Source organism: Ranitomeya variabilis, chromosome 2 (assembly GCF_051348905.1).
Source record: "Ranitomeya variabilis isolate aRanVar5 chromosome 2, aRanVar5.hap1, whole genome shotgun sequence".
Taxonomy (NCBI): Eukaryota; Metazoa; Chordata; class Amphibia; order Anura; family Dendrobatidae; genus Ranitomeya; species Ranitomeya variabilis.
In genome coordinates, this window is record NC_135233.1 from 618,333,417 (window position 1) to 618,910,132 (window position 576,716).

General features: G+C 46.4%; 6 protein-coding genes and 1 long non-coding RNA gene across 17 annotated transcripts in view; 4 read left to right on the forward strand and 3 right to left on the reverse strand.

Annotated features, from left to right (window-relative positions):
- Positions 1–6,536: 6,536 nt before the first annotated feature.
- Positions 6,537–366,235, reverse strand: BANP (BTG3 associated nuclear protein). 6 transcript variants are annotated; one of them, XM_077288816.1, is made up of 13 exons: positions 366,077–366,235; positions 330,083–330,202; positions 324,728–324,822; positions 322,985–323,184; positions 280,032–280,154; positions 277,584–277,753; positions 232,085–232,324; positions 190,714–190,881; positions 178,756–178,886; positions 170,156–170,218; positions 166,326–166,370; positions 15,807–15,950; positions 6,537–9,051 (listed from the first exon to the last, which is right to left on the reverse strand). In XM_077288816.1, the coding sequence occupies exons 2-13, from the start codon at positions 330,153–330,155 to the stop codon at positions 8,980–8,982; spliced, it is 1,524 nt and encodes a 507-aa protein (XP_077144931.1). In that variant the 5' UTR covers positions 330,156–330,202; positions 366,077–366,235; the 3' UTR covers positions 6,537–8,979. The 6 variants fall into 6 exon arrangements, with proteins under 6 accessions (XP_077144931.1, XP_077144932.1, XP_077144934.1 ...); XM_077288817.1 differs by having other exon boundaries at positions 365,822–366,097; XM_077288818.1 differs by lacking the exons at positions 6,537–9,051; positions 15,807–15,950 and adding an exon at positions 155,684–157,517.
- Positions 366,236–387,197: 20,962 nt separating this feature from the next.
- Positions 387,198–550,433, reverse strand: LOC143807368 (uncharacterized). Its single transcript, XR_013221712.1, has 4 exons — positions 550,327–550,433; positions 531,119–531,221; positions 511,692–511,832; positions 387,198–387,216 (listed from the first exon to the last, which is right to left on the reverse strand). It is a non-coding gene; the product is annotated as an uncharacterized LOC143807368 (long non-coding RNA).
- CA5A (carbonic anhydrase 5A) lies at positions 418,608–472,698 on the forward strand. Of its 5 annotated transcripts, none has more exons than XR_013221709.1 (8): positions 432,025–432,277; positions 441,403–441,600; positions 453,373–453,491; positions 453,704–453,799; positions 453,881–453,943; positions 456,290–456,445; positions 470,018–470,523; positions 470,640–472,698. XR_013221709.1 is itself a non-coding variant. In XM_077288825.1 (7 exons), exons 1-7 carry the CDS (start codon positions 418,655–418,657, stop codon positions 470,183–470,185), a joined length of 927 nt encoding a protein of 308 aa, XP_077144940.1. In that variant the 5' UTR covers positions 418,608–418,654; the 3' UTR covers positions 470,186–472,698. The 5 variants fall into 5 exon arrangements, 3 of the variants coding, with proteins under 3 accessions (XP_077144940.1, XP_077144937.1, XP_077144939.1); XR_013221710.1 differs by having other exon boundaries at positions 470,759–472,698; XM_077288825.1 differs by lacking the exon at positions 432,025–432,277 and adding an exon at positions 418,608–418,781 and having other exon boundaries at positions 470,018–472,698.
- On the forward strand, positions 486,743–510,616 carry SLC7A5 (solute carrier family 7 member 5). The gene is made up of 10 exons (XM_077288813.1): positions 486,743–487,458; positions 494,708–494,833; positions 497,561–497,666; positions 497,748–497,792; positions 497,917–498,040; positions 498,284–498,387; positions 499,023–499,119; positions 500,797–500,946; positions 507,383–507,560; positions 507,953–510,616. The coding sequence occupies exons 1-10, from the start codon at positions 486,936–486,938 to the stop codon at positions 508,006–508,008; spliced, it is 1,509 nt and encodes a 502-aa protein (XP_077144928.1). The 5' UTR covers positions 486,743–486,935; the 3' UTR covers positions 508,009–510,616.
- LOC143807367 (uncharacterized) lies at positions 511,706–534,995 on the forward strand. Of its 2 annotated transcripts, XM_077288826.1 has the most exons (3): positions 511,716–511,829; positions 532,786–532,826; positions 534,678–534,995. In XM_077288826.1, exons 1-3 carry the CDS (start codon positions 511,735–511,737, stop codon positions 534,845–534,847), a joined length of 306 nt encoding a protein of 101 aa, XP_077144941.1. In that variant the 5' UTR covers positions 511,716–511,734; the 3' UTR covers positions 534,848–534,995. The 2 variants fall into 2 exon arrangements, 1 of the variants encoding a protein (XP_077144941.1); XR_013221711.1 differs by lacking the exon at positions 532,786–532,826 and having other exon boundaries at positions 511,706–511,829.
- Position 550,434: 1 nt separating the features above from the next.
- KLHDC4 (kelch domain containing 4) lies at positions 550,435–561,573 on the forward strand. The gene is made up of 12 exons (XM_077288815.1): positions 550,435–550,631; positions 550,701–550,792; positions 551,288–551,366; positions 556,548–556,646; positions 557,766–557,902; positions 558,087–558,179; positions 558,504–558,663; positions 558,763–558,832; positions 559,804–560,012; positions 560,179–560,563; positions 560,651–560,743; positions 560,814–561,573. Exons 1-12 carry the CDS (start codon positions 550,533–550,535, stop codon positions 560,990–560,992), a joined length of 1,695 nt encoding a protein of 564 aa, XP_077144930.1. The 5' UTR covers positions 550,435–550,532; the 3' UTR covers positions 560,993–561,573.
- A 5,803-nt stretch (positions 561,574–567,376) lies between these two features.
- JPH3 (junctophilin 3) overlaps positions 567,377–576,716 on the reverse strand; it is a 76,701-nt gene continuing 67,361 nt past the window's right edge. The window contains exons 4-5 of the mRNA XM_077288827.1: positions 574,865–575,763; positions 567,377–569,214 (exon numbers count right to left, since the gene is read on the reverse strand). Of these exons, the coding sequence (XP_077144942.1) occupies positions 569,134–569,214; positions 574,865–575,763 (980 nt within the window). The 3' untranslated portion in view covers positions 567,377–569,133. The remainder of the gene's footprint in view (positions 569,215–574,864; positions 575,764–576,716) is intronic.

Below are 576,716 nucleotides of genomic sequence, written 5' to 3' on the forward strand. Positions count from 1 at the left end.
GGGTCTTATTTCCAAAATGGTGTCACTTGTGGGGGTTTCCACTGTATAGGCACGTCAGGGGCTCTCCAAACATGACATGGGTTCCGATCTCAATTCCAGCCAATTTTGCATTGAAAAGTCAAATGGCGCTCCTTCCCTTCCGAGCTCTGCCATGCGCCCAAACAGTGGTTTATCCCCATATATGAAGTATCAGCGTACTCAGGACAAATTGCACAACAACTTTTGGGGTCCAATTTCTCCTGTTACCCTTGGGAAAATAAAAACGTGGGGGCTAAAAGATCATTTTTTGTGAAAATTAATATTAATTTTTTTTACGGCTCTACATTATAAACTTCTGTGAAGCACTTGGAGGTTCAAAGTGCTCACCACACATCTAGATTAGTTCCTTAGAGAGTCTACTTTCCAAAATGGTGTCACTTGTGGGGGTTTCCGCTGTTTAGGCACGTCAGGGGCTCTCCAAACATGACATGGGTTCCGATCTCAATTCCAGCCAATTTTGCATTGAAAAGTCAAATGGCGCTCCTTCCCTTCCGAGCTCTGCCATGCGCCCAAACAGTGGTTTATCCCCATATATGAAGTATCAGCGTACTCAGGACAAATTGCACAACAACTTTTGGGGTCCAATTTATCCTGCTACCCTTGGGAAAATAAAAAATTTGGGGCAAAGAGATCATTTTTTGTGAAAATTAATATTAATTTTTTTTTACGGCTCTACATTATAAACTTCAGTGAAGCACTTGGAGGTTCAAAGTGCTCACCACACATCTAGATTAGTTCCTTAGAGGGTCTACTTTCCAAAATAGTGTCACTTGTGGGGGTTTCCACTGTTTAGGCATGTCAGGGGCTCTCCAAACACGACATGGGTTCCGATCTCAATTCCAGCCAATTTTGCATTGAAAAGTCAAATGGCGCTCCTTCCCTTCCGAGCTCAATGGTTTACCCCAACATGTGGGGTATCGGCGTACTCAGGACAAATTGTACAACGACTTTTCTCCTGTTACCCTTGGTAAAATAAAACAAATTGGATCTGAAGTAAAAATTTTGTGAAAAAAAAGTTAAATGTTCAATTTTTTTTAAACATTCCAAAAATTCCTGTGAAGCACCTGAAGGGTTAATAAACTTTTTGAATGTGGTTTTGAGTACCTTGAGGGGTGCAGTTTTTAGAATGGTGTCACTTTTGGGCATTTTCTGTCATATAGACCCCTCAAAGTCACTTCAAGTGTGAGGTGGTCCGTAAAAAAAATGGTTTTGCAAATTTTGTTGCAAAAATGAGAAATCGCTTTTCAACTTTTAACCCTTATAACTCCCTAACAAAAAAAAATTATGTTTCCAAAATTGTGCTGATGTAAAGCAGACATGTGGGAAATGTTGTTTATTAACTATATTATGTGATATAACTCTCTAATTTAAGGGCATAAAAACGAAAAATTTGAAAATTGCGAAATTTTCATAATTTTCGACAAATTTCTGTTTTTTTCACAAATAAATGCAAGTCATATCGAAGACGTTTTACCACTATCATAAAGTACAATATGTCACGAGAAAACAATCTCAGAATCACCAGGATCCGTTGAAGCGTTTCAGAATTATGACCTCATAAAGTGACAGTGGTCAGAATTGTAAAAATTGGCCGTGTCAGTTAGGTGAAAACAGGCTTCGGGGTGAAGGGGTTAAGCGCCCCCGGTCCGACCTGCAAGATAAGAAAAATAAGTTTTATTATACTCACCAGGAGGCGGTCCGATTGGTGTCGCAGGTCCAGGTCCGGCGCTTCCCATCTTCTTATGATCACCGCTCCGCTGTTGCCATTCCTCCCCAGCATCGTGCTCCTGCGTAGTTGTACTTATCTGCCCTGTTGAGGGCAGAGGAAAGTACCACAGGGTGCAGGCGCTAGGCCTCGCTGACCATTCCCGGCGCCTGCGCACTGCAGTACCCATAGACTTGTACAGGAGCTCGTGATCCGTATTTTGGAGCCACTCCCAGCATGCTGCAATTTTTTTTATTTTCAAAACAAAAACTGTTAGTGGGGTCACGGGGCATAGGCACAGTCATAGAATGCCATATGTCCCAACTTTTTTTTTTTTTTTTTAAATCATGTATTTTTTATTAAAGCATATGACACGCCATTAACACAGTCCGATACAATTTCCAGACAAATACCGTACATTAGATACATGACCTGATAATACATTTTCATTTTACTAAACAACACCCTTACCACCTAACCAACCCCCCTCTCCCTCCCCCCAATCTCTTGCCCATTATCCAATACAACCATCTGACAGCATCACCTCTTGAGAAAAGATAACAAGCTTTACAAAAACACGCCTGTACATGTAGGAGTCCCCCCAGAATCAACTACACAACACCCATTCTACTTTGCAGTAACTCAGCAGACGCCACACCTGGATAATCCATCCATCCACCCCACACATTTTCAAATTTTGTATTCTGACCTCTCGTACTGTATATATTTCTTTCCATAAGGACAATAAAATTTATCTTGTTGATAAATTCCTTTTTCCCTGGCGGTTTTTCATCCAACCAGTGCATTGCGATAAGCTTTCTCGCAGCATACAACAATCTTGCCATAGTCAGCCTTCCACATTCATCCGTAGCAATATCATCCATACAGCCCAAAAGGCAAGTCAGCGGGTTACGCACCACATCTACTCCTGTCACCTCCTGGATCAAGTTAAGCACCTTCACCCAAAAGGGTTGGAGGCGAGCACCCGACCGCATCATATATAGCAGATCAGCGCCTTCCTCACCACACCTGGGACATTCTGAGTCACCTCTCATTCCTGCCTTCCTCATCCATGCCGGGGTCCTGTACACCCTATACACCAGGTATAACTGTGACACCCTCTTAGCCTCACTCAGGGAAGCCCTGGGGATATATTGAAGTATGGACACCCACTGGGACTCCGACAAGGGGCCCACATCCGCCACCCATTTCTCCTTAATGCTTAACGGATGCTTCAATAAAAAGGTATCCATCAGACCCCTGTACATCAAGGTAATGAACCCCCTCGTACTCCTCCGAGGCCCAACAAGATTCAACAAGCTATCTGACTGCAGATTCACGCGCGACACCTCGTTTTGACAGTTTAGGGCATGTCTCAACTGCAGGTACTGAAAGAATGACTTCTGGGTTAAAGGAAACTCAGTCCTAAGTGTCTCGAATGTTTTAATAACATCTCCATCAAGTAACTGAGACACGAACCAAATGCCAATGCGCCTCCACTGACCGAACCCCCGCAATCTCATGAGCTCTGCCAACCTAGGGTCAAACCAAATTGGCGTATATCTCGTAAATTCCGTTACTCCCCTCCATTGCTTAATTTTCTGCCATACTTTCCCCATCATAGCTATTGTTGGGAATTTTTTGGGGTTAATTCTGAATCTACCTGCTTCAAGACTGGCCAACAATGGGCCCTTCCCTACCGCGCATTCAATGATTATCCCCGCTGAAAAGCTCTGTTCTGGCTCTCCCCAACCTACCATGTGCTGGCTTTGAGATGCTATATAGTAAATCCATGGATTGGGGACCGCCAAACCACCCTCATCCTTTGCCATTTGCAGATGTTCCAATTTGATGCGCGCCCACCCACCCACCCCTCCAAATTAAATCCCTAAATAGAGTATTGACCCTATAAAATTTACTCTGAGGCAGCCACACTGGAGCATTATGCAATATGTAGAGGAGCTGAGGCATAAGTAACATTTTGATCAAATTGGCTCTGTATATTGTCCTTTTTCACCTATTTAACTCCCTTACTGTAATTACCCACACACTGTACAGAAACGGCTGCATAGAAAGGTACCCTTTAATTGATTTGCATGTGGGCTGACTTTCAGTCCCAGTCTGGCCCTGGTGACACCAGATGTAGTGGGGCTTTCACTTTACATGGACACCAGTGCTGTATGCTGAACAGCTGGCATGTAAGTTACCCTTGTGCTTCTTCATTCACTTCAACCATGATATTGACACAACCAGACGCAAACTACCATTCAGGATCTCAGGAAAGATGGGGAGCAAACTTTGGCATGGACAATCTTTTAGTAACTATTTCACCTAATTTATGTTTTGCTGCAATGATTCTTTTTGGTGGACAATTCAATAAACCACTACATTTTTTTTATAAGAAACATTGTGACATTTTCTTTGGAGTATAACATCTGGTAAAGAGTCCTGAATAAATAAATATACAAAATAATTATATTTAACAAACTTAGGGTATTAAGGACATACTGAGAGTTGGAGGTTCATGTGACACAAGTCTCTATGGGGCTTACATGAAACTGCAATAGATTGCTGTAGCAGGCTTCAGATTTATTTATGTATTAACAGTGGTTCTGGTTATGTATTTATGTACTGATGGTGGTTCTGATCTTGTATACATGTTGGAATTCATAACGTGCTTCATGTTAAAACTGAAAAGTATTCAAAACTTAGTTTTGAGAAGGATTTGATTGAGTTTCTGCTCCAAAACTCAAGTGTAAGTTTGAATGTGTTCACACTGGAGCAGAAATGCTCCAAATCCCTTAAAGGGCCACTGTCACCCCCTCCAGCCGTTATAAACTAAAAGAGCCACCTTGTGCAGCAGTAATGCTGCAGTCTAACAAGGTGGCTCTTTTAGTTTTTGATTCAGTTATTCCCTCAATAAAGCGTTTTAAAATTTGTACAAAATAACCTGTCCTTAGACCTGGAGGCGGTCCGAAGCTTCCTCGGTGAATCTCCCAACGGCCGTCACTCTTCTCTTCTGGGGATGTGGTCGCCGCCCCCTGAGCGCTGTTTCTTCTTAAATCCGGCGCCTGCGCTGTGCGTGCCTGCCTGGGGCAGGCGCAGTCTTCATTGTCCGTCATAGGTCAGATCCAGGGTGCCTGACTGCGCCTGTGCGGGCAGTGCGGCAACCCTGTTGCTGAATCCCCGCCCCGCACTGTGTTATTCATTATGCACAGTGCGGGGCTGGGGTTCCTGGGCATGCGCACTGCGCTGTTCAGACGCTCCCCCAGCTCAGACGCTCCCCCGCCTTCCAGCGTTATTTGCGGCTGCTTCATTCCAAACGCTGGCAAGGAAACCTGTATATTACGGCAACGCTGGAAGGCGGGGGACCAGGGGAGCGTCTGAACAGCGCAGTGCGCATGCCCAGGAACCCCAGCCCCGCACTGTGCATAATGAATAACACAGTGCGGGGCGGGGATTCAGCAACAGGGTTGCCACACTGCCCGCACAGGTGCAGTCAGGCACCCTGGATCTGAGCTATGAAGGACAATGAAGACTGCGCCTGTCACAGGCAGGCACGCACAGCGCAGGCGCCGGATTTAAGAAGAAACAGCGCTCAGGGGGCGGCGACCACATCCCCAGAAGAGAAGAGTGACGGCCGTTGGGAGATTCACCGAGGAAGCTTCGGACCGCCTCCAGGTCTAAGGACAGGTTATTTTGTACAAATTTTAAAACGCTTTATTGAGGGAATAACTGAATCAAAAACTAAAAGAGCCACCTTGTAAGACTGCAGCATTACTGCTGCACAAGGTGGCTCTTTTAGTTTATAACGGCTGGAGGGGGTGACAGTGGCCCTTTAACTTACTTCTGAAAATGCATTAATGTACTGACCTTGGTTCTGGTGATGTATTCATACAAGTAACCCCTTAAATTTTTCGTGTGGTCTTTGGAATTAGTTCATTCTGAGAATGTGGGATGCCCCTTGGACCAAAACATGTTGTGCACCCCTGCGTTACACTACCAGTAACATGTCTTGTTCACTCCACTGAGATGTCTCACATTACTAAGGCGTTTCATTTCTGACACAGGACAGCCGAAAATATATGATGGGGTATATTTATACGCTTCCTCATTTCGGTGGTTAGGATATGATTGCTATTGGGAAGTTCAGCTACAATTACAGAACTCTAAAACACAGTTTCCAACTTTAAAATGTGAAGTTGAAGGATCTGTTCCTTCTGCACATCATCCTGTTTTGTAAACAAACGCCGAGTGTCTATCTGGACACGATGATCCACGCCGTCGCTGCTGACTGTCGCTTCTACCGTCCCACCATGTGCAGGGGTTGTGGTGACAGAATTGTGTAAAGAGAGCATAATCTGCAATAAGGATTACTCTCCTTTTGTAAGATAATAACAGTCAGAATTGGTCACCATGCTGGGACGAAAGGGGCATCAGATTGTTCCCAGCTCATTTCTTCTGGTAGATTTAGTGTGCACCGATGCTGAGCTGTTTGTGATCAATACCTCACGTATTTTTACTAATTATTTAACATTCATTAATTTTTTTTTTGTCTATTAAGCAGAACTGCGGTGACAAAGCTACTCCCAGCTCATGCCCTCCTCACCATTTGTGAAGGCTCTATGTGCAGTTCTTACAATAAGGCGCCTGCGGTGATACTAACATGATGACATGGTCATTGGCCAGCTGGCTTTATCATGTGCCCAGAAATGAACCCAGCCCCTGCTGGTGAGATCCTCCTGCCCGGGCTGGCGAGGTGCCCACACATCACGTCACTCCCACACATTGCTCATAACATTGCTCATAAATACATATTTATTAAGGCTCCTGATGTCCAAGCATTATTGATAATGTGACCACAGATGTGAGATACAAATGGTTTGTATCCTAATACAGAGGCTGCGGTTTCATGTCTTGATCTAAGGAAAGTCACCTGTAAAATAAGACGTTTCATATAATACAAAGCATCGGTGACGGGTGGAGGCTGCAGATGCTCCTCGTTATACATTATCGGATTGCTGTAGACATACATTAATGACACTGGCATTAGGCACAGCTTACATCTGTATATTAAACACTCATGTTCATTGATCATCATCACTGTCACCAGTACTTAGCCCGACTGAGTACATCGACGATTAGTCTGTTATACATGTGTCATCAGATGATACGGAAATGATCACGGACGCTAATTCTAAAAAAAACAAACAAAACTAAACTAAACTCCCATTCTTAGATTTTTTTTAACCTTCTCAACTCAAAGTCTAATTAATTGTATTATATCGGTTTGTGAAAGGTGTAGAATGAGACTAAAAAACATGGCTACGTTCTAGTAGAAACACCACTCCTCTTGTCTGTGGCTTGTGTCTGGTATTACAGCTCAACCTGTTCTACTGAAAGCGCTGCCACCAACTTACTGCCCGATCCCGTGTAACTGGGGTCTGTTACTCCCCGACTGTCGTCTTCCCCGGTTTCCAGCTCTGCTTCTGTCATCTTCGGGGGTGACATTGCTCACACTGGCTCTATATGTGACAATATAAGTCTATGGAGTGTCAGAGCGAGGCTGAGAACGAGGCCCTATAGGCTTATATTGTAAGAATAACGTCCGCCTCACATGTAGAGCGCAGTGTGATCCGGCAAGTCAGAATAGCCATCTTATGAATCCAAGGAGGACTATAGCAGATGGCGATCGGTGGGTAAATTACCGCACTTACACTACATACACACAGGATTAGGAGACAAAGTTTTGTGGGAGCACTTCTGGAACTGAGCTGTTATGCCAGGAGCAGCGCCGTCTTTGGAATAAAGCAGCCATGTTTTTTTTTCCCAATCTTATACCATTTTATTCCAAGGTTACAGAAATCATAACTTTAAATACATCATTCCTCCTAAATATTATTAGGCAAACTCCTACCAGTATAAATACATCATTCCTCCTAAATATTATTAGGTAAACTCCTACCAGTAACATCATCAGCCTCCGACGCGGCTGAAAATGCTTCGGAAGTCATCCTATCTTGGATGGAGTACAACTCAGTAGATCTTTAACAACCTTTGATGTTCTTGAGGTTTGTGGAAACTTTGAAAGAACCACTAGACCTAAAATATAAGCTCCTTTATATGAAAGTACCACAACATTTATCATGGCAGTCCAAGAATTACCATTGATTACAGACAAAGTGACCACTTGGCTGGGGAATTACATTGCATGCTCCACATTTACCTATGGGTTTATGAAGGGCAGTTGGTATTGTAGGTTTAATGGTCCTCTCACTTCCACAAATTGATGACCTTCCAGATTTTAGACATGAGGGAAGAACACTGCATACCACATGTGAATCTTATGGCAGAAACATTAAAGGGCATATGAAGCACTTAAAAGAAAAAAAGGCATAAAGTGTCTTACAAGAGGTAACTACCTGCCTGTTATACCCTTGCTGGGCATTGACTGCTTCTGCCAGAGATTCAGCTACTCTCCCTGTCAACAGAGCAGCAGTTTCTCTTCCGGTTGACAGGGCAGGACTACCGGTGTCATGCTGATTGACAGCGGGATTCCCCCAATTGGGCAGCGGGAGTCAGCTGTCAATCAGCATGACACCAGCAATCGCGCCCTGTCAACCGGAAGAGAAACTGCTGTTCTGTTGACAAATGAGTAGCTGAATCTCTGGCAGGAGCAGCCAATGCCCGGCAGGGTGTATAACAGACAGGTAAGTTGTCTCTGTTAGCTACCATATACCTTTTTTTCTAAAGTCCTGGATATTCTCTTTAACATTTATCCACAGATCTGGCAATTTCCAAGCTAAAAACCAAAGGAGTACAAGTGCATGGGAGAGTGCCCAGGGTCCTGGTAGGCTGTAGGGTTCCCCTGCCTCCTTGGGGGCAACTTTTTCCATCCAGAATGCATGTATATGTCATTAGTTTGGTCTCTGCTCTCCAGAATGCTGGGCTGAGCGGATTCATCAGCAAGAGTTCAGTAGTGATTAGGTCACATCTTCATGGTTGTTCAGGAGAGGAGAGCGCGGCTGGAGATGGATTACACTGTGAGCGGCCAACGACTATGTAACAGAAAATAACTCGCCTTGAGAGAAATCATGAAGAAAAATAAGAAAATTGTATCATTAGAAAATAAATCATTGACAAGAATTCTGTGGCTGCGTCTCATCTAGTCCTGTCAGATGACTGCGTGGCAGCAGCTCACACATTGGCAGAATGTTCTGGTTGTGTCCGTCTGGTCACTGGATCTGAATAGATTCATGTTCGATGTGCATTTCTGGCTGTAGTGAAGATTGCAGAGGCTCCACTGCCTGCAAAAAAAAATCCACAAATGTAATCATGTTATAATCAGACTGCAATGTATACAACCCAATAACACAGGATCTCGCCCAAATACGACAGTGCCTCACCACTGCAAGGACCAGGGAGCAAATGTACGAATGCTTGTTAGGTGGAAGCCTGGATCTGCCAGGCGAGATGCAGCCCACACACTGTTGAGGTTTGCTGGGTATGGGGGAACTTTCTGTTCCTCTGGCGGTATATATAGTACAGTGAAAACAAATGTTATAAACCGTAGATAAGATCAATATCAAATGATGTAGGAATACAAAAATAACGTAAAATATTAGTATTTGTCGTGGACCAGATAATCATCCCAGACATGTTGATAGAGCGAGTACAGAACAATATCACATTACAACCCCTGGCAAAAATTATGGAATCACCGGCCTTGGGGGATGTTCATTCAGTTGTTTAATTTTGTAGAAAAAAGCAGATCACAGACGTGGCACAAAACTAAAGTCATTTCAAATGGCAACTTTCTGGCTTTAAGAAACACTAAAAGAAATCAAGAACAAAAAATGTGCTAGTCAGTAATGGTTACTTTTTTTAACCAAGCATAGGGGAAAAATTATGGAATCACCCTGTAAATTTTCATACCCAAAATTAACACCTGCATCAAATTAGATCTGCTCGTTAGTCTGCATCTAAAAAGGAGTGATCACACCTTGGAGAGCTGTTGCACCAAGTGGACTGACATGAATCATGGCTCCAACACGAGAGATGTCAATTGAAACAAAGGAGAGGATTATCAAACTCTTAAAAAGGGTAAATCATCACGCAGTGTTGCAAAAGATGTTGGTTGTTCACAGTCAGCTGTGTCTAAAATCTGGAACAAATACAAACAACATGGGAAGGTTGTTAAAGGCAAACATACTGGTAGACCAAGGAAGACATCAAAGCGTCAAGACCGGGAACTTCAAGCAATATGTCTCCAAAATAGGAAATGCACAACAAAACAAATGAGTAACGAATGGGAGGAAACTGGAGTCAACGTCTGTGACCTAACTGTAAGAAACAGCCTAAAGGAAATGGGATTTACATACAAAAAAGTTAAATGAAAGCCATCATTAACACCTAAACAGAAAAAAACAAGGTTACACTGGGCTAAGGAAAAGCAATCATGGACTGTGGATAACTGGATGAAAGTCATATTCAGTGATGAATCGTGAATCTGCATTGGGCAAGGTGATGATGCTGGAACTTTTGTTTGGTGCCGTCCCAATGAGATTTATAAAGATGTCTGCCTGAAGAGAACATGCAAATTTCCACAGTCATTGATGAGATGGGGCTGCATGTCAGGTAAAGGCACTGGGGAGATGACTGTCATTACATCTTCAATAAATGCACAAGTTTATGTTGTTATTTTGGACACTTTTCTTATCCCATCAATTGAAAGGATGTTTGGGGATGATGAAATCATTTTTCAAGATGATAATGCATCCTTCCATAGAGCAAAAACTGTGCAAACATTCCTTGATAAAAGACACATAAGGTCAATGTCATGGCCTGCAAATAGTCCGCATCTCAATCCAATTGAAAATCTTTGGTGGAAGTTGGAGAAAATGGTCCATGACAAGGCTCCTACCTGCAAAGCTGATCTGGCAACAGCAACCAGAGAAAGTTGGAGCCAGATTGATGAAGAGTCCTGTGTGACACTCATTAAGTCCAGGCCTCAGAGCCTGCAAGCTGTTAGAGAAGCCAGAGGTGGTGCAACAAAATACTAGTGATGTGTTGGAGGGGTGTTTGTTTGTTTTTCATGATTCCATAATTTTTTCCTCAGAATTCAGTGACTCCATAATTTTTCCCCTATGCTTGGTTAAAAAAGTAACCATTACTGACTAGCACATTTTTTGTTCTTGATTTCTTTTAGTGTTTCTTAAAGCCAGAAAGTTGCCATGTGAAATGACTTTAGTTTTGTACCATGTATGTGATCTGCTTTTTTTCTACAAAATTAAACAACTGAATTAACATCCTCCAAGGCTGGTGATTCCACCATTTTTGCCAGGGGTTGTAGTCATTTCTCACTGGATAACAGTTATTTACCCTCAGGTGACAAGTTTTAGGCAGAAAGAGCCTTACCTGGGGATTAATCATTATAGGAGTCATTGGACATTGACGCTGGTAACTTTGTGATTAATAAAGCATTCATTATTCTGAGACGTGCTGAAGGAGGGCTGTCAGGTCAGCGATCCCTGACCGCATCCTTAGGAGTTTCTGGCTGGGTGATGTCTGAACACCGCACGGCTCAGGGTCCTGGGATTCACCACCTTCCTGGACACAGAAGTGTACTCTTACCTTTAGTAATGGCCGTGTACTCCCCGGACTTGTCTGACAATATAATAAGAGCCTCAAGTTCAACTATAAGGGAAAAGCACATGGCCGGCAGGTCAGGCTCAGTGCCGGGAGTCCCTGCACATTCTTGGAGGATGTTTGCTTTTACTTGAATTTATTTTTTGGGGAATAGAAGGTGTTTAAAATTAAATACAGAAACTGAAGAGTCCAGGTCTTGTCATCATCAAAGTCATTGCTGGCATTGATAAAACCTTTATGAGTAACCCCGCAGAGCGGCAGGTTTGGGGTGGTTATTCTATACCTGAGCTGCGGGAGATGAATATATGCTCCAGTCCTCCGGAATTAAACATCTACATTCCAGATTTTTTTGTTTCAAATTCCATGTGATTCCTATTCATTAAAATAGAGAAATACACCCAAATACAAGAAAATGTATCTTATTTGATATAAATGGATATTCACAGAACTATATATATGACTACACATTAGGGTGAATAACCATAGATACGCTGCATATACAAATCACAAGAACAACAGACCATGTGGAAGAAAAATAGCATAAAATAAGGACCCCCGGACGTTTCGCCCTTAGCATGTATTTAAAGTGCCTTACAAAAGTATTCGGCTCCCTGGAACTTTTCAACCCTTTTCCACATATCATGCTTCAAACATAAAGATACCAAATGTAAATTTTTGGTGAAGAATCAACAACAAGTGGAACACAATTGTGAAGTTGAACGAAAATTTATTGGTTATTTTACATTTTTGTGGAAATTCAAAAACTGAAAAGTGGGGCGTGCAATATTATTCAGCCCTTTTAACTTTATACTTTGTTGCGCCACCTTTTGCTGTGATTACAAGTCGCTTGGGGTTTGTCTCTATCAGTTTTGTACATCGAGAGACTGAAATTCTTGCCCATTCTTCCTTGGCAAACAGCTCGAGCTCAGTGAGGTTTGATGAAGATCGTTGTGAACAGCAGTTTTCAGCTCTTTCCACAGATTCTTGATTGGATTGAGGTCTGGACTTTGACTTGGCCATTCTAACACCTGGATACGTTTATTTGTGAACCATTCCATTGTAGATTTTGCTTTATGTTTGGGATCATTGTCTTGTTGGAAGACAAATCTCCGTCCCAGTCTCAGGTCTTTTGCAGACTCCAACAGGTTTTCTTCAAGAATGGTCCTGTATTTGGCTCCATCAATACTAATAATTTTATTTATATAGCGCCAACATATTCCACAGCGCTTTACAAATTATAGAGGGCATTTGTACAGACAATAGACATTACAGCATAACAAAAATCACAGTTCAAAATAGATACCAATAGGAGTGAGGGCCCTGCTCGCAAGCTTACAATCTATAGGAAAAAGAGAGAAAAAAATCCCATCAATTTTAACCATCTTCCCTGTCCCTGCTGAAGAAAAGCAGGCCCAAACCATGATACTGCCACCACCATGTTTGACAGTGGGGATGGTGTGTTCAGGGTGATGAGCTGTGTTGCCTTTACGCCAAACATATCGTTTGGCATTGTTGCCAAAATATTTGATTTTGGTTTCATCTGACCAGAGCACCTTCTTCCACATGTTTGGTGTGTCTCCCAGGTGGCTTGTTGCAAACTTTAAACAACACTTTTTATCGATATCTTTGAGAAATGGCTTTCTTCTTGCCACTCTTCCATAAAGGCAAGATTTGTGCAGTGTACGACTGATTGTTGTCCTATGGACAGACTGTCCCACCTCAGCTGTAGATCTCTGCAGTTCATCCGGAGTGATCATGGGCCTCTTGGCTGCATCTCTGATCAGTCTTCTTGTTTGAGATGAAACTTTAGAAGGACGGCCGGGTCTTGGTAGATTTGCAGTGTTATGACACTCCTTCCATTTCAATATGATCGCTTGCACAGTGCTCCTTGGGATGTTTAAAGTTTTGGAAATCATTTTGTATCCAAATCCGGCTTTAAACTTCTCCACAACAGTATCACGAACCTGCCTGTTGTGTTCCTTGGTCTTCATGATGCTCTCTGTGCTTCAAACAGAACCCTGAGACTATCACAGAGCAGGTGCATTTATACGGAGACTTGATTACACACAAGTGGATTATATTTATCATCATTATGCATTTAGGACAACATTGGATCATTCAGAGATCCACAATGAACTTCTGGACTGAGTTTGAACACTGAAAGTAAAGGGGACAAATAATATTGTACTCCCCACTTTTCAGTTTTTGAATTTCCATGAAAATTTAAAATAACCAATAAATTTCGTTCAACTTCTCAATTGTTTTCCACTTATTGGTGATTCTTCACCAAAAATTTACATTTGGTATCTTTATGTTTGAAGCATGATATGTGGGAAAAGGTTGAAAAGTTCCAGGGGGCCGAATATGTTCGCAAGGCACTGTGTACATTTATTGATTGATTTAAGGCTATCTTTCATCTCATATATAATTGATGTAATGAGAACATAGCCTTGAGCCCCCCTTATTTATACATTTAATGAATGCGTTTGTCGAGAACTTTCTTATATTCCTTCTGTGTATTGCTCCCCACAATTTTACATATTTTTAATTGTATGTACCAATAAACTGTACACCTTTTTACTATAATTTTATCTTTGTGTTATTCACGCTATTGTGTAGTCCTATGCATTAAAATATCAAATCCCATGAGGAGGTTTTCTGTGTTATTCTGATTCTGAATATTCTGATCAGACAAATGAACATCTGATACGATTAAGGGCCCAGTATTACTCGCTTCCCCTTACTCTCCTGATTGATCCGTCTGATATCAGGAATACTTCTCACCAGAGTATATGTGATCTCCTAATAATAATGAGTAGCTCAATATCATTCCCCATTGCTGTATGGTTTAGGGTGGGGGAAGCTCATCATCAGCATCAAAATATCGAACAGCTTATAAAAAGTGTAGTTGTTATGCGGGATACAGTCTTTTACTGTAAACCTCCCTCCGTATAGGACATCACACTATACTCTACCAAAGGAAAGGGGACAGCTGGACCACACGCTGTGTATAAATGTACAGGGGGCTCAGCGGATCAGTCATACCGCAAGAAGAGTGAAAGTGTTTTATCTTCATGCTCCTCTCTCAAGTTTCCCTCTACCCCCCCTCCCAAAAACAACAAAAAACCCAACATACCTTTATAGGGCATGAATCCCCAAAACTGTGCCATTTACAGATATAATTCAGCTTAAAAAAACCTTGTGTGGTCAACAAAGAATGTAAAAGTGATTCCTCTCTAAAACTCAGGAGCAAAAGATAGGAAGAAAGAATTGCAGGGGCAGTTAGAGAAACAAGACCCCGACCCCTAAGCACAGACAATGAATCGGGTGCCATGATCACAGCTGATGTTTGTCACACGTACAGAGATTGGGGCACAGGTATTTGAAATGCCATGGTGGGGCCGCGTCTCGCAAGGACATCTGCAAGGAGTCTGTATGTTTTCCCCGCGTTTGTGTGGGTTTCCTCCGGATTCTCCAGTTTCCTCCCACATTCCAAAGACATACTGATAGGGAATTTAGGTTGTAAGCCCCATTGGGGACAGTGATGATGATGTGTGCAAACTGTAAAGCGCTGCGGAATATGTTAGGGCTATATAAAAATAAAGATTATTATTATACCTAATAGGTGTAAATAGTAACCGGCCAGGGCGCAAGACGGGGTCCTATAGGAACTGTTACGGAGAGGAGCTCATTTCAGGCACTAAGTGCACTCCTAAGTATTAGGACATGAAGAACACATTTTTGCATGTTAAAAGTCTGGTATTTATCCTTTAAAGAGGTCATCTCATGTATATAGGGGATCTGGACGTCATTAATCAGCTGATCACCAGGGCAGCACCTATAGTTAATGGATTGACACCTATAGGAAATGGATTTTCTGTGTGATGCTGTACTAGATAAATGAAGATAAAATGCTGTAATAGAAATTGCTCAGGGCAGGAATCGCTCAGAAAGATCTGTGTCTTTCTTTTCATCACTCGTCAGCTTCACGAGTGTAGTAAACTGGCCAATGTGATACCCAGGTAACTGGTGTCGTAACCCAGAGAATTGTCCCAGAAGGGTCCCAAGGATTGCCCAAAACTGAGAGACAGTTCTATGCAGTGAGCCCCCCATGTCACTCAGGACTTCCCTCATCATATATTAATCACAATGTTCAGGCCATGTGATGTCTCTCCAGGCCTTTTATGACCCTCCTATATTACCAGAGTAAGCTGCAATGGATGTAGAGGGGTCGGCAGAAGACATGAAGACTTCTCTCTGTTTCAATGTTTCCGGTATAGACAGATAAACAGATAGCACTGTAGTCGTGCACTGAGGGTAGGCGGCAGTAAATGCCCAGTTGTACCATACTCCTTCAGAGACAAATTAACCCCTGGTATGAAGCAGATATCATACATTCTGGGCAGGTACATACCTGATCTGTTGCCGAAGTCTCACTAACTGGAGCAAGTTGGACATACTGGACCTGGATATCATTGGCTTGAAGGGGGGAGCCATTGACGCTGTCAGACGCTGGGTCAGCAGAAGCAACAGCGATGAGTTGTGCTCCCTGGAGAACCTGAAACGAGTGAGAGATTGTTAAATACAAAGTACCAGCCATTATTCTAGATCATATTATTGGATGAACTTATGGCTTTCTGTTCTGGACTGGAGGATGAGGGTCCATCTGCCCCATGCCCGCTGCTGATTCATTCCAGCGCTGAAGAGGTAAAGCAGGAATTTAGGAGAGGCTCCAGAAGACCATTGTATACTCCGTGCCAGCCAAATAAGCATACCGCAGTAATGATTACAGGGGAGGAATTCCTGAGCAGACAACCGCTGAGCCTTCTGAAATGGCCAGGAAACATTGAGTGGCATGTGTATGCCGAGCTGCTGGAGCACACAGCCAAAACATAACCCTTGGTGTCCCATAAAATATGACAAATCCAGGATTCTTTACTTCAATCAAAGGTTACGTCTTGCAACTGAGAAAAATGATGGAAAAACATTCAAAAAAGAATAGATAGGAACCGCTGATTAAAATCTGATCGGAAAAGCATGAACCAACTACGGGAGAAGTTCCTTATGGTGGATGCTTTCTAAGGGGTAAAAAGGTATTAAACGGTCATAACCTACGACTTTTGGGGTTGGGCTCGATGGCCACTTTTATCCTTTGGCATAATTCAGTTTTCCAGATGTCACCTTCACAAGAAATGATTGCACAAATATAACGAAGCAACAAAGCAGAATACTAGAAGTGAGTGAAGACTATCTAAAAGTGTATGGAGACAAAAGGACATTATCACCGGGATGGAGGCAAATAATAGTGGAAAGGAGTCATTTATAGAAAAAAAAGCTTGGACATAAAATATATTTTGCAGGGAATGAAAAGTTCAAACATTTGTATTGACTCATTATCAAAAGTCTCTGCCAGCTCCATATGTGTTTGGCTTGGAGCGCGGCAGCGTCCTGACTCGCTACTGAACATTCCTAGTGCAAGTATTTAATATAAGATAAACAGCGGCCCCCCGCGTCTTCTCTTCAGGCCCCTATTGCTACAACTGCACCAAATTGTTGCTTGATTGATGTGTGCAGGTCAGCGGGTGCGCACTGATGTCATAATACAAACATGCAGGCATAATTCATATTTAAATGGAAAGTATATCCAGCAAGTGAATAAGCCCGCCATGTGCTGGTGTGACCCCATTATAACTAGGGGCCAAAACGCATTGTTGTGGGGATGACACAAGGTGAGAATTTAGCCCGATGCTACCACTCCCAATTCCTTTATGCCTGTCTTTTATGGCAATAGTCGGAGTGAGGTGGTGTCCTCTGTCACCTCTGATCCCACGGACATCACTGGACACAGTATCTCATGGGCTGGAGATTGGCGACCATTACTGACCAGTTCTTTTGGTCTGCAGTCTCAGAGCAGATGGCGCTTAAGCAGAAGTCCTTTATGATGACTGTCTCTGGATGCTCCAAGCTTGTATACTTACACTCTGTAGTAATGGTATTGTTAAAAAAAGCATGTTTCACAAAAACAAATAATGTACCAATATACTTCCTGCAAATGATCCGACAATTTATTTCCCTACTGCAGACACACACATAACCTGGCTCATAAAACCATTACGTATTAAAAAAAAAAAATCTAATATTAATTTAAGCTTAATCCATAGATTTATATCATAGGATATTTACTCTGGAAGATGGAGCGACTCCAGCACAGAATTTCATGCTTAATCCAATAAGATAGAACCACAGCCTTTACTCAACCCAAATATTGAAAAAGGCTAATTTTTCTTCCAAAGTATCATTCCTACTTTCTAATTTCGTACGGACTCCTGGCTGGTGAGGCAGAATAACAAGTGAAGCGATTACGCCTGAAGAAGACTGATTTAGGAAAGGAATCACAGGACTGCGTGAAATGTTTTCTCTTGGTTTTCACCAGAAGCATCTGAAACAGATTAACTGCTCTGAGTAGGTGATGAGGAATGGTAGGTGATCTGTCCCTTCTGGCTGAAAAACCAGCGTTCATATTACACAACGAAATAAGAAGAAACAGAGGAAACTTATGGGACATGACCCCAAAGCACCCACCAAGTGGAAGTACCAGCCCAAAATTAAAATTACTTTCTACGAGTTACTGGAGTTAGCCGTCCCAGCAAGGTAATTCATTTGGCTACTGTGGGGGGCACGATATGGAAGACGGAGCCTAACATAACTGTACTCCATCATTGTTGAGGAGAAAGTGGAATAGTATTCAACATTATCAAATATGGAGAAAAAATACAGGTCCTACTGTCCTACACCACTCTTCTGTCCTACAAGGGATGCGAAGGAGATAGTACGGTAGAATGTGAAGATGTGAGTGTGAAAACCCCTCTGTTCTCTAAGAATGTCCTTATGATGCTGTATCCAGGGGCCATCTCACATTAAGAGAACATGGACTAGGCCTTTTCAAGTCATGGGTATTTTAACTTTAAGTCATTTTCCTGGAAATTGTTGGCCTCTGTGCTGGAGACTCTCAGTTCACCTCATTTTTCTGACTTGTTGGATATCACGCAGAGGATCTGTGGCTCCCACCTCAATATCACACACATGCTTATAATACTCAGTTTTCAGCACCTAATGTATATGTATGACGATATACAAGAAAGCGGATTGGCACATACCGTCCTGTGCAACAAAATCCTTTATTGTGGCATCATCATACCAACAGCAGGCAGATAAAACAGTGGAGCAAATACAGACGATAATTGTTTCACGCTTACATTGCGCTTCAACAGATCACGAGGTCAATGACCTGTTGAAGCGCAATGTAAGCGTGAAACGATCGTTGTCTGTATTTTTTCCACTGTTATATCTGCCTGCTGTTGGTATGATGATTCCACAATAAAGGATTTTTTTGCACGGGACGGTATGTGCCAATCTGCTTTCCTTTATATGGACATACAGATTATTTTTCTTTGGAAGTGGCACCCTTAATCCCTGGTGTATGTGCAGGTTTATCAACCCGAGGTCATACAGCTGTGCCTTTGTCCTGCTTTTCTTCTATGGTATGTGTAATATATATGTATGTTACGCCAAGCTAAGATGTGGACCTCATAACTACTGAACCCCAACAGGAAAGGCCGGGATGTTCTGTAGAAAATCATTAATGGCTGAGTCAGACCTTCCCTAGTTTCCAGCCAGTGAGAAAAGTAAGATCTTCTGACCATGGACTGCTGGGACGCGGTGTGCAGGGGGAAATCTATTGGCAGAATTACAACTGAGAAAACATGATAAAATAATAATGGTGTAATATCATCTACTTTAGAAATCTGAAAAAAAGGAATCTGTTCAGTATTTGATTTCCATCAATCTAAGCAAATGTTTCGCCCAGAATCAAGTCAACATTCCCATCCCAAGGCTAATCCTTCGCTTCGTCTTACAGAACAGGGCGGTGTGATTTTCAGCGGAATCACTCATTTTACTTCTACTTCTTTAGTAATCAACATTATTATTTTTTACAGTAAATGTTTCCCGGTTAAATGGGAGTATGATCTTTTCAGATGAACAACTGAATATGTATGTTAGATATGTATTTTATCCTGTGATTGAGAGTAAAGTGGAAGAGTTCTTACATTTTTTTTAAGGATTTGCTCCTAAAAAATAAAGTGCCTCAAACAAAACAAAGAATTATAAAATAGTAATGTTTGCAAGTGCATAAGTGTAGAGGCAACACCAAGAAGTGTTTAGGTCCCAGTGTAATGCAACCCCAATTTCAAAAAAGTTGGTCCGCTGTGTATAAAGTAAACAAGGATGCCATGATCTGGAAGTGTCTCATCGCCTTATTTTAGGGAACACAGATCGTGAATAGTGAACATTTTCCTTCTTTTCTATACAACAGTCTATAAACGGATGGGAAGTGAGGAGACAATTGTTGGAGTAGGAACCGTGCCCATTCTTGTCTGTTGTGGAATGATCCGCAGTCTTGGAGTCTTCTTTACATTTTATACAGCGTCACAACTTTTTTAGAACTGGGGTTGTAGAAGCGTCTATCATATGTCCCACCTTCACCTTACATTGTGCAGCTGGTCTCAGAGCTGCCTACAATTGGGATTATTGTAGATAGAACAGAAAAGAGCCCATACCTCGTGCCTGGTACAATATTAGGGTTATATTCGAGGAATATTAGGGTTATATTCGAGGTTATGGCTGTGATCACATTGTTTAGTGACTCACTAATATTTGCTCATAACGACACATGTATAGCTAATCTGGAAACGCTCAATGTACCACTGGCATATGGTCACATTTAGGAGAAATTAGTCAATACGCACATTTTTTAACCAGTTCAAGGATTACAGAAATTCTTAACTGTTCCTGCACAGATAAGCCTTTCATTTAAGAAAAAAAAAACCTCTGTATCTAGTGCCAGCGCTTGTAATCTGAGATCATTACCAATATCTGGAAAAGGAATTTCCAGTTGAGCAGTTGAGTATATGTTAGGTCTATTTATGAAGTGGATTATCCATCGGTCGAGGCCAGAAGAGCATTCTTTGTGAGGCAGAATGTGACACATCGCAGACTGGTGTTCAGGAGAAACCACACCGTGTTTAGAGCCGCTCTGAGTCACACGCCGCTGTCTGGCTGCAGACACTGAATCACTGCAGCCACCAAGGACCTTTCTGTCCACCAGCGAGATCCATTTACATTCACTGGGCTGACCTCAGGATTGGCTGGGGAGCCAAGGCATCATCTGCACAAAATGTTACCGTTGTGCCCCCCACACAAGATCCTCGCTTGGCCTAAAGATTGTGACCCTGTGTCAGAAACGTTCTGCTAGGTCATCCAGCTCTTTGTATAAGGACCAGGCAAGCAGCTGAGATATAAGTAAATCCGAGGCCATAATATTATGTGGAAGGATTTAGTGAGTTTTTTGCCAGGTTACCAAATGTGCAAGAAGGAAATCTGTTTGAGATTAACTATAGCATCTTCTTACAATTAACCGGCTGGGCATCACATCAAGGCAGATTGTCCTTCTGGTGACTTGTCTCCTAGGTTGGATGCAGTGTTCGTTGATCAGATTTGTGGAGATTATCAGACAAATGTTTGCCTTTTGGAAAGTGTGAAGATGTTGTGTCGCCTAGCTTTCGTGAGGCAGAGCACAATAATACGGCGACATTTTACAGTCGGATGGAAAACATGCCATTTTAGGTTCAGGGAACTTGGTGTTATCACGGGGGTCACAATGGTCTTTATTTGTCTATTGATTTTCTGCATTTTGAGAACCCTCTTCTAAGTATATTAACAATTTCAGGAGACTCCTGACGCCTTATGTTGCTTGCAAGAAAATTAAACAACTGCATTAACTTTGGAATTGTTAAGAGTTGATGAATGAAGAGCTCAATGGAAAAACCAGAGGTTCAGGTTAGATTCTGGGAATGTCATGCATTTAAAAATGCTGAAGCCAACAGAAAATTAAAGGGGACAATCTTATACAGGTGGCATCCCGTCCATCCCTTCGCATTTCCTCATTCTGGGCCCCATACCCTGAGCGATATGTCTGTGAGATGAAGCAAGATGGAGACTACTGAGGGAAACTGACCATCAGACAGACTCCTTTAGAGATTTTCCCTTTAAGTATTCTTATCACCAATCCACAGTATCGATGACAAATGTATGATCACTGTGGGTCCCACTGGGAGCTCCACCAATCCTGAGAAGTCCCGTGTGTGGATCCAGGTGTTGTGACCTCCATTCTCTTTACCTCTATGGGACTGACTGAGCCGTTCTATCAGGTCCAAGTGAATGGAGCAGAAGTCAATCACGTGCAGTAAAGCCAAAAAGACGTTGGAAAACGTCTACGTATTAGAGACACATAAGTGATGACCAGAGAGAGGATGTTATACTGAATGCATCTATGTGATCAACCCCTTTCTATAGTCATCTCGTATATACTGTAACTCCTCTAGTGACAAAGATATACCGTAACTTATCAAAAAACATGGCAGATCTGCAAATTGGATCAATAAATCGAAGATTTGCTATCTGTCACTTATGTCAGACTGTCCATTATGTCAGACTGTCCATAATGAAAGTTCCAAGTAGAACAGTATTCATATACAAGGTCATGGTGACTTGGTGAGGAAGGAATGAAGAGGAAGCTGGTTAGGAAGACAGTGAGATTTGTAACCCACAGGGGAGCGTTATAGTCAAGCTTAGAAGTCGTCATCGTATCTGTCTGGGAAAGCTCTCATTAATAATATTTAACTCCATTATAGCAGATCCAAAATGTGTGCGCGCGGTCACATCCATACATCAAGTGGGTGGTGACCCTCTGTGTAAACTATTATCAGCCCCGTCCCCTGACCTGCCATAAATCAGCAGCAGGGGGAAAGAGCTGTATAAAGATGTTTTTCTATACGTCTCCTTTACGGTGCGGATACCTGATATATATTACCAGAGTGTTTCTGTAATGAAAATTAATGAGCACGATATGAAGGAGAGTGGCCTGAGGTGTCCTAGGGCAGGCTCGTCTGTTAATATCCCTGTCTATATATATGTATATCTATTTACTATATAATTGTCTAAGGGTCACTTCCGTCTTTCTGTCCTTCTGTCTGTCTGTCTGTCACGGAAATCCCAAGTCGCTGACTGGTCGCGGCAAAACAGCCACGACCAATCAGCGACAGGAACAGTCCGGCGGCAAAATGGCCGGTCCTTACTCCCCGCAGTCAGTGCCCCTCCATACTCCCCGCAGTCAGCGCTCACACAGGGTTAATGGCAGCGTTAGCGGACCGCGTTATGCCGCGGTGTAACGCACTCCGTTAACGCTGCTATTAACCCTGTGTGACCAACTTTTTACTATTGATGCTGCCTATGCAGCATCAATAGTAAAAAGATCTAATGTTAAAAATAATAAAAAAATTAAAAATAGTTATATTCTCACCGTCCGTCGGCCCCTCGGATCCAGAACAGGCCTTTCCCGCTCCTCGCGACGCTCCGGTGACCGCTCCATGCATTGCAATCTCGCGAGATGATGACGTAGCGGTCTCGTGAGACCGCTAAGTCATCATCTCGTGAGACCGCAATGCACTCTTGGGACCGGAGCGTCGCGAGGAGCATCGGTAAACGCTTCGCCTGGATCCGGGGGCCAACGGAAGGTGAGTATATAACTATTTTTTACTTTAATTCTTTTTTTTTTTTTTTTAACAGGGATATGATGCCCACATTGCTATATACTACGTGGGCTGTGTTATATACTGCGTGGGCTGTGCTATATACTGAGTGGGCTGTGCTATATACTACGTGGGCTGTGCTATATACTACGTGGGCTGTGCAATATACTACGTGGGCTGTGCAATATACTACATGGGCTGTGCAATATACTACGTGGCTGTGCAATATACTACGTGGGTGTGCAATATACTACGTGGGTGTGCAATATACTACATGGCTGTGCAATATACTACGTGGCTGTGCAATATACTAAGTGGCTGTGCAATATACTACGTGGCTGTGTTATACACTACATGGGCTGTTATATGCTACGTGGGCTTTGCGATATACTACGTGGGCTGTGCTATATACTACGTGGGCTGTGTTATACACTACGTGGGCTGTGTTATACACTACGTGGGCTGTGTTATATACTGCGTGCGTGGGCTGTTATATACTACGTAAGCTGTGTTATATGCTACGTGGGCTGTTATAAACTATGTGGCTGTGTTATATGCTCTGTGGGCTGTTATGCACTCCGTGCGCTGTGCTATATTCTCCGTGGGCGGTGTTAAAAACTACGTGGCTGTGCTATATACTCCGTGGGCTGTGCTATATACTACGTGGCTGTGCTATATACTACGTGGCTGTGCAATATACTAAGTGGCTGTGCTATGTACTACGTGGCTGTGCTATTTACTACATGGGCTGTTATATACTACAGGGCTGTGCTATATACTACGTGGCCGGCCGCGATCAATCAGCGACAGGCGCAGTCCGGCCGCGAATTGGCGCGGAATTTAAACCACGCTTCGCTAATTGGTCGCGGTTGGCCGAATCCTGCGTATTCAATGTATTATTCTAAAATCCTCTTAAATAAACTACATACATATTCTAGAATACCCGATGCGTTAGAATCGGGCTACCATCTAGTATGTGTGTATATATACTGTATATATATATATATATATATATATATATATATATATATATATATATATATACTAGCTGAAGAGCCCAGCGTTGCCTGGGCATAGTAAATATCTGTGGTTAGTTATAGCACCTCACTTCTCTTATTTTCCCATCACGCCTCTCATTTTCCCCATCACATCTTTCATTTTCCCCCTCACATCTCTCATTTTCTCCCTCACACCTCTCATTTTCCCCCTCACTCCTCTTATTTTCCCCCTCACTCCTCTCATTCCCCCCTAACACTTGTCATTTTGACCTCACATCTGTCATTTTCCGATCACTCCACTATTTTCCCTCACTCCTCTCATTTTGCACTCACACCTTTTCATTTTCACCTCACACTTCTCATTTTCACCTCAGTATATACATGTTTGTCATCTCCCTTATATATAGTATACACCTGTATGTCATCTCCTGTATATAGTATATACCTGTATGTCATCTCCCCTGTATATAGTATATACCTGCTGTGTGTCATCTCCCCTGTATATAGTATATACCTGTATGTCATCTCCTCCTATATATAGTATATACCTGTATGTAATCTCCTCCTGTATATAGTATATACCTGTCTGTCATCTCACCTATATATAGTATATATCTGTGTGTCATCTCCTCCTGTATATAGTATATACCTGTATGTCATCTCCTCCTATACATAGCATATACCTGTATGTCATCTCCTCCTGTATATACTATATACCTGTAGGTAATCTGCTCCTGTATGTAGTATGTACCTGTATGTCATCTCCTCCTCTATATAGTATATACCTGTGTGTCATCTCCCCTGTAAATAGTATATACCTGTGTGTCATCTCCTCCTGTATATAGTATATATCTGTATGTCATCTCCTCCTGTATTAGACCTCGTTCACACGTTATTTGGTCAGTATTTTTACCTCAGTATTTGTAAGCTAAATTGGCAGCCTGATAAATCCCCAGCCAACAGTAAGCCCACCCCCTGGCAGTATATATTAGCTCACTCATACACATAATAGACTGGTCATGTGACTGACAGCTGCCGGATTCCTATATGGTACATTTGTTGCTCTTGTAGTTTGTCTGCTTATTAAACAGATTTTTATTTTTGAAGGATAATACCAGACTTGTGTGTGTTTTAGGGCGAGTTTCGTGTGTCAAGTTGTGTGTGTTGAGTTGCGTGTGGCGACATGCATGTAGCGACTTTTGTGAGATGAGTTTTGTGTGGCGACATGCGTGTAGCAACTTTTTGTGTCGAGTTGCATGTGACAGGTTAGTGTAGCAAGTTGTGTGCAGCAAGTTTTGCGCATGGCGAGTTTTGCGAGTGGCGAGTTCTATGTGTGGTGCCTTTTGAGTATGTGCAAGTTTTGTGTGAGGCAACTTTTGCATGTGTTGCAACTTTTGTGCATGTGGCAATTTTTCCGCGTGTGCAAGTTTTGCGTGTGGCGAGTTTTCCATGAGGTGAGTTTTGCACGTGTGGCGAGTTTTGCATGTGGAGAGTTTTGCGCGTGGCGAGTTTTGAGCGGCGACTTTTGTGTTTCGACTTTTATGTGGCGAGGTTGGTGTATGTGTGGTGAAATGTGCGCTGAGGGTGGTATATGTGTTCAAGCATGTGGTAGTGTGTGGCGCATTTTGTGTGTGTGTTCATATCCCCGTGGTGGTGTGGTGATTATCCCATGTTGGGGCCCCACCTTAGCAACTGTACAGTATATACTCTTTGGCGCCATCGCTCTCATTCTTTAAGTCCCCCTTGTTCACATCTGGCAGCTGTTAATTTGCCTCCAACACTTTTCCTTTCATTTTTTCCCCATTATGTAGATAGGGGCAAAATTGTTTGGTGAATTGGAAAGCGCGGGGTTAAAATTTCACCTCACAACATAGCTTCGAAGCTCTTGGGGGCCAGGCGTGTGACTGTGCAAAATTTTGTGCCTGTAGCTGCGACGGTTCAGATGCCAATCCCGGACACACACACACACACACACACACACACACACACACACACACACACACACACACACACACACACACACATTCAGCTTTATATATTAGATATATATATATATATATATGAGAAGGGAAAACTCTGCACTGTAGAGTGAAGAAATAAATCTGCTTTAGCTCCACCATAAAAGCATTGCAGAGGTGAATGGGAGTCCCAGCTGTGATTATTTGGGGGTATTTTCAGTTCCTCCTACATGCGGTGGTGACTCTCTGACTCCATGTATTGGACTTGAGATGATCGGCCCCAGTAACGAACAGTATAATCTGTCTGGTATAACGCTATCTGTCCTCTGGCAGTGAAACACTTTGGAGGGGCCGGTAGGAGAGGTTTTTCCGGAGACACATACATGTTACTGTACATATAATGGTTTGTTCTTATGACATCATGGCTCTGACTGATTGGTGACACGTTATATGAGTGCAGAATATTTTTAGAGTTTTGTGTCCGCCTGTGTTTTGCATTAAATGACCCCCATTTCAAAGTACGGCATCTCTACAGCTCTTGTTTGGTAGAATAGCTCTGGACAGCGACCATATATGACTGAACATGATGGCTGAGATCTATGCAGTTCACCATCTGGTGTAAGGTTTGCAGCATGAAGAATAAGCAGCGAGATAAGTGCACCCGAATATCAACAGTGTGCCTGCAGCGAGATAAGTGCACCGGAATATCAGCAGTGTGCCTGTAGCGAGATAAGTGCACCCGAATATCAGCAGTGTGCCTGCCGCCAGATAAGTGCACCCGAATATCAACAGTGTGCCTGCAGCGAGATAATTGCACCCGAATATCAACAGTGTGCCTGCAGCGAGATAATTGCACCCGAATATCAACAGTGTGCCTGCAGCGAGATAAGTGCACCCGAATATCAGCAGTTTGCCTGCAGTGAGATAAGTGCACCCGAATATCAGCAGTGTGCCTGCCGCGAGATAAGTGCACCCGAATATCAACAGTGTGCCTGCAGTGAGATAAGTGCACCCGAATATCAACAGTGTGCAGTCACCTTATGTGCACGGTATTAATCACAATGAAGCAGCCATACAGTAAGACAACATGCAATTTACAACATGTGTGCAGCCATGGCAGCTCACAGCACACATCTGTACCCAGCGGTCACAATGGACCATATGCACCACGTAACATGTGACTCTGCATTCCTAAAGCTGTGACTCAGAGCCCATTTCACATCATGTTAGCATCACTTTTATTATTTCCAAACTGTAAAACATCCTTCATCCAGAACCTCTCACCTCAGCAGACTGAACCTGGCATCCCTGCTCACAAGGTGGGAACTGTCCGTCCTCATCCCACCCAGCAGACTGAACCTGGCATCCCTGCTCACAAGGTGGGAACCGTCCATCCTTATCCCACATCCCACCCAGCAGACTGAACCTGGCATCCCTGTTCATAAAGTGGGAACAGTCCGTCCTCATCTCACATCCCACCCAGCAGACTGAACCTGGCATCCCTGCTCACAAGGTGGGAACCGTCCATCCTTATCCCACATCCCACCCAGCAGACTGAACCTGGCATCCCTGTTCATAAAGTGGAAACAGTCCGTCCTCATCTCACATCCCACCCAGCTGACTAAACCTGGCATCCCTGCTCACAAGGTGGTAACTATCCATCCTTATCCCACATCCCACCCAGCTGACTGAACCTGGCATCCCTGCTCACAAGGTGGTAACCATCCATCCTTATCCCACATCCCTGCCAGCAGACTGAACCTGGCATCCCTGCTCACAAGGTGGGAACCGTCCTTCCTCATCCCACATCCCACCCAGGAGACTGAACCTGGCATCCCTGTTCATAAGGTGGTAACCATCCATCCTTATCCCACATTCCACCCAGCTGACTGAACCTGGCATCCCTGCTCACAAGGTGGTAACCATCCATCCTTATCCCACATCCCACCCAGCAGACTGAACCTGGCATCCCTGTTTATAAGGTGGGAACTGTCCATCCTCATCCCACCCAGCAGACTGAACCTGGCGTCCCTGCTCACAAGGTGGGAACCATCCTTCCTCATCTCACATCCCACCCAGGAGACTGAACCTGGCATCCCTGTTTATAAGGTGGGAACCATCCATCCTTATCCCACCCAGCTGACTGAACCTGGCATCCCTGCTTACAGTGTCACAACCGTCGGTCCTCATCCCACATCCCGCCCAAGAGAGGATGGGAAATTCCATAAGGTTCATCCTTAAGCTGTTTTAACTCAGACCATGAAAACAATAGTGACTGGCCCAAAAAAGGATTTCAATGTCAAATATAATTAGGAATTAGGAAATTGGGGGAGTCTGGATTAGGCCTAGAGGCAAAAATTAAAGCTGGTCTTTGATGAGTCACTGAGTGCTGCTTTTAATTGAAATGCAGATGCTTCACACACATCTGTCACTCTCCGACTTTTGCTAGGAAAGCAAAACAAAAAGGAATAACAACCCAAACTGCATTACTCAGTCCAAAAATACCTATTGCTCTCAACCTAAATCTTAGTTCTATAAATTACAATCATGACTTCACATTCTTTTCAGTTTGGAAAAGTGACGTAGATTCTGTAAAGATTATAAGGTTCCTACATATTACAACAGAACGCCGATTCTCCTGCAGAAGATCCAACGAATACCATACTGGGAGACCACAGAGGATGTCTCAGACTGCTGCTTATATTAATGGAGGTCTGAGCCATTTTCTGGCAGTTTCTCTGTCCTCTATGCACGCCGTGCCGCAGCGTTGTCTCACTCCTAAAGAACGCTGCTCTTTTTTGTTTTGTTTTTTACATTTATACAACTTGTCAATTTTTTCCGGTAATTAAATTGCAGAGTTTTTTTTTTTTTTTTGCATAATTGATCTGATTTCTGAGAGCAGAATCTAAAGAGCGGCTGCTTGCTGACACAGAAACAAGAAGTGTTCAGATAAAGGGATGTTCCATCAATATGTCCGTGCAACTATGATCTGCTAGGAACCCCAACCTTCCCCCATGGAGCTTTACTGAGGTAGAAATAGGGGGGAGAACCTCGAGGTGAGGACATTGTTAGGGTTTCCACAATAATAGATCTGGAAATCACTGCTCCTGTTTAGGCTGGAGTCGTATGGCGACCTGAGCATCAGCAAACATTGTGCATCTAGTGATGATACTGAGCCGCTGCGACATTGCATGTGATGTAAGGAAATGGGGACATGCAACAAACACCAGGTTCTTTGTAGATCAATCATAAATGCTTAAAGTGCAATTAGCATCCAGCACAGTGTGATCTCTGGCCACACGGCGTGTAGTCCGAGCCTTACCCGTTAGCCCTGCTGTGACTTAGGCTAAGGGCTCATTTCCACTTGCGAGAACAAAAACGGTCCGTAATCTGGACCAAAAAAATAGGATGCAAAGTATACGATTGTCTTGCGATTTTAATGCGAGTGCAATGCAATTTTTAATCGCACCATCCGTTTTACATCCGTATGACATCCGTATACAATCCGTTTTTTTTTTCTCTGCAACTATTTTTTGACAATCATTTACAGGACCATTTACAGTGTTCTATGCCACAGAATGGTAAGGTATCTGTAAAAAACGAACGGAAAACGGATGGTCCGTATTCCGTCCGTTTTTTTTCTCGCACCCATTGACTTGCATTGGCGAGTGTCGTCCGAGACTCGCAGCAAATCGCAGCATGCCGCGATTTTTTTCTCAGTCCAATTTCGGCTGAGAAAAAAATCGCAAATGAGATGTCACCTATTGAAAAACATTGGTCCGAGTGCAATCCGATTTTTTGTCGGATTGCACTCGTCCGTTATTCTCGCAAGTGGAAATGAGCCCTAATTGTAATCCTTGAGTGCTGTCCTCTTCATGGTCAATAGACCAAATTAACCTTCTCCAGCACGTAGGGCAGCGAAGTATATTAACCCTGCGTCAGGAGCAATAGGCTTGACGGGCACAGCTCGCTCATTTTTGTTTGCCCCTTCTCTCCGAGGCGGCAGGGCATCCCGCCCCTCTCAGTACCTTGAAACACCCCACTCAGTTTTACCGCTGTCCTTGCGGAGCGACGGTGGGACCTCCGTGGCCTCTCAGGCTCATTGCGCCTGAAGGTTCTCATTTTTGAAGATTCTCACTTTTTAAGGTTCCTACATCATTTAATTTGCTCATTTTATGAATGAACAATGCAAAATGCGCCCAAACCCGTAATAATAATCTCTGATATGATTATATGATCTGACAACCTCGCTTTTATCTTTGCCAACGTGTTTTTTTCTGCTGAACTTTTAACATCTGAATCTGAGTGAATATGACTCCAGTAGCATGTAAGTGTCTTACAAGTAAGTTTTTTTTCCTAATTTTAATATTTAGCAGTTGCTATGTCCTGAAAACTGGAGACTATTTGGTGGTAGTTGTGAAATTTGGGTACTTTGTTTTATTCCGTTTATAATTATGAAATGTTTTTTTTTATTATCTGATTTTGTGTACTCTCTTTTAATAAATCCCTATGAAGGTCACAGATTACTTTTAGAGCCCAAAAATTGAGATAATTAGATATTATAGGTGTTTTTTTTTACCTGTTTGTTAAGCGCACTGCACCTTAAATCAGGAGTGCCAGAGATGCGCCTGACAGAGGATTAGGTTGTGTGCACACTGTTTGCTTTTGATGCATTTTTGTGGTGCGGAAATGGGCCCAAAACACTATGGAATCCTTATGCAAGCTACCGTATTTCAATAACAATCTTGTGGTGTTCTGCGCATGATCAGTAATTTTCCTTTGAATATTTGCAGTGCGTTTATTTTCTGCAGCATGTTAATTCTTTGTGCGTTTCAGCAGCATTTTTTCACCCATTGACTTCAATTGAGTCAGTCAAATCATGTTTGTGGATTTGCTGAGTATTTGTTTGCGTTTTCACATACTTACTATGGTATTTACCACACTGTCATCTGTGACCTGCGCGGTGGTTCTTATCGGCGGTAACGCTACCGCCGGTACTGTCGGTCAGACCGCTGAGGGATAATGCTGTCAGAAATCAGCATAACCCCACAGCTGTGACCCACAGCGGTGACCTGTGGTAAAAAAGCTTACAGCAGGCGCGGGCTGATGAGACTACCGCTCCCATCGGGTTACATCTGCTGTCACTGATAACTGTGACAGCAGGTGCCGCTGATGGGAGACATAGTCTCACCTACCGGCGCCTGTGCTCACAGTTAAAAAACAAAACAAAAAAACAACAACATTATACCCACATAGCACCATATCCCTGATGCCCTCGTCTCCTAGAAAGAAATATGAAATAATAAACCAACATATACTCTAGTCCACGTAATCCTGAGTGACCCACGGCGATCTCATGTATAGAACAGTCACATCCGGAGATGTGACTGCTCTACCTGGCAATACACTGACAGGAGGTAATCGCTTCCGGAAGTGTATCACTAAGCTGCCATGAGAGTTCACCAGCGGATCAGCACTGGTGCTTACTCTTACGGCACCGCTGCGTGAGAACTTTCTCACGGCAGCTCAGTGATACACTGCGGGAGGGATTAAAAAACAGGCATTCCTCACATGTATTCAGCCTGGCTAGCAGCCGTAAATCATGCAGCTGAGGCGACAAAAACGTAATGTCCGAGCACTACAAAATACTCGGAGACCACCCGAGCATGGTCTGGGAAACCCGAGCATGGTATGGGAAACCCGAGCAATGAGTATACTCGCTCATCACTAATTATTATCTTCTCTGCGGACAGGTGAGGAGTATTGTGGTTTATTATTTTATTTTTGTTGCTGGAGACGTTGGCGTCGGTGGATTAGGTGTTCAGTGAGTATGGTTTCATTAAGATTTGTTAAAGAAGCCTGTGTCATTATTTCTAATAAAGGACTTTATTCTGGGTGTCTGTGTTTTTATACAATATCACTATGGGGTTAGTAATGGATAGGTGTCTTATAGACCACTCGTTCACAAGAACTGAGAATAGGGAGAACGACTGAACGATGTGTCCAAAAGTGCTTGTTCATAGTGCGTAAAATCGTTTAGGTGAGCAAAACAAATTCTTATCCAACCTATGAAAATCGTGTAATGTAAATGGGGAGTGTTCGCACAATGATTTCACCGACCAAAAAAAGAAGTGGAAATTCAAGTCCTACATAGGTACCTGTCTGTGTGAACACTGCGCAACGTTCGATGTTACAATGTAACAATCGCTATTCAACCATTTCCTTCACCATTCTGCTCCTGTGTAAACACATCTGACATCGTTTGCTCATCATGAGTTACGATTGCATTGGTTCGTTGTTTAATATTATCTGCTCTTGTATATGAACCCCTAAATTGCCTTTACACTGACAGATTATCATGCACAAACATTCTTAACATTTCACGATGAATTATCACTCATCGGATTAATTATAATTGTGCTGTGCAAAACATCATCGTCCTCTGTGCACTGATCTGCTGGAGATCTATTACAGATTGCTCAGCGGCCATCCATTGCTGCTGTCTGTGGTGTAACGAGTATATTAGACGGTAACGGTTTACTAATTGGCAGTCACACAATCATGTCACATTTCAGCTGTGACGCTTCTGCTACACGCTGGTTTTACACCACATGGCTGGGACAGTGGCGGAGACCACCCAGGAGTGAGAGTAAATCGCTCCATTAATCTCTGGCATGAATAACTTATCTGAAGAATTCAAAAACTTTTCAGATTGCAGAGATTTTGGTGGGCACATTTTCTGGCTAAACTTAAAAATGAAAACAAGTCATTGTGCGCCGTGTGGTTGAGTACGTCCCACAGTGGGAATGACTAAGTCATTATTACATGTCTGACTGTAGCTTATGTTCGGCCTTCGGGTTGTTTCCACACTAAGGGCAATGAAAGCAGCCGCTGGCCGTGACTTGTGGTCACTATTACATCAACATCTGATCATCACAACGCTGACACTTTGATCACTGAGAGCTGGAAAGACATGGTGTAACGTTCTGGAAGCTTCTATACGGTGTTATAGTATGTTCTGTACCCAAAGGATCCACACAGCCTCCGCTAGCAACCAGGTCAATCTCGCCAACCCCAAGCAGAAGGACGAGTCTACAGATGACTTATTTTCGCAATATTGCTGCCTGTGAACAGTTTTTATAAATTACTTGGTCAATGAAAGCATCAAACAGGAAGGATCCGATCAGAGAAGACTCCACTAGCCAGGTTACTGGGGAAGGAGGACTGGGGTTTGGTGATCCTAAAAACTGTTCGGACATTCACTAATCACTATATGATTAGTATACACAAGTATGTGGGCGAACCTTCAGGGCTCGGATTGGACTCATCAGCCACCTCTGGACCCATAACTACTAACTCTATTCTAACCCTGAAGTCATGGTCATCTTAGACTACAGTTTCTTCTGTTCTCCTGAATCCTTTCATTTCAGGTCACTTTGAATCACAGATTGTCTAGAAAATCCACAGAGGCAGCCAGGACAATAATGCATCCATGTCTTGTGATAGGTGTAAGAACAGGGGGCGCACACAAAGGTACAAGCCTGGAAATAAGGGGTCAAATGAGATTTTCTAACAGTGTGAAAAGGCACAAATAACCTGAGCGACTTTATGGATTCCTTTAGAATTTACCCAATTTATTTTTTGGATAGACAATGACTAGAAATACAAGGAGCAAACATTACCCATGTTACCCAGCTACTGTGGTGGCAGCAGACATGGATTAATCTGGATCCCAGCCACATGTAACTACAAAGGAGTATTACCATGATCTTTCCAGACAAGGCCGTATTCTTCTTACACATCCACCGCAGAAACACAAGAAAAAGGAGCCAAAGAGTGTGACCTACAGGACCGTGTCACCGTCCCGCACCAAGGGCTCTCCCGACGTCATCACCATGTGATGTAAGAGCAGACATGCTCCCATGACAGTCACACATTTTGGGGAATTTGATCATTTTTTTGAAGCCTTGATTCTCAGGACAGACATTTATTTATAGGATGGAGGGGTTATGACTTTAATTAAAAGACTAAATGGAGATCATATGAGAGCAGCACATGCTTCAAAGTCCTTTAGGAGCTGCTGCCACCATCTTTTATGTCTTTGCATAAGCATGTAATGAGTTAATGGCAGGGAACGCCCCAGCACTTGTCAGATCCTTATGATGTGTGATATACATTCCTCACTCCAAAATATAACACTTGAATATTAACATTACGTTATGGGAAGTGGAAAGAAAAAAATCTTTACCCAGAGCTTTATGTTAATAGCTCTTAAAGCAGCCGGGTGGTGTATACCGCGTATTCAGCGCCCCATGGACATCAAGTGTAAGCGCACAGTGTCCTGCACCTGCAAGGCCCCAACCATCGGCTCCGTCACGTCTCATGGACTCAGGCTTTTTTCCCCACTTTTGTTAATGTAAAAATAAAATATGATTTTCATGCATTTTTGGGAAAAAATAGATCCAAAACCTGCACCATAAGTGAAAATGAAGTTTCATATTTCCTTATTGACTTACAGTCAGCCAAAGCATTTTCCATAGAAAAAGTAAGAAATTCGCAGTGTTTCTTCTGGGAATGGTAATGGTGGCCGCTAGCAAACATGCAGCATTTTCCTGAGGCTTCCCCTCTTTTTTGCAGCACAAAACGTTGCAGGCTAGGCTCATGTCTCTTGGTGAGGTTTTTTTTTAGTAAATTGTGTTACTTTCTTATGTGATTTCCCATTTGTTTCTTGATAGAAAAAAAAAGGCAAGAAACAAACTAATGAATGTGTTTAAAAAAACAACAACATAAAAATCATGGCATTGATACAAAGTAGAAAACCCTCCCCCACAAAAAGTGTTTAAAGTTTCAGAAAACCACTGTCTCCTGTCTGCATTTAAAAAACAAAACAAAAACAAACTGTGCTTGTTAGGTCAGCGCTGCAGCCAATCACTGAGCTTGTGCCGTCAATCCTGGCAGAGCCGCTGATCTCAGTTATTGGCTGCAGTGATAATGGTGCAAGGTCAGCGCTGCAGCCAGTCCCTGAGCTTGTGACGTCAAACCTGGCAGAGCCGCTGATCTCAGCTATTGGCTGCAGTGATAATGGCGCGAGGTCAGCGCTGCAGCCAATCACTGAGCTTCTGCTGTCAATTCTGGCAGAGCCGCTGATCTCAGCTATTGGCTGCAGTGTTATTGGCGCGAGGTCAGCGCTGCAGTCAATCACTGAGCTTGTGCCGCCAATCCTGGCAGAGCCGCTGATCTCAGCTATTGGCTGCAGCGATAATGGCGCGAGGTCAGCGCTGCAGCCAATAACAGACACTGGGAACATCAGTGGAGACTCGATACTGGACCCGGGGAGGGTGTTTACAGCGCCAATGTTTAGTTTTTTTTCTTTTAACAAACTCCAGCTGGGGAACATGATGTTTCCAAAACCAGAAAACCCCGTTATGGAAGCAGACCATTCACAATGCACTAAATACACACCCCAGTAATGTACAAGGATTCTGTGGGGAAGATGGCATCTAGCATCATATCACAGGCAGAATGGTCTGGTTTCCCTGGAGAAGAGATGTGCACATCCTCAAGGTTCCAGGGCTCAGCCGTAGCCGTGCTAACTAGTAAACAGAAAACCCTGGTAATGTCACCAGGAAGACAACTGAAGAACAGTCTGTAAAATATCCTTCACTGAAAATGGTTATGTCTACGGCGTTCCAACCGTGATCGGAGGTAACATCACGCCTTGTGCCAGGGGGTTCTGCGGCCAAAAACTTTATTCAGATTTTAGATAAACAAGTGGAATAAAGAAAAGAGTCTACACATGTCTGACAAGTCCTCCGACAGCTTACACACATGCAGGAGTTTCTGGCTTTGATATCCACATCCCATAAATGTCCCTATCTGCAGGACAAATGACTCACTGATAAACTCCACCAAATAACATGATTTCCCCGGGAGATCTCCGATTATGCAGGAAATGGAGGAGAGACATAACCTCCAGCCTCTAATGTGCAGATAGCACTGGGAATGAGTCACATTCTGCTACTTGTACATGACTCACCAGGGTCTCAGCTGGTGGGAACTCTCAAATGTATGGCCATCAACCAAAAGTCAAGAATTCAGCTGTCTGATGTAAACATCTGACTGCTCCGGCTGACGCTTCCCATTCGGTGTGGCCTGCAACAACTGAATGATGGAGCCACCATTTCTAAGCATTCCCATGCCACTAAATGCCAATCAAGCAGAGCAATTCAGATTATCCACCTTAATGGGGCAGAAGTGTGGTATTTTCCATCAGTATACGCAAGCCAGAATTGGAGGTAAATGAATAGAAAATAGAAAGGTTTGCACCTGTTTTGTGTTTTTGGATCGAATACTAATTTTGCCCTGGAACTAGGGCTGCAGAATAGTGACCTAAGGAACAATGAATTTGCTCTTAACCTGCAGAGACAGATGCTGCGAGCAGCTTTGTTAAAAGACTCCGTCCTTCTCCATAGGAATACAAGAGCAGCTAACAACTCACCAGTCTATTCAGACTGAAATTCCTTTACAGATGGCAATAAAATTCTTCTTAGTTCTACTGTTTCTCCAAATCTCCAACATTAAAGGGGTTGTCCTGTCCAATTCATTAAGTCTGCAGTCACGCTGTGAGACTGCAGACTCATGAATCCCCGTTTGCACACACCGTGTGCTGCAGGGACTCACCGGATTGTGTGAGTTATACAGGTCCTTCTCAAAAAATTAGCATATAGTGTTAAATTTCATTATTTACCATAATGTAATGATTACAATTAAACTTTCATATACTATAGATTCATTATCCACCAACTGAAATTTGTCAGGTCTTTTATTGTTTTAATACTGATGATTTTGGCATACAACTCCTGATAACCCAAAAAACCTGTCTCAATAAATTAGCATATCAAGAAAAGGTTCTCTAAATGACCTATTACCCTAATCTTCTGAATCAACTAATTAACTCTAAACACATGCAAAAGATACCTGAGGCTTTTAAAAACTCCCTGCCTGGTTCATTACTCAAAACCCCCATCATGGGTAAGACTAGCGACCTGACAGATGTCAAGAAGGCCATCATTGACACCCTCAAGCAAGAGGGTAAGACCCAGAAAGAAATTTCTCAACAAATAGGCTGTTCCCAGAGTGCTGTATCAAGGCACCTCAATGGTAAGTCTGTTGGAAGGAAACAATGTGGCAGAAAACGCTGTACAACGAGAAGAGGTGACCGGAACCTGAGGAAGCAGTGGACTGAGTCTGGTGTGGAAACATCCAGAGCCACCGTGCACAGGCGTGTGCAGGAAATGGGCTACAGGTGCCGCATTCCCCAGGTAAAGCCACTTTTGAACCATAAACAGCGGCAGAAGCGCCTGACCTGGGCTACAGAGAAGCAGCACTGGACTGTTGCTAAGTGGTCCCAAGTACTTTTTTCTGATGAAAGCAAATTTTGCATGTCATTCGGAAATCAAGGTGCCAGAGTCTGGAGGAAGACTGGGGAGAAGGAAATGCCAAAATGCCTGAAGTCCAGTGTCAAGTACCCACAGTCAGTGATGGTGTGGGGTGCCATGTCAGCTGCTGGTGTTGGTCCACTGTGTTTCATCAAGGGCAGGGTCAATGCAGCTAGCTATCAGGAGATTTTGGAGCACTTCATGCTTCCATCGGCTGAAATGCTTTATGGAGATGAACATACCTCCCAACTTTTGAAGATGGGAAAGAGGGACAAAGTTTGCGGCGCGCTTTGCGCGCCGCGGCAAATTTTAGGCCACGCCTCTGACCACACCCATTCATAATTAGTCACACCCATATCCACATCCCAACCACACCCATTTAGTACTGCCGATCACACTGTTTCATATACAATAATTATAAACAAAAAAATATGGCCACACATGATGCTCCATACTGTACGATGACCACACATGACGCTCCATAATATATAATGACCACACATGACGCTCCATAATATATAATGAACACACATGACGCTCCATACTGTATAATGAACACACATGATGCTCCATACTGTATAATGAACACACATGATGCTCCATACTGTATGACCGCACATGATGCTCCATAGTGTATAATGACCGCACATGATGCTCCAGACTGTATAATGACCGCACATGATGCTCCATACTGTATAATGAACACACATGATGCTCCATACTGTATGACCGCACATGATGCTCCATAGTGTATAATGACCGCACATGATGCTCCATACTGTATGACCGCACATGATGCTCCATACTGTATAATGACCGCACATGATGCTCCATACTGTATGACCGCAAATGATGCTCCATACTGTATAATGACCGCACATGATGCTCCAGACTGTATAATGACCGCACATGATTCTCCAGACTGTATAATGACCGCACATGATGCTCCATACTGTATAATGGCCGCACATGATGCTCCATACTGTATAATGGCCGCACATGATGCTCCATACTGTATAATGGCCACACATGATGCTCCATACTGTATAATGACCGCACATGATGCTCCATACTGTATAATGGCCACACATGATGCTCCATACTGTATAATGACCACACATGATGCTCCATACTGTATAATGACCGCACATGATGCTCCATACTGTATAATGACCGCACATGATGCTCCATACTGTATAATGGCCGCACATGATGCTCCATACTGTCTAATGACCGCACATGATGCTCCATACTGTATAATGACCGCACATGATGCTCCATATTGTATAATGACCACACATGATGCTCCATACTGTATAATGACCGCACATGATGCTCCATACTGTATAATGGCCACACATGATGCTCCATACTGTATAATGACCGCACATGATGCTCCATACTGTATAATGACCGCACATGATGCTCCATACTGTATAATGGCCGCACATGATGCTCCATACTGTCTAATGACCGCACATGATGCTCCATACTGTATAATGACCGCACATGATGCTCCATATTGTATAATGACCACACATGATGCTCCATACTGTATAATGACATACAGGCACGCAGCTCACACACAGGCACGCAGCTCACACGCACGCAGCTCACACACGCACGCAGCTCACACACGCACGCAGCTCACAAACACATGCAGCTTTGACACAAATGCATCACACACGCAGCCATCACACACACACGCAGCCATCACACATACACACGCAGCCATCACACACACACACACACGCAGCCATCACACACACACGCAGCCATCACACACACACGCAGCCATCACACACACACGCAGCCATCACACACACGCAGCCATCACACACACACACGCAGCCATCACACACACACACACGCAGCCATCACACACACACACGCAGCCATCACACACACACACACACGCAGCCATCACACACACACACGCAGCCATCACACACACACACGCAGCCATCACACACACGCAGCCATCACACACACACAGCCATCACACACACGCAGCCATCACACACACGCAGCCATCACACACACACACACACACGCAGCCATCACACACACACGCAGCCATCACACACACACGCAGCCATCACACACACACGCAGCCATCACACACACACACGCGCGCGCGCAGCCATCACACACGCAGCCATCACACACGCAGCCATCACACACGCAGCCATCACACACGCAGCCATCACACACACACAGCCATCACACACACACAGCCATCACACACACACAGCCATCACACACACACAGCCATCACACACACACAGCCATCACACACACACAGCCATCACACACACACACGCAGCCATCACACACACACGCAGCCATCACACACACACACACGCAGCCATCACACACACACACACGCAGCCATCACACACATCACACACACACAATCTCCTCTGTGATGCAGGGGCGGCTGATGTCCATGTGCAGCTCTCTGCTGAAGTCTTCAGTCTCCTGCTCACAGCTCTGCACTATCCCGGCACCTCCCCCGTCTCTCCTTCTCTGCCGGGATAGCAGCTAAGAGCAGAAGCCGGAGCTCCGTGCACACACAGCCAGAGGTAGTGAATCGCTGACCTTTCTTCTTGATTGCTGCAGGCTCTCTCCTTCAGCGTGGCAGCGCCGCACAGGGGGCGGGAGGGGGGGGGGTGTTGCGCGGGCGGTCAGGAGGCAGCTTTTATAAAAAAAAAACAAAAAAACAGGCTGGCTCTCTCTACGTCCCGGAAGTGGGCGGGGCTTCACCGGCGGCCGCAAATTCGGGATTTTAAATGCCCGAAGCGGGACAGCGGGACCCCGGTGCCAAAGCGGGACTGTCCCGCTGAAATCGGGACGGTTGGGAGGTATGGATGAAGATTTCATTTTTCAGCACGACCTGGCACCTGCTCACAGTGCCAAAACCAATGGTAAATGGTTTACTGACCATGGTATTACTGTGCTCAATTGGCCTGCCAACTCTCCTGACCTGAACCCCATAGAGAATCTGTGGGATATTGTGAAGAGAAAGTTGAGAGACGCAAGACCCAACACTCTGGATGAGCTTAAGGCCGCTATTGAAGCATCCTGGGCCTCCATAACATCTCAGCAGTGTCACAGGCTGATTGCCTCCATGCCACGCCGCATTGAAGCAGTCATTTCTGCCAAAGGATTCCCGACCAAGTATTGAGTGCATAACTGAACATTATTATTTGATGTTTTTTTTGTTTGGTATTAAAAAACACTTTTATTTGATTGGTCGGGTGAAATATGCTAATTTATTGAGACAGGTTTTTTGGGTTATCAGGGGTTGTATGCCAAAATCATCAGTATTAAAACAATAAAAGACCTGACAAATTTCAGTTGGTGGATAATGAATCTATAGTATATGAAAGTTTAATTGTAATCATTACATTATGGTAAATAATGACATTTAACACTATATGCTAATTTTTTGAGAAGGACCTGTATATACCCCGGCCTGTGGGCAGAACATCGCTACAGACACTTGTATGGAGCCAAGGCCGCACCCCGGCCAGTGGCCGTGTACGACTAGAGGGTGCAGCCCATAGGACAGGGGTATGTATAACTCATATATGTATGTTCCCGGGTCTGCAGGCTTATCAGTTTTGACCAGACAACCCAATTAATTAAAATGACATGTCTACAGAGATCTGCAACCTTTGGAAGTTTTTGTTTCTTTCAAACCAGGTGGAAGAAACGTAGGGAAATAATCAGTGCTACTTCTGTAATCTTCGGCTGCACCACAGTCTCCATGTCAGACAAAAGAAACTTAAGAAACAAAATAGTAACCGAACAATAGCATCCAAGATGCGAACAATAGCCTCCGAGACAATAAATTAATCTCATGTCCAAAGCCCACAGTCATCAGTCGTCCATACAAGGCCTATTCAGATGTCAGGGTTGTTCACAAACACCAAAAAATGATCAGTGTCATCGGTGTTTAGGATACAAGTGTCATCTGCATCCAGGAGCCGAGCGTCATCTGCGTCCAGGAGCAGAGCGTCCTCTGCGTCCAGGAGCCGAGCGTCACCTGCGTCCAGGAGCCGAGCGTCATCTACGTCCAGGAGCCGAGCGTCATCTACGTCCAGGAGCCGAGCGTCATCTGCGTCCAGGAGCCGAGAGTCACCTGCGCCCAGGAGCCGAGCGTCACCTGCGTCCAGGAGCCGAGCGTCACCTGCGTCCAGGAGCCGAGCGTCACCTGCGTCCAGGAGCCGAGCGTCACCTGCGTCCAGGAGCCGAGCGTCACCTGCGTACAGGAGCCGAGCGTCATCTGCGTCCAGGAGCAGAGCGTCCTCTGCGTCCAGGAGCCGAGCGTCATCTGCGTCCAGGAGCCGAGCGTCACCTGCGTCTAGGAGCTGAGCGTCATCTGCGTCCAGGAGCAGAGCGTCATCTCTGTCCAGGAGCCGAGCGTCATCTGCATCCAGGAGCCGAGTGTCATCTGCGTCCTGGGTCCAAGTGTCATCTACATCCAGGAACCGAGTGTCATCTGCGTCCAGGAGCAGAGTATCATCTGCGCCCAGGAGCCGAGCGTCATCTGCGTCCGGGAGCCGAGCGTCATCTGCATTCGGGGTCCGAGCGTCATCTGTGTCCAGGAGCCGTGTCATCTGCATCCAGGAACCCAGTGTCATCTGCGTCCAGGAGCCGTGTCATCTGTGTCCAGGAGCCGAGCGTCATCTGCGTCCAGGAGCCGAGCGTCATCTGCGTCCAGGAGCCGAGCATCATCTGCGTCCAGGAGCCGAGAGTCACCTGCGTCCAGGAGCCGAGCGTCACCTGCGTCCAGGAGCCGAGCGTCACCTGCGTCCAGGAGCCGAGCGTCACCTGCGTCCAGGAGCCGAGCGTCACCTGCGTCCAGGAGCCGAGCGTCACCTGCGTCCAGGAGCCGAGCGTCACCTGCGTCCAGGAGCCGAGCGTCACCTGCGTCCAGGAGCCGAGCGTCACCTGCGTCCAGGAGCCGAGCGTCACCTGCGTCCAGGAGCCGAGCGTCATCTGCGTCCAGGAGCAGAGCTTCCTCTGCATCCAGGAGCCGAGCGTCATTTGCGTCCAGGAGCCGAGTGTCATCTGCATTCGGGGTCCGAGTGTCATCTGCGTCCGGGAGCCGAGTGTCATCTGCATCCAGGAACCGTGTCATCTGTGTCCAGGAGCCGAGTGTCATCTGCGTCCAGGAGCCGAGTGTCATCTGCGTCCAGGAGCCAAGTGTCATCAGCGTCCAGGAGCCGAGTGTCATCTGCGTTCTGGAGCCGAGTGTCATCTGCGTTCGGGATCCGAGTGTTTTCAGTGTTTTTCTGGAAAATAAATGATTTACAGAGCTTTTCCTATCCTTTTCAATGTTAATCACAGACAGCACACAACTGCCATCTGTGATTTTCATGGACACACAGACTTGTATTTCCATTTTCATTTGTGATGCCAGGACAAAAAAAAAGGTCCACAAAAAACCTGGATGACTGAATGAGACCTAATAAGCACAGACTTCGTAGCTTGCTCCTCTGGCAAGGAGCACACCTTTCCTGCACTACTGGGGTTATGCCCCTAATGTTGGAGGCCATTCCGCCACATGTGATCCCAGAAGTTTCTGCTGTGACCATCTGCACCTCATAATTACAACTTTAATTCAAAACTATTGTGTCACCTTCCTGCTACTGTAAGAAGAGCTGCTCGGCCATAATTACTGAGACGCATGAAGTCTCACCAGCGGACAGTAACATCTGGGCAGTCCCCATACAGATGCACTTTCCGATGTCTTTAGTTCCTGTTGTAAAATGTAAGCCCTGGTTATCCACAGGCTAATACCACTCAGTCAGAAACAGCGCAGGACTCCAGTTATTACACAACTCTCACACCAAATATGATACTGTCTTATTAGCAGACTGTGAGCGGGCAGGGTCCTCGCTCCTCTGGTACCTTGTTTTTGTATCATAGATACCCCTTTTCACATGGAATAAATGGCGCTATAATAATAATAATAGTATATACAATATATCAACATTTTTCCTTAGGCAAAATTTTAAAATTCGACTTTCAGGTAGAGATTTCCTGCTGTCCATTCGATGACATGATAAATAGGCCGAGCTCCATGAACCACCCAGCTATGTCGTCGATTGTTTATATATCTATTACTGTATTCTACAGGTCAGAAAGTTTTTATTACCTGGAGGTGAGGCAACAGAACATGCAGTGGGGACTTGAAGTTGCAATACAGCATGTTACCAGATTATTCGGAGTAAATTCTGAAGGCCTTCAGATAAGTAGTATTTATGAAGTCACGTTATGCGGATACATGAAGGGCAATGTGACCTTATGTTTTCTGCATCAATTCAGGGTCCTCATAATCAGGAGTGACAGGTTGGGGCCATATTTCACAGTCTTGCATAGAAAGGTCATAATCTCCAGTACCCACACAAGTTACCAGAATCTATCTTTATTTCATGTGTGCGTTTCTTGCTGGGGGTCTTAGTAGCAAGATCATGTTATTTTTCATTTCCAGGATGTGCCTTCTATGTTGTTAAGTGATAGTGTAGAAATGGTGACCGACATTTAGGAAAAATGTTTGCATTTTTGCCCAATATTTAGTGTACTCACTTCAGCTCAAGCAGTCCAGGTCTATTATCTAGATTATTATTATTATATATTATGGCGCCATTTATTCCATGGCGCTTTACATGTGAGGAGGGGTATACATAATAAAAGACAAGTACAATAATCTTGAACAATACAAGTCACGACTGGTCCAGGAGGAGAGAGGACCCTGCCCGCGAGGGCTCACAGTCTACAAGGGAAGGGTGAGGATACAGTAGGTGAGGATAGAGCTGGTCATGCAGCGGTTTGGTCGATCGGTGGTTACTGCAGGTTGTAGGCTTGTCGGAAGAGGTGGGTCTTCAGGCTCTTTTTGAAGGTTTTGATGGTAGGCGAGAGTCTGATATGTTGTGGTAGAGAGTTCCAGAGTAGGGGTGATGCGCGAGAGAAATCTTGTATGCGATTGTGGGAAGAGGAGATAAGAGGGGAGTAGAGAAAGTTTTCACAAATTACACCAGCTCAGATTTTCATTTAGTACACCTCCGAATTTCAGAAAGACCGGAAAACCAATGTGTCCATATGTTGCACATTAAGGTTGGATTTTGATTCAAATTGTGATTTTGTTTATTGCTTGTTAAAATTTAGGGCTGTAACATAAATATACGGTAATTGGTCAATGCCTTTTTCAAGACGGCTATAAGTTCTCTAGAAAATGTCACTAAAGCCTATCCACACCCCTTTTCTTGTCATTTTAAGTTTTGGCATTGGTACTAAAAATGCATTATATGCCATAAAATGTAGATAAATTGGACTCACACAATGATAAATGACTAAATATTCCTCAGACTCTGTTTCAATATAGAATGGCTGCCAGAGATCATGAACACAATACTACACTTGGACCTGTTTGCCGACTGAAAGTTTCTCCACAGTTGCCACGTGCTGCTACTGATGTACCTGAATTTCACTTTCAGACCCGTCTGGTGCATTTCTTACATTTATTTGAGGGATCTTGTTTGACCATTTGGATGGCTATGGGCACATGTCTGTAAACACCAGGTCTATGCGTATGACATTCACCCTCTTATCATTCCTCGATACTGTTCCCAACGACCCTTGGATGTGATCTGAATCTTCATAAAGCCGTTCCTACAACATAATTTCAAAATAATAAGGCATTTTTTCCTGGCCTCCCTTCCCGAGTATGACCCGTCTACAGAGCTTCCAGCTGCTATTGGCTTCAGGCATGAGAGTCCAAACAGTTAGAACTGGACTCCTGATCTGCGGCAGGAAAGCCAAGACTCTGGGCCAGCCAAAGTTCTTCCTTTCGAACGAGAATGTGCAGCGTTACCTCGAGACATGAGGCTTTCCAATCACTGCGGTTTTTTTCCCCTTAGTTTTGCAATGTTTTTTTTTTATCCTGCAGACAATAGGAGAGTAATATGGGGTGTGAATTTAAAGCAGACTTCAATGAAAGCTCTGAGTCTGAGATGATTACTTTCTTAGAGTACACATCTGTTTTCCCCCCATAGCTGCCAGCAACGTTACTCACTTTACTGCCCACCAGGGAAAATGTGAAACTGGTGCACAACTTCCAAAAAGAAAGAAAAAAAGTGAAGGAAGCACATCTGTTTGTCAGTCAAGCTCCATCCAGCTACACAACAGAACATGTCACTGGGCTGGCCAGCTCAAACTTACCAGCATGCAGACCTAAACCAAAGCGCCATCAAATGGAGCACAGAAGCAATTTACCCTGACTGCAACCAATCTTCGGAAAATGTCATTGACAGAAGTGCAAGGTCCCCAATTTATGTTCTTTCTCCTCAATAAACGTGAAAGGAATTCCCTCACACCTCGAATGATCCCCAGGGTACAAAATGGCTGTCTAGGAGTCAAGTTCTGTGGCTGCACTGAAGAGACCGCTGGGAAAAGAAGTAGCCAAAGAGCCACAGAATGTAAATAGAAATAATCCATCTGTGAGAGGGGAAGGCTAATCACAATTTATAGCACAGTGATATGTCTATGCATAGTAAGAAAAGACCAGAGGAATTTCCTGTTACTACCAGCTACAAATACGTTTTCCCAGGAATAGAGTCTAGAACTACAGCATTTTGGATGGGTCCACGTCAACTTCAGCTCTCTCTTCCATAACTCGCTGAGATCTCCATCCATTCGGCAGTCTGAATTTATATTATAACGTAAAGGCAAAGTCACGGATGAAGTAAAAGGAATCATTTATAAATCTCTGAATCTAAATCATGTCAGAACCTTGAACTAAATCATGAATCGATAACGTATCTGCAGAACACTGAACCAAAACACTACCGCAAACCAAAAACATACAAACCAACCACCAATGTGACGGGACACAATTCTCAGAATGCCACTTGCCTCTTAGTAAAGCCAGTTTGGATCACTCCTTCACCAGTGCCACAGGCGGTGGAGAACAACTCACTGCCACACCCTTACCATGTCTCCTGCTTTTATATGGCTGCTTGCGTCCTGAACCTGACATAAGCCTTGGTATTTCTGATCATTGGATGACAATGGATTGTGTCATGTTCTGCATTATGTGCCTCATCCTTTGCGGAGATCTTTCTTTTGGATGAAGACAGCTTCACTTTGTTCTCATCCTATCTACAATGATGACCTTTCAAGGCAAATACCAAAAGCCTAAAAGAGGAAACTTTAAAAAAGGCTAGTACTGTGTACCAGCACTGGTTTAAATGGCCAATTTTCTTGCCAACGAGAAGCACAACCATGTGCCAAAATCTAGAAAGTCTCTTCCCAACTCTGCGTATAGTATACAGCCGCGCTCGTATGATTTTTTTTTTTTTTCAAAATAAGTGAGTTCATAATCAGGCACAAAAGTTCCCCACAGTGATAAATGACAAAGAACGAAAAAATGCAAGCGTTTTGTTTCCCAGCTCTGTGCAGAACGTCCATGTTACTTAGTCGGGAGGCGCTATGTGACAAAATGTCCCTTACTGCTCCTCGAGTGTGAACCACGGGCAATGATTGCAGTGCACGTTGGATTAATTGTCAGTAAAATAGTGGCAGGATATAATGTGGGTAAAGTACTAGTAGTTTTATGCAGAAAGGGATATAGAGGCTACAGTATACATCCAAGGGAAATAAAGGCTACATGTGATTCATCCACTGGTCAAATGTGATGTTTGATGTCACCAGTGTTTACCATCATATTTATGTGATTTAGTATGAGCAGTCCCTGAGTCTCCAACCAGTGATACGGAAAATAGCAATTTTGTTTTTTTATTTGGAGCCTCCACATTCCATACAGAAATTCTGCTGCCAAGACATTAAACATTTTCCAGAACTACAGCCATCCAAATAATGCAATAACCAAAATAACTTCACCTTCCTGCTGAGAAAGCAGATTGAGAGCTTGCACCGCTCCAGAGCTTTGCATGAAGAATTATCGGTGGGAAAAGAGTGCGTCCATGACACAGTGGGGGTGGGGTTGTCAGTGGATCCAATAGAGACAGCTGCTCTGGCGGATGACTCTAATTTCTCTTATAATCTATGATTATTTGGGGTTTTATCGCAGTGTAAATATTAGAATGTGTTTATATAGATCATTTATTACATCCTTTCACAGAAAATGACTGCAGCCGAAGCAGTTGCTTCACTGATCAGTACTATGTTCTACAATAACAGCCTCACGCTCAAGTATGAGGACTCTGCGGAGTAATGCTGAATGGAAGATTTAATGTTACCAACACAGACTGCCTCCCTATGAGTTCTGGTGCATTTACAGTTTGTAGATTCCTATAAGCACGTCACACACATCTGATGTTACAGGATCTTTGCTTTTTTCTGACTTCATCACGTTAGATATGAAGACAATAAGGTTCGGACACTCCACTATCATTTTATCTTGAGAATGAAGCTCATTCTGTTCTGCTGTTATGGTGATAGACGAAGTGGCGATGTCAGTAGACTTTGACATGTAAATAACTAATGTTCCTAAACTATATGGCAGTCGTTTGTAGTACATCCATGGGTATCAACATAGGAGATGAAAAATATTTATGATACTTGTAAAAAGTCACGCAAGGCAAATCTGTCATGATCCAGTCCGGGGTTTGGTTCTGATTATTCTGTCCCCTGGTTGGTCATGCGAGTGTTAATCTTTTTTGCCTCGTTTTGGGATCTGCTTGGCTATCTTAGTCCGCTGTTACCTGCTAGCAGTGTCAGTTATAGTTCCTGTCTCTGGCTTGAGCAGCTGACCCCGTTATACCCTGATTTATCCTCTGCCCGTTTGCCTGTGTTCCCCTGTGCCTTTGCTCGTTGTTGTACTCGCTCTCTGTATTGTGAAACCTTGGTATTTTACTCGGCTTGTTCTCTGACCTGTTTTGACTGTCTTGCGTTTCTGGCTTTCCTGCTCCCGTTCGGCTCTGACTTCTTTGTCTTGTTTTTGACCACGTGCATTGCTGTGACCTCTGATACTTCATTCCCTTGCTGTTGCTGACCCAGCTTTGTCTGACTACTCTTTTACCACCTAGTGGCTCCTGCCTGCTGCTCTGTGATTTCACTGTGAGTATACCTGTTTTCCTTTACCAGCACCCCCTGGTGGAGGTTGTGTGCTACTGCACTGCAGCAGGCATTACAAAATCACTGTCCATATCCAGTGCGCACACGTCAACTGCTGAATTCTTAGAGGCCGATTCTTCATAGCTTTCATGCAAGAAAACTAGAGGGGAAAAAAAACACTTTGAAAAGTTGCAGAAGTCTCTACAGGTGAGAGAACGGAAACCACTGACCATAAGAGTTTACACTTCACAGGAGAGAGAGAAGACCTCACTGACCATAAGAGCTTACACTCTACAGGAGAGAGAGGACCCCACTGATCATAAGAGCTTACACTCGACAGGAGAGAGAGGACAAAACTGACCATAAGGGTTTACACTCTACAGGAGAGAGAGCATCCCACTCACCATACGAACTTATACTCTACAGGAGAGAGAAGACCCCACTGAACATAAGAGCTTACACTCTACAGGAGAGAGGACCCCACTGACCATAAGAGCTTACACTCTACAGGAGAGAGAGGACCCCACTGACCATAAGAGCCTACACTCTACAGGAGAGAGAAAGGACCCCACTGACCATAAGAGCTTACACTCTACAGGAGAGAGAGAGGAACCCACTGATCATAAGAGCTTACACTTTACAGGAGAGAGAGGACCCCACTGACCATAAGAGCTTACACTCTACAGGAGAGAGAGGACTCCACTGATCATAAGAGCTTACACTTTACAGGAGAGAGAGGACCCCACTGGCCATAAGAGCTTACACTCTACAGGAGAGAGAGAGGAACCCACTGATCATAAGAGCTTACACTTTACAGGAGAGAGAGGACCCCACTGACCATAAGAGCTTACACTCTACAGGAAAGAGAGAGGACCCCACTGACCATAAGAGCTTACACTCTACAGGAGAGAGAGAGGACCCCACTGATCATAAGAGCTTACACTTTACAGGAGAGAGAGGACCCCACTGAGCATAAGAGCTTACACTGTACAGGAGAGAGACGACCCCACTGACCATAAGAGCTTACACTCTACAGGAGAGAGAGGACCCCACTGACCATAAGAGCTTACACTCTACAGGAGAGGACCTCACTGATCATAAGAGCTTACACTCTACAGGAGAGAGAGAGGACCCCGCCGACCATAAGAGCTTACACTCTACAGGAGAGAGAGAGGACCCCACTGACCATACGAGCTTGCACTCTACAGGAGAGAGAGGACCCCACTGACCATAAGAGCTTACACTCTACAGGAGAGAGAAGACCCCACTGATCATAAGAGCTTACACTCTACAGGAGAGAGGACCCCACTGATCATAATAGCTTACAATCTACAGGAGAGAGAGGACCCCATTGATCATAAGAGCTTACACTCTACTGGAGAGAGACAGAGAGGACCCCACTGATCATAAGAGCTTACACTCTACAGGAGAGAGAGGACCCCACTGACCATAAGAGCTTACACTGTACAGGAGAGAGAGGACCCCACTGACCATAAGAGCTTACACTCTACAGGAGAGAGAGGACCCCACTGACCATAAGAGCTTACACTCTACAGGAGAGGACCTCACTGATCATAAGAGCTTACACTCTACAGGAGAGAGAGAGGACCCCACTGATCATAAGAGCTTACACTTTACAGGAGAGAGAGGACCCCACTGGCCATAAGAGCTTACACTCTACAGGAGAGAGAGAGGACCCCACTGATCATAAGAGCTTACACTTTACAGGAGAGAGAGGACCCCACTGACCATAAGAGCTTACACTGTACAGGAGAGAGAGGACCCCACTGACCATAAGAGCTTACACTCTACAGGAGAGAGAGGACCCCACTGACCATAAGAGCTTACACTCTACAGGAGAGGACCTCACTGATCATAAGAGCTTACACTCTACAGGAGAGAGAGAGGACCCCGCCGACCATAAGAGCTTACACTCTACAGGAGAGAGAGAGGACCCCGCCGACCATAAGAGCTTACACTCTACAGGAGAGAGAGAGGACCCCACTGACCATACGAGCTTGCACTCTACAGGAGAGAGAGGACCCCACTGACCATAAGAGCTTACACTCTACAGGAGAGAGAAGACCCCACTGATCATAACAGCTTACACTCTACAGGAGTGAGAAGACCCCACTGATCATAAGAGTTTACACTCTACAGGAGAGAAGACACCAGTGATCATAAGAGCTTACACTCTACAGGAGTGAGAAAACCCCACAGATCATAAGAGCTTATACTCTACAGGAGAGAGAGGACCCCACTGATCATAAGAGCTTACACTCTACAGGAGAGAGGACCCCACTGATCATAAGAGCTTACACTCTACAGGAGAGAGAGGACCCCACTGACCATAAGAGCTTACACTGTACAGGAGAGAGAGGACCCCACTGACCATAAGAGCTTACACTCTACATGAGAGAGAGGACCCCACTGACCATAAGAGCTTACACTCTACAGGAGAGGACCTCACTGATCATAAGAGCTTACACTCTACAGGAGAGAGAGAGGACCCCACTGATCATAAGAGCTTACACTTTACAGGAGAGAGAGGACCCCACTGGCCATAAGAGCTTACACTCTACAGGAGAGAGAGAGGACCCCACTGATCATAAGAGCTTACACTTTACAGGAGAGACAGGACCCCACTGACCATAAGAGCTTACACTCTACAGGAAAGAGAGAGGACCCCACTGACCATAAGAGCTTACACTCTACAGGAGAGAGAGAGGACCCCACTGATCATAAGAGCTTACACTTTACAGGAGAGAGAGGACCCCACTGACCATAAGAGCTTACACTGTACAGGAGAGAGAGGACCCCACTGACCATAAGAGCTTACACTCTACAGGAGAAAGAGGGGACCCCACTGACCATAAGAGCTTACACTCTACAGGAGAGGACCTCACTGATCATAAGAGCTTACACTCTACAGGAGAGAGAGAGGACCCCACTGACCATAAGAGCTTACACTCTACAGGAGAGGACCTCACTGATCATAAGAGCTTACACTCTACAGGAGAGAGAGAGGACCCCACTGATCATAAGAGCTTACACTTTACAGGAGAGAGAGGACCCCACTGGCCATAAGAGCTTACACTCTACAGGAGAGAGAGAGGACCCCACTGATCATAAGAGCTTACACTTTACAGGAGAGACAGGACCCCACTGACCATAAGAGCTTACACTCTACAGGAAAGAGAGAGGACCCCACTGACCATAAGAGCTTACACTCTACAGGAGAGAGAGAGGACCCCACTGATCATAAGAGCTTACACTTTACAGGAGAGAGAGGACCCCACTGACCATAAGAGCTTACACTGTACAGGAGAGAGAGGACCCCACTGACCATAAGAGCTTACACTCTACAGGAGAGAGAGGACCCCACTGACCATAAGAGCTTACACTCTACAGGAGAGGACCTCACTGATCATAAGAGCTTACACTCTACAGGAGAGAGAGAGGACCCCGCCGACCATAAGAGCTTACACTCTACAGGAGAGAGAGAGGACCCCACTGACCATACGAGCTTGCACTCTACAGGAGAGAGAGGACCCCACTGACCATAAGAGCTTACACTCTACAGGAGAGAGAAGACCCCACTGATCATATCAGCTTACACTCTACAGGAGTGAGAAGACCCCACTGATCATAAGAGTTTACACTCTACAGGAGAGAAGACACCACTGATCATAAGAGCTTACACTCTACAGGAGTGAGAAAACCCCACTGATCATAAGAGCTTATACTCTACAGGAGAGAGAGGACCCCACTGATCATAAGAGCTTACACTCTACAGGAGAGAGGACCCCACTGATCATAATAGCTTACAATCTACAGGAGAGAGGACCCCACTGATCATAAGAGCTTACACTCTACAGGAGAGAGAGAGAGAGAGGACCCCACTGATCATAAGAGCTTACACTCTACAGGAGAGAGAGGACCCCACTGAGCATAAGAGCTTACACTCTACAGGAGAGAGAGGACCCCACTGACCATAAGAGCTTACACTCTACAGGAGAGAGAGAGGACCCCACTGATCATAAGAGCTTACACTCTACAGGAGAGAGAGGACCCCACTGACCATAAGAGCTTACACTCTACAGGAGAGAGAGGACCCCACTGACCATAAGAGCTTACACTCTACAGGAGAGAGAGGACCCCACTGACCATAAGAGCTTACACTCTACAGGAGAGAGAGGACCCCACTGACCATAAGAGCTTACACTCTAGAGGAGAGAGAGGACCCCACTGATCATAAGAGCTTACACTCTACAGGAGAGAGGACTCCACTGACCATAAGAGCTTACACTCTACAGGAGAGAGGACCCCACTGACCATAAGAGCTTACACTCTACAGGAGAGAGAGGACCCCACTGACCATAAGAGCTTACACTCTACAGGAGAGAGAGAGGACCCCACTGACCATAAGAGCTTACACTCTAGAGGAGAGAGAGGACCCCACTGATCATAAGAGCTTACACTCTACAGGAGAGAGAGGACCCCACTGACCATAAGAGCTTACACTCTACAGGAGAGAGAGGACCCCACTGACCATAAGAGCTTACACTCTACAGGAGAGAAAGGACCCCACTAACCATAAGAGCTTACACTCCACAGGAGAGAGAGGACCCCACTGACCATAAGAGCTTACACTCTACAGGAGAGAGAGGACCCCACTAACCATAAGAGCTTACACTCTACAGGGGAGAGGACCCCACTGACCATAAGAGCTTACACTCTACAGGAGAGAGAGGACCCCACTGACCATAAGAGTTTACACTCTACAGGAGAGAGAGGACCCCACTGACCATAAGAGCTTACACTCTACAGGAGAGAGAGAGAGGACCCCACTGACCATAAGAGCTTACACTCTAGAGGAGAGAGGACCTCACTGGTCATAAGCGCTTACACTCTACAGGAGAGAGGACTCCACTGACCATAAGAGCTTACACTCTACAGGAGAGAGGACCCCACTGACCATAAGAGCTTACACTCTACAGGAGAGAGAGAGGACCCCACTGACCATAAGAGCTTACACTCTACAGGAGAGAGGACCCCACTGACCATAAGAGCTTACACTCTACAGGAGAGAGGACCCCACTGACCATAAGAGCTTACACTCTAGAGGAGAGAGAGGACCCCACTGATCATAAGAGCTTACACTCTACAGGAGATAGGACTCCACTGAGCATAAGAGCTTACACTCTACAGGAGAGAGGACCCCACTGACCATAAGAGCTTACACTCTACAGGAGAGAGAGGACCCCACTGACCATAAGAGCTTACACTCTACAGGAGAGAGAGAGGACCCCACTGACCATAAGAGCTTACACTCTACAGGAGAGAGGACCCCACTGACCATAAGAGCTTACACTCTACAGGAGAGAGGACCCCACTGACCATAAGAGCTTACACTCTACAGGAGAGAGAGGACCCCACTGACCATAAGAGCTTACACTCTACAGGAGAGAGAGGACCCCACTGACCATAAGAGCTTACACTCTACAGGAGAGAGAGAGAGGACCCCACTGACCATAAGAGCTTACACTCTAGAGGAGAGAGGACCCCACTGATCATAAGAGCTTACACTCTATAGGAGAGAGGACTCCACTGACCATAAGAGCTTACACTCTACAGGAGAGAGGACCCCACTGACCATAAGAGCTTACACTCTACAGGAGAGAGAGGACCCCACTGACCATAACAGCTTACACTCTAGAGGAGAGAGAGGACCCCACTGATCATAAGAGCTTACACTCTACAGGAGATAGGACTCCACTGACCATAAGAGCTTACACTCTACAGGAGAGAGGACCCCACTGACCATAAGAGCTTACACTCTACAGGAGAGAGAGGACCCCACTGACCATAAGAGCTTACACTCTACAGGAGAGAGAGAGGACCCCACTGACCATAAGAGCTTACACTCTAGAGGAGAGAGAGAACCCCACTGACCATAAGAGCTTACACTCTACAGGAGAGAGAGGACCCCACTAACCATAAGAGCTTACACTCTACAGGGGAGAGGACCCCACTGACCATAAGAGCTTACACTCTACAGGAGAGAGAGGACCCCACTGACCATAAGAGCTTACACTCTACAGGAGAGAGAGGACCCCACTGACCATAAGAGCTTACATTCTACAGGAGAGAGGACCTCACTGACCATAAGAGCTTACACTCTACAGGAGAGAGGACCCCACTGACCATAAGAGCTTACACTCTAAGGCTGTGTGCACACGTAGCATATTTTTCGCGTTTTTTTCGCGTTTTTTCGCTATAAAACCGCAAAAAAAAAACGCTTACATTAAGCATCCTATGTAATAGAATGCATTCCGCATTTTTTGTGCACATGCAGCATTTTTTTCCTGAGCGGAATCGCATTCCAGAAAAAAACGCAGCATGTTCATTAAAATTGCGGGATCGCGGCGATTCTGCACCCATAGGAGTGCATTGATCTGCTTACTTCCCGCACGGGGCTGTGCACACCATGCAGGAAGCAAGCAGATCATGTGCGGTTTGTACCCAGGGTGGAGGAGAGGAGACTCTCCTCCACGGACTGGGCACCATATAATTGGTAAAAAATAAAGAATTAAAATAAAAAATAGTCCTATACTCACCCTCTGATGTCCCCCGAAGTGTTCCCGTCTCTCCGGTGTATGATCTCTCTTCCGTTCCTATAGATGATGTGGTTCAGGAAGTGTGATGACGTCACTGTCTTGTGATTGGTCGCGTGACCACTCATGTGACTCACGCAACCAATCACAAGACAGTGACGTCATCGCAGGCCCTTCACCGCACTCCAGCTATAGGAACAGACGCCGCTGAGGTCTGCAGGTGAGTATAACCATGTTTTTTATTTTTTTAATTATTTTTAAACATTCGATCTTTTACTATAGACTGCATCTATAGCAAAAAGTTGGTCACACTTGTCAAACACTATGTTTGACAAGTGTGACCAACCTGTCAGTCAGATGCTACAGATCGCTTGGAAAACTCTAGCATTCTGCAAGCTAATTATGCTTGCAAAACGCTAGTTTTCTGCGGGTATATGCATGCAAATTCTGCATGCGATATACCCGCGGCAGGAGGCGCAGAATTGCCGCGGAAATTTCCGCGGCAATTCTGCAACGTGTGAACTTAGCCTCAAGGTGATAGAGACCCATATGGTACAGGGAATAGGCCCTCATATGGCTTTGGAGTGTGGCAGGCTCTAGTATCTCCCCACTTAGTTTCTTCTCATTTAAACTGTAGATAATTATCTGTTGCCTGAGAATAAAAGGACACAAGTTGCCAATGCATAATGTTCTGCTTAACAGGAGACTCAAACATTGAAATCTGCATTGTATATGTTGCAGCATTGCAGGAAACCTTCTGTCAGCATCTCAGCTGGACAGATAAAGACGTTTTATTACAAAGAAAAACTAATTTTTGGTCAGTTAGTGGATGGTATTTAACGAGAAGTTTATTAATTATCCAGCATTCCATCCTGCTGCTAAGCAATCTTTAGTTCGGCCTTTGCGTAGCACACAGTTATTAATTATCTTACAGGGATGGTAATTGGCCTCTGAATAGCTGCTATTGTAGATTCTACAAAACTTTAATGATTGGAATCTTTTTAATGACTTGTTACATTAGTAGCTTGGAGATAAGGAGGTTTGCGGCAGATGCAATTTCTATTCACAGCTGCTGAAAATCTCGTAAAGCCTCAGATCAGATAGGTTGTGATTATTTAGAGCTTGGTGTTCTGGGCTGCGCTTTCCAGAATGAACACGATATTCTTTTATCAAATGTTAAACATTTACCGTATCTTAAACTTAAAGTGTAACCACCGATTTAATGTTTATTTCATAACTCAATAGCTAGTCTGTAATATATGTGATGATCTGCTTTTTTCTCCTCCTGGACTGATCTTTCACTCTCAAATCATGGGTAAAATCTGTATTCAGTGAAGACATTACTGAGACAACCGCTGGTGCTGTTAAAATGCCATTGAGTTGGAGCTAGAATCAGAAACAGACGTTCCGCAGCAAGTTCTAACAATTACAAGTTCTCTGTAGAACTTTACGAGCACCAACTGTCATCTCAGTAATGGGAAAATCTGTAGTCACTGATGACAGCTTTTGCTTGTGAATTTGGAATTTTGAGACTGAATGACCAGTTCAGAAGGTGAAAGAAACAGATTTATTTAATAAGATATATTACAAAGTTTCTTATTTTACATGTATTATTGATTTATGAAAAGAAAACTAAAATTACTCTTCTTTAAAGGAGTTGATGAAACCTCCAAAGATAATTATGGCAAAAGATATAAGGTAGATGATATATTAGATATAATGTGTGCAGAAACTGTAAAGCGCTGCGGAATATGTTGGCACTATATAAATAAAGAGATTATTATTAGATACAGCTAAAATGGAGGCAGAAATACTAAGTAATGATACAGGCGCAAAAATCAGTATTAGGAAAGACATGTCCGACAGGATAAGGCTCCCCATACAAGTAGCAACGTCTGCAGAAAGAACACTAACTACTCACCAGCTCCCATCCGGCTCCATCCTCCCTAACACCCAGAACCTTACACATAAATGTGGGCCATCTCTCACCTCGGCAGTGTAACTTCCGGCTCCATCCTCCCTAACACCTAGAACCTTACACATAAAGGTGGGCCACCCCTCACCTCGGCAGTGTAACTTCCGGCTCCATCCTCCCTAACAACTAGAACCTTACACATAAAGGTGGGCCACCCCTCACCTCAGCAGTGTAACATCCGGCTCCATCCACCCTAACACCCAGAACCTTACACATAAAGGTGGGCCACTCCTCACCTCGGCAGTGTAACTTCCGGCTCCATCCTCCCTAACACCCAGAACCTTACACATAAAGGTGGGCTACCCTTCACACTTCACATGGGCAGTGTAACTTCCGGCTCCATCCTCCCTAACACCCAGAACCTTACACATAAAGGTGGGCCACTCCTCACATGGGCAGTGTAACTTCCGGCTCTATCCTCCCTAACACCCAGAATCTTACACATAAAGGTGGGCTACTCCTCACATGGGCAGTGTAACTTCCGGCTCTATCCTCCCTAACACCCAGAACCTTACACATAAAGGTGGGCCACCCCTCACCTCGGCAGTGTAACTTCCGGCTCCATCCTCCCTAACACCCAGAACCTTACACATAAAGGTGGGCCACTCCTCACATGGGCAGTGTAACTTCCGGCTCCATCCTCCCTAACACCCAGAACCTTACACATAAAGGTGGGCTACTCCTCACATGGGCAGTGTAACTTCCGAGTCCATCCTCCCTAACACCCAGAACCTTACACATAAAGGTGGGCCACCCCTCACCTCGGCAGTGTAACTTCCGGCTCCATCCTCCTTCACACCCAGAACCTTACACATAAAGGTGGGCCACTCCTCACCTCGGCAGTGTAACTTCCGGCTCCATCCTCCCTAACACCTAGAACCTTACACATAAAGGTGGGCCACCCCTCACCTCGGCAGTGTAACTTCCGGCTCCATCCTCCCTAACACCCAGAACCTTACACATAAAGGTGGGCCACTCCTCACCTCGGCAGTGTAACTTCTGGCTCCATCCTCCCTAACACCCAGAACCTTACACATAAAGGTGGGCTACCCTTCACACTTCACATGGGCAGTGTAACTTCCGGCTCCATCCTCCCTAACACCCAGAACCTTACACATAAAGGTGGGCCACTCCTCACATGGGCAGTGTAACTTCCGGCTCTATCCTCCCTAACACCCAGAATCTTACACATAAAGGTGGGCTACTCCTCACATGGGCAGTGTAACTTCCGGCTCTATCCTCCCTAACACCCAGAACCTTACACATAAAGGTGGGCCACCCCTCACCTCGGCAGTGTAACTTCCGGCTCCATCCTCCCTAACACCCAGAACCTTACACATAAAGGTGGGCCACTCCTCACATGGGCAGTGTAACTTCCGGCTCCATCCTCCCTAACACCCAGAAGCTTACACATAAAGGTGGGACACCCCTCACCTCGGCAGTGTAACTTCCGGCTCCATCCTCCCTAACACCCAGAATTTTACACATAAAGGTGGGCTACTCCTCACATGGGCAGTGTAACTTCCGAGTCCATCCTCCCTAACACCCAGAACCTTACACATAAAGGTGGGCCACCCCTCACCTCGGCAGTGTTACTTCCGGCTCCATCCTCCTTCACACCCAGAACCTTACACATAAAGGTGGGCCCCCCCTCACATGGGCAGTGTAACTTCCGGCTCCATCCTCCCTAACACCCAGAACCTTACACATAAAGGTGGGCTACCCCTCACATGGGCAGTGTAACTTCCGGCTCCATCCTCCCTAATACCCAGAATCTTACACATAAAGGTGGGCCACTCCTCACCTCGGCAGTGTAACTTCCGGCTCCATCCTCCCTAACACCCAGAACCTTACACATAAAGGTGGGCCACTCCTCACATGGGCAGTGTAACTTCCGGCTCTATCCTCCCTAACACCCAGAACCTTACACATAAAGGTGGGCCACCCCTCACCTCGGCAGTGTAACTTCCGGCTCCATCCTCCCTAACACCCAGAACCTTACACATAAAGGTGGGCCACTCCTCACATGGGCAGTGTAACTTCCGGCTCCATCCTCCCTAACACCCAGAAGCTTACACATAAAGGTGGGACACCCCTCACCTCGGCAGTGTAACTTCCGGCTCCATCCTCCCTAACACCCAGAATTTTACACATAAAGGTGGGCTACTCCTCACATGGGCAGTGTAACTTCCGAGTCCATCCTCCCTAACACCCAGAACCTTACACATAAAGGTGGGCCACCCCTCACCTCGGCAGTGTAACTTCCGGCTCCATCCTCCCTAACACCCAGAACCTTACACATAAAGGTGGGCTACCCCTCACATGGGCAGTGTAACATCCGGCTCCATCCTCCCTAATACCCAGAATCTTACACATAAAGGTGGGCCACTCCTCACATGGGCAGTGTAACTTCCGGCTCCATCCTCCCTAACACCCAGAACCTTACACATAAAGGTGGGCCACCCCTCACCTCGGCAGGGTAACTTCCGGCTCCATCCTCCCTAACACCCAGAAGCTTACACATAAAGGTGGGCCACCCCTCACCTCGGCAGTGTAACTTCCGGCTCCATCCTCCTTCACACCCAGAACCTTACACATAAAGGTGGGCCACCCCTCACATGGGCAGTGTAACTTCCGGCTCCATCCTCCCTAACACCCAGAATCTTACACATAAAGGTGGGCTACCCCTCACATGGGCAGTGTAACTTCCGGCTCCATCCTCCCTAATACCCAGAATCTTACACATAAAGGTGGGCCACTCCTCACATGGGAAGTGTAACTTCTGGCTCCATCCTCCCTAACACGCAAAACCTTACACATAAAGGTGGGCTACTCCTCACCTCGGCAGTGTAACTTCCAGCTCCATCCTCCCTAACAACTAGAACCTTACACATAAAGGTGGGCCACCCCTCACCTCAGCAGTGTAACATCCGGCTCCATCCACCCTAACACCCAGAACCTTACACATAAAGGTGGGCTACTCCTCACCTCGGCAGTGTAACTTCCGGCTCCATCCTCCCTAACACCCAGAACCTTACACATAAAGGAGGGCTACTCCTCACCTCGGCAGTGTAACTTCCGGCTCCATCCTCCTTAACACCTAGAACCTTACACATAAAGGTGGGCCATCTCTCACCTCGGCAGTGTAACTTCCGGCTCCATCCTCCCTAACACCCAGAACCTTACACATAAAGGTGGGCCACTCCTCACATGGGCAGTGTAACATCCGGCCCATCCTCCCTAACACCCAGAAACTTACACATAAAGGTGGGCCACCCCTCACCTCGGCAGTGTAACATCCGGCTCCATCCTCCCTAACACCCAGAATCTTACACATAAAGGTGGGCTACTCCTCACATGGGCAGTGTAACTTCCGGCTCCATCCTCCCTAACACCCAGAACCTTACACATAAAGGTGGGCCACTCCTCACATGGGCAGTGTAACTTCTGGCTCCATCCTCCCTAACACGCAGAACCTTACACATAAAGGTGGGCTACTCCTCACCTCGGCAGTGTAACTTCCGGCTCCATCCTCCCTAACACCTAGAACCTTACACATAAAGGTGGGCCACCCCTCACCTCGGCAGTGTAACTTCCGGCTCCATCCTCCCTAACACCCAGAAGCTTACACATAAAGGTGGGCCACCCCTCACCTCAGCAGTGTAACATCCGGCTCCATCCACCCTAACACCCAGAACCTTACACATAAAGGTGGGCTACTCCTCACCTCGGCAGTGTAACTTCCGGCTCCATCCTCCCTAACACCCAGAACCTTACACATAAAGGAGGGCTACTCCTCACCTCGGCAGTGTAACTTCCGGCTCCATCCTCCTTAACACCTAGAACCTTACACATAAAGGTGGGCCATCTCTCACCTCGGCAGTGTAACTTCCGGCTCCATCCTCCCTAACACCCAGAACCTTACACATAAAGGTGGGCCACTCCTCACATGGGCAGTGTAACATCCGGCCCATCCTCCCTAACACCCAGAAACTTACACATAAAGGTGGGCCACCCCTCACCTCGGCAGTGTAACATCCGGCTCCATCCTCCCTAACACCCAGAATCTTACACATAAAGGTGGGCTACTCCTCACATGGGCAGTGTAACTTCCGGCTCCATCCTCCCTAACACGCAGAACCTTACACATAAAGGTGGGCTACTCCTCACCTCGGCAGTGTAACTTCCGGCTCCATCCTCCCTAACACCTAGAACCTTACACATAAAGGTGGGCCACCCCTCACCTCGGCAGTGTAACTTCCGGCTCCATCCTCCCTAACACCCAGAATCTTACACATAAAGGTGGGCCACTCCTCACATGGGCAGTGTAACTTCTGGCTCCATCCTCCCTAACACGCAGAACCTTACACATAAAGGTGGGCTACTCCTCACCTCGGCAGTGTAACTTCCGGCTCCATCCTCCCTAACACCTAGAACCTTACACATAAAGGTGGGCCACCCCTCACCTCGGCAGTGTAACTTCCGGCTCCATCCTCCCTAACACCCAGAAGCTTACACATAAAGGTGGGCCACCCCTCACCTTGGCAGTGTAACATCCGGCTCCATCCTCCCTAACACCCAGAACCTTACACATAAAGGTGGGCTACTCCTCACCTCGGCAGAGTAACTTCCGGCTCCATCCTCCCTAAGACCCAGAACCTTACACATAAAGGTGGGCCACTCCTCACATGGGCAGTGTAACATCCTGCTCCATCCTCCCTAACATCCAGAACCTTACACATAAAGGTGGGCCACCCCTCACCTTGGCAGTGTAACATCCGGCTCCATCCTCCCTAACACCCAGAACCTTACACATAAAGGTGGGCTACTCCTCACCTCGGCAGTGTAACTTCCGGCTCCATCCTCCCTAACACCCAGAACCTTACACATAAAGGTGAGCCACTCCTCACATGGGCAGTGTAACATCCTGCTCCATCCTCCCTAACACCCAGAACCTTACACATAAAGGTGCGCCACCCCTCACATGGGCAGTGTAACATCCGGCCCATCCTCCCTAACACCCAGAACCTTACACATAAAGGTGGGCCACCCCTCACCTCGGCAGTGTAACTTCACAGTAGTATCCATTGTTCCCAAACATCCACCCCAAACTTTTTCAGATTTAAAAGCCTATTTCCAACTAATATATATTATTTTGTTCATTGGAAGATATTCATTAACAATCAGATAGAATATGCTGGGACATCTGTAGATTTACCGGCATTAATGCACCTTGTGCACAAAAATAAGGATTTGTTAAAAAAAAAAAAAAAATCATTTGATTTTCATGTGATTATTCAGATTCCCAGCAGACAGACCTGAGGGGTTAAGATAAAACTCAAACTGCTTGTGTAAAAACAGGAGTACCTCCGACCAGAAAGGAAGCGATCAAGAAGATGAGCAAACCCCCAGGGCTGTGGAGTCAGTAAGGCAAACCACCGACCCCTCAATTTTCCTGACTCTTGACCCCACGGCATTGGCCACTACTGAGCATGGACATGAAGTGCGGCACAGATTCATCTCATGTAAAAGCCCAGATCCTCAGATCAGGAACAGAACAGACATTTATAGGACATTTCATAACTTTCCTAAATTCTTATGGAAACATTTACAGCACATCCAGCATTGTACTACTATATTCAATTTATTATATATTTAGAAGTCGTAGTTGGAACATTTTATACCGACGACTCCACAACCCTGCAACCCAATGCAAAAAGTACCGTACCCAATCTCTGCTTTACTCCGAAAACATAAATCATCTGTAGATAGCCCGATATTCTTTAACCTTTTAGGGTATGTGCACACAATCCGGAGTTGCCACAGGTTTGACGCTGGGTAGTTATGCAGAGTTAAACCATGCAGCGTCCAGATGTTACAGCATAGTGGTTCCCATGTCCACAGACGCCTGCAGATCACCTGTGGAGACTGACATTTGGTGCATTTTTCCAGACCGCAGCATGTCAATTTCTCTTCCGGAGAGGCGAGTCTCCGCAAGCGAAGTTTCACCCATAGAATGTATTGAATGTGGTGATTAGACGGCAGCGAACATGGGCTGCCTGTAAAGCGCTGCTACTTCTGGATCGTGGGCATCCGGCCTCAGGGGTAATAGGCTTTTGAATCAAGCTGTTCCTAACACTACTGATGACCAGATCGTATAATCCACCTCCTTCCATTTCTTCCCTGCAAAATCAGGCACATCACCCATTTAGCAGAGGCCATATCACATAGCCCAGGCAGCAGAGGCCATGTCACATAGCTCAGGCATGTCAAATTCAAATACACAGTGGGCCAACACTAAAAACTTTATATTTATTAAAAAAAAGTCTACAATTGAGGATGTTTTTACTTATATTATGGACGAACCTGGTTTGTCCTGATGAAGAGGTCTTGCGTGACCTCGAAACGCGTTGGTAAACATGTTCAAATAAATGTTTTGATTTTAGCAATTATTCCATCGCAGCATAAGTGATACTTCCCTTCGTTTTCTTTCCCTGTGGTCAGAAGGTTCGTCATAGCTGGGGCGCATTGTAAACAGCCTTGTAGCAACCAGGGAGTTTGCCGGACTGGAAACGCAGGATTTGTAGTGTTAGGCTACTTTCAAACTAGCGTCGTTTGTAATACGCCGCAATGCGTCGTTTAGGAGAAAAAACACATCCTGCAAAGTTGTCTGCAGGATGCGTTTTTCCCCCATAGACTTACATTAGCGACGCATTGCGACGTATGGCCACACGTCGCATCCGTCGTGCGATGGATGCGTCGTGTTTTGGCGGACCGTCGGCACAAAAAAAGTTACATGTAATGTTTTTTTGTGCGTTGTGTCCGCCCCTCCTCCCCGGACATTACAATGGGGCAACGGATGCGTTGAAAAACTGCATCTGCTGCCCCCATTGTGCTTTTATTTCACAGCATGCGTCGGTACGTTGGCCCGACGCACTGCGACGGGCCTGTACCGACGCTAGTTTGAAAGTAGCCTAAGCGGAGCATGTGCTGTCTACCGGTGGGAAAGCTCTAGTAGACATTTGGTATTTTCTTATGAGCCAAATGTAATTACACTGCGTGCCAGTTTTGGTCTCTGGCTCGGAGTTTGGCATGTATGATATAGCCTTAGGAGGAGGACTGCAGGAACGAGTGGTCCTCAGAAGCCCCCTACCATAAGACATGGTATTCTGTTTCAGGGAGCCATATTGAGGGAAATGATTTATAATTTAGGTGACTGGGCAGATATCCAGCACCACGTGCTGTCAGGCATCTGCAGACTTCATCCGTTCTTTACTTTTGTTCTTTTCAGTTTATTGTCTTTAGTAATTTTACAGCAGATATTTCTTCCTATCTGTAACAATCTTATTTACGACCGATATGTCATTGTATTCCTGGTCCGGAGTCAGTGTTGTGAGGCAGGTTGTTTTCTCCGGACTCTTGCTCTATGATCGAGTGCTTTTTTCCAGTTGGCTGCAACGTGAGGTCTTAGCATCTCATTAAAAATTCACCTAATTACTTGAAGGCAGAGAAGTGTTACTTGGCTGAGTGCCCGCTTAGAGGCCAAGGAGTTTTATTGCAGTGATCTGACAATTAGAGGGATGGCGCTGACATAATTCACATCTATAATATAGTAAATATTGCCACAGATCACCAGACTGCAGTGATGGAGAAGGCCCCACCATCCCCATTTCTATATAATAGTGCCGGAGATCACCAGACTGCAGTGATGGAGAAGGCCCCTCCATCCCCATCTCTCTCTATATATATATATATAATAGTGCAGTAGATCACCAGACTGCAGCGATGGAGAAGGCCCCTCCATCCCTATATATATATATATATATATATATATATATATATATATATATATATGTATATATGTATATATATATACAGTGGGGCAAAAAAGTATTTAGTCAGTCAGCAATAGTGCAAGTTCCACCACTTAAAAAGATGAGAGGCATCTGTAATTTACATCATAGGTAGACCTCAACTATGGGAGACAAACTGAGAAAAAAAAATCCAGAAAATCACATTGTTTGTTTTTTTATCATTTTATTTGCATATTCTGGTGGGAAATAAGTATTTGGTCAGAAACAAACAATCAAGATTTCTGGCTCTCACAGACCTGTAACTTCTTCTTTAAGAGTCTCCTCTTTCCTCCACTCATTACCTGTAGTAATGGCACCTGTTTAAACTTGTTATCAGTATAAAAAGACACCTGTGCACACCCTCAAACAGTCTGACTCCAAACTCCACTATGGTGAAGACCAAAGAGCTGTCAAAGGACACCAGAAACAAAATTGTAGCCCTGCACCAGGCTGGGAAGACTGAATCTGCAATAGCCAACCAGCTTGGAGTGAAGAAATCAACAGTGGGAGCAATAATTAGAAAATGGAAGACATTCAAGACCACTGATAATCTCCCTCGATCTGGGGCTCCTTGCAAAATCCCACCCCGTGGGGTCAGAATGATCACAAGAACAGTGAGCAAAAATCCCAGAACCATGCGGGGGGACCTAGTGAATGAACTGCAGAGAGCTGGGACCAATGTAACAAGGCCTACCATAAGTAACACACTACGCCACCATGGACTCAGATCCTGCAGTGCCAGACGTGTCCCACTGCTTAAGCCAGTACATGTCCTGGCCTGTCTGAAGTTTGCTAGAGAGCATTTGGATGATCCAGAGGAGTTTTGGGAGAATGTCCTATGGTCTGATGAAACCAAACTGGAACTGTTTGGTAGAAACACAACTTGTCGTGTTTGGAGGAAAAAGAATACTGAGTTGCATCCATCAAACACCATACCTACTGTAAAGCATGGTGGTGGAAACATCATGCTTTGGGGCTGTTTTTCTGCAAAGGGGCCAGGACGACTGATCCGGGTACATGAAAGAATGAATGGGGCCATGTATCGTGAGATTTTGAGTGCAAACCTCCTTCCATCAGCAAGGGCATTGAAGATGAAACGTGGCTGGGTCTTTCATCATGACAATGATCCAAAGCACACCGCCAGGGCAACGAAGGAGTGGCTTCGTAAGAAGCATTTCAAGGTCCTGGAGTGGCCTAGCCAGTCTCCAGATCTCAACCCTATAGAAAACCTTTGGAGGGAGTTGAAAGTCCGTGTTGCCAAGCGAAAAGCCAAAAACATCACTGCTCTAGAGGAGATCTGCATGGAGGAATGGGCCAACATACCAACAACAGTGTGTGGCAACCTTGTGAAGACTTACAGAAAACGTTTGACCTCTGTCATTGCCAACAAAGGATGTATTACAAAGTATTGAGATCAAATTTTGTTTCTGACCAAATACTTATTTTCCACCAGAATATGCAAATAAAATAATAAAAAAACAAACAATGTGATTTTCTGGATTTTTTTTTCTCAGTTTGTCTCCCATAGTTGAGGTCTACCTATGATGTAAATTACAGACGCCTCTCATCTTTTTAAGTGGTGGAACTTGCACTATTGCTGACTGACTAAATACTTTTTTGCCCCACTGTATATATACTGCTCAAAAAATAAGGGGAACACTAAAATCCCACATCCTAGATATCACTGAATGAAATATTCCGGTTGTATATCTTTATTCATTACATAGTAGAATATGTTGAGAACAATAAAACCTAAAAATGATCAACGTAAATCACAACTAATATCCCACGGAGGTCTGGAGTTGGAATGATACTCAAAATCAAAGTGGAAAATGAAGTTACAGGCTGATCCAACTTCAGTGGAAATGCCTCAAGACAAGGAAATGATGCTCAGTAGAGTGTATGGCCTCCACGTGCCTGTATGATCTCCCTACAATGCCTGGGCATGCTCCTGTTGAGGCAGCGGATGGTCTTCTGAGGGATCTCCTCCCAGACCTGGACTAAAGCATCCGCCAACTCCTGGGCAATCTGTGGTGCAACATGACGTTGGTGGATGGTGCGAGACATGATGTCCCAGATGTGTTCAATCGGATTCAGGTCTGGGGAACGGGCAGGCCAGTCCATAGCTTCAATGCCTTCATCTTGCAGGAACTGCTGACACACTCCAGCCACATGAGGTCTGGCATTGTCCTACATTAGGAGGAACCCAGGGCCAACCACACCAGCATGTGGTCTCACAAGGGGGCTGAGGATCTCATCTCGGTACCTAATGGCAGTCAGGCTACTGTGCGGCCCTCCAAAGAAATGCCACCCCCACACCATTACTGCCCCACTGCCAAACCGGTCATGCTGAAGGATGTTGCAGGCAGGAGATCGCTCTCCACGGCTTCTCCAGAATGTGTCACGTCTGTCACATGTGCTCAGTGTGAACCTGCTTTTATCTGTGAAGAGCACAGGGCGCCAGTGGCGAATTTGCCAATCTTGGTGTTCTGTGGCAAATGCCCAGTGTTGGGCTGTGAGCACAACCCCCATCTGTGGACGTCGTTGACTCAGACCATCCTCATGGAGTCGGTTTCTAACCGTTTGTGCAGACACATGCACATTTGTGGCCTGCTGGAGGTCATTTTGCAGGGCTCTGGCAGTGCTCCTCCTGTTCCTCCTTGCACAAAGGCTGAGGTAGCGGTTCTGCTGTTGGTTTGTTGCCCTCCTACGGCCCCCTCCTGGTGTACTGGCCTGTCTCCTGCGCCTCCAGCCTCTGGACACTACACTGACACACACAGCAAACCTTTTTGCCACAGCTCACATTGATGTACCATCCTGGATGAGCTGCACTACCTGAGCCACTTGTGGGTTGTAGAGTCCGTCTCATGCTACCATGAGTGTGAAAGCACAACCAACATTCAATAGTGACCAAATCATCAGCCAGAAAGCATTGGTGCTGAGATGTGGTCTCAATCTGCAGAACCGCTCCTTTATTGAGGGTGTCTTGATAATTGCCAATAATTTCCATCTGTTGCCTATTCCATTTGCACAACAGCATGTGAAATGTATTGTCAATCAGTGTTGCGTCCTAACTGGACAGTTTGATTTCACAGAAGTTTATATATATATATATATATATATATATATATATATATATATATATATATATATATATATATATATAGTGCAGCATATCTCCAGACTGCAGCGATGGAGAAGGCCCCTCCATCCCCAGCTTGTAGCACAGTCTTCCTGTGGATAAATATTTACACACATTTATCTGACTGTGGATTACACCCAAAGCTCCCCATCCACAGGCAGCAATATCTTATCAGGGCTTATCATTGTCAGTTATATATTAGGGTATTAGGGTTAACCCTTGGGTTCCTGAGACCACCCACCTGACAGCCCAGGCAGTTTGGTTATCATGTGGCTACAGCAGCCTGCCTGTGGCTACTTTGTGGGGAGTTTGCTATCTTATATTGTGCTTTATTCTTAAGAATATGCATCACTCCCTGTAAAGGATACCGACAAGGATACATTGTGGGCTTGATCATGGCATATAATGATTTCTCTGTCCTATAGACAGTGGTGCGTACACATCTGGGGTCTTTAGAGAACTAAGGTACTAATGATGATTGTTAAGTTATATATATATATACCCACACAACACAGGTATAGCAGCTGCTGGGAAGCATGAGGAGCTGTCACCAGACTCCCTGAAGAAGTGAGAATATAAGTGGAAAGTAGCGAAGGCTGGAAGAACAGGTCATTCCCGAGATTGTGCAGCAGAATAAAAGCCCGGTGGATTTCCTTCTGTAAAAGTTAATGACTATAGGCTGATGATTCCCAAGATTGCATAAATTATTAACTATACTGTTCCGTGATATCCAAACCAGACCTGATCCTTGTAAATTGGAATTTCACAAACTTTTATATGTTCAAGTAAAGATGTGAATGCAGAATAAACAACCTCAGGTTCAATCTAACAGACCTGGCTGCCTGCAGGATGTCTCCGCCACGATACATCCCATCATTTGTCATCATAAGAAGGTGAGGGACAGGCTGAATCAATTAATATGTCTGAGAACACAAAACGATGCATATTACTCATTGAAATTAACCACTGAGCCAAATACCAGATGTAATTGAATTTTTTTAAATCCACATATTTGTGCTATCTGCTGTAATTGAGTTAGAATTTTACAGGCTTCCACTTAGCGTCCAGTGTTTGTCTCCTGCAGAAGTTACATGTAGAGATGACTTCAATCAGTCTGATGTGGGTCGCACAGATGGTTGGAGTCAGGCATTGCTGGACGGCATCGGGAACGTGATTGCACACTGATACCGAGTGTCCCCGGGATAGGGACAAGGTCACCTTCACTTCTCGGGGACGATTGTCACAGCGATTCTATGGCCAGAGTTAGGAGAATATATTGAGAGACTCTTCTATACTGTGCAGTATAGGCTTTAGACATGGTCTATGTCGTCGATATACCCGTCGTGCCCCATTGTTGTGCTTTTTCCAGTGTTATTGGAGCCTGATCTGCGTCACTCTGATAGTTGTGAGATTACTTGTAATATAACAGAAGTCACCATCTCTGGTGAAAGAGGAAATGACTGAAGACAGAAGAAGAAATCTGTTAAATTCACTCATGTCCCTGCCAAGCAGTTCCAGCCAAGCACAATATAATGCAGCCCGGTATATCCCACCGCTTCCTGGACACAGCAGAACCCATCTGCTTCACAATTTATTGCTTAGCATCTACTTTTAACCCCTTGTGAAGCATCATCACGCCCATGCTCGCTACAAGTGACTTTGTGCCGGTTGGGAACGGCTTCCATTAATGGACTCCTCCCCGGACTTTCCATCTTACGGCACATTTTTGGTCTTGGAACGCACAGAAGGAACATTTTACCTGGAACAGTTTTATAGGAACAGAACTGGCTGCATACTTTTGGTCTGGAAAACTTTATGTCTCATTCAAGGTTATGAGGCAGCAAATGAATTGCAATATCAAGAAGAAAGCAAAGAAAGTGAGAGTGAGCGGGCTGTGAATACCTGATTATATGGTGGGACTTTCCTACTGCCCATGTCCGAAATCATAGCACATATTATAGATGGCGATAAAAGCCCCACATCTAACCCGGCGTTTGTTAGTGCCTTCATTCGTTTGGTCTCCAGATGGCAACTAAAATGTAAAGATGTTAATATCAAACCATACTTGGCTCCTACAGTTTTTGGCTTAAGAGCCAATAGGGCTCCATTTTTTTTGTAGCCTGAAGACTTGTGGTGACCATGGCCCTAAACCCTATTATCATTGCAGTCTCCGCTGTGGATATTTAGCAGGAGCATCCTTTTATTTGGTGAAGAGAATCTAGATTGGAGGCAACAGTCACCAGATTTCAGCAACTTGCCTCATCAGATATAATATGTGATTATATAATTGTACAACAGTGAAATCTCTGTGGATTGTATGTGTGCTACAATCATATAGCAGTGGTTCCAGTATTTGTCCTAAGTTTAACTTAAGGTTGTGGTCCGGGCGTGAAAACACATTCAGAATAGTGATGAGTGAACGTGAAAGTGTCTTTGGCATGCTTGAATAATATGTTCTAAGTCCTGGGTGTAGCATGTCTCGCGGCTATGCAGGGATTGCCTAACAAACAGCTGCAACACATGGAAGGACTCATATTGTTCAAGCACGCCGAAGACACAGGGGTTGCACACGAGCGTGCTCTGATAACACCTTAACCGAGCACGTTCGCTCATCACTAATTCTGAAGTAACCCAATAGAAATGATGACAGTGCCAATAAGATCCGCGAAGACTTCCTCCATCTTACTTATATACCAATAATCTGCAACCTCTGCTGGGCAGAATATGCAGCGTTGAGACGCGTCTTCATTGATCTACATGAGGTGTTCAAAAAAGTATTGTGCCTCCTGCACAACTAACATCACTGAGCGCAGCATCTCCCCTGAGACTGTTCATAGTCTTGTTTTTGAGGTCCCATCTCCCCTGAGGCTGTTCATAGTCTTATTTTTGAGGTCCCATCTCCCTTGAGGCTGTTCATAGTCTTATTTTTGAGGTCCCATCTCCCCTGAGGCTGTTCATAGTCTTATTTTTGAGGTCCTGCACATTAAGTGTTCTCTATAATGGCTAGTGGTAAAAACCTCACTGATATCAGAATGTTCCTGCAACCACTGGTGTAAGTCAGTTTACAAAATTTCTTCCTTCCCAAATCTTCCCCCATTACCTGTGAGTGGTATTATTGAGAAGTGAAAGGAACTGCAGCAACTCAGCCACAAAGTGGACCCCATAACGTTACAGAGTGGGGGGCAGAGTGCGGAGGATCAGAAAAGGCACCACTGCTCTACTGACCCCTAACTGTAGAGTCCAGACCTCCTCTGTGCCCTGCCGGGAGCTCATGGCTGGCCACTGCACACAGGAGGATCACAGGATGCTGAAACTGCCCATGTGTAATGATTGGTGATGAGCGAGTATACTCGTTGCTCGGGTTTTCCAGCGCACGCTCGTGTGGTCTCCGAGTATTTATAACTGCTCGGAGATTTAGTTTTTGTTGATGCAGCTACACAGCACATGTGGGGGTTGCCTGGTTGCTAGGGAATCCTCACATGTATTCAAGCTGTCTAGCAGCTGTAAATCAGGCAGCTGAGGCAAGGAAAACTAACAAATACTCGGAGATCACCCGAGCAACGACTATACTCGCTCATCACTAGTGATGATATAAGTCTCTATAGGTTACGTGCCAATTTGCAGCTCAGTACTGATAACGGCCCTGATGTTACAGGTGCTGAAGTGGTGTGAGGTCTGATAATGGACCCAGTGGATACAGAGCAGTCATCAAGTTCCTTTACTTGAAAGGCCGCACACCAAAGGAGACATCAATGAGAAGAAAGAGGTTTATGGTGATGATTCCCCATCATATGATGTAGGCAAGAAATGGCATAGTCAAATCAAATGTGGTCGGACTTTGGTGCAAACAATCCAATTCCAGGGCGACCCCAGTCTGCTATTGATGAACTCACCATCCAGCAAGTGGAGGTCGCCATTTTGGAGAATCGTCTTGTAACCATTTGCCACCTAGCCCAAAATGTCAAGATTAGTGTGAAGTCTGTAGAAAAAATCATCCAAGACCATCTTCACCTGCATAAGGTATCCGCTCGCTGGGTTCCCCGGCTGCTCTCAGGCTCTATTGACGATGTGTCATGGAGACCAGGAGGAGACAACAGACTGATAGCACAGGATGAAAGCCTGGTTCATTACTATGATCCTGAGACTAAAGTCCAGTCCATGCAATGGAAGCATCATGACTCACTGCCTCCAAAGAAGGCACGTGCCCAACCCTCGGCAGGCAAGGTCACGCTCACAGTATTTTGGGACCAGCACGGAGTAGTATTGATGGATTTCCTAGCAAAGGAACCATGATCACTGGGGCATACTATGTTTCACTGCTGCGGAAATTGCAGGAGGCTATCAAAACCAAGAGACGTGGCACGCTCACCAAAGACAATGCACCAGTTCACAACTCACGTGTTGCCCAAATAGAAGCATGTTCCTGTGGCTGTGAAATTCTACCGCCTCCCCCTTATTCAGCCGATCTCACACCATCGGACTTCCAGATGATGACACTCTGATTTCCGAAGTCACAATGTGGCTTTTGGAGCAACCTGTGGACTTCTACAAGCGAGGTTTTTACAGTTAGAGATGGGAGACGTGTGTGTCCCTAGGTGGCTCCTATGTAGAGAAGGACTAATAACTGTGCCAAGCGTCATTGCTCTCAGTCCACATGAAGTGGGTCAGGGGAAATCTTTAATGAACGCCCCTCCTATGTATAATATATGAACTACACATAACCAGTGATGTCACAGGAAACCTTCATTGCGGTCATCCTGGCCCTGATGACAGTGATAGGGTTAATTGGGTAATTTTCTCCATGTGTCCAGCACAGACTGCCAAAATATGAGATACAAAAAGGCAACCCTGATGCATTGTTTCCCAAGAACAAGAGGTTACAGAGCTGAGATAAAAAGCTGTTTTCAGTCATAACACAAATCTCCATTATGCAGCAATTTAGTTAATGATATCATAGGCCACTCATTACTAGGAGGATCTGTGGACTTAGGAGGCCATGTTCCTGTATGAGGGTCCCAGGGCCACGATACATCAATAGGCTGTCACTTACTGGGTGGGGATCCGTATCCTGCCCTTCCCCATCTACCTCCACAATGAGAAACATTTCTGTATATTTCCAGCACTGGGTCAGTTCTATCTGATCCGCGTGTGTTACATTAAGCAGACCTGTAAACTAACAGCAACTTCCACAGAGGACCAGAAAAATGATGTCTTATTCTCCAATCCACAACCTAATGCATGGATTCTGATATAGCAGCTAGATGCAGATACTCTACAGCAGAAGAATCACATCATCAGCAAACGTATCAACGGTTCATTCCAGCCAACATTCAATGGCCTCCTACACACTGCACATGCAGACATCTCGGATCAATGCCACCTGAACCGCTTTCATCAGCCGCACACATCCACTTAACCCTCCATTAAAGAAAACATTGTTTCATCTTCGTCATTTTTAACTGAGGAAAGTTAATCTCCTATAAAGCAGGAAAATGTCAAAGCTAATTCAAGGCCAGACGGAGAAGCCTGTGAAAATCTGCAGCTCCAGGATCCAGCTGGCTGCACAGCTCTGTGTCAGGAGACGAGGTCAGAAGACTATTCCCAACCAGCTCATTAATAGGAAACACAGGGACGGCCATTTCTTTCACAGCTTCAGTTGACCTCCAATCCACACAAGAGTGGGCAAAAGGAAGGGCTTAACCAAGCACCAAGAGACCATGTGAATGTGAAAGAGGGTCGGGACATTGGCCGTCTGGGTATCTGAAATATTTATAGTCTGAAAGATTCACACAAACCCATTCTGCATTAGCTGGGAAAGAAGTTAGAGCAATAAAATGTGGTGTGATGGCCTTCTGGAGAGAGAACGCTGACCAGGCGAGGCTCCACTGGAGAGGGTGTCAATAATTGTGGCGGTCCCTCCATACACGGCCACACAAGTACAGCTCCTGATCCGGACTTAAAACCGGGCCAAGATATGCACCAATAAAAAAGTAGCCAGAAATGATGAAAAAAATAAGATGCAAGACTAATAAAATAATGTTAATCATCATTGATCAATTTAAAAGGACACCTTTTTTGTAGCAATATTTGGTAAACTGACTGAGATTCTGAGGCAACTGATTCTGCAGTGCGAAACGGAGAACTTTTATGAAATCCAAAAATATTTTTTTATCCCCTATTACATGCATTTAAGAAAAACAAATTTCCAAAAGGAAGAGAACCCCATTAACTGTGTGAACTTCATCTAATATTGTTTTTCTTCATCTTTGGACAACAAGTCTGGAGACTGTGTCTCTCCAGCTACTTTGACACAACTGAGCCCAGCAGCCTCTATCAGATAACGTTGGTTCTGGTTGTCATTCTGAGAAGTCATGGATTATGTGTTACAGAGAACGACATTACAGATTATTACTTAAAAATATTACTTCTGAAGGGAGTGCAACATATCGTAACCTTGGCCAATTTAAGTCCAGCTTACCATTTTGTTGGCTTAACTGCTCAACAATGACATATGTGGCAATTTCTGCTGAAATACCAGTCAAAGCTCAGGAGATGTCAGAACTCGGAGATTAAATGAAATGGGAGAACGTGTGAGAGATGATAAAAGTACAGAGAACAAAATATTCTTTTTTCTGGGATTTACGGCCATTACAGCTGACAGTTCTCCGATGACCGAGCTCACCAACCTCCAGGGGAAATCACCACCATTCTGCCAGGAAGGGCTATTGCTGGCTGGAGGCAATGGCTTCTTTATAGAAGGTTCCCCCAATAAAAAACTGTTGACTTGGTGTAAAGAAAACAGTAGCGCCACCACAGGAGAGATGAATCATTACACAGATCGCTTGTGTCTTCAGAAGATAATAGATGGGGATCATAGGCACCACTCCTAGGCGGGCGCTGATACTGCAGGGACGGGTTCGCTGACATAGGGAGATGTGAAAGAGGTTACTGACCAGCAGGTAACAGAGACAAACAGACAACTTGAATACTGAAGATAGGTTCTTGTTCACACTCATAGGTATCAGGAAACAGTTCTGAAGCTGGCTGCACTAGGACCAGGCACAACAGAGACCAGGTACAGGTACCACAGACGCGGTTTCAGAATTAGGACACTGCTGAGCCGGTTACAGAAATACAGACAAGCTATACTAGGCTAACTGGAACACAGGATAGGGGAATAAGTTTAACAGACTAAGGATGGGGGACCTGGCAACATATAGTTGCACGCACCAACACCACTAAGACTAAACTATAGGGGTTACTCAGGCACCTCTCTATTGGGAAGGGTACCTTTTATACAACATGCCTCCAGCTATTGGCTGGGAGACGCCTTGCAGGTGATTACTTAAACACCTCCCAGCTGTAGGCATTTTCCCATGTGCGCGCGGTGTCCCTTTAAGAGTAGGGGAGCTAGTGCAATAGGCATGCAGCCGAAACTCAGTGTGGCGTGCACAGGGGAAGAGGAGAAGGCATATCACAAGGAAGCTGTTGCAGCCGGGGCAGTGATTAAGACAGCGTTTCCACATGGTGAGAGATGGGGAACCACGCGGAGGCGCCGGCAGACTTTACAGTAACCCCCCTTTTCTTCAAGCACCTGAGGACTCCTTGCAGAGAAAATGGAGCCAGATTCTTCTTCCTAAACTCCCACGACCTCTCATCAGGACCACTGGATGAAAGGTTCTGCCACCTTCTTCTTGGCCATGATACCTCTAACTGGCTGGACATCCTCGGAACAGAACAGAGCGGATTTGGAAAGAGGAACGTTAAAGCCTATACTCTCCTTCCACTGCGGCACCGTTCTCACAGTGTCGGTATACGCTCTACCGGGGCTCCTGTGCAGTTGTTGTGACGCCAGTGTCAAATCAGCATTGGCGTCATTGTCCCCACCTTCGGACAAATCGAACATTTAGAGGAAGCGCAGGCTACAGCTGCTATCTCACTTCTACGTCATATTCAATTTAATAGGAGGCGATGACAATTGGCAATTTTCTCCAAATGGAGTGCTCCTATCTAGGGTTGAGCAAAACGGATCGGTCATTTTCATAAGTCGCCGACTTTTGGCAAAGTCGGCGTCTCATGAAACCCGACCCGATCCCTGTGTGGGGTCGGCCATGCGGTACGCGATCTTGGCGCCAAAGTCGCGTTTCGTATGACGCGTTTAGCGCCATTTTGTCAGCCAATGAAGGAGCGTGGGCAGTGATGACATAGGTCTTAGGGGAGTGCACGCCTATCGCCCACTTTATCGCTTGTGCGCAGTAGGGATTTGCAATGTGCAACACGAGATTTTCTGCTGGGACGGGGGGGGGGGGGGGGGGGAGAGAGAGAGAGAAAAAAAAAAAAATATTCCCCATTGACGTGCATAGGGTTTCGAGTTCCGGCCGATACACGACTTTTCGCAGGTTGTTTTGTTGAACTGGATTCATCCACAGGACACAGAATGTTCATAGTCGGTGATGAAGAGTCTCCTCTCTCACCTAGGGAAGCTTCACCCACAAGCCCCAGGTTTAGGAGTTTAAAACTTTTAGGACAGTCACGAATAAAGTGCTCCGCACTAACGCACCTGAAGCACACTCCACTTGCACAACCACTTTCTTGTTGCCGCTCTGCCAGCCTAAAACGATCGACCTGCAGAGGTTCTGCGAAAATAGAATCCATGGCGTGAGCAAACTGTCACGCTCGAAGGTGGCGCACGTGATTTGTGGATCCACTATGCCACAGGACCAGACCTTCCTAGGAAGGGGCATAGCTAAGTGGCTACCTGGTGTTTGGCTACCTGGTGTTTGCCGGAGCTCCTGATGGTGGGGACAGACTGGGCTGCAGGCAGCCGCCAGCTACCACTTCTAGGCAGGCACCGTTACTGTAGCTACCGATCACAGGAGTCGGGTTCGCCTACATGGGGAGACAAGACAGATGTCACTGACCAGCAGGAAACCAAGAATGACGAACTGTACAGACAGCTTTAATATAGAACAGAGCCATTTATGGCCCTTGATGACTTTTTATCAGGCCCCCAAACAGATTCTCCGGGACCGCATTCTTGGGCAGGGAGGTGTATTTTGATTACAACCAGCTCATTAATTTCTTCTTGCTCTGTTAGCACACACAGTGTTTACTGAACACTGAAGGGCATGCAATGAAAGATTACGTCCTGAAACCAGTGCCAGAGTCAGGATGCACTTTGTGGGCGGAGTTTGTACGGCCCCTGAAGGAGGGTATAAATATCTATATGGCCCTTGGTAGAAAAAAAGATTCCCCACCCCTGATATAGAAGATAGGTTCTTGTTCACACTCGTAGATATCAGAAAACAGTTCTGGAGTTGGCTGCACTAGGACCAATGACAATGGAAACAGGACTGACCGCACCAGGATCAGGAGAACGGGTACAGACACCGCAGACGCGGTTTCAGGATTAGGATACCACCAAAGTGGTCACAGGAACATGGACAAACTATACTGGGCTAACGGGAACACAGGATACGGGAATAACTTAAACAGATTAAGGAAAGGGGACCTGACAACACAAGGAAATTGCGGCTCCGGGGCAGTAAGACGGTGTCCCCGTATTGTGAGGGAAGGGGGGAACCATGCAGAGGCATCAGCAGACATTACAGTGAAAAGGGCCAAACGTATATATGTATATAACCAAGTCTAGTCTATATCTGAGCCCCACTATTTCTACTAGCTTTACTAAATGTGCATTCATTTCATTAACATTTTCCACATACAGTTTTAGTAGTTGTCCTTCAGTGGCTGCGATCGAGCCTGAAGCAGCTTTTTACAGCGCACAGTCCAGTTGTGGCTGACATACGATTCTTCCTTTTTTCTCTTTTTACTATAGAATGACTGAATTTGATGAAGCTGTAAATATACTGCCGGCTCGTGAATCATAGTGGAATGAATGTTGTGGCCGAGTTCGATGTGCTTAGTCAGGAGATCCCAGTATTCTTCTGTAATCTGGGAGCTTCATCTCTGATACTTGAGACAAACAACTAATCGGGAACAACAATGGTGATCTCACCTCAGCACGAGCATCTGCTCCGCATTAAGAGTCGAACCTCAGACGTAATCCCTTAAGTGCCCCCCATCCATCAGAACTCCACAGTAGTTAGGCAAATTCCATTTTTATTTATGCAACTAATTTCTGTGTCACTAAATTCAAGGAAGCTGCTTCTCTTCTTACCCCAAGATGGAAAATTACGTTCGATATGCCATTAATCAAAATTAAAGCTGTGACAGAATATTACAGGAGCGTCCAACTATGTAACTTTTTGGTCTGGGGTCTTCTCTTTTATCACTCGAGAAGCTGCTAATTGTAATTGTAGTTTAAGGTGCGTTCAATGTTGTTTCAAAGGAGAAGACCCTGAAATGCCCATATTGTGAGAAGCTGTACATGGAACACACCAGGAGAATGGTGAATGGGAGGATCCCTCACTGTTGCTGTACTTCTGTAAATTTGTTATTTTGCCTCCAGTAAGGCCAATTTTAGACGTCTGTGAAATATTTTCCTAGTATGGACCACAATGCACGGATCGGCCGCTGGTCTCTTGATCTGGACTAAGCACACATGAGGCTGCCCGGCTAAGGTCCTCACAGTTAGTCCACGCATCACCGTGCGTACTTGGACCGTGTTTCATCAATGTTGAATTTTTTTCAGAGAATATGAATGATAACACCAAAACTTTATCTCCACTCATGGTTAGTGGTTGGGTGAAGCCATTTATTGTCAGACTACTGTGTTTTCTCTTTTTAAAATCATAATGACAACCCAAAACATCCAAATGACCCTGATCAAAAGTTCACGTACGGTGGTGATTTTGGCCTGATAACATGCACAGAAGTTGACACAAATGGGTGTGAATGGTACTAAAGGTAACATCCTCACCTGTGACCTGTGTACCTGTAATCAGTGTGTGCATAAAAGCTGAGTGAGTTTCTGGGATCCAGACAGACTCTTGCATCTTTCATACAGCCACTGATGTTTCTGGATTGCAAGTCATGGGGAAAGTAAAAGAATTGTCAATGGATCTACAGGAAAAGGTAGTTGAACTGTATAAAACAAGAAAGGGATACAAAATGATTTCCAAGGAATTGATAATGTGATTAACAAATGGAAAGTCAGGGGCTCTGTAAAAACAAAACCATGATCAGGTCGACAAACAAAAATGTCATCCACAACTGCGAGAAAAATTGTTCAGGATGCAAAGAAAAAGCCACAAGTAACATCAGCTGAAATACAGGACTCTCTGAAAACTAGCGGTGTGGCTGTTTCAAGATGCACAATAAGGAGCACTTGATGAAACTGGGCTGCATGGTCGAGTTGCCAGAAGAAAGCCATTACTGCGCAAATGCACAAAGTATCTCACCTACAATACGCAAAACAGCACAGAGACAAGCCTCAAAACTTCTGAAACAAGGTAATTTGGAGTGATGAGACCAAAGTTGAACTTTTAGGCCACAACCAAAAACGTTACATTTGGAGAAAGGTCAACAAGGCTTATGATGAAAGGAACACCATTCCAACTGTAAAGCATAGAGGTCAAAGTTGAAAAAAAGATGAGTGCAGCACGTTATCAGCAAATACTGGAGGCAAATTTGCAATCACTAGCCCCGAAGCTGCACACGGGGCGTACTTGGTCGTTCCAATATGACAATGATCCAAAATACAAGGCCAAGTTGACCTGTCATTGGTTACAGCAGAACAAAGTTCTGTAGTGGCCATCTCAGTCTCCTGACCTCAATATCATTGAGTCACTCTGGGGAGATCTCAAGCACACAGTTCATGCTAGACCGCCCAGGAATTTACAGGAACTGGAGGCTTTTTGCCAAGTAGCGTGGGCAGCTTTACCACCTGAGAAAATAAAGAACCTCATCCACAACTACCACAAAAGATTTCAAGCTGTCACTGATGTTAGAGGTGGCTATAGACAGTATTAAGAAATGGGGTATGTGAACTTTTTATCAGGGTCATTTGGACGTTTTGGGTTGTCATTGCAATTAAAAAAGCTAAAACACAGTAGTTTGACAATAACTACCCAACCACTAACCATTAGTGGAGCCAAAAGTTTTGGTATTTTCATTCATATTCTCTAAAAAAGGACAAGAAAGCAAAAATTCTGCTGGGGTATGTAAACTTTTGAGCACAACTGTATATACTCATATTGTCACGATCCATTTTTGGATTTGTGCAGGTCTGGTTTCCCTCAGATTAACTTTTTTCCTTTCAGGTCATCGGGGGTTAATGCAGTTTCCCCCGGTGGCCGGCAGGTGTAATTGCATTGCTGCTGGGTCAGCTGATGTGGGTGGCGACCACTCCCACTATCCTTCAAGAGGTCACCTGATGCATCAGCTGACTATCGGTGTTAGAGTTCATTCTGCAGCGACCAAGCTGGGAAAAGTAGCTTGCTGGGAGCAGTTGTTCCTCAGCTGAGTCTGGTGTTTCTTTCCTGCTGTGCTGTGCCTTGCACCAGTGAGCTAAGTGTTGTTTTTCCTTTACCTTGCCTGTCACACCTTTCCTTTGTGTTGTTTTAGTGCAGCGGTGGGATCAGTGTCTTTACTTGCCAGTTCCCTACTTAGGGATAGGTGCAGGGCAAGCGAGGGCTTAGGTTTCCTGCTCGGCAACAGGTTGAAAAAACCTGTATAGGAACGTCAGGAAGATCAGGGCACATCCTTAGGAGAGTGCAGGAGGTGTCCATCTCCTCGTTCCCTATCGCAGGGCCCACCATTGTAATTGTGTCCCCGGTGTTCCCTTGTTTGTTGTGCTGCTGGTGACAGACTTACGGTTAGGTCGTGTCACACCGCTTCGGTCACATCGTGACACATATACACACAAACTTTTACCAGGTGTTGGAAAAAATACTTGAAATTAAGAATATTTTAGAACTGTTAATAACAATTTAAAGTGAATAAATAACAGAGAAATGTAAATCCCATCAGTATCTGGTGATCACCAGTCACCTCCATCATCAGTTATTGGGTGACTGCCCATCTCATCCATCATCAGTATCTGGTGCCCGCCCGTCCCCTCCATCAGTATCTAGTGACCGCCCGTCACCTCCAACATCAGTATCTGGTGACCGCCCGTCACCTCCATCATCAGTATCTGGTGACCGCCCGTCACCTCCATCATCAGTATCTGGTGACCGCTAGTCACTTCCATCATCAGTATCTGGTGATCGCCCGTCTCCTCCATCATCAGTATCTGGTGACCGCTAGTCATCTCCATCATCAGTATCTGGTCACCGCCCGTCTCCTCCATCATCAGTATCTGGTGACCGCTAGTCATCTCCATCATCAGTATCTGGTCACCGCCCATCTCCTCCATCATCAATATCTGGTGACTGCTCGTCACTTCCATCATCAGTATCTGGTGACTGCCCGTCACTTCCATCATCAGTGTCTGGTGACTGCCCGTCGCCTCCATCATCAGTATCTGGTGACCGCCCGTCTCCTCCATCATCAGTATCTGGTGACCGCTCGTCACTTCCATCATCAGTATGTGGTGACTGCCCGTCACTTCCATCATCAGTATCTGGTGACCGCCCGTCGCCTCCATCATCAGTATCTGGTGACCGCCCGTCTCCTCCATCATCAGTATCTGGTGACCGCCCGTCTCCTCCATCATCAGTATCTGGTGACCGCCCGTCTCCTCCATCATCAGTATCTGGCAACCGCCCGTCTCCTCCATCATCAGTATCTAGTGACCGCCCGTTTCCTCAATCATCAGTATCTGGTGACCGCCCGTCTCCTCCACCATCAGTATCTGGTGACCGCTCGTCACTTCCATCATCAGTATCTGGTGACTGCCCGTCACTTCCATCATCGGTATCTGGTGACTGCCCGTCACCTCCATCATCAGTATCTGGTGACCGCCCGTCACTTCCATCATCAGTATCTGGTGACCCCCCCGTCACTTCCATCATCAGTATCTGGTGACCGCCCGATGCCTACATCACTTCTCGTCACTAGGTTGCTCCAAACATCTTGGAGACCTGACTCCAGGTCTTCTGGTGTCCTTATGCTGGGAAACACTGTGGACACGATTCAGCAAAGCTTTTATGTCAGTATTCTGGCGTAAAAAGAGTTGCCTAATTTTGGCACAACTCGCGGGTGTACTAACATTTTGTGTATTTTCACGTTCTCTCATCAGGACTTGTGGCGAGAAGCACACGTAGTAGGCATGTGCCATTCATCCAACGCTCCTGATTCGTGAATCACGAGAGTCTGACTGCAGCACATCTCAATACCAGCATGAACAATGCTGAACTTGACACATTGGGCCCCATGTTCCTTCTGGAAATGACTCCATCCAGCACTGACAGAATGGAGAGCTGCAGCTGAGACCTATCCCTAACCCTGAGGAGCTGCTCCCTTACTTGATACTTTGTCAGTTTTGCAGACAGTGATCACATTGGGATTTGTGAAGGCACAATAAGAATTTAGATCTCGAAACTTCCAATTTAGGTTGCATTAGGACAAGACTTGATGGTGCACCACAGTCCTTCTGCTCCTTTTATCAGTAGGTTCCCAGTCTGTGGACCACCACTGAAGCTACACATGTATACCTCGAATAGCATGTGCGTGGTCATCTACATGGCCGGTAGCCAGCTGTTATTCACTTTCACATACTTTCTTTTATCAGTGGAGAAATCAGCACTTCCAGTTATCTTTAACATAAAACCAAGGACCGAGCCACAGAGCTGTAAACTAATTTTAAGATGGACTGGAAGATCCTGAGGCTTTTTATTGGTAAAGAAATTCTGTACCAAAGTACTGGAAAAAATAGTCTGAAAGTTGCAAAGCTTAATTATAACTCCAAGCACAAAGCCAATGTTTCTACTTTTTTTGGCAACACGAGATAAACAAGCAAATGTTCCGAGTAAGCCCTTTGAAGAAATCCATCCAAGACAAACTTGATGATTAAGGCTGCAGACAGATTCTGTAGGGCTTTTGTCGGGCACAATAATTGTTTCAGGGGGTATAAATTAACCTCAATATTAATAGCACAGAGGAGCCCAGCTCACGTCTGCACCAACAAGCATCATAAACAGCGAAGCCTCCCATAACTCACCACCTGAAACGCGCTGTGTGCAATTCCTTATCTTGGTCCTGGTCTCACGGGAAGGCTGAATTTTATCTTTCCTATAAGCATACCCTCTGCATGATATAACAGCCTATGGGAAATCATACAAGGATAATATAACGTATATATACTGCTCCTCTAATAAAGCAAGAAACCAGGGCCCACAATCCTGGAATTAATATGCGATAAAACCCAACAGTGAGAAATACTTTCTATGGCTTCTTCGGAAGGTAAGGTGAAGAAGCTGCTTGACAAGATGTGGGGGGGGCAAGTGTTAGTCGGTAACGTAAGCCGGCATATACAGCAGGTGCTGACACCTAAGGACTTTAGATACTTGGAGCCAGGTTCAGTGGTTGATGATCCTCCGTAAATATAGTGCCTGGGACATGTAAACCGCTCCTGGCGCTGGAGTATCGTGACTAGCTGCCTTCATTAGAAGTTTCTGTTGGACAGTGTTAGAAGATACTTCTTGATAGGACCTAATAAAGGTTTTGTGTTATAAATCTGTTGACCAGTAGTTTTGTTAATAATTGGGTCCATATTCTGCACCACCAGATATAGATCCTTCATTTGTCTAGTCTTGTGATATAATCCCAGCTTCGAGCTTCTCGGCGAGTCCTCTTTGCAGCCAGGTGACATCTGGTGCTGGTAATGGCGGCTCTTATCATCATTGCCGTGCGGTTTGGTGTAGGTCCACAGACAGAAGTCAACGAACACGTGAGAATGACTGGAAAACGGACAAACACATGGAAGAGGCAACACTGTGTACTTCAGGGCTTCTTTGATGTGTCTGGAAGCGTTTTCTATTTACTCATCAGAAAAGCCCATTGTTCTTCTGCTGTAATGTACAGTTATAACAATGTAATACATTAACTCTTGATGTTAAAGTACACTGTTCTTCAGCTGTTTATCTGGCGTCGTGTGATGCTCCTGCACACTACTGATGAGATGGAAAATTGTTTGATGCCCGGAAAGTATCATGAAAGGGTCAAATTGTAATTGACTGAACCCATGTATTACACATCTTGAGCATGGCAGAGCCCAGCATGCAGAGGCATGACACCAGATGGTCAGATCACGCGGGAGATAAAAAGTGCAGGTATGCTTCAAATCTGAAGTAAGAAAAAATACTCCATACAAAGGTCAAGCATCCAGCCTCCCTCCTGCACCATCCATCATACTGCCGAGAGTTATTAACACCATAATCAAGTGTGCAGGGATTGATATACTGTCTACGTTCAGCCCTAGAGGAAGCTCTTAGCCCTCATGCAGGCTGGGAGCAATCCATCCCGACTGTCATCGTCAGCGAGGCCCAGTGAACTCTGCGCTACCTGTGCGGCCCCCTAACTACAACAGTGTCCAGGTAATAAAATCGACATATCTATATCACACATTGTGAATAGTCCCAGCGAATACCCCAAATGGGTAGTCTGCATATTGGGAGAGGGTCCGGTGTGCAAATGCACAAATGTGTAGGGCCTTGATAGTAGATTTACAGGTTTTCACTGGGCAAAGAGCATCCAGTGAATGCGCGAAAGATGGGTAGGTGGATAAACCGGACAGCACAGAGCAGGATGGGGTCAAGGAGTGGTGTGTTACAGGGAACCTGTCAGTAGTAGGATTTACCCACCTAAGCTGTCTGTATGGGCACGCAGGACATAGGAAGCTGAATGAAATGATACCTTGATATCTGTAATCAGATGTCTTACTCCCGAGAAATCTGTTTTTTTTATTATGTAGATGAGCTGTTAAGATCTCTGGGCAGGGTATAGATCTCCTGAGACTCCGCCTCCAGAGATTATTGTAAATAATGAGAGAGCTGCAGCTGATCACTCGAGCCTGGCGCAGGGCATTGCTAGTGCAGGAGAATAGCACTTACCTGGGAATCTCTCGGTACCGTGTGCAGGGACGGTTGTCCGGATTAGCAGAAGGACCACACCTGATACATTCGTCTGGCGCTCGCTCTCGACACAAACACCGAGGATGAAAGAGACTCAGAAATATAACAGAACCAAAGAGGAACCAATGATTGTGCAAGAAAATGTGCAAGGCTCTGTGCAACATGTTGAGTACTTGCTGGACTTTTGTCACTTTTTTCTGCTCAGATTTCTCATAAAAACGGCAGCATTTCTAGTCCCAGCAGAGATCCAGAGACTCGTGCACATTTTGCTTACTTTTTCCATGCAGATTTGAAGCCGTTTGATATCTGTAGTGTTGATTTTGTCGCATTTTTTCACTTATTTTAGTGAATGGGGAAAATGCATAAAACGTTTGCAAAGTAATGACTCCAAAGTGCATGTATCATAGAATGGTAGAGTTGGAAGGGACCTCCTGGGTCATCTGGTCCAACCCCCTGCTCAAAGCAGGATTCACGAAATCATCCCAGATGTCTGTCCAGCCTCTGTGTGAAGACTTCCATTGAACGAGAACTCACCACTTCTCGTGGCCGCCTGTTCCACTCAATGATCAACCTAAGTGTCAAAAAGTTTTTTCTAATCTCTAATCTGTCTCCTCCCATTCAGTTTCATCCCATTGCTTCTAGTCTTTCCTTGTGCAAATGAAAATAATGATGGTCCTTCTACAATGTGACAGCCCTTGAGATATTTGTAGACAGCTATTAAGTCTCCTCTCAGTCTTCTTTTTTGTAAGCTAAACATTCCCAAATCCTGTAACCGTTCCTCATAGGACATGGTTTGCAGACCGGTCACCATTCTGGTCGATCTTCTCTGAACTTGCTCCAGTTTTTTTATGTCTTTTTTTAAAATGTGGTGCTTAAAACTGGACCCAGTATTCCAGATGAGGTCTGACCAAAGAGGAGTAGAGGGAGATAATGACTTCACGTGATCTACACTGTATGCTTCTGTTAATACATCCCAGAATTGCATTTGCCCTTTTTGCTGCTGCATCACACTGTTGACTCATGTTCAGTCTGTGATCTACAGGTCCTTCTCAAAAAATTAGCATATAGTGTTAAATGTCATTATTTACCATAATGTAATGATTACAATTAAACTTTCATATACTATAGATTCATTATCCACCAACTGAAATTTGTCAGGTCTTTTATTGTTTTAATACTGATGATTTTGGCATACAACCCCTGATAACCCAAAAAACCTGTCTCAATAAATTAGCATATTTCACCCGACCAATCAAATAAAAGTGTTTTTTAATACCAAACAAAAAAACCATCAAATAATAATGTTCAGTTATGCACTCAATACTTGGTCGGGAATCCTTTGGCAGAAATGACTGCTTCAATGCGGCGTGGCACGGAGGCAATCAGCCTGTGACACTGCTGAGATGTTATGGAGGCCCAGGATGCTTCAATAGCGGCCTTAAGCTCATCCAGAGTGTTGGGTCTTGCGTCTCTCAACTTTCTCTTCACAATATCCCACAGATTCTCTATGGGGTTCAGGTCAGGAGAGTTGGCAGGCCAATTGAGCACAGTAATACCATGGTCAGTAAACCATTTACCAGTGGTTTTGGCACTGTGAGCAGGTGCCAGGTCGTGCTGAAAAATGAAATCTTCATCTCCATAAAGCATTTCAGCCGATGGAAGCATGAAGTGCTCCAAAATCTCCTGATAGCTAGCTGCATTGACCCTGCCCTTGATGAAACACAGTGGACCAACACCAGCAGCTGACATGGCACCCCACACCATCACTGACTGTGGGTACTTGACACTGGACTTCAGGCAATTTGGCATTTCCTTCTCCCCAGTCTTCCTCCAGACTCTGGCACCTTGATTTCCGAATGACATGCAAAATTTGCTTTCATCAGAAAAAAGTACTTGGGACCACTTAGCAACAGTCCAGTGCTGCTTCTCTGTAGCCCAGGTCAGGCGCTTCTGCCGCTGTTTATGGTTCAAAAGTGGCTTTACCTGGGGAATGCGGCACCTGTAGCCCATTTCCTGCACACGCCTGTGCACGGTGGCTCTGGATGTTTCCACACCAGACTCAGTCCACTGCTTCCTCAGGTTCCGGTCACCTCTTCTCGTTGTACAGCGTTTTCTGCCACATTGTTTCCTTCCAACAGACTTACCATTGAGGTGCCTTGATACAGCACTCTGGGAACAGCCTATTTGTTGAGAAATTTCTTTCTGGGTCTTACCCTCTTGCTTGAGGGTGTCAATGATGGCCTTCTTGACATCTGTCAGGTCGCTAGTCTTACCCATGATGGGGGTTTTGAGTAATGAACCAGGCAGGGAGTTTTTAAAAGCCTCAGGTATCTTTTGCATGTGTTTAGAGTTAATTAGTTGATTCAGAAGATTAGGGTAATAGGTCATTTAGAGAACCTTTTCTTGATATGCTAATTTATTGAGACAGGTTTTTTGGGTTATCAGGAGTTGTATGCCAAAATCATCAGTATTAAAACAATAAAAGACCTGACAAATTTCAGTTGGTGGATAATGAATCTATAGTATATGAAAGTTTAATTGTAATCATTACATTATGGTAAATAATGAAATTTAACACTATATGCTAATTTTTTGAGAAGGACCTGTATAAGGCTATGTGCACATGTCAGGATTTCTGGCAGAAATTTTCCTGACAAAAATCGGACATTTCTGCCAGAAATCCGCATGCGTTTGTACCGCGATTTTACCCCGTTTTTTTATGCGTTTTTTCCCAATGCATAGAATAGCGGGAAAAACGTGAAAAAAATGCAAAATTAATGAACATGCTGCTTTTTTTACCGCGATGCGTTTTTTCACGGAAAAAAACGCATCATGTGCACAAAAATTGCAGAATGCATTCTAAATGATAGGATGCATAATGCATGCGTTTTTAATGAGTTTTTTATAGCGTTTTTATCGCGAAAAAAATGTGAAAAAACCTGAACGTGTGCACATACCCTTAGTATACCCAAGTCTTTTTCACTTGTGCTGTTGCTTAGCCCTATTCCTCCCATTCTGTATATGCTTTTTTCATTTTTATTGCCCAGATGTAGTACTTTTTTTCCCTGTTAAAAATCATTCTGTTAGTTGCTGCCCACTGCTCTGTATTTTATGAAGCGTTTTTCCTACTAACACATCCGTATTTTTAGCAGATTTTTCTGCTGCAAACACTGAAATCTGCTCATACCCAAAGAATAAATTGTCGTTTCTTTACAGAGTTTTTTTTAATAATTTGTGATTGATTTTCATGCGCAAAATGGGGGAATAAAATACAATCATGTATAATCTCCCAGAGCCTCCTTGTCAGCACATGACATTTTTCCCAAGGTGATGGAGATTTCCCGCAATGCCCGGCACTGTGCCATACAGACATGGTTGCCAGCCAGTGCTACGGTTCCTGAGCTGGAGCAATCTACATCATCAGATCATTCTGAGGTTTTTCTGCCTAATGAATAAAATCTGCCAGACAGATCACTTATGATGGGAAAAGTAGAGCTGCAACGGAGGGTCTTTCACTTGGTGAAGTTCTGAGCATTGCTCATCTGCTCTAAAGGGATCCACATGTAGGTTTGCTGCATGCCGTCTGTGTGCGGATGAGTCAGACCAATGTGAGGGAAAACAAAGGTGCAAACATGACTAATGCAAAGTAGGAGCAAAAATGGCATGAGAAGTATCATAGACCCCATGTTACATGTTAGCCCTCCCCTAACTGCAGGATGACACGGAGGCCCAAAAGAGGTTGTAGGATAGTGACAAGTGACTGTCAGTAAGCGGGTCATCTCGTGGCAGTGCTTTACAAATCCAGCCGCGGAGAAGAAGCCCTTCAGATAGTCTGAGAATTAGGTCAGGCACCATGAACGGCAGAGGAGGCGAGGGTAGACTGTGTGCACTACTGGTGCCAGGACTGGCGTGGCCCTTGTCCGTTATATCAGACTCCACCTATTCCTGTCCGCGCCGTCGATCACTGGGACAGCGGATGTTGTGAGGCAAATAGCAATTCATCTAAACACAAGTAAACTAAACTGCAGTTAGTTCAGAGGATAGACGCATCACATAAACAGCCGGAAAGGATAAATGATGTTTATCTAATGGCAGAATCCTGTGATTCACTGTGGCTGAATAAAGGCCACGAGTTCCATCTTTAATGAGCTGCAGCCCTGACTTGTGTGGATGGAGCGGTACATACACGGTGACACTGACGCCTCTGATGCACCGAAGCTTATAATCTACTTGTCATACAGACGCGGAAAACTCAAAGACAAAGGTGGCTTTAATATCCCACTTAATTTTGTAAAAATATATTTAAGGGGAACATGTGAAGCTCTGCTCATGGTTTACATCCAGTGTACCGCTCCAAAGCGGCAGACCCATAAACACGCCACACATGAAGCGCACACAGATTACACACAGATGTGAGGGAGGAGGCGCTGCTGGACGGGCCACAGGCACTGCTGGAGCGCCATACAGGGACCCCCACAGCAAGAAACCGGATCCGTCCTACAGCAGTACACAGACATAGTGATGACTGGACCGAGGGTCCTAGGATCAGGGGGGTGCAGAGCTGATGACTGGACCGAGGGTCCTGGGATCGGGGGGTGTGTGTGTACAGTGCTGATGACTGGACCGAGGGTCCTGGGATCGGGTGTGTGTGTGCAGTGCTGATGACTGGACCAAGGGTCCTGGGATCGAGAATGTGTGTGTGCAGTGCTGATGACTCTAGGATAGGGGGGTGCAGAGCTGATGACTGGACCGAGGGTCCTGGGATCGGGGTGTGTGTGTGTGTGCAGGGCTGATGACTGGACTGAGGGTCCCGGGATCAGGGGGTGCAGAGCTGATCTGACCTGTGAGCAGGTGGGCTCATCACAATGAGTGCAGGACGCTCTCCGGCTGGATACATACAGATTATAATTATTTGTTAAATGCAAAAGTAATTTCCTGTCAAAAACCTGAGATAATGGGTTTGTTCCTATGTAATAAAAATAATGATGTGTTTATTTGCAATAAATCCTGTCCCAGAACAGCGTGGCGTTATGTTTATTAGTGTTGTGGAGAAGCAGAACGTGTGAATGTCGGTGTCAGTAGCGCCACATGCAGCCGACATAGATGATCTCATCTAACACATCCACCGAGAAGGCCAAACTCCGCACGGGACAGTCAGACGGGTACAAGGTATGAAGGAGAGGTCCAGACCATCAGGACTGGTATAGCCCACCCTTCCACCCCACTCCCCCGCAGCTATAACATGAACAAGCCATTCATAGCACAGATCTGCCCAAAAATACAAACCACATGGACAAGAGCAGAGATGGGTCTGGTACATCTGCAAAGGGAGTGCTCTGGACCCCTCCTTCCCATTTCTGGTCCCAACAGACACAACCCCCCCGATGTCCTAGGACCTCAGGACCTAATTACAGGGGCTGTCTATGCTTACATCCTAGATGCTATCGCACGGTGGGCAGTGCAGTGACAACCATCTGGTATTCGGTATGGTGCTCAGGTCTTACCTTAATTGATGGGATCTGTACATGATGGGTGGACAGACATCATTGCTTGCTGCACTCGTATAGACAAGAGTGCATGCTGGTGGGAAGATGCCTGCGGGAGGATGCCTGCGGGAGGATGCCTGCGGGAGGATGCCTGAGGGAGGATGCCTGTGGGAGGATGCCTGCGGGAGGATGCCGGCGGGAGGATGCCGGCGGGAAGATGCCTGCGGGAGGATGCCTGCGGGAGGATGCCTCCTGTCACTATCACTGGAGCCCCTGTAGAGCGGTCACATCTTCCAATGTGGCTGTTCTACACGTGAGATCGCTGTGGGACACTCAATATTAAATGGATGACAGCGGAAAAGGTGAGTATATGGTGGTTTAATTTATTTTTGTTGCAGGAGATCAAGGGCGTCGGGGAATTAGGTGTTTGGTGAGTATGAATGTTGTATGTGATTATGTAAAAGTGTTCTTTTTTTACACTTAAACACAGTCGCTGGATGATGGGACTACTGTCCTATTATCGGCTCATGCTGTCACTGTTATATGTGACAAAAGACATAGCCGGATGGGAGCAGTAGTCCCATCAGATGATGCCTGGCTACATACACAGACCCTCACACACAGATACACACAGACCCCCGCACACACACACAGACAAATGCAGACCCCCGCACACACAGATACACACAGACACCTGCACACACACCCGTATACAGACACCCGCACACACACACACACACACACACACACACACACACACACACACACACACACAGACCCCCCCACACACACACACACACATCTTCTCTGCCCACACACTCTTCCTCCTCTCTTTCTGCAGCGTTTTTGGCACGCAAATGTGCAAACCTGTTTACCCCTGCGGTTTTGCTGCAGATTTGACCGACTCAGTGGTAGTCAATGGGTGCAGAAACACTGCAGATCCACAAAAAGAATTGAAATGCTGCGGAAAATAAAACGCTGCGAATCAGCGTGGAATTTTCTGCAGCATGTACACACCAAATCTGGATTCCCATTAATTAACATTGCCTGAGCACTCTTTGCGGATTTGGTGCAAATCCGTGATGAAAAAACGCTGCGGATCTGCATCGTGTGCACATAGCCTACATGTTTTGGTATGTGCACACGATCAGGAATTAGCAGGGCTTCGGATGCAGCACATGTCCGCTCCGTCCCATGCGCTGCCGGCTATTGAAGGCAGGTGATTCCGCATGTGTTCATTGAACTGTGGGGAATCACCACGCCCAATACATTGTATGGGTGACATTTATCTTGCTGAGGCTCCCGACTCCCCAAAGTAGACATGCTGCAGTCTGGAAAGACGCGCCACATGTCTGCCTCTGCTGGTGATCTGCAGGTGTCTGTGGACGCATAGTGGGCATGGTATTTCTTGAAATCCCACCCACTATGCTGTAACATCTGGACGCTGCGGGTTGGACACTGCACAAGTACGTAGCGTATATTGATCGGTTATCACACAAACGCGTTGTTTTCTTACTGATGGCAGTAATTACCCCAGTGATAAACAAAAGGAAAATGTCCTGCGAGAAAGAAATTCATCATTATGTAAGGGCTGAAGGACAGGCCTACAAGGCTTCGTTCACATTCAGCCAAAATCCCAACACGTGAACACAGCTATGGACGACCTCTGAACTTGTCTTTTGAGGGATTCTTCTGTCCCCCGAGGCTCCTTGCCTGTTATTGCTCCGGTTGCACTGCGAGTGTATACACTGTCACCACCGCGTCCCACCATAGTGCCGACTGTCACCGCTGTCATACTACAGACAGCTGCCTCGGGCTACTGGGTCTCTACAACATATTAATGGAGCAGAGAAACCAGAGATCTCACAATGATGTCACCCTGCAGCCAATACAGCACTATGGGGCGAGAGCAGGTAACGTGCGGACAGGACGGTCGCCCCATATTCTAACAGGTGGTGGAGATAGGACAAGGCCTTAACTGCTGCACCTTATTTTTGTTTGCATGAACCAACTATACTCCATTTTCTCCAGGCTAGTGTATCTTTGTAAGCTAATAAACACGTCGGTTACCTAGATTGCCCCTATTACCCGGGGGGGTGTATAGCGCGCAGGCTCCGCCGATTCCTGTCAGGGCATTGTATGGAGGTCAGCGTTATGTTACATTGGAGAATTCCCCCACTGAAGCGACCCCTGCGCTCTCATCACACACAGCCCGTCACTGCAGAATCCAGGCAGGCGGGTTATTTGTGTAGCCCCACATGGATGTAGCAGAGCTGCTTGTCACAACACAGATCAGATGTTGGGGCTACAACTCCTATCCACCACCCCCCACAGCCTGGTAGATGGGACTCAGAGGCATCAGGTTGCAGTCAATTTCCTAAAGCTGAGGCTACACATAGACTTTGCTGGAACCATTTATCTCTAGAGATACATCGCTGACATTTCTGCCGAGCTGCAGCGAGACGTCGCTCTGCGCAGAGCGAGACACAGCATAAGTCAGCAGCAAGCGGTACAGCGCTTGCTCTGCGCAGGCAGATCACACGACTGAGAGAACCGCCAGAACCAGCGCAGGAAGGACAATAAGGCAGCAAGCGGTACAGCGCTCGCTCTGCGCAGGTGGATCACATGACTAAGAGCACCGCCAGAACCAGCGCAGGAAGGACAATAAGGCAGCAAGCGGTACAGCGCTCGCTCTGCGCAGGTGGATCACATGACTAAGAGCACCGCCAGAACCAGCGCAGGAAGGACAATAAGGCAGCAGCAAGCAGTACAGCACTCGCTCTGCGTAGGCGGATCACATGACTAAGAGCACCGCCAGAACCAGCGCAGGAAGGACAATAAGGCAGCAGCAAGCAGTACAGCACTCGCTCTGCGCAGGCGGATCACATGACTAAGAACACCGCCAGAGCCAGCGCAGGAAGGACAATAAGGCAGCAAGCGGTACAGCGCTCGCTCTGTGCAGGCAGATTACATGACAAAGAGCACCGCCAGAACCAGGGCAGGAAGGACAATAAAGGCAGCAGCAAGCAGTACAGTGCTCGCTCTGCGCAGGCAGATCACACGACTAAGAGCACCGCCAGAACCAACGCAGGAAGGACAATAAGGCAGCAGCAAGCGGTACAGCACTCACTCTGCGCAGGCGGATCACATGACTAAGAGAACCACCAGAACCAGCGCAGGAAGGACAATAAGGCAGCAGCAAGCAGTACAGCGCTCGCTCTGCGCAGGCGGATCACATAACTAAGAGAACCGCCAGAACCAGTGCAGGAAGGACAAAATCTACTGAAAATGATGATCCAAGACTCCGGAGTTTCTGCTCCAAAAACCCTGTGTGCACATAGCCTAATACCAAGTTCTATGTTGTCTTATGTCTTTTGCATGTCAATATTTTTGTAAATCATGGTGATATCTGTGAATGAAGCGATTAAAGGAACCCGTCCAGATATAAATTGCATGTAATGTGAGATAACGTGTCTCCATGACTCCCGCTTAGGGTGGATATACCATATAGTAACAATACAGTAACAGCAATGTGAGTAATGTCATCCTCTACTGATGGGATGGCACTGGGACTTCTGACCCCACTGGTCTGTCACCTGAGATCAGACATTTCACTAAGCCTCTGCCAGCAGGGGGGGGTTCAGAGATGATCGGCGGTTTTTGGAGGATAATCCTTTGCGTGACTTTGCATAAATTCGGCTGAGTGCAATCATGTATTCGTTAGGGCCGTGCTGACAGTTAGGGCTGTGGTGACAGGTAGGGCTGTGCTTAGGGAAGTGGTGACAGGTAGGGCCGGGCGGACAGGTAGGGCCGCGCAGCAGGTAGGGCCGCGCTGACAGGTAGGGCCGCGCTGACAGGTAGGGCCGCGCTGACAGGTAGGGCCGCGCTGACAGGTAGGGCGGTGATGACAGGTAGGGCCGTGCGGACAGATAGGGCGGTGCTGACAGGTAGGGCCGTGCGGATAGGTAGGGCCCGGACTCATTAGCACGGTCCGCCATACACACGAGTCATTGAGCGTGACGTCCAGGTGCTGCCCAGCTGTGCAGCCACAGATGCTTCACCGGCCATGTGCGAGGATCAATGAAGTCACAAAGAAACACAATTACTGTGCACATGATCCAGCTCCCAGGCCAAGGGCACTCAGTCTCCATCCCATAATCGTACTATCCACCAGACACAGAATATAGCCAGTATTACAGCTCAGCGCCACATACAGAAAATTCACAAGAATTTACACATCACAAAAAAATGCACCAACTGTGAATAAGCCAAATGCCCGGTCAGCACCTGTGGCTGCAGACACTACTACTCTCAGCAGCGAAAAGTGTAGAAACAATCATGGAGGCAGAGCCACACACCGCAGTACGGTCCGAATCCAAGCTCCCTAGCCTCCCACTATGGGATGTCACTTCCTGACATCCCATACATCAGAGCTCTCAGTTACACTATTACAACCATAGTCCCCTTTAAAACCGGGTGGATGGAAGAAAACAGAATTTCATGGATCTGGCCTTACACAGAGGTGATAGACACACAATAAAATGAAAGCCTGAGACAGACTTGTGTAAATATACAAAACTGGATCTAATATATTTCTGAAATGTTACAGCAGAGCGAAAAGTGAGCTGAAGAGGTCAGCCAAACATGCCCGCTCGGCAGCCAAAGCATGTCACTGTCTTCCCTTCTCATCTAAAAAATACGACGTGTTGGCTTATTAAGCAGAGAGAAAAGCTGGGAGAAGATGATGTCCGCCCCACGTCAGCCATCCGCCCCACAAAGTGGCCTAATGTATATCCAGCATAAAACGCAGAGGAAACTGATGGAAAACACTAAAGAACCCACTTGAGGAACTAAACGACCACCGATCAGCTACTTGTTTGCCAATATGTGGCCATTTATTAGCAGACCACTACAGATGTGTGATCGATCACTCCATGTGTGTAGGCTGTATTGTTCACGGCAGCACAATGTCCATTTACACAGGACCATGTGCTGTTAACAACAATGATCTTTTGTGCAACAATCATTTTACTCATTTGTTGGGTCACCGGCAGCACGTTCAGACTGTTCCTTAGGAGTGATCGTGGTTATCGTGCACAGGAACCACAGCATCTATGGTTGCAGTTTATGGATTTTTTTATCGTTCTTGATGGGTTACCTTATCTCAGTCTGTGTCCTGTGGACGCTGATAGCGTACAATTAGTGAAGGAAGATGAGAATACTAAAATGTAATATCACACTGTCATAAGTATTCAGACCCTTTGCTCAGACACTCATATTTAAGTCCCATGCTGTCCATTTCCTTGTGATCCTCCTTGAGATGGTTCTACTTCTTCATTGGAGTCCAGCTGTGTGTACTTAAACTGATAGGACTTGATTTGGGAAGGCGCCCACCTGTCTGTATAAGACCGCACAGCTCACAGTGCATGTCAGACCAAATGAGAATCATAAGGTCAAAGGAACTGGCCAAGGAGCTTAGAGACAGAAATGTGGCAAGGCACAGATCTGGCCAAGGTTACAACAGAATTTCTGCAGTACTCAAGGTTCCTAAGAGCACAGTGGCCTCCATAGTCCTAAAATAGAAGAAATTTGGGACAAGCAGAAGTCTTCCTAGACCTGGCTGTCCAGCCAAACTGAGCAATGGTGGGAGAAGAGCCTTGGTGAGAGAGATAAAGAAGAACCCCAAGATCACTGTGGCTGAGCTCCAGAGATGCAGTAAGGAGATGGGAGAAAGTTCCACAAAGTCAATTATCACTGCAGCCCTCCACCAGCCATGCCTTTATGGTAGAGTGGCCCGACGGAAGCCTCTCCTCAGTTCAAGACATATGAAAGCCGCATAGAGTTTGCTAAAAAAAAACACATGAAGGACTCCCAGACTATGAGAAATAAGATTCTCTGGTTAGTTGCCATTTTACTTGGGTCCGCTGCACCCTGGTAGTGCAATTTGATTGAGGCCCATTTAGACAGGTAAGCATCTCTGCCTGTTTTTGTTTTTTTTCTTGAATATTGGATGATTTTTTCCTCTTTTTGTGGTTTTCATGTTAGAGTAGGACTGGCGATCGCAAGGATCCTTGACGCGGGTTGCCAGCTTACATATTATGGCCAGAATATAAACTAATACCTTACATATATTGATATTTTTTTTGCATGTTATATTTTTTTCAGGGTGCAGTTGGGCCAAAATGGTTCTGTAAACTGTGGCCTCTGTTCACACAGGATGCATCATAGTTAGCACTGGGCAGCCCGCCATTGCACGTCATTAATAGGCTGAGAACCAGATGCTCTGCATTCCTTGTGTGAACACTGCCACATACAGAGTATATTTTTTTGCATTGGTGTACCACACGGCCAATCCCTGATTGAAGGCTTGCTGTTTCATTTGGTATTGCACCTGTACAGTTGCCATTTTACTTGGGTCCGCTGCACCCTGGTAGTGCAATTGTATTGAGGCCCATTTAGACAGGTAAGCATCTCTAACTGCTCATCGACTGCCCTATACAATCCCAACAGTGAAACAGCATCATGCTATGGGGGTGTTTTTCAGCTGCAGGGACAGGACGACTGGTTGCCATTGAAGGAAACTTGAATGCGGCCAAGTACAGAGATATCCTGGATGAAAACCTCTTCCAGAGTGCTCTGGACCTCAGACTTGGCCGAAGGTTCACCTTCCAACAAGACAATGACCCTAAGCACACAGCTAAAATAACAAATGAGCGGCTTCAGAACAATTCTGTGACCATTCCTGACTGGTCCAGCGAGAGCCCTGACCTAAACCCAACTGAGCATCTCTTGAGAGACCTGAAAATGGCTGTCCACCAACGATCAGCATCCAGCCTGACGGAACTGGAGAGGATCTGCAAGAAAGAATGGCCGAGGATCCCCAAATCCAGGGGTGAAAAACTTGTTGCATCACTCCCAAGAAGACTCATGGCTGTACTAGCTCAAAAGGTGCTTCTACCCAATACGGAGCAAAGGGTCTGAATACTTATGACCATGTGATATGTCAGTTTTTCTTTTAAATAAATTTGCAAAAATTACTACATTTTTATTTTCAGTCAAGATGGGGTGTAGAGTGCACATTAATGAGAAAAAAAAAACTTTATTGAAATTACCAAATGTCTGCAATGAAACAAAGAGTGCCAAATTTAAAGGGGTCTGAATACTTTCCGTACCCACTGTATATTACGTCTGTTCAGAAAAATCACCCAAGAAGATTTCCCGAAGCTGTAAAAGAGACCACTGTGATGGTAGCAGAATTCGCACCACCATGACTTTTACTGCGCCGGTGATTATTGGTGGGCACGCAGTGCGGACAGGCAGCTAACAGATGCCATGCTACACCAGCCAGCGCTCTGCCCGTATCTGCAGCTGCACCATGTTGCTGACTATTGAAGACCGTTTCTGCCATGAATAAAACTAGAAATGTCAGACTGAGCAACTCAACTTTTTTCTGTGAATTCAGCAGATGGCCGCAATCTTTATCATGGAACAAAGGCGATGTATTTCTGCACCTCTGCGGCCTCTGTCACATCACTGAAAGCCTTGCAGAGGCAGAATGACAAGAGAAAGATGGCTAAAGTTTCTCCGGGACCAGCAGAGGCCCCGCGGATGATATGTTGTTTCACCAGGAAAGGCTCGGAGGGCAAAAGCTACTCTAAATTACAAAAGACATCTCAGGTGCAAGCATCGGGCTGAAGGGGGAAATGCAGCCGACAGGACTGAAGAATGTCTGACAGGAAGGTAAAACACAGGCGTAGAAATGGTGACAGCTCTGTAAAATCTGCAGCTGAGGGACGGATAAGTAACTGCCCTGAATTTTCACTGGGTATTATAGGTAAACAATTCCAGTCATATTAGACGGTGGAAAGTGCAGAAACGGCCCCTGCGAGACACCGACTTTATGTGCGATTCTTCTCTTGGACACGGGTTGTCGACCCGGCTGCATTTGTGATACGCATTACATCCATGAATGGCGAGCAGCCGCCGGCTCATCCTATCTCACCGAGGACAGGTCCGGCATCTCACAACTCCACAAGATGAAGAGCAGCTGGCAAACACGCAAGCACAGGCATAAAAGTAAGTCATGGATGTCCCATGGTGCCAAAAAGTCTTCATCCCTGATGTGTCCACAAGTATTCAGAGATATTCTTGCTGCGCAGACTGAAGATAAAGACGTCGTGTAATTTACAGCCCGCACTTATGGATTATGGCGCTGGCCGGGTGTACGAGCAGGCAGCTGCTTTGGTTGGAAATCCAACACTAAATTCTCTGAATTTTGAGCAAGCATCAGAACATTAAATTCCCTGCCTCATCATGTCCTGTCACTTTTGGCCCTTGAAATATTATGTGGAGAACACCATCATAAGCCATACAGAGGGCACATAGCTTAGACTTCTGGGAGGCTGGGCGCCGCGTGGTACCGGATCTGCAGCCCACGCTCACAGACACGTGACGCTCTCTCGTCTGCTTTTATCAGGTCTCTTTCCTACTGTAAATTATAGAATGGGATCTTTTCTTGAACATTAAATTACATCTGACATTAAAAATGAACCTGCCATTATATTCATGTGGCCAGAACAAGAAGCAGAAAGAGCAGACCTGGGGACCACACGGAGATGTGATTAGTCCGAATGAAGCCCCCCGGGGCCTGGCTTCTCTTCTACAAAAGGACAGGAGAAACCTGCAATCAAATATAGACGGGTGGAAAAGGCCGCTGGGGTCGGCACCGGACTAATTACAACCCTCCATGCGGTTGGTCCGCAGGACGGCATTTCAAGCTAGGTTTTTGCTGAAACTCCACTGAGACTCAGAGTCAAACATCTTGCTGCAGTCGCATGGCTGGGCTCTGATTCAGGTCCCTTTAAGATATAATCTGAGATGTTCAATAACGATCTTATTAAACATTAGGGAGCTACATATTAGCTACATTGAAAGGCCGTACAAAAATCTGAGCGAGGAACAACCAGCGTGCCTGATCCTGTGTTCTGTGCTACTACCGGAATATCTGGCAGTGGCTTTTTTACCTCAATGCCCACTGAACTAAACCCACAAATTCAGCCCAGTGAGCCATGCATATATACAGTGGGTACTGAAAGATTTCAGAACCCTTTAAATGTTCAACTCTTTGTTTCGTTGCAGCCATTTTGGTAAATTCAAAAAAGTGGGTTTTTTTTCTCATTAATGTGCACTCTGCACCCCATCTTGCCTGAAAACAAAACAGGAATGTAGACATTTTTGCTTATTTATTAAAAAGGAAAAACTAAAATATCACACGGTCATAAGTATTCAGATCCTTTGCTCAGACACTCATATTTAAGTCGCATGCTGTCCATTTCCTTGTGATTCTCCTTGAGATGGTTCTATTCCTTCATTGGAGGCCAGTTTTGAGTAATTAAACTGATAGGACTTGATTTAGAAAGGCGCCCACCTGTCTATATAAGACCTCACAGCTCACAGTGCATGTCAGACCAAATGAGAATCATGAGGTCAAAGGAACTGGCCAAGGAGCTCAGAGACAGAATTGTGGCAAGGCACAGATGTGGCCAATGTTACAACAGAATTTCTGCAGTACTCAAGGTTCCTAAGGACCCAGTAGCCTCCATAATCCTTAAATGGAAGAAGTTTTGGACCACCAGAAGTCTTCCTAGACCTGGCCGTCCAGCCAAACTGAGCAATTGTAGGAGAGGAGTCTTAGTGAGAGAGGTAAAGAAGAACCCCAAGATCACTGTGGCTGAGCTCCAGAGATGCAGTAGGGAGATGAGAGAAAGTTCCACAAAGACTTTATGGCAGAGTGGCTCAACGGAAGCCTCTCCTCAGTGCAAAACATATGAAAGGCCACATAGTTTGCTAAAAAAACACATGAAGGCCTCCCAGGCTATGAGAAATAAGATTCTATGGTCTGATGAGACGAAGATAGACCTTTTTGGTGATAATTCTAAGCGGTATGTGTGGCGAAAACCAGGCACTGCTCATCACCTGCCCAATACAATCCCAACAGTGAAACATCGTGGTGGCAGCATCATGCTATGAGGGTGTTTTTCAGTTGCGGGGACAGGACGACTGGTTGCCATTGCCGAAAACATGAGGGCGGCCAAGTACAGAGATATCCTGGATGAAAACCTCTTCCAGAGTGCTCTGGGCCTCAGACTTGGCCGAAGGTTCACCTTTCAACAAGACAATGACCCTAACCACACAGCTGAAATAACAAAGGAGCGGCTTCAGAACAACTCTGTGACCATTCCTGACTGGCCCAGCCAGAGCCCTGACCTAAACCCAATGGAGCATCTCTGGAGAGACCTGAAAATGGGCTGTCCACCAATGTTCACCATCCAACCTGACTGAACTGGAGAGGATCTGCAAGGAAGAATGCCTGAGGATCCCCAAATCCAGGAGGGAAAAACTTGTATCATTCCCAAGAAGACTCAGGGCTGTACTAGCTCAAAAGGGGCTTCTCCTCAACACTGAGCAAAGGGTCTGAAGACTTATGACCATGGGATATTTCAGTTTTTCTTTTTTAATAAATCGGCACAAATTTCTACATTTGTGTTTCTTTCAGTCAAGATGGGGTAAAGAGTGTACATTAATTAAAAAAAAATGAACTTTTTTTTTTTAAATTTACCAAATGGCTGCAATGAAACAAAGAGTGAAAAATGTAAAGGGGTATATGAGGTCAACATGTCACATCCACAGCTGTATTGTAAGGCTTGTCTGCCGGCTCCAGCCTCCATCTGCGGCAGCCTCTGCTCCTTCATCCTGTGTCTGATGTAACGCTCACACAATGCTGAACGATTAAGATTAATAAGTGTGAGGATCCGACCAAAACTTCATAGCAGCTTTGTGCCTCCCCCTTTATATAGTCCATGAGCCAAGAACCAAATTTGACGATATCGGTACCAAGCGGAGTGACTAATTCTCTTTGGTATTTTTAGGTAGATGCATGTCTGTAGTTTATTTTTTGATATGATAGCCCTTACATATACGTAGCTTATTAACCCCTTCAGCCCTAGGCCTATTTGTACCCAAGTGCCTAAGCCAATCTGACCTGTGCCACTTCATGGGCTAATAACTTTGGAACGCTTTCACCTATCCAAGCCATTCTGAGATTGTTTTCTCGTGACATATTGTACTTCACGTCAGTGCTAAATGGGAGTCAATATATTTTACCTTTCTATATAAAAAAATGCTAAATATTCGGAAATTTTGGAAAAATCGGCAATTTTTTAACTTTGAAATTCTCTGCTTTTTACAAAAATACTGATACCCCCCATAATAGTTATTAATTTACACTCCCCACATGTTTACTTCATATTGGCATCATTTTGAAAATGAAACCTTATTGTTTTACGACGTAATAGGGCTTATAGTTTTATGCGCAATTTTTCACATTTACAGCAAAACCCACTTTTCAAAGGACCAAGTCACTTCTGAAGTCACTTTAAGGGGCTTACATAACAGAAACCACCCATAAATTACCCCATTTTGCAAACTACACCCCTCAAGCTGTTCAAAACTCATTTTTAAAAACTGTTAACCCTTTAGGTGTTCCACAGGAATTTTAGCATGAGCCAAGAACCAAATATGACGATATCGGTACCACCCGGAGTGACTAGATGTAGTATTTGTAACAAAATTTAATCCAAGTTATGTAAATACACACTGAACATGTCATGTGCATATATATATATATATATATATATATATATATATATATATATATATATATATATATATATATATATATATATATGTTACTCCATAATATCTTCAACATCGGACTCTGAATCTGACTGTTGTTCTACTGGCTCGTCTTCAGTACCCTTGTTCTGGCATGTCTGTAATCTGCACATGTCTGTGCACTTCAGGCCATTGCTGAGGCAAGTACACTGAGGAAGTTCACATGACCGCACACACTTGCAGGACAGTAGCTGTATAATAGCTTCTGGTGCTGGTGCCCCTTGCATCCACTTGACAACAAGCTTTCCGTCGTTATCTATCATCCAACCGCAGTCTGTTGGGTTTGCAACCCATGGCTGGCTCTGCAGACTTCTCCTCCAGATCGCAGCCTGGTAGTTTGCACGCAGTGCATGCATGAAAAGGCAGTCCTGGCAAGGAGGGAGTTGACTTGACTCTACCACTCCACGTCTGGCACAGAACAGCTGATAACGGAGCCTGTTTACCTCAGTTGTTTGGGTAGTTGGCAGGTACATGTGGCAGGTGATTTCCTGTAACTTCTCAAAAAGTTCGGTAGACACTTCCCATGAACGACCAACTTCCTGAAAGGCATCCTGGTATGTCTTGTTCATCTTCAACTGCTTGAGTGTCGTCATCTTCCCACGGCCAGCGAATGCACTGACGGTGTCACAGCCTGTAAATGCATGCATACCAATCAATGAATCACATACGCTGCCTCCCAATGTTCGGCTCAGAGTGGTGATATCCAGGAATCTTGTCCGGTTCTGTGTACCGCATTTCTGGAACAGGTGGGATGGGATTTTGTGGCACATGCCCAGACACAGGACCATGACATCAGTATCCTCCGAAGTGATGATGACCGACTTGTAACCAGATTCTGCTGCATGAAGAGCATGGAGAAGGAGGCGTGTGTCTGCTTCTTCTTGATTTGACTTAAGGTCAGCAGCCTCTTCCCACTGTTCTTTGGTGATCTTAAAGCAGAGCTGCTCACATGTGACATACAGCTCCTTCTCCTCAAGCTTCTCCCTGTGGTGTTTCGCCTTCCATTCTTCTACCAGAAACTTTATGAGACTTGCCTTGTTGGAGGAACTACTTAGAAGCTTTTTCCACTGCTGGATGTTGTGCCCATGTTGAATGTTCTTGAAATGGATCCCTGTGCCTTCATATCTGTTGACTCTTTCTGTATCTTTGATGGATGTCTCCTTGTAGACGTCAAAGACAATATCAATGCGCTTGCTCTTAGCACCCTCATGGATAGCGCGACTCATTGCTGTGCCTGCTAGCTGGCCAAATGTTGCATTGTTTCCCTTCAGTTTCTGAACCAGGCTCATCCCATCAATGATGGTTGCAGAGGGCTCGGGGATCACTTCTGCAGGACGAGCATTCCTCTCCAACTCCCTTGCGAGGGCAGCCTTGTTGGTCTTGCGGATAGACCCATCACCATTGGCAAGTGCCCATGGCAATGGACCCAGGGGATGAGTCAAGACATCACTCATTTGTAGCTTTCTGTTCTCAGCTACAAGTATCATCTGGCCAAATAGGTTTCTGTCAGCCTTCAAAATTACCTCCTTGCCAAGACCTTGTCTGCGTGTCTTCATTTGGATGTTAGAGAACGTTTTAAGTTTGTTCTTCGTCATCTTGTCATGAAACAATGTAGTTGGCTTATCGGTACCCAAACGCTCATCCTTGAATGTTTGATATGCATCCTCTCCTATACTGTATGCCCCTTGAAGGTCTTTGGCTACATCTGGTGGTGCTACAGTCGCTGTTGACAAACTGATAAGTTCACCATTATGCTCTTTGTTGAAGGGGTTCACCCAACCTGTCTCCAGCAGTTGAACGAAAGATTGGACATCGGCTTCATCTCTTCTAATCCTAGACACCTGTAGGTCTGAATGGCTGAAGTCAGTATATTGTTGGCCTACCAGGGCCCTCAGCTGCCTCAAGTACATACTGCGGTACTCTGATGTCAGGTAGAACCTGGAAACAGCTCCAACTTTGAGGCTGAAGCCTTTTGTGCCCCCTGGTGTCTGGGTGTCTTTGTTGATTGTCTCTTCAATGGTCTGGTCCACAGGAATTCGTCCAAAAGGATTCTTGCTACCGATCTGGACCGAAAAGCCACCTTGAGCCTAAATGAGCCTAAAATGACACCTTCATGTAAAAAATGCACTTTTTCCATTTTCTCAACCAAGTGTTTCCAACTACTGTGAAACACTGGTTGGGTCAAAGTGGTCACTATACCCCCTAAAAGATTCCTTGGGGGTGTAGTTTCCAAAATAGGGTCACTTTTTGGGGTTTCCACTGTGGGGGTACCTCAGGCAGCCTTCAAATGTGACATGGCCCCCTAGATTTCTTCCAGTGAATCCGCCACCCAAAAACCACATAGCGCTCCTTCCGTGTTGAGCTGTGCTGTGTGCCCATACTTTAGTTTACGAGTACATGTGGGGTGTTTCTATAAACTGCAGAATTAGGGTAACCAAGTTTGGGTTTGCCGTTAACCCTTGCTAGGTTGCAGGTAAAATTGGATTACAATGTAATATCTGGAAAAAAAATGAAATTTTGAAATTTCGCCTTCATTCTGCTAAAATTCCTGTGGAACACCTAAAGGGTTAACAGTTTTTAAAAATGAGTTTTGAACAGCTTGAGGGGTGTAGTTTGCAAAATGGGGTAATTTATGGGTGGTTTCTGTTATGTAAGCCCCTTAAAGTGACTTCAGAAGTGACTTGGTCCTTTGAAAAGTGGGTTTTGCTGTAAATGTGAAAAATTGCGCATAAAACTATAAGCCCTATTACGTCGTAAAACAATAAGGTTTCATTTTCAAAATGATGCCAATATGAAGTAAACATGTGGGGAGTGTAAATTAATAACTATTATGGGGGGTATCAGTATTTTTGTAAAAAGCAGAGAATTTCAAAGTTAAAAAATTGCCGATTTTTCCAAAATTTCCGAATATTTAGCATTTTTTTATATAGAAAGGTAAAATATATTGACTCCCATTTAGCACTGACGTGAAGTACAATATGTCACGAGAAAACAATCTCAGAATGGCTTGGATAGGTGAAAGCGTTCCAAAGTTATTAGCCCATGAAGTGGCACAGGTCAGATTGGCTTAGGCACTTGGGTACAAATAGGCCTAGGGCTGAAGGGGTTAATAAGCTACGTATATGTAAGGGCTATCATATCAAAAAATAAACTACAGACATGCATCTACCTAAAAATACCAAAGAAAATTAGTCACTCCGGGTGGTACCGATATCTGGCCCGGCTCATGGACTAATAACGCCCTTCCACAATCCTACAACTAGAAGAAATACGAATCTCCATAGATCACATTCTAAACCATCATGGATCTACAGTTATATGAAAAAGTTTGGGCACCCCTATTAACCCCTTAGTGACAGAGCCAATTTGGTACTTAATGACCGAGCCAATTTTTACAATTCTGACCACTGTCACTTTATGAGGTTATAACTCTGAAACGCTTTATCGGATCCCGCTGATTCTGAGATTGTTTTTTCGTGACATACTGTACTTCAAGGTAGTGGTAACATTTCTTCGATATTAATTGCGATTATTTATGAAAAAAAACGGAAATATGGCAAAAATTTTTGCAATTTTGCAATTTTCAAACTTTGTATTTTTATGCCCTTAAATCAGAGAGATATGTCACGAAAAATAGTTAATAAATAACATTTCCCACATGTCCACTTTACATCAGCACAATTTTGGAAACAAAATTTTTTTTTGTTAGGGAGTTATAAGGGTTAAAAGTTGACCAGCAATTTCTCATTTTTACAACACCATATTTTTTTTAGGGACCACATCACCTTTGAAGTCATTTTGAGGGGTCTATATGATAGAAAATAACCAAGTGTGACACCATTCTAAAAACTGCACCCCTCAAGCTGCTCAAAACCACATTCAAGAAGTTTATTAACCCTTTACGTACTTCACAGGAACTGAAACAATGTGGAAGAAAAAAATGAACATTTAACTTTTTTTTGCAAACATTTTACTTCAGAACCATTTTTTTTAATTTTCACAAGTGTAAAAACAGAAATTTAACCACAAATTTTGTTGTGCAATTTCTCCTGAGTACGCCGATACCCCATATGTGGAGGTAAACCACTGTTTGGGCGCACCGCAGAGCTTGGAAGTGAAGGAGCGCCGTTTGACTGTTTCAATGCAGAATTGGCTGGAATTGAGATCAGACGCCATGTCGCGTTTGGAGAGCCCCTAATGTGCCTAAACAGTGGAAACCCCCCACAAGTGACACCATTTTGGAAACTAGACCCCTTAAGGAACTTATCTAGATGTGTGGTGAGCACTTTGAACCCCCAAGTGCTTCACAGAAGTTTATAACGTAGAGCCGTGAAAATAAAAAATCGCATTTGTTTTCACAGAAATGATTTGTTCGCCCACAAATTCTTATTTTCACAAGGGTAACAGGAGAAATTAGACCACAAAAGTTGTTGTGCAATTTCTCCTGAGTACGTCGATACCCCATATATGGGGGTAAACCACTGTTTGGGCGCACCGCAGAGCTTGGAAGTGAAGGAGCACCGTTTGACTTTTTCAATGCAGAATTGGCTGGAATTGAGATCGGATGCCATGTCGCGTTTGGAGAGCCCCTGATGTGCCTAAACAGTGGAAACCCCCCACAAGTGATACCATTTTGGAAACTAGACCCCTTAAGGAACTTATCTAGATGTGTGGTGAGCACTTTGAACCCCCAAGTGCTTCACAGAAGTTTATCACGTAGAGCCGTGAAAATAAAAAATCGCATTTTTTCTACAAAAATGATCTTTTTGCCCCCAAATTTTTATTTTCACAAGGGTAACAGGAGAAATTAGACCACAAAAGTTGTTGTGCAATTTCTCTTGAGTACGTCGATACCCCATATGTGGGGGTAAACCACTGTTTGGGCGCACCGCAGAGCTTGGAAGAGAAGGAGTGTCGTTTTACTTTTTCAATGTAGAATTGGCTGGAATTGAGATCGGACGCCATGTCACGTTTGGAGAGCCCCTGATGTACCTAAACAGTGGAAAACCCCACAAATGACACCATTTTGGAAACTAGACTCCTTAAGGAACTTATCTAGATGTGTGGTGAGCACTTTAAACCCCCAGGTGCTTCACAGAAGTTTATAACGTAGAGCCGTGAAAATAAAAAAATCGCATTTTTTCTACAAAAATGATCTTTTTGCCTCCAAATTTTTATTTTACCAAGGGTAACAGGAGAAAATGTACCCCAGAAGTTGTTGTACAATTTGTTCTGAGTACGCCGACACCCCATATGTGGGGGTAAACCACTGTTTGGGCGCATGGCTGAGCTCGGAAGCAAAGGAGCGCCATTTGACTTTTCAATGCAAAATTGACTAGAATTGAGATCGGACGCCATGTCGCGTTTGGAGAGCCCCTGATGTGCCTAAACAGTAGAAACCCCCCAAAAGTGACCCTATTTTGGAAACTAGACCCCCCATGGAACTTATCTAGATGTGTAGTGAGAACTTTGAATGCCCAAGTGCATCACAGAAGTTTATAATGCAGAGTCGTGAAAATAAAAAATATATTTTTTTTTAACAAAAAAGATTTTTTAGCCCCCAAGTTTTTATTTTCACAAGGGTAACAAGAGAAATTGGACCCCAAAAGTTGTTGTCCAATTTGTCCTGAGTATGCTGGTACCCCATATGTGGGGGTAAACCACTGTTTGGACGCATGGCTGAGCTCGGAAGGGAAGGAGCGCCGTTTTGGAATGCAGACTTTGATAGAATTGTCTGCTGGCGTTATGTTGCGTTTGCAGACCCCTAATGTACCTAAACAGTAGGAACCCCCAACAAGTGACCCCATTTTGGAAAATAGACCCCCCAAGGAACTTATCTAGATATGTGGTGAGAACTTTGAATGCCCAAGTGCTTCACAGAAGTTTATAATGCAGAGTAGTGAAAATAGAAAATATTTTTTTTCCACAAAAAAGATTTTTTAGCCCCCAAGTTTTTATTTTCACAAGGGTAACAAGAGAAATTGGACACCAATATTTGTTCTCCAATTTGTCCTGAGTATGCTGGTACCCCATATGTGGGGGTAAACCACTGTTTGGGCACACGGCAGAGTTCGGAAGAGAAGGAGCGCCATTTTGGAATTCAGACTTTGATAGAATTGTCTGTGGGTGTTATGTTGCGTTTGCAGAGCCCCTTATGTACCTAAACAGTAGAAACCCCCCACAAGTGACCAAATTTTGGAAACTAGACCCCCTAAGGAACTTATCTAGATATGTGGTGAGAACTTTGAATGCTCAAGTGCTTCACAGAAGTTTATAATGCAGAGTAGTGAAAATAAAAAAATATTTTTTTTCCCACAAAAAAGATTTTTAGCCCCCAACTTTTTATTTTCACAAGGGCAACAGGAGAAATTGGACCCCAAAAGTTGTTGTCCAATTTATCCCGAGTACGCTGATGCCCCATATGTGGGGGTAAACCACTGTTTGGGCGCACGGCAGAGCTCAGAAGGGAGGGAGCACCATTTGACTTTTTTAGCGCAAAATTGTCTGTCGTGTTTGGAGACCCCCTGATGTACCTAAACAGTGGAAACCCCTCAATTCTAACTCCAACCCTAACTCCAACACACCCCTAACCCTAATCTCAACCCGATCCATAATCCTAATCACAACCCTAACGATAATCACAACCCTGTTATGATCCCAAGTGGCGGAGGATCACAAATAGATCAGCAAGTGATTAAACTAAGGACGAGCTCTAGGGAGATGGTAACTGGACTGATCGCAAATCTGAACCTATCCAAAACAACTAGAGGTAGCCGGTGAACGTGCCTAAAAAATTCTTAGACGTCTCGAGCCAGCCTGAGGAACTAGCTACCCCTAAAGAGAAAGAAAGACCTCGCTTGCCTCCAGAGAAATAATCCCCAAAGATATAGAAGCCCCCAACAAATATTAACGGTGAAGTAAGAAGAAGGCACATACATAGGGATGAAATCAGATTCAGCAAAAGAGGCCCACTAGTACTAGAAAGCAGAAAATAGAGCAGGGGTCTATGCGATCAATAAAAAACCCTTACAAAATATCCATCCTGAGATTTCAAGAACCCACACACCAACTAACGGTGTGTGGGGAGAAACTCAGCCCACTAGAGCAACCAGCAAGCGAGGGAATTACATTTTAGGAAGCTGGAACAGAAAACATGATAAACACTGCTGATCAAAAAATGAGCAAACAAAACTTAGCTTATCCTGGATGGACTGGGAGCAAGGTAGTCAGAAGGAATCTGAGTAGCACTGATTACATCGACAGCCGGCCACAAGTGGAAGTAAAACAGAGCTATATAGGAACCTCCCAGAGGATAACGAACCAGCTGATAGCCAGAGACCAGCAGGATAACAAACAAAGCCACCAGGGGGAGCCCAAAGCAAAAGTCACACCATACCACCAGTGACCACAAGAGGGAGCCCGAAAACAGAGTTCACAACACAACCCTAACCCCAAAACAGCCTTAATCTCAACTCTAACCATAACCCTAATCAAAACCCTAAATCCAACACACCCCTAACCCTAATCTCAACCCTAACCTCAAACCTAACCCTAATCCCAATACACCCCTAACCCTAATCCCAACCCTAACCTTAACCCTAATCCCAACCCTAACCCTAATCCCAACCCTAATCCCAAACGTAACCCTAATCCCAACCGTAACCCTAATACCAACCCTAATCCAAACCCTAACCCTAATCCCAACTCTATCCCTAACTTTAGCCCCAACCCTAACCCTAATTTTAGCCTCAACCCTAGCCCTAACCCTAACTTTAGCCCCAATCCTAACCCTAAATTTAACCCTAACCCTAGCCCCAACCCTAACCCTAAGGCTACTTTCACACTTGCGTTGTGTGGCATCCGTCACAATCCGTCGTTTTGGACAAAAAACGGATCCTGCAAATGTGCCCACAGGATGCCTTTTTTGCCCATAGACTTGTATTACCGACGGATGGCCACACGTCGCGTCCATCGTGCACTGGATCCGTTGTGTTTTGGCGGACCGTCGTCACAAAAAAAGTTCAATGTAACCTTTTTTTTGTACGTCGCGTCCGCTATTTCTGCGCATGCGTGGCCGTAACTCTGCCCCCTCCTCCCCAAGACATAGACTGGGCAGCGGATGCGTTGAAAAACTGCATCCACTGCCCACGTTGTGCACAATTTTCACAACGTGCGTCGGTACGTCGAACTGACGCATTGCAACCGCCCCGTACCGACGCAAGTGTGAAAGAAGCCTAAGGCTACATTCACACTAGCGTCGTACTCGGCCCATCGCAGTGTGTCGGGCCGACGTACCGACGCTAGCGTTGTAAGCGCCACACAACGGGTGCAGAGGATGCTGTTTTTTCAACGCATCCGCTGCCCCATTGTGAGGTGCGGGGAGGCGGGGGCGGAGTTCCGGCCGCGCATGCGCGTTCGGAAATGGCGGACACATCGCACAAAAAGTTACATGTAGCGTTTTTTGTGCCGACGGTCCGCCAAAGCACGACGCATCCGTCGCACGACGGATGCGACGTGTGGCAATCCGTCGCAATGTGTCGCTAATGCAAGTCAATGGAGAAAAAAACGCATCCTGCAAGCACTTTTGCAGGATGCATTTTTTCTCCAACGACGCATTGCGACGGAAGCCAAAAAACGCTAGTGTGAAAGTAGCCTAACCCTAACCCTAGCCCTAACCCTAAATTTAGCCCCAACCCTAACCCTAACCCTAACCCTAGCCCTAACCCTAATTTTAGCCCCAACTCGTCTCTCCTGCCGGCCGGCAGATGGCAGCAGATGGCGGGCGCACTGCGCATGCGCCCGCCATAAGGAAAAAGCCGGCCGGCAGGAGGAGACAGAAGAGGACCCAGGGACACCGGGTGAGTATCATAGGGTCCCCGAATCCCCCTATTTCTCTGTCTTCTGATGTGCGATCACATCAGAGGACAGAGAATTACAGATCGCTTTTTTTTTTTTTTTTGCGGTCGCCGGTAAACAGTTAATTACCGGCGATCGCAAAACAGGGGTCGGTAAAAACCGACCCCAATCATGTTCTTTGGGGTCTCAGCTACCCCCGGCAGCCGCGACCCCAAAGATCTTCCGGGTGCCGGGCGGCGGGCGCACTGCGCATGCGCCCGCCATTTTTTCCCGGAAAAAAGATGGCGGCGCCCATCGGGAGCCACGAGGAGCACCGGGGGAGATAGGTGAGTATTGGGGGGCTATTGGGGGCCATCGGGGACACTATTTCTCTGTCCTCCGATGTGCGATCACATCGGAGGACAGAGAAATTAAATGGCAAATCGCATTTTTTTTTTTGTTGCGACCGCCGGTAAACGGTTAATTACCGGCGATCGCAACTCGGGGGTCGGTAAAACCCCCCCCGAATCATGTTCTCTGGGGTCTCGGCTACCCTCGGCAACCGAGACCCCAGAGAAAATCCGACTCTGGGGGGCGCTATTCACTTTTTCCACAGCGCCGTTAATTAACGGCGCTGTGGTTTAAGTACCCTTAGCGGCCGCCGTTAAAAGGCGTATCGGCGGTCGTTAAGGGGTTAATCTTAAGCTTAATGTTTTATAAAAATTGTTTTTTTTTTGCAACAGCTATTTCAGTTTCATATATCTAATAACTGTTGGACACAGTAATGTTTCTGCCTTGAAATGAGGTTTATTGTACCATAGAATGTAAGTCCGCAAGGACAGGGTCCTCTCCCCTCTGTACCAGTGTGTCACTGTAAACCTGTTTACTGTAAATGATATCTATAACCCTGTATGTAACCCCTTTCTCATGTACAGCACCATGAAATTAATGGTGCTATATAAATAAATAATAATAATAATACTAACAGAAAATGTGCAATCTGCATTCAAACAAAATTTGACAGGTGCATAAGTATGGGCACCTCACCAGAAAAGTGACAATATTTAGTAGATCCTCCTTTTGCAAAAATAACAGCCTCTAGTCGCTTCCTGTAGCTTTTAATGAGTTCCTGGATCCTGGATGAAGGTATTTTTGACCATTCCTCTTTACAAAACAATTCCAGTTCAGTTAAGTTTGATGGTCGCCGAGCATGGACAGCCCTCTTCAAATGATCCCACAGATGTTCAATGATAATCAGGTCTGGGGACTGGGATGGCCATTCCAGAACAGTGTAATTGTTCCTCTGCATGAATGCCTGAGTAGATTTGGAGCGGTGTTTTGGATCATTGTCTTGCTGAAAGATCCATCCCCTGCGTAACTTCAACTTTGTCACTGATTCATGAACATTATTGTCAAGAATCTGCTGATACTGAGAGGAATCCATGCATCCCTCAACTTTAACAAGATTCCCGGTGCCGGCATTGGCCACACAGCCCCAAAGCATGATAGAACCTCCAACAAATTTTACTGTGGGTAGCAAGTGTTTTTCTTGGAATGCTGTGTTTTTTGCCGCCATGCATAACGCCTTTTTGTATGACCAAACAACTCAATCTTGGTTTCATCAGTCCACAGGACCTTCTTCCAAAAAGAAATTGGCTTCTCCAAATGTGCTTTTGCATACCTCAGCCGACTCTGTTTGTGGCGTGCTTGCAGAAACGGCTTCTTTCGCATCACTCTCCCATACAGCTTCTCCTTGTGCAAAGTGCGTTGTATAGTTGACCGATGCACAGTGACACCATCTGCAGCAAGTTGATGCTGCAGCTCTCTGGAGGTGGTCTGAGGATTGTCCTTGACTGATCTCACTATTCTTCTTCTCTGCCTTTCTGACGTTTTTCTTGGCCTGCCACTTCTGGCCTTAACAAGAACTGTACCTCTGTTCTTCCATTTCCTTACTATGTTCCTCACAGTGGAAATTTACAGGTTACATCTCTGAGACAGCTTTTTGTATCCTTCCCCTGAACAACTATTTTGAATAATCTTTGTTTTCAGATCATTTGACAGTTGTTTTGAGGAGCCCATGATGCCACTCTTCAGAGGAGATTCAAACAGGAGAACAACTTGCAAGTGGCCACTTTAAGTAGCTTTTCTCATGATTGCATACACCTGGCTATGAAGTTCAAAGCTCAATGAGGTTACAAAACCAAAAAAAGTGCTTTAGTAAGTCAGTAAAAAGTAGGTAGGAGTATTTAAAACAAGAAAATGATAAGGGTGCCCATACTTATGCACCTGTCAAATTTTGTGTGAATGCAGATTGCACATTTTCTGTTAGTACAATAAACCTCATTTCAAGGCAGAAACATTACTGTGTCCAACAGTTATTAGATATATGAAACTGAAATAGCTGTTGCAAAAAAAAAACAATTTTTATAAAACATTAAGCTTAAGATTAATAGGGGTACCTGTTATGGACCTGGTGGTTAGGAGCACCCGGAATGACCTGATGAGTAAACTAGAAATCGGAACAAGCTCTGGGAAAGTGGGAACTCTGCTGACCGCAAACACTACTCCTATCACACACACTAGAAATAGCCGTGGAGCGTACCTAACTCTCCCTAGATGACTCTTCACAGCCTAAGAGCTAACTACCCCTAAAGATAGAAATAGAAGCCTAACCTTGCCTCAGAGAAATTCCCCAAAGGTAAAGGCAGCCCCCCACATATATTGACTGTGAGTTAAGAGGAAAGTCACAAACACAGGAATGAAACAGGTTTTAGCAAAGGAGGCCAGACTTCACTAATTTAGTCAGAGGATAGAAAAGGGAATTATGCGGTCAGCACAAAAGACTACAAAAAACCACGCAGAGTAAGCAAAAAGACTCCCCACACCGACTCACGGTGTGGAGGTGCCACTCTGCACCCCAGAGCTTCCAGCTAGCAAGGAAATATCATGATAGCAAGCTGGACTAGAATTTAGCAGTACTAAGAAATATATTCAGGCAGCAGTAACAACAAATGAACTAGCAGGGACTTAGCTTCTGCTGGAGTAGACAGGTCCTCAGAGAAGTCCAAGAGAGATCTGAACCAATACTGATACATTGACAGCTGGCATAAAGTAACGATCTGAGTGGAGTTAAATAGGGAAGCCAGCATAGCAATAACGAGAGCAGCTGACAAAGCCAACCTCAGTGACCAGCAGTTCCGCTCAAAGCCACCAGAGGGAGTCCAAGAGCAGAACTAACCAAAGTACCATTCACGACCACAGGAGGGAGTCCGAGAACGGAATTCACAACAGTACCCCCCCCTTGAGGAGGGGTCACCGATCAGGACGAGCCAAATGAAAGGCACGAACTAAATCGGCAGCGTGGACATCGGAGGCAACAACCCAGGAATTATCCTCCTGACCATAGCCCTTCCACTTAACCAGGTACTGAAGCTTCCGTCTCGAAATACGAGAATCCAAAATTTTTTCCACCACATACTCCAACTCCCCCTCAACCAACACCGGGGCAGGAGGATCAACGGAGGGAACCATAGGCGCCACGTACCTCCGCAACAACGACCTATGGAACACATTATGGATGGCAAAAGAAGCTGGAAGGACCAAACGAAATGACACAGGGTTGAGAATTTCAGAAATCTTATAAGGACCAATGAAACGAGGCTTAAACTTAGGAGAAGAAACCTTCATAGGAACGTAACAAGACAACCAAACCAAATCCCCAGCACGAAGTCGGGGACCAACACAACGACGCCGGTTAGCGAAACATTGAGCCTTCTCCTGGGACAACGTCAGATTGTCCACTACGTGAGTCCAAATTTGCTGCAACCTGTCCACCACAGAATCCACACCAGGACAGTCAGAAGGCTCAACCTGCCCCGAAGAAAAACGAGGATGAAAACCAGAATTGCAAAAAAAAGGCGAAACCAAAGTAGCCGAACTAGCCCGATTATTAAGGGTGAACTCAGCCAATGGCAAGAAGGTCACCCAATCATCCTGATCAGCAGAAACAAAGCATCTCAGATAGGTTTCCAAAGTCTGGTTGGTTCATTCGGTTTGGCCATTTGTTTGAGGATGGAAAGCCGAAGAAAAAGACAAATCAATGCCCATCTTAGCACAAAAGGACCGCCAAAACCTAGAGACAAACTGGGAACCTCTGTCCGACACAATGTTCTCCGGAATGCCATGCAAACGAACCACATGTTGAAAAAATAATGGCACCAAATCAGAGGAGGAAGGTAATTTAGGCAAGGGTACCAAATGGACCATCTTAGAAAAGCGATCACAAACCACCCAGATGACAGACATCCTCTGAGAGACAGGAAGATCTGAAATAAAATCCATGGAAACATGCGTCCAAGGCCTTTTCGGGACTGGCAAGGGGAAAAGCAACCCACTGGCACGAGAACAGCAGGGCTTAGCCCGAGCACAAGTCCCACAGGACTGCACAAAAGAACGCACATCCCGAGACAAGGAAGGCCACCAAAAGGACCTAGCCACCAAATCTCTGGTCCCAAAAATCCCACGATAACCAGCCAACACTGAGCAATGAACCTCAGAAATAACTCTGCTAGTCCATCTATCAGGGACAAATACACTCACTGGCCACTTTATTAGGTACACCTGTCCAACTTCTTGTTAACACTTAATTTCTAATCAGCCAATCACATGGCGGCAACTCAGTGCATTTAGGCATGTAGACATGGTCAAGACAATCTCCTGCAGTTCAAACCGAGCATCAGTATGGGGAAGAAAGGTGATTTGAGTGCCTTTGAACGTGGCATGGTTGTTGGTGCCAGAAGGGCTGGTCTGAGTATTTCAGAAACTGCTGATCTACTGGGATTTTCACGCACAACCATCTCTAGGGTTTACAGAGAATGGTCCGAAAAAGAAAAAAAATCCAGTGAGCGGCAGTTCTGTGGGCGGAAATGCCTTGTCGATGCCAGAGGTCAGAGGAGAATGGGCAGACTGGTTCGAGCTGATAGAAAGGCAACAGTGACTCAAATCGCCACCCGTTACAACCAAGGTAGGCCTAAGAGCATCTCTGAACGCACAGTGCGTCGAACTTTGAGGCAGATGGGCTACAGCAGCAGAAGACCACACCGGGTACCACTCCTTTCAGCTAAGAACAGGAAACTGAGGCTACAATTTGTACAAGCTCATCGAAATTGGACAGTAGAAGATTGGAAAAACGTTGCTTGGTCTGATGAGTCGATTTCTGCTGCGACATTCGGATGGTAGGGTCAGAATTTGGCGTAAACAACATGAAAGCATGGATCCATCCTGCCTTGTATGGAGCATCTTTGGGATGTGCAGCCGACATATCTGCGGCAACTGTGTGATGCCATCATGTCAATATGGACCAAAATCTCTGAGGAATGCTTCCAGCACCTTGTTGAATCTATGCCACGAAGAATTGAGGCAGTTCTGAAGGCAAAAGGGGGTCCAACCCGTTACTAGCATGGTGTACCTAATAAAGTGGCCGGTGAGTGTAGTTTCTCCGCTGGACAACGGTCAGGTCTATCAGCCTGAAACTCCTGCAGCACCCGCCGCAAATCAGGGGAGATGGCAGACAGAATTACCCCCTCTTTGAGAATACCAGCCGGCTCAGGGACTCCCGGAGAATCAGGCACAAAACTCCTAGAAAGGGCATCCGCCTTCACATTCTTAGAACCTGGAAGGTATGAGACCACAAAATCGAAACGGGAGAAAAACAGCGACCATCGAGCCTGTCTAGGATTCAACCGCTTGGCAGACTCGAGATAAGTCAGATTTTTGTGATCCGTCAAGACCACCACGCGGTGCTTGGCACCCTCAAGCCAATGTCGCCACTCCTCGAATGCCCACTTCATAGCTAGCAGCTCCCGATTGCCAACATCATAATTACGCTCAGCAGGCGAAAACTTTCTAGAAAAGAAGGCACATGGCTTCATCACAGAGCCATCAGAACTTCTTTGAGACAAAACAGCCCCTGCTCCAATCTCAGAAGCATCAACCTCGACCTGAAAAGGGAGCTAAACATCTGGCTGACGCAACACAGGGGCCGAAGAAAAACGACGTTTCAGCTCCTGAAAAGCCTCAATGGCCGCAGAGGACCAATTCACCACATCAGCACCTTTCTTTGTCAAATCAGTCAAACGTTTAACCACACTAGAAAAATTAGCGATGAAGCGACGGTAAAAATTAGAAAAGCCCAGGAATTTCTGGAGGCTCTTCACAGATGTAGGTTGAGTCCAATCATAAATGGCCTGAACTTTAACAGGGTCCATCTCGATAGTAGAAGGGGAAAAAATGAAGCCCAAAAAGGAAACCTTCTGAACTCCGAAGAGACATTTAGACCCTTTCACAAACAAGGAATTAGCACGAAGGACCTGGAATACCATTCTGACCTGTTTCACATGAGACTCCCAATCATCCGAAAAGACCAAAATATCATCCAAATATACAGTCATGAATCTATCCAGATACTTTCGGAAGATCTCATGCATAAAGGACTGAAACACAGATGGAGCATTTGAAAGCCCGAATGGCATTACCAGGTACTCAAAATGACCCTCAGGCGTATTAAATGCTGTTTCCATTCATCGCCCTGTTTAATACGCACAAGGTTATACGCCCCTCGAAGATCTATCTTGGTGAACCAACTAGCCCCCTTAATCCGAGCAAACAAATCAGACAGCAGAGGCAAAGGGTACTGAAATTTGACCGTGATCTTATTGAGAAGGCGGTAATCTATACAGGGTCTCAGAGAACCATCCTTCTTGGCCACAAAAAAGAACCCTGCTCCCAACCGTAATGAAGACGGGCGAATATGCCCTTTTTCCAAGGACTCCTTTATATAACTCCGCATAGCGGCGTGCTCTGGCACAGATAAATTGAAAAGTCGGCCCTTAGGAAACTTACTACCAGGAATCAAATTTATAGCACAATCACAATCCCTATGAGGGTGTAGGACACTGGATTTGGGCTCATCAAATACATCCTGGTAATCCGACAGAAACTCAGGGACTTCAGAAGGAGTGGAAGCAGAAATTGACACCAACGGAACATCGCCATGTACCCCTTGACAACCCCAACTAGACACAGACATTGATTTCCAATCCAATACTGGATTATGAACCTGTAGCCAAGGCAAACCCAACACGACCACATCATGCAAATTATGCAACACCAAAAAGCGAATATCTTCCTGATGTGCAGGAGCCATGCACATGGTCAACGGAGTCCAGTACTGAGGTTTATTCTTGGCCAACGGCGTGGCATCAATTCCCCTTAATGGAATAGGATACTGCAAAGGCTCCAAGAAAAAACCACAGCGCCTGGCAAACTCCAAGTCCATCAAATTCAGGGCAGCGCCTGAATCCACAAATGCCATAACCGAGTAGGATGACAAAGAGCAAATCAGAGTGACAGACAAAAGAAATTTAGGCTGTACAGTACCAATGGTGACAGACCTAGCGAACCGCTTAGTGCGCTTAGGACAATCAGAGATAGTCACCACAGAGATCAGAGATAGTCACCACAGTAAAAACACAGCCTATTCTGACGTCTGTGTTCTTGCCGTTCAGTTCTGGTCAAAGTTCTATCACATTGCATAAGCTCAGGCCTCTGCTCAGAGGACACCGCCAAATGGTGCACAATTTTGCGCTCACGCAAACGCCGATCAATTTGGATGGCCAAGGACATTGATTCATTCAGACCAGCAGGCGTGGGGAATCCCACCATAACATCCTTAAGGGCTTCAGAAAGACCCTTTCTAAAAATTGCTGCCAGGGCACACTCATTCCATTGAGTAAGCACAGACCATTTTCTAAACTTCTGACAATATATCTCCGCTTCATCCTGACCCTGACACAAAGCTAGCAAGATTTTCTCTGCCTGATCCACTGAATTCGGTTCGTCATAAAGCAATCCAAGCGCCAGAAAAAAACGCATCTACATTAAGCAATGCAGGATCTCCTGGTGCAAGGGAGAATGCCCAGTCTTGTGGGTCGCCACGTAACAAAGAAATAATAATTTTTACTTGCTGAATGGGGTCACCAGAGGAGTGGGGTTTCAAAGCAAGAAACAGTTTACAATTATTTTTGAAATTCAGAAACTTAGATCTATCCCCAGAAAACAAATCAGGAATTGGAATTCTAGGCTCTAATATCGGATTCTGAACTACATAATCTTGAATGCTTTGTACTCTTGCAGTGAGATGATCCACACAAGAGGACAGACCTTGAATATCCATATCTACACCTGAGTCCTGAACCACCCAGAGATTAAGGGGAAAAGAGAGACAAAACACACTGCAAAGAAAAAAAAATGGGTTCAGAACTTCTCTTATCCCTCTTTTGAGAGCATTAACACTTTGAAGGCCAGCTGTACTGTTATGGACCTGGTGGTTAGGAGCACCCGGAATGACCTGATGAGTAAACTAGAAATCGGAACAAGCTCTGGGAAAGTGGGAACTCTGCTGACCGCAAACACTACTCCTATCACACACACTAGAAATAGCCGTGGAGCGTACCTAACTCTCCCTAGACGCCTCTTCACAGCCTAAGAGCTAACTACCCCTAAAGATAGAAATAGAAGCCTAACCTTGCCTCAGAGAAATTCCCCAAAGGTAAAGGCAGCCCCCCACATATATTGACTGTGAGTTAGGAAAGTCACAAACACAGGAATGAAACAGGTTTTAGCAAAGGAGGCCAGACTTCACTAATTTAGTCAGAGGATAGAAAAGGGAATTATGCGGTCAGCACAAAAGACTACAAAAAACCACGCAGAGTAAGCAAAAAGACTCCCCACACCGACTCACGGTGTGGAGGTGCCACTCTGCACCCCAGAGCTTCCAGCTAGCAAGGAAATATCATGATAGCAAGCTGGACTAGAATTTAGCAGTACTAAGAAATATATTCAGGCAGCAGTAACAACAAATGAACTAGCAGGGACTTAGCTTCTGCTGGAGTAGACAGGTCCTCAGAGAAGTCCAAGAGAGATCTGAACCAATACTGATACATTGACAGCTGGCATGAAGTAACGATCTGAGTGGAGTTAAATAGGGAAGCCAGCATAGCAATAACGAGAGCAGCTGACAAAGCCAACCTCAGTGACCAGCAGTTCCGCTCAAAGCCACCAGAGGGAGTCCAAGAGCAGAACTAACCAAAGTACCATTCACGACCACAGGAGGGAGTCCGAGAACGGAATTCACAACAGGTACCCAAACTTTTTCATATAGCTGTATAACAGGAGTTAATACCTAATTGACCCTATTATTGTTTTCCTCCTGCTTTTTTTTGTGATTGAACATGAAAAAAGTGATAGGGTGAAGAAGTAATAAATTGTAGAGACTGAAGTCTCCATCCATTTGTGAGCAGATTTCTGCATTCCTGATGTCACCAGACCCAGACATGGACTCGGGACAAGTCTTATCTCCGCTGCGCAGAACACAAATTGTTTTTCTTCCCAATCTTCCTCATATTTATGGAATGTGGGGACCAAAAACTCTGCCTTAAATCATCACCACATGCTGACATGTTTTCTGTTCTATTTTTTGTAAGATATATTAATAAATGTTTCTGTAAATGTATGAGGGTTTATGTAGCTGCCGCGGGAGATTCTCTAGATTTGGCTCCACACGGGGCAACAGACAGGATTTTAATTGATCAAAGCAGGTTAGTTTTCTAAACATGAACATTCCATCAAATGTGAAGGGAAAAGTTCAGCCATATGTGCACATGAACATGGGGTGTACGCAGCATCTGTGCACCCACTCCGCCCTACTGGGTCATAAGGATGAAATGGTGGGCAGGGGCAAACGGCCGGTCTGTGGTCATCCGTGGTAAAAGATATTCCAGGTAGCCAGGTCTGCGAGAGTAAAAGCTCAGACTTTGGTAATGATGCTGGACACGGGCAGAAGCAGCGGCTCATGTGCCCACAGCCGTGTGACGGTTCCTGTATTTCAATGTCCGACTCTTCTCCGGGGTTTTGTCATTGAGGTCATATAGTTTTGCACTTTACATTCATTATCTTTTCTAATGTTTCCAATTTTATGCTGCCTGGATTGGGCTAACAAAAAACATTTAGGGTATGTGCACACAACGTCTTTCAGGTGGATTCCTCCCGCTCAGAAAACACAGAAGAGCGAGTGTCCATGGAAAAACCAACTTGCTGTTCACATGTTCAGGCTTTTGAGCATCATTTACCTGCTTCAGGTTTCAAAAGACACCAAGCAGCTACAAGAAGTGACCTGGATCTACTCTAAAACCAACCTCAGAAAGTGTGAATGTTCCCAGAAAATCTTGTCATTCTGATTTAGGCTTTAACCTGTAAAAGAGGAGTCCAAAATTTGGCGTAATGTTTTCACATTTTTCCATTGTTGCACTCCAGTAACCTTCCCTTGTTTTTTAGTTGGCGTAGCTGTATGACAGCGATTTTTTTGTGGGTTGATTTGTATTTGTCATTGACAATATACATAGTATAGAGATGGTGCAAAGAGATTTGCAGGATCGACCGTGTCAGTAATCTATGGCCGTCGGAAGGGAGTCCTAAAAATCACCTCTTACCGGAAGGCTCTTTTTTTTTTTAAACTCTTTTTATTAGTTTTAAACAGTACATATCAACCCAATAACATGTCCTAGACTCCATGTCAAGATGTCTTTTCCATTCTGTTCAATATGACATTATTGTCACAACAATAAACTTATCTAAACTCTACCTATTGTGTAGTCCCCCACCTTAATACCCCCCTGCCACCTCTCTGCGTGCATCCATAAAAATCTAGTGTTTATGGAATCGGGATGTGTCCATCAACACACTTAAGGAGACATTTGGTGTCCTTCAACTGAGCTCTCGGTCTACCTTTGATAGCTGGTGATAATGTAGGAATAAGAAAAGACCAAGTCGTGAGAAACTTCCCCGTTAGTCTTTCTCTGTCAGTTAATGTTTCCAAACACAAACAATCCATTTTGAATAGGAACATTATTTTTGTCTGTATTCGTGTTTGGAATGGTATATTAGGGTTCAACCAATGGTGTAATATGCTCTTCCTAACTGCCGAAGGCCATATTCCCAAAATTGCTTTTATATGTTTGGGCAGAGATTGCTGAGATTCCCCTAGTATATTGAAGATTGCCCATTGCGGTGTAAGTGGGAATGTAATATGGAAGGTAGTCTGTAGTTCTACATGTATCCTATGCCACAGATCTTGTATTCTTGGCCAACTCCACAGGTGATGGAGGATTTTGAGCATGTATACAATGTTGTAGGTGTCAAATTGGCCTGCATTGACGGAGTGATGTATGCTTTATGAAAAATCAATAAATCCATGTCCGTGTAACTACTATAGGGAATAAATTTCTTCTATGACATCGTAGCATCCAAAAAGTCCCCAACTTCAAAAACTGGGATATCTCTCACCCATCTTTAAGGCCCGGTGTCTCTCCCCTCCCAAGACCAACGCTGACATAGAATGGAGTATATTTTGCTTGTTGAATCATTCTGTAATCTCGAGGTTTTAAGAAAGACCTCTATGTTGTTCATCTGAGCTGTGTCTTTCCTACCAATGTTTTCCGGGCGACAATTATTCATGAATTTAGGGTTGCCTAGAAATGGCTGAAGGGGAGACAGATCGCCTGTCCATCCACAAATTTGTCTCTTCTCCATGTCAAAATAGATTGCCACAAGACCGCGTGCTCTCTAATATCATCAGGGAGCTCATCGTTCCTCAGATGGATCAGAGCGGTTAGTGACACCCGAGGGCTCCAATTGTAAGTTGTCAAAATGGGACACCCTATGAATCAAATCCACAATGTACGTAAAGTTAGCTGCCAGATTGTATCTTCCAATATCCAGAAAATTAATTCCTCCGTTTCTTCTGGGCAACTGTAGCTTGAGCAATCCTATACGCGTTCTTCCATTCTCACCCCATATGAACCTCCTAAACGCTGCATTTAATTGTTTAATATCTGGTTGTGACAAAAGCAGCGGGAGAGCTTGGAATAAGTGTAGCAACTTTGGAAAGATAACCATTTTAATCAAATAACATCTACCTGAAAAGGATAGTGCAAAATGTTTCCATGAGTTTAACCCCTTCCCGACCAATGACGCCTATGCGGCGTCATGGAATGATCGCGTCCCTGCAGATCGGGTGAAGGGGTTAACTCCTATTTTACCCGATCTGCAGGGAGAGGGGGAGTGGTACTTCAGCCCAGGGGGGGTGGCTTTCACCCCCCCGTGGCTACGATCGCTCTGATTGGCTGTTGAAAGTGAAACTGCCAATCAGAGCGATTTGTAATATTTCACCTAAAAAACTGGTGAAATATTACAATCCAGCCATGGCCGATGCTGCAATACCATCGGCCATGACTGGAAAACCTGAAGTGACCCCCCCAAACCCCACCGATCGCCCCCCCAGTGCTCCGTTATGGGGTCCGGTCCCCTCCGTCCTGTGCTCCGCTCCCCCGTCCTCCTGCCCGCTCCCCCCCTGCTCCTATGTCACCCCCCGGTGCTCCGACGCCACCCCCGTGCCCCGATCTCCCCCCCCTTATACTTACCGAGGCTCCCGGTGTCGGTCCGTCTCCTCGCTGGGCGCCGCCATCTTCCAAAATGGCGGGCGCATGCTCAGTGCGCCCGCCGAATCTGCCTGCCGGCAGATTCATTACAAGTACATTTTGATCGCTGTGGTAGGTTCTATCACAGCGATCAAAATAAAAAAATAATAAATAAACCCCCCCCTTTATCACCCCCATAGGTAGGGACAATAATAAAATAAAGAAATTTTTTCTTTTTCTTTTTCCACTAGGGTTAGGGTTAGAACTAGGGTTAGAACTAGGGGTAGGGTTAGGGTTACGGGTAGGGTTAGGGTTAGGGGTAGGGTTATGGCATGTGCACACAGAGCGGATCGGCAGCGGATCCGCAGCGGATCCGCAGCGGATCGGCCGCGGATCCGCAGCGCATCGGCCGCGGATCCGCAGCGCATCGGCCGCGGATCCGCAGCGGATCGGCCGCGGATCCGCAGCGGATCGGCCGCGGATCCGCAGCGGATCGGCCGCGGACCCGCAGCGGATCGGCCGCGGACCCGCAGCGGATTGGCCGCGGATCCGCAGCGGATTGGCCGCTGCGAATTCGAAGCAGTTTTCCATCAGGTTTACAGTACCATGTACACCTAAGGAAAACCAAATCCGCTGTGCCCATGGTGCGGAAAATTCCGTGCAGAAACGCTGCATTGTATTTTCCGCAGCATGTCAATTCTTTGTGCGGATTCCGCAGCGTTTTACACCTGTTCCTCAATAGGAATCCGCAGGTGAAATCCGCACAAAAAAACACTGGAAATCTGCTGTAAATCCGCAGGTAAAACGCAGTGCCTTTTACCTGCAGATTTTTCAAAAATCGTGCGGAAAAATCTCACACGAATCCGCAACGTGGGCACATAGCCTTAGGGCTAGGGTTGGAATTAGAGTTAGGGTTGGAATTAGGGCTAGGGTTTGAAATAGGGTTAAGATTAGGCTTGTGGTTAGGGTTACGGATAGGGTTAGGGGTGTGTTGGGGTTACAGTTGTGGTTAGGGTTGGGATTAGGGTTACGGTTGGGATTAGGGTTAGGATTGGAATTAGGGTTACGGGTGTGTTGCGGTTAGGGTTGTGGTTAGGGGTGTGTTGGGGTTAGGGTTGTGATTAGGATTAGGGGTGTGTTGGGGTTAGTGTTGAAGTTAGAATTGAGGGGTTTCCACTGTTTAGGCACATCAGGGGTCTCCAAACGCAACATGGCGCCACCATTGATTCCAGCCAATCTTGCGTTCAAAAAGTCAAATGGTGCTCCCGCCCTTCCAAGCCCCGACGTGCGCCCAAACAGGGGTTTACCCCCACATTTGGGGTACCAGCGTACTCAGGACAAACTGGGCAACAACTGTTGGGGTCCAATTTCTCCTGTTACCCTTGCAAAAATAAAAAATTACTTGCTAAGACATAATTTTTGAGGAAAGAACAATTATTTTTTATTTTCACGGCTCTGCGTTATAAACTTCTGTGAAGCACTTGGGGGTTGAAAGTGCTCACCACACATCTAGATAAGTTCCTTGGGGGGTCTAGTTTCCAAAATGGGGTCACTTGTGGGGGGTTTCTACTGTTTAGGCACATCAGGGGCTCTGCAAATGCAATGTGACGCCCGCAGACCATTCCATCAAAGTCTGCATTTCAAATGTCACTACTTCCCTTCCGAGCCCTGACGTGTGCCCAAACAGTGGTTTACCCCCACATATGGGGTATCAGCGTACTCACAACAAACTGGGCAACAAATATTGGGGTCCAAATTCTCCTGTTACCCTTGTGAAAATAAAAAATTGCTTGCTAAAACATCTTTTTTGAGGAAAGAAAAATGATTTTTTATTTTCACGGCTCTGCGTTATAAACTTCTGTGAAGCACCTGGGGGTTATAAGTGCTCACTATGCATCTAGATAAGTTCCTTGGGGGGTCTAGTTTCCAAAATGGGGTCACTTGTAGGGGAGCTCCAATGTTTAGGCACACAGGGGCTCTCCAAACGCGACATGGTGTCCGCTAACGATTGGAGCTAATTTTCCATTCAAAAAGTCAAATGGCACGCCTCCCCTTTCCGAGCCTTGCCGTGCACCCAAACAGTGGTTTACCCCCACATATGAGGTATCGGCATACTCAGAAGAAATTGCCCAACAAATTTTAGGATCCATTTTATCCTGTTGCCCATGTGAAAATGAAAGAATTGAGGCTAAAAGAAATTTTGTGTGAAAAAAAAGTACTTTTTCATTTTTGCGGATCAATTTGTGAAGCACCTGGGGGTTTAAAGTGCTCACTATGCCTCTAGATGAGTTCCTTGGGGGGTCTAGTTTCCAAAATGGGGTCACTTGTGGAGGAGCTCCAATGTTTAGGCACACAGGGGCTTTCCAAACGCGACATGGTGTCCGCTAACGATGGAGATAATTTTTCATTCAAAAAGTCAAATGGCGCTCCTTCCCTTCCGAGCCTTACCATGTGCCCAAACAGTGGTTTACCCCCACATGTGAGGTATTGGTGTACTCAGGAGAAATTGCCCAACAAAATTTAGGATCCATTTTATCCTGTTGCCCATGTGAAAATGAAAAAATTGAGGCTAAAATATTTTTTTTGTGAAAAAAAAGTACTTTTTCATTTTTACGGATCAATTTGTGAAGCACCTGGGGGTTTAAAGTGCTCACTATGCTTCTAGATAAGTTCCTTGGGGGGTCTAGTTTCCAAAATGTGGTCACTTGTGGGGGAGCTCCAATGTTTAGGCACACGGGGGCTCTCCAAACGCGACATGGTGTCCGCTAAAGATTGGAGCCAATTTTTCATTCAAAAAGTCAAATGGCGCTCCTTCCCTTCCGAGCCCTGCCGTGCGCCCAAACAGTGGTTTACCCCCACATATGAGGTATCAGCGTACTCAGGACAAATTGGACAACAACGTCCGTGGTCCAGTTTCTCCTTTTACCCTTGGGAAAATAAAAAATTGTTGCTAAAAGATCATTTTTGTGACTAAAAAGTTAAATGTTCATTTTTTACTTCCATGTTGCTTCTGCTGCTGTGAAACACCTGAAGGGTTAATAAACTTCTTGAATGTGGTTTTGAGCACCTTGAGGGGTGCAGTTTTTAGAATGGTGTCACTTTTGGGTATTTTCAGCCATATAGAACCCTCAAACTGACTTCAAATGTGAGGTGGTCCCTAAAAAAAATGGTTTTGTAAATTTTGTTGTAAAAATGAGAAATCACTGGTCAAATTTTAACCCTTATAACTTCCTAGCAAAAAAAAAAATTTCTTTCCAAAATTGTGCTGATGTAAAGTAGACATGTGGGAAATGTTATTTATTAACTATTTTGTGTCACATAACTCTCTGGTTTAACAGAATAAAAATTCAAAATGTGAAAATTGCGAAATTTTCAAAATTTTTGCCAAATTTCCGTTTTTTTTACAAATAAACTCAGAAATTATCGACCTAAATTTACCACTAACATGAAGCCCAATATGTCACGAAAAAACAATCTCAGAATCGCTAGGATCCGTTGAAGCGTTCCTGAGTTATTACCTCATAAAGGGACACTGGTCAGAATTGCAAAAAACGGCAAGGTCATGAAGGGGTTAAAGACCAATTAGCGATGCTATATGTGGTCTAAAATTAATGTTATCTAACTTTGAGGGGTCTGCTGGGAGTCAAATGCCCAAATCTTTAATGGACTTCTCACGTCAGTGGAATGGGAACGCTGCATCTTTTATCCTGCCGAATTGGAGACGCGCTAGAGCCTCCGACTTACTATAGTTCACCTTGAAACAAGAATTTCCTCCAAATGAGTCCAGGATCCTCATTATAGCTGGGATAGCTTGAGCCAGGTTGGCAATAAGCAACAATATGTCATCATCAAATGCTAGTAATTTAACTGATGTGTTAGCCACTGTAATTCCTGGGACAGCAGGTAAATTTTGAAGGGTTCTGAGGAGGGGGTCCAATGCTAGGTAGAATAATAATGGGAACAGTATTGTTTATGTAGATTCAGGATGTGGGGTTTTTATATATTAGCTCGACATCCTCGCAGATACATGAACCAAAATTGCGAGTTTCTAGCAATTTATGCAAGTCGAGCCAAGATACTCAGTCAAAGGCCTTGTCTGCATCCAGGCTGACCACTATACTTTTCTTGTGCCCATGCATTCTGCTAGAGGATATGGCCACTATCGCTGTCCTGATATTATACATGATAGATTTTCCGTGGATAAATCCCGTTTGGTGTGGTAATATTAGATTGGGAATCATCTGTTGGACTCTATTTGCCAAAATTTTTTGTAAAGATTGTAATATCGGAGTTGAGTAACGAGATTGGTTTATACCCATCGACCTGTTGGAGGTCTTTACTTGGTTTGGAGAACACAATAACATTAGCCTCATTAAACAGGTCAGGTAATTTACCACCTCTCACCATTCCATTCCATTCCAACCCCATTTGGTCCAGGAGCTTTAGATATAATTAGGGTATTAATGGGTTGCACCACCTCCGTTGGAGTGCTGGGTGTGCTAATAGTTATTCTTTGTTCTTCTGTGAGTAATGTTGCTCCGGAAAAAGCACAAGCCACCGTTGAGTCCCCCTACACCCTCCTCATATAAGTAGCTAAAAAAAAGTTCAAAACTAGTCCACTATCTCCTCGTTTTTAGATGTTGTCTGGCCACGTTTTATATGAATCCTATTTATCCTAGTTTGTGTTCTGAAGGGTTTAGTAAGGGATGCTAGCAACCGTTCTGGCTTGTTACCCCATTTAAAATACATATGCTTTTGGTAGTCTAAATTCTGCATTGACCTTTCGTGTGCTAATGTGTCCGCTACTTCTTTTGCCTCCAAGAATTTTTGTTTGTTAATGGGAGTATTGTTGGATTTAAAGTTGTTATATGCTTGTGTCAGTAGCCTTTGTGTTTCTATGGTGTTTTCCACTGATTTCTACCTTTTATTACTTATATAGGAGATCATTTGTCCCCTTATCACAGCCTTGGAGGCTGTCCAAAATAAGGGAGCATTTTGGCTCCGCTCCCGATTGTCATTCTTATAAGTGTCCCAAGAGGTTTGCAGTAATGCTCTGAAGTCATCTGATGTATCTAAATATGCAGGAATTCTCCAACTTCTCTCGCTCTTCATTGGGCTCGCCAAGCGGGATCGAAAAGTCACAGGGGCATGAATGATATATGGATAATCCAAATATCTTATTGGAGCACCAATGACAACATAGATGTGCCCAGCAACCAGCAGTCCAATCGAGCATGGGAATCGTGTAGGTGATAGTAATCTGAATAATGCCTTTCTATGGGGTGTTGCAGTCTCCATATGTCAGTCAATCCCAGATGACCCAATAGTGACTGTGTGTAACTGCTCTGTGATGACTGGTGTGAGGTGTGGGGGTTGGACCTATCCAATAGCACGTCATGGGCCTCATTTAAGTCCCCCTACTATTAAATTGAATGTTTCCCAGCTGGTTATGGTTGCCATTAATTGCTTCTGAAATTGAGGATCAAAAACATTAGGTGCATACACATTGACCAAACAGTAAGTAACCTCTTCTATGTTAGCTTTAACCAACAGAAATCTTCCTTGAGGATCTGCCACACCATCTAGAATTTCATGGTTGATACCTTTGTTAAAGAGTCTAGCTACTCCCCTTTGTTTTTTAACATGAGGCCTCTGCGCATACCATATACTTTTTGCTAAGGAAAGACGGATGTTTATTCTTTACCCAATGCGTTTCCTGCATGAAAATAATATGGGAGTTTGCATGTTGTAAATAATTCTGGATTTTCGTAGTCCGAACCGAATGTTGTTATCCACCAGGATTTTGCATGCTAGGTTTAAGGCTTTATGTTTTGCCTCTTGGCCTGTGCAGTAGTCCTGAAAAAGAAGGAGCTAGTTGTTGTGATAGGATAACTTCAGTTTCTTCCTGAAGGCTGATAGTATGTGTAGCTTATCTTGAAAGTCCAGGGCCCTAAAGATGACCGGTTGCGGATTTGTCTTTCTCACCATTCCTTGGTGGACCCACACGATGTTCTCTCTCACTCCTGATTTCCCCTGAAGCTGTGTTTCAATTCCACGCTTTCGGATGCCATTCTGATGTGATGTTAATGAGATCAGATGATGGGACTGACTCGGGGAGGCCCACCAGCATTAAATTTTTAGGAAAAAATATATTTTCTAGGTCATCTACCTTGTCCAATAGAAAAGAAGTGTTTTTCTTTAGTCTTCCTGTAATGTGTTTTGCAGCGTTCTCCAGATCAGAACTCTTTGCTCCGCGAGACGTGCTCCCTGTGTTTTGACTCGCGACACTATCACCTCTAGTGAGGCCTGTAAAGCTGGCAGACGGTTGTCAATATCTGGCATTAGATGGTCCATTATAGCTTGGGCTATGGGTTGTCTCTACTGTATCACTTGCCAGCTTTGTTTGGGAATTTGCAGTTTGGGTACGTGTTGAGGGTCAGCTTCCTTGCTATTTTGGCCCACGAATTTATCCATGGTGTATAGAGTCACTAATGTATTCCTGTATAACACGCAGATGGACACTGATCCGGTCTGCTGCCCCCTGTGCTCTTTTCAAAGCCTGGTGAGTAGTGTGGTCCTGGGCGTCCTGGCTCCCCCCTCTTGATTTCTGCTGCTTTGTATGGCATTGCCTGTGCCTATTAACCCCGTGGGTCTCTGGAGAGTTGGGTCTGCTAGTGGAGGCCCTTGTCCGGTCTTTATCCTGGCTTTTTGATGCCCCAGTTAAGGAGATAGAGAGGGATTTTCCTCCCCAGCCAGGGAGTTCTATTAGAATGCAGCCATTCCTTGGATTTGCCTCATGGAAGTCCGAAGGCTTCTCTTTTGATTAGCCGACGCATCATCATCTTTGCAACGTGAAGCAGACATTTTACCAAGCCGGCTATTCAACAGAAGCACCACTGATGCCTGGTGGTAGGAGGCGGTTATCAGGGACACTGTCCTGACCACTGAACCAGTCCTGTGAAGTGAGTCCTACAATCTGTAACTAGAAGAATTAACTTTAATTAACTGTTTTTGTGAAGAAATAGCAAAAACAGCATTTCTGTAGTTTTTTACATTTGAAACTAATCTAAACTTAATTTGTAATAGCAAATTGATATGGTTTTATGTTTCATTACTTTTGTACAAAGAATTCACATTTTGAAGACAACTAATTGTTATTGTGAAAGTAATCCATTTTTAAATTTTGCAATCAGCAAGAACTATACAAAGCCTTATTTTTTGAGTGACAAGATGTGGTTTTCATTGTTCCTGTTTTGAGGTACATATGGCTTCTCATCACACTTTTTAGAGGTGAAATTAACACAAAATAATCGATTCTGAATGTTTATTTTGGAAGGTGCCACCAGTTTTCTTGTATTTTTTTTTTTGTGAAATTAAGCTTAAAATAGTAAATAAAATGTACTAATGCAATGTTTGCACTGTTTGCAAACATTTCTATATGAAAAAAGGAGATTTTTGTTTACTTACCGTAAAATCTTTTTCTCCGAGCCAATCATTGGGGGACACAGACCGTGGGTGTTATGCTGCTTGCCACTAGGAGGACACTAAGTGATACAAAGAAAGTTAGCTCCTCCCCTGCAGTATACACCCTCCTGCTGGCCCTCAGCTAACCAGTTCGGTGCAAAAAGCAGTAGGAGATCAGTAACAACATATTAGCTTACAGCATGTCATATCATATATGAGAGTATAGCATATCGGATTGGAAAAACAAGCATAAGCCAATACTAGGGTGGGAGCTGTGTCCCCCAATGATTGGCTCAGAGAAAAAGATTTTACGGTAAGTAAACAAAAATCTCCTTTTCTCCTACGCCTCATTGGGGGACACAGACCGTGGGACGTACCAAAGCAGTCCCTGGGTGGGGACAACGTCAGATCAGGCTCTGTGTAACTGCTACTTACAAGTGCGCCACCGCGGCCTGCAGAGTCCGCCTGCCCAGAGTCACAACTGTGGAAGTCTGGGAATTATAATGCTTCAAGAATGCATGCGGACTGGACGAATCCGCAAGCTTGCAGGCGTGTCTTGTTGACGCCTGGTGCCTGGAACCCACGATAGACGGGGAGATAGGCTGTCATCTAACACGGAAGGACTCCTGGATGGTGAAAGAATACACCAGGCTAAATGGCCGATGGAGACGGCCAAACCCTTCCTGTAAAAGTCAGGAAGCCTTCCTCTTACCGGTAGGAAACCTAAGATACAGTGTCCAACCTTCGGAAGGACGCCGTCCTCAAGACATACCTACTCAGAGCACTTGCTCTGTCCGGAATATGGGGACCTCATTCCATTTTGTGGAGTGGTGCCAAAAGAGATGAGGGAAGAACTATGCCCTCATGACAGTAGTAATACAATACCACCTTGGTAACTAGGGACAGGGAAGGCTTGAGGACAACCTTGCCTTGAAGGAAATAAGAGAAAAAAAGTCTGAAAAGACCCGTTAGCACCGAAGACTCGTCAGGATGAGGATATCGCCGAGAGAAAAGGGGGCAACCTTCCCTAATAGAATAGATCCCAATGATCTAACGGTACGCAATAGGGAAGAACTACATGTGAGAAACATCCTGCGAGGTGGTCCCTACTTGCAGTTTTGTTGCAGAAAGACAGAAAGCTACCAGCTCCGCAAGCGAACTGACGTGGTCAGTGCGGATTTCCGAGGATCACTGGGGCCCTTTCTGCTTCTGAAAAGCTTTCGGAAGTGGAAACTGGTACCACGGAATAACCGGAGCATCCAGTGCGAAGGCTCCTGGATCTCGAGGCCGAACAACAAACTCCAGTACACAGGCGATCAGTCAGGACGCCATCCGAGCTACAACTGCAGAGCTCCAGTGAGGGCGGGTCTGATGGAATACTTCCAGTGAAGTTCCCACTTACTTGAGGTGAAACCCTGATGGCTAAATATGTTCGCAGCCCAGAGTTCTACTCCTGGGATATGTACTGCCAAGATCACCGAGTGATAGATCTCGGCCCATGTGAGGTACTTTGGCCATGGTGCTTGAACGTGGGTACTCGCTAGATGATTGACGTATGACACAGCCGTGGCGTTGTGCAATTGAATTCGGATGGGTTGACCCGCCATAAGGAGTGGACCTACTATAGGACTACCCTTGAGATCTCCAGAGCAATGATCGGGAGAAGAGGACTGGCATTGGAAGTTACCGTATATACTCGAGTATAAGCCGACCCGAGTATAAGCCGACCCCCCTAATTTTGCCACAAAAAACTGGGAAAACTTATTGACTCGAGTATAAGCCTAGGGTGGAAAATGCAGCAGGTACCGGTGAATTTCAAAATTAGAAATAGATACTCCATACCGTTCATTATGGCCCCATAGATGCTCCACATAAAGCTGTGCCATATATAATGCTCTGCACGTTCATTATGGCCCCATAGATACTCCACATAAAGCTGTGCCATATATACAATGCTCTGCACCGTTGCCCCATAGATAGCTGTGCCATATATATAATGCTCTGCACCGTTGCCCCATAGCTCTGCCATATAGTGCTCTGCACCGTTGCCCCATAGCTGTGCCATATAGTGCTCTGCACGGTTGCCCCATAGCTGTGCCATATAGTGCTCTGCACCGTTGCCCCATAGCTGTGCCATATATATAATGCTCTGCACCGTTGCCCCATAGCTGTGCCATATAGTGCTCTGCTCCGTTGCCCCATAGCTGTGCCATATAGTGCTCTGCACCGTTGCCCCATAGCTGTGCCATATAGTGCTCTGCACCGTTGCCCCATAGCTGTGCCATATAGTGCTCTGCACCATTGCCCCATAGCTGTGCCATATAGTGCTCTGCACCGTTGCCCCATAGCTGTGCCATATAGTGCTCTGCTCCGTTGCCCCATAGCTGTGCCATATAGTGCTCTGCACCGTTGCCCCATAGCTGTGCCATATAGTGCTCTGCACCGTTGCCCCATAGCTCTGCCATATATAGTGCTCTGCACCGTTATTGCCCCATAGCTGTGCCATATAGTGCTCTGCACCATTGCCCCATAGCTGTGCCATATAGTGCTCTGCACCGTTGCCTCATAGCTGTGCCATATAGTGCTCTGCACCGTTGCCCCATAGCTGTGCCATATAGTGCTCTGCACCGTGGCCTCATAGCTGTGCCATATAGTGCTCTGCTCCGTTGCCCCATAGCTGTGCCATATAGTGCTCTGCTCCGTTGCCCCATAGCTGTGCCATATAGTGCTCTGCACCGTTGCCCCATAGCTGTGCCATATAGTGCTCTGCACCGTTGCCCCATAGCTCTGCCATATATAGTGCTCTGCACCATTGCCCCATAGCTGTGCCATATAGTGCTCTGCACCATTGCCCCATAGCTGTGCCATATAGTGCTCTGCACCATTGCCCCATAGATGCTCCACATAAATATGTGCTGCTGCCGCTGCAATAAAAAAAAAAAAAAACACACATGCTCACCTCTCTTGCTTGCAGCTCCTCGGCGCCATCTTCCCGGCGTCTCTCTGCACTGACTGATCAGGCAGAGGGCGGCGCGCACACTATATGCGTCATCGCGCCCTCTGCCTGCAGTCAGTGCAGAGAGACGCCGGGAAGATGGAGACAGCGCCCGGCGTGTGGAACGAGGACAGGTGAATATGTCATACTTACCTGCTCCCGGCGTCCCGCTCCTTCCCCCTGCCTGTCTTCGGTGCCGCAGCCTCTTTCTCTGTCAGCGGTCACCGGCACCGCTTCATTAGAGAAATGAATTATGCGGCTCCGCCCCTATGGGAGGTGGAGCAGCCTATTCATTTCTCTAATGAGCGGTCCCACGTGACCGCTCAGGGGAAGAGGCTGCGGCACCCGGAGACAGTGGGATGGGCAGGGGGAGCGACAGGAGCCCCGGAAGCAGGTAAGTATATGACAGTGCTCACCCGCCGACCCCACCACCGATCATGACTCGGGTATAAGCCGAGGGGGCACTTTCAGCCCAAAAATTTGGGCTGAAAATCTCGGCTTATACTCGAGTATATACGGTACTAGTAACCATGGAACCGGGAGAAAAAAAAAAAAACTCCGGATGAAAAAGGAGCTCAGAGACTATCGTCTGAAAGGCTGCTTGACTTGCTGAAAACTAACGGAGCAAAGGAAACTGCTTCCATTGTCGTCTCCGTTTTTTTTTTTTTTTTTTTGGAACCCTCCCAGCAAATCGAATGAAATGAGGGGATGAGTGAGCAAGAGCGCGAGCTCCCTGTTGAAAAAACCATGACCTTGTCTGGAGGGAGATTTACCACCCTTCTGGAAGAATACTGGATCATCCTCAAAAAGGATATCTGCTGGGCTGGAAATGAGGAGTTGTCTAAGTCTAGCCACCAGCCCAGGTGAGAGGGTATCGCAAGTGATATAGACGACTTAGCGTAGTCCTGCAAGGGTGGGTAAACAGTCGGTCAAGTAGGACGACCACGCCTTTAGGTGCAAGATGACAGCCGCCATGACCCTTGCGAACACCCTGGATGCGGTAGCAAGGCCGAAGAACAAGGTCGTGACTTAAATGCTGTTCACGAATGGAAAAGCAAAGGAATTTTTGAAGAGGTTAGGCATCCCGAATGTAGATGGATGCCAGAAACTGCACCTTTTTTGTTGAGGTAATGGCTGAGCGGATGAGACTCCATTCGACGAAGAAGAAGAACCTTGTGAAAAGATTGTTAGAAGTTTGAGGTCCGGGATCGGTCCTACTTATCGTTCCCCATTTTAGTAACCAAGATCCCTTAGATCTAGACTGTCCAGGACAATCCTTTCACTGTTGGTCGGGGCTGCGGAAACGTACGATTCTTCGTTAATCTCCCGCTCAAAAATATGATTGACCTGCTGAACTGTCTTCAGGAAAGGGATACTGGTGTGAATCAAAGTAGTTAAGGACTCCAAGCAGGAGACCGTTGCTCTAGCAATCCATGCGGCGGATAGGGAGGTTAAAGGGCTGGACCCGTAGCTGCCAAACGGAACAAACCAGATGTGCTATTTGACAGATCGTGGCATTTTTAATTGAGGACATATCAGGCAGGAATACTGGTAGGTAAACCACAGGAGATTGTACCCGGTTAATCTGCCGAGTGGCAGAATGCGCCGCTGCTTCCAGCAGGTCATTGCAGAGTTAAAAATTAGGAGCCTCGATCCACCATCCTCTTAACAAGGGAGTGGAGAGGGAAATACGCCTACTTGCATCTTCTGTTAAAAAGTGTTGATGCAGAGGGGGGTGCTCAGACGCCCGAAAAAAGGATGCCTCTGTACATCCACAGAGTGCAGGTCTCCGGGTGGACAGGACAGGTTGTCTGGCGTTAGGTCTGGACCTTCGAGTGCCCGTCTGTTGATGGTGTGGGGAGACCGGCGCCCTTTAAAGTGCCTGTCGCCCATTAAAAATCAGACCAGGTATAGCGTCCCACGTAGAGGCTTCTGTCCAGTGAATCGCATATCCGGACTGGATGGCAAAAGCTCTACGAGGGAGTTTAGGCTGAGGGAACTAGTTACACTGGGATAAACTGGGATCAGTGGCAGAGGGCTCCTCATTTATGACCAGATTGGTCATGGTGCCCTCAAGACCAGGGAATACTGGTCGTGTGCCTTTAAGACCAGGGAAAACTGGTCGTGTGCCTTTAAGACCAGGGAATACTGGTCGTGTGCCTTTAAGACCAGGAATTACTGGTCGTGTGGCTTTAAGACCAGAGAATGCTGGTCGTGTGCCTTTAAGACCAGGGAATACTGGTCGTGCGCCTTTAAGACCAGGGAATACTGGTCGTGTGCCTTTAAGACCAGGGAATACTGGACGTGTGCCTTTGAGACCAGGGAATGCTGGACGTGTGCGTTTAAGACCCGGGGATACTTACTGGTCCCGTGTCTTTAAAACCCGAGAATTCTGGTCACGCGCCCTTAAGACCAGGGAATACTGTTCACGCGCCTTTAAGACCAGGGGATACTGGTCACGTACCCTTAAGACCAGGGAATACTGGTCACGTGCCTTTAAGACCAGGAAATACTGGTCACGTGCCTTTAGACCAGGGACTACTGGTCACGTGCCTTTAAGACCAGGGAATACTGGTCACGTGCCTTGAAGACCAGGAATACTGGTCATGCGGGTTTAGGTAAAATCTCGCAGCGAGCGAGAAGCGCCAATTCAGGGGGCGGAGCTACAGGCATGACGTGGGCGGAGCCTCGAAACTCCCATGAATAGGCCCCAGCCGGGGCGTAAATTTCTGCAGCCGGCGTCAGCGTAGAAGTTAGGGGTGGTCACCCGTTGCTCGAGAAAATTGAGCGCTTCCGCGTCAGGCGCTAAGCGCCAGGAAAAAAAAAAAAAAAAAAAGGCTAAGCCGCCTTGAGGCGACACAGTGCGCTTCTGGGATGCGGACTACACATCGGCCGAAGCCGGGAGCTAAATTTGTTAGCCGGCTGGAGCGTTACCTCAGGGAGGTGGCCACAGGGAAGTCTGAGACCGCCTGTCAATATCCCGCTGCAGAAGCCCATTGCTGGCAGGATCCACTTACCAACGGTGCGCGTCCCGGCATGGAGCCGCCGCGGATGTCGGGTATTGCAGCGTGGACGGTGCAGGGATAAAGAGATAAACCTCAATCCATCATCCCTTTGTTAGGGAGGTGGAGAGGAACCGTCCGCCTCCTTGTGCCATCCGCTTTCACAGTGGTGGGATAGTGGAGGCTGCCCGGACCATGGAGGGGGGCTTCTGTACATCCACAAAGTTCAGCCCATCGGGACCATGAAGGCACCTTCGCCCCTGAAGGGGATTTCAACTGCGGCCTAGTCCGGCTGAAAAAGCCGGGAACTAAATTTATGGAGCCTGCCGGTGGAGCGCGTCGGCGGGCCGCACGCCGAATGATTGCCGCTGGCGTACCGGTCAGTGGCACCCCCAGGACCGCATCTTCCACGCAGTCAGCGTGAGGAAGAATGGCCCCCGAGATCTGCAGGGCGCCTCTCGTCCCAGACGAGAAGCGCCGATATAGGGGGCGGGGTTACGGCCGTGGGAGGATCTGCCCACTGCGGCCTACTCCAGCTGAGAAGCCGGGGACTAAATTTTCGGTCTGCCTGGCGATGCGCGGCGGCCGCAACGGAGCGACGCTAACCGCCGCAGTTTCCCGACCGCCGGCGCCTCTCTCCAGGGGCTCTGCCGCAAGTACCGCCGGCGCCTGCCCCATAGAGGCCACTGCGGCCTACTCCGGCTGAAAAACCGGGGACTAAATTTCCGGCCTGCCCGGCGGTGTGAGGTGGCGCGGCCGCAAAGCGATCCGGAGCGCAGGAGGGGAACTCCTGATGTACTCACAGTCCGGTAATGCAGGTCCCCCTGTCCCTGCGCGCTCCATCCTCATCCTCTTCTGCAATCCCTTTGGGCTCTGCCGCAAGTATGCAACGCCATGTGATGTGGGCCTTGTATGTCGGGCCACCGGAGAGGAACATTAGAGCAGGCTCTATGTGCTCGCCGTCTTGCAGGGGGAAGGGAAATCGGGACCAAAGATGGAAACCCGTTGCCCGAGTAAAATTTGGCGTGCTCCCGCGTCGCAGGAGAGGGACGGGGAGGTATACTCGCCGTGCTCGCCTGTTGCTGGTTCGGGGGAGAGCGGGTCCCATAAAAAAGGATCCGTCGCCCCCTTCACTCCGTTGAATAAAAAATTAAAATTAAAATTAAAATAAGAAAGTTGGGGTCTGAAAACAGACCCAAGTGCCTCCTACAGACACTAAGCAAGAACTGGTTAGCTGAGGGCCAGCAGGAGGGTGTATACTGCAGAGGAGGAGCTATCTTTCTTTGTATCACTTAGTGTCCTCCTAGTGGCAAGCAGCATAACACCCACGGTCTGTGTCCCCCAATGAGGCGTAGGAGAAATATTATATATTTTCTTACAAATATATATATTGACCACTAGGGGGAGCATTTTCCGTTTTAGACCTCAAGCAGCTATAGTAAGACTTACCAGCTTTACTGTTAGCTGGAAAATCTGGGCAGTAACTGCTGACATCACCATTTCCCTCCCCTTTAGGGTGGTCTAATATCCCTGGGGCAGAATGAAGAGCAGCATCACAGGGCAGCGCCATTTTGTGTGTGACTGCCCTGTGATCTGCTATCACCAGCAGTTACTGCATCAGAAGCTCAGCTTGTTTACAGAGGAGCAGAACACAGTGGGCTCAGCAGCATGGTGGACTGGAGGAAGGGTGAAGTGGTGTGTGTGTTAGTGATGTGTCGTTCGTGAACGAGCCAACACAAAGAGCCGGCTCCCTGCTGTGAATGAAAGGAGTCGGCTCTGCAGCGTGAGTGAGCCGAGTCTTTTTTTTTTTTTCCTTTCTTGTCTGGGCCTGGCAGCTTCTCAGATTCAGCCAGTGAAGTGTGACTGTGACTCATGTGGGAGGAGCAGATAGCAGAGAGGAAGATGTGGAGTCTGTGGACTGTAAATAAATGCATACAAAGAAAGGGGCAATATTACACTGGCTTGAGTGGCTTCCTCCCTGGTATGTGACTGTGTAGGAGGAATGACAAATTGTATGTTCATCATCATCATCTGCAATGACCTGTGAGTTACCTTTTGTCCCAAATAAAGATACACTTTACTGTGGCCTCATCCATGGCATATATACATATATGGTACTAGATGGTGGCCCGATTCTAACGCATCGGGTATTCTAGAATATGCATGTCCACGTAGTATATTGCCCAGCCACGTAGTATATTGCACAGCCCACGTAGTATATTGCCCAGCCACATAGTATATTGTCCAGACACGTATGTAACAGGTTAAAAAAAAAACAAAACATATACTCACCTTCCGAGGGAGCCGTTGTAGTCCTGTCGCCTGTGTGCGTTGCACCCGGCAGCTTCCTGTCCCAGGGTTGGATGCGCGCAGGACCTGTGATGACGTCGCGGTCACATGACCGTGACGTCATGGAAGGTCCTTCTCGCATACCATCCTTGGCACTGGAGCCTGCCGCTTGCACTGCTGAGGAGAGGACGCGACGACGGAGGGTAAGCATAGCAGTTTTTTTTAAATTATTTTTAACATTACATTTTTTTTTACTATTGATGTCGCATAGGCAGCATCAATAGTAAAAAGTTGGGGACACACAGGGTTAATAGCAGCGGTTACGGAGTGCGTTAAACACGGCATAACGCGGTCTGTTACCGCCGGCATTAACCCTGTGTGAGCGCTGACTGGAGGGGAGTATGAAGCGGGCACTGACTGCGGGGAGGAAGGAGCGGCCATTTTTCCGCCAGACTGTGCCGGTCGTTGATTGGTCGTGGCTGTCTGTGCGGCCTGTCCGGGGTCTGTGCGGGACCGTGGGTGGTCTGTACGGCCTGCCGGGGGGTCTGTACAGCCTCTCCGGGGGGTCTGTACGGCCTGCCGGGGGTCTTTGTGTCTGTGCAGGCATCGTCCGATGGGACTACAAGTCCCATCGGACGATGCCTGCTACACTGACAGTGATTGACACATTAGCCAATGATGGGACAGTAGTAGTCCCATCATCCGTTGAATATAAAAAAAAAAAATACTCCATACATACTCCATACATGCTACATACATGCTACATACATACTACATACATACATACTACATTCATACAGTACATTCATACATTACATACATGACATACATATAGACATACAGTACATATAACATAGAGTATATACTCACCGTTACTTGTCACTTTGTTCCCCGAAGCCAGTGTCATCTGTAAAAAATATGAAAAAAACAAACAACCAATATACTACCTGTCCGCAGAAATCCACGAGTGTCCCACGCCGATCTCCCGTGGAGAGCAGCAGCATCAGATAAAAAACCGGATCCGGCGGAAAAAAACGGATCTGACGAAAAAAAAACGGATCCGGCGACGAAAAACGGATCCGACGGGGGAAAAACGGATCCGGCTGGAAAAAACGGATCCGGCTGGAAAAAAACGGATCCGGCTGGAAAAAAACGGATCCGGTGGAAAAAAACGGATCAAGCGGGAAAAAACGGATCCGGCGGGAAAAAAACGGATCCGGTGGAAAAAACGGATCTGGCAGAAAAAAACAGATCCGGTGTAAAAAAACGGATCCGGCGAAAAAAAAACCCGGATCCGGCGTGAAAAAATGGATCCTGTGAAAAAAAATGGATCTGGCGGAAAAAAACAGATCTGGCGGAAAAAAAACAGCATGCGCTGCCAAAACTCCGCCCCCTCCTTCCAGACTTCAGAATGGGCAGCGGATGTGTTGAAAAACTGCATCCGCTGCCCACGTCGGGCACAAATTTCACAACATGCGTCGGTACGTCGGCACGACGCATAGCGACGGACCCGTACCGACGCAAGTGTGAAAGAGGCCTTTATGAGCGTTGAATTAAAAAAAAAAAAAAACGGCGTGGGCTCCCGCGCAATTTTCTGTGCCAGAGGGGGAAAGCCGACGGCCGGGGGCCAATATCTGTAGCCTGCTATGAATATCAGCCCGCAGCTGTCTGCGTAGCCTTTACTGGCTATTAAAATAGGGGGACCGCAAAAAAAAAAATTACGCGGGGTCCCCCTATATTTTATAGCCAGAAAGGCTACGCAGACAGCTGCGGGCTGAAATTCATAGCCTAGAGAGGGGCCATGGATATTGCCCCCCCCCCGGCTACAGATACAAGTCCGCAGCCGCCCCGGAAATGGCGCATCTGTAAGATGCGCCAATTCCGGCACTTAGCCCCTCTCTTCCCACTCCCGTGTAGCGGTGGGATATGGGGTAATAAGGGGTTAATGTCACCTTGCTATTGTAAGGTGACATTAAGCCGGGTTAATAACGGAGAGGCGTCAATAAGACGCCTGTCCGTTATTAATCCAATAGTAAGAAAGGGTTAATAAAACACGCACACATTAGGAAAAAGTATTTTAATATTCTTCATTTCACCATACTTACCATACTTCAGCGCCTGCAAAAAACGTAAAATAATAAACCGCATACTACCTGTCCGCCGTAGTCCAATTAATAACGAGTGTCCCACGACGATCTCCCCTATAGAACAGTGACATCGGGTGATGTCACTGCTCTATAGGACCCTCAGTGACACACTGACAGGAGACAATGGCTCTTGCAGTGCATCACTGAGAGGTTACCTTAGGACAAAGTGTCACTTTATGCCAATTGCTGCCTGGGAAAATTTATCATACAGCAATGGCATAAAGTGAGACTAGGGACTTTTTTTTACAGCGGCGGAGGAATACAGTGGTGGAAGGATACCTTCCTGCCGTCATTGTGTTCCTGGAGCCCCTGGAGAGCAGTCGCATTATCTGATGCTGCTGCTCTCCATGGGAGATCGTCGTGGGACACTCGTGGATTTCTGCAGACAGGGAGTATATTGGTTGGTTGTTTTTTTCATATTTTTTACAGATGACACTGGCTTCGGGGACCAAAATGACAAGTAATGGTGAGTCTGTAATCTATGTTTAATGTAATGTATGAATGTAACGTATGGAGTATGTATGTAGCATGTATGTATGTAGCATGTATGTATGTAGCATGTACGTATGTATGTAGCATGTACGTATGTATGTAGCATGTACGTATGTAGCATGTATGTATGTACGAATGTAGCATGTATGTATGAATGTAGCATGTATGTATGTATGTATGTAGCATGTATGTATGTAGCATGTATGTATGTAGCATGTATGTATGTAGCATGTATGTATGTATGTAGCATGTATGTATGAATGTAGCATGTATGTATGTATGTATGTAGCATGTATGTATGAATGTAGCATGTATGTATGTATGTAGCATGTATGTATGTAGCATGTATGTATGTAGCATGTATGTATGTAGCATGTATGTATGTAGCATGTATGTATGTATGTAGCATGTATGTATGAATGTAGCATGTATGTATGTATGTAGCATGTATGTATGTATGTAGCATGTATGTATGTATGTATGTAGCATGCATGTATGTAGCATGTATATATGTAGCATGTATGTATGTACAGTATGTAGCATGTATGTATGTAGCATGTATGTATGTAGCATGTATGTATGTATGTAGCATGTATGTATGTATGTAGCATGTATGTATGTAGCATGTATGTATGTAGCATGTATGTATGGAGTATTTTTTTTTTTTTCATTCAACACATTAGCCGGATGATGGGACTACTACTGTCCCATCATTGGCTAATGTGTCAATCACTGTCAGTGTAGCAGGCACTTGTAGTCCCATCGGACGATGCTTGCACACACGCATAGAGACCCCCCCCACGCCGAGAGGGAGAGCGACACAGGGGGAGAGAATGCAGGGAGGAGGGAGAGCGACACAGGGGGAGAGAATGCAGGGAGAGCGACACAGGGGGAGAGTGCAGCTTACCGGAGATCTCCGGGACTGTGTGTGAGGAGGCGGAGACAGAGCAGGAGAACTGGAGAAGCACCCAGGGAGGGCAGCATGTGAGAGCAGAGGATGTCTGCCCAGAACGCACAATGCCTGGAGTACAGAGGAGCAGGGAGGTAAATCACCCGCACTCCCCACTCTCCTGGCTCCAGTCACAGTCAGCGCTTCTGTCCTGCAGCGATAGAGAGCAAGTGGAGCTCGGCAGAGAGCACTGGGCTATAGTAAAATGGCGGCCAGTCACACCTACAGCAGTGAGTTGTGCAGCCCACAGAGGCGTGCCCAGCTCACTGCTAATGTGGCTGCGATGTTATAGATAGGGTCCGCGGCGGTCTATTATCTCCTATGTCCATGGGGTGCCGTAAAATGTCACTGCTAGTGTCGTGCTACTGCTGTGAAACCAAGATGTAAGCCCCCAGTTCCTTCTTTCTACTGGTATAACACACAAAATCTGTTTTACATGCATTCAATTCTTGGTTATAACAGCATGTTATGCTACATTACATTGATTAATGAATGATCTACAAACGCGGTACCTTACCTTTAAACACCATTTTAATTTTTTTGCGTGGGTCATTATGATAATGACAATATTACATATAATTAGTTTCTTTTAAGTATTACTAATTGTGCTAAAAATAAAAAATCCCACCATTTTCAAATACCCATAATATTTTGTATTTTTCCACAGATGGCTGGTTGTTTCCATAAGCTGGAGTTTTTATTGGGCCCATTTTGGAATACAGAATACTCTTTGATCACGTTTTATGTAATGTTATGTGAGGCTAGATGAATGAACATGGCAGCGCTGGAGTAATGTTTCTTTCTCAGCGTGAATACAGGAATAAAGTTTTATTGTACTAGTATAGATGTGGCGATGTCAGTAATGTGCCATTGTTATGGGATTTTGTGAAGAAAAACTGTAAGCACCGATGGCAGCATACAGACAACCACATTAGACAGTAGGTGACAGTCTGCAGGAAGACCCCAGATAACGTTCACTGCCCCTATGTACTGACTGTCTCCAGCCCACTCCAGGTACGTCACTATGGGTTATCTCTAATAATACTGTTGCTTCTGTGGTTTTAACCCCTTTACCCCCAAGGGTGGTTTGCACGTTAATGACCGGGCCAATTTTTACAATTCTGACCACTGTCCCTTTATGAGGTTATAACTCTGGAACGCTTCAACAGATCTTAGCGATTCTGACATTGTTTTCTCGTGACATATTGTACTACATGATAGTGGTAAAATTTCTTCGATATAACGCGTTTATTTGTGAAAAAAAAACGGAAATTTGGTGAAAATTTCGCAATTTTCCAACTTTGAATTTTTATGCCCTTAAATCACAGAGATATGTCAAGCAAAATACTTAATAAGTAACATTTCCCACATGTCTACTTTACATCAGCACAATTTTGGAACCAACATTTTTTTTTTGTTAGGGAGTTATAAGGGTTAAAAGTTGACCAGAAATTTCTCATTTTTACAACACCATTTTTTTTTTTAGGGACCACATCTCATTTGAAGTCATTTTGAGGGGTCTATATGATAGAAAATACCCAAGTGTGACACCATTCTAAAAACTGCACCCCTCAAGGTGCTCAAAACCACATTCAAGAAGTTTATTAACCCTTCAGGTGTTTCACAGGAATTTTTAGAATGTTTAAATAAAAATGAACATTTAACTTTTTTCACACAAAATTTATTACAGCTCCAATTTGTTTTATTTTACCAAGGGTAACAGGAGAAAATGGACCCCAAAAGTTGTTGTACAATTTGTCCTGAGTACGCTGATACCCCATATGTCGGGGTAAACCACTGTTTGGGCGCATAGCAGAGCTCGGAAGGGAAGGAGCACCATTTTACTTTTCAATGCAAAATTGACTGGAATTAAGATGGGACGCCATGTTGCGTTTGGAGAGCCCCTGATGTGCCTAAACATTGAAACTCCCCACAAGTGACACCATTTTAGAAAGTAGACCCCTTAAGGAACTTATCTAGATGTGTGGTGAGCACTTTGACCCAACAAGTGCTTCACAGAAGTTTATAATGCAGAGCTGTAAAAATAAAAAATCATATTTTTTACAAAAATTATCTTTTCGCCCCCAATTTTTTATTTTCCCAAGGGTAAGAGAAGAAATTGGACCCCAAAAGTTGTTGTGCAAATTGTCCTGAGTACGCTGATACCCCATATGTGGGGGGGAACCACTGTTTGGGCGCATGGCAGAGCTCGGAAGGGAAGGAGCGCCGTTTGACTTTTCAATGCAAAATTTACTGGAATTGAGATGGGACACCATGTCGCTTTTGGAGAGCCCCTGATGTGCCTAAACATTAAAAACCCCCACAAGTGACACCATTTTAGAAAGTAGACCCCCTAAGGAACTTATCTAGATGTGTTTTGAGAGCTTTGAACCCCCAAGTGTTTCACTACAGTTTATAACGCAAAGCCGTGAAAATATATATATATTTTTTTTCACAAAAATGATTTTTTTAGCCCCCAGTTTTGTATTTTCACAAGGGTAACAGGAGAAATTGGACCCCAAACGTTGTTGTCCAATTTGTCCTGAGTACGCTGATACCCCGTATGTGGGGGGAAACCACTGTTTGGGCGCATGGCAGAGCTCGGAAGGGAAGGAGCGCCATTTGGAATGCAGACTTAGATGGATTGGTCTGCAGGCGTCACGTTGCATTTGCAGAGCCCCTGATGTACCCAAACAGTACAACCCCCCCACAAGTGACCCCATATTGGAAACTAGACCTCCCAAGGAACTTATCTAGATGTGTTGTGAGAACTTTGAACCCAAAGTGTTTCACTACAGTTTATAACTCAGAGCCGTGAAAATATATATATTTTTTTTCACAAAAATTATTTTTTTAGCCCCCAGTTTTGTATTTTCACAAGGGTAACAGGATAAATTGGACCCCAAACATTGTTGCCCAATTTGTCCTGAGTACGCTGATACCCCATATGTGGGTGGGAACCACTGTATGGGCGCATGGCAGAGCTCGGAAGGGAAGCAGCGCCATTTGGAATGCAGACTTAGATGGATTGGTCTGCAGGCATCACGTTGCATTTGCAGAGCCCCTGATGTACCCAAACAGTAGAAACCCCTCACAAAAACGTATAGCAAAAACGTTTTTGCGTCTCCACATTTTGAGACCTATAATTTTTCCATATTTTGGTCCACAGAGTCATGTGAGGTCTTGTTTTTTGCGGGACGAGTTGACGTTTTTATTGGTAACATTTTCGGACACGTGACAGTTTTTGATCGCTTTTTATTCCGATTTTTGTAAGGCAGAATGACCAAAAACCAGCTATTCATGAATTTCTTTTGGGGCAGGCGTTTATACCGTTCCACGTTTGGTAAACTTGATAAAGCAGTTTTATTCTTCGGGTCAGTACGATTACAGCGATATCTCATTTATATCATTTTTTTATGTTTTGGCGCTTTTATACGCTGAAAACTATTTTATAGAAAAAATAATTATTTTGGCATCGCTTTATTCTGAGGACTATAACTTTTTTATTTTTTTGCTTATGATGCTGTATGACGGCTCGTTTTTTTGCGGGACAAGATGATGTTTTCAGCGGTACCATGGTTATTTATATCCATCTTTTTGATTGCGTGTTATTCCACTTTTTGTTCGGCGGTATGATAATAAAGCGTTGTTTTTTGCCTCTTTTTTTTTCTTACGGTGTTCACTGAAAGGGTTAACTAGTGGGACAGTTTTAGGCTGCGTGTCCACGCTCAGGATGGCCGGCGGTATCGCCGCTCGGCGCTAAGCCCTGCCCCCTTTCTGGGACGCGATGGTGCCGGATGTGTACAGTACACATCCGGGATCATCGCACCCCTCGCCATAGGGCCCTGTGATATGCCTTGCGGGGACGCTGCGTCCCCGCAAGGTGTACGGACATGCTGCGATCTGAAAAGACGCGCAGCATGTCCGGAGTCGCAGGGCCGCCGCGTGCGGGTTTCCACGCATAGTGGACACGGGATTTCAACAAATCCCCTCCACTATGCTGGAACATCTGGACGCTGCGTGTTTTTTTATTTAAAGAAATGTATTTATGGAATAAAAAAATTTTTCTTCTTTATTTAGGAATTTTATTTTTTTTTGTTTACACATGTGGAATTTTTTTTTTTTTTTTTTACTTTGTCCCGGGGGGGACATCACAGATTGCTGATCTGACAGTTTGCACAGCACTTTCAGATCAGCGATCTGACTTACAGCGCTGCAGGCTTACCAGCGCCTGCTCTGGACCCGGAAGTAGTCCCTGCAGGACCTGGATGCAGCCCCGCGGCCATTTTGGATCCGGGGCCTGCAGGGATAGGAGGTAAGAGACGCTTGGAGCAACGCGATCACATCCCGTTGCTCCGAGGGTCTCAGGGAAGCACGCAGGGAGCCCCCTCCCTGCGCGATGCTTCCCTATACCGCCGGAACACTGCGATCATGTTTGATCGCAGTGTGCCGGGGGTTAATGTGCCGGGGGCGGTCCGTGACCGCTCCTGGCACATAGTGCCGGGTGTCAGCTGCGATAGTCAGATCGCTATGACGTACTATCCCGTCGAGGGTCAGATAGGCCCAGGTCACCTCGACGGGATAGTACGTCTAAGGTCAGAGAGGGGTTAAGCCCCAGGAATTTTTTGGGAACCAACAAATCTGTAATATTGATCATTTTTACCTGCATATAATTAGTCATCCTCTTCCCCCCTCATTAGGCATTGCTGGCTCATTGTGTCCAGGGAGACCTTGTCAGTACCTGGAGACTGTGACCAGCAGGAGATTGAATGTTATTCACAGTCACTGGATTCTGGGAAATGCTGTACTATGATGGATTTGTGAATGAGGGACAGTCTCTTGTGTTTGTTTCTTTTTATGTTTTTCAGGTATTCATTTCTGGACTATGTCAGATTCCCAGGACTATGGTGGACGTGCCTAGGTTTTGTTTTTTTTTCTTTCAAGAAATTTGTGAGCTAGGGAATGCTGTTTTTGAGTCTTTATTGCAATAAACTTTTTTTTTAGAGTATGTAATGTGATGTGTCAGTTCTTTGGCAACTGCAGGCTTGTATTTTTAGGTTGTGAAGGGTCCACAACTGTCTGCTTTACCTGGGCTGGTTATCAGAAATAGTGGGAACCCCACAGCCTTTTTTTATTTTATTATTATTTCTTAGTGTAATTGAAGTACAGTAAACTAGACACACAACACTAATTATATTATTATTATGTATTTATTTATCTAGCACCATTAATTCCATGGTGCTGTACATGAGACGGGGTTCCATCAAAATACAAATATTGTACAAACTAACAATGACAGTCTGATACAGAGGGAAGAGGACCCTGCCATTGCGGGCTTACATTCTACAGGATGGTGGGGAAGGAGACAGGTTGGGGGTTACAGTAACTCTGATGGTGTTGATGTGACCGTGTGGTCATTCCAGGTTGTAAGCTTTTTGAAATTTTTTTGAGCTGGAGGCGACAGGAGGTGGCGAGAGCTTGGATGTGTGGTATGAAGGACAGGGCAGAGTCAAGGGTTACTGTATGGCAGCGGATTTTGGGGACAGGGGAAAGTGTGATTTCATTTATTGTGATAGATAGATCAGGTAGGGAAGGTATGCGAGATGGAGAAAAGATAATGAGTTCAGATTTGTCCACATTGAGCTTGAGGAAGCGAGAGGAGAAGAATGAGGATATGGTTGATAGACACTCTGGGATTCTGGAGAGCAGAGAGGTGACATTTGGCAAGAGAGGTAGATCTGAGTGTCATCAGCATATAGATGGTACTGGAAGCCATAGGACTTTATGAGTTGTCCCAGGCCAAGGGTATAGATTGGGAAGAGAAGAGGTCCTAGGACAGAGCCTTGAGGGACTCCAACAGAGAGGGGGCGACATGAAGAGGTAGTATTGGGAGTGGGAGATGCTTAATGTGTGGTTGTTAAAGTATGAGAAGATCCAAGATAGGGTGAGGTCTTTGAGACCAAAGGAGGAGAGGATCTGTAGTAGGAGGCAGTGGTCAACTGTGTTGAAAGCAGAGGACAGGTCTAGAAGGAGGAGAATGAGAGGAAAGTTCAGTATGGATGTGCTGCTCAAGTAGTTAGGAAGCAAATGGGAGCAAAGATATGGGGCGGTAGCTGGACATTACACTTGGGTCAAGGGTTGGCTTTTTGAGGATAGGTGTAATTGTGGCATGTTTGAAAGCAGAGGGGATGGTATCAGAATTTAGCGATAGATTGAAGAGATGGGTTAGGGCTGGGATTATTGTAGTGGTGAGGTTGTGGAGGAGGTGGGATGGGATGGGATGGGGTAAAGCGCACAAGTGGTGAAGTGCGGTGTGATTTGGAGGGAAGATGAGCAAGCTCCCCTTCAGTGATTTTGGAGAGGGAAGTTATGGATTTAGAGCATTTGTCTGGTATGCAAAGGGGTTGTGGTGGTTGGACAACAAAGATTTGCTTTGTTTGCCACAGAATTCAAAAATTAGATAGACTTCCTTGGCAGAGATTAAGGAAGTTGGAGGGTGCAGTGGTGGGCAGAGGAGGGAGTTAAGTGTTGAATAACTGTTTTGGGTTGTGGGATAAGGAAGATACAAGGGTTGTAAAATAGGCTTGTTTAGCAGAGGTGAGGGCTGATTTGAAAGTGAGTGTTGCTTGTTTGAATGCAGTGGAATCATCTGATGAATGTGTTTTCTTGCAATGTTGCTGTGCAATTGTGGATGCTTGATTAATCTTTTTAGTGATGTTATTGTGCCATGGTTGTATATTGATTGGTTGCACTTTGCTATGTATGACAAGGGTAACTGAGTTGATGGCTGATACAAGAGTGGCATTGTTGAAACTAGTGGCAATGTCTGTTTTGGGGATCTGGATGCCAGTGGTAGGATAGAGTCAGAGAGTGTGTGGGTGTCTAGGTTTGCAAGGTTTTTTTGGGGGTATGCATGTTGCTGGACATGGGTGACAGGTGAGGAGGAAAGAGATGAGAAAGTGAGTAGGTGCTGGTCAGATAGAGGGGGAGTGGAGGTTGTGTTGGAGGATGTGAGCCATGTTTTGGTGAGGGCCAGGAAGGTACATTGACAAGAGGTAAAGAGATTGTGAATCACATTGTGTTTTTTTGCAGATGGAGTGGGCCTTTCAGTGTGACCCAAATGGAGGAAGCTTGGGAGTGGATGTCAAGGACCCAAATTTGAAGTGGGTGAGATTTCTGGTGTTTATTTTTGGTTGTGAGTGATAGGAGGCGGAAATAATGTTGTATGAGTTGTGTGGGTTCAGGATTTGGAGATATGTTGGCAGCAGAGAGAGTGAGGCTTAATGGAGGCCAAAGTGTTCTGGAAGTTGAGTATGAAATGTATCCATGTACTTACCGAGTGTTGGGGTTTGTTCTCTTCTGGTTCTTTTTCTGGTATTATTTCTGCTGCATACTTAAATATTATTTCTGCTGCATACTTAAATATTATTTCTGCTGCATACTTAAATTACATACTTATAAGACAGACCATGCTCAGACAGACCTAGCACACTACATTTATACTAAACTAAGTGCTCATCAACTAGGCCAGGTGTCAACAGGAAAAGGAGGGAAACAGAAAGACTCATTACATACAGGAGGGGACAATTAGCAATTACAAAGGAAAAGGCAAACAGGAAATAGTCACAAACAAATGTGTGTTAGCATCAAAGAAATAAGGTGATACATATACAGGGTGAGTGAGGTGAGGGAATATGGGTGACGATATTGCAGCCGCTTTACATACGAGTCAAGGCTATTTCAGACACCCTGGCAGTGATGGGATGGAGGTTTCTGTATGTATCTCCTGCCGCCAACTACACATATACATACCGCCCTCACTGCACACTGCCCCATAGCCAGGACACAGCAAGGCAGCCTTTCTGACTATTACTTATCCTCGGTGTAGCTCCATGACTGACCACTGGATAAGGGGGCAACAGACAGCTGCAAAATCCCCCAAAAAAATGGAAAGTAGCATAAACGACCACATCCCTGACAGATTCTATATCTCACAGGGATCTATATATCCCATATCTATCTTGGCACATGTTAAAGCTAATCATCTGTCATTTCTATTCAGCATTCTATTCCATTAAACATCACATGGATAACACATATTATAGCATACATGTGCGGGACATAGTGACATCTGTGCTCCCACAACAAATAGGCACATCCATGGGACTCACACAGACATATGCACAGCCCCATAGATTAGAATGGGTGGACCAGCATGTCTCCAGTACATGGGAAAAATGTCACATGTGAAGGCACCAAACACACTAATGTTATTGTTACACACTAACAGATCAGGTTTCAGACACAATCTAGAAAGCTTGGATATAAGTCAGACCCAGAGACTGTTGTCAGCCCACCAGTTGCTCAAGCAACCAGTTTCAATCACATTGACAAGAAGAGTGATCACCTTAACCCCTTAGTGACAGAGCCAATTTGGTACTTAATGACCGAGCCAATTTTTACAATTCTGACCAGTGTCACTTTAAGAGGTTATAACTCTGGAACGCTTTATCGGATCCCGCTGATTCTGAGATTGTTTTTTCGTGACATATTGTACTTCAAGTTAGTGGTAACATTCCTTCGATATTAATTGCGATTATTTATGAAAAAAATGGAAATATGGCGAAAATTTTTAAAATTTTGCAATTTTCAAACTTTGTATTTTTATGCCCTTAAATCAGAGAGATATGTCACAAAAAATAGTTCATAAATAACATTTCCCACATGTCTACTTTACATCAGCACAATTTTGGAAACAATTTTTTTTTTGTTTGGGAGTTATAAGGGTTAAAAGTTGACCAGCAATTTCTCATTTTTACAACACCATGTTTTTTTAGGGACCATATCACCTTTGAAGTCATTTTGAGGGGTCTATATGATAGAAAATAACCAAGTGTGACACCATTCTAAAAACTGCACCCCTCAAGCTGCTCAAAACCACATTCAAGAAGTTTATTAACCCTTTACGTACTTCACAGGAACTGAAAAAATGTGGAAGAAAAAAATGAACATTTAACTTTTTTTTGCAAACATTTTACTTCAGAACCATTTTTTTTTATTTTCACAAGTGTAAAAACAGAAATTTAACCACAAATTTTGTTGTGCAATTTTTCCCGAGTACGCCGATACCCCATATGTGGAGGTAAACCACTGTTTGGGCGCACCGCAGAGCTTGGAAGTGAAGGAGCACCGTTTGACTTTTTCAATGCAGAATTGGCTGGAATTGAGATCGGATGCCATGTCGCGTTTGGAGAGCCCCTGATGTGCCTAAACAGTGGAAACCCCCCACAAGTGATACCATTTTGGAAACTAGACCCCTTAAGGAACTTATCTAGATGTGTGGTGAGCACTTTGAACCCCCAAGTGCTTCACAGAAGTTTATAACGTAGAGTCGTGAAAATAAAAAATCACATTTTTTCTACAAAAATGATCTTTTTGCCCCCAAATTTTTATTTTCACAAGGGTAACAGGAGAAATTAGACCACAAAAGTTGTTGTGCAATTTCTCCTGAGTACGTCGATACCCCATATGTGGGGTTAAACCATTGTTTTGGCGCACCGCAGAGCTTGGAAGAGAAGGAGTGTCGTTTTACTTTTTCAATGTAGAATTGGCTGGAATTGAGATCGGACGCCATGTCACGTTTGGAGAGCCGCTGATGTGCCTAAACAGTGGAGACCACCCACAAATGACACCATTTTGGAAACTAGACCCCTTAAGGAACTTATCTAGATGTGTGGTGAGCACTTTAAACCCCCAGGTGCTTCACAGAAGTTTATAACGTAGAGCCGTGAAAATAAAAAAATCGCATTTTTTCTACAAAAATTATCTTTTTGCCTCCAAATTTTTATTTTACCAAGGGTAACAGGAGAAAATGGACCCCAGAAGTTGTTGTACAATTTGTCTTGAGTACGCCGACACCCCATATGTGGGGGTAAACCACTGTGTGGGCGCATGGCTGAGCTCGGAAGCAAAGGAGCGCCATTTGACTTTTCAATGCAAAATTGACTGGAATTGAGATCGGACACCATGTCGCGTTTGGAGAGCCCCTGATGTACCTAAACAGTAGAAACCCCCCCAAAGTGACCCCATTTTGGAAACTAGACCCCCCATGGAATTTATCTAGATGTGTAGTGAGAACTTTGAATGCCCAAGTGCATCACAGAAGTTTATAATGCAGAGTCGTGAAAATAAAAAATATATTTTTTTTAACAATAAAGATTTTTTAGCCCCCAAGTTTTTATTTTCACAAGGGTAACAAGAGAAATTGGACCCCAAAAGTTGTTATCCAATTTGTCCTGAGTATGCTGGTACCCCATATGTGGGGGTAAACCACTGTTTGGGCGCACGGCAGAGCTCGGAAGGGAAGGAGCGCCATTTTGGAATGCAGACTTTGATAGAATTGTCTGCGGGCGTTATGTTGCGTTTGCAGACCCTTAATGTACCTAAACAGTAGAAACCCCCAACAAGTGACCCCATTTTGGAAAATAGACCCCCCAAGGAACTTATCTAGATATGTGGTGAGAACTTTGAATGCCCAAGTGCTTCACAGAAGTTTATAATGCAGAGTAGTGAAAATAAAAAATATTTTTTTTTCCCACAAAAAAGATTTTTTTAGCCCCCAAATTTTTATTTTCACAAGGGTAACAAGAGAAATTGGACCCCAAAAGTTGTTGTCCAATTTGTCCTGAGTATGCTGGTACCCCATATGTGGGGGTAAACCACTGTTTTGGCACACGGCAGAGCTCGGAAGAGAAGGAGCGCCATTTTGGAATTCAGACTTTTATAGAATTGTCTGTGGGTGTTATGTTGTGTTTGCAGAGCCCCTGATGTACCTAAACAGTAGAAACCCCCCAAAAGTGACCAAATTTTGGAAACTAGACCCCCTAAGGAACTTATCTAGATATGTGGTGAGAACTTTGAATGCTCAAGTGCTTCACAGAAGTTTATAATGCAGAGTAGCGAAAATAAAAAAATATTTTTTTTTCCCACAAAAAAGATTTTTAGCCCCCAAGTTTTTATTTTCACAAGGGTAACAGGAGAAATTGGACCACAAAAGTTGTTGTCCAATTTATCCCGAGTGCGCTGATGCCCCATATGTGGGGGTAAACCACTGTTTGGGCGCACGGCAGAGCTCAGAAGGAAGGGAGCACCATTTGACTTTTTTAGCGCAAAATTGGCTGTCGTGTTTGGAGATCCCCTGATGTACCTAAACAGTGGAAACCCCCAAATTATAACTCCAACCCTAACTCCAACACACCCCTAACCCTAATCTCAACCCGATCCATAATCCTAATCACAACCCTAATGATAATCACAACCCTAACGCCAAAACAGCCCTAATCTCAACCCTAACCATAACCCTAATCAAAACCCTAAATCCAACACACCCCTAACCCTAATCCCAACTCTAACCCTAACTTTAGCCCCAACCCTAACCCTAACTTTAGCCCCAACCCTAACCATAACTTTAGCCCCGTCGTCACAAAAAGAGTTCAATGTAACCTTTTTTTTGTACGTCACGTCCGCCATTTCCGCGCATGCGTGGCCGTAACTCTGCCCCCTCCTCCCCAGGACATAGACTGGGCAGCGGATGCGTTGAAAAACTGCATCCGTTGCCCACGTTGTGCACAATTTTCACAACGTGCGTCGGTACGTCGGGCCGACGCATTGCGACCGCCCCGTACCGACGCAAGTGTGAAAGAAGCCTAAGGCTACTTTCACACTAGCATCGTACTCGGCCCATCGCAGTGTGTCGGGCCGACGTACCGACGCTAGCGTTGTAAGCGCCGCACAACGGGTGCAGCGGATGCTGTTTTTTCAACGCATCCGCTGCCCCATTGTTAGGTGTGGGGAGGCGGGGGCGGAGTTCTGGCCGCGCATGCGCGGTCGGAAATGGCGGACACGTCGCACTAAAAAGTTACATGTAGCTTTTTTTGTGCCGACGGTCCGCCAAAGCACGACGCATCCGTCGCACGACGGATGCGACGTGTGGCAATCCGTCGCTAATGCAAGCCAATGGAGAAAAAACGCATCCTGCAAGCACTTTTGCAGGATGCGTTTTTTCTCCAACGACGCATTGCGACGGAAGCCAAAAAACGCTAGTGTGAAAGTAGCCTAACCCTAGCCCTAACCCTAAATTTAGCCCTAACCCTAACTCTAACCCTAGCCCTAACCCTAAATTTAGCCCCAACCCTAACCCTAGCTCTAACCCTAGCTCTAACCCTAACTCTAACCCTAACCCTAACTCTAACCCTAATTTTAGCCCCAACTCGTCTCTCCTGCCGGCCGGCAGATGGCAGCAGATGGCGGGCGCACTGCGCATGCGTCCGCCATAAGGAAAAAGCCGGCCGGCAGGAGGAGACAGAAGAGGACCCAGGGACACCGGGTGAGTATCATAGGGTCCCCGAATCCCCCTATTTCTCTGTCCTCTGATGTGCGATCACATCAGAGGACAGAGAATTACAGATCGCTTTTTTTTTTTTTTTTTTTTTGCGGTCGCCGGTAAACTGTTAATTACCGGCGATCGCAAAACAGGGGTCGGTGCAAACCGACCCCGATCATGTTCTTTGGGGTCTCGGCTACCCCCGGCAGCCGAGACCCTAAAGATCTTCCGGGTGCCGAACGGCGGGCGCACTGCGCGTGCGCCCGCCATTTTTTCCCGGAAAAAAGATGGCGGCGCCCATCGGGAGCCACGAGGAGCACCGGGGGAGGTAGGTAAGTATCGGGGGGCTATTGGGGGCCATCGGGGACCACATTTCTCTGTCCTCCGATGTGCGATCACATCGGAGGACAGAGAAATTAAACGGCAAATCGCGTTTTTTTTTTTTTTTTTTGCGACCGCCGGTAAACGGTTAATTACCGGCGATCGCAACTCGGGGGTCAGTAAAAACCCCCCGAATCATGTTCTCTGGGGTCTCGGCTACCCTCGGCAACCGAGACCCCAGAGAAAATCCGACTCTGGGGGGCGCTATTCACTTTTTCCACAGCGCCGTTAATTAACGGCGCTGTGGTTTAAGTACCCTTAGCGGCCGCCGTTAAAAGGCGTATCGGCGGTCTTTAAGGGGTTAAATCACTTACGTGCTGCAGACACTTTGGCCAAGAAATTGAATAAACTAAAATAAAATCTAATATAAAACAGATCTTTGTCCATAAATTCCCCCACGCCACACACCAATCAGACACCAATCCTGAGTGATCACTTCTCTACAAAGTCTCTTATCCAATCAGCAGCACTAAGCGTTCCCCAAATAAATGATTACACACGTCTACAAATAAATATTGTTTGTAAGCATCACAGGTGACTTTGCACTTTTCACAATAATATTTTTCTCCTGATTCAAAAAAATGAATCTACTTTTTCTGTAGCACATCTAGTTTCCATGGAGCAGCACCATTATTACAACATATAGGAAAGATACTGCCGACATTAAGAAAAAACTCATCTACATATATACGAAAAAAAGGCTCCACCTTACAAAACTGTTTGGATTGAACAAAAAAAAGGCACATGCAAAATAGAAAACAAAATATAAGCACAAAAAAAATGACAATAGACTGCCATTGACAATATTTTTCTGAATTGCCCCTATATAATATCCAACAGTAATCTGACATCATTGAGTCATTCACAAAACCCTGGTAGAGGTGTTCCATTACTTTATAGTCCTGGTGAAACCGCTCAACTTGTTCATCACTTACACCCCCAACATTTTGAGAGAAAAAAAACAATATATCAATGCAAAAAGTGCATTTTCAGAGACAGACATGCAACATCCAAGACACTGGTATGCATTTAGCAGTTCATCAACGCCTTAAACATATTCTGCAAAATTTGAGTTTCCTAAGAAGTTTACACTAATCCACACATATTCCATTGATTATACCTAGATTGTATAGCATCCAAAACAACTGCCACATTTGAATAGCTTTCCTTTAGATGATATGAGTGACCAATACGGATTGATGGGTTCACATTTCCATTGTGAAGCAACACTGCTTTCAAACTTCTCTGGGATGAATCAATAAACAATCCTAAATCTGAAACAAAATACTCTGGATTCGGTTCTTCAAAAGAGGCCATTCACATTGTTACAGTACACCATTGGTCCATCAACTGTGAAAAATTGGGTTAAAGTGTGACTTCTGTTTTAGAAATAACACACTTTCACATCATCATGAAGAAGATTCTTCAGTTTCAACACAGATGCAAGAAGATCAGCTTTATCTTTTGACAATGAAAGGTCTCTCATGAGATAATTTCATTCATGTTGAGTAAAGCGTTCTGGCTGCTCAGCTACTCCATAAGGTACATTCTCATCTTGATTTGAGGTCTCCATGTTTTCACCAGTAGCTTCAGCTCCATAGTCTTCAGATTCTACTTCATTCTCATCCTATCCAGACAACGGTGGTACAGGAACTGGAAAGGTGCCATCATGTGGAACTGACCTAATCACAGATTCTAGTTCAGGGTCATTCATCTTATATTTATTTTTTGAAGAAAAGCCCTTCAGTTTAAAAAAAAAAAAAAAAAAAAAAAAAACACTCATCACTATAATTTTAGGGTTCTCTCAAAATCATGAGAACAGCAAATGGCATAACCACTTTCATCATATTCATCCAGTCACAAAGACCATTTGAACAACTTGAGCATTTCACATGAGGGGCCCAGCTTTTGTCTTGATCACCAAGTGGACACTTAAAGTACATCTGGTCCATCTTATTAATATCATGAGTGATTGAGCATACTTGGCCTTTAGGTGTAAAAGAGCCACACACATAGCAGAATCTGTTCAGATGATGCAATGTCGGGGCATTTTTCTCCTTTCAATCAGATCAAACAGAACAGTAGAGTAAGTTCAGTTCAATGGTGGTGACAAACTCAAAAATAGAAATGCAATGAGCCAACCAACCATATGTAGATCTTTCCCCAGAGATGACGGAGGCAGCTTGTATTTACAAATTATTTTACTGAAGGTAATCTGGTAGATAACTATATACAGTTGTGAGGTAAACGGGTCAGCCTGTTCCTTACAGATGAACATTTGCAGACAGGTAGTTTCTAGGTGTGATATTGGCTGCTTTCAGTTTCTCTCTGTGGAGACCCTCACTCAGTTACACCTCAGTGGCGGAGCCACTTTCTTCCCTCTAAGAAGACTTAAGGTACCTTCACACTTAGCGATGCTGCAGCGATACAGACAACGATGCCGATCGCTGCAGCGTCGCTGTTTGGTCGCTGGAGAGCTGTCACACAGACAGCTCTCCAGCGACCAACGATGCCGAGGTCCCCGGGTAACCAGCGTAAACATCGGGGTGCTAAGCGCAGGGCCGCGCTTAGTAACCCGATATTTACCCTGGTTACCAGTGTAAAATGTAAAAAAACAAACAGTACATACTCACCTTCGCGTCCCCCGGCGTCCGCTTCCTGCACTGACTGAGTGCCGGCCCTAACAGCAGAGCGGTGACGTCACCGCTGTGCTGTGCTTTCACTTTACGGCCGGCGCTCAGTCAGTGCAGGAAGCGGACGCCGGGGGACGCGAAGGTGAGTATGTACTGTTTGTTTTTTTACATTTTACACTGGTAACCAGGGTAAACATCGGGTTACTAAGCGCGGCCCTGCGCTTAGTAACCCGATATTTACCCTGGTTACCATTGTAAAACATCGCTGGTATCGTTGCTTTTGCTGTCAAACACAACGATACACGGCGATCTGACGACCAAATAAAGTTCTGAACTTTAACCAATGACCAGCGATATCACAGCAGGATCCTGATCGCTGCTGCGTGTCAAACACAACGATATCGCTATCCAGGACGCTGCAACGTCACGGATCGCTAGCGATATCGTTTAGTGTGAAGGTACCTTTACTCTCCCACAAATGCATTGAAAATCCTCTCACAATGGCGGCTAGCCACTAGCATCTCTTCTATCTCCCTGTGGTAAGGCTCAGATCCCTGTACCGGCCTGTCTCCTGTCAGTCTCACAATGGTGGCTATCCACTGCCTTCCCTTCTATCTCCCTGTGGCAGGTCTCAGATCCCTGTAGAGGCCTGTCTGCTGTCACATACCAGTCCTTGCTGCCATCACCATCATTTTCTGACTGACTCAGATCTTACCGCCTCATAACAGTTAGCTCCTCCCCATAACATGTGACTTCCCAAGAAGCAGTCATTGGCTGACTGCACTGTCAATACTCCTCATAAAACTTACTAAAACCTTTACTCATGTTGTCCCTGTAAGAGAACTCACAATTAAGTAAGACAAGCAAAGAAATGGGAATAACATAGGAAAAACAACATGCATTGAAAAGGCAGAAATAACAAAATAACAAAAATACTTCTATCTCAGAAACTTTATGTGATAGAGCAAAACTAAGCAATCCAAACTCCATAAAACAGACATATCACCTTTGCTGATTAATTTTTAGTGTTGACCAGTGTTATTCTCCCTTTACACCTCATAGTAAACATTTATCTCATTAGGGAATACTATAAATGTCAGGCATCTTTCCCAGTCACAGATGCACCTTACACCTGGTCACATCCATGACCCAGGCACTAAACAGATGGACGCACAGATAATTACATATTCACATTGGCCCAGCTGTGCTGGAATGGAAATGTACAGATGAAAGCACACAAAGTCATTCTCCGCTTACTCCATGCATTCTCCATTGGCTTGGTTTTCCATTTTCCTACCTTTAGCACCCAGAACACTGTCCACACATTTCATTACTCCTGTCCATCATTGACAACATCTCATAAATCGCCAATAAAGCTGCCAAATCAAGTTTAGCAGAGATTAATGAGCTATTATTCTGGAAACACCAATTGTAGCCAAATATAAGATATGAAATTGAAAACATTTTCTCGACTTTTCACAAAAGGCAATAAAAGTCAGAGTGAGCAGGACCAAGAATGGCCTCCGGTGCCACCTCGTAGGATTCACTCCCCCAATCTTATTTAGCAGCTTGCCAGGTATGTAAAGTCTGAGCTGGAAACAGCACACCCAGACTCTTTGGGGACATGCATATGATCACAGACGATAATCTCACCCATAGCCATTCATTCGTTGCAGAAAATCAGCGCACTTCACTGCATACATGGGGATTTACCAGGGGGATTACAATGTAGAGTTTTGGATGCAGCAAAAATAAGCATCAAAACGCAGCTAATTCCTGATCAGACTTGTGGGGATGTGAGTAGAAGAGCAGCTGACTAAACTCATCCAGAAAGCACCAGTCTCTGGAAGCCGCACAACGGATTTGGGTGGAAAATTTAAGAGTTCAGTCTGGGAGATAGGCGCAATGAGGAAATCTGTGTGTAAGGTTGTGAGAGCAAAATGGGGCATGTAAGGACTGCAGACACGACGAACCTGCAAACATTACACCTCCAGCTCCAGTTTACCGCACCAGTCCAGGGACTCCGAGCTCACCCCCACCACCAGTAAGGCCCGACTCCTTGCAGATCCCTACGGCCATTATGAAGCTCAAGTCCTTATCCAGTCACAAATTACAAACCCATTCATAATGGACTTTTACTAAGGAATAAGACATCACCCTCAGCGACAGCCATGGAAACCCAGCTGTTTTAGGACAATAAATGAAAGCTATAAGTCTGGGCACCTCTTGGCTTTGCTGGGGGTGACGATGTGGCCATATAGACACCTACACCCTGATCCGTTGCTAACCCATCACAATAAAGAGCTGGATTCGTCTCCGGACGGATTTTTGTCTTGGGAAGAATCATTTACAGCTTCCTCAGCAATTAACTCTGGAACATCTCGGAGTCTTGTTAAAATACAATCACGTTCTAAATGATCCAAAATTATCTATTTCCCTCCTGAAAATGAAGGTACGAGCGCTGCATTTCCAGCTGTACAATGTTTACTTTTTCATTTTCTAATTTTTTTTCTTTCGAACAATCCTGTTTGTTTCCCTATGTTGATTATTCAAAGCAGATGTGCTGTATCCGAGGACCTGCCCTTTCTATCTGCTCGCAGCTGGCCCGGAATTGCAGGGTTTCAAGAATTAAAGGGGAACAAATGGATAAAAATAAACCTGAATGGAGCCACTATGGCAGCTGGGTAAAGTGTCTTTACATATTATATTAGTTAGTACATGCCACTAAAGTCCAAGAAGAGTTTCTATCGCACTGGTGTGGCAGGTGGAGCAGTGACACAATGCGTGAGGTGACCGGCGCCACAACCACCCTAAGGCCATTCTCCTTTTAACATTTTATGGGTCCTGGTGAACATAAAAAATTCCTTACGTCATCTTCTGCAAGCAGCAAAAAAAATGACCCCATGTCACCACAGTCCACCAGCCCACCAACTCTAGAGGTACAGCAACAGTCCACCAGCCCTCCAACTCTACAGGTACAGCAACAGTCCTCCAGCCCTCTAACTCTAGAGGTACAGCAACAGTCCTCCAGCCCTCCAACTCTAGAGGTACAGCAACAGTCCTCCAGCCCTCTAACTCTAGAGGTACAGCAACAGTCATCCAGCCCTCCAACTCTAGAGGTACAGCAACAGTCCTCCAGCCCTCTAACTCTAGAGGTACAGCAACAGTCCTCCAGCCCTCCAACTCTAGAGGTACAGCAACAGTCCTCCAGCCCTCTAACTCTAGAGGTACAGCAACAGTCCTCCAGCCCTCTAACTCTAGAGGTACAGCAACAGTCCTCCAGCCCTCCAACTGTAGAGGTACAGCAACAGTCCTCCAGCCCTCCAACTCTAGAGGTACAGCAACAGCCCACCAGCCCTCCAACTCTAGAGGTACAGCTCCATACTAAGTGATACCTACATGACTCATGGTAAAATGAATTGCTTAAACCCCCAAGACAGAGGGCAGCTTTTCCAATGTCACTGATCTTCACACTAATCTGGAGCTTACTGGACTCTATTAGGGAAAATAATGTCCACCATGAAGTCCCGCTCATAACTCCCTGCAGACATCCTCATGATTTGAGTTATCACACTTGGATCGGATTCGTATCCCACTCTCACCCTCCTTGGGTCTCTTTCCTTTCTCACTGCTCCAAACATCTCTGCACCTGATTAAGACACTGAGACTTGTGAACCTTGTGCATAGTCATCAGATCCCCGGCTTCAGGGCTCCTGCACAGAGGTCAATGACTTCCATATTAGATAACATTGTACTTTTTGCACCTTGTAACCCCACAGAATAATGCCCGGGTAATAATGATGTCACCCTCACAGAAGGAGCGTCGCTGCTATAACAGGAATGCCGGGTTTACTTTATGATGCCTTTTTTGTTGCTAAAGTATTGAGTTGCAAACACAGAAGAAATTAATCCTCTCATCAACAAACAAGGTTTGGGACGGGCAGGAATGTGTCTGGCCGCTCAGACGGGTCACCGCTCTGCTGATGCATAGACAGAAACCTCGCGGATGGTGAACTACGCTGCAGCGCCCTCCACTGGTCACAGGACAAGACGCAGCCAGATAGAGATCACAGGGAGGAAACCAGATTACAGCGAGAATTTCATGGCTTTCCTGGAGGGTGGATGGTCTAAATGGCTGCATTCTGTCACAAGCCTGTTTAGGTGGAAAGAAAAATAAAATGGGAGTCCTCAGTTGTTGATCTATTTTAGTGGTGAACTGAAGTGATGACAGGTGAGAATCTTGAAAATTGACCATTTAAAAAAAAAACAAACAAAAACAAACATTAGTAAACGTGAAAATAAGAAACTAAATATATCTAAACAGTGGAATTGGCTTCTTCGCTTTCTGGACTCCTCATTCAGTCTCAAACTTCTCCATTCACAAATAAAATCTGTCTTCAGACAATGTGATTTTCTCGTTACCAAGAGACATGACAGATGGTGCTCAGAAAGTTCTATGGAGAACTTACAGCAGAACGTGTGTGTCTGCTCCTCTCTCCTGCATAGAACTTCACGAGCACCAACTGTAATCTTCTACATCAGTAATGGGAAAGTCTGCATTCACCAAATAGACATTTTACCCATGAATTAAGAGGGAAACATCAGTCCAGAAAGAGACAGCAGCCGATTTTTCTGATAAGATATATTACAAAATTGCTTGTTTTCATGTATATAATAAAATTACCCAGACGGTACCGCTGACCATGTCTTAGTTTCTTCACCTGCAGTCCTGGTTAGCGTACGGTTTTTACAGTAAACCAACTCCTGGACATTCTAAGGTGAAAGAATTTACAATCCCATCTTGGAACTAAACTTAGAAATTGCCCATCTGGATTGTTCTTCAGCACAGACTGCATGGAATAGCTGCATCCTACTATACCGAAGTGCTGGGGTCTCCGCTCCCCTCTACAATGGGCGGACCACCATACATGCTAATGACCAATGCTCCTGGGATTTCACAATTACAACTTTCCAGGGTGTTGGGAATTGCAGCATCAAGTCCATCCTCACGACGCACAAATCGAGCGTTATTTCTACCGACGGCATCTTTGTTGTCTTTTTTTTTTCACTTGTTTGCTGGAAAAGCTATTGAGGGCAGAATCTAGTTCAGCTGCCAAACTTACAACAGCGGCTCTTGTGCTTTTAGTTTGACATCAAAGCCCCGACACATAAAGGCGGCTCAGAAGGCCCCAGCACCGGGTGCTATTTATACATCTCACAGACTCTGTTAAAGGGATATTGTCCCACCCCTTCCCTTTATGATCTTTATGGTAATTACAAGCACTGGGAAGGAGGCCAAAAACATCTCAGAAAACTGGCATCACCCTAAATATTTACAGCCAGAAGAAAGCGGAGGCGGCGAGATCACCTGTAACACCAGCTATCAGGGCTCAGACCTCAGAGGTGTCTGCGTAGAGTCAGATCCATGTGTGCTATCATATACCGCTACATCAACAATATTCTCTGGAGTAAGATGTATTCTTCACAAATTAAACCACTATGGGCAAGAATAATTGTCCCTCCATTTTACCCAACAATTCCCATTCTGTCCATATGAAGAACAGTACAGTCCTTATAGGAGGTGACTGTGCCCCCCTATAATACCCTGCACACATCCACAGCGTGGTCTGATAGGTGGAGGCCAAATATGAAATAACTATTGTATGAAGCCTCCTGCTCTCTCCCATCCGGAGCCTCGTGGTGTCTGCCGGCAGCCACAAGGAACGATGGTGGTCACCGAATGACATGGCTGCAGACCACACTGCCACTTACCAAGTCCGCCCCATAGTGTTTTATTGCCTGCGACTGAATCTCATTGGCAAGACAGAAATAAAGCCACAAAAAAAGAAGTAGCAGGATATGGCAACTCCAAGTGATGAACATCACACAGATTCCTGCACCTGAATCTTTCCAGAGATTGGTCTCTAAGAAGGAGGAACAGCGCCAGGATCAGCGGAGGCTCCAATATATGACCTGACACGGGGGGCTCCGATATATGACCTGACACGGGGAGCTCCGATATATGACCTGACACGGGGAGCTCCGATATATGACCTGACACGGTGAGCTCCGATATATGACCTGACACGGGGAGCTCCGATATATGACCTGACACAGGGAGCTCCGATATAGGACCTGGCACAGGAAGGTCCGATATATGACCTGACACAGGGGGCTCCGATATATGACCTGGCACAGGGGGCTCCGATATATGACCTGGCACAGGGGGCTCCGATATATGACCTGACACAGGAAGGTCTGATATATGACTGGCACATAGACAATCCTCCTATGCCAGGGGAATGAATGTAACATGAAAACATCAAGAGAACAGAGAGGCCTCTTTACTCTGAGACTGATAGAGGAGCCGAGCGCCCACCCTCCTGATATGTCTTAATCCACGTACTTTGGACCTGGTGGAATTGCTTCAGCCTTATATACATCTCTACTAAATAGTAGAATCTCCTAGACCCCGATGAATGTTAAATGTCAGAATGAAGCAGTAGAATCTCACACACTGGAGTCTCCAGGTCGGTAACAGATTGATTTCAGACATTGTGCCATACCACCCCGGTTGGCTGAGCTGTTTAGTAACTTTCTGATGAACCTCAGGCATCGGCTGCTCTTTCCCCTGAATTGTGCTCATCTGCGATCCTTGGCGAATATCTCTCAGCAACATACAATATTTTTAGAGAAAAGCTTTTTTTTCCTTGGGTATGAAAGCGACTATGATGGATAAAATGGAAGTCCACCTCCCCATAGGTCACTGGAAATCCTTAGTAAATACTGAATTTCCTTACTAAAGCATTGTACACAGAAACACAGACTGTCTCTGGGAGTTTGTAACAGTCGAAGGCATCAGCCACATGATGTGTGCAGTCACTTAGGGAAGGTGTTGCTTTAAAGGGTTTTCTGATTGTACAAAGCCCCTGTCTTCTGGTTTGCAATTTGTGTATAATATATATATATATATATATATATATATATATATATATATATATATATATATATATATATATATATATATATAAACTTGGTGCTACCTCACCCTTCCCAGGTCCAGTGCGGAGTGTCCACTGCTGCCTCGGTGCCTGTTATTGGCTGCTGCGTTGACATGAGACACTTATCACACAGATTGTCTGCAGCCAATAGTAGACTCCAAGGCAGCAGTGAGAAGACTCAGTCCTGGACCAGGGGAGAGCGAGTCAAGAAAAGTTTGTGTTAAAGTTTTTTACCACAAACTGCAGCCAGGAGACAGTTTTCTGAAAACCCTTTAATACATGACATATACTATTGAAGTAAATACATATATGGACTACCATGTAACCTAAAGACGATGGCACTGGTCACTGGCTTCTAGGAAACCGTGCAGCACGAGACCCCCTCCTCCCACTCAGTAAAGACCCCTTCATATGAGTCGATGATCAGCAATCCGGTGTGTAATTAGTGGGCTCGTTCCCGACCATCGGCCTTTGTACACTTCCCAAATGCCACTTGTTTCTGGGGAGAGACCTCAGCACCTGCATGCACCTCGATAGTCTCTGACCTCCCACAAGATCTTCTACTGAAATACTCTGTGCTGACGTAAGAAGACTTGTTTGATAGTTTTTAAGACAAAGATAACTCTTTCTTTCTTTCCTATCATATCAATTTCATCCCCTTCGCTTAAAACATATTATCAATTTTGATAATGAGGGAATGTAAGCTTGGTGCGGGGTCTCGCCCCTTCCTCCTTCACCACTTAGGCAATTTATAAAAAAGACCTGAAATTCCAGGGCTGAGGAGGGAGTATAACTCATACCCACATTATCCTGCACACGAGTCCTCGTTATTAACAGCTTTACGTCACACATGGAAATGATGTCCGGGGAGTGAGAGAAATCAGAGATGATACAACGGTAAGGAAAGAACAGTACCTGGCCGTCCTGACCCACGTGGACCTGATGGATCTGTAGGTTCCCCTGTAAAACACACACGGATGTTAGATGTGGAATTAGCAAACACTGAGCCAAGGACAATTTACTGTATGTAACTAATAACCAGTAAGGCTCCTCACCATAACCAGTAACGCTCCTCATCATAACCAGTAACGATCCTCACCATAACCAGTAACGCTCCTCACCATAACCAGTAATGCTCCTCACCATAACCAGCAACGCTCCTCACCATAACCAGTAAGGCTCCTCACCATAACCAGTAAGGCTCCTCGCCATAACCAGTAACGCTCCTCACCATAACCAGTAAGGCTCCTCACCAGGTTGCCATTTATCAGTCCGGTCACGTGTACAGGACTTCATCGCAGCCGCGGGCCGTCCTCATAGAGACTGAACGTCCTCTATCATTAACAGGAGGACGGACAATCGGTGCAGGAGCGCAAAAAGAATTTCCAAGAGCCTCTGTGCAATTTATCATCCTTTCAGCAAACTACAGAAACAAGTATAACTGATGAATTTCATAAAAACAAAGGGCAAAACCAGGCGAGGGGTCACCATCTGTGCACGTCGCTGCCAACAAGAGGGCGATCTCTGCAGGTAGCAGCTCATCCATCTGCAGAAAATCATCATTAACAGTGGCAGAAATCAGCCGACATGAGACGAGGGCATCAGGGCGACACCTCCCTCCTCATCTGTCACACTAATGCTGCACACATTTTACTACCTACTTTGTATTGCGGTATTCTGTGAGGTTCCTATAGAGAAATCTGTGTCCTGTAAAGAGGATTTACTCCCGGGGGGGCAATTCCTATGGAGGCATTTATGGCACATGGACAGAAAGGTCAGAATGGTCCGGAAGACGCGGGTCACATTGCTGGGGCCCGGATTTATTTATTGAGGATAGCGCCTCACCTCGTGCTGTCGGGGACAGGGAATCGCCTGCGCTTGGAGCAGCTTTCCATTCTGTTCTATGACAGCAGGTGCAGCCACCTCTCCATTCCTGACAGCACACGGTGGGGCCCCGTTCTCCATAGATGCCGCTCCGAGCGGTCAGACCCACATCTGTCTGACATTTATAGCTTGTCCTGTTAATGGCCCAAGTGGGAAGACCCCTCCAGTTGTGCAACAAATTCTTATTTCACATAAAGATGACACGGATTCAACACCGGGAGAGTTTGAGGCTATAATACTGTGCTGTCCATCTAACTGGCCTGTCTGCCTTGCACTCACGCCCGCCTCACACTCTCTGTCCTGTCCATCTAACTGGCCTGTCTGCCACTCACTCACACCCGCCTCACACTCTCTGTCCTATCCATCTAACTGCCCTGTCTGCCTCGCACTCACGCCCGCCTCACACTCACACCCGCCTCACATACTCTCCCCCGCCTCACACTCTCCTCTGCCTCACACTCTCCCTCGCCTCACTCTCTCCCCGCCCCACATACTCTCCCCCGCCTCACACTCTCTGTCCTGTCCATCTAACTGGCCTGTCTGCCTCGCACTAACGCCCACCTCACACTTACACCCGCCTCACACTCTTCTCTGCCTCACACGCTCTCCGCCGCCTCACACTCTCACCCACCTCACATACTCTCCCCTGCCTCACACACTCTGTCCTGTCCATCTAACTGGCCTGTCTGCCTCGCACTCACACCCACCTCACACTTGCACCCGCCTCACACTCTCACCCGCCTCGCATACTCTCCCCGCCCCACACTCTCTCCCCCGCCTCACACTCTCTCCCCACCCCACACTCTCTCCCGCGCCTCACACTCTCTCCCCCGTCTCACACTCTCTCCCTGCCTCACACTCTCTCCCCGCCTCACACTCTCTCCCTGCCTCACACTCTCTCCCGCCTCACACTCTCTCCCGCCTCACACTCTCACCCCCTCACCCCACCCCACACTCTCTCCCTGCCTCACTCTCTCCCTGCCTCACACTCTCTCCCTGCCTCACACTCTCTCCCGCTTCACACTCTCTCCCCACCCCACACTCTCACCCCCCTTACACTCTCACCCCCCTCACACTCACACCTGCCTCACACTCACACCCGCCTAGCATTCTCCCCCGCCTCACATACTCTCCCCGCCCCACACTCTCTCCCCCGCCTCACACTCTCTCCCCACCCCACACTCTCTCCCGCGCCTCACACTCTCACCCCGCCCCACACTCACACCCGCCTCACACTCTCTCCCCACCCCACACTCTCTCCCCGCCTCACACTCTCTCCCACCTCACACTCTCTCCCCGCCCCACACTCTCACCCCCTCACACTCTCACCCCCCTCACACTCTCACCCCCCTAACACTCACACCTGCCTCACACTCACACCCGCCTAGCATTCTCCCCCGCCTCACATACTCTCCCCCGCCTCACACTCTCTCCCCGCCCCACACTCTCTCCCCACCCCACACTCTCTCCCCACCCCACACTCTCTCCCCACCCCACACTCACACCTGCCTCACACTCACACCCACCTAGCATTCTCACCCACCTCACATACTCTCCCCACCCCACACTCTCTCTCCCGCCTCACACTCTCTCTCCCGCCTCACACTCTCTCTCCCGCCCCACACTCTCTCTCCCGCCCCACACTCTTTCCCCGCCTCACACTCTCACCCACCTAGCATTCTCCCCCGCCTCACATACTCTCCCCGCCCCACACTCTCTCCCCGCCTCACACTCTATACCCACCCCACACTCTCACCCCCCTCACACCCGCCTAACATTCTTCCCTGCCTCACATACTCTCCCCACCCCACACACTCTCCCCGCCCCACACTCTCTCCCCGCCCCACACTCTCTCCCCGCCCCACACTCTCTCCCCGCCCCACACTCTCTCCCCGCCCCACACTCTCTCCCCGCCCCACACTCTCTCCCCCGCCCCACACTCTCTCCCCCGCCTCACACTCTCTCCCCCGCTCCCCACTCTCTGTCCTGTCTGTCTAACTGGCCTGTCTGCCTCACACTCTCTCCCACCTCACACTCTCTCTCCTGTACATCTAACTGGCCTGTCTGCCTCACACTCTCCCCCGCCTCACACTCTCTGTCCTGTCCATCTAACTGGCCTGTCTGCCTCGCACTTACGCCCGCCTCACACACCTGCCTGCCTTACTGTCCTATCTGCCTTGCACCACATTATGTGCTTTAGACACGTTTTGTACCTTTTTAACGAAAGGGGTGTGGTTTAATGAAAGGTGTTGTTGTCCGAGATGAGACACCAGATGCAAATTTCTGGTGCTAAATAACCAACAAGTGGTGTAAACTCAGACTACAGAGTGGAAAGAAGCACATTTTTAATTCAGAAGGGGCCCCTGAGATCACCGCTGCATTGTCGGTGTAATTTAGGTTTACATTGTCTAAGAATTAGTCTTAGTAGGTCTGTCTCATGATTTTTGCCATCTTTACTGCCCCTTTAAATGCACGGCAGCAGCCTAAACAGCTGTAAAGTGAGTTAGGCATTGGCTGCCAACAGAGCAATATAGAGAAACCACCTCGCTATGTAACACCTTCCCCTCCATTGTCCTGAGGCTGCACATTCAGGGGTAGAAACCCAGCAGATCCCTGAAATCCACCCGTGACTCTACGGCTCATTGGAAACTCAGAACTGACAAAACTTGCAAACTGCAAGATATGAAACAGGTCTGTAAAAACCACAGGAGCTGAAATATTTCATTTTCCTGTAATGTCATCAGTTTTCTGACCAATATCAGACACAAATAAGTTCTGATGGTGTCAGCGCTGTTCTCAGAGGCAGCGGCGGCCTCACTGACGGCACATAGAACATTAATGATTTGTGCACAGTAAATTACCTCGCTGTCCTGCGTGATCTGGACCTGCTCTCCCTGCGGCACCTGAGCGATGTGCAGATGTCCCTGCAGGAAATGGAGAGACGATGTGAGAAAGCAAAAAAATCCGATAGATGCCACTGTGTAGGCGCGGCTGGCGACATTTTGAGAGAGATTTTTTTTTTTTAAAGAATAAATGTATATGACTAAATAAAACAATTGAATGCAGATCATAGATGAGATCATGCTGCAGTGCCGGTGCCACCTGCTCAATGTGATTTAAAAAAAAAACTCATTATGAAAACTAGGGGGAAGGTCACTGCGGGATATGTCAGCAGCCATAATGGTGAATTAGGTATTCACCATTATGGCTGCTGACATATCCCACAGTGACCTTCCCCCTAGTTTCAGAGCACCACATGAAGACCCCCACAGGCCGCCCCGGAGCACGAGCATATCATTAACTGAAAACTGAAAATAAAGATTAAACAACAACCACAAGATGGATTCCATCACCAGGTATCAGTGTATTCAGTATAACAGCGCCGACCTGACAATGTCTGTAGTCACTGTGCACAATCCTGCTGACGGCACTATAACAGAAATGCATGAAACTACATGAAGCCACTGTCCAAGCTAACTAGATACTTACAGTGGGGGGGGGGACGGTACAGATGTAGTAGATACTTGCAGTGGGGGGGATGGTACAGATGTAGTAGATACTTATAGTGGGGGGATGGTACATATGTAGTAGATACTTACAGTGGGGGGGACGGTACAGATGTAGAAAATACTTGCAGTGGGGGGATGGTACAGATGTAGTAGATACTTATAGTGGGGGATGGTACAGATGTAGTAGATATTTAGTGGGGGGAAGGTACATATGTTGTAGATACTTATAGTGGGGGGATGGTAAATATGTAGTAGATACTTATAGTGGGGGGACGGTACAGATGTAGTAGATATTTATAGTGGGGGGATGGTACATATGTAGTAGATACTTACAGTGGGGGGATGGTACATATGTAGTAGATACTTATAGGGGGGGACAGTACAGATGTAGTAGATACTTATAGTGGGGGAGACGGTACAGATGTAGTAGATACTTATAGTGGGAGGATGGTACAGATGTAGTAGATACTTATAGTGGGGGAGACGGTACAGATGTAGTAGATACTTCTTGTGGGGGAGACGGTACAGATGTAGTAGATACTTATAGTGGGGGGGACAGTACAGATGTAGTACTTCTAGTGGGGAGACGGTAGAGATGTAGTAGATACTTCTAGTGGGGGACGGTACAGATGTAGTAGATACTTATAGTGATGAGACGGTACAGATATAGATACTTATAGTGGGGGAGACGGTACAGATGAAGAAGATACTTATAGTGGGGGGGACGGTACATATGTAGTAGATACTTAGTGGGGGGATGGTACATATGTAGTAGATACTTATAGTGGGGGGAGGTACAGAAGTAGTAGATACTTATAGTGGGGGGAGGTACAGATGTAGTAGATACTTAGTGGGGGAATGGTACATATGTAGTAGATACTTATAGTGGGGGGCGGTACAGATGTAGTAGATACTTATAGTGGGGGGATGGTACATATGTAGTAGATACTTATAGTGGGGGAGACGGTACAGATGTAGTAGATACTTATAGTGGGGGAGACGGTACAGATGTAGAAGATACTTATAGTGGGGGGGGACGGTACATATGTAATAGATACTTATAGTGGGGGGATGGTACATATGTAGTAGATACTTATAGTGGGGGGAGGTACAGAAGTAGTAGATACTTATAGTGGGGGGAGGTACAGATGTAGTAGATACTTAGTGGGGGAATGGTACATATGTAGTAGATACTTATAGTGGGGGGCGGTACAGATGTAGTAGATACTTATAGTGGGGAGATGGTACATATGTAGTAGATACTTATAGTGGGGGGACAGTACAGATGTAGTAGATACTTATAGTGGGGGAGACGGTACAGATGTAGTAGATACTTATAGTGGGGGAGACGGTACAGATGTTGTAGATACTTATAGTGGGGGGGCGGTACATATGTAGTAGATACTTATAGTGGGGGGATGGTACATATGTAGTAGATACTTATAGTGGGGGGACGGTACAGAACAAGTAGATACTTATAGTGGGGGGAGGTACAGATGTAGTAGATACTTAGTGGGGGAATGGTACATATGTAGTAGATACTTATAGTGGGGGGCGGTACAGATGTAGTAGATACTTATAGTGGGGGGATGGTACATATGTAGTAGATACTTATAGTGGGGGGACGGTACAGAACAAGTAGATACTTATAGTGGGGGGAGGTACAGATGTAGTAGATACTTATAGTGGGGAGACGGTAAAGATGTAGTAGATACTTATAGTGGGGGGGACTGTACAGATGTAGTAGATACTTCTTGTGGGGGAGACGGTACAGATGTAGTAGATACTTCTAGTGGGGAGACGGTAGAGATGTAGTAGATACTTATAGTGGGGGGGACTGTACAGATGTAGTAGATACTTCTTGTGGGGGAGACGGTACAGATGTAGTAGATACTTCTAGTGGGGAGACGGTAGAGATGTAGTAGATACTTATAGTGGGGGGACGGTACAAATGTAGTAGATACTTCTAGTGGGGAGATGGTACAGATGTAGTAGATACTTCTAGTGGGGGGACGGTACAGATGTAGTAGATATTTATAGTGGGGAGACGGTACAGATGTAGTAGATACTTATAGTTGGGGGACGGTAGATGTGTAGATACTTCTAGTGGGGGAGACGGTAGAGATGTAGTAGATATTTATAGTGGGGAGGCGGTAGAGATGTAGTAGATACTTATAGTTGTGAGGAGTAGAGATGTAGATACTTCTTGTGGGTGAGACAGTACATATGTAGTATATACTTCATATACTTAAGGCTTTCCAACAACTAAAATCCTCATTTTCCCAATGAACTTTGTTTTGGAAGAAATAAAAACACTGCACTAAGCCATGATTAAGAGGCTGAATTTGGAATTCAGTCAAGAAGCCTCTGACGACTTTATTTTACAATTGCCTGTGAATTTCAAAGCTCCCTCTATATCAAACAGCTTCATTTCCTCTGGACGGAAGTTATCCTATTCAGAAGGGGCAAAGCAAAACAGACTAAACTTATCAAACTGACAATAGGGACTCCAAGGAAAGTTTCCAGCCCAAACTTCATAACAGACACTTTGCCTCCATTCCCTGCAGCCTGTAACAGAATGGGACGAATTAACTCTGAGTCTACCATAAAGTATCATCGGCTGCAATGACACATGCCAACCCCCTTGCCTTTGCTCAAATTTGGGTAAGGACTCCAGTAGCCCACATAACAATACCCCGAACATCACAACCACTCCTTCCATTGCAGTCAGATTGCTGCAGAATCTTCACACTTCTGGTGTTACCCTTGTCAGGACCCTTTTCTCCATTTATAACCCCCGCTCTGTGGATGCTTGATTGCAAGTTCATTGGTTATGGAAATCACATCTATGACGTTCTCAGTGATCTCCTCTTGGGCTGATGCTACTTTGCATCCACAGTTCTCAGGACGGTTACACGCACAGGGTGTATACTAGTGGTGGTGATACTATGGCACGCGTGCAAGTGGGGGCACACAGAGCCTTCCCAGAGGGCACAAGCGCCATCTCTTCAGCACTAGCGCTGCCACCACTCTCCTCAGCCCACTTCCCATCTCCCTCATCATTAACATCATGGCCACTCTCTCAACACAAGCGCTGTCCCATCTGGTCGTGCACCGTCCAATCAGTTTGCGCACGTGCTGAGGAAGAAGATGGCGCGTGGGCTGAGGAGAGTAGCGGCGCTATTGCTGAGGAGATGGTAAGAGAGTGGCGGCCCTATTGCTGAGAAGATGTCGCGTGGGCTGAGGAGAGTAGTGGCGCTATTGCTGAGGAGATGGTAAGAGAGTGGCGGCCCTATTGCTGAGGAGATGGTGGCGCTATTGCATTGAGTAGAAGGCGCACGTGCACAGGAAGGACTGTGAGATATGAAGAGACCAGATCAACGTTGGAAAGGGCAGAGGTAAGTAGTTTTTTTTTTAACGTGAGGCCATTATACTGTATGAAGCACTATGTTGGACCATTATACTGTATGGAGCACTATGTAGGCCCATTATAATGTATGGAGCACTATGTGGGGCTATTATACCGTATGGAGCACTATGTGGGGCTATTATACTGTATGGAGGACTATGTGGGGCACTATGCAAAGCCATTGTACAGTATGGAGCACTATGTGGGGCCAGTATACTGTATAGAGCACTATGTGGGCCATTATACTCTATGGAGCACTATGTAGGGCTATTATACTGCATGGAGGACTATGTGGTTCACTATGCAAAGCCATTGTACAGTATGGAGCACTATGTGGGACCATTATACTGTATGGAGCACTATGCGGGGCCATTATACTGTATTGAGCAATATGCGGGGCCATTATACTGTATGGAGCACTATGTGGGCCATTATACTGTATGGAGCACTATGTAGGGCTATTATATTGTATGGAGGACTATGTGGGGCACTATGCGAAGCCATTGTACAGTATGGAGCACTGTGGGGCCATTATACTGTATGGAGCACTATACGGGGCCATTATACTGTATGGAGCACTATGTGGGGCACTATGCGAAGCCATTGTACAATATGGAGCAATATGTGGGGCCATTATACTGTATCGGGCACTATGCAGGGCCATTATACTGTATGGAGCACTATGTGGGCCATTATACTGTATGGAGCACTATGTGGGGCTACTATACTGTATGGAGGACTACAGTATGTGCGGCTATTATACTGTATGGAGCACTATCTGGGGCCATTATACTGTATGGAGCACTATGTGGGGCCATTATACTGTATGGAGCACTATGTGAGCCCATTATACCGTATGGAAGGCAATGCAGAGCCCCGTTATACTCTACAGAGGACTATGTGGGATCCACTACACTTTATGCATGATTATGTAGGGCCCTTTATAATGTATGGAGGACTATGTGGGGCCAATTACACTGTATGGAGGACTATGTGGAGCCATTATACTGTATTAAGGACATTTTGGGCCGATTATACTGTATGGAGGGCTGTGTGGGGAATACAGTTGGAGAATCATACTGTGATGAGGTCACCATTCTTTGTTGGGAGAATTGAAGGAGGGGAGTACAGTAGGGTCATCATACTGTGCGGAAGGAGGAATTCACTGTGGGGGTATCATACTGTGTTTGGGAGCCCTTTGTTTGCATCATTCTTTATCTGGTTTATTAAAGGTTTTTTATCCTTTGTTATTACATATTTAAATTAGACCATTGGGCCATATGCTTTTTACTCCTCTTACATAACATACTATATTTCATTCCACTACAATTCCAAAAGTTAATCGTTTTATTTGATAAGGAAAAACTTCCTTAATTGTGGATGTTTTTTATTTTTTTAACAAATATCAAGGTTGACCTGCGACTTTGTGCAAGCTTTTAACTTGGGTCCTCTGTGTATTTGAGTTTGACATCCCTGGCTTTAAAGGTTATTCTCATCATGGTAAAGGGTTACAATTGCAAAGAGGTTGTAAAAACAAACAACTTTGCAATTTTATTTTTGTTTAAAAATCCTCTCCATTCTCAATAACAGATCTTCACTGCAATCAAAGGCTGGTATCTTAGGCTCGGAGTGCAGTGCTTACAAGCTCTTTGCTATAGACTCAATTGCGCGCTAATGTACGAGTTGTTTTTCTAATCTAAAACCTCAGTATTCAGGTTAAATAGCCTTGTTGGCACTTTGTGATAAATAAATGGGTATTGGAGTGCAGTTTGGGCACTCGGTCTCTAAAAGGTTCGCCATAACTGGTATATACAGTGGGAAAAATAAGTATTTGATACTGATTATTTTGCAAGTTTTCCCCCCTACAAAGAATGGAGAGGTGTGTAATTTTTATCATAGGTACACTTTACCTGTGAGAGACAATCTAACAATAAAATCCAGAAAATCACATTGTAGGATTTTTACATCATTGATTTGCATTTTATTGCATGAAATAAGTATTTGATCACCGACCAACCAGCAAGAATTCTGCTCTCACAGACCTGTTAGTGTTTCTGTAAGAAGCCTCCTACTCTGCACTCATTACCTGTATTAATTGCATCTGTTTGAAATGGTTACCTGTATAAAATACACCTGTCCACACAGTCAATCCCACCCCAACCTCTCCACCATGGCCAAGACCAAAGAGCTGTCTAGGGATACCAGGGACACAATTGTAGACCTGCACCAGGCTGGGATGGGCTACGGGACAATAGGAAAGCAGCTTGGTGAGAAGGCAACAACTGTTGGCTCAATTATTAGAACATGGAAGAACCACAAGATGACTGTCAATCTTCCTCAGTCAGAGGCTCCATGGAAGAGCTCACCTCGTGGGGTAAAGATGATTCATGGAAAGGACAGGAATCAGCCCAGAACTACATGGGAGGACCTGGTCAATATCCTGAAGAGATTTGGGACCACAGTCTCAAACATTACCGCTAGTAACACACTATGCCGTTGTGGATTAAAATCCTGCAGGGTACAGAAGGTCCCCCTGCTCACGCCAGGACATTACCAGGCAGGTTTGAAGTTCACCAATGACCATCTAGATGATCCAGAGGAGACGTGAGAGAAGGTCATGTGTTCAGATGAGACTAAAATAGAACTTTTTGGTATCAACTACACTTGCTGTGTTGGAAGAAGAAGAAGGATGAGTACAACCCACAAGAACACCATCCCAACCGTGAAGCATGGTAGGGGAAACATCATACTTTCGGAGTGCTTCTCTGCAAAGGGGACAGGACGACTGCAACGGTTTGAAGGCAGGATGGATGGGGTCATGTATTGCTCTATTTTTTTTTTTACTAACAACCTGCTTCCTTCAGTAAAAACATTGAAGATGGGTCATGACAACGACCCCAAACACACAGAAAGGGCAACTAAGGAGTGGCTCCGTAAAAAGCATTTCAAGGTCCTGGAGAGGCCTAGCCAGTTTCCAGACCTAATCCCAATAGAAAATCTTTGAAGGGAGCTGAAACTCAATATTGCCCAGCGACAGCCCCGAAACCTGAAAGATCTAGAGAAGATCTGTATGGAGGAGGGGGCCAAAATCCCAGCTGCAAGGTGTGAAAACTTGGTCGAGAACCACAGAAAACATCTGACCTCTGTATTTGCAAACAAAGGGTTTTTTTTTCTTTTTTTTATAGTATCAAAGTGTACCTACGATAAAAATTACACACCTCTCCATTCTTTATAGGTTGCAAAATCGGCAGTGTATCAAATACTTATTTTCCCCACTGTATACAACAAAACCACAAAATAATTGCACAGCCTGAATCACCCACATATTTGTGGCTTTAAATAAGTGCAGTTTGGAATATTGAGGAAATGTAATTCTCACTTTCAGAATGGAAAAGAATCCAGACAATATCTCCAGCTTTCGCCCATGACTATTGTAAGGTGTCAGCCAGACAGGTCCTTGAGGGGAGATCTGTATCATTGAGGTTGGTAGCTTCGGTGATGTAAGCCCAGGAAAGCAGGCTCCAGCACATATAGTGCAGAGAGAGTTAATAGGGCTTATCAGGGCCGGGTTTTACAAGCAGTCAAAGAGATGGGTGGGACAGATTGCTCACATATTCCCACCCCAGGAGCGAGGTTCGGCAGTTAAAATGGAGACCAAGTGTCTCATTCAGTGTCTATGACTGGAGGTGTGGAGTCCTCCAGTGGGTTTGCTGAAGGATACTGACCTGAGTGGGAGGACCCCGCGCTACTAAATGGACTGTTTACTTTCTGTTTTTTTTACTCTATGTGGGCAAATGTTGTCTTTAATTTGCTTATGTTGAGCAGCCTATGAACTTCTTATAAACCTGCCTGGACATTTTAATGAAACCTTTTCCTGTGCCTACCTCAACCGCAGCTGAGCGAGTATAAAACCCTACACTCTGATGTTCCTATTGAAGGCCGTCATGATAATGACCAGTTGTTGTTTTCGCAGCTCTGGACATTTAGAATCCAGAGACTGGAGGGCAGCCACTCACTACACTTACACCTGACTTTCTATCAGACTCTGTGGAAGAAAATGAAAGCGGCCAGGTCCGTCTCCGAAGAGACTCCATAACCTCATAAATAATCGTTCATTCACTTCTCTACATGAGGCTTTGTGATGTCTGCACAAGACTTAAATCACTGCGACTCTGCTTCAAGCTCCAGCTATCAACTGTGAAACGACGTGTCATCGCTCCATCGCTGACAATAGCGGAGACAGTTCTGAGAGATAATATAACATTCTCTGGGAAGAATCAGTCGCCAGAGGAAGTAAGCTTCTCTTTATTGGACGGATCGTTCACTGAATTTACAACCTTCACAGTGAGCACCCTCGATCTCGACACTTCTATGGTTTATGTGTCTGTACATGTCTAATGTCCCATGCTGCCATTTTTTTTTTCACCCTCAGGGAGACCAAGGAGTGATGTGATCAAATATGGTTCAACAATGTCCCGGATACTAATCTGACGCATGAACCCAATGCCAGCTGTCCGGTGTGTAACACATCGTAGAGACTTACCACCTGGACCTGCCCGTCCTCGCCGATCTGGTGGAACTGCACCTGCTGAGCATTGGCCAGGGCGTAGTGCAGGGCCTGGGGCGGCGTCTGCTGCAGGTCACTGGAGGACGACACCGTGTTCTGCACACCATCTGCAAGGGGCAATGGACACAGAGGCTTTCAATGAAACAGACCAAAAAGTAATAAGATTCACATCACTGACAGTCAATCGGCAGAAGCCTCCGAACACGACTCTATAATCCTCCACAATAGTAACTTTGTTGGGTTGTGATATTTGCACAATATTTATGGAGGATTTTTCCATTTTTAACCCTATTTTGTGACGTGCAGAGCAGATCCTAGGCTAATCGTGACTGCAGTCCCAAAATGTATTATTAATTTCAGCATTTTTTATTAAAATTACGGGTGCCGTGACATGGCGTACGTGCGGCTAGTGAGTTGTGCCACACATCTGCATGGCAAGAATCACAAACACCTTCAAGAAACCGAGTCACCAGTGATGGCTCTTTGCATTTTCCTGTGTGGCTTCCTATAAAATCCACAGACCGGACGCTCTCAGGAATTCTCCTATTTATCCATTATCCACAGGATAATGAGGGAGGGCTTCTCACACTTGCAAGTTCCCAAAATGTAATCTCTCGGGCTCAGAATATAGCATTTTGATATGTGACAAAATCGCTGGCAGGAGAAGTGCGAGACTACAAAGCTCCTCTGGAGTACGGCAGCTGTGTAGTGTCACCTCGTTTCCTCCCTGGATGTGGGGTCACTTTATTATAGACCCCTGTGTACAAATAAGCACATATGGGGTAAAACCGGCATGTCGGAATGCTGCTTTATAGACTGTCCCACCTCGCAGGATGCGACCGTCCCGCCTCGCAGCTTCGCAGGATGCGACCGTCGCGCCTCGCAGGATGCGACCGTCCCGCCTCGCAGGATGCGACCATCCCGCCTCGCAGGATGCGACCGTCCCGTCTCGCAGGATGTGACCGTCTCGCCTCGCAGGATGTGACCGTTCCGCCTCGCAGGATGTGACCGTCTCGCCTGACAGGACGTGACCGCCCCGCCTCGCAGGATGTGACCGTCCCAGATCCACACTGCTGTGTCAGTATTCCGGGTTTTCTAAGTCACCTTGTGAATGATTTTGCCCTTTGTTAAGATGGAGTTTGCTGTTTTTGTCTGCCCTACTTCCTGTTCGTTTGTTTAAAACCCGGGTCAGGTGTCAGCCTCTTTGCTGGAGTATTCTGATTCTGTTCTCCTTCAGGTCAGCTGCTGGTTCTGAGTGTGTCTCTACCTCTGGCTCTGGACATTTCCTGAATTTGTAAGCTACACTCTTTAGGTTATCATTAGTCTGCTGACTTGGAACTTAACCCTCGGTTCACTCCTTCTGGTAAGAACTGTGTTTTTGGAACTTTGTTTCAGGACTTGTTTCGGGACTGTGTGTTGCTACTTAATCCTTCATTTACTCCCCCCGGTGGGAGCTGTTGGAAACAACACCAGTATAATACTTTAATGTGAACCTGTTTCTGGACTTACCCGTGTTCATGCCACACCTGGGATGAACTTGTGGACTTGTTCTGGACTTCCCTGTGTTTACTTCATACCTGGATTTGACTCTTTCTGTGCAGACAGTGTTTGGATCTGCACCACGTCACCTATCACATTCACCTTGCTGAGGACTCTGCCTTAAGAACTGCGTCGATTTACTGTATATGTTTCAAGGACTCGTTTCATTTCAGGACACTGTGGGTTATCAGTATATTGTTTTGGGTGTTATTGCTGTTGTACAAATACACTATTTGCACTAAAGAAACCCGTCTCTGTCTGTTCATTGCCCCATGCTATCAGAATCCTTGAGTTCCTACAATAGTATTACATGCTGTGTCCTACAGTACAGGGGTCCCAGAAGAAAGGCATTGCAGTGGTACACCCGTCACGTCTCAGGTGTGGGTCTTACCTCCGTCATGTAAGGTTTGGGGCTTCCTCTTGTTTGGCCTTCTCCATTTGTCATATACACAATAGAGGAGAGAGCCAAGGCCACCCTCTTTCTACTGTTTTTGCACTTACTCAAAAACGCAAGGTGTGAACATGGCCTTAGTCAGGTTTTGCATTTATGATACTCCACCTCAGTGAGTCTCCAGTAGTCCCTGCTCCGCAGCATTTTGCTTCCTTCCTGTAACACTTCCACCAGGCTGACATTTTCACATTCGTGCTCCAACCTGCCAATATTGTGGAATTGGTCTCTCCCCCTGTAACCCTGTGACTCTCATTCCTCACCCCGGGGCAGAGCTCCTTGGGCTTTTTTCCAAAGCTCTTCATCCACACCTTGAATCAATCATTAGAAAATGAGAAATATTTGAAATCTTTCTGCTTTTAAAATCCTGACCTCCCATATATTATAGATGGGAGACCCCGGCATGTCACATCCCAAGCACCAGATGAGACAGATGGTACCAAACACACTGTTATACTTCTGCTATAATAAAGATGGCGGCCTCCTCAGGCCAATCAGAGACCTATAAGGGGATATCATTACCGGGCGCTCTGTAATAAAGAAGCTTTATATACTTTACTACATCCATCCTCAGCCAGTGAGCACTAAGACTGAACGCCTTGATCCAAGGGAGCAGCTGCAGACAGTCGAGGACTGAATAACACGTGTATAGGTGGAAAATAACAGCACGATTGGGAGGAATATATTATCTAAGAGCAGATGACAGAGACTTGTCAGGAGCAGCTCATCAGCCTCTGCGCACCGAGCACACGGAGCAGCCGTCAGGGTCGTATATTATAATGGCTGCCCCTCCAGGATAAAGGTGCAACACAAAAGAGAAGAGATGATATAGAGGCCAGTGGCTGATGGAAGTCAGATGTCCTGTAGAAGGCATCAGCGTCCTCCCGGCAGGGAATAACTCACTCCAGCATCCTGTGTATTGTATGGGTCACAATCCTCCGTGGTGAGTTATGGCAGCGGCATTCCTGCCTAATATTACACTGCAGGAAGATGGGTGCAGACAGTGAAAGAGCCATATACTAAGCCGATCATTAAACCGCCAGGCTGTGACATGTATACTGCACTCCAAGGGTGGGATTACATCACTGGTAAGGTCATATATCGCACCGGAGGACAGTTCTATACATGTAACTCAGATTATGAGAAGAAGCAATTGTGAATAGGAGAAATCAGCATTAGTGGGTGAATGTTTCTCCGCAGATAAGTGTCAGTGTTTCTAAGTATGGGGCCAGCATCGCTCTCAGCTCATCTCCAGTCACTAAGCTGGTGGCCTCCATGCAAGGATAAACCATAGATCCCTGCAGTCATCTCACTTACAGGATCGATGGAGGTCCAGATCCCTGCAGTCACCTCACTTACAGGATGGGTGGAGGTCCAGATCCCTGCAGTCACCTCACTTACAGGATGGGTGGAGGTCCAGATCCCTGCAGTCACCTCACTTACAGGATAGGTGGAGGTCCAGATCCCTGCAGTCACCTCATTTATAGGATCAGTGGTGGTCCGGATCCCTGCAGTCACCTCACTTATAGGATCGGTGGAGGTCCAGATCCCTGCAGTCACCTCACTTACAGGATGGGTGGAGGTCCTGATCCCTGCGGTCACATCACTTACAGGATCAGAGGAGGTCCTGATCCCTGCAGTCACCTCCCTTATAGGATAGGTGGAGGTCCGGATCCCTGCAGTAACCTCACTTATAGGATCGGCGGAGGTCCTGATGCCTGCAGTCACCTCACTTACAGGATTGGTGGAGGTCCAGTCACCGGGCAGAACATTGAGATCCGTCAGGTCGTGTTCTGCGCCCCCGTCTAGTCTGAGGCTTGCTTGCACATAGCGAGGTGAGTCACTACAGTAAAGGACCATTTGGGTACACCTTGTCGTGGTGGGATGGCTTTTATCATTTTTTGTGCCTTCTCGCCTACACAATCTACAACCATCCAGCCCTTCCACATACTGGAGACATTTGGTCGAGAGGGTACCATGTTCCACGTAACCTAACCTTGATGAGTCCATGTGCCTTCCCAGGATAATGTCCTACAGATTATCCCTGCACTTACAGTCTTTACCTTCCTCACTTGCACCCAAACTACTCTTACTAAGTCAGTGACATCCCTGTCCAAAGATATAAGTGCTCTCTCCTTGTGCACCTAATTAATGCAGCTCTTATATGCCCAGATCCTCGTTCGTTAGGTCTCTGGTTCTCCAAGGTAAATGAGGATGCAATCTCGCCATCATATAACACAACCTCCCACGTTTTCTTGACCTGGTACCACAGTTGGTCTTCCAGTTGAATCTGGCGTCGTCTTCACACTTGGTTAGTGAAAGAACTGTTTAGATAGTAGTCATTTCACTGTCATTGTCTTTTCTCTTTCTCTTCTCGCTCCCTCACTGCCGGGGATCCCACACCTTATCAGTCAGGTGCATGGTCTTTAATATTTAACGTGTTAAAGAATCATCCACTTATTTTTATTCAAAATTTTAGATGTGGCTGGGCAATGTTTGTTTAAGCAAAGAATTTACAAAAAGATTCCCATTACTTATAGAGGACAGTAATGAGACCAACCTGTCTCGCCCACGTAACACACAACGCCCAGGGCCATCTTGTGTAACAACATTTTCATCATTTCTTATTATGGTACGTTATAACTCTGGACACAAGGCAGTGGCAATGATTTACCTAGTGTCGGAAAGGACTTGCACCCAGTGGAGGGACATGTGGGTGACAATAGAAGGGGGGCAGATAATTAAAAGCCATGGGCTCCATCCAGCACATAAGAATGCCGTAGGAAAATATCGCCAGAGTTAAACAATCAAAGTAATTTGCTATGCAGGCTTGGAAGAGCGAATTGGCACGATATCCGGTTTTACTGCGGCTTCACAGTTCATCTGTTGACCAAATCTGGAGCCTTTAACAACTGCAAAACTGATTGAACTGTAAAGGAAAAGCTTTGAATTTTGCAGAAAAGTTCAATATGATCTCAGGAATCCTTCAAGGGACAGGAAAAACCGTTAGTCGAAATGACCGATGATCTGAATGGCCATCGTAAGAAAGGCTGGCAGCTAACACACAGTGACAGGGCCGGGCTCACAGCCCTCGGGAGGAGACAAATACAGCAGAACACATATGCTGTGAAGATTAGAAGCTGGCTGTAGAGAGTGCAGCACAAAGGGAAGCGCTCGCAGCCTCTTGCACAACCAAGTGCAACGTTTCCAAACCATCGTGTCAGAGGAAAAACTGGGACCCAAAGTTTATGTGATCCCGACAATCTGTTCCAGTTGCTCAGTGCAAGGAGGCAGCTCTGCGATTAATTTCCCCCCCACGTGCCTGTCGATCGCTACAGCAAAGTGGTCAATGGTGAAAAAGTAAAGGTCGGCTGATAACCTATCCAGCCATGCAGATGTCTAGGCCTGACATCACTCGTTGTATGGTGGAGTTTTGTTTTTTGAGATAGAACGAGACTGTATTGCAGTAATATGATGTAGAAATCAATGTAATTAAAGGAAAGCTCGGATGGACACGTTGGCACTTCACTACATTCTTAGCCCATTCTCGACATCCGCTCAGTGGCTGAACTCGCTTTGTTCCCGCCAAGTGCCGTACCAACGTGGATATGACGATGACCGGTCATTTCACCACATGATTAAAGCCGTAAAAACAAAACCCAAAAAACATGTTGAAGTTGTGTTGTGTTTTTCCATAATTCTCCCGCACTTGGAAATTTTTTCCAATATTTCAGTACATTATATGTTAAAATGAATCGTGCCATTCCAAGCTACAACTCGTCCCGCAAAAAAACAATCCCTCACATGGCGATTTTGGCAGATAAATAGTTATGGCTCTTGGAAGAAGTGGTAAACCTCCCCCCCCCCCAAAAAAAAAAAAAATGCCAAAACAAAAGTTCCTCTATCCTGGAAATAAAGCTTATATTCACCATGTCATGTAAAGTTCTGCAGCTTTTTAATATAATTTCAATATTTAGTTTTCAACCTCATTAACAAATTGCGCCCCACCGGTCCTACACAAGTACAGCATTGCCCCCCCCCCAGTCCTACACAAGTACAGCATTGCCCCCCACCGGTCCGACACAAGTACAGCATTGCCCCCTACCGGTCCGACACAAGTACAGCATTGCCCCCCACCGGTCCGACACAAGTACAGCATTGCCCCCCACCGGCCCGACATAAGTACAGCATTGTCCCCGCCGGCCTGACATAAGTACAGCATTGCCCCCCGCCGGCCCAACAACGACACAAGTACAGCATTGCCCCCAACCGGTCCGACATAAGAACAGCTATCATAGATACTGAGAACTGCAGCACAAACTTCTCAGCACAGTTCATTTACTAAACCTTCAAATCTCCGTTCGGTAATCATTGGTTGCTTTTAACAAATATTAGTACATTTTCAACACTTTACCAACTTTTACGGTGGCAGATCTTTATTTTCCCCCCAAATACACAAAAAAGAATATTCACCTTTGAACACTAAAAAAAAAAAATGGACCACACAAAAAATCTGTGTTGCCTACAGAAACCCAGCAGTCTACATTTTATTATTTTTCCTCCTTCTCTCCTCCGTAAATGGAATTTCAGAGCTAATGCGGCTTGACGGGTCAAACGCGTAGAAAAACATTACAAACAAACGTTTGCCAATCAAAAGCTGAAAACATATTGTACCAATCTATTATAACGACGAACCCGTGTTTGTACATGCCAAGTCCGGCCTCAAACGCTGCTTTTTTATTCAGTTCTAAATGAAGCTGAAAGGTAATAAAAATCTCTGCTGAGTAGTCAGCCATGTTACCGTCAAATAAGCCTTGACCTATTAATGCCTTGATCGAGGTCTATCCGACAGGCGGCCCATGTCTAGGTATAGCGTCCATGCTGAATAAACAGCTCCTATTTCTCGGCACGTCGCACACGGACGTCTTCTTCCCGGCCACGGTTTTACAGCCAGTGTCTTAGGTAAAATTTAATAGCTTGTGTAGTCGTATTACTGGTCCACTCTTCAGACCCCTCCAGCGATAAATGGACACAAAAAGTCAAAGAAAGTTCAACCAGACAGATCATAATGTGCAATCTTTAGTCAACTGGAGCGGCCGCGCGGAGGAAATACTCAATTCTGCCTTCCAGATTCCACTTCTCGGCTTTAATCTAATAATAAGATGTGGTTTACATTAGTGAAATCCAAAAAGGTAATTCTCTAAATGAGTATTTGTAAAACGACAGAAGACGAGGGGAGCGTAGGCCGCTACAGACCGAAGAAAAAAAAGTTTGCACCGCCGTAAGAGAATGCTCCGAATCCTGAGTATGTGGTGTGTTGTGTCGCACGGAGCAGATGAACAATCACATCTGCGCCATCACATACGGCTCCAATTATTCTTCCCAGTTCCTGACTTGAACACATTCTTTTACTAATCTGAAGACTGGTTCACAGTCTCAAAGGCCCGAAGGGGAAGTGAAACCATCAGCCTAGATTTACCCCACATTAGCTCCATAGTAGAAAAGATTTATGTCTCTGACATGTCCACCTGATGTTATTACTCGGTAACGAGAAGATCTGCAGGTATTGCACCTGAACATGACTGCCTCAGCAGCCGTGATGCTCCAGGGACAGCGTGGCCTCCGCGCGCATTACTGTGAACAGTTATAAGAGGCTTCAATCCAATCGCAGCTTTTCACATTATCAAATGTGTTTTAGCCATTTGTGACGCATGAACTATCCGGTACGGCGATGCTTTTTGGGTTTGTGTATAAGCACTGTGTCTCTTGAGTATCACCTCTCTGCAGATGAGAGACACATCCGACACAAACAGTATCGCCGCCAAATGTGAAATCAAGGCATCGTTCATCTCGCCGAGAAGCCGACAACATACATCAGCCTCCGGTGAGCCGCGCTCTGGCTCCTCTCCTGCGCTCTGGACCTTTTTTTTATTGTTTTTCTCGAAGTTTAGGAATAATTGTAAATGGCTGAAATTCTACACGGCGAGTATCGCAGCGAGCAGAAATAAAAGAAAGATGTTTAGAAAAGGCAGCCGCGCTCCGTTCTGCGAGGAGGTTAAAGGGCGGCCAGAGTTCTCGGCAAATGTACGCAGCATTCTTATTCACATGCTCTCAGCTGTCAGTCAGTGATACTTAGGAGCTGGCGGGATCTTCTAGGACGCTAGTGGGAAAATGCGGCACCAATATCACGGAAACCTACAATGCTCGGTTCTGTCGTACACCAGGAATGTTTGGGCAGATTCAATTTACAGTCTGCAATTCCACAATGACAGCAAAACGGGGGTAAAAATTATGCCAAGATGTCTGGTTAGGTTTGTAACTGAAGAAAACATTCCAGATTGTATATGCGTGTGCTGGGACTTGTAGTTTCCTACACAGAATGACTTCCCCTGTCGCATTTATATCCACAACCCACAGTAAATATTTTCCATTCGATGCTAAATCCAATTAACAAAGTTTGTGGGAGATTATGTCCGTCTGACACCAGATATTCGGATGGGAAGACTCAGATCCCGGTTGCATCCAAGCGTCTAGATTTCCTGCATTCTCATTAATGGTGATAATGTCCAAGCAATGGTCCATAAATAACGTGGTAATGATAAAACAGAAGGCGAGGACTGGAAGGAGACGGATGTCCAGGAATGACTGACAGTAAATCCACGCATGCTACCATACCGCAGACTGACCGACACGGGCCGGGCGCACCAGCCGATCACATCGGCCTCCAATCTTCAATGACTGCATTGATCATAGACAGACGGCCTCCAAATCCAACAACTGTCCCGTGTTTTCGTCAGGATGGACGACCATCATGACGAGGTCTCCTCGTACAGCTAAGTCAGATTTTTCAGAACCGATACGTTTTCTTAGATTCTCACAATGGCCAGGACACAATTTCCCTACATAATTCTTCCCATCACAATTTGAAGCCCTTGGATACCACGGATGTAAAGCTGTGGGATTTTTAAAGGGGTCGTCCATTACTAATTGTTATATTAAAATTGGATTCTGGGTGTTGGAGAAATCAAAGGGAACAAAAAATAAAAAGGTTCTCATCTACCGGATCCTGCACACTCCTGTGCCTCATCTTCCTGGTATAACTGTCCTGTTCATGGATAATTAGGCCGGTACACCTCGGAGCACTGTGTAATCGGCTCCAGACGCAGGTAGCCAAGTGTGAGAATATCTCTGTATGTTTGTACGTTGATTTGATGAATATTGTGTTGTGCAGATGTGATACAAAGGGGAGTCGGCTGTAATGTCCGTCCATAACCCAGGAGTCCAGGACATTATGTTTGCAACCTATCGAGGGTATTTTTCAGCACCAGGATACCGCAGCAATGCTCAGTGTGAATACACGGGATGCTAACATTGAGATGGGGTGTACTGCGTGCTCTACTCCACCTGTAGAGGGCGCTCCGCAAGCACTGGGGCTGCCATGGGAAAGCAAAAGGTGATTTCAGCTCCTGGCCAAATAATCTCACAGAAACGGCCATCATAGATCATGTCACAGCAGGATCACAACAAGGTGGCTCCCAAACCAAAGGCCCAACTGTGTGATACTTAACCCCTGCATCACTGCCCTGGAGGAGAAAATGATCAAATCGCCATAATGTAGAGGCGCCCAAACACTACAGATGTGCGCTGGCCGACTAATGCAGTCATGACCAGAAGTGAAAATTTAAGCATTTCTCCCAGAAAATTATTGAATTTACACATGTTTTGTTATACACATACAGTATTTATATCCTTTGTGAGTATTGGAACAAAACAAAAAAGAAAAAAAATGCAAATTGGACATAATTTCACCCATAACCCCCAAAAAGAGCCAGACAAAATTGTTGGCACCGTCCTTAATATTTGGTTGCACCCCTTTGGAATAAATAACTGCAATCAATCGCTTCCTATAATCATCCAGAAGCTTCTTACTCCTCTCAGCTGGGATCTTGGACTCTTGTTACAATCTGCTCTAGGTCTCATATTTCGCCTTCTCCCACCAGTAATTTTAAGATCTCTCCACAGGTGATCAATGGGATTTAGATCCGGACTCATTGCTGTCACTTCAGAGCTCTCCAGCGCTTTGTTTCTATCCATCTCTCGGGGCTTCTTTAAAGTATGTTTGAGGTCATTGTACTGCTGGTAGACCTATGACCTAGGGCACAAACCCATCTTTCTGACACTGGGCACTAGAATCCTAGTGCAGAGGCAACAAAACAATCCCAAAACATCTTTGATCCTCCACCATACTTGACTGTAGGTACTGTGTTCTTTTCTTTATAGGCATTATTGCATTTTTGGTAAACAGTAGAATGATGTGCGTTATCAAAAGCTGTATCTTGGTCTCATCTGTGAACAAGACACTTTCCCAGGATTTTGACTTACTCACATACATTGTGGCAAACTGTAGTCTAGCTTTTTTATGTCTCTGTGTCAGCTGCTATGTCCTCTGGGGTCTCCTGCCATATCATTTAATTTCATTCACATGTGGACGGATAGCTTGTGCTGACACTGATGCCCCCTGAGCATGCAGGACAGCTTGGATTTCTTTGGACCTTGATTGGGGCTGCTTATCCACCATCCGGGCTTTCCTGCGTTGCAACCTTTCATCAATTTTTCTCTGCTGTTCACAACCAGGGAGATTAGCTACAGTGCCATGGGTTGTAAATATCTTGACTATGTTTCGCACTGTGGACAAAGGAACATCAAGATCTCTTGAGATTGTTGATATTGTTCAACAATTTTGGTTCTCACGTCCTCAGACCCGTTCTCTTCTCTTCTTTTTGTTCCCCATGCTTAGTGTGGCACACACATTGTTTAAAGCATAGATGGAGTCAACTTCTCCCCTTTTTATCTGGTTTCAGGTGTGATTTTCATATTGCCCACAGCTGTTACTTGCCACAGGTGACTGTGAACAAGCATCACATGGTGGAAACAAAGTTGTTTATGGAAAAGCGCCAATTTGCCTTTTCTTATTTTTTTAATATTGCTCCAATACACACAAAGATATAAACATGCGTAATTGCAATAATTTTCTGGGAGAAATACTTCGTTTTCTGGAAAAATTTTTAGAGTACCAACAATTTTGACTATGACCATATATATACCGTATATAAAATTAGGATGCGGGGGTCCTGGTCCAAATTTTGCCCTGAGGACCATCAGACTCTAGTTACGCCACTGGTGGCACTTACACCCGTCTGATAGCACACTGTCTAGCACTCGGATGATACAAGACCTTCAGATCCAGCGATTCTTATAAACCAGAGATTGTAACAATGAACATTTCACGTATTTCCATTTTAGTCTCCCGGAATTAAATCACACAGAATTTTTCCATAAAAATCAGATTTTGGCTTCCGATGCTGAAGATACAGTGGTTATTCTGTGCAGCCAAAAGACCGGTGCAGGGAATAAATTCTGCTCCCCTTGTATCTGGGAAAGTCTCCAAATTGCTGCTTTCAATATAGGATGTTCAGCTCTTCCACAACTCAGCAGACCGAGGACGAAGCAAGTAAACACCGGGATCCTGCATGAAATGTTTCAGCAAAGCGATGATTGCGGTCACCTGTGCTCATAATGCTAAAATGTGGTCAGGAGGACGTAGTGCCGTCACGCCCTAGCACCACCGCCCGCGATAATGACGTACACTGACTGTAGATATATCCAGCTTCTGACTATATACCTATAAGCTGGTGATCAAGTAATACTCTGCAGAGGAAACTGTCAGCAAGCATTCAGTTCCCTGGCAATACCGCAGCGGAAATGGCGCATTACAATGACATTGAGCCCACTGAAATCGGAGCTGCCGCGTCCTTCAGAGCGAGACGTGCTTTGTAAATGAGGGGAACAAATCTACTAAGCCTGAATTCTCTAATATTGTGACTGCAGAAACATATAATATGTCATCATATTGTGCCTGTGCAGTCGGAGACACGGCGGACGCTCACCTGTGGCATTGTATGATGAATTGGATGGCGTCCGTCTGGAGAAGCTCTTTACTGCCAGGCTTTGCCCTCTCTGTTTCCTCCGCCAGGCTGTGCGGCACTTTGAGTCGATGCTCTGTTTGATTCTATACCAATCCGATTCTGTAATTCTGAATTTGTGGAACAGGTGACCTGCGGTGAGAAAAAAACAAAACTAACATGTTACCGAAGGGGCAGGCGCAAGAGGAGATGTCCAATTTCTAAGATTGGGAATACATGGCTTTTGGTTGTATCACAGGTTGTGTGGCTGAAGATCACTGTACGGTACAATGAAAGTGACTGGGGTGTTGTCATGATCCAGTCTGGGTTTTGAGTCCTGTTTTCCCTTTTTCCCGGTCTGGTCAAGTCAAGAGTTAACCTTTCTCAGCCTCTGTCTGGGTTCAGGTTAGCTATTTATCGCCGTTACTTCCTGCAGGCGATGCCACTTATAGTTTTTGCCTAGTGCTGCTGTAGCTGACTCTGATTTGTCCCTGCTGCTTTTGCTGTCTGAACCCGTGTCTCTGTTTTCCCCTATTCCCGTCTTGACTCAGTGTTTCCCTTTAGTGTGCTTACTCCCTGGTTTTGACTTGGCTGGTATCCTGACCTGCTTCTGTCTTATCCGCTCCTGACCGTTACTGACTCCCTGACTTGTCTCTGACCGTGAGTTTGCTTATTCCTTTGGTACTGCGCTACAGTCTAGGATTTGACCCGGCTTGTTTGACAATTCTGCTGCCACCTGTGGTAGCCTCACTGCTGCACTGCACGCCAGCTCTGATTAGGTACAGCCCTGCTTCCACTCTACTGCCATCTAGTGGAGCCTGCACCTGCACTGCAGCAGCGTGACAGGTGTCATTGCTGTTGGACCGTTTATGACGTGCTTGTCGCGGGAGCCTGCAAGTCCCATTGTAATCCCATGTACCTGTATTATGCTGCAATGCAGTTGCGGCACACACAGATGTTTGGCTGCATGACCCATGTCGGTGCCAAAGTTATAACATCATTGCAGGGAAACACAGACTCTTGCAGACACTGGAGCGAAGCTGCCGCCGACACATTGCAGGAATTTCCTGAAATAGTGAATTTGCAAGGTCTAGTAAGCTAAATTGCAGCGCTCGCCATCTTACAGTAAGAGACGCAGCCGATCTCCCTTCCCCCAACCCCAGTATGGCAGCACACAATCCCAGCACCATAATGGCGTGTAGCCATGAAACCTGCAACCCGCAGAGCTGAGATAAACTACGGCTTCTGACAGCTCGCTCCTTGGCACGCTGGAGGCATATTCTTAAATCATCTGGGTTTTGGGATCTTTATGCTGTTTCTTTGGAAGCTTAAAAAGATTTTGCCTGCTAAAGGTACCGTGCTGGTAAATGTTACATCGTGAGCGCCAAAAGAAATGGAAAAGGAAAAACCAAAATCTGTTATTAAGCATGAAGAGCTGGAACTAAAGTGCTTTCAGTCCCATGTGCTCAACACGACGGCCGCAGTTAAATCGTGGGGGGTCGACATGCTGGAAAATCATTCCTGGTCTAAAACTAGTTGTAATACTCTAAAACTCAACTGTAGTAGATGTGTTGTGAACTTTCCGTGCCAGTGGCCACAAAACTGAAGAAAAAATACAGCTCACCCGATGAGCCACAGATCGGAGGATATTGGGACTAGACGTTCTTGGTGGCTCTAAGAACTTATGAATGGGACCTTTAATGCTTGTGGGGGTCCGGAGCACCCCAATCCCTCAATTGTCTGCTTAATGTTTAGAATAAAACTTAGGCTTTTTCCTTCTAATACGGACAACCTGCAACAGGTGAGTATGTGGGAACGTGGACACACATACAAATACAGAGGAATAAATGTACATAGAAACCAATGAGACAATTAAGAGAAAGCAGACAGACACAAGTAAAAAAGCAAAAGAAAAAAAAGAATACAACTCTGTTCCAGAACAAAGTATCGCCAGTTGTTACAATCTGGTGCAGATTAATACGGTGTATCTTATTGCAGATACTAATACAAGATAACAAGGGAAGGAACTCTCCAGCTTCCTGCAAATTAAAACCTAAATTGTAAGGGATTAAGGTAGCACGATTCCTACCCTGGGACCTGCTGGGATTGATCCCCCGACTTTACCACGTGGCAAACAGTAAATTTCAGTCTTCCCATCACACTACAGAGTCCGAATCACGATATAACAACGAATAAATAAGAGCAACCATCGGAAAAACATCATCGCTACTTACAAAAGAGTCCCAGCGGTTTTTTTTTTAAGACCCTAAACCAACTGTGCCCCTTTTATTTCATGGTAAACGAGAGCCATTCCCCAAATCCCAGCAGGACAGTAAATTAATAAGGAGGGCTTAACAAGGATCATGACAACATATAAGAATGCTTTATGGGCTGTAACATCACACGATTAGCAGCGCACGTTTCACTCATTAAACATTCAGACGTGGACGTGGGGAAGGGACAGCAGATACGGTTTACACCCCGGATCATCTTCTCTTACAATCCCATAATGGGCCACAATTATCTCTGCTTTCAGTGATGAAATCATAAAACACGTTGCAGTTGATTCTGAAAGTTGCATTATAAGAAACAGGCTTTGAGCATTAGACTGTTCCACATTATCCGCAGAACTGAGATCTTCACTAACATAACAAAAGCCTGGAAAGAAACTAACAACTAAACCGTTCCCATCTTATCAAGATATAGGTCCGGCCAAACTAACCTCCTGCCAGCTGAGCCCGTTCCCACTCGCTGCATCTACCCCAAGAGGTGACACTGGATATTTCTGGGGTGATCAGTGGTGATCGGATCCAGGGGAGCTCAGATGCTACACATCACTGCCAATAACTGGGACTAGGAGACAATGCCATATTTTATGTACCGCGGATGGACTAGGATGAGCAGGATCGAAACGGCTAATGAACGCCTGCTCCATAATAATCCATATTTAGTGGTAATAGAACAACACATTGTCCTTTAATAACAGCTCTCATTCATGTCCCCAGTGTGGCAGCTCAGCGGTACCTGGCACATTACTATGAGACTTCAGCTTTATTTCCATTATCTCACGCCATTTCCAGATTTCTGGCCTTCTTTCAAGGCTCATTTAGGCAGCAGACAGTGAGGCGGACAATGTGTAGAAGGATAGGTTTGATAGGTGGACGGGGACCTCATTACGGAGCCCCGGGGGGCGCTGCAGCTGTAGACAGACCAGCGGTTCATCCTGTAAGACATGGCGCTCCCCACGCTCTGTGTACACAGAACAATACGAGTGTTGTGGCCTCTGTGGGATTACGAGCCGTCCCATAACGTCACCTTGGGGTGTGGACGTTGGCTGATTGTATTTCACTCCCCAAACGCTGGCCAACTTCTGTCAGAGTTGGTTGCCCGTGCTCAGACCCACACGATGGCAGCCGGCCCCCCATCCTACACACAGGCATACAACAGACCGCCTATCACCAATCTCTGCCACATTGATGGCACCACAAATCAGAGGAGGCGGCGTGCAATTAATAAGGTATATTCAGGAATTAATCAGAAAAACAACACATTTCTCTGATATAATCGTAGCATCAATATCTCAGGTCTCGGCCTAATGAGAACTTATAATGCCCTCAGAGTGGTCAATACAAACATGGTCATGTGCCGGACCCCCGCCATTCCTCCACGGCCCGTATCCTCATCCAGTCTTCCCTCTTCTTCTATGGCAGGGGGAAAGTCAGTGACCACTGCAACCAATCAGTGACCAATAACTGTCTACAGCTGCCACATTACATCTGGAGCTACTTTACTGCCAAGAAAGCAGAAAAAAATGCAGCAAAAATGCAATGTGTGAACATAGCCTTACTACTGACAAATGTCTCAAGCCTATAAATATATATGGGAAAAAACTGATATGAAAAAAAGGATAAATCAATGGAAAATAAAGGCTTTGCGGCTATGGACAGATTTCTTTCTGCCGAGATCTTTATGTATTCCATGATTTGTGGATGTCATACCGGCCACGTGCAATCCAGGGCCTATCCAATAAATGGCTGCCGCATGAGTTAGTAATATACGGGAAGAACGCAGCCGGTAACACGGCTGGTAACTGTTCCTGGCACGGTCCAGGCAGAGCGTCAGCCCCAGGAGACCTGCAAGCGCACGGTGGTGTGTCAGCCGTATAGGAGCCGATATCGGGAGTCATTACTCGGCGCCTTGGACAGCAGACAACACTGCGGTTACACAATTACAGTAACATTGACCACAACTGCGCGGGATTTTACTAGGCCAAAAATGGATTCACTGGGATTTAATCAGAGGATTATCACTTCCCAAACAAACTGCCCCGAGCTCCGTCTATAGCGAAGTATCATCAACGGGGAATGAAAGCTGGAAAATTCCAAACGAAAGAGCGGCCGATATTGTCAGCCACGTGGGAATACACACATGAGGCAGAAACGTTTTAATCTTCTGGCCAATAAACTACAAAGTACAAAAATAATATAGAATTAATGTTTCTTTGTTACATGTATCACTGTTTCTCATCCTAGTCATTTCATATAATGTGGAAGAAGTCATCCAGCTAATAAGAAAAGATATGATGTTACATGTATCACTGTTTCTCATCCTAGTCATTTCATATAATGTGGAAGAAGTCATCCAGCTAATAAGAAAAGATATGACAGGTGTAAAATTAGAAAGAAATCAATATTCCCCCTCACCGATCCCCCACAGCGCTCGTTCTGGTGCTTCGGACCCCCTGACGGTGTTATATGTGGAACTTCCCATAAAATGCCCGGTAAGCAGAACGTTACTGGTCGCCTTCTTCCAAGTGCAGATTCTCCAGTGTCGTCACAAAACCACAGAAAAGAGGCCGAGACAACGCAGCGAGGACCACGCTACCACTAATGACACTGTACTGTCCGTGTGACGACCAGATCCACTGTGATAACACAAAACACATGGACTCGTCACTCATTTGATTGAGAATCAAACCTTGAAATCTACACACATGTGAAGTGCGGCGAGCCAGCCATTGCCTCAATGTATCCCCCAAACCGGGGAAGATCTGCAAGCCATTAGCAAAGACAAAGAAGAGATGGATGCAATTATGATCTCGCTTTATAATTACCAATGGTGTCGGCAATGTAAAGCTTCCTGCGGGTGAAGGTGAATTCTGCTGCGTCAGAGAAGGAGACCTGGTGCCAGAAACCAGAAGGAGACAACACCGCCCCTCAACCACTGCTATCATCATCTCACAGAGGAACCATAAACATAGAAATTCATTACCCGCTGTGAAGGTCGCTGTTCTCATGAATTCGGGGTTGCTTTTCTTTTGTTTCTACGCCTCTCCGTTCCTGAGAGATGGCCTCTTCTTTCCTGGTTATAAATCTAGTCTCTTTTTGACAAGTGGGCGGGGTCTTCAGGTCTTGTCTGGGTATCTTCTCGAGGGACACACCCAGTTGGTTATAAAATTTATATACAGGGAAGAAGGGGCCGTATCTCAGGAATGACGAGGCACAACAGGGGGAGCACAGACGCATTCCCTTCCTTAGGTAGGTTAGATAATAATGTAGCTATTGTACTTGTACAGTGGGGTCTATCTCACAACGCACGCCATTACTATAATCCCACTGTGTAAGATGCACAGACACATCAATCAGAGAGGCTACAAGTATTTGGCATTTGCATTAGAGACTGATAGGATTTTAGCAGCGTTGTTATCCCGGACTTACCAGGACTAATGTGCACAAACACCTATGCCGCATTCATAAAGCACTGCGCTCTTTTGCACTGGACCTTTTCCACGGTCTCCATATCGCCGCGTCCTAAAGGAGCCAAGCCAGAGACAGTGGTCCCATCCCGGAGCCGTGAGTGAAGGTGCGGCTGTGATGACTTGTTCGCCCCTTGCCAACATGAGCACAAGCTAATGGTCGTTTTATTGAAGAGACTTGTAAGTCCCAAGGTATCATTTCTGTCTGGCTGCAAATTACAATTCAAGCTGTGCAGCTTCATTCCACGTACATTAAGCGCATCAAACTTTTGGACTGTCGAGACAAAAGTTTAACTTTCTGGAAGGTGTATGTCCCATTACATCTAGCACAGAAGTAACACACCACTTCAGAAAAGGGATAATATACCAACAGTAAAATATGGTGGTGGTGGTGTGATGGTCTGGACATGTTTTTCTGCTTCAGGATCTGGAAAATGAGTTCTGCTGTCGACCAAAAAATCCTGAAGGAGAATGTCTGGCCATCTGTGTGTGACCGCAAGCTGAAGCACACTTGGGATATGGACAATGATCCAAAACAAACCAGCAAGTCCACATCTTAATGGCTTAAGAAAAACTAAATTAAGACTTTGGAGTGGCCTAGTCAAAGTCCTGACCTTAATCCGATTGAGATGCTGTAATGACCTTAAAAAGGCGGCTCATGGTCAGAAACCTCCAATGTGGCTGAATTACAACAATGAGTGGCCAAAATTCCTCCAGAGTGTTGTAAAAATCTCATCGCCAGTTATCACAGACTCTTGATTGCAGTTGTTAGTGCTAAGGGCGGCCCAAACAGTTATTAGGTTTAGGGGGCAATCACTGGTTCACACAGGGCCCTGGAGGTTTGGATTTCTTTTCACCTTAATAATAAAGACCTTCACTTAAAAAAATCATTTTATGATTATCTGTTTTATCTTTGTCTAATATTTACATTTGTTTGTTGACCAGAAACATTTAAGTGTGACAAACATGCTAAAGAATAGGAAATCAGGAAGGGGGTGAACACTTTTTCACACAACTGTACATGTAGCAAAATCTGTGACTGTTTTATGCCTTTAAACTAATGGAAGAGACTTGACAAATATCCCCTACGGTAGAAGGAGGAACGTGAATCACGGATCTTGAAAATGGTGAGGAATTAAAGCACAAATTATAAGAAAAAGGTGAAAATGCCTTACTTAGTCTGACAATTTATATGATTCCTTCACCATCCAATATTGTATGGTCATGTGCTTGGTTTATTGATGAAAAAAAAAAAACACCAAACAACAATCCTATAAATATTAAGCTTTACAGAAACCGTCCTCATAGAGAAGTGACTTCTACTGGGAAGGTTTGGCGTTACTGATTATTTAATATCCTACGGAACATGACAAAGCCTAAAGACATCATAAAAGGAAAATGACGGAAAAAGCAACGTGCGAATGGCCGGCAGTCAAAGAAGGCTCTGACTAAGCCTCTAAGATTCGCGCTCCACTCCTTCCTACGCTGGCCGGGAATGTCTCCACAGATTCCACCTTTTAATAAGAGGATAAGTAGTTTTTTGAGTCAGAGATAAATAGGCATTGACTGAGGCACCTACAAGACAAACAGGAGTGTGTGCACATGCAGATTCTTATTTATACAGTTACATATTTTATTAAATGCTCCCTAGACATCCTGTTACATAAGCCCGTTCCAGAGCATCTCAGAAATCCATCTGGATGGCAAGAAACCTTCACACCGGACGCCAAGACAAACAAGGCTATGAATCACCAACAAGACTTTCAGCTCGTCCAAGGGTCCTTGTGGCTTTGTAAATGAAGGTTCTTTAAAGAAGCTTAAATAGGACATTTCACCTAAGTGTTGTAACTCTAAAGCTTCTTCCTGAAGGAATGAAGACGACTGACCAAGCGTGATGATCGGGAATCCAGCAACTTTCAGATCTTGGAATCCTTACCAAAAATTGCCTACATCCGCAGCACAGAAGGTGTGATTGAGAGAACTATGCGTAACATGCTGAGACGAGCACCAAATATATACACTCACTGGCCACTTTATTAGGTACACCTGTCCAACTTCTTGTTAACACTTAATTTCTAATCAGCCAATCACATGGCGGCAACTCAGTGCATTTAGGCATGTAGACATGGTCAAGACAATCTCCTGCAGTTCAAACCGAGCATCAGTATGGGGAAGAAAGGTGATTTGAGTGCCTTTGAACGTGGCATGGTTGTTGGTGCCAGAAGGGCTGGTCTGAGTATTTCAGAAACTGCTGATCTACTGGGATTTTCACGCACAACCATCTCTAGGGTTTACAGAGAATGGTCCGAAAAAGAAAAAAAATCCAGTGAGCGGCAGTTCTGTGGGCGGAAATGCCTTGTTGATGCCAGAGGTCAGAGGAGAATGGGCAGACTGGTTCGAGCTGATAGAAAGGCAACAGTCACTCAAATCGCCACCCGTTACAACCAAGGTAGGCCTAAGAGCATCTCTGAACGCACAGTGCGTCGAACCTTGAGGCAGATGGGCTACAGCAGCAGAAGACCACACTGGGTACCACTCCTTTCAGCTAAGAACAGGAAACTGAGGCTACAATTTGTACAAGCTCATCGAAATTGGACAGTAGAAGATTGGAAAAACGTTGCTTGGTCTGATGAGTCTCGATTTCTGCTGCGACATTCGGATGGTAGGGTCAGAATTTGGCGTAAACAACATGAAAGCATGGATCCATCCTGCCTTGTATGGAGCATCTTTGGGATGTGCAGCCGACAAATCTGCGGCAACTGTGTGATGCCATCATGTCAATATGGACCAAAATCTCTGAGGAATGCTTCCAGCACCTTGTTGAATCTATGCCACGAAGAATTGAGGCAGTTCTGAAGGCAAAAGGGGGTCCAACCCGTTACTAGCATGGTGTACCTAATAAAGTGGCCGGTGAGTGTATATACATACATACATACAGTGGTTATGGTAAGTATTCAGACCCCTTTTTCACTCTGTGTTGCATTGCAGCCATTTGGTAAATTCCAAGAAGTTCTTATTTTTCTCATTAACCCCTTCATGACCCAGCCTATTTTGGTCTTAATGAACTTGCCATTTTTTGCAATTCTGACCAGTGTCCCTTTATGAGGTAATAACTCAGGAACGCTTCAGCGGATCCTTGCGGTTCTGAGATTGCTTTTTCGTGACATATTGGGCTTCATGTTAGTGGTAAATTTAGGTCGATAATTTCTGAGTTTATTTGTGAAAAAAAACGGAAATTTGGCGAAAAATTTGAAAATTTAGCAATTTTCACATTTTGAATTTTTATTCTGTTAAACCAGAGAGTTATGTGACACAAAATTGTTAATAAATAACATTTCCCACATGTCTACTTTACATCAGCACAATTTTGGAAACAAATTTTTTTTTTGCTAGGAAGTTATAAGGGTTAAAATTTGACCAGTGATTTCTCATTTTTACAACAAAATTTACAAAACCATTTTTTTTAGGGACCACCTCACATTTGAAGTCAGTTTGAGGGTTCTATATGGCTGAAAATACCCAAAAGTGACACCATTCTAAAAACTGCACCCCTCAAGGTGCTCAAAACCACATTCAAGACGTTTATTAACCCTTCAGGTGTTTCACAGCAGCAGAAGCAACATGGAGGGGAAAAATTAACATTTAACTTTTTAGTCACAAAAATGATCTTTTCGCAACATTTTTTTTATTTTCCCGAGGGTAAAAGGAGAAACTGGACCACGAATGTTGTTGTCCAATTTGTCCTGAGTACGCGGATACCTCATATGTGGGGGTAAACCACTGTTTGGGCGCACGGCAGGGCTCGGAAGGGAAGGAGCGCCATTTGACTTTTTGAATGAAAAATTGGCTCCAATCTTTAGCGGACACCATGTCGCGTTTGGAGAGCCCCCGTGTGCCTAAACATTGGAGCTCCCCCACAAGTGACCCCATTTTGGAAACTAGACCCCCCAAGGAACTTATCTAGAAGCATAGTGAGCACTTTAAACCCCCAGGTGCTTCACAAATTAATCCGTAAAAATGAAAAAGTACTTTTTTTTCACACAAAATTTCTTTTAGCCTTAATTTCTTCATTTTCACATGGGCAACAGGATAAAATGGATCCTAAAATTGGTTGGGCAATTTCTCCTGAGTACGCCAATACCTCATATGTGGGGGTAAACTACTGTTTGGGCACATGGTAAGGCTCGGAAGGGAAGGAGCGCCATTTGACTTTTTGAATGAAAAATTATCTCCATAGTTAGCGGACACCATGTCAGGTTTGGAGAGGCCCTGTGTGCCTAAACATTGGAGCTCCCCCACAAGTGACCCCATTTTGGAAACTAGACCCCCCAAGGAACTTATCTAGATGCATAGTGAGCACTTTAAACCCTCAGGTGCTTCACAAATTGAGCCGTAAAAATTAAAAAGTACTTTTTTTTCACACAAAATTTCGTTTAGCCTCAATTTTTTCATTTTCACATGGGCAACAGGATAAAATGGATCCTAAAATTTGTTGAGCAATTTCTCCTGAGTACGCCGATACCTCATATGTGGGGGTAAACCACTGTTTGGGTGCACGGCAAGGCTCGGAAGGGAAGGCGCGCCATTTGACTTTTTGAATGGAAAATTAGCTCCAATCGTTAGTGGACACCATGTCGCGTTTGGAGAGCCCCTGTGTGCCTAAACATTGGAGCTCCCCTACAATTGACCCCATTTTGGAAACTAGACCCCCCAAGAAACTAATCTAGACGCATAGTGAGCACTTAAATCCCCCAGGTGCTTCACAGAAGTTTATAACGCAGAGCCATGAAAATAAAAAAATTATTTTTCTTTCCTCAAAAATGATTTTTAGCCCGGAGTTTTTTATTTTCCCAAGGATAATAGGAGAAATTGGACAGCAAATGTTGTTGTCCAGTTTGTCCTGAGTACGATGATACCCCATATGTGGGGGTAAACCACTGTTTGGGCGCACGGCAGGGCTCGGAATGGAAGGCACGCCATTTGGCTTTTTGAATGGAAAATTAGCTTCAATCATTAGCGGACACCATGTCGCGTTTGGAGAGCCCCTGTGTGCCTAAACATTGGAGCTCCCACACAAGTGACCCCATTTTGGAAACTAGACCTCCCAAGGAACTAATCTAGATGTGTGGTGAGCACTTTGAACCCCCAAGTGCTTCACAGAAGTTTATAACGCAGAGCCATGAAAATAAAAAATTATTTTTCTTTCCTCAAAAATGATTTTTTAACCCACAATTTTTTATTTTCCCAAGGGTAACAGGAGAAATTGGACCCCAAAAGTTGTTGTGCAGTTTCTCCTGAGTACGCTGATACCCCATATGTGGGGGTAAACCACTGTTTGGGCACATGCCGGGGCTCGGAAGGGAAGTAGTGACGATTTGGAATGCAGACTTTGATGGAATGGTCTGCGGGAATCATGTTACGTTTGCAGAGCCCCTGATGTGCCTAAACAGTAGAAACCCCCCACAAGTGACCCCATTTTGGAAACTAGACCCCCCAAAGAACTTATCTAGATGTGTGGTGAGCACATTCAACCCCCAAGTGCTTCACAGAAGTTTACAACGCAGAGCCGTGAAAATTAAAAACCATTTTCTGTCCTCAAAAAAGATGTTTTAGCAAGCAGTTTTTTTTTCACAAGGGTAGCAGGAGAAATTGGACCCCAATATTTGTTGCCCAGTTTGTTGTGAGTATGCTGGTACCCCATATGTGGGGGTAAACCACTGTTTGGGCGCACGTCAGGGCTTGGAAGGGAAGTAGTGACATTTGAAATGCAGACTTTGATGGAATGGTCTGCGGGCGTCACGTTGCATTTGCAGAGCCCCTGATGTGCCTAAACAGTAGAAACACCCCATAAGTGACCCCATTTTGGAAACTAGACCCCAAAAGGATCTTATCTAGATGTGTGGTGAGCACTTTCAACCCCCAAGTGCTTCACATAAGTTTATAACGTAGAGCCATGAAAATAAAAAATAATTGTTCTTTCCTCAAAAATTATGTTCTAGCAAGTAATTTTTTATTTTTGCAAGGGTAACAGGAGAAATTGGACCCCAATAGTTGTTGCCCAGTTTGTCCTGAATACGCTGGTATCCCATATGTGGGGGTAAACCACTGTTTGGGCGCACGTCGGGGCTTGGAAGGGAGGGCGCACCATTTGACTTTTTGAACGCAAGATTGGCTGGAATCAATGGTGGCGCCATGTTGCGTTTGGAGACCCCTGATGTGCCTAAACAGTGGAAACCCCTCAATTCTAACTTCAACACTAACCCCAACACACCCCTAACCCTAATCCCAACTGTAGCCATAACCCTAATCACAACCCTAACCCCAACACACCCCTAACCACAACCCTAACCCCAACACACCCGTAACCCTAAATCCAACCCTAACCCTAATCCTAACCCTAATCCCAACCCTACCCACAACTGTAACCCCAACACAACCCTAACCCTATCCTTAACCCTAACCACAAGCCTAATCTTAACCCTATTTCCAACCCTAAGGGTACCGTCTCACATAACGATTTACCAACGATCACGACCAGCGATACGACCTGGCCGTGATCGTTGGAAAGTCGTTGTGTGGTCGCTGGGGAGCTGTCACACAGACCGCTCTCCAGCGACCAACGATGCCAAGGTCCCGGGTAACCAGGGTAAACATCGGGTTACTAAGCGCAGGGCCGCGCTTAGTAACCCGATGTTTACCGTGGTTACCAGCGTAAAAGTAAAAAAACAAAAAACCGTACATACTCACATTTCGATGTCCTTCAGGTCCCTTGCCGTCTGCTTCCCGCTCTGACTGAGTGCCGCCGTACAGTGAGAGTCACTGCTGTGCTGTGCTCTCACTTTCCGGCCGGCAGACAGTCAGAGCGGGAAGCAGACGGCAAGGGACCTGAAGGACACCGAAATGTGAGTATGTACGTTTTTTTTTTTTTTTACTTTTACGCTGGTAACCACGGTAAACATCGGGTTACTAAGCGCGGCCCTGCGCTTAGTAACCCGATGTTTACCCTGGTTACAAGCGAACGCATCGCTGGATCGCTGTCACAACGATCCAGCGATGACAGCGGGAGATCCAGCGACGAAAGAAAGTTCCAAACGATCTGCTACGACGTACGATTCTCAGCAGGGTCCCTGATCGCTGCTGCGTGTCAGACACAACGATATCGTATGGATATCGCTGGAACGTCACGGATCGTACCGTCGTAGCGATCAAAGTGCCACTGTGAGACGGTACCCTAACTCTAATTCCAACCCTAACCCTAAGGCTATGTGCCCACGTTGCGGATTCATGTGAGATTTTTCCGCACGATTTTTTAAAAATCTGCAGGTAAAAGGCACTGCGTTTTACCTGCAGATTTACAGCAGATTTCCAGTGTTTTTTTGTGCGGATTTCACCTGCGGATTCCTATTGAGGAACAGGTGTAAAACGCTGCGGAATCCGCACAAAAAATTGACATGCTGCAGAAAATACAACGCAGCGTTTCTGCACGGAATTTTCCGCACCATGGGCACAGTGGATTTGGTTTTCCATAGGTGTACATGGTACTGTAAACCTGATGGAAAACTGCAACGAATTCGCAGCGGCCAATCCGCTGCGGATCCGCAGCCAAATCCGCTGCGGATCCGCGGCCAAATCCACTGCGGATCCGCGGCCAATCCGCTGCGGATCCGCGGCCAATCCGCTGCGGATCCGCAGCCAAATCCGCACATGCCATAACCCTAACCCTACCCCTACCCGTAACCCTAACCCTACCCCTAGTTCTAACCCTAACCCTAGTTCTAACCCTAACCCTAGTGGAAAATGAAAAAAAAATATTTTCTTTATTTTATTATTGTCCCTACCTATGGGGGTGATAAAGGGGGGGGGTATTTATTATTTTTTTTATTTTGATCGCTGTGATAGAACCTACCACAGCGATCAAAATGTACCTGTAAGGAATCTGCCGCCTGGCAGATTCGGCGGGCGCACTGAGCATGCGCCCGCCATTTTCCAAGATGGCGGCGCCCAGCGAGGAGACGTACGGACACCGGGAGGATCGGTAAGTATGAAGGGGTGGTGGGGGGGTGGATTGGAGCACAGGGGGGGTGATCGGACCACAGGGGGGGTTTATTCAAACAAGGAGGGAGCGGGCAGGAGGACGGGGGAGCCGGCAGGCGGACGGAGGGGACCGGACCCCATAACGGACCACTGGGGGGGCGATCGGTGGGTGTGGGGGGGGGACATATTAGGTTTTCCAGCCATGGCCGATGTTATTGCAGCATCGGCCATGGCTGGATTGTAATATTTCACCAGTTTTTTAGGTGAAATATTACAAATCGCTCTGATTGGCAGTTTCACTTTCAACAGCCAATCAGAGCGATCGTAGCCACGGGGGGGTGAAGCCACCCCCCCTGGGCTGAAGCACCACTCCCCCTGTCTCTGCAGATCGGGTAAAATGGGAGTTAACCCCTTCACCCGATCTGCAGGGACGCGATCCCTCCATGACGCATACGCTGCGTCATAGGTCGGGAAGGCACAGACTTTCATGACGCAGCGTATGCGTCAAAGGTCGGGAAGGGGTTAATATACACTCTGCACCCCATCTTGACTGAAAACAAATGTAGAAATGTTTGCAAATTTAATAGAAAGAACTGAAATATCACACGGTGATAAGTATTCAGACCCTTTGCTCAGACACTCATATTTAAGTCCCATGCTGTCCATTTCCTTGTGATCCTCCTTGAGATGGTTCTACTCCTTCATTGGAGTCCAGCTGTGTTTAATTAAACTGATAGGACTTGATTTGGAAAGGCGCCCACCTGTCTATATAAGACCTCACAGCTCACAGTGCATGTCAGACCAAATGAGAATCATGAGGCCAAGGAGCTCAGAGACAGAATTGTGGCACAGCACAGATCTGGCCAAGGTTACACCAGAGTTTCTGCAGGACTCAAGGTTCCTAAGAGCACAGTGGCCTCCATAATCCTTAAATGGAAGAAGTTTGGGACAACCAGAAGTCTTCCTAGACCTGGCCGTCCAGCCAAACTGAGCAATTGTGGGGAAGAGCCTTGGTGAGAGAGGTAAAGAAGAACCCCAAGATCACTGTGGCTGAGCTCCAGAGATGCAGTAAGGAGATGGGAGAAAGTTCCACAAAAACAACTATCACTGCAGCCCTCCACCAGTCAGGCCTTTATGGCAGAGTGGCCCGACGGAAGCCTCTCCTCAGTGCAAGACATATGAAAGTCGCATAGAGTTTACTAAAAAACACATGAAGGAATCCCAGACTATGAGAAATAAGATTCTCTGGTCTGATGAGACGAAGATTGACCTTTATGGTTATAATTCTAAGCGGTATGTGTGGAGTAAACCAGGCACTGGTCATCACCTGCCCAATACAATCCCAACAGTGAAACATGGTGGTGGCAGCATCATGCTATGGGGGTGTTTTTCAGTTGCGGGGACAGGATGACTGGTTGTCATTGAAGGAAACATGAATGCCTCCAAGTACAGAGATATCCTGGATGAAAACCTCTTCCAGAGTGCTCTGGACCTCAGACTTGGCCGAAGGTTCACCTTCCAACAAGAGAATGACCCTAAGCACAGAGCTAAAAAAAAACAAAGGAGTGGCTTCAGAACAACTCTGTGACCATTCTTCACTGGCCCAGCCAGAGCCCTGACCTAAACCCAACTAAGCATCTCTGGGAGACCTGAAAATGGCGTCCACCAACGTTCACCATCCAACCTGACGGAACTGGAGAGGATCTGCAAGGGTGAATGTCCGAGGATCCCCAAATCCAGGGGTGAAAAACTTGTTGCATAATTCCCAAGAAGACTCAAGGCTGTAGTAGCTCAAAAGGTGCTTCTACTCAATACTGAGCAATGCGTCTGAATACTTATGACCATGTGATATTTCAGTTTTTCTTTATTAAATTTGCAAAAATTTCTACATTTCTATTTTTTCCAGTCAACATGGGGTGCAGAGTGCACATTAATGAGGAAAAAATGAACTATATATATACAGTATATATATATAGAGAGAGAGAGAGAGAGAGAGAGAGAGAGAGAAAAAGCCAACCAGCACTCCTAATGTGAACACGTGCAAAGCTGCAAACTGCATCATATAGATAAAAAAGAACACAATAGCACATGTACATGAATCTAGGCCATGTGAAAACACAGACAAATATTCAATATGAATTATACTTCTCAAAAATATTTTTTTCACAAATTTTCTCAAAAAAATTTTTTTTTTTCATAAAACTTACAGTAATAGATGAAATGAAGATTCTTAGCGCATAAATTGGCCAATTCATGTGTGCCCATCAACCACAGCAAGGTGATCTCCCTCTGATGGGTCCTACTCTACCGTACATGCCACTCTTGGGCCACCAGCCTACAACTATGGACAAAACATGTCACTCTGGGCTAAACCTACAATTTATGGGCAGGTAGAGTTGATTACCGCCACCTGCAAGGTCAATGGGAGGAGTGCAAGATCAGTCTGGATGCAGCCACATCCAATAACTAAATGAAAAAAAGCCAACCAGCACTCCTAATGTGAACACGTGCAAAGCTGCAAACTGCATCGTATAGATAAAAAAGAACACAGCAGCACATGTACATGAATCTAGGCCATGTGAAAACACAGACAAATATGTTCAGTTGCTTCACACTTTTCTGTTATGTATATACTGTAATTCCACATGTGTTAATTCATAGTTTTGATGCCTTCAGTGTGAATGTACAATTTTCATAGTCATGAAAATACAGAATAATCTTTAAATGAGAAGGTGTGTCCAAACTTTTGGTCTGCACTGTATATCTACTATATAATTGTCTAAGGGTCACTTCCGTCTGTCCTTCTGTCTGTCTGTCACGGATATTCATTGGTCATGGAAATCCAAGTCGCTGATTGGTCGTGGCAAAACGCCCACGACCATTGCCACGACCAATCAGCGACGCGCACAGTCCGGAAGAAAATGGCCGCTCCTTACTCCCCGCACTCAGTGCCCGGCGCCCGCATACACCCCTCCGGTCACCGCTCACACAGGGCTAATGCCGGCGGTAACGGACCGCGTTATGCCGCGGGTAACACACTCTGTTACCGCCGCAATTAACACACCGCAGCCTATGCAGCGTCAATAGTAAAAACATCTAATGTTAAAAATAATACAAAAAAAATAAAAATCATTACATACTCACCTTCCGCCGCCTTTCCCGCTCCTCGAGATGCTCCGGCCGGTCCATGCAAGCGGCACGTTCCGGTGGCAAGGCTGGTCTGGGAGAAGGACCTGCCATGACGTCACGGTCATGTGACCGCGACGTCATCACACGTCCTGCGCGAGCAGGACCTGCCGTGACGTCACGGTCATGTGACCGCGACACGGTCATGTGACCGCGACGTCATCACAGGTCCTGCGCGCCTGCACGAAAAGGACCTGCCATGACGTCACGGTCACGTGACCGCGACGTCATCACACCCTGGGACCGGAAGCAGCTGCCTGCACCCCACACAGGCGACAGAACTACAACGCGCCTGCGGAAGGTGAGTATATGTTTATTTTTTATTTTTTTAACCTGTGACATACGTGGCTGGGCAATATGCTACGTAGCTGCGCAATATACTACGTGACTGCCCAATATATTACGTCGCTGGGCAATATACTACGTGGCTCTGTGCTGTATACTACGTCACTGGGCAATATACTACGTCGCTCTGCAATATACTAGGTGGCTCTGTGCTGTATACTACGTCACTGGGCAATATACTACGTCACTGGGCAATATACTACGTCGCTGGGCAATATACTACGTCGCTGGGCAATATACTACGTCGCTGGGCAATATACTTCGTCACTGGGCAATATACTACGTCACTGGTCAATATACTACGTCGCTGGGCAATATACTACATTGCTGGGCAATATACTACGTCGCTGGGCAATATACTACGTCGCTAGGCAATATACTACGTCGCTGGGCAATATACTACGCCACTGGGCAATATACTACGTGGCTGGGCAATATACTACGTGGCTCTGTGCTGTATACTACGTCACTGGGCAATATACTACGTCGCTCTGCAATATACTAGGTGGCTCTGTGCTGTATACTACGTCACTGGGCAATATACTACGTCACTGGGCAATATACTTCGTCACTGGGCAATATACTACGTCACTGGGCAATATACTACGTCACTGGGCAATATACTACATTGCTGGGCAATATACTACGTCGCTGGGCAATATACTACGTCGCTAGGCAATATACTACGTCGCTGGGCAATATACTACGCCACTGGGCAATATACTACGTGGCTGGGCAATATACTACGTGGCTCTGTGCTGTATACTACGTCACTGGGCAATATACTACGTCGCTCTGCAATATACTAGGTGGCTCTGTGCTGTATACTACGTCACTGGGCAATATACTACGTCACTGGGCAATATACTTCGTCACTGGGCAATATACTACGTCACTGGGCAATATACTACGTCACTGGGCAATATACTACATTGCTGGGCAATATACTACGTCTCTGGGCAATATACTACGTCGCTAGGCAATATACTACGTCGCTGGGCAATATACTACGCCACTGGGCAATATACTACGTGGCTGGGCAATATACTACGTGGCTCTGTGCTGTATACTACGTCACTGGGCAATATACTACGTCGCTCTGCAATATACTAGGTGGCTCTGTGCTGTATACTACGTCACTGGGCAATATACTACGTCACTGGGCAATATACTACGTCGCTGGGCAATATACTACGTCGCTGGGCAATATACTACATTGCTGGGCAATATACTACGTCGCTGGGCAATATACTACGTCGCTAGGCAATATACTACGTCGCTGGGCAATATACTACGCCACTGGGCAATATACTACGTGGCTGGGCAATATACTACGTGGCTCTGTGCTGTATACTACGTCACTGGGCAATATACTACGTCGCTCTGCAATATACTAGGTGGCTCTGTGCTGTATACTACGTCACTGGGCAATATACTACGTCGCTGGGCAATATACTACGTCGCTGGGCAATATACTACGTGGCTCTGTGCTGTATACTACGTCACTGGGCAATATACTACGTCACTGGGCAATACACTACGTCGCTGGGCAATATACTACGTTGCTGGGCAATATACTACGTCGCTGGGCAATATACTACGTCGCTAGGCAATATACTACGTCGCTGGGCAATATACTACGCCACTGGGCAATATACTACGTGGCTGGGCAATATACTACGTCACTGGGCAATATACTACGTGGCTGGCAATATACTACGTGGCTGGGCAATATACTACGCCACTGGGCAATATACTACGTGGCTCGGCAATATACTACGTGGCTGGGCAATATACTACGTTGCTGGGCAATATACTACGTGGCTCTGTGCTGTATACTACGTCACTGGGCAATATACTACGTGGACATACATATTCTAGAATACCCGATGCGTTAGAATCGGGCCACCATCTAGTGTATATATATATATATATATATATATATATATATATATATATATATATATATATATATATATATATATATACATATATACACACATATACACACACAGACTGTAAATATACAGCTGCCGCAGAAGGCGTGATTGAGAGAACTATGTGTAACCTGATGAGACGAGCACCAAATATATACTGTATATATTACCCTGTATATATACATCTGCGGCAGAAAGCCACTAACGGGCCGCATTTCTGTGATAATCCGGACTAAGCACCTGATGAGAGATTTGGTAAGACTGAACGCGGGGCGGACTCGCTTGTCAGCACCTTGATCCTCCGTGAGCATTACTGCCATGTATAGAAATATATACCGTATTTATAGTGCGAGTCGCCACAGCGCAGGATGACAAATACAACCTTCCCACAATGTAAAAACTATTTTTATTAATGTCTATTAAGTATAAACGTTACAATTTACAGTATTGATACAAGTATGTTAAATACTTTATTTATTTATTGATACAGGTATATTATATATACTCTTCTTCCTTCGGCATTTATAACACCAATATCCGCAGTGTACGATCATAAATTGGGGGTAAAACCCTGTAAATGAGCCGCACTGAAGCCTCTGGAGCACGATGACCCGGCACTGAATCCTCCTCCATAGCACTGATCTGCTGGAACTGATCGTGGAGGAGTAAAGTCATGAACTTGAGGAGAACACTTAGCTTAAGAAGAACAGTCTCTTCTTTTGATAATATTTTAGGGCTTTTTTTCTAACTGTAATTCCAGTGGAAACAGAAGGGAACACGAAGAACAGGCAATAACGGAGAGGAAGCCAACTAATCCCAGACACATGAGGACAATCTCTAGCCAACTTTAGTAGAAGACTCACAGGAAACAACGTGGCCCCCAAACTGTGCTCAGTAACATCCAGAGCATCTTCCAGAGACAGCGCCCCTCTCTGCCATGGGCGGTGTCCGGTATTACAGTTCTGTGTCAGTCACCTGAATATGGCTGAGCTGCGGTATGAACCATGAACTAGAGCAGAGCTGTTTATTTTCCATGATTGCCGCCATAATTCTCTAATCCCATATAATCCACTCAATTGGTGCAGAATACTGATTTGGGCATAAGCTGCCCCCTTCTTGACCTCCCGCCTTCCCTCTTGTGATCTGCCCTTATTATGTTAGGTCCTGTCCCGCTAGGTGCGGGGCTAGAAGGTGAGGACGGGCGATGCGGGCGAGATGCCTGGGTTTGATCTGCTGAGTTTCCGAACGGCCTCTTTCTGTCAAGTCTCTCCTTCAGCCTCATCTCCTCATGGCTCCTTTCTTTTTTTTTTCGTTTTTCTTTGGCCGGCTCTGACTTTTGGCCAGTCACCACGCTGGAGATGTTTCTGCCTAATGGAACATTACAACAGACACCCTGTTATAACAACCACTCCAGGGAAAGGTGGGACAGAATGGCAAGAACATACGGGACAAGACTTGACTTAAGACCTGTGAGCAACGCCAGGGTGTCACAATTGGCAAAAGCTTGAAAAAGCTGAAACCTGAAGACGATGAAGGAAGGTGGAGGATCTGCTGCGGAGAGAACTGTACAACGCATCAATGCCTCCTATTCTGCTCTTATACAGAGTGCGAGCCGGGGCAGTGTCTGCAGCGCACGAGAAGTAATGAGGCCTGACTCCGAGACCTGCCTCCGGAATACTAACAGCAGAGACTTATCATTCCGGGTCTGATGGGCGTATATATAATAATAATAATAATAATAATAATAAAAGGAGCAATTCTCAGCTCACGGAAACCCTGCTGCTCCCACTCCGATGCTGCCAGTTCAGGGTTCGGAGCTGGTGCCATCACGACACACTAGGAAATGCCGTTCAGCCAATCACCGAGAGAGGCGGGCCCCTACTGTGCTCAGTGATCGGCTGAAAAGACATTATCTTCAATGGAGCCGAGATGCAGTTCCAGACGCCACGCATGGACAGGTGCGGCACCGACCTAAGCGAGAGCTGCCTTTTATTCTAAGTCCTTTATGGTTATAGACACTTACAGACCGAGTTACTGGATAATGAGTGCACCGTAGCCATGTACTATAACAAAGGCCAAATCAGACCCCAAAGACTCTGAAAAAACAACGCCTCCGACATATGAAGCAATGCAGCTAAATAGAGGAATAAATTGAGAGTCGTCTAGAAAGACGCTGAGGTCTCCAAATATTTAATCATTGTGATTTATTGGGACCTGAGATCGACAATTTGGACTCAGTTTAGAGGTTGGGATGACGTCCATGTTGACAGTCCGCAGCGGGCGCTCATCCCGCCATCAACGCTAGATCTGTTCTGCAGACCCCAGATAACTTTCTAGAAGATTAATCTGAAATCCAGCGAGAAGCATTTCTCCATATGTTGTGACTGAATGGATTTTCAAGAAAACGTCTCCTCCTCAGATGTCAATAACCTTTCCCTATGAGGAGCTCCCTGCTCTGTAGGTGGCCAGAGCCACTGACCGATCTGACTCAGAAAGACAAACTCATTACTACAAATGAAGGGATAGCAGGAGGCGCTATCGGCTGCCCCCCCAACACAGCCGTTCCCACAGCCGTTCCATCCAGGGATAAAAGACACAATCTTGTTATGCTTTATGAACACACTTTATGAAATGGTTTTTGCAATGCAGTTTCAACAAACAAATTCTGCATTTTTTTTTTGCACCAAAACCGAACCTAGAATTACCGTGCCGCTTTATTTTCCCCGCTGTGTGCACAATAGACGCGTTTCATCACATTGGGAGATTTGGAAATCGAATAGCACAACTGGTGTCATAGTCCTGAAGGCTGTGACCGCGGCTTCAATAAGTGTCATGCTAATTATTACACAGATTTCTGGGCAGATTCTGCATGTGAAATGCGTTGGTAAGCATGGAGATTACTCCTGAATGCGGACTAATGGAGGTTCAAACTGCAGATCTGCCCCAAATCTGGAGCAAATACTCGTGATATGTATTTTTTATGTGTGAACACATCGTTCCGCTGTTCACAAGATATGACGACATTACCACATGGTGAAACATAAAGCAGAATGCCTCCGATACAAGCACCTCATCACTGGACAACACCAACAAGCAGAGGAAACGACTCCACCACATGCTCACAACGCATTTTGGCTCACAATGCATTTTGGCCCACAACGCCGCAGGCTGATAGTGACCCGCGTTCCACCCACCTGCCTGACAGATGAGCGGCCACAGAAGGAAGCCTCAGTTCCTGCGGATTGTCTAAATCGGCTCGGGGTTCAAGCGCATTAGTGTGATACAGCCTAACAAAATAAGAATCGCTCCATTAGGGAAAACAACACCTTCGGTGGGAAGGACGGAGGGAAGACTCAAAATATTCAGCCTTTCATACAAGAAACTCTTGTGAATTGCAAATGCCTTGGCCTCCATCCAGATGTTTTGTTAGAAATACTACATATAATTTATTCTGGCAGCGATCCCTCAATTCAAGATCGCTCACGGGTATTTTATTGCTGTCCCCGCTGAACTGAAGCTTCATAAACTGAAGTCAAGGAAGTTGTGATTGACACTGAGCAGTTTAATCCAATAAGAAAGGTTTCTACAGACTTTTCCAGGTCTAGATATGAGAACCAGACCCTGCAACAGCTACTGAGCAAAAACTGTTATCAGAACCAAACTAGAGGCCAGAAAATGCCATGTATCCCCCCATGTCACCTCCCCTTACAGTCTGCAGATTATCACAAAAACGGGGCAGATGAAAATAGCAAAGATGGTTATACAACAGCTCCTGATCCACTGATACACATGTTTAGCTGCATCTGGGCCGGGACGGCCGCCATCATTGATGAATGAATTCTAAATTTTATCAGCAGATTCTAAAGGAAAATAAATGTCCAGACGTCTGTCCATGAGCTGAATCTCAGGAGAACGTGGCTCGCGCAGCAGCAAGACGACGACCCGAAGCCATGAGTCGTTCTATAAAAGTATGTTAAGCAATAAAGGTAAAGTTTTGGAACAGCAAAGTTAATCTTATGGAAACCCACGGTCCTGAAGTGAGAAGTTCATGGGAGGAAACTAGTTGGATTAATTTGATTCATTCCGTTCTCTAAATCTACTTTTAACATTCTGAAGGGTTCACAAACTTTCAAGCACCATTACACATCTGATAGAGACCACAGTCGGGATGAAGGCCTGGGAACCAGTCCAATAATATCTATTGAAGAAAAAAAAGTTTACTCCAAGATATAAGAATGAAAGTGCACATCACTAACCAAACAACTGCAAAAAAAACAAAACAAAACAAAACACTAAATCACTGAAGGAAAAAAATCTGCAAAAAACTTCTCCAAAGACGGAGCATTTCCTGAAGTGGCTGCTGCTAGAAAACTCAACGCACCCAACCCTGATCCCAGACCCACAACAATGGAGGTTTTCCTTTCTCCGGGGCCACGGATGGCCCGAGTGGGTTATATACATTGTATGTGGAAATCCACAGTTGTAAAGATGGGATTTTATTAGCATGTATTCTGTGACCAGCACTCTATAAACAGCTGACTTGTGTATACAGATAATATTCAGTGTGAATAAGCCCTTTCTGACTCAGAACAGCATGATATATGGCCTGACACGTGAGATCTGCTCGGGGGGGCTGCGGTCAGTGGGATCTGTAGTATCTCCTGACCAGAGTAAGGTTCAAGAGCCGTCATCGAGTCTGCAAATATTTAACATGTCGGGCTGAGGAGTGTGACGATATAATCCTTGTGGAAGCGCGGTCCTGGCAAGCCGCAGTTCCTGTATGATCACACAGTTTTCTTCGCTCGCAGTAATTAGCTATTTGTAGCATCAGTGACCAGAGCGTTATGTGCCAGAGATCCTGCCACCATCACAGACACAATCCCATCATTGTGGATCCTGGAAATAGAAACTGAAATTCTTCTGTGGTGAAATGGATACGGAACGTGAAATCGGTGAAGGTAAACAAACTTTCATTTGGAAGGAGGAATAAAGAATCCGGCAGAGGTATGGGCAATGCCTGGCGTCAGATGTTCACAATTAGGAGTCCGTGTGCTCAGCAAGTGAGGGCATCCAGAGGAGGGTATAGAAGGTGGCCATGGGGTGCGTGAGGGTGGCCATAGGGGCCCGGGAGCGCGTCCAGAGGAGGGTGGCGATAGGGGCGCGGGAGGGTGGCCATAGGGGGTGCGGGAGGGCGTCCAGAGGAGGGTATAGAAGGTGGCCATAGGAGTGCGTGAGGGTGGCCATAGGGGCACAGGAGGTGGCCATAGGGGTGCAGGAGCACGTCCAGAGGAAGGTGACAAAAGGGGCGCGGGAGGGTGGCCATAGGGGGTGCTGGAGGGCGTCCAGAGGAGAGTGGCAAAAGGGGCGCGGGAGGGTGGCCATAGGGGGTGCAGGAGCGCGTCCAGAGGAGGGTGGCAAAAGGGGCGCCGGAGGGTGGCCATAGGGGTGCAGGAGCGCGTCCAGAGAATGGCAAAAGGGGCGCGGGAGGTGGCCATAGGGGTGCAGGAGGGTGGCCATAGGGGCGTGGGAGGTGGCCATAGGGGTGCAGGAGGGTGGCCATAGGGGCGCGGGAGGTGGCCATAGGGGTGCAGGAGGGTGGCAATAGGGGCACGGGAGGGTGGCCATAGGGGGTGCGGGAAGGCATCCAGAGGAAGGTATAGGAGGGTGGTCATAGGGGTGAGAGGAAATCAGGGGGGAGATGGCCATAGGGGTGCAGAGGAAATCTGGAAGTATAATTGGTGATGAGCGCTGTACTAATAATGTACGGCGACTACCTGTCCTTCCACATCCGTTCTAAAGTACAGAGGATTTCTATAACAGCAAAAAGATGAGAAGTGGACATGGATGTGTAACTAAGGCCCAATAGGAGGAGGGCGAAAGGGAGATTGGGGAACAGGAGCGATGTACAGGCAGGAGACCCTGACGTACACTGCGCAGGATGCTCCCTGCCAAACCAATCTGAACAAGGTTTACATTATGTCAGAAGGACATTAAGTAACGAAAATACACTGCTCAAAAAAATAAAGGGAACGCTAAAATCCCACATCCTAGATATCACTGAATGAAATATTCCAGTTGTAAATCTTTATTCATTACATAGTGGAATGTGTGCTGAGAACAATAAAACATAAAAATGATCAATGTAAATCACAACTAATATCCCACGGAGGTCTGGAGTTGGAATGATGCTCAAAATCAAAGTGGAAAATGAAATTACAGGCTGATCCAACTTCAGTGGAAATGCCTCTAGAAATGGACATGATGCTCAGTAGAGTGTGTGGCCTCCACATGCCTGTATGACCTCCCTACAACGCCTGGACATGCTCATGATGAGGGGAAGGATAGTCTCCTGAGGGACCTCTTTCCAGACCTGGACTAAAGCATCCGCCAACTCCTGGGCAATCTGTGGTGCAACCTGACATTGGTGGATGGTGCGAGACATGATGTCCCAGATGTGTTCAATCGGATTCGGAATGGGCAGGCCAGTCCATAGCTTCAATGCCTTCATCTTGCAGGAACTGCTGACACACTCCAGCCACATGAGGTCTGGCATTGTCCTGCATTAGGAGGAACCCAGGGCCAACCGCACCAGCATATGGTCTCACAAGGGGTCTGAGGATCTCATCTCGGTACCTAATGGCAGTCAGGCTACCTCTCGCGAGCACATGGAGGGCTGTGCGGCCCTCCAAAGAAATGCCACCTCACACCATTACTGACCCACTGCCAAACCGGTCAGGCTGAAGGATGTTGCAGGCAGCAGATCGCTCTCTACGGCATCTCCAAACTCTGTGACGTCTGTCATATGTGCTCAGTGTGAACCTGCTTTCATCTGTGATGAGCACAAGACGCCAATGGTGAATTTGCCAATCCTGGTGTTCTGTGGCAAATGCCAAGCGTCCTGCACGGTGTTGAGCTGTGAACACAACCCCCATCTGTGGACGTCGGGCACTCAGACCATCCTCATGGAGCCGGTTTCTAACCGTTTGTGCAGACACATGCACATTTGTGGCCTGCTGGAGGTCATTTTGCAGGGCTCTGGCAGTGCTCCTCCTGTTCCTCCTTGCACAAAGGCTGAGGTAGCGGTAATACTGCTGGGTTGTTGCCCTCCTATGGCCCCTCCACGTCTCCTGGTGTACTGTCCTGTCTCCTGGTAGCGCCTCCAACCTCTGGACACTACGCCGACAGTCACAGCAAACCTTCTTGCCACAGCTCGCATTGATGTGCCATCCTGGATGAGCTGCACTACCTGAGCCACTAGTGTGGGTTGTAGAGTCCGTCTCATGCTACCACGAGTGTGAAAGCACAACCAACATTCAAAAGTGACCAAAACATCAGCCAGAAAGCATTGGTACTGAGATGTTGTCAGTGGTCCCCACCTGCAGAACCACTCCTTTATTGAGGGTGTCTTGATAATTGCCAATAATTTCCATCTGTTGTCTATTTCATTTGCACAACAGCATGTGATATTGATTGTCAAACAGTGTTGCTTCCTAAGTGGACAGTTTGATTTCACAGAAGTTTGATTTACTTGGAGTTATATTCTATTGTTTAAGTGTTCCCTTTATTTTTTTTGAGTAGTGTATATTAAAATGACGCCCCGAGCTGATATAATGACAAGATTAAGTATGGGGTGTAATGATTGCGCCCATGGAGAGTTATTTTGGCAGAATGACTTCAGTAACGGTGGCGATAATGGATGTCACCGATGACTTCCATGAACAGATAAGAATGAGAAACAGCTAAACGAGTCATTAACATGCTGCGGACGACTCAGGCATTTGCTGGTAATTATTTTTTGTGTTTGCGTTTATCATGTTACATCACTTAGACTTCAGATTTCCAGGAATGAATGTTCCTCTAACGATATATTTCATGCACAGGCTGGTGCCCCCAGCCCTGCTAATGGCAGCTGCTGCGATGAATGATGAACACTGAAGACCTGCCAGAGGCAAAAATCATTATGCAAAAATCCTGACTACATGACTGAGGACTGCGAGAGAAAATACCCAAAAAAGGGTGAAATGATGGTGCACATTCACTTGTACTGATGCCTCTGGAGGAGCAGAGTGCTGCTGACTGACGCAGAGGTAGTGACAGGTACAAGGTGACCGGCGCCCGATACTGACGAGTCTGTAACAAGTAATGTGACATAACAGGTCGTGGTTTCTACTCGTGAAGGCATCAAAATCCACATTGGTAATGGATTTTATTCCAGAAAGGTCCACAGGAAATTTGCTGTTTCAAATACGCCAGAAGGAAGGTGAAAAGAAAGCAGCGGTCATCTGACAGCTGCTCCGTCAACTGCAGGGTCCGGCAGGGTTGTATGCCGGCCAGTAGTATAGACGGCTGACCACTGGTGAGCTGTTCTCCACATTAGTTCATAGTGGGGATCCTGGGCCTCAAAATCTTGGAAAACGAGGCTTTTAGGCTTCAGTTTAGCACAAAGCTCCGGTGGGACATGTACTAACTATCAGTACCTGTAATTTAATTTTCCACTTTGATTTTGAGCATCATTCCAACTCCAGACCTCCGTGGGATATTAGTTGTGATTTACATTGATCATTTTTATGTTTTATTGTTCTCATCACACATTCCACTATGTAATGAATAAAGATTTACAACTGGAATATTTCATTCAGTGATATCTAGGATGTGGGATTTTAGCGGTCCCTTTATTTTTTTGAGCAGTGTATTTTCGTTACTTAATGTCCTTCTGACATAATGTAAACCTTGTTCAGATTGGTTTGGCAGGGAGCACCCTGCGCAGTGTACGTCGGGGTCTCCTGCCTGTACATCGCTCTTGTTCCCCAATCTCCCTTTCGCCCTCCTCCTATTGGGCCTTAGTTACACATCCATGTCCACATGGACCATAAGAGCTGGAAGTCTGAGGCTACCGCTCATGGACATGTGATCTCTCATGGGAGAGTGTGGTGGGCATGCTCGGTGATCTGTGCAGAGGTCAATCTGCAGAGAGGAAGAGGTGGTGTGCTGTGACATTACCTATTGTGAATGGATCCTGTGTTATCTGCTGTATATAGAGGTGTTATCAGTCATTGTACAGGAGGAGGAGGAGAGCTGTGACATCACCTATTGTGAATGGTGGATCCTGTGTTATCTGCTGTATATAGAGGTGTTATCAGTCATTGTACAGGAGGAGGTGAGCTGTGACTTCAGCTACTGTGAATGGTGGATCCTCTGTTATTTACTGTATATAGAGGTATCAGTCATTGTACAGGAGGAGGAGGAGGTAAGCTGTGACTTCAGCTACTGTGAATGGTGGATCCTGTGTTATCTGCTGTATATAGAGGTATCAGTCATTGCACAGGAGGAGGAGGTGAGCTGTGATATCACCTATTGTGAATGCTGGATCCTGTGTTCTCTACTGTATATAGAGGTGTTATCTGTCATTGTACAGGAGGAGGAGGTGAGCTGTGACATCATCTATTGTGAATGGTGGACCCTGTGTTATCTACTGTATATAGAGGTGTTATCAGTCATTGTACAGGAGGAGGTGAGCTATGACTTCAGCTACTGTGAATGGTGGATCCTCTTATTTACTGTATATAGAGGTATCAGTCATTGTACAGGAGGAGGAGGAGGTAAGCTGTGAATGGTGGATCCTGTGTTATCTGTTATGATCCTTAGTGGTTGAGGATCACAAATTACTCCAGCTAAGTAACAAAACATAGGACAAGCTCTAGGGAGGTGGCAAACTGGACTAACCGCAAATCTGAACCTATCCAACACACTAGAGGTAGCCGGTGAACGTGCCTAAAATCCTAGACGTCTCGAGCCAGCCTGAGGAACTAACTACCCCTAGAGAGAGAGAAAGACCTCACTTGCCTCCAGAGAAATAATCCCCAAAGATATAGAAGCCCCCAACAAATAATAACGGTGAGGTAAGAGGAAGGCACATACACAGGGGTGAAAGCAGATTCAGCAAATGAGGCCCACTAATACTAGATAGCAGAAAATAGAAAAGGGGTCTGTGCGGTCAGTAAAAAACCCTTACAAAATATCCACACTGAGATTTCCAGAACCCCCGCACCAACTAACGGTGTGGGGGGAGAAACTCAGTCCCCTAGAGCAACCAGCAAGCGAGGAAATCACATTTTAGCAAGCTGGACAAGAAACATGACAAGAAACATGATGAATGCTGATAATCAAAAAATGAACAAACAAAAACTTAGCTTGTCTTGGAGAGACTGGGAGCAAGGTAGTCACAAGGAATCTGAAGAGCACTGAATACATTGATAGCAGGCAAGGAACTGAGTATCCAGGTGAGCTAAATAGGAAACCAGCCAAGGATAACGAACCAGCTGATGCTGCCAACCTGCAGAAAGACAACACTACACAGTACCGCTTGTGACCACTAGAGGGAGCCCAAAAATAGAGTTCACAACAGTTATCTGCTGTATATAGAGGTATCAGTCATTGCACAGGAGGAGGAGGTGAGCTGTGATATCACCTATTGTGAATGCTGGATCCTGTGTTCTCTACTGTATATAGAGGTGTTATCTGTCATTGCACAGGAGGAGGAGGTGAGCTGTGACATCATCTATTGTGAATGGTGGACCCTGTGTTATCTACTGTATATAGAGGTGTTATCAGTCATTATACAGGAGGAGGTGAGCTGTGACATCCCTTAATGTGAATGCTGGATTCTGTGTTACCTACTGTATATAGAGGTGTCATCAGTAAGTATACAGGAGGAGGTGAGCTGTGACATCACCTATTGTGAATGGTGGATCCTGTGTTATCTGCTGTATATAGAGGTGTTATCAGTCATTGTACAGGAGGAGGAGGTGAGCTGTGACATCACCTATTGTGAATGGTGGATCCTGTGTTATCTCCTGTATATAGAGGTGTTATCAGTCATTGTACAGGAGGAGGAGGAGGTGAGCTGTGACATCACCTATTGTGAACTAGACTGTGGCCCGATTCTAACGCATCGGGTATTCTAGAATATGCATGTCCCCGTAGTATATGGACAATGATGATTCCGACTGTGCCCGTCGCTGATTGGTCGAGGCCTGGCGGCCTCGACCAATCAGAGACACGGGATTTCCGTTATGACATCATCGTCGCCATGCTATGCCCGTCGCTGATTGGTCGAGGCCCAGGCGGCCTCGACCAATCAGAGAATGAATAAACGGGACAGACAGACAGACAGACGAAAAAACCCTTAGACAATTATATATATAGATGGTGGATCCTGTGTTATCTACTATATATAGAGGTGTTATCAGTCATTGTACAGGACGAGGAGGTGAGCTGTGACATCATCTATTGTGAATGGTGGATCCTGTGTTATCTACTGTTTATAGAGGTGTTATCAGTCATTGTACTTGAGGAGGAGGTGAGCTGTGATATCACCTATTGTGAATGGTGGAGTCTGCGTTATTTACTGTATATAGAGGGGTTATCAGTCATTGTACAGGAGGAGGAGGTGAGCTGTGACGTCACCTATTGTGAATGGTGGATCCTGTGTTATCTACTATATATAGAGGTGTTATCAGTCATTGTACAGGAGGAGGAGGAGGAGGTGAGCTGTGACATCACCTATTGTGAATGGTGGAGACTGCGTTATTTATTGTATATAGAGAGGTTAGCAGTCATTGTACAGGAGGAGGAGGTGAGCTGTGACGTCACCTATTGTGAATGGTGGATCCTGTGTTATCTACTATATATAGAGGTGTTATCAGTCATTGTACAGGACGAGGAGGTGAGCTGTGACATCATCTATTGTTAATGGTGGATCCTGTGTTATCTACTGTATATAGAGGTGTTATCAGTCATTGTCCAGGAGGAGGAGGAGGTGAGCTGTGACATCACCTATTGTGAATGGTGGATCCTGTGTTATCTACTGTTTATAGAGGTGTTATCAGTCATTGTACAGGGGGAGGAGGTGAGCTGTGATAGTGTATTTGGTGGATTCAGAGTAGTTCTCTCCTCCCTGCACAACTCCACACCCTACATATTATACCACTGCCAGGATGTGTAGGGAACAGCCTCAGTTCCTGGATTTGTGTCCCAAGAGTTGCAGGGGCCGGGGGGAGTTGTTTCCCTCTTCTGTGGAGCTGCCCAATGATTAGGGAATACTGGGCCCGGGTGGTTACATTCCTGTATGACATTATGGGGATGCCCATCACAGCGGACCCCTGCAGCTGCCTTTTATTTATTGACCCTGAACAGAACTCGGTGACGTCAGAGCTGCCGTTACTAATCGAGTCTGTTTGTTGGACGGCATCGGCTCGGTACAGAACACCCACTAGTTCTGAATGGAAATCGCCAGTGGTCTTTGCTTTTAAAAAGAGTGTTCATATAAGCGGGGGCTGCCCTGTTAACTTCATAAAATGGGGTAGATGAGCCGGTGCCCCCAACTGCTTGACCCTCTCTTTCTTTAGTTAGATGAAATGCTCGCTTTATTGCTGATTTAAATGTATTGTGACCGGCCTAATGTATAAAACTGAATATCTGCATTATCTCTTGGCGTTACATTGTGCATCCGACTGTCTCTGTCAGTTTCTGTATGCCTCTGCTCATCCTGCAGTTTACTGTTAATAATAATTATATTTTATGTTCGTGGTCACGGGCCACCGGGACTTCTCTGCAGCTCATGGTCACGGTGGATCTCTGGCCTGACAGATTACATGAAGTATCTACATAATAATAGGTGGGGATGAAAAAAAAACATAACGCGGCATTGCATCATGACTATCTGCCGGCTGCAAATGCCAAATTACAGATTGCTTGTTTTCTTTGTTCCATTTTGTTTGCTTCAGTTTTATACAAAAAACAACTGGAGCAAGAAAATCGTCTAATCCTGCGCAACAAAATGCTATATTTATGTAGAAGATCCAAACTCCTGAAAGAACGGCAGCTGGGAGCGGTGCCTTCACGTGAGACACACAGGACGGCTTTATTTACAGCCTGAGAGGAAGTACTTATGGCTCCTTAAAAAGGTCTCCAGTCAGGATGAAGGGCCCGTGTGTGCTGCAGTCTGGGTGGGAAATCATTAGTCATGGACTATGGAGGTTGGGACCCTTCCTCGTGGATTAAGCCTCTTCCAACTTTCAACCCACTACAAGCCCCAGAGCCTTCACTGAGAACAGACAGTGGAGCGGGGCAAGACCCCAAGATGCAGAGCTGACATTGACCGGAGCTGACTCCCACCCAGCCTGCAGAGCTGCACATTCTATACGTGACCCCGGGCGGGAAATTACTATCAGAGATGCAAGGAGACTAGGACGGAGATCATTCTGCCCATTATCACTTGTTAAAACAAATAAATAAAACCCACAAATGAGGTAACTGGGGGCAAGTGCTTCCTGGAAACTCTGCACACAGTTGGGTGCGGTTTACAGAAAGACACAAGGCCGTCAGGGTGAAGAGTTAAAAAGGGACATGGTCGCCTGCCATCATTAGAGCTGCACATGGTCGCCCTCCATCATTGATGTCCCGGGCGATGTCGCTGCACATGGTCGCCCTTCATCATTAATGTCTGGTGCGATGCCGCTTTACTTCTGCACACGGTCGCCCTCCATCATTAATGTCCTGTGTGATGCTGCTTTACTTCTGCACAGTCGCCCTCCATCATTAATGTCCTGTGTGATATCACTTTACTTCTGCACGTGGTCGCCCTCCATCATTAATGTCCCGTGTGATGACGCTTTACTTCTGCACATGGTCGCCCTCCATCATTAATGTCCTGTGCGATGCTGCTTTACTTCTGCACGTGGTCGCCCTCCATCATTAATGTCCCGTGCGATGCCGCTTTACTTCTGCACATGGTCGCCCTCCACCATTAATATCCCATGTGATGTCGCTTTACTTCTGTACATGGTCGCCCTCCACCATTAATATCCCGTGTGATGCCACTTTACTTCTGCACACGGTCATCCTCCACCATTAATATCCTGTGCCATGTCGCTTTACTTCTGGACATGGTCGCCCTCCACCATTAATATCCCGTGTGATGTCGCTTTACTTCTGTACATGGTCGCCCCCCATCATTAATGTCCCGTGTGATGCCGCTTTACTTCTGCACATGGTCGCCCTCCATCATCAATGTCCATTACGATGCCGCTTTACTTCTGCACATGGTCGCCCTCCACCATTAATGTCCCGTGTGATGCCGCTTTACTTCTTCACATAGTCGCCCTCCATCTTTAATGTCCCGTGTGATGCCGCTTTACTTCTGCACATGGCCGCCCTCCATCATTGATGTCCCGTGCGATGCTGCTTTACTTCTGCACATGGTCGCCCTCCATCATTAATGTCCAGTGTGATGCCGCTTTACTTCTGTACATGGTCGCCCTCCATCATTAATGTCCCGTGTGATGCCGCTTTACTTCTGCACATGGTCGCCCTCCATCATTAATATCCTGTGTGATGTCGCTTTACTTCTGCACATTGTCGCCCTCCATCATTAATGTCCGTGTGATGTCGCTTTACTTCTGCACATGGTCACCTTCCACCATTAATGTCCAGTGTGATGCCGCTTTACTTCTGCACATGGTCACCTTCCATCATTAATGTCCCGTGTGATGTCGCTTTACTTCTGCACATGGTCGCCCTCCATCATTAATGTCCCGTGTGATGCCGCTTTACTTCTGTACATGGTCGCCCTCCATCATTAATATCCCGTGTGATGTCGCTTTACTTCTGCACATGGTCGCCTTCCACCATTAATGTCCAGTGTGATGCCGCTTTACTTCTGCACATGGTCGCCTTCCACCATTAATGTCCCGTGTGATGCCGCTTTACTTCTGCACATGGTCGCCCTTCATCATTAATGTCCCGTGCGATGCCGCTTAACTTCTGCACATGGTCGCCCTCCATCACTAATGTCCCGTGTGATGCCGCTTTATTTCTGTACATGGTCGCCCTCCATCATTAATGTCCCGTGTGATGCCGCTTTACTTCTGTACATGGTCACCCTCCATCATTAATGTCCCGTGTGATGTCGCTTTACTTCTGCACATTGTCGCCCTCCATCATTTTTTTAAACCAAATATTTTTTATTGTGCAAAAGAAATACAATAAAATCCATTTCAATAACAAGGTGCATTAATGTTTTTGATTTTAAAGAAAGAAACATACCCACCCACCCCCCTCCCCCTTAAAGACCAACTCCAACCATACAATACTCTTGGAAAGAAGAGAGTAAACATTACATACATATTTACTATTAGCATCATTTTACCACCACCCCTCAGTTATTCCCGTCCAGCCATGGCTGCCACAGCTTTTGAAAAAACCCCATCCTGTTCCTCTTATTATATATACTTTTTTCGAGCTGGACAATATGATTCGCTTGTGCAATAAACTCTCGTCTAGTAGGAGGTTCCTCCCTGATCCAATACCTTGCAATCATCTTTCTCGCAATGAACAATAATCTAGCAATTGCCATTTTGGCAGTCTCGTCGGTCAGGATTTCCTCCACATACCCAAGTACACAGACCACTGGATCCCTAGGAATCGAACACCCATAAATTACCCCTACCTGGTTCAGCACAACAACCCAGTATGCAAATAGTCTGGGACACAGCCACAACATGTGCAGTATCCCCGCCTGAGACTGGGAGCACCTAGGGCACCCAGAGTCATCTCTGAGCCCGGCTTTAAACAACATGTCAGGTGTCCTATAGGCCCTATTTATCACATATAGTTGCGACAATCTTCCAGGTTCACTCATTGACAGCCTGGGTATGTATTCCAATATAGACTCACACCTATCGTCGTCTATTTGTCCCAGTTCATCCTCCCACTTCCCTCTGGCCTTAATAGGGTAATCCATTAGAAAGGTATGTAGTAAATCGCCATATACTTCGGATATTGCCCCTTTTGTTCCGTTATTATTTAGTATAAAGTCCAACATTAGATCCTTCTGAATCACTATAGGCCCTCTCTTTTTTTGTGCCTGAAATGCGTGTTGAATCCGTCTATAGTGATACAACTTTAACCCCGGGAACTGAAATTCCTGCTGCAGCACCTCAAAAGATTTAAGATTCCCGTTATGAATCAACTGACCTATCAACCCAATGCCTTTTTCCCTCCACTCTCCCATTCCTTCCATATGATTAAATTCTTGAAAAGAGGGGTTATCCCAAATAGGCGAAAACTCAGTAAATTTCACAACCCCCCTTATACGTTTAATCGTCTGCCATACCTTATGAATTAAATTTATAGTGTGAAAACAAGTTCCTAATTTCTTAAATAGTCCTGCCTCTAGACCCTGACCCAAGGGCCACATGCCGATAATATGTACCAGGCTACTATGTCCCTGACCTTTCTCAAGTCCTTCCCCCCATCCTCTAAGATGCTGGCTCTGCGCAGATAAAAAGTATAACCAGGGATTAGGCAGGGCAAGTCCCCCTTCATCTTTAGGTCTCTGCAGTATCTCCTGCCTAATTCTAGGGTTCTTCCCACCCCACACCAATTCCCCAAATAATGATCTTAGTTTACGAAATCTGGTCAGAGGGATCCATACCGGAGAGTTATGCAAAATATACAAAACCTGTGGCATCACAACCATCTTAAGGAGATTTACTCTACCCACCACCGACAGATGCAACTTATTCCAAGCTGAGATTTTGGCGCGTAATTTGTTTATTAATGGCTCAAGATTAAGCTCCTCAAATCTATTTAAGGGAAGAGAAACCTGGATCCCTAGATATTTAAATTGCGACACCACCCTTAATTTCGTACTCTGTTCCACCTCCCCCGTATAATCCACTTCCCTATCCACCTGCATAACACTTGATTTGTCCCAGTTGATAATCAATCCAGAAATTTGCCCAAATCCTTCAATTAATGAAATCACATTTCCTAAAGGCTCCCCAGGACCCTCAAGAAAAAGCAAAATATCATCGGCATACAGAGCAATTTTCTCCTCCATTTTCCCATACACAAACCCCTTTACTAACCGAGACCCTCTGATAGCCGCTGCCAGAGGCTCCACCGCCAGAGCAAACAGCAACGGGGACAACGGGCACCCCTGTCGCGTACCTCGAAACAACTGAAAGCTTTCCGACAGTGCATTGTTCACCCTAAGTTTAGCCACTGGAGAGGAGTATAGGAGTCTCACCCATGACACAAAGACTGGCCCAAACCTAAAGCGGCCCAGAACCGACCACAGGTATTGCCATTCTATACTATCGAAGGCTTTATGTGCATCGAGGGAAACTACCACCCTCCTACCAGCATTCTCCGCCGGTATCTGCATATTGAGGAATAACCTTCTCAAGTTGATGGCAGTGGATTTATTAGGCATAAAACCGGATTGGTCCGAATGAACCACCTTTTCTATTACCCGAGTCAGTCTGTTCGCCAAGGCTTTAGCCAAAATCTTAACATCTGTTGTCAGGAGTGATATCGGTCTGTATGACTCCGGCAACCGTGGGTTTTTATCGGGTTTAGGAATGACCACAATAGTGGCCTCCCTCATGGAAGCAGGCAATATTCCCCTCTCCAGTGACTCCTCAAATACCCCCAGCAATCTGGTCAACAACTCTTCAGAAAGGACATCATAGATCTCAACAGGGACGCCGTCAGCCCCCGGAGCCTTCCCCCCCGCCATTGACCTCAAGGCACCCTCCAACTCTTCCACCGTGAGCGGTCTATCTAACGAATCTCTATCCTCAGCTTCCAGCCTAGGTAAATTTGCCTCCTCTAGAAATCTGTCAATTTCACCTTCCCTCTGTCCCATGTGTGATGCATACAATTTACTATAAAATCCCTTAAAACCTTCCAGAATTTGGGCCCCCTGTGTTACAATGCTGCCATTTTCTAATTCCAGAGCATGTACGTGTGTCGAGTCCCTCTGAGCAGACGTCACCACTGATAGCAGGTGACCCACCTTCTCCCCTTCCGCGTAAAAGGCCTCTCTTTGGAAAGCTCTCGCCCTCTCTGCTTTGCGTAAGTGTAATTTGTTAACCTCCTCCTGAGCCATCTTCATACGGTTCATGGTGTCCTGAGAACGTAAATTACTCAATGCAGCCTCCGCTGCCTTCAATTCCTCCAATATGGCTTTGTCAGACTCCCTTGTTTTTGTTCTATGCCTAGATATCCCTTTAGATAATATTCCCCTCAAATAAGCTTTCATGGTATCCCAAACCACATGTTTCGCTGCACTTCCATCATTAAATTTAAAAAATTCCCCTATCTCTTCCCCGATCTTTCCCATGTCAAGAATTTGTAACCAGAAAGGGTTAATCTTCCAACCCAATTTAGCCATTTCCCCAGGGCCTTCAATTTGCAGTGTTACTACCAATGGACTATGATCCGACACTACTCTAGGCATATAGTCTATCTCCTGTACCAACCTATCCATTCCTTCATTACCCAGAGCCATATCAATACGGGATAGAGAGCCATAAGTCGCCGAATAACAGGAGAAACAGTATGTATCCTTATTACGAATTCTCCATAAATCCCTCCATGCCACCTCTTTCAAATAGCTACCACAAACGCTGTTAAATTCCCCTCCTTCCTCAACATAGCTTGCTGCCCCCTATCCAAATGGTCATCAATAATATTGTTCATATCCCCAATTATGAGCAATGGAACTCCTCCCCACCCACCAGATATATTTAGGATTTCCTGTAGTTTTTTCCCTGAGTACGGTGGAGGAATATACACCGACACGACACATAACAGCCTAGCATATATCTTACACACAAGGAATACATATTGTCCATCACTATCTATTACCACCTCTACCTCCTCGAACGGTACACTTGTATGCACAAGTATTGACACTCCTCTAGCATTGGCCGAGAATGTCGCATGATATGCCTTTCTCACCCATCTTTTCTGCAATAAACCCGTTTTTTCTTTAACTAAATGAGTCTCTTGAAGGCATATCAGCGAGGGTCTCTGCTTCAAAATATATTGCAAAATAGCTTTACGTTTGGTATCATTCGATAGACCCCTAATGTTCCAGCTCAAAATTTTAACTTTATCTCCCATCATTTTGCATAGTGGTGAAACTTCTCAACTTCCTTCCGTTGGTCTCCCTTACCCCCCTAACCTGAGCCCACCTACCCAAAACTCCCCCCCAAGCCCTCATTATTACTAACAAAACCCTTCCTTTACCCTTCCCTCTACCCTTCCCTTCCCTCAATAACTTCCTCCCCCAGAACTTTATACCAATCAACTTATAGTCTCCTACTCCCTCTCTGTATGAGAAAGGGGAACGCGCAGTCGCAATCCCAGCAGTGGCTCAAAAGCCGACACCAACCCCCAATAGGTTTAACACTCTCCTACGGTCGTTCCTCTCCCCGCCCTTTAGAAACAGAATATATAAACAGTTGCGCCGCCGAACACAACTTTAACACACATGAACCACATATCAGATTCCTCTAATAATATATCAGAATCAACCAACAACTCAATTTGCCTCCCCTCCCAGAACTGTCACAATAGCCAGAAGTTCACATCTGATCCTCCTCAGCGGGTCTTTTCTGCTCCAATACGTTTTGCATTCAAATCCAGCCAATGAGACACCTCCTCAGGATTTTGAAAAAAGTGAACCTTTTCCATGGCCACCACACGTAGTTTAGCCGGATACATCATAGAATAAGCCAGACCCAGTTCACGTAAGCGTCTTTTAGCCTCTCCGAACTTCATCTTGAGCTTCTGTACAACTGTGGAATAATCAGGGTATATAGATATTCGGTTGCCGTCAATAGTTAATTCCTCCATATTCCTGGCTCTTCTTAGCAGAATATCCCGGTCTCTGTAATTTAGGATTTTGGCAAGAAAGGTCCGTGGGGCGGAGCCAGGGGGCAGAGGTCTGGTTGGCACCCGGTGAGCTCTTTCTACTGCAAATAATTTAGTGAGACTGTCCCCTCCAACCTTAGTTTTCAGCCATGCCTCGATAAAGTCCGTGGGGTTGTGTCCTTCTGCCTTTTCAGGCACACCAATAATTCTCAAATTGTTCCTGCGCGAACGATTCTCCAAATCATCAGTTTTAAGTTCCAACTCCGCAATGCGCTGGACATATTTTTTCTCTCTTTTTGCCAGTTCAGCAATCTGATCTTCTGCACCTCCCACACGTTCCTCCAACATTTCAACTCTCCCCTCCATCTTGTGCATAGCCGAGCGAAAAGAGGCAACCTCCCCCTTCAGGTCATCCACCTGGACAGTTAGAGTTGTCAAAGCAGTCTTGCAGAATAGTACTGCAGAAAATATATCCTTCAGGGTTGGCTCCCCAGCCTCATCATTGCTCACAGAACCCATTTGTGCAGCATATTCCTGGGTCGGCTCAGATACCACATTCAAAGAATCAGACCTCATAGCTGGTACTGTAGTAGTTGTTTTGGGGGAACCGCTCACTATCCCCTCTGCCTGTGCCCCAGACCCCACATCCATCCGCACCCCTGAGTCTCTCTCTTCTCCTGTTACCTCACCACCGGCTCCCTGCACCAGCCGCCCTGAGTTTTCTGTCCTGGCAAACTGTTCCAGCCGGGCGATCACTTCAAGCCTCCTCTGATAGGCAGCGTCTGCCTTTGCCGCCTCTTCTACAGCGCTGTCGGCGCCATCTTGGGAGCGTGTCCTGCCCGCCATCCCGAGCTCTTTCTGCCGTTTGCGCGTCATCCCGCTGTTTTCTCACAGTGCGGCTGGCTCGCTCCGCTCCCCGGACACCCCGGAGCTCCTTCCTTGATACTTGGCGTTCGGCGGCGCCTCTAATGTTACCGGTTCACCGTTCGGGCGTCAGGAGAGGTCCGGCACACGTCCTCTCACATCTCCTGCTAGGCCACGCCCCCGCCCTCCATCATTAATGTCCGTGTGATGCCGCTTTACTTCTGCAGATGGTCGCCTTCCACCATTAATGTCCAGTGTGATGCCACTTTACTTCTGCACATGGTCGCCTTCCATCATTAATGTCCCGTGTGTTGTCGCTTTACTTCTGCACATGGTCGCCCTCCATCATTAATGTCCCGTGCGATGCCGCGTTACTTCTGCACATGGTCGCCTTCCACCATTAATGTCCCGTGTGATGCCGCTTTACTTCTGCACATAGTCGCCTTCCATCATTAATGTCCCGTGTGTTGTCGCTTTACTTCTGCACATGGTCGCCCTCCATCATTAATGTCCCGTGCGATGCCGCGTTACTTCTGCACATGGTCGCCTTCCATCATTAATGTCCCGTGCGATGCCGCTTAACTTCTGCACATGGTCGCCCTCCATCATTAATGTCCCGTGCGATGCCGCTTTACTTCTGCACATGGTCACCTTCCACCATTAATGTCCCGTGTGATGCCGCTTTACTTCTGCACATAGTCGCCCTCCATCATTAATGTCCCGTGCGATGCCGCTTAACTTCTGCACATGGTCGCCCTCCATCACTAATGTCCCGTGTGATGCCGCTTTACTTCTGCACATGGTCGCCCTCCATCATTAATGTCCCGTGTGATGCCGCTTTACTTCTGCACATGGTCGCCCTCCACCATTAATGTCACGTGCGATGCCGCTTTACTTCTGCACATGAAAATCCCTGGTGTTTAAGTGAACTTCGCCCAATGTGGGGATTTACTACATGCAGAATCAGAGATATATCTGGGGCAAAATCTGGGATTATTCTTACGATCTTGGACAAGAGGCGCTTAGCAGCTGCTACTCACAGCAACATGGAGAACGCACAGATAAAGACCGAGGAGGAACCTAAAAGCAGGCTGTGAGAGGGGTGAATATATTAGTGGGGGTCTGTTCTAGCGGTTCCATTTTGGACCTCGTCTCGGCTTCCTGACCTGGCTCAGCCGACATTTCCATCCTTATCACTGCAGCCGGACACTGGAGGTTAGCAAAGTGATACTATTACCTGTAACATCCCTTTAACTCCAGCTAGTGGAAATTCATTAAAGATCTCCGAAAACTTCCAAGGGACTAAATGTTTCTTTAGTATCAAACTGAAATGATTCTCAAAAAATGCGACAGAAATGTAACGAGCTACTTGTAGATTGTGAGCTCTCGCGGGCAGGGTCCTTGCTCCTCCTGTTCATTATTACTGTACTTGTTATTTATTATGTACACCCTCCTCACAGGTAAAGCACCATGGAATAAATGCGCTATAATAATACATAATACTTACAGCGGATGCCATAAATCATCAATGGATCCAGCTGCTTTTTGCCATGTTTCCCCTGTCCTGACAGGTTGGAGACGGCCTGCACCTCGCGATGAAACAGGTAGTCGAGCAGCGTCAGCGCCATCTTCTCTGCTGTCCGGCAGTTGGTGCTGATGTGCAGCATGTCTGCAGCGGTGACCGGGCTCCTCACTCGCATCTCTGCGTTATTCTCGTCTCCAAGCCACGTGCCATTTGGGAAATCCTCTAAAAAAAAAAAAAAAAAAAAAAAAAAAAAGAAAAGTTGTCAAAAATGCTTTTCTGAAGCATCCAAAGAGTTTTCCCATCTCCAAGATCTTATTCCCAATAAGTTGTAGGTGTAATAATATTAGCCAATACCTCCAATTAGAAATGTAGTATAGTTCTTCTGATTCCCTATGCAACTTACCCCATGTGCAGGGCACTGCAGTAGCTTAGGTAACCATGGTGACAACCACTCACATTGGTTAATTAGTTGTTAGTTGTCATACCCATGGATACCCAAGTAACTGCAATACCCTGCACATATGGTAAAAGACATAGTGATCAGGAGAACTATACTATATTTCTAATTGTAGGTATTTGCTAATATTATTATTATTATTACACCTAATACATACTGAGACAGGATCTTGGAGATGGGATTAACTCTTTAACAGATCAAAAGGTAAATCTGACGGCACTGCCCAGAATCAGCGCTGTAATGTTACATTGTGGCCCCCGGTACATAAAACACTGCTGTAATGCTACATAAAACACTGCTGTAATGCTACATTGTGGCCCCCGGTACATATAACACTGCTGTAATGTTACATTGTGGTCCCTGGTACATATAACATTGCTGTAATGTTACATTGTGGCCCCCGGTACATATGACACTGCTGTAATGTTATATTGTGGCCCCCCGGTACATATAATACTGCTGTAATGTTACTACAGCGAGGGTCTTTCCTGTGGGACCACCACCACCAATGAGGAGCCACAGACTCACGGTATGTTCATTGTCATATACGGGGGGACACCAGGCGGGTTCAGGGGACATTATTGTCCTTTCCCTGTTCATTTTAATGTCATACCAATAAACAGAATTAACCATATACATATGGCGGCTGATTATATGCACCAGCGAGCTAGAAATGTACAGAAAATAGTGCCCCCACTTATGCAAATGTGTTCCTGGGCTGGTGGGAGGACAGCATTGCCTTTTCAGAGACGTATGAAGTATATCTGACCCTTGTTGACCTATCGGTCAGATATATTGATGACATTTTTGTACTCTGGAAGGGCACGAAGGATACCTTCTGCCAATTCATCGCATCACTGAACAGGAATGACATTGGCTTAAAGTTTACATTTGAGATACAGGAGGACAGGTTACCATTTTTGGACATTCAAATCACTAAATCGGAGAGGGGAGACTGTTTAGAGACTACAGTTTACAGGAAGCCCACCGCAACCAACTCATTGTTAAGATGGCATAGCCATCATCCCTATCCCCTAAAGAGGGGTATCCCCAAGGGCCAGTACCTTAGATTACGACGAAACTGCTCCAATCAAAGAGACTTTAAGGCTAAGGCTGATGACCTCAGACAGAGGTTTCTGGCCAGGGGCTACCCCGATCGGATATTAAGGGAGGCCTTTTGCTATGCCAATAGACAAAATAGAGGGTCTCTCCTCACTCCCTCTGGAAGGGAAGAGGATACACCTAAGGAGACAAGACTCATCTGTACATTTGACAATGGGGCAGCATCTGTGAAAAGGATCCTCAGGGAACATAGGGGGATTTTGGGGATGGATGAGGACCTTAAGAGGATTGTGGGCGGTGCACCAAGCATCACATATCGGAGATGTAGGACCTTGGGGGACAGACTTGTGCACAGTCACTTTAGCACCCCCAAAAAAGAGACATGGTTACCTGTTAGACCAGCAGGGTGCTATAAATGTGGGACCTGTGTGGCATGCGAATTTATAAGACCTGGCAAGGAATTTGTTAATGAGAATACTCAACAACTGTATAAAATTAAAGAATTCATTAACTGCAAAACCACTGGTGTAATTTACAGGGCCCTGTGCATATGTGGTCAGACGTACATTGGAAAAACGATTAGAGAATTTAGGAGACATGTGGGAGAGCACCTGGGTGACATAAGTAATCAGAGGGACACCCCCATTGCGAAACATGTGAATGGGACACATGGGGGCAATACCAAGGAGCTCTCTTTTATGGGAATTGATAAAGTACCAATGCCACCGAGGGGTGGTGACCTGGATAGGATGCTCCTCCAGAGGGAGGCCAAGTGGATATTCCTACTTGACACCTGTTACCCAAGAGGATTGAATGAACAACTTAACTATAGTTGTTTTCTCTGGTTAGGTCCTCCATCTATAGTCTTTCCTCTCTGCTCCCTGTCCTCCTCTCCATCTGGGCCTGTATAGTTACTTATTCCCCACCTTTCTCCTCCCTCCAATTTGTCCGTTATTCTATGTCATATACTACGACTGGTATAGAGTCTGCCAAATGGGATGTTTATATATAGACCTTCGTGTAGTCCATGTCTGGGCTCTAGCGATTGAAACAGTCAAAGAAAACAGAATTGTTAATATGTCAACAGTGACTATAGGGATTTGGCCACTGCTCTCTCCCCGCTTTGGTGACACTCCTTACCTGATCATGTAGTGTTGTGTCTCCCATGTGGAGGCTACAGCACCACGAATAGGGGTTTAACATCACCATTTTTGGAATCTAGTTTTTATCTAAATCTACGCTGTCTCCTCATATATTTATTATGCCTGTCTTAGTATCAGGAGAGCATACTCTCCCCCTTAGCCCCAAATGTAGAGTATATGATTACCACTAATGTAAAGGATCTTTTTTTTTTTTTTGCACCTTCCTCTCCACTGAACACACTTCTAGGTTTGGTACTTGATCACTTGGTTTGTGGTTAGCATGGTGCCCTCCTTGAATATGGATAAGAAGTAATGTTCATAATATAGTACCGCGCTTAGTTATGACATGTTCCCTTCTACACATTGAACCTGGAGTGCTTGTACACTATATATTAAGCACTCCGGTACTTGGGGCGCGTCACGGGTTAGTCGCACGGGCAGACAATCATGTCATGACTATTTACGTCCAGTTACCATGGCGTCGGTATGACGCGCGATGGGTGACGCCTACAATATGGCGCCGCCGTTTCCGGGTTGTGTGCGCTCCACTGTTTGGAGCGCACTCACCCTGCGCATATGCAGATATGACGTACATAACATGGCGGCCGTACTTCCGGTATGTGCGCTGCACACATGGTGCGACACGCCGGGATTGAACTGTAAGTACACATTGTGGTATCACATCGCCGCATGGGGCAATGATATATTGGAATAGCAGTATACCTGGCGCCATAACGTTTATTGAGGGGGAGGTAACCCATATCCGGTATATAAGGCTACCCCTTTGTGATATGGGTATATGGGTGAGGATTCACTTTAGACTGCAAACACAGACAGTCACTCCATTTTATGGGTACTCAGCCACTGCAGGACCCGCATATAGATACGGACTTTTGTTGCTTGGACTTTCTGTGCCTATTGGTACATATATTTATTTGAACTCCCCTGATGAGTCTCCTGCACTGGTGATGAAACGCGTAGGGAGAAGAGGAACTTTGGTTACCTACACTCATTGATTTGGTGGTTGTCCATAGCAGGGTCCGCTTGGGGGCCTGTCCTTCTCAGGACAGGAGCTAGAAGGATTACAGGGTAGACAGCATTTACATACCCCATCCCGTCCCGATTCCCCTGGACCATGACTCTTCAAAGCCTGTTAGGCTGAAAACAACTATTATATCCATACATCCGTCCTTATTGGTGAGACCTTTCCAATTTATATTTTTTGAGCACTGGGTATTTGAGCACTTCTTGTTTTTGGTATGTGTTTGTTGTTGGGTTCCTATGATTTTAGTTACATCTAGTATTAAAAGTTACGTTTTAACAATGGTTATCCTCCATAGCTGATCTTATCATATACGGGGGACACCAGGTGGCTTCAGGGGACATTATTGTCCTTTCCATGTTCATTTTAATGTCATACCAATAAACAGAATTAACCATATACATATGGCTTCTGATTATATGCACCAGCGAGCTAGAAATGTACAGAAAATAACATTTTATAGGAGGCCAGATGAGGAAAGGCTTCTCAATATAAAAGATGTGGTCTTGGGTACGGCTATTAGCAGATGGGTACACGGGGGTCCGTGCCCCCCACACAGGGCGGCTCTGGGATAGAGCTCGTCTGCTGCCTGTTCTATAACATCCTCCGATACAGATTGTTGTGATCGCAGATAATAATCCTGCAGGATGAACCGTGTCACACCAGACCAATCGCACAAGATGTCCCGGAGATGGCCGCAGCAATGTCTACAGCTACAGATAGGGGGAGCTGATGCTTCCAGTGCTCAGTGGTGCCCTCTAGTGGACACTTGTGTCTGAGCGACAAAACTGCAAACATTAAAGGCGCTTTCATAGCGATCAATGTCAAGATGACAGGATCGGGATTAACACCGGAAAAGCAAATAATGGCCATGAGGTTCATACGTCAAACCTTCCAGCATCTTGACATATGAAATGAGAGAGAAAATACAACAGTAATCTAAGTTGGTAATTCAGAAATTCCAGCAGCATTTATTCTTGTGCAGCCCAATCAAGGGTAACATAAAGCAGAGCAGGAAAGACGGAGCTTGTGCAGCAGGCATCAGTGTGATCCCCAGGAGGGAGGCAAAGACTGATAAGTGCTGCGGGAGGCCTGTCAGCACGCACGGACTGCGCCCCTCTGGTATATTCCTCTCTATTGCTTCGAGCACAGCAAATAAACAGATCCAGGAAAGTAAAGGTTGACATCATGTATGTCCCATCCCCCCCATTATATATAGTCGTGGTAAGAGTACGATAACACCTTCCTTATTTGCTGTGGATTCCTAGCATGGCGGATGTGTCTATATACCGTATCTGCCGCAATCAGTAACTAACCCCATCAGGAGCAAAACTCCCATCAGGCTGAGGAGGCGGATGGCTGCTGATGGAAATATCACGTTCTTGCCGGCTTTTCTGCCATTTACAGAGCGTCGTCCTCCGGACTCCAAATAAACCATTTCACCTTCCAAAAACCTATTAAAATAACATGGACTTTGCTGCTCTGCAGACTGAATCACCGACTCATATTAATGAAGTGCGTCTCTTCTGCCAGAGCCTGTCTGACCCGCTTACAGAATGGCAGCACTGACTGAATTAGAGAGGCTTTCTGGCCGAGAACGGAAAAGCTGAAGACAGGCGGATACACAGATCCTGACAAGGCAATTGTGATTTGTCCAAAGCCGTCCAAAACCAAGGCTGTGATGTAAAAGTCCAGATTTCAGGTCTGTCTCTTGCATGGGGCAATGAATCACGGCTAATGCCTCACATGCGACACCCAACCGACGGGGCGAGGTGCCTGCCAGGCCCAGCAACAGCCGGCTACCTGCTCATGGGCGGGATGGAGTCGGAATATTTATTTTCCATCCAGATTCCCAATTGGAACATGACGACTCCCTTAAATATGGAAAGTATGAAGCTGGGGAGTAAACAGACTGGATGCCGGAGGAGTAAACAGAGCCGCGCAATGTTGATGGAACCTGTGGCTTTTTCTTGGTAACTCTCCTATTACTACTGAATTTGGGAGGAAGGAACTTAAAAATAAGTCACTGGTGCGGAGTGTCAATGGCATCTGAGTAATAAAATCTCCCGTCATCTGAGACATTCCTGAGCCATGAAAGCCAAGCTGGGCCCCTTTAAAAGTGTGAGGAGACTTTATAATGTGCAGAGCATCACCAGTCCCGCTGACATCTGAGAGATTCCTGAGCTATGAAAGCCAAGCTGGGCCCCTATAAAAGTGCGAGGAGACTTTATAATGTGCAGAGCGCAGAGCATCGCCAGTCCTGCCGACATCTGAGAGATTCCTGAGCTCTGAAAGCCGAGCTGGACCACTATAAAAGTGTGAGGAGACTTTATAATGTGCAGAGCATTGCCAGTCCTGCCGTCATCTGAAAGATTCCTGAGCTCTGAAAGCCGAGCTGGGCCACTATAAAAGTGTGAGGAGACTTTATAATGTGCAGAGCACAGAGCATCGCCAGTCCTGCCATCATCTGAGAGATTCCTGAGCTCTGAAAGCCGAGCTGGACCCCTATAAAAGTGTGAGGAGACTTTATAATGTGCAGAACATCTCCAGTCCTGCCGTCGTCATCTCAGCGATTCCTGAGCTCTGAAAGCCGAGCTGGGCCACTATAAAATTGTGAGGAGACTTTATAATGTGCAGAGCTCAAAGCATCGCCAGTCCTGCCGACATCTGAGAGATTCCTGAGCTCTGAAAGCCGAGCTGGACCACTATAAAAGTGTGAGGAGACTTTATAATGTGCAGAGCATTGCCAGTCCTGCCGTCATCTGAAAGATTCCTGAGCTCTGAAAGCCGAGCTGGGCCACTATAAAAGTGTGAGGAGACTTGATAATGTGCAGAGCACAGAGCATCGCCAGTCCTGCCATCATCTGAGAGATTCCTGAGCTCTGAAAGCCGAGCTGGGCCCCTTTAAAAGTGTGAGGAGACTTTATAATGTGCAGAGCATCACCAGTCCCGCTGACATCTGAGAGATTCCTGAGCTATGAAAGCCAAGCTGGGCCCCTATAAAAGTGCGAGGAGACTTTATAATGTGCAGAGCGCAGAGCATCGCCAGTCCTGCCGACATCTGAGAGATTCCTGAGCTCTGAAAGCCGAGCTGGACCACTATAAAAGTGTGAGGAGACTTTATAATGTGCAGAGCATTGCCAGTCCTGCCGTCATCTGAAAGATTCCTGAGCTCTGAAAGCCGAGCTGGGCCACTATAAAAGTGTGAGGAGACTTTATAATGTGCAGAGCACAGAGCATCGCCAGTCCTGCCATCATCTGAGAGATTCCTGAGCTCTGAAAGCCGAGCTGGACCCCTATAAAAGTGTGAGGAGACTTTATAATGTGCAGAACATCTCCAGTCCTGCCGTCGTCATCTCAGCGATTCCTGAGCTCTGAAAGCCGAGCTGGGCCACTATAAAATTGTGAGGAGACTTTATAATGTGCAGAGCTCAAAGCATCGCCAGTCCTGCCGACATCTGAGAGATTCCTGAGCTCTGAAAGCCGAGCTGGACCCCTATAAAAGTGCGAGGAGACTTTATAATGTGCAGAGCATCGCCAGTCCTGCTGATATCTGAGAGATTCCTGAGCTCTGAAAGCCGAGCTGGACCCATATAAAAGTGTAAGGAGACTTTATAATGTGCATAGCGCAGAGCATCGCCAGTCCTGCTGACATCTGAGAGATTCCTAAACTCTGAAAGCCGAGCTGGACCACTATAAAAGTGTGAGGAGACTTTATAATGTGCAGAGCGCAGAGCATCGCCAGTCCTGACGACATCTGAGAGATTCCTGAGCTCTGAAAGCCGAGCTGGACCCCTATAAAAGTGCGAGGAGACTTTATAATGTGGAGAGCATCGCCAGTCCTGCCGTCAGGGCCGCACCCACTGTACAGGAATACAGTACTCATGTGGCATCTGTCCAGGGGGCTGCAAATCGCTGCAGGGTCTATGCTTAAGCCTGACTACCAACCTGCCTCCAGACAGGCGCACGGGGTGTCAGAACCACGCAGCCTCAGGACTAATGAATGGACAAGAAAGGTCATGAAAAATGCACAAACAGGGAGGCATGTGGCAAACAGTATCACACGTGAAAGGCTGAGATACACCCTGGCAGACCGCACCACATGTGATAGGCTGAAATACACCGCAGAAAACAGTATCAAAAGCGAAAGGCTGAGATACACCGCGGAAAACAGTATCACATGTGACAGGCTGAGATACACCCCGGCAGACGGCACCACATGTGATAGGCTGAGATACACCATGGAAAAGGCTGAGATACACCATGGAAAACAGTATTGCACATGATATGCTGAGATACACCATGGAAAACAGTATCACACATGATAGGCTGAGATACACCACGGAAAACAGTATCACACATGATAGGCTGAGATACACCACGGAAAACAGTATCACACATGATAGGCTGAGATACACCACGGAAAACAGTATCACACATGATATGCTGAGATACACCATGGAAAACAGTATCGCACATGATATGCTGAGATACACCATGGAAAACAGTATCACACATGATAGGCTGAGATACACCATGGAAAACAGTATCACACATGATAGGCTTAGATACACCACAGAAAACAGTATCGTATGTGATAGGCTGAGATACACCCTGGCAGATCTTACCACATGTGATAGGCTGAGATACACAGTATCATCCATGGCTTAGATACAACAAGTCCACAGAAATGACAAGACATTGGGGTTGGATGCAGAGGCTCAGCAGGCGGTATCACATCTCAGCTTAGTGTCCTGTGCCATTACAGATCTTACAATGCTAAGCTTTGGTCCTGGTCTCTAGCGTCATATACACATGTGCATCACGTGGCTCTGCCAGAATGGACCTGTCATTGTCACTGACCCTCAGCCTACAAATCATCATAACACAGAGAGGACATTCACTTTTCTGCAGGCTGTAAAATGAGATGCCTTACTTTACCAGCTGTGCTGACATCTAGTGGCCACTGTGACCACTGCAATATTTTCTCAACGATAGAAAGCACAAAATAAAAAAAGCAACACTGCCATAAATTATCAACTTACTATCATACGATCTGAGCTATTACTGCTGTATGAATGATGGATGTCACACACGCTCAGAAGACAAAGCATAAAAGCAGCCACACGCCTGTATAGCGGGACTATAATCCCTAGGCTTGCTATGGAAGAAACTGATCGATGATGTGGTATAACGCTCCGCAGCCGCTGATTATGTGGTCTACCATCTACCGGAAACGCTTTATCTATAAATCCGCTGATGACAAGCGTATTCATGGGTCCCGCCATGGGGAAGCCTCCAATCTCTCATCTATCCGTCTTAGAAGTACAGTTTGGAGGAGAAACCTCATCCCACCAGCAAATAACAGCAGAATCTGCTATGTTTTCTGTGGCGAGATACATGAACGGCGCTCGTAGCCTCTGATCCAGCAGGCGCGACCTCAGCTGTCTGATTTCAGCAGCGCTCTCTCCTTCCTGCGCAGACACACAGATGACTCCTCAGGGCCACATTCAATGACCCCAGTCATCCTCACAGAGAGTAATGAATGTCTATAGAAAAGCCTCCTTGCAGTCCGGTGAGGGAACATCTTACATGACAGCACCGCTGAGAGTTACACCCAAACAAGCTCCCGTCTGCTCCGCGGCTGCTGTCTGCACTTGGACCGAATGCATCACCATTGATCGAAACGTTACCAGGGACATGAGGATCAGATGTACTGTCTATTGGAGTGTGATATAGTCATCTCATCAGGGGCACAAGATTTCGGATCTATTATTAGGGATTATATATTGCTGCCAGAGGGGGAAGGAGACTTACTAAAGACAATACTTATAGGTGCCAGAGGGGGAAGAGGACTGACTGTGGTCAATATTTACAGCTGGAAGAGGGGGGAAGAGGACTGACTGGGGAACTTACTGGAGTCCACTTACTGACTGAGATTATATCTACAGCTGCGTGGAAGGAGGAGACTGATTGGAAGAACGTTCTGGAAGCTTTAAAACCAGTTGAGAGAGGAGAAAGGAGCCTGAGGAGTTTACTGGGAGCTACATTTACAGTGCCAAAAGGGTGAAAGAAACTGATTATTGAACTTACTATAGACAATATAGCTGCCAGAGGGGGGGAAAAGGCCGACTGTGGAACATACAGGGGACAATATTCATAGCTGCAAGAGGGGGTAGGAGACTAGCTAGGGAACTTATTATGGACAATATTTACAGCTGCTAGAAGGGGAAGTAAACTGGCTGGGGAACCTACTACAGACCACAGTAAACCGTTATTTACACAAAAATCAAGTAACATACTGGTCCCTTGGGCCTGACCACTGGGATTCTGCAATCCCGATGTGTTAGGTCTGGAACGGGATTCTGCAGCCGATCTATTGAGTAGAGCAGAGGTGCACATACTCAGTCTACTTCCCCCTCTTGCAGGTGCAAATATAGTCCCCTGTCAAAATCCTTAATATCCTTTCCAATGTGGCAACTTGTCTTTTGGATAGAGGATACCGTGATTTTTTTGGTGAATAACCCTTTAATAGTTGCCAGAGTGGAAAGGAGACTGATGCCAGAGGACGGAGAAAACTGGTACCCCTGATGGGAGACCATAATAATAGTTGACAAAGGGAAAAGAAGAATGACTGGATAACTTAATCGGCATTATATTCACAGCTGCCAGAGAAGGAAGGACACTGGCTCTAATAGGCATTATATTCACAGCTGCCAGAGGGGGGAGGACACTGGCTGAAGAACTTAGTGGGGATTACTAAGTTGACATGTATTGATGCAGAGTAGATGGGGATGAAATAAAGTGTGGTAAAGGGTTTTGTAAGTGGTAGGCAGAACAGATAGAAATAGATGTAACACTGGCTCCTAGACACATTAGTTGAGGAACTTGCGGAGACCTAGACGGTCAAGATGTAAAAAAGAACATTTTGGGGTGTGAACTAACTAAAAAAAATCATTTATAGCCTTTTGGGACTTTTTAAGAGAATTTGATTTCTGGGCTACTTCCTTAATATAATATTCTGCAAAATCGTTTAAAAGTTCCAATCTTACACCTACAGTGCCAGGTTTTTGGGACAAAGAGTTCTGTCTGGCCAATAATTTACGGTCCAAGTGTGACTGGCTGCCATGCTATAGATTAGAAAAGTACAATTTCCTATTAAATTTCAAGCAAAAAAATGTTATCCAAAAAGTAAAAAAAAAAATAAGTGAATTTCAATGTGTGCTCCGTCAATCATTAAGGCAACAAATTCCTATGTGTATAATACCATTAGATAAGGTATCTGCTCATCTAAAGTAATGTGGTCCGGGGTATTTTATCATACTGTGCCCTTCTGCGTCCCGGCTCTCAGCACCGCCACAAGTCAGGCATTACAAAGACTTCTGGTATGTTTTTTTTTTTCTAGGTATTGTATAATAACAGTAATCATGATTAATTGGGTAAAGTTATTAATGTAGACATGTAATGTAAGCCCAGCGGAATTCCTCTGATAGCGTAAGAAGATCTTTCTGTGAACCGCTCTCCATATTGGCCGTTATTGCCTCTTTTCACTTCAAAGGCAGAGGACTCGGGATAATGAAAATCTACTTGGAACAATAAGGCGAGATAATGAGAGTGAGACGGCACGGCTGTCAAAGTGCATCCTGTACGGGCGAGCAAATGACAGAGTGCGCAAATTACAACTATTTATGGGCCTGGAGACGTCTCGCGGGTCTGCACGTCTCAGGTGTCACCGGCTATACCCCAACACAGACACCGCGTAATTACTGACACTTTCTCCTGGAGAAGGCAGTGATCAGCCAGCACATTGCGGGCTTCACATTGTGCTACAATGCTTTTATCCATTACGCGGAGTCATATTACGTAGAATAGGGCGTAACTGCTAGTATTTAAGTGTTTTCAGATAATGGGATTATAGCTACAGTTCAGAGGAATAACAGTTCACACCAAGTACAGGCGCTCAGTGCACCCTTGGTGCAGCCGAACATTAAAGAACCCCGGCCGGTCCAGAAATGCACAGACCGTGAAATGGGGATTTGTGAATTCAGAATCAGAAACTTAATTATCAAACCCTAATGTCCCACTCTGATGGTCTGTGGTAAGGAAAAGGAGCCTCAAATTGTCCCTGGAACTGGGACCGTACCTATCCATGTCGTAGAGGTACTCTTGAAGGTGGAGAGGCCTGAGTCTCCGACCTTACTATGCTCCTGTTAAACCCTGATCTGTCGCCTCCATCAACCCATGAGGCATGGGACAGAGATGTAAACAAAACACAAAGACAAAACAGGGAAAACAGAAAACCTCTATCATACAAAAGCACTAACCAACTATAGGGAGGAGGATAGGGACAGGGGGGAATAAACTAAGTGGAAAACAGGGACCAGGAGCTAAACACACACGTACAACAGCAAACCACAGAATACTACTACAACAACTCTACTCCAACCACTTAGCTTTAGCACACAGCACAGGAAGACAAATCTTTCACCGGCAAAGACAATAAGGTCTGACCAGTTTACATAGGAAGAGGTAATGACCAGATCAGAAGCAGCTGAAATGCAGCTGCATGTTTCTGACCAACATAGAAATGGTCGTTAACCTCTTGAGCACCAGAAGAAACTAAATCCATTTAATATGGGACACAAATCACACCATCTAAAGAAGACCTGTGATTCATTACCCAATGTGAACGTTGAACTCCAGGTCTTTCAGGGGGATGTGACACCCTTGTAACAGCTGGACAATACTCTGATGAAGTAAAGAACGGATAATTTTACATCCTGGGGGGGAGAGTCTCTTATTTTTTTCCCTTTCAACCTAAAATAATGGACCAAGACGGAAAATAGCAGCAATATTGATTTTCTCCTGTTACGCCCCCTCCAGTATAATCCATGTACTATTCTGTGGAAGATTCGAGCAAGTAAACTGACCGGATACAATAATCCAGTCTACAGAATATTTCTTGTTCATCCAGATCTTTCACTTAAAAGCTCGGAGGTGGATTTTCACCCCTTTTTTTTTCCCTGCTAATTCTCCATCATTCACCAAGGATAGAGTCAGATGACGCCACCTGCCAAGAAAACTATTCCAGGAATCGTGGTGCTTTATTTTTGCAGCCGGGATGTTTATTTTCATTACAGATCTAGGTGCTATTCGGCCTCGGCGGAGAATATGACCGCTCCTGGTAGCTGTATTACTGAGACACCGAGCTGCATTAATATTATCAAAACAGTTCGTTTCTGGCTTAGAAAAATAAGCCCAGTCTCCAGAGCAATTAAATAATATCTTTGGCTGATTTGTGTCGGATTAGGGATTTATTTAAAAAAAGAGGGAACAAAAAAAAATAAAAAAGTTGACTTCCACCAGCTTTATAGATTCATTTTCGATTAATGTTACAAAGGTTCACAGGGGTTGAGCACTATCTGGGGAGAATTTACACTTCACCTGAGAATCCAATGCTTTTGATAAAAATGTATTCAGGCCCAGAGTGAACAGTAGCAGAAGACAATCGTTTGCCATAAGCATCCACACGAGCCTGGGACCAAGGACCATCACGAGTCCGCACCGCGCTGTGATTCCACTGGGTACAAGTAATTATTGTCTTGTCCCTATAATCACACATCAACAAAGGCTAAGAAGAGGAATTTCTGTTTCTTCTGATCTAAAGGGGTTGTCTGGACATTTCCGCAGACCAGGTTCTCAGGATCCTATTGTCATTTGTTCTAATTCCTCACCGTTCAGATGATCCCCAAAGATCTAGCACTGATGATGACGTTACATAAATCATTAATGGGACCACTGCTGACAATCAGTAATACATAAATAGCAAGTAACCACTGAGGCCAGTGATTGGCTGCAGCTCTCACATGAATGATGACATCACTGTCAGACAGACAAGGACCAAAAGAGCAGCAGCAATGTTTCATCAGGACACTTAATAGTTAAGTGGGGTTTCACACCATGTTTCAATAATCTTTGACCCCTTCACGACCTTGAGATTTTCTGTTCTTTTTTTTCCATTTTTTCTCATTGCCTGTTTACCGATGGGATTAATTTACTTTATATTTTGATAGATTGGGCGTTTCTGAACACAAAGATAGCACATTCTTTACTAGTTTATTTTGAATGGAGCAAAAGGGAGGTGAATTGAACTTTTATATATTTTTTTTTAATTTTTTAAAAAACATTTTTTTCTACTTTTATTGCTTCAATAGTCCTTTTAGAAGCCTTGAAGCTGTGATCAGATTGTGCTACATATAGCAGAGCTTCAGCCCTGCTATGTGCAGCAGAAATGCTCATCTCCTATGAACGCCGGCCATGGATCGTGACTCCACACGCGGCTGTTAGGGCCAAATGACATCTGATCAAATCAGCAGCGTCATCAAGTGCAGAGATGTGACTTACCTAATAGGTCATGGAAGGGTTAACTGATACTTTTTTTTATTCTGATAAATAAAAACGACCTGTTGTAAAACTGGTGAAAGTGATTAAATGATATAAAGGGGAGTCTCGTAGGATTATGTGACTTATTTTCTGGGGGAAAAAAAAAACAACATGAAAAACAGGAAGCAAACACATGACAATACGTTTGCATCCATCTTCTGTAGACATTAATGCCATAAAAAAGAGAACATTTTTGACAGCTGTTTTTACTACATCCTGGAAAAATGCGCATTTGCATGAAAATTTATTGCAAGCGGATACAAATTAGACATCTGTTCTTCCCATTAGATTCTACAAAAATACTAATGTCTTTTTTGGGGGCAGAACACTTAATTGCAGGTGCACTTCCTTTGAATAGTAAAGTATTTGCTTGGATCTAGAGAGATTTGAGAGAAGTAACAAGGAATGAAAATGTTAAATTTTGCAGGGTTTTCACGTTTCTATTGAGCCCTGACGTGACAATTGCCGGGCGGCCTCTGCACAGTGCAGCGCCTTGGAAGCTTCAACCATTTCCTTGGATCTAGAACGGCTTGGCCAGAGATAAATGCATCTTACAAGGAAACAGAAAAGGGGGGAAGGGATGGAAATCACTTTAAGGTATTTTCTTTATTAAGCTCTGTCACTGACAGTCTTCTTTTTTATCATTAATAATCTGCCACTGACTGAAGTGCATCCAGATTATCTCCCTTCCTCCAGCTCCGGGGCCAACGTTACAGAGCGGGAGACTGTGGCGCTGAGGGCCCCGATGCTGTCAGCCGTGACAACTGAATACGCCGAGCTGCGTTCCAGACATTTTCCAGCGAGATCCCGGAAGCCGTGTGCACTTTTCTTCATTAAGTAAGATTAAAGACAGGGCACAGAATGCATTTCTTATGCTTTGCCCAATTACAGCGGAAGCATACAAACATTTGTTATTCAAACAATTTTCCATTTACGAGAGGAATTTATAAGGAAACTTAAAAAAGGAAGATCAAAGTCATAATAAAATTCTGTAAGAAAGGCAAAAAGATTGCGATGTGAGACTTCGCGAGGCAATCGCCAGCGTCCAACATGTCGTAAAGGTGAGATACCGGTCACGATTCCCCAGAAATCTGACAATTCCCACCCTCGTATTTTATGTCACTGTCACCAGTGGCGATGTCTTAAGGCGAAATAAGATTATCCCTGTCCTTTTCTGGCCAAAAGTAAGACTTTTGGAAGTAGCTGGCTAGATGGGCATGTGTGGCTACTAGATTTTGAGTAAATTGGTTAACAGGACCCAGACCAGCATCCAGAGAACCTCCTCCTGCCTCCAGGTTGGTGTCGGAGCGGTGCGAGTTTGGGACATTGCCCCAAGCCGGCAAATCGTAAGAAGAGCCACAGATGTTTGATGGAGTCGGTTCTCAGGTCTCTTGTCCACAGGCCACAGATCACTAATCACTGGACCTTAAGTCCTGTGAGTCAGTTTGCACAATGGATGCCCTTTCTTGAGATAGCCCCATTGGGACCATCATCTACTGGGCATGAACTGAACAGATCCCATAAATCTCCTGGGTGAGAATAACCCTATAATGTGCGCATACATATAAGGAAAACCATCCAATTTCTATGGGATCAGCCAACCTTTTAGAAGGTATTGGGATCCTCAATCTACCGCAAAGACAGATTTTGAGGGAAAACACGAATTGGGCATGATGGACCCTTTACTCCTCTGGGACATACGCCACCGACCGCAGCTTCTTCTGGTCTCGTATTTAGAAAACCAGCAAGCAAAACTGAACACCTATGTGTTTTGTAGGGAGTAGAAAAAGCTGCAACCGGGACAGAGTTGCCTGATCCCCCTAAGGATCAGTCGTGCAAAAACCCAGGAAGCTCAATTGTTTTTCTCCAGGCATCTGGAATCTGGGGCAATCTGGAGACCTCTATACACACAAGACTACACGTTGGCCAATTCTTTAGGGGACCATGATGGAATGCTGCGTAAAGAGAAATGGGGCCAGAGAAGTGCAAAAAAAGAATACATTTGTAAAGTACATACTGTATATATTCCAGTAGAGATGGAACCCACACAACAGGTGCAGGTAACAGCGCACAGACACGGCGGGGGGACATGACGCTGTGGAGTCTGGAGCTTGTAAGAGCAAGGGTTACAATGTGGAAGAGAAATCAGCGAGAAACAGAATGTCCTAGCAGAAAATTGGTCCACGTTCAGGCCAGAGATACGCGAGGAATGCTCATGATGGATGTCACCATCACAGGAGATGATAACATTTCCATGTCTATATACACTGTTTGCATTTTGAAGAAGTTCGTCATTGTGAATGTCAAATACATTCTCACGCTTCCACATGGAAGACAGAAACGCAGCCCCGGCCACTGACAGATGAAAGAAGAAACCTCAGGATTGTGAGAGGAAAGTGAGGGAGGTGGAGAACATGTCACAGACAGCGGACGTGATAACTCCACCATCAAAAATGAGGGAACCTGGGGTCTAATGTGACATCAAAGTTATTTGTAACACCCATCTGAGAAAGGTCACATAGCACCAAGCCCCTTTACATACTGTACTGTGCAAAAGTTTTAGGGAAGTGTGAAAAAAATGATGCAGTGTATGTAGCTTTAAGAAATAAAAGTATTAATAGTTTATTTTTACCTATTAAAATGCAAAGAGAATGAACAAAAGAAAAATGTTAATGCCACCAATATTTGGTGAACGGACCCAAGATCTTCTGGGTATGAGGCTTGTGCAGATCTTTCCATCTCTTCATGTGATCCCAGGTGGACTGGACGATGTGAGATCAGGGCTCTGTGGGGCAGGATCATCACCTCCAGGACTACTTGTTCTTCTCCCATATCACAGGTCATGCACCATAGCAACAAGACACAAGGTACTGCATCAGCAAGGTCTCTCCCAAGAAAAGATATCACAGCAATCTGGGAGTTCACAATGCGCTGCTCAAGATCTTTTGAAAAAGCACCAATTGGGCCACGTAGAAGAGTGTAAAGAAAGTGGTCGACCAAGAAAACATATTGTATCACTTCATTTCACAATCTGAAGATGTCCAGCAGTGCCACCAGCTCAGAACTAGCAGCAACCGGTGGGACCCAGCAACACCCATCATCTGCAGAGAAGTCTGGGAAGAAGTCATCTTCATGGGAGAAGTGCAGCCAAAAGGTCCCCAGATACTGATGATGGAGGCGGCAGGTGGTCACCAGATACTGATGATGGAGGCAGCAGGTGGTCACCAGATACTGATGATGGAGGCGATGAGCGCTCACCATACACTGATGATGGAGGTGACGGGCGCTCACCACACACTGATGATGGAGGTGATGGGCGGTCACCAGATACTGATGATGTAGGTGACGGACGGTCATCAGATACTGATGATAGAGGCGATGGGCGCTCACCACACACTGATGATGGAGGTGATGGGCGGTCACCAGATACTGATGATGTAGGTGACGGACGGTCATCAGATACTGATGATAGAGGCGATGGGCGCTCACCACACACTGATGATGGAGGTGACAGGCAGTCATCAGATACATATGATGGAGGCGACGGGCAGTGTGACAGGCCAGCAAGCAGGATCTCCATACATGTGTCGTGCCTGTCACACAGCCGCAACACATGCAGCTGTGGAGCCAAACAGCTGATCAGGCGGCGCGACCCAGGAAGCCGGGTTCTCTCTGCAGCTTATTCGTTAAGAGCTATAGCTTGCCAAATAAGCCCTGATCCGATCAAATTCGCTCATCTCTAATAATGGAGATGACGGGCGGTCACCAGATATTGATGGAGGAGATGGGCAGTCACCACATACTGATGATGGAGGCGACAGGCGGTCAGCAGATGCTGATGACAGAGATGATGGGCGGTCACCAGATACAGATGATGGAGGTGAAGGGCGGTCACCAGACTTATGTTGGAGGCGACAGGTGGTCACCAGATACTTATGATGTAGGCGACGGGCGGTCTCCAGATACTGATGATGGAGGGGATGGGGGGTCACCAGATACTGATGATGGAGGGACTGGCGGTCACCAGATACTGATGATGTAGGTGATGGGCGGTCTCCAGATACTAATGATGGAGGGGATGGGGGGGGGGCACCAGATACTGATGATGGAGGGACTGACGGTCACCAGATACTGATGATGGAGGGACTGGCGGTCACCAGATACTGATGATCGAGGCGACAGGGGGTCACCAGATACTGATGATCGAGGCGACAGGGGGTCACCAATTACTGATGATGGAGGGACTGGCAATTACCAGACGGGCGGTCACCAGATACTGAAGAAGGAAGCGACGGGCAGTCATCAGATACTCTTTTTTTCATTCACTTTGCAATTTGTTAATTGATAAGAATAAACTATTATACCTTCTATATTTGGAAGTTGCTTACTGTGCAGCATTTATTTCTACATCTGCCCAATTCTTAGTTCTTCTTATGTGCTCCTTTATATACAGTAATGGCTGAAAGTTTTGGCACCTTTGAAATTGTCCCAGAAAATGTATTTGTGTGCAATGGAACAACACAAAAAAAAAAAAACACAGAAAAAAAGCAAATTGGACATAATTTCACACAAAACCCCAAAAATGTGCCAGACAAAATTGTTGGCACTCTCAACTTAATATTTTGTTGCACGCCCTTTATAATAAATAACTGCAATCAATCGCTTCCTATAACCATCTACAAGCTTCTTACACCTCTGAGCTGGAATTTTGGGCCACTATTTTATTGCAAACTACTCAAGGTCTCTCATATGTGAAGGTGCCTTCTCCCAACAGCAATTTTAAGATCTCTCCACAAGGTGATCAATGGGATTTAGATCAGGGCTTATTGCTGTTACTTCAAAAATCCCCAGCGATTTGTTTCCAACCATTTCTGGGGGCTTCCTGAAGTATGTTTATCCTGCTGGAAGACCCACGACCTAGGACACAAACACAGCTTTTTGACACTGGGCACTACATTGCTACACAAAATCCTTTCATAATTTTTATATTAGATGATGCCTTGCACACAGTCAACACACCTAGTGCCAGAGGCAGCCCCGAAACATAATTGACCTTCCACCATACTTGACTGTAGGTATTGTGTTCTTTTCTTTGTAGGCTATATTCCATTTTCGGTAAACAGTAGAATGATGTGCGTTACCAAAAAACTCTATATTGGTCTTATTTGTCCACAAGACGCTTTAACAGAGGGATTTTAGCTTTCTCACATACATTTTGGCAAATGGCAGTCTAGCCTTTTTATGTCTCTGTCTCAGCTGTGTGGTCCTCCTGGGTCTCCTGCCATAGCATTTCATTCACATGTGGATGGATAGTCTACACTGGCAATGATGCACCGAGTCTTCCGGACAGATTGGATTTCTTTGGGCTGCTTACCCACTTTCAGTACTATCCTGCGTTGCAACCTTTCATTAATTTTTCTCTGCCGTCCACAACCAGAGAGATTAGCTACACTGCCATGGGTTGCAAATTTATGGATTATGTTGCGCACTGTGGGTAAAGGAACATCAATATCTCTGGAGATGGACTTGTAACCTTGAGATTGTTGATATCATTCAACAATTGTGTTTCTCAAGTCCTCAGTCCGTTCTCTTGTCCTCTTTCCGTTCTCCATGCTTTGTGTGGCAAACACAGACACACAATGCAAAGATGGAGTCAAGTTCTCCCCCTTTTTATCTGGCTTCAGGTGTGATTCTCATATTGCTCATACCTGATACTTGCCATGCACGCTGTCACCATCCGTTCTCACACTGCATGTAGCGGCATAGCACCACTTACTGCGCCACATGCTGTGTCTTGGATCTGCTCAGTGAATCTACAGTAAATTGCAGCCTAAGTGGACTGTACAATCTACCTCATTCACATCGATGAGTGTAACTCACAGATTACTTTTATATACGGTTAAACAGCTGTTTCTATTCTCCATAGTGAGTAGATTTATTGGAAAACTGTATTCATTAGTTGCCATTCTCCAATACATATTACCAATAAAATACATTTTCCAAAAGTGGAGTAACTGTAACAAGACAATGGGGCCCAGCGATCACCTCTGGAAGTGACAAAAGGATTTTTTAAAGACTTGGTAGTCAGAGAAATGTTTCCTGGCAGGAGATTATGTTTAACATGTGTACCCAGTGGTAAATTAAAAGAAAAAAAAAAGCCCAATAACCTATAAAAAGACTTCATTGTAATTGCTGGCAGTAAATTCTCACTGGATAGAACATTTAATAATCTCCGGACAATAGAAATTGTTATTTATATTGAATCCATGAGCTGCAGAAAATCAACTTCCACTTACGTAGATTGAATAAAGATGTGAGCCGACGAAAACGATGTGACTTCTAAATGGCAGACACCATGAAAGGAGCTCGGCAACTGTATCACCATTGCTTCCTATCTTTTAGGGTGATGCCCCTTTAAATAAAAACCCGAGAGGTGCGTAGGAATAGGTACGGCATGAAATAAGCCTCCATAAAAGATGACTGCCACAAGCCTCGCATACATCTGGATACACAGCTGCACGACAAACACATTACAAGATGCTGGCGCCCAAATGTAAGAATACAATCATAAATTATCGATTCATTCCTCAAATCCCAGACCAATGTTTGGCATGGAAAGAGAGATGTAATCCGTGAAGGCAAACCTGCAGAACAAGCCACCCGGCCCGATCTGTTGGTTGTTTATTAGACAATAACCTGAATTCTTGATTCGCAGGTTGCTCCGTGAGCTTTACAAGCTGGAACCATCCTAAATTGCAAAGAGTACTGGAGGCGAGTGGTCAGAGAACAACAAATTCTCACACAATGTGATGATGAGCCCTCCATAAATCAGCGCCACGGATGATCTGTCGGTGAGTGCACCTGACCGGCCGCGGTTTTATCATGCAGGTCACTTAAGCCTTATCTGCAGCAGTATTAATACGAGCACTAATGTGATATGGAAGGTATGACCATCGATGGAAATAGCAACCCCGTCAGTTCATAGACGTCAGCGCCCCAGAAGCAGCCGATATCGTGCAGCGAAGCAGCCCCTAGGTCCATGCTATGTACACAGAAATTACATATTTTGCTATTTTTACATAAAAGAGACAATGGCGGTACCCCGGGGGCGAGGATTTGCACTTCTGTATTTTCAGCGCTCTCTTGGTTGAGGGGCAGGGCTCGTTGCTGCGAGGGGTTTACGCTCCGGTCTGGAACAGATGACAGATCATATTAAACGTGCCAATCACTCAGGTGTGAGTTCTCCGAGGAGGATACACGCCGCGGCAGGTAAGCGGCGCACTGTTATTAAGTACAGCACATTTCCAGTAAGGGGGATTCACAATTTACTGCGCTCTATAAAGTGGAGGCGATGGAAACAATGACTGCGCTCGCTGTCCAGGCTTGCTCTATCGATAATATACATATGTATATTTTAGCTCACAGCATTATACGGGACTTTTATTGCTTATTTTATTGCACAAATTTTCCACTGCAAAGTCTAAAATCCTCATGTGTCGCGAATTTGATGTGTCCTAGATTTAACCCCAGAGAAAATGAGCAACAGAATTTGACGTACTGACTATGCAAATGGTTATTCTATCATTATCACCTAAACCCAGCATAGGGACTATCGTGGGGTCTGATCGATGGGACCCCCATATATCCATAAATGTGCATCATCACTTCAGGAAAAAAAAAAAAAATCTGTTCACTATGAGCCACATGTGAACGGAGCCTGAATGTTCTGCTACTTCCGGTCACAGTCGTACACAGTGAGTGACATAAGGCAGCGCTATCACAGCCGCAGACCGTCCCCGACCTGTGAACTCCGTCTAGATTATATAGACAATTGTACTGAGGTTTCTGGGAGAAGAGGGGCTTCTGCCTGACCCCCGGGCCCAAACGTTTGCACGCTGATTACACATTCTTTCCAAGGCTTTGCTGGTTTTATGAATAACTTTCATGAAGTCCGGCCGCTGTTTGGGGATTGGTTTTACTTTGTTGCCAAGTAACAGTTTACGCGTCCTAAGGTGTTAATTCCACAAAGCAAAGATTAGCATCCGGGGAAGAAATCTGCAAAGTGTCAGTGAGCTGCGTGTCCGCTATTCAGTGTCCGAACCGGGGGAAGAATATCTCACTGATGTCGGACCGTGCAGCGAGGAACAGAGAATCCTTTGTGATAATGAAGCTCGGCAGTGCGGTGCAGAAGGGACAGTATACAGGAGAAATATGAGAGGCCCTACCGTTGTGGGTTGGTCCCGGTATACGGTGGCTCTTGTGGGGTGTTCCCGAAGTATGGCGGGTCTTGTGAGGTGTTCCCGGTATACGGCAGGTCTTGTGAGGTGTTCCTGGTATACGGCAGGACTTGTTTGGTGTTACCGGTGTATGGCGGGTCTTGTGGGGTGTTCCCAGTATACGGTGGCTCTTGTGGGGTGTTCCCGGTATACGGCAGGTCTTGTGGGGTGTTCCCGCTATACGGTGGGTCTTGTGGGGTTTCCCCAGTATACGGAGGGTCTTGTGGGGTGTTCCCGATATACGGCAGGTCCTGTGGGGTGTTCCTGCTATACGGCAGGTCTTGTCGGGTGTTCCCGGTAAACGGCAGGTCTTGTGAGGTACTCCTGGTATACGGCAGGTCTTGTGGGATGTTCCCGGTATACGGCGGGTCTTGTGAGGTGCTCCTGGTAATACGGCAGGTCTTGTGTGGTGTTCCGGGTATACGGCAGGTCTTGTGGGGGGTTCCCAGTATACGGCAGGTCTTGTGGGGTGTTCCCGGTATACAGCAGGTCTTGAGGGGTGTTCCCGGTATACAGCAGGTCTTGTGGGGTGTTCCCAGTATATGGCAGGTCTTGTGGGGTGTTCCTGGTATACAGCAGGTCGAGGGGTGTTCCCGGTATACGACAGGTCTTGTGGGGTGTTCTCGGTATATGTCTTGTGGGGTGTTCACGGTACATGGCAGGTCTTATGAGATGTTCCCAGTGTACGGCAGGTCTTGAGGGGTGTTCCCAGTATACGGCTGAGCTCAGTTAGCCACTCCTTTTCTCTTTAAAATCTGGGCTCTGTTACTAAGCCTCATCAGAGCTAGCATTTGCTGCATGGCTAAGGGTGGGAGAGGAGTTCATATAAGAAGGCAAGTTGAAGGAGTTATTAGTGACCGTTGCTTTGTTTGTATGTGTGGTAACTCCCTATCCTTCTCTATTTTGGTTTATTCCCCTACCTCCACACCCCTCTGTTATATGTGATTGAATATTGTGTGTGCCTGGAGTTTTCTGTTAACCCTTGTTTGTGTTGCCTTGTTTGTTGGGTTGGTGTACTACCGTGCATAGTAGCGCCCCTCTTCCCTGGGTGGGGGAAGAGAACAGACACAGGGCTAACTCAGGAGATAAGGCAAGGGTGGAGGCCCCGGCATCTTCACCTTCAGAAGTATCCTAGGGAGTAGGGCAAGCTAGGGCGCCTGCTAGTGTTAGCGATAGGGAAGTAGTCTCTGGTCCCGGCTCACCCAACCGCTGTGTCGTGACATTCAGGGAAGGAGCCCCTGGTTCCCGGTGACCCGACCAATGTGTCTTGACAGTGGGGTTACCCAATATTATGAAGTTGGTACTAATAGTAACATAGTAACATAGTTAGTAAGGCCGAAAAAAGACATTTGTCCATCCAGTTCAGCCTATATTCCTATATTCCATCGTAATAAATCCCCAGATCTACATCCTTCTACAGAACCTAATAATTGTATGATACAATATTGTTCTGCTCCAGGAAGACATCCAGGCCTCTCTTGAACCCCTCGACTGAGTTCGCCATCACCACCTCCTCAGGCAAGCAATTCCAGATTCTCACTGCCCTAACAGTAAAGAATCCTCTTCTATGTTGGTGGAAAAACCTTCTCTCCTCCAGACGCAAGGAATGCCCCCTTGTGCCCGTCACCTTCCTTGGTATAAACAGATCCTCAGCGAGATATTTGTATTGTCTCCTTATATACTTATACATGGTTATTAGATCGCCCCTCAGTCGTCTTTTTTCTAGACTAAATAATCCTAATTTCGCTAATCTATCTGGGTATTGTAGTTCTCCCATCCCCTTTATTAACTTTGTTGCCCTCCTTTGTACTCTCTCTAGTTCCATTATATCCTTCCTGAGCACCGGTGCCCAAAACTGGACACAGTACTCCATGTGCGGTCTAACTAGGGATTTGTACAGAGGCAGTATAATGCTCTCATCATGTGTATCCAGACCTCTTTTAATGCACCCCATGATCATGTTTGCCTTGGCAGCTGCTGCCTGGCACTGGCTGCTCCAGGTAAGTTTATCATTAACTAGGATCCCCAAGTCCTTCTCCCTGTCAGATTTACCCAGTGGTTTCCCGTTCAGTGTGTAATGGTGATATTGATTCCTTCTTCCCATGTGTATAACCTTACATTTATCATTGTTAAACCTCATCTGCCACCTTTCAGCCCAAGTTTCCAACTTATCCAGATCCATCTGTAGCAGAATACTATCTTCTCTTGTATTAACTGCTTTACATAGTTTTGTATCATCTGCAAATATCAATATTTTACTGTGTAAACCTTCTACCAGATCATTAATGAATATGTTGAAGAGAACAGGTCCCAATACCGACCCCTGCGGCACCCCACTGGTCACAGCGACCCAGTTAGAGACTATACCATTTATAACCACCCTCTGCTTTCTATCACTAAGCCAGTTACTAACCCATTTACACACATTTTCCCCCAGACCAAGCATTCTCATTTTGTGTACCAACCTCTTGTGCGGCACGGTATCAAACGCTTTGGAAAAATCGAGATATACCACGTCCAATGACTCACCGTGGTCTAGCCTATAGCTTACCTCTTCATAAAAACTGATTAGATTGGTTTGACATGAGCGATTTCTCATAAACCTATGCTGATATGGAGTTAAACAGTTATTCTCATTGAGATAATCCAGAATAACATCCTTCAGAAACCCTTCAAATATTTTACCAACAGTAGAGGTTAGACTTACTGGCCTATAATTTCCAGGTTCACTTTTAGAGCCCATTTTGAATATTGGCACCACATTTACTATGCGCCAGTCCTGCGGAACAGACCCCGTCGCTATAGAGTCCCTAAAAATAAGAAATAATGGTTTATCTATTACATTACTTAGTTCTCTTAGTACTCGTGGGTGTATGCCATCCGGACCCGGAGATTTATCTATTTTAATCTTATTTAGCCAGTTTCGCACCTCTTCTTGGGTTAGATTGGTGACCCTTAATATAGGGTTTTCATTGTTTCTTGGGATTTCACCTAGCATGTCATTTTCCACCGTGAATACCGTGGAGAAGAAGGTGTTTAATATGTTAGCCTTTTCCTCGTCATCTACAACCATTCTTTCCTCACTATTTTTTAAGGGGCCTTTCCTCACTATTTTTTAAGGGGCCCATAATGTTATGGCTGAATAGTGCATGTGTGATAAATACATGATTTTTGGGTTCTACTTTTTTACAGAATAAAAAGGGTCCATTGTGCCCCTGCACAGCGATACAGACAGGGGGTAACTGCACATATGGCTCTAAATTACAGATTACAGAAAAGATAAGTGTTTCACAACTCTCATATTTCAGGAGTGGAGTCAGAACACTCCAGATATGTTTACTTCCATTTCATGTCTATCATACGTGATGTCCAAGGGAAGAAATATATTAAAGATATAAAGCATGCAACACAACAGATACGACCCAAGAGCCATGTACTGTCTTCCTCCCACATTTCTTGGTGGGCACTGTACAATGACTCCGCTGACTGATCCTCATCAATATGATCTTTGTCCGCGCACAGAACAAGCACAATTGTTTGCATAGCGGCCCAGTAACCTGAAGAGCAGACGTGACCCTTGCTGGGGATCTGCCATCCCTTCCTGTCTTGTACACACAACATCTGTTATTCCGCACTACAGTGGATGCGGCCAGTAGGATCATGGAGAGGACGCATCCTGCGCATTATTTATTCCTCCCCGGGGTGGGGCAGGGGGCTGTAATCAGCTATTCAGGGAAAATATCGTAAACTTGTTGATTCTGAGATATGGCATAAATCCTACATCAGGACCAGATACAAAGGACTGAAGAGATGAAACAGCTTCTGCTATCTGCTGGGAGCACAGAGCCGGATCTCCGCACCTACACCAAGAAACGACCGCCATACAATGAACTGCCCTAAGTGCCGGATGCACAGCGCCGTACACTGTTCAGTCACAGTACTCGAGTACTGCAGCTCAGCTCATATTCACTTCAATAGAAGCCGAGGTGCAGTCCAGAGAACAGCCTCGATAGTGCAGCACGGAGCTCGTCTCTCAGCTAGTGGGGCGAGACTGGCTGCTATGATGTCTCCATATACAGCATACACAGTAAAAAAAGGGGGGAGAAGCCAGCGCTGCTTGTGGTCAGAACGCAAAACATAAAGTGCACATGCACATATTTATTTCTAAGTTTCAAAAATGAGACATTTAGCAAACAATTGATCAATTCTTTGAGCCACCCCGCCACTTCACGGCATTCTCATAATGGGGCAGTCCTACTCTACGTTTTTTATATTCGCTGTGCCATTACGGCCTCTAAAAAGCAAGACCACATTAAATGCAAGCTGTACCTGAAGCATTTCTGAATCACTCCCATGGCACCAGAGAGGACAGCATAGATAAACGTTGACCAGGTCTGGACATAGACATTTCAGGTCCAACCTCCACACTGCCTAACCAGCACCACAGATGAAGGGTGAGACAGGCTTGAACAGCATACACAGACATGAAGGATTCCTGCTCTCCTGTCTCTATAAAGTTCATGTTCAGAAGCCGCAGCAGCATGGAAGACATAGTACAGCACTACTGAGCAGTGTAGCTGTGGATACAGCTCTAGTGTGAGATAAAAGACTTGTCAGAATGCTCAGCATGATCTCTCTGTGTCTTTCTGCTGTTTGTTGTATCCCTCTGCTCAACTCCTCCTTAGTATAATAGCTGTAAAGTGACACCTTACTCTGCTGGTAGTAATTGACCAACACAGACTTAAGATATTTTCTTTTCTTTTTTTTTCTCAGAGTGAATGATGATTTCAGGAGGTAAATGAAAAAGTGGCTCATAAGTGGAGATAGAAGCAGAATTCTATGACAAGAAATATTACAAAAAGAGATAAGTGAAATTACTTTCGGGACCTTGGTCCAGAGGCCGCGTTGGCAGTTTGTGGCAGAAGAGGTGCAGGGGACACCACAGGTAGTAGAAGGTTCGCAGGGATTTGGTCCGATGGCCATGGACTAATACTCTGATCTGGGTGCTGCAAATCATTTTGTTGAACTTCAATTACAAAGTTTCTTATATTCACTTATACTAATGATTTATGCATAGTTTGCTGAGTGTCCAATTCACATTTAGAGACTCCAGAGGTAGAGTACTGCAGCAGAATTATTATTTATCCGGCACCGAACTCCACTACTACAATAAGAAATCTTGGCAGTGGTCTCCGCTCTGGCGGCACTGGTCTCCGCTCTGGCGGCACTGGTCTCCGCTCTGGCGGCACTGGTCTCCGCTCTGGCCGCAGTCGCGGCTTCACAGTTTGAACTGTTTATAGGAGAATCATTAGACATTTTAATCTACCTGGATATTTATAACAACTCGGCACACTATAAAAAAAACTGTCTGAGCCATGACAGGATTTCTGAAACTTCCAAGACATATGACTTCTATAAAAGACAATGAAGCGCCGGAACGTGAAATAAAATATTGAGCAATCAGATAAAATAAACTCTCACATTTGTAACATAAACAAACTAAGTCTCTGCATAAACGTACACAGCCATTAAACAAATCCAGGCTGTTCCTTTATGATAGGGGTCAAAATGCTTTGATTTTGAAGCTACACAGGCGACTACAGGGAGAGAGGCGACCATCAATCTTCTCTAATCTTTGGCCCAATAAGCACTAGGTCAGCCTCAGAGCAGATAATAATCTCTGCAACTACAAACACAAACTATCCATCCACAGAGAGGAAAGAAGTATTTATATAATCCTATATAAAGCACATGTTCTCCTCTGATCAGCATTACACCATTCACAATCCATCACCATTAAAGATGAGTCACTATGAAAACACATTACATGTCCTGGATTATACTCCAGAGCTGCACTCACTATTCTGCTGATGCAGTCACTGTGTACATACATCACATTACTGATCCTGAGTTACATCCTGTATTATACTCCAGAGCTGCACTCACTATTCTGCTGGTGCAGTCACTGTGTACATACATTACATTACTGATCCTGAGTTACATCCTGTATTATACTCCAGAGCTGCACTCACTATCCTGCTGGTGCAGTCACTGTGTACATACATTACATTACTGATCCCGAGTTACATCCTGTATTATACCCCAGAGCTGCACTCACTCAGTGTCCAGTCACTGGTGTCAGCTGATGGGACTACTGCTCCCATCAGCCGACCCCCTGCTGCCGTTAATAACAGAGAGAGCAGGAGCGGCTGATGGGAGTATTCATCAACCGCTCCTGCGCTGTAAATAAATAATTTAAAAAAACCCCGGTGTGGGTTTCCCTGTGATTTTGATAACATGCCAGGCAAACTCATAGCTGGGAGCTGCAACCCTCAGCTATCAGCAAGGCTGGTTAAGAATAGAGGGGTCCCACACCATAATTTATAATTATTGAAATAATAATAATTAAAAAAAAAAAAACAGTGTGGGGTCCCCTTCATTTTTGGCAACCAGCCTTGCTAAAGCAGACAGCTGGGGCCATGGATTCTCAGGCTGGTAAGGGGCCATGAATATTGGCTACCCCAGCCTAAAAATAACAGTCTGCAGCTCAAATTCACGGCCATTTTTTTTATTATTGGGGACCCCTCTATTCTTGATAACCAGCCTTGCTAAAGCTGACAGCTGAGGGTTGCAGCCCCCAACTGTGAGTTTTTCCTGGTTGGTTATCAAAAATACAGGGGATCTCAAGCATTTCTGTTTGTTTTTTTAAATTATTTACAGCGCAGGCAGATGAATACTCCCATGAGCCGCTCCTGCTCTCACTGTTATTAAAGGCTTCAAGCGTTGGCTGATGGGAGCAGTAGTCCTATCAGCTGACACCAATGACCGGAGGTAAAGTTTATACCTCCAATCAAGGGTTGCGGGCTCACGCTGTCATTTGACAGCGAGGGCACCGCCGCTGTCTGATCGGCGGGGGGATGATTTTACCGTCGATCAGAAGCGGTGTTTGCCATGCACATGACAGCACAACAAATACCCGTGCCCGAAGAGTAGGTGTTCGGTATGGATGCCGAAATTTACTGTTCGGGTTCGCCCATCTCTAATAGCAGGCACTTCATAGTAACCCTCCCTATATAATCTCTGGCTAGAACAGACGAGGCAGGAGATGCGTCCTGTGTGTTTCTGTATATACTTGTGTACTCCTCATCCAGACTGTTTCCCTCCGTTACTGTGTTTATACTGTAACTGAATCTTCGCACACACATCTAGGCTTATAAACAAGAATGAAACTGATTATCGTTCTGAATTCTTTGGGGATCAACTAATTTTAGCTCTTTTTTATGCCGAGGACTGTAGCTTCATAGCACAGCTGTGATTTCACAGGGACTGATCAGGACCTGACTCAAAGAGAGCTTTACAGCTCCCCCTGCAGGTGACAGCCAGTACTAGAAGACGGTGACCATCTAGGGTCACATTCAGAACAATTTACGGGAAAAAAAAACCTGGTTATTAGACGAAAGAAAAAACATGAACATAATTTTGTAATTGTCACAGGTTCCTTCACCGGTACCACACAATCAACAGAGCCAGCGAAGTGTGAACAATTCCAAGATCTTTATTTAGGCAAAAGTACGAAAGGTCCATATACGATCCACCACACAAAGGATACAAATATTCCAGAACACAAATGCAGTTCAGTAACAGGATAAAAGCCCAACAATCCAGCACAGAGGATAAAATATGGTCCATACGCTTCCCCTTCTCTCTTTAAGTGCTGTGTTCACTTCATAGTTCCAAACAAGACTGATCTGTGTCTCACCTCCCCATTCACAGGTTAGGGGGGTGGGTCACAGGGGCTCATTGTTTCAACAAGCTAGGTCAACATGTCATTAGCATATTAGGAAACAACATTATTCACTGACCCTGTGGAGAGACAACAACACAGAACTGTGGGGAGAACATCAGATGGCAAATAACAACTCAACACCATGAAAATAAGTAAAATAGAAATACACACAAAATGATACCCACATAACAGATCACACCATCACAGTAATAAACTACGGTTGCCTAATGAGAACTAAGACATTAAATTTATAGTCTGGGAAAGATATGCAATTTTTCAATTGTCTCATGAAAATGTGTCCACTAGGCGGCCCTATGACAAGTATATACCGAAACGCATTGGTGAGTTGCCTTCTACTTTCAGGTCTCTGTGACATTTAGACCATCCAGACACAATACTAATAAGTTAGAAACATAAATGTTACATATTTACACTCACTTTGCAAATATGCAGCGTAAAAGTTTTCTTCACTTTGAAAAAAAAAAAGGCTAACTTTGATATAATGCAAAATGCAGGATGTGTATATCATCCCGCCATTGTGATGGCAGCCCACATGGTGCTGACAGACGGGAGGAGGATGCATTAAACGTGGCCATAGATGTACAAGGAGCACGGCGCATAGATGTAGAAGGAGCACGGAGCACAGATGTGCAAGGAGGACGACGCATAGATGTACAAGGAGCACGACGCGCAGATGTGCAAGGAGGGCGGCGCGTAGATGTACAAGGAGCACGACTTATAGATGTGCAAGGAGGACGGCGTGCAGATGTGCAAGGAGGATGGCGTGCAGATGTGCGAGGAGGACGGCGTGCAGATGTACAAGGAGCACAGAGTGCAGATGTACAAGGAGCACAGAGTGCAGATGTACAAGGAGCACGGAGTGCAGATGTACAAGGAGCACGGAGCACAGATGTGCAAGGAGGACGACACGCAGATGTACAAGGAGCAGAGTACAAATGTACTAGGAGCACAGCGTGCAGATGTACAAGGCGCATGATGCGCAGATGTACAAGGATCACGGCGCGTATATGTACAAGGAGCACGGTGCACAGATGTACAAGGAACATGGAGCGCAGATTACAAGGAGCACAGCGTGCAGATGTACAAGGAGCATGGAACGCAGATTACAAGGAGCATGGAACGCAGATTACAAGGAGCACAGCGTGCAGATGTACAGGGAGCACGGCGTGCATATGTACAAGGAGCACTGCATGCATATGTACAGGGAGCACGGAGCGCAGATGTACAAGGAGCACGGCGTGCAGATGTACAGGGAGCACGGCGTGCAGACGTACAAGGAGCATGATGCGCAAATGTACAAGGAGCACGGCGCACAGATGTAAAAGGAGCACGAGGCAGAGATGTGCAAGGAGCATTGTCACGATTCCTTAGCCGCGGCCAGCAGTTTGTCACAAAATCCCCAGGGATTCCTGACCACTGCCACCAATATGTCACGGATTGGGGTGACTTTAGACCAACAGACGGCTATCACATGTGCAGGGGGCTTATCTTAGTTATCCCTCCACTGCCACAATGTGATAAAAAAAACACACACAAGGCTATTGACCTCTTAGTTTACAGCAGGGGCTTATTCTAGGTATCCCACTGCTCTTCAATATACCATGAACTGCAGGGATTTATGTATCCCACTTACAGTTCCACTTAACACTTGCAGCTCTCTGGCGCCCCCTTTACCCGCAGGTCAGATTAGGTACTGCACCTAGGGTAATTAGTCGCCAGAAAGGCTGCCTGCTATGTACGGGCTATTGGGCACGCTGCAGCGACACGATAACTACTCCCACTCAGGCAGGAACAATAATTATTAACGCCGCAGTCGCTACAACATCACCCAAAAGCCTGCACGGTATCGCTGCCACCAGCTTCGATTAAACGGGTCCAAAGCCAACCCAAAACAGTAGCGTAATTCCCTTCAGGAGACTTAGGGTACGTTTTAAAGCAGGAGAACGAATCTAGTATTAAATAATATACTCATAAAGTTTATGCAGTGTTTATAAAAAGTTCCATAAAGATGTTACAATATGAGACAATTGCAAATATGTACAAGGTAATTATAACATAAAGGGATTTAAAGGAGAAAAGATAACTCCCATGTTCTCAGAGCATTGCATTGCAGGCAACCATACATCCCAGCTCATTGGACGTGCTCAGGGCTCTCCAGGAAAAGACAAGACGTCCTGCTGGGGAGCCTGCCACAAACTTAAAACCTGCAGCTAGTGACATCACAGAAAGGCTGGCTTATCCAGACCCTCCTCTCTCTACATTCTGAGTACTTCAACCTTAAATTTATCTACTTTCTATAACTTCGCTACAAAACATGTCATAGTCGTAACAAACCCAGCATTCATCTCGGATTAACGTGGGCATTCTAATGAGATCAAATATGTCCTGTCTGGGATACATATTTACCGAGAAATCCCTACTTCTTTACCAGATGGAGTTAGACGCCCGTGTCTAGAGTGATGGGTAGATCCATCGAGGGAGAATAAGAATATATATTTTTGTGTTCCCATCTTAAATGATTTGCCTAATATCTTACAAAAACCAAACAAAGAACTTTCATGGATTCTAGAAGTTTCTAGTCCAGTTATAGCTGGACAAGAGCTTACACGGCAGGAAATGCCGGTCGTAAATACCTTGGCTCTCATAAAACCCCCACACTCTCTGAGAAGGAAAGCTAAATCCTGAAGTAATGGGAAGGGGGGGTTTTGAGCCCAGTGTCTGCCATGTGTTCTTGGGGACCATGGTCAGAAGTGCAAAAATCCCTCAGCTGGTGCTAACAGGCAGAGAAACTACTACTTATATTATACATTTTCCTCACAGCACGGTGCACAGATGTACAAGGAGAACAGTGCACAGATGTACAAGGAGCACGGCGCGAAGATGTACCAGGAGCACGGCATGCATATGTACAAGGAGCACGGTGCGCAGATGTACAAGGAGCACGGAACGCAGATTACAAGGAGCACAGCACGCAGATGTACAGGGAGCACGGCGTGCATATGTACAAGGAGCACGGCATGCATATCTACAGGGAGCACGGAGCGCAGATGTACAAGGAGCACGGCGTGCAGATGTACAAGGAGCATGATGCGCAAATGTACAAGGAGCACGGTGCACAGATGTAAAAGGAGCACGACACAGATGTGCAAAGAGGACGGTGCGCAGATGTGTAAGGAGGACGGCGCGCAGATGTGCAAGGAGGACGGCGCGCAGATGTACAAGGAGCACGGCGCACAGATGTACAAGGAGCACGGAGCGCAGATTACAAGGAGCACGGCGCACAGATGCACAGGGAGCACGGAGCGCAGATGCACAGGGAGCACGGCATGCATATGTACAGGGGTGGGCAGGAGCTGGCGTGATACCCTATGTACTAGTGGTATGTTCACATATTTACTTTTTATATATGCATGTCTTGGATTTTCTTATATGACATCGGTATATTATGTGAACCTCTGTATAATACTGTGTAAGAGTCATGTCGGTCTGGTAGTCGGGGGCAGGTATATCTCGCCCAGGTACTTGTCCTATGTGAATTAGGCCGCTCAGTATTTTCAGGATACTCAGGGGTTAATAAGTGTAGGAATAAAGGATGACCAGCTGGGGGTTTCCGGCGTCAGCCTGGGGCACACAGAATGCCTGTCTGTGTGAGACAAACGTGAGTGAGAGCTGTGCTCATGATCTGTGTAATGTTAGCTGGGAGGGAGAAGCCCCCCCAGTTGTTAGATAGCAACGTATTTGTTTAGTTAGCGCCGGACAGGCTAGGATTTATTTTATGTTTTGTTTTTTCTATTTGCTTTCACTTTAATAAACCTGACCTGAGGTCAGTCAACTTGGAAACCTGCTGCCGCCTCAGAATTCAATGCGCAAACCACGTGACCTTTGACCCCAGCAAAGGCGATCCCAGAGTGTTTTGTCACATTGTTGTGGAGAACGCGGGCATCGCGTGGCAGGCGACAGTATGGAAGACGTGGTGAAAGCCCTAGTACAGTCCACTGCCGTACAGCAGCAGGCCACTGCCGCACAGCATGAAGCTAATCGCTTGATGGCCGCACAGCTGAAGGAGTTAGTGGACATGACGGCTGCAGACCGCCACCTTCTCCAACAGGTGGCGCAGCGCCTGGTGAGCATGCCTGATGTGGACCCGGAAGCAGAGTCCAGAAGGATCCATGTGAGTCGATACTGGCAAAAGCTGACTGCAGAAGATGACGTCGAGGCATACCTGACAACGTTTGAGCGGACGGCGTTGAGGGAGAAGTGGCCGAAGGCACGATGGGCCGATTTGATTGCTCCGTTTCTCTCCGGCGAGGCCCAAAAAGCTTACCATGACTTAGACCCGGAAGTCGCTAAGGACTTTGAGAAGCTGAAAGTTGAGATCCTGGCCCGGCTAGGTGTGACAACGGCTGTCTGTGCACAGAGGGTACATCAGTGGACATACCAGCCAGATAAACCGCCGCGGTCTCAGATGTTCGACCTGATTTACTTGACAAAGAAATGGCTGCAACCCGAGGTACTGACAACCCCAGAAATAATCCAGCGGGTTGTCCTGGACAAGTATCTGAGAGTGCTACCTCCAGCGCTGAAAAGGTAGGTAAGCCAAGGAAATCCCACGACAGCGGATCAACTTGTGGAGTTGGTCGAGCGTTATTCCGTGGCAGAAGGACTTCCCGACGAAACCGCTAGCACCCGGTCTGTGCCTTCTCCTCGTGGAACCGGTAAGACTGTTCCAGCGGCTACGGGTGAAGGAAAATCGCTAAAAACTGTGGGGGAGGAACCCGGGACTGCTCGCACTCCGAGACCGAGAGTATTGGACGGTGGTCTCAGTAGGGGGCCTGTTAGGTGTTTCCGCTGCCGTGAGAAGGGCCATGTTTCTGCGAACTGTCCTGTTAGCACTGAACCCATGCAGTGCGATGTTATAGACTCTAAGAAACGCATGTCTTTGGTTACACGGCTGGTGAATGTGAATGCGGGTCAAAATGATATAGCAAAACACCTGTGTGAATTATCTGTTGATGGGAAAAGTGTTGTGGCGTTACTAGATTCTGGAAGTGTGGTGACTCTGGTGAAAGCTAGTCTGGTGGCACTTCCGTCTGGTTCGTCTGACAAATTTTCTGTAACGTGTGTGCATGGTGACACCTGCTCGTACTTAACAGCGGTCATATCGATTTCCACCCCCTATGGGTCTGTGCAACACAAAGTGGGACTCGTTCCAGCATTGTTACAGGATGTAATCCTGGGTAGGGATTTTCCCCATTTCTGGCAGTTGTGGGAAAATCAGTTGCTCCGTCATGGTAGCTGTGAATCTTTTCCCATGCCATCTGGAAGTCCTGAACTCCTAGAGGAGGTCCCACAGGAAGACGTTGCTGGGGAGGTTGTTGAATCTAACCTTCAGTACCCCTTCTCAGTTCTGGCGGGGGAAACTGAGGAAACTCAGCGAGAGGCGGAGGCAGACAGCCATCCCGCACCCTGCCTGCCAGATTTGGGAGTTCAGTTGGATGACTTCCACAGCGAACAAATGAAAGATCCTACCCTGACTCAGGCTAGGAAAAATGTAAAAGTGATAGATAGCGTACCCGTAGAACCTGACACTAGGCTAGCGTACCCGTACATGGTTCTTGAAAATGATTTACTCTACCAGGTAGGGAAAAAAGGGGAAGACACTGTGCAGCAGTTAGTGGTACCCAAACCTTATCGGCGGAAGGTACTGGACCTGGCCCACGGACATATAATGGGGGGACATCTGGGGGTACAAAAAACCACAGAAAGGATATTGCATTGTTTTGTGTGGCCTGGAATACACAATGATGTGCGTAACTATTGTGAGTCCTGTCCAGAGTGCCAAATCTCGGCACCTAAACCTCGGTTCTGTAGCCCTTTGGTACCCCTCCCTATCATTGGGGTCCCATTTGAGAGAATTGGGATGGATTTGGTTGGGCCCCTTCCCCGGTCTGCACGTGGGCACCAACATATCCTCGTCATCATGGACTATGCCACTCGCTACCCGGAAGCCATCCCTTTGCGTAACACGGCTACCAAAACGATCGCCAAAGAATTGGTGCAAGTGTTTAGTCGGGTAGGAATTCCAAAACAGATACTCACCGACCAGGGGACTCCCTTTATGTCGAGGGTAATGAACGAGCTCTGCAGACTCTTACAAATAGATCCATTGCGTACATCTGTCTATCACCCTCAAACAGATGGGTTAGTTGAGCGGTTCAATAAAACCTTAAAACAGATGCTCCGGAAGGCGTTAGACAAAGATGGGAAGAACTGGGATTACTTGTTACCCTATTTGCTGTTTGCCATTAGGAAAGTTCACCAGTCTTCCACAGGATTCTCGCCTTTCGAGCTATTATACGCCCGTCGACCCTGTGGACTGTTGGACGTCGCAAAAGAAACCTGGGAAGGTCAAGTCACTCCCTTTAAAACGGTGATAGACCATGTAACGCAAATGCAGGACCGTATTGCTGCTGTCATGCCCATTGTTAGGGAACATATGTTACAGGCCCAGGGAGCCCAGAGGCAAAGTTATGATAGAGGCGCCAAGGTCCGTACGTTTGCACCCGGGGATAGGGTGTTGATCCTAATTCCGACGGTGGATAGTACATTTCTGGCGAAATGGCAGGGCCCCTTTGAGGTCGTGGAACGAGTTGGTGAAATGAACTATAAAGTGCACCAGCCTGGTAAGAGAAAACCAGAACAGATTTATCATGTGAATCTGATAAAACCCTGGAAAGACCACGCTGCCCTAACAGAGGATCTGCCCTGTCCGGTTTGCTCACCTACCGTACCCGAGGTGCAGATTGCCGAGACTCTCTCTGAACGTCAAAAATCTGAGGTTAAGCAGTTTTTGTTACAGAACCAACAGTTTTTCTCGGAAAAACCTGGCCAGACTAAGCTAGTGAAACATGAGATTGTCACAGAGCCTGGTGTCACAGTTCATGTGAAGCCATACCGGATTCCGGAAGCACGCCGTGAAGCCGTCTCCCGGGAGGTGAAGGCAATGTTGGACTTAGGAGTCATTGAAGAGTCGCACAGCGCCTGGTCCAGTCCAATCGTGTTGATACCTAAGCCGGATGGCTCTATACGGTTTTGCAATGACTTTAGGAAACAATGCGGTTTCTAAATTTGATGCGTACCCTATGCCCAGGGTCGATGAGTTGATCGACCGGCTTGGTAAAGCCCGATACATTACGACCCTGGATCTAACAAAGGGGTAGTGGCAGATCCCTCTGGCCGAGGCGGCCAGAGAGAAGACGGCATTTGCTACACCGGAAGGGCTGTTCCAGTATATCTACATGCCGTTTGGACTTCACGGAGCCCCAGCAACGTTCCAGAGATTGATGGATCGAGTCTTGAGGCCCCACAGGCAGTACGCTTCTGCCTACCTAGACGACATCATAATTTACAGCATGGACTGGGAAGCTCACCTCCGGAAGGTACATGCGGTGATTGATGACCTGCGAGACGCAGGCTTAACGGCGAATCCCAAGAAATGTCACATCGGCCTTGAAGAAGCCCGATACTTGGGCTACGTGATTGGCAGAGGAGTGGTTAAACCCCAGATCGACAAAATACAGGCAATTCAGGGCTGGCCGCAACCAGTGAACAAGAAACAAGTTCAAGCTTTCCTGGGCATTGCCGGCTATTATCGCCGGTTCATACCCAACTTTGCGGCCATGGCTACCCCCTTGACGGATCTTACCAAAGGGAGGGATTCCGTCATGGTAAAATGGACCTCAGCGGCTGAAGAGGCCTTCCACAGTTTGAAACGGGCTTTGTGCTCTCAGCCCATACTAGTGACTCCTGATTTCAGCAGCGAGTTTGTGGTGCAAACTGATGCTTCTGATACTGGTGTCGGAGCTGTACTTTCCCAGGTAAGGGACGGAGTCGAACACCCGGTCCTCTACCTCAGTCGGAAACTGAATGTACATGAGCAGAGGTATGCCGTGGTTGAAAAAGAGTGCCTAGCCATCAAATGGGCTCTCGACTCCCTCAAGTATTACCTGGCAGGTAGGAAGTTTAGGCTGGTCACGGACCATGCCCCTCTCAAGTGGATGCACCTCCACAAGGACCGTAATAGTCGGGTGACCCGGTGGTTCCTTGCCCTGCAGGCTTACTCCTTCACGGTGGAGCACCGCCCCGGGGTGCAGATGGGGAACACTGATGCCCTGTCCCGAGTACACTGTTTCGAGAGTATTCTTGCTCGACCTGAGTGGTCTGAGCAGGGGGGGAGGATATGTAAGAGTCATGTCGGTCTGGTAGTCGGGGGCAGGTATATCTCGCCCAGGTACTTGTCCTATGTGAATTAGGCCGCTCAGTATTTTCAGGATACTCAGGGGTTAATAAGTGTAGGAATAAAGGATGACCAGCTGGGGGTTTCCGGCGTCAGCCTGGGGCACACAGAATGCCTGTCTGTGTGAGACAAACGTGAGTGAGAGCTGTGCTCATGATCTGTGTAATGTTAGCTGGGAGGGAGAAGCCCCCCCCAGTTGTTAGATAGCAACGTATTTGTTTAGTTAGCGCCGGACAGGCTAGGATTTATTTTATGTTTTGTTTTTTCTATTTGCTTTCACTTTAATAAACCTGACCTGAGGTCAGTCAACTTGGAAACCTGCTGTCGCCTCAGAATTCAATGCGCAAACCACGTGACCTTTGACCCCAGCAAAGGCGATCCCAGAGTGTTTTGTCACATACTGCTACCTTATATTTTGAGACAGTATGTTCCAAATACTATTATAAGACATTGCCATAGGATCATTAATGTGAACCCACTATGTACCGTATATATTGTGCCTTATTTGGTACTATTTACTGGCTTTTACTTGGGGATCATCACCTCCCTCCTAGTTTCCATGTGGTTTGTTCTCACACATCCCCTATTTTGCTGACCATGTTCTTTGTTGTACATCTATTTAATAAACTTTTTCTATGTAATTCATTATTTATTGGACTATGGCACTAATTTTTTCTAGTGGTTTAGCTGTATAAGCAATAGTGTGTCCCACACTCTTCCATGCAGTGGCTGATTATATAGGATAATCGTACATGGTACTAGGTCTATACTATCCCATAGCAGCCTGCAGTGTTTGCCTTGTCTTCTAGATGTACAAGGAGCACGGCACGAAGATGTACCGGGAGAATGGCGCAGGAGCACGGCGCACAGATGTACAAGGAGCGAAGATGTACCCAGAGCATGGCGCGCAAATGTACAAGGAGCACGGGGCGCAGGTGTACAAGGAGCACTGGGCGCAGGTGTACAATGAGCATGGAGTACAGATGAGGGGACGAAGAGACACAAATTAAACATCTGGTAAACAATAAAATAATGGAAACTTGTAAAGAAGAGAAAAACTATGAGAGAAGCACTACAATGATGAAACACGTAAATATATATGTCCCTTTCTGGAAACCGTCACATTCTCACCAGAGAGGTTTGTCCACAATTGTCTGTGAATTCACATTTTTTACTTTATGGTTCAGCACTTTTAAAGATCGGCTACTGATCTGTGATCATCGTGAATCTGCCTCTGGCATCCTTTGGAGGATTGGGGCATGGATGGAAGAATAACTATACAGATAAGGGAATGGTGATTTCAGCTACTTGGGCGGCTGAGGAGGATGTTGAGAGTTATCCCAGGAGAGACATTAGCCGGGATGTCTCTCCGCTCGTATGTACAGTGGATCAGTCCGATTCATACTTGTAAATGACGGTGAATTACCGAGTGTTCTCGCTTCTTTCCGAGCCTGACTCCTGCGGCTCAGTACAGGAGTACGGCGGGGATTCCTGAGCTCCTCGGGGTTTATGGCTGTGAATCCTCCTTTCATTCATGAGAATTTATTTTTATGGCAGCTGCTTCTTTCTATGCTCCCGATACAAATATATTCTTATCTTTCTATAAATCATTGGGCTAACCTCACTACCCCGAATATATGAATAATGGTCCAAAACTCAGTCCTGTTCTCCTGCAGTGTCGGGATCACTGCTACTTGCCTGATAAAGGCCAATGGAAGCCAAATCATGGCGGTAACTTGTGCATTTCTTAAGATGAACTAGAGAAACGTCAAGCTTTATTCTATCTCCGTTCCCTCAGATTGTAGAATATTCAGTGCTTGGGACTTTCTAAATTTAGGATCCGGGGATCGAACATCTGCAAGGAGCACATGGGTTCGCTAAGGTCTCCATTTTCATCCCATACTTTACTTGCCGGCCGCCTCTGTCCTCGCAGGAGCGAGTGGTCAGAGATGGCAGAGTAGACGTGGTGTATACCGCTCAGGAAACCGTAATAGTCCCAGCGATCAGGGGGTTACCAGCTGCCAGAAGACCCTCTACAGTGACCTCAGGGGCCTGAATTTTCCCTGTAACTGGGACTGATCTAGCAGCCCCAAGTTACAGGGAAATCAGCAATAAAAAATATAGATACATTGTGATGATGAACTGGATCCCAAAGGTTTTTAATGTAGAAGCTAGTGCTATATGTGAGCGTTACAAGAATCCAAAGTGCTGTGCGGTTATTAGGATCACTCAATGTAAATATATATATATATATATATATATATATATATATATATATATATATATATACACACAAAGCTCTCGCTCTGAGAAAAATGCAGGGAAAAAAGCCAAGGAAATAGAATCTCCAGTGTTAAAGTTGTCACGTTCCACAAGTATCTCAGACAGCGATGAATCTAAATAAGGGGCTTGGAAAGTGTCATTTATGGCCGTAAAGTGTGCGCCCCGCCCTGACAATTCTTCTTACGTTTTTCCTCTGAGATCAGCTATTTACAGTGCCTATAAACACTAAGATTATTGGGCAAGAATTACTACTGGCTTCCAAAATATTAAATAAAATAGACGGAGAACGCAACATCTGGATGAGAAGACGAGCAGCAGCAATTCCAAATATGATTATTATGTATGGAGAATGGAATTGGCCATAAAATATCCAGTACGTTGGCCCCCTGGGGCAGAGGAGGCAGGAGAGATGACAGTGACAGATGATTAATCAATGTAAGCCATAGAAATTCACATGTCAATCAAAGATGGTGACTCACGGCCGCCTGTCACGGATGCACAGATGTGAAATAACATCGGCTGGTTGAGTAGAGGGGCAGATTTTACGCCATCGTACAGACAGGCACGACGGGGACTGGTTTGTGTACATTTAAAGCTCCCAATTAGACGCACGGCGGAGCCGGATGCACGTGGGATTACTTAACTTTGCGTGCAAACCGCTGACCCTGGACAGGATCGGATCAAATTAGGAACCAAAGTGATGTAATTTGCTCCAGAGGACACGAAAGGTTAGAAATTGCATTGATTCAATGGAAATAACTAGGGGCTACAATAAGCTGCAGGCAAAAATGAGAATAGAAAGCGGAGCAAGATATGAAGAGCCAAAAACTGGGGTCCAAGCGGCTCCTTCACAGCAGGAACCTAAAGTGACAGAGCGCATCCATCATCCGCAGATGACTGGCTGCAATAATCCTTAATAAAGCACCTGCCGGCAATTGCAAACACTTAGTCCTTTTGGGTTGGGAAGTCTTGGCTACGGATGGTCCTCTGAGCCCCAATATCCCTCACCGGTGTTCCTGTAAGCACGGATGAGCCCTCCGTTACCCGTCTGTCCTAGGACATGGGAAAGGAGGGGGTTCTGTACATTTGGAAAGGGGTCTTTTCAGCAGGAATGGCTACTGACACTTAGGAGAATCTAGAGAAAAAACTAAACTTTTCGGTCCAGAACATCAGTCAATTAGGACAGCTTCTAGTAAAATATCACGACCAAGGGGAATTTCAGGACATTTTACTGAGATGCAAAACATATTCAATAGGGAAAACATTGGGCCACTCCACGCTTTTTATTATCGCAGCTCCAATTAGTGCGATCAGATAATGACCAGATGCACATGTTCTCAGGGACCCCATGTGTCGCTCGCCCTAAAAAAAAACAAAAAAAAACCAAAACACTACAGGGGTTTAGGTGTTGACGACTTTGTATTATTTGATTTCTAGCATAAAGGGAATGAAGTCACCAAAACACCTGGGACTGACTGCAATGGTGTCTGCCAGTTGGACGCCGTCCGGTGTCGTTACCGCAGCTTCTGCAACAACAGAGGCTTTACTGTAAGGTCTCTACGAATCGGCGCAGGGATACACCCGCGAGGGGATTAAAGTGGTGGCCTGCATAATCCGGATGGATCGCACCTCGCTGAACGCAGCTCATCATAACCCCCGCGTTGTCTGATCCGACGTGAGCGGCCGGCGCGCGCTTTATTTCTTACAGCTGATGGCAGCCTCACTTAATTACAGGGGTGGGAGGCAAGTAATTGCTCATAAGTCCCGAATAGATATTTCATAGCCGATTGTTACAGGCATCCAAAGGAAAGCGTTCCCAAGAAATATTAATGGATTGGCAGGTTCCTCGACATTTACATATGAAGTGAGCACATAAAAGGCCAGAAACATCTGTGCAGAATAACGATGTGCCAAGTAACCATGCACACGGAGCAGACCAGAGCAAATATTTCCACTGCATTAAAAACTTCCTATTCAAAAAAAATAAGAGGGGCCACAAAACGGACCGGGGGACCACTGCATGAGCAAAAGGGGAGAAGAACGGTCATACGACCAAAGCAATGGAGACAGCTGGGCCGTGCGTCCATCCTCAAATGTACCCGCCATGTCACAATGTGGTCCGTGCACCTGGAGATTTTTGGATCTTTAAGTTACTGAGCGATGTCTGAGAAATCTTATTTATGGGAATAACCTGTCGTACGATGTCCCATACATTAAGGATCTCTGGGTAACTTGTGGTCCATGGTTGGAGTGAAGGTTGCCATGTTGGTCATCGATTCTGTCGGGAATCTATGGTCTGAATTTGCACCCACAGGTTCGTCTTTTCATTTAACTAAAAAAAGAACAATCCAACAACTTTTGCTATTGTTGGGTATTTGTTATGGTCGTGCGGATCACTAGAAAACGGCCCAAGTTGGCCTTTCTTGGCTGAACAATATGTCCAACGCATCGCACCGGTGCTTAGATGTGAAGATGTCGGCCATCGTGGTGGGGTCTTTAAATACTTTGTTCTTTTAAATCATGGTAAATGGTATGGTACCAGTTTATATAAATAAACGCATGATAATTGCACTCGATAAACATTCCAGTGATAATACCATATTAACAAGGCTAATTTTACACTTCCCGAAATTCCAGAAAAAAAAGAAAAAGAAAAGTTGCTCTTCTGACCTTCTTGAGCTTTCTGTCGGAGCGTGCGTCTCCCTCTCACATCAAGGGTCTGGCTTCTCCCTATGAGAACATCAGGCAGCGTCTAACCCGACTCCGAAAGAAAAATAAATACCGGGGAGGTCTGTGCCGTGGCCATGGACGGGGCCGGAAGTGACAAGGGACTGTTCGTGGAACTAGAAATTCCCATGCTTTTATTAAAAACAATCCAGGGAAGACTTCAAAGTCTTTTCTTAAATGGAAAAGCCCCAGAGCACTGGAACGTGTGATTTACTGCAAGTTATGCAAAATCAAGGCCGACTCCGTCACTGCAAAGGAAAACAAATCCATCCCCAGGCCAGAAAAGCAGCAGAAGTTAACATCCGAGGAGGCCGCCGACGTCCTTCTAACAAGTGGATGGCTTGGCGGATACTGCCTGATGTTTGATGAGGGAGTTTTTTCTTCCTACCTGAGAGACAGAGCTGGAGGATTATTATGATTAATGCTGGAAAATCTGATTCTTTCGCACAACGCCTGACCCGTATAATGAGCTGCACTGTGATAAGCGCTCTGACTTGCTGGGTATCCTGTGATTATCGTGTTCTCTTCTTCCGGCAGATTCGCCGTACGACTCTCTCACCGATTCTAGGTCACGCAGCTTGAAGGACGCCGGGGAAGAGTAATGCCTTCCAGTTGTGGAAATTACTGGCAGAAAACAATTGCTTGGAAATGTGCTTTATTACGGCAATAGTTTATACAGAAATCACACAGATCACGGCCGTCACACGACACGGACAAACCACTCTCAGATTTGTCTTTTCGCTCCCCCACCCCTCACAGATTCACGCCTTACATCCGGTATACTGTCTGCCTTAATGTACAATGGAGGAGGTCCAGGATTACGAAAGTGGAAAAGCGAGGAAACACCAGGATCCTTAAGAAGGCGCTGCCAAAGAATTTGCTAATTTGCTCAAATTATGATATATAGTCATAACTCGCGGCCGCCTCTCACACATTGTAAGAAAAAAAATGAATTAAAACCAGTAAGCAGCTGACCTAACTGCAAACAAGAACGTCCCGATGTGACTTTCCTGCAGATCGTTGCCAATGCAAGTGTTTGTTTTGAGAAGAGTAACTTGTGCCAATGTCCTGGCATGATTAGCAATGCAACCAGCCGCGGAACTCGCTCTCGAAAACTTCCACTAACCACCCAACGCATCCGACACCCCAATGTGTAGATATAAACTTTCAGAGATTTGTGCTTTCCACTCGCAGGAGGAGAGCGAGCGCTGCCGCAGGCTGCCATGTTTACAGTGTGCTTGCTGCCCAAGGACATATCAGTCAAACATTGCATTTCTGTCTCTTCTGACGGAAACCATACCCGACCACTCTGCAGCCAAGTGCGGTCTGGACACGTCAAATACGAGCGGGAAAGCTAATACAAGACTCTTCCTCCGGCCAGAGCAGCCGATCTGCAATCACAAAACCAATGCCCCCAAATGGAGAAATGTGAGCAACATACGGCCGAACCCCGTCACACAAGAGCAGGCTGGAGGCACGGGCATGAAAAGCGACACGCATTGCTCTAGGAGTGATCCATGCCTATATAATCAGGACTATAAAACCATGGCAAGAAATAATGATATCACACGCTCGGTGGGACAGGGGGCGAGAATACGAGTGATCTCGTGCCGTGCAATTATCTACATCCAGAAATTCCTTCCTGTAATGGTCTATCATTGGGACTAATTATACCGGGAGTCCCCGGGGCAAGAAATGCCCGCCATCAAACAGTGGAAAACAAGCTGGGACAGATGTGTGTGTGGCGGCGTCTGTCCTCTGTATACTCAGCCTGTTGGTCTGGGCCTTAAATACTAACGGATTATAATAAATGGATTAAACGTGGATTAAACATTGTGGTATCTGACAGAGAAGCGTAACGTGTGCGTACTGTAAGGAGAGGAGGCAGGTAAAAATCTGCTGATCTGTCCTGACCCCGCGGTCATGGCACAGAGCAGGTCACGTACCTTCAGCGTTGAGGGTGATAAGCGTCACGTTGTTCCCCACGTTGGAGTTTCCTGACTGACCACAGCAGGACAAGGTGTCGCTGGCTTCGGACCCGCTGTCGTCATCGTTATGGCTGTCCTCGGGGCCGGGGACCTTCACCACAATAGTGTTGTGCCTCCGTCCGCTGGCACTGGAACATAATCAGACAACATCTTTAACACCCGGTGGCACATGAAGTGTATGAGCAGAAACACATGTCAGTTTTATAGCACCATCGTCATTTGCCATGTGGTGCAATACTGACATCAAATATAAAATAACAACGTCTCCTGATAATCTGAGGGAATGATTTGGTGAGAAAATGATCTAAAAGAAAAATTGTGAAACAATTTTTGGAGCGTTCTCGTGAATGATAAACTTGTAATAGAAATGTCAGAATCATCTGCAAATACTGACGATTAAAGACACAAAACAGCCACATAGACAAATGGGACCCCTGAAAATGTCACTCTGGGATGTGTAGTTCTGAACAGACCTCCGCTCCTCCCATCCACAGCATTAGTGCAGGCGACATACTGAGAGACAGTAAGGGTATGTGCACACGTCAGGATTTCTTGCAGAAATTTCCTGAAGAAAACCGGAAATTTTCTGCAAGAAATCCGCATTTTTTTTTTGCGGTTTTTTTCCGTTTTTTTCGCTTTTTTTTAGCATTCTGCAAGCGTAATTAGCTTGCAGAATGCTAAAGTTTTCCAAGCGATCTGTAGCATCGCTTGGAAAACTGACTGACAGGTTGGTCACACTTGTCAAACATAGCGTTTGACAAGTGTGACCAACTTTTTACTATAGATGCTGCTTTTGCAGCATCTATAGTAAAAGATAGAATGTTTAAAAATAATAAAAAAAATAAAAAAAATGCTTATACTCACCCGCAGACAGCTGATCTCCTCACCGGCGTCCGTTCCGTATAGATGGTGTGTGCGCACAGGACCTTCCATGACGTCGCGGTCACGTGAGCGGTCACATGACCGCTCACGACCAATCACAAGACAGTGACGTCATCGGCAGGTCCTTCACCGCACACCAGCTACAGGAACCGAAGCGGCAGCATGCAGCTGAGAGGCGGGAAGACATCGAAGGTGAGTATATCACTATTTTTTATTTTAATTCTTATTTTTTGACCACTTATATGGTGCCCAGTCCGTGGAGGAGAGTCTCCTCTCCTCCACCCTGGGTACCAACCGCACATAATCTGCTTACTTCCCGCATGGTGTGCACAGCCCCGTGCGGGAAGTAAGCAGATCAATGGACTCCTAGGTGTGCGGAATCCCCTGCAATTCCGCATTTTAATGAACATGTTGCTTTTTTTTTCCGCGATGCGATTTTTTCGCGGAAAAAAAGGCTACATTTGCACAAGAAATGAGGAATACACTGAAAATAATGGGAGGCATATGTTAGCGTTTTTTTCGCGTTTTTATCACGTTTTTATAGCGAAAAAACGCGAAAAAAACGCGAAAAATACTGAACGTGTGCACATGGCCTAACAGGTATTGTACACACCTGACTTGGGATAGCGGGGTCCCCTGGGGCAGTGTGCATGGCCATTAGCTGCCTGTCACAGAGGGAAATAATGAGGTACAGACATATGACTGCCTGCACCGTAAAAGATCTAGTGTGAAAACAATGGGCACTGAGAGTAATTGGCCAATAATTGTCTGAATGAGAGCTTTTGAGACCATTTGCCCCCATTAACAAGTCTGGGAAATCACGTGGTCAATCAGCTGACGAACAAACAAAACATTTGTTGGTCAGGTAATTAGTTCATGCGAGTCAGTACGTCATCACTATCTGCAGCACATTGCACCAGGTGAACCAGCGATGTGCTGCAGAGGCAATGTGCTGGCTGGATGAGGACAGACAATTGCATTAGCCATTGTTCTGCCTCCATACAGTTAATGTCGGCCTTACCCGAGCTCTGATCGGCTGCTGCTCCATATAACGGAGCCTCTACACCACCATGTGAACAGGCGATGTGCTGCAGATGCGGTCTGCTGGCTGGATGAGGACAGACCATTGCATTAGCCATTGTTCTGCCTCCATACAGGTAATGTTGGCCTTACACCAGCTCTGATCGGCCGCTGCTCCATATAACGGAGCCTCTACACCACCATGTGAACAGGCGATGTGCTGCAGATGCGGTCTGCTGGCTGGATGAGGACAGACCATTGCATTAGCCATTGTTCTGCCTCCATACAGGTAATGTCGGCCTTACACAAGCTCTGATCAGCCCCTGCTCCATATAACGGAGCCTCTACGCCACCATGTGAACAGGCGATGTGCTGCAGATGCGGTGTGCTGGCTGGATGAGGACAGACCATTGCATTAGCCATTGTTCTGCCTCCATACAGGTAATGTCGGCCTTACACCAGCTCTGATCGGCCTCTACACCTCGTTCTATGCAGGCACATTACCTATTGAGCATATTCTCCAGGCTTTCTGTCGCTCTGGTCATTGACTCCTCCTGACTCTCCAGTTTGGTCACCAGTGAGTTCTGTCTTTCATTGTTCAGGATTACCGTTGTCTGGGGTACAACACTATGAGAAAGTGAAGAAAAAAATGACGTGAAAGTTTAGGGATGGCACTGGACATCTGGTAAAACAATACAATGGAGAACTGGTGTCCGGAGCTGCCTGCGAAATACAGTAATGAGCATTCAGGAGAAACAGGACATGTCGCCCGCAGAGCCCCCCGGGGTGCCAAGATTTCCCTCCATGCCAGGACGCCCCAGCTAGTTACTGAGCATGCCCAATCATTATACATAGTTTTTCCATCAGACATATTACACTTTTTATATCAATGTTAAATGATCAATTATTTTCAGTCGCAGGGAAATGCATCCAAACAGGGAAAGTAATGGCTGACCAGCTTTCCACTTGGAGAGACCGGACAGAACGTAGTAATATTTATGCGGCCCTTGAGTGGAATCTCAGTTTCTCAGTATTACTGACAATTTTAAGAGTATGTAGCAGAGCCAATTGTGTCAGTTCTCGGATTTTTACGCTCGGCCTTATCACTTTGCAGAAGTTTAAGCGTATGTCACAATATATTCCAGCGCTCCGATCGCTGCCCCCAAAACAAACATCATAGCAGGGGAACTGGTCGGGCTTCAGTTTCCGAGTGCTCGCCGCAGAGTATTATAGTCTACTTTCTTCCACATAAAAACACTGGCATACAAGGTGGAAAAATAACTATGGCAAGCCGCAGAGGTAAGCCCAAGATCAGCTTTATTGACAACAGATCCTTCACTCATTTGACAAGTTTTGGACTTTTTTTTTTCTCTTCGTTTCCAAACTTCAGGGAAAAAAAAATATATAATAAAATTTTACCCATAAACATTAAATGCAGCTCCGGTAATTCAGGAGTCTGCACAATAATCAAGTTTCTAAATTACTCGCATGGCAAATTTAGCTTGTAAATAGCAGAAAGGGGGCCGTCAGGGTCTGTGCCGCGGGGGCTTATATCTCCGCACCGGGCGCGGGGCGTCCTGCTTCGTCTTCTGGGCTCCTGTGTCCATCGTGATTGCCAGCGTTATTAGATGGCATTCTTCCAGTAATGGATACAGGAACCTAGGAGACAAAATAGGACGCGCCGCGTCTAGTGCACAGAAAAGAGCAGCCAGAAGCACAGACCCGAGGACTTACTGAGCAAATTCAGACGTGATCACTGTGCAAAGTCCTGATCTGTGGCCGTATGTACCAGTCAACGCAATGCAACAGAATTATCGGATCTCAGCTTCACGTAGACTTCAGGCAGGAAACGAGCAAATCGGAGACTTTATGTCTGGGCGCAACTGGAGGCAAATAAGCGGGGCAGAATACAATGTGCATTTCATCCAAGAGCCTCTCATTAGATGAGCACCATATCACAGGGCGCACCGGTGCAGAATACCCCCCCATGTCCGCAGTCCGGGGAGCCGGCACACAGGCACTTAACAGACGGAGACTAGATGACCACCATATCACAGGACGTACCGGTGCAGAATACCCCCACGTCCACAGTCCGGGGAGCCGGCACACAGGCACGTAAAAGACGGAGACTAGATGAGCACCATATCATAGGACGCACTGGTGCAGAATACCCCCACCTCCACAGTCCGGGGAGCCGGCACACAGGCAAGTAACAGACGGAGACTAGATGAGCACCATATCATAGGAAGCACTGGTGCAGAAAACCCCCACGTCCACAATCCGGGGAGCCGGCACACAGGCACGTAAAAGACTGAGACTAGATGAGCACCGTATCATAGGACGTACCAATGCAGAAAACCCCCATGTGTACAGTCCGGGGAGCCGGCACACAGGCACGTAAAAGACGGAGACTAGATGAGCACCATATCATAGAATGTAAGGGTGCAGAATACCCCCACGTCCACAGCCCGGTGAGCCGGCACACAGGCACGTAAAAGACGGAGACGAGATGAGCACCATATTATAGGACGTACCGGTGCAAAATACCCCCACGTCCACAGTCCGGGGAGCCAACACACAGGCATGTAAAAGACGGAGACTAGATGAGCACCAAATCATAGGAAGCACTGGTGCAAAATACCCCCACGTCCACAGTCCGGGGAGCCGGCACACAGGCACGTAAAAGACTGAGACTAGATGAGCACCATATCATAGGACGTACCAATGCAGAAAACCCCCATGTGTAGAGTCCAGGGAGCCGGCACACAGGCACGTAAAAGACTGAGACTAGATGAGCACCATATCATAGAATGTACCAGTGCAGAATACCCCCACGTCCACAGTCCGGGGAGCCGGCACACAGGCATGTAAAAGATGGAGACTAGATGAGCACCATATTATAGGACGTACCGGTGCAGAATACCCCCACGTCCACAGTCCGGGGAGCCGGCACACAGGCATGTAAAAGACGGAGACTAGATGAGCACCATATCATAGGACGCACCGCTGCAGAATACCCCCACGTCCACAGTCCGAGGAGCAGACACACAGGCACGTAAAAGATGGAGACACAGACTTTACACGCTACTGATTTACAATCTTCCCTGCACACAATTAGGGTGGCCTTCACCTTCCTAATTGTCTCTTCCTGACCAGAGAAGTTTGGCTGCCATGTTGGTTTCCCGCTTGAATCCAATGAATGAGCCAAAAGTTCACTGTAACACTTCTGGGAACCGTAATTCTAAGGGGGTCGGTTTGTGCCTGCAATTTATAAGAATTGAGTGTGCTAACTTTATACTTTTTATGGCATAAATATATCATTTTTTCTCTGCCATAATTGTGGGCAACTCCCAAGCCAAAAGACCCACTGAACTACAAATACAGACTTCCGTACACATGTGGGGTTCAAGACGACGGAAATCCAAGACCGGAGTCACCAGGTTTCTCATATACACTTCATATAAATGTTTATATATATATATATATATATATATATATATATATATATATATATATATATATATATATAAAGTATGCATAAAGTATGTGTGTTATATATATATATGTCTATATATATATATATATATATATATATATATATATATATATATATATATAAACATTAGAAATTAATATACAACCAATCTGATCTCTCGCTTCACACATCTGAGTGACTGGTTCATTTTTATTAAAATGGAAAGTGGTAAGACCCCAAGGAATCCTGTAACCAGAAGAAATGTATTGGCTGGACTAGCCTTTCTTTTGTGAGTCTCTGCTTTGTCAGCGATAATTTATGCCCTGCTCATATGAGATTACTAAAGGAAAACTTAAAGGGTTTTACGACTAAATCTGCAGTGAAAGCCTCAAGGAGGTTTTCCGTTTGCAGCCGGAGACTGTGGGGAGAGGCCTGGCACGGCGCTGCGCCCCACATGCCCGTCTTCCCCGGCTGCATTCCTTTCATCGCCCATTGTGCTAACTGAGACCGGGGACCAAAAAACATTAAAAAAGTAACAAGTCAGCAGAGAGAAATCATGGAGGAGAAGAAATGCTGCTGTGTGGCCTGTGGTAGATGCTGGGAAATGCAGACTATTTACCTGCTCTATAAGAACGTCTGGATGCAGCACATCGATGTTAGGGTAAGTTCACACAGGGCGTTTTTGCTGCTTTTTTTCTGCAGCAAAACCTGATTTTCTTGGCAGGAAAGAAGCTCCGCTTTCGGTGCGTTTCTTGTTGCGCATTTGGTGCGTTTTTTTTTCTCTTTGTCCATGCTAATGTCCTTGAATTTTCAGCAGCAAAAATGCAGCAAATAATGATACCTGCGTTTTCTCAACACCCATTCAAGTCAATGGGTGAAAAATGCTGAAAAACCGCAGCAAAAACGCTGAAATAAGTGACATGCTCCATGTCCAAAAAACGCACCAAAGCACAAAATACTGAGCAAACAAAAAACCAATGTGTATGCAGGAGATTTCTGAAATCTCATAGGCTTTGATGGTACTGTAAAAAGCAGCTGAAAATTAGCATAAAAAAAGCAGCAAAAAAAGGAAGTAAAAACACCCTGTGTGAACTTATCCTTATACAGGGTTTACAGTGCGGATTTCTACAGTCAAATCTGTAGATATTAGTGCGTCTATGCGGGAAATCAAGATGCCTGAGGAGCAAGGAGAAAAGTCTCATAGCTGGAAAAGATGGCAGATATGTCACTGAGTACCGATTAACCCCTTCACCCTGGGCAGTTTTATGTTGTTATTTTTGTTTGCTTTTCCGCTTTTTACAAGACCTTAATTTTTTTTACATTTCTGTCAATATAGCTATATGGGGCTTGTTTATTTGCAGGATGAGTTATACTTTTTAACGACACCATTAATTTTACCATATACTACACTGAAAAATGTGAAAAAAAAAATCCAAGTGCGGAGAAATTGCAAAAAAAAAAGTGCAATTCCACAATTACTTTTTGACCTGCCACTATGATTCTCCATGTCAGTATGAGTACGCAAACACCAGCAATTATTGTCTTTTATTTTTTTTAAATGGTGAAAAAAAATCAGAGATTTGTAAGAAATAAAAATGTTGCATTTGTCACCATTTTCTGAGACCAGTAACGTTCTCATTTTTGGGGATCTGGGGCTGGGAGAGGGCTTATTTTTTGCGCCCTGAGCTGACATTTTTATTAATACCATGTTGGTGTAGCTATAAATCCAGCTATGAGTTTAATAAAAATTGACATTTTAGCTCAATAGTCAATAGGATCTATATTGCCTCCATATCATCGATGGCGATTCATACAGACTCGGTCCACGTGACGGCTCTGGGAGAGCTTCCAACGTGTTCAGTTTGCATGAATTTCTGGTTCAAACTCCAAGACGCAAAGAAAAAAAAAATCCCATACCATACACGATAAAGGAAATGACAGGATGCTGTGCACACAGCCAGCCTAGCCCAGACCCAGACATGAAGAAGTTGGCCAGATAGCGCAGATTCATCATGACGGCCCTCGCAGCCTGATAGCGGTCATATTCACTGTACATTTCCCACCATAACAGATATTACGGGGCTACACCCTGCAATATGGAGCCAATATCCCATCTGGGGTCAGCAGTACATTAACTTTTATTATTGTTTCTTTAAGATAACAGCTATCAAGACCTGAAATCAGCCTCATATAAGCTTCATCTGATAAGTCCTGAAAAGAAGATAATAAGCAATGACACGGTCGGTGCGCACAACACCTTCACTTAATCCAATCTACACTTGTCACAAGTGATAACATCACATCAAGGATAATCTCCTGAAGAAAAAAATCATGCTCCTGCGAACTCATCATGATCTGCGGAGTGAGGTCTACAGAGGACACTTAGCGCCCTGCCCTATAGTAAATTTTCAGAATAGGCTGCCGCCTGAGAGATGAGTGATCTGCAGGACCCCGTGTAAGAGGGTGGTGCTGTTATGGACAGTAAGGAACACGCTGTCACTTTAAGAGGCTGCACCCCCCTGTCTGGCTTGATGGAATGTTCTGCTTCTCCCCTGCAATATTCGGAGTAATGAACTAGTCTGTGCAGAGTGCAGGTGTGGAGCTAGAGCAGCGTGTGTGAGCTGAGGCTGCTGCAGAGAGGACTTTTTTGTGCTGATAGCTGAAAGAGAGAAGAACTGTGTCCTGATATAGCTGCAAGAGAGCCACGAAGATACAGAGAAAGGGATTTATAGTTTCCAGGAGCATCCCTAGGATCCAGAAGCAAGGAGAAGACCACGTTTCACAGAGCTGACAGAAAGCCGCGCGCACCACCATATTAGACTGCTGGGGGCCCCCTGGGACTGGACCTGATTCTCCAACATCACCGTGAGTTTGTTCATGTTTGGTGCACCTGTTAGGGCCTAGTGTAGGCTTCAATAGTCAGTACACAGGAGCCGTGTGGCCTACTTAGTAAAGGCCAGGGAGGTTATACGTAGCGTAGCATCATCACTCGTTTATTGTTTACATTTGCTTGTTAGACATATTTTGAGTCTAATAGCTGGAGCACCGTGCTATTTTACGGGAAAGATAACGTTTATTACTCTAGTAAATTGTCTTTTGCCATTGTTTACCTCTGTTTGCATCTTCCTCATTCCCTTCATTCCTTGCCTTCCAATAAATCTACCCTTTGTTGCTTGCACCTCATCTTGTGTACAGTAGTCTTCCTGCACCGTGGTGGTCCCCCGGCTATCGCTTCACCTGGACCAGCCGAAACATCAGCATGACGGGCGCCAGGTGAGACCCAGCAAACCACCTACTAACTGCCGGCATCACCAGCTCCTCGGCATGGTGCAATGTCATCATAACCTAGGGACAAGCCATAAAGAAGGACTGGGGATGCTGGCAGGTAAGCGGTGCTTCGCAGAGGTCTCATCTAGTAGTCACTCATCTTTACTGCTGTGTGTGTACAGGAGGAATAACACTATTTCTGGCCATTATATGACAAGTAAGTTGCATTTTCCCCCCAGTTTTCTCCTGTGAAGGCTCTAGCCTTAACCTTCAGTTGTCCCTGAGCTAGTGGGTGAAGACTAGCTACTACTTACTGCACACACACAAGGAATTTCTACTCTCCTGTCATTATGTAGGTCATATTCAGAAGCAGCAGCACTAAGGACATTATACAGCTGCACTGAGCAGTGTTAATGTGAATCCAGATCTGGGAGGAGCTTAAACACCAAAAAGCAGCAGCATAGAGGACAATTTATAACAATACTGAGCAGTGTAGATGTAAGTCTGAGGCGAGAGAACACACTACTAGAAAACTAGACCAGTATGGCTGATATTATAACACAGCAAATAAGAAGTGTAGCTGTGAATCCAAACCTCGTGTAAGATAAACATTTACTAGAAAGCAGCAGCACCATCGGCCTCTCTGCCTGTCTCACTCTGTTGTGGGATGTGGTGTAGTGGCTCATAAATACAAGTCAAGAGTGTCTGCATTAAGAGAGCCCTGAACACTTAGCATCAGTGATCATTTCTGAGGGTTTTCCATATGTGCCATTTCCAAAACAAACTATTGGCTCTGTTATTCTATAATATAGAGCAAAGCTTTCCTGTTGTCACACACCAAAAAATTTAGCAAAAAAAATAAATAAATTTCTGGTAATTTGTTGCTGCCACTAGGGGGAGCTCTGTATGCAGAGGAACACCGTTCCTATAGAAAGAAAGCCAATCACAGATTCTGACATTAAAGGGAAGCGGTCACCAAATTTGTTCCATGTGAGATACGACCATCACCTTTCAGCCCTCATATACAGCATTCTACCCTTTTACGGGCGGTCGGGTCCGATGGTGGCTGCTGGTCTTGGTCTGCCGCCTCCCCTCTTATTTAGATGCTGTCCTCCTTCTGTGCTTCTTGACGCGTCCTACATCATCCACATCGTGTTCCCAGGCATCGCGCTCCTACGCAGGCGTACTTCTCTGCCCTGACTAGGGTTAGGGTCCATGCGATGGGGCTCTTTGACCTTTCCCGGTGCAACACCCATTGGACAGGACCGCCCTGCATGTGAGTATAATAAAAGGTATTTCTCTTTTGTAGCAGGCCAGATGGGGGTCATATATACAGCATATTAGAATGCTGTATATGAGGGCAAAAAGGTGGTGGCCCATATGGGACAAACCTGGCAACAGGTTCCCTTTAAAGGCGGCAGCAGAGAACTACTCCTTTTCCTTTAAGAACGAAAAAAAAAAAAGAAATGTGAACTTTCTTGCGCTCGGTGTCCTCGCACCCTCCTTGGAGAATTAACACTTATAAACCTGTGCCCATGAAAATGGCAGAAGCGGGGGTTTATTGAAGCACGGAGCCCTCACATTTAGGTCATTTTTCCGCAGCTACAAAAGGTATCTATGCCATGGAGTGTGCCGGACGGACAGTGATCCCGCTGGCTGGAGCTGCGCACAGAGAGTCTTTGATCCGGCTGACAAGTATATCGAGGTGATTAACCGCCGCTCCACGCGCCCGTGCCAACCAATCAGGATCTGCCGAGGTTAATTTTCCTTTGAGGCGAGTTGTTTTAAGGTTGGCATGGTCACAGTGGGCATTCATAAAATGACAAATTTTTATATCCTGGGCTGTGCTGGCAGGAGAAAATCATTTTTTTGTGCCTTATCCATAAAACGGAGTGGCCCCTGACCCTGCGTGAACCCGGCCGCTGTCTCCTTGGGCCAGATGCACCACTGCTGGCTCGGCTTCTACACTTACAGATTAAGACGGGGAGGTTACTCTTCCAACATTCATTTCTGATTAATTGTCATTTGCTATTTAATGGTGTCTCGGAGGAAGCCATAAAAATGTATTGTGGGTGCTCTGGCAAGAAAAAAAATCCTGGAAATGGTAGACAAGGAAAAAGAAAAAAAAAAAAAATTGATATATATATTTTTCATTGTAGTGATTGCATTTAACCCTTCTGATAAATGACGGAGAGCTCTTTTTCCGAGCATAATTTACAGTAAAGCCAGCTCTCTGTAGGATTGTTTGGCGGGGCGATGGCGGAAACTTGAATGAAGAGGTGCGCCTGGACTGTGTCACGGCGCACGGGAAGGACTTTTCCTGAGTGTTATTCTGCAGGCTGCTGACAGATCCCTCCTGCTATGATGTACCCACCTCAACCCCACACATGCCGGGGTTATAACAACAAGGGCTTCATTACAGATAATTAGTTACTGCCCAAATCATTGTAGCCATTGCTGCAAAGGTGTCGGCATCACCCGAGCCCCGGACACTTTACAGCTGTAACGATTTGTCAGGTCTTTCTTTATGTGTCACTTACAAAACAGCAATAACACGCAAACAAAAAAAATCAACATCCTCGGGGTATCCACACACCTCTGTAACATAGAGAGGAATTGACGTGCCGTCACCAGAGCCAACAGCCTAAAGTACACACCAGCCGTGCTCTGACACCAGCTCCGGACTCATGTTGGCTTCATGGCGACTTCCCACGTTCCCCTGTTGGAGAAACATGCCGAGAAAATGCAACTGGGAAGCTGTGCGCCATGTACTGGTCTGAAATCAGCCTGTTTATTTTAAGAAGAAGCCTATAAAACAACAATACTACAAGCCAAGAGCTAAGAGCCCGTCACTCAGAGTAACAGCGCTGCAGGGAATTCTGCCAGATTTATGATGTTAATAGGTCGGCATCTCTCAGGTCTGCAGCAAAATCGCTGAGCAGGAGAAAAACAACCACACAGACCCCGAGAAGAGACCGAAAGGGGGGACAACCACATAGGCTCCGAGAAGAGACCGGAAGGGGGAACAACCACATAGGCCCCGAGAAGAGACCGAAAGGGGGAACAACCACAGAGACCCTGTGATGAGGGAACAGCCGCCATCTTGGACGGGCATGCTAACAGAGATTGGCGTGACTCCATTTTGTCTCCTGGTCACAGGTCTGCAGAGAGGAGTGCACCTGGCCCCCACCTTTTCTAATGAATAAAGTTCCTTTTAGTATGGTAATGGGCTGAGCACAGTGTAGCAGGCAGATGGCATTTCAAAGCCTGAGTGAGGAAGCCACACCAGCAGGGGAGATAGAGGTGCCTGAGGGGCTTAATTAAAGCATGCATGTCAAGTGGCCACAGGATACACATCTATTATGGCCGTCCAGTCGAAACATCTCCAACATGGAATCGTGAATTATGGACGCATCGTCCGAGGTACCGGCTCATAAAAAATATCCCCCTCGCCCTAAAGAAATTGCGCATCTGACAGTGCGACTCCCGGGTCCGTGGGAGTTCTGAAACTCGAGATATAGAGATCAGCCTCCCACAGCGACCGTATGGGTTCAGGTTTGATCCCTGTGCGACCGGCAGAACAAGCCACATGCGCTGGTACTGCCCGTGTACTGATCCGATCATCCTGAGAGACGTTATCCCATTTATTAGATATTGGAATAAATCTTGCAGGGATGCAGAGGGGTGGAGACTGCTAAGCCCACCCAGCTACAGGGGGAGGGACACAGCAGGGTTAAGAGCTCGGACCCTTGGAGAGTGGGCCAGAACAGAGGAAGATGACTAACTAAGGAACTAAGGAACAGGGCATATGCCAGCCAGAGGGGAGCAAGCACATGCTTTCTGGGGGCTGCCCGGCAACTAAGTCTTGGACCTGCGGAACGCTGAGCCCCTCGGCTTCCACAAGCGACCTTCAACCTGGTAAATTGACCTCCAGCTTTATTACCTCTAAGCCTTGTCTTATGATTGTTATATTTTACTCTGACTGTAACTCTTGATATATTTTGACTGTATATTTCTTGTAATTACCTAGTGCGCCCTTAAGGCAATTAAATCATAAATTAATTTTGGGCTGATCCTTTTACTCTGATTGCGAATCTTAGAATACCCAGTGTGGGTAACAGGGCAGTCTCCCCGGCGGCCATTTGCTCTAGGTGCAGTTCCCTTACTGACCTGAGAGACAAAGGGGGCGCCGGAGACCTGTGCCTGTGTAGTGACGTCACGGATTGGTGACGTGGGAGGAACTGGGCTTCCTTCACAGACCCAGAGAAGAGACTGAAAGGGGGACCAACCACATAGACCGTGAGAAGAGACCGAAAGGGGGAACAACCACATAGGCCCCGGAGAAGAGACCGAAAGGAAGAACAACCACATAGGCCCCCCGAGAAGAGACCGAAAGGGGGAATAACCACATAGGCCCCGAGAAGAGACCAAAAGGGGGACCAAGCACATTGGCCCCGGAGAAGAGACCAAAAGGAAGAACAACCACATAGGCCCCGAGAAGAGACCGAAAGTGGGAACAACCACATAGGCCCAAGAGAAGAGACTGTAAGGGGGAACAATCACATAGGCCTCAGAGAAGAGACTAAAAGGGGGAACAACCACATAGGCCTCAGAGAAGAGACCAAAAGGGGGAACAACTACATTGGCATCAAGAAAAGACTGAAAGGGGGACAAACCACATAGACCACAGAGAATAGACTGAAAGGGGAACAACCACATAGGCCCCGGAGAAGAGACTGAAAGGGGAAACAACCACATAGGCCTCAGAGAAAAGACCAAAATGGGGAACAACCACATAGGCCCCGGAGAAGAGACTGAAAGGGGAAACAACCACATAGGCCCCAGAGAAGAGACTGAAAGGGGGAACAACCACATAGGCCCCAGAGAAGAGACTGAAAGGGGGAACAACCACATAGGCCCCAGAGAAGAGACTGAAAGGCGGAACAACCACATAGGCCCCAGAGAAGAGACTGAAAGGGGGAACAACCACATATGCCCCGGAGATGAGACCAAAAGGGGGTACAACCACATAGACCCCGAGAAGAGACTAAAGGGTGAACAACCACACAGACCCCAGAGAAGAGACCGAAAGGGGGAATTCCAGGACTATAAAGAAGAACACTGTGAAGAAGAAGACTGTTACTACAAGTGGCATCAAACTGCCGGACAAGTAACGACCCATCGAATGGAGGGGGGGGGAGGGGGGAGACAAATTTCAGCAGGGAATAGGCTCTAATACAGCATATACACACTGCACAGTACCACTTCACCTGTCATGTATATACACACTGCACAGTATTACTCTTCCTGTCCTGTATATATACACTGCACAGTACCGCTCCTCTTGTCCTGTATATATACACTGCACAGTACCACTCCTCCCGTATATATACATTGCACAGTACCGCTCCTCTTGTACTGTATATATACACTACACAGTACCACTTTTCCTGTCCTGTATATACACTGCACAGTACCACTCCTCCTGTCCTGTATATATACACTGCACAGTACCACTCCTCCTGTCCTGTACACTGCACAGTACCACTCCTCCTGTCCTGTATATATACACTGCACAGTACCACTACTCCTGTCCTGTATATACACTGCACAGCACCACTCTTCCCGTCCTGTATATATACAGTTATATGAAAAAGTTTGGGCACCCCTATTAATCTTAAGCTAAATGTTTTATAAAAATTGGGTTTTTTTGCAACAGCTATTTCAGTTTCATATATCTAATAACTATTGGACACAGTAATGTTTCTGCCTTGAAATGAGGTTTATTGTACTAACAGAAAATGTGCAATCTGCATTCAAACAAAATTTGACAGGTGCATAAGTATGGGCACCTCACCAGAAAAGGGACATTAATATTTAGTAGATCCTCCTTTTGCAAAAATAACAGCCTCAAGTCGCTTCATGTAGCTTTTAATGAGTTCCTGGATCCTGGATGAAGGTATTTTTGACCATTCCTCTTTACAAAACAATTCCAGTTTAGTTAAGTTTGATGGTCGCCGAGCATGGACAGCCCTCTTCAAATGATCCCACAGATGTTCAATGATATTCAGGTCTGGGGACTGGGATGGCCATTCCAGAACAGTGTAATTGTTCCTCTGTATGAATGCCTTAGTAGATTTGGAGCGGTGTTTTGGATCATTGTCTTGCTGAAAGATCCATCCCCTGCGTAACTTCAACTTTGTCACTGATTCATGAACATTATTGTTAAGAATCTGCTGATACTGAGAGGAATCCATGCGTCCCTCAACTTTAACAAGATTCCCGGTGCCGGCATTGGCCACACAGCCCCAAAGCATGATGGAACCTCCACCAAATTTTACTGTGGGTAGCAAGTGTTTTTCTGGGAAAGCTGTGTTTTTTTGCCGCCATGCATAACGCCTTTTTGTATGACCAAACAACTCAATCTTGGTTTCATCAGTCCACAGGACCTTCTTCCAAAAAGAAATTGGCTTCTCCAAATGTGCTTTTGCATACCTCAGCCGACTCTGTTTGTGGCGTGCTTGCAGAAACGGCTTCTTTCGCATCACTCTCCCATACAGCTTCTCCTTGTGCAAAGTGAGTTGTATAGTTGACCGATGCACAGTGACACCATCTGCAGCAAGTTGATGCTGCAGCTCTCTGGAGGTGGTCTGAGGATTGTCCTTGACTGATCTCACCATTCTTCTTCTCTGCCTTTCTGATGTTTTTCTTGGCCTGCCACTTCTGGCCTTAACAAAACTGTTCCTGTGTGCTTCCATTTCCTTACTATGTTCCTCACAGTGGAAATTGACAGGTTAAATCTCTGAGACAGTTTTTTGTATCCTTCCCCTGAACAACTATGTTGAATAATCTTTGTTTTCAGATCATTTTGACAGCTGTTTTGAGGAGCCCATGATGCCACTCTTCCGAGGAGATTCAAACAGGAGAACAACTTGCAAGTGGCCACTTTAAGGCCATGTTCACACGCTGCGGGTTCCTCTGCGGGTTAATCCCGCAGCGGAATTGAAAATCTGCAGGGCAAAACCGCTGTGGTTATCCCTGCAGATTTATCGCGGTTTGTTCCGCGGTTTCCGCTGCGGGATTACTGCTGTACTATTGATGCTGCATATGCAGCAATATGCAGCATCAATAGTAATGTAAAAAATAATAAAAATTGGCTATACTCACCCTCTGACGTCGCGATCTCCCCGGCGCTGCAAGCGGCTGTGCCGACAAGGACCTTCGTGACGTCACGGTCATGTGACCGCGGCGTCATCACGGTCATGTGACCGCGACGTCACCACAGGTCCTGTTCGGCACAGCAACTGAGACCGGACGGCCGCGGGCAGCGCTGAGAGGTGAGTATAGCTTCATTTTTTATTTTAATTCTTTTTTTTACACTATTTTATGGTTCCCAGGGCCCGGAGGAGAGTCTCCTCTCCTCCACCCCGGGTACCACCCGCACATTATCCGCTTACTTCCCGCAACGTGGGCACAGCCCCATGCGGGAAGTAAGCGGTTCAATGCATTTCTATGGGTGCAGAATCGCAGCGATTCTGCACAAAGAAGTGACATGCTGCGGGTTGTAAACCGCTGCGTTTCTGCGCGTTTTTTCCCGCAGCATGTGCACTGCGGTTTGCGGTTTCCATAGGGTTTACATGTTAATGTAAACGCTATGGAAACTGCTGCGGACCCGCAGCATCAAAATCGCGGCGGTTCCGCGGTAAAAACCGCAGCGTGTGAACATGGCCTAAGTAGCTTTTCTCATGATTGCATACACCTGGCTATGAAGTTCAAAGCTCAATGAGGTTACAAAACCAAAAAACGTTCTTTAATAAGTCAGTAAAAAGTAGGTAGGAGTATTTAAAACAAGAAAATTATAAGGGTGCCCATACTTATGCACCTGTAAAATTTTGTTTGAATGCAGATTGCACATTTTCTGTTAGTACAATAAACCTCATTTCAAGGCAGAAACATTAATGTGTCCAACAGTTATTAGATATATGAAACTGAAATAGCTGTTGCAAAAAAAACAATTTTTATAAAACATTAAGCTTAAGATTAATAGGGGTGCCCAAACTTTTTCATATAACTGTACACTGCAGAGTACCACTCCTCCTGCCATATATATATATATATATATATATATATATATATATAAATATATATATATATATATATATATATATATATATATATATATATATATATATATATATATATATACACTCACCGGCCACTTTATTAGATACACCTGTCCAACTTCTTGTTAACACTTAATTTCTAATCAGCCAATCACATGGCGGCAACTCAGTGCATTTAGGCATGTAGACATGGTCAAGACAATCTCCTGCAGTTCAAACCGAGCATCAGTATGGGGAAGAAAGGTGATTTGAGTGCCTTTGAACGTGGCATGGTTGTTGGTGCCAGAAGGGCTGGTCTGAGTATTTCAGAAACTGCTGATCTACTGGGATTTTCACGCACAACCATCTCTAGGGTTTACAGAGAATGGTCCGAAAAAGAAAAAAAATCCAGTGAGCGGCAGTTCTGTGGGCGGAAATGCCTTGTTGATGCCAGAGGTCAGAGGAGAATGGGCAGACTGGTTCGAGCTGATAGAAAGGCAACAGTGACTCAAATCGCCACCCGTTACAACCAAGGTAGGCCTAAGAGCATCTCTGAACGCACAGTGCGTCGAACTTTGAGGCAGATGGGCTACAGCAGCAGAAGACCACACCGGGTACCACTCCTTTCAGCTAAGAACAGGAAACTGAGGCTACAATTTGTACAAGCTCATCGAAATTGGACAGTAGAAGATTGGAAAAACGTTGCTTGGTCTGATGAGTCTCGATTTCTGCTGCGACATTCGGATGGTAGGGTCAGAATTTGGCGTAAACAACATGAAAGCATGGATCCATCCTGCCTTGTATGGAGCATCTTTGGGATGTGCAGCTGACAAATCTGCGGCAACTGTGTGATGCCATCATGTCAATATGGACCAAAATCTCTGAGGAATGCTTCCAGCACCTTGTTGAATCTATGCCACGAAGAATTGAGGCAGTTCTGAAGGCAAAAGAGGGTCCAACCCGTTACTAGCATGGTGTACCTAATAAAGTGGCCGGTGAGTGTATATATATATATATATATATATATATATATATATATATATATATATGTATGTATATATATATATATATATATATATATATATATATATATATATATATATATATATATATATATATACTGCACAGTACCACTCCTCCTGTACTGTATATATACACTGCACAGTACCACTTTTCCTGTCCTGTATATCCACTGCACAGTACCACTCCTCCTGTCCTGTATGTACACTGCACAGTAGCACTCCTCCCGTCCTGTTTATATACACTGCACAGTACCACTACTTCTGTCCTGTATATACACTGCACAGTACCGCTCCTCCTGTCCTGTATATATACACTGCACAGTACCACTCCTCCTGTATATATACACTGCACAGTACCACTCCTCCTGTCCTGTATATATACACTGCACAGTACCACTCCTCCTGTCCTGTATATATACACTGCACAGTACCACTCCTCCTGTCCTGTATATATACACTGCACAGTACCACTCCTCCTGTCCTGTATATATACACTGCACAGTACCACTCCTCCTGTCCTGTATATATACACTGTACAGTACCACTCCTCCTGTATATATACACTGCACAGTACCACTCCTCCTGTCCTGTATATATACACTGCACAGTACCACTCCTCCTGTCCTGTATATATACACTGCACAGTACCACTCCTCCTGTCCTGTATATATACACTGCACAGTACCACTCCTCCTGTCCTGTATATATACACTGCACAGTACCACTCCTCCTGTCCTGTATATATACACTGTACAGTACCACTCCTCCTGTATATATACACTGCAGAGTACCACTCCTCCTGTCCTGTATATACACTGCACAGTACCACTCCTCCTGTCCTGTATATATACACTGCACAGTACCACTCCTCCTGTCCTGTATATATACACGGCACAGTACCACTACTTCTGTCCTGTATATACACTGCACAGTACCGCTCCTCCTGTCCTGTATATATACACTGCACAGTACCACTCCTCCTGTATATATATACTGCACAGTACCACTCCTCCTGTCCTGTATATATACACTGCACAGTACCACTCCTCCTGTCCTGTATATATACACTGCACAGTACCACTCCTCCTGTCCTGTATATATACACTGCACAGTACCACTCCTCCTGTATATATACACTGCACAGTACCACTCTTCCTGTATATATACACTGCACAGTACCACTCCTCCTTTCCTGTATATATACTGCACAGTACCACTTCTCCTGTCCTGTATATATACACTGCACAGTACCACTGCTCCTGTCCTGTATATATACACTGTACAATACCACTCCTCCTGTATATATACACTGCAGAGTAACACTTCTCCTGTCCTGTATATACACTGCACAGTACCACTCCTCCTGTCCTGTATAATACTGCACAGTACCACTTTTCTGTCCAGCAAAATAGGGGAATAATGTGGTTCCAAATCTGTTGTTATTGGATCACAGAAAGTTCAAACTTTATTATTAGGGATGATTGAATAGCTTAGGATAAGAGCTTATCCGAATAGCTGGATCGGTGACCAGGATACCTGGAGCGCTCCCGATAATCAGCTGTTCGGCGCAGAAGCTTCGTGTGTTGCAGCTCTGTGACAGTCACATGCATGGAGAGCCCATTATCCTTATAAGCCTGAAGTCGACTGATATCTGATAAACCCCATACCCTACAGATCCTCTACACGGGGCTGGTACACAAATGGTTAATTCTGAAGCACGCCATAATATATGGAACCACAATGATGAGGTAAAAGGCTGGAACTCTGCTGATTACTATGCACTACAAACAAATTAAAACCATATTTCCCGACAAATGTGTGGCTGGCTCTGGGCAGGAGGACATAAAGCGGGGCTTATAGAGCCGTTCCATGGAGAACGATAGATCACGCCAAGGCTCACAAAACACATACATCATACGGACGCCCAACTCTCCTCTGGCATCGGCCCCCTGGCCTTGGTCTGTGGATGAAGTTCAGTCTCTTATGACTTTGAGGTGTCGGTAATTCTGCACTTATATTACTGCCTTATGACATGGACGCACTTTGGGTTCCACTAATAATAAGGCCACAAAAGAGAAACTCTTGTAAAAGGTGTTTTATGGAAATGTTTGACAAATATCTGATGCTATAAAATGAAACAAACTCCAACTTGGGAATCTTTAATACACTCCATGGAACCGTCAACGTATTTGCAACTTGCCATTAAATCAACTTCCTTGATAATAAAACAGCAATTTGCTCTGATTTCAAGACTAACGTAATCTCCAAACTCTTGAAGCCACATGCTTTCTTGGATGTTAACGCGCTTCTTAAAAACGCCAGATTGAAACCTGTAAGATCTCATGCATTTCCGGAGTAAGACTCAGAACATGATGAGTTACAAGGTCAGGTAGCGGTCAGCTGGGTTTGATTTTTTTTTTTCTTAAAAGGGGAAACATCATCAGAACCTTCCTCCAACATTGGTACTACTAAGAAATGTGTTTTCCTCGCGGCTGTATGGAATGGCGCAGCTGCGGGGGGATTGGCAGTCCCACGTAAGCTCCTACTGTGACTAATATGGAGACATTGGGGCTGTTTCCTCTGACACTAGAATTGCCTCCATAGGATCTGTAGTCACAATGTCCCCGGGAGGTTGTGTTTGACATCTTGGCAGACATGATATGTTTGTGTAAGTTTACATTGCAAAAGCAAAAAAAAAATGTTATTGTCAATTTACAAATTTAAAAATTTAAAGACTATTTAACTAAGAAAGAAAACCCGAGGCCCCAAATAATCATCGTTAATACTTCCAGGTCTAGATCCCATCTACCTGGAATGTTTCCATGGGTCATACATACTGATCACGGTGAAAACTGCAGTGTGACCAAAGTCCAGGAGATCTATTCCCAATGCGCCATACGTTACTTTACAAACCCCCACACGTTAAATAGCTAAGCCCCCCAAATCCCCAACACAAAGGAACGCGCTATGAGACAGCACCTGCCAGACCTTTGTCCTCCTCCTCCAGAGTCCTCTGTCCTCCTCCTCCAGACTCCTCTATCCACCTCCTCCAGACTCCTCTGTCCTCCACCTCCAGACTCCTGTCCTCCCCCTCCTCTGTCCTCCACCTACAGACTCCTCTGTCCTCCCCCTCCTCCAGACTCCTGTCCTCCTCCTCCTCTGTCCTCCACTTCCAGACTCCTCTGTCCTCCCCCTCCTCTGTCCTCCACCTACAAACTCCTCTGTCCACCTCCTCCAGACTCCTCTGTCCTCCACCTCCAGCCTCCTGTCCTCCCCCTCCTCTGTCCTCCACCTACAGACTCCTCTGTCCTCCCCCTCCTCCAGACTCCTCTGTCCTCCTCCTCCTCCTCTGTCCTCCACTTCCAGACTCCTCTGTCCTCCCCCTCCTCTGTCCTCCACCTACAGACTCCTCTGTCCTCCCCCTCCTCCAGACTCCTCTGTCCTTCTCCTCCTCTGTCCTCCACCTACAGACTCCTCTGTCCTCCCCCTCCCCCAGACTCCTCTGTCCTCCTCCTCCAGACTCCTGTGTGCTCCTCTTCCTCCAGACTCCTCTGTCCTCCACCTCCAGACTCCTCTGTCCTCTTCCAGACTCCTCTGTCCTCCTCCTCCAGACTCCTCTGTCCTCAACCTCCTCTGTCATCCTCCTCCTCCAGACTCCTCTGTTCTCCTCCTCCAGACTCCTGTTCTCCTCCTCCAGACTCCTCTGTCTTCCACCTCCTCTGTCCTCCACCTCCTCTGTCCTCCTCCAGACTCCTCTGTCCTCCACCTCCTCTGTTCTCCTCCTCCAGACTCCTCTGTCCTCAGCCTCCTCCAGACTCCTCTGTCCTCCGACTCCTCCAGACTTCTCTGTCCTCCGCCTCCACCAAATTCCTGTCCTCCAAACTCCTCTGTCCTCCTCCTCCAGACTCCTCTGTCCTTCACCTCCTCCTCCACCAAATTCCTCTGTCCTCCTCCAGACTCCTCTGTCCTCCGCCAGACTCCTCTGTCCTCCTCCTCCTCCAGACTCCTCTAGCAGCTGCTTATCTCTACATCAAATAAAAGAATCACCATTCAAAATTCCCATGGTGGGATGATGCTGGCGGACAGTTGGGAGACCCCCATACACACCAGACAATCAGCCGTTGCCGAGGTTCAGACGATTTTAGTCTAATGTGTATGGGGGTTTAATCCTTTCTTCACCTTCTTTCAATTTTAAGCTCAATCCACAAATACGCTTTGTATGAAATAGTTTTGGTTCCTGTATTTGCTCATCGTCCCCATGGACTGCGCAGTGCACAGAATGCTTACGTTATACCACTGTAATGTACTGTAAGGCTATATGAAACACTCCGATGTAAATGCTTACACTAGCAGTATAAAGGCCTGTGAAGTCACGTCTCCCCAAGCCGGGATACTGCCATAAGGAACAATCTACAATTCTGGCCTAAACTTCTCTCTTCTCACATTTCGGATTCCAGGTATCACAGTGTCCATGACCTAATTTCACCCTCCCCTCGTGCACCCTACATATTTTATACAACGCTGCATACTTGCATAGGAATTGGGCCACATTCAAGCCGTACAAAACCCTATCCAAACGCTCCCATCTGTCCGTGTTTAAATTATTTTCTTCTCAAATGTACAGACTTCTGCAAAATGATTCACAGCAGATTTTTTTTTGGGGGGGTAGACAAATAATTTTTCAGCCATGTATTTTTTTTTTTTTTTTTTTTTGCTGATTAATGGTATTTTTCTAGTCTGACGAAGGACAAAAGAGACGCTGGGATTGAGATGCATGAAATCCTTTGTGTTTGTCAGAAGTGGCTACAGAGAAGCCAAGAATCAGCCGTTGTTATTGTTTGATACATTTTTATGGTATAAGCAAAAACAGAATAAATAAAATATTCACAAAAAATGTACCGTAATTAACAGCGGGTTTCGGTCTTAAAGGGAACGCATCATCATATATCATCTACAAGTATAAAAAAAAAACTGCCAATGTTTTGTTCCCATTTTACAATCTGCATTAAAAATAAAAAAATAAACTGACATTTTGAACATTTTTACACCGGTGACTAGGGCATTTTAGAATATACGAGTGATAGCGCTCGCTGTGATTATGAACCACGCAATGGGGTGTACCCACACCCCAGACTGGCGTATGTGCAGACTAATAGCACACATAAATACCTGGTGTATCTCTCCTGCCTCTCCTACCTTGTGTATGAAAAAGCTCTGTAGGTAATACTGTTCGGGTAGAGCTATCCCATAGCGCTATCCATGAAGAGAGAGAACGGGTAGAGATATCCGACAGCGCTATCCATGAAGAAAGTGAACGGGTAGAGCTATCCGATAGCCCTATTCCTAAAGGAAATGAGCGGGTAGAGCTATCCCATAGCCCTATTCCTAAAGTATATGAGCGGGTAGAGCTATCCCATAGCCCTATTCCTAAAGGAAATGAGCGGGTAGAGCTATCCAATAGCGCTATCCATGAAGAAAGTGAGTGGGTAGAGCTACCCCATAGCCCTATTCCTAAAGGAAATGAACGGGTAGAGCTATATGATAGCCCTATTCCTAAAGGAAATAAAACGGGTAGAGCTATCTGATAGCGCTATCCATAAAGAAAGTGAACGGGTAGAGCTACCCCATAGCCCTATTCCTAAAGGAAATGAATGGGTAGCGCTATCACATAGTCCTATTCCTAAAGGAAATGAACGGGTAGAGCTATCCCATAGCCCAATTCCTAAAGGAAATGAACGGGTAGAGCTATCCCATAGCCCTATTCCTAAAGTAAATGAACGGGTAGAGCTATCCCATAGCCCTATTCCTACAGGAAGTGAACGGGTAGAGCTATCCAATAGCGCTATCCATGAAGAAAGTGAATGGATAAAGCTATCCCATAGCCCTATTCCTAAAGGAAATGATCGGGTAGAGCTATCCGATAGTGCTATTCCTCAATATTCCTGAGCGTAAGCTATTTCAAATGGTTGAGCGCACTTGGGATCTGCCCCCAAGGCCCTGCCCATGCCCAATGTTTGGTCCGAAGACCGCGGCTAGGAGTTAGTCCTGCTTTTGTGTACAAAATTTTTAGGCTTTTACAATTGTTAAAAAGCTTAATAAAAGACTTCTTTGTACACACAGTTGACAGTAAACCATTTGTCAACATTAGGAATAAGTTTACCTTGCTTCTGTGTCTCAAATATTTTGACCCTTATTTGTTGGCTTTTCCTTCCCCTGGAGAAAGCCACATATAACTGCCCATGTGAAAACACTGGGATAACCATCAACATTGGGGTTTGTCTCTGTATTAAATTCCTTTGGGAATATTTTTGTGCATTGACCATCTGTCATGCATATAGCACCAGGTTCATCTTTTGCCACATGGGCCATAAATCATGTGCTTCATCACTGCCTCATGCAGTTATGGATTTGCTGTCTCATTTGGGATTTCAGCAGAGACCAATTCGTCAATTATTTCTTTGTCCCTCGGTTTAACTTCCTCTCCAATGATTATGAGCATGTGAGCGTGTGGTTGTCCACACTTTTGAAATTCTATTACATGCAAATAGGCAACTACACGGCCAAAGGCTGCTTTCACACATCAGGTTTTTTGTTTCAGGCTAAATCCGGTTCTTCCGAGAAAAACCGGAATCGGAAAAGTGAAAAACCGGATCCGGTTTTTCCCCCATTGACTTGTATTAGCGCCGGATGGCCCAGCATTCCTTCCGGTTTGATGCCGGATCCGGCGTACAATCGATTCCGGCGTCTGGAAAAAAAGTCTACTGTAACGTTTTTTGTCTGCGGCGAAAAAGCCGGAGGAGCCGGATCCGGCCCCATCTGCCACAGAGCCCAGCCAGCTCTCCTGCCACAGAGGCCAGCCAGCTGTAACCTGCCACAGAGGCCTGCCAGCTATAACCTGCCACAGAGGCCAGCCAGCTATAACCTGCCACAGAGTCCAGCCAGCTCTCCTGCCACAGAGCCCAGCCAGCTCTCCTGCCACAGAGGCCAGCCAGCTGTAACCTGCCACAGAGCACAGCCAGCTGTAACCTGCCACAGAGCCCAGCCAGCTGTAACCTGCCACAGAGCACAGCCAGCTCTCCTGCCACAGAGGCCAGCCAGCTGTAACCTGCCACAGAGGCCTGCCAGCTATAACCTGCCACAGAGGCCAGCCAGCTATAACCTGCCACAGAGCCCAGCCAGCTCTCCTGCCACAGAGCCCAGCCAGCTCTCCTGCCACAGAGGCCAGCCAGCTGTAACCTGCCACAGAGCACAGCCAGCTGTAACCTGCCACAGAGCCCAGCCAGCTGTAACCTGCCACAGAGCCCAGCCAGCTCTCCTGCCACAGAGGCCAGCCAGCTGTAACCTGCCACAGAGCACAGCCAGCTGTAACCTGCCACAGAGCACAGCCAGCTGTAACCTGCCACAGAGCACAGCCAGCTGTAACCTGCCACAGAGCCCAGCCAGCTGTAACCTGCCACAGAGGCCTGCCAGCTACCTGCCACAGAGCCCAGCCAGCTCTCCTGCCACAGAGGCCAGCCAGCTATAACCTGCCACAGAGCACAGCCAGCTCTCCTGCCACAGAGGCCAGCCAGCTGTAACCTGCCACAGAGGCCTGCCAGCTCTCCTGCCACAGAGGCCTGCCAGCTATAACCTGCAGAGCCCAGCCCGCTATAACCTGCAGAGCCCAGCCAGCTCTCCTGCCACAGAGGCCAGCCAGTTCTCCTGCCACAGAGCCCAGCCAGCTGTAACCTGCCACAGAGGCCAGCCAGCTGTAACCTGCCACAGAGCCCAGCCAGCTCTCCTGCCACAGAGCCCAGCTAGCCAAGCCGTACCAGAGCAAACATGTCTTCTTCTGGGAGCCCTCCTCCCCGTCGGCAGCGCACTGAGGTAAATATGTTTTTACCATAATTTTGCTCTCTTGCTCCCTCGCTGTCGTGTGTGTGTGTGTGTGTGTGTGTGTCTGTGTGTGTATGTGTGTCTGTTTGTGTACGTATGTCTGTGTATGTATGTGTGTGTGTGAATGTATGTCTGTGTGTGTATTTGTGTATGTATGTGTATATATTAATGTATTTTGTCATTTTACATCTTTGTAGGAAGTTGCTGAAGCTGCTGCCATAGTCAAAGAGGTGCTCCCCGAAGAAGATGGAAGGGGTGGAGAAAGACATGGAGAGGGATCACAATTGGTATGTTTCTTTCATGTATTGCGGAACCACAACCTAACACTACACACAACACATAACACAAGATACTTACAGATAGAACACAACACATACAAACTGATACATTCAGACATCAAACAACACATAAAAAAGTTATCATTATAGATATCACATGGGACACAACACATAGAAAGGCTACCTACAAGCACATAATTTTTATGTTATTTTTCTTCTAGAGTTTGGATTCTGGTGCTCAATCGAGAGGTCCTTCCAGTGGCTCCCAGGGTCGTCGGCGTGAGAGTCGTGGCGGCCGTCGTCGTGTAAACATTTTTTTTTTTTTGAGGTTTTCTATGTTTACAATTTTGTGTTAATTTATTTTTCCCTTTTTTATAACAGGTTTCACAGCGTGCTCCTGATTCTGACGGTGAGGAGGTCGGCCTTGATATTGACCTCCTCATCGATCTTGTCTGAGACAGGGAGCCGCTGTGGAACATGGGTGACCGCCGCCATGCTGATATCTCAGTGACCCGTCGACTCTGGGAGCAAATCTGCCAAGAACTTATAGCGAGATGGGAGGACCTTGATGTTCAGGCCCAGAATCAAGAACGTAAGTATCCACAGTTCAGTTTTGTTGATGCATTCTAAGTATTGTTTCTAACCAAGTTGTGTTTCTCCTTTTTTAACAGGTGAGAGGATTGTGAAAAGAAGGCGGTCGATCAGGGATCGCTTTAAGAAGGAGTTCAACAAAGAGATGCAGGCCCCGAGTGGATCTGGAAGACGCAGGAGCAAATACAAGTATGCCCGAGCCCTGTCGTTCCTCAGGTCAACGATGGTGACACGAAGGTAAATATTACCCACCACATGCACTAACAAATGTTTAACATGTCTAAACCTCTTTACCTCTTTTGCTCTTTCAGCCAGGGCAATGGTATGACAGCATATTAATTGTTTGTTTTTCTCTTTTGTTCCACAGCACCGTCGGGAGCACTCGGGAGCCTGCAGCACAGTTGAACCCTTCTGTGGCGATCCCTCAGGAGGCCGCCACCGAGGGACACTTTGACAGTGAGGAACCCTCTGCACCTTCCCACTCTGCACCTTCCCACACATCGGATCCCTCTGTCCCATCCACGAGCGCTGGAGCATCCTGGCCGGTTCCATTGCATGTATCTGCTGGTGAGGATATATTGTTTCCTGTACCCCACCCCTCTGCTGCAGCCACCTCTAGTACACCTGTAGCATCGGGGCGCCTTCGGCAGAGGGGTCAGGTACAGAGTTATGTGCCCGATTTCTTACACCTGAACGCATCATTCCAGAACTGTCTGAAAGTTTTGTCCGAGCAAATGGCTGCAGGTTTTAATTTAATATATAAAAGTATACTCGAGATGCATACACTTCTGTTAACGATGCGTTCAGAGGCAAGACAGTCACCGAACACTTTTTTCCAGTCGGTACTTGAGCAAATGGAGACGCTTATCTGCTTCTCAGCAGATGCAAGTAATGGAATCCTGCCAGTCTACTCTAGCGCTCATTGCCTCAAGAGCAGAGAGTCTTACCACCCATGCTGCAACTGCCCCCCCTTCCTCCACTGTCCATCACTACAGCCACTACCACCCTCCTGACCCGTAACACCAAACTGTCCGTGCCCCATCCCACCAACCTCACCATCACCCACATCGTGCCCGGTCCCAACAGCCACAACACTTCCAGCGTTCCCATGCCCCTTCCCACCAGCCACACTACCAGCCTCCCGCCCGTGCCCCTTCCCACCAGCCACACTACCAGCCTCCCACCCGTGCCCCTTCCCACCAATATGATGATCCCGACCCATACCACTTAGCATCTACCTTCATCCTCGCTTCCTCTCCCTGCCCACTTCCAACAGCATCTATCACCTCCTTCCCAACCCTCTTCTCCACCCATCACTGCTTCTGCCTCCCAATCCTCCCAAAACATCACCTACACCCCTCCATCCTACCAAATTCCTAACCCCAATCCCACTTTCTTGTCCACCCGCTCAATTGCCTTCTCCACTCCTTCACCACTACCTATTGATCCTTCCCCACCACCAACACATTCCTCTCTCCACACTCCCACTGTCGAAGTGTCCCTATCCGACAGCCCCTCCAGCACTATCTCCACCCCGCCTATTTCCAATCTCTAGTTTGTTTTGTATGCTGCAAAATGTATTCATTTTTTTTTTTGTTTCAAAATAAAAGTTTGGTTTTGATATTTAAAAATTTTTTTTTTAATAAAACTTTGTTGTTTACAGCTATCTTGTATTTATTCGTTATAAGGTATAGATTAACACACTTTGGTTAAACAAGGTTTATTGGTCAGAGGTAAAATACTTTGGGTACAACCCAAACAGATGCACAACTTGGGTAAAAGGTAAAACCAAACAGGTACACATCTTGGGTAAAAGGTAAAAACAAACAGGTACACAACTTGGGTAAAAGGTAAAACCAAACAGGTACACATCTTGGGTAAAAGGTAAAAACAAACAGGTACACGACATGGGTAAAAGGTGAAAAAGTTACTAGGTTCAAGACAAATTGTTTAAACTCTCTCATCCTGCCAGTGTATTCTTCCTTCGGGTGAAATAAAATATTCTGCAAAGTGATCCCGTATTCTGGAAACAGTGGCAGAACTTCTGTACGTTTGGTTGCTATAATCAGCCAAGGTGGTTTCTGCAGAGTGGTCCTCAATGGAAAGCTGTTCCTTGGATATAACATAATTGTGTAGGACAACACACGCTTTCACTACCTCATCCACAGTGTCTGTCTTCAAGTTAATAGATGTCAGGAGAACTCTCCATTTGGCGGTTAAGATCCCAAACGCACACTCCACCATTCTCCGTGCACGTGTGAGTCGGTAGTTGAAAATTCTTTTAGTATTGTTTAAACCACGGCTGGAGTAGGGTTTCAAAAGATGTTCTGAAAGCTGAAAAGCTTCATCTCCAACACAAACAAAAGGCATTGGTGGCTCAGAGGTTTGAGGCAGTGGTCTAGGGGGGAGAATTGAAAGGTTTGTCCATACAAATGCCGCCCCATAGAAGACAGTTTGAAAACTTGAGAATCATTAGATCGCCCATACGCCCCAATATCCACCGCAACAAATTTATAATCCGCATCGGCGATGGCCATCAGCACGATGGAAAAGTACTTTTCATAGTAGAAAAACTGAGATCCAGAACCAGCCGGTTTCATGATACGGATATGTTTCCCATCCACCGCGCCCAAGCAATTGGGAAACTGACACACTTCCTGGAATCTGTCAGCAACTTCCAACCATGTCTGCATTGTGGGATGTGGAATGAATTCGTCGTGCAGAGAGTCCAACACAGCACGGCAAGTGTGCCTCACTATTCCAGATATGGTTGAAATTCCCAGTCTGAACTGAAAATGTAGTGAAGATAGGGATTCTCCAGTTGCTAGGAATCTGTGAACAAAAGCAAGGCAGAAATTACTTCAAATTCAAAATATCAATCAATGAAAGTGCACTACAAGAGTAGATCCAAAAAGAATGCTTACCGAAGAGTGACCATCAGACGCTCAGCAGGTGTAATGGAGAATCTGCAATAGGTATCACTCCTTCTTATTAGATGTTCAACCCGCTCCACCAATACATCAAAGTTCTCAGATTTCATCCGCACATTGCTGAAAAACTTGTCAGGGTCTCCTCGTAGCTCCATGTATAAAGTAGAAAAGACTCCCCGCGTCATTCTCTGTGCCGTGATGGGGTGGATCCACAAACGGCGCAGACGCATGACGCGCTGTCTCTCTCGCTGCTTCTCAAGAACAATTGCTTTCAATCGATTCGCCTCCACGATGAAATCCACGTTGTTCTGCAGAATCTTCGCAATAATGCCGTCCATCTTGCTCTGTATCTTGCTCCTCTCAAACCTGTCACAGATGGGCTGTAGGAACACTGTATATATAGTTTTCAGCGGGCCAATCACATTTTTAGCCTATCAGGGGGCGTTTTTAAAAACCGGATGGAAAACCGGACGAAACGGATGACAACCGGATGAGACGGATCCGGTTTCTCGCCGGATCCGGACACCTGATCCGGATAAAAAACGGATCCGTCCAATCCGGTTTTTACAAAATAAGCCGGATCCGACGCTGCGGCGCGACACCGGAACCGGGATGCGGCGAAAAACCTGATGTGTGAAAGCAGCCAAAAATGTGTTTTTTCAAAATCTCGTTAAGCACGGCTTGGAGTTTTATTTTAAATACTCATGCAACCAAATCTGGTCTGAACTCTGGCCTTTGCCATGATTCTAAGTTTTCAGTAATTTCTTTCCACTTTGGGCTACAGGTCATCGTAACAAAAAGATCTCGCTTTCCGAATTTTCGGACAATTGTCATGGCGTTTTGGTAATTTTGCTGCATAGCTCTTGGGCTTCCAATGAAAGTGGACGGTAAAATTACTGCTTTTAGCCCTTAGTGTAACGCAGTATTATGGATGTGATCCATAACGCCGGCATGACTGTCGACGCGTAATGCCTTTTGATTTTGTTTTATATATTCAATCCTGTCGGATTCAATTTTGACATAACTGTCAACGATAAATTGTTGTGTCAACTTCCCAGCATTTAAAAGGGAATTGAACTTGTCAGGAATGGCAAGCCTGTATGCATCGTACTGCAACGGTGATTTTTTCTTGCCCATCTTGATCCACTGGTATGGATGGTAGATGAATGTCACCAATTCCTTGATGTTGCACACTTAGGGCAATTGGAGTTGTCTAATTTATTGTCCATCCACTGTCCCCATAAGGGAATAGAAGTGGATATGTCATTGCATCACACTTTCTGTGAAGAAAGCTGATTTGAATAGTTTGGTTTTCACTTTTGAGGTGAACTCTGATGTCCCTATTAAATGGAGGTTCACCCATTGCATTTTGATAAATTATAGCTACTTCATTGCACCTTGGTGCATTGTAGCGCCCCTGGTCATCATTGTAGTCATTTACAATTGACATTGTTATTTCGAGTGGATCATGATTTTCTAATTCAGCAATCCTCTCTTCCTCTATTTCACATTCCCTCATCATTGTGAAGGCTGTTGCGAGTGGGTTAATTGCTTTTATTTTCTCTCCAAGAGATGAGAGCAGTGCTGGGAGGCACTTTTTATTTGCTTGACTTCTTGTACTTAATGCTTCTTCACTGTCCAAGTTATAAATCTGGGCAAAGTTGGGAGTACTACCCACAGCGGGATGCAATGGGGCAGTTCTGGGGTAAATTTATAATAATAATAATAATTTTTATTTATATAGCGACAACATATTCCGCAGCGCTTTACAACTTATAGAGGGGAATTGTACAGACAATAGACATTACAGCATAACATAAATCACAGTTCAAAACAGATACCAGGAGGAATGAGGGCCCTGCTCGCAAGCATACAAACTATGAGGAAAAGGGGAGACACGAGAGGTGGATGGTAACAATTGCTTTAGTTATTTGGACCAGCCATAGTGTAAGGCTCGGGTGTTCATGTAAAGCTGCATGAACAAGTTAACTGCCTAAGTATGTAGCAGTACAGACACAGAGTGCTATTAACTGCATAAAGTGTATGAGAACATGATGCAAGGAACCTGATTATGTGTTTTTTTTTTGTTTTTTTTTAATAGGCCACACAGGGATAGTTAGGTTAATGCGTTGAGGCGGTAGGCCAGTCTGAACAAATGAGTTTTTAGGGCACGCTTAAAACTGTGGGGATTGGGGATTAATCGTATTAACCTAGGTAGTGCATTCCAAAGAATCGGCGCAGCACGTGTAAAGTCTTGGAGACGGGAGTGGGAGGTTCTGATTATTGAGGATGCTAACCTGAGGTCATTAGTGGAGCGGAGGGCACGGGTAGGGTGGTAGACTGAGACCAGAGAGGAGATGTAGGGTGGTGCTGAGCCATGGAGTGCTTTGTGGATGAGGGTAGTAGTTTTGTACTGGATTCTGGAGTGGATGGGTAGCCAGTGTAATGACTGGCACAAGGTAGAGGCATCGGTGTAACGGTTGGTGAGGAATATGATCCTGGCAGCAGCATTCAGGACAGATTGGAGCGGGGAGAGTTTCATAAGAGGGAGGCCGATTAGTAGAGAGTTACAATAGTCCAGACGAGAATGAATAAGTGAGACAGTAAGAGTTTTTGCAGAGTCGAAGGTAAGAAAAGGGCGAATTCTACAAATGTTTTTGAGATGCAGATAAGAAGAGCGAGCCAGTGATCGGATGTGGGGGGTGAATGAAAGCTCGGAATCAAGGATGACCCCAAGACAGCGGGCATGTTGCTTTGGAGTAATGGTGGAACTGCACACGGAGATGGCAATGTCAGGCAAAGGTAGGTTAGTAGAGGGAGAGAACACGAGGAGTTCAGTTTTTGACAGGTTCAGTTTCAGATAGAGGGAGGACATGATGTTAGAGACAGCGGTAAGACAATCACTGGTGTTTTCTAAAAAGGTCGGCGTGATAACAGGAGCAGAAGTGTATAATTGGGTGTCGTCAGCATAGAGATGGTACTGGAAACCAAATCTACTGATTGTTTGACCAATAGGGGCGGTATACAAAGAGAAGAGGAGGGGGCCTAGGACTGATCCTTGAGGAACCCCAACAGTAAGGGGAAGGTGAGAGGAGGAGGAACCAGCAAAACATACAGTGAAGGATCGGTCAGAGAGATAGGAGGAGAACCAAGAGAGAACGGTGTCCTTGAGGCCGATGGAGCGGAGCATAGTGAGGAGGAGCTGATAATCCACAGTATCGAATGCTGCAGAGAGATCCAAGAGAATTAGCATGGAGTAGTGACCATTAGATTTAGCTGTTAGTAGGTCATTAGAGACTTTAGTGAGGGCAGTTTCAGTAGAGTGTAAAGAGCGGAAACCAGATTGAAGAGGGTCGAGAAGAGAGTTATCTGAGAGATAGCGGGTAAGACGGGAGTGGACCAGGCGTTCGAGATGAAGGGAAGATTAGAGACAGGTCTATAATTAGCGGCACAGTTTTGATCGAGGGATGGTTTTTTAAGTAATGGATGTATGATGGCATGCTTAAATAAGGAGGGAAAAATACCGGAAGTGAGGGAAAGGTTGAATATTTTTGCTAGGTGAGAGGTGACAGCCGGGGAAAGGGACTGGAGGAGATGTGACGGAATGGGGTCACTGGTGCAAGTGGTCGGGCGAGAAGATGCAAGGAGCCTGCTTACTTCTTCTTCTGTAACTGGTTCAAAGTCAGAGAGTGAACTAGATGCAGTGGGGGAGGGAGGACAGTGCATGGTATGAAGAGATTGGGAGATGATTTCCTGTCGAATGTGGTAAATTTTTTCTTTGAAGTAATTGGCCAGATCGTCAGCGCGGAGATCTGTGGTTGGGGCCTGCTCTCTTGGGTTGAGTAGGGACTGGAAAGTGTCAAAGAGCCGTTTAGGGTTATTTGACAGTGAGGTGATGAGGGTGTTGAAATAGGTTTGTTTGGAGAGGTGAAGGGCAGAGTTGTATGTTTTTAGCATGAACTTATAATGGATGAAATCTTCGGGTAGATTAGATTTTCTCCACAGACGTTCGGCGCACCTGGAGCACCGCTGCAGGAAACGTGTTTGCAGCGTGTGCCACGTTGTCGCCGTCTGTGCCGAGTTGTTCTATGTATAGGAGGTGCAGCTTCATCCAGGGCACTTTGCAGGGTTTCATTGTAATGCTTCAGAGCAGAATAAGGACATGAGATGGAGAAGATTGGGGCCAATGAGGACTGCAAGTTCTTCATAGGTTTCTGGGTGTTAATGGCCTCTATGTTTCTATAAGTGTGGAAAGTGGGGGTGACCTGAGCGGGATGGCAGTTCTTGATAGAGAATGAAAGAAGGTTGTGGTCATAGAGCGGGAGAGGGGAGTTTGTGAAATCATCCACTGAGCAAAGCCGGGTGAAGACCAAGTCAAGGGAGTTTCCATCTTCATGCGTTGGAGAGTAAGGCTATGTTCACACAGTGCAGATTATTTGCGGTTTTTTAGCGTTTTTGCGCTATAAAAACGCTATAAAACCGCAAATAATCTGCATACATTAAGCATCCTATCATTTTTAATGAAATCTGCAATTTCTGTGTACATGATGTGCGTTTTTCCGCATGAAAAACGCATTGCGGTAAAAATCCGGACATGCTCATTAATTTTGCGGTTTTTTCGCGGTTTTTCCACTGTCTAATGCATTGGGAAATGCTTGGGAAAAACCGCGACAAAAATGCGTCAAAAACGCATCAAAACCGCGCAAAAAACGCATTAAAAAACGCATGCGGTTTTCATGCAGAAAACCGGCAGAAATGTCAGGATTTTCCCAGGAATTTTCTGCATCAATTCCTGAACGTGTGTATGGGGCCTCAGTATGCTGCGAGAGGCCGAGAGAGGAGGTTAGAGATAAAAGGTTAGAAGCAGATGGGGAGAGGGGAGAAGCAATGGGAATGTTAAAATCACCCATGATAAGGGTGGGGGTGTCACAGGAGAGAAAGTTTGGAAGCCAGGTGGCAAAGTGATCCAGGAACTGATGAGAGGGGCCGGGAGGACGATACACCACCGCCACTCGCATGGAGAAGGAGACGTAGAGTCTGACAGCATGGACTTCAAAGGAAGGGAATACAAGTGAGGGTACTTGGGGGATAACTTGGAAGGTACATTTGGGTGAAATTTGTCCATGAATTCGAAAACAGTATGGACCATGCCCAGGAGGTGGCGCTACTTGTGCTCCCATTGATGCCAAAGCAAGCGATTAAATTGGTAGAACTGTCATGAAATGTCAGTCCGCCAGCATAGCGCTCTTCCATACGTGTCTCATCAATTTGATTGAGAAGTCCTCTAGCGGCAAATGTAACTTGCCGTTGTCGAGTGGCTCTTGCATTTTGGACACGTATTCTATCTTGTTCTCTTTTTGTGAAATATGTGTATCACTTTGGGCATTGCGTGTTGCTCGTTGCCGTGCAGCATTAGATGCTCTGCGTGATTCAGTTACTTAATTCGTTTCTCTTGCTCTGGCCGCCCTCTCTCGGGCTGCATCAGCAGTTCTTCGACAATTTCATTCGTCTTCGGTTTCATTAAGATGCAGGTTACGCATCCGTATGCGATTCGCTTCTCTACGTGCAGCAGCAATTTGATCCATCTTTGCAATGTTGCCTCACACTGTTGCCTCAGTGTTTACTGAGTGTTGCAAAAAAGACTTATGCCTTAACTGGCCATCAGGGAGAGCTCCCCTCCTTAGGTATCCATGGTTACGCCCAGGCAGTTAGCTGCTAGTGGTAGTAACTATGAATACCTAAGTTACTGTTCAGCTGTCGATGACTCATTGTGCACAGACACACGGACACGTCCAAATTAGGTACTGTATATTGATTTCTGTTTCAGAAAAAACACAAAAAAACAAAAACACACTTAACACTGACACTATAATCTGTATTGATGCATCTTATGTGTGTGCAAAGATCATTGTGAAGGGAGGAGGTGAGCTGTGACATCACCTATTGTGAATGCTGTTATCAGCTTTATATAGAGGTGATATCAGTGATTGTACAGGAAGAGGGGGTGAGCTGTGCCACCAACAATTGGAAATAGTGGATCCTGTGTTATTAGCTGCATAGAGGTGTTGTCAGTCATTATACAGTAGGAGGAGGTGAGCTGTGACATCACCTATTGTAATTGGTGGATTCTGTGTTATGAGCTGTTTACAGAGGTGTTATCAGTCGCTGTACAGGAGGAGGAGGTGAGCTGACACATCACTTATTGTGGATGGTGAATCCTGTGTTATCTACTGTATATAGAGGTGTTATCAGTCATTGTACAGGAGGAGGAGGTGAGCTGTGACAACACCTATTGTGGACGGTGGATCCTGTGTTATCTACTGTATACAGAGGTGTTATCAGTCATTGTACAGGAGGAGGTGGTGAGCTGTGATATCACCTATTGTGAATGGTGGATCCTGTGTCATCTACTGTATATAGAGGTGTTATCGGTCATTGTACAGTAGAAGGGGGTGAGCTGTGATATCATCTATTGTGAATGATGGATCCTGTGTTATCTACTGTATATAGAGGTTTTATCGGTCATTGTACAGAAGGAGGTGGTGAGCTGTGACATCACATATTGTGAATGCTGGATCCCGTGTTATCTACTGTATATAGAGGTTTTATCGGTCATTGTACAGAAGGAGGTGAGCCGTGACATCATCTATTGTGAATGATGGATCCTGTGTTATCTACTGTATATAGAGGTTTTATCAGTCATTGTACAGGAGGAGATGAGCCATGATATCATCTACTGTGAATGATGGATCCTGTGTTATCTACTGTATATAGAGGTGTTATCAGTCATTGTACAGGAGGAGGAGGTGAGCTGCGACATCACCTATTGTGAATGGTGGATCCTGTCTTATCTACTGTATATAGAGGTGTTATAGGTCATTGTACAGGAGGAGGAGGAGGTGAGCTGTGACATCACTTAATCACTTATTGTGTTTAGTGGATTATTTGTTATGAGCTCTATATAGAGGTTATCAGTCATTGTGCAGGAGGAGGAGGTGGTGAGCTGTGACATTGACTATTATGATTGGTTTATCCTGTGTGATCAGTGGCCATGGCCTCCATGTCACCCTGTGAATATCATACATGTGTCCCATAAATTACTATCTGCACTAGTATCTGTTAAAGAGAAAGGCCAGTGACCGGGGAAGCCGCAGATAGTATTTTCCCTGCAGCCTGGCCGGTATCTATTCTGCCTCAGAGAAGGGTCCCGATAGAACGTCCATATGCCCAATGAGGTCTCTATCAGACAATCCATTTTACAGTACAGTTGTTCTAATCAGACATTAATCTAAGGAACGAAGGTTCTGGGTCCACGGTCACAAGTCCAGCAATGCTGTAGTTTCTGACATGATGGTTTGGATGATAAACATCAGTGAAAGAGGGAAAACAATTGTAACCGATGAGCAGAAAGCAACTGCTGCTAACAACTGCATTCTGTACAGGAATAATAGTGATAATTGTGGTAATTGGGAGGTAACGAGAGGTCCTGGGAATCTCGATGACCCTCGGTATGTGGAGGGTGTGAGCGCTGTACGCACAGATTCTGCCACCCCCACAAACAAACACTTTCACACCAACGGGGAAACATAAACAGATGATATAAGAGCAGGGAACGGCGGATCTAGAGCAGATTGTTCACGGGGACATGAATGTCACAACCAGATAATGGATGTAATAATCGCCCCCTACTTTCGCCTAAATAAACACTTCAGCCAAAGAACATGTCCGATATTCTCGCCTGTTCGGTTTCACTCCTCGGAGAAAAGCTCCGTCAACAGCCGATGCAGAGAAAAGCACCAAGAACAGCTAATGCAAAGAAAAGCTTTGTCAACAGCCGATGCAGACAAAAGCACCGTCAACAGCAGATGCAAAGAAAAGCACCGTCAACAGCAGATGCAGATAACAGCACCATCAACAGCAGATGCAAAGAAAAGCACTGTCAACAGCAGATGCAGATAAAAGCACCGTCAACAGCAGATGCAGATAAAAGCACCGTCAACAGCAGATGCAGATAAAAGCACCGTCAACAGCAGATGCAGATAAAAGCACCGTCAACAGCAGATGCAGATAAAAGCACCGTCAACAGCAGATGCAGATAAAAGCACCGTCAACAGCAGATGCAGATAAAAGCACCGTCAACAGCAGATGCAGATAAAAGCACCGTCAACAGCAGATGCAAAGCTTCCCATCCATCAATAGGTGCATTGCGGCTATAAGGCTGCGGGAAGAAGCAGCACAGGCAAACTGGGCCAACCACTGGAATCAGCCAGGGGGCTTATTGGTGTTCATCATATGTGTTAATGGCGCATCCCAGGGACCATGCACCTTATATACTCCGGGGTTTACAGTAGCGATTGTAGCCTAGCTCCGATCACTGCCGTGACAGGCAGATGCAGGCTATATAAGACAGCCGGCATCTGCTGGGTATGGTGCATTTCAACTACGGCGGATATTGGGAAAGGGATAATGCCAATATTATAAGTGATCCCTTAAAACATACAAATATCTGGGGGTCTGACCACTGGGACCCCCATTGGCGCAGAGGTTGTGAATGCTCAGATTCAGCCGTTACATAGAAAGTAAATGGAGCGTCGGAGCCCTATTCTCAGGATCGGTGGGGTTCCTGTTGTTGGACACTGAACAATCAATAAGTTATAAGCTGGATACAAACACTTTACCTTGCTTGGTGAGAAAAGAAACGATTCTCTTTTTGTGAGAGAAAGCAGAAATGTATATTGGTCAGAGGGGCTTGACCTGCAGCAGGAATGGCCAGGAGCGATGGAAACTAAATTATTTCAGTAAAGGTAATTTTTTCCACAAAACTCTGATGCTAGATGAAACTAAACACGTTAAAACCCCTTCAAATGTCTGGGAGAAATCTTGAATTCAATTTTGCAAGTGATCTGGATAATCTTATTTAGCATGGAGAAAACCCTGAAAAACTCCCAGGCGGAGCAGCTCTGACCCGTGATGACCTTTACTGGAATAAAAGTCTGCCGTGCAACAACAAAAAAAGCTTCAATGGTTCCTGAACCGATCCAAAGGAGGAAATCACATCGCTTTGAGGAAAATGCCTGAGAAATCAAGGAAACGCTGAGGATCTGCAGCGAGGAAGGGAAGCGCTCGCATGGAGTGACCCGAGATGCCCCTTAAATCTCTTCAGCAGTCGGAGAAGGAATGCCTCGTGGCCATTCAGCGCTGGGGAACACATTGCAATACCATTACTGACTTGGTGTAAAGGTTTTATTTGCTACTGAAGAAAGAAATAAACACACGGGCGGCGGTTTATGGGGTCAAAATCTGCAAATTCTATTTCCTCTAGAAAGTACGGCTTCATATTTCACATGTATAGGATGGAGCAGATACCTGATGACTGGGTCACCTGGTATCCGATGAAGGCGTCTCCTGCCTTAAAGAGGTATTTTACTAAGTTATGTAACTGACAGGACTTATTTATGGTACTTTTTATGCCCAGAAAACTCCTCTAATGTCCGTGGTTGTGGAGCGAGATGTTCAGCAAAGCTCACATGAAGCAGATGTTCACTGGCCGTGTAATGTGTTAAAGCAAAGAAATATCGGCGACATATCAACATGCAATCAGGGAGATAAGCAGATCGGATAATCTACTCCAGATGTGTCCGAACCCTGGGATTTCTATCGTAAAGGCCAAAACATGACCAGGAGAAAATGAACATAACCGCTGCGCTGCTCACTGATTGCGTCCAATGCAATTCATCATTCATCTTCCTTTTATCTCATTTCATAGCTTCACACCCCCCCCCCCCCCCAAGGCAAAAAAAACCCCCAAAAATTATTTCCCTTTCCCACCACTGCAAAGTCCATAAACGGGATGCAAAAGGCATTAAACAGTGAAAATCCACCACAAAATAGATGTGGTACAGATTTTTCAGGATATTTTAATTTGGGGCAAAAAAAGTGATAAATTAGTTTTAAATATTGAGTTCTAAAACGTAAAACTGCGTTCAGATGGCCGCCTTTTGTGGCGGAGGTAAACACAGATACAGGACCCGACGGGAACAGTACATGTATTGTAGACACAGAAACAGAACCCGACGGGAACAGTACATGTATTGTAGACACAGATACAGAACCCGACGGGAACAGTACATGTATTGTAGACACAGATACAGGACCCGACGGGAACAGTACATGTATTGTTGGGGTGCTGTTTCTGCACACGGACTCAGGACTCTATTGCAATGTGCAGACTAAAAACAGCCACAGTTTCCCCTTTAAGCACGCTAGGATAAATCGCCCGACAGGTTGAGCGAATGCAAAGCTCTGCAATGTGAATATCGTTTCAGCGTATATCTCTGTGTCGCACAAACAAAAAGTGAAAATTCTGCAGAATAAGAAGAATATGCCTTTAGTTTTCAAGGAATCTGATTTCTAATGGATCGTAACCAGTTGACTTGCTGCCAGCACAATCCTGTCCCACTTCTCAGAACTGAAATATTCTGTTTGTTCTATATAATCTGACAGAGATTACACATGGCCGTATCGCTGTGACTCACAGGCGAAGCTCTCCACGCCATCCCTTTACACCCAACTAATGAGATTGTTCTCAAAGCTCGGGACCCACTAAAGGGCCAAGAAAATAAAAAAAATCAGGAATGATCATTAATATAAAGAAGAGACAAAACAGAGTAAAAAAAAAATAGTTCACGATCTTCTTGGGGTCAGATCTGGCTTATATGGTCAGTGTCGTCATAGGGCCCCTCGGTCATTACGGACCCTTCCCATTGCCATTAACGCAACATCCTATTGGATTAGAGAACAATTTAGAGCTAAAGTTCACATATGGGACAAAGTAGTAAAGGAAAGTGATCTCCAACCGAAGCATCCGATTACACAGAATACAGGCCACAATTTACGTAATGGTTCCCATTCGGGAGCGTGGCATTTAAGGGGTCAGAGATGCTGAAGACAAAAACCTAATATGAAATGTATTATTCTATGATAATGGGAATATTCTGTTTTAGGGTGGATGAAAAGGCTGACATTATAGCTGCTAATATAAGGAGCTGCATCTTGTAAACAATGAAGATACCCAATCAAAGACCTAACTGGCAGGGTGGTCCAACAATCTTTGGATTGGCCAAGAACCAAAGACCCCCTTTAATAACACTTGCACCGCAAACTGCAGGACATGCTTATATACTATATTCCAAGATAACACATACTCCGCTGGTGCCGTACAGGTGATTTGAGCACCGGGTCTCCCGAGCCTCGTGTGAGCCGGTAATGGGCCGAAGTTCTCACACTTTTTTCGGACATCCAAGGTTCGTCTGAAGGAAGTGTGAGCAAAGCAGAACATTGGTGGCCATTGATCGGCTGCTGTGATCATGCAAAATAATGTCAAGTAAGGCCTGGAAGACCCGGCGGCAGTGCCAGAGGTGCGTAACGGTTATTCTGGTCTGTAGTGATCAACCTCTTTAAGGGTAATCCTATGTAGGCAAGGACATCATACATCATCACTACAGATGTCCGATATGGTGCACACTGTGATTGGACCTGCCAGCCGCACGTGGAGCACAAGAAGTGTTGTTTGTTATCAGAATCTATTTTAATATCCACATTACAGACCAGTGAATAAGTCTGTACTGAAGTGATCGTGAAGGCAATCATAGCAGCGTTTTATCTAGAGTGGACAAGAGCTGTTATTCGGACAACACCACCCATCACCTCCAGGCACCGAGCACATTCATAGCCAAGTCATAGAGCCCGAACCTAAGACGTACGAGCCATATCAACACCTCTATGGATAGGCAGGGAGCGCGGACGTCCATCAGATTACGGTCTGGCTCTTTCTAAAGTCTGACAAGTGCTAAAATCCACCAGAATCAGGAGAGTGGAGCTTCTCGCTGGACTGTGCTGTTGGCTCGGACCCAGCAGAAACGAGTTACATTCAACCAGTTTCTCCTCTTAGGAGTTTTATTAGAGCTGAAAGCATCTTTAAGTAAAACACAGTTTCCCCCTGCGGTTTAATCTCTCGGCATCGCTGCCAGATAAATTGTCTACAACACTCGCTCCATGGGAGACGATGGCAGCTGTTCCCGGGGAGGACACCTAGGAGGTTAGTCACTGGGTTCATCACTCTGCACTATGGCAGGAGAGCACATTCTCGTTTTATGGGCCCGTCATTGTCACTCAGCTCTCAAATAAAAAAGACCATGAAAGAAAGGGAAAAAAATAGAAAAATGGATTTAATTGTTTACACAATCCTAATGAAGTTTAGGGATGGCCTCCGGGCCAGGAAAGCGTCATGATACCCATACCATACAGCCCACATTATCCAGTGCTGACGTGAGCACCTATGAGTCTGGCGGTCCTGAACTACAAGTTCCAGCATAGCTCTAATGACCACTATAGGGATGGCAGAGGCTAACCTGGAGTCTGAAACACCGGTAACTCCTGCAAGGAGCTGTGGGCTTCACTTTTCAGCTATGCATATTCTGATCCACAGGAAAGTCCCCAGATATAGTGTGGACAGATCTGGGGAAGCAAAGGACAGGTGAGCACCAGGTTCAAGATCAATATCAGAAGGTCAAGACCAGGCTGAGCACACTAATGGTCAGGTTCAGGTTCCATCAGGCCAAAAAGGTCACGCACAGAAGCGGATAACCAAACGCAGGAAGATTAGTGCCTCTCTTCTTCATAGTTACAGGGGAAATCAGATAAAGAAAACTGTAATCACATTTTGAAATGCCCCCAAACGTCTTTTGGGGGGGAAGAATACGTCAAATGAATGAGGCAGAAAAAAAAAAAAAAAAAATTTAATAAATAAATAAATAAATAAATTTAAAAAAGAGCTGCTGCCAGTCTGAATAACAGTTACTATGCCTGTCCCTGCTGGGAAAAAAAAACATATATATCTTATTATTATAATAATAATAATAATAATAATAATAATAATAATAAAAATAGAAAAAGAGCTGTGCGGGTCACTGGGGATGGGAAAGTCTTGTGAAAATTGTCCACAAAACAATAATTGCTTTCTCTTGGTCGGCTGTAAAGCTCAACAATCATTATTTGTCCCTATCACACAATGAACTAAACAAGGGGAAGAGAAACAACAAACAAGGGTGTAAATATGCTACAATTAACCATGGGGCAATTAAACATCACGGTTTAATGACTTTAGAAGCTTTTACAGGGCCGCTAGTGGCCGCCGTGACCTGCATTTGACTCTCATAATGTCTTTTATGTGGTCACGAGCAATGTACAAGATCTTCTAGGAGATGAGCAATACCCATAACCAGGCAGCAAGGACTGATCCTAAGGAAAAGAGTTGCCAGTAGTGAAGAATAGTCGACATCCGAGAAAAATAAATGAATAAATCATTATTTCATCCCATTTCCCAGCAGATCCCAAACTGATGTCTTTCTGCTCATAAAATGTAAAAACGCTTCAAGTGTCTGGCTCTGCTGATGCACAAATGTATAAAACGTCAGAAGAAACAGATCCTCATCCATGTGTGAGCAGCCGACCTGCCAATTATATAGATGATGGACCGGGCAGCGGATAACTCAAGCTCCTGAGAATGAGGACCATGATGGTAGTTTCAAGACCGTGGTGCGTCCCCTAAGATATATATACAGGAAATATACCACTTGGATTCAACATGGCGTCCTCATGGGTAAAGGCACAAGGCAGGCTGGATGCAACGATCTGCAGAGCTCAGCTGTGGCTTAAGCGTTTTTCCTTGAGGCCGATGATTCACAAGAATATAATTGCACATCTGCAACCCGGATACAACGTATTGAGAGTATCAGCTAACGGGAGCTCAAATTGGCAGGATCTGAATTTGCATCTGAAGCTTACACCAAAACCCAGCGGATGCTACACAATGACGGCTGCAAAAACCCAACTCCCAGAGCCGCCGCTCACCTGCCCGGCTGCGTTACATAGTGCCATTCACAGAGAAGTTATTAGTAAAGCATTTCACTTACAAATCGTGTTTGTATTTATTTATTATTATTATTATTTTGTTAGCTGAATTTACAAATGCCCTGAGGAGGCGAACAAGCTGGGGCCAAATCCAAGACTAAAGCTCTCCCCTGACACATGCAGGAAGGGAGGGGTGCGCTGGAAATGAATGCACACACACAGAATCCAAGAGGGCAGGAAACCATTCTACGTCCCGCTACATTATTACTTAATACAATGCATCATATGGATCGGATATTCCAGTCTTCAGTAGTATGTGCGGCCAAGTAACTCGGCACAAGCACATACAATTGTACCTAAAAATGGCGGCTTTGACATTAGATCTATACCGGAAAGGGGAGCAGATTTGGGGCGAAAATCTACCTGGGTGACCTGGTACTGAGTCCTGTTATTGTTCTAGTTGGGGCACACAATGACATAGGATGGAGGCGATATGTGCTCCTCTACATCATCTCTGTTCTTATTTTTGGAAATGCCCTGTGTAGCTGCCGACCAGCGTGCGGCCCCTGGGAAAGTCTGGATTATTATTTTGGGAGGAAAGGCCGTTTTCTCTCTTGTATCTCTCTAATAAGGTGATCCAGAAGCGGCTCGTGTCTGACATGTAGGTGATTTCTACGTCTTGGCCGAGGATCCCGCCTGCGTTATTATTAAAGGCTGATCCCGGGAAGTGATAGAACAGGCCTCTCTGTACTTAGACGCCTTTGCCTGTAAGGCAGAGAATTAACGCGAACAGTAAATACAGGTAATGAACGTGTCTCCTTACTGGACAATGTCAGTACATGAACGGGTATTTATAACAAAAAATAATATGTGGACTTACAGAATACCAGCATGACTGAGGAGAATGGCGCTATGTACATAGATTTCTGCACGGAGCCTTAGGGGAAACTAACAGTGAGAGTTACAGTAATTTGGCTTTGGAGGCTCAATCTTTCATGATGCAGCACATTGAACGCTCCGCATGCCTTAGATTGGGACAAAGGCTGTTTTATCACTTGATATACTCCTGGTCTTTTTAGCAAGTAATGGATAAAGATGGTATTTCGTTATAAAGACGAAGCTTAACATACCGGTAATTAAAGGTTACTCCTGTATTCATTGATGAGTATAACTGGAAAGTGTCAGGCATTTTTGTCATTTAATACTTATTAAAAATGCCCCGGCGATATCCCAATATTGCCAAATTTATCTTTTTACAGCTCGATGTTAAGGGGTCAATCAGTGGTGGGTGAACACGTGCAGGGTGTACAAGCTCCTTTCTGTTAGATGAAGCTGCCGGGATGGCTGAAGTGTTTCCGCTAACCCCCGATCTCCGCATGTATCAGCACACTGCTCGCTATATACTGGACAGTCTGCTGTACCGTCCTACATATCTATCATTTCACGTCTGTTTTCTTTTTATCAATAGCCACAAGATGCCCTTGTGCTCCCATGTAGTGTCCTACATTCGGCACATATCTGGGAATACTCCCATTCAATAAATGTGAACAGCACCTTAGGTTTTTCTTATTTTCCTGAATTCTTCCTCTAGACAATTATGTCCCATATGACAGTTTCCTTACAGGTGAATGATCTGCTAGACATAGATGAGAGCCATCTCGAATTATACGCCGCATGTACGGTATAAACAGTATTTTGGGATTGGTTCGGATAGACAATTTCCCATTTAAAGAAATATTTAATGTTTCATTTTCAGCCAGGGTTTAATTACACTTTTGTGCGGAGCTGTATAATGTGTAGGCGTACCAGGCAAGCTTAGGAGAATAAGAACCAAAAATAAGATTTATACATGGTATAATAGATCCAAAATGTCACCTACTAAGGGGGCAAATAGTCCAGAACGTGCAAGTCTATAAGATGGCACACAATGAGACATGGAGCTCTGGCCTCGCTAGCTATCACTTTTCCAATAACACACTTTTACAGACTCTTAGTTGTTTTCCTACCATCGGACTTTGTTCCACGTCTGAGTGGCTCCGAGGGGCGACCCGGCCACCATGGGCACTTGGATTGGGGTGGGCTGTTTGTTCATGATCAGGTCCAGCTTCTCCTCTAAGGATTTACAAGTCGCCTCAAGAACTTGCAGCTTGGACTCGATGCTGTCCAGTCGTAGGCAGATCGTTTGGTTGATGGAGAACAGAAAGGACTGGAAAGGAAAAAAAGAGCAAAATCAGAACAAACTTCCAGGAGGGAACGGAAAATAAAGGTGAAGGAGACAACCAGCCTTACTTGCAAAGAAAAAATAGCATGGGGTGAGAAGGCAAAGTCTGCAAAAGAGTGAGGGACTGAAAATCCATTGCAAAAAACTTGATGGATGTGTAAAGAGCATCATCTGGAGAAATCTACGCTATGTGGCTATGAAGCAGAGACGTCACAGCTCGGGGTATGATGGACTCAGAGCAAACATGTCCTGGCACTTTTTTGGATTTTTGAAATAGCCGCTTTGGCAGAAAAGACATGCGTTCCCCGCAGACTGGAACACCTCAGTTTAGCAGATTGCCAAACATTTCACCCAAAACTACAGATGAATCTCTATCAGTGGCCTAACCGTAAAGCAGAGTTATGGATCTCTCTGTGCGTATACCCTCATGGCCTCCCAGCTCACTGTTACTGACCTTTCGCAGAACGTAACGTTTACAACGTTTTAATGCCCAGATTAAGAATATTTACAATATAAGTCATAGTACGCTTCCTGCAAAGCCTATACTGAAATATTCCCTATATAATCCAGGCTTCTAATTTTCAGAAATATAGGCTGTTCCAAGATTAAGCTGGGGTATAATTCACTTTCTTTTTTTTTTTCACGGACTTGCTGACAGAAAAATGTAGGTAAAGAAAGAAATTTCCTCCCTGACCTCTCACACACAAACCACTCGCATCAGAAAGGTAATTCCAAGGCATAACCCTCCGAAAAATAGCATGTTTGCCATCTAGTGGCCAAAAGTGGGAAGAGGCAAGAAAAACAATACTTCTAATATAAAGAGCGAGGCTGAAGGTAAGGCTGGTCCGAGTATGGACCTCCATGTACAGACTGGCCGCAGATCTCCTGACCTTATAAAACTTCTGGGCTCGGATCAGGAGACCCCCAGCCAGTCTGTATCCCCGCCCTATGATACACGGATGTGTGAAACCTGCCTAACAACTCCGATCCTACGAGACGCTGGTCCAGGGAATTGGTCTGATTGCCACATCTGGAGTCAGGAAATTATTTTTCTCCATAATATCGGGCAATTAGCATCTGCATCATGGGAGTTTTTTGCATTCTTCTGGATCGAAGTGTTAGATTATAGGTTGTACTTGTGCTTTCCTTCCACCTGAAGCCAGAAAATGACAGGGATACATCACTAAAGACCATAATTAAAAAAGACAAATGTTTCTTGGATCACAGGCCACCCGTCTGCAGAAATGTAGCATCACACGGGCATAAAAAGAAATGGCCGTCCCGAGTAATAGATGCCATCTCTTGCAGAGACGTCTGTACATATACTACCTCTATACAAGGTAATATTCATCAATCTGTGCCGGCCACAGGAAAGTAGGGCCCCTCCATAACTCCCATTCACAACAATAGGTAGCGCAGACCACCCGAGTGTTTCTGGGGTCCCGCTTTCCTGTAGATACTGTAGTTATCACCGTCTGAGCCATACTGCAGAGTGTAAGGGAAGGGAAGGGATGCTGAACGCTAAAACCTTTATGGATGGATCCTGACAGTTGATCTCTAGGCACTGTCGTTTCAGGGAAGGTGACAGGTCGTCCTCCGTGACTTCATGGTTCTCTAGAACAACTGTAAAATAATAAAAGAGCAAATCAGAGAATGAAATGTTATCAGGACAGGGAGCGGGTCAGCTGGCGGGCTGCCGGCAGTGTCCATCCTGTGACCCCGTGTCCTGAGACAGCTTGTAAACACACGCCGTGTCTTACAGATGACACAGGACGGGAGGGGTGATGGCGTGCGATAAGACATTCTTCTGGCTGCAGACGAGGCCGATCCTGTTGGCCATGACAGCTCAGTGAGTAAACAGTATACAAAACCTAGAAAGAAGAAATGATTCTTGCAAGCATCTGCTCAAAATCCAAGCGTCTGTTTCCCTCAAGCGACCGCACATCTGGCCCCCGGCCCCCGAATATACAAGTGAAGACACAGCGATCAGTCGGTAACCGCACGGCGAGATCACCCAGCAATGTATCAATGACAGGTAGCAGACATCAGCGCTTATACATGGGAATCCTATGGATTCGGAAGGAATTCCATCTCACTTACATCAAGAGACAAACCAGACTTTTTTTGCATTTTTATTTTTGCCCCAAAGAAAAAGTAAAACTTGACTTTTATCCCCATTAAACATGGACAATTTAGGTTCATGTTCATGTGGAAGAGGGTTAATAAGGCACCCGATATGGATGGCTGCAATGGGAGAAACCTATATACAGTCATGGCCGAAAGTGTTGGCACCCTTCAAATTGTTGCAAAAAAATGATTGCAATTCCCCACATTTTGTTATACACAGGTTTATTTCCTTTGTGTGTATTGGAACAACATTAAAAAAAAGAGGAAAAAAGGCAAATTGGACATAATTTCACACAAACCCCCAAAATGGGCAGGACAAAACTGTTGGCACCTTTCCAAAATTGTTGGTAACCAACGTTTGTTTCCAGCATGTGATGCTCGTTCACACTCACCTGTGGCAAGCAACAGGTATAGGCAATATGAAAAACACACCTGAAACCAGATAAAAGTGTGTGCCACACTAAAGGCCCCGTCTCACATAGCGAGATCGCTAGCGAGATCGCTGCTGAGTCACAAGTTTTGTGACGCAACAGCGACCTCCATAGCGATCTCGTTATGTGTGACACGTACCAGCGATCAGGCCCCTGCTGTGAGATCGCTGGTCGTGTCGGAATGGCCTGGACCTTTTTTTGGTCGTTGAGGCCCCGCTGACATCGCTGAATCGGTGTGTGTGACACCGATCCAGCGATGTCTTCACTGGTAACCAGGGTAAACATCGGGTTACTAAGCGCAGGGCCGCGCTTAGTAACCCGATGTTTACCCTGGTTACCAGCGTAAATGTAAAAAAAAAACAAACAATACATACTCGCCTTTCGGTGTCCAGGTCCCTTGCCGTCTGCTTCCTGCTCTCACTGACTGCCGGCCGTACAGTGAGAAGTGAGAGCACAGCAGTGACGTCACCGCTGCGCTCTGCTCTCACTGTACGGCCGGATCTCAGTCAGAGCAGGAAGCAGACGGCAAGGGACCTGGACACCGAAAGGCGAGTATGTACTGTTTGTTTTTTTTGGTAACCAGGGTAAACATCGGGTTACTAAGCGCGGCCCTGCGCTTAGTAACCCGATGTTTACCCTGGTTACCCGGGTGCTGCAGGGGGACTTCGGCATCGTTGAAGACAGTTTCAACGATGACAAAGTCGTTCCCCTGATCGTTGGTCGCTGGAGAGAGCGGTCTGTGTGACAGCTCCCCAGCGACCACACAACGACTTACCAACGATCACGGCCAGGTCGTATCGCTGGTCGTGATCGTTGGTAAATCGCTTAGTGAGACGGGGCCTTAAGAATGGAGAACGGTCTGAGGACTTGAGAAACACAATTGTTAAACATCAACAATCTCAAGGTCACAAGTCCATCTCTAGAGATCTTGATGTTCCTTTGCCCACAGTGCACAATATAATCAAGAAGTTTACAACCCATGACACTGTAGATAATCTCCCTGGTTGTGAACGGCAGAGAAAAATTGATAAACGTTTGCAACGTAGGAAAGGCCGGATGGTGGATAGGCAGCCCCAATCAAAGTCCAAAGAAATCCAAGCTGTCCTGCAAGCTCAGGGGGCATTAGTGTCAGAACAAACGATCTGTCCACATCTGAATGAAATGAAACGCTATATCAGGAGACCCAGGAGGACCCCACTGCTGACACAGAGACATAAAAAAGCTAGACTGCTGTTTGCCAAAATGTACAGTCATGGCCAAAAGTATAATTCTTTGGTATTATTATCTTCATTAAATTTGTCTTAAATGAAAAAACACAAAAAGAATTGTTCTAAAGCCAAATTGGATATAATTCAACACCAAACATAAAAAAGGGGGTGGACAAAAGTATTGGCACTGTTCGAAAAATCATGTGATGCTTCTCTAATTTGTGTAATTAACAGCACCTGTAACCTGTGGCACCTAACAGGTGTTGGCAATAACTAAATCACACTTGCAGCCAGTTGACGTGGATTAAAGTTGACTCAACCTCTGTCCTGTGTCCTTGGGTGTACCACATTGAGCATGGAGAAAAGAAAGAAGATCAAAGAACTGTCTGAGGACTTGAGAAACCAAATTGTGAGGAAGCATGAGCCATTTCAAGGCTACAAGTCCATCACCAAAGACCTGAATGTTCCTGTGTCTACCGTGCGCAGTGTCATCAAGAAGTTTAAAGCCCATGGCACTGTGGCTAACCTCCCTAGATGTGGACGGAAAAGAAAAATTGAGAAGAGATTTCAACACAAGATTGTGCGGATGTTTGATAAAGAACCTCGACTAACATCCAAACAAGTTCAAGCTGTCCTGCAGTCCGAGGGTACAACAGTGTCAACCCGTACTATCCGTCTGCGTCTGAATGAAAAGGGACTGTATGGTAGGAGACCCAGGAAGACCCCACTTCTTACCCCGAGACAAAAAAAAGCCAGGCTGGAGTTTGCCAAAACTTACCTGAAAAAGCCTAAAACGTTTTGGAAGAATGTTCTCTGGTCAGATGAGACAAAAGTAGAGCTTTTTGGGCAAAGGCATCAACATAGGGTTTACAGGAGAAAAAAAGAGGCATTCAAAGAAAAGAACACGGTCCCTACAGTCAAACATGGTGGAGGTTCCCTGATGTTTTGGGGTTGCTTTGCTGCCTCTGGCACTGGACTGCTTGACTGTGTGCATGGCTTTATGAAGTCTGAAGACTACCAACAAATTTTGCAGCATAATGTAGGGCCCAGTGTGAAAAAGCTGGGTCTCCCTCAGAGGTCATGGGTCTTCCAGCTGGACAATGACCCAAAACACACTTCAAAAAGCACTAGAAAATGGTTTGAGAGAAAGCACTGGAGACTTCTAAGGTGGCCAGCAATGAGTCCAGACCTGAATCCCATAGAACACCTGTAGAGAGATCTAAAAATGGCAGTTTGGAGAAGGCACCCTTCAAATATCAGGGATCTGGAGCAGTTTGCCAAAGAAGAATGGTCTAAAATTCCAGCAGAGCATTGTAAGAAACTCATGGATGGTTACCAGAAGCGGTTGGTCGCAGTTATTTTGGCTAAAGGTTGTGCAACCAAGTATTAGGCTGAGGGTGCCAATACTTTTGTCTGGCCCATTTTTGGAGTTTTGTGTGAAATGATCAATGTTTTGCTTTTTGCTTCATTCTCTTTTGTGTTTTTTCATTTAAGACAAATTAAATGAAGATAATAATACCAAAGAATTTGTGTTTGCAATCATTTTCAGGAAGAAACTGAGTATTATCTGACAGAATTGCAGGGGTGTGAATACTTTTGGCCATGACTGTACGTGAACACGCCAAAATCCTCTATAGACACAAAGGAAATAAACCATATCTATAACAAAATGTAATTGTAATAATTTTCTGGGAAAAATACTTCATTTTCTGGAATCATTTCCAGGGTGCTAACACTTCTGACCATGACTGTAAAAAAACAAAAATGGATGTTTTGAAGACAATCAATTAAGGGTTATGTCAGGCCAAAACAAAAGCTTGACCTGGGGACAGGATGTGGTCTGCGCCGGCACTGAAAGTGGAGACGTCACAGTTGGACCATCCCCCGGTCGCTCTAGTGGTCAGCGTGTCATTAGAATGACATGCTGCTAGCCATATAACAGCTGCAGCCAATCACAGGCCGCAGGAGTATGGCGGCTGGTTTATGGTTGCATTTCCACTTCCTGTGCTGGCGCAGACCACTGAGCGACCTGCGGTGTAGCCGATGCGTGAGTATTAATGAATTTCTTATTTTTAACACCCCCCAGTTGACCTTATATTTGCCCAGATAACCTCCTTATTACTTTTAATTTCTAAGCTGAATTCACATTGCCATGGAGTATTTTTTTGAGTACAAAAAATGCAGTTTTTCTGAACTTTTTAAAAAATTGCGGCAAAGAAGCTGCGTTTTTATCATAATGTAAAACAAGTGGATAATTTCGAATTTTCTTCCGTTATGGTTTCCTAGAATATTTTGTCTTAAACTGCTGAAACTTAGATTTCACCTCTACAAACAAGGTTACCCCCCCCAAAATGTAGGGGAGCTGACACCTCTCCCTCTCGTAACGTGCTTCTTCTTAAAGCTGTGCGGCAGATAATGCGGATTTTGAAATGAAAATGAAATGGCTGCTTGAGAACGAGATAAGGGCTGGCATCGCAAATCTTTAAGATTCTGTTCCGTGCTGCGGGGAGCCGCGGTGAAGGCTGCACTGAACGATCCTCACTGCAGACAAGGCACTTTAATTAACTTACAAATAAACTGAAAGTGAAAAAAAAAAGTCGCTTTAGTGGTTAATAAACAACAATCTGAACAGCGGTTTATGAGCCGATAGAAGTAAACGAAGGGAACCATAACGAGCTATATTTCGCTGGTAAATACAAATGTGCTCAAACAATGTATAAAAAGAAAATTAAACCGCGGATGTAGTTTATTTTATATGGAACGAGTGCCGAGAACATTCACAAATAGTAGATGTAGGTACGAATATTCTTCCTGCCCATATTAGATTTCCAACTTTGAAGACATAAATGGACTGAAACAGGAGCGTGTAAGCAACGCTCGACTCCTTGTACAATTCCTGCACAAGCAATTTCATCCATTTCATCCACACACGGCCTACAAAATCAACAGAAAACAATGGACAAATATTTGCAAGCTGAAACAAAGTCAATTTACGCTACGGATTTTGACAGCAAAATTTATGCTAGGTAATTAATGCAAAGCTGGAGCAAAATTCAGTGGAAAATCCACAGACTGAAGCCATGTGTGCATGTCCCATAATCAGAAATAAGAACCCACCGGGATGATGATCGTCTTGCAGGTCTTCTACCGCTATCTGGACCACGTCTGCCAGGTCGTGTCCAGACATCATTTATAAATCGTTCTTTGCTGTAACACAGCGCAACCTTCTCGATGATTCTGTGAGAACAGAAAAAAATACAAATAATTACCGTATATATTTACCATAATTTACACCAAATCAAACATCCATGAATATTTACCATACAGAACTGTAAAAACCCTCGATGCATTATAATATACATAATAGAGGACAATATCTCGATAATACAGGAAATGGTAATTATGTGTCCCACTACATACAAAGATGAAGGCACATAATACTCCTTGAAGTCTATAAGTTTGCCTGCTGCAATGATTGTGCACATTGTACAAAAGTTATCAAACAAGCTGTGACCTCCTACACCAGAGATGTTCTCTCATTAATAGGCCGGACCTGACGGCTGCACAGATTTTCGCCTGATTTTACGTGACCTATATTTGGACCTGCGATAAATCACGGGGAGACGTTCACTAGCACCTATCCTATGCACATGAGGACATGGCCGACAGCTCTGACTCCCCCAAATACACTCAGAGGACAGGGGCTCGGCAGTAATGTGCTTTTAGTGACCAATGTTTTTATGCCATAATGATTGCTTGGCGGCCCACTTGTGCAAGTGTTCAGGATACTGATTACGCCATCGATGCCTCCCCTCTGCGGTACATCTTAGACCCTTAGCAATGTGCTCGGTATATGTGTATAATTATCCGGCTCCTTATATTTACCCGATAAAATGATTTTTGCTAACACAAACTCCAGGCCAATTGGTTACTGGCAAGAGCGAGCGGCTTCCAGGACACGGGATTCAGCCGCCTTACGCTGGCAAGAAGAAGAAGAAACTGGCACCGGGAGATAGAGCCAGTTCTCCTCGTTCTTTTGCATTGAGGATTAATGCTGGGGCGCACTCACTGACTGCCGAACAGCTGTCTAGCACACGAAACCGAGCACCAAATCCTCAGCCGGGGCCGAACCAACGACGGCTTTCTTACTTATACAAAAACGGTACAATCTGTGATTTTCCACAGACCTCAAAAATAAGAACAGCTCAAATCTGTCCTCCGATACGAGAAAACAATCATGAATTTAATTCTCTGGATTCCAGACAGGACAGAAATGCATTTGTGATGCTGTCAGCCAAGAGGAATTGTACTTTAGAGTAACTTTTCAGAATAAGCTGTCACGTGTACATGAGGGATCACACTATTTCTGGCCATTCCATCACTTGTGCCTGCGTTTTATCCCTGCTATCTTTTATATGCATTTGACTCTCAGCTAGTGGGAAGAGACCAGCTGTTATGATGTCTCCCATAAGGGATTTATGTTCTTAGTTCCTTAGCAGCATGGAAGCCATTATACAGCAGTACTGTGCTGAGTAGATGTGAATCCAGTGCTGGGGAGAGGTAAAGACTTGTTAGCTCAGCATGATCTCTCTGTGGCCATTATACAGCAGTACTGTGCTGTGTAGATGTGAATCCAGTGCTGAGGAGAGGTAAATACTTGTTACCTCAGCATGATCTTTCTGTGCCTCCCTCTGCTTGTTTTCTCCATCCTCCTCCCCTCTCTATACAGTATAAGCTGTGCTAGCAGAGGTAACATGGAGTTGCACTGTTTTATCAGAGTGCACGATACGTTTGGGCGTAGTGTCTCATAAGTGGAGAAAAAAGCAGGATTCTCTGATCAGATATTCTTATATTCACATGTACTACTTTAATTGCACATCCCATCTGGATTGTGACATCTATAAAGGTCGACCACTTTCCACTTCACGAGGCACAACCTCTGTATTCCTACATAACGTCATTAATTACCCAATTCCGAAGATTGCTTTTTTGGCTGATAAATCAGCCTTCTGCTGACACTACCCCACTTAATGCCAGATCCCACAGCTTAAAGTGCTGCCAAATATATCACATAATCGTATTTGAGGCTGATCAAAGAGGTGATTAGTGTACGACCTGATGAAATCACAGGGCCAGAGTGATAACAGGTGTATCAGGTACCCACCGCGGCATGGTCGGCCATGCTACGGAGAAAGCAGCCTGGCCCTGTAGAAATCCTCTGCACTTACTCCATGGAGCTGTGTAAGACGGACACTGTCCAGATAGCACTCGCACAACGTTACTTAACTGGAAACAGACGCGGAGACAGAATCCTTTTTTGGTTGTTATTTTATTCCACATTAGGGATTAATTTAAAAGAAAAAAAAATCCTGCCATAATAAATGTAACAAGTAATGGATTTCACTAACGCTGTCCTATAAATCAGCAGACATCAAAAGCTCTGTGGAAAGTCTGAGCGTGTGCATCTCATAGAGACAGAAACATACACGAATGCCCCCCTCCGACATGGACCTGCGAGCCCACCAATACAAAGCAGAGGGTTTACTATGATGGAGAGGAAAACACAAAGTGGTCGGGATATTTATGCTGCTAGATCAGAGGCGCACACTGGGATTAACGGGAGCAAAGATACAGATGTTTATGGAATATCGACAGGACGCAAGAAGACTCTGATCCTGTAATCTGCAGACGCCCCGAAATGAATGATCAGGCAGAGTGTTCTCGGTGCTTGATCAGGAGGAGCAGGCAGACGTGGTAATACCGGCGGCATCATCTCCCTCCTCTATGCCGAGCGCAGGGCGATCACAACGCTGGGGTCACGCCACCGTTTACTCTCCATCCAAGAAAATCAGCAGTATTACTCTAATCAGACTCTGATTTTCTAAGAGGTGGAGAGAGAGAAAAGAAAAGAAAAAAGTGTATCCACTTTCTCCATTAAAATCTGACTGCACTCATATGTCATCTGAGTGCAGTCCAATTTATTCCAGAGCTGGATGCACGACTCAGAGGCAAATTGTACATCTTTTTCCTTGGACATGTGCACAGCCCCATAGAATAACATGTTGAAACCACAGACAGCACTCATCCAATTTATATTGCCGTGTGAACGAGCACTAACGGTAAGGTCAGACGTGGTGTTTGTGGGGTGTCCGAGACCCTCAGCGGCCTTTGCGAACACCATCTCTGGCCTAACCCGAACCTACTGGAGCCCTGGTCTAAACTATGGTATTAACTGTTCCACTGCCCTTCACCAGGGATCCTAAAACTAACCCCTTCCTTGCCATTCACTGACATAGACTCTAAAATTAACCCCGACATTGCCCTGGTCCAATGGGGATTCTCTTCACTTTCCCAGGACACCAGAAATTCAGATATTAACCCGTTAAATGCCTTAAAAAAAAAGACATATACGCCTTTCACTGAGACAGCATATGGACCATCTAGCTGGATGGTTTTTCTTTTTCTGCCGGACAAAAAAAAACCAATTCAAAATGTAGCATTTGTAGTGGAAATGTAGTTGTGTTGCCACCGTTCACACTTAAATATATATATTTTTTTTTTATAAAGCCAAAAATAGATTAAAAAAAAGGGAAATATAAAGAAAGGTCTTCTGCTTCCTGCTCAATCCACTCCTGGCTAAGGCCTCTTTCACACTTCAGTCTTTTGGCGTCAGTCTGAAACCGCCATTTTCCTCAAATAGTGGATCCGCCTTTTTTTTGGGCGGATCCGCTATTTTCCCATAGACATGCATTAGCGACGGATTGTGGCGGATGGTCGTCCATTCCATCCGCCATGCGACGGATCTGTCGAAATTTGGCGGACGTTATCTAGACATTGACGGACATTATAACGTTTTTCGTCTGCTCCGAAATGGCAGTTCGCGACGGATCCGTCGCGTCCGCCATTCCATAGAATGGCCGCCTATGGGCGACGGATCCGTCGCGACCGTCATTTCGGCGGATCCGTCGCCCCAATCCGCTTTTTCAATTGCGCATGCTCCAAAAAGTAGATACTTTTCCCACACAACCCCCAAGTAACTAATCCGTCAAAAAAAACGGATCCGTTAGAACCGTTTTCTCAACAATTGTGACAGATCCGTCGATTCGTCACTATGTCGGAGCAGACTGACGCCAAACAACTGAAGTGTGAAAGAAGCCTTAGGCCCAAAAACTGCACCAAAAACTGCAATGGCACCTCTCCACAAAAATAAAAAAAAAGATGTGTGAAACCAACTTATAATAATCCAAAAATATATGATAATCTGCCAGGAAATGTCCAGAGTCCAAAGTAATTAGACCTCGGCCATTTACTGCTATCAGAAGAGCTCACAGCTTTTGCCAGAAACCTTTTATTGAAAGTAATGAAGAAAAAAAAATGGCAAAGGATAAGAGGGTTCAAAGAGCGACAGAGGAACACACATAAAACACCCGCACTATTCTAGCCAAATTATATTTATATATATATATATATATATATATATATATATATATATATATATATATATATATATATATATATATATATATATATATCAGTGTTCGGGGCATTTTATGGTGTGTAATTTTATTGGAAAAGTAAAATGATAATAATAAAGATTCCAAACAAAACTGTGCGCAGCCTTCCACCCGTTTGCTGGATGCACATACTTTAAGAGAGGAGGGCTGGTACTCATCAAAGAAGTCCATGATGTCATAATAAGAATTAGTGGGAAGTACAGAAGAGGAACAGCAAGAAAAAATGGCTTAAAATTTAAAGGGCCTCTCAGGAAAAAATGACTTGGGTCACTTAAAGGATTTGGGAATGTTACCTATGCGATGGTTTGTGGAAATCACTAGCAAATGTTTAGTTACAGAGGGATTCTTTGTTGCCAAACATTAGCTACGGCGCCATCTAGTGGAATAAACAGCTTGTCACACTTCAGGGTTTTTTTGCAAATTGCTCCATTATTATTATTATTATTTATTGTTATAGCGTCATTTATTCCATGGCGCTTTACATGTGAGGAGGGGTATACATAATAAAAACAAGTACAATAATCTTAAACAATACAAGTCATAACTGGTACAGGAGGAGAGAGGACCCTGCCTGCGAAGGCTCACAATCTACAAGGGATGGGTGAGAATACAGTAGGTGAGGATAGAGCTGGTCATGCAGCGGTTTGGTTGATCAGTGGTTACTGCAGGTTGTAGGCTTGTTGGAAGAGGTGGGTCTTCAGGCTCTTTTTGAAGGTTTCGATGGTAGGCGAGAGTCTGATGTGTTGTGGTAGAGGGTTCCAGAGTAGGGGTGATACGCGAGAGAAATCTTGTATACGATTGTGTAAAGAGGAGATAAGAGGGGAGTAGAGAAGGAGATCTTGTGAGGATTGGAGGTTGCGTGCAGGTAAGTACCGGGAGACGAGGTCACAGATGTATGGAGGAGACAGGTTGTGGATGGCTTTGTATGTCATGGTTAGGGTTTTGTACTGGAGTCTCTGGGCAATGGGGAGCCAGTGAAGGGATTGACAGAGGGGAGAGGCTGGGGAATAGCGGGGGGACAGGTGGATTAGTCGGGCAGCAGAGTTTAGAATAAATTAGAAGGGTGCGAGAGTGTTCGAGGGGAGGCCACAGAGCAGGAGGTTGCAGTAGTCAAGGCGAGAGATGATGAGGGCATGGACTAGGGTTTTTGCAGATTCTTGGTTGAGGAATGTACGGATTCGTGAAATATTTTTGAGTTGAAGTGGGCAGGAAGTGGAAAGGGCTTGGATATGTGGTTTGAAGGAGAGATCAGTGTCAAGGATTACCCCGAGGCAGCGAGCTTGTGAGACTGGGGAGAGTGGGCAGCCATGTACTGTAATGGATAGGTTCGTTGGGGGGGTCGCGTGAGATGGGGGAAAGATGATGAATTCTGTTTTGTCAATGTTAAGTTTCAGAAATCTAGCGGAGAAGAAAGATGAAATAGTGGACAGACATGGAGGGATTCTGGTTAGTAGGGAGGTGATATCTGGTCCAGAGATGTAGATCTGTGTGTCATCAGCATAGAGGTGATACTGAAAGCCATGAGATTCTATGAGCTGTCCCAGGCCAAGGGTGTAAATGGAGAAGAGCAGGGGCCATAGAACTGAACCTTGTGGGACTCCGACAGATAGGGGGCGAGGTGAGGAGGTGGTGTGTGAGTGGGAGACGCTGAATGTTCGGTCAGTTAGTTATGATGAGATCCAGGATAGGGCCAAGTCTATGATGCCAAGAGATGAGAGGGTCTGTAATAATAGGGAATGGTCCACTGGGTCAAAGGCAGCTGACAGGTCGAGGAGGAGGAGGACAGAGTAGTGTAGCTTGCTCTTGGCGGTTAAGAGGTCGTTGGTGACCTTAGTTAGGGCAGTTTCAGTGGAATGGTGTGACCGGAAGCCAGATTGTAAGCGGTCAAAGAGGGAGCAAGAAGAGAGATGGGAGGACAGTTCAAGGTAGACGTGTTGTTCCAGTAGTTTGGAGGCATAAGGGAGAAGTGATATAGCGCGATATCTAGATACAGAGGATGGGTCAAGAGAGGGCTTTTTGAGCATAGGTGTGATGGAGGCATGTTTAAAGCTTGAGGGGAAAACACCAGTTGTTAGTGATAGGTTGGAAAGATGGGTTAGGGTTGGGATGAAGACTGTGGTGAGGTTTGGGATGAAGTGGGATGGGAGCGGGTCAAGTGCACAGGTGGTGAGATGCAATTTTGAGAGTAGAGTGGAGAGTTGATCTTCTGTAATGGTGGGGAAGTTGGTTTTGAAGGTGGAGGGCTGGGAAGTCGGGAGGAAGGGCTCTGGGGGTTGTTGACCAAAACTGTCTCTGATGTTATCAATCTTCTGCTTGAAAAATGAGGCAAAGTCTTCAGCTGAGATAAGTGGGGAGGGAGGAGGTGCTGGGGGACGGAGGAGAGAATTGAAGGTGTGTTTAGGGTTGTGAGACAGGGAGGATATGAGAGATGAGAAGTAGGTTTGTTTAGCTCCATGTGCCCAAATGAGAGACTTCCAAACACAGAAACTAATTATTACTATTGTATCTGGCTGGATGTTTCTGTACCTCCTTGTATCGGTGCCCAGAAGAGATTTTTCAGCAAATCATGAGGATTTTAAAGGAAAACTTGATTCGCAGCAAAATTAATCAATGTGAATTGACTGCTCCTCATTAAGCTCTGGGGTCTTCTCCTGCCCCCCGGAGCATAATAAACGTAGGAGGTTAATATGAAGGATAGATGCAAAGAATACTCACCCATCATATCGGCCCGCGCCGGCCATCTTTTCCTCGTCCTTTTTGGCCACTTTGCTCCAGGCTGTGGCTTCCAATGCACCGGACCCTCAGATGTCACAGGGTGCAGGGACGTCGGACCCTTGACGCACTGGAACACACAGCTCAGAAAGGGGTGAATAAGAGCAGCAGAGGCCTGATCCAGGACTGGAGGGCGACGGGACAGGCAGAGAGTGGAGAGGATTATCCACCATGTTACTGACTTTGCAAGGAACAAATTAAAAAAAAATAATAATAATCATATTGTGGTGAAAACTTATTTTTGTAAACTACAAATATAATTAATATTCACCAAAATAAATATGCTCATCTCTACTGCCCGATCCTGGCTGTGAAGGTCCCGGATCTCAGACTGCGCCAATCTAACAGTATCCACGCAGGGAAGCGCAGTTACTGCAGTTATTTCATACTGAGGTCAAAATGGCTTACCACCAAAAAACGCATGTGACGTTAGGGTTACAGGGGGCTGGACGGTTGTAATGTTAGGTGTACAGGGGGCTGCACAGATGAAACGTTAGATATACAGGGGGCTGCATGGATGCGCTAGGTGCACAAGGGGCTGCACAGATGCATTAGGCGTACAGGGGGCTGGACGAATGCGTTGTGTACAGGGGGCTGCAAGGATGCATTAGATTAGGGGGCTGCACGGATGAAACGTTAGGTGTACAGGGGGCTGCACGGATGCATTAGATTACAGGGGGCTGCACGGATGAAACGTTAGGTGTACAGGGGCTGCACGGATGCAGTGTTACGTTACAGGGGGCTGCACGGATGTAGTGTTAGGTTACAGGGGGCTGCACGGATGCAGTGTTAGGTGTACAGGGGGCTGCACGGATGCAGTGTTAGGTGTACAGGGGGCTGCACGGATGCAGTGTTAGGTGTACAGGGGGCTGCACGGATGCAGTGTTAGGTGTACAGGGGGCTGCACGGATGCAGTGTTAGGTGTACAGGGGGCTGCACGGATGTAGTGTTAGGTGTACAGGGGGCTGCACGGATGCAGTGTTAGGTGTACAGAGGGCTGCACGGATGCAGTGTTAGGTGTACAGGGGGCTGCACGGATGCAGTGTTAAGTGTACAGGGGGCTGCACGGATGTAGTGTTAGGTGTACAGGGGGCTGCACGGATGCAGTGTTAGGTGTACAGGGGGCTGCACGGATGCAGTGTTAGGTGTACAGGGGCTGTGCATATCTAAATATCTATATATATGCAAGTGTTTAGAAAACTGCACAACTTAGGACATGCAGAGCAGATGTTCTCTATCACGCTGTGAAATGAAGACAATCAGGAGATCTTCCAGCATGAACAGCAAATGGCGAAGTTTCGTTTTACAGATCAATATTCCTAAGGGGGAATGGAAAAAAAATATTCCCATTGACTTTGGCAACACGGTAATTAATAGCATGAAAAAGGAACATGGTGACCAGAGTATGTGGAAATAACACAAGGAGCTAATCACACCTGCGTTACCTGGCAAACATGGCACAATACAATGCTCTGAACCAGGCTGATAGGAGGAACGAGAATTTTAGGTACAAAATGAATAGATTATTAAATATTCCATGAGGCTTATCTATGATATGTCTGCACCTAGGGCAGGTGGTGTTCGGGTGATTTCTCACCTCTCAGATTGGATTGATACTGCACAATGCGTATACTGAAAATGAACCAAAAACAGCGAATGTGGTCCAGGGTACAAAGTGCTCAACACAACAAGTCAGGATTTCTTATTAAAGCAGTTGTGCCAGACGAACCCATGCACATGAGCGATCAGCGGATCCCCCCCCCCCCCGATGCTGTGTCAGATGAACCCATTCACATGAGCGATCAGCGGATCCCCCCCCCCCCCGATGCTGTGTCAGATGAACCCATTCACATGAGCGATCAGCGGATCCCCCCCAATGCTGTGTCAGATGAACCCATTCACATGAGCGATCAGCGGATCCCCCCCGTGCTGTGTCAGATGAACCCATTCACATGAGCGATCAGCGGATCCCCCCCGTGCTGTGTCAGATGAACCCATTCACATGAGCGATCAGCAGATCACCCCCAGTGCTGTTTCAAATGAACCTAATCACAAGAGCGATCAGCGGATTACCCCCAGTGCTGTGTCAAATGAACCTATTCACAAGAGCGATCAGCGGATCACCCCCAGTGCTGTCAGACGAACCCATTCACAAGAGCGATCAGCGGATCACCCCCAGTGCTGTATCAGATGAACCCATTCACATGAGCGATCAGCGGATCACCTCCAGTGCCGTGTTGGATCAACCCATTCACATGAGCGATTAGCGGAACACCCTCAGTGCTGTGTCGGATCAACCCCTTCACATGAGCAATCAGCGGATCACCCCGCTCCTGTGTCAGATGAACCCATTCACAAGAGCGATCAGCGGATCACCCCCGGTCCTGTATCAGATGAACCCATTCACAAGAGCGATCAGCGGATCACCCCCAGTGCCGTGTAAGATGAACCTATTCACAAGAGCGATCAGCAGATCACACTCAGTGCTGTGTCAGATGAACCTATTCACATGAGCGATCAGCGGATCACCCCCAGTGCTGTGTCATATGAACCCATTCACATGAGCGATCAGCGGATCACCCTCAGTGCTGTGTCGGATCAACCCATTAACATGAGCGATCAGCGGATCACCCCCAATGCTGTGTCACATGAACCCATTCACATGAGCGATCACTGGATCACCCCGGTCCTGTGTTTCCAATCAGATATTGTATGTAAGAGCAGGACAAGATTTACCTCTTTACTCGTTCCTAGGACGGTCGATAACTCCTGTAAATAGGACAAATCTTATTGTTCTCACATAATGCCGCATTTATAGGTAGACCTGAATCCCACTGTAACGGGGAGGAAAGCTTGTTCTGTGGGGCACCTATCGTTCCGTCCTCCTCACCAGTAAATGGAAATTGTTGTTTTTCTCATTTGTACCGAGAATGAAATGCAGAACGTAAAGCAGAAAGCATCGAGTCCAAGTAAGAAGTGATTAGAGGATGAGGTAAGGTGGAAACCTTGTTGAAATACGACAGGTTTTATAAAAAAAAAAAATCAAAGTTCTACTTCTTCTTCATATATTATATTTTTATATTTGTGTGAGGACATAAACACATCTAAGAATCTACAGGACCTATTCCTGACCCTATTCCTCTCACATTCTTAGGGAGCCAATGTTAATGCCATGCTATAACTGCCATATTACTGTGGTTCTCCGGATCAAGAAGTTGGCTGAACTTTGTAACATCAGTGGTCTGATAGGGGAGTGTATGAGTATAGGCCACATATATACACATGCAGCACAGCATAGATATCCTGCCCTACAGAGGATCATAACGGCGCTATCCTGGGGTCTGTCCTATGTATGCCGTCATGGACACGGGTTTGCCATGTGCACAGAGCCTCATGCCAACAATTCTGCAGCATGGCATACTTGAATATTCACGTCTATAGTTTGCAAATACCTAACCAGAGCCCCTTGCACTTTGCTTAAAAATTCATCAGTAGTTATCATCCAACCACCGACATATAATCTATGGCAATTTACAAACCATGGCATCTGCAAACAATTTAAAACCATCGAAAAACATTAAAATCAATGTGCTTGGCACGTCACCGAGTCAGAAGGAAATGTCACAGTCAGTAGGAATGGATCTCGGGGTTGACGTACCAACTGTATTTGCACTGAGCATCCTTCTGCAAGAGCTAAAACCTCTGCCCTGTGGCCGCAAAGCAAAGAACCGACGAAATGATCGTGGACCGTGAAAAGGTCAATAACTGAAAACACAGATCTGTACAAATCAGATGTTATTTATCTTGGAATAACAGCCGGCTGTTATGGACGCAGAGCGTATCTCTGCCTTCGTGTAACACGTCTGTAAAGTACAACCGTGGGCCAGCGCCATCCGCCATCCAAAGGATTGTACTTTAATTAATAGAAGAATAAAAAAATATTAATTTCCTATTTTTGCCAATTTGTTTTACTTGGCGAGTAATAATATCATTACAAACCTTCCTGGAAGATTAAAGGGAACCTGTCACCACGTTTTTGGAAGATGGGATAAAAATAGCGTTAAATAGGGGCAGAGGTGGGCGTTACATTAGTGTGTTTGTTATGCGTTTATTACCCACCTAAGTTGCCGAAATACCTTTGCAAAGTCTCCGTTTTCGCCTGTCAATCAGGCTGGTCTGGTCAAAAGGGCGTGTTGTCTTCCCCCAGATTTTGCGTAGTTTTCCGTTGGTGGCGTAGTGGTGTGCGCATGCCCAAGGTCCCGAATCCTCTGCCAGGGGATTTAAAAGAGCGCGCTGTTCGTTATTTCATTGGTGATCGGTGGGCGCGGCCATCTTCCTTTGGCCGCGCGTGCGCAGAAGCGGCGCTCTGCTGGCCGCGGCTTCAGGAAAATGGCCGCGGGATGCCGCGCGTGCGCAGATGGATATCGCGGCGGCCATTTTCCTGAAGCCGCGGCCAGCAGAGCGCTGCTTCTGCGCACGCGCGGCCAAAGGAAGATGGCCGCGCCCACCGATCACCAATGAAATAACGAACAGCGCGCTCTTTTAAATCCCCTGGCAGAGGATTCGGGACCTTGGGCATGCGCACACCACTACGCCACCAACGGAAAACTACGCAAAATCTGGGGGAAGACAACACACCCTTTTGACCAGACCAGCCTGATTGACAGGCGAAAACGGAGACTTTGCAAAACTATTTCGGCAACTTAGGTGGGTAATAAACGCATAACAAACACACTAATGTAACGCCCACCTCTGCCCCTATTTAACGCTATTTTTATCCCATCTTCCAAAAACGTGGTGACAGGTTCCCTTTAAAGAGCATTTTTCATATAAATGTAATTCTGTGGAGACAGGCGAGTGAGGTGAATGCGCTCAGTTCCAAGGGGTAACTGGAAAGGCGAGATCTGCTTTTCTGGAGATACAGCTATCGGATGAACCTCAGGGACGGATTACTGGAGAAATGCATCCGCTCTGTAATTAGCATCAAAGCTAGCAAGTGCGGCTCTAAAGACATTTATTTCGCTGACATGGATAGGTTTCACTCCCCACCCAGGTAATGTGCACTGACGTTACAGACCCCCAGAACCTCCTGATGTAACATCGGCAGCTGCAGCTCAGGAAGAACACATACTGCCTGAAGGAAGAGACAGAGAATTGTGGTGTTTAGAGACAACGCCATCCAGAACCATTATTTAACCATTTCATGGTCGGACTGTAAACTATTGAAAGATTGATGACCTATCATCAGAATCCTATCATTAGGGGTCCTACGCCAGACCCCACCATCCATCAGCTCTGTATAATGTGTGTCATGATCCAGGCCAGGGTTTGTTTCTTGTTATTTGCTCCCCAGTCTGGTCATAAGGGGGTTAACCTTCTCTGCCTCGTTTTGGGTTCCGTGTGGCCATTTCTGTCTGCTGTGACCTGCAGACCAATGTCAGTGATAGTTCATGCTCCCAGGCTACAGCAGCTGACCCCTTGATACCGTGTATTGTCCTCTGCCCGTGTACTCTGCTCCTGTGACTTTCTTTCCTGCCACCTCGCTTTGTCTTAGTGTTCCCTCCCTGTTCTTAGACCTCTTGGTAGGTGACCCGGCTTGTCTTCTGACCTGTTTTACTGTCTCTAGTCTCGGTTATATCTGTTCCCGTCTGGCTCTGATTTCTGGCTTGTATTTGATGTGTATTGCTGTCACCTCTGGTACTTCGCCTTGACGGTTTCTGACTCGGCTCGTCTGACCACTCTTTTGTCATTTGGTGACACTTGTGCTGCTGCTCAGTGGTGTTACGCTGTGTGAGCAACCTCTTTTCCCTCAACAGCATCCCCTAGTGGAGGTTGCACTATACTGCACTGCAGCAGAATTACAATGTGTACCTGTGTCCTTCTGGGCACCAGTGCCACCAGGCATGATAAGTGGGAGAGCTGGATGTTAGACCCCTAGCAAACTATTATCAATATCTCAGTCCTCGGAAACACCCTGGCATGTGCAAGAAGTAATATTATGCTCTTCATGGCTTTTTAGGGTTACATATAAACTATTGTGAGATTTGTAAATCTTTTTCTTAAAGGGAACTAGCTGTGATGAAAATGGTCTCTGATCTACAGGCAGGATGTTTTGGGACAGGAGGAGCTGATCAGATTGAGCTACAGGTTTGTGGGAAAAATTTATGTAAAACTTGCACTTTATTCAATGAAATCCATGATGTTTGCATGGATGAGTCCAGTGGGCGGTCCTAGCCAATGACTGACAGTCCTCTCTGTATGACAGTGATTGACAGCATTCTCTGCAGGACCGCGCACTGGACTCCTATACATACACAGTAGGGCTTTCAATGACAATGATTACAAGTTATACTAAATTTCATGATTTATTTTTCATAATGTTTACATTGCACACTAAATAACCTGGTGAAATATTCAGATTATTACAGTTTTGTGGATACGTATTACGAGTTGGTTATTTGCTTTTATAAAATGCTGACATAAGTATCATGTATGGAACTCTCTTCTAATGGGTTAATAATTTAGGACAGAAAATATGTTTTATAAGAGTAAAACCAGACAGCAGACTGAATGAAGCTTTATCACAGCAGCATTTTCCTGTACTTCCACAATACTAGGAGCTCTGTATAGATGTTTTCCTCTGATGATTCCCTGAAGGACAGAACTTTACAGCAGCAGATAAATCATTATTTTATTTGCCGATAACTTGCTGCTGGAATTCCCGTCCAAACTTCAGGACGCCAAATCCACATCCAACTCATACTGCATCCATCTAGCGCACTCACACAGTAATATACTATGTCATCTGAGGGCCAGAGGGAAAACATTCAGAGATGGAAAGGTTCCCCTACCTCCTCCTCTGGTATCAGTTTTCATTATGATGTAAAAAAAAAAAAAAAAAAAAAAAAAAAGGAGAATAAAGCACGGACCTCAGGTGTGGCCATGTAAACAATTTTTGATACTGCATGTGGTAAGACAAAGAAGCAAAAGTGCGCTGTGCATCAGTAAATGTATGAAAGGGTAACACAAAAATATACAGATCGCGCATAATAGATAAACAGGCATTGTCTAGTGTTGTTAAAAGGGTAAAACTGAAAACCGAGCAACTTTGCAATCTACTTATTAAAAATTATCTCCATTCTCAGTGAACAGAAGGATATTTTATTCTATAGTGTACAGCTCGTTGACTAGGTTACCGACTACCCCTGTAGTCTATTAGAGGTGGCCGGTTTCCTAGGCACATAGCAAGCACTTTGCAGCTGCCCAACGCCACTCTGAAGATGGCAGGATTGCTGGATCAGGCAGCTTCAGTTCTCCTACACTCCCTCAGTGCTCCTGCACTCCCCTCAAGTTCTCCCTCGGTGCTCCTGCACTCCCCTCAAGTTCTCCTGCGCTCCCTCAGTGCTCCTGCGCTCCCTCAAGTTCTCCTGCGCTCCCTCAAGTTCTCCTGCGCTCCCTCAAGTTCTCCTGCGCTCCCTCAAGTTCTCCTGCGCTCCCTCAAGTTCTCCTGCACTCTCTCGGTGCTCCTGCACTCTCCTCAAGGTCTCCTGCGCTCCCTCAAGTTCTCCTGCACTCCCTCAAGTTCTCCTGCACTCCCTCAAGTTCTCCTGCACTCCCTCAAGTTCTCCTGCACTCCCTCAAGTTCTCCTGCACTCTCTCGGTGCTCCTGCACTCCCCTCAAGGTCTCCTGCGCTCCCTCAAGATCTCCTGCGCTCTCTCGGTGCTCCTGCACTCCCCTCAAGGTCTCCTGCGCTCCCTCAAGTTCTCCTGCACTCTCCTCAAGGTCTCCTGCGCTCCCTCAAGTTCTCCTGCACTCCCTCAAGTTCTCCTGCACTCCCTCAAGTTCTCCTGCACTCCCTCAAGTTCTCCTGCACTCCCTCAAGTTCTCCTGCACTCCCTCAAGTTCTCCTGCACTCTCTCGGTGCTCCTGCACTCCCCTCAAGGTCTCCTGCGCTCCCTCAAGATCTCCTGCGCTCTCTCGGTGCTCCTGCACTCCCCTCAAGGTCTCCTGCGCTCCCTCAAGTTCTCCTGCACTCCCTCAAGGTCTCCTGCGCTCCCTCAAGTTCTCCTGCACTCCCTCAAGATCTCCTGCGCTCTCTCGGTGCTCCTGCACTCCCCTCAAGGTCTCCTGCGCTCCCTCAAGTTCTCCTGCACTCCCTCAAGTTCTCCTGCACTCCCTCAAGTTCTCCTGCACTCCCTCAAGTTCTCCTGCACTCCCTCAAGTTCTCCTGCACTCCCTCAAGTTCTCCTGCACTCCCTCAAGTTCTCCTGCGCTCTCGGTGCTCCTGCATTCCCCTCAAGGTATCCTGCGCTCCCTCAAGTTCTCCTGCACTCCCTCAAGTTCTCCTGCGCTCTCTCGGTGCTTCTGTGCTCCCCTCAAGTGCTCCTGCGCTCCCTCAAGTTCTCCTCTCCCTCGGTGCTACGAAACTCCCCTCAAGTTCTCCTTCGTTCCCTCAAGTTCTCCTGCTCTCCCTCAGTGCTCCTGCACTCCCCTCAAGTGTTCCTGCGCTCCTCCAGTGCTCCTGCGCTCATTCTGTGCTGCAGAGGCAAAGATACCAAAGTGCACAGTAGGAGCAAGTGAAGCTACAATTCCAAAGCCACTGGTCCAAATTGTCAAACATCAGAGGTGCATGCCCCCCACCCCTCCCCAACCAAGCAGGAAGCCAAAAGGCAGAAAAGCGGTGTGCTCCTGAAAAAAAAGGGTATGCAACAACCACTTGAAGACTAAGTTAAACTATTGCGAATAGGTACATAATTCACTATAATCAAAATTACCATGTGTGCAAAATGGACAAGACTAGTGCATTGTGCTTTTTTTTTTTTTCTTAGGTTCATGAGGAAAAAAATTGCTACTGCGAACTTGTAAATGTACTTACACTGGTCTGTGTTAAATGTGTGCAAACCTGTGCGCATGCATAATGCTCCTTAGTACAAAAGTCATTATCATAGTTCACGATATTAATTCATTCTTTGGATACCAAAAAAACAGTAATTATTTTTATGAGCAGAAACTAAGCACCCATTCACATGAAATAGAAAATTCCCTATAGCCGAAAGTGTTGCCTGTTCCCCTGAGCTTTGTGTGTAAGCAGACTGGGTAGCGTATCAGACAAGTGAAAATCTCCTGACCTCTGTGGTCCCAGGACCAGATAATCAATGCTGACATACTCTAATGAAAAACTGAGGTTTAAGTTTGCCCAGAGTCTGTTTAGCCTTAAAAGAGATCCAATTCATTTTTCTATGTTTTTTTTTAGGAACATGTAAGAGTTATTCCAGGAGATGAAGGAGGGCAAAATGAAAAAAACTGCCCAGAAATTGTTAGTTTTGGTCCCAAATGATATCTGGCGGTGAAGAACTGCTTCCTATGGAGATTGCTGGGGGATTACAAAGTCTACATGAAACAGCTTTAATTAAATTCTTCAGGTCGGTTTCTATGCTACAGACACCCTATAATTTGGAGATACATCACCTGGATATATTTTAATTAAGCAGAGCTATATAGGAAATTATTTTTTTCCATAGAATCTTTTATCTAAAAAAAAAAAGACACTGATCAGAATCATATGCTTGCAAGATGCCCGATTATGTGTCATTATCTGCCAAAATTCAGGTTAAAATATGAAAACCCGATTATGGTGTGAAGAAAGAAGGGTTTCACACAAAGCTGTCAATAAATGTTGCAGGCAGATGTTTGCAGGAAGTCATCAAGTACCCAACAGTGCGTGCTTCCTGGGGCTTTTCATCACTTTCGATGCATTTTATGGTTTTTTTTCCATACACTACTCTTTAGAACAGCTAAAACATATATAAAGAAGAAGTTTGTGGAAAACAAATGTCTACATATGAATATATTCCATTTAAATGGTATTTACATTCCAATATGGAAACAAAAAAGACACCACAAATGCTTCTGAGAGGGAAGCTTAATAATATGTTCATGATAGACATTTGTGGTGGAATAAGCAGAAGTCCCTCAGATCTGCAGCTTGCACTGATGGTCAGCACATAGGTTCGTGCTTATTGAAATACACTATTGCGCATCCCATAAATAGAAAACTAATCTCGAGCACATCTGTTGACTGATCAGTGTCTCCCAAGTTTGCATTTACAACTTATGGATGGACAAACACATTCCTTCACCTTTCTGTAACATTCCCAAAGGAATAACCCGTCCACAAACAAGATCATGACGAGCAAGCCCGGAAGACCGTTCAAAACTTTATGAGACACCCCAAGAGAGCTCGGAAATTAGAGATGATTTTGGAAAGAGCAATCTGGCCCAGTTTATGGAGTTACACGGATATCAGGGATTGGGAGGACAGACAGTACTTCAAGCGCTTGGGACTGATGGCGGATGGATCTGAACCCTATCAAGGGTGTTGATTATCAACAGCTGGACACCGAGAGGCAGGGTGGATTGATTTAAATCACGCCGATTTAAATCATGATTTAAATCACGCCGATTTAAATCATGATTTAAATCACGATTTAAATCAAAAGATTTTTTTCTATTTAAATCGGATCGATTTAAATCATGATTTTAATCATGATTTAAATCACTGATTTAAATCAAAAGGTTTTTTTTAATATAAATCACGATTAAAATGAGAAGTGAGAGCAGTGCGCATGTGCGCCCATAGTTACACGGACGAAACTAGGGGCAACGATCTAACGCCAGGGTGAGGGGGGGACCCCAAAGTAAGTAAAAATCTTTTTTGTTTTACTATATGGCAATAGGTAGGTGTTTAAAAGCAGCATGTCTTAATTGTATAAACTATTAATAGCCTCCACATTTTGTTCATACTGCCCCTTTAATTCCACACTTCTAGCTTGGTTTCACTTTTGGTTTAGTTTCTTTTTCCATTCAGTTGACATGCCCAAACTTGTTGGATAGTCAGCATCCTACAGAAACCTCTGGAAGAGCATGGCATTGTGAATGTTACACATATACAGCCTTTATTCTACTGAGTTAAACAACTCAGCTTTATCTCATGATGGAAGAACCTTTGGATGGTAAAATATTTTCCTCAAAAAGCAGTTTATTTAAAAAAAATCCGATTTAAATAAAAAAAATCCGATTTAAATCAAAAAAATCCGATTTTTTTAAAAAAACATTAATTTTTATCCACCCTGCCGAGAGGGAAGATTTCTGAGACATAAACCATAACTTGTAGTTTAGATATATTCCAGATACTTTGTGCAGTGATAAAAAAAATGCAATGGGGTCAAAGACTAAAAGTAACGTCAAAGTTAAAACAAGAACTTGTTTTTAATAAATAAAAATGGTCTTCCTTTAAAAAAATCAGCCTAAGGCCTCAATCACACATCCGTGTTGCGTTCATTTTTTCACGGAAAGAACATATGTACCATGTACCATATGTACCTCTTGGATATCCTCATAGCTTGCCAACCGCACATTTAGCGTTTCCTACTCCCAAACTACCTCTTCATCTCGCCCCCTCTCTGTTGGTGTCCCTCAAGGCTCTGTCCTAGGACCCTTACTCTTCTCAATATATACACTCGGCCTGGGACAACTCATAAGGTCCTATGGCTTCCAGTACCATCTATATGCCGATGACACTCAGATCTACCTCTCTGGCCCAGATGTCACCTCTCTGATCTCCAGAATCCCAGAGTGTCTATCAGCCATATCCTCCTCCTTCTCCTCTCGCTTCCTCAAGCTCAATGTGGACAAATCTGAACTAATTATCTTTCCTCCATCTCGCATATCTTCCCTACCTGATCTATCTATCAAAATAAATGAAATCACACTTTCCCCTGTCCCCAAAATCCGCTGCCTCGGAGTAACCCTTGACTCTGCCCTGTCCTTCAAACCGCACATCCAAGCTCTCGCCACCTCCTGTCGCCTCAAGCTCAAAAATATTTCCAGAATCCGTCCTTTCCTCAACCCACACTCTACCAAAATGCTCGTGCATGCCCTAATCATCTCCCGCCTCGACTACTGCAACATACTCCTCTGTGGCCTACCTTCTAACACTCTCGCACCCCTCCAGTCCATCCTTAACACTGCTGCCCGACTAATTAATCTCTCTCCTCGCTACACTCCTGCTTCCCCTCTTTGCAAATCCCTTCACTGGCTCCCAATTTCTCAGCGTATCCAGTTTAAATTACTAACACTGACCTACAAAGCCATCCATAATCTTTCTCCTCTGTATATTTCCACACTAATCTCTCAATATCTTCCCTCACGTAATCTCCGGTCCTCCCAAGACCTCCTTCTCTCCTCCACACTTATTCGCTCCTCACCCAATCGCATCCAAGACTTCTCCCGAATATCACCCATCCTCTGGAATTCAGTGCCCCAACACATCCGGTTATCCATTACTTTTGGATCCTTCAAAAGAAACCTGAAAACCCATCTCTTCAAAGAAGCTTACAGCCTGCAAAGACCACACGGCCACCTCAACACCATTGGAGCTACTGCAACCCTCAACCTATTGTCTCCTTCCCCAAAATCCTGTAGAATGTAAGCCCGCAAGGGCAGGATCCTCTTCCCTCTGTACCAGTTTGTCGTTGTTAGTTTTGTTTACTGTAAGTGATATTTGTATTTTGATGTAACCCCTTCTCATGTACAGCACCATGGAATTAATGGTGCTATATAAATAAATAATAATAATAATACCATTAAAATCTAGGGTGCTATTCACATGTCCATGGATGAAAAATTACTATACAAAGTGTATGGGTAGGTGAAAAATACATACCACACACAAGAGAGCGGTGGCTGTTACCGTGCCCCTCGACCTGACTGACAGCAGAGCAGCATTGGTACCCCCTAATGTGTATTTGTATGAGCATCTTATTCACCGAAATTAAAAGTTAAAATCCGCAACTTTACTGTAACCAAATCTGCTCACATTTTCATATAGGGAATTTCGCGTGAATATTTTGAAGATTTCATCTACATTTTCTGGGGATTCGCAGTAAAGAATTCCACCATGTTTTAATCTGGCCTACAACTACAACTCCCAGCATCCTTCTACATCCAATGGTCCGGGCATATTAGGAGCTACTGCAAGACGCACAACTTTGCAGTGCAATTCCTCAAAGCAGGTGCACAGCAGGAATGATCGGGAGCAATGAGTGGTCCGTTCCACATATGGTACCTGTGTCGAATTACACCGGCTGTTTCCATTGATTACTGTGGTGTTATCGTATATTCTGGGCGGCGAGGACTAATAATACCATCTATGCATTCTTTAGTAATTGTTTTCACTCTGAATATTAAGCTACCAGAGACTGACTGCCAAGTGCAACACCGCACGTGTCACCGTCCGTCCAAATAAAACAGACTTCCCAGGGATCTCTGCATTTTAATTTCAGATTGGACACAGATGATCATATGCTGCATTATAAGACCAGGGTGGAAATATGGAGCTTTGGAGCATATAATGAAGGTCGGTCTTGTTTTTTTAAGCATTTTGTGTAGTCAAATTTAAGATTAGCGCAAGATAATATTTAAGAAATAAAGGATTGGATTTTCAGACTTCCAAGATGTACATCCTTTCGTTATTCTGAGATCATATCACCGAGAGATGTCTTCCAGGAAAATATTCCAGCTGAAATCCCAGCAACTCAAGAGAAACTGACGTCTAATCAGACACAGATCTCACCCTGAGCCCTCGGCAGCAATAAGTCAAACATTTCGCACCTCCAGACTGACAATACTGTGAATAGGACGCTGCAGGTGTTCTGTGTCTTATGAGATTCCGGGCTAAGATCTCTCCAAATCATCAAAACAGAGACAGAATAAATAGGTTTTATATTACCCTGACCAGAGCGAGTGCAAAGCCTCCGGTCTATGTCATCTCAGTGACACTCCACCACATACATCTATGTTACAGCACAGGCTGCAGATGTGCTGGCTGCAAACTATTTACTGCTAAAATGTATCACAAGCACAGATGACAGCTCAGGGATTGCGCATCAATTACATTTACTCTCTTTGCTATATTTCCACTAAAATGACGGACAGTATTATTAGTCAGGAGATTGGATTGCCCTTCGCATCCATCATGCGTGAATTCCATTTCTCTATTGTTAGAACGGAACAGAGACAATCGCCTAACGCAGATGTGAACATAGTCTAATGGTTAGCCCTTTTATTCATACCCACTCCAGTAGTGGGCTTAAAAAGAAAGCAAAAAAATAAAATAAAAACCACGGTGTATTCTGCACTAATATTACATCGAAGGTATAGTTGAAGCCTGTGCTGCTGAAAGTTAATACTGGGGCAAGAATGCACTCATATCAGACTTTTCTAAAACTGAGCATTAAGCTGGCCAGACATCGGAGATAGCCGTCAACAGGACATTCATTTGGCAGACAGATATCTCTCCTGACGCTCAGCCGAGCGCTCATGTGTTTTTAATGAGAAGAGAGGAAAAAGACACTGCCAAACTCCTCTGGCAGTGGCTTATCTTCCCTGAAGACAAAATGATTGGCCGCTGAAATTCTGACTGCCTGATCCTTATGACCCCCAATATCATCTGTTGGGGGAGTCAGGAGAGCTCTATGCACACCAGAAGGGGGGCAGATTCAGATTACTTTTATCTGGGGTGTATATGGGTCTTTAGACTGGGCATACACTGACCACAATGATGTTAGTTCTCAGCCATTTAAGCTCAGGGCTCCCCATGATTTAAGCTGTATGATACCAAGATCACGAGGTCTCTGCAGCCTCACATCCAATGACTGGCGAGGTCTCTGCAGCCTCACATCCAATGACTGGCGAGGTCTCTGCAGCCTCACATCCAATGACTGGCGAGGTCTCTGCAGCCTCACATCCAATGACTGGCGAGGTCTCTGCAGCCTTACATCCAATGACTGGCGAGGTCTCTGCAGCCTCACATCCAATGACTGGCGAGGTCTCTGCAGCCTCACATCCAATGACTGGCGAGGTCTCTGCAGCCTCACATCCAATGACTGGCGAGGTCTCTGCAGCCACACATCCAATGACTGGCGAGGTCTCTGCAGCCTCACATCCAATGATTGGCAACGCTCTCACCACTGTCGCTGGCCAGATTTTTAGTCTCACGTCACACACAACGTCCGTCTTAAGAGACCACAATGCAAGTCACTACAGCACATGACCTGGGTGTGAACTGGTTATTGTTCTTAGCACTAACATACAACCCCTGGCAAAAATGATGGAATCACCGGCCTTGGAGGATGTTCATTCAGTTGTTTAATTTTGTAGAAAAAAAGCAGATCGCAGACATGGCACAAAACTAAAGTAATTTCAAATGGCAACTTTCTGGCTTTAAGAAACACTAAATGAAATCAAGAACAAACAATGTGGTAGTCAGTAATGGTTACTTTTTTTAACCAAACATAGGGGAAAAATTATGGAATCACCCTGTAAATTTTCATACCCAAAAATAACACCTGCATCAAATTAGATCTGCTCGTTAGTCTGCATCTAAAAAGGAGTGATCACACCTTGGAGAGCTGCTGCACCAAGTGGACTGACATGAATCATGGCTCCAACACAAGAAATCTCAATTGAAACAAAGGAGAGGATTATCAAACTCTTACAAGAGGGTAAATAATCACGCAATGTTGCAAAAGATGTTGGTTGTTCACAGTCAGCTGTGTCTAAAATCTGGACCAAATACAAACAACATGGGAAGGTTGTTAAAGGCAAACATACTGGTAGACCAAGTAAGACATCAAAGAGTCAAGACCAGAAACTTAAAGCAACATGTCTCCAAAACAGGAAATGCACAACAAAACAAATGAGGAACGAATGGGTGGAAACCGCCTAAAGGAAATGGGATTTGCATACAGAAAAGCTAAACAAAAGCCATCATTAACACCTAAACAGAAAAAAACAAGGTTACAATGGGCTAAGGAAAAGCAATCATGGACTGTGGATGACTGGAAGAAAGTCACATTCAGTGATGAATCACAAATCTGCGTTGGGCAAGGTGATGATGCTGGAACGTTTGTTTGGTGCCGTCCCAATGAGATTTATAAAGATGACTGCCTGAAGAGAACATGCAAATTTCCACAGTCATTGATGATATGGGGCTGCATGTCAGGTAAAGGCACTGGGGAGATGGCTGTCATTACATCTACTATATAATTGTCTAAAGTTCACTTCCGTCTTTCGGTCTGTCCTTCTGTCACGGATATTCATTGGTCGCGGCCTCTGCCTGTCATGGAATCCAAGTCGCTGATTGGTCTCCCCAGCTGTCTGTCATGGCTGCCGCAACCAATCAGCGACGTCCACAGTCCGATTAGTCCCTCCCTACTCCCCTGCAGTCAGTGCCCGGCGCCCGCTCCATACTCCCCGCAGTCACGGCTCACACAGGGTTAATGCCAGCGGTAACGGACTGCGTTATGCCGCGGGTAACTCACTCCGTTACCGCCGCTATTAACCCTGTGTGACCAAGTTTTTACTATTGATGCTGCCTATGCAGAGTCAATAGTAAAAACATCTAATGTTAAAAATAATTTAAAAAAAAAAAAAAAATCATTATATACTCACCTTTCCCGCTCCTCGCGACGCTCCGGTGACCGCTCCATGCAAGCGGCAGGTTCCGGTGCTAAGGATGGTATGCGACAAGGACCTTCCATGACGTCACGGTCATGTGACCGCGACGTCATCACAGGGCCTGCGCGAGAAGGACCTGCCATGACGTCACGGTCATGTGACCGCGACATCATCACACCCTGGGACCAGAAGCTGCCGCCTGCACCGCACACAGGCGACAGAACTACAAGGGTACCCTCGAAAGGTGAGTATATGTTTATTTTTTAACCTGTGACATACATAGCTGGGCAATATACTATGTGACTGGCCAATATAACTACGTGGCTGGGCAATATACTACGTGGCTCTGTGCTATATACTACGTCGCTGTGCAATATACTACGTGGCTCTGTGCTATATACTACGTCGCTGTGCAATATACTACGTGGCTCTGTGCTGTATACTACGTCACTGGGCAATATACTACGTGGGCTGGGCAATATACTATGTGGACTGGGCAATATACTACGTGGACATGCATATTCTAGAATACCCGATACGTTAGAATCGGGCCACCATCTAGTCTTCAATAAATGCACAAGTGTATGTTGATATTTTGGACACTTTTCTTATCCCATCAATTGAAAGGATGTTTGGGGATGAAATCATTTTTCAAGATGATAATGCATCCTGCCATAGAGCAAAAACTGTGAAAACATTCCTTGAAAATAAACACATAAGGTCAATGTCATGGCCTGCAAATAGTCAGCATCTCAATCCAATTGAAAAATCTTTGGTGGAAGTTGGAGAAAATGGTCCAAGACAAGGCTCCAACCTGCAAAGCTGATCTGGCAACAGCAACCAGAGAAAGTTGGAGCCAGATTGATGAAGAGTCCTGTGTGACACTCATTAAGTCCAGGCCTCAGAGACTGCAAGCTGTTAGAAAAGCCAGAGGTGGTGCAACAAAATACTAGTGATGTTTTGGAGTGTATTTTTTTTTTGTTTGTTTTTCATGATTCCATAATTTTTTCCTCAGAGTCTAGTGAGTCCATAATTTTTCCCCTATGCTTGGTTAAAAAAAGTAACCATTACTGACTACCAAATTGTTTGTTCTTGATTTCATTTAGTGTTTCTTAAAGCCAGAAAGTTGCCATTTGAAATGACTTTAGTTTTGTGCCATGTCTGTGATCTGCTTGTTTTCTACAAAATTAAACAACTGAATGAACATCCTCCAAAAGCCGGTGATTCCATAATTTTTGCCAGGGGTTGTAGTAGTAGAAAAATAACATTATTTTTGGTTGGAAGTCTTGTACGAGACCTAATGTCACATGACAAATATTGCTTCGTATAACAGGAGCCTCGGGTCGTAAATCATCAAGCTATTTTGTGAGAGTTCCAGTTTAAAACTTCATGAAAGGTCGCACAAAATTGACTTTTTGCCATTTTTACACCAGTCTCTGACAGCTCTACCCAGGCTTTTAACCCCTTCATGACTGAGCCTATTTTGGCCTTAATGACCTTGCCGTTTTTTGCAATTCTGACCAGTGTCCCTTTATGAGGTAATAACTCAGGAACGCTTCAACGGATCCTAGCGATTCTGAGATTGTTTTTTCGTGACATATTGGGCTTCATGTTAGTGGTAAATTTAGGTCGATAATTTCTGAGTTTATTTGTGAAAAAAAAACGGAAATTTGGCAAAAATTTTGAAAATTTCGCAATTTTCACATTTTGAATTTTTATTCTGTTAAACCAGAGAGTTATGTGACACAAAATAGTTAATAAATAACGTTTCCCACATGTCTACTTTACATCAGCACAATTTTGGAAACAAATTTTTTTTTTGCTAGGAAGTTATAAGGGTTAAAATTTGACCAGTGATTTCTCATTTTTACAACAAAATTTACAAAACCATTTTTTTTAGGGACCACCTCACATTTGAAGTCATTTTGAGGGTTCTATATGGCTGAAAATACCCAAAAGTCACACCATTCTAAAAACTGCACCCCTCAAGGTACTCAAAACCACATTCAAGAAGTTTATTAACCCTTCAGATGTTTCACAGCAGCAGAAGCAACATGGAAGGAAAAAATGAACATTTAACTTTTTAGTCACAAAAATGATCTTTTAGCAACAATTTTTTTATTTTCCCAAGGGTAAAAGGAGAAACTGGACGACGGACGTTGTTGTCCAATTTGTCCTGAGTACGCTGATACCTCATATGTGGGGGTAAACCACTGTTTGGGCGCACGGCAGGGCTCGGAAGGGAAGGAGCGCCATTTGACTTTTTGAATGAAAAATTGGCTCCAATCTTTAGCGGACACCATGTCGCGTTTGGAGAGCCCCCGTGTGCCTAAACATTGGAGCTCCCCCACAAGTGACGCCATTTTGGAAACTAGACCCCCCAAGGAACTTATCTAGAAGCATAGTGAGCACTTTAAACCCCCAGGTGCTTCACAAATTGATCCGCAAAAATGAAAAAGTACTTTTTTTTCCCAAAAAAATTATTTTAGCCTCAATTTTTTCATTTTCACATGGGCAACAGGATAAAATGGATCCTAAATTTTGTTGGGCAATTTCTCCTGAGTACACCGATACCTCACATGTGGGGGTAAACCACTGTTTGGGCACATGGTAAGGCTCGGAAGGGAAGGAGCGCCATTTGACTTTTTGAATGAAAAATTATCTCCATCGTTAGCGGACACCATGTCGCTTTTGGAATGCCCCTGTGTGCCTAAACATTGGAGCTCCTCCACAAGTGACCCCATTTTGGAAACTAGACCCCCCAAGGAACTTATCTAGAAGCATAGTGAGCACTTTAAACCCCCAGGTGCTTCACAAATTGATCCGCAAAAATGAAAAAGTACTTTTTTTTCACACAAAATTTCTTTTAGCCTCAATTCTTTCATGTTCACATGGGCAACAAGATAAAATGGATCCTAAAATTTGTTGGGCAATTTCTCCTGAGTACGCCGATACCTCATATGTGGGGGTAAACCACTGTTTGGGTGCACGGCAAGGCTCGGAAGGGGAGGCGTGCCATTTGACTTTTTGAATGGAAAATTAGCTCCAATCGTTAGCGGACACCATGTCGCGTTTGGAGAGCCCCTGTGTGCCTAAACATTGGAGATCCCCTACAAGTGACCCCATTTTGGAAACTAGACCCCCCAAGGAACTTATCTAGATGCATAGTGAGCACTTATAACCCCCAGGTGCTTCACAGAAGTTTATAACGCAGAGCCGTGAAAATAAAAAATAATTTTTCTTTCCTCAAAAATGATTTTTAGCCCAGAATTTTTTATTTTCCCAAGGGTAATAGGAGAAATTGGACCCCAAATGTTGTTGTCCAGTTTGTCCTGAGTACGATGATACCCCATATGTGGGGGTAAACCACTGTTTGGGCGCACGGCAGGGCTCGGAAGGGAAGGCACGCCATTTGGCTTTTTGAATGGAAAATTAGCTCCAATCATTAGCGGACACCATGTCGCGTTTGGAGAGCCCCTGTGTGCCTAAACATTGGAGCTCCCGCACATGTGACCCCATTTTGGAAACTAGACCTCCCAAGGAACTAACCTAGATGTGTGGTGAGCACTTTGAACCCCCAAGTGCTTCACAGAAGTTTATAACGCAGAGCCATGAAAATAAAAAATAATTTTTCTTTTCTCAAAAATGATTTTTTAGCCCACAATTTTTTATTTTCCCAAGGGTAACAGGAGAAATTGGATCCCAAAAGTTGTTGTCCAGTTTCTCCTGAGTACGCTGATACCCCATATGTGGGGGTAAACCACTGTTTTGGCACACGTCGGGGTTCGGAAGGGAAGTAGTGACGTTTTGAAATGCAGACTTTGATGGAATGCTCTGCAGGCGTCAGGTTGCTTTTGCAGAGCCCCTGATGTGCCTAAACAGTAGGAACTCCCCACAATTGACTCCATTTTGGAAACTAGACCCCCAAGGGAACTTATCTAGATGTGTGGTGAGCACTTTGAACCCCCAAGTGCTTCACAGAAGTTTATAACGCAGAGCCGTGAAAATAATAAATGTGTTTCCTTTCCTCAAAAATATTTTTTTAGCCCAGAATTTTTTATTTTTGCAAGAGTAACAGGAGAAATTGGACCCAAAAGTTGTTGTCCAGTTTCTCCTGAGTACGCTGATACCCCATATATGGGGGTAAACCACTGTTTGGGCACATGCCGGGGCTCGGAAGGGAAGTAGTGACGTTTTGGAATGCAGACTTTGATGGAATGGTCTGCGGGCATCATGTTACGTTTGCAGAGCCCCTGATATGCCTAAACAGTAGAAACCCCCCACAAGTGACCCCATTTTGGAAACTAGACCCCCCAAGGAACTTATCTAGATGTGTGGTGAGCACGTTCAACCCCCAAGTGCTTCACAGAAGTTTACAACGCAGAGCCGTGAAAATAACAAATCATTTTTCTTTCCTCAAAAAAAGATGTTTTAGCAAGCAATTTTTTATTTCCACAAGGGTAACAGGAGAAATTGGGCCCCAATATTTGTTGCCCAGTTTGTTGTGAGTGTGCTGGTACCCCATATGTGGGGGTAAACCACTGTTTGGGCACATGTCAGGGCTCGGAAGGGAAGTAGTGACATTTGAAATGCAGACTTTGATGGAATGGTCTGCGGGCATCACGTTGCATTTGCAGAGCCCCTGATGTGCCTAAACAGTAGAAACACCCCACAAGTGACCCCATTTTGGAAACTAGACCCCCGAAGGAACTTATCTAGATGTGTGGTGAGCACGTTCAACTTCCAAGTGCTTCACAGAAGTTTACAACGCAGAGCCGTGAAAATAAAAAATCATTTTTCTTTCCTCAAAAAAGATGTTTTAGCAAGCAATTTTTTATTTTCACAAGGGTAACAGGAGAAATTGGGCCCTAATATTTGTTGCCCAGTTTGTTGTGAGTGTGCTGGTACCCCATATGTGGGGGTAAACCACTGTTTGGGCACACGTCAGGGCTCGGAAGGGAAGTAGTGACATTTGAAATGCAGACTTTGATGGAATGGTCTGCGGGAGTCACATTGCATTTGCAGAGCCCCTGATGTGCCTAAACAGTAGAAACACCCCATAAGTGACCCCATTTTGGAAACTAGACCCCCCCAAGGAACTTATCTAGATGTGTGATGAGCACGTTCAACCCCCAAGTGCTTCACAGAAGTTTACAACGCAGAGCCGTGAAAATAAAAAATCATTTTTCTTTCCTCAAAAAAGATGTTTTAGCAAGCAATTTTTTATTTTCACAAGGGTAACAGGAGAAATTGGGCCCCAATATTTGTTGCCCAGTTTGTTGTGAGTGTGCTGGTACCCCATATGTGGGGGTAAACCACTGTTTGGGCACACGTCAGGGCTCGGAAGGGAAGTAGTGACATTTGAAATGCAGACTTTGATGGAATGGTCTGCGGGCATCATGTTGCATTTGCAGAGCCCCTGATGCGCCTAAACAGTAGAAACACCCCACAAGTGACCCCATTATGGAAACTAGACCCCCGAAGGAACTTATCTAGATGTGTGGTGAGCACTTTCAACCCCCAAGTGCTTCACAGAAGTTTATAACGCAGAGCCGTGAAAATAAAAAATAATTGTTCTTTCCTCAAAAATTATGTTTTAGCAAGTAATTTTTTATTTTTGCAAGGGTAACAGGAGAAATTGGACCCCAACAGTTGTTGCCCAGTTTGTCCTGAGTACGCTGGTACCCCAAATGTGGGGGTAAACCACTGTTTGGGCGCACGTCGGGGCTTGGAAGGGAGGGAGCACCATTTGACTTTTTGAACGCAAGATTGGCTGGAATCAATGGTGGCGCCATGTTGCGTTTAGAGACCCCTGATGTGCCTAAACAGTGGAAACCCCTCAATTCTAACTTCAACACTAACCCCAACACACCCCTAATCCTAATCCCAACTGTAGCCATAACCCTAATCACAACCCTAACCCCAACACACCCCTAACCACAACCCTAACCGCAACACACCCGTAACCCTAATTCCAACCCTAATCCCAACCCTAACCCTAATCCCAACCCTAACCACAACTGTAACCCCAACGCACCCCTAACCCTATCCGTAACCCTAACCACAAGCCTAATCTTAACCCTATTTCCAACCCTAGCCCTAATTTCAACCCTAACTCGAATTCCAACCCTAACCCTAAGGCTATGTACCCACGTTGCGGATTCGTGTGAGATTTTTCCGCACGATTTTTGAAAAATCTGCAGGTAAAAGGCACTGCGTTTTACCTGCGGATTTACAGCAGATTTCCAGTGTTTTTTTGTGCGGATTTCACCTGCGGATTCCTATTGAGGAACAGGTGTAAAACGCTGCGGAATCCGCACAAAGAATTGACATGCTGCGGAAAATACAACGCAGCGTTTCTGCACAGAATTTTCCGCACCATGGGCACAGCGGATTTGGTTTTCCATAGGTGTACATGGTACTGTAAACCTGATGGAAAACTGCTACGAATTCGCAGCGGCCAATCCGCTGCGGATCCGCGGCCAATCCGCTGCGGATCCGCGGCCAATCCGCTGCGGATCCGCAGCCAAATCCGCACTGTGTGCACATGCCATAACCCTAACCCTACCCCTACCCCTAGTTCTAACCCTAACCCTAGTGGAAAAAGAAAAAAAAATATTTTCTTTATTTTATTATTGTCCCTACCTATGGGGGTGATAAAGGGGGGGGTTTATTTATTATTTTTTTTATTTTGATCGCTGTGATAGAACCTACCACAGCGATCAAAATGTACATTGTAATGAATCTGCCGGCCGGCAGATTCGGCGGGCGCACTGAGCATGCGCCCGCCATTTTGGAAGATGGCGGCGCCCATGGAGGAGGCGGACGGGCACCGGGAGCCTCGGTAAGTATAAGGGGGGGGGGGAGATCGGTGCACGGGGGGGTGACATAGGAGCACGGGGGGAGCGGACAGGAGGACGGGGGAGCGGAGCACCGGACGGAGGGGACTACGGGACAGATCGGTGGCTTGGGGGGGCGATCGGTGGGGTGGGGGGGGTCACTTCAGTATTTCCAGCCATGGCCGATGATATTGCAGCATCGGCCATGGCTGGATTGTAATATTTCACCAGTTTTTTAGGTGAAATATTACAAATCGCTCTGATTGGCAGTTTCACTTTCAACAGCCAATCAGAGCGATCGTAGCCACGGGGGGTAGCCATAGGCGTCATGGGTCGGATTGGCACGGGTTTTCATGACGCCTACGTGGCGTCATGGGTCGGGAAGGGGTTAAAAGTGGGTGGAGCTTAGCCAGGATGGAGCTTGGCTAAGAATACCCAAGAAATCCATCCTATCAGGACAGCGGCCACTGACCGGCCTCATTGTCGCCTCTTGCTCACACCTTAATGAATTTTGCTTGGCATAAAAACACCGTCTTGATAAATCAGGTCTTTACAGTAGAAAAAAATAACAAATAAACAAGAAAGGTGGCACCCAACTTCCACTGCTGCACGACCACGATGATAATGTACAGAGGTAACAGGCTGATGGAATAGCTTCAGATAACAGCTTACCGGACTAGCTGGATGAGTGACCTGGATACCACTGGTTCCTATGGGTGACTGCGCCAGCTATCACTGGTTACTATGGGTGACTGCGCCAGCTATCACTGGTTACTATGGGTGACTGCGCCAGCTATCACTGGTTCCTATGGGTGACTGCGCCAGCTATCACTGGTTCCTATGGGTGACTGCGCCAGCTATCACTGGTTCCTATGGGTGACTGCGCCAGCTATCACTGGTTCCTATGGGTGACTGCGCCAGCTATCACTGGTTCCCATGGGTGACTGCGCCAGCTATCAATGGTTCCCATGGGTGACTGCGCCAGCTATCACTGGTTCCTATGGGTGACTGCGCCAGCTATCACTGGTTCCTATGGGTGACTGCGCCAGCTATCACTGGTTCCTATGGGTGACTGCGCCAGCTATCACTGGTTCCTATGGGTGACTGCGCCACCTATCACTGGTTCCCATGGGTGATTGCGCCAGCTATCAATGGTTCCCATGGGTGACTGCGCCAGCTATCACTGGTTCCTATGGGTGACTGTGCCAGCTATCACTGGTTCCTATGGGTGACTGTGCCAGCTATCACTGGTTCCTATGGGTGACTGTGCCAGCTATCACTGGTTCCTATGGGTGACTGTGCCAGCTATCACTGGTTCCTATGGGTGACTACTGCGCCAGCTAAAAATGGTTCCTATGGGTGACTACTGCGCCAGCTATCACTGGTTCCTATGGGTGACTGCGCCAGCTATCACTGGTTCCTATGGGTGACTGTGCCAGCTATCACTAGTTACTAAGGGCGACCGTGCCAACCGTGATTGGTTGCTAGGGGTGACCCCGCCAGCTGTGACTGGTTGCCATGGGTGACCCCGCCAGCTGTGACTGGTGGCCATGGGTGACCCCGCCAGCTGTGACTGGTGGCCATGGGTGACCCCGCCAGCTGTGACTGGTGGCCATGGATGACCCCGCCAGCTGTGACTGGTGGCCATGGGTGACCCTGCCAGCTGTGACTGGTTGCCATGGGTGACCCCGCCAGCTGTGACTGGTTGCCATGGGTGACCCCGCCAGCTGTGACTGGTTGCCATGGGTGACCCCGCCAGCTGTGACTGGTTGTCATGGGTGACCCCGCCAGCTGTGACTGGTTGCTATGGGTGACCCCGCCAGCTGTGACTGGTTGCCATGGGTGACCCCGCCAGCTTACAGCTTACCGGACTAGCTGGATGAGTGACCCGGATACCACTGGTTTCTATGGGTGACTGTGCCAGCTATCACTGGTTACTATGGGTGACTGTGCCAGCTATCACTGGTTACTATGGGTGACTACGCCAGCTATCACTAGTTCCTATGGGTGACTGCGCCAGCTATCACTGGTTCCTATGGGTGACTGCGCCAGCTATCACTGGTTGCCATGGGTGACCCCGCCAGCTGTGACTGGTTGCCATGGGTGACCCCGCCAGCTGTGACTGGTTGCCATGGGTGACCCCGCCAGCTGTGACTGGTTGCCATGGGTGACCCCGCCAGCTGTGACTGGTTGCCATGGGTGACCCCGCCAGCTGTGCCTGGTTGCCATGGGTGACCCCGCCAGCTGTGCTTGGTTGCCATGGGTGACCCCGCCAGCTGTGCTTGGTTGCCATGGGTGACCCCGCCAGCTGTGACTGGTGGCCATGGGTGACCCCGCCAGCTGTGACTGGTTGCCATGGGTGACCCCGCCAGCTGTGACTGGTGGCCATGGGTGACCCCGCCAGCTGTGACTGGTGGCCATGGATGACCCCGCCAGCTGTGACTGGTGGCCATGGGTGACCCTGCCAGCTGTGACTGGTTGCCATGGGTGACCCCGCCAGCTGTGACTGGTTGCCATGGGTGACCCCGCCAGCTGTGACTGGTTGCCATGGGTGACCCCGCCAGCTGTGACTGGTTGCCATGGGTGACCCCGCCAGCTGTGACTGGTTGTCATGGGTGACCCCGCCAGCTGTGACTGGTTGCTATGGGTGACCCCGCCAGCTGTGACTGGTTGCCATGGGTGACCCCGCCAGCTTACAGGACTAGCTGGATGAGTGACCCGGATACCACTGGTTTCTATGGGTGACTGTGCCAGCTATCACTGGTTACTATGGGTGACTGTGCCAGCTATCACTGGTTACTATGGGTGACTGCGCCAGCTATCACTGGTTCCTATGGGTGACTGCGCCAGCTATCACTGGTTACTATGGGTGACTGCGCCAGCTATCACTGGTTCCCATGGGTGATTGCGCCAGCTATCAATGGTTCCCATGGGTGACTGTGTCAGCTATCACTGGTTCCCATGGGTGACTGCGCCAGCTATCACTGGCTCCTATGGGTGACTGCGCCAGCTATCAATGGTTACTATGGGTGACTGCGCCAGCTATCACTGGTTACTATGGGTGACTGCGCCAGCTATTACTGGTTCCTATGGGTGACTGCGCCAGCTATCACTGGTTCCTATGGGTGACTGCGCCAGCTATCACTGGTTCCTATGGGTGACTGCGCCAGCTATCACTGGTTCCTATGGGTGACTGCGCCAGCTATCACTGGTTCCTATGGGTGACTGCGCCAGCTATCACTGGTTCCTATGGGTGACTGTGCCAGCTATCACTAGTTACTAAGGGCGACCGTGCCAACCGTGATTGGTTGCTAGGGGTGACCCCGCCAGCTGTGACTGGTTGCCATGGGTGACCCCGCCAGCTGTGACTGGTGGCCATGGGTGACCCCGCCAGCTGTGACTGGTGGCCATGGGTGACCCCGCCAGCTGTGACTGGTGGCCATGGATGACCCCGCCAGCTGTGACTGGTGGCCATGGGTGACCCTGCCAGCTGTGACTGGTTGCCATGGGTGACCCCGCCAGCTGTGACTGGTTGCCATGGGTGACCCCGCCAGCTGTGACTGGTTGCCATGGGTGACCCCGCCAGCTGTGACTGGTTGCCATGGGTGACCCCGCCAGCTGTGACTGGTTGTCATGGGTGACCCCACCAGCTGTGACTGGTTGCTATGGGTGACCCCGCCAGCTGTGACTGGTTGCCATGGGTGACCCCGCCAGCTTACAGCTTACCGGACTAGCTGGATGAGTGACCCGGATACCACTGGTTTCTATGGGTGACTGTGCCAGCTATCACTGGTTACTATGGGTGACTGTGCCAGCTATCACTGGTTACTATGGGTGACTACGCCAGCTATCACTAGTTCCTATGGGTGACTGCGCCAGCTATCACTGGTTCCTATGGGTGACTGCGCCAGCTATCACTGGTTCCTATGGGTGACTGCGCCAGCTATCACTGGTTCCCATGGGTGACTGCGCCAGCTATCACTGGCTCCTATGGGTGACTGCGCCAGCTATCAATGGTTACTATGGGTGACTGCGCCAGCTATCACTGGTTACTATGGGTGACTGCGCCAGCTATCACTGGTTCCTATGGGTGACTGCACCAGCTATCACTGGTTCCTATGGGTGACTGCGCCAGCTATCACTGGTTCCTATGGGTGACTGCGCCAGCTATCACTGGTTCCTATGGGTGACTGCCCCAGCTATCACTGGTTCCTATGGGTGACTGCGCCAGCTATCACTGGTTCCTATGGGTGACTGTGCCAGCTATCACTAGTTACTAAGGGCGACCGTGCCAACCGTGATTGGTTGCTAGGGGTGACCCCGCCAGCTGTGACTGGTGGCCATGGGTGACCCCGCCAGCTGTGACTGGTGGCCATGGGTGACCCCGCCAGCTGTGACTGGTGGCCATGGGTGACCCCGCCAGCTGTGACTGGTGGCCATGGGTGACCCCGCCAGCTGTGACTGGTGGCCATGGGTGACACCGCCAGCCGTGACTGGTTGCCATGGGTGACCCCGCCAGCCGTGACTGGTTGCCATGGGTGACCCCGCCAGCTGTGACTGGTTGCCATGGGTGACCCCGCCAGCTGTGACTGGTTGCCATGGGTGACCCCGCCAGCTGTGACTGGTTGCCATGGGTGACCCCGCCAGCTGTGACTGGTTGCCATGGGTGACCCCGCCAGCTGTGACTGGTTGCCATGGGTGACCCCGCCAGCTGTGACTGGTTGCCATGGGTGACCCCGCCAGCTGTGACTGGTTGCCATGGGTGACCCCGCCAGCTGTGACTGGTTGCCATGGGTGACCCCGCCAGCTGTGACTGGTTGCCATGGGTGACCCCGTCAGCTGTGACTGGTTGCCATGGGTGACCCCGTCAGCTGTGACTGGTTGCCATGGGTGACGCCGCCAGCTGTGACTGGTTGCCATGGGTGACGCCGCCAGCTGTGACTGGTTGCCATGGGTGACGCCGCCAGCTGTGACTGGTTGCCATGGGTGACCCCGCCAGCTGTGACTGGTTGCCATGGGTGACCCCGCCAGCTGTGACTGGTTGCCATGGGTGACCCCGTCAGCTGTGACTGGTTGCCATGGGTGACCCCGTCAGCTGTGACTGGTTGCCATGGGTGACCCCGCCAGCTGTGACTGGTTGCCATGGGTGACCCCGCCAGCTGTGACTGGTTGCCATGGGTGACCGCTCCCCGCGGGTTCCTCCGTCACACACCTGTGGCGTTTCCCGCCCACACACGGACGTCTTCCCCGCTCTCCTGTACATGGCGGCGGCCTCTGTCCTCGGAGGGGCTGTGAGGGCTGAGCACTAGGCCTCGGCCACATTTCCCCTCACAACCTGCTCCTCCCGCCTCAGGCCTGCTTTCCCGCCCTCCGGGAGCGGCGGGCGGACTCTGGGTAGCCGAGGAGGGCGGCAGGGAAGCCTCGGGAGCCCCATGAGCCGGCAGCTCTGCCGCTGATCCCCAGTTACCGTTTGGGGGCGAGTTCTCGTGGTGTTTTGTAGGCGATAATGGCGTCCTTCCTCGCGAGAGAATCCAGCACCTCCTCTGCTCCGCGCTGTAGTTGATACCGCACTGCGCATGCGTGGCCTACGGTGGAGAACGCATGCGTGATGGGACACTGGGCGACTTACACCACCTGCTGGTCATAGTGTGGAAGTGACAGCAAAGGAGGCGGTACAGAAGAAGACAGTGGAAGGAGAGATGGAGACAGTGAGGGGACTCAGGGGAGAGACATTGCAGGAGGAGAGGGAGACAGCGAGGGGAGAGACAGTGCAGGAGACGGAGACAGTGAGGAGAGAGACAGTGCAGGAGGAGAGGGAGACAGCGAGGAGAGAGACAGTGCAGGAGACGGAGACAGTGAGGAGAGAGACAGTGCAGGAGACGGAGACAGTGAGGAGAGAGATAGTGCAGGAGGAGAGGGAGACAGCGAGGGGAGAGACAGTGCAGGAGACGGAGACAGTGAGGAGAGAGACAGTGCAGGAGGAGAGGGAGACAGCGAGGGGAGAGACAGTGCAGGAGACGGAGACAGTGAGGGGAGAGACAGTGCAGGAGATGGAGACAGTGAGGAGGGAGACAGTGCAGGAGGAGAGGGAGACAGTGAGGAGAGAGACAGTGCAGGAGACGGAGACAGTGAGGGGAGAGACAGTGCAGGAGATGGAGACAGTGAGGAGAGAGACAGTGCAGGAGGAGAGGGAGACAGCGAGGGGAGAGACAGTGCAGGAGACGGAGACAGTGAGGAGAGAGACAGTGCAGGAGGAGAGGGAGACAGCGAGGGGAGAGACAGTGCAGGAGACGGAGACAGTGAGGGGAGAGACAGTGCAGGAGATGGAGACAGTGAGGAGAGAGACAGTGCAGGAGGAGAGGGAGACAGCGAGGGGAGAGACAGTGCAGGAGACGGAGACAGTGAGGGGAGAGACAGTGCAGGAGACGGAGACAGTGAGGAGAGAGACAGTGCAGGAGGAGAGGGAGACAGCGAGGGGAGAGACTGCAGGAGACGGAGACAGTGAGGAGGAGAGGGAGACAGCGAGGGGAGAGACAGTGCAGGAGACGGAGACAGTGAGGGGAGAGACAGTGCAGGAGACGGAGACAGTGAGGAGAGAGACAGTGCAGGAGGAGAGGGAGACAGCGAGGGGAGAGACAGTGCAGGAGACGGAGACAGTGAGGAGAGAGACAGTGCAGGAGGAGAGGGAGACAGCGAGGGGAGAGACAGTGCAGGAGGAGAGGGAGACAGCGAGGGGAGAGACAGTGCAGGAGACGGAGACAGTGAGGGGAGAGACAGTGCAGGAGACGGAGACAGTGAGGAGAGAGACAGTGCAGGAGGAGAGGGAGACAGCGAGGGGAGAGACAGTGCAGGAGACGGAGACAGTGAGGAGAGAGACAGTGCAGGAGGAGAGGGAGACAGCGAGGAGAGAGACAGTGCAGGAGACGGAGACAGTGAGGGGAGAGACAGTGCAGGAGGAGAGGGAGACAGCGAGGGGAGAGACAGTGCAGGAGGAGAGGGAGACAGCGAGGGGAGAGACAGTGCAGGAGACGGAGACAGTGAGGAGAGAGACAGTGCAGGAGGAGAGGGAGACAGCGAGGGGTGAGACAGTGCAGGAGACGGAGACAGTGAGGGGAGAGACAGTGCAGGAGGAGAGGGAGACAGCGAGGGGAGAGACAGTGCAGGAGGAGAGGGAGACAGCGACAGTGCAGGAGACGGAGACAGTGCAGGAGACGGAGACAGTGAGGGGAGAGACAGTGCAGGAGACGGAGACAGTGAGGAGAGAGACAGTGCAGGAGGAGAGGGAGACAGCGAGGGGAGAGACAGTGCAGGAGACGGAGACAGCGAGGAGAGAGACAGTGCAGGAGACGGAGACAGTGAGGGGAGAGACAGTGCAGGAGACGGAGACAGTGAGGAGGGAGATAGTGCAGGAGGAGAGGGAGACAGCGAGGGGAGAGACAGTGCAGGAGACGGAGACAGCGAGGAGAGAGACAGTGCAGGAGGAGAGGGAGACAGCGAGGGGAGAGACAGTGCAGGAGACGGAGACAGTGAGGAGAGAGACAGTGCAGAAGGAGAGGGAGACAGCGAGGGGAGAGACAGTGCAGGAGACGGAGACAGTGAGGAGAGAGACAGTGCAGGAGGAGAGGGAGACAGCGAGGGGAGAGACAGTGCAGGAGACGGAGACAGCGAGGAGAGAGACAGTGCAGGAGGAGAGGGAGACAGCGAGGAGAGAGACAGTGCAGGAGACGGAGACAGTGAGGAGAGAGACAGTGCAGGAGACGGAGACAGTGAGGAGAGACAGTGCAGGAGGAGAGGGAGACAGCGAGGGGAGAGACAGTGCAGGAGACGGAGACAGTGAGGAGAGAGACAGTGCAGGAGGAGAGGGAGACAGCGAGGGGAGAGACAGTGCAGGAGACGGAGACAGTGAGGAGAGAGACAGTGCAGGAGGAGAGGGAGACAGCGAGGGGAGAGACAGTGCAGGAGGAGAGGGAGACAGCGAGGGGAGAGACAGTGCAGGAGACGGAGACAGTGAGGGGAGAGACAGTGCAGGAGACGGAGACAGTGAGGAGAGAGACAGTGCAGGAGGAGAGGGAGACAGTGAGGGGAGAGACAGTGCAGGAGACGGAGACAGGAGAGAGACAGTGAGGAGAGAGACAGTGCAGGAGGATTGGGAGACAGCGAGGGGAGAGACAGTGCAGGAGACGGAGACAGCGAGGGGAGAGACAGTGCAGGAGACGGAGACAGCGAGGGGAAGGAGGAGACGGAGACAGCGAGGGGAGAGACAGTGGAGAGATGGAGACAGTGAGGGGAGAGATGGGACAGTGCAAGGAGAAACGGAAGGAGGAGAGACGGGACAGTGCGGGAGAGACAAGGAAGGGGAAGAGAGCGCAGGGTGAAGGGCAAGGGAAGCAGTGCACGGGTACAGTGCGGAGGGAGACAGTGCAGGGGTGGGGGATTGCAGAGGGATGACCGTAGAGGAGCAGTGCATGGGATGACAGTGCAGGGGGACTGGGGAGAAGGAGACAATGCAGGTTAAGGCTAGGTTCACATTTGCGGTTGAGTCCGCAGTGTCTCGTCTGCAAACTCATTGCAAAACGCATGATATCGCTGCATTTTTTATCGGCATCAACTTACGTATGATGGAGAAAAAAAGCAACGTTTGCCCGCGTTTGTATGCGTTTTTGCATGTTTTGGCATTTTTTATGCGCATGCGTTTGATAGGAAACTGCCCTAACCGAAATTACTAATGACTTACAGCCAAAGCTAACAGACAGTTCTCCATCCTCCTCCTTCTCCACCTGTCCTCTGCCTTCGATACAGTCGACCACTGCCTACTGCTACAGATTCTTTCTTCCCTCGGCATCAAAGGGCTTGCCCTGTCCTGGATTGCCTCATACCTTTCCGACCGCACATTTAGTGTTTCCCACTCCCACACTACCTCCTCACCCCGCCCCCTCTCTGTTGGAGTCCCTCAAGGCTCTGTCCTAGGGCCCCTACTTTTTTCCATCTATACCCTTGGCCTAGGACAACTCATAAAGTCCTATGGCTTCCAGTACCCCCTGTATGCGGACGACACGCAGATCAACCTCTCTGCTGCCCAGAATACCAGAGTGTCTATCAGCCATATCCTCCTCCATCTCTCGCTTCCTAAAACTCAATGTAGACAAAACCGAACTCATCATCTTTCCCCCACCTCATGTATCCCCCTACCTGATCTATCTATTATAGTAAACGGCATCACGCTCTCTCCCGCACCTGAATCCACTGCCTCGGGGTAACTCGACTCAGCCCTGTCCTTAAAACCTCACGTCCAATCTCTTGCCACCTCCTGTCGCCTCCAACTCAAAAATATCTCCAGAATCCATCCCTTCCTCAGCCCACAATCTACTAAAACTCTTGTGCATACCCTCATTATCTCCCGCCTCGATTACTGCAACACCCTCCTCTGTGGCCTCCCCACTAACTCCCTTGCACCACTCCAGTCTGTCCTCAACTCTGCTGCTCGGCTAATCCACCTCTCTCCTCGCTACTCCCCTGCTTCACCCCTCTGCAAATCCCTCCACTGGCTCCCAATTCCCCAACGAATCCAGTTCAAACTACTAACACTGATCTACAAAGCCATCCACAACCTGTCCTCTCCCTATATCTCTGAACTAATCTCCCAATATCTTCCCTCACGTAATCTTCGATCCTCCCAAGACCTCCTACTCTCCTCCACACTTATTCGCTCCTCACCCAACCGCCTCCAAGACTTCTCCCGAATATCCCCCATCCTCTGGAATTCTCTGCCCCAACACGTCCTATATCCACCACCCTCGGATCCTTCAGACGGAACATGAAAACCCATCTCTTCAGGAAAGCCTACAGTCTGCAATAACCATTCTGCCTCAACACCACCCGAGCTGCCGCCCCACCAACCACCCAAGCTGCCGCCTTGCCGCCGCCAGAGCTGCCGCCTCACCAACCACCCGAGCTGCCGCCTCACCAACCACCTGAGCTGCCGCCTCACCACCAGAGCTGCCGCCTCATCACCACCAGAGCTGCCGCACCCCCGACCTTCTGTCTCTTCCCCATTATCCCGTGGAATGTAAGTCTGCAAGGACAGGGTCCTCTCCCCTCTGTACCAATCTGTCATTGTAAATTTGTTTACTGTAAACAATATAATTCTGTACGTAACCCCTTTCTCATGTACAGCACCATGGAATTAATGGTGCTCTATAAATGAATATTATAGGAAAAAATTGTTTCAAGAACTTTCTTGAAACAATCCACGCCCAATGGGCGTGGCTCTTGGGATTTCTCTATATAAACCTTTGTACAGGTGAAATCCTCACATTTTGCTCCTGTGTCAAGATGGATCTTCGCATGGAGAGTTTCTATCGGAATCTGGATTTGGATGTCAACTTGTTTCTTTTCTTTGCATTTGCTTGTGAGCAAGAACAGAAAAGAGAAAAACAGAGAAGACAGCGTCGGCGCTTTTGGCAGCACCCGATTCTTGAACTCCGACAGAGCCGAGGAGCCCATCACTCCTTATTCAGTGAGCTCCGTGAAAACCCACAGAAATATTTTGAGTACACGAGGATGTCTCAAGACAGATTTATGGAATTGCTGGACCGTGTAACAAGGAGCCATCAGCAGGCAGGACACCCAGCTCCGTAGAGCGATTCCTGCTGAGGAATGTCTGATGGTGAAACTAAGGTACGTAATATTTAAACATTAACGCCTGTCATAATTATTATTGTTCTGCAATGTACTTAATATTTTCCCTTTTTTTGTTTAGCTTAAATACTGTCCTAAATATTATTGTTATAAAAGCCATGTTCTTTCTCTTTTTTTTCTTCTTTCTTTCTCTTTTTTGCAAAACCCCAAGTCATAAAAATTATTGTTCTGATAAATTTTTTTCTTTCTCTTTTTGGCAGATTCCTGGCTACCGGAGAGAGCCTATCATCGCTCCATTTCCAGTTCCGGATAGGAATTTCCACACTCTCTGGGATTGTCGTAGACACCTGCAGGGCTTTGTGGGATGTTCTCCGTGCAAAATTTATCCCCCTACCCACCATGGAAATCTGGCAGCAAACTGCAGACCGATTTTTTTAAGTTTGTGATTTCCCCAACTGTTTGGGAGCAGTGGACGGAAAACATATCAGGATTACCAAACCGCCTGGAACTGGATCCGAGTACATTAGTTATAGAACATATTTTTCCATAGTGCTCATGGCGATTGCAGCTGCGGGGACTGTAGGTTTCTCGCCGTGGACATTGGATCTATTGGTTGTGGTAATGACTCACAGACATTTAAAAACGTGGACACGGGCCAACGGTTGTATGGGAATCATTTTAATTTCCCCCCACCACAACCTGTTCCCAACACTCAAGGTCCGCCAATGCCATTTGTTGTGGTTGGGGATGAGGCCTTTCAGATGTGTGGAAACCTCCTGAAACCATACTCCAGTCGGGACTAGAACCACACAAAAAGGATTTTTAATTACAGACTGACCAGGGCACGAAGAACTGTTGAGTTTACCTTTGGTATGCTTGTCTCAAAATGTCGCATTTTAGGGACAGCCAATAATCTAAAAATTGAGACAGTCGATGAGGTGGTCAAGGCGTGTGTGGTTCTGCAAACTACATAATGGTTAAAGAGCGACCCAACGTTGAACTTGATGAACCTGTTTCTAACCCATTGCCAGATTACCATCATAACCCTCTCAGGACAACAGATGAAGTTGCCCAAATGAGGGATACATTTGCTTCCTACTTTGTTTCTGAGAGTGGACGTCTGTCCTGGCAAGATGACATGGCTTAGTGTTCTTGTAATGTTGTGCAATGTTATGTACCTGTAATTAGTTAAATGCACTTTAATGTTTGCTGTCAATAAAACACCTATAGTTAAACACCTGTTCCAAGTGTGCTCTATATTAGAATAATAATTTTTAGAGGTTAATAAGGTGATCACCGGTTCACAACAACAGTTTTTATATAGTTCACTCGCTGTATCATGCAGATTGCATGAGACAGGGATTATAACCAAATTGGGTTATGTCACCCATGCTTTACACTACACCTCTTCTCTCTGAGGTCAGTGCTATGGTAGGTGACATTGGATTAGCTCCATCGTCTCTTCAGTCTGCATTGCTATATTTCTATATATTACTGCAGACTGAAGAGATGATGGAGCTAATCCACCTCATACCTTTACTCACCTGCCCGTGTGTCAGAACTAGTGCACTCACGATGCAGAAAACCCAGCACCCTGAGTTCACTAGTGCTGACACCTGGGCAGGTGAGCATTTTTGACCCTTGACCTTTTTTGCTGTATTAATATATATTTTTGGAGGATTTTCAGTCCTTTGTGTTTTTGCCACCTCATAGCTCCATTACACACACAAGAAGCAAAGCTGCAGTGTAAAGCAAATAAAGAAGAGCTGTATATTGTGTGTCAGGGAGATATGAGGTGGCAATAACACAGTGTGTGTATACGGCGACATATGTGTTGACGGCGCACGGTGTGTGTTGCTGGTGACAAAAAAGACAAAGATCAAGCAGTGATTGGGGAAAACAACAAATTTATTTACAAAAAAAATAAATTAACTTTTACAAAATGATGAGGGCGAAATGCTATGAACCTGGGGAGTGTGGAGTTAGGAGGATTGGCTACTGGTGGACGATGAAGGGGTAACTAAACTTTTCTGTGACATCCTCCTTTTTTTGTTTCTCCGTGGGAGTGGTGGGCAGCAGGGCGTGTATGTACTCGGCCCGGCCTGGTGGTGGCGGTGGACAGACGTGCAGGTTCATCTGGTGGCCTACTGGTCGTGGCGGTGGACAGCCATGCAGGTACTTCTGGCGGCCTACTGGTGGTGGCGGTGGGCAGCTGTGCAGGTTCATCTGGTGGCCTAGTGGTGGTGGCAGTGGGCAGCCGTGCAGGTTCATCTGGTGGCCTAGTGGCAGTGGGCAGCCGTGCAGGTTCATTTGGTGGCCTAGTGGTGTTGGCAGTGGACAGCAGTGCAGGTACTTCTGTGTTGTGAATTCCGCTCTTGGGCTCCCTCCGGTGGTTGTAAGTAGCACTTTTGTGAATTCTGCTCTTGGGCTCCCTCCTGTGGTTTTGAGTGGTATGGCTGCTTCTTGGATTTAGTATCAGCAGCTGCTTCCACTGATCTTCTTTCTGCTCGGCTATTTTAGTCTGGCTTTATCCCTCAATCAATGCCAGTTGCCAATTGTTCTTGCCTGGAGGCACGGCTCTTGGATTTCCCTGACACTCTGACCCGTTCAGCAAAGCTAAGTCCTTGCTTGTCCTTTTGCAGTCCACTTGTTGTGGACTTATTGTTCAGCACATTTATGTTTTTGTTCATTTGTCCAGCTTATCAGTATGTATCTATTTAGCTAAGCTGGAAGCTCTGGGCTGCAGATTTTGCCCTCCACACCTTTAGTCAGGTGTGGAGATTTTTTGCATATCTCTGCGGTGGACTTTTTCTAGTTTTTATTACTCACCGCACAGTGTTTCTTTTCTTACTGTCTATCTAGCTAGAATTGGCCTCCTTTGCTGAATCTTGTTTCATACTACGTATGTCATTTCCTTCTCCTCTCACAGCCAATATTTGTGGGGGGCTGTCCTATCCTTTGGGGATTTTCTCTGAGGCAAGATAGCTTTCCTGTTTCTACTTTCAGGGGTAGCTAGTTCTCCGGCTGTGACGAGATGTCCAGGGAGTGACAGGAACATTCCACGGCTACTGCTAGTGTTGTGTTAAGATCAGGGATTGCGGTCTGTATAATTACCACCTGCCCAGAGCTAGTCGCATGTCGCTCCTAAATTACCAGTCCATAACAGTGCAACTGGCCAAGAATGAGTTGAATGCATCTCAAAAGAAGGAAAAGAAAAAGAGTTCTGAGCCATTTTTTTTTTCTTTATTCTGTTTTGTCTTTTTCCTTCCTCTTAATCTCTGGGTGGATTTGGGTGCAGACATGGATGTTCAGGGTTTGTTTTCTCGTGTGGATCAGCTTGCTGCAAGAGAGAGTTCAGAGTATCCAAGATTATGTTGTTCAGACTCCAGCCTTAGAGCCTAGAATTCCTACTCCAGATTTGTTTTACGGGGATAGATCTAAGTTTTTGAACTTTAAAAATAACTGCAAATTGTGTTTTGCTCTGAAACCCCATTCCTCTGGTGACCCCACTCAGCAAGTTAAAATAGTTATTTCTCTGCTGCGTGGTGACCCTCAGGACTGGGCATTCTCCCTTGAGTCAGGGGATCCGGCATTGCTTAATGTAGATGCATTTTTTCAATCACTCGGATTATTGTATGACGAACCTAAGTCTGTAGAGCATGCTGAGAAAACACTTTTGGCCCTGTGTCAGGGTCAGGAAGCGGCAGAATTGTACTGCCAGAAATTTAGAAAATGGTCTGTGCTCACTAAATGGAATGAGGATGCTCTGGCAGCAATTTTCAGAAAGGGTCTTTCAGAAGCCCTTAAAGATGTTATGGTGGGGTTCCCCACGCCGGTTGGTTTGAGCGAATCTATGTCCCTAGCCATTCAGATTGATCGGCGCCTGCGCGAGCGCAAGGTGGTGCACCATATGGCAGCGTCCTCTGAACAGAATCCTGAGCCTATGCAATGTGATAGGATTCTGACTAGAGCGGAACAGAGGGGATACAGACGTCAGAATGGGCTGTGTTTTTACTGTGGTGATTCTGCTCATACTATTTCTGATTGCCCTAAGCGTATTAAGAGGGTCGCTAGATCTGTTACCATTAGTACTGTACAGCCTAAGTTTCTCCTGTCTGTGACCCTGATTTGCTCATTGTCATCTTTCTCTGTCATGGCATTTGTGGATTCAGGCGCTGCCCTGAATTTAATGGACTTAGAATTCGCCAGGCGCTGTGGCTTTTCTTTGCAGCCTTTGCAGAGTCCTATTCCCTTGAGGGGCATTGATGCTACACCGTTGGCCAAGAATAAACCTCAGTATTGGACTCAGCTGACTATGTGCATGGCTCCAGCACATCAGGAAGATTGTCGTTTTCTGGTGTTGCATAATTTGCATGATGTTGTTGTACTGGGTTTTCCATGGTTACAAGTACACAATCCAGTGTTGGATTGGAAATCGATGTCTGTGACTAGTTGGGGTTGTCAAGGGGTACATAGTGACGTTCCTTTAATGTCAATTTCCTCTTCCCCCTCTTCTGATGTTCCTGAATTTTTGTCAGATTTCCAGGATGTATTCGATGAGCCCAAGTCCAGTTCCCTTCCTCCTCATAGGGACTGTGATTGTGCTATCGATTTGGTTCCTGGCTGTAAGTTCCCTAAGGGCCGACTCTTCAATCTGTCTGTGCCAGAGCATGCCGCTATGCGGAGCTATGTTAAAGAGTCTTTAGAGAAGGGGCATATTCGGCCGTCTTTGTCACCATTGGGAGCAGGATTCTTTTTTGTTGCCAAGAAGGATGGCTCCTTGAGACCCTGTATTGATTATCGCCTTCTTAATAAGATCACGGTCAAATTCCAATACCCTTTACCTTTGCTCTCTGATTTGTTTGCTCGGATTAAGGGGGCTAGTTGGTTTACCAAGATTGACCTTCGAGGGGCGTATAATCTTGTTCGTATTAAACAGGGTGACGAATGGAAAACTGCATTTAATACGCCCGAAGGCCACTTTGAATACCTGGTGATGCCTTTGGGGCTTTCTAATGCTCCTTCTGTGTTTCAGTCCTTCATGCATGATATTTTTCGCCTTTTTTTTGTAATTTTGGTTTCCATCCTCGTTTTTCTTCATGGCAGGTTGAGCCTTCTGATTGTCCTGGTGTTGATTCCGTGATGGACAGGTTACAGCAGATTTGGACTCATGTGGTAGACAATTTGACGTTGTCTCAGGAAAAGGCTCAGCGTTTTGCTAACCGCCGTCGGTGTGTTGGTCCTCGGCTTCGTGTGGGGGATTTAGTCTGGTTATCTTCTCGTCATGTTCCTATGAAGGTTTCTTCCCCTAAGTTCAAGCCTCGGTTTATTGGTCCTTATAAGATTTCTGAGATTATCAATCCAGTATCTTTTCGTTTGGCCCTTCCAGCCTCTTTTGCCATCCACAATGTTTTCCATAAATCGTTGTTGCGGAGATATGTGGTACCTGTGGTTCCCTCTGTTGATCCTCCTGCCCCGGTGTTGGTTGAGGGGGAATTGGAATATGTGGTTGAAAAAATTTTGGATTCTCGTTTTTCAAGGCGGAGGCTTCAGTATCTTGTCAAGTGGAAGGGTTATGGCCAGGAGGATAATTCTTGGGTGGTTGCCTCCGATGTCCATGCCGCCGATTTGTGAATTCTGCTCTTGGGCTCCCTCCTGTGGTTTTGAGTGGTATGGCTGCTTCTTGGATTTAGTATCAGCAGCTGCTTCCACTGATCTTCTTTCTGCTCGGCTATTTTAGTCTGGCTTTATCCCTCAATCAATGCCAGTTGCCAATTGTTCTTGCCTGGAGGCACGGCTCTTGGATTTCCCTGACACTCTGACCCGTTCAGCAAAGCTAAGTCCTTGCTTGTCCTTTTGCAGTCCACTTGTTGTGGACTTATTGTTCAGCACATTTATGTTTTTGTTCATTTGTCCAGCTTATCAGAGCTGCCCAGAGCTAGTCGCATGTCGCTCCTAAAATTACCAGTCCATAACACTTCTGGCGGCCTAGTGGTGGTGGTGGTGGGCAGCCGTGCAGGATCTTCTGGCGGCCTACTGATGGTGGCGGTGGTCAGCCGTCAGCATGGTGGTGGTGAAGTGGCTTTCAGCAGCACCCGGCGTGGTGGCGGTGTAGTGGTGTGCGGCAGGACTGGGCATGGTGGTGGCCATACAGTGGTATGCAGCAGAACTCAGTATTGCTGTTAAGTGTGTAATTTGTGGCACAGGTGGAAATACCTGTGGCTGCTGTAAGTACCGAGTCTCCTGCATAGCCTGAACGTAAGCAGCGTTGCAGGCCTGCATCACTTTGAGCTGGAGTTCAGGCGTAAGGTGTTCCGAGATGCCCTGCTCCATCTTATTAAAAAAAAATGGTGTGCTGGTCTCTGGAGGTCGGCTTCCAGATGGTTAAGGCGTTGGTTGACATCCTGGAAAAGTGTGTTAATATGGGTCAGACCACTTTCCAGTCAATCTCCCAGCGCCTTTAAGCCATTCTGGAAGACTGAGCTCAAGTGAATAAACTCTGGCATGAGTGACCTATCCGAGGCCTTCTGCCGCTCGCGGGAAGAGCCCCCCCCCAAAAAAAGACAGAGGACTGGGATAGGGGAACACCTGAAGGTCCAGCTGCCTGTTCTCCAGCCTGTGACAACAACCCACTTGCTGCTTCGCTGGTGGATGGCTGGGACTGGTCCATGGCAGTTCGATGAGGGACCACTCCAGAGGAAGATCCAGGATCGAGGGTGCTGCTACAGGTTCTGTGAAAAGAAAAGTACATTACTACCAAAAAATAACAATTGTAAAAGCGCCAACTCCTGTGGAATAGAAAAATTCAGATAAGAGAATACAACACAATGAAATACAAAACAAAAATACTTACTGTACGTTCTCTGAGCAAGGACAGGCCTCAGGAAAGCCAGCAGCCGGTGGTACTTGTATTTGCCGATCCTTGCTGCAGCACCACTGCGAACTTGGATCTCCTGTCTCAGGTGTTTGTTGAAGAGATCCTTCATCGAACGCCAACGGGTTTTGACTTTGTTCACTGTGAATAGGGAAGTAAAAAAAATTGTTAAACAGTGCACTTTAGGCCGGTATCACAGGAGTTTATCGCATCACACAGGGTTATGTGATCCCGGCCTTCAGGTTCACTGCCGCATCAGGCCACACTGCAATACTTACGAAAAGCCTTTCTGACACGTGGCGTGGCGTTGTCCCAGTCATCCATCAGCGCTTGGGCCACCTCATTCCACAGCCGCCGAATGACCACAGTGTCCGAGTGCTGCTGCTCCCGGGTGTCCCACAACGCAACTCGCTCCTGCACCAGGGTGATGAGGAGGTCGTTGACTATAAAACCAATGTGATGAGGAGGTCATTATCCAGGAATTCCTCCTCCCGTTGTGGGACCTAGAAATGAAAAAAAAAAAAATGTTGGAAAGATAAAACACTAGGGCAGAGATACACTGCTGTATTTCTTGTGTAAACCTCGTACTGGCTGTCGGCTCTCTTGACCTGAGCTTGACAGCTGCATAGTTATCCATCATGGCATCATGCTAGGGGCAGGAGAGGTGCCGGCCAGTCCGTACAGTGCGATGCGATTATTGCAGGAGGAATATGGCAGTGAGTCTCTGTCCTTAAAACAAAAACAGTAAAAAAAAAAAAAAAAAAGTCAAGAGTCCCAAAATCAGTCAAGAATAAATAAAACCGTTAAGAATACTTACACGCCGTCTTGTCACCGGAGCTTGGGCCTGAGTCTGCTGCTCCTGCTCATCTGCACTGGAAGGGTTCTGTAAAGGAAAAAAAAAATATTGCCACATACTGTATGTATAATAGAGACAGTGAATACTTACCAATCAGCAGCAAATGTACTTACTTCAGTCTCCGGTCCACTCTGTGAGCGCTGCACTGGAGGACATGATGAGGAATGCGGCAAGAGAGTTAGAAATTATTACAGACTGCAGGGGGAAAAACAGACAGACATATAGCTTGTATAATTACATTTTGCTTGAGTGTTCCACACTTGAGGCTGCAAGTCTTGTGTCACTTCCAGGGTCTTGAGAGTAATGGAGTTCCACTGCCCACACCTACTTTTATAACCTTTGGGGAGTGGCTTAAAACAAGTTCCTAGACATGTGTACTCAGAAGAACACATGCGAACGCAAGTCATTACGTACGCATGCGTTCCCATAGACTGTAATGCGTTTATTTGACGCACTCCTTCCGCAAGCGTCTGCATGCATATGGAGGTGGAAATTTGCCGCCACAAAAATTCTAACATGGTGCGTCAGCCGCACACCGCCAAAATACGCATGCGTAAGCAAATGCGGGTTAACGCATGCACCTGCGTCTACAATGTTAAAGATAGGAAATCAAGACGCATGCGGACACAACCACAAATGTGAAACCGGCCTAAGATAATGCAGGAGGCAGGGCAGAGGGAAACAATACAGGGGAGACAGTGCAGGGGCAGAGGGAGACAGCGGCAGAGGAGACGGGCAGGGGAAACAGCACAGGGGAAGACAGCGGCAGATGAGATAATGTAGGGGGACAGAGGAAACTGAAGTGGGAGATAGTAAATGGGCATAGCAAGACAGGGCAGGGGAAGACAGCAGCAGAGGAGACAGTGCAGGGGAAGACAGTGCCAGGGAGACAGTGAAGAAAAAGGCAATATAAAGGAGACAGTGCAAGAGAGACAGCACAGTGGAGACAGAAGCAAAACGAGACAGTGAAGAAAAAAGGCAGTGCAGGGGGACAGAGGGAGAGGAGACAGTGCAGGGGAAACAGTGCAGGGGACAGGGGCAAAGGAGACAAAGCAGAAGAGACAAGTGAAGAAAAATGCAGTGCATGGGAGACAGTGCAGGGTGATAGGGGCATAAGAGAGAGTGCAAAAAGGCAGTGCATGGGAGACAGTGCAAACCGGACCAATTATAATCTTAATAATCAAAATGTTAATTTTTGCATTTACGTTTTCCCTTCCTGTCTATATAGTGGGATGAGATTCTGTTTATTGCAGGACAAGTTGTACTTTTGAATGACACCGTTCATTTTACCATGTAATATACTGAAATACGGGATCAAACCTAGATGCGGTGAAATCACAAAAAAAATAATAATAATGCAATCCCACCAGTGTCTTTTTGGGTTTTGTTTTTCCGATGTTAATTTTGCAGTAAAAATAACAACACAATTCTCCAGATAGTTACGATTACGGCAATGCCGAACGTGTATAGTTTATTTCTATAATTATTTTAGTGGTTAAAAAAAATCTAAATTTTTTTTTATTAAAGCATTTGGAATGTGCCACCATTTTCCAAGACCCCGTAACTTTTATTATTTTTTTTATTTTTCAGTCGAAGGAGTTGTGAGGTGGCTTGTTTTTTTCTTGTTGAGCTGTAGTTTGTAACAGTACAATTTTGCAGTACATACAATGTTTTGATCAGTTTTAATTGCATCTTTGGCAGAAGTGCAGCTACTGTAAAAAAAGACAGTTTTAGGCTATGTGCACACAGTGCATTTTTTATGCGTTTTCGCAGTGTTTTTTTTTTCTGGGCCGAAATGGACCAAAAACGCTATGGTTCTTATCGGTGGTAACTCTACCTCCAAAAAGACAGTCGGTCAGATCGCTGTGGGGTCATGCTGTCAGATGTCAGCGTGACCCCGCAGCTGTGACTGTAGCCTGCAGCGGTAACTTGTGGTAAAAAGCTTACCACAGGTCAGCAGGCGTGGGCTGGTGAGACTACTGCTCCAATCAGGCTACGTCTGCTGTCACTGATAACTGTGACAGCAGCTGCCGCTGATGGGAGACGTTCATCAACTGATCAGCACTGATGCTCTCACGGCACCGCTGCGTGAGAACTTTCTCACGGCAGCTCAGTGATACACTGCGAGAGAGATTACCTCTCATGTCAGTGTATTGCCAGCTGTCTTTGAGAGCAGTCACATCAGTGACTGCTCTCAAAGTCATCAGGATCGACGTGGGACATTATTATTATTATTATTATTTATTTATAAAGCACCATTGATTTCATGGTGCTGTACATGAGAAGGGGTTACATACAAGTTACAGATATCACTTACAGTAAACAAACTTACAATGACAGACTGATACAGAGGGGCGAGGACCCTGCCCTAGCGGGCTTACATTCTGCAGGATTATGGGGAAGGAGACAATAGGTTGGGGGTTGCAGGAGCTCCGGTTTTGGTGAGGCAGTAACTTCGGTGGTGATGAGGAGGCAGGGGTCCTCATATGAACTCGAGCGTGGGAACTTTTCCAAGGCTCCAGTTCATGAGGACATCCAGCAGAGGGCGCATCACCGCAACTCAAGGTAAGTACAGATCATCCTGCTTTCCATTCAGCACCCGGGGTTTACAGGCACGAGCGAGTGCTTTAGCACAGCTCCTGGCTGTAAAATGATTTAACCCCTTCAGATGGATTTACTTCGTGGGACGTGACAGATCATCTGAAGGTATGTATATTGTTGGTTTATTATTTTTCAGAGCGAGGGTCTTCAGGTGGATTGAGAGAGCAATAAAATATTAAAACAACCTGTGTGTTTATTTCATTAAAATACTTTTTAATAATGTGTGTGTGTTTTTTTAACCCTTTCATACAATTGGATTAATAATGGATAGGTGTCATAATTGACACCTCTCCATTATTAATCTGGCTTAATGTCACCTTACAATAGCAAGGTGACATTAACCCTTCATTACCCCATATCCCACCGCTACACGGGAGTGGGAAGAGAGTGGCCAAGTGCCGGAATAGGCGCATCTTCCAGATGTGCCTTTTCTGGGGTGGCTGGGGGCAGATGTTTGTAGCCAGGGGGGGCCAATAACCATGGACCCTCTCCTGGCTATTAATATCTGCCCTCAGTCACTGGCTTTACCACTCTGGAGCCCACGACAATTTTTTCCGCAATTTAACCCTTTATTTTAGCAGCTACAGCGCCCAAATTTTGCACATACACACTACTAACATTAGTAGTGTGGAATATGCAAAAAAAAAAGGGATATGAGATGGTTTACTGTATGTAAACCATGTCTCATCATGTCGGGTTTGGGAAGGAGAAATGAAAAGCCGGCAATTGAATTACCGGCTTTTCACTAACACCGCTGCGTATTTCTCGCAAGTCACACTGCTGGTCCGTGTGGAATCCGTAATTTTCTCGCCCCCATAGACTTTCATTGGCGATTTTTTTGCGCAATACGGTGACAAACGCAGCATGCTGCGATTTTCTACGGCCGTACAAGACCGTATATTACGGATGTGTAATATACAGCAGATAGGAGCTGGGACATAGAGAATCATTGGGCCGTGTGTAATGCGTATTTTACGGACGTAGTTTATGCGCTCATACGTCCGTAAAACTCGCTAGTGTGAGGCCGGCCTTAGTGTTTACTTATCGTCTTAGTAATGAGGGTGTAGGGCTGAGACCTTTCCATTACTAAGCTGAGGGCTAGGTGTCAATGACAGCGGCTGAAACCAAGCCCTAATCCCATTACCCTAATGCCACTGCATCAGCATGAAAAAGGTGATGTCCAACCAAGAAATTACATCAGCAAACTTTTTTTTAAATATCTTTATTTAGCTAAAAAAAAATCCTTCATTGCTGTACAAAAAGGCATGCAGAAACGCATACAAAAAACTTGGCAAAAACGCGCGCTTTTGCGGCAGCATTTTTCCTGCTAAGACATGCAGAAACCTTGCAGACATTTCTGCAAGCAAATAGTCAACGTGCACATATAGTCTTAGTGTTTCAATTTTCTTTCTTTCTGATGATCCAGTGGGTTAAATAATTTTATATTTTTGTAAGTCAGACTTTTATGGACACGTCAGCATAAAATATGCTTTTTATTATTTCTCTTTCAACTGGGGAAAAGTGAGGCTATTCAAATTTTTATGTTTTTCTTTTCAATACTTTATTTTTTTTTTAGATTTTCACTGTACTTTTAGTCCCTATTGGATAGGGAAACCTGTTTGATCGCTTGTTCTATAGACTGTATCCTACAACCCCAAACAGTTATTCAAATCCTTTAACTTCCTCCTCCGCCCCCCACTGCCCCCTCCAACCTCCCTCATCTTTGCTGAGGACTTTGCCACACACTTTAAAAATAAGATCGACCAAACAAGGCAAGTCTTCATTGTTCAACCACCACAACCCCTTTGCATACCAGACCAATGCCCAAACCCCATAAGCTCCCTCTCCAACATCACTGAAGGGGAGCTTAATTGTCTCCTCTCTGATTCACACCTCACCACCTGTGCGCTCGACCCCATCCCATCCCACCTCCTCCCCAACCTCACCACACTTATACCATCCCTAACCCACCTCTTCAACCGTCTAACACTCCCATACTACCTCCTCAACTCGCCCGCTCTCTGTTGGAGTCCCCCAAGGCTCTGTTCTAGGACCCCTACTCTTCTCAATCTATACACTTGGCCTGGGACAACTCATAAAGTCCCATGGATTCCAGTACCACCTCTATATGCCGATGACACTCAGATCTACCTCTCTGGCCCAGACGTCACCTCTCTGCTGTCCAGAATCCTGGAGTGTCTATCAGCCATATCCTCTTTCTTCTCCTATTGATTCCTCAAGCTCAGTGTGGACAAATCTGAACTCATCATCTTTCCCCATCCCATCATCCCATAGATCTTACCTGACCTATCTATCGCAATCAATGACATCATGCTTTCCCCCGTACCGGAAGTCCGCTGCCTCGGAGTAACCTTCGACTCTGCCCTGTCCTTCAAACCACACATCCAAGCTCTGTCCACCTCCTGTCGCCTCCAGCTCAAAAATATCTCCAGAATCCATCCCTTCCTCAGCCCTCAATCTACTAAAATGCTTGTGCATGCCCTCATCATCTCCCGCATTGACTACTGCAACATCCTTTTCTGCGGCCTCCCTGCTAACGCCCTTGCACCTCTCCAGTCCGTTCTTAACTCTGCTGCCCGACTAATTCATCTCTCCTCGCTACTCCTCCGCTTCCCCTCTCTGCAAATCTCTTCACTGGCTCCCATTCCCTCAGTGTATCCGGTTCAAATTACTAATACTGACCTACAAAGCCATCCATAACCTGTCCCCTCCATATATCTCTGAACTAATCTCCCGATATCTTCCCTCATGTAGTCTCCGATCCTCCCAAGACCTCCTTCTCTCCACACTTATTCGCTCCTCACCCAACCGCCTCCAAGACTTCTCCTGAATATCCCCCATCCTCTGGAATTCTCTGCCCCAACACATCTGACTATCAACCACATTCGGATCCTTCAGACGGAACCTGAAAACCCATCTCTTCAGGAAAGCCTACAGCCTGCACTGACCCCGCTGCCTCCTCACCACTACCGCAGATATTGCCTCACCAACACGGGAGCTCCTGCAACCCTCAACCTATTGTCTCCATCCCCACCATCCTGTAGAATGTAAGCCCACAAAGGCAGGGTCGTCCTCTGTCTGTATCAGTCTATAATTATTAGTTTGTTTACTGTAAGTGATATCTGTAATTTGTATGTAAGCCCTTCTCATGTACAGTACCATGGAATCAATGGTGCTATATAAATAAATAATAATAATAACACAGGTCAACAAAAAAAAATCATCATGATGACTGTTATTTCTGTGCAGTGCAAGGATTCAATAAGCATAAGAAACGAAAATGGGAGTAACATGGAATCTGCAAGAAGGCCTGTCCCTCATTGTGAAGATGTGCCTGTACCTGTGTTTACCATAAATAACAGTCATCATGATGATTTTTTGGCTCTCTCCACACCATTGGAACACCAAATTTGAAGCTTTTTCTTTGTCCTTTGCTCCATTTTCGTAATAATTCGATACATGCTTTGCACACTATGTGTGGTGCCCAAAACTTGTCTTGGTCCCCAAGCATAACCCCAAAATAGGCAAAATACACTTTTTTTTACGAAGTCTGTTATGTTTCTTCTATGTTTTGGCAGTGTGTATTCACCACAAATGTAACAGAATGAGTCTGGATCGTTAAGACAACTTCTTCTTGATGAGTTCATGCTTTTCACTGGAAAACAGAACAACATAAAGTTAGTGCAAAAATCAAGCTATGAACAAACTTTTAGAACACTAATTAACACAAAACTATATTGAGAACTGCTCAGTTCAAGTACTAATCCAAAGAAATTAATGAGATGATGCGTCGCATTTACCAACAAGTGCTATAAATAAGATACCAAAAATCTCAAAAACTTGAGCCAATCTGGCAACTGATAGCATATTCAGAATCAGCACCCCAAAAATACCCTAAATTCGATGAAATATCTTTGGCACCAAAAATGCTGTTGACCAGTGTAATATTTCAATATTGAAGTAGTGAAATTAGATAGTAATACAAGCTGTGGCCACCAGAGGGCAGTACAGGATTGTAATAATTAAAAAAAAAACAAAAAAACAACTTGTTAAAACTTTAAACACTACTTATTTTTTTATTTCAGCACTGGAGCCGTGCTACTGATCTAAGGTCCTGTACGTAGCCTTATACTTTATAAGCCACTGTTTTCAGCTCTTCCCAGCATAGAGATATAGAGAAACGGAGATAGCGGGCACTTATAGCAACACATGAAAATTCACATGTATATAATAGATAAAATGAGAACTTTTCCATCTATGTCCGTCTTCATTCATTTTCCTGCACTATCTTCCTAATTACCCGATTCTTAATTATATGACGTGGATGGTTACTATCGAAATGCAGAAGACTATTTCTATTAGTATGATTGACAAATTCTACATACACAAAAGGACCAGGTGACAAGAAGTGCCCCTCCATTAGTTCCTTCATTGCCGGCAAGGTTTAGGGGATAAACTGCAAATTCCCAAAGGTTATCCCCCCTTATAGACTGCACGCCACGGTTGGGGGCAATAGATGTATTCATGGAGACTTTGTGCTGTGTTGTCTTTGCTTTGCACCAGTTTATTTGTCTTGGAGAAATGTCACCGGTCACCGATCACGCAGGGCGGTCATGTGTTTGCCTCTGTACATCACCCCCTGTTCTCCCCCAGAATCACGAGGCCCGGAGAGATAGGCTAGGTACAGATTAACCAGCCGCCCGTGTGTCCTGGGTGCAGATGCTGCACATTACCTGCTGCTAATATCCGTGGCTTCATTCACACATCCGTGATTTTCTGCCGACCAAAGGATCCGTGCAAAATCGTGGAGAAATGTCCGAGTGTCAAATCAAAGCCGGTAATGGGCGTCTATTCTGAAAAAATGGACCGAACTGGTCTGGTGTCAGATTTTCATGGACTGTTAGTTAAGTTAAGTTCTGCAAGTTTTCCTAATTGAAATTTGCAGCCTTTTTTTTTTTTTTACCATTGTGGATTTTACTGAGGATTTTCTAACGCTTTTTATTTAGGAAACTGCACCAGATTTCAGCTCTGTACACATCAGAAAATTAAATTCTGCGGGTTTAGAAGTCCGAACTGGAAGTAAAGTCCTATGGGGAAAAGTTCTGCTTCTTCCATGATCTTTGGTCAAATCTCATCCACTTTGCTGCTTCTGCTGATTTAAATCCACCTAGAAATATACAGCATCTCCATCCAATGAATATGTGTCCTTACTGGTATCACATGTATATTATTACCATACACAACAAGTCACAGCGATACTTGGGTCATTTCATGTCCAGTAATCCAACATTTCGCGTGACGCCCCCGTTATGCAATCCTCCAACTTTCTGCAGCCAAAAACAAAATCCGTGCCAAACACAGATAAGAGGACGCTGCATAGCACGGACACGCTGTCCCCGAGAGGAAACCTCACATTTCATCATTTCAGACACTGTTTGATCAATTCAAAATGAAATGATATTAAAATAAAATTCCATTAATCCGGCATCAGTTTGCAATTCGGTGAAATACAACATTTTTGCAGACAGAGTTTTAATTAGGTGGTAAAAAAAAATCACTTAGGAGAGTTTTTGAAGTCATTTTTCATTTCCTGAAGAATTTGGAACTTAATCTAAACCTGAAAAAAAAAAAAAAAGAATAGTAAGGTTCGTATAAGCGGTCTTTTAGGTAAATTTTCAGATTTTTCTTTTTTAAGTCAACCTAATTAAAAAAAAAAAAACTTCTTAAAAAACCCTGTATGCACATATCCAAGACCAAGTTGACACTTTGCTATTTCATGGTGTTTTTTTTCCTTTGTGTTTTTATGCAAATTAAAAGCTACTTTTTACAATAAAAGCAAAACCCAGGAGATTTCAGAAATGTCATCCACATGCCTTTATTCCCTGATTGAATTACATTTTTTTACAAATCTGCACCGTGTCAATTCTTTCAGCATTTTTTGATTTAGAGTGCGTAAATTGCGACCATGTGTTTTTGCCGCATTTTGGCTGTATATTTGTTGAATGAAACAAACTTGATTAAATGTAAAATCAAATTTTGCGTTTAATCTGTAACAAAACTTCACCAAAAAAAGCAGAAAAAAAAATTCTAAGAAGCTTCTTTACTACCAAAAGAGCAGGTTTTACCTGCAGGAAAAAAACTCCACAAAAACGCAACGTCATAAATAACTAAAGAAAAAAAAAAAAGGAGTTATGAAAATACCACTGAATTATTAAATGCCATAATAAACTTTATTAACATACAAGGTCAAATTAGACATAGTGCAATATAAAATAAAGGGGAAGGAGGAGACATGCAGGTAAGCTAAAGGAAGGCTGTAGGTCCACTGTTAGACTCAAGCAAGAAAAAAAAGCACATATTCACATTGGAGAGTCACAAGGCTACATAGGAACTATCACTAAGGGAGAAATCTGAAAACATTCCATGGTAGATCTATACTTTGTTTAAATAGGTAAAACTCCAATAGACTGACAGCATACCCATTATAAGTCTGGGCCGTATACAGCCTTCCTGCCACCCCTGACGCGCGTTTCGTGTGCTTACTTTATCAAAGGGGAGGTACGAAACGTGAAAACATAAAATAAAAATAAAATCTGGAATTACGTTGTGGCTTAACCCCTTACCCACAAGGGTGGTTTGCACGTTAATGACCGGGCCAATTTTTACAATTCTGACCACTGTCCCTTTATGAGGTGTGATGCAGAGGTAGGACCATACACAGTGAAACGGCAGTGACCCAAACAAGTTCAAACAAAACGTTCTTTTATTGTGTTACTTCACACAGTCAATATAGTATACGGCTCCTTGACCGATGCAAGAGGGTTCCTCGTGCGCACGTCCCCAGTCGCCTCTGCGACCATACACTCTCGGCTCTTCTCATACCTGCGTCTTTTATATCTGTGCCTCTGAAAGGGACCCTGGATCTGAGCTGTCCCAACCTTACCAGGGAACACCTCCAGCTCAGAGTTCAATGGGGTCTCCACAACCCCTACTGCCACAACCTCTAGAGGGAGCCTATCGGGATTACACTCTAATCCTAAATTGGCGACCCCTGTGGCATACATCTTAGGATCTTCGGGTTCTACGCCCAAAACAACATCTTTAGCTTCTCCTGCCACTACCTCTAGGGGAAGCCTATTGGGATTACACTCTGTCCCTAGGTTGGCGACCCACATGGCAGGTATTTCAATATCTTTGGGTTCTGCACCCGGTATAACTTTTTCCATGAGAGGGTTTACCCTGGTCTCCCACAGGGACCAAAACAGGGGAAAATCTCTTCCCAACACAGTCCCAGATGGAAGGATCTTTGCCACTCCCACCACATGTCTAATGTCTCCACATGGTGTAGAAACATTGACCCCCGCGGTCGGGTACTCCCGGATTTCCCCATGGATACCCATCAACTCCACTTTCTGTCCGTTTGGTGTTGTCCCCAGCAACAAGGGATCAATGGACCAGAGTCACTTTACTCCCCGTGTCCAGGAGAGCCTCTGTTCGGCACCCATTCACAAGTACCTGGCACAATTCTGGTTCGCCACCAGCTGTGCCCGTAGTGGTGATACAGACAGGCTGGGCACACATAGACTCCTGACCAGTGTTCCCACAGTCCATGGGCTTAGATGTTACCGAACAGTTACTAGCCCCATGCCCGGGCTCTGGTGCAACGTCCTGAGTGGACTTATACCGCTCAATCAATTCTATCAGCAGTTCCAGGTGGCCTAGGTCCCTCAGCCCGACCCAAAGCTGCATGGCGGCCGGCAGAGCCCTCACCATCCGATCAGCCACGATTTTCTCCATCATCTCATATGGAGAACAGAACTCAGGCTGGAGCCACTCCTCCACCAATTGCAACAAGTCACTTGCTTGAGACCTGGCAGAGCAAGTCTCTACATAGGACCACTGGTGTTGTGAAATTGGATTCTGGGCTCCCCCGGTGGCCACTGGTGGAATTGAACTTGTGTGCATCATCCCCTCTGTTCACCTGCTCCCATCAGGATGTGGGAGTCGCTATATAACCTTGCTCCTCTGTCAGTTTCATGCCGGTCAACAATGTAATCAGAAGCCTTTCTGTGCATGTTCCTGCTACCAGACAACTCTCAGCTAAGTTGGACTTTTGTCCTTGTTTGTTTTTGCTTTTTGTTCCAGTTCACAGCTGCTGTTTCGTTACTGTGTCTGGAAAGCTTTTGTGATCGGAAATTGCCACTCTGGTGTTATGAGTTAATGCTAGAGTCTTAAAGTAATTTCTGGATGGTGTTTTGATAGGGTTTTCAGCTGACCATGAAAGTGCCCTTTCTGTCTTTCTGCTATCTAGTAAGCGGACCTCGATTTTGCTAAACCTATTTTCATACTACGTTTGTCATTTCGTCTTAAATCACCGCCAATATATGTGGGGGCCTCTGTCTGCCTTTTGGGGAAATTTCTCTAGAGGTGAGCCAGGACTGTATTTTCCTCTGCCAGGATTAGTTAGTTCTCCGGCTGGCGCTGGGCATCTAGGGATAAAAAAAACGTAGGCATGCTACCCGGCTACTTCTAGTTGTGCGGCAGGTTTAGTTCATGGTCAGTATAGTTTCCATCTTCCAAGAGCTAGTTCTCATATATGCTGGGCTATGTTCTCTCGCCATTGAGAATCATGACAGTTTGACCGGCCCAAAAAGGGTTAAATTACTGCTGAGAAAGGAGAGAAAAAAGAAGTCTGCTACAATTTTTTTTTTTTTTCCCTCTAGTTCTGAGTGTGCTCATAATTGAATCACTTGCTAGTCTGCCTATACTGCAGCCTCCCTCTCTTTCTCTCCTTCTAATCCTTGAATGGCTCTGTGTTCACCTGTTTGAAATGGATCTTCAGAGTGTAGCTACAGGTTTGAATAATCTTGCCACGAAAGTACAAAATTTGCAAGATTTTGTTGTTTATGCACCTATGTCTGAGCCTAGAATTCCTTTGCCCGAATTCTTCTCAGGGAATAGATCTCACTTTCAAAATTTTAAAAATAATTGTAAATTGTTTTTGTCCCTGAGGTCTCGCTCTGCCGGAGACCCTGCACAGCAGGTCAGGATTGTAATTTCCTTGCTCCGGGGCGACCCTCAAGACTGGGCTTTTGCATTGGCACCAGGGGATCCTGCGTTGCTCAATGTGGATGCGTTTTTTCTGGCCTTGGGGTTGCTTTATGAGGAACCTCATTTAGAGCTCCAGGCGGAAAAGGCCTTGATGTCCCTATCTCAGGGGCAAGATGAAGCTGAAATATACTGCCAAAAATTCCGCAAATGGTCTGTGCTTACTCAGTGGAATGAGTGCGCCCTGGCGGCGATTTTCAGAGAAGGTCTCTCTGATGCCATTAAGGATGTTATGGTGGGGTTCCCTGTGCCTGCGGGTCTGAATGAGTCCATGACGATGGCTATTCAGATCGATAGGCGTCTGCGGGAGCGCAAACCTGTGCACCATTTGGCGGTGTCTACTGAGAAAACGCCAGAAAATATGCAATGTGATAGAATTCTGTCCAGAAGCGAGCGGCAGAATTTTAGACGAAAAAATGGGTTGTGCTTCTATTGTGGTGATTCAACTCATGTTATATCAGCATGCTCTAAGCGTACTAAGAAGCCTGACAAGTCTGTTTCAATTAGCACTTTACAGTCTAAGTTTATTCTATCTGTGACCCTGATTTGTTCTTTATCATCTATTACCGCGGACGCCTATGTCGACTCTGGCGCCGCTTTGAGTCTTATGGATTGGTCCTTTGCCAAACGCTGTGGGTATGATTTGGAGCCATTGGAGGCTCCGATACCTCTGAAAGGGATTGACTCCACCCCATTGGCTAGTAATAAACCACAATACTGGACACAAGTGACTATGCGTGTTAATCCGGATCACCAGGAGATTATTCGCTTTCTGGTGCTGTATAATCTACATGATGTTTTGGTGCTAGGATTGCCATGGCTGCAATCTCATAACCCAGTCCTCGACTGGAAAGATATGTCTGTGTTAAGCTGGGGATGTAAAGGGACTCATGGGGACGTACCTTTGGTTTCCATTTCATCATCTATTCCCTCTGAGATTCCTGAATTCTTGTCTGACTTTCGTGACGTTTTTGAAGAACCCAAGCTTGGTTCACTACCTCCGCACCGGGAGTGCGATTGTGCCATAGACTTGATTCCGGGTAGTAAATACCCTAAGGGTCGTTTATTTAATCTGTCTGTGCCTGAACACGCTGCTATGCGAGAATATATAAAGGAGTCCTTGGAAAGGGGACATATTCGTCCTTCGTCATCTCCCTTAGGAGCCGGTTTTTTCTTTGTGTCTAAGAAAGACGGCTCTTTGAGGCCGTGTATTGATTATCGACTTTTGAATAAAATCACGGTTAAATATCAATATCCGTTACCACTGCTTACTGATTTGTTTGCTCGTATAAAGGGGGCCAAGTGGTTCTCTAAGATTGATCTCCGTGGGGCGTATAATTTGGTGCGAATCAAGCAGGGGGATGAGTGGAAAACCGCATTTAATACGCCCGAGGGCCATTTTGAGTATTTGGTGATGCCTTTTGGTCTTTCAAATGCCCCTTCAGTCTTCCAGTCCTTTATGCATGACATTTTCCGCGATTATTTGGATAAATTTATGATTGTGTATCTGGATGATATTCTGATTTTTTCGGATGACTGGGACTCTCATGTCCAGCAGGTCAGGAGGGTTTTTCAGGTTTTGCGGTCTAATTCCTTGTGTGTGAAGGGTTCTAAATGCGTTTTTGGGGTTCAAAATATTTCCTTCTTGGGATACATTTTTTCCCCCTCTTCCATCGAGATGGATCCTGTCAAGGTTCAGGCTATTTGTGATTGGACGCAACCCTCTTCTCTTAAGAGTCTGCAGAAATTTTTGGGCTTTGCTAACTTTTATCGCCGATTTATTGCTGGTTTTTCTGATGTTGTTAAACCATTGACTGATTTGACTAAGAAGGGTGCTGATGTTGCTGATTGGTCCCCTGATGCTGTGGAGGCCTTTCGGGAGCTTAAGCGCCGCTTTTCTTCCGCCCCAGTGTTACGTCAGCCTGATGTTGCTCTTCCTTTTCAGGTTGAGGTCGACGCTTCTGAAATCGGAGCTGGGGCGGTGTTGTCGCAGAGAAGTTCCGACTGCTCCGTGATGAGACCTTGTGCTTTTTTTTCCCGTAAATTTTCGCCCGCCGAGCGGAATTATGATATTGGGAATCGGGAGCTATTGGCCATGAAGTGGGCTTTTGAGGAGTGGCGTCACTGGCTTGAGGGGGCCAGACATCAGGTGGTGGTATTAACTGACCACAAAAATTTAATTTACCTTGAGTCTGCCAGGCGCCTGAATCCTAGACAGGCGCGCTGGTCGTTGTTTTTCTCTCGGTTTAATTTTGTGGTGTCATACCTACCGGGTTCTAAGAATGTTAAGGCGGATGCCCTTTCTAGGAGTTTTGAGCCTGACTCCCCTGGTAATTCTGAGCCCACAGGTATCCTTAAGGATGGAGTGATATTGTCTGCCGTTTCTCCAGACCTGCGGCGGGCCTTGCAGGAGTTTCAGGCGGATAGACCTGATCGTTGCCCACCTGGTAGACTGTTTGTTCCTGATGATTGGACTAGTAGAGTCATCTCTGAGGTTCATTCTTCTGCGTTGGCAGGTCATCCTGGAATTTTTGGTACCAGGGATTTGGTGGCAAGGTCCTTCTGGTGGCCTTCCCTGTCACGAGATGTGCGAGGCTTTGTGCAGTCTTGTGACGTTTGTGCTCGGGCCAAGCCTTGTTGTTCTCGGGCTAGTGGATTGTTGTTACCCTTGCCTATCCCGAAGAGGCCTTGGACGCACATCTCGATGGATTTTATTTCGGATCTGCCTGTTTCTCAGAAGATGTCTGTCATCTGGGTGGTGTGTGACCGTTTCTCTAAGATGGTCCATCTGGTTCCCTTGCCTAAGTTGCCTTCTTCTTCCGAGTTGGTTCCTCTGTTTTTTCAAAATGTTGTTCGTTTGCATGGTATTCCGGAGAATATCGTTTCTGACAGAGGGACCCAATTCGTGTCTAGATTTTGGCGGGCATTCTGTGCTAGGATGGGCATAGATTTGTCTTTTTCGTCTGCTTTCCATCCTCAGACTAATGGCCAGACCGAGCGGACTAATCAGACCTTGGAGACATATTTGAGGTGTTTTGTGTCTGCGGATCAGGATGATTGGGTTGTTTTTTTGCCTTTGGCGGAGTTCGCCCTCAATAATCGGGCCAGCTCTGCCACCTTGGTGTCCCCGTTTTTCTGTAATTCGGGGTTTCATCCTCGATTTTCCTCCGGTCAAGTGGAATCTTCGGATTGTCCTGGAGTGGATGCTGTGGTGGAGAGGTTGCATCAGATTTGGGGGCAGGTGGTGGACAATTTGAAGTTGTCCCAGGAGAAGACTCAGCTTTTTGCCAACCGCCATCGTCGTGTTGGTCCTCGGCTCTGTGTTGGGGACTTGGTGTGGTTGTCTTCTCGTTTTGTCCCTATGAGGGTCTCTTCTCCTAAGTTTAAGCCTCGGTTCATCGGCCCGTACAAGATATTGGAGATTCTTAACCCTGTGTCCTTCCGTTTGGACCTCCCTGCATCCTTTTCTATTCATAATGTTTTTCATCGGTCATTATTGCGCAGGTATGAGGTACCGGTTGTGCCTTCCGTTGAGCCTCCTGCTCCGGTGTTGGTTGAGGGTGAGTTGGAGTACGTTGTGGAAAAGATCTTAGACTCTCGTGTTTCCAGACGGAAACTCCAGTATCTGGTCAAATGGAAGGGATACGGTCAGGAGGATAATTCTTGGGTCACTGCCTCTGATGTTCATGCCTCCGATCTTGTCCGTGCCTTTCATAGGGCTCATTCTGATCGCCCTGGTGGTTCTGGTGAGGGTTCGGTGCCCCCTCCTTGAGGGGGGGGTACTGTTGTGAAATTGGATTCTGGGCTCCCCCGGTGGCCACTGGTGGAATTGAACTTGTGTGCATCATCCCCTCTGTTCACCTGCTCCCATCAGGATGTGGGAGTCGCTATATAACCTTGCTCCTCTGTCAGTTTCATGCCGGTCAACAATGTAATCAGAAGCCTTTCTGTGCATGTTCCTGCTACCAGACAACTCTCAGCTAAGTTGGACTTTTGTCCTTGTTTGTTTTTGCTTTTTGTTCCAGTTCACAGCTGCTGTTTCGTTACTGTGTCTGGAAAGCTTTTGTGATCGGAAATTGCCACTCTGGTGTTATGAGTTAATGCTAGAGTCTTAAAGTAATTTCTGGATGGTGTTTTGATAGGGTTTTCAGCTGACCATGAAAGTGCCCTTTCTGTCTTTCTGCTATCTAGTAAGCGGACCTCGATTTTGCTAAACCTATTTTCATACTACGTTTGTCATTTCGTCTTAAATCACCGCCAATATATGTGGGGGCCTCTGTCTGCCTTTTGGGGAAATTTCTCTAGAGGTGAGCCAGGACTGTATTTTCCTCTGCCAGGATTAGTTAGTTCTCCGGCTGGCGCTGGGCATCTAGGGATAAAAAAAACGTAGGCATGCTACCCGGCTACTTCTAGTTGTGCGGCAGGTTTAGTTCATGGTCAGTATAGTTTCCATCTTCCAAGAGCTAGTTCTCATATATGCTGGGCTATGTTCTCTCGCCATTGAGAATCATGACACACTGGTAAACCCAATGATCGCCCCTTACCTTTGGGGTCTCTTCAGGACTCTGCTGTTCACGCCTCACATTAGGGGTCTCCACTTTACATCGTTGAAGCTCTGCTAGCTCCCTCTGCAGTGTCTCCTGCTGCTGCTGCTGCTGTAAAATCTCTTGCTGGGAATGTTGAAACTGCAGCGTCTCTTGTTGAAGCCTTTGCTGACTGAGCACAACCTGCTCCAAAAGTTCCTCCATTTTTCCAGCAGACTCGCAAAACAATCTGCAGCACTCTCTGGGGGTATGCCTTAGTTCACATTGCCCACATTCTCCACCATATGTGATGCAGAGGTATGACCATACACAGTGAAACGACAGTGACCCAAACAAGTTCAAACAAAACGTTCTTTTATTGTGTTACTTCACACAGTCAATATAGTATACGGCTTCTTCATACAGTCCATTAATAATGCATGGCTATATGACGCAGTCAATACACAGGCCGAACTTCCCTCTGTCCAGTTTCCCTAGGTGACCACACGCCGGTAACAAGTCTCTGTACTCACTCAGCACACTGCACTCTTTATCCTCTGGAGTGCAGCCGGGTACACGTAAGACAGCCCAAGACGCAGGGTGTCAGTCTCTCTGGTTCCTTTAGCCTCTGTGCTGCTCCACACAGAGAGAGCTCTGCAGACAGCTGCCCTGTCTGCTTCCAAGAACACACTGACACACCTCCCCCACTACTACAGGGCTTTTTAATCAGTCACTGCTTCACTATTCTAATTACAGCCACACCTGTGTCTGTAGTACGCCCTCATGGCCTCACTACGCTTCCATGCACATTCTGCCGAGCACATACAGCGCCCCCTAGCTGTAATAGGGGTCGCTGCCTCACAGAGGTTATAACTTTGGAACGCTTCAACTCATCCTGATGATTCTGACATTGTTTTCTCGAGACATATTGTACTTCATGATAGTGGTAACATTTCTTTGATAAGACTTGCGTTTATTTGTGAAAAAAAAACGAAATTTGGCGAAAATTTGGAAAATTTAGCAATTTTCCAAATTTGAATTTTCATGCCCTTAAATCACAGAGATATGTCACAAAAAAATACTTAAGAAATAACGTTTCCCCCATATCTACTTTACATCAGCACAATTTTGGAACCACATTTTTTTTTGTTAGGGAGTTATAAGGGTTAAAACTTGACCAGCGATTTCTCATTTTTACAACACCAGTTTTTTTAGGTGTCACATCACTGTCACGGGGAGACTAGGTGGGCGAGAGCTAATAACCCGGGCCCCTGCAATTTCCCTCAGACTAGGGAAATCCTGACTGACCCTCTACCTGAAGTTTACACTGATGGTGTGCATGTCCAGGCCTCGAACCTCACCCTGTCTCCTGTTTCAACCCTAGGCTGAAACCTCCGCCCACCACCCAGTGAAGAGGTAATACACCAATACCCACAGTTAGCACAGACAAGGATAAAGGAAAATATACACCACGCCGCAGTCACTCAGGAATTGTTATGATTTGGTGGCCTAAGAGCAGCATGAGACGTACTCTGGAGAAGGTGGTACCTTTACTGAACGCAGACCCTGTCATGATTCTCAATGGCGAGAGAACATAGCCCAGCATATATGAGAACTAGCTCTTGGAAGATGGAAACTATACTGACCATGAACTAAACCTGCCGCACAACTAGAAGTGGCCGGGTAGCATGCCTACGTTTTTTATCCCTAGATGCCCAGCGCCAGCCGGAGAACTACCTAATCCTAGCAGAGGAAAAGACAGTCCTGACTCACCTCTAGAGAAATTTTCCCAAAAGGCAGACAGAGGCCCCCACATATATTGGCGGTGATTTTAGATGAAATGACAAACGTAGTATGAAAATAGGTTTAGCAAAATCGAGGTCCGCTTTACTAGATAGCAGGAAGACAGAAAGGGCACTTTCATGGTCAGCAGAAAACCCTATCAAAACACCATCCAGAAATTACTTTAAGACTCTAGCATTAACTCATAACACCAGAGTGGCAATTTCCGATCACAAGAGCTTTCCAGACACAGTAACGAAACAGCAGCTGTGAACAGGAACAAAATGCAAAAACACACAAGGACAAAAGTCCAACTTAGCTGGGAGTTGTCTAGTAGCAGGAACATGCACAGAAAGGCTTCTGATTACATTGTTGACCGGCAAGAAACTGACAGAGGAGCAAGGTTATATAGCGACTCCCACATCCTGATAGGAGCAGGTGAACAAAGGGGATGATGCACACAAGTTCAATTCCACAAGTGGCCACCGGGGGAGCCCAGAATCCAATTTCACAACAGTACCCCCCCCTCAAGGAGGGGGCACCGAACCCTCACCAGAACCACCAGGGCGATCAGGATGAGCCGTATGAAAGGCACGGACAAGATCGGAGGCATGAACATCAGAGGCAGTGACCCAAGAATTATCCTCCTGACCGTATCCCTTCCACTTGACCAGATACTGGAGTTTCCGTCTGGAAACACGAGAGTCTAAGATCTTTTCCACAACGTACTCCAACTCACCCTCAACCAACACCGGAGCAGGAGGCTCAACGGAAGGCACAACCGGTACCTCATACCTGCGCAACAATGACCGATGAAAAACATTATGAATCGAAAAGGATGCAGGGAGGTCCAAACGGAAGGACATAGGGTTAAGAATCTCCAATATCTTGTACGGGCCGATGAACCGAGGCTTAAACTTAGGAGAAGAAACCCTCATAGGGACAAAACGAGAAGACAACCACACCAAGTCCCCAACACAAAGCCGAGGACCAACACGACGACGGCGGTTGGCAAAAAGCTGAGTCTTCTCCTGGGACAACTTCAAATTGTCCACCACCTGCCCCCAAATCTGATGCAACCTCTCCACCACAGCATCCACTCCAGGACAATCCGAAGATTCCACCTGACCGGAGGAAAATCGAGGATGAAACCCCGAATTACAGAAAAACGGGGACACCAAGGTGGCAGAGCTGGCCCGATTATTGAGGGCGAACTCCGCCAAAGGCAAAAAAGCAACCCAATCATCCTGATCCGCAGACACAAAACACCTCAAATATGTCTCCAAGGTCTGATTAGTCCGCTCGGTCTGGCCATTAGTCTGAGGATGGAAAGCAGACGAAAAAGACAAATCTATGCCCATCCTAGCACAGAATGCCCGCCAAAATCTAGACACGAATTGGGTCCCTCTGTCAGAAACGATATTCTCCGGAATACCATGCAAACGAACAACATTTTGAAAAAACAGAGGAACCAACTCGGAAGAAGAAGGCAACTTAGGCAAGGGAACCAGATGGACCATCTTAGAGAAACGGTCACACACCACCCAGATGACAGACATCTTCTGAGAAACAGGCAGATCCGAAATAAAATCCATCGAGATGTGCGTCCAAGGCCTCTTCGGGATAGGCAAGGGTAACAACAATCCACTAGCCCGAGAACAACAAGGCTTGGCCCGAGCACAAACGTCACAAGACTGCACAAAGCCTCGCACATCTCGTGACAGGGAAGGCCACCAGAAGGACCTTGCCACCAAATCCCTGGTACCAAAGATTCCAGGATGACCTGCCAACGCAGAAGAATGAACCTCAGAGATGACTTTACTGGTCCAATCATCAGGAACAAACAGTCTACCAGGTGGGCAACGATCAGGTCTATCCGCCTGAAACTCCTGCAAGGCCCGCCGCAGGTCTGGAGAAACGGCAGACAATATCACTCCATCTTTAAGGATACCTGTGGGCTCAGAATTACCAGGGGAGTCAGGCTCAAAACTCCTAGAAAGGGCATCCGCCTTAACATTCTTAGAACCCGGTAGGTACGACACCACAAAATTAAACCGAGAGAAAAACAACGACCAGCGCGCCTGTCTAGGATTCATGCGCCTGGCAGACTCAAGGTAAATTAAATTTTTGTGGTCAGTCAATACCACCACCTGATGTCTGGCCCCCTCAAGCCAGTGACGCCACTCCTCAAAAGCCCACTTCATGGCCAAAAGCTCCCGATTCCCAATATCATAATTCCGCTCGGCGGGCGAAAATTTACGGGAAAAAAAAGGCACAAGGTCTCATCACGGAGCAGTCGGAACTTCTCTGCGACAACACCGCCCCAGCTCCGATTTCAGAAGCGTCGACCTCAACCTGAAAAGGAAGAGCAACATCAGGCTGACGCAACACTGGGGCGGAAGAAAAGCGGCGCTTGAGCTCCCGAAAGGCCTCCACAGCATCAGGGGACGAATCAGCAACATCAGCACCCTTCTTAGTCAAATCAGTCAATGGTTTTACAACATCAGAAAAACCAGCAATAAATCGACGATAAAAGTTAGCAAAGCCCAAAAATTTCTGAAGACTCTTAAGAGAAGAGGGTTGCGACCAATCACCAATAGCCTGAACCTTGACAGGATCCATCTCGATGGAAGAGGGGGAAAAAATGTATCCCAAGAAGGAAATCTTTTGAACCCCAAAAACACACTTAGAACCCTTCACACACAAGGAATTAGACCGCAAAACCTGAAAAACCCTCCTGACCTGCTGGACATGAGAGTCCCAGTCATCCGAAAAAATCAGAATATCATCCAGATACACAATCATAAATTTATCCAAATAATCGCGGAAAATGTCATGCATAAAGGACTGGAAGACTGAAGGGGCATTTGAAAGACCAAAAGGCATCACCAAATACTCAAAATGGCCCTCGGGCGTATTAAATGCGGTTTTCCACTCATCCCCCTGCTTGATTCGCACCAAATTATACGCCCCACGGAGTTCAATCTTAGAGAACCACTTGGCCCCCTTTATACGAGCAAACAAGTCAGTAAGCAGTGGTAACGGATATTGATATTTAACCGTGATTTTATTCAAAAGTCGATAATCAATACACGGCCTCAAAGAGCCGTCTTTCTTAGACACGAAGAAAAAACCGGCTCCTAAGGGAGATGACGAAGGACGAATATGTCCCTTTTCCAAGGACTCCTTTATATATTCTCGCATAGCAGCGTGTTCAGGTACAGACAGATTAAATAAAAGCCCCTTAGGGTATTTACTACCCGGGATCAAGTCTATGGCACAATCGCACTCCCGGTGCGGAGGTAGTGAACCAACCTTGGGTTCTTCAAAAACGTCACGAAAGTCAGACAAGAATTCAGGAATCTCAGAGGGAATAGATGATGAAATGGAAACCAAAGGTACGTCCCCATGAGTTCCTTTACATCCCCAGCTTAACACAGACATAGCTCTCCAGTCGAGGACTGTGTTATGAGATTGCAGCCATGGCAATCCCAGCACCAAAACATCATGTAGATTATACAGCACCAGAAAGCGAATAACCTCCTGGTGATCCGGATTAACACGCATAGTCACTTGTGTCCAGTATTGTGGTTTATTACTAGCCAATGGGGTGGAGTCAATCCCTTTCAGAGGTATCGGAGCCTCCAATGGCTCCAAATCATACCCACAGCGTTTGGCAAAGGACCAATCCATAAGACTCAAAGCAGCGCCAGAGTCGACATAGGCGTCCGCGGTAATAGATGACAAAGAACAAATCAGGGTCACAGATAGAATAAACTTAGACTGTAAAGTGCTAATTGAAACAGACTTGTCAGGCTTCTTAGTACGCTTAAAGCATGCTGATATAACATGAGTTGAATCACCACAATAGAAGCACAACCCATTTTTTCGTCTAAAATTCTGCCGCTCGCTTCTGGACAGAATTCTATCACATTGCATATTTTCTGGCGTTTTCTCAGTAGACACCGCCAAATGGTGCACAGGTTTGCGCTCCCGCAGACGCCTATCGATCTGAATAGCCATCGTCATGGACTCATTCAGACTCGCAGGCACAGGGAACCCCACCATAACATCCTTAATGGCATCAGAGAGACCTTCTCTGAAAATCGCCGCCAGGGCGCACTCATTCCACTGAGTAAGCACAGACCATTTGCGGAATTTTTGGCAGTATATTTCAGCTTCATCTTGCCCCTGAGACAAGGACATCAAGGCCTTTTCCGCCTGAAGCTCTAAATGAGGTTCCTCATAAAGCAACCCCAAGGCCAGAAAAAACGCATCCACATTGAGCAACGCAGGATCCCCTGGTGCCAATGCAAAAGCCCAGTCTTGAGGGTCGCCCCGGAGCAAGGAAATTACAATCCTGACCTGCTGTGCAGGGTCTCCGGCAGAGCGAGACTTCAGGGACAAAAACAATTTGCAATTATTTTTAAAATTTTGAAAGTGAGATCTATTCCCCGAGAAGAATTCAGGCAAAGGAATTCTAGGCTCAGACATAGGTGCATGAACAACAAAATCTTGCAAATTTTGTACCTTTGTGGCGAGATTATTCAAACCTGTAGCTACACTCTGAAGATCCATTTGAAACAGGTGAACACAGAGCCATTCAAGGATTAGAAGGAGAGAAAGAGAGGAAGGCTGCAGTATAGGCAGACTAGCAAGTGATTCAATTAAGAGCACACTCAGAACTAGAGGGGAAAAAAAAAAAAAAAAAAAAAAAATTGTAGCAGACTTCTTTTTTCTCTCCTTTCTCAGCCAGTAATTTAACCCTTTTTTTTGGGCCGGTCAAACTGTCATGATTCTCAATGGCGAGAGAACATAGCCCAGCATATATGAGAACTAGCTCTTGGAAGATGGAAACTATACTGACCATGAACTAAACCTGCCGCACAACTAGAAGTGGCCGGGTAGCATGCCTACGTTTTTTATCCCTAGATGCCCAGCGCCAGCCGGAGAACTACCTAATCCTAGCAGAGGAAAAGACAGTCCTGACTCACCTCTAGAGAAATTTTCCCAAAAGGCAGACAGAGGCCCCCACATATATTGGCGGTGATTTTAGATGAAATGACAAACGTAGTATGAAAATAGGTTTAGCAAAATCGAGGTCCGCTTTACTAGATAGCAGGAAGACAGAAAGGGCACTTTCATGGTCAGCAGAAAACCCTATCAAAACACCATCCAGAAATTACTTTAAGACTCTAGCATTAACTCATAACACCAGAGTGGCAATTTCCGATCACAAGAGCTTTCCAGACACAGTAACGAAACAGCAGCTGTGAACAGGAACAAAATGCAAAAACACACAAGGACAAAAGTCCAACTTAGCTGGGAGTTGTCTAGTAGCAGGAACATGCACAGAAAGGCTTCTGATTACATTGTTGACCGGCAAGAAACTGACAGAGGAGCAAGGTTATATAGCGACTCCCACATCCTGATAGGAGCAGGTGAACAGAGGGGATGATGCACACAAGTTCAATTCCACAAGTGGCCACCGGGGGAGCCCAGAATCCAATTTCACAACAAGACCCTGAACTTAACACCACAACTAGAAGTAGCCGTGGAATGTACCTATCACTCCCTAGACATCTCGACACAGCCGGAGGACTAATTACCCCTAGAGATAGAAAAGGGAAAACTATCTTGCCTCAGAGAAAATTCCCAAAGGATAGACAGCCCCCCACAAATATTGACTGTGAGAGGAGAGGGAAAAAACATACACAGACTGAAATCAGAATTTAGCAAAGGAGGCCACTTCTAGCTAAATAGAAAGGATAGGACAGAGTACTATGCGGTCAGTATTAAAACACTAGAAAATATCCACCGCAGAAAATACAAAATCTCCACAGCTAACTAAAGATATGGAGGGTATATCTGCATCTCCAGAGATACCAGCTTGGCTAAACAAATCCTTATACAGACCAAGCTGGACAAGACAAAAACATGGAAAAGAACTGAACAATAAGGCCACAGCATGTGGACAGCAAAAATCAAGGCCAGAACTTATCTTTGTTGAAATGAACAGCAAAGCAGGAGAGAGCAGGCAGGGATGTGAATCCTCCAGGAACAATGGACAACTGGCACTGACTAAAGGGTCAAGCAAGGCTAAATAGCCAAGTCAGGATTGCAAAAACTTGACACACCTGATGAATGCTGCGATCCAGAGACAGCAGCACTACCACTTATAACCACCGGAGGGAGCCCAAGAGCAGAATTCACAACAGTACCCCCCCCCTTGAGGAGGGGTCACCAAACCCTCACCAGAGCCCCCAGGCCGATCCGGATGAGCCAAATGAAAGGCACGAACCAAATCCTCAGCATGAACATCGGAGGCAACAACCCAAGAATTATCCTCCTGGCCATAACCCTTCCATTTGACAAGATACTGAAGCTTCCGCCTCGAAAAACGAGAATCCAAAATCTTCTCAACCACATACTCCAACTCCCCATCAATCAACACCGGGGCAGGAGGATCAACAGAGGGAACAACGGGCACCACATATTTCCGCAACAAAGATCTATGAAAAACATTATGGATGGAAAAAGAGGCTGGAAGGGCCAAACGAAAAGACACTGGATTGATAATGTCAGAAATCCTATAAGGGCCAATAAACCGAGGCTTAAACTTAGGGGAAGAAACCTTCATAGGAACATGACGGGAAGACAACCAGACCAAATCCCCAACCCGAAGCCGGGAACCAACACACCGACGACGGTCAGCAAAACGCTGAGCCCCCTCCTGAGACAACACCAAATTGTCAACAACATGAGCCCAAATTTGCTGCAACCTGTCAACCACAGAGTCCACCCCAGGACAATCAGAAGGCTCAACCTGCCCTGAAGAAAAACGAGGATGAAAACCAGAGTTACAAAAGAAGGGTGAAACCAAGGTAGCAGAACTAGCCCGATTATTAAGGGCAAACTCGGCCAATGGCAAGAAAGCCACCCAATCATCCTGATCAGCAGACACAAAGCATCTCAAATAAGTTTCCAAAGTCTGATTAGTTCGCTCGGTTTGGCCATTTGTCTGAGGATGAAACGCGGAAGAAAAAGACAAATCAATGCCCAGCCTAACACAAAAGGCCCGCTAAAACCTAGAAACAAACTGGGAACCTCTATCGGACACAATATTCTCCGGAATGCCATGCAAACGAACCACATGCTGAAAAAACAACAGAACCAAATCAGAAGAGGAAGGCAACTTAGGCAAAGGTACCAAATGAACCATCTTAGAAAACCGGTCACAAACCACCCAGATAACCGACATCCTCTGGGAAACCGGAAGATCCGAAATAAAATCCATAGAAATATGCGTCCAAGGCCTCTCAGGGACCGGCAAAGGCAAAAGCAACCCACTAGCGCGGGAACAGCAAGGCTTGGCCCGCGCACAAGTCCCACAGGACTGCACAAAAGAACGCACATCCCGTGACAAAGAAGGCCACCAAAAGGACCTACCAACCAAATCTCTGGTACCAAAAATCTCAGGATGACCAGCCAACACAGAACAATGAACCTCCAAAATCACTTTACTAGTCCATCTGTCAGGAACAAACAGTTTCCCCACTGGACAGCGGTCAGGTTTATCAGCCTGAAATTCCTGAAGAACCCGTCGTAAATCAGGGGAGATGGCAGAAAGAATCACCCCTTCCTTCAGAATGCCGACTGGCTCAAGGACCCCAGGAGAATCAGGCAAAAAGCTCCTAGAGAGTGCATCAGCCTTAACATTCTTAGAACCCGGAAGATACGAGACCACAAAATCAAAACGGGAGAAAAACAGGGACCATCGGGCCTGTCTAGGATTCAGCCGTTTGGCAGACTCGAGGTAAATCAGATTCTTATGATCGGTCAAGACCACAATACGGTGCTTGGCCCCCTCAAGCCAATGTCGCCACTCCTCAAATGCCCACTTCATAGCCAACACCTCACGATTGCCGACATCATAATTGCGTTCCGCAGGCGAAAACTTTCGAGAAAAGAAGGCACACGGTTTCATCAAGGAACCATCAGAATTCCTCTGAGACAAAACGGACCCTGCCCCAATCTCAGAAGCGTCAACCTCAACCTGAAAAGGAAGAGAAACATCCGGCTGACGCAACACAGGGGCAGAAGTAAATCGGCGTTTAAGCTCCTGAAAGGCAGAAACAGCTGCAGAGGGCCAATTCGTCACATCAGCGCCTTTCTTCGTCAAATCGGTCAGGGGTTTAACCACACTGGAGAAGTTGGCAATGAAAAGGCGATAAAAATTAGCAAAGCCCAAAAATTTCTGAAGGCTCTTCACGGATGTGGGCTGGATCCAATCATGAATGGCCTGAACCTTAACCGGATCCATTTCTATAGATGAGGGAGAAAAAATGAAGCCCAAAAAAGAAATTTTCTGTACTCCAAAGAGGCACTTAGACCCCTTCACAAACAAGGCATTATCACGAAGGATCTGAAATACCATCCTGACTTGTTTCACATGAGACTCCCAATCATCTGAAAAAATCAAAATATCATCCAAATATACTATCATGAATTAATAAAGATAATTCCGAAATATATCATACATGAAGGACTGAAACACAGATGGAGCATTGGAGAGTCCGAATGGCATCACAAGGTATTCATAATGACCTTCGGGCGTATTAAACGCAGTTTTCCATTCGTCACCCTGCTTAATACGAACAAGATTATATGCCCCTCGAAGGTCAATCTTAGTAAACCAACTAGCCCCCTTAATCCTAGCAAACAGATCAGAAAGCAAAGGCAAAGGGTATTGGAATTTGACCGTGATCTTATTCAAGAGGCGATAATCAATACAGGGTCTCAAGGAGCCATCTTTTTTGGCAACAAAAAAAACCCTGCTCCCAATGGTGAAGAAGATGGCCGAATATGCCCCTTCTCCAAGGACTCCTTAACATAGCTCCGCATGGCGGTATGTTCTGGCACAGACAGGTTGAAAAGTCGGCCCTTAGGGAACTTACAGCCTGGAATCAAGTCAATAGCACAATCACAGTCCCTATGCGGTGGAAGGGAACTGGACTTGGGCTCATTGAATACATCCTGGAAAAAAACTCAGGAATTTCAGAAGAGGGGAGGAGGCAATTGACATCAAAGGAACGTCACCATGAACCCCCTGACAACCCCAACTAGTCACAGACATAGATTTCCAATCTAATACCGGATTATGCACCTGTAACCATGGGAAACCCAGCACAATAGCATCATGCAAATTATGCAACACCAGAAAACGACAATCTTCCTGATGGGCTGGCGCCATGCACATGGTCAGCTGTGTCCAAAACTGAGGTTTATTTTTAGCCAACGGTGTAGCATCAATGCCCCTCAAAGGAATAGGACTCTGCAAAGGCTGCAAGGGGAAACCACAACGTCTGGCAAATTCTAAGTCCATTAAGTTTAGAGCGGCGCCTGAATCCACAAATGCCATGACAGAAAATGACGATAATGAGCAGATCAGGGTCACAGATAACAGAAATTTAGGTTGTACAGTACTGATGGTAACAGAACTAGCAATTCTCTTGGTACGCTTAGGGCAATCAGAAATAACATGAGCAGAATCGCCGCAGTAAAAACACAACCTATTCTGACGTCTGAATCCTTGTCGTTCAGCTCTAGACACAATCCTATCACACTGCAAAGGCTCAGGACTCCGCTCGGAAGACAATGCCATAGTGTGCACAACTCTGCGCTCACGCAAGCGCCAATCAATCTGAATGGCCAGAGACATAGAATCACTCAGACCAGCAGGCGTGGGGAACCCCACCATAACATCTTTAACGGATTCAGAAAGACCCTTTCTGAAAATTGCCGCCAAGGCATCCTCATTCCATTTAGTCAGTACAGACCATTTTCTAAATTTCTGGCAATATGATTCTGCCGCTTCTTGACCCTGACACAGGGCCAACAAGGTCTTCTCAGCATGATCCACTGAATTAGGTTCATCATACAATAACCCAAGCGCCTGAAAAAAGGTGTCTACATTAAGCAATGCCGGATTCCCAGGTTCCAGGGCAAATGCCCAATCCTGGGGGTCACCACGCAGCAGAGATATAACAATTTTAACCTGCTGGATGGGATCACCAGAGGAACGGGGTTTCAGAGCAAAAAACAGTTTACAGTTATTTTTAAAGCTCAAAAATTTGGACCTGTCCCCAAGAAACAAATCAGGAGTTGGAATTCTAGGCTCTAAAACCGGAGTCTGAACGATATAATCGGAAATACCCTGTACTCTAGCAGCAAGTTGATCCACACGAGAAGCCAATCCCTGAACATCCATACCAGCGCCGAACTCCTGAGCCACCCAGAGGTAAAGAGGGAAAAAAAAACACAACAGACTACAGAAAAAAAAATGGCTCAGCACTTTCCTTCCCTTCTTCTGAGATGCGGTTAAATCATTGTTGTCCAGTTGTACTGTTATGATCTGGTGGCCTAAGAGCAGCATGAGACGTACTCTGGAGAAGGTGGTACCTGTACTGACCGCAGACCCTGAACTTAACACCGCAACTAGAAGTAGCCGTGGAATGTACCTATCACTCCCTAGACATCTCGACACAGCCGGAGGACTAATTACCCCTAGAGATAGAAAAGGGAAAACTATCTTGCCTCAGAGAAAATTCCCAAAGGATTGACAGCCCCCCACAAATATTGACTGTGAGAGGAGAGGGAAAAAACATACACAGACTGAAATCAGAATTTAGCAAAGGAGGCCACTTCTAGCTAAATAGAAAGGATAGGACAGAGTACTATGCGGTCAGTATTAAAACACTAGAAAATATCCACCGCAGAAAATACAAAATCTCCACAGCTAACTAAAGATATGGAGGGTATATCTGCATCTCCAGAGATACCAGCTTGGCTAAACAAATCCTTATACAGACCAAGCTGGACAAGACAAAAACATGGAAAAGAACTGAACAATAAGGCCACAGCATGTGGACAGCAAAAATCAAGGCCAGAACTTATCTTTGTTGAAATGAACTGCAAAGCAGGAGAGAGCAGGCAGGGATGTGAATCCTCCAGGAACAATGGACAACTGTCACTGACTAAAGGGTCAAGCAAGGCTAAATAGCCCAGTCAGGATTGCAAAAACTTGACACACCTGATGAATGCTGCGATCCAGAGACAGCAGCACTACCACTTATAACCACCGGAGGGAGCCCAAGAGCAGAATTCACAACAGGAATACACTACTAATGTGCAGGGCAAAATAAATACAAATATAGGAAGGAGTAAATAAGACTAAGGAAAAGACACCACCAGCAACGAATCTTTAACAACCAGCTCACCACTCCAGACCGAGATAACAACTCACAAGACAGAAGTTATAATCGGCGACGCCCAATGATCAGGAGAGCTATTTAAAGGCAATGGGCATGGCCCAGCTTCCAATCCGAGGATCAGGTAAATTAACCGCGGAACAGCTAGATAAAATCTAGCCGACGCCAATGAGCAAATAGTGGTCAAAAGCGGAATTACCGCTGTCTGTCGAAAGACCTGGTCTGAACAGCGTCCGACATGACAGTACCCCGCCTTCTACGAGGGACCCCAGGGCCCTCACAGCTTATAGGACCCGGCTTGTCTGGATGGCGACGATGAAAAAACCTGACCAGCCGATCCGCATGAATGTCCGAGGCTGGTACCCAGGACCTCTCCTCAGGCCCATAACCACGCCAGTGTACCAAGTACTGTAAAGTTCGGAGCACTACACGAGAGTCAACCACCTTACCAAATTACCATCCACCAAGACTGGAGGTGGCATAGGCGTCTGTCATGGTTCCCAATGGCAAGGGAACGTCAGAGAACATAAATAACAGAACAGCTCTTGGGTGATGGAATCTCGAGCTGACCGTGAGCTAAACCTACCACACAACTAACAGTGGCCGGGTGGCGTATCTACGTTTTATCCCTAGACGCCTAGCGCCAGCCGGAGGACTAACTAACCCTAATAGAGGAAAAGACAGACCTGGCTTACCTCTAGGGAAATTCCCCCAAAAAGGAGACAGAAGCCCCCCACATATATTGACGGTGAGTTCAGAGGAAAAGACATACGCAGTATGAAGGTAGGTTCAGCAAAGCGAGGTCCGCTTACTAGATAGCAAGAAGATACAATAGGGAACTTCACGGTCAGCTGAAAACCCTATTAAAATACCATCCCGAAATTACTTTAAGACTCATGTGTCAACTCATGACACCAGAGTGGCAATTTCGGCCCACAAGAGCTTCCAGCTACAGAAAAATAACATAACTGTGAACTGGAACAAAAATGCAAAACAAACTTAGGACAAAGAGTCCAACTTAGCTGATTGTAGTCTAGAAGCAGGAACATGCAACAGAAAGGCTCTGGTTACATTGATGGCCGGCACTAGAATAACTGAGCAGCAAGGCTAAATAGGATACTCCCATATCCTGATGGAAACAGGTGAACAGAGAAAGTGAAGCACACAAGTCCAGTACCACCAGTGACCACCGGGGGAGCCCAAAAACCAAATTCACAACAGGCGTCGCGTCCACAGAACCCACCATCTTCTTTAGAAGAGACCTGTGGAACACGTTGTGTATCTTATACACCGAAGGGAGCTCCAATCGGTACGCTACTGGGTTAATGACGGCGGTGACCCTAAATGGACCAATAAACCGTGGACCCAATTTAAGGGACGGTATTTTGAGTCTTATGTTTTTTGTGGATAACCACACCCAGTCATCCACACTCAGGTCCGGACCTGGCACACGCCTACTGTCAGCCACACGTTTGTACCTAGCACCCACACTCAACAGGCGCTGTTTAACTCTCCTCCAGACTGATGACAATTGTGCTCCTAACTGGTCCTCCTCCGGAACGCCGGAAGAGCCCCTCTGACTCAAAGTACAAAATTGAGGATGTAGCCCGTAAACACAAAAAAACGGAGACTCCCCAGACGACTCCTGGCAGTGATTATTGATGGCAAACTCAGCCAAAGGAAGAAACGTAGACCACTTCTCCTGGTTATCAGAGACAAAGCAGCGTAGGTACTGATCCATATTTTGGTTCATACGCTCAGTCTGACCATTTGACTGAGGATGAAACGCCGAAGAATGAGACAACTTGATCCCCAGCCGTGAGCAAAATTTTGCCACAAACTGAGACCCCCTATCAGACACGATGTCAGACGGAACCCCATGAAGTCTGACCACCTCCTGCACAAATACCTGAGCCAGAGTCTTAGGGTACCGTCACACATTGAAATTTCCATCGCTACGACGTTACGATTCGTGACGTTCTAGCGATATCGTTACGATATCGCTGTGTCTGACACGCTACTGCGATCAGACACCCTGCTGAGAATCATACGTCGTAGCAGATCGTTTGGAACTTTCTTTCGTCGCTTGATCTCCCGCTGTCATCGCTGGATCGTTGTGTGTGACAGCGATCCAGCGATGTCTTCGCTTGTAACCAGGGTAAACATCGGGTAACTAAGCGCAGGGCCGCGCTTAGTAACCCGATGTTTACCCTGGTTACAAGCGTAAACGTAAAAAAACAAACCGTACATACTCACCCGTCGGTGTCCTTCAGGTCCCTTGCCGTCTGCTTCCTGCTCTGAGTGCCGGCCGGAAAGTGAGAGCAGATCACAGCGGTGCTGCGCTCTGCTCTCACTGTACGGCTGCACTCAGAGCAGGAAGCAGACGGCAAGGGACCTGAAGGACACCGACGGGTGAGTATGTACTGTTTGTTTTTTTACGTTTACGCTGGTAACCAGGGTAAACATCGGGTTACTAAGCGCGGCCCTGCGCTTAGTTACCCGATGTTTACCCTGGTTACCCGGGGACTTCGGCATCGCTCCAGCGCCGTGATTGCAACGTGTAACCGCAGTCTACGACGCTGGAGCGATGATTATACGACGCTGCGACGTCACGAATCGTGCCGTCGCAGCGATGAAAATTTCAATGTGTGACGGTACCCTTAGCGTTAGGCAACGAAGGCAAAGACACAAAGTGCGACATTTTAGAAAACCGATCAACAATCACCAAGATGACTGTGTTCCCAGCTGATGAGGGCAAATCAGTGATGAAATCCATGGAGATTTCCGTCCATGGCTTACTAGGTACCACAAGAGGAAGTAGTATGCCAACAGGACGGGAGCGGGGCGTCTTAGCTCTAGCACACGTGGTACAAGCTGACACGTATGAGACCACGTCCTGTCGGATCTTGGGCCACCAAAACTGACGTGACACCAACTCCAAGGTACCTCTAACCCCTGGGTGGCCAGCCAGGACAGCATCATGATGCTCCGCCAAAACCTTTAAGCGGAGATGAAGCGGTACAAAAGATTTGTTGATGGGAAGCTCAGATGGTACCTCCTCCTGAGCCTCGGCAATCTCAGCCTCAACCTCGGTAGTGAGAGCCGAAACCACAACACCCTTTTGGAGGATGGGTACTGGATCCTCCCGAGGTTCTCCCCCCGGAAAACACCTGGACAGAGCATCCGCCTTAGTGTTTTTAGACCCCGGTCTGTAAGTGACCACAAAATTGAACCGCGTGAAAAACAATGCCCAGCGAGCCTGCCTGGGGGACAGACGCTTGGCTGACTCCAAATACAGCAAATTCTTATGATCGGTAATAACAATTACCTGATGTACCGACCCCTCCAAGAAGTGTCGCCATTCCTCAAAGGCCAACTTAATAGCCAACAACTCCCTGTTGCCGATATCGTAGTTACGTTCGGCGGACGACAGTTTATTGGAGAAATAGGCGCACGGACGCAAACCACTCAAAGATGAGCCTTGAGATAGTACCGCCCCCACACCAACCTCAGACGCATCGACTTCCACAACAAAGGTTTTGACACGTGTGGCTGCACAAGAATGGGGGCTGAAACAAAACTGTTCTTAAGAAATTCAAATGCGCGCACAGCAGCCTCAGGCCAAACGGAGAAATTGGTACCCTTTTTAGTCATGTCAGTTAGCGGTTTAGCAATGATGGAAAAATCCTTGATAAATTTCCTATAGTAGTTAGAAAACCCAAGGAACCGCTGAAGTGCTTTCAGGTTATCAGGACGTTCCCAATGCAGCACCGCTTGCACCTTAGCGGCGTCCATTTTAAAACCAGAAGCAGACACAATATAACCCAAGAAAGGCAACTCTTGAACAGAAAATACACATTTCTCAAGTTTAGCATACAGCTTATTCTCTCTGAGAAGCTGTAACACCTGCCTGACATGATCTAAATGAGCATCACGGTCGCAAGAATATATGAGAATGTCATCTAGGTACACGATAACGAATTTCCCCAAAACATGCGAGAACACATCATTGATGAAATGTTGGAACACTGCTGGTGCGTTAGTCAACCCAAATGGCATCACCAAATTTTCAAAATGACCCTCAGGGGTATTAAAAGCCGTCTTCCACTCATCACCTTGACGGACTCTTATGAGGTTGTACGCCCCCCTGAGGTCAAGCTTGGTAAACCACTTAGCACCTGCCACCTGGTTGAACAAATCTGGTATCAGTGGCATAGGGTATGGATCACGAACCGTAATCTGGTTCAACTCCCTGAAATCCAAACACGGGCGTAATCCGCCATCTTTCTTCTTCACGAAGAAGAACCCTGCTGCCACCGGCGAGGATGACGGCCTGATGTGCCCTTTGCTCAAGCTTTCAGCAATGTAATCTTTTAACACTTGTCTCTCCGGACCGGAGATGTTAAACATCCTTGCTTTAGGCAATTTGGCCCCTGGTTTAAACCTGATAGAACAGTCATAGGGGCGATGTGGCGGCAACTCTGAACAACCCTTCTCAGAGAACACATCCACAAAATCCAGAAGTGACTCCGGAACGCTTGAAGTCACCGCAGCCACACATGTGGCCAGGCAATTCTCCTGGCAGAACTTGCTCCACTGAATTATGTCCTGAGTTTTTTCCAGTCAATTACCGGGTTGTGCATAGACAACCAAGGAAAACCCAAAACCACCTGAGCAGGAAGATTCCTGAGCACCTTACATGTAACCCGCTCGGAATGTAGAACTCCAATGTGGAGTTTCACCTCAGCCACAAATTCAGTAATCTCCCCCTGAGAGAGAGGAGCAGCATTGATGGTGACCACGCGGATAGGATGAGACAGTTTTTCAATCCTAAAACCTGCTGTGCGCGCAAACTCCTCATCAATGAGATTTGTGGCTGAACCACTATCCACAAAAACAGTAATTGGTAGCTCACTGCCAGCAATAAAAACCTTAGCAGGGAGCATGCATTGAGAAACCACCATGGAGGATATACATAAGCTCAGATTGGTCTCCTCCACACCCTCTGAGCTTAGAAGTTTTCCGCCGTTGCGTTTTTCTTAGACAGCAGAGGACAGATGTTAATAAAATGACCAGTTTTACCACAGTAAAAACAGGCTCCCTGCTTCCTGAGCTCAGGGGCTCAACGCTTCACATGTGACACCCCTGCGATTTGCATAGGCTCCGTGGGCTCACCTGCAGCAACTTCACGTGAACCTAAACCCTCTCCCATAGGCGGTGTCTCATGCTCCCCCTGACGCAAACGGCGATCAATGCGGACAACCAGACTCATAGCGGAATCTAGAGAAGTAGGAGTCTCGTACATCAGAAGGGCTTTTTTAACCCTTCCAGAAATCCCATGTATAAACTGACTCCGCAATGCTGGATCATTCCATTGTGTATCGATCGCCCAGCGACGAAATTCAGAACAGTAATCCTCTGCAACTCGCTCCCCCTGGCGAATAGTGCGTATCTTAGATTCTGCTAGAGCCATTCTGTCAGGTTCATCGTAGATTTTTCCAAGAGAGGAAAAAAAAACTCTCCACAGAGTCAAATGCAGCAAAATCAGATGGCAAAGAAAACGCCCATGTTTGGGGATCCCCGCTTAACAAAGACAACACCAGGCCCACACGCTGAGCCTCATTACCCGAGGAGATCGGGCGCATACGGAAATATAGTTTGCAAGCTTCACGAAAAGAAACAAATTTACTGCGCTCCCCAGCAAATTTTTCAGGCAAAGGAAATTTAGGCTCAGCAACTCTTCCTGTCGCTCCAGCTTGCACATTAGATACTGCTAGTCCCTGTTGCTGTACTGCCCCCCTCAACTCAGTGACCTGTAGGGACAACGCCTCCAACTGGTGGGTTATGGAAGTCATGGAATCCATGACAAACACAAAAAAAAAGAAACCCCTTTTTTTTTTTGTTGTTGTTGTTGGGCCGATTATAATGTCACGGGGAGACTAGGTGGGCGAGAGCTAATAACCCGGGCCCCTGCAATTTCCCTCAGACTAGGGAAATCCTGACTGACCGTCTACATGAAGTTTACACTGATGGTGTGCATGTCCAGGCCTCGAACCTCACCCTGTCTCCTGTTTCAACCCCAGGCTGAAACCTCCGCCCACCACCCAGTGAAGAGGTAATACACCAATACCCACAGTTAGCACAGACAAGGATAAAGGAAAATATACACCACGCCGCAGTCACTCAGGAATACACTATAAATGTGCAGGGCAAAATAAATACAAATATAGGAAGGAGTAAATAAGACAAAGGAAAATACACCACCAGCAACGAATCTTTAACAACCAGCTCACCACTCCAGACCAAGATAACAACTCACAAGACAGAAGCTATAATCGGCGACGCCCAATGATCAGGAGAGCTATTTAAAGGCAATGGGCATGGCCCAGCTTCCAATCCGAGGATCAGGTAAGTTAACCCCGGAACAGCTAGATAAAATCTAGCCGACACCAATGAGCAAATAGTGGTCAAAAGCGGAATTACCGCTGTCTGTCGAACGACCTGGTCTGAACAGCGTCCGACATGACAATCACATTTGAAGTCACTTTGAGGGGCCTATATGATAGAAAATAACCAAGTGTGACACCATTCTGAAAACTGCACCCCTCAACGTGCTCAAAACCACATTCAAGAAGACTATTAACACTTCAGATGTTTCACAGGAATTTTTGGAATGTTTAAAAAAACATGAACATTTAACTTTTTTTTTCACAAAAAATTTACTTCAGCTCCAATTTGTTTTATTTTACCAAGGGTAACAGGAGAAAATGGACCCCAAAAGTTGTTGTACAATTTGTCCTGAGTACGCAGATGTCCCATATGTGGGGGTAAACCACTGTTTGGTCGCATGGCAGAGCTCAGAAGGGAAGGAGTGCCATTTGACTTTTCAATGCAAAATTGGCTGGAATTGAGATCGGACGCCATGTCGTGTTTGCAGAGCCACTGATGTGCCTAAACAGTGTAAAACCCCCACAAGTGACACCATTTTGGAAAGTAGACCCCCCAAGGAATTTATGTAGAAGTGTGGTGAGAACTTTTAACCCCAAGTGTTTCACTACAGTTTATAACGCAGAGCCGTGAAAATAAAAAAATATTTTTTTTCCACAAAAATAATTTTTTAGCCCCCAGTTTTGTATTTTTCCAAGGGTAACAGGGGAAATTGGACCCCAAAAGTTGTTGTCCAATTTGTCCTGAGTACGCTGATACCCCATATGTGGGGGGAACCACTGTTTGGGCGCACGGGAGTGCTCGGAAGGGAAGGAGCACCATTTTACTTTTTCAACGCAGAATTGGCTGGAATTGAGATCGGACGCCATGTCGCATTTGGAGAGCCCCTGATGTGCCTATTTAGTGGAAACCCCCAATTCTAACTCCAACCCTAATCCCAACCCTGACCACTCCGCTAACCCCAACACATTCCTAACCCTAATCCCTACCCTAACCACACCCCTAACTCAAAACACACCCCTAACTCTAACCCCAACCATAGCCCTAACTAAACCCACAACCCTGACACACCCCTAACTCTAATCCCAACCCTAATCCCAACCGTAAATCCAAACCCTAATCCTAACTTTAGCCCCAGCCCTAACCCTAACTTTAGCCCCAACCCTAATGGGAAAATAGAAATAAATACATTTTTTTTCATTTTATTATTTTTCCCTAACTAAGGGGGTGATGAAGGGGGGTTTGATTTACTTTTATAGCGTTTTTTTTAGCGGAATTTTATGATTGGCAGCAGTCATAGACTAAAAGACGCTTTTTATTGCAAAAAATAGTTTTTGCATCTCCACATTTTGAGAGCTATAATTTTTCCATATTTTGGTCCACAGAGTTATGTGAGGTCTTGTTTTTTGCGGGACGAGTTTAAGTTTTTATTGGTAACATTTTTGGGCACGTGACATTTTTTGATCGCTTTCCATTCTCATTTTTGTTAGGCAGAATGAACAAAAACCAGCAATTCAATAATTTCTTTTAGGGGGAAGGGGGGGTTATACCATTCAGCATTTTGTAAAATTGATAAAGCAGCTTTATTCTGCGGGTCAGTATGATTACAGCGATACCTCATTTATATAATTTTTTTATGTTTTGGCGCTTTTATACAATAAAAACTATTTTATAGAAAAAATAATTATTTTTGCATTGCTTTATACTGAGGACTATAACTTTTTAATTTTTTCGCTGATGATGCTGTATGGCAGCTCGATTTTTGCGGGACAAGATGACATTTTTAGCGGTACCATGCTTATTTATATCCGTCTTTTTGATGGCGTGTTATTCCACTTTTTGTTCGGCGATATGATGACAAAGCGTTGTTTCTTGCCTCGTTTTTTTTTTTTTTTTTTTACGGTGTTCACTGAAGGGGTTAACTAGTGGGACAGTTTTATAGGTCGGGTCGTTACGGACGTGACGATACTAAATATGTGTACGTTTATTGTTTGTTTTTTTTGCTTACAGTACATAAAGAAATGTATTTATTGGAACAATATATTTTTTTTTTCTTCATTTAGGATTTTTTTTTTTTTTTTTTTTACACATGTTAATATTTTTTTTTTACTTTATAACATTGCCCCAGGGGGGGGACATCACTGTATAGTGACAGATCGCTGATCTGACACTTTGCAAAGCTCTGTGTCAAATCAGCGACAGGCAGTGCTCCAGGCTTGCTGACGCCTGCTGAGAGCCACCTTCCTGCAGGACCCGGAAGGCCCCCCGCTGCCATCTTGGAACCGGGGCCTGCAGGGAGGAAGACGGAGGAGACACTCGGAACAACTCGATCACATGTTCCGAGGGTCTCAGGGAACCACGCAGGGAGCCCCCTCCCTGCGCGATGCTTCCCTATGCTACAAGAACGCTGCGATCATGTTTGATTCCAGTGTTCTGGGGGTTAATGTGCCAGGAGCGGTCCGTGACTGCTCCTGGCACATAGTGCCGGATGTCAGCTGTAATAATCAGCTGACACCCAGCCGCGCTCCCCCCGTGAGCGCGGCTGATCTCCTATAACGTACTATCCCATCCCTGGGAATTAAGTCCCAGGCCACCTCGACGGGATAGTACGTCAGATGGCAGAAAGGAGTTAAAAAGTAAGTGAAACTTGTAAAATAAATGTAAATGCTGGAAGAAGAGACCGGACAGGAGGTATCTCAGCAAGAGGTGAAAATCAATGCATAAAAAAATCTCCCTGATCTTTTAAATATTTTACTACTATAATACTGCCCCTATGTACAAGAATATAACTACTATAATACTGCCCCTATGTACAAGAATATAACTACTATAATACTGCCCCTATGTACAAGAATATAGCTACTATAATACTGCCCCTATGTACAAGAATATAACTAATATAATACTGCTCCTATGTACAAGAATATAACTACTATAATACTGCCCCTATGTACAAGAATATAACTACTATAATACTGCCCCTGTGTACAAGAATATAACTACTATAATACTGCCCCTATGTACAAGAATAAAACTACTATAATACTGCCCCTATGTACAAGAATATAACTACTATAAAACTGCTCCTATGTACAATAATATAACTACTATAATACTTCCCCTATGTACAAGAATATAACTACTATAATACTGCCCCTATGTACAAGAATATAACTACTATAATACAGCTCCTATGTACAAGAATATAACTACTATAATACTGCCTCCTATGTACAAGAATATAACTACTATAATACTGCTCCTATGTACAAGAATATAACTACTATAATACTTCTCCTATGTACAAGAATATAACTACTATAATACTGCCTCCTATGTACAAGAATATAACTAATATAGTACTGCCGCCTATGTACAAGAATATAACTACTATAATACTGCTCCTATGTACAAGAATATAACTACTATAATACTGCTCCTATGTACAAGAATATAATTACTATAATACTGCTCCTATGTACAAGAATATAACTACTATAATACTGCTCCTATGTACAAGGATATAACTACTATAATACTGCCCCCTATGTACAAGAATATAACTACTATAATACTGCCCCTATGTACAAGGATATAACTACTATAATACTGCCCCTATGTACAAGAATATAACTACTATAATACTGCTCCTATGTACAAGAATATAACTACTATAATACTGCTCCTATGTACAAGAATATAACTACTATAGTCCGCAGTCACATTTCTATCCGGCTCCCTGAAATCTGCGGACTTGTTTCCACTCCCAGAGTAAGTTGGAACCAATGATGAGACCTGGGTGGAATATTAACTGAGCTGCTGAAAACAAATAGACACTCGGCATCTGAGTATATATGGGAGAAGCGCTCGGTGTCCTGGACAATTCCTCCAGCCTCTGATGACCCGGCTACTGTAGGTCGCAGTGATGAGGGCGAGATCCATCCTTACTCTCTGCATACAAATGGCAAAATGCGTCTCACGTCCACAGAACAGGAAACAATTCAGACACTGCAGTTTGGCTGCATGTTCTCTCCAGCACAAGGATGCAAACTGTGAGTAACTGAGTACACCCATATCTGACCAGGGCCCCTGACTGCACCGTAGGGGCCACAAATACAGAACATGCACCCACAGGGCTGTACGCTGACCATAAACGTAGCACTAGTCAATCTCTGATTGACCCTTTAAGAATAAAGGTCCCGGGGACAGCAGGAAGGTCCCCATAAGACTAAAGTCCCCATAAGACAAAGGTTCCTATAAGACAAAGGTCCCCATAAGACAAAGGTCCCCATAAGACAAAGGTCCTTATAAGTCAAATCGCCCTCGGTGCAGGTGCCTTTTTGGCAGAATAACAGTGATATTTTATGTTATTTTGCAGCATAATTTCAGCATCCAGAAGAATCTCGCCGGTTTGTGTTCGTACATTTTTTTTCATTTGCATTTAAAGCGATTGTTAACTTCCAAGAATGACAAATCCTTTTCGGGGGTCTTTCAGCTGTTATCCCAGGCCAGCGCCATAGAAATCAATAAGTAGCTTTCTTCACAACATGCTGTATCATAGAGGAATTATTTCTGGTGGCACAATGTGGCGGCACACTGTGAGTCTATGGCTCCCAATGCAAAATCACCAGTATCTAGGGCAGCGATTGCAGGAAAGTTACTTGTACCGCGACATTTCACGGAGGTGAGGAATGAAGCGTGATTGGGGTACAGACGGTGTAGTCACAGAGGGGCATGGATATACCTTTAAATAACCTGACCGCATCGCAGGACTAACTCCCCATTTACCTATCCTCCAATATACCCCTCCTATATGAGCCACGGTTTGCACTACAGAAAGTATCTGACGGACGTTGAATTGCGTCACTTATCAAGCTGTGTTAGGCTAGTTTCACACTAGCGTCGGGAACAACCCGTCGCTGTGCGTCGGGCCGACGGTCCCGACGCTAGGGTGGTCTCCGCCGCACAACGGGGGCAGCGGATGCATTTTTCCCACGCATCCGCTGCCACATTGTGAGGTGCGGGGAAGTTCGGGGAGGTGGGGGCGGAGTGGACCGTTTTTTTCTCCCGACGGTCCGCTACCACACGCCCAAGCGTCGCAAAACGGACGCTACGTTTGGCAATGCGTCGCAAATGCGTCGCTAATGTCAGTCTATGACGAAAAAACGTATCCAGCAAGAACTTTTGCTGGATGCGTATTTTCGGCAAAACGACGCATTTGCGACGTATTGCAGTTAACGCTAGTGTGAAACTAGCCTTACTGTTTACTTACAATGAAGGTTTTATCACCTGGTGATTATCATTGCTGTGCCTATCAGGTCTGACTCCACCCCCTCCTGTGATAAGCAGCTCACTGTCTATGGACAATGTGCATAGAGAGGTGGTGGGAGCAACATTCTGAGCTGTTTCATGATAAATCTAAAAACTCTGATTATGTCAGAACGGAGGCACCCAGTAAACTAAGTAATACATTGTTACATTCAGCTTCTCTTTGCTGCTCTCAGAATAGGTAGCAAAAACCTGCTGACAGATTCCCCTTAATAGAAATATCACCGCAAGTTTTTCCTTCACTTAGATTCTGGGGTGTCTCACAACTCAATGAATATTGAAATAAGGAGGCTCCAAGTTCTCCACCAGCCGAGAAAGTGTTCAGTGTCTCCCTGTGACTCATTTTGTGGATTTTGTGACTCATCTGTTTTTTGGAATAATTTTCTTTCTAAATGATCATTTTCATAACACAAGTAATAAAAGAAAGAAGGAAATAAAGAACATGGAAGTCAGTAATATCAAAAGAGAACTCAAATATAAAGGTTCCAGAAGCAATCAAGGCCGTAATATAGGATGTATATCGCCCATAACAAGCAGTATTATAGTATGTTCCTGTACATAGGAGCAGTATTATAGTAGTTATATTCTTGTACATATGAGCAGTATTATAGTAGTTATATTCTTGTACATAGGAGCAGTATTATAGTAGTTATATTCTTGTACATATGAGCAGTATTATAGTGTTATATTCTTGTACATAGGAGCAGTATTATAGCAGTTATTTTCTTGTACATAGGAGCAGTATTATAGTAGTTATATTCTTGTACATAGGGAGCAGTATTATAGTAGTTATATTCTTGTACATAGAGGCAGTATTATAGTAGTTATATTCTTGTACATAGGGGGCTGTATTATAGTAGTTCTATTCTTGTACCTAGGAGCAGTATTATAGTAGTTATATTCTTGTACATAGGGGACAGTATTATAGTAGTTATATTCTTGTACATAGGGGGCTGTATTATAGTAGTTCTATTCTTGTACACAGGAGCAGTATTATAGTAGTTCTATTCTTGTACATAGGGGCAGTATTATAGTAGTTATATTCTTGTACATAGGCGCAGTATTATAGTAGTTATATTCTTGTATATAGGAGCATTATTATAGTAGTTATATTCTTGTACATAGGAGCAGTATTATAGTAGTTATATTCTTGCACATAGGAGCAGTATTATCGTAGTTATATTCTTGTACATAGGGGCAGTATTATAGTAGTTATATTCTTGTACATAGGAGCAGTATTATAGTAGTTATATTCTTGTACATAGGAGCAGTATTATAGTAGTTATATTCTTGTACATAGGGGGCAGTATTATAGTAGTTATATTCTTGTACATAGGAGCAGTATTATAGTAGTTATATTCTTGTACATAGGGGCAGTATTATAGTAGTTATATTCTTGTACATAGGAGCAGTATTATAGTAGTTATATTCTTGTACATAGGAGCAGTATTATAGTAGTTATATTCTTGTACATAGGAGCAGTATTATCTTCTATATATATAATTGTCTAAGGGTTTTTCTGTCTGTCTGTCTGTCTGTCCTGGAAATCCCGCGTCTCTGATTGGTCGAGGCCGCCAGGCCTCGACCAATCAGCAACGGGCACAGCATGGCGACGATGATGTCATAAAGGTTGCCTCGACCAATCAGCGACGGGCACAGTCTGCCACGAATTCGCCTCGACCAATCAGCAACGGGCACAGTATCGACGTAGATGTCATAATGAGTGCCATGGCGACGATGATGTTGGAGCGCCCCCACACCGCCGCAGGGCCGAGGGGTACCCGGAGCCGGGTCTCTAGGTCTCAGTCCTGGGGTTGTCACGGTGGCTAGACCCGGTCCGTGGCCCTGTCTGTCAGTGGGGGACGTCCGGTGCAATAAGTGGTGTATTAACGGTGTAGCGGTGCAGTTGTGGGGTGCAGGTCGCGGTAAATAACGAGGACACCAGGTTGCAGTCTCTTTACCTCTTTACTGAAGCTCTCTGGGTCCTCAGTCCAGAATACGGCTCACCAGGCTGCGCAAGTCCGGCCGGTCCAATGGCACTTCCAGAGCTCTCCTTGCAGGTGGAAATCGGTGCCTTCCTTCTAGCGCTATGTGTTGCAGTCCTTCCCTGCTGTGCTTACGGAAAGTACCCCACAACTGTTGTGTCTGTTTCTCGTGTTCCCTCACAACAACTTAATTCGCAATGATCTTCCTCGTCCCTCCAGATACTATGGTAGGAACGCACCCGTATGACGTGGAGGCTCGGAGATCTTCCGGGACTCTATCTGCGCCCCTCTCCTGTTGGTACCCCCCTTTGCCTTCCTGGGTGATGCGTGAGACAGTCCGCCTAAAGCTAACTGCCCTGCCGTAGGTCTGAGGTATGGCTTGAAACTCTTTACCTCCTCGGCGTTCCGGCCACCGGTAGTGCGCCTCAGTAAGGTGCTGCCTCTTTCAGCACAACCCTCACTGGTATCTCCTTTCGCTTGATTTCGTTTCTCACTCAGCACAATCTATCTCGCTTCTTAGTCCTTTCTTGAGTCCCGCCGCTTCCAGGAGCCTGCGCGGACCCGTTACGTTCTTTCAATGCCAAGCCTCTGCCAGGATCCCACCCCTGGCAGAGACCCTACAGTCTCTCCCTTCACAACACCCCCTGCCACAGGGTGTTGCTCCGTTCAATCCCGTCAGCGTTCTCTCTAACTTCCTGCCTGACCCCCAGTTTACCCACTATGGTGGGGAGTGGCCTAATGAATAGCACCCTTAGCTCCCCCCGGAGGCCCAGCTGTGAAATGTATTGGTGACTGTGATACCTGCTCAGAGAACTCCTTCAGTGCCATCGAACGCACCATGGCCCCCCTTAGTGGCTGAGCCATGATACTGCAACGACCAGGACTCTGGGGCGCTGCACTCCCCCCTGGTTAAACACAGTACTCCGGGACTGGGAAGAAAAACAACAATACAGGTTAGCAAAAAGACATACAATTTTGTTGAGTGCAAATAACAATAAGTATACTTAAGTAGGCTTCCCTTTATGGGAGGTGAGGACACTTTTAACGTTACAAACATAATCAACATTATAAATTACAGAGCATAAATAACTTCTGTTACCCAACCGGGTATTCTACTTAGTGCAATTTTTGGAACAATAACTTAACATTGCCTTTAAGAAACTCACACTCTTAGTCTATCAAAGGCCTTCCTATAATCACATTATAAGGCATTTCAACTTTACATTCTCCTTCTTGTGGACCTGCAGGACCGCCTGTCCCTACGGCACCAGACCTACTGCCTCTCCTTTCTTTTACAGGACCGCCCTGTTCAGCCAGGGCCTACTGCCTTTCGCTACTATACACAGTATAGACATAACATTCCTTTCATTTAAAGAACTCTGAGCCCGCTCTACTCGGCTCCTTTAAGGACTCACTCTCTAACCCCTACGGGTTCACTCTCTGTCCTTAGTAACAAAGTAACTTTTCAATGGGGACGCGGGGTTTACCTTCTATCCTCACCTTCATTATTACTTCTTTTACTTTCAACTATGCAGGCTTCTACATCTACCCTTACGGGCTCTCTGCATCTTTCCTTTCTACAAAACATTATTCAGATTTCACATTTCAACAACTTCAACACATATAACTCGGCATGTAAAACAGTTACATTTTCTTTTTCAAGGCATCATTATCACATTACTGTTCGGTAACAGTATCTCTTTCAAATTTACTTCGTCACATCCCCTTTAAGAGGGGACCAAGTCTTTCTGAGGTAGCTCGTCTTCTCAGCCTACCAGTCTTATGCAAAGTTCCAGCCCGGGATCTTCACAAAGTGTCTTTAACTAGGACTAGTAGGAAAGGTTTCTTCGCAAAGTGTCTTTAACTAAAACCAGTAGAGAAGGAATCTTCGCAAAGTGTCTTTTGGCTCAAACCAGTAGGGAGCACCCTTAAGAAGGTGCAAACTATTTACAAGGGAAGTTCGAATCATGCACAGTCCATGATTTCTGCAGTTCTTTAAACTTTTGTGCAAAAACTTCAGAAAAGGAAAACAAACAAAGAGGATCCCGGGTTAACAGAGGGATCCATTAACCCTAGACGGGTTTAGCAGCAAACAGGAACAGTTAAAGGAATGAACAGTTAACTATTTACATTTTCATGGTATCGAGGTTTATTCTTCTTCTGGTGGCTTGGGTTCCTGGAACCCAACCGCCGTGGTGCCAGTGTCCGCGGTCCGGACATGCAGATGGACTCGACTGGCCAACTCTGGGGCTGCTACTAGGCGTACTGTTGCAATGGTGACAAGATCGGGTACTCCCGGGACCAGGTCTGGGGTAGCAAGTGCTGCGGCTCCAGACATACACCGCCGAACATTCCGTGCATACCACCCAAGGGGGTTCAAGTGGCGGCTGTAGGTCACTGGATCCCCCTTTTGTAACGGTTCTCCGCTTCGGCCACAACAGGGAGCCCTCACATTACAATGTGCAACAAAAACATCAGTATCCAGTCCCGGCTCGTGTATGAGGCCCCACCCCCTTTTTACATGGTAGGCCAACACAGTGCCCCGCCTTACCGCGTCTCTGTCATCCCATGCCGGGGGGGGTTGTTGTACTTTCGATGGGCCCATCGACTCAGCTCCTTTCCGTCCTTTCCACTGTAGAATCAAGCACTGTCTATATTGTTCCCATGTAAGCACCGCAAGAGTGGACCCGTTCTCCCGGGATCCATCCGCTCTAAACCAGGGGGTGTCCCAGCGAAGAACTACTCCATCTAAGCTCACATCCACGGGTTCCCCCACTCCTGTCGACAGCGGTGGCACCATCCTCCCTAGGTCATCGGGGGATAGCACCATTAGCCCTGCCGAAATAAGTCGCTCCCTACTGCGATGGAGGTGGGCCATGGAAGCGGGCTCGTGAAGGGGAGCAGGGGCGTCGGCCATACCTGCGCCTAATGTGGTTCCATCGGTGTCGCTCCGGTCCGTTAACAAGGACGCTGGAATCGGCTGCAGCCCGGACCGGGGCCCCGCCAATGGGATGCTCGGATTCTGCTCCGCTTGCAGTGGTTCCTCCTCCTCTAACTCCAAGGTCGGGATTGGTGGACATAGCTCCGCTGTCGGATCCGCAGGCTTCCGGTCCGTCTCCGGTGAAGAAGGGCAGGCCGGAACCACTTCTTCCTCGCTCAGGCACTCGCCGTTCATCATCGCTGCCTGATAGTCGCTGGCAGTGCATGCACCTAACTCCGCCATTTCTCTGAGGTCGGGCTTCTCCGTCGCCAGCTTCCCGCCGTTGCATCTCAAGGGGTGTTTCTCTTCTGTTTTGGGGCAGGTCATCTCTTTGCAGCCAGAAGTGCAGGGGGCGGTAGCCATTTCTCGCGCCACACTGGGAGTCTCCGCCCATAACACACCCTCCTTCTCCTGGGGTGTAGCAATGGCGGCGCCTTTTGGCGGGAACTTCTGGCGGCCAATGGCGCAGCACAATCTTGCAATAAAGTACAGTAAATCACAGTCTCTAGGCACACATGACCTGATTCTTCAGGCTTAAGTAGATCCTGTTCGTGACGCCAAGTTTGGAGCGCCCCCACACCGCCGCAGGGCCGAGGGGTACCCGGAGCCGGGTCTCTAGGTCTCAGTCCTGGGGTTGTCACGGTGGCTAGACCCGGTCCGTGGCCCTGTCTGTCAGTGGGGGACGTCCGGTGCAATAAGTGGTGTATTAACGGTGTAGCGGTGCAGTTGTGGGGTGCAGGTCGCGGTAAATAACGAGGACACCAGGTTGCAGTCTCTTTACCTCTTTACTGAAGCTCTCTGGGTCCTCAGTCCAGAATACGGCTCACCAGGCTGCGCAAGTCCGGCCGGTCCAATGGCACTTCCAGAGCTCTCCTTGCAGGTGGAAATCGGTGCCTTCCTTCTAGCGCTATGTGTTGCAGTCCTTCCCTGCTGTGCTTACGGAAAGTACCCCACAACTGTTGTGTCTGTTTCTCGTGTTCCCTCACAACAACTTAATTCGCAATGATCTTCCTCGTCCCTCCAGATACTATGGTAGGAACGCACCCGTATGACGGGGAGGCTCGGAGATCTTCCGGGACTCTATCTGCGCCCCTCTCCTGTTGGTACCCCCCTTTGCCTTCCTGGGTGATGCGTGAGACAGTCCGCCTAAAGCTAACTGCCCTGCCGTAGGTCTGAGGTATGGCTTGAAACTCTTTACCTCCTCGGCGTTCCGGCCACCGGTAGTGCGCCTCAGTAAGGTGCTGCCTCTTTCAGCACAACCCTCACTGGTATCTCCTTTCGCTTGATTTCGTTTCTCACTCAGCACAATCTATCTCGCTTCTTAGTCCTTTCTTGAGTCCCGCCGCTTCCAGGAGCCTGCGCGGACCCGTTACGTTCTTTCAATGCCAAGCCTCTGCCAGGATCCCACCCCTGGCAGAGACCCTACAGTCTCTCCCTTCACAACACCCCCTGCCACAGGGTGTTGCTCCGTTCAATCCCGTCAGCGTTCTCTCTAACTTCCTGCCTGACCCCCAGTTTACCCACTATGGTGGGGAGTGGCCTAATGAATAGCACCCTTAGCTCCCCCCGGAGGCCCAGCTGTGAAATGTATTGGTGACTGTGATACCTGCTCAGAGAACTCCTTCAGTGCCATCGAACGCACCATGGCCCCCCTTAGTGGCTGAGCCATGATACTGCAACGACCAGGACTCTGGGGCGCTGCACTGTCATAAAGGTTGCCTCGACCAATCAGCGACGGGCACAGTCTGCCGTGAATTCTGGAATCATCATTGTCCATATACTACGGGGACATACATATTCTAGAATACCCGATGCATTAGAATCGGGCCACAGTCTAGTAGTGGTTATATTCTTGTACATAGGAGCAGTATTATAGTAATTATATTCTTGTACATAGGACAAGTATTATAGTAGTTATATTCTTGTATATAGAGGCAGTATTATAGTAGTTATATTCTTGTATATAGAGGCAGTATTATAGTAGTTATATTCTTGTACATAGGGAGCCGTATTATAGTAGTTATATTCTTGTACATAGGGAGCAGTATTATAGTAGTTATATTCTTGTACATAGGGGCAGTATTATAGTAGTTATATTCTTGTACATAGGAGCAGTATTAAAGTAGTTATATTCTTGTATATAGGAGCAGTGTTATAGTAGTTATATTATTGTACATAGGAGCAGTATTATAGTAGCTATATTCTTGTACATAGGAGGCAGTATTATAGTAGTTATATTCTTGTACATAGGGGCAGTATTATAGTAGTTATATTCTTGTACATAGGAGTAGTATTATAGTAGTTGTATTCTTGTACATAGGGAGCAGTATTATAGTAGTTATATTCTTGTACATAGGAGCAGTATTATAGTATATTCTTGTACATAGGAGCAGTATTATAGTAGTTATATTCTTGTACATAGGAGTAGTATTATAGTAGTTATATTCCTGTACATAGGGGACAGTATTATAGTAGCTATATTCTTGTACATAGGGGTAGTATTATAGTAGTTATATTCTTGTATATAGGGGGCAGTATTATAGTAGCTATATTCTTGTACATAGGGGCAGTATTATAGTAGCTATATTCTTGTACATAGGGGTAGTATTATAGTAGTTATATTCTTGTACATAGGAGCAGTATTATAGTAGTTATATTCTTGTATATAGGAGCAATATAAATAGTAGTTATATTCTTCAAAATAGGGGCAGTATTATAGTAGTTATATTCTTTTAGATCGGGGGTAGTAGAAAAGATGTCAGACAGTAGTATGAATGAATAAAGTTTTTGTAGTTGAACAGTGATTTGTTGCAATTATGATGTGGATCTGTCTCCTTTATGACTGTGTATATGGTTATATACGTTGATTGTTACGGGTAAACATTGTGTCTTCTCTGTGTCAGGTCAGAGATTTTACTAGTAATTAGGAGAAAGTTCATGTACAGCGGCCTCAGCCTTGAGGCTGTGTGCACACGTTGCTGATTTTTCGCAGTTTTTTCGCGATAAAAACGCTATAAAACCACAAAAAAAAGCATACAATATGCATCCCATCATTTAGAATGAATTCCGCATGTTTTGTGAACATAAACGCATCGTGGTAAAAAACGCAGCATGTTCATTAATTTTGCGGGTTTTTTGCGGATTTCCCACTATAAAATGGATTGGGAAATGTCCGGAAAAAAACGCATCAAAAACGCGGCGTTTTTTTCTCAGGAATTTTCTGCAAGAAATCCTGAACGTGTGCACATAGCCTGAATGTTCACCAGTTCTCTCCGTCCTGAGCTTCCTTTTCCATGTTTTGTGACAGAGGAGTTGTTACACGGCACAGACAGAACTCCAGCAGGCAGGCTATGTGCACACGTTGCAGATTTGGGTGCAGAATTTTCTGCACAAAATCTGCATCTCCTGGCAGAATCCACAGCTGCGTTTTTTGCGCGTTTTTGATGCGTTTTCTGCAGTTTTTAGATTTCTGTTAATGGAGGGGTGCAGAAATGCTGCAGAAACGCACAAAAGAAGTGACATGCACTTCTTTGAAATCTGCAGCGTTTCTGCGCGGATTTTTCTGCACCATGTGCACAGCTTTTTTCACATTGATTTACATTGTACTGTACATCACAGGGCAGATCTGCAGCAGAAAAAAAAAGCTGCAGTTCTGTACTAAATCTACACTAAATCTGCATCGTGTGCACATAGCCTTCTAAGTGTAATAGAACAGAAGAGGCTCCTGCGCCATCTATCTGCTTCTCCGGACTGAATACAGACTACCTACCACCAGCAGTCGCCTCAGGAAAAGGAGTATTGATCAGATCTGGGACACTGTGTCTCTAGGTGTTCGGTAGGGACTGATTTTTTTTCTCAGGTGTTCTCCTAGTCATATCCCAGTTGTTTCAGCTTTTTTTTTTTCATCTTTTTTTTCACTAAAGCAAATATAAACTGCTCGAACCTTTTAATCCATTTACTCTTAACAGTGTTTCTATCCATTGATTTGATGGAAAACGAGTATAGCATCAGGTGTCTTACTTTCATTTATGTGTCATATATATAAAAAATAATAACATAAATATAGAAAATAAATAAATTATAATAATAATGTCTCACGGATCACTGTAGACTTTAATGTCAGAGTATGATCCGCAAAAAGTATGCGAATAGGACAAACTCCGGACCGGACTAGAGACACAGACCCGTTTTTAAAACTGATGTGTGTAAGGCCGGGGTCACACAATTCACGCGAGTCTCTCACATCAATACCCGGCTCTGCCGCCGGCACTCGGACCGGAGCATGTGATGCATGTATTTCTATGCAGCTGAACGCTCCGGTCCCGAGTGAAAAAACTGACCAAGCACGGACAGTACTAGGACCAATGTTATTTAAAGGGGTTGTTCACTACTGTGACAACTTTTCTCAATCCATGTTTCCTTTCCCCTTTCCGGTGTCGGCTCCGTTCCAGCGGTTTCAGCACTTTCTGGTTTCTGTTTTTTTTTCTCAGACCAAATATTCGAGTGTAAACATTCACACTCTGCGCTATTCTATTCCATGTATCAAATAAGAGTCTTTGACTGTGAAAAAAAAAAGGATCTCATGAATGAATCATCCAGTATCCGATATTCACAGCTACATTGCAATTCTTTATCATAAGAACCTGGGTTGTACATTTTAATACCTGCAGATGTATAAAATTGAAATGAAAATCATGGTTTTTTTTTTCTCTGTGAAATTTGGAAGATTATTTTTCCACACTTGTGTGCACTCTGCCTGACAGAAAGTATCACCCGTCCGTTTCTGTGCGACATCTCTGTTACGATTCTGAGCTTAGAGGGGGCAGCAATGGTCTGTACTGGAAGGAATATTTGGGGCACAACGTGGCTCCTCGTCCCTTCATAGAGGGTAAACCAGATCATCCTGGAAATATGAGGCTGTGGTCCGGACTATAAAAAGCTTAACTCCATAACTCCATGACTTACTCTCCTTCCCTCAGGAAAACAAACGATAACTGGAAACGTAAACATTTAGGTATTTCTGTTATTTCTCCCTTTTTATTTTAGAACTGTTTTGCCTATTTGTTGTATTTTTACCTTTTATTTATATTACATATTTATATTTGTATATCGAAGCCTAAAATCTTTAATAAGTTGATCCTTGTTTGCTCTAAAGACCCTATAGCCTTTATGAGGGGGTGTGATCTTTTTGATGGTCTGACATTAACCTAGATTTCGGGGACTCATCACCCCGTGGGTTTGATGAGTGATGGCACCGTAAGAAGCCGGGGTGTGCTGCGTGTGTAGGGGTGGGCCGCGTGTGTCGGGGTGTGCCGCGTGTGTCAGGGTGTGCCGCGTGTGTAGGGGTGGGCCGCTTGTGTCGGGGTGTGCCGCGTGTGTCGGGGTGTGCCGTGTGTGTCAGGGTGTGCTGCGTGTGTAGGGGTGGGCCGTGTGTGTAGGGATGGGCCGCGTGTGTCAGGGTGTGCCGCATGTCAGGGTGTGCCGCGTGTGTAGGGGTGTGTCGGGGTGTGTCGCGTGTGTCAGAGTGTGCGGCGTGTCGGGATATGCCGCGAGTGTCGGAGTGTGCCGCGTGTGTCGGGGTGTGCCGCGTGTGTCAGGGTGTGCTGCGTCTGTCGGGGTGTGCCGCGTGTGTCGGGGTGTGCCGCGTCTGTCGGGGTGTGCCGCGTGTGCCGGGGTGGGCCGCGTGTGTCAGGGTGTGCCGCGTGTGTAAGGGGTGTGCTGCGTGTGTCGGGATGTGTCGTGTGTGTCGGGGTGTGCCGCATGTGTCGGGGTGGGCCGCGTGTCGGGTGTGCCGCGTGTGTCGGGGTGTGCCGCGTGTGTCGGGGTGCGCCGCATGTGTCGGGGTGTGCCGCGTCTGTCGGGGTGTTCCACGTGTGTTGGGGTGTGCCACGTGTGTCGGGTGTGCCGCGTGTGTTGGTGTGTGCTGCGTTGTCGGGGTGTGCTGCGTGTCGGGGTGTGCCGCGTGTGTCGGGGTGTGCCGCGTGTGTCGGGGTGTGCCACGTGTGTCGCATGTATGATTGATGCTCAGTCTACAGCGTGGAACGGAGGCTGCACGTGACAACTATAATAAAAATAATAATAATAATAATAGTAATAATGGAAAAGGCGAATTATTCCTCCTGTCATGTATTTTATGTGTCTAACCAATAAATACAAAAATATTTAAAAATTGGAAATGTATTTCGTCACTTTGAATAAATGGATTAAAGGGATGTTTCAAGAACCAAAAGTGATCTCTTATCCACAAGTGTTCACACTGCGCATTAGGTAGAAAATGTCAATAAAAGTGCTGAGGAAATGTTCAGAAGAATAAGCATTTTTTTATGCAAAAATACATCGCCGTTCACATGTTCAGGCTTCCTCCTCCAAATCGAGGTAATGCTACGTTCACATTAGCGGCGGGCGCCGCATGCGTCATGCGCCCCTATATTTAACATGGGGGCGCATGGACATGCGGTGCACTTGCGTTTTGCGCCGCATGCGTCACTGCGGCGCCCGCGTCCGGGCGCAGAGGACGCAGCAAGTTGCATTTTTGCTGCGTCCAAAATCAATGAAAAAAAGGACGCATGCGGCGCAAAATGCAGTGTTGTGCATGCGTTTTGCTGCGTTTTTGTTTGCGTTGTGCGTTGCGGCGCCGACGCTGCAGCGCACAACGCAAATGTGAACGTAGCCTAAAACGTGTTGCCTTCTGCATAAAATGCCACATAACCTACATTTCTATCGCAAAAGTAGCAGCGTTCGTGTCAGCAATCTTATTTATGAGGGTTAACAGCTTCTAGACGCTAATAAGAATGTTTCAAGTCACTAGCAGCAAGCTCTGACTGCCAGCAGCCTGAATTTCTTGTGACTACTCCCAGAAATGCACTGCGGCACGACCACACACGTGACTTCCGCGGCACGTGACGGGAAAGAAGTTGAACGCCTGCGCTGATTGGCTAGTTGGCTCTTTTGCGTTCCATCTGGCCCATGGCTGTGATTGGCTGAGATCAGAGGACCTGCGCTGTGATGCTGAACGTGACGTACGCGCTGGTGGGCGGGGTCTCAGGTGTTGTTGTTTTTTGTGGTTGCTGGCAGCGCTGCGGCTCCAGTGTCCCGCGGGAGGCTGACATGGCGACTCGGGGCTGCAGGAGGCTCCTTGCACAGCTGCTGGCCCCTGGCTGGACGGGAAGGGCCCCCAGACCGAGCAGCCCGTACCCGGTGCCCTCCAGGGCGTGCAATATCTCCGCCTGCTCCTACAAGCTGAGAAATGTGGACTGTGAGTGACAGCTGCACTGTGTCCTGGGCTGCAGGGTGGGGGCAATGCGTTTATTCAAGGGGTTGTTTGCCAGTTTCTTTGCATAACTGTATGTATTTTTGGCTGCAAATACTTTTTGCAATTGGATGTAATGAATAATGTCGCCCCGTTTGGCTGCTCTGGCCGCTGTGAGCTAACTGGGGAGCCATCAGTGAGCTCCGATGGGAGAGGTAGGCTCATTTCTGTCTTTTTCTGTGCTCAGACTGCATGAAAGCCGAGTGTGCGGGAAGCAGGGAGCCTGGAAGAGAAAACCATGAACAATAGTCATGGATCCAATAGCCCCAAATCCCTGGCTCTATGGTGGTCCGCAGAGGTGGGCGACTCTGGGAACGTGACAGCGGGATCTGTGGGCGACCTGCAGCTCACGGACGGGGCGCAGTTTCTACCGGGGTCATTTAGTCCCCTGTGCCGATCGGTCTGAGCACGGCTCGAAAAGCGACGCCGTCCATGGCACCGCTGGTCCCCTGTATTTCCCTGCAGTCCCCAGATGTGAGGGGTCTGCAGGGTGCTGTATCTCCGCCAGGGTGGGGTCCTATGGGAGCGTATGCCTCCAGCATATACTGTAGCCCCGGATCAGTGATACATTGTATCTGTCACTAGTGGGGTATAGCCCCTCTGCAGTCGGCTCTGAGGGTCCGGGAGGAATCTCGTCACCACCCCAAGAACAAACCCACAAAGTGAGAACCCCATAAATGTGATTGTGCTGAAGGATAACTGTCACCACATTCCTGCCTCACCCGGTGCAGTAAAAAGGGCGCAGCTCCGACCTGTCACCTCCATAGTGCAGCCAGTGGTGTGTCTGTGTGATGATACCTAGGGGGGGGGGTCGCCCTGTGTGATGATACCTGGGAGGGGTCACCCTGTGTGATGATACCTAGGGGGGGGTCGCCCTGTGTGATGATACCTGGGAGGGGTCACCCTGTGTGATGATACCTAGGGGGGGTCGCCCTGTGTTATGATACCTAGGGGGGGGGGTCGCCCTGTGTGATGATACCTGGGAGGGGTCACCCTGTGTGATGATACCTAGGGGGGGGGGTCGCCCTGTGTGATGATACCTGGGGGGGGGTCGCCCTGTGTGATGATACCTGGGGGGGTCGCCCTGTGTGATGATACCTGGGGGGGGGTCGCCCTGTGTGATGATACCTGGGGGGGGGTCGCCCTGTGTGATGATACCTGGGGGGGTCGCCCTGTGTGATGATACCTGGGGGGGGGGTCGCCCTGTGTGATGATACCTGGGGGGGGTCGCCCTGTGTGATGATACCTGGGGGGGGGGTCGCACTGTGTGATGATACCTGGGGGGGTCGCCCTGTGTGATGATACGTAGAGGGGGGGGGTCGCCCTGTATGATGATACGTAGAGGGGGGGTCGCCCTGTATGATTATACGTAGAGGGGGGTCGCCCTGTATGATGATACGTAGAGGGGGGGGTCGCCCTGTATGATGATACGTAGAGGGGGGGGGTCGCCCTGTATGATGATACATAGAGGGGGGGTCGCCCTGTATGATGATACATAGAGGGGGGGTCGCCCTGTATGATGATACGTAGAGGGGGGTCGCCCTGTATGATGATACGTGAGGGGTCGTCTTGTGTGATGATACATGGGGGGTCGTCCTGTGTGATGATACGTATGGGGGTCGCCCTGTGTGATGGTAGGAGGGCCGGTATCTGTACCTAGTAGTGAAAGATAATTTGAACCACTGCGCTACCCACGAAAAGAGCAAAAAAACTTGACTGACTTGGTAAGGAATCAGTTATTGAATATAAGAGCCACTTGTTCCGTTAGAAGAGGGATAAAACCTGATTGTTGTATATTACTGAAAGGGATATCATAAAGTCAATGAGATAATGTAAATAAGATAGTACAAATAGATAATAGAGGATGTTGTATATACACACTTACTTGTTGTGTAAAGCTGTTATGTGCTACACTGTGAGGTGTTCCTGTGTGGATACTAATATTAATCCTTCCATAGGCTTAGGAAATATTTCTGAGAAGAGATAGTATATGGCGTATTATAGAACATAAATATACAACCTCAACCTAATATTAGTATAAATATCGATTTAGACTACTCACTGCTTATGTAGGGCTCTGGCGGCTGCACCTGTAGTGCTTGCTTGCCGCAGTGTGGTGAACCGGTGCTAATAGGGAGAGGGATAGAATGGTGATGTAAACGATCTATCGTGATGTGAACAATATGTCCTAGAGCTTTGAGAGAACTGGCGATATCAAAGGATTTAAATTGTCTGTTCACTCACCATATACTTGCTGGAGTCAGCGCTTGTATGTGTAGTTGGTAGCGCTGATAGCGTCCGGCAATTGGTGGTACAGGGTGATACCAAGGGTTTCCTGCAGAGGCGCGTCCCAGCGAGAGCGCAGGAGCGCGGGAAAGCACCAGCGCCTCGCGTGCCCCGGCCGGAAGCAACGCTGAGGACGCGGTGGTGAATTGGGGGCGGAGCTGATGTGACGTCACACAGAGTAAGGACGGGAGCGTGGTGGAGACAAGCTGCCTACGCGTTTCGAGGGTTAACTTCCCTCTTCGTCAGGGCTATGTCTCCACTATAGGGATCCGTCCTTAAATAGTCGCCTAATTGCTAGATAAGCGCCCTTTGGAACCCCTGATTGATGATTGGCACCATGATTAAAGCTAATTGCTCGCATTTAGTGAACCCTGATTACCAATTAACCTGATGGTTTGAGCTAAAACTGCCGGATAGTGGGTGAATGCTGTTAATCCGTAGTTAATCCGTAGTTATGGTATAAAATAGTAGAAGGAACCCAGGGCTCCATATAATCATAAACGATAAATACTTCTACATATACCATTAGGTATTTACATAAATACTAAAAAGACTTTTATTGATTTATAGATTAAAAGCTGCTATACTTGGAATAGATATGAATTATATAAAAGTTAAAATTAATTTTTAATCTTTTAAAATGATAAACAGACCCAAAATATATAAAATATAAAAATAGTATATAATAGAAAATAGAGATAACCGAATATCACATCTAGCCATCCCCTATATTTATTAGAGCCTAAGGGGATTAGCAAGATTTGAATATGGATAAAAAATATTTTTTGTAGTCCTGACGATAATCATGTAGATGACTCATGAAGAAGTAGTATAAAAAATATACCCATGATGTATAACTAAAAATGTATAATAGTAATAACCTCCAATCACACAACCCGCTTGCATATCTCCGCTAATATGTATAATGAGGTTAAAGGGGAGGGGGGGGGGGGGGGGCAATTTAAAAGGCATATAGTTCTATTTCTTGGTTTAAGCCAGTCGGAGCCAGACTATCTAAGGTGAATATCCATCTGCACTCCACACGAGACATGGCTTTAATATAGTCACCCCCTCGGGAATTGCGTGGGACCACTTGAATGCCCCAAAAGGATGTTCCATAGATGGAGTGATTATGTTGTTCCAAAAAATGTCGAGATAATGGATGTCCTATGAACCCCTTACTGATGTTATTAAAATGTTCATTAATCCTATCCATTAGTCTTCTTTTTGTACGGCCTACATAGATCTTTCCACACGGGCATTTTAATATATAAATAACCCCTGTGGTCTGGCAAAGTAATATACCGTATTTTCCGGCGTATAAGACGACTGGGCGTATAAGACGACCCCCCAACTTTACCAGTTGAAATATAAAATCTTCTTAAAAGTCGGGGGTCTTCTTATACACCCTATGTCGTCTTATAGGGCCGGTGAATATGTGCCTTTTGGGGGGGGGGGGGAGTGATCCTGATGACGACGAGGGGGCGTCTCACAGGAAAGTGAGTATCCCCCATTACCTTATCGTAGCGGTGCAGCGTGGGGGTCTCAGTGCTGGGAGTGGCGGCGGCGGCTGCTGTGCTCTGGTGCGGCGGCTGCTGTGCTCTGGTGCGGCGGCTGCTGTGCTCTGGTGCGGCGGCTCCTCTTCTGTGTGGGGCCTCTGTGCTGTGCGGTGGCGGTGGCGGTGGCGGCGGCATATCTTTATCCAGTTGGGGCTCCTCCGGCATCTCCTTAGCCCTGGAGGCCCCGCCGCAACTCCATGAGTGCAATGCAGCGGCCATTTTCCCGGAGGCAGCTCAATAGGTGCGATGCGGTGGCCTCCGGGAAAATGGCCGCTGCTCAGATTCAGATCTCGTCCCGAAATCTCGGGACACGAGATCTGAATCTGAGCAGCGGCCATTTTCCCGGAGGCCACCACATTGCACCGATGGAGTTGCGGCGGGGCCTCCAGGGCTAAGGAGATGCCGGAGGAGCCCCAACTGGATAAAGATACGCCGCTGCCGCCGCCACCTCACAGCACAGAGGCCCCACACAGAAGAGGAGCCGCCGCACCAGAACACAGCAGCCGCCGCCGCTCCCAGCACTGACACCCCCACGCTGCACCGCTAGGATAAGGTAATGGGGATTACTCACTTTCCTGTGAGACGCCCCCTCGTCATCAGGATCACTCCCCCTCCCCACCCACCATATACACCGGCGTACAAGTCGATTCCCGGCGTATAAGACGACCCCCGACTTTTAAGAAGATTTTCGGGGGTTAAAAAGTCGTCTTATACGCCGGAAAATACGGTAGTCATGGATGGGATATTCATTCATTTCGTTAGCATCCTTAAAATTGGTGCGGATCTCTTTCTTATTAGAGACTCGTCTACAGCATGTGCATTTTCCACATGGCATGAAACCTTGTAGTTTTACTTTGGGATCAGTTAGACATGTCTGCCTTTTGTTATTAAGATTTTTGATGGGAAGTACAGATTTCGTGGTTGATGCAAGTAAGAGTCCCAAGTTTTGTGCTTTGGTATAAACAAACTTGGGTTTTGTAGGTAACAGATCACCAATACACTTGTCCCCTTTCAAAATGGGCCAGTGCTTGTGGATAATGTTTATGAAACGTCTATGGCCTGAATGAAATTGCGTTATTATTGGGACTTGCCCTATTTGTTCTTGTATAGTAGGGGGATAGCAGGTGGTTGTGGTTTTGTGAATTAAGGAGTCCCTTGGCATGGTTTCTACTTCTGTTTTTGTTTTATTAAGAGTGGATCTATCATAACCTTTTTCCTCAAATTGTGCTACCAAGTAGTCACTTTCCCTACGATAATCCTCAACTTCTGTACAATTTCTTCTGATTCTCAGGAATTGGCTTTTTGGGATATTAGAAAGCCATACTGGCAAGTGGCAACTGCTAACATGAATGTAGCTGTTTGAATCCACTTGTTTGTGGAAGCCCTTAGTAATTAATTTGTTCTGTTCTACACAAATAGTTAGATCCAAAAAATTAACGCTAGTATGACTAATGGTGGGCGTGATCTCCAGACCATAGTTATTGGAGTTGAGGCTGGAAATAAAAATTTGTAAGTCTATTAGTGAACCATTCCAGATAAAGAGGATGTCATCTATGAAGCGGTGCCAAATTTGAAGGCCTTTTCGGAGATGACCGTTCTTATAGATAAACTCGAGCTCCCACTTTCCTACATATAGGTTTGCGAAACTAGGCGCGAACCGCGTACCCATAGCGGTCCCGTGAGTTTGCAGATAATACTGTTTTTCATATAGAAAATAGTTATGTTTTAGAATGAACTCAATGCCCTCAATTATGAACTGGATTTGTGTATTCTTATAGGTACCTAGATTGTTCAGAAAAAATTCTGCCGATTGACAACCCTTTAATGGATCAATTACAGTATAAAGGGACTTGATGTCCAGAGTTCCCAGGATAAGGCCGCTTCTCCATTCTATTGTTTCCAAAATCTGTAGAGTGTGTGTGGTGTCCTTTAAGTACGCAGGCAGTAGTGACATACACTTTTGTAAATGGGTGTCCACGTACCTGGATAGGTTGGCTGTTAAACAGTTTATACCCGATATGATGGGTCTTCCTGGTGAATTATCTATACTCTTGTGTATTTTAGGAATATGATAAAATATGGCTGTAGAGGGGGTTCTGTTGTTTATAAATTGGTATTCTTTTTTATTTAAGACACCTAAAGTTTTCCCTTTTACAGCCAATGTGTTAAGTTCTTTCATAAATTTTGATGTGGGATCAAAAGTCATTTTTTTATATGTTACTGTGTCGCCCAACAGGTTTAGGGATTCATTGTGGTACTTCATATAATCCAATACGACAATACCACCCCCCTTGTCCGCCGGGCGGATTATGATATTGTTGTTCTCCTGTAATTGGATAATAGCATTTCTTTCGCTAGCGTTTAAGTTATGTGGAGCATATTTGGATTTCTTTTTGTACGTTTTTTTGATATCTGTAGTTACCATGGTTTCGAAGGCCCGAAATGAGTTAGAGTACTCATTAAGGGGATTGAACATGGATGGACAAGCTAAATTGGTATGGACATACTCCGTGGGTAGCTGATTTAGAGTAGAAGTGGCGGTCCCTGGGTTATTATTGCTCTTTTTAAGAAAGTATTTTTTTAAGAGCTAGATTTCGTAGGAATTTTTTTATGCTTATATATAAGTTGAAGGGTTTGGCTTTAGCCGTCGGTGCGAACTTTAGACCTTTTTGTAAGAGTGTTTGTTCATTTTGTGTCAATATATATGAACTGAGGTTGAAGATCTTTTGGGTACTAGTGGTTGTAGGTTTACTTATTTTCTTTTGTGAGAGTGACCCTCCTCTCTTACCTCTTTTGGTCTTGCGCCTAGTGCCCGAAAAAAATCCTTATTTGTACTTGTATTTGGTTTGGGTCTTAGCGTTTTTTTATTAGTATTATTCCTATTGTTGGTGGTATTACTGTGGATGCCATTCATGGATTTGGCGGTTGGATTCCCATAATTGTTACCTTGTACTTTTTTGTTGTTGTTTGGATTCAATTGTTTGGTAAAAAATGTCCGCACTTGTTTTTGCCTGATGGGTTCTACCCTGTGTGGAGGTTGGCTGGTACTCGTAGGGGTAGAGACCTCCCAACTTTCATTAGTGGCTGGTTCCCCATCATGCACGGATAGCTGAGCTCTCGCTAGGACGCGCCTCTGCAGGAAACCCTTGGTATCACCCTGTACCACCAATTGCCGGACGCTATCAGCGCTACCAACTACACATACAAGCGCTGACTCCAGCAAGTATATGGTGAGTGAACAGACAATTTAAATCCTTTGATATCGCCAGTTCTCTCAAAGCTCTAGGACATATTGTTCACATCACGATAGATCGTTTACATCACCATTCTATCCCTCTCCCTATTAGCACCGGTTCACCACACTGCGGCAAGCAAGCACTACAGGTGCAGCCGCCAGAGCCCTACATAAGCAGTGAGTAGTCTGAATCGATATTTATACTAATATTAGGTTGAGGTTGTATATTTATGTTCTATAATACGCCATATACTATCTCTTCTCAGAAATATTTCCTAAGCCTATGGAAGGATTAATATTAGTATCCACACAGGAACACCTCACAGTGTAGCACATAACAGCTTTACACAACAAGTAAGTGTGTATATACAACATCCTCTATTATCTATTTGTACTATCTTATTTACATCTATCTCATTGACTTTATGATATCCCTTTCAGTAGTATACAACAATCAGGTTTTATCCCTCTTCTAACGGAACAAGTGGTTCTTATATTCAATAACTGATTCCTTACCAAGTAAGTCAAGTTTTTTGCTCTTTTCGTGGGTAGCGCAGTGGTTCAAATTATCTTTCACTACTTGGTTGTTCTTTTTAACAGGGTTGGCACAGAACCTGTTGCAACCACTTACAGCTCCCGAAAAAGCACTCCACTCTGCCCTCTCAGGTGAATAGGCGCCAGTGTACTTATTCTATATTAACCCTTTTTTTCGGTATCTGTACCTGTCGGGGCTTATTCTCTGCAGTGACCTTTGAACCCACTATACCTTCTACCCCATCCCCACCCTGCGTCTCCTGTAATCCTGACACCACAGAGCATCCTGTACTTCCTGGATCTCGGGGTCCAATCCTGTGGTTGCTGAGAGGGTCTATCCTATTGTGTAACCAGTGGTACCTGGTGGGATTAACCCCGTCAGGAAACACAGCCGATCTCTATGTAACCATTTAGGGTATGTGCACACGTTGCGGATTTTGCTGCGGATCCGCAGCGGATTTGATGCTGCGGATCCGCAGCAGTTTTCCATGCGGTGTACAGTACAATGTTAACCTATGGAAAACAAAATCCGCAGTGCACATGGAAAAGCTGCGAAAAAAAAGAAGTAGCATGTCACTTCTTTCTGCGGATTCCACAGCGGTTTTCAACCTGCACCAATAGGAAAGTGCAGTTGAAAATCTGCAGAGGAATCCGCAGAAGAAACCGCGTGAAAATCCGCAGTGAAAACCGCAGTGGTTTTGCACTGCGGATTTTCAAAATCCGCTGCGGAAAAATCCGCACCGTGTGCACATAGCCTAAGTGTTGTAGATGAATGGAGCCGGCAGCTGAGACATTCCACATGCCCTTCTATAGTAGCGCAGCCGTCCTGTCACTGGGTCTGTAGCAGAGCGGCCCTCGGTCTTGTAAGCAGAGTTTTCCCCCTGAGCCCTTCGCGGTGCCCCTGAGCCCTCTCTTTATCCCTTTGCTGTGGATGATTGCCGGCGTCCCTGCGCTATAAAGCTTTGTGCGAGTTTTCCCCCTGAGCCCGTCGCGGTGCCCCTGAGCCCGTCGCGGTGCCCCTGAGCCCTGTCTTTATCCCTTTGCTGTGGATAATTGCCGGCGTCCCTGCGCTATAAAGCTTTGTGCAGAGCGGCCCCGGGGACGGTGAGATAATCTGCAGAGATTTGCGGCTTCTGATGTAAACCTTTTGTTCCCCGGGTTCTGTGTGGTGATGATTCCGCGGCCTCAGGGCTGCACCAGCAGATCTTCCATAGAACGTCCGGTTTTACGTGCCGGGTGACCCCCCCCCCGGGGGCGGCAGGTGACGTGGGGGATCCCGTCTAACTCGTCTGCATTGTATCTCTGATCTGTTCTCTGCGTGTCTCCAAGTAGTTACAATAACCTGATGACACTTCTCACAGCTGAGGGTCTGTTACAATGTGTCCAGATTCTGTGTCTTAGTACGTCTTGTATTCGCTACATCCCGAAATTAATTTCAGCTTTCCTCTTTTTTGCAGTGCACCCTCTGTGGAAAGGACCCTTAGACATCCCCGGGGGATCCCGCCAGTCCCCTATCGACATTCGTGTGCGGGACAGCGTTTTTCACCCTGATCTCGCTCCTATCTCTACGCAGTATGATCCCAACACGTGTCTTCATATTTGGAACAATGGATACGCCTTCCTGGTGGAGTACGATGACTCCACCAACAAATCTGGTGAGGGGCGACTCCTATGGAAGTGAATGTGATCTGAGCAGCAGTACTCAAGAATGGCCACTATGGTGTGTGGCGCTGTGCTAGTGTGACTTCTGCAGGGGACATGTTGTAATCCAGATTAATCACATCCATGTAATACATGACGAGGGTATAATGAGGTGCTGCGCTGCTGGGGCCCCCACTGTGGATGGAGAAAAGATGGCTCTGGGATAGGACACTTGTGGAGCCACCAAATGTCCCCACATTTCACTCCTGTGTCCTCCACAAAATGCCCTTCAGAAACACTGGTTCATATCCAGCAGCTAAGTAAAGATTTACACAAATCAGCGTTATTAAAGGGACAGTAACGTAAGTCGCTTATATCCGTGCAGAAGCGTTACAGGTGGAGAGGTCACTGAGTGTATACTGGTATACCGCAACAGTCTCTTAAATGGCTGATAACAGGGAGTAATAGCTTGTTGTCTCCCACCCCCAGTAATGGCTGATAACAGGGAGTAATAGCGTGTAGTCCCCTCCCCCAGGAATGGCTGATAACAGGGAGTAATAGCTTGTAGTGTCCTCCCCCAGTAATGGCTGATAACAGGGAGTAAGGGTACCGTCACACAGTACCATTTACATCGCTACGACGGCACGATTCGTGACGTCGCAGCGATCGAATGATTATCGCTCCAGCGTCGTAGACTGCGGTCACACTTTGCAATCACGGCGCTGGAGCGATGCCGAAGTCCCCGGGTAACCAGGGTAAACATCGGGTTACTAAGCGCAGGGCCGCGCTTAGTAACCCGATGTTTACCCTGGTTACCAGCGTAAACGTAAAAAAAACAAACCGTACATACTTACATTCCGGTGTCTGTCCCCGGCGTTCTGCTTCTCTCCACTGTGTAAGCGCCATAGCCGGAAAGCAGAGCGGTGACGTCAGACGTCACCGCTGTGCTCGCTTTCCGGCTTGCCGGCGCTCACAGTGCAGAGAAGCTGAGATGCCGGAGGACAGACACCGTAATGTGAGTATGTACTGTTTTTTTTTTTACGTTTACGCTGGTAACCAGGGTAAACATCGGGTTACTAAGCGCGGCCCTGCGCTTAGTTACCCGATGTTTACCCTGGTTACAAGCGAACACATCGCTGGATCGCTGTCACACACAACGATCCAGCGATGTCAGCGGGTGATCAAGCGACGAAAGAAAGTTCCATACGATCTGCTACGACGTACGATTCTCAGCAGGATCCCTGATCGCTGCTGCGTGTCAGACACTGCGATATCGTATGGATATCGCTAGAACGTCACGAATCGTACCGTCGTAGCGATCAAAATGGCACTGTGTGACGGTACCCTAATAGCTTGTAGTCCCCTCCCCCAGTAATGGCTGATAACAGGGAGTAATAGCTTGTAGTCTCCTGCCCCAGTAATGGCTGATAACAGGGAGTAATAGCTTGTAGGTCTTTTATTAAATAAAATACTTTCACATGACACTAACTATGATACATTACAAATAAAACACAACAGAACAAAACATAAGAACAAAGCTCCAATCAGACGGCAACAAACGACAAAAAAAGAAACCTACTAATCAGGGACAAGGAAGAAAAAAAATCCAATAAAATAAGAAAACAAAAACAAAAGACAACAAACCAAATACTCATAACTACATTAATACCGCTGTAAAAATTATAAATAATAAATAGTATAAAATCATACAAGACCCCCGGCCCAGCTTCATTCATACTACTATATACAACCCCAACTACATTCACACCGTCCTATATACAGTATTATAAACAATATACACTATAAACACATTATATACAGATTTATACAACGCCGCAAACACAACAAAACCCTACTGGTCCCATCGCCTTACCTTACAGCCACCCGCTTGCACCGCCACATACACCCTACAACAAACCTAAATACAATACACTGTACAAAATTATTATTATTATTTTTTTTTTATTTTATTTTTTTTTTATTATTATTTATTTATTTATTTATTTTTTTAATTTATTTTTTTAATATACTTATAAACACACACCTACACTAACTATCCCGCCACCCCTGATCCAGCTCTGGCCACAAAGTTCAGGAATTATCCGAGCTAGGATCAGGCCCCAAAGTTTTTCCCCAGGCGGGGCCTGGGCCAGGCCAGATCAGTCTCTTATCACCGCCGTTGAAACCCCCCAATCCCCCCACCCAACCTAACTAAGACCCTCTATTATACACACTATATACAATATATACATAAACCAACTTCACAGAACACAACCTACATACTCACCACCCAAGGCTCAAGTTCGATGCCTGCAAACCTTCTATTCAGGGAACAAAAATACAAAACAAAAATCTAGGGTGTAAAGATATCAGCCCACCACCAGGATATAGGAGCGCTAACGGACTAAGGCACCCCGAAGGAGAAACCCCTCCAGAGATGGGCCGCCCTCCGGGCACCCAGTCTTTCGCACTCCAGAGAACGCACCTTCACCAGGGCACCTAGGATGCTGCTACAAACTTCATCTACACGGAGGATTTTACTCTGCGTCGTAACTAAAACTCGTGCGTTCCACGTGAAGTACCTGACCACTGCGCTGACTAAGAATAAAGTGGCTCGGTCCCTTCTCCCGAGGTCTCTGAACGCTCCATAGGCCCACTCGGCATAGGACAGAGTGGCCAGCCGCGGCCAACCAATGGAAGCGCCCACCCTGCTGTACACCTCTGTATTAAAAGGACAATGAAGCAGGAAGTGCTCCATGCTTTCCAGCATGGTAGCACAAGCCTCACGGGGACAATTCCTGTCCTCGGAGCTCCTGTACTTCAAATTGTCCTTCACATACAACTTACCTTGGAAGCAGCGCCAAGTCAAGTCCCAATACTTCTTGGGGATCCTGCTAGAATTTAACAAACTTAACCCAACCTCTAGATCCCGACTTGGGCAGTCCTTGAGGACCAATGGTTTCTGAAAATGCGAAAGCAAGACCCGCACGTCGAGGAGTTTCCTCGGGAGGGACCTCACTTCCCACATTCCCAGACCCCACCGGCGCATCATTTTCAGAACCGGGGTAACATAAGCCGGGAGATGCCCGTGCGGTGTGCGGAGATCCTTCAATCTTCCCCCTGTCTCCCATTCCTGGAAGAAAGGCTGAAACCATCCCTTGCAGGAGAATACCCACGGAGGAGCCCTCTCTTTCCAGAGGTTTGCCACGTTAACTTTCAAAAAAGTGTTCACTAGGAACACCACGGGGTTCACCATATTCAACCCCCCTAGTCTCCTCGTGCGGTAAGTGACCTCCCGTTTGACTAGGTTCAGTCTATTCCCCCATAACATCTGGAAGAACAGACTGTAGACCCGTGTCCAGAGAGGCTCTGGTAAGACACAGACGCTGCCCAGGTAGATTAACAAGGGGAGCAGGAAAGCTTTGCACAGGTCAACCCTTTCCCTCAGGGTCAAAGACCAACCCTTCCATTGGTCCACTCTTTGGGCGACACCTTTGATTCTGCCTTCCCAGTTTTTCGTGGGGTAATCACCCTGGCCAAATTCGATGCCTAGGACTTTGGCATGTTCTTGGGGTTCGGGGAGGGTGTCCGGAAGATCAAACGCGGGATCCCCGCCTCCCAGCCAGAGACTCTCACACTTGTCCTGGTTGACCTTGGACCCGGATGCCTCCGAGTAGCTCTCCACTTCTGACATCACCACCATCGCCTCCTCTTGCGAAGAAACAAAGACGGTGACATCATCCGCGTAGGCCACTACCCTCAGGATAGCCTCCGGCGCCACCCCGCCCATCCTCACCCCCGCCAACGGTCCACAATCAACCCTTCTGAGGAAGGGATCGATCGCAAACGCGTAAAGCAAAGGGCTAAGAGGGCAGCCCTGGCGGACACCGGATCCTACCCCGAAAGGTTGTCCAATCCACCCGTTTACCAGAGGGAAAGTCTCAGCCCCTGCGTACAAGGTCTTAAGCCAGTCCACAAACCCTCCAGGCAGACCATACCTCAAAAGAGTGGACCAGAGGTACTCGTGGTCAACCCGATCAAAGGCTTTTGCCTGATCCAGGGACAGCAAGAACCCCTTCCAAAGGCCCGCCCTGCCTTGCTCCACGGCCTCTCGGACACCCAGAACAGCACTGAAAGTGCTACGGCCAGGAACGCAACAGTGCTGGGCCTCCGAAAGGAGCCGCGGTGCAAACTTCACCAGCCTGTTGAAGAGTATCTTAGCCAAAACCTTCCTGTCCACATTGAGAAGTGATATGGGACGCCAATTCTCAATGCGTGACGGATCCTTACCCTTTGACAAAATGATCAGAGCCGACCTCCTTAATGATCTCGGCAGAGTGCCCGAGGAGAGACACTCATTAAACACCTGAGTCAAGAGGGGGACCAAGGAGTCCCTAAAGGTCTTAAAGAACTCGGATGTTAAGCCATCCGGACCTGGCGATTTTTTTTGGGCCGGAGCCCATCGATCGCCAGTCTCACTTCCTCTTCTTTGATCGCTTCTGCCAAACCGCCCAGCGAGAGGTCAGCCCCTGGCTCAGGAACAGCTTCAGCCAGGAAAGCCGACATCCTGTCACGATCCAGTTCCTTCCTTCCCAAGAGGTGCGAGTAGTATGAACTGACGACCTCCAAGATCCCTGATCTGGACCTTCTCAGGGATCCCGTACTGTCCATCAGCCCCGTCACTATCTTACTACTCACTGACATCTTGCAGCTTCTGTAGGGGTCGGGCGAGTAGTACTTCCCGTAGTCCCTCTCAAAAACCAAAGATGCGTGCCTATCGTACTGACACCTCATTAGCAAGGATTTCACACTGGAGATCGCCTCGCGGCTACCCCCAGTCGAGACAAGATGCTCGAGTCTCCTCCTCAGGCTCTGATACAGGCGATCCCTGTTCAGGCTTCTGAGGTTCGAGAGTTGCCGGAAGAATCTCGCCACCCGATGTTTGAACATCTCCCACCACTCAGACTTAGTGTTACTTAGGCCCAGCAGCGGTACCTGGCTCTGAAGAAATTCCTCAAAGGACCGTCTTACAGCTTCTTCCTCAAGGAGTGACGAATTCAGCTTCCAATAACCTCTTCCCATCCGAGGAGTCTCTGTAACGCTCAGAGAAAACATAATCAAACAGTGATCGGAGAATTCCACCGCCACAACCGACAACGGAGAGGAGACGGCCTCCTCCTTCAAATAAAACCTGTCTAACCTAGACCTGCACTGACTACCTCTAAAAAAGGTGAACCCCGCGTGGCCTGTGTTGTGCCGGATGTGGACATCCACCAGGCGTGCCTCACTTACTATTCTATTTAGCGCGACGCAATCGTAAGCCAGCCGGTCTCCGGAACCTCCTCTATCACAGGGTCTCGTGACATTGTTGAAATCCCCTCCAAAGACCACCTGCCGACTCGAAAATAAGAAAGGTTTGATCTTCATGAAGAGACACTTGCGGTCCCACTTGGACTGGGGACCGTAGATGTTAATGAGCCGAAGCTCCTGTCCCCCCATGGAGACATCTAGGATCAAGCATCTCCCCATTTCTAACTCGATCAATCGTCTGCATTCAACCGCTGCGGTCTTAAAAAGGACCGCCACCCCGCTATACGGCTCGGCCGCAAGAGACCAGTAGGAGGGCCCGTGCCTCCACTCCCGCCTTGCTTTATGCATGGTTGATAGGTCGGTCAACCTGGTCTCCTGCAAAAACAAAATGTCGGCGTCAAGTTGGCCGAGAAAATGAAAGGCCGTGTACCTTGCCGCTTCTGACTTTATGCTGGCAACATTAATGGTTGCCAGCGTCAACGGGGTGGGTGCCGCCATCATGATTGATTGAATTAGATAGCCTTTTTCTTCCCACCCCCAACAGTTTCACCCTCTTCCTCTGACAATGATGAGTTTTTAGTGCGCTTAAGACAAACTGACTCATCCATTCTCTCCTTACATACACTCTGGCCCTTGTCTGGTGGTCCTGAGGTAGTCCCCCCCCCCCCCCCCCCCCCCCCCCGGAAGGCTTTGTATTTGCCCCCTGAGAAGAAGACCCAGCGACCTCCTGAGCCCCAACAACCTTGTCCGCAACCTCCGGCCCCGGGTCCCCATCGCCCCCCTCTGGAGGGGAGTCCTGGAGGGCCCGGAACCGGTTAGAGAGATCCACCAGAGGGGGGGCGGCTGGACCTTCCAATGGCACCCGGATCAGGGCTACGGAGTCAGAGGGGTCGCACTCCAAGGAGGAGGCTCGAGGCCCGGACCCCCTCTTATCCTTAGTTGTTTTCCTGTTACCCTTTTTCTTTTGCTGTGACCACTCCCCCTCTCCCTCATCCAGACTGTCACCGGATGAAGGTTCCTGGGCAGACATGGCGTCCTTTTGCTCCTCCCTTTCAAGTCTCTTGACTTCCTCGCTCAATTCGCTGTCTTTAGGATCCTCAGCTGCAAGTGAAGCACCCGGGTCAGAGTTTAGGGTCATTACTCCCTGCCCCCTTTTCCCATGGCGCTGCTCCTGCCGCCTGATATTGGATGGCGGCAGCCTGCTCCTCACCGGTTCCCTGCCTCCTCCGCCTCTGCTGGTCCCTTCACCGGCGAGATTAGTCCCGGCTTTCGCCTGTCCCACACTCGCCGCTTTCAAGACCGCATTGGCAAAGGAACGCGGACAGCGACTGAACGGGTGACCGAGGTCACCACACAGGTTACACCTAATCCTGCCACAGGTAGCAGCGAGATGACCAAGGTCCCCACACAGTGCGCATTTCTGGGTGGTACACTGCGCACTGAAGTGTGTGGGGCTGCCGCACCTGTGACAGACCTTAGGCTGCCCCCGGTAGAAAATCAAGATCCTGTCCCTCCCCAAAAATGTTGAGGAAGGGATATGGGTAACGGTGTTTCCTGAAACCTTCAATTTCACCATGAAGGTCCAGGCTCCTGACCAGATACCATGCTCGTCGAGGGTCTTTTCAGGAATACCGACGATGTCACCGTATCGTCCCACCCATGTGGAGATGTCGACACAGGAAAGTGACTCGTTACTGGTCAAAACGGTCACCCTCCTGACCGAATTCTGGCGGGATATTGCCACAGTGTGGAAACCCCGCCATTCGGGGCGACCCCGAGCCAGCTCATGGCGAGACCAGAAAAGCTCAAGGCCCTCAGGTCTCACGAAGCTGACATCGAAGTAGGAGGTCCCATAGGGATGGATCAAGGCAAAGATGTCATATGCCACGAAGCCCATCCCCAGCAGGAGCTCAGCAACCTTTGACCGATCAGGACAGGCATCCTTGCTTACCCACTGGAGACGGGCCACGTTCCTACGGTTACTCCTCTGCCCCGGTGTCGGCAGAGACCAGACAGTCTCTGCCCCTCTATCTCGGAAGGCGGAAAGACCGTGTCTCTCTATCCAGAAAGACAGATCAACCTCCCTCCCCTCTACATTGATGGAACTCTCCCCTCTCCTCAGGGCGTCCAGGAAGCGCTGTTGCAAGTCACCATCCTCAGGGTCACCAGACAAGGGCGCACTACTACCCCCAGCAGTGACAACCGCCGAATAGCTTGGGGCTGAAGCCCCCGCCACCGCTGGGGGGGCAGCGGGACCACTACCTGCTTCCCCTCCACCAACACCAGTAATGCTCTCCTCATTCGCTCCACAACTACTCCCATCATTTGCAACATCACTACTCCCACCATTCACTCCACTACTACTCCCATCATTTCCTGCACAGCTCCTTTCATTCCCCTTACCACTGCCACCACTTCCCGTCACTTTATTACCAGTATTCTCACCACCATTTGTCCCAGTGTTCTCTGCACCTGCCACAGTCACATCCATTCCTTCCTCACTTGTGTCTGCTGGCTTCTCTGCACTCACACCTGCTGGACCGGGGGAGGGGTGCAGCACCACACCCGTTTTCCCTTGATTGGTGCTGACTCTTTGTTGTGTCTTTGGAGCGCCTTGCCCCCCCACTGCAGCAGTTTGTACTTTATTATTTTGGGCCCGCTGCTTGTTGGGGGGCGCCGCCTGCCCCGCACCCACAGACTTCAGGGTCCCGGTGTCATGCTGGGGTGCTGGAGCACTCTGTCCCCCTGTCGCAGCAGGGCGCCTCGTGTTCCCTGCAGATGATTTATCCTTTTTCTGTCCTTTTTGGACACGCTGCTCCCCTGTCGCAGCTGCGTGCCTCTTCTCTGTTGAGGCGCACTGCGCCCCTGTCACAACAGTGTGCCCCCCTTTCGCCGCACCATGCTCCTCGGACCTGCCCCCCACAGCCCCGGCGTCGGCCGGCTCAGCCGTAGTGAGCAGGGATGGAGTCTGCCCACACCGTCCCCCTTTCGCAACGGCGTGGACACCCACCTCACCCTCCCCGGCCCCGGTGATAACCGGCTTAGCCGCAGAGGGCAGAGAGGGAAACTCCTCGGGGTCCCCTATGTCCGGCGCCGTGAGTACCTCCACAGCCTCGCCCCCTGCACTGTTCCCTGCACAGACGGCAGCACCGCCGGACGTCCTCCTCCTCTCCCCACCTTGCCTGTGCCCCGGACCCACTGCAGAGCCAGTGCGTTTAGGTTTGGTGGGGTTTACACAGGAGGTGGTAGGTGTAGCATCAGCCATAGGTACATATTTGTAACTCACCACCTCCCGTGCGGTCTCCTTCGTCTTCTTCTTCCTTTTCTGGGTTTCCTCTGCTGGCTCGTCCTCACTGAAGGAGAAGCGGTCCAGGTTCACTGGAGACTCCAGCTGTCGGATCTCCTGTAGCAGACCGCCCTCCTCCTCTTCCTCCGCTGACACTCCAGCCTGTGCTGTCGGAGTCCTCTGCCGTGCCGGGAGGCCGCTTCCCTGTTGTCGGCTCTGCGACTCACTCTCCCGGCTTGTTCCAGCTTGTAGGACTCCAGTCACAGCCACGTCTTCATCCTCCTCCTCCTCGTCGCTTAGGACGCCGGCTGGCGGCTCTCCTGAGGTATTTAACCCCTTCATTTCTGAGAACCGCCGCTGGTTCTTAAACCTCTCCAGGAAGGGACCTGCGCTTTTCTCAATCCCCTCCCGGAGGAGCACTAACCGGACCACCTCATCTCTGAGGGCTCTGAACCTCTGGGAGGTCGCAGGTCTCTCCTTGCTAGAGGCTCGGGTATTCAGGATCTGAGCGACCCGCATCTCCTCCTTCAGCCCGGTCAGTGCTTTGCCGGCGTCCTCGTACTCGCGTAGCATGGCGACCACTCGGGAGGAGAAGGTACTCGTGGACACGCTGGAGCTCTTCTCCCCCCAGGATGTTCCTGGGCTCTCCTTCCTGGGGCCTGGGGTGCCCCTGTCTCCCTCTCTGGGCGGACGATGAGCCGTCTCAGGGTTTGAGTTGGTGGGTAAGGTTTTTCTCACCCGTCCCGACCTCCTCAGTCCTTCTTGGGCCGGTTGCTGCTGCTGCTCTCTGTCCCCCGCCGGCACAGACCGGGGAACAGAAGCCTGGGAAGCCATGCCGGCCTCCCAGGAAGCCTGCCTCTCCCTGGGGAGAAGAGAGGCAGACTCTGGGCCTCCTGCTGGAAGTGCTGGAGCTCTCAAGACAGGTGCTGCTCCTAGCAGGGAGTAATAGCTTGTAGCCTCCTCCCCCAGTAATGGCTGATAACAGGGAGTAATAGCTTGTAGTCCCCTCCCCCAGTAATGGCTGATAACAGGGAGTAATAGCTTGTAGTCCCCTCCCCAGTAATGGCTGATAACAGGGAGTAATAGCTTGTAGTCCCCTCCCCCAGTAATGGCTGATAACAGGGAGTAATAGCTTGTAGTCCCCTCCCCCAGTAATGGCTGATAACAGGGAGTAATAGCTTGTAGTCCCCTTCCCCAGTAATGGCTGATAACAGGGAGTAATAGCTTGTCACCTCTCTCCAGCCCTTTGTCACTGATTACTGTGGGGACGATTCCTCTTGTGACGACGTTGGTGACCTTCGCCGTGTCTCCAGTCCATCATCTGCAGTGTTTCCCAGTCGCTCTAGCCTCCTTGCTGACGCTCTCCGTCCGGCATTTACATCCGCATTAGTCGGTTGCTTTCATTGTGTCATTTTTGGGTCTAATAAGCAGCTTTTCCTTTTGGCTTTCGGCCACTACATTCCACTCCATCTGCGCAGAGCAGGATCTCTAATGAGGGCACCTTGTATAATTTTGAATTTCATGGGAGCTGACAGGTTGTGAATGACGGCGGCCGAGGCTGGCGGAGACGTTAGATGCTGTGCACTGTGGCCGGAGAACATCTGATCTCTCCGGATGTCTGTACGCGGCAGATGTGGCCACGCCGCCTCTCTACCTGCTGTAAGGGACTCTCCTGCGGAGCTGCAATCTTGTGTCCACTGCTGGTGACCACTGCAAACAGCTCCTCATATCTCAGCTTCCTATATGTGACGTAGTTGTGCAAAAACCAGTGCAGGTCATGATCAGGAGCCAGATGTCCTCTGCGGGGAGCGGGCTCTGTCACAGTACCTGTCTAGTGCTGGGACTCAGCGCTGTTTGTGTGCATGCACATTTATGGCACCGTGATGTGCAGCCACTCAGTGATCGGCTTGTGTGCACATTTATGGCACCGTGATGAGCAGCCACTCAGTGATCGGCCTGTGTGCACATTTATGGCAGCGTGATGAGCAGCCACTCAGCGATCGGCCTGTGTGCACATTTATGGCAGCGTGATGAGCAGCCACTCAGTGATCGGCCTGTGTGCACATTTATGGCACCGTGATGTGCATCCGCTCAGTGGTCGGCCTGTGTGCACATTTATGGCAGCGTGATGAGCAGCCGCTCAGTGGTCGGCCTGTGTGCACATTTATGGCAGCGTGATGAGCAGCCGCTCAGTGATCGGCCTGTGTGCACATTTATGGCACCGTGATGAGCAGCCACTCAGTGATCGGCCTGTGTGCACATTTATGGCACCGTGATGTGCATCCGCTCAGTGGTCGGCCTGTGTGCACATTTATGGCACCGTGATGTGCATCCGCTCAGTGGTCGGCCTGTGTGCACATTTATGGCACCGTGATGAGCAGCCGCTCAGTGATCGGCTTGTGTGCACATTTTTGGCACCATGATGTGCAGCTGCTCAGTGATCGGCCTGTGTGCATATTTATGGCACCGTGATGTGCAGCCGCTCAGTGATCGGCCTACGTGCAGTCAGCATGGACTCTGTTCACACTGTGCATTGATAAGGCACATCGGCCCCTTTTTTCCTTGTGATCGGCCTGTGTGCACATTTATGCACCGTGATGAGCAGCCGCTCAGTGATCGGCTTGTGTGCACATTTATGGCACCGTGATGTACAGCCGCTCAGTGATCGGCCTCTGTGCACATTTTTGGCACCGTGATGTGCAGCCGCTCAGTGATCGGCTTGTGTGCACATTTATGGCACCGTGATGTGCAGCCGCTCAGTGGTCGGCCTGTGTGCACATTTATGGCACCATGATGTGCATCCGCTCAGTGATCGGCCTGTGTGCACATTCATGGCACCGTGATGTGCAGCCGCTCAGTGATCGGCCTGTGTGCACATTTATGGCACCGTGATGTGCAGCCGCTCAGCGATCGGCCTGTGTGCACATTTATGGCACCGTGATGTGCAGCCGCTCAGCGATCGGCCTGTGTGCACATTTATGGCACCGTGATGTGCAGCTGCTCAGTGATCGGCCTGCGTGCAGTCAGCATGGACTCTGTTCACACTGTGCATCGATATGGCACATCGGCCCCTTTTTTCATTGTGATCGGTGGAGGTCCAGGACCCTGCACAGTCTCCTTCAGCTGTGCAGAGAATTTCCACCATCTCCGACAATCTGCAGATTTCTGACCTGTCTCTCTTTGGTCACAGTGGTGAGCGGCGGACCCCTGGAGAATCCATTCAGACTCAAGCAGTTCCATTTCCACTGGGGGGCTGATAATAACTGGGGCTCGGAGCACACGGTGGACAGCAAGGTGTTTCCTGCAGAGGTGAGACGCTGAGCCTCCCAGTGCCATCACCCACTGGACTCTGTGCCGACGTTGGTGGTTACTATCATATCGGGGGCTCATTCATATATGATAAAACATCACCCATCCTAATAATTGGTTTCTGCAGAAGGGTAAAATGCACTTAAAGGGGTTTTCCATCTCCAGGGTCCGTAGTCCCTGTGTAACGACTCTGGGTCCCTCTCTGATTTCAGCTCCACCTGGTGCACTGGAACTGCACCCGGTACCGGACGTTCGAGGAGGCCATCATGGAGGACAACGGCTTGGCAGTTATCGGCATATTCCTAAAGGTAATAATCCCTCGTCCGTGCTGGAAAAGTCTCCTCTTTACCTCCTCCCCATGGTGATGCCGATGTTCTCTCTCTCCACAGCTCGGGAGGCACAATGAGAAGCTGCAGAAGCTGGTGGACATCTTGCCTTCCGTCAGATATAAGGTACGGAGCCTACTGCACTGGCCGCCATCTTGGTCCCCCTGTGGATCTGCTCCATGGCACGATTGTAGTATTAATTATATAGAATCACGTCCGCTAATGGCTATTACAAAATATGTGAAAATTTATATTTTAAAGATTTTTTATTTTTTTTTTTTAAGTTTAGTTTTTTTTTCTAATGTAAAGAATTAAAAAAAAAAAACATCTAGTTGGAATTGTCATGTCCATACAAGAAACATTTTTAAAATAATTAATTGCATAAAGAATAAAACTCTAAGGCTATGTGCACACTTTGCGTGTGACCTCTGCGGGTTCTCCCGCAGCGGATTTCATAAATCTGCAGGGCAAACCCGCTGCGGTTATCCCTGCAGATTTATCGCGGTTTGTTCCGCGGTTTCCGCTGCGGGTTTACTCCTATACTATTGATGCTGCATATGCAGCAATATGCAGCATCAATAGTAATGTTAAAAATAAAAAAAATTGGCTATACTCACCCTCCGATGTCCGGATCTCCTCGGCGCTGCACCCGGCTGTCTGGTTCCAAAGATGCTGTGCGAGAAGGACCCTTCGTGACGTCACCGCAGGTCCTGCTCGCACAGCAACTAAGACCGGCCGGCCGCGTGCAGCGCTGAGAGGTGAGTATAGCATCATTTTTTATTTTATTTCTTTTTTTTTTTACACTATTTATGCTTCCCAGGGCCTGGAAGAGAGTCTCCTCTCCTCCACCCTGGGTAGCAACCGCACATTATCCGCTTACTTCCCACAACGTGGGCACAGCCCCATGCGGGAAGTAAGCGGTTCAATGCATTTCTATGGGTGCAGAATCGCTGCGATTCTGCACAAAGAAGTGACATGCTGCGGGTTGTAAACCGCTGCGTTTCTGCGCGGTTTTTCCCGCAGCATGTGCACAGCGGTTTGCGGTTTCCATAGGGTTTACATGTAAATGGAAATGCTATGAAAACTGCTGCGGACCCGCAGCATCAAAATCGCCACGGATCCGCAGTAAAAACCGCGAAGTGTGAACATGGCCTAAAGGTATGTGTCCACGTTCAGGATTGCTTCAGGCTTTGGTCAGGATTTTATGCAAGTAAAATCCTGATCAAATCTGCACCTGAGGTCACTGGCAGGTCACCTGCGCTGTCCTGGCGTTTTTTCTGCTATGTAAGGACATGCTGTGTTCTGAAAAAACGCACCACATGTGCGTTTTTGCGGGAATAACGCATGCGTTTTTTAATGCACAGTGGAGACGGGATTTCATAAAATCCCCTCCACTATGCTGTAACATCTGGACGCTGCGTTTTTGATGCTGCGGCTCAACGCTGCGTCAAAAACGCAGCGTTTCCTGAACGTGGACACATACCCTTAATGACAGAATTGCCAATATAGTTTCAATACAAAATACAGCTCGGGACACACAGCGCTAGATACAGAGAAATAAAAAAATATATTAAGGGCGTTAGAAAATTGTCTCAACTAATTTTAGGAGAAAAACAAAACATTTTGCGTCACAAAGGGGTTAATTGATATTCCATACGTTTTACCTGAGTGTCATCTGTTGATTGGCCACAAGACGGCGACGTAACACTATATAATGTGTGTGTGTACTGTATGTGTAAAGTATAATGTGCAGAATAAATATGAAATACAAATTGCAGCCTAATATTTAAAGGGCCACTGTCACCCCCTCCAGCCGTTATAAACTAAAAGAGCCACTTGTGCAGCAGTAAAGCTGCATTCTACCAAGGTGGCTCTTTTAGTTTTTGTTGCTGTTATTCCCCAAATAAAGGTATTTATAATTCTGCCCAAATACCTTTCTTTAGACCTGGAGGCAGGTCTGAACCCCCCTCTTTGAAGCGCCCAACTGCCGTCAGTCATATCTTCTGGAGCGCTTGTCGCCGCCCTCTCAGCGCTGTTTTCCTTGGAAATCCGGCGCCTGCGCTGTGCTGTTCTGCCTTGGGCAGGCGCATTGAGCATTGGCCGTCTGACCTCACCTGCTGGGTTGCAGACTGCGCCTGTGCGGGCAGTGCGGCCACCCAGCTACTGAATCCCCGCCCCGCAGTGTGTTATACATTATGCACAGTGCGGGGCTGGAAGGCGGGGGACCTGGGGGAGCATCTGACAAGCGCAGTACGCATGCCCAGGAATCCCCGGCTTGGAGGGGGGTTACAGTGGCCCTTTAATAATGTTGAACACTGATATTTTTTTTTTCCAGTAATTTTGTTTTTCAAAGTCAAGAATAGTTTTTGCAGGTTGTAGTTCCTCACTGCCACCACCAGGTGGATCTCCGTTTCCGTAATCTTGCAGATTTGTAGGATTTTTCTCGTTATAATGTATATACTTTCTTTTCAGGACGCTCTGACAGAGTTTAATTATTTTGACCCCTCCTGCCTTCTGCCGACCTGCAGTGATTACTGGACGTACTCCGGCTCGCTGACCACCCCGCCGCTGACCGAGTCCGTGACTTGGATTATAATGAAGAAGCCGATTGAAGTCGACCACAGTCAGGTGACCGCTCGCTATTGTTATTAAATTCCATAGTGCGACCCGATGACCTGACCTCTGACCCCCAGAAATGTGACCTCAGTGGTTTCGTGTTTGTCTGAGAACGGCACCTTGTGTTCTCACAGTCACCATCCTCTGTGCAGTCACATCGTCCGCAGCATCCCTGGGAACGTACATCATCTTGTAAGAAAACCAGCCGCCCCGCATTGTAGGAGCGCAGCTGTGAGGACAGTGCATCCTGACAGCTGAGGGGCACCGAGAATATTCTGAAACTGCAGCATAGTGAGCACAGCTCTGGAGTATAATACAGGATGTAACTCAGGATCAGTAATGTAATGTATGTACACAGTGACTGCACCAGCAGAATAGTGAGTGCAGCTCTGGGGTATAATACAGGATGTAACTCAGGATCAGTAATGTAATGTATGTACACAGTGACTGCACCAGCAGAATAGTGAGTGCAGCTCTGGAGTATAATACAGGATGTAACTCAGGATCAGTAATGTAATGTATGTACACAGTGACTGCACCAGCAGAATAGTGAGTGCAGCTCTGGAGTATAATACAGGATGTAACTCAGGATCAGTAATGTAATGTATGTACACAGTGACTGCACCAGCAGAATAGTGAGTGCAGCTCTGGAGTATAATACAGGATGTAACTCCGGATCAGTAATGTAATGTATGTACACAGTGACTGCACCAGCAGAATAGTGAGTGCAGCTCTGGAGTATAATACAGGATGTAACTCAGGATCAGTAATGTAATGTATGTACACAGTGACTGCACCAGCAGAATAGTGAGTGCAGCTCTGGGGTATAATACAGGGTGTAACTCAGGATCAGTAATGTGATGTATGTACACAGTGACTGCACCAGCAGAATAGTGAGTGCAGCTCTGGAGTATAATGCAGGATGTAACTCAGGATCAGTAATGTAAGGCCGCCAGGCCTCGACCAATCAGCGACGGGCACAGCATGGCGACGATGATGTCATAAAGGTTGCCTCGACCAATCAGCGACGGGCACAGTATCGACGTAGATGTCATAATGGTTGCCATGGCGACGATGATGTCATAAAGGTTGCCTCGACCAATCAGCGACGGGCACAGTCTGCCGTGAATTCTGGAATAATCATTGTCCATATACTACGGGGACATGCATATTCTAGAATACCCGATGCATTAGAATCGGGCCACAGTCTAGTCTATCTATATAATATCAAAAAAGAAGGCAGCACTCTATTATATCAAAAAGATGTAGGATTTATTTAGACCCACATATCAGTGCGACGTTTCAGCTCTACTGAGCTTTTCTCAAGCAGTGGATACAGCGTTGTCTGTGCATATATACATGGTATTAATCATCCTTAATGGGTGCCATTTGTGTTAAGTTACATACTTATATTGCAATATACCTAATAAAGTGCATCTGTGCATATTGTGCTTAATATGTGTAAAGACCGCATTGTTCTTACCGCTGATGGAGCCTGTTACTAATGGAGGACGCCATTCTGCCTGTCGGCATTCTTAGACATCTAGTGCGCATGTCTATTACCTCATATCCCCTATGTTGAATTGCAGGCCATTGGTTGAAGTCGGCGCGTGCGCAGTAGCGCCGAAATCCGCCATTTTTTTGGTGGCATAATTCTTTTACAACTATGCAAGTATATGAGCAAGCGCAGAAGCGCTTAAACGCTCCATTTTGCTCCATGATAGTATATGTGCAGGCGCTGCTACGCCAAATAGCCCCTTCTATCCAGGCTATATACAGCCTATGACACCACCACTAAATATAGATTATTAAATTACAAGTGCTAGCTGCACTATTAATACATTACAGATCACATCGCTGTATATATAATTCGCCAAAGGGAACACACTGTTACTGCCCTGATACTGCGATTACAGCCTTAACGGGCCATATCCCACAGTTCACACAGCGTCCAACTGTGTGCAAGTCAACCCATACGGCTAAACCGCCCACAGTCCGAACTGCTGTATAGCAGTGAAAAGAGTCCCGGCGTATAGCTCATGTTATTTTTACAATAATATAACGAGTACTGTGGCATTCTGTTATCCTGCTTTATTAAATTGGCCTCAGTTCAGCATAGTACAGAATTAAAGAATATTGCATAATCTTGCTAGATTTTTCAAAAATATTTTATTTATTTTCATATATGTGTCCTCCATGTTCACAGGGTCCTTCCAGACAGTATTCCAATTCGGTCTAATTCTTATCTAAACAAGAAATAAAATTAGGAAAATGCATTAATGATAATTCCTAAAATAAAAACAATATAGAAATGGCAAGGGACTATATAACCACACAAAAATAATGTATTTTTTCTCAGATAACAGTATGCATTTTAAAATCAGCGTTAAGTCCCCCGGGCCTTAGGGTACTGAGTTCATAGATCCACATCAGTTCTCTTTTTTTGAGGATTAATTCTCTATCTCCCCCTCTCCTCTGGACCGGGACAGTATCAATAATTTTAAACCTTAGGTCCTTTTCAGTATGCTTACAATCAATAAAGTGCTTGGGAACCGGAAGATCAATTCTATTTTTTCTTATCGTATATCTATGTTGGTTCATTCTTGTTTTGAATTCACAAGTTGCTTCCCCAACATACCAAAGATTGCAGGGACATATCAGGACATAAATAACATAATCTGAGCTACAAGTCAGAAAATGTTTAATTTTATATACTTTATCGGTCAATGGATGTTTGAACGTAGATCCTTTGCTCATATATGTGCAGTTTACGCAGTTCAGGCAGGGGAAGCACCCATTCCTTTTAGATCCTGTCAAGGACATCTGGGTGCTTCGCCTCATAGGGCCAATGTCTGACCTAACAAGCATATGTTTAATATTCCTACTTCTCTTATACGAATAAAGTGGAGGCATTTTGAACTCTTGGATGTTGGGGAGACACCTCCCCAGCATTGTCCAATGTTTTTTAATGATATTGGCTATTTTATCGCTTTCTTCAGTGTACATGGAAACAAAAGGGACCCTTTTAGACATTTTTCTAGATTTAGCGTTTGAGCCCTTGTTAATTAGTTGTAATCTGTCTTCTTTCATTATCACATTTTTTGTCTGTACAAGTAATCCTTTGGGGTATCCCCTATCTAGGAATTTCTTAATCAATAGATCTACTGTTGAGTCAGCTTTATCTTCCTCTTTCACTATTCGTCTAACTCTGAGTAGTTGGCTCGGTGGGATTGATCTTTTAATAGATCTTGGATCAAGGGGGGGGGGCGGTCGTCGTCATGGACATGTATACCTATATAAGGGAAGTAATGAGACAACTAAATGATGAAAATGTCTATGGGTGATTAGAGAGAGATCCAAAGTTCAGTATCCAGGAAGAAATTAAAAAATGCCTTAATGAAGCAATGCAGGCGTCTGTAATAGACCAAGAACTATACAATTATCTATTGGAAGAAAATCCACGCACCCCGGTGCTATATATAACACCAAAGATACATAAAAGTCTGGTCGACCCTCCAGGGCGACCTATAGTCTCAGGAGTTGGGTCTATCTTTAACAAAATAGGGATCTTCCTTGATAGAATACTGAACCCCATTACAAAAAAATGTAGATCATATATAAAGGACACCACAGATTTTTTAGGGAAGTTGGAGACACTACAATTGGAGGGGGAGGTGTTGTTAGCCTCCTTCGATGTAGTGTCACTCTATACTTCCATTGATCACACGAGAGGCCTAGAAGCCATCAGTAAAATGTTGGACTCAAAAAAATATACAATTGAGGGAAAAGCTTTCCTCCTGAGATTGTTGGAGATCATATTAAGATACAATTATTTTCTCTTTGGTGACGCGTTTTACGCACAAAAACAGGGTACAGCTATGGGGGCCAATATGGCCCCTTCATATGCTAACCTGGTTATGGAGGTCCTGGAGGAGGACCTTGTCTATGTGTCCACCACTTCCAGCATGTGCTGGTGTGGTGGCGATACATAGATGACGTCTTCCTCCTTTGGACAGGTACAGTAGAGGAATTAAATGAGTTTCACGCGTTCCTTAACACGATAGACCAAACGATTAAATTCACATTGGTAAAATCTAAAACAGAGATCCAATTTTTGGATGTCTTAGTTGAACTAAATAATGGCCAAATTAATACCACCCTATTTGTAAAGAATACGGACAAGAACAATTTGCTCCTTTATGATAGCCAACATCCAAGATCTATTAAAAGATCAATCCCACTGAGCCAACTACTCAGAGTAAAGGCCCCGTCTCACATAGCGAGATCGCTGCTGAGTCACAAGTTTTGTGACGCAACAGCGACCTCAGTAGCGATCTCGCTGTTTGACCCGTACCAGCGACCCGGCCCCTGCTGTGAGATCGCTGGTCGTGTCGGAATGGCCTGGACCTTTTTTTGGTCGTTGAGGTCCCGCTGACATCGCTGAATCGGTGTGTGTGACACGGATTCACCGATGTCTTCACTGGTAACCAGGGTAAACATCGGGTTACTAAGCGCAGGGCCGCGCTTAGTAACCCGATGTTTACCCTGGTTACCATCGTAAATGTAAAAAAAAAAAAAAAAACCAGTACATACTCACATTCCGGTGTCCGTCAGGTCCCTTGCCGTCCGCTTCCCGCACTGACTGACTGCCGGCCGTAAAGTAAAAGTACAGCACTTTAGGGCCGGCGCTCAGTCAGTGCAGGAAGCGGACGCCGGGGGACGCGAAGATGAGTATGTACTGTTTGTTATTTTACATTTTACACTGGTAACCAGGGTAAACATCGGGTTACTAAGCGCGGGGCCGCGCTTAGTAACCCGATGTTTACCGTGGTTACCAGCGTAAAAGTAAAAAAAAACAAAAAACGTACATACTCACATTCCGGTGTCCTTCAGGTCCCTTGCCGTCTGCTTACCGCTCTGACTGACTCCCGGCCGTAAGGCAGTACAGAGCACAGCGGTGACGTCACCGCTGTGATCTGCTTTCACTTTACGGCCGGCAGTCAGAGCGGGAAGCAGACGGCAAGGGACCTGACGGACACCGGAATGTGAGTATGTACTTTTTTTTTTTTTACTTTTACGCTGGTAACCACGGTAAACATCGGGTTACTAAGCGCGGCCCTGCGCTTAGTAACCCGATGTTTACCCTGGTTACCCGGGACCTCGGCATCGTTGGTCGCTGGAGAGCGGTCTGTGTGACAGCTCTCCAGCGACCACACAACGACTTTCCAACGATCACGGCCAGGTCGTATCGCTGGTCGTGATCGTTGGAAAGTTGCAGAGTGTGACAGTACCCTTAGACGAATAGTGAAAGAGGAAGATAAAGCTGACTCAACAGTAGATCTATTGATTAATGGCCCCGTCTCACATAGCGATTTACCAACGATCACGACCAGCGATACGACCTGGCCATGATCGTTGGTAAGTCGCTGTGTGGTCGCTGGGGAGCTGTCACACAGACAGCTCTCTCCAGCGACCAACGATCAGGGGAACGACTTCGGCATCGTTGAAACTGTCTTCAACGATGCCGAAGTCCCCCTGCAGCACCCGGGTAACCAGGGTAAACATCGGGTTACTAAGCGCAGGGCCGCGCTTAGTAACCCGATGTTTACCCTGGTTACCAAAAAAAACAAACAGTACATACTCGCCTTTCGGTGTCCGTCAGGTCCCTTGCCGTCTGCTTCCTGCTCTGACTGAGCCGCCGTACAGTGAGAGCAGATCACAGCGGTGACGTCACTGCTGTGCTGCGCTCTCACTGTACGGCAGCACTCAGAGCAGGAAGCAGACGGCAAGGGACCTGACGGACATCAGATGGTGAGTATGTACTGTTTTTTTTTTTTTTTTACATTTACGCTGGTAACCAGGGTAAACATCGGGTTACTAAGCGCGGCCCTGCGCTTAGTAACCCGATGTTTACCCTGGTTACCAGTGAAGACATCGCTGGATCGGTGTCACACACACCGATTCAGCGATGTCAGCGGGACCTCAACGACCAAAAAAAGGTCCAGGCCATTCCGACACGACCAGCGATCTCACAGCAGGGGCCTGATCGCTGGTACGTGTCACACATAGCGAGATCGCTACTGAGGTCGCTGTTGCGTCACAAAACTAGTGACTCAGCAGCGATCTCGCTAGCGATCTCGCTATGTGAGACGGGGCCTTAAGAAATTCCTAGATAGGGGATACCCCAAGGGATTACTTGTGCAGACAAAAAATGTGATAATGAAAGAAGACAGATTACAACTAATTAACAAGGGCTCAAACGCTTAGGGTACCGTCACACAGTGCCATTTTCATCGCTACGACGGCACGATCCGTGACGTCGCAGCGTCGTATGATTATCGCTCCAGCGTCGTAGACTGCGGTCACACTTTGCAATCACGGCGCTGGAGCGATGCCGAAGTCCCCGGGTAACCAGGGTAAACATCGGGTTACTAAGCGCAGGGCCGCGCTTAGTAACCCGATGTTTACTTTGGTTACCAGCGTAAACGTAAAAAAACCAAACAGTACATACTTACATTCCGGTGTCTGTCCCCCGGCGTTCTGCTTCTCTGCACTGTGTAAGCACCATAGCCGGAAAGCAGAGCGGTGACGTCACCGCTGTGCTAGCTTTCCGGCCGGCAGGCGCTCACAGTGCAGAGAAGCTGAGACGCCGGAGGACAGACACCGGAATGTGATTATGTACTGTTTGTTTTTTTTACGTTTACGCTGGTAACCAGGGTAAACATCGGGTTACTAAGCGCGGCCCTGCGCTTAGTTACCCGATGTTTACCCTGGTTACAAGCAAACACATCGCTGGATCGGTGTCACACACAACGATCCAGCGTTGTCAGCGGGTGATCAAGCGACGAAAGAAAGTTCCAAACGATCTGCTACGACGTACGATTCTCAGCAGGATCCCTGATCGCTGCTGCGTGTCAGACACTGCGATATCGTAACGATATCGCTAGAACGTCACGAATCGTACCGTCGTAGCGATGAAAATGGCACTGTGTGACGGTACCCTAAATCTAGAAAAATGTCTAAAAGGGTCCCTTTTGTTTCCATGTACACTGAAGAAAGCGATAAAATAGCCAATATCATTAAAAAACATTGGACAATGCTGGGGAGGTGTCTCCCCAACATCCAAGAGTTCAAAATGCCTCCACTTTATTCGTATAAGAGAAGTAGGAATATTAAACATATGCTTGTTAGGTCAGACATTGGCCCTATGAGGCGAACTTCCAACTTGTGAATTCAAAACAAGAATGAACCAACATAGATATACGATAAGAAAAAATAGAATTGATCTTCCGGTTCCCAAGCACTTTATTGATTGTAAGCATACTGAAAAGGACCTAAGGTTTAAAATTATTGATACTGTCCCGGTCCAGAGGAGAGGGGGAGATAGAGAATTAATCCTCAAAAAAAGAGAACTGATGTGGATCTATGAACTCAGTACCCTAAGGCCCTGGGGACTTAACGCTGATTTTAAAATGCATACTGTTATCTGAGAAAAAATACATTATTTTTGTGTGGTTATATAGTCCCTTGCCATTTCTATATTGTTTTTTTTTTAGGAATTATCATTAATGCATTTTCCTAATTTTATTTCTTGTTTAGATAAGAATTAGACCGAATTGGAATACTGTCTGGAAGGACCCTGTGAACATGGAGGACACATATATGAAAATAAATAAAATATTTTTGAAAAATCTAGCAAGATTATGCAATATTCTTTAATTCTGTACTATGCTGAACTGAGGCCAATTTAATAAAGCAGGATAACAGAATGCCACAGTACTCGTTATATTATTGTAAAAATAACATGAGCTATACGCCGGGACTCTTTTCACTGCTATACAGCAGTTCGGACTGTGGGCGGTTTAGCCGTATGGGTTGACTTGCACACAGTTGGACGCTGTGTGAACTGTGGGATATGGCCCGTTAAGGCTGTAATCGCAGTATCAGGGCAGTAACAGTGTGTTCCCTTTGGCGAATTATATATACAGCGATGTGATCTGTAATGTATTAATAGTGCAGCTAGCACTTGTAATTTAATAATCTATATTTAGTGGTGGTGTCATAGGCTGTATATAGCCTGGATAGAAGGGGCTATTTGGCGTAGCAGCGCCTGCACATATACTATCATGGAGCAAAATGGAGCGTTTAAGCGCTTCTGCGCTTGCTCATATACTTGCATAGTTGTAAAAGAATTATGCCACCAAAAAAATGGCGGATTTCGGCGCTACTGCGCACGCGCCGACTTCAACCAATGGCCTGCAATTCAACATAGGGGATATGAGGTAATAGACATGCGCACTAGATGTCTAAGAATGCCGACAGGCAGAATGGCGTCCTCCATTAGTAACAGGCTCCATCAGCGGTAAGAACAATGCGGTCTTTACACATATTAAGCACAATATGCACAGATGCACTTTATTAGGTATATTGCAATATAAGTATGTAACTTAACACAAATGGCACCCATTAAGGATGATTAATACCATGTATATATGCACAGACAACGCTGTATCCACTGCTTGAGAAAAGCTCAGTAGAGCTGAAACGTCGCACTGATATGTGGGTCTAAATAAATCCTACATCTTTTTGATATAATGGAGTGCTGCCTTCTTTTTTGATATTATGAAAAGTGGACGACCAGTGGACAGGTTGCCTGGAGGCTTTGCACCCGGAGATAAGTAATATTGTTGTGCTGTTCCTTTTTTATTAATATCTATCTAATATATAATTGCCTAGAATACTATTTCCTGCAATTTGTGCCAACTTCCGTGGCTTTGTCCGGAGCTAATGTCCGGAGATAAGTGACGTCACCAGTGTCCTACACCCAGGCAGAGCACAGGGGCCCCAGGCAGAGCACAGTGGCCCCAGGCAGAGCACAGTGGCCCCAGGCAGAGCACAGTGGCCCCAGGCAGAGCACAGTGGCCCCAGGCAGAGCACAGTGGCCCCAGGCAGAGCACAGTGGCCCCAGGCAGAGCACAGTGGCCCTAGGCAGAGCACAGTGGCCCCAGGCAGAGCACAGGGGCCCCAGGCAGCATATGGGGTCCCAGGCAGAGCACAGTGGTCCCAGGCAGAGCACAGTGGTCCCAGGCAGAGCACAGTGGCCCCAGGCAGAGCACAGGGGCCCCAGGCAGCATATGGGGCCCCAGGCAGAGCACAGGGGCCCCAGGCAGCATATGGGGCCCCAGGCAGAGCACAGTGGCCCCAGGCAGAGCACAGGGGCCCCAGGCAGAACATAGGGGCCCCAGGCAGAGCACGGGGGCCCCAGGCAGAGCACGGGGGCCCCAGGCAGAGCACGGGGGCCCCAGGCAGAGCACGGGGGCCCCAGGCAGAGCACGGGGGCCCCAGGCAGCATATGGGGCCCCAGGCAGAGCACAGGGGCCCCAGGCAGAACATGGCAGGGGCACAGGGGCCCCAGGCAGCATATGGGGCCCCAGGCAGAGCACAGGGGCCCCAGGCAGCATATGGGGCCCCAGGCAGCATATGGGGTCCCAGGCAGAGCACAGTGGCCCCAGGCAGAGCACAGGGGCCAGAGGCAGCATATGGGGCCCCAGGCAGAGCACAGTGGCCCCAGGCAGAACATGGGGCCCCAGGCAGAGCACAGGGGCCCCAGGCAGAGCACAGGGGCCCCAGGCAGAACATGGGGCCCCAGGCAGAGCACAGGGGCCCCAGGCAGCATATGGGGCCCCAGGCAGAGCACAGGGGCCCCAGGCAGCATATGGGGCCCCAGGCAGAGCACAGTGGCCCCAGGCAGAGCACAGGGGCCCCAGGCAGCATATGGGGCCCCAGGCAGAGCACAGGGGCCCCAGGCAGCCTATGGGGCCCCAGGCAGAGCACAGTGGCCCCAGGCAGAACATGGGGGCCCAGGCAGAGCACAGGGGCCCCAGGCAGAGCACAGGGGCCCCAGGCAGCATATGGGGCCCCAGGCAGAGCACAGTGGTCCCAGGTAGAGCACAGGGGCCCCAGGCAGCCTATGGGGCCCCAGGCAGAGCACAGGGGCCCCAGGCAGCATATGGGGCCCCAGGCAGAGCACAGGGGCCCCAGGCAGAGCACAGGGGCCCCAGGCAGAACATGGGGCCCCAGGCAGAGCACAGGGGCCCCAGGCAGCATATGGGGCCCCAGGCAGAGCACAGCGATATTTTGGACCACTGTGCGGTGTTTCAGACCCCCTGTGTGATGTCTGGGGCCCTGTTCTTAAGTATATTAAAGATTAAAGTAACGTATATTAAAGTATATTATAGATCAAATTTGACACGTTTATGAGCACCATTGAGTGATATACTCAAGAATGACATAATTTTTCAACATTTTATGGTTTCAAACTGTAAACACTCAAGAGTTTTTTTTTACTTCAACCAGAAAACCTTAACGGTTCATAAAAAACTTGACTGTTCAGGATATGATAAAAGTCATAGTATTCTGAATCTTTAACTTATAAAGATACCTTTACATGGGGTGATTATTGGTTCCAGAGAGGCTTTCGGCCGATAATCGTACACATGGCTGGTGACAGGACAATACAATATAAACGTTCAAAGGTAAACACTGATAACATTAAAATCTAATATATAATTGCCTAGAATACTACTTCCGGCAATTTGTGCCAACTTCCGTGGCTTTGTCCGGAGATAATGTCCCGAGATAAGTGACGTCACCAGCGTCCTACACCCGCTCAGTGTGGACAAAGATATATGCCTTCGTGGTGCGCGGCAGTTTTCTGATTGGTTGCCGCCTGCCGCGAGCGACCAATCAGAAATGTGCCGTACTGTCAAGAATTGTCAAGAGCTGGTGAGTGCAGCCATTTTTTGTTCTTTCGTACTATTATTTATTAATTGTATTATTCTTACATTTGAATAAATAAAGTATATATGGATTCTAGACTCCCGAATCGGGCTGCCATCTAGTGTGTGTATATATATATATATATATATATATATATATATATATATATATATATATATATATATATATATATATATATATGTATATATACATATATATATATATATATATATATATATATATATATATATATATATATATATATATATATATATATATATATATATATATATATATATATATATATATATATATATATACTAGAAAAAATGGAACAGCACACTCCACTACTTATCTTCGGGTGCAGAGCCCAGACAACCCGTCCTCGGTTGTTTCCAATTCATATATTTCGCAAAAACAGGCAGCACTCCATGGTCTTTAGGCAAATATGCAGGTGTTTATTGTGCCCACATCTTCATGCAACGTTTCAGCTCTAGCTTGAGAAAGGCTCAAATAAATAAGGGTTGGTTTGTCTGTCTGTCTGTCTGTCCTGGAAATCCCGCGTCTGATTGGTCGAGGCCGCCAGGCCTCGACCAATCAGCGACGGGCACAGCATGGCGACGATGATGTCATAAAGGTTGCCTCGACCAATCAGCGAAGGGCACAGTATCGACGTAGATGTCATAATGGTTGCCATGGCGACGATGATGTCATAAAGGTTGCCTCGACCAATCAGCGACGGGCACAGTCTGCCGCGAATTCTGGAATCATCATTGTCCATATACTACGGGGACATGCATATTCTAGAATACCCGATGCATTAGAATCGGGCCACAATCTAGTATTTATAGATCTATCTATCTATCTATCTATCTATCTATCTATCTATCTATCTATCTATCTATCTATCTAATTTAATTTCAAAAAAAGAGGCAGCACTCCAAAAAGTTCCCAGGCTCGAGGTCATATGAGGACATCCAGCAGAGGGCGCATCACCGCGACTGAAGGTAACTACAGGTCATTGACCTACATTACCTTCATTCCCCGGGGTTTACAGGCAGGAGCACAGCTGCATTATAGCAGAGCTCCTTCCTGTAAAATATTTTAACCCCTTCAGATGGATTTACATCGTGGGACGTTACAGATCTACGGAAGGTATGTATATTGTTGGTTTATTTTTAATTTGTTACAGAACGAGGGTATTCAGGTGGATTGAGAGAGCAAAAAAATATTACAACAACCTGTGTGTTTATTTCATTAAAATACTTTGCAATATTGTGTGTTTTTTTTTTTTTTTTAACCATTTCATACAATTGGATTAATAATGGATAGGTGTCATAATTGACGCCTCTCCATTATTAATCTGGCTTAATGTCACCTTACAATAGCAAGGTGACATTAACCCTTCATTACCCCATATCCCACCGCTACACGGGAATGGGAAGAGAGTGGCCAAGTGCCAGAATAGGCGCATCTTCCAGATGTGCCTTTTCTGGGGTGGCTGGGGGCAGATGTTTTTAGCTAGGGGGGGGCCAATAACCGTGGACCCTCTCCAGGCTATTAATATCTGCCCTCAGTCACTGGCTTTACCACTCTGGCAGAGAAAATTGCGCGGGAGCCCACGCCAATTTTTTCCGCGATTTAACCCTTAAATTTAATAGCTACAGAGCCGAAATTTTGCACATACACACTACTAACATTAGTAGTGTGGAATATGCAAAAAAAGGGGGATATGACATGGTTTACTGTATGTAAACCATGTCTCATATCATGTCGGGTTCAGGCAGGAGAAATGAAAAGCCGGCAATTGAATTACCGGCTGTAGGGTTAGGGGTAGGGTTAGGGTTTGGATCCCTTTATCACCTTGATGGTGGGGGGTGGCTTATCAGTGTGTATTCTTGTTTTTTTCTATTGAAACGCATGCGTTTAAAACGCAACCAAACGCATGTGCTTAAAAACGCATGCGTTTACATAGACAGCAATACGTTTTTTTGCGGTAAAAAAACGCCTCTAGAAATTACTACATGTTGCATTTCTGCAACAAAACGCAAGCATAGAAAAGACGCATGCGTCGTCAAACGCGGCAAAGCGCATACAAAAAAAAGCATGCGTTTTTAATGTTAAATATAGGGAAAAAACGCATGCGTTTTTTTGCGCTAAAACGCAGCGGCAAAACGCAAATCTGAAACCAGCCTTACTCAGGATCAGTAATGTATGTACACAGTGACTGTACCAGCAGAATAGTGAGTGCAGCTCTGGAGTATAATACAGGATGTAATTCAGGATCAGTAATGTAATGTATGTACACAGTGACTGCACCAGCAGAATAGTGAGTGCAGCTCTGGAGTATAATACAGGATGTAACTCAGGATCAGTAATGTAATGTGTGTACACAGTGACTGCACCAGCAGAATAGTGAGCGCAGCTCTGGCGTATAATACAGGATGTAACTCAGGATCAGTAATGTATGTACACAGTGACTGCACCAGCAGAATAGTGAGTGCAGCTCTGGGGTATAATACAGGATGTAACTCAGGATCAGTAATGTAATGTGTGTACACAGTGAATACACCAGCAGAATAGTGAGCGCAGCTCTGGAGTATAATACAGGATATAACTCAGGATCAGTAATGTAATGTATGTACACAGTAACTGCACCAGCAGAATAGTGAGTGCAGCTCTGGGGTATAATATGGACAGGTAATGTTTGTACAGAGGTGATATAGATGTGTGTATACTTATATATTATCGGGTAAGTAGGTGCAGGACATTTTGCCGCCAGTAATTCTCTCGTCCCCCTTCCAGCTGGCGGTATTTCGCAGTCTGCTGTACTCTGCGGTGGGTGAAGAAGAGAAGAACATGGTGGACAACTTCCGTCCTCTTCAGCCTCTCATGAATCGCACCGTCCATTCCACCTTCCAACCAGCGCTGAAAATGTCCGACTTGAAAAAGGCCGATGTTCAGGCGGGGTAAAGTGCGGACCCCCTTGTGAAGCGGACGACGCGGCTCCCACCGGCTGCGCTCGATGTAGTGATGATTTCTGCCATAGACCAGATTCTGCCTCTGATCCGCACACTCGGATCCTGGTTTTATACTTTTTTTCCACCTTTTTCTCGGTCTCTTGCAGGCACTTCACAGCTGAGCATCGCTGCCTTATTTTATAGTCTTTGGTTTTTTAGTTTTTAAAGTGAAAATGGGATTGGTTTTAAGTGACCTTAGAGTAACACTGGGTGGCGGCAGCCTGCGGGGGGCGCCGCCGTGTCCGGTCATGTGACCTTAGAATAACATTAGGCGGCTGCAGCCTGCAGAGGGCGCTGCCGTGTTCGGTCATGTGACCTTAGAATAACATTGGGCGGCTGCAGCCTGCGGGGGGCGCCGTGTCCGGTCATGTGACCTTAGAATGACATTGGGCGGCTGCAGCCTGCAGGGGGCGCCGCCGTGTCCGGTCATGTGACCTTAGAATAACATTGGGCGGCTGCAGCCTGCGGGGGGCGCCGTGTCCGGTCATGTGACCTTAGAATGACATTGGGCGGCTGCAGCCTGCAGGGGGCGCCGCCGTGTCCGGTCATGTGACCTTAGAATAACATTGGGCGGCTGCAGCCTGCGGGGGACGCTGCCGTGTGCGGTCATGTGACTTTAGTACTGATGCTATCTAGCCACCCCTGGACTGCGTCGTGCCGCCATGTTAGTTTACATATCGCACGCGGTGTGTGGGGATGTCCTATCGCGTCTTGCAGCTTTCGTTGTGTGCTGTGTCCTGTTTCGTTGGAGCAGCCATGGTGCGGTCATGCTCACAAGCATGTTGTCCGCTGGGTGTCCTAGTTGGTAAGTAGTAGTACATTTTTATTTTTTTTTCCATTTTCTGAAAGGCACTGGAAACCTTTTTTTGGACAGTAGGGCGGGGGACTGCACGCTGTTGCTCTCTGTTATCAGCCATTTCAGTTTAGGAAGAGGAGATCAGTTGGAAATGCAAGGATAAAGGATATACTGCTGGAATGCTGGAACCCAAGACAACATCGCAAGATGGATTTCATTTTTTTTCTCATTGGTCTAGACATTTGAATACATTTTTTTGGATTATTTTCATTTAATCTGATGAAGTTTCTGGTCAGTGATTTCTCCTCTCTCCGGATCTCACTGGAGGGATACAAACCTTAGGCCATGTTCTTCTTGAGATTAGCGGCTCAGACTTGTTCGGTGGGCGCTTATCCTCCATAGAACAGGTGCAGAGCGACCAAGGTGCGCCGTCCCTTTAAGTAGACCTTTCCGCTCACAATCCCAAGAGGCGCGGCCCCCGGTTCCCATACACCAGACAATCCGGCCCATTTGTTCCCTTGTAACAATTCGGCCATTCAGTGTTCTCCCGGCGAGGATTAGCCGCTTCCTCCTGCTTTTATTTCACGACGAGATAGAGGGGACCGTGGAGCCGCGGCGGCCCCTGCTGCAGGGTCTATAGGGCGATCTCGAATCCACTGCCACTTATGAGCCAATAAGCGGGGTCGTTAGTTCATGGCCTGACCAGGGAGAAAGGGGTTAATGCAGATTATAAATAAAGTTATTTCTGGTGGAATCAGGCGGCCAATGAGATTGGGGGGTGGGTTTGGTTAATGACATGGTGGGGTCCCCTTCCACATTGCCATCACCCATGGAGGTTGTCAGTACACAAGTCCCAGAGCACAACGTCTCTTGGCACAGCTGCTGCAGAGCCTCTTGCCCATTTGGAGCAAGGTATGCATTCAGCAGTCTGGGAATATTAGTGACCATGCCTGCAGGGCTCGGACACACAGGGGTATCACAGGGGGCATTGTCCGGGCCGTCCTGTTGTGCTGACGGAGCTGGAAATTCCTGCAGCTGAGTCTCGCCGAGCACAATCTGTCCTACCACCGGTTCCCATAGGACGGCCTTAAAGGGCCGCCTGTTCCTGGGGTCCGACGTAGGCGCGTCATTGTTATTCTAATTATTGCCCTGTGTGATCTGAACAGACCTGAATGTGATGGGGGAATCTGTTCCTCTCGTAATTCTGACCGTGGTTAACCCTTCGTCTGCTGGAGGCTAAAGTCGTCCGACCACTTAAAATAACCGCTACTTCACAGGCTGGATCAGGGGCTGCTAGACAAGTCTGATGCTGCTGATCTCCAGCATGACTCGTCCTCACCCATCCCTTTGGTTGGGATCTGCTGGTGAAGGGACCAATGAGCTCAGTACAGCTCTCGCCCCACTGGATACTGGGATTTCTAGAGACAGAGGATCTGACTAGCGCAGGGCTGCCGAGTTATTTTTGGTGCGATTTCCCTTTAAGAAATAGGTGCCACTTTGTAGCCTTTGTCTCTGGAACTTTGTGTCTTTTGTTCCAGGTTCTGCAGGATTCTCCTGTTTTCTGCACTTTCCCGTGTCTGCTGTTCTCTGTGTAATGATTTTTAATATCATAGTGATACAATATAAATGTGGATTCTGTCTAACATTCGGAAATAAACTTTACGTTACGAGATGGTGGTGTCCGCTGCTTCTGTCTCCGATGTCTCGCGCCCCCCACGTGTGGGTACAAGTGACTGCGATGCCCGCTACTAACCCTCATGGGGACAGTTGGATTATTTCATCATTATTTATGATGAAATCTTGTGGTTGGAACTTCCCGGGGGCCGCCGTGCACGTGGGGCTTTGAAGTAGTCGCTCACATTCCATATAACAGACAAATATTATCCCTGCACCAAAAGAAGTAACGCTCAGCGTCGTGTCTGGACCCCAAAGGAAGGAGGAAAACGTTGAAGGGTCGACCACATAATAATGGCCATAACTCCCCACCCTGTGGCTGAAGACCCCGCTGCATGCGGACGGGCTCTAAGTACTCAGTCTCGCATCCGACCAAAGATGGCGGCTGTGACACAATTTACTTTCTTGGCTGCATCCACTCCTGCGCTGGGCAGTAATGGGTCACGTTCTGTACATGCACGCAGGGCCGGTTCCAGATTTTCCTGGAGTACGGGCAAAAGAGTCTCAGTGGCCCCTTTAACATGATTCACTAATTACATTACGTAAGTGATATCTATTGTAAATTCTACAATGGCTCAGACACCGGCGAATCCACACAGCGCAGTGTGACTGTAAACTTAGCAATATAATAATAATCTTTATTTTTATATAGCGCTAACATATTCCGCAGCGCTTTACAGGTTGCACACACATTATCATCGCTGTCCCCGTTGGGGCTCACAATCTAAATTCCCTATCAGTATGTCTTTGGAATGTGGGAGGAAACCGGAGAACCCGGAGGAAACGCACAAACACAGGGAGAACATACAAACTTTTTGCAGATGTAGTCCAATATAGAGCAGACAGTATAACGGGCCCCATATAATGCTCCATACAGTATAATGGCCCTATATATTGCTCCATACAGTATAATTGGCACCATACAATGCTCCATACAAAATGACCCCATATATTGCGCTATACAGTATAATGGGCCCCATATATTGCTCCATACAGTGTGAGCCCCATATATTGCTCCATACAGTATAATGAGCCCCATATATTGTCATTACAGAATAATGGGCTCCATATAATGCTCCATACATTATAATGGGCCCCATAGAATGCTCCATACAGTGTAATAGGCCCCATAGAATGCTCCATACAGTATAATGGGCCCCATAGAATGCTCCATACAGTATAATGGGCCCCATAGAATGCTCCATACAGTATAATGGGCCCCATAGAATGCTCCATACAGTATAATGGGCCCCATAGAATGCTCCATACATAAGGGGCTCCGTATATTGCTCCATACAGAATAATGGGCTCCATGTATTGCTCCTTACAGTATGAGTCCCATATATTGCTCCATACAGTATAATGAGCCCCATATAATGCTCCATACAGTATGAGCCCCATACAATGCTCCATACAGTATAATGCGCCCCATAGAATGCTCCATACAGTATGAGCCCCATATATTGCTCTATACAGTATAATGGGCCCCATATAATGCTCTATACAGTATAATGGAAACCATATATTGCTTCAAACAGTATAATGGTGTCACGCTCGTGCCCAGACTGGTTGGCGTGGGCGTGCGGGGGTGTGGCCCCACTGGACCACAGACCAGACTTACCTGGAAGGGGCGTATCTAAGTAACTTCCATGGTATTCGCTGTAGCCTCTGATGATGAGGTCAGACTTGTGCGGCAGGAAGCTACCAGGTGCTACTCCAGGGTGGTGTCTGGCTGTGGCTGCTGATCCCACCGGAGAACGGAACATAGACAGGAAAGCGGGCACGGCTGGCACTCTGGCAGACAGGCGGGCACAACAGACACTGGCAGGCACGGCTGGCTCTCTGGCAGGACAGGCGGACAAGGCTGGTACACTGGAAGAACCGGTAGGGACCGGTCTGCAGGCAGGTATGTAAAACAGGTAAGAGCCTGTTCAGACAGGAGGACTTAAGAATAGGTAGAGAAAGACCGCAAGAGCGGATGCAGAGCGAAAGCGCAAGAGCTAGAGCCAAGAGCAGAGACACAGGAGGCGGAGCCAGGTGCAGAAACACAGGAGGCGGAGCCAAGAGCAGGAGCCACGTGCAGAAACACAGGAGGCGGAGCCAAGAGCACGAGGCGGAGCCAAGTAGAAAAAACGCAGGAGGCAGAGCCAAGAGCAGGAGGTGGAGCCACATGCAGAAAAACAGGAGGCGGACAAAGAGCAGGAGGCGGAGAAACGTGCAGAAACGCAGGAGGCGGAGCCAAGAGCAAGAGCCGTAGAACCGCAAGGAGCGGAGCCGCAGAGCAAAGCCACAGTGCAGAGCAGGTCAGAGTGCAGCGCAAAGCTACAGAGAGCAGAGCTGAGAGCTAAGCCACAGAGAGCAGAGCTGAGAGCAGAGCCATAGCGTGCAGAGCTGAGAGCAGAGCCACAGCGTGCAGAGCTGAGAGCAGAGCAAAGTCAGAGTGCAGAGCAAGACACAGTGCAGAGCCCAGAGCAAAACCACAGAGAGCAGAGCAAGGAGCAAAGCAAGGTCGCAGAGAGCGGAGCCAAAAGCAGAGTAGAGCAAGACACAGAGTACGCACAGCAGGGAAAGGAAACCAAGGCAGGGATATAAACGGACACAGGAACAGGACTAGGCTAAGACAAAGTCAGGAACAGGACAAGGCACGGAGACATGGACAAAAGCCAGGGTACGACGCCCCTCTGGGTGGCGGACATAGGCCAGGGTACGAAGCCCCACTGGATGGCAAACACAGGACACAGGCCAGGGTACAATGCCCCCCTGGGTGGCGGACATAAGAGTAACAGAGACAGGGCCTGGCACCTCAGCAGCTAAGAACTGACTGAGGGAGTAAGTTGCACAGGCCCCCACCAATGGGTGGGGATGTCTTAAATACAAGAAGCCTCATGGCAATTGGCCGGGGACACCTTAGCAAGGTAAACAGTCTCAATAAGACACAGGAGTTGCCGGCGCCGCCCCCCTATGCACACAGACAGAGCATGCACAGAGCAAACAGCAGACATGAAGCACACAGCATGGAGCTGGCAGCAGAGAGAAGTCACAAGATGGCCCAGAGAAGCGAGTTTGAATGTAATGCAGGTGGGGGATGGGAGGCCATGCAGTGATGCCAGCAGGGTTGTTACAGTACCCCACCTTTACGGCCCCTCTTCTTCAAGCTCGCCTGGATGATTTGCAGAAGAAGAATAGGTTCACACACAGTCCAGGCCAACATGACATCTTCAGGGTAGAATAAGGCAGGCGGGTCACCAGGAATCTCAGAAAACAAAGTCTCTTGGTGCTCAACAGGGTTAGCTTCCACAATGAGCTGGACCACGTCCTCCAGGTACATAGGTAACAGGGACTTGAATACTGCTGTCTTAACATCTTCACCAGCCGGACACATGGAAACTGGAAACCTTCTCATAAGGTTCAACTTTTGCCCGACAGGTAGCAGAGATGTTCTTAGGTACGGAACACAAGAAAAGTCATTGGTGATGAGTGTGGAGAACAACACCTCCACTGGGTCAGAGAAAAATAGGTGAACAAACTTCTGTTTTGAAATCTTCACCAGCCGGCCACAAGGACGCTGAAGGTATCCACATAGGAACCATCTTCTGCCCTTTATCCAGAAGAAATCGTCCTAACGCTGGGGATGTTCCTAGGAACGGATTACAGGTATAGTCGTTGGAGATGTGTGGAGAGATCGTCACCGCTTCCCCATCTTCGGTGACGTTAGCACAGCTTGACTCGACGACTGTTTACTGGTATAGTCGCTGGAGATGTGTGGAGACATCGTCACCGCTTGCCCAACTTTGGTGACATCAGCACACCTTGACTCGACGACTAGCAGACCAGCTGAAGATGACACTGCTGAGTGTCTTTGACGCATGGGAACCAGACACTTCTCTAGACTGGGTAAGTTCAAACGAAGCACTTTACCACCCGCTCTGGTCAAGAGTTCCAGTAGAGTCCTTGGCTCAGAATGACCCATGGGCATAACAGACAGCATACGGAAAACCATCTTCTTCGTGTATAAGGGTATGTGCACACGTCAGGATTTCTTGCAGAAATTTTCCTGACAAAATCCGGCCATTTCTGCCAGAAATCCGCATGCGGTTTTTTTGCGCGTTTTTGCATTTTTTTCCTGACACTCCAATTTTATTGGAAATTCGCATAAAATCCGCAAAAATAATGAACATGTTGCTTCTTTTTCCGGAATGCGTTTTTTTTGCGGAAAAAAAACCGCAACATTTGCACAAAAAATGCGGAATGCATTCTAAATGATAGGATGCATAATGTATGCGTTTTTTTATGCGGTATTATAGCGTTTTTAAAAAAACCGCAAATATTCCTGAAGCACATACCCTAAGGCTCCAACTTGGAGCTGTAGTTGTCCTTGCAGGACTAGACTGCTCTTTAGCAGGGCTCGGCCATTATCAGACAATGCCCACACCGGGTTCTGGAGCTGTAGAACGGAGACCATACACCGACTCCGTATGACAGGCGGCTTAAACACACCAAAGCTCCCAGAAGGCAGAGAAACAGTCATTAACTTTAATGGCGAGAAAGTACTCTCGCCAGGGGCAGCCTCTCCTACTGGCCCAGGGTTTTGGAGTACAGGCTTCACAGGGCAGAGACCATCTGAATGTCCTTTACAACCACAGGGATACCGTATTTCAACCTCAGCACAAGATTCAGGCTGCAGATTTGCCAGCCCCCCCTTATTAGACCTCTTGGATCTTGTTTCTGGTGGCTGCTTCGGCAGGTTGTGGAAAAGGAGAGACTGGACGGTCATGGACGGAAGCAACAGTTTACCCACAGGTTTCTTTCGTCTGGACCGTCTCTGTGAGCTTGGAGGGGCAGACTTTTCAGGAGACACAGAAGTAGGCACATCGAAGACTTTACGGAAGGCCGCCAGGAAGGCCTCCGTCCGTGATGATGGGATCCCCTGCTTCAAAAAAGGGGTTGATCCATAGGGAAGCATCTCCTGCTAGGTAGGAAATTATGTATCCAACCTTGAACAGATCAGAGGGGTATGCAGAAGCACACCATTCGAAGTTCTGCATACACTGCTCCAGGAACACACGGCACTGCTTCGGATCCCCATAGTACCTTGGCGGATCCGCAGGAGCTTGCTTTTCATAGGCCAAAAGTTTATTAACCCCTTAGTGACAGAGCCAATTTGGTACTTAATGACCAGGCCAATTTTTACAATTCTGACCACTGTCACTTTATGAGGTTATAACTCTGGAACGCTTCAACGGATCCTGCTGATTCTGAGATTGTTTTTTCGTGACATATTGTACTTCATGTTAGTGGTAACATTTCTTCGATATTACTTGCGATTATTTATGAAAAAAATGGAAATATGGCAAAAAAATTTAAAATTTAGCAATTTTCAAACTTTGGATTTTTATGCCCTTAAATCAGAGAGATATGTCACAAAAAATAGTTAATAAATAACATTTCCCACATGTCTACTTTACATCAGCACAATTTTGGAACCAAAATTTTTTTTTGTTAGGGAGTTAAGGGTTAAAAGTTGACCAGCAATTTCTCATTTTTACAACACCATTTTTTTTTTAGGGACCACATCACATTTGAAGTCATTTTGAGGGGTCAATATGATAGAAAATAACCAAGTGTGACACCATTCTAAAAACTGCACCCCTCAAGGTGCTCAAAACCACATTCAAGAAGTTTATTAACCCTTTACGTGCTTCACAGGAACTGAAACAATGTGGAAGGCAAAAATGAACATTTAACTTTTTTTTGCAAACATTTTGCTTCAGAACCATTTTTTTTTATTTTCACAAGTGTAAAAACAGAAATTTAACCATAAATGTTGTTGTGCAATTTCTCCTGAATACGCCGATACCCCATATGTGGGGGTAAACCACTGTTTGGGCGCACCGCAGAGCTTGGAAGAGGAGGAGTGCCGTTTTACTTTTTCAATGTAGAATTGGCTGGAATTGAGATCGGACACCATGTCGCGTTTGGAGAGCCCCTGATGTGCCTAAACCGTGGAATCCCCCCACAAGTGACACCATTTTGGAAACTAGACCCCTTAAGGAACTTATCTAGATGTGTGGTGAGCACTTTAAACCCCCAAGTGCTTCACGGAAGGTTATAGCGTAGAGCCGTGAAAATAAAAAGTCGCATTTTTTTTTCAAAAATTATCTTTTTGCCCCCAAATTTTTATTTTGACAAGGGTAACAGGAGAAATTAGACCACAAAAGTTGTTGTGCAATTTCTCCTGAGTATGGCGATACCCCATATGTGGGGGTAAACCACTGTTTGGGCGCACCGCAGAGCTTGGAAGAGAAAGAGTGCCGTTTTACTTTTTCAATGTAGAATTGGCTGGAATTGAGATCGGACACCATGTCGCGTTTGGAGAGCCCCTGATGTGCCTAAACAGTAGAAACCCCCCACAAGTGACCCCATTTTGGAAACTAGACCACTTAAGGAACTTATCTAGATGTGTGGTGAGCACTTTAAACCCCCAAGTTCTTTACAGAAATTTATAAAGTAGAGCCGTGAAAATAAAAAATCCTATTTTTTTTTCCTCAAAAATGATTTTTTAGCCTGCAATTTTTTATTTTCTCAAGGGTAACAGGAGAAATTGGACCCCAAAATTTATTGTGCAATTTATGCTGAGTAGGCTGATACCCCATATGTTGGGGTAAACCACTGTTTGGGCGCATGGCAGAGCTCGGAAGGGAAGGAGTGCCGTTTTGGAATGCAGACTTTGATAGAATGGTCTGCGGGCGTTATGTTGCGTTTGCAGAGCCCTTGATGTACCTAAACAGTAGACACCCCCCACAAGTGACCCCATTTTGGAAACTAGACCCCCCAAGGAACTTATCTAGATGTGTGGTGAGAACTTTGAATGCCCAACTGCTTCACAGAAGTTTATAATGCAGAGTCGTGAAAATAAAAAATATTTTTTTTTTCCACAAAAAATATTTTTTAGCCCCCAAGTTTTTATTTTCACAAGGGAACAAGAGAAATTAGACCCCAAGAGTTGTTTTCCAATTTGTCCTGAGTACACTGATACCCCATGTGTGGGGGGGGGGCACTGTTTGGGTGCACGGCAGAGCTCGGAAGGGAAGGAGCGCCGTTTTGGAATGCAGACTTTGATAGAATGGTCTGCGGGCGTTATGTTGCGTTTTGCAGAGCCCTTGATGTACCTAAACAGTAGACACCCCCCACAAGTGACCCCATTTTGGAAACTAGAGCCCCCAAGGAACTTATCTAGATGTGTGGTGAGAACTTTGAATGCCCAAGTGCTTCACAGACGTTTATAATGCAGAGTTGTGAAAATAAAAAATATTATTTTTTTTCCACAAAAAAGATTTTTTAGCCCCCAAGTTTTTATTTTCACAAGGGTAACAGGAGAAATTGGACCCCAAAAGTTGTTGTCCAATTTATCCCGAGTACGCTGATGCCCCATATGTGGGGGTAAACCACTGTTTAGGTGCACGGCAGAGCTTGGAAGGGAGGGAGCACCATTTGACTTTTTGAGCGCAAAATTGGCTGTGGCGTTTAGAGACCCCCTGATGTACCTAAACAGTGGAAACCCCCCAAATCTAACTCCAACCCTAACCCCAACACACCCCTAAGGCTTCTTTCACACTTCAGTTGTTTGGCGTCAGTCAGCTCCGACAGTGACGGATCCGTCACAATTGTTGAGAAAACGGTTCTAACGGATCCGTTTTTTTGACGGATCCGTTACTTGGGGGTTGTCTGGGAAAAGTATCTACTTTTTGGAGCATGCGCAATTGAAAAAGCGGATTGGGGCGACGGATCCGCCGAAATGACTGTAACAACGGATCCGTCGCCCATAGGCGGCCATTCTATGGAATGACGAACGCGACGGATCCATCGCGAACCGCCATTTCGGCGCAGACAAAAAACGTTACAATGGCCGTCAATGTCTAGATGACGTCCACCAAATTTCGACGGATCCGTCACATGGCGGATGGAACGGACGACCATCCGCCACAATCCGTCGCTAATGCATGTCTATGGGAAAATAGCGGAACCGCCAAAAAAAATCGCGGATCCGCTATTTGATGAAAATGGCGGTTTCAGACTGACGCCAAAAGACTGAAGTGTGAAAGAGGCCTAACCCTAATGCCAACCCGATCCATAATCCTAATCACAACCCTAAGGATAATCGCAACCCTAACCTCAAAACAACCATAACCCTAATCAGAACCCTAAATCCAACACACCCCTAATCCTAATCTCAACCCTAACCTCAAACCTAACCCTAATCCCAACCCTACCTTTAACCCTAATCCCAAACCTAACCGTAATCCCAAACGTAACCCTAATCCAAACCCTAATCCCAACCCTAACCCTAATTTTAGCCACAACCCTAGTCCTAACTTTAGCCCCAACCCTAACCCTAAATTTAGCCCCAGCCCTAACCCTAAATTTAGCCCCAACCCTAACCCTAAATTTAGCCCCAACCCTAGCCCTAACCCTAGCCCTAACCCTAATTTTAGCCCCAACTCTTCTCTCCTGCCGGCCGGCAGATGGCAGCAGAGAGCGGGCGCACTGAGCATGCGCCCGCCATTTTCTTTTCATAGGAAGAAGCCGGCGGCCAGGAGAAGACACAGGAGGACCCAGGGACACCGGTAAGTATGATAGGGTCCCCGAATCCCCCTATTTATCTGTCCTCTGATGTGCGATCACATCAGAGGACAGAGAATTACACATCACTTTTTTTTTTTTTTTTTGCGGTCGCCGGTAAACAGTTAATTACCGGCGATCGCAAAACAGGGGTCGGTAAAAACCGACCCTGATCATGTTCTTTGGGGTCTCGGCTACCCCCAGCAGCCGAGACCCCAAAGATCTCCCAGGTGCCGGCCGGCGGGCGCACTGCGCCCGCCATTTTTAAGATGGTGGCGCCCATGGGGAGCCACGAGGAGCACCGGGGGAGACAGGTGAGTATCGGGGGGGCATCGGGGGCGACCGGGGACCCCATTTCTCTGTCCTCCGATGTGCGATCACATCGGAGGACAGAGAAATTAAATGGGAAATCGCGTTTTTTGTTTTTTTTTGCGATTGCCGGTAAACGGTTAATTACCGGCGATCGCAACTCAGGGGTCGGTAAAAAAACCCCGAATCATGTTCTCTGGGGTCTCGGCTACCCCCGGTAACCGAGACCCCAGAGAAAATCCGACTCTGGGGGGCGCTATTCACTTTTTCCACAGCGCCGTTAATTAACGGCGCTATGGTTTAAGTACCCTTAGCGGCCGCCGTTAAAAGGCGTATCGGCGGTCGTTAAGGGGTTAAAGGTAGCATCAGAGACCATGATTGGTGCATCTTGCTCCAAGAGCGAAAGGACATGGGACTCAACGGGAACCATGGCCTGTGCAAACTGTCACGCTCGCGCCCAGATTGGTTGGCGCGTGCGTGCGGCCCCACTGGACCACAGACCAGACTACCCTGGAAGGGGCGTAACTAAGTAGCTTCCTTGATATTCACTGGAGCCTCTGATGGTGAGGTCAGACTTATGCGGCAGGAAGCTACCACTCCAGGGAGGTGTCGGGCTGTGGCTGCTGAGCCCACCGGAGAACGGATCATAGACAGTTAAGCGGGCGGGCACGGCTGGGACACAGGCAGGCAGACAGGTACAACAGAGACACTGGCAGGCAGGTGGGCACGGCTGGGACACAGGCAGGTACAACAGAGACACTGGCAGGCAGGCGGGCACAGCTGGGACACAGGCAGGCAGACAGGTACAACAGAGACACTGGCAGGCGGGCACGGCTTGCTCTCTGGTAGGCAGGCAGGTACGGCTGGTTCTCTGGCAGGACAGGCGGACAAGGCTGGTACACTGGAAAAACCGGTAGGGACCGGTCTGCAGCCAGGTATATAAAACAGGTAAGAATCTGTTCAGACAAGAGGACTTAAGAATAGGTAGAGAAAGACCGCAAGAGCGGATGCAGAGCGAAAGCACAGGAGGTAGAGCCAAGAACAGAGACGCAGGAGGAGGAGCCAAGTGTAGAAACGCAGAAGGCGGAGCAAAGAGCAGGAGGCGGAGCCAAGAGCAAGAGGTGGGGCCAAGAGCGGGAGCCACGTGCAGAAACGCAGGAGGCGGAGCCAAGAGCAGGAGGCGGAGCCAAGAGACATAGAACCGCAAGGAGCGGAGCCGCAGAGCAAAGCCACATAGTGCAGAGCAAAGCTACAGAGTGCAGAGCAAGACACAGAGTGCAGAGCAAGGTCAGAGAATGCAATGCAAGGAGCAAAGTAAGGTCGCAGAGAGTAGAGCAAAGCAAGACCCAGAGTACGCACAGCAGGGAAAGGAAACCAAGGCAGGGATATAAACGAACACAGGAACGAATACAGGAACTAGGCTAAGACAAAGTCAGGAACAGGACAAGGCACAGAGACATGGACACAAGCCAGGGTACGACGCCCCTCTGGGTGGCGGACATAGGACAGGGTACTAAGCCCCACTGGGTGGCTACACAGGTACAACGCCCCCCTGGGTGGCGGACATAGGCCAGGGTACTAAGCCCCACTGGGTGGCTACACAGGACACAGGCCAGGGTACAACGCCCCCCTGGGTGGCAGACGTAAGAGTAACAGAGACAGGACCTGGCACCCCAGCAGCTAAGAACTGACTGAGGGAGTAAGTTGCACAGGCCCCCACCAATGGGTGGGGATGTCTTAAATACAAGAAGCCTCATGGCAATTGGCCGGGGACACCTTAGCAAGGTGCACACAGTCTCAGTAAGACACAGGAGTTGCCGGCGCCGCCCCCCTATGCACACAGAGCAGGCACAGAGTATGGAGCTGGCAGCAGAGAGAAGTCACAATATGGCCCAGAGAAGTAAGGCTACTTTCACACTAGCGTCGTACGACGCATACTGTGAAAAAAAAAACACAATGGGGGCAGCGGATGCAGTTTTACAACGCATCCACTGCCCCATTGTGATGTCCGGGGAGGCGGAGTTTCGGCAGCGCATGCGCGGTCGGAAATGGCGGACACGACACACAAAAAAAGTTACATGTAACTTTTTTTGTGCCGACGGTCTGCCACAACACGACGCATCCGTCGCACGACGGATGCAACGTGTGGCAATCCGTCGCTAATGCAAGTGTATGGAGAAAAAACGCATCCTGCAGGCAATTTTGCAGGATGCGTTTTTTCTCCAAAACGACGCATTGCGACGTGCGTCATACGACGCTAGTGTGAAAGTACCCTAAGTGAGTTGAGTGTAATGCAGGCGGGGGATGGGAGGCCATGCAGTGATGCCAGCAGGGTTGTTACAAATGGGCACCATATATTGCAAAATACAGTAAAATGGGCTCCATATAATGCTCCATACAGTATAATGGGCCCCATATATTGCTCCATACAGTATAATGGGCCCCATATATTGCAAAATACAGTATAATGGGCTCCATATAATGCTCTATACAGTAAAATGGGCTCCAGACAATGCTTCATACAGAATAGATCTGATCATCACCTGTGTATAGCACAAGTGATCGAAGTAGTGCAGCTTCTAGTTTCCAATGGAGACTATTGAAGGAAGTGAAAAGTAAAATAAAAATGTTTTAAAAAATATTTTTAAAAAGTTCAAATCACCCCCCTTTCGCCCCATTCAAAATAAAAGCAATAAATAAACAAAAATCAAATATACCGTTCACATGTTTGGTTTTGCAGAGTTCAGAATCGCCAAATCTATCAATATAAAAAAATAATTAGTCCGATCGCTAAACGGCGTAACGGAAAAAAAAATCAAATCGCCATAATTACATTTTTTTGGTCGCCGCTACATTGCTATAACGGGTGATCAAAAGATCGCCAACCCATCGGTGACCTGCGATTACGTGACGGGGTCGCCGACGGGCGGGATTTCTGGCGCGCTTCCCGGAAGCGTGCGTTAAATGCTGTTGTCAGAGATTGACAGCGGCATTTAACTAGTTAATAGTTGGGGATTGATCGCGATTCCACCTGCGGCTGTGCCGGGAAAGATGTGGGCTCAGTGCCAGAGCCCACACCAACGGGAGGAAGTCCAACATCGGGCGTAATAGATAAATAAAAAAGAACCTACCCATGTTTGGGATCTACAAACTCATAATGACCTGGAGAATCAGAGTGGCAGGTCAGTTTTAGCATTTAGTGAACATGGTTAAAAAAAAACTGTGTGATTACACTTTTTTTGCAATTTCACCACACTTGGAATTTTTTTCCCATTTTCTATTATACGACATGCTAAAACTAATGATGTCATTCAAAAGTACAACTCGTCCCGCTAAAAACAAGTCCACACACGGCCATATTGACCGAAAAATATTATGGCTCTGGGAAGAAGTGGAAGCGAAACACAAAAATGAAAATACCTCCAGTAGTGAAGGGGTTAAAGAATGGGGGCCCCATAGTGTGCAGGTGTCCCCGACTGCGAGTGAGCCCCCTGCTAGCTCAAGTACCCAGCACTTGCCTGGGTGGGGACGCCGGCCCCGCAGGCACAGATATAGGAAGTCAGGTTTTGTGTCTGTGCAGTAATGGATGCAGATGAGGGAGGTCAGTGATTGCCTGCAGTGGTCAAGTGTAGCCGAGACATTAGCACAAGGAATTTACCAGATTAAATATTGAAAGTACCTTTACTTACTTAGTTATCACCTTTTTATCTAAGTTTTGTTGAACTTTAGAGTCCCGGCTTCTCCCTGCAGGGGGCGCTCCCCACACGATCTGCTCTGCGCCCGAACGTCACTGCAGCTTATTATGATACGATTATTTATACAATGTCCCCTGTATAATCAGTGTGAACGTCACCCGAGAGCCCGACGATTAACCCCTGATGTCCCATAGGAGCTGCAGAGATCACTGTGTGTACAGTGGACGGAAGAGATGGTTAAAATCAAACCTGTGACAACTTATGTGACTCCCCCACATCGTCCCCTCATAACCAGTCAGTCATGGGGGGTACAGTCACTCTTCTGTACCTGCCGTATACCGGGAGCACCCCACAAGACCCGCCGTATACCGGGAGCACCCCACAAGACCCGCCGTATACCGGGAACACCCCACAAGACCCGCCGTATACCGGGAACACCCCAGAAGACCCGCCGTATACCGGGAACACCCCAGAAGACCCGCCGTATACCGGGAACACCCCACGAGACCTGCCGTATACCGGGAATACTCCACAAGACCCGCCGTATACCGGGAACACCCCACAAGACCCACCGTATACCGGGAGCACCCCACAAGACCCGCCGTATACCGGGAACACCCCACAAGACCCGCCGTATACCGGGAACACCCCAGAAGACCCGCCGTATACCGGGAACACCCCACGAGACCCGCCGTATACAGGGAACACCCCACGAGACCTGCCGTATACCGGGAATACTCCACAAGACCCGCCGTATATCGGGAACACCCCACAAGACCCGCCATATACCGGGAGCACCCCACAAGACCCGCCGTATACCGGGAACACCCCACAAGACCTGCCGTATACAGGGAACACCCCACAAGACCCGCCATATACTGGGAACACCCCACAGGACCTGCCGTATACCGGGAGCACCCCACAAGACCCGCTGTATACCGGGAACACCCCACAAGACCCGCCATATACCGGGAGCACCCCACAAGACCTGCCGTATACTGGGAACACCCCACAAGACCTGCTGTATACCGGGGATACCCCATAAGAGTCCCCAGTCTGCAGATGCACTCCTCCAGTCTACACACCACTGTGTGGCTGAGCCTTATTCACACCAGGATGTCTCCAGAGCAGACCAGGCTGAATCCTCCATCATGGTTCTTCTCTGTAATTTCCTCCCCTGGTTTTGCCTTGTACATGCAGAACAGTGACCGCACACTGAGTGTGAACGAGGCCTGACTTCTCCCCTGTGCGGTTCTCCCCTGTGCGGTTTTCCCCTGTGCGGTTGTCCCCCGGCTCCAGCTGTGCCGGTAATCCCATCCTCACCTGTCGGCGCTCGTGTGATGCCGGACTCCGCCAGCAGGGGGCCCCTCCCCTCCATCTCTCGGTTGCATCACGGATAATAGTGATTCCTCGTGACGTCGGTAAGGAGCGGAGATAAAACCGGGGCGGCGGGAGAGGAGGCGAGCAGAGGGCGCGGATCGGGTGTAGAGCGCACAGGGGCCCTTCACCCGGGAAGAGCCGCAGTACGAGGGGCCACGTGGAGGAAGCACCCACTCACGTGGAGGAAGCACCGAGGGTCCTGAGGCTGCGGCTCCAGCCAGTGAGCGGACATGTCGGCCGGCAGCCTGAAGCGCCGGCAGTCGGGCTCCTCGGGGCCACAGGAGGAGGAGGCCAGTGAGAAGATGCTCCGGGAGAACGGCGCCGCGGCCCCGGGACACGAGGCGGTAGAGCTGAAGCGTTCCATCACTCTGCTCAATGGCGTGGCCATCATCGTGGGCACCATCATCGGCTCCGGGATCTTCGTTACCCCGACCGGCGTGCTGCGGGAGGCGGGCTCCCCCGGGCTGTCGCTCTTGGTATGGGCCGTGTGTGGCCTCTTCTCCATCGTGGGCGCTTTGTGCTATGCGGAGCTGGGCACGACCATCTCCAAGTCCGGGGGGGACTATGCCTATGTGCTGGAGGTGTACGGGCCGCTGCCCGCCTTCTTGAAGCTCTGGGTGGAGCTGCTCATCATCCGCCCGTCGTCCCAGTACATCGTGGCCCTGGTGTTCGCCACCTACCTGCTGAAGCCCATCTTTCCCACCTGCCCGGTGCCTGACGACGCTGCCAAGCTGGTGGCCTGCCTGTGTGTCTGTGAGTACCGGGGTTCACGGGAGACTGTATGCCTCCACGGACGCAGCGCGACTGGTGGCTGTATGCCTCCACGGACGCAGCGCGACTGGTGGCTGTATGCCTCCACGGACGCAGCGCGACTGGTGGCTGTATGCCTCCACGGACGCAGCGCGACTGGTGGCTGTATGCCTCCACGGACGCGGCGCGACTGGTGGCTGTATGCCTCCACGGACGCGGCGCGACTGGTGGCTGTATGCCTCCACGGACGCGGCGCGACTGGTGGCTGTATGCCTCATATATAGGAACACACAGATACAATGTAATATCTAGGACTTGCCAGTATTCCATAAGCCCCGGACCACCCATCTAAAAATCCCACATTCATCTAATGTCACCAGGTGAACACGTACAAAACTGAACATGAGGGTCTTCACATGACATTGTGATCAGGCTGTACGAAGCCGCTGCCACGTTACCGTGAATCCTCGGTGGGTCCTCCGTTTAAAATGCACCAACCACCGCTGCAGGGGAGCGACCCGATGCCCCGCAGCCCCCAAGACTCCAGGCCACATCACCCCACAAGGCCAGCAACAATGGCGGCCAGACGGCACCTAAGAGTGACGCGCTCAAGAAACCTCACCTTCCTCATGTTCTCAGACTGTGAACTGAGAGCAAAAATAAGTACACCCCTCTCCATCCCCAGTCTCCTGCTAATTTATGAATGATGTTTGGATTGGAAACACCTGACGGCCCAGACCCTCCGGAGCGCAGGATGAACGTCGCTGCCACCGACCATTATCACAGTGTGGTAGAAGAAGCCGAGCTCCGGGGAGTAACATCTCCTAAGGCTACTTTCACACTACCGTTTTTTTGCATACGTCGCAATGCGTCGTTTTGGCAAAAAAACGCATCCTGCAAAGTCGTCTGCAGGATGCGGTTTTTTTTTCCCCATAGACTAACATTAGCGACGCATTGTGACGTATTGACACACGTCGTGCCACGGTTGTGGCGGACCGCCGGCAGCAAAAAACGTTACATGTAACGTTTTTTTGTGCCGACGGTCCGCCCCCACCTCCCCGCACCTCACAATGGGGCAGCGGATGCGTGGAAAAACAGCATCCGCTGCCCCCGTTGTGCGGCGCTTGCACAGTATGCGTCGGGCCGACGCTAGTGTGAAAGTAGCCTAATAGTTAACGGATGGGAACACTGACGCGTTCCATGTCATCACCAGTGCTGAGCCCACCAGAAATGCGCCAGAGTTCCCATCTATGGATTAATGATTAGGAGATGTTACTCCCCGGAGCTCGGCTTCTTCTACCACATTCTCATCATGGTCGGTGGCAGCGACATTCATCCTGCGCTCCCGAGGGTCTGGGCAACTGCAGCTAGCCTCTAATCATCTTTTTTTCTTTTTTTTGTCCTGCCAAAAATCATCCCCAATTTTATAATTGTCAGGAAGGGGCAACTTGTTGTGCTCACCGTTCCTAGTCTGAGAACATGTGGGAGGTGAGGGGTTTTTCTTTTTTAGTGTCCTTTTTCTGTTATGTAGCTGCCATTGTTGCTGTGACCTGGCGTTATGGGGGCTGTGGGGCACATGGCGCTGCACCTTTTAGGTTAGGAACCCACTGAGAAGCTTCACCGTCCTACAGTCTGATCAGAAGCTTACACCAAGAATCTCCTGTTCAGTTTTGTAAATTTGCCTGGCAACATTCGGTCAATGTGTGATACTTTTTTGGGGGGATGTGTGGTGCGGGGCTCTCCCTAAAACTATTGTATGTCACATATTGGACTGTATACGCCTCCCATAGATAGTGTCACATATAGGACTGTATACGCCTCCCGTAGATATAGTGTCATATATAGGACTGTATACGCCTCCCGTAGATACAGTGTCACATATAGGACTGTATACGCCTCCCGTAGATACAGTGTCACATATAGGACTGTATACGCCTCCCGTAGATATAGTGTCACATATAGGACTGTATACGCCTCCCGTAGATATAGTGTCACATATAGGACTGTATACGCCTCCCGTAGATATAGTGTCACATATAGGACTGTATACGCCTCCCGTAGATATAGTGTCACATATAGGACTGTATACGCCTCCCGTAGATAGTGTCACATATAGGACTGTATACGCCTCCCGTAGATATAGTGTCATATATAGGACTGTATATGCCTCCCGTAGATATAGTGTCACATATAGGACTGTATACGCCTCCCGTAGATATAGTGTCATATATAGGACTGTATATGCCTCCCGTAGATATAGTGTCACATATAGGACTGTATACGCCTCCCGTAGATAGTGTCACATATAGGACTGTATACGCCTCCCGTAGATACAGTGTCACATATAGGACTGTATACGCCTCCCGTACATACAATATGAAGGGGGTTTTCCTGTGCTGCTCCTCTTTAGCGCAGACTCGCCCGGTTGCTCGATCACCCTGCACAGTTTCATCATACCCGGCTCGTTACTCCAGCACATGGCGGCTGCGGCTCCTCCCTCCATTCATTCTTTCTTTCATTCATTCATTCCTCACGCTCTCCGCGTTGCATCATGCACCACACGCCATCACACACAGCGGCTGCTGCCGGGGCCTCTCATATACCGCACATTACTCCTGGTGTCGCCCTGCTTCCTATTGTTAAAGGCTCTACAATGGGGCTGGGGTCAGAAATAAGAACGAATACTCCTATTCTGCTCTGCAGCTTTCCAGCCAGCATTCATTATTCATGTCCGGGCATAGGAGAACATTTCCACCGGTGTACTGTGCCTTAAAGGGCAAGTCCACCCTGAAGGCAGGGCTGTATGAAGGCAGCGATTAACCCTCTAGTCTTCCGATATTTTTTTTTCTTATAAAGATGGTGGGGTCCTGAGAGTGATGGCACAACATCAAGCCCAGACCCGGTGTCTGCCGTGCCTAGAGCCCCCGCTGCAGATCCCATAGACGCCATATGCCGGAGCTCTAATAATCCCTATGTAAACAGCTGCGCACATGCTCAGTGCAGCGCTCGGTGGCTGCGTACAGTAAACGGGGAGGAGGTGATGGTGAACATTAATGCACCCTTCAGTGAAGAACAAGTTCTGCCAGGAGCCCGAGGGCAAAACGTCAAATAATCCTATGTCGAGTCGCTCTTGTGACCGACCATAGCAATAGGGTGTGGCTCAGGAAGGGGGGCACCCGGATCTACAGAGAAAAATGAGTGCAAATTCCCACTGTACATGTGCAGGAAATGGGTCACGTGAAGGGGGTTAACATGTGGCCCCGCAGCGGTTTTCGTGTGACCTAAAGGCTTCGCCTGCGTCATCCGCCGAGGTCTGTGTGCCAAATCTGGCATATTCCTAGGAAGGAGACCGTAAGCGGGCGTGAAGCTGCGTCCCCCGCACCAGCGGCCATATTGGAATCTGCACCAATAATCACATATCTAGTTTTATCAAAATCCTATAGTTACAGAAGCCGGCACTTCAGAAGGTTCCATGTTGGAAGCCGGCTCCCATTTTCCCAGAGGTCGGGGTGTGGGATTGTCATTCCTTAGCCACGAGGGTTCATCCTATTCACATGTGGACCCTCTGCCCACACCAGGGGTCCAAGTCCAAGCCCCCCCCTTTCTCCAGATTTATTGGTGTCCTCTATGGAGGCAGGTCCCTCTTAGTGCGTATTTGCCGCTGGTTCTTTCTCTCCCGCAGAAGTTCTGCTACATTGTGATTCTTGGAATGTTGGTATTTCCGAGTTACTAAAATCCCTAGAGGTGTTTTCGATGATTCGATTATATCGTCGCCTCCTACCTGAAATATTTCACTTATGTCGCTAAAATCCATTCAGTGTAATGTTTCAATAAGATTTCCTCCCTACTTGCTGTCAATGAATGGAAACATATAATGTTTATATCCCTACAGCTCTAGGACTCCGACTGCTACGTGTTACCTGCCCTGATAGATTGTAACAGAACTATCCGGATGGGAAACATGTTATAGCTAAACAGTAATGTTCATTCACAGCAAGCAGTGGGAATGGAAAAGGGGAAACAATGGGCTGATTCTTTATTACATCTGCACTTTTTTTTTTTCTCCTGTTTTTGATTTTGTGATCACTTGTTTTGTTCGTCGTTGTTGGCAAAGTTTTTTCTTTTCCAGATGTTTACAACGGTTTCATCAATACAGACTTTTTTTTTTTTTATATATTGAAAAAAAAAAAAAAAAGATATATTTGCACGATTGCATCCCAGTCCCATGGACTGACTTTATGCTTAAAATAAAATTTGGGGTTTAATACAATATTTTCTTCTTGGCAGAACATGTAATTTTCTGCTCTAAAAGGGAACAAAAAATGACAGCGGAAATAAAAAAAAAAAAATATATATATATAAAAATTATATATTTATTTTCTTTCGTTTATCGCTCCACATGGCCCAGCATTCCTTCCATTTTTTTTTTTTTTTTTTTTTCCGGATCCGGCTAAAATTCCGATTCCGGCGTCTGGAAAAAACGTCTACTGCAACGTTTTTTATCTCCGGCGAAAAAGCCTGAAGTGCCGGATCTGGCGCTTCCGGCTGTTTGCTAGAATGGAAGCCTATGGGTGCCAGATTCGGAAAAAGGCGGATCCGGCGGCCTAATCCGGTTTTTAAACTGAGCATGCTCCAATATTTTTTTTTTTTTTTTTTTTTTTAATCCAATAATCTAGATAGGCTAGCCGGATCCGTCCAAAAAAACGGATCAGTCGCATCAGTTTTTCACAATCTGCGCCGGATCCAGTTTTTCCAACATTCGCCGGATTTAGCCTGACACTGAAAACCTGATGTGTGAAAGTAGCCTTAAGGTACCTTCACACGAAACGACTTTGTAACGATATCGCTAGCGATCCGTGACGTTGCAGCGTCCTGGCTAGCGATATCGTTTAGTTTGACACGCAGCAGCGATCAGGATCCTGCTGTGATGTCGCTGAATAAAGTCCAGAACTTTATTTGGTCGTCCGATCGCCGTGTATCGTTGTTTGAAAGCAAAAGCAACGATACCAGCAATGTTTTACACTGGTAACCAGGGTAAATATCGGGTTACTAAGCGCAGGGCCGCGCTTAGTAACCCGATGTTTACCCTGGTTACCAGCGTAAAAGTAAAAAAACAAACAGTACATACTTACATGCGTCCCCCAGCGTCTGCTTCCTGACACTTACAGAGCGCCGGCCCTAAAGTGAAAGTGAAAGCACAGCGGTGACGTCACCGCTGTGCTGTTAGGGCCGGAGCTCAGTCAGTGTCAGGAAGCAGACGCTGGGGGACGCGCAGGTGAGCATGTACTGTTTGTTTTTTTTTTACTTTTACGCTGGTAACCAGGGTAAACATCGGGTTACTAAGCGCGGCCCTGCGCTTAGCAACCCGATGTTTACCCTGGTTACCCGGGGACCTCGGCATCGTTGGTCGCTGGAGAGCGGTCTGTGTGACAGCTCCCCAGCGATCAAACAGCGACGCTGCAGCGATCGGCATCGTTGTCGCTATTGCTGCAGCGTCGCTTCGTGTGAAGGTACCTTTAGTTGTAGAAGTTTCCATGATCCGGTTTGTTTGAGCAGCCTCGGTCACCTTCGTTCTTTCCGCGTGTTCAGGACGCGGCGCTGTCCAGGGACGGTAGATAAAGCAGTCCTTGTATTACCGAGCTGCGGAGTCAGGCGTCCCCGACTTCTGGGCAGCAGACACAAGTCATACATTCCAGAACGTGCGGCTCCTCGCTATGTACACAAGGAGCCGAGTGTAAGATCCCAGTGATCCCGGATGCAGGATCTGATAACGAGCCGCAGCACAAGCCCCGAGTAGGGCGATATCTGTATTTTCAGCAGTTTTTCCTCACTTACTGTATTCCTATTCGTTGCCATTCCTACAAAACTTTTACATGGCAAGCCGATCTGAACAAGCAGAGCTGCAGTGTAAAGCATAGAGGAGCTGCAGCCTTTACTGGATTTTGTGATCCTTTAGAATGACCCGGAGAACGCGGCTAAGGCCTCTTTAACAATAGCGTCGTGCACTGCATGTCGCAATGCGTCGTTTTGGAGAAAAAACGCATCCTGCAAAATTGCTTGCAGGATGCGTTTGTTTTTCTCCATAGATAACATTAGCGACGCATTGCCACACGTCGCAACCGTCGTGCGACTGTTGCGTCGGACCATCGGCACAAAAACGTTGCATGTAACGTTTCTTGGTGCGTCGTGTCCAGCATTTCCGACCGCGCATGTGCAGCCGGAACTCCGCCCCCGCCTCCCCGCACCTCACAATGGGGCAGTGGATGCATTGAAAAACAGCATCCGCTGCCCCCGTTGTGCGGTGTTCACAGTATGCGTCGGCACGTCGCATTGTGACGTACGACGCTAGTGTGAAAGTAGCCTAAGCCGGGACTGACAATCAAACCTGTGCTGTAATAGAGCAGGGCTGCAGTATAAAGCAAGGCGGAGAAAGATGGCTGGAGCCTGATTGTAGAATGGGGGAATATTGGATCATGGTGTCGGTGGCGGGATAGGACAGCGCTCAGTGCTTTGCACCCGTCGTACAGTGCATAATGGGTGTTGTAGTTTTCCGTGACTTAAGGTTCATTTTCCACCCCCCATGGGGGAAGTCGCTGTGCTCCCCTCACTAATTACTGGCAGGAGGAACCTCCATACCGGCCAGATAACACAACGGGACCTTTGTGCTGATCCCATTAAACGGATCGAACCCCCCCCCCACGGTGGCGGCATCAAACTGGAGGCCTTGTGCTGGAGAGAGGCATTATTAGTGGCTACTACAGGTGCTGAGGCTGATCGGGGGGATCGCCGGACATCTGATCCCGGGGTGTGATGTGGGGGCCACGGCCATACAACCAAACTAACATTTTATGTGAGCTGATTAACGGTCTCTGGCAGGTCCAGCTATAGAAACACAGGTGGTAATCTGGCAAGATTAACTATTTAATTGACATGGGCTACATAAAACCTTGTACTGATCGTATCCCCTTTAGTAGAAAGCTCGGACCTCCCAGGTGCTTCTTCTGATCACCCTTATACTGCCCCTTTAATCACTGATCATCCCCCTCCTGCAGGCCTTATGTATACTGAAGGATCGGCTGTATCATCAGTCCATACACGACTCTTCCGGATGAATGTCACATGTAATATTGCATCAGTGATACATTGTTTCCCGCCCGCAGCATCACGTTACCCAATGACTTCCTGTTCCCGAGATGTTTCCACCACGTGTAATATCGTACAATGCTGAGTGTCGTCCTCTTCTGTATTACAGTGCTGCTGACGGCGATCAACTGCTACAGTGTAAAAGCGGCTACGAGGGTGCAAGATGTGTTCGCTGCTGCAAAGCTGCTCGCCCTGTGTCTGATCATCATCCTGGGATTCATACAGCTGGGCAGAGGTGAGCGGAATGTTTACTGGGGTATTACTCACATCATAATTACTTTATTATACTTTGTACATACATTACATTACTGATCCTGAGTTACATCCTCTATTATACCCCAGAGCTGCACTCACTATTCTGCTGGTGCAGTCACTGTGTACATACATTACATTACTGATCCTGAGTTACATCCTCTATTATACCCCAGAGCTGCACTCACTATTCTGCTGGTGCAGTCACTGTGTACATACATTACATTACTGATCCTGAGTTACATCCTGTATTATAACCCAGAGCTGCAGTCACTATTCTGCTGGTGCAACCACTGTGTACATACATTACATTACTGATCCTGAGTTACATCCTCTATTATACTCCAGAGCTGCACTCACTATTCTGCTGGTGCAGTCACTGTGTACATACATTACATTACTGATCCTGAGTTACATCCCGTATTATACTCCAGAGCTGTACTCACTATTCTGCTGGTGCAACCACTGTGTACATACATTACATTACTGATCCTGAGTTACCTCCTGTATTATACTCCAGAGCTGCGCTCACTACTGAGTTCTCCATGCTGACTGTTTCCAGTAGACAGCCGCTCTGGGTTTTAATGTAAGCCATCGCCATCCAAGTGATGTCTGGAAGTCCAAGAAATGTGATGGAGATTAGCCTGTGATTAGTTTTGCTGGAGTTATGAATGATTTGTTGGAGCAGGGGTCTCGTCTCCCCCCTCTGTGCCGCTATCACAAGAGTAGAAGTTCTGGGCTGGAATTAATATGATAAGGCCGCTGCTCGCCTCATCAGAAATCTCACCCTAAGAGGATTACCACCAAATCCCACTTGTTTTGCAGGCTTTGTACCTAAGGCGACCTGTCTGCCGGGTGTTGTGCCGCCGCTTACACTCTGTTTATCTAATTGGTCTGAGCTCGGCGTCCGGGAACCAAGAGGAAAGCCACAAAACAAATGACAGTCTATGCCATATACTGCGCCCTTTGCTGGGGCGGAGGAGGGGCGCCACATGGAACTTGGCAGATACATTGTGTCACTCCTCTTCTGCTAGAACTGACGAACACGTAGGAAATGAGCTTCAAAATTGGCGCAATCGTAAGTGGCAGCTGTGTAAGTGCGCTCCACGGTGAAGGCCTCGGCGCACAGGACTCCTCTTAGTTGATGGTCCATATATATGGGGGGGGGGGGGGCATGGTGAAGGCCTCGGCGCACAGGACTCCTCTTAGTTGATGATCCCAGTATATGGGGGGAGACATGGTAAAGACCTCAGTGTACAGGACTTCTCTTAGTTGATGGTCCCTATATACAGGGGGACACGGTGAAGACCTCAGTGCACAGGACTCCTCTTAGTTGATGGTCCCGATATACGGGGGGACACGGTGAAGGCCTCGGCGCACAGGACTCCTCTTAGTTGATGATCCCGGTATATGGGGGGAGACACGGTAAAGACCTCAGTGCACAGGACTCCTCTTAGTAGGTGGTCCCGATATACGGGGGGACATGGTGAAGGCCTCGGTGCACAGGACTCCTCTTAGTTTATGGTCCCGATATATTGGGGGACGTGGTGACTCCTCCTGTGCAGGACTAGGTCGCTGAGCTCATCTCAGGACTCGTAGATTTGATTTACAAACCTCAAAGTGGCTGAAACTCTGGGATATTTGCATTTTGGAGCTGGAAAAAGAGACGACAAACCAGTTTATATATAATAGATGGCGACCAGCCAAGGACGTCCTCACTGTAGCGCTGCATCGGTATAAGGAGGGAGGGTCGATAACCAATGTGTTTAATAATAATAAAAATAATAATAATATGATTATTAGACCTGGAGGAGACGGCTGGCTCGTGTGACAACCAGTCTGTTAGAGCAGTGCGGCCTGACAACTTATCTGGGCTATAGACTTGTTGGAGACATCCGTCTTGCCCCGTGACTTGTTTCAGTCTATTGCATGCTGGGAGTTGTAGTTGTGCAGTAGTTGAATTCCCCAAGTTACTGATGTAAAGTCTGGAGGTGGCTGCCATTACCCCTCGGTGTGTTGCCCACAGTGACATGTCTGCTCTCCACGGTACACAGAGGACAGGGCCGCTGAGGAAGCCGTGTGGCCCCTTATCCAGCGTGCTGGTATCTGCACCCTCAGCTCCTCGCCTGTACAGTGTCATCTTATCTGCTGCCCACATGTTATAGCAGTCTCCCATATTATAGCGGTGCTTTGTGCACAGCCGGGGCCGATCCCGCGCTCTGCATGTATCCGCTGTTCTCATCAGCTGATGTTGGGCCACAGAGCCCAGACCTCACACCTATAAAGGAGATTGTGAGGGCCCCAACGTCGGGGTCTTTTCAAGAAAAGCGGGAGCTATTATCTTCAGAGGAGCGACTCCATATTGCTGCCTATGGAGGAGAATGTGGGGGGCACATACTTTTCTCTGTATTAATGTCTATGGATGGAGGGCAGGGAAGCCCCTCTTATCCCCATATTGTGCCATTCAGGGGCCTTTCAATCATCCAGAACCCTGTGACCCCCGTCCTTACGTGTAGAAGATATTTTGCCTACGTGGCCATGGCGCCCCTGTGACCGCTCATGCAGTGGATTGGGCCGGGACATTCTAATATAGGATTGTGGGGACTAGGTGTATACGGCAGAGAGTGTAATATAGTACTGTGGGGACTCTGTGTATAATCTATTTATTTTTTTTCTTTTCATTAATGTTAGTTTCTTTGGTTCCTTGTAGGAGACATCAGTAATCTGGACCCGGCCCACTCCTTTGATAACACCAGCCAGGATGTTGGTAAATGGGTGCTGGCTTTGTACAGCGGGCTTTTTGCTTATGGAGGATGGTACGTAGACTAATACCATAATGATTCGGTCACATCAGTGATTGATTCATTGCTGACTGTTTCCTTTTATTCTCCTTGCAGGAATTACTTGAACTTTGTCACAGAAGAAATGATTGAACCGTACAAGTAAGTGCCCCCTGGGCTCTCGCCGCCCCTGTAGGGAGATTAGGCTTTGGTGACATTGCTCCATCTCTTCTAATGATTGATCGTTCTTCTTTTTGTCATTTAATGAAGTGTTTTGTGTTTGCAGGAACCTACCTCGCGCCATCATCATCTCTCTTCCCATCGTCACCGTGGTTTACGTCCTCACCAACCTGGCGTACTTCACCACTCTGACGCCGGAGCAGATGCTGACCTCTGAGGCCGTTGCCGTGGTATGTGACTGCGACCGCTAAGTATCAGAAGTCACGGAGACTTACAAATGAATGCAGATTTCTTGTAACATATAGGAATGTGATATTTTGCAGCAGAAGCTACATTAACCACACCAGTCTCGCTGGGATTTCCTCTTATTGTCCCCACCCACCCGAGTGTCTGGGGCTTGTACTTACAGCTGATACTAGACTGTTACAATGTCTTGTGCCTTTGTTACATTATCACTTTGTTTTTTTCTCCAGGATTTTGGGAACTACCACTTGGGAGTCATGGCCTGGATCATTCCCGTCTTTGTGGGCTTGTCTTGCTTCGGATCTGTGAATGGGTCTCTGTTTACATCTTCCAGGTAATCTAAGTTCTGAAGATAAAACTCGACCGGACGCGGATCCACAACTGATAAATACATTGATGTGACATGAGGAGATCACATTCTGTCAAAGCAAAGAGACCAACCTGATTATCATCATTCTATATGACAGCCAGGGGTCTGTTGAAGACCCTCATGCCTCGCCTGTTATTACAGAGCTCCTTTGAAACCCAGGTTAAACAAAAATTAAATCATCTCCCCCATTAAACATATTTAAAAAAATACATGTGGTATTGCCACTTTCAGAAAAGTACAATCTGTCAAAAAATAATTAACCTGATCAGTGAAGAGAAAAAAAAAATCAACAATGCCAACATCAGGTTTTTGTAATTTTTTTTATTTATTTTTTTTTTTTGGTCCCTGCAATTCTATAAGAAATGCTGTAGGAAAAAATCCCAATGTCACATCTAGATCAAAGCGATATCAATAAAAAGTCATCTCACCCTGCAAAAAATAAGCCCTCGTATATCTAAGTGTAAAGAACAATAAAGGAAGGGGAGGAAAAAAAAAAATAAAATGCCAAAACAGAAACTGGCTGTGTCGTGAAGGGGTTAAGCGTAGTGCAACTGATGTAAAAGCCACAATCCATCCCCCGTGTCCATTTCTCTCCCCAGGTTGTTCTTTGTTGGAGCCAGAGAAGGACATCTCCCCTCCCTCCTGTCCATGATCCACCCCCGGCTGCTCACCCCGATGCCGTCGCTCATCTTCACGGTGTGTTCCTTCTACAGTTATCATTTGTAAGACTTAATATTGTATAGATTTTCCTGCATCCTCCTCTTATGTAGCGAGGAAGCACTCTCGGAGATGGAGAACAGAAAGGATTTTCTGGCTTCATGTGATTGGATCTCTCTGCCATTACTGTTACATTGTATCCAGACGTTCTGCACTTCAGTCTGATACATTGTATGCAGTGTAATCCTGACGTTCCGTACTTCAGACTGATACATTGTATCCAGACGTTCTGCACTCCAGACTGATACATTGTATCTGGTGTGATCCAGACGTTCTGCACTTCAGACTGATACATTGTATCCAGATGGTCCATACTCCAGACTGGTACATTGTATGCGGTGTGATCCAGACGTTCCGTACTTCAGACTGATACATTGTATCCGGTGTGATCCAGACGTTGTTCACTTCAGACTGATGCATTGTATACGGTGTGATCCTGACGTTCTGCACTTCAGACTGATACACTGTATCTGGTGTGATCCAGACGGTCCGTACTTCAGACTGATACATTGTATCCAGACGTTCTGCACTCCAGACTGATACATTGTATACGGTGTGATCCTGACGGTCCGCACTTCAGACTGATACATTGTATCCAGACGGTCCGCACTCCAGACTGATACATTGTATGCGGTGTGATCCAGACATTCCGTACTTCAGACTGATACATTGTATGCGGTGTGATCCAGATGTTCTGCACTCCAGACTGATACATTGTATCCGGTGTGATCCAGACGGTCCGCACTCCAGACTGATACATTGTTGTGAAGATCCGGACTGTAGAGAGATTTACATTGATCTTGCAGATGACTTTCTGGACTTTGTACAATTGTAACAAGCCCCCAGCAGTGAGCAGGATTAGATTTGTAATATATAACCTCTCCAAATCATTATTTCAAATATGTAGTACGATGTACAAATCTACATCTATATGCTGATTGCATATTATGAGTTAGCGACAGATTAGATCTGTGCAGGTTCGCAGTACCTGACTGTGTTGCCATTTGCTGACCGTAAGCAGAGATCTGGATTTCACCATGTATTAGAAAGTTTCAGAACTTCTCCTTACAAGTCGGGGTACAGATTTGGGGCTGATATTTGGGGGTCTTTGCACCGTTCTGCTGATGTGATGGATGAGGCCGCTGTGCACATTGTGTCCTGGGCACGGGCCGTCAGCTGCTGAACATCTGATCTCACTGTTATTTGGCAGATGTTGCGAGAGGGATTTGTCCGTTATGAGAGCGACTCCCTAAAAATCTGGATTTATAAGTCCAAGTTCTTCTCTGTTCGGTAACAGATGCTTGTCCACAATCACAAACGGCCCCAGCTTTCCACAGACCCTGAACAGCACATTCCCCTGCATTACTGTTACTCGCTGTGCACATGTCGGTCCTCATTGCCTGAGTTCTGTTCATCCATTATGTTTATGGCCCCAGTATTCTAGGTGACTAGTACTGAGATCAGGACCCTGGTCCACCGTCCACATCGTTACCCCGCAGGCGCCCAGGAATCGGGTGTTAGTTTGGGTTGAGGAAGTTCACCGGTCTGTCTGTAAAGTAGTACTGGCCAGTGCGCTAAACCAGAATCCTGCAAATCTTCTTCCTCAACCCTAATCCTTCCCTCCCTGTGTCACCCCGTCCCTCTTTCTCCCCGCAGTGCGCCATGACTCTGCTCTACGCCTTCTCCAACGACATCTTTTCCGTCATCAATTTCTTCAGCTTCTTTAACTGGCTGTGTGTGGCGATGGCGATCATCGGGATGATGTGGCTCCGATACAAGAAGCCAGAACTGGAGCGACCCATCAAGGTAAAGAACAAAAAAAATGTAAAGGGATGGATTTAAAGGGGCAGAAGTAATAAATAAAATTTGGTTGTCCTAACGGTCAGGATAGCATATTGAACAGTGCCATTGTGTGCGCCAGGATGTCTGCAAAGGCTGAATGTGGTGATTCTACTGTAATACCGCCATATAGAGCAGAGGTGTCAAACTGCATTCCTCAAGGGCCGCCAACAGGTCATGTTTTCAGGATTTCCTTGTATTGCACAGGTGATAACTTAATCACCTGCACAGAATGATTCCAGCACCTTGTGGAATGCTAAGGAAATCCTGAAAACATGACCTGTTGGCGGCCCTCGAGGAATGCAGTTTGACACCTCTGATATAGAGTATACTTACACGATTTAGATACCATATAGACTACACTTACATAATTTAGATATTTTCCGCACAATTTGGCTAATTTCGGTGTCCATATGGCAACCTTTCTTTGATGGGACCATGACTATTTCTATCTGCGAAAGTCGCCGTGTTGTAGCTGATTGGACCCCCGAGTCTGCCACTTTGTGCACTAAGAACCTCCATTTTAGAAGTTTTGTCTGTATGGCGGTGTCACAGATCCCTTACTCTGTGGTGTCACTAATTCGTCACGTGCCCGCTCTCAGCATGTGACTTGGTTGCGCCTGCAAGGGTTAATCTATCTCCCCACTCTCAGTCCAGCATTCAACCTCTGTCCTATGCTGTAATGGGAGCATAAATCACACACCGACCCAGGCTACACACCCGCTCATACACGCTGCCACCACTCATCGAACACACGGGCGATGAGTCCTGGAAATATTACTAATACTGTCTACCACTCAAGGATCACAATTTTAAGGCTATGGATTCTTTTAGAACATTCAAGGTTCAACTTGTTAAAGTTTTATACTATAATATGAAAAAGGTTCAGTGCTTACAGTAAGAAAAGGTATAAAAATATAATAAAAAGACATACAACTTATGCAAAACAATATAAAAATAAACAGGAGAAACTTACAGAAATTATCTAACTGGTAGTTGCCTTATGCTCCCTGAGAGTAGGACAAATGTAGATTGGATCACACCAGCTCGGCCGCTCCCATTATGTGAACACAACTCTCTGTATACAGGTCTAATTTATAGCTTGGTCTGGAGGTCGGGTTTCTAGACTGCTCCCTTAGGTTAATATCATAATTGCAGGCTTTTTGATTGGGCCACGGCCGCACTACTAATGAATATATTATTATTATTCTCTTGAGAAACCCTGTGTAAAGGTTCTCACGGATAGATACCATCAGGCTGCAATTAACATCTCCCCTCCAAGAGCTAGGAGGTGTCAAATGTTACCTTTCTTCTTGGCCCTAGCTAGACCCCCTGGTGAGATTTGGAGACAGAGGTCTACTTGTCTCAGGGAAGTACATAATAACACCTAGGTGCGACTTGTAGCTTTCAAGACAGATATTACATTTGCCGGTGACACAATAAATACAGAGAGAGGGAGACAGACAGAGAGGGAGACAGAGACACAGACAGAGACACAGTCTGTCTCTCGCTCTGTCTCTCGCTCTGACACAGAGAGAGAGACAGACAGACTGTCTGTGTGTCTGTCTGTGTCTCTCTGTCTGTCTGTGTCTCTCTGTCACAGACACAGACACACACTACAGTGGTCACTTAAGGTACCTTCACACGAAACGACATTATAACGATATCGCTAGCAATCCGTGACGTTGCAGCGTCCTCGCTAGCGATATCGTTTCGTTTGACACGCAGCAGCGATCAGGATCCTGCTGTGATGTCGCTGGTCGCTGAATAAAGTCCAGAACTTTATTTGGTCGTCCGATCGCTGTGTATCGTTGTGTTTGAAAGCAAAAGCAACGATACCAGCGATATTTTACACTGGTAACCAGGGTAAACATCGGGTTACTAAGCGCAGGGCCGCGCTTAGTTACCCGATGTTTACCCTGGTTACTAGCGTAAAATGTAAAAAAAACAAACAGCACATACTCACATTGCGTCCCCTGCAGTCTGCTTCCTCCTCTGACTCAGCGCCGCAAAGTGAAAGTGAAAGCAGCACAGCGGTGACGTCACCGCTCTGCTCTCACTGTACGGCGCTCAGTCAGTCAGGAAGTGGACGCAGGGGGACGTGAATGTAAGTATGTGCTGTTTGTTTTTTTTTTAGATTTTACGCTGGTAACCAGGGTAAACATCGGGTTACTAAGCGCGGCCCTGCGCTTAGTTACCCGATGTTTACCCTGGTTACCAGGGGACCTCGGCATAGTTGATCGCTGGAGAGCGGTCTGTGTGACAGCTCTCCAGCGACCAAACAGCGACGCTGCAGCGATCGACATCGTTGTCGCTATCGCTGCAGCGTCGCTTCGTGTGAAGGTACCTTAATTCAATGTTTCTGTACACCGGCACTTTGGGTGCTGGTAGATTTAGTGTTTTTACTGATCACAGGATCAGTGACGATTTGTTCATTGCCGAGGGTCAAACCAATGGGGATCCCCCCACACTGGTTTAAAGATCGGAGCTCTAAAATGCCTTGGACACCACTCCATTCATCATTTATGAGACTAACGGAGATGGTTGAGCGCTGTACCAGGATATCTATAACAGTCCCATAGACATACGTAAGGTGCAAACATGGCCACGCTTCATTCTAGCAGGGTCTTCAGACCCTGGATCTCGGGATTGCCAGGGATCCCAGTAAGTTATGACCTGCTCTTCATGAAGATTTGCCATTGGTAGGCATTGTGTACGGGAACCCTGGTCATGGCGGCTGTATTATATCCGCTGTCTGTACTTGCAGGTAGCATTCATTAAGTCAAGTCGGTGCAATTACCAATCACTCCCATTAAAGGGAACCTGTCACCTGAATTTGGCGGGACCAGTTTTGGGTCATATGGGCGGGGTTTGATTCACCCTTTCCTTACCCGCTGGCTGCATGCTGGCCGCAATATTGGATTGAAGTTTATTCTCTGTCCTCTGGAGTACACGCCTGCGCAAGGCAATATTGCCCTGCCCATATGACCCAAAACTGGTCCCGCCAAATTCAGGTGACAGGTTCCCTTTAAGCTAGTGGCAGGCTGTATGTCTAGCAGTCAGCGACTAGCGGGGGAGGGGTGTGCAGCCTGTAGGGACCTGAGCGCTTCTGTACAATTAAGTCTATAAAAGATGAAGTGAAGCCCTTAAATCGCGTTAAACCTCGGGAATTCCTCATCTTCCTGCAGACAATACTGTGGCCGGGAGGCAGGTTTTATATCCACGGCTCGGATAATGCCGCTGCGGGGTAACGGAGCAGTGACCGAGCCAGACCCATCCATTTAATGATGGTGAGATAAGTGACGCCTGCCTGCAGCACAGATGTAAAGTGCGGGCAGTGACCTGTACCCTTGGTATCTGCCTCAGATACTATATTATCCCCTTCTACTCCCGAAGACCCACAAAGTGGTAAACACCAACACGCAGGTTTCAGCTCCTGGGTATGCAGAACTTCTGCAACTTTACAATAAACTGAAAATGAATCTGGCTTTTTTTTTATGTGCCAGATTCTAAAAAATTAAGTACGCAGGTTCATGAATCTTTGCACAAAATAAAAAAAAAATACTTTATGTTCCGCCTTTATTTTACCTTTACAGCAAAAAGCCGAATGATCCATAACAATGGAACATTGGCACAAAAAATAAATGGATCTAGTTGAAAGAATAAATAAATCCAATAATAAATGTGGCCAAACTCCATTAGAAGGTTTCCAGACTCATTCTGCAGGGACTAAGCAGAACGCAGACTGCCCTGTACAGCAGTCGGTGCACACGGGGGGGCTGTGGAGGACCCTCATTGTGTGGAGGACCCTCATTGTGCATAATATATATATAATCTCACTCATGACATTGTTATGGGCACGGCACCTGTTGGCTTCAGGAGCAATGCCAGATCAGTTTCATCTAATAATCTCTTCCCATAATAACAGGATATTTATGGAATTGTTCTATAGCGATTCCCTGATCTAATCTTTACTACAATGGTGGAATGTAGTAATAATAAAATACCAATGGGCAGATGGCAGCGAGGGTGAAGTGTCCCCTGAGGCCGCAGATGGGTACAATGGCCTCAATACCGGACTCGCTGCGCTACTTTCATCTCAGCTGGATCCAGAACAAGAGTAGACTTTTCCTGCCGCCTCGTATTAATGTTATGAATTAGTTGAGATGAGTGCGGGGGTTAGTTCTCAATACGGCTCCTCTTCCGCACTTTTTTTTATTTTGCTCATTGTTCTTAAATTTCCTGGAGAAATTCACCTGCTGAGGACAGAGGCTGTTCACACACAGCACGGAGCCTGAAAACACCGATCAGGAAAGACCGGAATAGGACAGCGGCCCAACCATACATTACTGATCCTGTATTTTATAACCCAGAGCTGCACTCACTATTCTGCTAGTGCAGTCACTGTGTACATACATTACATTACTGATCCTGAGTTACCTCCTGTATTACAGGTCCTTCTCAAAAAATTAGCATATAGTGTTAAATTTCATTATTTACCATAATGTAATGATTACAATTAAACTTTCATATATTATAGATTCATTATCCACCAACTGAAATTTGTCAGGTCTTTTATTGTTTTAATACTGATGATTTTGGCATACAACTCCTGATAATCCAAAAAACCTGTCTCAATAAATTAGCATATCAAGAAAAGGTTCTCTAAACGACCTATTACCCTAATCTTCTGAATCAACTAATTAACTCTAAACACATGCAAAAGATACCTGAGGCTTTTAAAAACTCCCTGCCTGGTTCATTACTCAAAACCCCCATCATGGGTAAGACTAGCGACCTGACAGATGTCAAGAAGGCCATCATTGACACCCTCAAGCAAGAGGGTAAGACCCAGAAAGAAATTTCTCAACAAATAGGCTGTTCCCAGAGTGCTGTATCAAGGCACCTCAATGGTAAGTCTGTTGGAAGGAAACAATGTGGCAGAAAACGCTGTACAACGAGAAGAGGTGACCGGACCCTGAGGAAGATTGTGGAGAAGGACCGATTCCAGACCTTGGGGAACCTGAGGAAGCAGTGGACTGAGTCTGGTGTGGAAACATCCAGAGCCACCGTGCACAGGCGTGTGCAGGAAATGGGCTACAGGTGCCGCATTCCCCAGGTAAAGCCACTTTTGAACCATAAACAGCGGCAGAAGCGCCTGACCTGGGCTACAGAGAAGCAGCACTGGACTGTTGCTAAGTGGTCCCAAGTACTTTTTTCTGATGAAAGCAAATTTTGCATGTCATTCGGAAATCAAGGTGCCAGAGTCTGGAGGAAGACTGGGGAGAAGGAAATGCCAAAATGCCTGAAGTCCAGTGTCAAGTACCCACAGTCAGTGATGGTGTGGGGTGCCATGTCAGCTGCTGGTGTTGGTCCACTGTGTTTCATCAAGGGCAGGGTCAATGCAGCTAGCTATCAGGAGATTTTGGAGCACTTCATGCTTCCATCGGCTGAAATGCTTTATGGAGATGAAGATTTCATTTTTCAGCACGACCTGGCACCTGCTCACAGTGCCAAAACCACTGGTAAATGGTTTACTGACCATGGTATTACTGTGCTCAATTGGCCTGCCAACTCTCCTGACCTGAACCCCATAGAGCATCTGTGGGATATTGTGAAGAGAAAGTTGAGAGACGCAAGACCCAACACTCTGGATGAGCTTAAGGCCGCTATTGAAGCATCCTGGGCCTCCATAACATCTCAGCAGTGTCACAGGCTGATTGCCTCCATGCCACGCCGCATTGAAGCAGTCATTTCTGCCAAAGGATTCCCGACCAAGTATTGAGTGCATAACTGAACATTATTATTTGATGGTTTTTTTGTTTGTTATTTAAAAACACTTTTATTTGATTGGACGGGTGAAATATGCTAATTTATTGAGACAGGTTTTTTGGGTTATCAGGAGTTGTATGCCAAAATCATCAGTATTAAAACAATAAAAGACCTGACAAATTTCAGTTGGTGGATAATGAATCTATAATATATGAAAGTTTAATTGTAATCATTACATTATGGTAAATAATGAAATTTAACACTATATGCTAATTTTTTGAGAAGGACCTGTATACTCCAGAGCTGCACTCACTATTCTGCTGGTGCAGTCACTGTGTACATACATTACTGATCCTGAGTTACATCCTGTATTATACCCCAGAGCTGCACTCACTATTCTGCTGGTGCAGTCACTGTGTACATACATTACTGATCCTGAGTTACATCCTGTATTATACTCCGGAGCTGCACTCGCTATTCTGCTGGTGCAGGCATGAAGTATATTGCAGGCTGTTTATGTAGATTCTGTGTACACAATGATGATTTGAGGTGTCCTGACTTTTCGGTTGCTCTGTATCGCCCCACCCTGATCAGACGTAATCTAACTCGTTGTATTTTCTTCCCATTGTAGCTGAATCTCTCGCTCCCCATCTTCTTCATCCTCGCCTGTGTCTTCCTCATCGTTGTGTCTTTTTACATGACCCCAGTTGAATGTGGGATTGGTTTTGTCATCATATTATCGGGGGTCCCTGTTTACTACTTTGGGGTCTGGTGGCAGAACAAGCCTGACTGGTTACAGCAGTCTATACGTAAGTATCTTGTGTCGGATTCTTTGTGATTTTTCTTTATTATATTTAACTCTCCACTTGCTGTCAGTGAGTGGGAGCTGCTACCCAGAGACTGATAACCCCCAACCTACAGTACGGCACAGTGGAGGCCTCTCCTCACAAACATCCTTCCTACAAAGTATCAGTGATGTTTAGAATGTATCGGTTTGCGTCCAGACTCCGTGCTTCTGTAACAAACCCTCAGCTGTGAGATTTCTTCCCATCTGAAATGTTGCCGTGTACTGACAGCAGAGGCGCGAGTGTTAGAACCCGCAGAACCGGATCCTTCCAGGATTACAAATCTGGCTCTGTCTCTGCATTTCCCAGCAGCTTCAGACTAATGAAGTGTTTTGTTTTTTTTTTATTTCCTGTAGATTCCTCGACCGTCTTGTTACAGAAAATGATGGAGGTCGTCCCCAATGAATCCTAAACCCCTCTAACCCCAGTCTCTGATTACGCACAAAGAAGGCGGCAGTACTAAAGGAGCCGATACAGATCTACAAACGGAACCATCAACCCAGAGTCTTACTAGGCCAAGATTCCCCCAATCCAGACTGGAGGCCCCCTTCTATTCCCACCTCCATGGTATATGCAGCTTCTTATCAAACCCTTGACCTCTGACCTTGCCCACTATTGGGGGAGTCATCCTTTTTTTTTTTTTTTTTTTTTTCTCTTTTTATAAATAAAACTTGGTTACCTCAGAAGGAAAAGGGGCCGCAAAGACCCCCAAAAAGCTGACAACGAGGTCTCCTCTCCTGCAGACTCTTTACTGGCTCATTATACCTTGGACTCGCTGGACCAGAACCACTGACCCGGCCTGTAGACAGAAAACTACTTTTTTTTTTTTTTTTTTTTTTTTCCTTGAAAACCAGAACTGATGACATGTTTTATACTGTTACCTCGCAGCCTGGTCGGGCGCCCCAGTACACAGGACCGGCAGCCTCTAGCGCCCCTCGCATGCTGCAGTCTGGACTCTCCTCTCCACTGATACAAACTTACAAGTATATATTTTTTTTTTTTTGCTAAAGTTTTTAGGCTTTGTTGCATAGAGAATAACAATCTCTGTAGTTCTAGCACTTAATGTCCGGTGTCGCTGCGACTGTCCTCATATGGAGGGGCTGGGAGTGACCGGAGCCCCGGCCCAAAATCCACACCCCTGGCACTCGCACTCAGCCATGGGAACGTTCCTCTAATCTTCCAGTTTCCAGTGGAAGTGACCTATTCGGCGTTACCATAATGTTTGCAGCCCCCCATATACAGGTCCGCAGCCCCCCGACATGCAGTACAGTCTTGTGTTTAGAGTTTTACTTTATATTTTATTATTTAGATACTAATTTAAATTTATTTACTTTTTAGAAAATTTAATTTATTCCTGTAGCGATTTATGTGTAATATTCTATACCATTGACCATGCAGGTGTTAAAGGGCCACTCCGCCTCTGAACGTCTGCAGGATTATTAGTCATGATCTCTCACTCCGCTCACATCAAGAGCTGCATTCACACTTCTGCTGTCTTTGGGAAAGGCTCCGCTGTAGTGCATTGTGGAAGATGTAGTGTTTACAGCAGTAGTTTTTCCAAAATCCCAGAATGTAGTGCAGGGGAGTGTCGCTGCAGCTCTGGGTGTGACTGGAGCAGCAGACCTCAGATCAGTGCAGATATTTGCAGAAACCTTTATGTGCCCCCCCCTCGATTATCGGCACAGGATATTGCACGATCCACAACACTCCTGGTTCTAGTATTACGGACACTTGACTTTTATAATTTGAATTAACCCCTTGTAGGAGTCTCCTAGCGACGTCGCGTGTCCATGGCGAGAATTTTCTTTGTTGTTCACATTGTCTTATTATATCCATTTATTTTACTTCTTGTTAATGTAACAGATTAATTTCCTATTTTTTTTTTTTTTATGTCCTTTGTTTTTCTAGCGCCCCCACCCTGCTCTCAATGTAATAATTTAAAGGGCCAGATGACCTGTATTTCCCAGTGTCCGACTGACGGTCAGTGTCTTTATGGTGTTGGCTAGAATTTTTTTTTTTTTTTTTTTTTTTTTTTTTTTTTTTAAATCCGCTGTACCCAATGAATATTGATGTGTCGTAAACGCGGTGGATGGAGACTGTCTGCTGTGTATGTTACCGCCTCATAAGTGATCGACTGAGAACATAGATCATTGTGCGTTATTAGCTGGAAACTATCAACAAGATGCTGATGACAGATCTGATATTTTTCCTGGGAACCTTTTTTTTTTTTTTATATATATATATATATATAAATTTAGAGCAAATGTTAGTAACAAATGAAGGTAAACCTTCACCCCGGGCGGTGGCCGTGTGACGTCGCTTTGATCAATTTGTGGACCCATAGACAATTTTTTATTTTTTTACACTATGTGCCAATGACCGTTGATGTTGTGATATAGCACAATACACGCCGCTGGCAGACACTGACCGGTCTCTACATCACTGGCTATAACATGTGATTGTCTTATTAATGTAGTTAGCGGAATGGTGGGAGGGGCTTGACTACAGAGATCTGTATGGTCAGCCCCTCCTCTGCCTACAATTCTCCCTAATCCCGCCCCTGCGGAGCGGTGTCTAGAATAGTAATTTAGATGACATATCGCATGATGCAAGTGACCAGTCTTTTTTATATAAAGTGCTCCTTTTAATTTAAAGGGGTTGAACCCCAAAGGGGCGCCAGTCATGCTCTTCCCCTTGTAACCCATCCCACATTTTGATACAGCCGGGGTATTCTTACCCTTTTATCCCTTTTTCGGGACCATTCTCTTTTTACACTTTTCTGTGTATCGTGCGGGCCATTAGCAGTAACGTCCTGGCGCTCGTTCTAGTTTGTACCTACATTAAACGATATTAGTTTGTTTGTTTTTTTTTCCCATTTTTGTAAAATCCCTTTTGAGGCCTTTGCAGTATTCTCGTTAGAGCTGGACGTAGAGTTACATGAGTTTTTTTTTTTTATTTTGTGCTTTTCCTTGTTTTTATTCTTTTCTGTTCCCTTGAATAAAGTTGACCACTAGAATTAATTCCTAATGTCCGTGTCTTGTATCTGGGTGAAAGTTTTTTTGTTTTGCATGTGGCAGTGATTATATTCGGGAAGAAGTTCTGCGCCAGCAAGCGCCACGGCAATGTGTCGTCCCCCCCCCCCCCCCCCAGGTCTAAATGTTGGGTCTTTATCACACTGGTCAGATTCTCCCAGGGTACATCATGGGAAATAAACTAGTTACAGAGCTCTGCTGCAGAACATCTTGGTGACCAGTACTAGGACCATTTTGAAAAATGTATTGTACACACTACATACATAGAGATCAATGGCTACAACAAATTACTATAGAGACTCCCGTCCACATGAGCTGGCTGTACATGTTACAGCTTTTTTTGGACTGGGACTGGCCAGTGCCTTAGTCTTGATCCTCTCCATTTCTCAGATAAAGGACTGTTTGATATTGATAGGCGCCTTTCCCGCACCCTCCCGACGCTACAGGTGGCTTTCCCGCACCCTTCTGACACTACAACTTGCTTTCCCGCACCATTTTGATGCTGCAGATGCCTTTCCTGGACCCTCCTGACGCTACAGGTGCCTTTTCCGCACCCTCCTGACGCTACAGGTGGCTTTCCCGCACCCTCCTGACGCTACAGGTGCCTTTCCCGCACCCTCCCGATGCTGCAGGCGGCTTTCCTGCACCCTCCTGACAGTATAGACTAAAGCAATGATCTTCAGAAAAATAAGTGATGTAAAGTACAACGTCTGGCTGACAGTCCTCATGATCCAGTAGTACAAAATGCAAGTCACGATGTCTCCTGAATTTTACGAGGGTCTCACACTGACACCAAAACCCTAATGACAATACATGAAGCCTTCGTTGCAATGTTCAGCATGTCAGGGGTTACAGTTTCTGGGATTCCTGTCTTGGGGTCTTATTTTCAGATTGGGCACACTTCCTTTTATTTATGCCTCCCCCAGCTTGGAAGGGGAAGTGAGAAGGAGAAGTCAGCGCTCTGGTAAGGTCACCTGCGCTATCTTCCGGCATGTGACCCGTCATATCACACATTACATACAGACCTGAACCCCTCAGCGGCCATTAAACGGCGGGGACTTACCTTTGAAGCAGAAACAATGTGAGAACCACCTTTCCTGGTTTGGATGGTCAGAAATAGTGTCAGCTCTGCAGCTCGGGGCTCGGCATTGATACATCCTGAAGACGCTGCACACAACGTGACCGAGAACCAACAGCAAAGGTACTAGGACAGAACACATTAAATGCAGATTTCTATCTATACATTCCATATAATCTTAATAATAGTCACAATGTTACAATAATATTTCACTACAAGAAGCAAAATGAACAAACCCTGCTGTAACTAAATACCGTACTTAAAAAGCAAAAGTGCATTTAAGTAACATCGGGTTCTTAGTAATACTGTTAGTTTTGTTTTTTTTAATCAAAAATAGTATAAAAGCCACCCCATCATCAGCAAGGTGACCCTGTTCAGGACAGTCCCACACTGTCTAATATTAAAAATCTTACCATGTGTCAGAGTTGACCTCAGAGTATGAATAATAGCAGACAAAGGACCAGGTCCTGAACTGAGGACACCGGCCTTGGGAAGCTATTAAAATGTAATTTCCAGCTCAAGGAAGGGAGGCCATGCCCCGGCTTGCACAAAAAGCAAAAATACAAAGAAAAACGCAAAAAGTGAGCTTGGTTAAAGTTGGTATACATGCAGCACATAAACGTATGTTCACATTGGCCATAAAGTTCGGGACCCGATTCTGTGTCTGCCCTTAGTCACAGAGCCCCCTCCATGCTTCACTGTAGGCATCAACAAGCCCCTACCGTGCTTCAGTATAGACATCGCCTAGCCCCGTCGTACTTCACTGTAGACATCACCAAGCCCCCCCAATGCTTCACTGTAGTCATGAACAAGCCCTTGCAGTGCTTCACTGTAGACATCATCAAGCCCCCCTGCCATAATCCACTGTAGACATCACCAAGCCTCCGCTGTGCTTCACTATACACATCTCCGAGCCCCGCCATGCTCCACTGTAGACAACTCCGAGCCCCTGTTGTGCTTCACTGTAGACATCACCAAGCCTCCGCCATGCTCCACTGTAGACATCGCCAATCCCCCGCCATGCTCTACTGTAGATATCGCCAAGCCCATGTCGTGCTCCACTATGACATCACCGAGCCCCTACCATGCTTCACTATAGTCATCACCGAGCCCGTTGTGCTTCACTATAGACCTCACCGAGCTCTGCCATGCTTCACTGACGACATCCCCAAAACCCCACCATGCTTCACTGTAGACATCACTGATCCCCTGCTGTGCTTCATGTAGAGATCATCAAGTCCCCACCGTGCTTCACTGTAGTCATCACCGAGCCCCCACAGTCCTTTACTAGAGATATCGCTGAGCCCCCGTTGTTACTGTAGACATCACCGAGCCCCATCCATGCTTCACTGTAGGCATCAACAAACCCTTGCAGTGTTTCACTGTAGACATCACCGAGCCCCTGCCGCGCTTCACTGTAGACATCACCGAGCCACTATTGTGCTTTACTGTAGACATCCCCAAGACTCCGCTATGCTTCACTGTAGCCATAACTGAGCCCCCATCGTGCTTCACTGTAGACATTTCCGAGCCTCCGCCATGCCTAACTGTAGGCATCAACAAGCCCTTGCAGTGCTTCACTGCAGACATCACCGAGCCCCTGCCATGCTCCACGTTAGACAATACTGAGCCCCCGTGCTCCACTATAGACATCACCGAGCCCCCGCCGTGCTCCACTGTAGACATCACCGAGCCCCCGCCGTGCTCCACTGTAGACATCACCGAGCCCCCGCCGTGCTCCACTGTAGACATCACCGAGCCCCCGCCGTGCTCCACTGTAGACATCACCGAGCCCCCGCCGTGCTCCACTGTAGACATCACCGAGCCCCCGCCGTGCTCCACTGTAGACATCACCGAACCCCCGCAGTGCTCCACTGTAGACATCACCGAGCCTCTGCCGTGCTCCACTGTAGATATCGCAGTATTACACATAACAGCTCAGCAGACGGTATCACACATAATAGGATTAGATACATAGGCTTAGATACATTTTGTTTCTGGGCATTTTTCATTTGATTTCATTGGGAACATATAATGAGAATATTAAATGTGGCTTCAGGTTTCTCGGTTTTCCTTAGTCATCCTCGGTGAGGAGCTGGCTGGAGCCAGTTCTCTGAATTTACATGATGACTTTGAAAACAAATAAGACTTTTATTGTCCTTTCCTCTCAGCAAATATAATATGAAAAACATGGGCCGGGGGCATCTGGATACAATCGACTCGCAGATTCACCCTCCACACATGGAGTGAATGAAACCCACCCCAAGCCCTCCACCAATCGGAAGCCCCGCTCCAGAACACCCCCTGTCCTATCAATGGGAACACAAGAATTTGGAGTCACCAATGTAACCATGATCGTTAACCATATTGTGGTAGACTAAACATGGCCGCGATGTGCTGAGCTCAGAGCAGATTCCTCCGTCGGGCCGTCATTGTGCCCCAAGCAGATGTCACCTGTCACATCTGATCCGTGGATAATCGTCAGGTCCATCAATACGAGATCAGCCATATAAAGAAAGCTTAAAGGGGTTGTCTGGTTTGAGAAACCAATACCAAGTACCCTATACAGGGACTATCAGATAACAGCACAAGTCTCTCCCTTGAAGGAATTAGCAAGTACTTGTGCTTCGGTGCATGAAGACCGGCCTATAACACAGGTCAACAAAAAAAAAATTTTTTTCTGGTGTCCAAAATATTTTAATGAATTTGGGGTATTTTTGGGGTGCTGATTCTGAATATGCTATCAGTTTTGCCAGATTGGCTCAAGTTTTTGACATTTTTGGTATCTTATTTATAGCACTTGTTGGTAAATGTGACGCATCATCTCATTAATTTCTTTGGATTAGTACTTGAACTGAGCAGTTCTCAATATAGTTTTGTGTTAATTAGTGTTCTAAAAGTTTGTTCATAGCTTGATTTTTGCACTAACTTTATGTTGTTGTCTGTTTTCCAGTGAAAAGCATGAACTCATCAAGAAGAAGTTGTCTTAACGATCCAGACTCATTCTGTTACATTTGTGGTGAATACACACTGCCAAAACATAGAAGAAACATAACAGACTTCGTAAAAAAAAGTGTATTTTGCCTATTTTGGGGTTATGCTTGGGGACCAAGACAAGTTTTGGGCACCACACATAGTGTGCAAAGCATGTATCGAATTATTACGAAAATGGAGCAAAGGACAAAGAAAAAGCTTCAAATTTGGTGTTCCAATGGTGTGGAGAGAGCCAAAAAATCATCATGATGACTGTTATTTCTGTGCAGTGCAAGTGCAAGGATTCACTAAGCATAAGAAACGAAAATGGGAGTAACATGGAATCTGCAAGAAGGCCTGTCCCTCATTGTGAAGATGTGCCTGTACCTGTGTTTACCATAAATAACAGTCATCATGATGATTTTTTGGCTCTCTCCACACCATTGGAACACCAAATTTGAAGCTTTTTCTTTGTCCTTTGCTCCATTTTCGTAATAATTCGATACATGCTTTGCACACTATGTGTGGTGCCCAAAACTTGTCTTGGTCCCCAAGCATAACCCCAAAATAGGCAAAATACACTTTTTTTTACGAAGTCTGTTATGTTTCTTCTATGTTTTGGCAGTGTGTATTCACCACAAATGTAACAGAATGAGTCTGGATCGTTAAGACAACTTCTTCTTGATGAGTTCATGCTTTTCACTGGAAAACAGACAACAACATAAAGTTAGTGCAAAAATCAAGCTATGAACAAACTTTTAGAACACTAATTAACACAAAACTATATTGAGAACTGCTCAGTTCAAGTACTAATCCAAAGAAATTAATGAGATGATGCGTCGCATTTACCAACAAGTGCTATAAATAAGATACCAAAAATCTCAAAAACTTGAGCCAATCTGGCAAAACTGATGACATATTCAGAATCAGCACCCCAAAAATACCCTAAATTCGATGAAATTTCTTTGGCACCAAAAATGCTGTTTACCAGTGTAATCGGCAAAATCATGTGCATCAGAAGGCTCGTCACGACTATCGGGCCATGTCATCAGCCACCAAGGTGCAATCATGGCTCATAAGCTGCACGTCTAAATGCACTACTGCAACAACAGTGGCCCTGGGAGGTTTGTACGTCACTTTTGTGGTGCAATTTCTGATAAACTTTGACCCCTCTTGACTTTTTTTCAGAAAGTTGTCGGAGCCAAGCAAGACCGGCATAAGGCTGTGTTCACACGTTGCAGATTATTCACGGTTTTTTCGCGGTTTTTCCCTATAAAAACGCTATAAAACAGCAAATAATCTGCTTATATTATGCATCCTATCATTTTTAATGAATTCTGCACTTTTTGTACACATGATGCGTTTTTTTCCGCGGTAAAAACGCATCGCGGTAAAAAACGCAGCATGTTCATTAATTTTGCGGTTTTTTTGCGGATTTCCCACTTAAAATGCATTGGGAAGTGTCCGGAAAAAACCGCGGCAAAAACGCACCAAAACCGCGTCAAAACCGCGGCAAAAACGCACGCGGTTTTCTTGCGGATTTCTTGCAGAAAATGTCCGGAATTCTCCAGAATTTTCTGCAAGAAATCCTGAACGTGTGCACATAGCCTTATGCAGAAGTTTTGTGACTTTTTAAGTCTTTAGGCTATGTGCACACGTTCAGGATTTCTTGCAGAAATTTCCTGAGCAAAACCGGACATTTTCTGCAAGAAATCCGCATGCGTTTTTTTCGCGATTTTTTTTTTGCTGTTTTTTCCGGACCTTCCCAATGCATTAAATAGCGGCAAAAATGCAAAAAATCCGCAAAATTAATGAACATGCTGCGTTTTTTTACAGCGATGCGGAAAAAAATGCATCATGTGCGCAAAAGTTGCGGAATGCATTCTAAATGATGGGATGCATAATGTATGCCTTTTTATAGCGAAAAAAACGCAACGTGTGCACACAGCCTAATATTGGAAAATGATTGCTCATATCCAGGGGCTGAATACCCCACTAATCCTTATGTGCCTCACACTTTAGGCTTTGTTAGGCTGGGTTCACATTGCGTTGGCTCTACGTTAAACGGACTACGTTACACCGCGGCATAAAGCGGTGTAACGTAGTCCGTTAACGCCGCCATTGAAAGCAATGTCGGATGCATCGCTAGCGCTCGACCACAATGGGCGTGCGCTAGGCGATGTGCCTTCATTGAGTGACGGACCCGAGACGCGGGCTGCAGCGTTTCCGGGTCCGTCACTGCTAGCGCAGATGGAGCTAGCAGATGCTCCATCTGCGCTAGCGCTGTGCCAAAGTCGGCACTTGCGTTAGCGCAGTCCGTTAGCGTATGCGCTGAACGGACTGTACTAACGCAATGTGAACCTAGCCTTACAGTGTATCCAGTCCTGACAATCCTGCATGAAGTAAAAATCCTGGACCCCAGATTGATACATTTTACTGATACAATGTAACAACAAACTGTGCACTACTGTTGTGTTTAGTTCCCATTTTATTTCGACAATCCAATAGCAGCCATAGTGATTGTCAGCAGGAAGACATGTACAGTGGGTACGGAAAGTATTCAGACCCCTTTAAATTTTTCACTCTTTGTTTCATTGCAGCCATTTGGTAAATTCAATAAAGTTCATTTTTTCCTCATTAAATGTACATTCTGCACCCCATCTTGACTGAAAAGAAACAGAAATTTATAAATTGTTGCAAATTTATTAAAAAAGAAAAACTGAAATCTCACATGGTCATAAGTCTTCAGCTCCTTTGCTCAGTATTGAGTAGAAGCCCCTTTTGAGCTAGCACAGCCATGAGTCTTCTTGGGAATGATACAAGTTTTTCACCCCTGGATTTGGGGAACCTCGGCCATTCTTCCTTGCAGATCCTCTCCAGTTCCATCAGGTTGGATGGTGAACATTGGTGGACGCCATTTTCAGGTCTCTCCAGAGATGCTCCATTGGGTTTAGGTCAGGGCTCTGGCTGAGCCGGTCAAGAGTGGTCACAGAGTTGTTCTGAAGCCGCTCCTTTGTTATTTTAGCTGTGTGTTTAGGGTCATTGTCTTGTTGGAAGGTGAACATTCAGCCAAGTCTGAGGTCCAGAGCACTCTGGAAGAGGTTTTCATCCAGGATAGCTCTGTACTTGGCCGCACTCATGTTTCCTTCAGGCCATGTGCACACGTTAAGTATTTTTCGCGTTTTTTTCGCGTTTTTTCGCTATAAAAACGTGATAAAAACGCGAACAAAACGCTAACATATGCCTCCTATTATTTTAAGTGTATTCCGCATTTTTTGTGCAAATGTAGCCTTTTTTTCCGCGAAAAAATCGCATCGCGGAAAAAAAAGCAACATGTTCATTAAAATGCGGAATTGCAGGGGATTCCGCACACCTAGGGGTCCATTGATCTGCTTACTTCCCGCACGGGGCTGTGCCCACGATGCGGGAAGTAAGCAGATTATGTGCGGTTGGTACCCAGGGTGGAGGAGAGGAGACTCTCCTCCACGCACTGGGCACCATATAAGTGGTCAAAAAATAAGAATTAAAATAAAAAATAGTCCTATACTCACCCTCGATGTCTTCCCGCCTCCACTGCATGCTGTCGCTTCGGTTCCTGTAGCTGATGTGCGGTGAAGGACCTTGCCGATGACGTCACTGTCCTGTGATTGGTTGCGAGCGGTCATGTGACCGCTCACGTGACGTCACGGAAGATCCTGTGCGCACACGCCAGCTATAGGAAGAGGAACGGACGCCGGTGAGGAGATGTCTGGGTGAGTATAAGCATTTTTTTATTTTTTTTATTATTTTTAAACATTCTATCTTTTACTATAGATGCTGCATAAGCTGCATCTATAGTAAAAAGTTGGTCACACTTGTCAAACGCTATGTTTGACAAGTGTGACCAACCTGTCAGTCAGTTTTCCAAGCGATGCTACAGATCGCTTGGAAAACTTTAGCATTCTGCAAGCTAATTACGCTTGCAGAATGCTAAAAAAACGCGAAAAAAACGGAAAAAAAATGCAAAAAAAAAAATGCGGATTTCTTGCAGAAAATTTCCGGTTTTCTTCAGGAAATTTCTGCAAGAAATCCGCAACGTGTGCACATACTCTCAATGGCAACCAGTCGTCCTGTCCCTGCAGCTGAAAAACACCCCCATAGCATGATGCTGCCACCACCATGCTTCACTGTTGGGATTGTATTGGGCAGGTGATGAGCAGTGCCTGGTTTTCTCCACACATACCGCTTAGAATTATCACCAAAAAGGTCTATAATCGTCTCATCAGACCAGAGTCCTTCTTGTGTTATTTAGTCAACTCTATGCGGCTTTCATATGTCTTGCACTGAGAAGAGGCTTCCGTCGGGCCACTCTGCCATAAAGGCCTGACTGGTGGAGGGCTGCAGTGATAGTTGCTTTTGTGGAACTTTCTCCCATCTCCCTACTGCATCTTTGGAGCTCAGCCACAGAGATCTTGGGGTTCTTCTTTACCTCTCTCACCAAGGTTCTTCTCCCACGATTGCTCAGTTTGGCTGGACGGCCAGGTCTAGGAAGACTTCTGGTGGTTCCAAACTTCTTCCATTTAAGGATTATGGAGGCCACTGTGCTCTTAGGAACCTTGAGTACTGCAGAAATTCTGTTGTAACCTTGGCCAGATCTGTGCCTTGCCACAATTCTGTCTCTGAGCTCCTTGGCCAGTTCCTTTGACCTCATGATTCCCATTTGGTCTGACATGCACTGTGACCTGTGAGGTCTTATATAGACAGGTGGGCGCCTTTCCAAATCAAGTCCTATCAGTTTAATTAAACACAGCTGGACTCCAATGAAGGAGTAGAACCATCTCAAGGAGGATCACAAGGAAATGGACAGCATGGGACTTAAATATAAGTGTCGCAGCAAAGGGTCTGAATACTTATGGCCATGTGATATTTCATTTTTTCTTTTTTTAATAACTATGCAAAAATGTCTACATTTTATTATTACATATTTATATAGCACCATTAATTCCATGGTGCTGAGCATGAGAAGGGGTTACATCAAAATACAAATAAACAATGACAGACTGATACAGAGAGGCGAGGACCCTGCCCTTGGAGGCTTACATTCTACAGGATTGTGGGGAAGGAGACAGTAGGCCGGGTGTTGCAGTAGCTCCGATTGTGTTGAGGTGGTCGTGTGGTCAGTACAGGTTGAAAGGTTCTTTGAAGAGGTGCATTTTCAGGTTTCTTTTGAAGGATCCAAATGTGGTGGATAACCAGACGTGTTGGGGCACAGAATTCCAGAGGATGGGGGATATTCGGGAGAAGTCTTGGAGGCGATTGGGTGAGGAGCAAATAAGCGTGGAGGAGAGAAGGAGGTCTTGGGAGGACCAGAGATTATGTGAGGGAAGATATCGGGAGATTAGTTTGGAAATATACGGAGGAGACAGGTTATGGATGGCTTTGTAGGTCAGCGTTAGTAGTTTAAACTGGATACACTGGGAAATTGGGAGCCAGTGAAGGGATTTGCAAAGAGGGGAAGCATGAGTGTAGCGAGGAGATTAATTAGTCGGGCAGCAGAGTTAAGGACGGACTGGAGAGGTGCGAAAGTGTTAGCAGGGAGGCCAGGGCCGCCATCAGGGCATTACAGCTGTGACTGGCGTATGGGGCCCAGTGGGCAGAGGGGGCCCGCATCGGGCCCCGTCTCATCTGCTCACCGGGCCCCTACCGGCAGCCGCAGGCTGAACCGGGCCCTTGGCGGCGGCCGGCACTGCAGCTGTTTAACGCTATTGACGTGCGGGACCGCGCCCGCACGTCAATAGTTAGCAGCCGCCAGCCAATCTGTGGCTGGCAGCTGACGTCGGTCGCAGCGTGCATGTCGCCGGCGTCTGACGTCATTGTCAGTCACCGGCGAGTGCACGCTTTAGCTGCGTGGAGAGAGCAGGAGCGCGGCCAGGTAAGCAGAACTTGTTTTTTTTTTTTTTTATTGAGAGCGGCGATCCGGGGGGCCCAGGGCAGAAGGCTGGACACAGGGGCAGAAGGCTGGACACAGGGGCAGAGCGCTGGACACAGGGGCAGAGCGCTGGACACAGGGGCAGAGCGCTGGACACAGGGGCAGAATGGAGAAACGGGGCATGATTGGAGACACAGGGGGCAGGATGACAGACATGGCGGCATGACTTGAGACACTGGGGCATGACTGGAGACAGATGGGGCAGGATTGGAAACAGATGGGGCAGAATTGAGACACAGGGGGCATGACTGCAGAAATGGGGGCATGATTGGAGACGGGGCAGAATGGTGATACGGGCATGATTGGAGACACTGGAGGCAGGATTGGAGACAGATGGGGCAGGATCATGGGGAAGGATGGATACGATGGAGACAGATGGGGCAGGATGGGGAGAACATATGGGGCAGGATGGATACTCATGAGGGCAGGATGGGAGAACATATGGCTGACGCCAGGAATGAGACACACGGGGGCTAGGATGGCGAATATTATTATCATAGGGGCTAATTAAGGGATATTATTACTGCAATGATGTATTTATTTTATTTTTTGAGTATACCGTTTTAAATGGAGGGGCGGTCCTATTACTGTGTAGAGTGATACTATGTTGCCTTCTTCATGTGGTGTAATGTAGAAGTTGAGAAAATTAAGTAATGTGTTCGGCAAGCGGAACTCGAGATAACGGTGTTATTTCCTGCAGAGATGACCCCTGGCTGGATGAAGTGATGGCGATCTGTGCTGGATGAAAGATGAAGGACTTCACCTAGAGACGTCACTGGTGAGTCAGTGTGTTACCTATACACTGTATACTATATACAGAGGTCCTGTGTATAATGTCACCAGTGATCACTGTATTACCTCTACACTATATACAGAGCTCCTGTGTATAATGTCACTGGTGATCACTGTATTACCTGTACACTGACACTGCATACTAAGTACAGATCTCCTGCGTATAATGGCACTTATGGTGATAGTATTGTGTTTTTTTTTATTATTGATCAGTATTGTAGTATTCAGTCACTATGTGGTGGTAATATGTGGTCTGGTCATGATGTTGTGGTATTTGTTCCTTGTATTTGATATTATTCGATCACTGTGGTGGTAATGTGTCATCTGGTCATGGTGCTGTGGTATTTGTTCCTTGTATGTGGTATTTTAGGTCATTTTAAAAATTTAAAAATAAATAAAAATATACCTATATTGTATTGCATATTTTAACAAATATTTAATAGGTTACAGTAGAGTAGGGCCTGGCCAAAAGTGTCTACCTTGTCATTTTGGTGGCTTAAAAAATCTTTTGGCCAAAACAAAAGCTGCCGGCTATGTGTGTGATCTGGTGATGGGAACTGTCAATGTGTGATAGGTGAGAAGTGGAGATTTTCCAAGAGAGAGCGGTGGGACTGTGGACAGTATGAGGGGTGGAGCGTGGAGGCGGGGCTGGGGTGGAGCCTGGGCGGAGTCTCAAGGGGGCCCCGAAAATTTTGCCAGTATGGGGCCCCAAAATTTCTGGTGGCAGCCCTGAGGGAGGCCACAGAGGACGATGTTGCAGTAGTCGAGGCGGGAAATGATTAGGGCATGCACAAGCATTTTGGTAGAGTGAAAGTTGAGGAAAGGACGGATTCTGGAAATATGTTTGAGCTGGAGGCGACAGGAGGTGGTGAGACCTTGCATGTGCGGTTTGAAGGACAGGGCAGAGTCCAGGGTTAGTCCGAGGCAGCGGATTTCCCGGGACGGGGGAAAGTGTGAATTCATTATTGTGATAGATAGATCAGGTAGGGAAGGTATGCGAGATGGAGGAAAGAAAATGAGTTCAAATTTGTCCACATTGAGTTTGAGGAAGCGAGAGGAGAAGGAGGATATGGCTGATAGACACTCTGGGATTCTGGAGAGGTGACATCTGGGCCAGAGAGGTAGATCTGAGTGTCATCAGCATATAGATGGTACTGGAAGCCATAGGACCTTACGAGTTGTCCCAGGCCAAGGGTATTGATTGAGAAGAGGTCCTAGGACAGAGCCTTGAGAGACACCAACAGAGAGGGGGCGAGATGAGGAGGTAGTATGGGAGTGGGAGACACTGAATGTGCGGTTGGAAAGGTATGAGGAGATCCAGGATAGGGCGAGGTCCTTGACGCCAAAGGAGGAAAGGATCTGTAGTAGGAGGCAGTGGTCAACTGTGTTGAAGGCAGAGGACAGGTCTAGAAGGAGGAGGATGGAGAACTGTCTGTTAGCTACAAGTAGGTCGTTAGTAATTTTGGTGAGGGCGGTCTCAGTGGAATGGTGGGGATGGAAGCCCATTTCTGTTTTTTTTCAGACAAGATGGAGTGCAGAGTGTACATTAATGTGAAAAAATGAACTTTTTTGAATTTACCAAATGGCTGCAATGAAACAAAGAGTGAAAAATATAAAGGGGTGTGAATACTTTCCGTACCCACTGTAACTGAGAATGGCAGGAATAGAGGATTTAGAGGCTGGATGACTCTGGGATGTTTGCTCAGAAAAGGCATTTTAATGATTTTCCTGAAACCCCAGCAGAGGAGAACTGATAACTGTAGAAGAGGCAGAGACAGAAGTCACACGGGGCCCTATAGACCAGTGTTATATAATGTAGCTGGGGCCCCTGGTAGATATTGGGGCCCAGGAGCACAAGCCTCACAGCGATGTTACACAACAGCAGTCTGGATTGTATCACATCTCATCATCCCACGGGAACATTCGTTCTTCGGAGCTGTTGCGCATTTTGTCGTAACCACAAATATCAGCGGAAATTTCTGCCAATTCTGTAACAGCTGAAAATGAATAAAATATATACAAAAAAAAAAAGAAAAAAAAAAGACACACACAGGAAAAGAGCAGAAACTTTCATCAAGAAATTACAGGAAGCCAAATTATTCCGGGAAGGATGAAAACGTTGATTCTTTATAACCTCCGCGCTGCTGGAGCGATCCGAGGCTTTCATGTGCGGGAGGTTTTCCTCGAATACAGGGAAATCCGACCACGCTGACATTGCCGTATGGTGGGGCTGTTTTATCCTCAGCACTGGATAATAACATAAAAATAGATGAGCGATCTCAGACATAACTAAATCGCCTACTTATCCTATGGCTACGCTCCTCAACATTCCGCAAGAAGGAAAAGTCGTGCAATTCTGGAGATGACCGGATGGAGACAGGTTACTGATCTGCAAATGGGGAAAAAATGGACACAAGATTTTCAAGAATGTATTCAATATGGAGTATAAGTGCGATCAGCAGCAGACCCGTCCTCAGACGACCATTAATAACCTCGTTGATAACACTTGGCTTAGATTCAGTCTGATTACAAGGCTTTCTTTCCACCTTCTTCACCGTTTGCAGATCATTGTCGTCTCCGCTGCAGATAACTGACATGCTCTGGCTCGTAAGCTTGCACCGTGGGGGAGTTTATGCAGCGGTAAATAAAAGCACAGTGGGCACAGGATGTCTATAAATCCAATCCACTGTGCTGCTAATGTAGGCACATACCCTTACAGGTTTTCCTCCAGGATTGCCCTGCATCCATCTTCCCATCAACTCTGACCAGCTTCCCTGCCCCTGCTGAAGACAAGCCTCCCCACAGCATGATGCTGCTACCACGTGTGACAGTGGGGATGGTGTTTTCAGTGTGATGTGCAGTGTAAGGGTGCTTTCACAATGTGTTGTGTCCCCGTTGACGTATACATGTGAAATCCCAGGCAAAACGCGGTCCGGACGCATGTGCTGATGGGGCCATAGACTGTAATGGTGACTGTGTATTTCTGCTGTACATCTAGTCTATAAAGTATTTAGAGACAGACATATTTGGAGTTCTGGCATAATCCCACACAGCCAGTGATGCTTCCTCTCATGTCTCCGGCAGTGTCACCAGTGCGATTAGCGCTCATTAATACCAGGAATGTATTTCCAGTTGTGACTGGAGCCGCAGACAGAAGGTACCTTGTAGCTACAGCATCTTTACGCCCTGCGGTTATAGTTTATGGTCTCTTAATCCGTAAATTATAAAGTTCCCAAATCCTTGAATTCAGTAACATGAGAGATTAGAGTCTGGGCTGAAACTTGAAGATGGGGTGTGGTAACAGTAAATTAGCGAGAGCCTTAGGTCACATGTAACCACCAAGGGATACAGCGGTTCCAGGGACGTGGATATATAACTCATCACTGGTCAGGTGGTGACGGTCACGGAGAGAAAAAGGGCCCTTGTGCAAGAGCAATATATGGGCCCTTTGGCTATGACAGAAGCTCCTTGCTGCTTTGGCATGGAAAAGGGCCCCCTTACCTTTTGGGCCCCTGTGCGGCTGCACCAGTCATATGTTTGCTCCTTGAACAGTAGTATATAAAGCAGCAAGTGGCCAGGACTAATTAATACGTGATGTTCTGCACAGGGGGCACAAAATCTAAGGCTATGTTCACATGTTGCTTTTTTTGCTCTGCTTTTTTTATGCAAATTTTCAGCATTTCACAGTACAGGCAAAGTCAGTAAGATTTCATAAATCTCAGCCCACTGCTTGTTTTAATTTCCTGTTTTGTCATAATTGCTTGTTTTTTTGCAAAATGCGGCATGCCACTTCTTTCAACGTTTTTTTCAGCGTTTTTCACAAATTGAAAGCAAAGGCTAAATGCAAAAACTAAGCATAAAAAGCAGATATCAGGTTTTGCTGCGTTTTTGGTGCCAAAACCTGATGAAGTTGAATCAGATTTGTTTTTTTTATTTTATGCACTAAACTTTATCTGCATGCACAAGAGACTAATCTACCCTGACAAAAACTTACTTTTTGTCAGCAGCTGAAACTTTGCATTAAAAAAAAAACCCGCAGCAAAAAATGGTGTGAACATAGCCCTTACTGTCCCAGAAACAATTGTTGCAAGGTGTGAGAATCCTGGGATACAATGTTACAAGCAGAATGTTGCAAGATATTTTTCCTGCAGAAGAAATGGCTGAAAAGCGACATTTGTAACCATACAATTATATAGCAGAAGCCTGTAGGAGCAGCGCCTCCCTGACCTACACCATGAGTCAGATACTATGTGTCACTGGCCGGGGGCAACGCCATCCGCTCACAGGGGTATAATCATCTTTATTTATATGGCGCCCACTTATCCTATATGGAAATAGACATTACACCTGTGACTATTGCACCTTCATTGCAGAGCAGTCTGTATGGCGCAGCACACATTGGCAGCACTGGTCTCCGGGGAGCGATGCTCTGCAGCACTGTGCGCTCTGCCCCTTCCTGCTCTCACAGGCACCAGCCTTCTCACCCTTCATCATGTGTTCTCCTCCGGTTTCTCCCTGTCTTATACATTTCTCACTAATGAAATTGCATAAAAAAAAAAAAGGAAAAGCCGTGGAATTCTGGAGATCACCGGATGGAGATGACACTGATCTGCCAATAATGGGAGGACGGAAACATGATCACAACCTCTGGATTTCTCCAGTCTGGAGTCTGAGCTTTGTGCAGAAATCCCAGCACCTCCAGCCTCAGCTGCTGTCATTGAGGTTATTAATGGTCGTCTGCTGCTGAATGCACTTGGGCAAATCAGCTAAATCCGCTGCTGGGAGCTCCTGTGTAATCACCAACCAGTGACGTCCCTGATGTGCTCAATGGAGACAAGTCCGGAGACGCTGCCGGAAGCTTTTGTGTAATCACCGACCAATGATGTGTACGATGGCGACAAGTCTGGAGACACTGCCGTCAGCTCCTGTGTAGTCACTGACCAATGATGTCCCTGATGTGCTCGATGGAGACAAGTCCGGAGACGCTGCCGGCAGCTCCTGTGTAATCACCGACCAATGATGTCCCCGATGTGTGATGGAGACAAAGTCTGGAGACGCTGCCGCAGCTCCTGTGTGATCACCGACCAATGACGTCCCCAATAAGCTCGATAGAAACAAGTCCGGAGATGCTGCAGCCACAGGAGCAGGTTTAGCCCATGCAGGTCGCTCACTGTGGCCCCTGTAACATCAGTAGTCAGTGGCTGCCATATCACCGTACTGCAAACCTCCTAACACCTGTGGCTGCCCCAGCGCCCTTCCTGACACATGTAAGGCATCATTGTGTTGATAGTTTGTAGCCGCTGGACTCAGATCCTTCAAATCTATTTGCTCAACTTTAACAGTAAGGGCTCTATGGACCGGCACCCCTGCACCCCCACACCTCCTCTGCACTCCAGCACCTCCTCTGCACCCCTGCACCTCCTCGGCACCACTTATCACCCACTGCCTCCAACATCGCTTCTCTCACGGCTGCACACAGATTTGCTCACTGTTTACACCAATAGAAAGTGCTGATGTTTTCCAAAGCTGACGGTAATAATTCTGGGCCACATTTCTGACAGATAAGCGTCACATTTCACCTGGAGGTGCTAATGAGATGGTGGTATAATAAGCAAATGCCATGTGCAGAAGATCTGCTTGCACCTAGTGACCCTTGAAGAGCATTTACAGTGTCCGACTTTGTTCAATGACCTGTCTGCACGGGGTGACCCAGCTTCAGATCATTGGTTAAATTTGAATAGGCTACCATCATTCTCGGCAGCACATGTTTACATGGGATGAGGCACTGCAGATCTGTAATTGTTCGTTCAGTGACTATAGGTTACCACACTTCTCGGCAGCACATGCATATACTGCTCCATACAGAATAATGAGCCCCATATATTGCTCCTTACAGTATAATTAGTCCCATATAATGCTCTATACAGAATAGTGAGCCCCATACATTGCTCCATACAGTATAATAAGCCCCATAAAATGCTCCATACAGTATAATGAGCCCCCATATAATGCTCCATACAGTATAATGAGCCCCATATATTGCTCTATGCAGAATAATGAGCCCCATATATTGCTCCATACAGACTAATGAGCCACATATAATGCCCCATACAGTATGAGTCCCATATATTGCTCCATACAGTGTAATGAGCCCCATATAATGCTCCATACAGAATACTGAGCCACATATATTGCTCCATACAGGATAATGAGCCCCTATTAATGCTCCATACAGTATATGATGGGCCTCATATATTGCTCGATACAGTATAATGAGCCACATATATTGCTCCATATAGAATAATTGATCCCATATAATACTCCATACAGAATAATAAGCCACATAAATTGATCCATGCAGAACAATGGACCTCATATAATGCTCCATACAGCATATGATGGGCCCCATATATTGCTCCATACAGAATGGGCCCCATATAGTGCTCCATACAGAATAATTACCCCATATATTGCTCCATACAGAATGGGTACCATATAATGCTCCATGCAGAATAATGAGCTCCAAACAGAATGGGCCCCATATAATGCTCCATATATAATGGGCCCCATATGATGATCAAGTATATGATGGGCCCCATATATGATGCTCCAGTGTATAATGGGTCCCAAATATAATGCTCCGGTGTATGATGGGATCCATATATCATGCTCCAGTATATAATGGGCCCCATGTAATACTCCAAACATAAAAAAATTAAATACTCACCTCTCCTCGCGGCCACTGCTCTGCTCCAGACTCCTCACCGTCACCTGGCTCTCTGCACTGTGATTGCTCAGGCAGAGGGTGCACGGACGTCATCATGTCCTCTGACCTAAAACGTTACAGTCAGAAGATGCTGAAGTGGAGGAACAGGGAGAGGTAAGTTTTGCAAGTACTGGGGCCCCGAGTAAGCCTGGGGAACCCACTGGAGGGAGCAGGCATAGGCACCAGGCCCCCACAGCATGCCGGTGTCCCCGACGGTGAGTAGGCCCCCACGTACTTAGGGGCCCAGCACTTGCCCAGGTGTGCCTGGTGCGGACGCCGGCCCTGATAGGTTACCACACTTCTTGGCAGCACATATTTACATACGCTCAGCTTCAGACCTGTAATTGGTGGTTCATTGAGCAAAGGCTAACATGGTTCTCGGCAGCACATGCTGACATAGGATGAGGAGCTGCAGACAACAATGATCTTATGGGCCAAAAAAAAAGATCATCCCGTTTCGCTTGTTCATTTGGCCTGTGGCCTGCTTAGATGGCAAGATAATGGTGAAACGAACGATCCTAGGAATAATCCTGATAGAGATATATATATATATATACTGCAGTTATCTCTCACACACACAGTATCATGTGTCGTGTTTTTGCAGCAGATTGTGCAGACAGGAGTTCATCCTCAAAGAACACAATAAACTGTCACGGATGAGGGTGCATGGATATATTTTCTCCATGACATGTCACAATCTCCGCAGAGGCCCCTGGGAAAACATATTAAAAGCTCGCTTCACCAGATTCACACTAATTTGGCCAATTTAATAGGTTTACACAATTTTTTGCCTCTGTCTATAACTCTCCCTCATTGTGCGCTGATTTGTTTTACCAGATGCGTCAGTAAGATGATTCCTCATATGTCAGTTTAGGACTGTGATACGAGGCGGTGTGAAGGGGCGCTCACCCTCCTCCCGGCAGCAGTGAAGGGGCGCACACCCTCCTCCCAGCAGCGGTGAAGGGACGCCCAAAATCCTCCTGGCAGAGGTGGAGGGGCGCTCACCCTCCTCCCAGCAGTGGTAAAGGGGCACTCACCCTCCTCCCAGCAGCGGTAAAGGGGCACTCACCCTCCTCCCAGCAGCGGTGAAGGGGCGCACACCCTCCTCCCAGCATCGGTGAAGGGGCGCACACCCTCCTCCCAGCAGTGGTGAAGAGGCATTGACCCTCCTCCGAGCAGCGGTGAAGAGGCACTGGCCCTCCTCCTGGTGGAATTGATGGGACGCTCACCCTCCTGGCGGCGGTAAAGGGTCGCTGACCCTCCTCCCAGCGGCGAAGGGACGCCCACAATCCTCCTGGCAGAGGTGAAGGGGCGCTGACCCTCCTCCCAGCAGCGGTGAAAGGGTGCTCCCAATCCTCCTGGCAGTGAAGGGGCGCACACCCTCCTCCTGGCAGCGGTGAAGGGGTACTCACCTTCCTCTCGGCAGCGGTGAAGGGGCGCACACCCTCCTCCCAGCAGCGGTGAAGGGGCGCTTACCCTCCTCCCAGCGGTGAAGGGGCGCACACCCTCCTCTCTCCATCCATTATCGGGCATGTTACATCCTCAGCCCCTACATTCCTGGCTCGGCAGGATCTGCTCATGGCCTATTCATGTGGAAGGTCCTTTCAGCTCATTGCACAGAGCGCCAGTGATATTACCCTGTGCCTGAGCGGTCGTGGAGCCGGACACCCCATATACCGCCATCACACCACATACATTGTCTCCTTCTACGTCTTCTGCGGGAACTGCAGCACATTTTGGACACATTATAGCACTGGCTGTAAATTCTAGGGGTGACCTGAAATCTCCCCGCACTGTGCAGGAGGAAGGCAGTTTTCCTCTTACATAAGCCCCAGTCTGGGGGAGGGGATCACATATCCAGGTGTTATCTTCTCGGTTATACAAGCCAATATGGATCATGTGTCAGCGGCGACGTCAGTACTCTACAAGCAGCGGGCGGGATACAAGACTATGTATGATTCAATCTATAGGAAGTAAATACTGGCGGGCTGCTATGTGGCCCCTGATAACATGGGGTCGATACAAGTCAGCTGCAGCACAGTCCATAGTGGGAATGAGTGCAAGATCCCAACAGATCCTGTATAAATGTGGGGGATGGGACGGCAAAAAGGCGACCAGGCATCCCCGAGGCACAAGATGGCTTAGGTCTTTGCTTTGTCTGGTCTTAAGGTACCTTCACATTAAACGACGCTGCAGCGATACAGACAACGATCCCGATCGCTGCAGCGTCGCTGTTTGGTTGCTGGAAAGCTGTCACACAGACCGCTCTCCAGCAACCAACGATGCCGAAGTCCCCGGGTAACCATCGGGTTGCTAAGCGCAGGGCCGCGCTTAGTAACCCGATGTTTACCCTGGTTACCAGTGTAAAATGTAAAAAAACAAACAGTACATACTCACCTTCGCGTCCCCCGGCGTCCGCTTCCCTGCACTGACTGAGCGCCGGCCCTAACAGCAGAGCGGTGACGTCACCGCTGTGCTGTGCTTTCACTTTATGGCCGGTGCTCAGTCAGTGCAGGAAGCGGACGCGAAGGTGAGTATGTACTGTTTGTTTTTTTACATTTTACACTGGTAACCAGGGTAAACATCGGGTTACTAAGTGCGGCCCTGCGCTTAGTAACCCGATATTTACCCTGGTTACCATTGTAAAACATCGCTGGTATCGTTGCTTTTGCTGTCAAACACAACGATACACGGCGATCTGACGACCAAATAAAGTTCTGAACTTTAACCAACGACCAGCGATATCACAGCAGGATCCTGATCGCTGCTGCGTGTCAAACACAACGATATCGCTAGCCAGGACGCTGCAACGTCACGGATCGCTAGCGATATCGTTTAGTGTGAAGGTACCTTTAGTCGGTTTTATCCTGTAAATCTTCCCACTGCACTTTGTGTTCTAGGATCTCCGCTTACCCCAAATCACTGCTGTACAGTCCTTCTACTGATACACGGGAACAACGATATCAGCTGCGAACAATGGTTTCATTCACTCCCAGAAAATAGTCATCTAGAAAATCTAAGGGAAACAAAAAGTCCATTAGAATGTTGTAGTATTTCTAATTGGACCCTGATTAACCCTAGAACGGATACCTGGGGCCTCGCAGGCCTGCCAGGTTACTTGTTTTCTATTTTCTGTTAAAGTACTTTAGTTAGAATTTTGAAAATCTAGGTAATCCTCAGGTATATAGTTGTTAGTAATTTCCAGTTATTCATATATTTTTATGTTACAGACATTTCGGTATAACAACCTTTTTTTGGGACTACCCCATATTCACGCACCTGGGGCCTTTTAGGCCTGTACTAGGTTTACATGTGATAAGCAAATCTGTGTATCAAGGCAAATTACGGAGGCAATGATCCGATGTGGAATACGCTTTCTGGAACATCCAGAGCAAAGAGAAAAAAAAAAAAAGAAAGCGCTGCTATATTTGTCCAGCAAAGAAGGAAAGAAAATCGGAGCGTTTCTGTTCTACTTGCGGACAAAATGTATGCAAGGAACATTCAGACGAAAAAATAATATGCGAGAATTGTTGGGGGATTATGTAAAGTTACAAATAAATATTCCTGCACCAAGTTGGCTACAACCAAAAAATGATTTCATAAAAAAATAGCATATAGAATGCCTATATTTGGCGTGCCCGTTTACTTACTTTTTTGTTGTTTTATGCACATAATTATGTTTTGAAATATACACATCTTAGGCTGTGTTCCCAGTAGCGCTGGGGTTCACCAGGAGGGGATCCATAATGGATCTGACCTCCTGGTAACTCCAGGATTCCGCCAGCCTTAGCTGGGGTCACCAGGAGGTCAGATCCATTATGAATCCCCTCCTGGCGGACCCCAGCGCTAGTTGGAATGCATCCTTACCTTGCAATTGTAAAGTAAATTTTGAAAAGTATTTTTATTTGAGTTATTCCATGATAATTGTAAACAGGCCTAAAAGGCCCCAGGTGCGTGCATGTGTAGATTTCTATGGGTATGCGTTCTTAAAGCTGTGAAAAGTGATCACATATCCACAGAGGTGGGACGGCTTTTAGATCCACTAGTATTAACGATGTCCCCTATGTTATTACATGTACTATTACTATTTACTGCAGGGTATGTACAAAGATGGAAGCATTTCCCCTGAAAGATGTATATTGTTTCCATCTATCTTATGTGTAACTGTGACATGTTCAGGAGAGGGTGTCATTAATGATAGATTGTGGTCAGCCCAGCAGTAGGGAGCGATTAGGGGCAGTAGGGCACGTTCACACTTGCAAAGAAATCTGATTTAAAAAATTGGACCAATGTCATTCAATGAGTCTGCCAGATTTTTTTATCAGCTCAGACCTGACTGACAAGTGAGGTGAAAGGAGTTCATCAGCTAAGAACTCCGCTCACCTTATTCACATCACCGCAAGACAATGATGCTGCGCTTTCACGTGCACCTCAGTGTCTCTGCTGGCTGCCAGGCTGAACGCTCGCACGTTCAGCATGGCAGCTAGATGTAGCAGAGGTAGACTGATCAAGGAACACATTAATTATCATCTGGTCGGAGATGTAAGGAATATGGTTGTTGATTTTTTTTACTTTCACAGGGGACACAGACATTGGAGGATAATATTCACGTCTGGGACAGGTGAGGGATATGGTTGTTTATTAGGTTTTCTCTTTTACAGGGGACATGGGCTTCAGTGGCTTTGGCGTAACTTTTTTTATTTTTAGTTAAAATAAAGGTGTCAGTGTCTTTATTTAAATTAAAGACCTTTATTATGGGTGCTTTTTTAATTTATAATATGACTTTGGGGTTAGTATGGGGGCATCTTACAGACACCTCTCCATTACTAACCCCTGGGCTTGGAGGTCAGCTGCCAATACAAAGGTGACATCAACCCCAACACTATTACTGCATTTACCACCACATCAGGGCAAGAGGGAAGAGTGAGAATAAGCGCCAGAATTTGCAAATCTTATGGATGCGCCATTTCTGGGGCAGCTGAGAGCTGATGTGTTTAGGCTGGGACTGGGCAAGTATCCATGACCCCTTCCTAGCCTATTAATATAAACCCGCATCTGTCTGTCTAGATTTTTCTGGTTATTAAGTATAGGGGGACCGTACGTCTTTTTTAGGGGGTCCACTATTTTAACAACCAGTAAAGACTAAGTATACAGCTTGGGGCTGATATTAATTGCTTGAGATGCTCCATGTTTATTACCCCCTTCCCAGGCTATAAACATCTGCCCCAGCTGTCCACTTTCCCTCAGCTGGTTATTAAAACTTCCGTGAAGCCCACGCTATTTTTTTCTGTAATTTATTGATTTATTAAGTAAATACATGTACAGTAAGCTACACAAGCACTGTGCAAATTATATATGTCACTCACATATTTGTAGCTATCTATCTATTGAAGAATATTTACTTTGAAAACTAACTTTAAATGACGTAGAGAATTCCTCTATGTAAAAGCTAATGTTAAAATTGAATTGCAATCGGATGTCATAAGGATGCTATGTGAGAATTGTAATCGCATGATGCTCCTCCTACTTTTCTGGATCAACATTGGATCAATTTTTAAAATGCTAATGTGACTCCAGTCTTAGAGTTAATAGTTGGGACTAGCCCAGAGTGGGAGGGGTTAAAGAAAAGGGACAGAGTCTCATGTAAGGAAGGAAGATACGGCTCAGCATGCAGTAGAAGCAGGTCTATGGTCTGACCAGCGAGCAGAGCAGCATGAAGTGGGTGTCCCTGAAGTGAGAGGAGACCGAGTCAATAGATAGAGTGATCCAGTGTAGAGATGAGAAAACGTGATAGAACGAGGAGATGAGATCTGGGGCAGGAGAACTAGCGGAACGGTACAGAATTTGCAAGCCAAAGAAAATGTGACGAAAACTGAGAAGAAATGCGGGAATAAGAGAGCGCCCCAGGTGGTAGTGGAAGAAGGCTGGCTTGCTCCTGCTATCCACTGTACATTCCCCTCCCGTCACTATGGTTCAGTACATTTTGAAGTGGTGGTCTTCCTCACTGAACTCTAGAACATCCGGTCCTCATCAGCCAAAATCACAGGCACCATGCGGCTTGCAAGCACCCCCATAGTTAAAATCCACACACCCAGCCAGGACCTCCACTTTCGCCCATGGCTGCCACCCCAGCGCCATGTTACAGGTATTTGCTCATTTTGCCGTTATCCTAGGTTATTGCTCAGCCCTGGGTATACTGCAGAACAGACCTCCTTCCAAATATGAATCCTGCGCAGTAAATGTTGGGACGCTGCGTTCTCAGGGACAATTAAAGCGTGATAATTGCAGTGGAGACGCTAATGGCTCCCAGGACCCCTCTGACCACTAACCAGAAGGACTGCTCTGTTTATTGAAATGTGAGCTGAGCTCAGGGAGGAGGGAAACTGTGGAGGGTTAATCATCTGCTGTGCGTCACCCCATTATAGGATTGGACACGCCTGAGATTTTATAAGTCTGCTCTTTTCTCTTTCAGGATTGCAGAAAAACGATTTAGAAAAGACGATGATGCAACAACAGCGCGGAGATTACAGCAGACAGAATCCGAGCGCCGCTCCAGGCGCTAGCAGGAAGGAGTGTGACGATGGCCTGAAATCTGCTGCCCCCTGTAGGATGTTACAGGAACTGCACACAACATTTGTATAAAGGAACGGGGCCGATTCACGTGTAGCAACAGATAACACAAGGCTCAGACTGACCCTCGGGAGGGGGAAACACGTGACTTATCTACAGGTGCTTCTCACAAAGTTAGAAAATCATCAAAAAATTAATTGATTTCAGTTCTTCAATACAAAAAAAGTGACACTCATATTCATTACACACAGAGTGATCTATTTTACGTGTTTACTTCTGTTAATTTTGATGATTATGGCTTACAGACAATGAAAACCCACCTGTTACATTGATAACAACGGGCAGCGCGCAGACTGCACATGGATGGCTTCCGACTGCTGTCAGTGATTTCCATGGATCCATAGACTTTGGTAAGGGAAATTTTGATTCATGACCATCGCTAAGAAATCAAGAGGTCACAAGTGACCCCGCACCAGATGGACCAGGGTGGAGGTTTCCCTATTTGCCCCGTAACACTGCAGCCGATCTGCTCACTTTTGGGGGATTTGCGGCACTAAAGGGACCATTTCTGGCATTGTAACAAGCATTGTGATACTAAGTATCCAACACCTCAGCTTTATACTGGATCCTGCGAGAGCTCCCAATGACAGGACACCCTAATCTGCAGCTCCCCATGACAGGACACCCTAATCTGCTGCTCCTCCTGACAGCACACTCCAATCTGCAGCTCCCCCTAACAGGATACCCCAATCTGCAGCTCCCCATGACAGGACACCCCATTCTGCAGCTCCCTATGACAGGACACCCTAATCTGCTGCTCCCCCTGACAGCACACTCCAATCTGCAGCTCCCCCTAACAGGATACCCCAATCTGCAGCTCCCCATGACAGGACACCCTAATCTGCTGCTCCCCCTGACAGCACACGCCAATCTGCAGCTCCCCCTAACAGGATACCCCAATCTGCAGCTCCCCATGACAGTACACCCCAATCTGCAGCTCCCCATGACAGGACACCCCAATCTGCAGCTCCCCATGACAGGACACCCCAATCTGCAGCTCCCTAGTTAACAGGATGAGACTAATACTCAGATAATTTGGCATCATATTCAGACCCCATTGTTATGTGAAGCAGCAAGGGGCCAGATTTGCTGAAAAAGCAGAAATAACTTTCCTGATGGATGATTTCACTATAAAGCAAGAACAACAAACCGTGTCCATCCCCAGAGCTCAGGCGTGAAATCTGCAAACAGGGAAGAAGTAATAATCTCTGCTGGTCCCAGGGTGAACATCACTGCGGTCAGGGGGCTAAAAAGGCCGAACTGAGGGGTCGGGGAGCGACAGATCAGACAGACAATGTCACATCGGAGAATACAAAGATCAACACTAAAAGAAAAGTCACACCCCAAATATATACACAAGAACTGCAGACGGGCGATGAGAGGGTCAACCTGTGACCCCAACACCAGCTCTCTATAGCAGGGGCAAAACTACAACTCCCAGCATGCCCCGACAACTGCAGATGGAGATCTGTGACAGAGGATATTGCACTACAATGTCAATACACAGAAAATCCTCAATATTAAACTGCTGCGCCCCCTGGTGGATGAATATCCAAATAGTCGGGATGGTGCTGTATAACTCTATGGCTGTATATACATAGGTGCCGTATACCTCTATGGCTGTATATACACTGGTGCCGTATACCTCTGACTGTATATACACTGGTGCTGTATATCTCTATGGCTGTATATACACGGGTGCTGTATATACACAGGTGCTGTATACCTCTGACTGTATAGACAGTGGTGCTGTATACCTCTATGGCTGTATATACACTGGTGCCGCATACCTCTATGGCTGCATATACACAGGTGCCGTATACCTCTATGGCTGTTGTAAGATTGCACTTACTGAGTGTATTGGGGGACACTCGTTTGGCAGCGGCTTAACGTAGTCAGGCACGGGTTTTCACTTTAACAGTCCATGTGGTTTATTATGGAGTCATAAGCCACAGAAATATGAACGACAAGCAAACAGTCTTTACATCAATCTTCACATCATAGTATACGGCTTTGAAACGCGGTCACTAAACACGCCGAACCTCTAAGTCCAGTTATCGTGGGTGACCGCACGCCATACAGTTCATTAATGTCCATGGAGCACAACAGGCACTAACATACGACAATACGGTTGCAGTCTCTAATCATGCTGGACTTTACTCCGTACAGTTACCATGGGTGACTGCACGGTTCCCCATATGCTGGGTTACCTTCCAGGAGCTCCTGCTCCATACGCTGACTCCTGTCAGTACTCTCTCTCAGGGAAGCTGCAGAACTGGGATCACCGTCCCCGGCCATGCCATGCTCACCAGGCCACCTGACAGTCCAGATCCTCAGACGGGCTGTAGCTTCCCCAAACGCAGTGCCATCACGGACTCTGCAAACGCGTCCTCTCTGTGCGCTATTCAGGACGTCCATCCCCATCTGGGACCATCCAACACACAGGCCCCTAGGTCCAAGGCCTCCCCCATGTGCTCTCCAGGGATCTAGTCCTACTCCCAGGATCTCCCAACACAGAGGCCCTCCAGGACCTGGCACACAGACCACCCAGGTCCATCCATCTCTTTCCATGTGATCCACATGGTCACATTATATACTTGTAGCCACTCCCATAGGTGGGAGGTGTGTGTGGCTAGTTCAACCATTACAACTACAGATTTGCCTCCATGCATATCCTGAGGAGCACATGCAGCGCCACCTAGCTGTAACAGGGGTCACTGCATCAAACTGTATATACACAGGTGCTGTATACCTCTATGGCTGTATATACACAGGTGCCGTATACCTCTATGGCTGTATATACACTGGTGCCGTATACCTCTATGGCTGTATATACACTGGTGCCGTATACCTCTATGGCTGTATATACACAGGTGCCGTATACCTCTATGGCTGTATATACACAGGTGCCGTATACCTCTATGGCTGTATATACACTGGTGTCGTATACCTCTATGGCTGTATATACACTGGTGTCGTATACCTCTATGGCTGTATATACACTAGTGCTGTATACCTCTATGGCTGTATATACACTGGTGCCGTATACCTCTATAGCTGTATATACACTGGTGCAGTATACCTCTATGGCTGTATATACACTGGTGCCATATACCTCTATGGCTGTATATACACTGGTGCCGTATACCTCTATGGCTGTACATACACAGGTGCCGTATACCTCTATGGCTGTATATACACTGGTGCCGTATACCTCTATGGCTGTATATACACTGGTGCCGTATACCTCTATGGCTGTACATACACAGGTGCCGTAAACCTCTATGGCTGTATATACACGGGTGCCGTATACCTCTATGGCTGTATATACACTGGTGTCGTATACCTCTATGGCTGTGTATATACACTGGTGCCGTATACCTCTATGGCTGTATATACACAGGTGTCGTATACCTCTATGGCTGTATATACACAGGTGCCGTATACCTCAATGGCTGTATATACACTGGTGCCGTATACCTCTATGGCTGTATATACACTGGTGCCGTAAACCTCTATGGCTGTATATACACAGGTGTCGTATACCTCTATGACTGTATATACACAGGTGTCGTATACCTCTATGACTGTATATACACAGGTGTCGTATACCTCTATGGCTGTATATACACAGGTGCCGTATACCTCAATGGCTGTATATACACTGGTGCCGTATACCTCTATGGCTGTATATACACTGGTGCCGTAAACCTCTATGGCTGTATATACACAGGTGCCGTATACCTCTATGGGGTCATTCCATGTCAAGTGGACCAGTGGTCCCCACTCGACCTTCTCCGATTTTGCTGAAAATTTATAGGGATGTACATGTATGTTTGAAAAGAGGTTCTGTAAATTTTTAGGGCGAGATCTCAAATACATTGGGCACTGTTGACCTTTCACTGGAGGTTCCACCAAGCCTGCGGCTTCAGCTAAGAGGATTTTGCAAACTTTGGCACATAGCCATTAGAGTTCTATACTGGCTATGATGCTGAAATTTGGCATACTAGCTCAACTTTTGCTGCTAAACACGATAAAATTATTACCGGCTATGACAAAACAATATTTCGGCCGCAATTTTGTGTCAAAGTAGCTTGAAAAACACGTCGCATAAAATTTATGCCAAACTTTGCCCATATATAACTCAACACCAAAAACCAATAGTAACTGGTGCTTTGCCCTGTACATCAAACATTTACATGACTTTGCATTGCTGCAATATCACGGTCAAAGCATATGTATTTGTTGAAATATTCACACCCACATATGATGAAAAACTTAAAAAAACGAATTTTACCTATTTTTAGGTCAAATTTCTCAAAAAGGGTACCCCTAACACATATTAATTCTGATATCATTAGAAAGAGCACATTTTTCTCTACAAGGATCATTGGGTTTTTTTTTGGAGTCTCTCAGTTTAAGAAATGAAAAATGCCACTGAACATGGTGTTATTTATTAATACGCAATGAATGGTAACGGCACTATTCAAACCCTTGCGTTGGTCCATGGTGGTTATACCACAACCAGTTCCCTAAGAATTGGTATTATAATCCTATTAAGAATTGTAATAATGCTGTCTTTCGAGAATTGGCAGCCCCATCGTCAAGGAGCCATGGCCGATATCTGTGCAAGGCGAGCCTCGGGCGGTCTCTTTATCGCAGGTTCCGAAGCCTGAGGGTGGGTGTCTTTGCCTAGGATCCCAAGCCTAATATTGGGTATCTTTTGTTGGTTCCCAAGCCATAATGTTCAGTCTAAGTGGTCGGGAATTGTTGCTGAATTTGCAACATAATCGGTACAGAGAAGCTGTATTGTCGGCCCATTGCTGTTGCAGCTGGTGCTGGAATTATTGCAATGATTGACTGCTCGGGAATCCAGCATGTATCATTTCTCAAAGGCCAGTGAAAGAAGCTAGCTGGTCCATGAGGATGCATAAAATTTATTAATGCATCATGCTCGTCGACTGAAATTTCAGAAATATTTCCAATCCACCAGTTCCTATCGTAAATGCAGGCAATGTATTGCCCTGGCTGGAGGTTTGCAATTGTCACAAAAGGCATTTCTGATCTGACAGATCTATCTACATGGGCAATGAAAGATGATGGGTCATTTGACACCCTTGAAATGCGAATCTTTTTGTCATCAATTGGCACAAACTGGTGATTTTCTCTTGTTCCAGCAATTGTATGTCCATCTTTGAACCTTTCCTCTTGAACTACCCGTATTTCGTCATTTTTTTCTATTGGAACAAAAAAAAACTTGATTCCATGCAGTTGCTTCTTGCAAAAGTTGAATAAATCCACCGGGGTCAGTATTTGGTTTTCAGTTGGGCGTTGAAGACTGGCACGAGCTGCCAACCTCTTTGCTGTCCCTCCAATCCCATCACAGGGCAACTTTCCATGACTGGTACCAAAAAAATTCCATTCAGCGCTGATATTGAAATCAGCATTGTGGTGGCACAAGTTGAGAAAATTTTTGAAATTTTTGTACTGTGCTGCAGATCCATCGCTGAAGTAGTGGATATGACGAATCCTATAGATGAGAGTCTTCAGATACTCCACAATTACTGTTAACAAAGTGTGGACTGCAACTGTGTCATGTCGTGAGCAATCACTGATTATGCACAAGCTGATGTTCTGCGCAGCTTCACCATTTAACTCCTTGAAGTAAATTACAAATGGGTGTACTGTAGCTTGACTATTTTCCCAGTGGAAACCTTGAATGGCATCTTGAACAATAAATGAGTAATTTTCAGCAAAGTCCATAAGGATCACAAGCTCTCCAGGTCTCAGATTTTCCTTCAACGATTTCAGATAGCAACTTTGATGCTTGGCGATGTAGTGATGGCTACAAAGTTTAGAACTTTTCAAAACCAATTCTTCAATGAAATCTTCTATAGTCAGTTGTTTGGTATCAAGCGTGTCTCGATCAGTGTGAATCCATTGTTTGAACTCAATAATACCTTCAGGGTCACTGTTGACAAACACATTGACTAGAAATTCTTTTAAAACTTCAGGACCCGGGCATTTATCACAACGGCCAAGCATACAGTCCTTGGATTCAATTCCACAGACCATTTTGCATATGAGCTCTTTGTAGTCATCATTGATTGGGCATGCTGCAAGCATTAGTTTGACATTTTGGTGAATGGTACACATACAAACGGAATGTGTTCCAGCAGATCCAACGGTTACGCACCACTTTGGCCGAAGCTCACAAAACTTGGAAAATCCAATTTCAGGGCCATTCCGATCCCGATAGGCAACAAACATTTCCCTCATATTGCTCAGTAATAGTCGCTTTTGCATCTGCTTTTTTTCTCCTGCTATTCGCACTGTAAGAATCATGTCGGTCTGGTAGTCGGGGGCAGGTATATCTCGCCCAGGTATTTGTCCTATGTGAATTAGGCCGCTCAGTATCTTCAGGATACCGAGGGGTTAATAAGTGCAGGAATAAAGGCTGACCAGCTGGAGGTTTCAGGTGTCAGCCTGGGGCACACAGAATGCCTGCCTGTGTGAGACAAACGTGAGTGAGAGCTCTGCTCATGATCTGTGTAATGTTAACTGGGAGGGAGAAGCCCCCCCAGTTGTTAGATAGCAACGTATTTGTTTAGTTAGCGCCGGACAGGCTAGGATTTATTTTTATGTTTTGTTTTTTCCTATGTTGCTTTCACGTTAATAAATCTGACCTGAGGTCAGTCATCTTGGAAACCTGCTGTCGCCTCAGAGTTCAATGCACAAACCACGTGACCTTTGACCCCAGCAAAGGCGATCCCGGAGTGTTTTGTTACATTGTGGTGGAGAACGCGGGCATCACGTGGCACAGGCGACAGTATGGAAGACGTGGTGAAAGCCCTAGTACAGTCCACTGCCGTACAGCAGCAGGCCACTGCCGCACAGCATGAAGCTAATCGCTTGATGGCCGCACAGCTGAAGGAGTTATTGGACATGACGGTTGCAGACCGCCAGCTTCTCCAACAGGTGGCGCAGCGCCTGGTGAGCATGCCTGAGGTAGACCCGGAAGCAGAGTCCAGAAGGATCCATGTGAGTCGGTACTGGCAAAAGTTGACTGCAGAAGATGACGTCGAAGCATACCTGACAACGTTCGAGCGGACGGCGTTGAGGGAGAAGTGGCCGAAGGCACGATGGGCCGATTTGATTGCTCCGTTTCTCTCCGGCGAGGCCCAAAAAGCTTACCATGACTTAGACCCGGAAGTCGCTCAGGACTTTGAGAAGCTGAAAGTTGAGATCCTGGCCCGGCTAGGTGTGACGACGGCTGTCCGTGCGCAGAGGGTACGCCAGTGGACCTACCAGCCAGATAAACCGCCGCGGTCTTAGATGTTCGACCTGATCTACTTGACAAAGAAATGGCTGCAACCCGAGGTACTGACAACCCCAGAAATAATTCAGCGGGTTGTCCTGGACAAGTATCTGAGAGTGCTACCTCCAGCGCTGAAAAGGTGGGTAAGCCAAGGAAATCCCACGACAGCAGATCAACTTGTGGAGTTGGTCGAGCGTTATTCCGTGGCAGAAGGACTTCCCGACGAAACCACTGGCACCCGGTCTGTGCCTTCTCCTCGTGGAACCGGTAAGACTGTTCCAGCGACTACGGGTGAAGGAAAATCGCCAAAAACTATGGGGGAGGAACACGGGGCTGCTCGCACTCAGAGACCGAGAGTGATGGACGGTGGGCTCAATAGGGTGCCTGTTAGGTGTTTCCGCTGCCATGAGAAGGGCCATATTTCTGCGAACTGTCCTGTTACCACTGAACCCATGCAGTGCGATGTTACAGACTCTAAGAAACGCATGTCTTTGGTTACACGGCTAGTGAATGTGAATGCGGGTCAAAATGATATAGCGAAACACCTGTGTGAATTATCTGTTGATGGGAAAAGTGTTGTGGCGTTACTAGACTCTGGAAGTGTGGTGACTCTGGTGAAAGCTAGTCTGGTGGCACTTCCATCTGGTTCGTCTGACAAATTTTCTGTAACGCGTGTGCATGGTGACACCTGCTCGTACCTAACAGCTGTCATATCGATTTCCACTCCCTATGGGTCTGTGCAACACAAAGTGGGACTCGTTCCCGCATTGTTACAGGATGTAATCCTGGGCAGGGATTTTCCCCATTTCTGGCAGTTGTGGGAGAATCAGTTGCTCCTTCACCGTAGCTGTGAATCTTTTCCCATGCCATCTGGAGGTCCCAAACTCCTAGAGGAGGTCCCACAGGCAGACGTTGCTGGGGAGGTTATTGAATCTAACCTTCAGTTCCCCTTCTCAGTTATGGCGGGGGAAACTGAGGAAACTGAGGAAACTCAGCGAGAGGCGGAGGCAGACAGTCATCCAGCACCTGGCCTGCCAGATTTAGGAGTCCAGTTGGATGACTTCCACAGCGAGCAAATGAGAGATCCTACCCTGACTCCGGCTAGGAAAAATGTAAAAATGATAGATGGGGTACCCTTAGAACCTGACACCAGGCTAGCGTACCCGTACATGGTTCTTGAAAATGATTTGCTCTACCAGGTAGAGAAAAAAGGGGAAGATATTGTGCAACAGTTAGTGGTACCCAAACCTTATCAGCGGAAGGTACTGGACCTGGCCCACGGACATATAATGGGGGGACATCTGGGGGTACAGAAAACCACAGAAAGGACATCGCATTGTTTTGTGTGGCCCGGAATACATAATGATGTGCGTAACTATTGTGAGTCCTGTCCAGAGTGCCAAATCTCTGCGCCTAAAACTCGGTTCTGTAGCCCTTTGGTACCCCTCCCTATCATTGGGGTCCCTTTTGAGAGAATTGGGATGGATCTGGTTGGGCCCCTTCCCCGGTCCGCACGTGGGCATCAACATATCCTCGTCATCATGGACTATGCCACTCGTTACCCAGAAGCCATCCCTTTGCGTAACACTGCTACCAAAACGATCGCCAAAGAGTTGGTACAAGTGTTTAGTCGGGTGGGAATTCCAAAACAGATACTCACCGACCAGGGGACTCCCTTTTTATGTCAAGGGTGATGAAGGAGCTCTGCAGGCTCTTACAAATAGACCAGTTGCGTACGTCTGTCTATCACCCTCAGATGGCCTGGTTGAGCGGTTCAACAAAACCTTAAAACAGATGCTCCGGAAGGCGATAGACAAAGATGGGAAGAACTGGGATTACTTGCTACCCTATTTACTGTTTGCCGTTAGGGAGGTTCCCCAGTCTTCCACGGGGTTTTCGCCTTTCGAACTGTTATACGCCCGACGTCCCCGGGGACTGTTGGACGTCGCAAAAGAAACCTGGGAAGGTCAAGTCACTCCCTTTAAAACGGTGATCGACCATGTAACACAAATGCAGGACCGTATTGCCGCTGTCATGCCCATGGTTAGGGACCATATGTTACGGGCCCAGGGAGCCCAGAGGCAAAGTTATGATAGAGGCGCTAAGGTCCGTACATTTGCATCCGGGGATAGGGTGTTGGTCCTAATCCCTACAGTGGATAGTAAATTTCTGGCGAAATGGCAGGGCCCCTTTGAGGTCATGGAAAGAGTTGGTGAAGTGAACTATAAAGTGTACCAGCCCGGTAAGAGAAAACCAGAACAGATTTATCATGTGAATCTGATAAAACCCTGGAAAGACCGCTCTGCCCTAACGGCGGATCTGCCCCGTCCAGTTTGCGCACCTACCGTACCGGAGGTACAGATTGCCGAGACTCTCTCGGAACAACAAAAATCTGAGGTTAAGCAGTTTTTGTTACAGAACCAACAGTTTTTTTTCGGAAAAACCTGGCCGGACTAAGCTGGTGAAACATGAGATTGGTACAGAGCCTGGTGTCACAGTTCATGTGAAGCCATACCGGATTCCGGAAGCACGCCGTTAAGCCGTCTCCCGGGAGGTGGTGGCAATGTTGGACTTAGGAGTCATTGAGGAGTCACACAGCGCCTGGTCCAGTCCAATCGTATTGATACCTAAGCCGGATGGCTCCATACGGTTCTGTAATGACTTTAGGAAACTGAATGCGGTTTCTAAATTTGATGCGTACCCTATGCCTCGGGTCGATGAGTTAATCGACCGGCTTGGCAAAGCCCGATATATTACGACCCTGGATCTAACAAAGGGGTACTGGCAGATCCCTCTGGCCGAGGCGGCCAGAGAGAAGAAGACGGCATTTGCTACCCCGGAAGGGCTGTTTCAGTATGTCTACATGCCGTTTGGACTTCACGGAGCTCCAGCAACGTTCCAGAGATTGATGGATCGAGTCTTAAGGCCCCACAGACAGTACGCTTCGGCCTACCTGGATGACATCGTAATCTACAGCATGGACTGGGAAACTCACCTCCAGAAGGTACAGGCGGTGATTGATGGCCTGCGAGACGCAGGCTTAACGGCGAACCCCAAGAAATGTCACATCGGGCTTGAAGAAGCCCGATACTTGGGCTACGTGATTGGCAGAGGAGTGGTTAAACCACAGATTGACAAAATACAGGCAATTCAGGGCTGGCCGCAACCAGTGAACAACAAACAAGTACAAGCTTTCCTGGGGATCGCCGGCTATTATCGCCGGTTCATACCCAATTTTGCAGCCATGGCCACCCCCTTGTCGGATCTTACCAAAGGGAAGGATTCCGTCATGGTAAAATGGTCCTCAGCGGCTGAAGAGGCCTTCCACAGTCTGAAACGAGCTTTGTGCTCTCAGCCCGTACTAGTGACTCCTGATTTTAGCAGCGAGTTTGTGGTCCAAACTGATGCTTCTGATACTGGGGTCGGAGCTGTACTTTCCCAGGTGAGGGACGGAGTGGAACACCCGGTCCTCTACCTCAGCCGGAAACTGAATGTACATGAGCAGAGGTATGCCGTGGTTGAAAAAGAGTGCCTAGCCATTAAATAGGCTCTCGATTCCCTCAAGTATTACCTGGCAGGCAGGAAGTTTAGGCTGGTCACGGACCACGCCCCTCTCAAGTGGATGCACCTCCACAAAGACCGTAATAGTCGGGTAACCCGGTGGTTCCTTGCCCTGCAGGCTTACTCTTTCACGGTGGAGCACCGCCCCGGGGTGCAAATGGGGAACACTGATGCTCTGTCCCGGGTACACTGTTTCGAGAGTGTTCTTGCTCGACCTGAGTGGTCTGAGCAGGGGGGGAGGATATGTAAGAATCATGTCGGTCTGGTAGTCGGGGGCAGGTATATCTCGCCCAGGTATTTGTCCCATGTGAATTAGGCCGCTCAGTATCTTCAGGATACCGAGGGGTTAATAAGTGCAGGAATAAAGGCTGACCAGCTGGAGGTTTCAGGTGTCAGCCTGGGGCACACAGAATGCCTGTGTGAGACAAACGTGAGTGAGAGCTGAGCTCATGATCTGTGTAATGTTAGCTTGGAGGGAGAAGCCCCCCCAGTTGTTAGATAGCAACGTATTTGTTTAGTTAGCGCCGGACAGGCTAGGATTTATTTTTATGTTTTGTTTTTTCCTATGTTGCTTTCACGTTAATAAATCTGACCTGAGGTCAGTCATCTTGGAAACCTGCTGTCGCCTCAGAGTTCAATGCACAAACCACGTGACCTTTGACCCCAGCAAAGGCGATCCTGGAGTGTTTTGTTACAGCACTGATATAGTCTTTTTTACCAGGGCACATTCGACTAAATTCATCATCCTCAAAAAATGCCTGCACCTTTTTCTTCACTTCCTCAGAAACTTTCTTGCCACACTTGATTCTAGGTAAGGCTAAGATCCCATGTTCACATTTATGCTTTCGAGCTTGTTTGACCATTCGTTCAGAGACACCGAATTCGTCTGATATAGCCTTAATGGACCAACTTTTAGGTGCCAATGTCAAGATTTGGACCTTTTTGGACAGCAATGGGCAGACAATACAGCTTCTCTGATCCGATTATGTTGCAAATTCAGCAACAATTCCAGACCACTTAGACTGAACATTATGGCTTGGGAACCAACAAAAGATACCCAATATTAGGCTTGGGATCCTAGGCAAAGACACCCACCCTCGGGCTTCGGAACCTGCGATAAAGAGACCGCCTGAGGCTCGCCTTGCACGGCTATCGGCCATGGCTCCTAGGCGATGGGGCTGCCAATTCTCGAAAGACAGCATTATTACATCTCTTAATAGGATTATAATACCAATTCTTAGGGAATTGGTTGTGGTATAACCACCATGGACCAACGCAAGGGTTTGAATAGTGCAGTTACCATTCATTGCATATTAATAAATAACACCATGTTCAGTGGCATTTTTCATTTCTTAAACTGAGAGACTCCAAAAAAAAAAAAAACAATGATCCTTGTAGAGAAAAATGTGCTCTTTCTAATGATATCAGAATTAATATGTTTTAGGGGTACCCTTTTGAGAAATTTGACCTAAAAATAGGTAAAATTCGTTTTTTTTAAGTTTTTCATCATATGTGGGTGTGAATATTTCAACAAATACATATGCTTTGACCGTGATATTGCAGCAATGCAAAGTCATGTAGATGTTTGGTGTACAGGGCAAAGCACCAGTTACTATTGGTTTTTGGTCTTGAGTTATATATGGGCAAAATTTGGCATAAATTTTATGCGACGCGTTTTTCAAGCTACTTTGACACAAAATTGCGTCCGAAACATTGTTTTGTCATAGCCAGTAATAATTTTATCGTGTTTAGCAGCAAAAGTTGAGCTAGTATGCCAAATTTCAGCATCATAGCCAGTATAGAACTCTAATGGCTATGTGCCAAAGTTTGCAAAATCCTCTTAGCTGAAGCCGCAGGCTTGGTGGAACCTCCAGTGAAAGGTCAAGTGCCCAATTTGAGATCTGGCCCTAAAAATTTACAGAACCTCTTTACAAACATACATGTACATCCTTATAAATTTTCAGCAAAATCGGAGGTCGAGTGGGGACGATTTTTAAAACTGGTCCACTTGATGTGGAATTACCCTATGGCTGTATATACACAGGTGCCGTATACCTCTATGGCTGTATATACACAGGTGCCGTATACCTCTATGGCTGTATATACACAGGTGCCGTATACCTCTATGGCTGTATATACACAGGTGCCGTATACCTCTATGGCTGTATATACACAGGTGCCGTATACCTCTATGGCTGTATATACACAGGTGCCGTATACCTCTATGGCTGTATATACACAGGTGCCGTATACCTCAATGGCTGTATATACACTGGTGCCGTATACCTCTATGGCTGTATATACACAGGTGCCGTATACCTCTATGGCTGTATATACACAGGTGCCGTATACCTCCATGGCTGTATATACACAGGTGCCGTATACCTCCATGGCTGTATATACACAGGTGCCGTATACCTCCATGGCTGTATATACACAGGTGCCGTATACCTCTATGGCTGTATATACACAGGTGCCGTATACCTCTATGGCTGTATATACACAGGTGCCGTATACCTCTATGGCTGTATATACACGGGTGCCGTATACCTCTATGGCTGTATATACACGGGTGCCGTGTACCTCTATGGCTGTATATACACGGGTGCCGTATACCTCTATGGCTGTATATACACTGGTGCCGTATACCTCTATGGCTGTATATACACAGGTGCCGTATACCTCCATGGCTGTATATACACAGGTGCCGTATACCTCCATGGCTGTATATACACAGGTGCCGTATACCTCTATGGCTGTATATACACAGGTGCCGTATACCTCCATGGCTGTATATACACTGGTGCCGTATACCTCTATGGCTGTATATACACAGGTGCCGTATACCTCTATGGCTGTATATACACTGGTGCCGTATACCTCCATGGCTGTATATACACAGGTGCTGTATACCTCTACGGCTGTATATCTCTACGGCTGTATATACACAGGTGCCGTATACCTCTATGGCTGTATATACACAGGTGCCGTATACCTCCATGGCTGTATATACACAGGTGCTGTATACCTCTATGGCTGTATATACACTGGTGCCGTATACCTCCATGGCTGTATATACACAGGTGCCGTATACCTCCATGGCTGTATATACACAGGTGCCGTATACCTCTATGGCTGTATATACACTGGTGCCGTATACCTCTATGGCTGTATATACACAGGTGCCGTATACCTCTATGGCTGTATATACACAGGTGCCGTATACCTCTATGGCTGTATATACACAGGTGCCGTATACCTCCATGGCTGTATATACACAGGTGCCGTATACCTCTACGGCTGTATATACACAGGTGCCGTATACCTCTATGGCTGTATATACACAGGTGCCGTATACCTCCATGGCTGTATATACACAGGTGCTGTATACCTCTATGGCTGTATATACACTGGTGCTGTATACCTCCATGGCTGTATATACACTGGTGCCGTATACCTCTATGGCTGTATATACACAGGTGCTGTATACCTCTATGGCTGTATATACACAGGTGCCGTATACCTCTATGGCTGTATATACACAGGTGCTGTATACCTCTACGGCTGTATATACACAGGTGCCGTATACCTCTATGGCTGTATATACACAGGTGCCGTATACCTCCATGGCTGTATATACACTGGTGCCGTATACCTCTATGGCTGTATATACACTGGTGCCGTATACCTCTATGGCTGTATATACACTGGTGCCGTATACCTCTATGGCTGTATATACACAGGTGCCGTATACCTCTATGGCTGTATATACACAGGTGCCGTATACCTCTATGGCTGTATATACACAGGTGCCGTATACCTCTATGGCTGTATATACACTGGTGCCGTATACCTCTATGGCTGTATATACACAGGTGCCGTATACCTCTATGGCTGTATATACACAGGTGCCGTATACCTCTATGGCTGTATATACACAGGTGCCGTATACCTCTATGGCTGTATATACACAGGTGCCGTATACCTCTATGGCTGTATATACACTGGTGCCGTATACCTCCATGGCTGTATATACACAGGTGCCGTATACCTCTATGGCTGTATATACACTGGTGCCGTATACCTCTATGGCTGTATATACACTGGTGCCGTATACCTCTATGGCTGTATATACACAGGTGCTGTATACCTCTACGGCTGTATATACACAGGTGCCGTATACCTCTATGGCTGTATATACACAGGTGCTGTATACCTCTACGGCTGTATATACACAGGTGCCGTATACCTCCATGGCTGTATATACACAGGTGCCGTATACCTCCATGGCTGTATATACACAGGTGCCGTATACCTCTATGGCTGTATATACACAGGTGCTGTATACCTCTACGGCTGTATATACACAGGTGCCGTATACCTCTATGGCTGTATATACACAGGTGCCGTATACCTCCATGGCTGTATATACACAGGTGCCGTATACCTCCATGGCTGTATATACACAGGTGCCGTATACCTCCATGGCTGTATATACACAGGTGCCGTATACCTCCATGGCTGTATATACACAGGTGCCGTATACCTCTATGGCTGTATATACACAGGTGCTGTATACCTCTATGGCTGTATATACACTGGTGCCGTATACCTCTATGGCTGTATATTGCACGTCGTTATTGCTGGGACTTGTAGTACTACCGCACTTTCACCTCACGCTGCTGAGGTAACATTGTATCCGCCAGTCTGGTCACATGACTCAGTCACGTGGTAGAGGTCACGTCACTTTCCTGAGCCTGGCGCACGCTGGTGACGTCATCCCGGGCACTGCGTGCTGTGTGCCGGGGAGAGAACAACATGGGGAAGAAAGGGAAGAAGGAGAAGAAGGTGAAGGGCGCGGAGAAGACTGCGGCCAAGATGGAGAAGAAGGTGTCCAAGAGGAGCCGGCAGGACGAGGTGAGGGCGGTGCGGGCTGTGCTCGGTGCGGTCCCGGCTTCCCGGCAGTGACGTCTTCTGTCTCCGCAGGAGGATCTGGAGGCGCTGATCGCCGAATTCCAATCACTGGACGCCAAGAAAACGCAAGTGATCGAAACGGCGACTCCTCCTCCGAGCCCCAGGTGAGAGGCTGCACCGAGACGGGAGGGGCTGAGATACAGCGGGCGGTACCGCACGAGAGGGGCTGAGATACAGGAGGCGGTACCGCACGGGAGGGGCTGAGATACAGGAGGCGGTACCGCACGGGAGGGGCTGAGATACAGCGGGCGGTACCGCACGGGAGGGGCTGAGATACAGGAGGCGGTACCGCACGGGAGGGGCTGAGATACAGGAGGCGGTACCGCACGGGAGGGGCTGAGATACAGGAGGCGGTACCGCACGGGAGGGGCTGAGATACAGGAGGCGGTACCGCACGGGAGGGGCTGAGATACAGGAGGCGGTACCGCACGGGATGGGCTGAGATACAGGAGGCGGTACCGCACGGGAGGGGCTGAGATACAGCGGGCGGTACCGCACGGGAGGGGCTGAGATGCAGCCGGCGGTACCGCACGGGAGGAGATCGGATACTCGGGATGCAGTGCCTGCAGAACATGAATTTGCGGCTTTCTCTCCACTAGGCTGAACGCTTCGCTGACTCCACATCCTGAGAAGGATGAACTGATTCTCTTTGGAGGTGAATATTTCAATGGCCAAAAAGTAAAGTATTTTTTTTTATTCCCATTTTTATCTGTTGTAATGAAGTTAACCAGTAAAGTGTGTAGAACTACAAATGCCAGCATGCTGTACAGATGGCGCTGTGTGTTTTGACTTCAGATTAAAAATCTACTTGAAACTGATGACTGTATGGTGAGAAGTTCTGTAACTTTCGTAGAATCCGTTTTTTTTTTTCATTTTACCGTTCTCAGGGACTCTGCTTGCTGTCAGTGAATTCTCGTGCCTACGTCCCATTCTCAGACCTTGTAGGGTCTCTGGGCACAAATCCTTCTGTCCTGATGGTTTGTTACAATGTATCAGTTGTGTCTCTCGCTTTGCCCAAACTGGATACAAATGTAACAACTCGCAGTGTTATAAGCTCAGGTCGAGATTTCACCCTCTGGATGTAAAGAAAAGCAGCACCTTCTACCCGACACAGACAACGGCAGCCCTGGCACACTATGCAAACACGCTTTCTTCAGCGTTGCTCAAGGTGTGCAGAGCGGCAGTGGAGAAAATCTCTCTTAGCAGAAGACTTCATCCGCTATAAGTTCATGCTCAAAGCCTATAACTCTGCCCTTTCTCTGCCAAACAATCCTACTTCACCACCCTCATCACCTCACTATCCAACAACCCAAAACGACTTTTTGAAACCTTAAACTGCCTCCTGAAACCTAAAGTACAGGCCCCCATCACCAACCTCAGTGGTGAGGATCTGGCCACTTACTTCCTAGAAAAAATCAACCACATCCATCAGAATATCTCAGCGCAATCTCCTCAGTGCCTGGATCCCCTTCCCTGCCGCACCTCAAGCTCACTAGACGTCTTTGAGCCTGTTTCAGAAGAAGTCTCCAAGCTCCTCGCTTCAGCTCGGCCTGCAACAGTGACCCCCATTCCTTCACATCTCCTGCAGTCTCTCTCACCAGTGGTCACCACTCACCTGACTAAAATATTTAACCTCTCTCTTTCTTCAGGTATCTTTCCCTCCTCATTTAAACATGCCATCATAACCCCATTACTTAAAAAGCCATCCCTGGACCAGAACTGCACTGCTAACTACAGACCTGTCTCTAACCTTTCCTTCATCTCTAAACTCCTGGAACGCTTGGTCCACTCCCGTCTAATCCGCTATCTCTCAGATAACGCTCTTCTTGACCCCTTACAATCTGGTTTTCGCTCTGTACACTCCACTGAAACTGCCCTCACTAAAGTCTCTAATAATCTAATAACAGCTATATCCAAAGGTCATTGCTCTCTGCTGATTCTCCTGGATCTCTCTGCCGCATTTGACCCTGTGGATCACCAGCTCCTTCTCACGATGCTTCGCTCCAGAGGCCTCAAGGACACAGCCCTCTCCTGGTTCTTCTCCTACCTCTCTGACCGCTCCTTCACTGTATTCTTTGCCAGTTCCTCTTCCTCTTCTCGTCCCCTTACTATCGGGGTTCCGCAAGGCTCAGTCCTGGGCCCCCTCCTCTTCTCTCTATACACGGCCCCTATTGGACAAACAATCAGCAGATTTGGGTTCCAGTATCATCTCTATGCTGATGACACCCAATTATACACTTCTTCCCCTGACATTACCCCTACCCTAATTCAAAATACCAAGGATTGTCTGTCTGCTGTCTCTAAAATCATGTCCTCCCTCTACCTGAAACTAAATCTCTCCAAAACGGAACCGACCTTTTCTCACCTTTTGAAACTGCTAAGACTCTTACTGTCGCTCTTATTCATTCCCGTCTGGACTCCTGCAACTCTCTTCTGATCGGTCTCCCTCTTACCAAACTTTCTCCTCTCCAATCCATCTTGAATGCTGCAGCCAGGGTCATATTTCTGTCTAGCCGCTTCACTGATGCCTCCATCTTGTGCCAGTCATTACACTGGCTACCCATTCGCTACAGGGTCCAGTGTAAACTCATTTCTCTCACCCACAAACCTCTCCACAGTTCTGCACCGCCTTATATCTCCTCTCTCATCTGTCTATTGCCCTACACGTGCCCTCCGTTCTACAAACGACCTAAGACTAACATCCCCTGTAATCCGAACCTCGCACCTCCGTCTCCAAGACTTCTCTCGTGCTGCGCCAGCTCTCTGGAATGCACTTCCCCAGACGATCAGACTGATACCTAGCCCCGACCTATTCAAGCGCGCTCTAAAAACCCATCTCTTCAAACAAGCCTACCACATCAACTCCTCAGTAAACTAACTTTGCCCTGTTCCCTCCTTCCAAATAATACTCTGAATCTGCACCCTACTATTCATCTGTCCCCACACCCTCCATACACACGATAACTGCACTTTATACTTGACTATTGCACTTAAACACACGGGCTGATGACCGGATCATGCAGCTTTGTATGAAGATCCCTATTTATTATAATTGCCAGACCTGAAATAACAAGCACTTTTCACCTATTGTGTCCCCCCATTTCCTTGTAGATTGTAAGCTTGCGAGCAGGGACCTCACTCCTAATGTCACTGTTTAAATTGTCTTATTGAATTTGTCTGTACATGTCCCCACTTAATTGTAAAGCGCTGCAGAATATGTTGGCGCTGTATAAATAAATTATTATTATATAGAACAATTCTCTTATTTACTGACAGGAAGCAGAGATCCTGAAAAATATCAGGAATTGACATTCAAAGTCTATTAAAAAGTTGGAGAAGTTTTCATTGTAAAAGAATTAAATGTTATAGACTAATGGGGCGGACTCAGGAGACGAGGTTCCCCCGGAGGGCACTCTCTAGCACTCAGCCCTGTGAGATCCCAGATTATCAGACAGGACTGAGTGCTGGATGCGGGACTAATGGATTTTTACTGCACAAATGAAAGATTGTTGTTGACATCTTTATTTTCTGTTGCAATATTTCCAGATTATAGAATGTCTGAGTAAAAAAAATGTTATTGTGCGTGTAAGAAATGTACAGAATTATAATAACCTGTCCTCTGTGTTGCTGTGTGCACAGCTGGGATCATAACATACAGACAACCACCAGGGGGCGCTCTGTGCATATCTAGGGATTAAAACAACATTCAGATTCTCACCAGAAGGTGCTTTTGTGTACAGCTGGGAATCAATGATTATTATTATTCATTTTTATAGCACCATTTATTCCATGGCGCTTTACATGTGAAAGGGGACAAGTACAGTAAACATGAGCAATACAAGGCACACACAAGTACAGGAGGATGGAGGACCCTGCCCGCGAGGCCTCAGTCTGCATGGGATGTGTGATAATACACTGGGAGAGGGTAGAGCTGGTTGTGCGGTGGTTCAGTAGGTTGAGGATCACTGCAGGTTGTAGGCTTGTCAGAAGAGGTGAGTCTTGAGGGTCTTTTTGAAGGTTTCTATGGTAGGCGAGAGTCTGATGTATTGTGGTAGAGCGTTCCAGAGTATGGGGGAAGCACGGGAGAAATCTTGTATGCGGTTGTGGGAAGAGGAGATAAGAGGGGAGTAGAGAAGGAGATGTTGTGAGGATCGGAGGTTGCGTGCAGGAAAGTACCGGGAGATGAGGTCACAGATGTATGGAGAAGACAGGTTGTGGATGGCTTTGTATGTCTGGGTTAGGGTGTTGAACTGGAGTCTCTGGGTAATGGGGAGCCAGTGAAGGGCTTGGCATAGGGGAGAGGCCGGGGAATAGCGGGGGGACAGGTAGATTAGTCGGGCAGCAGAGTGTAGGATGGATTAGAGTGGTGCCAGAGTGCTAGAGGGGAGGCCAGAGAGTAGGAGGTTGCAGTATTCAAGGTGGGAGATTAGGGCATGGACTAGTGTTTTTTTCGTTCGTGGTCAAGGAAAGCGCGGATCCAGGAAATATTTTTGAGTTTGAGACGGCAGGAGGAGGCAAGGGCTTGGATATGTGGCTTGAAAGAGAGGGCAGAGTCGAGGATCACCCCAAGGCACGGGGCGTATGGGACTGGGGAAAGTGAGCAGCCATTGTCATTGATGGATAGGTCTGGTGGAGGGGTAGAGTGAGATGGGGGAAAGATGATGAATTCTGTTTTGTCCATGTTCAGTTGTAGAAAATGAGCAGAAAAGAAGGCCGAGATAGCAGACAGACATTGTGGGATTCTGGTAAGTAAGGAGGTGAGGTCACGTGCGGATAGGTAGATCAGCCTGTGTCATCGGCGTAGAGATGGTACTGCATACCGTGGGATTCTATGAGCTGTCCCAGGCCGAAGGTGTAGATGGAGAAGAGCAAGGGCCCTAGAACTGAACCTTGAGGAACACCGACAGACAAGGGGCGAAGTGAGGAGGTGGTGTGGGGGAGGGAGACACTGAATGTTCGGTCTGTTAGGTATGACGAGATCCAGGATAGGCCCAGGTCTGTGATGCCAAGAGATGAGGGGGTCTGTGATGCCGAGAGATGAGAGGATCTGTAGCAGGAGGGAGTGGTCCACAGTGTCAGAGGCAGAAGACAGGTCCAGGAGGAGGAGGACAGAGTAGTGTCGCTTGCTCTTGGCGGTTAGTAGGGCATTGTTGACTTTAGTTAGGGCAGTTTCAGTGGAGTGATGGGGTCGGAAGCCAGATTGTAACTGGTCAAAGAGGGAGCAGATCACATACAGATCACCACTAGGGGGCGCCCTGTGCATAGCTGGGAATAAAAAAGATAAAAAGCATGCATATCACCACCAGAGGGCGCTCTGTGCAGTCAGAGACCATAACCACATGCATATCACCACCAGAATGCGCTTTGTGCATAGTCTGAGACCATAACCACATGCATATCACCACCAGAGGGCGCTCTGTGCATAGTAGAGGACCATAACCACATGCATATCACCACCAGAGGGCGCTCTGTGCATAGTAGAGGACCAGAACCACATGTATATCACCACTAGAGGGCGCTGTGCATAGCTGGGATCATAATCACATACAGTACAGATTACCATCAGGGGGCGTCATGTTTCCCCCATCAGGTGTTAATATCCCCGTTGTTTCTGACATTTTTGTTGTTTTGCACTGGCCACTAATACGGCACCCGCATGTGACCGCTTTATGCTGCATTACTCTGTAGCTTTTCTGTTTCTAGGAAAGCTGGGTGACGAGCACCTTTCGGGCTGCAGTGTCTCCTGTATGGGTTGTTGAGCCTTCTCGTCGGGCCTCTGTATAATGTGATAGAAATATATGAAGTTGGAATCTTTCGTAGTTTTTTTCTTTGATTGTCCTCGTGTTTTTCGTCCCTCAGACCTTCTTGTACAACGAGTTGTATGTCTATAATATCAAGAAGAACAGCTGGAGTAAGGTGGATGTCCCGAACCCCCCACCGCGGCGCTGCGCTCATCAGGTAACGGACCCCCATACATTACTGTGCTGCAGCTCGGGTCTGATCTGCTGGGAGTTGTAGTTCTGCAGCTGGAGATTTTTTCTTTAACCCCTTGGTGACTGGCTCACTACATGCAGGGTGGATGTCTGCACCCTCTTACGTCTGAGCGGCTAATCACAGGGGGATGAATAAAGAAGGTAAAAGTATAATTGCCCTCCTGTTCCCTGCAGACATGTCTGACAATCACTTTACCGACCAAAAAAGTCAGACTTCATGTTTTTGTCATTTCCGCCGTTCTTGTGTTTTTTCCGTTTTCCAGTAGATTTTATGGTAAAATGAAAGTCGTCATTCAAGATTACAACTTGTCCCCCAAAAACAACAAGCCCTCGTCTGGGTCTATAGAAGCCGAGAATCCATAAAGCCCCGATACTTCTCCGCTGATACATTGTAACAAACCATCGGGACCCGAGTCATCGGAATAAACAACCATTGTTCCCATTCACGGTCCGGCAGAGGATTAGGGAGCCGCTGCACCTCGATGGTTAGCTCTGCTTTGATGCCGGATGATACTTTAATGTTGGGGTAGGGATTCTGGCATGGACGCCGGGGTCCCCATCCTCCCCCTGTCACACTGCGGAGCACGCTGAACGCCTAAATGAGTGGGTGTCCCGATAGCAGAGCGGAGTGGTGGGCGTCCGCGGCATCAACCAGCGCAGCACCGAGGCGTCTTCACTATCTTAAAGAGCCCGCAACCTAATTAGAAGAAGATCGACTCTCCCTCCACAGCCGGAGACTGAATATATGTTGTAATAGATTTTATTACATGAAGTCATTTTTGTTTCTTTTACTCGTCTTTGAGGATTAAAATCTTTACTGTTTTTGGGGCAACTACAAAGACGTAGTTATGATGCCGCGGCTATATAGCGCCACGTGACGGAAGCATCCGGGCACCGCACTGGTGACGGCGGCAGTAAATGATGGTGGTTGACTAAAATGCCGCAGGCTGTGTGTGATCCTGGGGGTGTCCTGCAGGAGGCGCCGTCCTGCAGCCGGGTGACACGGGGTCTCCTCTGTACGGTGCAGATCTGACACGTATCCATTGCTTGCAGCACATTGTATCACGGCCTCCTCTCTCGGCAGGCGGCGGCGGTCCCTCAAGCCGGAGGGCAGCTCTGGATCTTTGGAGGGGAGTTTGCTTCTCCTGATGGGGAGCAGTTTTACCACTACAAGGACCTCTGGGTGCTTCACCTCCAAACCAAAACCTGGGAGCAGATCAAGTAAGACCCCGAGGCGATGAGCGCCCCCCGATGGTACAATGGATCCGCTGTATGTCCTGCTGGAAACACAGAGATCCGCTGCTATTAACAGTCCTGAATCCCGCGCTCACAGGACTGCTACTCCCATCCTGCAGACCCTGGTCCCCTCCTTGAGTTGTCCTCTTCCGTCTTGTGTCCCTCACAGATCTCCTGGAGGACCGTCCGGAAGAAGCGGCCATCGCATGGTCCATACGAAGAGGCAGCTCATCGTGTTCGGAGGATTTCATGAGAGCACACGGTGAGAGTTGTAGTCAATGACGTGCCCATAATAACAGACAAGATAATAAAGCCCTGTGCACCATGAACTACTGTACTCAACATCCCTTTACCAAGCTCCCGGCATAGCCCTGCAATCTAGCAGCATGATGGGAGTTGTAGTGTCCGGCAGCTGGAGAGCCACCTGCTGATGTCAATCATCCAGACCTTGTGTAATGAAAACTACAACTTTCCAGCAGACGTTCCTCTCCCCTTCCTCCCCATCTGTAAGATCTCTCCTTGCTGTCAGTGTGTTAATGCTCGTCCCCTCACTCCGCACCTTTCCTCAGTTCTTCTCCTCTTCCAGTGATTACATCTACTATAATGACGTCTACGTGTTTAATCTGGACTCCTTCACGTGGGCCAAGATCTCGCCGTCCGGCACCGGCCCCTCACCGCGGTCAGGATGTCAGCTCACCACCACCCAGGAAGGAGGCGTTATGGTCTATGGCGGATATTCTAAACAGGTCTGTACCGTCAGCGTGGATACTGACACATTGTATTCACCTCCCCTAGTAATGGCTGATAACAGGGAGCACTCGCTGACTTGTGTTTCTCCTGCTCAGAGAGTGAAGAAGGACGTGGACCGGGGAACGGTGCACACGGACGCGTTCCTGCTTAGGTTGGAGGCCGCCGGTGAGTGCCCCCTCATAACCCCCCGATGGTACCTGGGAATCCTCTCATTAGGGGGTGCGGGTGATGTTTTCTGGGCGACCACCTCTGGTGTTGCCTTCACAGTGCACATCTGTGAGTCTTTAAATTCATGAACCAGGAGGCCCAGGATGAGCAGAGCGGTGCCTATACAGTGACTGGTGCAATTAACCCTTTGATTGCCACCATGCTGTGATCTGTGGGGGGTTTTTGTTCTCGGCCTGAGATGCAAGATGATGGCTCTCCCCTCACCCGCTCTAGGGGCGGCGCTGCCATCACCCGGCCCCCGCAGCGGCACTCAGCTGGTAAACAGCTTAATGTCAGGCTCAGTAACTGGTAATTACAGGCTCCGCCACGTGCTGTAACATGGGAGACAGTAAGCAAGGAGGGTCCTGGGGGGCTGCGCTGGGTAACCAGGGGGTGATATCCTCTTCACACTGCACAAACACAACCACGTGCAACTCCCATCATCCGCGTGATTCCTGGGGATCAGGCACACGAGCCATCATCTGCAGCAGTGAGGGCCGAGCACGGACTGAGGATGTCGGGGGAAGAAGTCACCATATTGTAAAGGACCCCCAACAATAAAGGGCTTTCAACATCTCTGCTCAGGTGTCCTGCTCACACAGCTGAGGGTCTGTTACAGTTGTATCCAGACTGATACATTGCAGTAAAGCTTGTTGCCCCTGCTGCCTCCAGGGGGCGCTGCCCTGGGCACATGTGGGGTAACGAAGCAGACCCCGGGATCCTGCTTTTCTGGGGTAGCAGGAAGATTGCCGGATCGGGCTGGCGGTGTGGGCTGATGGGCTGAACTGTCTCCTCTCTGTTGCTGCTGTCTGGCTCGCTCTTTACCTAGGAGACCGTCCACCGCTGATAGTCTGCAGAGGTGGCTGGTCACCTCGGCACAGAGCATTAAGTACAATCCCATCATCCTCAGAGTTGTTGTTGTTTTCCAGATAAGTGGATGTGGAGTCGACTGAGCCCCTCCGGCATGAAGCCCACCCCCAGGACCGGCTTCTCCATGGCTCTGGCACCCAATAACCGCAGCGTCCTTTTTGGAGGAGTATATGATGAGGAAGAGGAGGAGACCATGGAGGGCGACTTCTACAACGACCTCTACTTCTACGACCAGGGGAAGAATCGATGGTTCGCTGCTCAGACAAAGGTGGAGCCATGAATCTGATGTCGTATTGTGGGAAATATCTGCCACTTCCCAAAGCTGAGGGTCTGTTACAATCGTAACAAACAGATTGTAACAAACAATCAGCAGAGGTGGGGGCTCTGTGCTGCTGACAAGAGATGACTCCATCTCTGATATGTCTGTACTGAAGGGCCACAAAATCGATCGGAAGAAGAGGCGGCGCGGAGACAAAACCGCGGAAACGGCAGCAGCTCCGAGCCCGGCTGAGCCCATTGAGGTCATAAAGGAGATTGTGGCTGAAGACGGGACCGTGATGACCATCAAGCAGGTGATCCCCGGCGAGAACACCCCTGCCAGCGAGGAGGAGGAGGAGGACGACAAGGAGGAGGAAGCTGTAGGGCCGCAGGTGGAGCCCTCGCCGAGGTCCAGCGTCATGATGGCCGTCAGGCAGGGTGTCCTCTACGTGTACGGGGGAATGTTTGAGGTCGGCGACCGGCAGTTTACATTGAACGACCTGTACAGCCTGGACCTATACAAGATGGAGGAGTGGAAAGTACTGGTGGAGATGGATCCGAGTAAGTGCCTGCACCGCCACCAGAGGGTGTAGAGAAAGCGCTGGAGGATGAAAGAGTCGAATGTAACGTCCATTCTGTTTGCTGCAGAAACCCAGGAATGGTTGGGCGAGTCTGACTCTGAGGAGGAGGAAGGTGCGGAGGGAGGAGAGGAGGACAGCAGTGAGGAGGACGACGACAGCGGTGAGTGTCGGCACTTGGGATCTGTTATGGACTTTGCCTTCTGATCTCCAATCCCTGATTCCTCTTGCAGGTGACGAGCAGCACCCCTCAGTGGAGCCCCAGGAGAGGTACACCGATTATCTGCCCCGCACAGAGCCGCACTGGATCCGGATCGCTCGCAGTAACTTGGGCTCCGACACCAAAGAGAAGAAAGTCCTTAAAGTGGCGCACGCCATGGCAAAGACGTTTTACGATTTTAGAGATAAATAGAACAATGGACGACTATGTAATAACCGCAGGAACTTGTGGAGACCTGAGGCCGTTGCAGCCCCCATGGCGGTCCCCTGTGTTCGAGCTGAGACGTCGTCCGTCCGTTGGGAAACTTACAGGGGCCTTCACTATTCTTTCAAATATTAAAAGCAGACAGGAAATTCCTTTATTCTGGCATCCAGAAATTCTGTTATTCCAGCACTTGCCCTAGAGCCGCAGTGTGAAGATGAGGAGTCACTGCCTTTCTGAGGCCGTCTGATAATCCAGCGCTAATGTCAGATTACAGGAAGTATTGAATGGTCCTATGATGGGGGCCGGGCGCTGACTTGTTCTCCACTCCGGGGTATTTAGTGTCTGCAGTGACGAGAGGGAGTGGTAAGAAACAGCTACCGGCGGGCTGATGCAACGCGGCATAACCACTGCTCTCCGCGGACCGACGCTCCCCACGGACTGACGCTTGCTGTGCTGCAGCCTTGCGGTTTAACCCTTGCTGCCCCTCCGTAGCCATAAGTGACGTTTTCTGATTTGCGCCAAATATTGAAATTTCCCTATTTGACAATAAAAGTTCTGTGCCGACCGATGAGGAGACGTTAGTCAGTGACTACGCTCGCGCCATCTTCCAGTCTGCTCCAATTTAACTATAACTTTAAGCAGAAATCACTTATTAAAGGGCCGGCATCCAGTCTACACTAAATAGAAACACTTGTGTCGTGAAAAGTTTTAAAACTTAACAAAAATGATTTACTCTTCTATACCCCAAACCGTGGTTCAAGAGGAATTTTACACTGACCCTTTTTTTTTTAGAAAGGAGGGTGTGGTCAAAAAGCGCCACAAATAATTTCAGCTCGTCGCATGCGTCTTTATATAATCTTGTGCATGTGAACAGCCAGACTTGATAAATTCACCCGTCTAATTTCTTTTTCAGTTCTACACCATTTTTTTTTAAGATCTCCGCTTGCTTTCAATGAGTAGAAACGATTTTGTTTAATCCCAGAGGCTGGAAACCTGATCCAAGACTTCCCATAGCTTTGGGTTTGTTACAGTTGTATGCAGTCTACCCCATCTAGTATGACCGATCCCGCTCGTCATGGTTGTTTTGATTGGATACAACAGTAACGGAATCTCAGCTGTGAGAAGTCCAGCTTTACATCTAAAGAGGAAACGGCCAAAAAGAGCGACACAAAACCTCAGTGAATCCCGCGGAGTACTACGAGGTCTCTGCCTCTGATCTCTGCAAGATTTCAGCGTAATGTGAACAATAATATTCCCATTCACTGACAGCAAGCGGAGAACTGAACTGGTAATTGTCACAAAGTATCAAGTGCGGAGCAGAGGGAGACTCGTCTCTGCTACATCTGTAGTCTCCTCATTATCACTGGCCAAGGAAATATAGGGTTAATCCGAAGTGCAGCTGTCACTGATGAGGCTTCTCAGGAAACACTTCCCTTCTAAGTGGGACCCTCAAAGAGCCAGAAATCCAATCTCCAAAGCTGAATAAGAGCTGGAGCCGAGCCAGGTGGTCTAGTGATTGCTGAAGAGACCACTCCGTCGAAAACCTTAACATGTCCTGTGTAATCACAGCATACAAGTGACCTAAAGAAGCCGTCACCACGTGTGCGGAGAACGGCAGTACGCGGGGACGTGAGGTGAGCGACAGTGCCAAGGGGGACCCCGAAATATGGTGAACAGAAAAGGACAATATTATTCCACACAGGGGCAGTATTATAGTAGTTATATTCTTGTACATAGAGGGCAGTATTATAGTAGTTATATTCTTGTACATAGGGGGCAGTATTATAGTAGTTATATTCTTGCACATAGGGGGCAGTATTATAGTAGTTATACTCTTGTACATAGGGGGCAGTATTATAGTAGTTATATTCTATATACAAGAATATAACTACTATAATACTGCCCCTATGTGCAAGAATATAACTACTATAATACTGCTCATATGTACAAGAATATAACTACTATAATACTGCTCCTACAGTTGTAGCCAAAAGTATTGACACCCCTGCAATTTTGTCAGATAATACTCCGTTTCTTCCTGAAAATGATTGCAATCACAAATTCTTTGGTATTATCTTCATTTAATTTGTCTTAAATGAAAAAACACAAAAGAGAATGAAGCAAAACATTGATCATTTCACACAACTCCAAAAATGGGCCAGACAAAAGTATTGGCACCCTCAGACTAATACTTGTTGCACAACCTTTAGCCAAAATAACTACGCCCAACCGCTTCCGGTAACCATCATTGAGTTTCTTACAATGCTCTGCTGGAATTTTAGACCATTCTTCTTTGGCAAACTGCTCCAGGTCCCTGATATTTGAAGGGTGCCTTCTCCAAACTGCCATTTTTAGATCTCTCCACAGGTGTTCTATGGGATTCAGGTCTTTAGAAGTCTCCAGTGCTTTCTCTCAAACGATTTTCCAGTGCTATTTGAAGTGTGTTTTGGGTTATTGTCCTGCTGGAAGACACATGACCTCTGAGGGAGACCCAGCTTTCTCACACTGGGCCCTACATTATGCTGCAAAATTTGTTGGTAGTCTTCAGACTTCATAATGCCATGCACATGGTCAAGCAGTCCAGTGCCAGAGGCAGCAAAGCAACCCCAAAACATCTGAGAACCTCCGCCATGTTTGACTGTAGGGACCGTGTTCTTTACTTTGAATGCCTCTTTTTTTTCTCCTGTAAACTCTGTTGATGCCTTTGCCCAAAAAGCTCTACTTTTGTCTCATCTGACCAGAGAACATTCTTCCAAAACGTTTTAGGCTTTTTCAGGTAGGTTTTGGCAAACTCCAGCCTGGCTTTTTTATGTCTCGGGGTAAGAAGTGGGGTCTTCCTGGGTCTCCTACCATACAGTCCCTTTTCATTCAGACGCCGACGGATAGTACGGGTTGACACTGTTGTACCCTCGGACTGCAGGGCAGCTTGAACTTGTTTGGATGTTAGTCGAGAAACTTTATCCAACATCCGCACAATCTTGCGTTGAAATCTCTTTTCAATTTTTCTTTTCCGTCCACATCTAGGGAGGTTAGCCACAGTGCTATGGGCTTTAAAGGGCCACTGTCACCCCCTCCAGCCGTTATAAACTAAAAGAGCCACCTTGTGCAGCAGTAATGCTGCATTCTAACAAGGTGGCTCTTTTAGTTTTTGATTCAGTTAATCCCTGAATAAAGCGTTTTAAAGTTTGCCACAAATACCTGACTTTGTACCTGGAGGCGGTCCAAAGCCTCCTCTATCAATCTCCCAACTGCCGTCACTCTTCTCTTCAGGGGCGATGGTCGCCACCCCCTGCACGCTGTTTCTTCTTAATTCCGGCGCCTGCGCTGTGCGTGCCTGCCTGGGGCAGGCGCAGTCTTCATTGTCAGTCACAGCTCAGATGCAGGTTGCCGCAATATACACTAATCCTCACCAGCGTTTGTAATGAGGCAGCCGCAAATAACGATGCTGGAAGGCGGGGGAGCAGGGGGAGCGTCCGAGATGGGGGAGTGCCTGAACAGCGCAGTGCGCATGCCCAGGAATGCCAGCCCCGCACTGTGCATAATGAATAACAGTGCGGGGCGGGGATTCAGCAACAGGGTGGCCGCACTGCCCGCACAGGCGCAGTCAGGCACCCTGCATCTGAGCTGTGACTGACAATGAAGACTGCGCCTGCCCCAGGCAGGCACGCACAGCGCAGGCGCCGGATTTAAGAAGAAACAGCGCGCAGGGGGCGGCGACCATCGCCCCTGAAGAGAAGAGTGACGGCAGTTGGGAGATTCATAGAGGAGGCTTCGGACTGCCTCCAGGTACAAAGTCAGGTATTTGTGGCAAACTTTAAAACGCTTTATTCAGGGATTAACTGAATCAAAAACTAAAAGAGCCACCTTGTTAGAATGCAGCATTACTGCTGCACAAGGTGGCTCTTTTAGTTTATAACGGCTGGAGGGGGTGACAGTGGCCCTTTAATCTTCTTGATGACACTGCGCACGGTAGACACAGGAACATTCAGGTCTTTGGAGATGGACTTGTAGCCTTGAGATTGCTCATGCTTCCTCACAACTTGGTTTCTCAAGTCCTCAGACAGTTCTTTGGTCTTCTTTCTTTTCTCCATGCTCAATGTGGTACACACAAGGACACAGGACAGAGGCTGAGTCAACTTTAATCCATGTCAACTGGCTGCAAGTGTGATTTAGTTATTGCCAACACCTGTTAGGTGCCACAGGTAAGTTACAGGTGCTGTTAATTACACTAATTAGAGAAGCATCACAGTGCCAATACTTTTGTCCACCCCCTTTTTTATGTTTGGTGTGGAATTATATCCAATTCGGCTTTAGGACAATTCTTTTTGTGTTTTTTTCATTTAAGACAAATTAAATGAAGATAATAATAACAAAGAATTTGTGTTTGCAATCATTTTCAGGAAGAAACTGAGTATTATCTGACAGAATTGCAGGGGTGTCAATACTTTTGTCCACAACTGTATGTACAAGAATATAACTACTATAATACCGCCCCCATGTACAAGAATATAACTACTATAATACCGCCCCCATGTACAAGAATATAACTACTATAATACTGCTCCTATGTACAAGACTATAGCTACTATAATACCGCTCCTATGTACAAGACTATAGCTACTATAATACCGCCCCCATGTACAAGACTATAGCTACTATAATACCGCCCCCATGTACAAGACTATAGCTACTAAAATACCGCCCCCATGTACAAGAATATAGCTACTATAATAATGCCCCCATGTTCAAAAATATAACTACTATAATACCGCCCCCATGTACAAGAATATAACTACTATAATACCGCCCCCATGTACAAGAATATAACTACTATAATACTGCCCCCTATGTACAGAGCATAGTGGTGACGTCTCATCCGCCCCTCTGTAAGATTAATTGCTCTTAATATGGACTCCTATTGGCAGAATCCTGCGCGTTATTCTTTATTGGTTCCTTATAGAATAAGTTACAGACGGGCAGATGAGATGTCACCACTATTGTGCTGTGCTCCGTTTACAGTGTACTGGCCATTTGTGCTTTTTAAGTGTTTTTAATATGTCTTTGTTTTGTGTCATTTAATAAATGAATGTGTATTTTTGTCCGGTGATCCTGGTCATATTATTATTATTTATATAGCACCATTGATTCCATGGTGCTGTTCTTCCACGTTCAGTATTGGGTATGTGACAAGTAGATCCCGACCTTCATGGCAGTGCCCTCTACTAGGTATGGAGTATAAAGAAATACACACTACACAAGCAGCGTAGGGAGGAGAGAATAATGAAAAAAATTCCCATATCGGTATGGAACAGCAAATAAATGCTTGCTATGGAAAGAATGGCAGACCATTCGGCAAAATACAAAAGGCGAATAAGAAAGGAAACACCGAACTGTAGGGTCGAATGATAAGCACAAATACAATAGTAAATGCAAGAGATCGTTTATTATTGATATATGGAACAAAAAAGGATTGGCAATATGATGCTGACCACACACAGTGTGAACCTACCCATAGAATACACAACACAACATGAAAATATCAAAACAACTGAACATAAAAAAATGGGGGTGCAAAAGGACCGAATTGTATCAGAACCTAATAGCCTGGGTACAAGAGAACTGCAGCGCTGCAATAGATATGTTATCCCATGTCCTTAATTGCGCCAATGGTATCCAGAGTACTGAGTAAAGATCAATGGATCATATCGCTAGTGTAAACACTAAATAAGATACTCAATTGGGTACTAGGGACAAAATAAATAGTGACCTAAAAAGATGATTACCTGTGTGGTTGTGTAGGTATGAGTAGACACGCGCCCCGACGCGCGTTTTGGAACAAGTCCTTCGTCCCTTGCGCCCTTTTTTTTGCTTATTACATCCATTAGTATACCATATTACCCTTAGATGTTGGTTACCTGTTTTTACTTTGAAGCACATGCTTTTTATTGCGTAACTGACCCACGTAGCCATCTCATGCATTGTACACTAGTAATAACATCTTATTTGATACATTATATTGGTTAGTATTTGTGTACACAGATATTTATATACCCGCCATATAGGGCACTCAGTACTTTTACTCTTATATGTGTTTTACGCTATCTGCAGGTGTTAGCTGAGTGTGCAAGCCTTATATGTCCATGCCATATTGTTTACCTGATTTGATACATCTTGAAATACATTAGTGCCACAAAGTGCCCTTGGTGTGTGTGTGTATATATATATATTTTTTTTTCTATTTGTGTGCATGTTTTGGCTCTACCAGTATTATGTTCAGTTTTGATATTTTCATGTTGTGTTGTGTATTCTATGGGTAGATACACACTGTGTGGTCAGCACCATATTGCCAATCCTTCTTTCCTTTTTTTTGTTCCATATATCTATAATAAACTCTCTCTTGCATTTACTATTGTATTTGTGCTTATCATTCGGCCCTACAGTTCGGTGTTTCCTTTCTTATTTGCTATAGGTATGGAGTAGAAGATGCCATGTAACTGACCAGACCCATTATATAGAAACTCGTATTCTTGGGTCTTTTTTCTTTAGAACTTACAAGTCTTTAATGAGAATCCATGAAGGAAGTGTTCAGCAGGAGGGCGACGCTGAAAATGTGCCCGCCCGAGACTGCTCCTACCTAAAAGGGGCCCATTATGACCATTAGGCGATATCACATCTATGAAAGACAGAAGACCCCTGAAATCTGCTGGAAAGAAACATTTACCATGGAGAACAAGTTTTCAATGTTCTGCAAATGTTTGCATTGCTAAAATGGTTTATTGAACAGACAGGCGACACCCTGATTGAGCGTAAGAGGATGATCAGAACATTAAAAGCAAGCATGCAGCGGGGGGAAGAATGCAGGACGTGGCCAAAACCAAAAATCCTCGCTCTCCAGACAGTTGGCAGGAGGATTGTGCAATACCCTGCGGGGACGGAGGCCGACGACGGACGGGTCTGAACAGGGGGCAAAACCTTTTACTGGACTGAGCAGCAAAGTGCAAAAATACGGATCCTTAACGGAAAACTCCGCAGGAGACCGATGGTGTCTGATAATCCAGATTTAGTAAAAGTTATTATTTCTTGGGTACAAGTGACGTTTTATAATTATTTTCCACCCCGGGTGGAGCTCAGACATTGAAATGGAACAAGGGGCAAAGCCTGGCACGAAATGGGCGACCGTGGGCAAACCCGAACCCAGAGCCGCCATGTACAAACCACCCTGTGCCCAGCAGTACTCGATTGTTACAATTACTTTTTTTGGAGTTTTCCTGGAAATGTTACTCTTTTTAGTTTTTCTGTAAGTTACATTTTTTTCAATTAATTTGAGTCGCAAAACTTTATTTGGAGAGAATCGTGATGAATAAGGAAATAATTTTCAGAAAGACCCTGATCAGTCCAGTAAAATGTCCATCGCCGCACCTTTCTTTCTAGAGAAAAGCAAAATTCTCGCCCCGTTTTTCAACCTGTCGCTCGAAGCATATAAAAGAAGGAACAATTGGCGAAAAATTCTCAAAAATTAGCAAATTGCTTCTCTCAATGGACGATGAATCGGGAGGAAAATTTTGCTGATCTCTGCGCCGGGTAAAACGACGGCGGCTGAGAAATAAAAAGTAATGATCAGGAAATCAGGCGGACGGAACCATTTCCAGGCAGAGGGGGCAGCGTAAGGAATTCCTCTGACCATAAATGGCTCCTTCCTTCGGAGGGGACAGAATTAGAGAAAAGTCTTGTTTTATAAACCCTTTGCACGTGATTAACGCAACGGTCGGGGAAGGGACGGACGGGTATAAAATGTCATTATCTTTTGCATTCTCTCATGCCAAACAAGCAAGAAAAAACAAAAATTACCCCCCCAAAAAAAAATTAAAAAGACGTTACCCATGGGGGAGGGGAAAGGCAAACTGTGATTGAAACTGAATTTTCTTGTTCCTTTGGAAGAAAAAAAAACAACAAAAACATAAAAATAAAAAATATTAAACGCAGAGGCTCAATCAGAAAATCAGCCGATGACGGAGCTACATTCCATTCCGGGCTCCACAAGCAGCGTCCATTGTTCTACAGTTTTGTTTGTTTTTGTTTTGACGTTTTATTGTTTTATTCTTTTTTTTGCAAACGTTGGAGCAGTTCCGTCAAATGAAAAAGTGGATAAACAAAATGGCGACTCCGATGTTTAGCAAAATCACCATGACGACCAGGATGGGGGCAGAGCCCTGAAAGAAAGAAAAGGAAATGGTCAAGGAACAGACGGGAAGGAAGGATGTAGTCAGGAAAGAGCGGGAGAAATCCCATAGTTTACATGTTCTGACCCCTGCCCTCTAGTGGACAGCATGGTAAGGTGGGACCCCTATTTATTCTTGGGTCATTGGGAACAGGACGAGGACCGTTCTATTTTGGATCGGTGGATCCCAGAGTCGTGGCCGCGCTGATCAGTATTTTATTGATGGCTCATGAAAGTATTTATGGTGGGAAAATGCTTTTAATTATCGTAGGCTCTAACTTAACACAAGCTTGTGAAGTGCGACCAGTGACCATCAGGAAAGGTATTCCTTTAAAGGGGACCTGTCACCTGAATTTGGCGGGACCGGTTTTGGGTCATATGGGCGGGGTTTTCGGGTGTTTGATTCACCCTTTCCTTACCCGCTGGCTGCATGCTGGCCGCAATATTGGATTGAAGTTCATTCTCTGTCCGCCGGAGTACACACCAGCGCAAGGCAATGCCTTGCGCAGGCTGGCGTGTACTCCGGAGGACAGAGAATGAACTTCAATCCAATATTGCGGCCAGCGGGTAAGGAAAGGGTGAATCAAACACCCGAAAACCCCGCCCATATGACCCAAAACCGGTCCCGCCAAATTCAGGTGACAGGTTCCCTTTAAGGGGTCTCCTTTATGAAGAATCCCTTCTTAGTAGGCTTGTAGGCCTTAGTTGCCTGTCCCAGCTCCAGGGCCGGGCTTTGTTGCCTTTCCCTATTTTCATCTGTCTCTGTGCTCGGCTCAAGTGGCTTTGTGCTCGGCTCGGGTGGCTTTGTGCTGCCTGAGTTTTCAGGCAGCAGAGCATCCAGCCATCACCAGGATTTTGCTTCATCTTCCACTTGACTCTGCTCCAGATAAGTGTCCAGATACCTTTCCAGCCTCTCCTGACGACAGTCCAGGAACCAGCTACTCTGTCCATGCTCAGTCTAGGTGCCCCCCACCCCGGGACCCCAGTGATATAACTGGAAACCTGGCATTAAGGGTTTACCTTCCCTGCAGCGCCCCCACTGGGGTAACAAAGCTTTGCAGAGTGCCTATACCTATCAATGGTGTAATACAGGACAAGTCCTCCAGAGCCGCAGACTCTATTCTTGGCCGCAGCCATTATAACAAAGACCCCTATATTAACTCGGCGATCCCTAAAAGAGTATTTCAAAACCTGACAGCCCCCCTATAGGTCTGGGCACGCTAAAAATAATACTTTATGTATTCCTGTAAGGTCGTATGTAACCACTGCGTTGCATCCCGTATTTCCAAGTTTTGCAATTGCAGTGCGACATTTTGCATTGGAACCTCATTAGATATTGATGGCCGCGAGACTGACTGCACTGAAGTGACCCCCGGACCCCAGTGATGAGAAGGCGACACTGATAACCCACCTTTCCATTAATATAAGCAATTGTTAATTAGGCGATTGCCTCAGATAATCTGCAAGGCTCCAGCGCCAAGCAGAGAGGTCTCCACAAGGTTCAGGCCCCCCATAAGGGCATATCCGATCTGGCTCAATAGATGCAGCCATGCACCGGCCCCCCGACCTAACGAATGATAACAAGGACCAGGCTGCAGCTTCATTACCGGAGCTGATAAACACCGATGCAAAGAGGTTGATGAATACGAAGCGGCTGCAGGTAATGAGCGAGTGCCCGCAGGACCGGATCAGCGCCCGCCGCTCAATGCTGCAATATACACAGTCAGGGATAACAACGTCCGTGGAGGATTCCTTACAAGCTGCGACTGGAGATGAGCGACGATCTGCAGCCCTGACGCATTCACCACTCTTATCCCGGCGCAGCAATTACACCGGAGGTCAATACCGGGACAAAGACAGGAAATATCCTGAAGAAGATGGAGAAAACCGGAGGAAACGTACAGAGAGCGGGACAAGACGCCATATGTAAGGAGGAAGCACCGATGTCCAGCTATAACACCGCCATCAAGAGCTGTGCCGCTGTCAGGTGAACGCTTCCCCCAGTCACCAACGGCCGGTGCACAATCTCCATCCACTTCTATGGGGCTGATAATGGCTGTCAGTCCTAGCACTGTCCATGGTGCTGAAGAGAAGACACCTTGTCCTGCATATGTCACCCCCTGTAGTGCTGCAGACCCGGGCCCCTAATTCGCACCACAGCGTATCCCCCCTCCTGCACTGAAGCCGAGACCCTCCCCTGTGATACTCATGTGTGATGTCATCACGTCATATACAAATCACGTGACCAGTGACATCACAGCTGTGCACAGATGACAGATACAATGACAGATACAAAGATGATGTATCCCCTCCCCGTAATTAGTGATGTACCACTAATTACCCGGGGAGGGACATATCACCAATCACACGGGAGGGGAGGGACATATCACCAATCACATGAGAGGGGTGGGATATATCGCCAATCACACGGGAGGAGAGGGAGATATCACCAATCACACGGGAGGAGAGGGACATATCACCAATCACATGGGAGGGGAGGGACATATCACCAATCACACGGGAGGGGTGGGACATATCGCCAATCATACGGGAGGGGAGGGACATATCACCAATCACACGGGAGGGGAGGGACATATCACCAATCTTACGGGAGGGGAGGGACATATCACCAATCACATGGGAGTGGAGGGACATATCACCAATCACACGGGAGGGGTGGGACATATCACCAATCATACGGGAGGGGAGGGACATATCACCAATCACACAGGAAAGGAGGGACATATCACCAATCACACGGGAGGGGAGGGACATATCACCAATCACATGGGAGGGGTGAGACATATCACCAATCACACGGGAGGGGAGGGACATATCACCAATCACACGGGAGGAGAGGGACATATCACCAATCACTTGGGAGGGGAGGGACATATCACCAATCACTTAGGAGGGGAGGGACATATCACCAATCACACGGGAGGAGAGGAACATATCACCAATCACTTGGGAGGGGAGGGACATATCACCAATCACACGGGAGGGGAGGGATTTATCTCCCCCCCCCCCGTGTATTTAGTGAAATGTCCCCCACCATTTGGTATTGGTAATACACACGTGGTCCAAATTGTTGGCACCCCTCGTTTAATAACAGAAAAACCCAGAATGGTGACAGAAATACCTTGAATCTGACAAAAGTAATAATAAATAAAAGATCTATGATAATGAGCAAATTAAAGTCAGACATTGCTTTTCCACCATGCTTCCAAGAATTAAAAAAAAAAAAAAAAAAAAACTAATGAAATCGTCCTGGACAGAAATGGTGGCACCCCTGAAAATAATGTGACAAAAGAGACATGTTATACGCAGTGTGTCCACTATCTATCATCACAGGTGTCTACAATCCTGGAATCAGTGAGTGGCCTGTATATGGGACTACAGATACTCACTGTGCTGTGTGGTGACATGGTGTGTATCACACTCAGCATGGACAAGAGGAAGCGAAGGAAAGAGTTGTCTCAGGAGAATAGAAAGAAAATTATAGACAAACATGGTAAAGGTAAAAGTTATTAGACATCTCCAAGAAGCTTGATGTTCCTGTGACTACAGCTGCCCATATTATTCAGAAATGTAAGATCCATGGGACTGTAGCCGACCTCCCTGGACGTGGCCGCAGGAGGAAAATTGATGACAAATCAAAGAGACGGATAATACGAATGGTAACAAAAGAGCCCAGAAAAACTTCTACACAGATTAAAGGTAACCTTCAAACTCAAGGAACATCAGTGTCAGATCGCACCATCCGTCGTTGTATGAGCCAAAGTGGACTTCATGGGAGACGACCAAGGAGGACACCATTGTTGAAAAATAATCGTAAAAAGCCAGACTGGAATTTGCCAAATTACATGTTGACAAGCCACAAAGTTTCTGGGAGAATGTCCTATGGACATATGAGGCAAAAATGGGACTTTTTGGCAAGGCACATCAGCTCTATGTTCACAGACGGAAAAATGAAGCATATCAAGAAAACAACACTGTCCCTACTGTGAAACATGGAGGAAGCTCTGTTATGTTCTGGGGCTGCTTTGCTGCATCTGGCGCAGGGTGTCTAGAATCTGTGCAGGGTACAATGAAATCTCAAGACTATCAAGGGATTCTAGAGAGAAATGTGCTGCCCAGTGTCAGGTCTCAGTCGCAGGTCATGGGTCTTGCAACGGGATAATGACCCAAAACACTCAGCTAAAAAACCCCAAGAATGGCTAAGAGGAAACACTGGGCTATTCTGAAGTGGCCTTCTATGAGCCCTGACCTAAATCCTAAAGAGCATCTTTGGAAAGAGCTGAAACTTGGAAAAGGTGACCTTCACACACGAGACAACTGGAGCAGTTTGCTCTGGAGCAGTGGCCAAAATACCGGTCGAGAGGAGCAGAAGTCTCATTGACCATTACAGGAATCGTTTGATTGCAGTGATTGTCTCAAAAGGCTGTGCAACAAAATATAAAGTTAAGGGATAAGGGTCCCATCATTTCTGTCCAGGCCGATTTCATGAGTTTTATTTCTTTTTAAATTCTGTAGAAGCATGGCTGAAAAGCAATGTCTGACTTTCATTTGTTCATTTTCATAGACTTTTTATTTATTATTACTTTTGTCAGATTCAAGTTATTTCTGTGACCATTGTGGGTTTTTCTGACACTAAACGAGGGGTACCGACAGTTTTGACCACGTATGTATCCCCCCTCACATGGTATTCGTGATATGATCCCCCCCCCCCCTCTCCCCAGGATAACTAGTAATATGTGCGCCATATAATTGCATGACCTACCCCCCTGTATGATCTGTGATTTCCCAACCACCCCTCGGCCTCCTCAGCAGTGGTCAGGTGACTGGGGGAAGTATAAAAAGTTGCCTAGCAACAAGATCCGGGCAGCCAACCAAGTGCAGCAGTAATGGTCGCTGGCTGGATGCGACGGGTGCACCGAGATCCCAGCGTCCTGTCAGAGGGGAGAGAACGGCCAGCGGGTGTGCAGGCAGCTCTGAAACATCAGGGGTTAATCCATGCTGTGTAATCAGTGACATGTCTCCCCCACCCTGCCTAATTAGTGATATGTCCCCTCCTCCAGGTAATTAGTGATATATCCCCCCCCCTCCTCAATGTAATTAGTGACATGCCCCCTCCTCCAGGTAATTACTCATATATAATCCCCCCCCTTCCCGGGTAATTAGTGACTCTGAGGTTTGGATTTCTTTTTCCCTTAATAATAAAGACCTTCATTTATAAACTGCATTTTGTGGTTATTTGTTATCTTTGTCTAATTTGTTTGTTGATTGGAAACATTAAGTGTGAGAAACATGCAAAAGAATATGAAACCAGGAAGGGGGTGAACACTTTATCACAACTCTATGTACGCGGGGCTACGCGGCACGACATCTGCACGCGCTGCAGTGAGGTATTACGTGTATAATGCTACATGTAGTGTGTAAAGCATCATGGACGGATGTAGCAGAGCTGAATCCGTCACAGATCATTCTGATCACGAGGTGATTTACATAGGACTACCAGTACACAACCTAGTGCAGCCCTGTGCTGTCTCATAGCACGGCACAAGCACTTGTGGAGTCACATGACTATTATGGGGGCCTCATTGGGACATGCATGCTTTATACATGGCGGTGGACCTTACCGTGGGTTTGAGCTCAGTCGTGTTCTCCTCGTCGGATTCTAGTGCAACAGGTAAAGATTTCTGTGGTGGGGAAAGGGTTAAATCTCGCCGCAGGAGCCGCGACTCGCCCTTCTCCCCAAACCGCAGCGTCTCCAGTTTCTGCACGGTGGGCTCAGCAGCAGCTGCCGGCCGCAAGTTCTCCTTGTTCTGAGGTTTGGAGCGCAGTCTCTGGACCCCGTACATGCGCTCCTCCAGGTGGTGGCCCTCGGCCGGGCTCCGGGGCCCCGCTTTGCTGTAGTGTCTTTTTTGGGTGTGAATCTCTTGCATATAAGAATCCATTCTCTTCAGCGGCTTCATCTCCATCTCGTAGTTGCTGAGTTTCTCCTCGTCCACCTCTAGGAGCTTGTTGGCGCCCGGGCTGTGGTTGTGGGTCCTGTGGGAAGTCCACGATACGGTGGTCGGGGTGTCGGCCCACCGTTCTCTTGGCTTGTGGTTGGAAACCACGTGTTTGTGGCCGCTGCTCTTCATCATGAGCTCTTCAGGGATGGAACAAGGTCCTAGAGGATTCCCCGCCACCATCCCGACTCTACTCCCACCGACCTCCACCCAGCTGTTAGGTCTGACATAGTCCCCGGCCCGACCCTCCAGCAACATCTGAATGTCCCCTCCCCGGTCCTCGTCCACAGACAACTGTCGGGAGAAGTGGGCGCTCTTATTCCTAGACTTGGGCGCTGGCTGTGGTGGGGTGGACGGCGGGCTGCACAGGGGGCTTCTCATGGGGCTGTCGTCTGGCGTCACGTCTGACGGCGTGGTCCCTTTCCTGTACAGTTCTGGGCTGTCTGGCTGCGGCGGCGTCTCCGTTGAGATGACCTCAATGTCGTCACACGAGTTCTGATGTTTTGGCCTCTGGCACTTTAGCCCTGAACACGGAAAGTCAGAAAAGAAAAAAAATTACTAATGATGGAGGCATAATTACACATTACTGGGGGGTCTGTCCTAATAAGCTTCAACAGTAGGGGGCGACTGTGCGATAACAGCTGTCACATGACACGGCTACCTCCATGGACGAGAGCTCGTTCCTTCCCCTGAGGGTCCTCGCTTCATTCTCTACATCGCCCCCTCTCCCAGGATGAAATCACTTCTGGTCGCGCTGCGGCACGGATTCCAGGCTTCTCGGTTACACTATCCCTACGCTGACACTGTCGCTCATAAATTATGGACGTCCGCTAGCTGCAATTACAGGCACAGAGCGCTGACTACTTCTAGCTGGGACTACTCTCCTCATCGGAACCGGCAGCCAGAAAAGTGGAAGAAAACGTCCAACTGCCACCCCCGTCCAGATCAGTAAGCCATCTGTAACCTCTAGTGGCCCCTCATGGGCAGGTAAGGGGCCCGGCTGTCAGCCCATGACTGGGGCGCTACTGACTGTACATGGGGGATGGGGGCAGAGCTGAACCAGGGACGGCAGAATCCGGCAATGTGGAAAAATGGAAATTGGTAATTTAAATGCAATTGTTACTTTTTTGATACATTTTGTAATAAATGAAAATAATTAAGTATCTAACCTACAGCCATGTCCGTTCAGCAGACCCCCTCGCATTCCCCAAGAATCTGCTCTTACAGCCTCCTGGAAATGCACCAGATGTGGGGCGTGTCCCTGTCCAATCAGTACTGCTGGTTCTGGACACGCCCCCTGGACGCGGGATGGGTAACGCCCAGCAGACACTACATTTCCAGGAGGAGTCACAGAGGAATGGCGGTGTCAGTGTTCCAGGACTCATCATCTAAGTAATACAAGAATTCTGAGCACTCGGGACACGACTGACTCCGGTGTATGTGTGTGAGGGGCAGGCGGGGGTCTGCTATGTGCACA

Excerpts from the sequence above, each read along its gene's own strand:
- BANP (XM_077288816.1), bottom strand. The coding sequence starts at position 330,155 with ATGATGTCTGGACACGACCTGGCAGACGTGGTCCAGATAGCGGTAGAA. Across the intron at positions 166,371-170,155 it reads AGATCACGCAGGACAGCGAG|GGGAACCTACAGATCCATCA; the intron begins GTAATTTACTGT and ends TGTGTTTTACAG. Across the intron at positions 9,052-15,806 it reads AGACTTCGGCAACAGATCAG|GCAGTGGAGCCTCTGCAATC; the intron begins GTATGTACCTGC and ends TTTTTTTTGCAG.
- KLHDC4 (XM_077288815.1), top strand. The coding sequence starts at position 550,533 with ATGGGGAAGAAAGGGAAGAAGGAGAAGAAGGTGAAGGGCGCGGAGAAG. Across the intron at positions 556,647-557,765 it reads CGCGGCGCTGCGCTCATCAG|GCGGCGGCGGTCCCTCAAGC; the intron begins GTAACGGACCCC and ends CTCTCTCGGCAG. Across the intron at positions 558,664-558,762 it reads ATGGCGGATATTCTAAACAG|AGAGTGAAGAAGGACGTGGA; the intron begins GTCTGTACCGTC and ends TCTCCTGCTCAG.
- SLC7A5 (XM_077288813.1), top strand. The coding sequence starts at position 486,936 with ATGTCGGCCGGCAGCCTGAAGCGCCGGCAGTCGGGCTCCTCGGGGCCA. Across the intron at positions 494,834-497,560 it reads ATTCATACAGCTGGGCAGAG|GAGACATCAGTAATCTGGAC; the intron begins GTGAGCGGAATG and ends GGTTCCTTGTAG. Across the intron at positions 500,947-507,382 it reads AACTGGAGCGACCCATCAAG|CTGAATCTCTCGCTCCCCAT; the intron begins GTAAAGAACAAA and ends TTCCCATTGTAG.
- CA5A (XM_077288822.1), top strand. The coding sequence starts at position 432,028 with ATGCTGAACGTGACGTACGCGCTGGTGGGCGGGGTCTCAGGTGTTGTT. Across the intron at positions 453,800-453,880 it reads TTATCGGCATATTCCTAAAG|CTCGGGAGGCACAATGAGAA; the intron begins GTAATAATCCCT and ends CTCTCTCCACAG. Across the intron at positions 456,446-470,017 it reads TTGAAGTCGACCACAGTCAG|CTGGCGGTATTTCGCAGTCT; the intron begins GTGACCGCTCGC and ends TCCCCCTTCCAG.
- LOC143807367 (XM_077288826.1), top strand. The coding sequence starts at position 511,735 with ATGGTCAGAAATAGTGTCAGCTCTGCAGCTCGGGGCTCGGCATTGATA. Across the intron at positions 511,830-532,785 it reads ACCGAGAACCAACAGCAAAG|GGGACACAGACATTGGAGGA; the intron begins GTACTAGGACAG and ends TTACTTTCACAG. Across the intron at positions 532,827-534,677 it reads AATATTCACGTCTGGGACAG|GATTGCAGAAAAACGATTTA; the intron begins GTGAGGGATATG and ends TTTCTCTTTCAG.